Genomic DNA, 560,816 nt, shown 5'->3' with positions numbered 1-560,816 from the left:
AGCGACTTCACAGAGGACATGAAGAATGACTTAGAAGTCCTTGGAAATAAGTATGAGAAGAACTGACCTATGGTGGGGAAAGCCTGCTCTTACAGAGACGGCAGGACCAGTGCCCTGTACGGTATCTGGAATCTTCTAAGTACAATATCCATGTAAGTGATACATGATTTCTATTGAAAGTTCAGAATACTGTAAAGACCACAAGTTTAATAAAACCGATGTCCAATTATGGGTCAAACTTTCAAGAGCACATGATGGATTTCTAGATCTCAATTGGTTTCCAAGAGTTTGCATTAGTAGGAAGGGGAAGGGGAGAAAGATAATGAAGGACTACAGTGAAAATCTGAAAATGAGGGGGTTTAGAAGCAGATATGCAACTTCCTGAAAAATTGTATTTCCAAAAATGCCTAGCCAACAACTTTGATGATCACAACTTGCTGAAGAGTTACAATTGATCTTGTGCATAGGATTACAGGGTTGCCCCGTGAAAACAACCACAATTTTTTTTGGAAAAAAAATCCCTGGAAGTATCAGAAGATCTTTTCGGGTTTTATTTGCAACATTTGTTTCAATTATTGGCCATATAACTGTGCCTAAAACTCATTGAATAACTTACTCTTCCTTACTTTAATGAGAAACTTGTCTAACTTGCAAGGCAAACTGACAGAGCACAGATTCTGCAGAGCAACAAACCAGCACCAAGAGAGATGTCCTCCTGGAGGATATGCTTAGGGAGCAAGAGCACTACAAGCCTGAGCAGTACTTGCTCTCAGTTTATAAAGAATTATTGCCAGTGCTTGTGTTAGTGGGTTTTGGGGAAGAAATGCATTCTGTCCCTCCTTACAGTCCTGCAGTAAGTACAGACAAGCTCTTTTTCATAGATGATGGCGATTCATCCTCCAACCTGGCATACCTCCTCTTCCTCCCGTGGCTTCACAGCAACTGATAGCCTTATATGACCTAACACGAGTGGTACTTACACACAGATTAGTAAGAAACCCACAAATGGTTCCTGGTGGTATTTATTAGCTCCTCGTATTTCCTTTGCAAGTTGCTGGCATCTATATTTGAAATGGCAGCTGCTGGGCTATCGAACCTCCTACCTTCTCTCTGGGAAAACACTTTTAACCTATGATGACAATAACCTAATAACATATACTATGTGCACTGATAAAAACAGCGTGTCTGTACCATCATACAAAAGAACGGGGTTGAGTCTGACTTCATGTAAGGCTGTTGTAACTCTCGGCACATTGTTTACAGGAAGAGCGAGTAGGAGTGCTCCTGCTTCCAGAGGAAAGATACAGCATAATGCATTTAGCAGAAACTGATTACCGACTGGCTTCCAGACGCTACTGCATTATAAGTAGCTACCTTTATAATAGTAATTTATTACTGGAAGCTCAATTGACATATGCCTGAACAGACATTTACTCAGTTAAAAAAAAGCGTTGGGGAACCAGACAATGTCACCAGGAGAGGATGCAGGTTAGGGGTATTCTGAAATACCTCACAGTAAAAATACAGGCTGTGCACTAAAAATGATGTGGTTGCCATTTCTGTGTGGAATACCACACACTACATACAAAAGAAATATCACAAAGGTGGAACAGTATGGCACAAGTAGAGTTTTATTAACCTGAAAATGTCAGTGAACTACGTATGCGTAATATTAGTGCCAGAAAGATACTTAAAACATACAGATTTTTTTTTGTTAACATACGTATTCTTTATAGCACAGAAAAAGTTATGTGCATACAAATTTTATGTGGACATTAACTACCACTTTACTACTCTGGTTAAAATTCTGCCTGCACCTACATCTGGATTATCCATTTTTATGATTCACAGCTGCCAGCAGTCCTTGTAGGAGTAATACATCTGTGAAGCACTCCTAGTACCGAAGCAACTGAAATGGCAGGTTCAGCTTTCATCTCTCGGAAGAGAATTGCACAACCAAATAGGCAGTTTATAACAAGACACGCCTGGAGCCTGGAGCTAGCATGCTGAAGTTATGAAGGTAGTTAAAAGAAAGGCTGGGAAGTACATGAATTTGAAATTCAACAACAAAATATACACTACAGTATGACCCAATCTGCTCCCATAATTCTCCTTTTCCTTATTTTATCATTGTGAGAATTTTCTTGTGACGTGTCTGAGTCCTATTATTATATCTCGCCTTGTGCCTTCCAAGAAAACATCAGGGCCCTCTACTAAATTTAATGGCAAAACTTCAACTGTAAAAAACCTGCAGAGCAGGGTTAAGATGTCAGTATAGACCTGTGATAAAAATTTAACCACAGGATCTCAAACATTAAGACTGAGAGATATCAGCAGGTAAGGCAGACAATCCCCCTGGGTTTTCATAGCTTACTATGAAACTCCCTGCCCATGACCAACTCTCCCTCCCATCCCAATAATCATCTCAAATCAAAAAGACAGTGATAAATAATTTAGGTTGTGAAGTTAACAGGTCTTCAAAAAAGCCACTATTATTCTGTCTACTGTCCTGTTTGTTTCATTGCTCTCTTAATGGTATTATTCTGCTCTGGCAATTTAACAGTTGGTTAAATGGCACCTATGTGACCCGGCAACTTAAAACATACCATTGTCATTATTTCCGTCATGTAAGAAAAATAAAACGAACATTTTTGAGGTACAAATCTATTAACATAATTCTGTAGTTTATAAAAGCTGTTCACATGATCCCGAACAAGCTTTGTATGTTTTGCAAACTTCTAATACTCCTCTTGTATCCATGCCTGTAGTATTTACTGCACAGTAATACCTGATTTTATAACTAAAGAAATGTGAAATTTCTTGGATGTAAAACTCTTCCCCTTCCAAAATTTGTGGATTTATGTTCAAATTTATCAGCTTGTAAGCACCCGATGCTTGCAGTTTATCAGAAATTCCCATCATCAGGATCCATTAAAGAATTCAGAATTTATGCCAAAAATCAGTGAAAACACTGTATCTGTCTATGGACCTCAGCTTTTCAGGTTTTCTGAAAAGTTCTGGTGCTGAAGCTTTCCAGGTAATTGGAAAAGAAGGAATATATAGTTATATCAAAGATGTCACTTTAAAACTGCCTTGACAGGAAAAGTCTTAAGCCTGGAAGTGGTCTGCACTTTGGAACAGTGAGAATTAAGCTGATGATTCAGGTTTTTGATTTCTTTAAAACCATTATTATTTTGGGCATGAGGACATAAATTAGAAAGAGACTTATGTGGTCACTTCTTTGAAACCCCCCCATTACACACTGTTCTGTAAATTTGTAAACAGAGTTCGGAAAATGGGTTCAGTCACTTTATAGCTTAGATATTGACTGACTATAGCTATATGCTTGTGCACTTTTCCATTAAAAAGGCAACTTTTTATCATATATTCAGTATCAGTTTCATCACAAGAACTTTATAGACAAAATAATTACCTTCTTTCAAACTCATGATGGGTACTGCAAGGAGTATAAAAGTAGCATTACCTTGAGACTTTTTCGGAAATTTATTTTTTAGCAAATGTTCTCTAAACCCTCTATGAAGCTTGTATTGCTAACCCCATTCTGTCTTCCAAAAGGGTATTTCCCTGGAAAGTTATGTATTCTTAAATAACAGATGAAAAAAGCAAGCCAAGCAAAAATCTTTGGAGGAATTCCGTTCTTATAGTGTTCTAATAAAAAATTTTGCAAGCAGCTTAAACAAAATGTATAGTGACTCTTAACTGACAGACCCACTTCGAAGAAGGAAGTTAATTCAAAGATGAGGAATGGGGCTGGTAGAAGGATTAGAGGGCACAAGACAGAACTTAAACTGCAGTAGGGTTATAAAACTGATGATGGGCTTGAGATGAGATTTGCTAAAGCCATTAATGCTGAAGACTCCTACCGCATCTTACAGAGTTTGGATCTGTCTCTGTGTAAGAAAAGGCAACTTCTTACACAACTTAATTCTGAGTATGTGCAGTGGGGCCAGTCATTGGAACCATTTGAAAGAAGGCAAAAGTTGGCTGGTACTGTCTGTTCATGCAGCAGTTGCCGTGGAGAACGTGAACAAGAAAGTATGCAGTTTGATCAGATTTTGATGTTTGGTAGGTGGAAAAAAATTAATTCAACTGCACATCTACTGTGGAGATCCTATGAATGACTAAACATAAGCCTAACCCTTTCTGTTGCCATCTTCCTATTACACACATGCATCAGAGCTTGGGTGATGCCTTCCATCTCCTCACTAATTCTCTTTCTCTCAGTCTTCCAAGCAGGGCTGCTGATCCTGATAACATTTCTGAGAAGGTCTCATCAAGGAGTGCTGCTTTTAGACTTGATTTCTATAGTAAGGGACTGGAAGAAGGAAACATGAGCAAAAAAGAGAACAGAAAGAACACACAAGGGAGCAACATCTTACTGAAACCCCAGGATCTGAATTCTGCAGATCTACAGAAATCTAGAGCAGGCTGAATATATACTACTGAATGAAATAAAAGGGTGGATCTATGTATTAACTTTATGGAGACATTTGCACCTATCATGCCTTTAGGAAAATAATCTTTGAATATATGTTGAAGATGAAATTTAATAGTATATTAAAAAAAGACATAACCACCACCACCAAAACTAATCACGAGAAAAATTACCAAGACCATCAGTCTGCTAGTCTACATGGTTATACACTATTCTCAACTAATATAAAGCTTATACAATAATTATCAGATCTAATCAACTAAATCACCATCTGCAGATAAAGATTGTCATGATAGGGAAATATAAATTAACAATGATATAACACCACATTCATTTTAGAGTTATTGCATGACTCCTGCAAGCTTGGGAAGGTTAATTATTTGCAGAATTATATGAAGATGTATACCCATGCGTGGGCTTTTTTTTTTTTTTTCGGTTGGTCAGACTGCTTCATATGAAAGTATTTCCTCATGCAGAAATGGACAAGAAGCCTACCTGTGCCTGCAGCTTTTATATCACTGTATTTACTGGCTTCCTAATCTAAATGCATAAATAGAGCACAGTAAAGCAGCCAACAGTTATCAATGGAGACCTGGTGTCACAGCGTGTGCTATCGGGTCACGTTTGTTTTCTCCTTCTTATACCAGCAATGTGAACATTTTGTAAAGACCCAGACTCCACACAAATGAAGAACAGACCTTACCTTTTTTGATATGAAACACAGAAAAGTACGTTATAGACACTCATGATTAAGTACATTCATTAAATAAAAGACTGAGAAAGAAATACTAAGAATAATCATATGCTTTAAGATACAACATCCTTTTGTCTCAATCAACAAAGCAAAATCAGGGATAATCAAAACCACACAATAGTAACGGGCTCTGCTCCCCTCTTTGTACATCTGTTGACCATGGCAAACATCGCACAGCTCCCAAGTTCCAGACCCAGCGTGTCTGTATCTGTCCTGAGCAGAAGCAGTAAATGCTTTCAAGCTCCTACTTGTACCTGGGTGATGAAGTCCTACTAGGAAGTCCGTTTTGAGGATACAGAGGGCAAGATGAAGGCAGGCCGTAGCAGCTACACTGATGTGGCAGTCTCCTAAGTGTAGATACATTACACTGCTGTTATTTTTTAAAAAAAGAAAACAAAAACCCCAACACACACTCTCTTAACCTTTTTTCCACTGCAAGTGTTTCTTTCCTGAAGAACTAATGTGTTAGCATCAGAGAGGGAAGCACTCGTCAGCAGTGTTTCAGGAGTTAACTGGGTACTGAACTCAGCACCTCGCTGAAACAGCACACCCTGTGCTCAGGGCACGCGTGGGCTTTCTCTCCCACAGACCATTGCCAGGTTACTGATATTTTTTAATCTACTGTGCTGCCTTTTTTAAAATCTCAAGTGCCTGCAGTAAAAAATGAGACTAATCTGTTGCATGACTACTTCTTACTATGGAAAATTAAAGATTATTTATTTTATAGCCATGGAATAATTTTCAGCAGAAGATTCTTCTCGGGTACTTAAATATTTAACAGACTCTAGCTCCTCTCTGCAGCAGTAGTTCAGTAAGCTGCAATTTTCTTGCAATGGGGAAGATAAAGGTATGGCTGAAGCTCATGGATTTTCAGCAAGTTTGCTTGCATTTTCTTTTTAGAGGTAGATAAGGGAACTGTATTTAGGAAGATTTGTTTGTGTTTTGGCTTTTTTTTTTAAACACACACAATTCATATCAAGTGTGTTAAATAATAGCAGCATCGGAGTGAAAGGCTCCACATCAGTGTTTACGGCCTTATCTTCTGTACGTCAGTCTATTAATATCCAGGAACCTTTGCAATGAAGACAATAACCTTTGTGTGTGGGTAAGATATACCTAGAAAACAGGGAACTTCCCACATGGGTCAATGAAGTGAAAGAAGATTTATTATTCTGTACACTTTTGTTACTGTGAATTTTTACCAACTCTAGGAATCAGCTAATATTTGCCTTTAGTTAAGATGCCATATAGCTTATCTGCAAGAAGCAAAATATGGGAGGGCACGGGTTGTAAGTATAAAATACACAGCTTGTTCCGCGCCCCCCCCTCGCAAAACAACAACAACAAAAAACAAAACCAAAAAACCACACCCAAAAAACTTCCTCACTGATCTTCCAAGGTTGAATCCAAAAAACTTTCTCACTGATATTCCAAGGTTGAAGCTTTGGTTTTAGCTGTTCAAGTTAGAAATGCATTTCATCTTTGCAATAGCTTGTTGTAAACTGATTTTTATATCTGCTTTAAAAGAATAAGGTGCTTCTCTGCTACTGAATGTCACTGAATTTTGTATGTCTGGCTTACTTAAGCATTTTTCAAGAATGCTGCCTAAACACACTACTCAAAATGCAAAACAGTAAAGACACGGTGATCTTGTTTGGATCATTTCAAGGGTGGGTTGCGTTAATTATCCTCTTCAAGTCTGAGTGCAAGTTCCCTTGAAGCAGGGTCTGTCAGAACACAGCGCTTCAGACTAGGTTAACCTCGAGCACCGAGAGTGAGTTCACATCCATCACAAACGCCATCTGGATAACCAAGCTATTTACTTAATCAACAGTCATTGGACTCTATGCCTATCCTATCGCTATAGTAAACACTCCTCCCACCCCCACTCCGTCCCACTGTGTGCACAAGATTATACAAGAAAATCTCCTTCAAGAATAAACTGATCTCATTAAAACATAATGATGACACCAATTTCTTATTTCTGCCCCAACCCCCCACACTGCACTTGCTTTTCCATATAAAGATCCTCACATACTAACCAGAAATATTCAACAGCTAAAACTGTTACAGTGACCTTCAGGACTAATTTTTGGGAAACTCAGACAGGAATGAGAAATGGATTTAAATCAAAACTAGTTTATTGCAACAGAAGGCAAGGACAAAACTGTTGGTATTTCTTCCTCTCTAATATCCCTTATGAGAGAGAGAGAGAAAACAAAATAAATCAGACCTGTCTGCCTTGTAATGAACCAACTGTTTTTGATCAGCAGAGTAAGATTTCATTTACTGCAGGGATGAATATGAAAAAACAGAAAAATGCAATTTGACAAATTAGATCTCATGGTCCAGGAGGTAAAAATCACAGAACAAATCAATACAAGAGTGCCCCTACAATACAACTCCTACTCACAGCATCAATCTGTCTTTTGTTTCTTTTGGGTAATACTACAATTGATTGGAGCAGAGTGTAGGATGCGCTCATGAGAATAAAATATTTGTAAACAAAAGATTTTTATTTCATTTTAGAGCTGTTAGACCTGGACCACTGGACGAATTCCAATCTGTGTAATTACATTCTGTCTACCTAAATTCTCTCTGCAGCCTTAGTTGGAAATGATGTTTTTCTTCATTTCTTTTCCTGCATTATGGTTCCTCCACAGAAGTGTCTGCACTTGAATTAATTGACTTTGTATAGTCAGCATAAAGGACAATCTGGGATGCAAGGATAGAACAGAGTTGTTACAAATGTAAAAGTGACAGAAAAGTTTGTAAGTGGTTATTATAAGGAACTTTTAGACTCCTCTCTGGTGAAGAAGAACAGAGAAAAGCATGCTTCTCTTGGTATGTCTGAAACCAGTTAAGATTTCTCTTCCATTTTCTAAATAAGTCATCCAGTGTCTCCAAAAACCTTTCTCTTTCTCTTCTTGAGTGCTAAAGCAACTACTGTCACCCTCCCATAATAATACTGAAGAATTCATGCTTCATTCATTCTTTATGATCTCTATATTGTATGTGATCATTAATTGTATCAAAGCTAAAAATTACTCACAAAACCTAGCCAATCTCATTCTTAGTAAGTGATGCATGACTTGCTAGATACTTCTATTTAGGTGAAACTAGCAATAAAATATTCTTACCCTGAATTAGCTAAATAACTTCCCCTTCTCACTCCCCTCAATCTGAAACAGATGGCCAAAGCACTTTGGTTTACCTTGCAGAAGTTACACAAGGGGACCGAACAGTATTCTCACTCACTATACTACAGATTTTCAATAACTTTTTTTCACTGGTTGAAAAGAAAGCATGGAAAAGTGAGGTGTTCCCCATTTCCTGGTGAGAGGTTGCAGGAATCTATTTGTATATGCGATCCCTGAGATCCTAGACTACTTCCAAGGCAAAAGCTTGGAAAGAAAAGTTGCTAAATCAGTTGCTCTAACATAATGCATATCTTTGTATGCTTTATGGCACACAGCAGTGTCAATTAAAAAAATTTACTCTTTTATTACAAAGCGAAGCAACAGATTTCCCACAAATCATCATAATTTCAACTGTCTTATGTCACCAATATATCTGTGCGGCATGCATACTCCTGTCTATATATAAAAGAATGTATGAATATATAGACTTGTAATTATTAAATCCTAATGTAAACTGGAATATATGTAGTTGAAATGTAAACATAAGTGTAGGAATTCTAAAATTTGGCTCATTTAACCTCCACGCTACAATGTAATTAAAAAGCAAAAAGATTGATGCTTTCTTCACTTAGCATTCAAATCTCTTCATAAAACAGTACGATTCAGTTTCTTCCTTTAATTATCTTAAAGAGATGATTTGTGAGCAAGGTCTGGCATGCTGGCTTGCAAGGGCACTTAAATCTTACATCATTCTCACTAAGACTAAACAGATAATGTGAGTACAAGGACTTCTCTGTTTACAGAGTGAAACAACTCGATTTGACTGCAGGCTACTGCAAAATCTGCCAATGGTTACACTCAACTATGAAGGAAAGAAAAGGACCTTTAAAAAACCAATACAGAAAGAAATAGGAAAAATATAATACAGTACACTTCAGCTTCAAATCAATTTGTTGCTTTTAAAAAACACAAAATTCAAGTGCAAGAGGCTCAGCAAATGCACAAGCTGAAGAATAACTTAATTATATATGAAACACAACAGCAGACTGACTTTCCTCAACTGATGACCAATAGGGATTCCAATATATCCCCAAATCTGCGTAAACACATCAGAACAAAAAGACTAAATAATGAAACTATAAATACCAAAGCTTAATTTGACTCCAGCACCACACGGTGGTGACACCTCACAAACATGAATGCATTCATATCACAACATCCCTAAAATGTTCTCGTACCTCAATCTCATCACTACACTTCTGGGAATTTCACCATATAATCAAAACACAATTAAAGGCAGCCAGTCTGTGAATTATTCCTTACTCAAAATGCCTGCCATCGGCCATTACTACTAAGAGGTCAGAAGCAAGGCAGATGATCCCTCTTTTCTGCCAGCATTTACAAAGATGAAGCTGGCCTTAATCAAGATGATTAACAGCTCTCTTTGAAATGGTGGGGAAAGGCAGCAAACGTTCCACAAGGTTCTCTTCAGTCTTTTTGGCTAAAAAGAATGTCATTTGGACACAGGCACCCAAGGAACAGCTTTGCGGTGAAGTGAATATAACGTGGGGAAAAGAAAAACATAAGGATATTCAGGATCCAGGAAACAGCAGTGCGCAGAAGCAGCTCTTTGTCTCAATGTAACAGGACTGAGGAGCAGAAAAATGACCTCTGTTGCAGTAAGCTATTCAGCACTCCAACCCAGCTTTGTTCTATTTTCAGTCTCCTCCAAATGCTCCAACTCTTTGGCATTCCTCCTGTATGCGGGGTGGCCTCCTACTTACCCTACTAAATTTAAAAAGCCGAAAAAGAATAAATAACACAAAATCACCAGAAAATATATGCTGCATTTTTAAATGCCAGCGAAAGGTATAAATGTCAAGCATAAATTGTGCAGCATACTGAACAAATCCAGATGAGTGCTGGCCTCGCCAGTAGCAATATTAGCATACTGCTACTTTCGACATAGCTACTGCAAGCACGTTAACAGCCTCCATGACTGCTGTCGCAGTCGTCAGCTCAGAACGGCTACCTTTCACAAAATGTAAACTCCGTACATCGCAAGAGAAGAGTACTACTCCCAGGGTGGGATTCTGTCACAGGAGAGCCCACTGATCTAAGAGAGTTCAAATTTCAACTGGCTGCTACAGTCTTTCAAGGATGCCAAAAGTCAGTGGTATTATGCAGACCTCCAAATCATTCTGAAGTACATCAAAAGCCTGCTAACTATCACGTAACCCTAACCCAGCCCTTTCACCCAAAGTCCCTCCTCCTCACTTCTAGCTGAAGATTCAGCTCTCCATAATTTTTGTATTCTCCTGTCTTCAGTCTATCACTATCTAGGGAACAGGATGACAGCACAATCCTACATTTATAATACAGCTTCACCAAGAATAAGCAGCTGGAATTCAAGTAGGAATGACAGTTGTGTAACCTGTAATTACTATTGCTGTATTACTATTAATCGGAAATGTTGTTCCGAGAGCCTGGTCAGTGTTAACAACAGTGACATTTAATAAAACTAAAAGGGATTATAGTACCCAAGAGAGCTGACCTTGGTTGCAGGTGTCCGAGCCCCCACCTGTAAGACGCCCTGGCTGTCACAGCTGCCTGGAGGGCAGCCCTGCAGCACTAGCTCATCTGCAGCAGATGCAGCCCATGCTACTGGAAGGGTGCGATGACCATACCGCGGGGTACACAGTTAGTGCTGAACCAGTGCAAACCTGCTGCCTCCCTCTGTCAATAAGAGACTGCAGCAAGTTTTGGAAGAGTTTCACCCTGCCCACCCCAAATGCTAAAAATAAGCACTAGCCATGACAAAAAAACCCCAAGATAAACAACAGAAAACAACCACAAATGGCACTCAAGCAGGAAACAGACCTCTGAAACACCTTCTCTAGTGCTGCCAGTGGCTTGCTAAGTGGTTTGGGCGCATCACTGCAGTTCTATGCATTTCCAGCCTCCGTCTTCCCCAATTATACCATATATACCCAGTACTAGTCTTTGTTCTAACATTAGCTTACCCAAACACCATGTTTATAAGGAACCAGTCATAGCCAGCATCGCTAGGTGCTACCATCAAGCAAGTAACTAAAACCAGTAAGAACAGAACACTAAAAGCTGCATGCCTTTAACAGGGCTTTGAAGGCATGCTTCCCTCTAATATACCAATTAAGCCAGCTGAGGGAGCTGACATTTAATCCATTCTGCCTCTGGTTCAATAACTCTAACAGATGCAAGGATTATTTTAAGGAATACTAGGAAATGAAAAATCTCCCTTTCTTCTCTAGAACATACACTTCTTGCATTTAGCTAGGCAAAGTATCCAGAAATGGATGGGTTAACCCACAATATCAATACTTGGCACATTTGAGTCAGAGAGCTCTCTTTGATCTTTCATTTGGGTTGCTATTGAAAAAGCAACTAACCTCACCCTATGCAAGATAAAAGTGAAAGGGAATTTGACATCATCTAGAAAGGATCGAATTCAGTTTGATAAAATTTGGTATCAGAACCGCAAAGCACCATCTACAAAGCTGAAGATAAATTCACTTTAATGGTTCCTCACTTACCACAAATTTCAAGCATCTAAGCTTTCCACGACAGCATCCTGCCTACTAAAAATTATTCTGGAGATATGGATCCAAGGTCACAATGTTCTCTTAATGACCTGAACTCACCAAGTATTAAACATGATACAAAGCAACACAGGCCACTGCTATAATTAATAAATGACCAGACTATTCCAATTTGATCAGCATGGGGTCCTATATAATTATCAAGGAGCTTAAACTTGGTTACCAGATTACATTAATATAAAATACAACATTGTGCCTGAAACACTGTAGTGCCACTTTTTTCTCCCCCAGAATTAATTTGTCAATTCCCAAACACTGTATTTAAAAGCTAGAAAGGATATTAAAGTTGCTGCTTACATAGCCTCTTAAGTCTCTGTACCATCTTTTCTCTGTGCTGGAGGTCAAACAGGATCCTCTCCCCTTAGGTAGCCAGGACCAATTCTTTCTCGAACAGCAGACCACATGGCCACAAGGACAGAACGAGCACATTAGCAGTAGCAGTGTTGGCTGCCTTTTGTTTGCAGGGTCACTGCTGCCTGGAAGGGTGGGGAAGGCAGAGGACTTTGTATTTAGCTCTAACAGCTTCTCTTACCCTAAATAATTTTACTTCAAACACTGGAAATAAGTTCTGGCGTTTAATGAGATGCAATGGAGTTTGGGTATCTCATTTTAATAAGCAACTTTTCAAAGCAAAGCTGTCTTTAGGGATTTGATAGAAACCATTTTGATTCTGAATTTACAGTTCCCTGATTGTTGACTAATTATGTGTCATTAATAAGACAATAAACCATTTTGATCCTGATTTGATTTAAGCCATATAAATAGAAGTTCCTCCCCTGTGACGGGTGCCTATGTACCACCAATTTCTGAGTAACACTCTTGATGACCTCAGATTATTCATCAACAAAAACAAGACACTAGGAAGTGAATATCCTCAAAATTAGGCATACAAGTATAGTAAGACTGGACTTTGGTTGATGAGTTTGGGAACTGAGCTTGCAAGAATCAACTCTGTACTCTTACAGTTAAATTATTTTGTGGCCTTGAATGAAGCAGAAGGTTATAGTTTGTCCTAGTCACAGTTTTGCCTAGCTTGTGCACTACTAAATGCAGAAAAATAGTTCAAACCTTTGTGTTAATGCTGTATTATGAAATCCACGTTTGCTAATTATTGCCTGCAAATGGCAGTTGCACACTATAGAGGCTGCTGAGGCAGCAGAAGCCCTAATGAAAGGGCATACAGGTTCCCTGTTCTAGCAAGGCTCTTGATCCCAGATTAAGAAATTAAAAACTAAAGGAAGAATTCGACTTTTAGACTAGAAGAAACAACCAACCTACTCCCTTGGGCCCTTCAGCACACTGTCTTCCTAACTTGGTGCTTTCAGGAGATCGGGTATCCTCACATCCTTCCCTCCATGTGATGTCTAAAGTCAGGCACATAGCTCTCACAACAACGTTTTTGAGGGCTGCCATTCACAAATGAACATGCATTTTATTTAAATCCCCTCTCCAATTACGATACGTTGACAGAATGACAAAACAATGGCCTACTTAAAGTTCAAGCACAGTCCTGAAAAGTACTTCTTTCAAAAGCTGTCACTGAGTTTGTTTACAAATTGTGCTGACTGGAACAGATTTTTTTTCCATATTCTACCCAGGTTTTTAGTGAACAGGTATAGCTTTGGAGAATTAAATCAGTGGGTCTTTGAATCCAAAGAAGAATGCTAATGTGAACCAGGAGGCAACGTGTAGGTTTCACCAAGTAATGAGCAGGGCCAAACAAGCTGCAGATAGCACCTGAATCTCTAGAGTTCAGTGATAGAATTCATGCAAAAGGAACCACTCATAACTTGAAAATGTATCCATGCAAATATGCAAGTGTGTTCACTTGTTTTTAATGATTTACTAAGAATTTGATACACTAGAAAGTTAAAAAGTTCACAAATACTTGGCAATTTCCAAAGTTTGCTCCTGAATGCATTAAAATCTAGCAATTACTACTAAATATATAACATAAAACGTCTTTCAGATCTTCATATATAATTAGTCTGTACCCATACAATGAGTGATAGTACTTCAAAGAGCATTTATTTATCATTCTCCAAATTCATAAATCTAGTTCAGATTTTTTTCTGAAAAAATTACAGTTCAGACCTATTTTCTCCATTACAGAATGAGTCCACCCAGCTACCATTTAATATACAATTTGACTCCCATAATGATACTTCAAAATGGCAACAGAGAAGACACATTCCTCACTATTACTCTGGAAAGCAAGTATCTAATCTGAATTTCTGCCAAATAATTCTAAAATCAGTTGTTTGTGAACAGCAGATGATTTTTAATTAACTCCCAATACTACATGAAACTGAATTCTTCACTACTTGTGCATTTCTAAATAGGTTTGTGTTATGGCCTCAAAAACAAGAAGTGTGATCAGAAATCTGGTATCAGCTCCTTAAAGAGCAGAACTTAAGCTACTTAATATTCTGGTGCTCCTGCAGTTTGATCTAATCCTCAATGAACTGTAGGAATGACAAAACGTTAATTATGGACATATTTTGCTTCATTATTTATGCTTCATCCAAAAGGTAATGTTTAAGAAACAAACCCCTCATGCTTAATTCTCTGTCATCTTTTTGCTAGTTAACACAGCAGGTGGGATGCGTGTTTAAACCAAATCAGCTGACTCCTACTGTTTGCAGCCTTTCAAACATGTGTTCCGCTTGTAAGCTGAACTTAAAGCAGGTATGAAGGTCACATTAGCATAAACTCACACTCCTAACGCTGAAATATTTTATTATTTTTCATTTCAATGCCAATCTCTCTCTCATCTGGATTCAACTTCATTATAAATGAGTTCTGCACCTCCTCTCAATGGAGATCTAACATCCTTCTCTGCAGAAGTATCTAACCAGGGCATCTTGTTTTGTATGGAATGGTTGAGTCCACAGAGACATATTCAGGGAGCTGCATATTGTTCACCAGCTAGTGCAGCTGCTAGGAAGTTGCAATGGAAGGCTGAGCTTCTCCAGGGAAAGCTCAAAACAGGGGACTGACTCATCTGACTGCTTGGAAATGGCCGGTGGAGGACCCCCTCTGTACTGTTTCGGTAGGATGCTGTGGAGACCAGCTTCACAGCATGGACTAGTAAAATGTTCTCAATCTATTACTGCTTCCACACACTACAGCTGAGGACCAGGACTCTGTGTGCTGATGGAACTACCCATCAAATGAATATAGCTATTGATTTAGACCACAGGGATATTAAATCTGGCTGGAAATAGATTCAAATTTGCATATAGTTGATAAGGATGTAGTCTGTTTCCTAGCAATTATCTTCAAGCTATTTGCAACAAATTTCCCCCCTCTTTTTGGAGAGCAAAAGTAACAGGCCACAATTTCAGAAACAAACAACAAAGGCACACACAGTATGGCATAATTCATCCCATAATATTAACTCCTTCCTTTAGGGAACAGGAAAACATCAAAACAATGATCTAGCAGTATGCCAGAAACTTGAGCAGCACCACATCAGTTTAATACACCTGCAGTACCTCTTAATTGGTCATTAATTCACAGTTTGAAACATTAAAGCTTTTGTTCCCTACTGCTCTAAAACTTAATAAAAAGAATTTTGTTTCTTTTCTTCCCTCTTACAAATATTCTCTCTACTTTTTGAATCAAATGAGTGATCTAATGATATCTTTGTAGGGACATTTAATGAAAAGTCTGCTTCATTTACAGCTATCTGAAAAGGCACATAAGCAACAAAGGTTTAATTTTTTTTTACCCCTTGGTCAAGTTAAAACATCATTGCTATAACTTTGAATAGTACCGTAGTTTATTCCTGTTAAACTGCTTGCAAATGGTCAGCAGAGACACGTCAAAATAATGCGCTTGGTTACTAAACTGATTGCAGTAACTATATGTAATGCAAGGACAATTAGTCCCACAAATGCCTCTGCATCACTTCCAAGCAAGCAGCAGAAAGAATTCTTGGCTAATGCTTTCAAGAAACGTACCAGCTACAGTGGGCTATCTCAGCGCCCAAGACACAAGCTCATACTGTCTCTTCCCAAAGTACAGCAAGCAACAGAGTTAGAACAAACAGAAGAGCCCACGCTACTTTTGCCAGAGAACATCCAGCTGTGAAGACAGAGATGAAAATTAAAACAAAATTAATTCCTTCTAAACAATTGTGCACAAAGAAACGCTATGACATGGTCAGCACCGCTGAATGGCAGTTTTACAGTGTCACTGACGTGTTTTGCAGTTATTCCTGTTGAAGACTATGAGCTAAATCTTTGGCTGATATTGATGCATACATGAGTATCATTTATAAATTTCACCTAAAAACCTAGAAGAATTCCATTAGTTGTTTAAGAAACATACTCTGGAGCTTTAAACTTCATGCTTTGACATCAAAGGACAAACTTGTATGTCCACATGTATATGTGAGTATATGTATTTATACATGCATGCATGTATTCCATATATATACACATGTATAAAATAACACATATACACACTGGTTATTACCTGTAACTGTCCTTTTTTGTCTTTCTGCACCTAAATACACTTCTTTTGAAGCTTGTACCCAAGCCCCTTGCTGTAAGCATAATTTCATGAAAGAAACTACAGACTTGCAGAGGTACAGTCATACTGATAAGCCCCTCGAGCTGCTGTTCCTTGTAAGCAAGCAGCACAGGCAGGCACAGACAGGCACATGACAACATTTCATCGTTCTGCTATGGATGAGCATTAGGGGAACACACAAAAAGTGAAAAGCTGTATTTTCTTTTCTGGCTACACTAATTATCAGTGTGTCCCAATATTCTCTAAGTTTATACTGAAACCAGGATGCACCGAATGGTCTTCGTTTGCAACTCTGAAAACATCGGCAACATTACTAGCAGCATTAGTATTAATTGTGTCTAGAGAAAAAAATAATTTCAGTGTATTTATTCTAATTCAGTCCTTTTGTTTATATTCAGATCCTTCCATTTGAACACCAGACAACCACTTTCTAAACTCCGTGCCTAGGTTCACACAACCAACCAAAGCACCAATGTGAAAACCAGCATTTTTGTTGTAATGTTACAGTGGTCCTACAGTTGATTCTCTCCTAATACACACACAGACAAAAATGTCACCTATTTTTGCCCTGTTCTTCCTAATAGCCATATGCTCCATGCATACAAAATTAGGCAAATATCCCTTTTGGAGTTAGGGTCGTTCAGCATCGCTTTGCTTATCTCTTGTATTTGGTTTGGAAACAAACTCAACTCAAACCTACCTGGCTTAGAAACCAGTGCAAGCTGGAAACACATACTGGGTTTTGCTCCAGATGGTTACCACAGAGACAAGATTCACAACAACAAAAGACACTCAGCATTTAGTGGCTGTAAAAAATGCCTGATGCCGATAAAGCATATGGCAAGATCCACATCTCCACATATTTTTGTTGGGACAATAGCCACTATCAAGAAATGACGCTGCAGGTGGCACATCTTTGCTCCACTCCACTAGTTTAGTTGCAGGAATTGCACTGGGGTTTAAAATTATCCAGTCCTCCAGTGTGAAACTTACGGAAACAAGGATTTTTAGCACCAACAGGCTCACCACTGGCAGACTACATGAGCTATGCCACAGGATCTTAATCTGTCTTGGTAAGATGTTTGGAACTGTGCTGATGCTGATGTGACCTTTGAAGGGTGGGGTGACAGGGCACTAAGGTTTGAAAAAGGGAGAAAGAAATTAAATTTTTACATCACAAATAAAGTCTGGCATAAAATAGTGGCTCTTACTCTAGAACTACTCTCATTAATTTGGGATATCTGTTCATCCTACTCATGTCACCTGTGCCTACTCCATCCTGATCCTGTCTGATCTGACAGAAGGTCTGTCACGGGTTTAATTCCTTCTCAGCCTGAGCAGAAGCAGAAAGAAAAGCTCTGGAGACAAATCCCTTTGCTTGTAATACATGAGCACTCTCCATGATTTAGCAACACTTCCACTTATGTTATCATTCACTTTTTCTAGGGGTTTTCACTCAGTAAAATAAGCTGCCAAACACTCTACAGATATTCAATGTAAAAAGCTCCCAGTCGCCCAAATTTATTCCTATTCTCTGCTATTACTTTGGCTGCATAATCATAAAACACATATCTGCAATGTATGTTCCATTTCACCCTATGCAGAACACGGTTATAAGGGTTATATAAACATGCTTATATGTGGTTAAATATGGTTATATAAATAGGTTGTAATTATCCATTATAAATCAACAGACAGTACTGCACGGTGGAAAAACATATTAAACTATCACAGGGGATGCATACTTGTTTTACGCTTGAATAATTACTACTATTTAAGCCATGAAAAACATACGCAAAAGCTGTTAAGTGAAAGCTGGAAACAGGGTTTACAGCTCAGTGGGAAACAGAATATCACTTCAGCCAAACAAAAGAGGGTCATTGTGTTTTGTAAAAGGTCTTGTAGTAAAAAAAGGCTGCATCATAAAAGTGACAGAAGCTATAAATTAAAGCAAGCTTTAAAAAAGTATTTCAAGCTATTTTAGTAATTGTTTCAAGGTATTTCTATTTTGGAATGAACAGTCAAAGGAAATTGCAGACATTGGCAAAGTGAGACTGGCAAATGAAGAGTTTTGTTTGTTTACAGAGACAAAAATCTCCTTCAATTACTACCAAAATGGAATTAGGAATAAGAATGCATATTTGCATGGGTATGGTCGCATTAATTATTAATCCAATAAACACTAACTGATCACTACTATGAAAAAGCTGATGCACTGCTAAAGCTCCCTCTGACCTATTTCAGCTGCTTGTTCTAACTGGAGCGGGTCAGACAGGGTTCACTTTAAGCAGCTGAGCTGACAGATCTGACGGGTGACAAGTATCTGGCAGAGACAGAAGTGGGGACAAACTGCAGTCGGAAGCGAATTTATTAACAAGTTGTGGATGAAACAAACCATAGAAAATAGAGCATTCTTACCATTTTATTTAGCCATGACAAAAAAAGGAGGCTGATTTTCAACAGTGCTTACTGTTGCATTGACACTCATGGACAGAATGTTTGTTAGAAAGAAAAAAATAATTCTTTAGGACCTAGATATTAGGTAACACTCATAGGGGGAATCAGATCTCTCTACCAGGATGGCCAGTTTCTGGCTGGAAGGCAATGGCAGTCTCTGTTGCCAGGATCCTTGCAGTGTCATCTTCGTATGGAGATGAAGAAAGTACCCAGATGTGAGAAACTACCCAAACCATTCTTCTGCTCAAATCTCACAATCCAGCTGGCCCATGGACATCCAGTGCATACATAATCCCTTGCTTATAACCATATATGACTATTTTCATACCCACAGGAACAGCTCCTATAGACTATATACAAATGTCTTACCTATATTCAATATGATGTCTTCTGCAGCAGGAATTGTCTGGGACACTCCACCCAGTGCAATAATTTAAGCATACGAATTGGACTAGACACAGCCAGAGCTGGCAGGGGGAAATCTTGAGAACCGACCAAAATCCCCTCCTGGAAAGATCCTGCAGCCATCAGTCAAATACCTCACTAGGAAGGTGGCTGGGTGTCCTGTCACTTACCCATATGCAAACTACTCCATCATCTCCTCTACGCAGATGATGAACCAAGGAGTTCCTGCAGCCCCTGGAAAACCAGTTAATGACTTACATGCACTGAGCAGTCCTGATACCCAGTTACAACACAAATATAACTATAGAACAAACAATTTTCTTTCTTACAACTCAAATCCCACAGCTCCTGTCACATCTATCTCCAGTTCCTACTAATTTCGATCGCAGCTGTGGTGATCTCTAATTGTCTGAAATCATTCAGTATATCCTCATTTGAAAAACAAATACTGTAAGAGTAACCAACCTTTTGGCCAATAGGCTTGCTAGATTGTGAATGACCTCTATTCTTTACTATATAGCAAAATAAATATTTTTAGAGAAACAGTGTTCTATCAGTCACAAGTGACTAATGCAAAGGAAATAATTTTGCTTGCGCTCAGATCAAGCCTGCGCATTAATCCTAAAGCTTAACAGAGAGAGGTTAACCTCAGTCACGACGAATGAGGGTGATCTCTCACAAAAGAAAGTCTCCCTCCCAAATAGAATGATAGAGGAAAAGCAATGCTCTCAGGAGAAACAGTTATAGGTTCTCAGAAGCTGCAGAGTTCAGACCTCATATCCAGTGCAAAATCTTGTTTTTTCCATACTTTCTTTTCTGGTTGGGAGAAATAAAAGCAATGGCTGCTGCTTTGAGTTTAATGGCACAGCTATGCTCTTCAAAAAGCCATTCTCACTGGACCACTCACGATAAAACCATGTCACAAAACTGCTGGTTTTTGCTCTCTAATAAAGTAGACAAAGTCTGGACATATTTCAGTTCCTGACCAGCAAAACTTAAGCTATTTACCTACCTATCCGCTATTCTTCAAGGGTTGCAGACTAATACACATGACATCTAATAGAAATGGTTGCAACCATGCTCAAATAAATTGCTTCAAAACACTGAAAATAAAACCACCCTTTCCTCAGGCTCTCAGGCATTGTTAGGAGGCAAAACACTGCTGACTGCAAATGAAGGGCCTGGTATTGATCTCCTTTACCTATCAGAACTATAAACTTCATGACATGAACAAAATTAGTATGATTTGTTTTAATATACGGAAGAAAAAAACCAGTCCCTACAAGTTACTGAGCTTCCAGAGAGTGCAAAGTACACCCAGGGTAGCTAGATGCAGAGGACACTACCCTCAAGGAGTCCTGATAACATTTAGACACAGACTAAGCCTTAAATTTGCATTTCCTTGTGTGTATTAGATGATATTATGAGCTGAATATAGCCTAATTGCAGTATACTGCATTTTAACTAAAGATATACAAATGCAAATTATAAATGAAATGAATAATTATAGAATAATTACTATTCATGAGGAGCATTCACTATTCTATTTCACTTGTTATCTGAGAAGTATTAAAAATGAAAAGCTATGGAGCCTTGCAGGGTAGAAATACCACAACTGCATTTTTAACAAATTCAGAGTTCTCACTCCCTAACTCTGTCAAAGAAATTCAAACACATTTTACAGCATAATAAACAATGTATTTTTCTAATTAAAAGGGTTTACTATCAATTTATTATTCAGATCCCAAGTTCCTTTGCAACATATTCACCTTAAATGAAGGATCTCCACAGAGTGCGGGATCATCACGGAAATATTTGCATGGCATCATGAACAGACGACAGCTGTCAGTGAGCAGAGGTCACATGCCAGACTCCAAGGTGTTCAGTTCTCTGCAGCTTTTAATAAAAATGACACCTGGGACACCCTGGACAAAGCAATACTGAGCAGATTATATGTCACTAACAGGGCAGATGTTCAGCCGTGAGAGCTTTTTTCTCCTATGGGACATCTAAAGTGGCAATAGGCAACTACTTATTCTCTCCCCTAAAAGATCCACTCTTTTTTTTTTTTCCCTCCCCTCCCAACTCCAAACAACCTGTACGATGGGAAAGGGAAGGACAGAAAAAAAATAGTGAAATCAGTATATTGGGGTTTTTTTGTTAAGCAGTAAATAATTGTATATTTATTTCGATTAAAGACGAAGGAATCCCTTTTCATAAGCTACCATAGAGAGATTAAATATGGGGCAGATTCAGACTGGAATCACCACTGAAAGCCTCAGGATACCTAAACTAAACCCAAATCTGTATCAGGGGCAATTAAGAAACAGTCTATTTAACAGGATTAAAAAAAAAAAATAAACAGAAGAGTGATTTAGCTGTACAGATCTAGCCTTGAAGGCAATACATCCTACAATTCCATTTGAAAGAGGCAGACAAAAATTCTGGAAATTGGTAGATAGAATATTTTAAACTTCCTGTGCTTTTGACACTACAGTAATGCGTAACACCAGTCAACTACAGCATCATCTCAGCAGGTTTATGGTTTAAGACAATAGTTAATTTTCTATACATATTAGGCTGAATCAAATGCCTGAAACATGCTTGCCGATTTTGATGAAGCTGGTTCATTAAATGTACACATTTACGCTTCAAAGTCCTTATTTTCATGAAAATAAATGAAAACTCCATGGTGTCAGAAATATTTTAAGTCTATGAGATTAGTATATCTAGAATTTCCTTACCTCCTTTATTTTAATGCTTTCTCCACTTGTGAAAATCACAAGTATTTCTAAAACTACAAGCTTTCAATCACCTGAACATGGGGCTAAGTATAAATCCTTTCAATTGGTGGTGGTGGCAGGGGAAGAGTGTTTTTCCTCTTCCAGTGTCTGACATGACTCAAACACTCAGAAACCTTTTTGGTTACATTTGGAAGTGCTCTTATTTTCATAAAATCCTAAGTGGAAAAACAAACATCAATTTTGCTGGTTGCTGTAAGTTGATACACCACAGCTGTTTTTAAATTTCAGAGAGTAAACAGGCACCAATGTGCTTAAGTTACATTGTGGGGTCTGGGGTTGTTGAGGTTGTGGTTTGGATCTGGGTTGTTGTTGTCATCCCCGTCCCCCCCCGCAAGAGCACTATTGTTTTCAGCTGTCACACAATCACTAAAAACCTTGGAATTTTTAATTAACTTATAACTCCAATTAAATGCTTGTTTGCAAATTGAACAACTTCACATTTTCACATGACACAAGTACCATTTTCATTTGCTTTAAATACTTCTCATCGCTCAGTGACTGCAAATGGTGGGCATTTGCTGCTACTGCAGTGACCTAAACCATAAGCCCTTCAGCTTATTATTTCTTGCTCTTTGATCCCATTAAGAGGGAAGTTCTACTCCGTTTTTCCGTACCTAGGCCAGTCAGGCTACTCAACTGCTTAAATATGAGCATGTCAAAACCTGTTTGTTGCCTACGGTCATGTACATTGTCCTTCCAGTCAGTGACAGCCATTCATCACCAAAATTGTAGTAACAGACCTTTACCGCTACAAAAACTTCTGCCAGGTAGACAATGAACCACAGCTGTCTAACACAGGTTCATCTTTTATACTCATCCATACTGCCAGCTTGCTGCTGTGGTCTGTAACTCACCAACACAGCGATGCAAAATACACTGTTACACCTAACTGTGAGCAGCATTATCCTTAGAGCAAGTACATTAAAAAACACAGTCTGACTTACTTGGAAGACTAAGGGATAATTATTACCCTTTCTTCTTTGTTTTGCAGAAGATTGTATATGCCTGTGCATTAGGCTGCATGCTTATCAGGCACCCAAAGCGTTTTTCTTATACATTTTTCAGTGGCTTGTGGTGATACCGTGATCTATTGTGACATGCTGCTTCAGCTTGAAGGATGCTCAGTATGAGAAACTGGGATGACAAAACATAATGCTTTGGTCCCTCTCACAATCAGAAAGATTAAATCACAGAGAAAAAAGTGGAATTCACCTCAGATATATATTGAAAGGGGTATTTCTTGGCCAAAGGAAAACAGAAAATGACTGTAAGTGCAAGGAAGAAAGCATGTGAGGTTTATATTTGCACATATTCAAGATGATGTAGCAAACTGAGTTAAATAGGAAGATACCATGTAATCTGTCAACAAACATGTAAGACTAGTTATTACAAAGGATATACCTGAAGGGGATAATTATCTATGTCAGTGATTCCCAGTACAACTAAACCACTTGTTTGTGCAAATCTTTTTAAATTGTATGCTTAGTACTGGACATTTTGAGTGAAACCACTGCCTCATCTCATTTATATCATCCCTTGATTCCAGTCTAGAGACATCGTGTGTGAAGACAGGATGTGGCCTGCAATGCACATCCCGACAGCTACAGACTCCCGTGACGATGCAATAGACTGCATGCTCCCACACCTTGGGACCTGCGCAGTGCATTTTAGCGAACAGTTAATGGATTTTTGGTGTACTGGAGGAAGAAAATATGTGATCCTACATAGAAAAGTCTCACATGGAGAGTATGAAGTGTTTGCTCCTAAGTGACAGAAAGGAGGGTGGAGGATGGAAATCAGCATGCAGTTTTGAGCTTTCTAACCTTACCTATAATCCACTTAAAAGACAGAAGTACGCCTTTGGCACGTTATAGTCAGAACAGCAGTGGAGCAGACATAATGGCACGTAACTGACACAGATTTTGATTCTGTTGTGGTAGTTACAGCAACAGCTTTATGATTAGGAAGCTCTCTTCACTTTTCCATTTGCATTAGTCCTCTTCTATGCTTGATTTAGTGCTTCAGTGATACTTTAATTTGTCACTGCCTGTCTGATGCTGTAGTTGGATCTACAGTCCACTGTCAGCAATGCAGAGTTCAGGATTAGTAAAGGGCATGAAGCTGGTCCTTCCTTTGCACTGCTTCTCTCCCTGCTCCCAGTCACACCAGGGAAACCACCAGCATCAGGTTCTGTTCTGCTTTCTGCTGTTTAAGGCAGCCCACACCTACTGGCTACAGAAAACTGCTCACAGGCTTTTAAAAAATGATCTTAATGAATATATTCTTATAAGCCTAACACACATACAAGCTGTACTACACTGAATTACTCTCTCATTCTTATCTCCCATTACCTTTAATAATTGAGAGATGACTAAATAGTTACATTAATTGGCAAGTGTATTAAATGTTTTGAACTGTTGCTATAAATAGAGCTCTTTTCTACTGTGAAAACAAAATGGCTGAAATGTCTTTCCTAAGGCTCTTGGTTTGATGGGTAGCATTTTTCTTGACAGAAACCCCACACTTTGAAACAACTGTTCAAAGGTGTCTTCCTTCCCAGCCACAGTGCCGGGAAGAACAGGGCGCTCTGCTTGAGCATTTCTCCAAGTAGAAGAAAATGGCTGGCAGATCTGCACAGCATAATTTCCCCCGATTCTTCACCTAGTCTTAATACAAATTAAAATACCTGAAATGCTGTGAACAGTGGCATCTGTTACAAAACCTGTTCCTTTTCTGCCCGATTCCATGTGTCTTGTAAACTCTGCTTCCATTACTAAGGCAGGTCCAGCTAAAAAGTGCTTAAATCAAAATTCAAACCTTCACTTGCAAATGCTTTTTTGTTGGCACTAATTCAATTAATTTATAGCTGTAGAGCTATTAAGTATGATCTGCCAGTAATAGATCCAGTTGTATTCAACATTATTTTAGATACACTATTTGTATTGAAAACAGAAGAGGCTTCACGTCTGAAGAATTATCACTCTACTAAGCCTACAGCTGACTGAGCATGAAATCTTTTTATAATCAAAATGATCATCTTGTATCAAATCCACTTCCCAAAACTTATTTTGAAATAAAGTATGTATGGATGTCTTCTAACATAAAGGACACAGAAAACCTTGAGTGAAAAAGTCAGTAAGTATGACGGCATGCTGACAGGCAATTGCATCAACTAGGGAGAACTCTGCCAATGACAACAGATCAGCTGCTGACTCTTTGAAACATTACTCATAAGTATGTTACTTTCTAATTACATATTCAAAACACCATTTGAGGGATAAGCTGAACAAAGTCTTTTTGTGACTTGTAGAGAAGATTAACCAGTATATTAAGAAGCATATGCCACAGTACTTGTACAGACAATAATCCCTAATAAGTAAGAATTTTGTCACAAGCAAAAAAGGAATCTGCTCTAGCATTTGGAACATGATTAATCATCACCCTGCAAATGAGCACATACTAGTCTGTACATAATCCTCCATCTTCCCATTTCAGCCAATTTTCTGCTGCACTTACTAGCACAGAAAAGATCTTACCATTTCATTTAGGCTTTTACACAGGCTTTGCACAGCCCATACAGTTGCGTATGCTTCCATCACTATAGCTACTCAGCACACACATAACTAGAACTATCAGAATTGCATTAGGCAGTTCCCAACATAGGAACTGCCAGGTTCAGAAAAAAAGACAAAACTGGAAAGGCATATAGTATGTGTTAGGTTGTCTTGATCTCCTGAAGGTCATAGCAAGAGAACACAGCTCTACTGATGTGTACAGGATGGATATATTGTTGCCAAATTAAATTTTGGGGGAAAGTCTTTGGGTCACTTCAGGACTCCAGCCCATTTTATAGTTGGCTATGTAATAATGACACTACGTGACTTTGGAACAAATCAGCTGTCTTGCTATACTCTAATCAGGTCATCCAGAAAACAACCAAAAGCAAGCCCTTGCTGAGAACCAGATGAATCTGAAAGCAGAACTTTCTGACTACACAAATAGAATAAAAACGTATTACACAGAGAAGACTATTAGTTTAGCATTATTTTTTTTAAATGGGCACTGTAGCATAAAAAAAGAAGACTTTTTATTTTCTACTTGTCATTTTTAATTGCATCAATTTACAACGATTTCATTGCATCATGAGACACTGAGCTACATTAACCATATGGTGCTAGTTTGAATCACACAATATAACCCTTATTCTCACTACCTATCACTTTAAGACAGTGGCATACAAGCAAGTATGAAAAAATATTTTTGTTTGATGGGATTTTCTTTTTTGTCTTAAACACACATCCCATGCATCTGATACTTTCTGTGAATTGCCAGGAGAGAGCAGAATCTAACACAGATTATGACCTGAAAAAACACCTGATTAAGTCATATACCACTTCTTCAGTTAGCACTTTAAAAAAAAAATGAATTTGAAGAACACCCCTGTGATCAAATGTTGCAAATCAGATTTCTTTTAGTCTTCCCCAGATCAAGTTAGATCCAGCCACAGTCTGGCTTTAATTTTTCAGTCAAAATACAATGTCTTAATTCTTAATGAAGACTGCATGAGAAGAAAAACAAGCTGGAATGGAGTTAATTTAAATATATTTAACTAATAATTGGGAAAATGCATCAAGAAAAATGGTATTTTTTTCTGTCACTCGAGGCCTTCACCTCAGCATTACAATATCTCTGAAACATCTATTCAACTCAAATGCACTGGTGTATGGACAGGTGATGAAATAAAGAATCATAAAGTCTTCAAACTCTCTCTGTGCATATGAAGTCTAGGAGAAAATGAAATCAGGGATTTATGCAGAGCATATGCATTATATTCACACTTTCCACATTACCTGTATGCTTTCATATCACCAAATATGGTGGATGTTTTAAGATTTGCAGCAGTATATTTGAAGCAGAACATATTAACTTTGAGTCCACTGAAGCCAATGAGATGTAGCTCCCACTTTGCACACTGAAGTTTTGCCACTGGTTCCAGTAAAAGCAGCATTAACCTCATTATTAGACAAACTAATATTTGGCCATTTAAAAAAGCCTTCTGTGCTTCAGTTGCAGAGGAAAAATAGTTGATTTACAAAAAGCCCTGCCCACAGATTAGCAGAAGCCTATATACTGATACACTTCACTGAAGAAAAATAACACATCACTCGAACTCTGGATGGATGCTATCAACCCCAGATGGTATTCCATGTCAGAAAAAGCACCAACCACTAGCTCTTTTCATCTCTCAAATACCCTCCTGAAAGTTGGACAAGCCTTCCCCAGCTACGAACCCCAACAAATAGATAACTCACAAGAGAAAGTTAGTATTTAGATACCTTTCCTAATAACCCATTAAATATTACAGCCATAGTTTACATAAGAAGTGTAGAATTATTGAGCAGGGAAATACGATGTACTGTGGATATATGGAAAACTCAAATGAGAAAACATTAACTTGATGTTGCAAACAAGGGCATGACACGACAAATATCATATTCCGTAGTATACAGAGAGTATGTCCTGCCAAGGAAATAAGTAATTTAGGCTCCTTTTACAATTTATACCAAGTTGTCATCATTAAAGAATGAAACTGAAATAATTAGATTCTCATACAATCCTAAAACTTCCTATATGCTTTATGATGCATAACTGCAGTGGGCAAAAATTGCATTATGGCCATAACTGCCACCTATCATTAACTTTAAAGGCTCTCTGGATGCTACTACATGAAAGGGTGAGAAAGAAAAACCTTACACCTACCTCTACCTTTGCTGGGTCATAGATTCTTATGTTCCCTTAGAAGTGGGCCAGGTTACTGTGCAGTGATACATCCTGAGAAGAGGTCATGTTCTCATGAGCTCAGGTGACCTGGAACGACATTGATAAAACACTTCAAGGTTAGATTTATATGTGTCAAATTTCAAACTGCTGAAATATTCTCTGCATGTAGCATCCAGCTTTGGAGTTACAGGTATTTCAGTCAGACCCTCTTTAAATTTGCGTATTTTTAAAGTAAATCCAACTGGTTTTGTCAATAATCCCATGCAAGACCTACATTAAAAATGTTTGCCATTGATGTTTGTTAAATCTGTGTAATGTTAGAAAAACTGTATTCTTCTGAAATAACTGTTGGCTTTGGAGTATTCAAACAGATTTTTCTGCAGTTTAGTTACATTAGTATTTTCAAAGAAAACCTTCATAGTAAAGGCTGGATATTTTTCAGTATTAAAAGTAATCAATTTTCAATTTGAATGGAAATTACTAGTATATTTGTACATCATGTACACAGCTATAGGCTAACAAGTATTATACTTACAGTGTGACTTTGGTTATTTATGGACAGTAAGCGCTCCCAAGAAACATATTTCAAGACCAGGGACCACTTAAGCCCCACAGGAATGAATAATGCATTTGAAATGGGCGTATTTGACACAACAGAATGAGCTGGTTCCTGACTGTCACAGCTAAGAGGCATATGGAAGTTTGAATATGCATCATTGTTTTTATTTTATTGAAACAACAGCTAGTATACCACCAATCAAAACCCCTTCACTCTTTCTCAGCTATGAAATACAATTTAAGCACTGATATAACAACCTTTAAAACAAGTTCGTAACAACCGAGTATTAAAATTACCGCGCTACGTACAATAAATATATGCTCTGAAAGACAGTAGTATTGAGAACGTAAGCACAGTACAAAGATCACAGGGCTTGTAGAGGGCTTATTCTAAGTCAAGAAGATGACAACAGATGATCCAGGAAAGCATTTCAAGGATTCTCCTTGTGAGGTAGATTTACTGAAATAATCCCTGGTAACACTGACGTTACTCTACACCAGGGGTTCAAATATATTTGCTTTACATGCTGAAGGCTGATGACTAATTTTCAATGCTGACTTTTATCGCACATTACAGCGTTCAGTTGGACAACAGCACACAACTGAGTGGACAGATTGTAGATCACACAACTGACATCAGAAAGGGGGCATTTGTGTGCAAATATTATTAGACCAACATTGAAATTTATGACAGTGGAGAAACAATAGGTTTTCTCTACAAATTACACAATATCCACTGTGCAGACTGTAGTTTTAAAGATATTTAATCGCTTACTCTAATTTTTTGAACCAGTAATAATTCAGAAACTTTCCTTCTCCTTTGTTTTCTGGTTTTTATTAAGTGTCAAAGTGAATTTTTAAATGCAAAACCTGTTACAATTAATTGGGCTAACATATGTGAGCAGCAAAAGATTCAACTTCTCCCAAACCCAGCGAAACCTATAATCGTACATTCTAGGGAATACAGCTCAGTATGGTTTATTACAGAAGGGATATCCCAAGTCCTCAGAACTCTGTTTCCTTTTTAAAATAGGTAAATGAAAGAGAGTGCTGAGGCCATAACCATGGGCTGAGAGTGCAAACCATTAAACAGCAAACCACAGAGTTATAAACAAGCAAGCAGATGCTTTTAACATGGCTTGGCAAGAGCACCCAGCTTGCATGAACTAGAAACCCACCATTGCTGGAATCAAATTAGCTTTTTTCCACTGCAACTAAGACATAAACAAGCTGCTTTATACTGAAAAATTAATGAATCAATCAGCATAATTGACAACATTCCTGCTGAAGGGAGATCTTCCATTGATTTCAACAACAGATAGATCACATCTTTTGAGAGGAAACCTATGTAAAGTAAAGGCATGGCCAAGATTCCAAATTGGTTTTGCAATATCTTTTAAAACAATTATGTTAATGCCTTACTTCACCTTCTCAGCAATATTAACTCTGCCATGAATTCAAGAAATAACTTAGAGTTTATATCTGTATTTCAAGGTGAATGGCACCTAGACAGACTTTGTGCAAACATTAATAGTTTTAAGTGAGCCCCATATCTATGTTAACGAGACTATAAAGGAGACTGCATTGTTAAATACTGTACCCTGCACCTGTGCAGTCTATTGCTAGTACATTAGGAAGCTAACAGCGCGAGTGACCTTGAAGAACATTAACGCTCACCAGAACAGCACTCAGCCAGCCCCTGCTGCAAAACTACATTCTAAGTATAAACAAATTAGTATAAAAAACCACTATGTGTGGGGAAGGAAAGGCATCTGGGCATTGAAACTCTGGGTTACCTCTGCAGCGAAACCATTCTGCACACTACTAGAGATGCACTGCGTAGACAAGTAGTTTACTCATAATTTTACTTGGCTGGCTCATCCTACAAAGTAATAGCTGTAATTCACAACTATTCTTGGCAGGGGGTGGGGTGGGGGGGAGCTGGCAATATAGAGCAGATAAGCTAACTGCTATCAGAAGCAGATTTTGATCATACAAACAGCTCACATTACACTGCAGCAAGTGCCTGGGAAGCCCTGCAGAAAGATTGATCAATTGTATCATGGTAATTCTAGGAGAACAGATAACTGACATGATTCATGCGGAAAGACAGATCGGTTGCACAGAATACAATTCAATATATGAGAAAGAAGTGAATGTAAAGAAGCAAGAGAAGAAAGTAACAACATCGTAAGAAGGTTATACAGAATCAGGTATAGCTTGAGGTCCCTTTTTATTTAGGAGCTTATAATTGACTCTGAAGCTGAGACACAAAGAGTCATTACCACTGAGGTGTCTTTTCCTTTTCACAGAGTAACTTGAAGGTTATGTCAACCCTCTATCAGCAACATCACGGTCCATGTACTGCTACTCTTGTTATTAGGAACTCTGTGAACTATAGTAAAGATTTTCCCATAGGAAAGGCAACATAACTAAAATCAGAGACATTACCATATTGAAAAGGTTCAGTTTAAACTGGTAAGTACTCTATCATGAATCATGGAGCAGAAATTTAAGTTCTCTTGCTATGTCAAATTAATCTGAACTCAATTTTAGAAATTGTATCAAAACCTAATATCTAATAGGAATTTTGCTAGAATAAGGCCTGTAAGGCTGTATGCTATTTGTCAAATACCATATCAAGTGTGTTAATAAATATTGTTTACTTTATAAAATTCTTTGAAGGAATGCATTATCCAAACAGCTCTGTGACAGAGAGGGAAAGGCAGAGAACATGAAAGGATCTGGATGGCAAAGCCACCATAAATTTGTACAGTAATAAAACAATAATGTTGAAACAGCGACTTAATGTGACAAAGAGAAGAAAAGACACTTTGTCATCTCAAAGGTTTCTCTGAAAAATGCCAAACATTCTATCATTTTCCAGGGCAGATATAAGTTTGTATCACTTTTCCAGAGCAATCTGTGAATTGCAATATAATTTGTACAAAAACAGTAAGCTGGTTACAAGACTTACAAGAGTAAAACGCTAAATAAAATTTAATTAATTTGTTGCACTAACTATGCAAGTATAGGACAAATTACTGTATTTATCAGGTGCCCTAGCATAAGCACATAGCATACTGATTGACATGGACAAATCTTGTGGGGATTTAGTCAGAGACTTCTCAGTGTTTTGAGAGGGTATGCAAATTAGTTTGCAGTTTATACTGTCTTCACCTTCTCACAGCTTTTCTTGTTGCCCAGACTAACTTTTTTCCTCAGTGAATCCATCTCATCCATAGGTTATACTGAAGTGGTACACAAGAAACGCTTTACTGACTTTCCTATGGCACCACTCCAATAATTGCTACGTTCTGTTGATAACCTCACAGTCCACATTCATTCTACCTTAATCCAGACTGCATTTCACCAACAGATAAAATATATGTGCTTGGTATAGACCATTATAGATCCTTTGAAAGGATACTTTCTTAATATAAAGTCTTCCTCTTACTCCATTCTAAATTATATGTGCTTCAGTGTATTTATTTCCTGATTAATTGTTGAAAAAATGCATCTGGTTCAATACAAAGCTTTCAGACAATAACTGAAACTGGAATTGCAGCTGTCAAAGACACAGGAAAAGAAATGATCAAGAACTGCACGTATACAGTGACACAATATTGTCAACCCAGTTCAGCACAAAACAGATTCCTTTCGGGTTGCACAGCATCAGAAGGGAACATCTCACGCTGTCTAATAAGCGCCCCAACCTCAGCACAAACATTCAAGCAAGATCTGGGCATTGTACCATGCCTTATCACAATTGACTAGAAGCTACTTTGTGCTTATACAAATGGAAATATACAAATTTAAAAAGCAGCAGTGAGATATATTTAGGGGGGTTTACCAGAAATCAAAAAAAGGATGACTGCCCTTATTAAAATAACTAATTATTTCTATGTCCTTAAGAAGCCTCACTTTTCTTAACCTTACAATCTAAAATGTTAGTGTTTCTCATTTCAATATTTAGTTCATTATTTTGTTAGCTACAAGAAATAAGGCTGAGATACTTAGGTTTATCATGGATATGATCTATATATTCCAAATAATGAGACAACTAAACTGCAGCTCTGGGATGCAAAGAATCGTTCTGTGTTTCTTGTGATTGTCCTTAGTTAATACATAGATGTTAAATTTTATGTAAGTTTATTTCAGTATTTTAGCATTAATATCAAGTATCTATTTATATGCCTCTGTGCAATGGTGCTCTGTTTGTTAGGCTACCTTGAGATAATAATTTCATTGTCTTAATTTTGTGAAAACATTTTCCTTCGTGATATCTTTGGAAATAGATTTAAAACTACATTTAGTCCCTCATTGCCATCAGTCATGATTTATTCTCCTTCTCAGTTTATTAAAATATATTACATTTACTTTAATAATTCATTCTGGTTTTCCTTCTGATTTAGCTTATAGTGTTGTTTGGGGTTTGGTTTTTTTGTTACTCCCTGTGCCTTCCTACTACCAAATTGACTTTCAGTCAAAGGCATGAGGAGGCAAGAATATCAACATCTGCTCTTATCTTGAGTATCATAGATTGAACCCGTAGTGTCAACAGTTCAGCAGTGAATTACTATTACAGAGTAAGAACATGCCTGTCACCTCCATGAAGCAACCTCAACACCTCATTGCTGCTTGAAGCTCTAAACTCGATAGTTAAGTACTGAAGGATTCTAAGGAGGAAGGAGATCACTGAACAAGAATGAGCACGGGCTTATTAAATTATGGCTACTATGCATATTTGTAATTCAGATTCAACAGCTCAAATATTTATGTGTAGAAAAATAGCAAAATATACTAAGGTAGGTGGAGAATATTTTGAAATACACTTCTGAGCAACCACTATGTTGTGAGAAAACCAAATAATTTGATGCCCAAGTTAAGAGAAGCCAGAATCTGATAAAACCCCAATGATTTTAACAAAAGCACACTCCCATGCCACTGCAGTACATGCTAAATTAACTTTTAACACTTTGATTCTAAGGGTCTGCTCCTGTAAAGGACAACACAAACTTGTATACCAACCCAACAAAGTAGTGCAGACAACATCACTTGAACAGCTCTGACCTCTTCGGAGTCCCAAACCCACCCTGCAAAGTATCTCCCTCCCAGCAGCGTCTATTAACATCTCACCCTCAGAGCTGTCTATGTTCAGAACGTTCAACAGAGCAACGTCTATTGAGTTGTAGCAAGATTCATCCTTTTGCTTTCAGAATTCAAAATACAGCAGACAGAATAATCTTACCCTGCATATTAAAGTCTTTGTATTATCAGGTACAAGAAATGATTGGAAAACTACAATTTAAAGCCCCAATAAGGTATACAAGGGAAAACATGGTTTCCAAAATGAGAGAAGTAGCTCTGTATTTTTATAGACAGGTGAGGAGCTATTCAAGGACTGCAAACTGTCTCTTAAGAGCATGAAGTGCTTATGCTTGTGCCAATTGCCAATAAATAGACCCAAGGCTAGCAGATACAGTGCAGCCTAGAGTGCTCAGAGCCTTAAGGATAACGTGGTAAAAGTTAATAAATGATAAAAGGACAAGGCTGCCCCTGGGTGAAGGACTAGAAAGAACAAGCGAAGATAGTGAGCAGGTTTTGCTTGTTTCAGCAGAGCCATATTGATGTGTCCAAGTAAAAATCAATGAAAGAGTAACTGTACAGACCATGTGTTCTTGCAAGAAAAAGATGACTTATATACCCATTGGGATAAAAGGATTTAAATTAAATACTACATAAAACCCCCTTAATTCGATACACTTCCTCTTATCATTCATCAGTGCTAGTCAACAGCGATTTTCAGGAAAAGAATGGTCTTTCATCCGCTGTTGCCACGTTACCACATAATAACTTACATTTTACTTGTTAACATATATTAATTTATTATCTTCCTAACAGTAAAAACGTTGAGCAGGCTAAGGATTCAGAAACAGAATACACTAGGGAAAACAGCTTATTTAGTGCAAGGGAAGTGTACTTCTATAAATTCACAGTTTGAAGGAATTTTAAGTTTCAAGAAAAATATTTTCTCTCAAGTTACCATTATTGATTTTAACACTTCTTCAAAAAGCATTCTAGAAAATATATTTTAAAACAGTATTAACAAGTTACAAAAAGCTATTTGCCTGCATATCAAAAAGAAAGATTATGGTATTTTTAACTGATTTCTCTACAGTGCAAGACAGTTAATAAAGAGGAGATCTGATACCACATTTGTAGCACATAGTTATGATTCAGACCATAGTTTCATTCTCCAGGGTTTTGTAACTCAAGGGAAATAGGATTCCTAGCTGCAGAAATGTTGATTGTATAAGAAATACCCATCTAAAAATTTGCAGATAATTGTTTTGATTTTAATAATCCACAAGGCCACTCCCATAAAAATTGTTGCTATGGATCAACAAGGGAGTGCAGAAACAATGACTGTGCTTACTCTTTGGCACGTGCTTCATTCGCACTGTAACACCCAGGGAGTCCCTACATTCCTTGTTCTAGAGGCTGTTTAAATATTTGCAGATTCACATTTACAAGGAGATGAAGATACATAAATTCTTAGTCACACCTCTAACTTCTGCCCCATTTGTTTTCATCTCAGTCATTAGCAGAGAACAGCAACTCAGCACCAAGGCACCCTTGATGCATCGTGCCTTGTGCTCCAGAGATAAGGGACGGGGATCAATGCTGGATGTGAAGAGTTTAGCACTTAACATGAGAAAGGGCAGCTAGAAACCCAAGAGCCCATGTAAAGACTCAGGATATCTGAACAAGAGAGATGCATTTGGGGTCAAGCCTTCCACTCCTGTTACATCACAGAAACATGCCCTAGTGAGAGAGAAACAGTGAGAGACCATTTCAGAAGAGACTAGTGGACTAAATCAGGGAAATCTCCTGTGGTAACTCACCCATAGTAATATTGTACTGTTATCCCCAATCAATAGGTACTCACAGCTGTGACAGATTGCTTTTTTTTTTCTTTTTAAAACAAAATCCTGGGTTTTGCACTGCATGATTAGGTGTGTTACTGAACAAGATGTCTCTATATAGGTAGTTGTATTAATGCAGTGCTGATGCATGCCTCAACAGGCAGAAAAAACAAACAAAAAGGAAAAAACCCAAGCCCCTGGAAGAGGCAAAGCCACTCGTTGTTAAATAAAACAACTTCCATTCTTTAAGGCTGGCTCCTGCATTTCTTATGGATGCAGTATTTCCAATGCAGTCTTCCTAATGAATCTTTCCTAACGATTCCTAAACAATCTGAATTCCGCTTGTGGAAAGTTGGGAAAACATATTTGGCATACGAAAACCTGCTCAGTCTTCGATGAAAATGCATGCACCAATTCCATAAGAATTTCTTCCTCATTCTTACCTCCACCAGACCCTTCAAACTTTAGCTTGAGCAAATCACCATTCATTCTGTTACACAGAGGTATCCTGAAGACTGTTCATGCCTTCCAGCCTATGTAGGCATCTTCTGCTGTTTTTAGCAGACACCTGCACCTGCATTTCTAGTCTTTTGGAAACTTCCACTTCTGTCTTTGAGTGGCTGGTACCAGCTCCACAACCTAGTATAGCAGAAACTTTGCTAGGCTGGAATGTCTTTATTCCCACGGCAAGTCAGCAGATCAGTACACAGTGCAGGGATCCCATTCATTCCTCACTTATGGATGGAGTGCTAACTTGACAAACACTGGCACAATTTGGTAATGATGGAGGAAGACAGGCAAAATTTAATCCATCTCTTATATCCTTTCTTCAGTGAGGTGACACAGAAAACTCATCAATTAACCAAAAGTGTCTCCATTCATTCAGCCAAGTTTTTGCTTTAAGGGGTGAAAGTAAAAAATCACATTTTGAATGATTAATTTAAACAAAATAAAGCTAGCTCATGCTCAACATTGCATGGAGTTTGCATACATGTGAAAAATAAAACTAATCACTGGTAGAAGACACTGTGATGGAGCCCTTGCGAGCCCTTCCATGGAACACAAGCCTCAACACTGCAGTAATTGTGCCATTTTTACCACAGCGGACGTACAGTGTCATGCAACACTACAGACCAGCCTAGTGAAGGTCATTTACTCACAAAGCAGTGCACGTAGCAGTTGAAAAATAACAGGGCATATCAGCACAGAACACACTAAGTCTTACTACTTCTCTTTATCAATTATTATATAACAAGAAATTAAATACATCAACAAAAGATTTTATAAACAAAATGCTAGTGTAATTGCTGATGCTTTAAAACATTCCAGATGATAGTTTCATACTTAAATCTCAAGGCACTGAATGCAGAGCCCAATAAAAGGAAAGACTTTTTTCTTTCCATTAGGTTTTAACATACAGAAGAGGCAAGTCTTAGATTGAATTTGAAGGCTCCTGTATTTTCACAGCATAAGAATCCTATTAAGTTTTGATACTTCAATTTTGTAGGACATAACGGTGGTAGGATGTAATTTATAGCTGGATAGGATCAGAAATCTCTGCTTGACTGCAGAAATGTACTTTACTAGAAACCTGTGAAGCAATTTACTAATGTTCTCAACACATACTGAAATTACACATTCGAATTCAAAAAACTTTAGTACCTAAATGTTTTATTAATGGAAGTTTTGGAATTGTGGTGTACTTGCTTTGGGGACAACAGCCTGTTTCTTTTGCAGAGTATTTAGTTTGAAAGCAACTTTGCAACAAAAAGAAGGTACCCACAGAACAGGTATCACTATGTAACACACTCGCTGTCTGTAAATTTCTTCCCCTTCCTCCTCCCCTCCCTACCTTAGCGTGAACATTTAGGCAGGATTCTTCTTTCCCACCTAGCCATGGGAACACAGCTAAACTAATTTCCCATGGAGAAGTGCATTATTTTTTTACCTAAAATATTGAATAAGGGAAGCTTCTTTGCTTGCTGGAAGCTGCGGTAAATACCATTTTAACACATCTGCTGAATGATAATCTGCTTTGGACGGTCTATTGACTGCTATGGATCAATCTACCAATGCGTTTCTGGCTTGTGAATATTTTTTCTGTTCACTCAGCAATGAATTGAAGATTCCAAAGGGAGCAGGAAAGGAATGTACTGGGAAAGAACATATCAAATGGATCAGCCTCTGGGTTCATGATCTGACTGTATGTAGCCAAGTCTATTTTAATTTAGGAATGACTACTGCACATGAGAAAAAGAAACATGTCAGGCCACAATACTCCATGACACAAATTTCTTCAAAATACAAAAACTGATATGTCTTAAATCCTCAAGAATGTCTGTTTAGGGGCATCACTGTTACAACTTTATTCTATTTACTATTCAGCCTGCAAAATAGATAAATCCAACCAGCAGCAATTCTGTTCAGTCAGATTATTTGTAAATCACACAGAGCCAGATCACTAACTCCACGTTCTTCAGCTATCATTAGAGGTTTCACAAGCTGACATATATGTTTCTATATACTTCTATTACTATGGGTTCACAAAAGTGCATTGACATCTTGAGATCAAAAACAGAAGATGTGACTTTGACAGGTAACATATCAAGCAGCATCAGAATCAAATAATAAAAAGGACGTGGAAATAAGTCATCTCAAACACAAAGATGAGCTGATGCTGCTCAGCAGCCCCTGAACCGAGATGTCTTGTCAAAAGTATTGTGGGATTTTTTTTCTCTATCAGTTCCTTAAAGCATGGATATGCAATTTCACATCAGAGGTAAGCAAAACGTGTTTTGGTCAGTGCAATTCTGTATTTTAAATTGTGACACCAAAGCATGTTCTTCAAGTTAGTCTTCTTAGGGAAAACGACACAGAAATGAGATCATTACACTCATTAGTGCACAGAGTGCCTGTATTTCTGATAAGCAAGACATAACAATTCTCTCTCCCACAAGGGAGAAACCAAGGAGGACTTGGTATACATATGCACATGCAGAGATCATATAGGGACACATCATATGGATTTGGATTATTCTTGTAAAGGTTTGCCAAGGATATTATAGAAGATTCTAAGGAGCTTCTACTATTCCAGTAACTAAAAATTCATGCACCTATTAAGAAGTCACTGAACACGGCATAACCTTGGATACATTTAGTCTCACGCTATATTCTGTCCCTCCCCTTTTATAACTGGAAAAACACAGCACATAAGAAGTCTGCAGTGGAGATTTGCTTCTCAGTATAAAAAGTTTAAAGCAAGCCTTGTTATACACCTCTTCTCTATTAAGGTACTTTAGAGATTTCGGATATGCAGAAAACTTGAATCCATTTTAACACAGGCAACCCCCAAACACCCAGTTTTTTGAAATCTGAATACCAGATGTATTCAGACACATTTCTGTTGCATCTATTATATACTTAACAGCAATGAAGCACTGAATCCAAAAGTAGGCTCATGACTACCGCACTATGGATTTAATTCTATCAAAAATTGTTTCATTTATTTTTCTTTATTCATCTTCATATACACATACAGTTGAAAGAAGCACACGTGAATACACAAATTGTGGAAAGCCTCAAAACGTAGCTAAGGCAGCCATGTTAATGTTCAATGATGTTTTTGTCCTTCCTTCTGTCAATTCTCACCCTTCTGCCTCAAGTGAGCATCAGGTCCAAGACTCTTCAGATTTTGGCTGATAAAGGAAGTTAAGCCCTATGGAAGAAGTACCTAAATTTCTTTTTGCTAGACTTTCTGCAGGATACACCTCTAATACAGGCAACAAGCTTCCTGGAGTGCATCAGTACAACAAGATTATAGAACTAAGAGCTGGGGAAAAAAATGTAAGTCTGCCCTAGGCTGTGACGTTCATCATTAGCTGCTGCAGGAGCTTGTAATATGGACACAAGCCATCGGACACTCAGCTGTACTTCAGCCGTGAAAATGGCAAAGAAAAATCACTAATACCAGAGCATACTGTCATAGCAAAATTACACTGCTAAATTGGGAATGACTGATTAGTCAGATTGTACTCTGCTCAGTGAGGCATGTTTTGCAGAACTACATAGAAAGCATTTATACAAATCTCTCATAACAGCTCTTACTCTGAAATGCAACAATCTCCAATTAAACCTAAGTTTGCTTGTATATCCTTGGCACAGCAACACTACAACCTGTCTTTGCTGAAGACAGACTGCCAGTAATTTTTTTTACATAACTTTCATACATGCCATCTGTCAACAATTCTCCAGAGACTTCTATTTCTAAAATTTCCAGCTATATCTGACTCATTAATTAAAATGAGGGATTAAAAGAAAACTAGAAAAATGTTTCCCTTCAATATCGCCTGACTGGAACCAACTGAAGAACTTCAGCATTTGTTAAGTTTTATCACATTTTCCCATATTAAAGCTCCAGATAGACTTTTAAGCCGTAACTATGAAAATATTTAAGGTCTAACTTTTTATTTATTTATTTTACCCACCTATGTAAAAAAAACTTCCAGATTTTTTTCATCTTCCAACTTTCAGGCCATAGAATCTAAAGAGAATTCCCATTCTCATGCGCTTTAGCAAATTGCCAGCAGTGAAAGTGTCCAATGTCAATACAGACAACTCTTCTGGTATAGAGGAAATCCTCACATAATAGCATGTAAATGTTTCAATTTTCCCCAGCTTCGTCAGTTTGAGATTTTGGAAGACTGAAAAAGAAATTACAGAAGGACATAACTGATGAGTCGGGTGCATGAACGGCACACTCAGAAGGTCAAACTTAAACATACACAGACATCAAATGTGAATTCTGAGTCTTGCTGCAGGCTTAACTTAAGACAAGAATGGTAGGTAAGGATGGATGATGGAAGAGAAGTCGATATGGGCAGTGAGTGCTTAAACCGTTCCTCAGTGAAACAACACAATAACAGGCAGATGTAATGAAACAAGAAGAGAGCTGGTAAGGGAAACAGATGTACAAATTCAGAATTCTTCTACTTCAACCTCCAGAAAGATTAGCAAGATAATGAACAGAAGGATCATAATCCCCTTCACAAAGTACATTAGTATCACTTGAAATTGAAGGTAAGGTCTCCAGCAACTTCTGCTCCCTCAAATATCTGCACAGGACAGAGGAGGGAGCATAAGGTGGGGGGTGGGGGTGGGGTGGGGGGGATAATATAACTGACAAAGACATGAAAGCAACCAGGTCAAGAAATAATGCATTATCAGAGGAGAGGGGAATGAAGACTTTTTGACCAGGATCAAGGCAGAGTTTAGGGACGAAGGATTAATACTGAAGGCAGGCCAGATATACTCCATGCACAAAGCACTGTGCAGGAGATAGAGCTTAGGAGATAATCACAGGAAACAATTTGTTAAGAAACAGTATGAAGCAAAGTATTCAAGCAGGAGAAATATGAAGAGGAAATGTTCGGTACAATGGCACAAGAATGGCAGTTTCCAAATGTCTACAGGAAAAATGATTTTAACTCTTCTTAAGTTTAAAAGCAGAAAAGCTTTTAAGCTTTACATCTTGTTGAAGCATTCCAAACATCAAAGAACTGTTTCTGTATATTAAAGTTAGAAGTGAAGCTGACTAGCGCTGCTACACACTGACTGCCAGTTTGATCTGCTACCAGAGAGACATGCCATCAGTTCTGCCAAGTTTAGGCTGGCATGTCACTACTGCCTTTACTGCACCGCAATATTTGTGTCTATTTGCATTACTGGAAATCTATATAAAGGAGAACAAAATTCATGGTGCTAACCTGTGCATAGACAGCCATGGCAGACATCCATTTCCCTAAATCTAAATAACCACAGAGGTTTTAAAGTTGTATAAACAGTTACAAAGGCAAAGAAAGCAAATTAAAATCTCTGTTTTGTTTCTGTAGATACACACTTTCAGCAGCTGCAGTGTAACACCTCTTATAAAAATTGTGTCCTGGTTTCAGCTGGGATAGAGTTAGTTTTCCTAGTAGCTAGTGCAGTGCTGTGTTTTGGCTGTGATGTGAGAACAGTGTTGACAGCACACTGATGGTTTTAGTTGTTGCTGGGTAATGCTTATACTAAGTCAAGGACTGTTTGGTTCCTTGGGCCCTGCCAGCGAGAGGGCTGGAGGGGTGCGGGAAATTGGAAGGGGACATGGCCAGGACAAGTGACCCGGACTGGCCAAAGAGGTATTCCACACCATGGGGCATCATGCTGAGTGTGTAAACTGGGGGAAGAAGGAGGAATGGGGATACATTTGACATTATGGTGTTTGTCATGCCGAGTAACTGTTACGTGTGATGGAGCCCTGCTTCCCTGGGGATGGCCGAACACCTGCCTGCCCATGGGCAGTGGGGAATGAATTCCTTCCTTTGCTTTGCTTGTGTGCGCGGCTTTTGCTTTACCTATTAAATTGTTCTTATCTCAACCCTTGAGTTTTACATTCCTTTCCAATTCTCCTCCCCATCCCTCTGGGTGAGGGGGAGCAAGCAGGCGGCTGTGTGGGGCTGGGTTGCCAGCTGGGGTTAAACCACGCCACCAAGGGTGCTGCACAGTGGCTCCCCTGCAGAGCCAGTAGAAGAACCCAGGGCCAGGACCACGTCTGCCCAGTGCCCTGACAAAAGAGAAGGCTCTTACATGGGAGACCCAAGCCTGGCTGCCAGCAGAAAGACTGTAACGTTAATAGCTACAGTATGACACAAACAGTATGACATGATGGATTGACATATCAGGCTATTAAATGTATCTATTCTGAGATATCACAATATTTATTCAATAACTTTCTATATACATGTTCCTTGAGATGTGTAAATAAAACTCTGTTTGGTGAGCAGCAACCACCATTTTTTAATTACTTCCTGAACTTTGATCTTTTATTTCTAACTGTTTAAATATATTCCTCCACTCACTCCCACCTGTCTGCCCTTGTCCCCCCCTACCCCCTGCAATAGGAAGGAGGCTGAAGGAATACAAAAACAAAAAAAAATTCAACTTTATTTGTAACCTGTGAGATTTTGTGGACACTGAGGGCTAACAATGCAACTCAGGAAAATTTTTATAATCCTTCTATGCATTTCTGACAGATGGCTTCCAAAAATACAGTAGTTTAACTGTATTACAAAAGGAAAACTCCCCAACAGCTAGATTAACGCCTGAAAATACCTGGTTACTTCTTACAGAAGCTAACAGACAAGAGGCCCAGGCTGGGACACAGACAGTGAGTTATACCACTAATAACAGATATTATTAAATTTTTGTTGGCCTGCAATTTCAGCGTTATTAAAAGACTGAGAGATCTTACCAGAACACATCAAAAGACAGAAAGTCATTATCTTATGGAAGAAGAGTGCATAATTCAAGATAATTGTACTATAACAACCCTTTGGCAGTTTTCATTCTCTGCGAAAATTGCCTTCCTTTCATGATATTGTAGAACCCCATCTGCTATTACTGCTCATTTGTATTTTAATTCTATGAGGAATGCCTTCCCCAAAAGTAAACCCTAGAGTTTCTCTTACAACAGGAATGGAAGGCCTTAATGTCAGAAGACATAAACGACACTGATGTCTCTTTTATATAAACCACAGCAAATTCAGCAGAAGAGTTGGGCAGCACTGTGTGTTAGGACTATGGATGCAATGATACAGGCAGGAGAACAGATTCCCAGGTGTTATTTGTAACGTGCAGTGCAATAGGGAAGCAAGAACATCGTGGTTTACATTTGTGTACAGCACTAACCAGGTGGTTGAGTGGCGATGAGCAAAGCTAGCATGACTTCTATTGTGCCATCTAGACACACCGAGAGACCTCCCTTCCATGTGGGCTATAACTGGGATTCAGCGTATATGCTCCCAGTTACCTCCTGCCCCACTGCTGCCAGTTCTGCATGCAGGCATTGCGATTAGGATGCTCTCCAAGCACCAAGACGATTCCTAAAGGAGGTCATTAGCTGCAGTTATGTTGTAGCAGGTACATTAATGCTTTAGGCGTACTTATTGCAATACATCTGCTAAATGACACAGGTGAAATCTGAATGACAGGTTCTGTGCTTCAGTTAGTGCTACATTTAGTATCTCAGCTTGGTTTTCCTGGACTTCCCTAAAGGCAAATACTTGATAAATTTTTTTCATTAACTATTAGACAGTCACAAAATTATCTGAAAATAAAACCTCATAATGAAAAGTTGGCCTTTACAGGGGGAGAAAAATTGCCTTATTGTTGAGATTAATGACAAATGTTGTTAATTTTACTTTTCTATAATCCCTTTAAGTAGGCTCTTTTTAAACAAGGGGAACCCACCCCCATCCCTGTAAGTTTCCCCCTACAAATTTAATGAAATGTCCATTCAGTACAAATACTTTATTTTCACCAAATAAGATGGGAGAAACAATTTCCCAAACAATATTTTTTCAATTTTCCCACTAGAAAGTTTTGGGTTGTTTTTTTTTTAAATGAAATCCCCACTACTCTCTATAAACGACCTGAAAAGTGTCTCATACGTATAATGATGGGCAAAAGAAAATGTTTTCAAAACTACTTTACTTACAAACCCAAATGACTATCCAAGAAGGGGTGGTGGTGGTGGTTTATGAAAAGGTAAAGATAGACAGGATAATGTTTTTCTGCCTAGCCAGCTTCATATCCGGTACTGGTTTTATTCTTCTGCTATGTTATAAAAGTAGCAGCATGATAAACTAATTTTCAAGAATTTTCTCTAGCTTTTCTGTGCTTATGAAGGGAAAAGCCTCCTTCTGTGGTTTTGGTGGGGTTTTTTTGTGGGTTTTTTTTTTTTTTTTAATTTTGATGTCTGTTTCCAGATGAGTCATCATATGACTATCATGTGATGCAAATTTAGATTCTGCCCATCAGTTTCCTCTCTTGCTGGAGATGAGGATACATACTATACTTTCCAAAATATTAAGATTTACAGTATTAGAACTGATTGCCTATCCTAGCATATATTTCCTGTGTCTAACAATTTTATTCTCCTGAAGTATGCTAATCTCATACTGTATTTAGAAACACACACAATACCCAGTTCTATGCTGTTTGTACAGGCCCCCAAATTCTCTTATGCCGAGCTCCCCAAGCTTTGCTGCCATGCTTATGTTAAATAGCAGCAGCAGCTACCCATATTTTTCTCTGCATATAACACTAGTATAAAACAGAGAATAATTTCACGCTTCCTTATGATTCATATTTAACATATGACATATTCAGCTTGGCATCTTTATGGTGCTTCTGTAGCAGGTTTTATATCTAGCTTTTATCAAATAGTCTCATCTAACTGTAAATGCATCCATGAGTCATGTAGCTGAGTATACGTGTTGTCTGTGGGTCCCACTCTGCCAAGTCATTAATGCTGGGGGTTGGACAGAGCACATGTGCAACCATGCAGTGACACTCCATGCAACTTGTATAGCTGTAGCTATAGCTTCATATGCCCTGTCATACGCTATGCTGGATGTTCCCTAGAACAGAGTTGTTTTTTGAGACTCCGCCAATATGGTTTACTCTTCTGGCCCACACTGCACCATGCTATTTGTTGTCTATTCTGAGCAGCATACATTTTAATTATAAACACATTCTAGGAAACTGCTGCTGGCATACAAGGTGCCAAGTTACAGAAGTTTGGCGTGTCTGCCTGCATTTTGAGGTCTGAGTAGATACTACCTCTAATAATGTTCTGAAAACATACACCTTTGAATCTTTTTGTTCTCTCCCTCCTTTTTTAAACTGTTCTCCCAGGTCACAGATTATAGCTAATTTTGCAATTGCTACCAAGAACCACTGAATTTCTACAGAAACAAAAGTAGGAAAGTGTTTTGAAAGTCTATGCAACTGTACAGCTTCTGCTCTAGTAGCAACTCCAAAGCAAAAAAAACTCTCTTAGTAGTTAGTGCGACAAACAAGTGTGTTTTTAACTCTTCTATACATATGGACACCAAGCAGAGAGCATTTATCTCTTCAGTAATTTATATTCATCAGCTGTATCTCAGGGAGCTGTTTGCAAAAATGATTTATGTGCAACTGTTTAACCCAGATTGATTACATTGCCAAGTAATGTGTCAATTATTTGAGACATCTAATTTACAGTCTTACAATAGATACTTTACTAAATTTTGCATTCATCTGTCACAGCTGTGTTCAATGACTTGACCCCGATGAAAATTCAGACAGTTCCTTTCTGTGGCAATTCTTTTTGATATTCCATTCATTTTTACGATTTCAATAAAATGGGGAATAAAAGAGGAACATTCCAGCCTCTATTTACTGTATGTATTACCAGTTGTCTGCAGACCCTTGCTGCAGCAGTGCACCACAAGAGGTTGACTGTTAGATCCTCCCCCCGCCTGAGTCAGCAATGAGACAAAGAACTCATCAACGTCCCCCTCTCCCACTGGCCAGACCACACAGAGTGTTACAGACAAAAGAAATCAAAACCTTTAAAACCCCATCACATGGAAAATAATCTTCTAACCATACTTGGAGCTACGACTGAGGAATTATGACTGATAAAGTAGTCTAGAACAACTAGGCAGTTGTTTCTAGAATCTGTGAAAGCAGTGACGTTGTTCCTGAATTACACAGCACCAGCAGGGAAGAAAACGGAAATGTAAGAATGTACAGTGTTTACATTTAACTAGACATGCTGTGGTTGTGGTTGCCCGACTGTCACCTGCATGGGTTGTCATTTGTTTGCTTGCTTGGGAACAAATGACCCTTCCAATTGCAACCATGTAAGACATTAAAGTAGGGGGAAGATTGAACCAATCTTTCCTCTCATATGAGAGCTGATGGCATATGCTAAACTGCTTCAACAGCTTATTTCAGTGACCTGATTTTATTTGGGAGAAACACAGAGAAACAGCAGGAAAGGCTTTGGCAATTGTCAGGCTGCATAGAAATCTACTTGCTAAAGCTGTCAACTGAAAGATAAAAAATGTTGTTGGTTTGTTTTTTTTTAAATCAACAGCTAAGTATGGAAAAATAAATAAAATCTCATCTCTGAATAAGAAACAGGGAATAATTGGAAACTGGCCATGAGAGATGGTATTAGATTGACTCCTACTGCCCAAGCTCAAAACCATTAGGCACAGATGCTTCCTTATTCAAGAAACAAATCCAACATGGATTCTGCAGTAAAAAGAAAAGGATAACTAAGACATCTGTTCTTGATGATGAAACAAGCTTTGTGCTGGGAGGAAAAAAAAAAAAAAAAAAAAAAAAGAGAACTTTATACAAAAATGTGTATTTGACTAAAATTCCTCCACATCAAGCTATTACTACGCCTCCATTTACAGTCAGTATAGCAAACTGAAAGCATGACAAAAACAATTAAATGCTGACAAATACAAGTAACAAGCTCACAGGCTAGAAGGACTCAGAGATTTTTCAAGTGCAATGGGATAAATGAGTGCCAGTTTAAGAATTTCCATGTCAGTAAATGCCTTTCTATACTCTTAAGCAGAGGATGTGAGAGACATTTTCACACAGAACAATTCCATTGTAATTTAACAAGATTCTTGGTTGCTGCATTTTCCCATCCACAACAAACACATTAGTGCAGCCCAACAAAGCTACAAAGGAGAGGGGTGCCAAGGAAACACATAGCATACGCTGATACTTGGATGAAAAATCCAACTAACCTCAGACATGGTGTCTGCAACCTCACATCACTTGAAGTTGGCCAAGGGAAAAAAAATTGGAATTCCTTAATGTTGTGAGTAGTCTGACAAAGATAAACACGGGTGTCAGAGACTACAGGGTGCCTGGCAGGAGCTGGGCTCTAGTACAAAGCAGGATATAACCGGCCGTAACTGCCCTCGACCATCAAGGCAAAGGCACAGCTTGACCTGTTAAGCTAAGGCACATGCCTCCTTGCCAGTGAAGTTAGGAGCTATGCCAGATGTCCAGGTTGGAACAGTACTAATAGAAATCTACACACCACCCCTGACTCCACGCAAATGACCTGTGTTTTGAGATATCAGGTTTTAGCATCTACCCTTTCTCAGTACAAGCACATTTTTTAAGAGTTCAGATTAATGTGATTTTATAATACTTTATCAAAAGAAGTAGCAACAGATGCCTACAAACTCCTTGTTTCTTGAGGTTCTACTCCCCGATTCAGTCATTCTAGCATAAAGAATACATGACACGGGAGGGGAGGATAGAGGAGCAGGGCTTCCCTCCCCTTAAGAAAAGGTTGCTGGGCTGGAGGGCAGTGGCAGGGAATGTCACGTCATCTACTTGCTGCCTTTGGCCACCCAACAGAGTTTACAGAAAAGACTCTTTTTGGATGTGCACCACAACAGGTTGAAAGGCAACAGTCACAAGCTGTAGCTTTTTTAGTTTATCAAATTAAAAAAAAGGCAGGAAGACAGATGGGACAAGCTAATAGATTCTGTTCCCCCCCAATTAATCTATAAAATAGCAGTAGCCATAAAAAAAATTAACCAGGAAAAGCAAACATCACTGTGACCACAGTTCTAATAAAATTATAAAGGCGTAGTGCAAGTATCATTATTTGTTGTACGATATTTTTTATTTGATAATTGGATTCTTTTTTTTTTTTATTTTAGCATAGAGTCAGTAACAGAAACATGATCAGCAAAGCCTTTGATAAACCGATCTGGTTTTTGCCCTTAGAACAAAAGCAAAATATGGTATTTCACAAGACAAGAAACAGTCCTTCTTCCAGTCAATATCTAAACCAAAACTGTTTTCCTTGTAAGCACTCTGAGAAAAATCAGTTCTTTGGCTAATTAAAGGCATGTTTCTATCCTTTAAAATTGCCATTGGAAAGGCTCTTTTATGACACTTCCTCCCCTACCCTTGTACTTACAGTATTTCAGTAGAAGGCTAGGGATTACACTCATTTTTATTGATTTATCCATGCATTTACTCTATGTTGGCTCTAGGCCTTTCCAGACAACGCAGCAGACATAATACAAAATGCAGTTTGATAATCCCTATGCAATTGTTAATTGTCATTTCCATGAACAGTCAATCAAGACAGGAAAAAAATCCTTACTAAATAACATCCACAAAAATTGTTAGTTTCAGCAGGTGCTAGGATTAATTACTGACCTTTGCTTTTAGCTACATAGATCTCAAAACACTTTTTAAAGCCTCTACTGAAAAGAGAAGTTAGTACCTAACTTGGGACTCTCAATTTATGTCAGATCAATGCAAAAATCAATTACTAAACCTAACTGCTGATCACATCCTCCTATGATGCTGACAGAAGCCTAGTGCTGACTAACCACACTTGCCCTCCCAAATTCACAAGCGGGAAATATGTTCTGAGCTAGCATTTGAAGGACTTTCTTCTAAATCACTATATCCTGAACAACCTGACCAAGCTGCAACAATTACTCATAAATCTACTCATAAGATGGGATTTGGATGGCTGATACTATTTTTGAAAATAAGAACATGAAAACATACTGTGTATCAATTTGATACTACCTTTTCTAATAATTTCAGAGTATCATTTATTCATAAGGTTTTTACAGAAAAGAATTATTTCATGGACAAAATTATGGAATTTTGACCTATTCTGTAGCCACTGATGCCACATAGTTTTATGTAATTTCATTTACTGACATGGGAAGCAGACATGTACATATTCTCTATTTGACATTGTTCCTGATTCTTGACATCAATCAGGCTGTTAAAAGCTCGCTGTTGTTTAAGATAGGCTAGAGGGCTATTCAGTATTATAAATCATTAAGTCAATTTCTATTAATAACCTGGTTGGATACTAACAAGCTCCGGAATTGCAGCTGTCAAAAAGTAAATATGTGGAACCTGTGAAAGGTACCTTGCTCCCAGCTGATGTGTTTCATTCAAACTTAACAGGATTCAAGTAAGCAAGAGCCTCACAACTGCCCAGACCTTCTCTGAGCAGTAGGATTCTCAAACAAGACCAAATGTCAGATTTTATTTCAGCAGCATTGAAACACTTAACCACCTAGATAAAAACAGACGCAACACACAAAATTATGTGAAGCAAGTAGACAGGCAGATGAGACATGAAGGCAGTTTAAACAACTCTTCTCCTGCACACTGCGTTTCAGGAGGCTGGTCCTTTATTTCAAGCAACCCAATGACTTTCTGAGTGTATCTACCTACGTACAGTCCCACGGGTCCTAGAAAGGACTTTTTTTTTTGTTGTTATTTTTTTGGGGGGGAAGGGTGGGTCATGTGTGGGACCTGTCTGCTCTCTCCTCCTCACATAGGCATTACAACAAGCTCCTTCAAATCAGCAATTTTACAATACTAAGAACTGCTGATTAGACTGTTCTTTCTAAAGGTCAAGCAAAACAAAACTGCTTTTTTAAAAAATATGATCTAATTTGAAACAGAAAAATTCTATTACTTTCATCTTTTCTAGATTTATAAACATGCCCCAATATATACCTCAAACCCAGCAGCACAGGTTTCACTCCATATAGTTCAAAACATTGATGAGTAGCTTCAGGAAACACAGAAACTCAGTATACTGCCATTTGATAATAATATTTGATTGCAGTGTTAGTTGATATCAAAAAGTGCATATAACAGGGTCTGACATGTTATTGTTGATCTCTCACAGTCCAGAGCAATCACAAACAGCAGCAGCAAGCCCTGTGGAGCAATCCTAGGGCAGGCAAATCTGCTGTAGTTACAAGGCTTGCAAGACTGCTTGCCTGGTCCAATTTTAATGCAGAAGTTGCAGCTATAAAAACTTCACATATATCCATCCATTTCTTAAAGAAAAATATTACAGGGCATCTGCCTGAATTTTCTTTGTAGCTAAGTAAATAAAAACTGAAACTAGACATATCTGTATGTTGTGTTACAGAGTGCTTTCACAAATAGTCTTCAAGTTCATTGGGAGAAGCTGATGATTTTTTTTTTTTTTCAAAAGACAGCTCTTTTTTATACATTTTAAGGAAAGATCAATGGCTTAATCAGCAAATAAATACCAATGTACCATATAAAGCCTGAAACTGAGGAGATATGTAAATTGCAGTAAAAATTCATGTAGTCCTAAAACAACTGAATGGAAGTTTTTTGGTGAAACCAGAAGCCTTGAGAGTTGATACAGTAAATCTTTGTGATGGGTTGAAAATGTGGCAGCTACAAAGGAGACTTTGAAAGTCACACAAAAATTACTTTTTGACATCCAAAGACTTCTGACAGTCACCAACACAAAATGATAGTAAAATTCATCCATCTCTCATGAAGCCAAAATAATTGCACTTTATGTCAGGAACTCCACAAGGATGAAAAAATTCACTCCTCCTCCCAGGGACTTGCTGGCAAACTTCAAACATACATTGAGTTTGCTGAGCGATGGTTTGGAAAGTATACGCACAGACAGCCTTTGCCATCACAGAAACACTTTCTGAAAGCCAAGTATTTTTATGTTTCCATGCATGCTACTGACAACTCCATACATATATTTGAGTATCCTGTTACTGCTACTCCTCCTGCTGATTCTCCCAGCCAAGAGCAAGGATACAAGTACTTTAGAAGCTGTACTCTTAGAAAATGGGACATACACACAAGAGGACACGGGACAACACAAGAACTGAAAATCACTGCAAACACCATTAACTATCACATCACTGCCCTGCCCACATTTGCAATTTCAACTGAAGAACCTGTAGCTCTGTAGACTGTATCATATTCTGCAACACCTGTACAGGACTAATATTAGACTGGTACTGAGCTTCTTGGTTTGAACAACCTTCTTGCAATTACAGCAGAAAAGATGAAAAAAATTTCTGACAACAGAAGTATTTTTTCTTAAAATGCTACTGCAACCCTTCCCTCAGGTGTTTCCATCTAGACTTTCTAGATCAACTCACAGACATACTATAAAAGCTTTGTCTATCATTCTATCATCTAATTTCACATCTTTTGGGTTCTGCATTAGGAAGTTCACAATGACGAATCCAAATACTGCCAACTTTTATATCTATAATTCAATTTAATCCAGACACTGTTATTTTCTAAAATGAATAAAATTTCTATCAATAAATCAAAAAGGTGATTGCATACTCAAGAACCCATTGACAGAAGGGGTCATCTTCCATTCTTTTTTGTTGTTTAGTAACTAAAGACTGCCAAAAGGTATGCAATTATCCCTTCCATCTATTTGAATTTTGAATTTGTGAAGAAAGTAATTAAAAAAAAAAAAGCTTAAGTGAAGAAAACTTTAGTGCCATATGCATGAAGGCACCTGAAATACAACACCACAATTTGCAGGGGTTCTACAATAGTGATAATCAAGCTTTAAGAGCTATTAAGGTTATATTAGAATGTTTTACATCCTATTTGGAGCTTTAAAAGCAGCTGTTGAGCAATATCCTGTAGTTCTTATACATAAACTGTATTTTATTTAGATTTATATTCAAAAGTGTTTAGGCTGCCAATGCTTATGTCATTATGACAAGTTATTGTAGAAGTTGTGTAAAATGTTTGTATCAGAAGCTACAACCTCAGAATTATTATTATTATTACACAGTAACACTTCAATCTTTAAAAACTCTTTGTCTATAATTTAATAGAAGAGTATTGTCTCCTTAAAAGAAATTTGCTTTTTAATCAAAAACCTATTAAAACATTTCAGTAACTTATGAAGTTTTCTTTCAATTTTTATATTCTCTTTGATTGAACAGAAACAGCAGTAGTGATAGCTCTCATTTTGTGTACAGCCAGCCACACAGCATACATTTAAAAACAGAAAATCCTGCCTTTTGTCCCATGATTTGTCATGTTTTTCTAAAATGCACTATACAACACTATATGCTATATGAACTGCGTATGGCAACCAAAAACTACGGTCCAGTACAGCTCACAGTATATAACCAAATCATCTACCAGTTGTTCCTTGAAGTAAAATGCATCCATGTGAATCTTGCAGATACCATTTACTGATGAAAACGGTAGTCACCATTCACTGAGAACTTGTCTGTACTTTAAGATGAAAAACAATACAATTTATCCCTTCAAAACAAATATTTTTCAGCATAAGACTTCCTTTCTGAATTCTGCTCAGTGCCTGTCAAAAGACATGGTTAGTGACAGTCATGCAGACAAAAGTCTGACTGCTGTAACAGATTAAGCACACACAGATGGGATTAAAAAAAAATAATTGTTTTGGACATCCAGCATTGGCCTCTGTCTTCCCCCTTAAAAAAGCATTTAGGCCACTGACTATAGTCATACAGCTATACCGGATAACTCCTGTCTGTCTATAGGTCTGTTGTAGGACTAGAACAGACAAATCTAGAGAAGAAATGTCCAGACTTGGAGAAAATTCAGATGTCAATCCAGAAAGACGTGCATAAGAGTGAAGAAGGAATTGTTATTAAATGCAAGCGCAGAATCTAAGCTCAGAACAATTCTCTCTATTTAGGTATTGGTACATGAATTCCTTCCATGCTTGTTTTTAATTCCCTATATTTCTTCTAGTTACAGCCAAGGGGAAAAAAAAAAAAAAAAGTGTCTGCATGAAGACAGGGAACTGTAAGAAGGTAAGGAATGACCTGGAATTAACCTTTTAATTTTCCATTATTACACCTCTTTGAAGAGCAGATAATGACACCACATTTAACACAGTACATTCAGGACTAAGAACTCTGTAGAATTCTTTTTTTCTTTCCAGAAAGAAAAAAAGAATTCAGTACTGCCTTTCGAAATCTCTCATTTTTTCCATAGGTTAGCCTATACTATAGAGGACACGAGACCTGATGATCTGGCTGCACTTTGCAGAACTCCAAGTCACTTTCCCATGATGGCCAAGCATCAAAAAAGAAGTAGAAAAAGTAATTCCTTATTTCGTGTTCAAATGCAAGTGTATGAGTTAGAAACAAGATGACAATATTATTACACTGGCCAGTATAAAAATAGTGCAATATGTAACAGTCAAAATAGAAAAGTCCTGATTTCCTAGAACCGAGTTTCTTTTTCAGTTAAATAATAATAATAATAAAACAATCATACTATAAATTAAGAGTAGGACCCAAAGACTTTAACTTTATTTGGGCAAGTTATACAAAACCTTAATTAATCAAGATTTTTTTCTCTTCCCATTTATTACTCTGCATAATGAACTTTTTCTCCATTATTTCAGGATTTATTTCCAAGAAATAAACCAAACCAAACCAGAAATCTACTGCCTACAACAGGCAAACAAGTCGAAGTGAAAAAATATTTTGAGCAAATTATTTTCCTTTTCCTTTCATGTAATTGCTTAGGGTAGGATGCCGGTATTTCACCTCCTTGATAACAGATACAAATTTCCTAGCATAAATCAACTACACTATAAACAAAAATTCATGAGTTTTAGAAGCTCTGTTAAAAACATACAGCAGTGGCCAAGAAGCCAGCTGTAACACTGCACTGACAGAATGACAAATCCAAAGAAAACAGAATTGCAGTAAAGTCCATGCAATTATTATTCTCTTCTGACTTTGTTCCAGGCCTTGAATTCAGATCAATTAATTTCAATTGATTACTGGACAACAGAAGATGCTACAGAAGCCAACTATAATGATAAAAGGGTGAACCAAAATGAAATTCACCACAAGATGTTAAAAAGAAAATTAATGAAAAGAGGTAGGTTGCTCTAGTCTAACAGTACCCCCAGAATACACCAAAACAACAGCCTGCCCCTGCACCTTCCAACAAAATTCCATCAAGGACATAGAGCAATGAGTTGCCAGGTTGCACCAAACAAGGAAAGCACCACTCTGCAGATGTCTGTAGTTGCAGGAAAGCTAATCTGCCAGAAACTTATTAGGCCAAAGAAAAGTTATTCCTATAATACATCCTTAGTTTCTCTAATTTCTTTATCAGCCTTAAATTTCAATAAAGTTGTCCAGCCTTCCTATTCTATAGTGTTTCTAATGCTAGTGCTTTCATCCACAGACAGTGGAATCAATAAAAAGGGGTTCAAAAGAGCCTTTTTGGGCTAGTTCTACATCACATATGTCCTTCGTCTGATGCGGGTTGGTTTATGCTTCACAGCTCTCTGTTTGCTGTCCAGCTCTCCTTCCTTTAGCAATATTAATCTTTGGAAAAACCTTTGTCATTTTCTGTAAGATCAATTCTTTGGATATCCCTTTTATCACATTCTCTAGAATAAGTGCAGTATTTTCAAGAGACTTTAAAGTAATCTCCCATTTTGTACAAGACTATAGTATAAGAATTTAATTTATAGTTACTTTACCTATAGCTATATATTACAGCAACTCATCTATGGAGAAGCCGAAATTAAACATACTTTCCAAATCCATTAGGGTCGAGGAGCAAAACATTTCAAGCTCCTGTTGTTTTTCCTTTACTAAGCTGATATGCCAAATCACTGAAACTTTGTAGCTGGCCTTCATAGCAATTCCAGAACAGAAATCAGAACAGAAGACGTTTGCAATATAGGTGAACCAACTGTAGTCCTGTTACAGCACTGTAAGGAGGATTTGATCATTTGGCTATTTCTATTCTTTTGAGCTTACATAATTTTCACTGATTTAGCCCCCTACATCCTTTCTTGTTGCATATGAAGTATACAACCTTTAAACTACAGTTCCGATCATGAGATTTGAATATATAAAATGCAAGATGCATTTCCACAAAAATTAAAGTAATAGCATGAACTGTAGCATACAGCTCTAACAAGAGCTTTCAGGTGAGTTGTTACTGACCATTACACAGAAGGGGAGACATATGATGGATATGGATAGAAGGCAAACCTGTACCAACAATAACTAGAGGCATTACGAGCAATGAAGAATGAAGATTCAGTTCTGTATGCGGGCAGCATCTGCTTCACGTCTCATCCCTGCTGTCCACCAGTCCATCTTCCAGGATACAGCTCCGTACCAAAGCGTAAGTCAGGCTGCCCTGTAACTTCCTGCACTGTAAAAGCCAGGGGCTTATTTTCAAAGCATATCCCCCACTGCTGCAAGCCTAATTTGACCTGATTAATAAGCTGATTTATTTATTATTATATTAACCTGATTAATACGTGACCATTGTTCACTCGTTGCCTTTTGCTCTTCCCCAATAAGAATGACTTATTGTTATAATCTGCCTTTCAGAGGAGGTTCAGTAATATTAATCTTAAAAGACAGCTAACTACCCACTGCTACCAAAAGCATCCATTACATGCGAGTTTGTCATGTACTGCAAATTCTGCTGGTGAATGCGGCAATCTTCCTTTCTTCTTACTAACTGTAATGGTTGGCAGACAAAGGGAGGTGGGGGGGGGGGGCAGGGAGGGAGAGATAATTAAAATATAACCATCTTTATTGAGAGGTTTAACAAAGTTCAATGATTTTCATGTCATAATCAGTGCTGTTAAAATTATTGTCTGGATAAAAACATTCATCAGAATGTGAACTGGGTTTAGATACGAGAGGAACAGTCCCATTACAATGCGACCTAAAGGTTTAAAATCTACACAATATCTATGAGAACAAAAGGAGGGAAAAGAAGAGGTCACAAGGAGATGGGGAAAAAAAAAAAGTTTTCATCTTGTGAATAATCTGTAGGGGAAAGCTGTGTGTAATTAAACTGCAAAATTGAAACAAAAATTCTTATTTTAAATAGGAGATAAACTTGGAAATAGTCCGAATTTAAAAAAAGGAACTTTGCTGCATCCCTTCCTTACCCATAATTCTTGCCTGACACTTGTTAACTTAATTCAGCAGCTACTTTTTAACAAAAATGTAGGCAGAGGCAACTCGTGCAGTAATTTGTAGAGAAGGACATCTCCAGTACCTGCCACTTCTTTTGTGCTCCTTCTAAACAGGTAGAAGTTAGGCGACGAATCACACTGCCACCTTCAACAGCCGTTTCTGAAGCAAAGCTCTCCATCACACCAGGAAGCTCAGCTCAGGAGCTCTGCTGTGTCATCCAGTTTTTCACCAGAATTTCATCCAGGAAAATACATATCTCCTTCACATTCTGATAAAAGCATTTATCTGAAACAGCTGAGCAGGACCACCGCTTAAAGCAGTTGTTATCCTTTCTCACTGGAAGGATAAGCCTTCTCAATATAAATGCCTTCCATATATTACCTTGGCCCAGAACCAAGGCACTCTGGAATGTAATTTCTAGACAGCACAGAAAATGGAGCAAAGAATGCAAGTCACAGCAAAAAACAAGGACACTGTTCCCTACCGAAGACATTAAGAAACAACTAGCTTCTTGTGATGACGTTTGCAAATACTTTTGGAGAAGCAAATTTTAAAAGACAAAGTGTCACCTCAACAGGCAATTCACTCTGATAAAGCCTAGATCTTAAAGCAGACACAAAATCATTGAGTTAGGTGGCTAAGTAGAAGCTGTGTACCTCTACGGAGCAGGCTCTAGCTTCTCACTTACTCCTAATGGCTTGGCTTCCAATTGTTTCTCTTGTATTTATTCTGCTATTTGTGGGCTAAAGCAAGGTAAACACCCTCTTAAATAGTTCTCTTCAAAGGGTAAATTATCCGTAACAGGGTCTCAAATAGCCTTGTAAGACTATAAGGTCTTTTCTCAAATTGTAAGACACACTTGAAACGGGAAGATTTGTAGATGAGAATAAAGCACGCTTATCCCTTCCTTCCCGTATCATAGGCAGTCCTGACACACCATTTGCTTTTGCTATTTATGAACCACTTGTAAAACCATGGAGGAATAAATGAGATTACACCACTTGTTAATTCTGTTGACTCATCCAGAATGGGAAGGTTATTACATTAATTTGGATTTACATCAACTAATACTAGTTTACCCCAGCCCCCTTGCATCAGCCTACCAAATGATAATGACTGGTTTTAAGCAATCAAGCACACAAATACACTCTATTTTCAGTTTAATTCTATTATACTAAAACTAATGGCAGTAGCAGGTCTAAACTCACTCTTGTTACAGGTTTTCTATAGTTTGTCAAACTGATTACATTTTGGTGAGATGTACCTGGCATTCACAATGGCAACTCATTATCATCAACATCCTCCTTTGCACAACATATTTGTCTTCTTGCCTCCCTACTCCCACGATAAACACTAAAACATAATTGCCCTCAGAATTTTATTTACAAAGAGAAAAATCACTTTCTCTGCAACAGTTCTATTAGCTATACTTGGACAAACAGGACTAAGTAGCAGTAAAGGGTTTTGTTATTAAAGGAAGACAACACTCACTGAAAGTATTCTCTATGGGCACAGCATTGTGCTACATAAACTTGCCTACAGCTTAGTGCAGCATGCCTGGCACACTTAGCTTGCAAAGCTTATGCAGCAGTACTTTAAAATGGCAGGCTATTAAGAGCCAGTTTTTAACTACTCAAGGAAAAAACAAAACAAAGCAAAACCCAACCTGGAAGTGTATTTCAGCTAACTGCTTTTAAAAAGCTAAGTCTCTGTAGACACACACATACACCAAACCGCACCCACACAAAATTAATAGAAATTCCTGGATAGACATCCTGCTGGAAGCAGCTTCTTTATTGATCAAAGCCTCTGACATAATTTGACATATAGCCAAAAAGCTCAGGCATTTTGCTAAAGAGGAGTTTCTGCAAGTAGATACTTAATATGCATATCGTGGGTTTAGTGACAGTTCTGGACGGGTTGATTTTTAAATTACTTTTCCCCATTTTTGCGTATTAGTCTTCATTTCCAGAGAGGTAGGAATTAATGATCCTTTTAAAACAAGGGAATAGTTTAAAAACTGTGTTTATTGCTCAGGTAATTTCTCTGAACATGCAACTGTGAGGTTCCAGAATGACCACTTCAACACTTGTAGTTCCACTTATTCAGTCTACAGTAAGGTGTGTTTTTTTCTTTCAGTTGTCTGAAAACTCCTAAAGTCAAGCCACATAGCTACCTTCTCACACACTATCAAAAGTAGGAAAGATTTACAGGTCAAACTGTGACCTCAATAACATCTCAGCAGCCCATTATTGATGACAAACTTGCACCGCTGTAACAGAGCGGGAGTATAAAACAATATGTCACTGATAAAGCCACAGCAAAAGACCTGCACTTTACTCACACTCAGCTGTACTGGGTCTCCAGTGTTTGATCAAAAGGAATATGAAGATATTATTAGGAAAAAAATAATCTTTATGAAGTGCCCAAGGAAGAGTCCTTGCACTCTGGACATGGCAAAAAAGGTCACAGAGGGGTTACACAGGACTGGCCACAGAGGTAAGAGCTGGACACAAAGGAGTCAGTGGAGACACTGTGTTTTGCAGCATGGTGAAGACTCAGAACAGGGAAATGGGGGAAGTCACAACAGGAGACAGTTGCTACTTCTGTGAGGTGATGTATCACTCCCTCTTGTCCCCACCTTGTCCCTCCAACCATAGTTGCCACTGCTACTTCAGTTAGGATGTGGATTTTATTATCGTTCCTTGCATGGTGTTCACTTGCATTTTTGGATGCCTTCAGAGAAGCTATTTGCTTTGCATGTGAAATCTATCTTTAGATTTCCAAATACACCTCCCCCCCGTTCAATGACCAGAAATTGTATCTTAACAGGGTTCTAAACCAACTTTACGAAGCTGATAACATTCAACCATTACTATACTTGGAAACTGGTAGAGTTGATTTGGGAGTTTTTGAGGACCACTTGGCATGGTTACCTTAATTTTAAGACTGTTTATCTCATTTATTCTTAATTATCTTTTATTTACACACAATTAAGCACACAGCATCTACATCTGGAAACTAAATTTTATTTATAATAAAAAATTCTATAGATGTTAGGAACTGGGATTGATTAAGATGGGATTGCTGAAGCCAACTTATTGATCCCATCATTATGTATAGATATCTTGAATTGATTTTCTTTACAGATGCTATTCAATCTATTCAACTGTTTAGCAGTGTTAAATGGCAACAATTGCCTTGGGTGGAAAAGATCCTTTAACAAAGGTCCCAAGAGAGACATCAAGGGTTTCTACACATAGAAAAACTCCAATTTAAAAAATGGCTGAAAATAGCTCTAAGAGATTTAGTCAGAACATCTCCCTGATTCTGTTTATGTCACTGCACTTCTATTGGTGTCGTATTTTGCTTTTGCTTATTCAAGCAACAAAAAATGAAAAGCAAGTCTATTGCATCAGAAACGTATCACTACAGAAAGCGTGGTCAAAGCACTGCTTGGGAAAAAGAATTTGATCATAATTATCCCTATATAATTGCCACAAAATAAACAGAAAGTGTATTATCTAGTCAAATCTCAATTTCCACGAAGACAATGAAACAGGCCCACATCTCATAAAATTTCAGACTTCAGTGAGAACGTAAGACTTATGTCTTACAGCTTCCCTTGGGACAAACTGATACTGCAGCCTTCATAAATTCCTAAAATTAAAATGATGGCATTGTTAAAATACTATACATTCCTTTTGCAAAATTCAGTCAACTTTCCCTGTATACTAAATAAACACAAAAAATCCTTAGCTATTAATCCAAGGTACAATAAAGGTGCAAAGTCATCATGGTGTGTATATACAGATGTGGCTGACATTGTTATGGCCCTCTTTTCTGGTAAGACACATATTTACAAAAAAACCCCAAAACCCTCATAAAGTACAGTTCACTCATTTTGTAAGGGACCTCTTAATCAGCAATGTTACATAAAATTTTCTAGGCTTAATTCTCTCATTCAAATCAATACAGCTTATGCTAACTTCATTGTGCACCTCATGTATCGTCTCAGCAAAGAAAAACTGATCAGGAAAGTGTCTTCCTAGCAAACCAGAATCTGAGTAATAGCACCATCTAGGGGCACCGGTTTTGGAAGTGACATTTGACCATAAACTATTTGTATAGAGCTATTTTTAAAAGCTTTATCTTCATTACATTATCATGAAGCAGTCTAAGGAACTTGGATTTCTTTCTCAAAGCTTGTCTTGCTATCCTGTTCAGAATGTTGAAGGGTTGGGGATTTGTTTGTTGAAGTTTTCATTCCTCTGTTGTAATATAAACCCCACAAGAGAATCGATCAACAAATCAAACTGACAGCAGCTTAGAACAGCTGTAGCAATCATAACTATACTTGACACTTCTTATTGCAATATTACATAATCATGCTAATAGTTTTAAAATCGGTTATTTATGAAATTTAAATGGTGCAATAAAGAGAACCAGGCTGTGTGTTGGAGGGGTTTCTACTGAAATTACTGTACCCCTTCACTTATGGCAACACAATATTCCATAACAAAGGTTCTGTTCCAATGCAGAGAACTAACTTAATGTGTTGCTTAAAATTTTCAAGCTTAGAGGTACCAAGCAAAGCATACACTTGCAATAAGAAGCAAATCAGACAACTTGCATAAGGAATGAAAACAGGGTGCAGAGCAAGACAGTCAAACCCCATCTCTTTCCATGAGAAGGCGTTTAAAAAAAAACAGCTTTGAGAACTGAACCTTAGCAGTTATCACACAACCTGTAGTGAATTTCCCTACAGGTCTCTAACAATTTGAGCACTGTTGTACACTAAATCCCCATGAGGGTCGTCATGGAAAAAGTGTAATTCTGTTTAATTTTCAGCTAATCAGCTCCTGTTAACCATGCAGCCACATAAGCCCTCCTCCTGACTTCAAGAAGGAATCTGCAGAGTGTTGACAACTCCTTTGGCCACAGTCCACACACAGCTCAGGCTAACCAGCTAACTGTACTTCACATATTTTTGTAACAGTTTCCAAAAACCTGCCTGATAATCTACATGGTGATAAGAAAAGAAGCTTGAAAGGAAGCAGTTTGGTTAATTTACTCCTTATCTTGCAGGTTTAAAACTTCTGTTGGCTTCAGGTCGATTGGGAAAAAGGGCATAAAGCATCTCAAGGTTTTAAAGTTTCAAAGCTCCTTGCAGAACTGCAGTGAAATAGAAAATGGTAAGTAACAAAAAGCAAAAGGGGAGAAAAGGACACAATGGCACTTGCTTTCTCAACCTGAAACTTTATAATTAAACAAAACACCACACAGGCTTACATTCCTATGAATCTTCTTATCACTAGACAGCAATTTGATAACTAGTGAATTCATCCCAGATTTGGCAGACCATAGGTCAAGCTCACGACTTGCCATGCTAAAGCTTGGGCCAATACCTTTAATGACTGCCATGAGGAGTCTACTGAGTTGTTGTCTCTCCATACTGTTTTATTGTACAAAAATTTTAGCCATGAGCGAGCCAAGCAATATGGGGAACACATCAGCCCTTAGAATTACTCTCACCTTTTCAACACTGCAAGACTCATTCTGAAATCTAAAATGAAATAGATGGATACTGTAAATAAAATTCCTATACAGAAGTGACATTTCCTTGACATTTACTGATAATGGCCACGACTGGTTTATATTAGAGACAGACTTCCATATATAAATTGTATGTAGAACTACTTGGCACAGGGGAATCCATGCATGCAAACCCTTAATTTTTAATAGTACATCTGATAACACGGCTATATTCTCACACATAGGCACTAACAAAACACATTTATTAACCTTAACTTGGGATCATTTATGAAAATCAGCTCAAGCACCTGTACTCAACCAAAATAGATAGATTCAGTAATAATGTACAAAAAATATGTATTATATATCTCTCTGGTGTCAGCAGAAATCACATCAACAACCTAACTAGACCTATTTATATAATATACTGCTCTCACCATAATTAAGTGCACATGCACAAAGATTCTGTCCTGTTTCTTTTCCATGGCTCACCCCCCTAGAAAGTTTAGGGAAGTTATGAGCAACTGGAAAACCTCATTAGGAATGCAAATGCTGAGACACCCAAGGGAATGCTCTAGCATACTGCCTAAGATCACAAAATTGACAGAGTAACTGCTGCCATGTATCTAAAATATAATACTAGTTTAAGGCCAATATATTGCTTTTATATTCAAAACTCTGCTGGAACTTTCTTAGAGGTTCTTCTAACAACACATTTTCTGCACACATGTACAGAAACCCCATCATCTTCACATGCAGCAAACATGTAGTATTAATTTAAAATGCAGCAGCTAATTTCTTTCCTTATAAAATATCATTCATATATAACAATGTGTCCACCGAGAAATTCTTCTATTTTCATATTTCAAGCCTCAGGAAGCAGCTTAGAACATATCTTATTATATACACATATTTGCAGCAACATATATTTAGCTACCTTAATTATTATAATCTTTCTGAATATGGGAAAGCCAATCTTTCCCTGATTGTATGCCTTCAGCAATTTATTTTCACATTGCTGGTTCTTGCTGCAGCAATGATGCAAAAACTCCTAACAGACCTGTAAAAACCTCCATTACAAAGACAATGAGCCACTAACCTGTGCTGTTACCATGAGTCAGTATGCATAAAACAGTGGATTAGTGGATGGAAGACCTTTAAATACTCAATTATCAATTTACTGTGTCTTGCACACAATGTTTAAGGAGTTCTGCTCTGTCCCTGCCTCAAATGCAACTGATGCCTTTTTCTACAGCTCTGCAGGAGGAAGATCAGCAAGTTCATTAATGCAGTCCACCAAGTTCATATACAGCATCAAGTCACCCTTGTTCTAAACTGCATGAAGCTGGGCATCTGAAAGTCAGTTAGCTGATCTGTGATTAAAGGCCCCAGTGAAGACCAACCAAAAGTCAATTTTTGATTAAAATCAGCAACCAGTGTTATTTTTGAACATGGGCCCACAAAGCTGAAGCCTCAGGCCATAGTTTGAAGGGTCCTCCAGCTGTCAGCGCGGACTAAGTCTGACACATCAGGAGTCAGTGAATGGACATAAGACTAAATTAAAGTCCCTTGCAGGTTTTTGGGTTTTAGCTTTTTTTTTTTTTTTTTTTTTTTTTTTTTTTACACATAAGTCTTTGACATTTACAGGCACATTTGCACAATGATTTCTTATCTGGCTGATGGTGTGTGACCTTTTCTAATGGTATGTTTGAAAAAAAAAAGACTTTGTCATTTAACCCTTTTACTAAAGGATGAAATCCATTATTACAGCAGTGACTAGTCTTAGTAATCTTCTAAAAATTAGTACAGATACCAGCTGTTTATAATTTCAAAATAAAACAACCCCCTGCTCATTTATACTTTTAGTAAATGAGACTATTGTTTTATTGCCAAGACTTTTTCTTGCTCTTAACATCTTCTGCAGTCTTCATCTATTTTACGCTTTCCTTAGACATACTCTCAGCTTTTGGAAATCAAATAATTTCCCGTGTAACTTAAAGACTTACAAGCATTTTTCAGAGGATAATGTAAAACTTCTCTCTCCATTCCCCACTTCTAATGAACTTATTATACACAAAGCCCCCCAGTATCTCAGTCACCTTCTACTCTCTGCACCGCAGAGGAAACGAGCAAGGTATTAACGGTTCCCAGTTTCTTTAGGCAAAACAAATAATGAATCTATACCCTAAGGCAGTTACCATATACTTAATCATTTTATATACATTAGATACATAAACACGTACACACACACATATAGAAGAAGAGAGGTACCATTTGTACATGTAGTACCATATAAAATTAATTCTATACCATTGAAGATCTCTTACATTCAAAGCTACAGCAGTATACAGGTAGATTTGTATTGGATATTAAATTGGGTTTCTTCTTGTTTACATTATAATATTGTCTAGCTCTGGACAATCCATGTACAGCCTCTCCTCCCCTTTTGTTATTAATGATTTGTAATAACTTTCCAACTTCACCTCGCCCAAAAGTATCTTGTCATACATTGAAATTGTGCAAGGCAAGTTGTCAAATAATCAAATGTGTTTAACAAACCTAAGATGCCAACAAACCTTTCTTAACACAATACCAAAATATCAGGTACTGTGTTTTACTATGAACATCTCAAACATTCAGCACTGATGATACCAGATAACTGAACAACCCTGAAAATGCTAAAATGTCCTGAAGTCAACATTGCAGGCACCCCTAGACCTTCAGAATATTAGTTTATTATTTTCTTGAAAAACACTATAGATTCTTAGTAAAACTTTATTTTTGATTGTGATTCTACCTATTCAAATCTAGTTTAATGGTAACATTCTGCACTGTCAAGCTACTAACATCTTAAAAAAAAATGCTCAGATATACTAAAGCTTACATAAAGATTAACAATGAGCGTTCATGTGATAAGTCACACAGAGTAAGACAGCGTGTCACCTGCTTTTCCTCTTGATCGAGCATTTACCATCAGAATTATGGGAGCTCTGATTTATGGCCAAAAAACTTATTTAGGGGAAGAAAACACCATGTTGTCTAGGGTGATCCATTACCAAGCACTGCTGTAGCTTACCTTGCAGTTTTCCAGCACAAAGTTAGCTTTTTAACAATGGCAATGGATAGGCAGTAGAACAACCATTTTGCAATCCTGTAATGCTCCTTCTCACACTGTATGCTCCTTTAAGTAGAGGAAGACATTAACTTTATTCATATAAAGCCCATGTTATTGGAACCTCAACAGCCAAACTGGAAAGGCATTATAAGAAGATAAAGCCATTGTAAATAATTGGAAAGAACAAGGAAAATTAGTACTTCCACATTGTGACAAAGACTCCTGATGTCCAAACCAGCCCAGATGGCACTTTACTTTGCAAGGTCTCAGCCAACGCATCTGTCACAAACTGCAAAACCCCCTTAATTTAGCAGCCAAGAGATACAGGTCTGAATCATCCCTTCTGGGACTTCAATCTGGAACTCCCCAAAGACTTAATATTTCAAGGTTGATGTTCAGACCTCAAAAGCATCAGTTCTTACTATTTGCTGTCATTGAAATAAATAATTTTGCAAGTGTCACAATATTTTTGTGGTAGCAAAATAATTCTATCTGTAGTAATGAAAGAACTTCTGTAATAACAAGCTTATACAGCATTTATACTCTTTTATAATGCTTGAAAAAAAAAAATCACTAAAATGAGCTTTGCTTCCAAAAAATAAATAAGAAGTCAACCTCCACATAATAATGTATGTATTTATATGAGAAAGGAACCTCCTTGTCTAGTGTTACTGTTTAATACATGCCGATCAGCTTTTTTCCCGAAACATTAAAATCTCCTGTTGGTAACTATGAAAGCAGATGAAAAACAGCACATGATGGATTGAAGACATACCATCACGTTCATATTGATATGGAGAAATAGTGTGAAATGGGGATAATGGACATCGATTGTGATTGTATGTGTCTGCTCAAGGAATGTGGGTATGGTGACTAGTCATGGGTGCGGTGTCTGGTCACATAGGCACACAGCTCTGAGGAGACAACTACAGTTTTGAGGAGACGCCTGCCCCTCTTCCTCTAACAAAGGGGAGACGCCTGCCCTCCTTCCTCTAACAAAGGGGCTATTTAAAAGAGAATGAGAAAAAGATGAGAGACATTCAAATAGAGGGAGGGAGTGCTAAGTCTCCTTGCTGGAGAAGATTGGATGGTCACAAGGACATGAATCACCTGAAGAAGATCGGATGGTCACAAGAACATGAATCACCTACAAACCTCCAAGACCACCACATTCCAGCAAACGGACTGATAAGCTAATTAACATACGAAGCGGGGTTTAGGTAACGAATATGTATAGGCGTTAATCGAATATTCATTTGTTCATTGTATAAATGTGAGATGGTTCTGTCACTTCGGGTATGCAGGCTTGTGGAGGAGCGATCCCCCGTGCATCTGCGCGCAATAAACATACCTACTTTATAACTTTCGAGTTATAGAGTCTAATTCCGCACGTCAATATCACTATACTTTCTCAAAACGGTAAAAACAAATTCTAGTACAATCATTTACTGAAATGCTGTACTTCTTTGATAAACTCAAATATTGCTAATGCAGCATGTTCCTCATTAAATAACAGGGTTTTATTGACTGAAGCATACAACTCCAAGCTGCTTTTCTCCCAGATGGGAGTGGACATTCAAGGACAACATTGGGTTAGGTAAACAAAATAATGCCCTTCTTCTCTTCTAACAATCTCACTTTGCTAGAGGAAACAACCAACATGCTTTCATTCAAGAAAACAAACAAAGGAGTTAACTATAATAGGAGCAAATGCAGGAAAATTAATGCTAAAACCCACAGAGTAACTAAACAGTTAAGTATTCCAAATTATCTAGCATAAACCTTGATTCATCAGTGCCTGCAAGATCACTGTGCAACTTCATTATCGTTTCAGACCAGGAAGAATTCAAGAAAGGTAGCGTCTGAAAACAAAGAGTGCTTGCAAGTTATCACCAGAAGCCTAACCTAGAATTACTTACTCGGACAAAACCTTTCTGTCAGCGCACATGGGATTCTTTATTTGCCCCTCCAGCATTTTTGACAACTGCATCTTAGTAATATATAATTATATAAAATTAATAATATGTGTTTGTGTACACATTCAAATAATTGAAACAGCTGTGAGTGACACAGGGCAGCCCTGGAGCTCCTCCCACAGCAGTTACACAGCAGTTTACACAGAGGTTACCCTTGCAGCAACACACCCTCCCCCTGATACCAAACACTTGCCATTTTTGCCCAATAAAACAGCTTTGCCGTCCAGTACATCACAGATTTCCTTGGACTGTGGCTGTTTACTCCCTGCATTTTTCCCTGTCAGTACTGCCAGGTAAATGGATTCCTGATGGAACACCCCTCCCAGTGACTCCAGGGCTGCAGCTTGCTGAGTACCAGTGCACAGGGCACCTGTCAAAGCAATGCAAGCCCTTGCAGGGAATCTGGCAGAGAAATACTGACAACAGTAAAGTAATCTTAGAAGCATTTCACCCTTCTAGAGACAAGCAGACAAGTTCATTGTAACTCAGATTTGCAATCTAAACCTACCTCTTTATGCTGTGAGTGTTTAAGGACTGCCTAATCAACACTTCTCAAGCATGACAATACTGTAAATCACTCCTGCCCTTTCCCCCACCCTCAGGCCACCCAGAACACCATAAAAAACTCTTCTGCACAAATGCCCTATGAAAGAGACAAACTGCTAAAAACCAAGTGAACAGTTAAATATCATATATATCAGTGCAATTTAATGAATAACTCTGAAATTATGCCCTCATCTTTTTATATTACTTTATTAAATCACTCTGTGGAACTATTTAATTACAAAATAGGTTAAGCTGGGAAAGGGAACAGCACATGCAAACTAATATCATAAGCGCTCTTTACTGAGAAAGAAAAGCGTATTCTGCTAAGCGTGCCTGGATTGACAGACATGGTCCAGTCAAATATCGCTGAAAAGGGATAACAAACAGGGCTGGATTTACTGTTGGAAAACACACAGTCTGCCTCAGAAATTTGCCCTGCTTGCATGCACTGCTGTTTTGTGTATTGTGTATTTTAATCACCTTGTTTTCCATTGGAACAGGAAGTCAAATGAATCTGTGCCTAAATTATTAATAATTTATCCTAAAATAGGAACAATTATAATGTTCCATGAGAAAACAGGCCTATCTTGTTTCTGCATGTTGTCTGAAGCTCATACTGACAAAAGCTGTGCTTGGGCAGTTTCAATAGGAAAAATGGAATGCCTAGTATGCTTTCCCCTATCCTGTTACCTCAGCATTGAAACCTTCAGTGTGATAAATGCACCACCACAACCATATTCTGACTGGGATTTGTGTGGAGACCATCAATGGTACTAAGGGTTACAAAATAATAATCAATCCATTGCTAAAGAGACAAACATAGTATCAAGTTCTTTTAAAGCTATGTTTCCTCTATTCTGCTAAAGTCATAAAAATGTAGAAGTGAATAGCGCAGAAATAGTTCACTGCAACATTACCATTACCCCAGCGAGGGAACAGGAGACTGGGCTAAACCAGCTTCCCCTGAAGGTTTAATCTCTGGTCTTGTTCAGAGTCCTCACATATTTCAGGAACTTGGCTATCAGCCTGTTTCCTCAGTCCTGGAAAGTCTAGACTGTGATTGCTTGTGTTAATGTTCAATGAATAACGCCTAATTTTCTGACACTCTGTAGTGCCTGAGTAATCAGTTGCTTGAGAGCTAATTACTCATTCCTTTCTCCTTTGAAGGACACTTTCTCTGATGTCCTTTAGAATGACTGTCATAAGGGCACAGCAGCACCCCTTCCACTACTTGATATAAGGCTTTCCTCAGCACGAGGACCCAGACGACTGACAACAGAACACCGAAGGCCGATTTATACGCAGCTCCTTTTCTTCAGCAGTGGTCTACCATAAATGCCCCAGTTCTCTTCCACAGCACATATAATTACCAATGACCTGTGGGAATAGCTTTTACTGTAGTTAACCGTGATACCAAACTTTTGTCCAGAGCACACAGCAGCAGTTGTGCTCTTCTCCCATGTCAGGAATGACCTCTCACAAGGCCTCGGTAGTCATCTGTTGCATGAAATCCTATTCACATTAGTAGCAAACATACTTAATCAGGTATGGTTGTAAATGTTTTCCTTTACTGTCAGGAACAGAAGATCCATTAGAAAAAGCAAGCAGACCCTGCAGCTAATATCCCTTTTCCACTTCATGATGAAACAGAGATTTAGATTTTTACACTCATTTATGGCACACAGCCAGGGGACAAGGAAGATCTTCTCCAACACTGTCTGTTATCTACTCAGGCTCTCCATTATTGTTTTGTAAAACTTGTGGTCACCACTGTCACAGTAATTGACTGCTTCCATCTAGCACACTGCCCCTCTGGCAGGGGCTGCTAGCATTGCAGAGCTCCTTGCATTGCAGAGCTCCTTCCCTACACCAGTACTTTTAGTTACTGTCTTTGACACACTACAGTTACACAAAGGTCTCACACAAGACTGCCAATAGCTCTCTGTTCTTCGGAATATTATTTTCCCATTTTCTTTTTGGAAAAGCATCTTATCTTCAAAACGATGCATGGGTATGAGGAATGGTTGTCATGGCTGTGAGTGTACTGACAGGCCCTAGCAGCCCTGAGCAGCCCCACCTGCCCCCCCCCCCTCCCCCCCCCTTGCAGGGAGGCCTAGGGGCTCTGTTTCAGCCACCCGTCCCTGCACGAGCTCTCGCAGCCTGCTCCAGCCCTGCCACTGCCATGCCTGGGGCTGGCCATGAACCCCACTGCTCTGCACCAGACCTGTGGGCCGACCTCCTAGCTGGACCTTCACTCCACCTTCTCAGCGTGGAAATGCCCAGTAGTGACTGGGCTGTGTCTGACTCTGGTTACCATCACCAGGCCTGACCTTGACATGCCAATGAACCTTCCAGCTGGACCTCGGACCTGCCGCATCACCACCAAGCTCGCTGGTGATCCAGACTTTTGGCTGAGCATGGCCACTATCCCCAGTCCTGTCCCATCTGCCTTGGCTTAGGGAGAGCCTGACAATCCCCTGCTGCAACCAGACAATGACAACTCCATAAATAATTTGTATTTTTTCCTTTTTAAAAGAAGACTGCAAATGCTTCTGAAATGTCTTTCACAACCTTGTGAGAGGACCTCATCTCTGTTTTACATTATAAAGTGAATAAAATGGAACCAGGTTAAGATATTTCTCGAAGGCTGTATATTGTCTGCCACCACCGAAGCGGACTTGCAGCGTTGCATTGCTCCTGAATCCCAGGGCTATCAACAGTGTGACAGGCTTTGGTAACATCAAAAATATCCCAAATCCTACAGCACTGTGTAGAATTAGGGAAGTCATAGATATAATATTTCTGAGGTCTAGACATGAAAAATGACAACAACACACTTGCTAATAATTGTAAATGCTTTGATGGAAGTCAAAATTATCTGACTATTCACTGTTCTAAAGAACTGTGAAGTGCATGACTTGACTTCGTAATAACAACATGAAGTCATTATTGTATAATTTCATTGATCATCTGATTTTCTATTTCATTGGATCATGTTAGCCAAGTATTTATAATAAGAGTAAGAATTACTAAGTGCCTTCAACCAAAACTAATTAATATCAATTTCAAGTCATATCACTGCTACTCAGGTTCTTAATGAGAAAATAATCCTGCACTGCAGCCAATATGCAATATTTTCCATTTTACATTCATGGCTGATTCAACATAGGCAAATGATTTTTATGCTGAAGCTATATATTTATTTTTTTTTAAGTTTCCAGTGTATCTAGATAAATACTCAAATAGAAAACAGACTGCCACAGGAGAGTTGATGATTCACCCTGATGATGAGTCTATATACTCTGACACTGAGTATCTGCCTTCAGAATAAAAAAGGACTTTTCTTACATGGCACTGAAGATGCTGAATAAGGTACAAACCAGTTTGAAAAATTGCATCACAGACATAAAAATAACGTTCTCTGAAGGAAGCTCACACTGAAAACAAGACGTGCGTATTTTTCCATTGCAATTTATACTTGCTAGCAAGTAGGGCATACATTATTTCTGAAACACATGTAATAACCATCTTGTATAATTTCTATTTTGTGAATGTGAAAAGATCTTTCTATTTTAGTCACATTCTGCAAAGCCATTAAGTGGCATCCATCATTACTTGCTCACTGAGGCATTATACACAGGAGAGAGGAACATTTAAGATGATTTAAACCAAACTTAGAAAGAACCTTGATGGCTTTTGAGTCTTTTAACTTCCAACAGACCTTCTACTTGTAAAAAAATTTAAATAATTAAATAAAAGAAACCACCCTGGCTAAAGCAATCTTGTACATTATTGATTTAGATAACTGGCTTCAAGAAAGCAATTTTTAAGTAACACTAGAAAGCTGAAGTCAAGGGAAGAGTCTCCCCTTAAAATCTGCATGCATTTTTACTGTAACTGTAACATTTATCTTGCTGTTAGAGAACAAACTGCACAATCCCAAATCATGTCATAAGTATAATAGAACTTTTATCACCCACTAAACTTTTGTTATATTAGCAGTCACTCGCTTTAGAATTTTCATGAAAACTAAAGAAATCTTTGAGACTGACCTATTACTTACTATTCACCTGAATAGAAGAGCTTTTAAAAATTCAAATACTTTTTCACCCTGAAACATGAACATGTGCTCTACATCATCTTTCTCAGTTTTCATGTCAATATGCATCTATGAATAATCATTAAAATGACAATATGAATGTATCAAATTTGGAAAGTGATTTTAAAATTTTTTAGCACTTTATAAATTAATTGAGTTTTCATTTACTATTAGCATGATGTGTCCCTTGAAAGGAACTTCTGCCACTAAGTGAATTTAACACAGAATTCAAACGAACAAAGAAATCTCAGGCTAAATTAATAAAACAAAAAGATGGTTTTATACACTCAGTGTAAATACAGTAATGCAGGTGGGAGCAGAGTCACTTCAATCAAATTTTTACACAGATCTGGGACGTAATACCACATACTGCAACTACTACCAGAAAATGTCTTCAGTTTCTTAAAATTCCAGTTTCAGTGAATACTTTTTATGGATCACAGCAACTAAATTGAACTATAGCAAGGCTGTAGTCTTTGAAGCTTTCAGGATGCATGATATTCATTCATGATAAACGCATCCATTTACTCTGTGCCTCCTCAAGATATTTGAGCTCTCCAAATGAAGCAACCCTTTGGCACCATTACGTGGTACAGAAACCAATAATCTGTTGGTTTGTAGTCATTAGTTCCTTCCATAGACATTGTGTTTAAAAGAATTACAGAAACCAATGACACTAGTATTTAGTATACAAAGGTCTAGAAGGGGTGGTGGGAAGTAAGCCTCTACAATGGAAACTGAACGCCACTGTCCAACACTCACAAACTCCATGTGTACAGAACCAATTTTCTTGGCAGTTCCCAAGTTCTGAAAGTACAGTCTAGTAACATGGATGTAAGGTAACAAACATTAAATAAATAGTGCAAACATATCACACAATACCAAAAACATCGGCAGAACTGTTTAATGGTATCAAGCTTTATTTATTAAGTAGGATGTTACCAGAATTCAGAAGCAGGCACCTTAGCATAAGAAATCTAATTTAGTATCAGGCTGTTTTAAAACTTACCACTACATCATTAGTTTAATTTAAATGTTTTGCAAACAAATCTGAACTCCAAGTGAAGGCTGCAAACACAAAGATTAACCCACATATTTCCTCTGAAAAGAACTTAAAATAGAATACTGCAGTTAGGCTTCTGATTCATTTCTATGAAAAGGTGCAATATAGATCACTAATATCCACATTACAATGAATATTACTAATTAGATATGTAGACAGGGGGTTATTATGTGGTTTTTCTTTTCTTTTTCTTCTGGAACATTCACTTTTAGTCTAATCTTTCCTGTACCCCAGTTAGTTTACCGATACATTTCCAGTGGGTTCACTTAAGACTGTTTCATCAACTGTAAATAATTATAGATTTCAAAGCATCTTCAGAACACTGCCTTTTATCATATGAAAAGCTCCACCATGTCCTAGATGAAACTCCCAACTACATCTTACTTTTAGCATGAATTCAACCTTTTCTGCTTGAGAAAACATGAAAATCTCCCATTGTTATCCCCTGCGCATCCATCTTTCTTCACTTTAAAATCCTAAAAAGAAATTGAAGTCTTTCATGCTCACCTTTCAACAAAATCCCCTAATGGGCGACTAGGAAGGTTTAGTGCTTGCTACATTAACTCACAGCTATTAAAAATCTCTGTAGCAAGCCAGGAATGACATGGATATAAGAGAACAATGTCCCATTATTACAGTCTCCCATACTATCCTGCTCTTATTGAACACTGCATCATTTTAGCAGGTAACTAGAACTTCACCTTCAATTCTGAAAGCATCCTTTTAATTGAAGCCCTAGAAGGTTGATGATCTTCAGCTATATTGAACACCAGTTTTGAAAACAATCTTGGCTCATCCACTGTTTAGTACTTGTGCCATTTCCTGCTAGAACCTGTTTTATTTCAAGACATTTCTATCACTGTTTGGGACTCCAAGTACTTAAGAAACGCACTCTACAAGTAGCAAGTCAGTCCCTGCCGTTTGACAGTTACGGACTAGGGAAAGGAGAGGGAAGATGTGGTGTTTCCCCTGCCACTGTCTCCACTGCTGCAACTTCTAGAACAAGAATAGAAATAGTACAAAGAAATTAAGTAATGAGGAGTGTACAGAAATCTCCCTGGTTTCACTGTAGTACCTCATTCTGAAAGAGTTCTTTCATCATATTCTAGTCCACATAGAAATACTGGGCCACACTAGTCCCAAGCCACTGCCTTCTGGAAGCTATACTAAAGAAAAAGCTGTTTGGCCATTTGCTTGTTTTTCTGTTTCAAAAACTCATTACTCAAGACAGATGCATTTGACTCTCTGCATAGCATGGTTCCTACATTAAATAAATCAGATTAAATCAGGTGCTTTCATTAGAACCGGGTTAATTGATTCTAGTTGAGAACTGGGGTAGTGCTCTTGTTGACAAAATTCTGAGGTTACTTTCTGCTCAAGGGTTCAGCTTCAAAAGGTAGTTATCAGTATAGGCCTGCTCAAAAGTCTGGACAGAATTTTTTAAAAAGCGCATTTTTCTCTTGGACTAATATAAAGGACTTATCTCAATTTACACCATTAACCTCTACAAATGAAAGGATGGGATTTTTCAGCCACTGGGGTAGACTCCTGCCAAAGGAAATCACCTACAGCACCTCCAGAAACGCCCTTCTCAGAAGTTTTGAGAAGCTTTGTGCTCTAGCTGCACAAATGTGGCTTAAAAGCCACATGTGATCTAGGATTTCTGTAAATATTAATTTAATTTAGGATAGAATATTCAATGTAATGTTTTCCAATCACCACCTACTTCAGAAGATGCTGCAGTCACCTAAGGTACTCTTCCATCCCTGGAGAATCAGTGCTTAGTATTCTAGTCTTATACTTCCCAGATGCAAGACTGTTACTCACTTTGGTATGCAAATCTTAGGAGTCAGGAGACAAAAATATCCAAATTAACGAAAACGAGGTGGCTAATTATGTTTCCTATTTACACACATCAAGCAAAAAAAGTATTTTTTCCAACTGTGTGTTTCTGCAATTGCTAAAGCAAGAAAGTTTTTTCATAGATAAAATTCTGTTTATTCCAACATCAGTTTGCCTGCAAAGCTGACCACTGACTCCATATATACCTTCAGAGATGCCATTTCAAATTCTGAGCCCTGCTTATGTTTTATCATTTAAAAGGAAAAAAGTCATGTTAAGTGGTTCTCAGATCGGTTCCTTTCAGGTAGGTTGAGCCCCTGCAGTATGTAGATTAACACATCACTGTTCTCTGAACACTTTGACTGATGTGATGGAAAAAAAGAGGCCATCCCTTCACACTCAAGTTCTTTACTCTTAGGATTCAATTTTCATTGTTTATTCACCTGAGTCAATAGGCTTGAATTGCTAGGACTCCTGCAACAGACTTCTAGGCAACAAGAAGAAAGAAAAAAAGACACCAAACTTACTGAAAAAGACTAATTTGTAATAGACACGAAACAACATGCCCAGATTCAACCAAACTACGCTTTATGCAGACTGCAGATAGAGATGTGTAACTAATACTGGCATAAAGGGCATGCTCCAACAGTCATCTGGAACAAGGCAGAGAACCCTTGTAAATCACACGAAAAAACCCACCTTGGTCTGCGGTGTCACCCTCCCAAGACTCGCCATGGCCTGCCTTATCACTGAAGCCTGCACAGAATACCCACCCACACACTGCTACAAATACAGATACAACAAAAAAGTTTGGGCCAGGAGTTTTCAAAACAGAGAATTTTAAGAAGTACAGAAGTATATAAACTTAAATGACTAATTGCATATGCATTAAATATGCAATTAAAAGCTTATGCTCTGAAGAAGAAACTATAACAACATTTATTTTGATACTGTTTGTTTTGCATGTCACAAAGACTTTTAGATAAATGAGTTTGTCACTATAAATGCATTCATTTCTCAACCTCTCAAGCTTGTGTTTACTTTCTTAAATCATAGCAGATTTTCTTCAAACAGCACTTGATGGCAAAATATGAGGAAATCAAGTATAGCAAATAAGCTAGAACTGTACAAACACGAATCCTGTCATCTATCATGCATTAAAAATACAACTACATACCAAGAAAAATATATTTAATCTTTGCGCTTTTCAAACAACCTGACCAAACAGAAAAAAAGAGAAAAAAAAATATCCATCGGAACATACAGAATCCCAGCTTTAGACCCTGGAAATACGGTGTAACACCTTCCCTAAGATCTATGTGGCACCTAACATTTTATTTGACATGTGGGAGTTCATTATTGTATGAGTGCATGTTCAGAGAAATGAAACCCTGCTGTAACGTATGGTAGGATTAAGTGGCATGTGGTACTATTAGCAAACTATACCCTTCTTCACATCTTCAAAAAGCGACTCAAAATTATCATTGGCACACCATCTTTTGTGATTCCCTGCCTTTATTGTATCGCACCACACATAGCTTACAGCCACGAGGCAGTTTTAAACACAATCTGCACTCAATAGATCTAAACACAGAAACGTGTTCAGCATCTCCAATTACATTCCGATATGCCTGAATATGAGTACAGAAGCTTTCATCAATTGCTCATGGCTTCCTTAGATGTCTAAGTCCAAATGTTTTCAAATTGTGAAATTTCCCTGGCAGTGTCTGCAATTTACAAATCCAACGTAAAATTCCTTGGGTTGGGCCAGACGGTGCACAGAGGAAAGTAGCAAAGCAGCTGTGCACAGACATACCAGTCTCACATGGACCCTCCTCCAGGAGCCTCCAAACTGGAGTTGAGTGTACATGTGCTGTTGGAATCTGCATCAAACAAACTTGTTTTAATATTTCTAACGTAGCTGTCTTCTAACCCAATCAAAATAAAATACTACCTTTCACACCAAAGTATTTTTTAGCCACAGAAGGAAACAGTATGTTTGTCCCCTTAAAAGTATTCCTACTGTGTGTGCAGCCAGCTGTGCAAAGGCTGGGGACAGTGCAAGCATCTTGTATAATCACACCTTAATGTTTAATTATTCCAGGCCATATGGAGGAATGCAATATGAGGGTAAATCACAACACAGCCCCTCAGTTCCCACGTATACTTAAGCTTAGCAGCAGCACAACTAATACAGAGTGGAAATCACCACCCCAGACTGCAGTAACACTTTAGTCCTCAAGTTACTAAGAGGACACACAGAGAAAGACTGCAAATACCAAGAACTTTATTAGGGTATGGATCTGATACACTACCAGATGGTTGTACCAAATAGTGGCATTAACCAGAATAGTTGTACCCAGGTATTCAATTCAGTATCGTTGCCCCTAAAAACTAATTGAGTTCTTTCAATTAAAGATGGGAACATAAACAGTTACTACTATATCCTACAAGGGGAAAACAATTAAATTCTGAAGTCCCTGAAACTGGGCAAGATTAAATATAAATTGCACTAAAATATAATAATCAGTTGAGAGATTGTGAATTCTTTTACGCTACAGGATCTGCCAATTGTTCAGCACTGTCAGTACTACTACAACAGAAAGCAAAACTAATCTACATTTACATACATAAGTAACTCTCAAATTACTATCAGCAGGATACCTCAAAGTGTTTTGAATTTTTAATTTTTTTATGATTCTGCTCAATGTAGTCTGAACAGGGTGTTTTGGCTTCCACATTTAAAACTAGTCAAAATTAACAGACAAGGGCCAGAAGCGCATTATTAATCGTACCTCGAGATCTGACAAAAAGATTGCCTGCTCTGCAGAGCCCTTCCAAAGCTTTCCAATGTGACCTCTGAAGACCTTGCTGTAGTTCCCATACTAAAACACCTTCAGCGATGAATCCCAGCCTTACCATGCCTTGTTGACCAATAGCAGAATTAACAACATGCCTCTGTTATTCAAAACTTGTCTATAACAGAAAAAAAGTGGGTCTTCTGGTGGTCTGTGCCTGGAGAGAGCTGTATAAGCTCTTTTCATTCAGGCAGAGAAATCAAAATATACTGCTAATATAAGCCGAGGAATATTTTTACACAATCCATCAAATATCCCATCCCACGTGTGTCAGAGGCAAAAGATCTGGGTCTTTCTTACCTGCATATTAGATCATAATTAAAACTTTAAAGACCCCTCCATTATCAGAATAATTGGACCTGAGGAGGGGAACAAAATTTTATGGTGTTTTAAGATACCTGTATGTTTCTCAGGATGCGGTCAGCACTGCACCCCAAGGCAGGGGGAGAAGAGGGGAGCACAGAGCAACAGGAAATCAGTCTTTCATATAGGGTCATAGACACCAAAACTGTGTACCTTGCAAAATTAGCAAGGAAATGGTTAGGTTTAAGTACTTATTTTTAAATTAAGTGTCTGCATGCAAAAAAAAGTATAGCTCTGCTCTTCCCCCACCCCCCCCCACCCCCAGTAACCAAAGAAAGAGGTCCTAACATTAACTCGTGTAGTCATGATATTTTCAGAATGCTTCTCAGCCTCCTTTGTTTTTAAGGATATTCAAACAATAAGAAGTTGCACAGAAGGATCAGGAAAGTTCATCACAAAGGCTTCAGCCACTAACAGAAGCACCAAATACCATTAACTTGATATGTATTAGGGAGACACTACATTACAAGTACAGTCTTCCAATAATTATTTTCTAAGAAGGTATTCAGCATGCTTGCAAGCCCTTCTGCTACAACCAGTGCTGCATAGAAGGAATAAAGCTGAAAAAGCACTGAACTTGAGTTATCATCACATGTCCAGACTTGGATCATGGCAGTTAGAAGAGAAGGATCAAAAGGATTGTCCTCACTCAAGCTAGTAAATCATTACGTATCTGCCAAAATCAACTGACGCTACACAGGTAGAAGCGGCAAACAAAAGATCAGAACTTAGCCCATTGTTAAAAGTACCTGCCTTCCACTGCTTGGCACAAGACATCCCAGTACTTTCGGTCCAGATAATCAGTTCCAGGGGAGCATACCTCAGGTTTATAAATCACAGGCATTATCACGGCACTTAAAATAATGACATTCTTTTTCTCCTTGCAAATTTGCCAGAGGTAAAGCTGTGAGCCAATCATCTCCTCAAGTATTCATCTGCATTAACTGTCTTTTGCTATGACTTCATTCTTACTTCAGTTTTAATTTTTAGAACAATCATTTGAAAGAAATTTCCATTATCTACTCACACATACAATCCTCTGAAAAGGGCATTCTGACAACTTGTTTTTGAAGTCTTTGTGTTATGTAGGGATCACTTTCGTATTTTATTCTCAGAAAGCGGGCAGCAAATTGATTACAGATTATTTCACTACATATTGACATAACTATTCGGGATATTATGTATTTAAAATTATTACATTCCTTAAATCTGAGGTTAAAAGCTACCCCCAAAAGAAGGGAGAGATTTATTTTACAAGGCTGTTTATCCAGCTGCAATTTCAGTCTGCTACTCAGTGCATCTTCCACCACCATCACCTGTTCCAAATTCCTGCGGAAGTGCAGGGTAACAAGGCTTAAGAATGCAAAAGTCTGCCATTGGAATTACTGCTACACTGCTCTTTCCAACTAAGAGCTCTAAGAAAGCTAATTAGAACTTCTACTTTAAATTAATATCCTTATAAGCATAAATGAGTCTGTCATTAGAAAAGAGGAGACCGTGTTCTATTATTCACATTATAATTCTGATTTTCTATAAGAGAAAGACACAATTAAATAGTGAATTTTAAAAAGAACATACAAAAATGTGGTGACTTGGCTCCAGCTAGCAGCCAAGCACCCACATAGCCACTTGCTCACACTCTTGTGCCAACAGGACAGGGAGGAAAATAGAAAGAACAAAAGGGAGAGAATACAAGGGTCAAAACAATGACAGGAGAAAAATCACTCACAAATTAGTGTTGCAAACAAAATGGACTTCCCTTGGGGAACTTAACTTCATGTCAGTTAACATTTTAATTACTGATTAGGTATTCAGAAGCAAAGATGACAAACAGTTAAACACTTATGGAAGACACTTTTACTTCCCCTTTCCCAAGCTCAACCTCATTCCAGACACATCTTCATCCCCTCGGCCCCCTCGAGCCTCCACTCCCTTGTCAACCCTGCAGGCTGCACTCGGCCCCTTTGGGGCAGTACCTGCCCTGGGCTCGGTTACCAACCTACCACTGTCCCTTTGGGGATGTCATCAGCTCCACCATGGAGCACCTCCTACTACTCTGGCCTTATTGTTCCTCCTTCTGGGCACTTTCTGCCCCTTCTCGAACATGTTCTCACAGAGGCTTGACCAGCTTCGCTGGTGGGCTCAGACATGTCCTGCAGTGGGTTCGCTGCGGAGCCAGCTGCACCTGGTACAGGGCAGCCCCATCCCTCTTCTCACAGAGGCCACCGCCAAAGATCCCTCCCCTCCCCACCACAACCAAAATGTTGCCGGTTATGCCCAATAAACTACGGAGATTTTTTTTTAAAATAATACTCTTGAACTCTTCCTCCCTGCCTTTGCAATAGTTAATCTCTATGATTATTGGTTGGAATCTTGGAAGAGGAACATGCATCCAGAGCCAGGCCCATTTACTCTCTTGGCTCTCCCTGCCTACATCCAGGCGTCCTTCACTGATACAAGCCACGTTCTCTGACTTGGTTCCAACCCATTTGCGCTGCCAAGGACAGCAATGCTTGAAATCCTACTAAGAAAAGAATGAAGCATGCCTCTATATACAAGAATCCCCCACTCCTTAATTCCAAATTCTAATTTCAACCAGCTCTTAATAATTTACCAGCTTTGTGTTAAAGGAATGTACCACATGAACACTCGCAAAATCTTCCCTTTTTATTGTTCCTGCCTTCACTGATCAGTTATGACACACATTTTATACCGACTCATTCTTCCCCACCATTTTCTGGGTCACATCACCAGCAGCCTACAAGGGAAAGGAGGCTTTTCAATAGCTATGTAATTAAGGTAAAAAGGATTCCTGTGACTGTTTCTGCTTCTGAGCGCTAGGGAAAAACAGTTCAAAGAGCAGCTCTTCCCCCAGTATCTGTACGCCACCAGGCTCTATACCTAGGAAATGTCCTACAAACCTTCACAAACCAAAGCTCATTTCCTGACCCACTCACACTCTACTCACCCCACACACAACCAAATTTACATCATTCCTAATTAGTTTCCTGTGGATACAAAAGAGGCATTTTCTTTATGCGGTGGACTGGATTTTCTTATATGTTCACTGCACCAGTGCTGGTGCCCAGCTGACCACCGAAGGTATTCCCATATGCATGTGAAATGAATTAGTTTTATAATAACCCAAAATGCTACACTGCCAGAACAGAAAGCAGAAGAAAAAGATGGTATACTCTGATAGTACTCGGCTTGAACACAACACTTTTCACCTTTTCTTTCCAGGGAAACTGCCACAGTCAAAGCTTACTAATCACACAGTCATTCTATGACTCGGTTGCCCTGCTTTTGCAGTGCTCCAGCAACAATCAGATAATTAGATTTCCTAACATACACATTACAAAGCTGATTGATGAGAGGAGTGAGAGAAAAGCATCAATCTCACTTGTGCTGCTGGCAAGTCTGAGCAGAAAATCATCAGAGATAAGCAACTGCATTTCAGATCCTCTCAAAGAAAACAGCTGTTGATGCTTTTTTCTTTTTAAGATTTTTCTCTTATTATAAAAACAAAAAACCTTGAAAACTAAATAAGGGTAATATTTGTTTCAAAGGGGCATTTAAGACTTTTTTTAAAAATATGTTTTTTAATAAACCTTTTGATTAAGCACAGTAGCAAGGCATAGTTTTCTGGACTTACTTGACAAGTAGAACGGCCACATTGCTCCTTTCAGACTTCATCCCACACTTTTCCAGTAGGAACACAGTGAGACCCACTAAAGGTACCTGCAGCCCAGTACCATTCCTACAGACTGCCTCACTCCTGCTGCCTGCCCCAGCCCCCCTCACCCCCATCAGAAAAGAACACACTGAAGGCCAAACAGAATGAGAAGCCATGGAAAGCAGTATGAGATGACAAGGGCTGATAGCAAGTCTTTCTGAGCCAGGGCCCAGTTCTGACTGGAAGTGGGAGACTTTATGAACCAGCCTCTGTACTTAAAATCATTCAATAAATTTATTTTTCATGAATGTACTTCACCTTAAGTAGATTTCTGGCATCTGCACATGCTTTGGGGAAGGATTTTCATAGCTTACACATCACTGAAACACTAACTTCTTCAGTTTGAGCTTACCACCTTCATTGTATGGTCTCTCTGTCATAAAAAAAGTACCAGTTATACCCTCTTTCCAGTATTTTACAGAGCTTCATGAAAATCTCATTTTAGTAATCTGTTTTACTGCCTTTTCAGTCTAGCACAGCTATCATGTTGCTTCTCTGTTCCTTTCCCAACAATTCCAGACACTCACGTTGCTTTTTGCCAGGCCATGATGTTTCCAGGAACTAATGTTACTCCTGAGCGGTTAAGGGTCAGCTCATTGCTCCATATGCAGCATTAGGATTTCCCCATTCATGTGGATCACTTAAAATTCAAGTGTCGCTCAACATAATATCACATTATAGCATTCAGTTTCTGGAACTCCTCAGCCTTTACTAGTGTAAATTACTTAATATAACCAACACTTCTGATTAAACTTTCACTCCTTTATTAAGCCCCTTACACAGACACTGTATTCCCAAACTACAGCCTTTGAGTTCAGTCACCAATGTATTTTCAAAATTCTACAAGACAAACCGTCCTTCTGAATGAGCCTATATCAATATTCACAAAACTACTCAGTCCCAAGGGCCTTGGCTGAGCTTAATGTTGTAGCTGATTCAAGGATTAAAGCAAACTCACTAAAGACAAAATAAAGCAATTCACATATGAGGTATGTGAGTTCAAGCCCTGTGAGCCCCATAGAAACTAAGAATGCTGGTGGATAAGTTGTCACGTTTGGCACAGTGCACCAGGATATTTTTTTTTACACAAACTAATGTGACACAGAAAAAAAAATATTTCTGAGATAAAACCCCTGAAGTATAAATGATGAAATAAAGTGGTTCATCATTGTTGTCATGAACCATAATAAATATTTTGTACAGGAATACTGTTCAAACAGGACTTGGTTTAAGATCAGTTTTGACTGTAATCAGTTCTATCATCTAAGAAACACAGTCACAGAGGGCAAACTCCAGTAAGATCAGCTACCATGCTGAACTGGTCAACTAAAGGCAATTTACAGACCAGGACAAGAAAACCAACAGAACTAGATTCACATTTTTTGTAAACTTAAAACTGAAGAAAAGCACAGGAAAGCAAAAAAGCCCCTAACAGCTCTCTTGTAACACCTCCCGTCAGAATCAAAGCTACCTAACCATTCAGACTGCACAATTAGAAAAAAAAAGACCAATGATTTAAGTTGGCTTATGATAATAACCTCCATGCAAGACATAAGAAAATAATCACAAAATTAGAATGACTTTGCAATTATCGTAGCAGAGTTTTCTCTGCACACTTCAATGTTACATTAAGTTCTTACCTTTAACAGGGTCTCAGAAGAATCCACAGTACAGATCCAAAGACAAATCTATCATCTCAGCACTGAGGAATTCCTTCAGATCTCATACGTGGGACATGTGTCCAGACTACAGATATGTAACTTAATCTAACCATAATACTGAGAGCAAACTAAAATATCACAGTAAGAAAATTCCCTGCCCATTGGTATTGGAGCTTCATAAGATGGCCAGCAGGAAACACTGAAAGCATACGGATTTATCTTCTCTTGAACTTGGACACATCACTCAGTGCTATTAGGGAGTTCTTCCTCCTAGTTGGAAAGAACAACCTAGTACTCTCTCCTGAAGAAAAATATCTAAACCCGTTCTTAAGTTGTAAAGCATACCAGAGAACAAAGGCTACCACTGGCATCCTTTTCTCCCCATTAGCTCATTCTTCTAAGAGTCTGATGAGGTTCACCCTCTTCCACCTTAATTTACAGCACCTGTCCCCGAGGAGCTTGCTTTCCAACCAGGCAGCTGCCTGTTGTGAATTTCATCGATTGAAGCTGTTGTGCTCTACATACAGAATTTTAAGAGTCATGAGAAAAGAGCAGGGGCAAGGTCTCTGACCTGGGGAAGAGACCATGTGCTATAAGTGCCATGTGATATTAAACAGCTTCTGAATAAACTAAACAACAGTACATGCAGCAAGGATGAGTTCTCCCAACTGAGGAGGATCATAACCACTAGATGAAGGTGATACCTCTCAATGCTTTCTTTTGACTCCTTTCCTCTACACCAGGACAGATTTGTTAAGAGGAAGAGAAAACATCTGTACCACAAAACACCAGGGTAAGCCTGCTTACAAAGACAAGGGAATAAAGCCCACGTCTCCAACACATACAGAAGCAAAACTTCCCAAGCACGGTAAAAGCTTTATTTTGGTGGAGGGAGAGCTGGGGCAATTACACTGTGCATCACTTGGTTGGTTTTTTTTTCCCCTTCTGGATTTTTTTCCTCTCTCCTTCCTACTAGAGCTGTTATTATGTCTTATTTTAATTATTGAATTGTTTTTATGTCAACCCAACCCATGAGTTTCACCTTTTTCCTGAATCTCCTCCCCATCCTTCTAGGCAGAGGGAGGAGGAATAAGCAAGCAGCTACGTGGTACTTAGCGGCTGGCTGGGGTTAAACCACGACAGAAACACATCACTAGTGCACAATTTCTGTTCTTTCTCCTTCTTCACTACCCATAAATGACAACATGGAAAAGAATGCCCTTTCTAATTACTAATACAGCTATGTATGTCAATTCTACAGTGCCTAACAAGGCTTGCTATCAAATAAATATTAAGTAACAGATGCTAGTGTTACTCTCTCTAGGTTTTAGAAGTCTCAGACACATTCCAAACATGTACCGATGTTTGAGTTCACTTTCCCCAATTCCTGCACCTTAGAAGTCCAGATTTGCTTATTCACTACCCACTGCAATTTTCCCAGTCAGGAGAGTCAGGAACTTGCACTTTAAGCTGAAGCTCCGGGGTAGTGCCATGCCTCCAAGGCCTAGATCTCTAAAGCAGCTCTCAAGTACCTAGAGAATTGTGCATCCAAATGGAAGTAACTTTGTGTTGAGAGGTACTAGAAAAGCATAAAACTCCACTTTAACACCAGCCTAAATTTAGTCCTCATGGCACTACCAGATTCAACTTTCCTGAACAGCTGAGCCACAGATAAACACTTCTAAACTGACCAGCTGCTGAACCCTTAGATTAATGGCACATCAGGGTGGACGGAGAACCCACTTCCTACAATATATCTGAGGTGGACTCGGCAAATAATCAGAATATGAAAAAAAAATAGACTAGTACGTTTCCTTATTTAAAAGAAATATGACTGTATAAGCAGTAACCTCTCTTCTTTTATTTTGGAAACTAATTAAAGCAATCATTGCCCAAATAATTTCATCATTTGTCAGCCTTGACAAATCCTCAAAATATTTCTAGCAAACAGGACTGAGCACTGAATTGTCTTCTATATTGATTTTTATTACTTACTGTTTCTTTTAAGGCGGTTTCTGTTAGGTACACCCAGTTCTACCCTGTCTGACAAGGTTATGCATTTAGAAGATTATACTGCACAGTTTGGATAGTTTAAAATATTTGCGGCACAGAAAGCACCACTGTCTGTATAAACAGTAGGCCATTGCATTTCAGCTTGTGATGTTTGATGTTCCTTTTTATACCACTTTGCCAAGTATCATGCATAAATTGCCAGAGTTCATTTCAGTTAATTCAACACTCAACTGCCTAATAATCTTCTAACCTCATACAGTGCACTGGGATCAAAGCCAAGCCTTTTATGAAAGTGGAGAACACTACAGAGGCATTTACAGACTCTATCTCCACTTGATGTATTTGTAGAGTTCCTAGAGCAGAATCTAGACCAAAGCAGGTTTTAGAATAAAATGCTGATTTGAAGGATTTATCATTTTTTCAAATACCTCATAAAGCAGTATTATTTTTGACAGAATATCCATGCTGTTTTGATGAAAGAAGCAGAAGTCTGAATGGTTAAGGTACACATAAAAGCTGAAGGAGAAGGCTATAAAAGATGAGAGCAAAGAATCTCTTCACTATTCCTCCACCCCAGATAGACTACAGCACTTCGATTTTCTTGTCCTCCTCCCATAATACCATCATATTTTTCCTTGTTCTCTCCTCCCAGTTCTACACTGTTCCCATAGTCATTACTGTGACATTTAGCTACTGAAGGAAGACCATGTCAGTTATCTTTCCCTCCTGTAAAAAAAAGATCTGCTTTTAGCTAAGCGCAGGTATACGTTGTTCTCTCAAAGAAAGGGACTTGAACACAATCTTTTTGATGGGAACTTTCTGACCTAGTTCTACGCACTTAAACTCCAGTGGAATATTTATGTTTAAATGGCTGTAGACAGATGTAAGAAAAAATTCACTAGTGATTTATAGTTAATCCTTTAGAAGAAATAAAGACTACCAATTGCAGCTGGGTTCAACTGGTTTAGGCTGCAATGGAAGCAGACCCTGAATCCTATTCAGCAGCTGGCATTAAATGCTTAGTTAATGAAGCTTAACTGCAACTATCAATCTATCAGTTGCTTAACTGCAACTATCATTGCTTTCTGCTTTCCATGGCACATAAGTGATTACATGAACGACTTACAGATGTTAAACTCCTTGCATAAAAAACTGAGCCTTTAATGGCGAGGTATACTATGGACAATATGTATTTTACTAGTTTAAAATTCTAAAGGTATTTAGGATTCAGCTTTCCTTTTTTCTAAATGAAGAAAACAATGTTTAGGTTTATTATCATTATTGTTCTTCATTTGCAAAGGAAGATCACAACAATACATTTTTAACTGTGTAGACAGTAACACAGCTGCAACTCATACCAGTTTGAAAATGTAGGCGTTATGTTTGGTAGTAAACTCATCACCAGTAGGCAGCATATTGGAATGAATATATAATTAGCATGAGATAGTACTTCAGGAACATCACTGTGAGCTCATTCAGATACTCGCCACCGATTGCAGCTGCTTCTTAAAACTTACTAAAAACTTAATTAAAATAATATCTTGCTTAAAAAAAAAAATATCTCCAGACTAGGAATTCTCCAGAACAACCTCAAGCAAGCAAGCATTTAAATTCCTTGAAATTCTGGTGTGCATCCATCTGCTGTACCTTACTGTACCTGACAAATGTAATGAATTATATTACCAAACTGTGGCATTTGTCTCAAACAGAGTCAAAAGACTCACCGTAAACAAAAAAAAAAAAACCAAAAAAAAATATTAATTGTTCTCTTGCTGGACAACTTCCAGGGCCCAGTACTTTCTCTTACCATTGCACCACAGCCACCTTGTAATGGAAACAGATATTGTATTAACAAGCTCCAAGCTCACTTAAGAGTAGTCTCTATATACAACATTCTTCATGAGATTACAAAAATGCTACACATTCTAAGGCATGCACTTGTAACTCTTAATTTTAAGATGTCTTGGTAGAAGTCAGCTGAAATTAGTGGTATCATCACATTATCAATTAAGCGATTTCATAAAAATACAGTTAATGAAAAACCAGAAAATATCTATGAGAAAAAGGGAACAGTGAAACACCCCAACTAACATTAACGTTCTCCAAAAGCGCAAAGATGCTGTAGCAACATTCTGACATATCTGTCAGGATCAAGTACTTGGTTGAACTTCATTATCATTAAACCAGCTGTAACTTTGCATCCCTTAGTTTTACATAAATATTTTCCCTTGTTGTTTCCCCAGTTTCCAATATCCTATTTAATACTTGAATATTGTCAAAGCACAGTAATTCTGGTAAACTTGATTGTCTGAATGGAACTTTGCCCACTTCTGATTTATTAACTACACTTCAGTTTCAACATCATCTGATAGAAAGACAAATTATTATTTTCTTAATACAACTTCTTCAGACACAAGAGTGCCAAAACTTGTGTCGGAAAATCTGCAAATAAATGTATATCCCCTTTGTCAAAAAGTTTTGCTGAGCCATTGTCATCTGTGCTCCAAGGTAAAGAAGACATTCTTTAAAACAGTGTTCCGTAGCAATGTGATAATCTTGGTATAAGTATTAGACTAGACATTGGCCACAACCTCCTTTTATTATGTTGTTATAACAATGAAAAGGACAAGCAACAGCAAGAGGCAATGTTTCTCTACAAATGTTGCTGAAATAATCTGTCGGTTCAGAAGTTCAAATAAAAGCCAACAGAAGCCTAGTACAGCTCTCAAAGGGCTATTCAAGTGCACGCTGGCTGCAGAACCATCTCTGCTTCAGAACCGAGAAAAGGTTGGCAAGGAATCTACAGGAAAGGACAAGAAACCTCTGCAGTTGGAAATTGTAGTATTTATAGAAGTTGCTCTTTGGATCATTTGCTGTGCTGAAAGACATGGAAAGGCCCAGCCCTTCAGTCTTCCAGAGGCTTCCCATAGTGTGTGTGAGCGCTGGACACATGGCAGAATTTTTCTCTGTACAGCCTGGAAACTGAGTGAAGGTCTCCTGAAGCAATGTATAACACAGCAAGTTCTTGTCCCTGAACTGTTACAACTTCTGAGTATATCTGTTAACAGCTTCAAAAGAGATTTATTTTTTCATTTTGTTTTCAAACAATGTTCTCACCACTTGTAACACAATAGCCAGGAGGTAGGAATTTGTGAGAGACAGAATATGTAATCATTCCTATGAAAATCTTGTGAAAGTGAGAGCACCTTAGAGGTTTTGAGTTTTTTGGGGGGTTGGGTTTTTTTTTTGTTGTTGTTTTGGTTTGGGGTTTTTTTTGGTGAGGTGGGTGTGACATTGCAGTGTTACAAATCTGACTCAGATTAATAAAATTATTCATGTACACTGGGCATGCATGCTATACTTTGGATTTCTATGTGGAAGAGAAGTGTTATATTTGCTTCATTATTACCAAATCGGGAGAAAATAGAAATCAGCTACCTGATCCATATCCCTGTTTAGAATCTTTCCCTAGCAAAAGTGATCTGGATCAGTGGCAGAGAGGGTTTTCTGCGGAGATTCAGCACTCCCACAGCCCTTTGACAGAACTATTACAGGTCTAGTCTCTTCCACTAGTTCAACAGAACTTGTGAAGTCTCTTCATTACAAAATGGGCAAGGTGCTCTTAAAGAATCTGTGCTCTCAACATTCCAGTTTTTGGAAATCATACTGCAATGCTCTGAAAATGAAAGGCACTTTGCTTCAGGTGCTACATGTGCCTCAGACTATATGCATCTACATCAAGCAAAAGGGAAGTGACCTTCTCATACAGGTGCTCTGTATGAGCAGGCTCTGAAAGGAAAAGGATCTAAGATTTAGAATTAAGTTCCTATTCAACTTTTCTGTTGTTGGTGATAACTGCAGAAAAAAAAGAATGGTTGCATCCAGAGCGCAGGCAGAGCTTGGGATCTGTGCAGTTCAAAGCATATTCAAATATCACCATGCAGATTATTAAAGCACATTAAACCACAAAATGTGGGTAAGTAACTGAAATACACGTGTTTAAATACAACGTCCCACGATAGCTAGATGAACATGATGAAAATACTTACCAAGACTCTTCAAGTCTTTTTCAGAGAGTGACAGATTGTAGTTTCCAATAAATATTAATAAACTTCAACTGAAAAAATAAAACTGTTCTCCTTTAGTAAAAGTGACTTTGCATCTTCTGCAGAATACTAAGAGCTTGTAGAGGCAAACTGAAAGCAGCAAACTAGCTGACAACTACTTTCAAGTGTTTTATTGCATTCGTACTCTAAGTGATAAAGATAAGAAAGATGCAAATGCTCTATCACATGCAGCTATACTGGCATTATTATCAATGAATCCGAGAAGACTCATGCTGAATTATATACAATGTCTTTCCAACAGAGGACTCAAAAGATGCCAGATGTACTGATACTGTGTTAATGTGAAGAAACGACAACTTTACAGCTGGAAGCAGGGGAAGGGGAAGGCAGTTATTCCCTCTGCATTGCTAGAAGAAAACTCACCAGTTTTCAGCAGCAGAAGCTGAAAAGGAATGGCAGAAGTGGCAAGTGAGTTTTATAGCACTCATGGTCTGATCAGTCATTGCTCATGTAGACAGGCAAGTGCTTCAGCCTGTTTGCTAAAACCAGTCCTAATCACAGGGGATTTACTGTTAAATTTCAGTATGTTACTGAAGCAACTCTAGGAGAAATGGCAACTGAGGAACCATAGAACTATGTTAAAACACTCAAGGTTCTGATACTGCAGCAATCTCGCAACAGAAAAGAAAGTCTGTAATTTCATGTAACACTGTAGAAATTCACACCTAGAGAATGGCGTATCCTAGCAATTTGTGAAGGCATGTTATTTAAGTGAAACAGCTTAAAGCCTGCAAAAGATAGAAAAGGGATGCAATTAGGGAGCAGGTATGCAAGAAAGCTGATAGAATGAATGAGTGGAGAAGAGTGGCTTTAAGCAATACAGGCCTTTGGCTGGAAAAACAAATACACCTAAAGTAAAACTTCAGCCTGTGGTTACCCAGCCCAGACATCTGAGTTCAACTCCAGCATGACCAAGGACAAGGGCTTGTACATAAGAAGGAACAGAGGTCTCCAAAATATACAGGGCTGGAGGATCCACTTTTCATAACTAGGGAATGCATAAAAGAATGCACTTCCCATGAATAAATATTTTAAAATTACTTATTCATTAAAAAAATCCCAAAACAAACAAAACCTACACCAAACAAAAACACTTACCAGAAGTGGGATATGAATCCAGCTGAATGACAATTAAACTATTGTTCTGCAGCACAGAAACAGGTACTCAATTCAGAGCTCATCAAAATCAAAAGAAATTGGATGATCTCAGCAAGGAGAGGTTGTATACAAATTTCACCTACTTACCCACTCCCACCAGATCCCCAATCAAAAAAATAGTCTGCTCTGTCAGCAACTCCCCCACTCCAGACAGGCCTATTTCTCAAAATTAAGCACAGCTTATTCCCTGTTTCACAGGATACCGAACACCCAAGACAAACAGAATCACTTTATTATTCTTACCATTATTGCTGTACTGTTCAGTCAAGAACATGTTTCAAAAGACTGCTTAGTCGATCTTCCTGTCCTGAGGCAAGATTCAAAAATAGACATCTGTATAAACTATCCTTATCCTACATCAATTCCAGCATATCCCTCCCAGTCAGAAAATAATTCTGTTATTTACACATGGTAAATGTAATCTTCCTTCTTGAAAATTAAATTACCTCTTCCCCCCTAACCTTGCAACACTCTCTTATTGATCACTAGCCACCTAATGATCAAAATAATTACATCGAAAACCTAAAATAAATTCACACTGTGGACCATTAAATCCATGTCCAGGCTTCCTCCTCTAGAATAAACAAACCTAATCAAATTAAAAATTGCTCACAGTAGATAGAGCAAAAAACCCAGATCTTCACAAACTGCCTGCAATTTGCTAACAATACTTTCTACAAGACACAGGATTTCAGTATACATCTTGTCAATGCTAGTGAGAGAGAAATCATTACTCTTGTATGAACTCAGGTTAAAAAAAAAAAGTTATTGCTGGAAGTGTTACCTGTAATTAATAATTTGGTTTGATTTTTTGTGAAGCAGTTATTCTCAAATTTGCATTTGATCTTTTCATTTTACTACATTTTTACATTAACAAATGTAGTATTTTATAATGCAACCTTTCTCTATTTTATTTCATTTTAGTGATTGCAGATTACAGTTACAACTCACAATTTGGCTTTCCAATCTTGCCCTTAAAAGTGCTTGCATAAAACATGGAGGTAGAATATTCACATAAGTATACATCAGCAAGAATCAAGAAGTTAAGAAACTGGCCCACTGCCTACAAATCTTCCACACGCATATTATCTGTTTCCCTCATTCTTTACTTAATAACATCAGAAGTATTTTATGCTCTGCATCCAAGTCCCACAGGTTGTACTTACTGAGCTGGTACAACAGCATTAATTTATCAATTTACATGAAGAAAGGATAGGGCCAGTAAGGCATTTTTAAGATTTTTTGTGTATGCTAAGAAAGATTATGCCTCTCATAATTATGTAAAAAGGTATTTTTTTGGGGGGGGAGAGGAATCCAGTTATCACAGTTTAGTGTAAAAAGACTTCCAATTTTAAACTAAAAGAACTGTGAGTCAAATTGCTGCTGACAGGATCAAAGATGGACACTGTGTTCTAGGTGTTAGAATGTGAAGCATGCACAGAAATTCCTCTCTCCTTTTTTTTCTTAAGCAATCTCTCACATAAACACCTTTTCCTAAGGTTATCTACTGACAACTATACACAAGTTAGCAGAATAGCTGCATGTATGTTTTCCCTTGTTCTCTCCTTCACTACTTTGTTGTTAAAATAGCATAAAGGTTTACTACGGCTAAAGACTTCCAATTCTTCACATTTTTTGACTCAAAATGTATCAGAAAAGTCTGACTGGATACTTGTGCATTTATATAGCTGAGCACACCGCTTGCAAATCTCTAGGATGAAACTATAAAGTATTACTACATTTTATTCTCCAGTCTTAGCCAAAATTCAGTGCTGAGCAAGTTGGTTCAGCTACCAAGCAAAAATAATTTTTCTGGCAGCTGCTTCTCTGTAATTAAGCTGGACAGGATTTTACAAATTCTCTTTTCCCTTAATCTGCAGCAGACAAACAGTATTCACTCATAGTTAAAAGCCCACCTGACCCAGTGAATTTATGACAGTCTTTTTATACAAGCCGCATTCCTGCTACTTCTTCAGCCTGTATCCTTAGCATATTCTCTAGAGCAACAGCAACCATTTCCACAAAAATTCAACCTTTAATTTAACTGTAAAAAAAAGAGGAATCATTATTTCCACAAAACAAACAAGAAAGCCAAGAGACTTTTTCAGACAGCAGGAAACATGGTTCAAAGAGAACATCCTTGCAGTGGAAATAACAGTACATGATGATTTTAGCCCTTTGCTCATCTCTACTGTTTGTAAAAAACAAATTATCACATAGTGGGAAAAGCATGTTAGATGATTCTTGGAGAAACAGTAACACGTTTTTTTGGTTGTGGGTTTTTTTTGTTTTGGTTTGGTTTGGTTTTTTTTGTTGTTGTTGTTGTTGTTGTTACCTGTTTTTTGGTTTTAACTAAGTAGGTCTTCTGATCTGTCCATCTGAAGTACCTTCTGTAGTCTGACACCACCTGACTGTAAACTAGAACTGGCAGCAGCTATTTCAACTGGTTGCTGAGACCAGCAGCAATAGTTCTGTCACAAACTGTAGGCAAAGAGCTGCAGCAGTGTGGGGGAGAAGACTGCCCTTCAGATCTGAAAGTTCTGGAGGTGTAATGAAGTGAACAGTCCTTAAGAAAAAAACAACAGAGGATACCTCAGACTTGCTGAAAAGCAGCATCTTCAGCTCCAGTAACATTTTCTTCCACCGCCATGTAACTTCATATTTTACGCTAAAGTCAGAAGGTTCATCCCTTCCAAGGCTTGTGCAAAGCTGAAGCAACAGCCAGTCATGTCCAAGGGAAGGAATACACAGTTTAATGTACTTCCCAGGGCAACACTCTTTTAATTCAGTTTTGGTATTCTCTTGCAGGTAATTGTAAATCCATTCATATAATAGAAATGTTTTTGATCAGAGACGGCCTGGCACTGCAGTCTGGCATAGCTCCCTTAGTTTCAGTGGAATTATGCTGATTTACTCTCCAACCATGAGATTCATGGTTCTGTAAATTCTTAGAACCGATCTCTTAGTTTTCCAGAGTAAGGAAGGATACCTTCACAAAGCTCCATAACACAACAGCAAAACGATTGTTTCTCCCTGGCAAACTTTGTGCTTTCTTTCAGCCTCACACCACAGGGGAATGTGAAAACATAAAAACCAGCTAGTAATTTCAATCGGGAAGTAGGAACTGTCTCCATGTTTACCACTACCATAGCCCGAGCAACACAGACAATAGCTGCTACCTCTTCCTCACAAGGGCCGACTCTTGGTCACACATCTTAATATAAAGCAAAAATAACTAACTGGTGCAGACAGTTCCCTATCCCAGAAGGACCTGACTTCCATTGGATGAGTATAACACTGCCATCCGCTGCCACTTCGGTCATCTGATTTGAGATTCAGGAACTGGAACTAGAGATGCTACAGTCCAGGGAGTTACAATCCACACAACTGCACAGGCTCTTTCACTAAGGTTTGGGGAGATTTTTTGAAAAAACATATGTATCAAGAAAACCATACTGGAACGCTGGGGGAATGATATTATTTGCATTTATTTATCAAAGGAATTTCAAAGGTACAGTTTATAGATAGGACTTTCAGATTCCAGCTTACCTACCACACTGGAGAAAGATTACCTGTGTTCCACATCACAGTTTGTGCTGGTTTTGGCTGGGTTAGAGTTAATTTTTTTCATAGTGGCTGTTATGGGGCTGTGTTTTGGACTCATGCTGACAACAGTGTGGGTAACAGGGATGTTTCAGTTACAGGCTGAACCTTTCTGTTCAGACAAGGCCTTTCTGCCTCTCCCCTCTCCCCCCCGTCCCCAGCAGCAACCAGGTTGGGGGGCACAAGCAGTCAGGAGGGGACACCGCTGGGACAGCTGTCCCCAACTGACCCAAGGGATATTCCACACCATGTGGCGTCACGCTCGGCATATAAAGCTGGGGGAAGGAAGAGGAAAGACGTTGGGAGTGATGGTGTTTGTCTTCCTGAGTAACTGTCAGGCGTGATGGAGCCCTGCTGTCCTGGAGATGGCTGACCACCTGCCCATGGGAAGTGGTGAACGATTTCTTGGTTTGCTTTGCTTGTGTGCGTGGCTTTTGCTTTACTTAGTAAACTGTCTTTATCTCAACCCACAAGTTTTCTCACTTCTACTCTTCTGATTCTCTCCCCCATCCCACTGAGGGGAATGAATGAGCAGCTGTGTGGGGCTTAGTTGCCAGCTGGGGTTAAACCACGACACAGTCTGGTGCAGACTGACTAATGATTTTACAGTTGCTGGACACCAATTAAATTGAAAGCATACATTGTGATCTTTGTATATTGTATATTGTATTGATAATTCCTGGTATGCTTCTCTGATCCATTTGCTTATGTATGTCCTAGTAATTGCAAATTCAGTGCAGGCGCGTTACGTTAATTTCATACTATGTGCACTTTAAATATTTACTTTTCTATGCCTTACTCAAAATTACACAATGAATATGTAGGCATGCAGTATGAAAGTTATTTAAATATTAGAGTAAATTTACTTTTGGATCCTGATGTACCCTATTGGCTTTTTCCTCTTCCGACAGTCAGTTTTCATTCTTCAGATATTCACTTTCCTTTCAATATATCCCAGCCAAAAATGAGTAACAGAGAACAAACAAAATAAAACAGCCCAGTGAAACAAAGGAAAGATCAACAGAAGTTATCTACATCTCCAAAGCTGTGCAGACATCTATGTGCATGTATTTCCTCTCCTCCACTTAGTAACTGCTTCAACTCCCTACCAAGATCTCTGGTGCAGATTGCAAGATTGCAATCAGACCTTCTCAGGCCTTTCAACTGCAGAAATCACCTGGTTGAAGACATCAGAACTCATGTCCAATCTTAATATTATTCACAGTTCAGAGAAAGAAACTATGAAGTGCTTACCTTCATTTTTCTGAAGACCACCAACAGTAACCAACACTCCAGACTGCAGCCTGTTACACTTTGAATCCACCCTGCTTCAGTAAGGACTGAACATTTGTCCCTAACCAGTTACAAAGTCTCCAGAGCAAAAAGCACCTTTTGGCACACATCACGCAGGGGAAGCGCTGACTGGAAGCGCTGATGACAGTTCCAAGTTCACCTATACTTACTGCATATCAGTTTTCACTTAGAGCTGTTCCATATTATTCATCAAGTTTTTAGAAATCCATACATTTCTAAAAAAAATTTACATAGATTTCTAGTAATTTAAAAGGTAATAATAATAATAATAATGGGTTGTACTACAGCATTTTCCTCCCCTCTCTTATACATTACATATGGAAAAAACATTGAGAGAAAAAGCTTTAATGTGCAGTAATTTGTTCTTGGTAAGGAGCATTAACATCGCCCAGACTTAATTTGGCCATGCCTCCACATCACTTTGTAAGGAAAAAATCCTTGCTTTTTAGAACCACTGGAGCTAATGGGCCTGTTTTTCTTCTGGCAGTTTAAATAGAATTAAAGATCTAACACGATTTTACTTAGGTCTTATTTTCAACAGCAATCTAGCATGTAAATGATCTGAGTTAGTCAAACACAGAAGTGTTCTCAACTTTAAGAGAAGTATGTGGGGAAAAAACCTCTATTAGAGACAAATTCAGCTTAAAAAAGTTTAGGTTTGCAAGCGTTAACTCCCACAGAAGTCAGAAGTAACCAGCCCCTGATAAAAGCCTCTCACAGGGTTTCACACAAATGTAAATTAGTAAGCACAGAAGAATTTTCAAAACCAGCAGACAAAGAAGGATGCAATTTCCCTTCTATTCTACTAGTAGCAAATCTAGGAGGAGGATTCAAAAGGAGACATCTTCTTGGAACATGTTAGAATTATTCACTTCCATCTAACCTACTGCTCAGGAAAAGACTGATTCAGTGAAGGAGAATGCACCTTGGAAACCAGAAAACAAAAGCTCAAAACAAAGAGAAGTGGCATTTCAGTATGGGTACAACTCCTAAAGGTCAAATTTGAGACCTTAATATAGAAATTCTCATTCTGTGTCTTGACATAGAGAAAATCTAAGATCCACGTCAATCTTCTGAGCACCCATCTACTAAAAATAGCTGTTTAATATATAATTGCAATAAATTTTATGTTGTAATATGGTAGCAAGGAATAGTTGATGAACAGTAATTCAGTTAAATAAGAGATTTAAACAGCATAAACCAGGCATTTATGTGTTTTTAACATGACCTCTGGGGAGTTTTAAGATAAAATTCTTACTATTGTATACCTCATCTGTAACCAAAGCCTTGACTGCTGGCATATTGCTGATTATAAAAAGAAACAAAAAATCAGTCAATTTAGAAAAAAGAAGAGATACTAAAAAAGCTGAAGGTTTTCAGCACTTATTTACTAGGCTGTTAAGTACACATTTTAAGTACATCTTTTATGTATTTACTGCCTTCATTCTGGATGCTTTTTTCATCAATTACTCTTTTGCTAGGTATACCACAAAAGTAAGTGCTGTTTCCCACTAGCTGGATTATATTATGTCTAAGCAGAGGGGAGTCTGGTGTGCACTCACTTAAACCATGAAGGCATAAATCATCAAGATCAATTAAGCACAAAGATCTATCGGAGTACAAGGCAGAGACATACTTAATAGAGGGAGTCCAGTGAAGGGTCACAAAAATGATTCAAGGACTGGAGCACATCTCATACAAGGAGAGGCCAAGCGAGAAGGCCCAGGGGGATCTTATCAATGTGTCCAAATACCTGATGGGAAGGACTGAAGACGGCAGAGCCAGGCTCTTCTCAGGGGTGTGCAGTGACAGGGCAAGAGACAGTAGGCACAAACTGAAAAACAAACAGGAAATTCTGTTTGAAAGTAAGAAAAACACCTTTGGATGATACTAAAAACCAGATTTGACACAGCCCTGGGCAACCTGCTGTAACTGAGCCTGCTTTGAGCAGAGGGGGGGTTGTAGTAGATGGTGTCCAGAAATGCCTTCCAACCTCAAATATTCTGTGAAGAGCTTTACACTTCTTTGTGGATGGGTGTTTATGCTACATTCTCTCTCTGTGTGTAGGTATATAACACACACACACCCCCACACCCCAAACCAATCAATTAAAGGTGGCAGCTGATTCTTAATCAATGCTTACATCAGCCTAGCTGTATTAGAAATCAGGATGGGAAGATAGCACTGACTCTTCTCTATTTATTCCTCATTGGAACTTGCATCTGTGGACAGCCAAAATTAAGGTTTTGGGTTCTTTTAAGAGCAATTCTTTGGCTTTACCTCATCAATAAACTCTTGATAATGGTTCCCTTTGGTTCCCACTTCCTCTTAAGACTACTACGTGGCTGCTACAGCTACCTAAGACTGCTTGCATAAGAATATTCTGAACTGACAAAGTTTAACATGGCAACAGTGTGGAGTCAGGCACTAATGATGAGCGTTTTGCACTCAACAAATAATAAGTGCAGGGTAGCATACAAGTTACATGACTTCGGATGAAGTCTCTGTATTTATTTACCTTTAGACTGGTCTTTGCACAAATCATGGCAAGTGGTGAACACACTCTGGAGGTGGCATCCGGCCATACAGAATCCTTCTCATGCTACTCAGGCTTGAGGGCCGTGACAAATCACCACAGGTATCATGGCCACCTCTGGCCATCCCGCTCCCAACAAAGATGGGGGGGGGGGAGTACACCATATGCTACAGGACTCCTAATTTTACATTGAAATTTTATTCTAAACATAGAGAACACGTGGGAGAGCAACAAGGAACTTGTTACCGTGTAATTTTATGGCTTAATAATTCAAATTCTACTTTTTCTTAAACCCTATTGAACACTTCCAGACGCACATCTCGGTGCCCGCAGAGCGCTGAGGGAGCCAGGCGGTGGTTCCCCCCCGCGGCGGGGATGCGGGGCTGGTCCGTGGGCGCGCACGCCCGGTTCTGCCCCAGATGGCGGGGCCAAGTCCGTCCTACACCACCGCGCCCGGTGCCCTGGGCGTACAGCCGCGTACGGGGCACGGAGCCGCCGCCGGGGCTCCCCGGGCCGGGCTCCCCTCAGCGCGGCGCAGGGGTCAGCTCCCGCCCCGCCACAGCGCCCGCCCCGCGCGCACCACAGTTCCCGCCACAGCGCCCGCCCCGCCCCGCCCCGCCCCGGCCGCCTCCGCACGCCTCACCGGGCCTTTCCAAATCAATCCGGAGCTAAACGTAACGGGAACTGCCGCCTCTCCCCAACTGTGCCCGACTTATCCTAACAGCACAAGTGAGAGGTCGAAACACCTGAAACTTTTTGGGGCAAAGGTTTTGTTTTTCTCCCTTGGAATGTCACGTACTTACAGTGCAACTGTTAGGAAATGTGCAATGAACATCTGCAGTGCTGGTTATGCCAGAGCGGGCAAAACGGTGCCACCCTGCAACAGCTGCCACCCCAGAAGCCGCCTGCTCCCTCAGCGCTCCCGATACCCACCTTAACCCTTACATGAACGAGCAAACGAGTACACCTCACCTGCACCCACACCTAGATTCGTTTGCTGCTACATTGCTAATTTTTCTCTGGTAAAGCACTACCTAAAAATTACGTGCAATTACAAACAAACAATCGCAAGGTTCCAACCCTGGGAAGGCCAGGTCAGCCAAGGCATCGCTGCGCCATGGCCATCGCATCCTAGCTGCCGAAAATGCAAACTGCATCCTTCACTGAGTCGGTGCGGGGACACGATGGAGCCATACGCTGCAAGCCGACGGGAAGGCTGAGGATCACCGGGAGCAAACTGGTGTAGGAAATGAGCAGGCCCTGACAGCCAGACCCCCAGGAAACAGCCACCTCTCCGCTGTGTGGGGCAGGGTGCTCAGGGGCAGCCTACCAGGATGGCGCGACCACCCCGGCGCGGCTGTAACACGGGCTGTGCAGCCTCCTGCAAGGGGTTACATCCTGCTTGCTTGTACAGCTGGGCAAGGCGTCCCGCAGCGCATCCTACCCTTGCTGATACCAGTTCGTAATTCCCAAGATGCTCTGGAAGAACAGATTGACCAAACAAGAAAGAAATCGTCACATAAATTAATCTTGAATTACTTTATTTTTCACAATAATAAAAAATAAATTAGTCATAAACAAAAATAGTTAACATTTTTTCATCAAAGAGGAAATGTATACAATATGAAAAGGATGCTGTACAGTTCTGGTTCAGGTGCATTGCCATGGATACATATTCCTGAACGAGTCAGAAAGCAATCTGCCTATACTCTCCCCCTTTAATTCACTCAAGGAACTGGCTAATCAGAAAGTTTAGAAAATTGTATTATGGATTTACAGTATGACATATATATAAAAAATATATATGTAATACCTGTGTTATAAAATTCCCTAAAAAGTTGGGTTAGTATAATGAAAGAGCTGGACAAAATTTGAATGGTATATGTAAATAAATACATATTAGGTCCCTTTTAATAAAAAATCTGCTTATTCTAAATATTTGAAATATTTTGGTGCAGTGGCTTGTTCCATAGACACAGCTCAGAATTACATATTTCCCATAGACATCTTGTATTTACAAATAACAACAAAATAAGTTATAATAAAGTATATCCTTCTGCCAAAATCAATTATGAGGGTCAAGTAGACAATTTTATACACATTAAAAAACGTTAGGGTTTTCTTTTGTCTCCGGTCCTTCCTGATCCTCTACATAGATCCTGAGTGACTACGATGGGACTTCGCAAGCTCATATGTACCCAACCTCTGCCAAGGCCACTGGTCTCAAGAGACCCAAACACGGCACGGACAGAACAGTTCAGAGCAAGCAGCAGTGACAGACTGTTGCTGGAAGGTCAATGATTTCTCAAAATTAAGCTCCCCTCCTCTTCAGATATAGTGGTGGTTATCTATAACCCATTATAGTAAATGGGGATATAGAAGATTGGGTACTTGCATTCTTAAGAACTTCGGGTTGCTAAAAGGTGAGAAGCAAAGAGCTGAGTTCGGGTATGGTGTGAGTTCTCTTAAGCGGAATTTTCTCCCTTTCACCAGGTCTGAATTTCACCCACACTACTGAGATTTAATGATGACAAGTTTGCTTTAAAATACACTGAAAATGCTGAGTGGATGATTTTTCATTTCTGATACAGAAATAATGATTTTACTCCATTCTCTAAACAACAGCCCATGTATCCAACACCCCCCCATCCCCGTAAGTTTAGGAATAGAGGAAGCTTACTTTCAGTGTTCAAAATCTCATTTTGTGTTCCATTTACAGACACACATATAAATTATCTGCCCAAAACACAGAACAGCTTTTAAAAAGTCAGAGATGTTAAGTGTCTCAAGAAAATCAGGTAGACAGATTTTTTTCCTTTTTGAGTGTGAAGAGAATAATTATCTTTTTTTATGCAGTAGATGTTAGATGTGAGAATGAAGGGCCACTACATACTTCAATAGCTGTGCAAGCACAGGTTCATTGCACAGGAGTTAATTCAGCAGGTATTTTAATACTATGCATTTAAAACTAGCCAACAGGGACACACACACACACACACCCCCACCACTGTGACTGGCAGAAATACAGCTCTCTTAAGAACCTGTGTTAGAAATAAGCGCAGCTATTATCAACCAAATGGCCAGTTCAGCATTTTCAGTAATTCTGACCAAACTGAGTATTGCTGCCCAAAGGACAAAGGGATGGGGGTGAGATAAGAGGATGAGGGGAACACTTGTGGGTGTAAAAGGGAAAGGTCAGGATGAGGATGAAAAAAAGCAAAGCCCTGGAAAGCACATTTTACTACTTACAGTGATCTATACACACCTTCAGGAAGGCATAACTTGGCCTTTACTAGCCACAAGCTGTTTCTAGCACCTACCTCCATCTTCCCTCAGTGGTGACCACTGGCGCCTTCTAGGACTCTACAGAAGAAAAGTAAGTAGCAGGGTCCTGGCAATACTGCTGCCCCACACGGTCTGCATGTACTCACTTGACTCAGGGCTATACTGACCACTTTTATCAAGTCTACGAACAAGAAACCTAAAATATGTCTTTGCATTAACATGCCATTAACAAGCTCTGCAACACATTGGGGTGGGGGGTGTGTGTGTATAAAAGGGTCAAATTCTGTACTGCACCACATTGTCATGTGAGTGAGATCTAACAAACAAGATTGATGTTAAACACTACTTTGTTCATACAGAAAGTTCTCCATTTGCTGAAGTATTGGGGAAAAAAGAAAACGTATTATGTTTGTAAAGAGGAAGACACGAGTTCCCTGTGCAGGGATACTAAGGTAGTCCTGCATTGAGTCCGTGGGCATGCACTACAGCTGGACTTCAAAGCTAGCAGGCTTGCAAGAACACCCATGTCTCCTGTACCGCACCCCCCAGCACCCAACTGCTTGCTAACGAGCCCTTCCCTAATTCAGAACCCTGGGGGACTGAAGGTCAGAGATGTTAAAGTAAATACCACCTCCTCATCACTGGCCACGTCGGACACTGTCATTCCCACAGGAGCAACCCTCGTGCCTCCACACCACCTTCCTCAGTCTTCTCAGCTAGCAAGCGAAAGGGAGAACTCCACAAATTCAGTGCTGCTAGTAAATGCTCTAACCTGGCACGCAATCACCGGACACAAGCAACTCTACCGACACACGCTTGGCTCTGACATTGCACAGGAGCTAGCAAACCCTGATGGACCCTGGAGAACGTGACAAACGGCGCCAGCAGCCCTCAGTTCTAGAAGGAAAGTGCTTTGAGACACAGAGCCTTCTCTGGACGGAGCAGATTTTGGCCAGCTGCATGTCTGCAAGACATGAAAGCTGCATGTGGGTTTTACCCCTAGAAGTAGTTAGACTGCTTAGACTTTAAATCAACAATTTACAGCAGTCTTCCTACACGTAGTCTGGATTGTGTAAGGTGAAAATCTTAAAGGCAAGGAAGTATTTTTTCCCACCATTCTGCAGGATTTTGACCAATATTAAAATAAAAGGAAAATAAATTAAAGCATTCAGACTCTGAAGCCTGCATCACTTCTTACTTATACTGGTTTTACACCTGCTCTAAGGCTACTGCAAGGCCACCTCTGATTTACGGTGAAAGTAAAATCAGGCCCTCTGCAGGCACCACCCTAAACTGGTGCACTGCTCTGTTAAAACAAACATTTGCTACTGTCCCAATTTCAAAAGCGCACTTTGTGTGATGGTGAAATCGTAGCATAGAACTTATTCTGTGTGGATATTAGTATATCAAAGTGCTGAAAAGAAGGGTGCATTAGTTCATTTTGCAGGAACAGCTATTATGATTACGCTGACACATGAGAAGAGATAACAAATGATTACACTCAAGTTCAGCAACATTCTGGCAGCTTCCTTATCATTCATTCTGGCAGCTTCCTTACCATTAGATGTTTAATTAGGTGAAACAATCTTTTTTGTTTTATCTGGTACATCTGAAAACTGTCCCTTTACTAAAAAAAAAAAAAAAAAAAGGTACTATTTGTATAACCGTAACTCACTGCATTCAATTCACAAAGCTGTATACATTAGGCATAATATAGGGTTATATTGCTACATGTATGTATTTATTCTTTGATATTTTAGCTCCCATGTACTCTTGTTTACTTTAGTGGCACCTTAATGGCCCAGAAGATGATAATCTTTATAAAATAACCCAATGGCCATATATTCCAGAGCAAAGTAATATATTTTATAAAAGGATGGCCTATCTATGTGCTGAGTCACTGACTGTCTCACAGTCCGGAGCGTGTGCAAGCAGATTATTTTCTATGAACTGACTGCAAACCTGATTACCTCTCTGCACTCCATTTGCCTTGTGGTTTTCAGAAAGCCTTTTTATGGAACAGGTACTTCCCTCAAGCTGACAGGATAGACTTCCTTGGGACAAAAAAGGCAACAGCAAAGTTATATACTGTGTGTCAAGACTTGCTGCAATGAGATATTCAGATGAAAATCTGTATTTACAAATACTGGATTCCATAGCTGTTTATGCTGCACGTTCTCCATATCATTCTTTGGTCAAGAATATAAGGAATATAATATGATCACAGATCTATAAGTTATCTTCATGGATAAATCTTCATAATACAAGGGAATAGGACTGTGAAAGAAAACCTTTTGCTTGTGTTCATGAATCTAATTAGCATTTCTGTTTCTAACAGCTTTATATCAATTAATTACACTGAAAAAGCCCAAATTAAGGTGTACAGAAACAGCTGGTGACATTATTGGTTTATAATCACAAACAGTAACTTCAAATTTTAGGGGAAACACTTCTTCATTTCACTTAGCCAAACAGTAGCAGTTCATCATGTCCAAAATATATTTTTCACAAGTAACCTGATTAAAAAATCTAAGGTTTCTGTTAATCCAAGGCAGCTTTTAGACGACCGGAGTTCCACTTTCCTGTAGCTTCCAGCACACAAACCGATGTGCCCAGTAACACACCCAGCAACCTTTGCCTCCCAGTGCTCCATTCTCTCTTCTACATCCTCTCCACCAAAGCAGTACCAAGAATACACAATGAGGCTCAAACACGGCTCTTCATGAGTAGCAGGACACCTTAATCACTGTTATATCGCATCACTGGGAGTGACTGAACACACATTATTAAAATTGTTTTTCAACTCAGGCAACAGGCACCTTAGAAATAGATGCATAATTGGGTATCACTAATTTACAAGCAATATGCTGTAATAAGCAGCTGAATAAGCAGAGGTGTTTATTTTTTCCCTCAGACTTATTTACATATTTGAAAGACATCTCAGATGAAGGCTAGAAAATGGGCAGATAATGCAAAAATTTTCATCTGCACTGCACAGCACATCCTGTTTGCTTTTAGCAAGTCCCAAGGCTGACTACAGTAATTGCAGAAATGAAAAATCACCACCTATATTCAGCTCTAAGTCTGGAGCCGTTCTTGAGTAGCTGAAAAGCGAGTGGATGAACAGATTTGCAGGATGGACTAGAAAAAAAAGAAAAAAAAGAGAAAAAAAAAAAGGTGAGTATACTCTTCTAAAAGATGAGTATACTCTTCTACTACACTCATAGTGCTGCCTGATTCCAAGAGTAACAGACTACTGGAAAGCACCGAGGCCTGCATCCTTTGGTGGTTGTTTGAGAAACTGGTGACAGATCCAGACTATGTCTGGACAAAGTCCTTTGGTACGGTAGTTGTTAAGCAATAGTGCAGAGACAAGACATTAAGCAAGATACCACTTCACTGAAGTAACTGCGCTACAGGAAAAAGACCTTGCCAATGGAAACAATCCCTGGTTTTTATACCAGCAAAGGCTCTTCACCTTTCTGGTAAATCTGCCTCACTGACAGCTGCAGTTGTTGAAGACTTAAAGGGCTAGACACTAATGGCACTCCGGTAGGCAATGTATTTTAAAATCCATACAAAATTAGAAAAGTGTAACTTCAAGAGTTTATGAATTAAATATAAAGGCACTTCTTGGCAGTCAAGTGTATATATATGTGCTGCCTGAGGACAGGAAGTTAGTTAAAAGTACAACTGAGAGAGCTTAACAGTGACTCTTAATTTACTATGAATGGAGTGAAGTAATTAAAAATATATGTTAGAGTGCTAAGAAACTGATGATAAATGGGTTTTTAAGGGTCTGGTTCTTTGTGAAGTCATTTTTCTCATGTGCATCGTTCACCGATTTAGTAATCTAATTTAAGGCAGTCCAAAATACCAAATGCTCTGCAGCAGCTGCGTCCATACTGGTCAAATATTTCCAGTAATTGCCTGTGGTTGATTTAATTTTCATTAAATTCACAATTCTAAGGCTGGTATGTTCTTTAAATAATTATCTGATGAGCAGGTGCAAAGAATAGTATTATTAAAAATTAATGCTTTAAAAAGATCACGGTTTTACAACAAACATTTAAAAAAAGATAACTGCGCGATAGCTGTAACTGAAAGGGTGTGAGATTTAACCATAGTCTCGATGTATTCAGCGATATAAAAAACCATCTCTAAAGAAGCTAAAACCTGCTGTAGTCGAAACAGTAACACTGTTCAAGCTCCATCTGAAGACTGACATTGCCGCTTTGAGAAGAGTGTTTGTTATCTACGCCCTAGAAACCCTGACTGTCTGTTTGCCACACGTGTACAGGATGCACAACAGGCTGTTTTGTAATAGGTGTAGACACAGAGCCGGGCCTGGACCACCACGTTGCAATTGTAGTATTTATCTTTGCAGTTCTCATCTGCAGAGAAAAAGGAAGAGAGAAGAAGCTGAAGAAAACAGTATTAGAGCAACAAATAACCAATCCCCTTTCTTTTTTGCCATGTAAAATCCCTTGGACCTGTACTTAAGCATTCATTGTCAGGTTAAATAGGCAGTCTATGCAAATGAGTGAGATTATTCAGGTTTCTCTACATGTAATATAAAGATACATAAAACTGTGGAAGAAATGTACCCATCCCCATTTATACTGTCAGGGGGGTTTTGTGGCTTTTTTTCTTAAACAGAAAATTAGTCTTGAATAAAGATGATAGGAAAGTCTCTACTATTCTTTGCTCAGGTACTTGTCCACCTAATTTTTAGATTCACAAGTATTAATCTCTTGTGGCAGTGCACAGATGGCACCAGTACCCGCAAATGTTATTTTCAAGTAACGATGAATCTAAATACTGAAAAATAGTAAACCATCTCCCTCCTTACAAATGTTACAAATGGTTTAAAATAACTGGATTAAAAAAGACAAAAGTTGATATTCTTCATAATTCCCATTTTTCTAAGATGTTAGGGTGTGGTCTGTTCAGGTTTTGAAGTTTTGCTTTACAATCAACAGGGTTAGAAATACTTCTTGACAACTAAGATTTTTCATACGATCATGTATGTGATTACAGAAACTGAGATGGTAAGAAAAAGACTAAATGACAGAACACTCATAGCAGATGTAAAAATGAGCAATAACACACAAATACATTATTTTTTTAAAAAGAATACTGGCAGATCAGGTGTTTTACACAGTCAAATTATGTTTTAACAATATTTAATTAACAGAGAACAATTCTCAACTGAAAATTGCCATAAAATGCAAGAGTTAAAACTGTTTCTAAATATTTGCATCTTCCTTTCCCTAATCATTCTCATTACTATTAAAATCAAACCTCTATGAGATGAATGACTTAATTCCAATGCCAAATTATGTGCATGTGCATAGTTACTATATATAAAAGCAAATTGTTTAATTGCCCTTAATGTCTTGGTTTAATGTTATTGGTTCTTATAGAACCTGTTATCAAATACAGTATATCATACATAATCCTGTCAGTGTTTCAAAGACTCTTTGAGAATGCAAGGAAGGTGCATAAAAACACCCACTCCACACATACCATATTCACAAAACCAGATTTCTCACATTCTCAGTAACTTTAAAACCAAGCCATGTTATAAGGAAAACGTTTTTAATCAGAAATAAACCCCTACTTTTACAGCATAGAAAAGAGCTGTATTTTGTGTAAAAATAAACCCCTGAACCTGATAAAGAAAATACACTCCAAAACCTCTGCAAGATTATTAATTATTTTCTCCACTAGATGGAGTTCCATAGTTAAACCAGAAGCTTCCTCTTACCTATTTCAGGGATACAATCCTGTGTGTTACATGGTTCTTTTTCTTCAGGTTTAAGCTGTGGATCACACTGAGTACTGGCTGTCATGTCATCTGATAGACATCGTACCTCTCGTACCCGAAATCCTCCTTCACAGGATTTGGAACACTGAAACACAAAAGCTGAAGTTCATGAAGACCATATGAGATGTGCAAATAGAGAAAGAATCAAAATGGGAACCTTGAAGCCAGACCCTGGTATCGCTGTAGCCTTTCATCAACTTCACCACTTCTGGGGTTTTCTTTGGTTTTCTAGCTATAAATCCTTAACATAGAGGTGCAATTTTGTTCAAGGTTCAAAATAATTTTTGACCACAGGGGCAACAATGGGACAAGTAAACATGGTAGATACTGCACAACTGAAAGCACTAGAATATTTCTCTTTCTGAATTTATTAGTTAGCTTCTTGCTTCTCTAATAAGTCTTGTTCTTCTCTGCTTATTCATACTTATCTCCCAAGTCTACTGTTTCCACAGTGTTCACATTTCTTACTTTATGAACTGCCTGCACTGAACTTTACTACTCGACTGAGCTGCCCTCCACTGCCCTTTTGCCTCCATTTATATACAATCAGGAATAATTTTAATTGCCTTTTTTCTAGTGCGCAATTATTTTTCACTTCTTGCAGCACAACAATTTAGTAAGCATTATAGGTTTCTTTGAATTTCTAAAGAAAATATTTCTGTCCTCCTTCAAAGTCTGTTATGAAGCCAGAGACTTTTGTACTTGCTTGTCAAGGTATTTTAAAGCCAATTATTACACATTTCTGCCCATACTGAAGCAAATCCTTTGTTGACTTCAAGCATTCGCCTGAGTGAGGTCTTTGAGATTTGGCTCACTGTCCAGTTCGACTTAAATGCTCACAAACTTAATTAAACCTGGGTCATTTATAATGATTTAAACCTTAATAGCCCCAAACTAGTAAGAATGTTTTCTTTCTGAATTTTCTGGCATAATTATTTCTTTTCCTAACATTGCAAAAACAACTTGTCATTATCATAAAATCAGAAATTGCAGCAAACTGCCTAAAATATTCTCAATAATATATTCTTACATTGCTGTTTCATCTTTAAGTACAACCTTTCTCCAATTCAGAAAAGACACAGCCCTGTGGCCATAGAAAACTTCATTTTTTAATAAAATTCCTCTTGTTACATGCCTGTATAGAATATTGTAATTATCTCACATCCAACAATAAGAACTTCAGTTCAGGTTTGTAGAGATCTTAAGCACTTAAAATGGAACCAAGACAGAATTTAGATGCTACATACAACACGCTACACACAACCGCCAGCATCCTGAGTTAGTGAGCCATTTAACCCCCGTGACGAGAGGCCACGCCATTTATCCAAGGTCATATAAAAATTCTGCGGAAAACAGAATGTGACTGTTTCAATGCCCAGTACAGGGGCTCTGAACGACCTGTTCTGCTCACTGCCAACCCCATAATCCTTCCTTGTCAGGTCTAACGGTAAGAGATACCACATACTCTGTTGACAACAGCAACAATATCAGAAGGAGAATTGAAAAACGCTCAGAATGTGATCTCGCCTAACCTCCGCTAGCATACGTTTTTGTTCCTACAGTGAAGAAGGTCACAAAGGCTTAGACCTTTAAGGATTTTTAGACACCACTCCTTAGGAAGCAAGCACTTAAACAGTAACTAGTGATCTCTAAATACCTATCAGATTCTGAGTCTTAGCACCTCATTTCTTCTGTGCCTGCCAAAGAGAGCACATATTTTCGCAGAAGGAATCTACCTGCTGCATTCTGTGGATGCAGACAGCTCTATCTCTTATGGCCACATGCCTGCAGGTTCCCATTTGAAAATGGGTTTGCTAAGGGGAAGTTACTTAATCTAAACCAACAGCTCAGTAAAGAATCCAAAGAATTTCCAGCAACACCAAAGAACAGACTTCATTCTACATGGCTTTATTATGAGTCTAACTTGGATGTTGTTTTCAAACAAACATCACCTGCAATTAAGGAAGAAAAATCAGGATTCCCTTCAGCTGATTTATTTGTTAAAACCATTTGACCTTCGTTTCTGCTTTCTAGTGCTGCCAGTAAGTCACTCAAATAACTGAGTGCTTAGTAAAAGAGAAAACCAAAACAATTTCTCTGTCTCATGTCATGTGGATGAGGTATTTCCAAAGGTTCCTGGCTAAGGGAACTCAAACTGAAGGTATCTGAAGTGCTTCTACATTTCAGAGCTGTCATTCTGAATTCAATTTAAGGCTCAAGGAAGGGTGTAAGTCACTGCATTAGATATGATGTCATGTAAATACTCTTCACACAATTTTCCATTCTAAGATGACAATGGACTTTCAGATATTCATTTAGGAGAAAAATGTTGATTTTTTTGTAAAAATCCAATAAGTATAGGAGATAATGGAAAGACAGATGAAACTAAAGCATTTTGTGGCATTGGTGAATGTAGCTGGTCCACTTCCAGGGGAAACTGGACATATGTGAAGCTCTGCACTAGTTTTTCTCTCAGTAAGTTCCAAGTATTACAGTGAAGAGTTTACAGTAAAATATTATGGTAAAACTGTCTTTAAAAAATGAATACATCCCTCATTCTTTATTAAATGCTCCTTAATTTTAATGCAACTAGAGGTCTGAAAAGAACTCAGTGCACTACATAGCTTCATTAAGGGCAAACCGACTTTATAAAATAGGAAGATTCTTGGAAGAATAGATCACAGATGAAGACAACTATGCAGTGTCTCCTCCTGGTCAAGATATTTCCTACCTTTCCTAAGCTCCACTGGGTACTAAAGAGTATGCTTGCTTTTTAGTATCATTCCTGTGTAAGATTAAGTCAATTTCATGATTAACCATGTTACCCAAATAGTGGTCCCTTTCAATATATACAGGAAAAGATTTATCAAACAAAACTAGATATAGAAAAGCATGATAGACTTACTGTGCTCCATTCTGTATGAAACCACTTAGATCCACACAGTTTGAGGTAGCAGGACTGCTGGCTGGGAGGTTTTTCCAAATATGAACATTCATATGGGTTCAACACATCAAAATTACCTTCAGTTTTCCTAACACAAATGACTTCTCTCTGTTGAGTTCCACTGCCACATTCAGTAGAGCACTGTATCAGAGGAAAAAAAAAAAAAGTGGTGGATTTTGTTATTCTACTTACGTCCTTCAACTTGGTTCTGAAGTAACATGTTTCTTCACATTATTTGCTTCTGAAATAAAACACAGACACTTGCATTTAAAATAAATCTTCAAACAGGAAAATTTGTAGTTTTGGTTATTCCCTACTCTTGAACACATACCTAGACACTAACATCCAAAATCCATTTCCTTACTTTTATATGTACTATCCTCAGTAAAATGAACCTAACTGTATCTTTCCTTCCATCACTTGCATATGTACAACTTAGAAAGGAAAAGGATAAAGAATTCCTTAAGTTCCTGCAGTAGGTTTTTTATCTCTCAGTGCCAGAATAGTAGCCTAGATAAACTTGGGTTATTATTATTTGTATGTAGTACTAACATAGTAATCAGCAGTCCCAGTTAGGAACTAGGACAAGAAAATGCTGAAGGATATAGTAATGACTTAATTCATCAAGTGACTACTGACTGTGTCAGGTATTACATATTTAATTTGTAATCTTAAAGATGGTTACAGCGGTTAAAACATTACTTCTGTGAATTTCTATTCCACTCAAAACATATTTCTAATTATTTTTATGAAGAAGACAACATGTGACTTTAACTGGGCTTGTGGAGAAATCCAGAAGTGCAGTTTTACCTGTAGCTACAAAACATCCCTGGCATTTACATTTATAATGAAAAGACAAGCATAACTTACTTTCTCCATAAACAGTGCTACTGCTTCTTGCTGAAGCTGGACCATACGCACTGCACTGAACCTATGAGGGTTATAAGATTAGAGCACAGTTTTGCAGCTTTACAAACCCCACATTCTGTGTGGTTTTTAGAAAATGCCTTGATTTGCCAGGGTGTTCTTTTCATGTTTGCAAGTATCTAAGTGATGCAGTGTTGGTTCCAGTTCTGAAAAGCAAATTTGACTCACATGGACTCTTACTGCCCATTTAAAGGTTAAATACACACACACTACTGTTCCTGGCACTTGCAAAAAGGTTTTCAGAAGATGATTCCAGCAACGTATTGGTTTCTATGCTGCTTTTTCTGGTTTAGGCTTTTTCTAGCCTAAACCAATCAAATGTTATTAAAAGTGGGGACTTTGTTTATATTTTGGGTGGAGTTTATGATCCTTTTACCAGATACCCACAAAAACCTTGAGTTGAATGAAGAACCTTGCTCGAGATGAACACAGCAAACAAATTCTACAGGAAATAACTTAATTGTACTTTCTTTACACTACACATCTCTGTCTCCGTTGTCATTTAATGGTTTCTCCAAAACACAGTATCTTAACGCAGAAGTTCATCTGCCAGTGCTCCCTTTGGCTCTGGTCTACTGACTGTCTGCTTTCATTTTGGTATTTAAAAGTCAGGATTTGGCCAGTAGAATAGATGTTGTCAGACACTTCTTTCAGGTAACATACAGCAAAGACTTTGTACCCTTGGTATGCATCACACAATTCAATCTCATGCAAAGAAAGAAGGTGAGTTAGCTTAAAAGAACAGGAAATTGTAAAGGACAGAAACTTTCTTATTCAGAACAGAATGGGGAGAGTTAGAATGACCTTCCTGAATGCTTCTCTCTGTGGTAGCAGGAATGGATACAAAGTGCCCATTCACCTGCGCAGAATGGTGTAAGTTAACAGCTTACACCAGGTTTTATCTATTATTAGAACTGCAGCTAAGTATGATTTAAATCTGTATTTGTTATTACTCTTATACAATACAAATAATTATCACTTACACTTGAAAGCATTAGCATAGTCGTAGCCCTGTAATCTCCATCTCGGCTGTACCAGATTAATTTCCAACTCCTTATCACCTGGAAAGATCTTGGAATCTGAAATGTGGCGAGATACCAGCCCAGCCCAGAGACTACTCCCTACATCTTGATGAAGTGCTGGTACCAGCAGTCCGAAAGGCTCTCCGGGCTACACAAAGGGACATAAATGTCTGGGCACCAGTCTGCAGTTTCTTTGTATCCTCACAGCAGAAATGTTTATTTAGAATGAGGACTATTGAGATGTGGATCAAGGGAAGAGCTGACCTTGAGGAAAGAGCAGCAGGATATATGCCACTAACCAATTTTCTTTTCACCTATTATCATGAATTTCAGCATAACAATACTGAAGCTATTTTTGGGTTCAGCCGTTGTTTCTTGTCTTACTTATCTTTTAGAAATTCCATATGTATATCTGGGTATATCTCCCCGCGGGTATGCATGTTCATAAAGGCCCTACTTTAAAAGATGCAGATCTGTTGCTTTAGTGTTCACCTGAAAATGCTAAGCAGTTTTCTCTTATCTTTCATTTTATAAATACACTGGGTCAGCAGATGAGCAATAAAAATGAAGGTACAGAGGAAGAGAAGAACAAAATTTAATTTTCATCTAAGTGAAAAAAATAGCAGGCGCTGAAAAGTATTGAGTATCAACTCAGCAAAATACAGAAAAAAAATATCCAAATATTCCACAGTGATGTGGAAATACCTTACAGCATGCATCTCCATAGCACAAAGATACATTTTTCAAATTAAAATACCATCAGAAGACAAATCCATATGTTAGATACAGAGCTTACCTGTGTCCAGCCCCCAGCAAACCACTCCACTTTACCAGCACAGGGTCCGTTATCGCAGGGTGTCGTTTCAGAGGGTCTGTTGTTGCCACAGCCTTCCAGAGGCAAACTGCTGATGTGGTTGGTCATACAGACAACTGAACGGGTACGGACCCCGTCACCACATTCTGCAGAACACTAGGGAGCAAAAGACAGAACATGTTCACTAGTCCGTCCTCCAGACTGCACAATGAAATGAGGAGAAGCAACAATCACAAAAAGTAAATGAACTTGTGCCAAGTTGATTATTTTTACTTGTGATTCAGCTGTGGTACCTGCCTTTAAAGTCACAAACGCAAAAACCTGAAGGATTAGGAAAGAAAGGAACCTATTTTTTTATAACTTTTTGTTAGCTTTCTTGCTTTCCTGTCCTTCTTCCAGTCTGTAAATTCATTCAGTTTTCATCTTTTTGTATAGCAGTTAATAGATCTGAGGAGGGGTGATTTCTATAAGCAGCTTTTCAGATAGCAGTCATATTTCAGCCTTGGAATTGTCCTGTGAGTGAGTTTCTTCTCCGACCATTCAAGCTGCCAGCCAGGTGAACTCTTACACCGGTTAGAAGGACGAGGCTAGGAAGGCTCTAGGGCTGTGGCACTGGTAGTAAAATGACTGCACGGCACATCCTGGGACTTCTCCATGTAACGAGTTGACAGAGTATGAGAGTGCAATAAAAAAGAAAAATATACAAATTTTTGACAGGTGGTTTCAAAAGATTCAGGTAAATCCTCAGCAGATAACTGTAACTACCACTAATTATTGCCCAACCTGTTTTAATCGTAAGTTGTTGATTAGTTTCAGCAGAAGAGGTCGCTGCAGAAGTTTATGTAAATTCAATGTTGCTTTCTAGTGATATGGCTTCCCAGTAACTAACATTCAACATTCTCATTTTTTCACTGCTAAATTCTGAAAGTTCTTAATAAATAGTGATATGCAGATTCTTATATCATATGTTCGGAGATATATGGATGTCATCCATAAATCACACAGGATAAATTCCATTTATGCCCTTGCAGTTCGGTCATTCATCCACTTTAGTGGAAGTCTCCGATATTCCACTGCTCTGGGCAGCATCAAACTACTGACATTTAAAAAACAGAAACATGCCAGGGAATAATCAATTCTTCTGTTAAGACTGGTTTTTTGTTGCTTAGTCCTTTCTTAATCTTCCTTTTCTTCCTTTTTCTTTTAAAATGCATTTGGCTTTTAATTAAAATAAAGAAAAACCCATGTGCAGCTCACTGAAAGATGTGTGTGTAATTGAATATAAACAACTATATTACACATGCAAAGAAAACCACAAGTATGCAGTATATGGGGGGGGAAAAGATGCATTTGATTGACATTTCAGATGTTATTTTTAACATACATTGTAATTAGTTATAAGAAACTGTGGCTTACTTCCACAATGAACAGTACATTCCTTGCAAATGAATGTAACTGCACTGGACCATGTTTTTAATTTTTATTGAATAAAAGTGAGAATGATTCAAAGAACTAATAACAAGACATGGAGCTGACCACTAGCTTGATAAGGCTCCCATCAGTAACAATCAGTTCATATCTAGTAATTCAACTGCAGAACAGCAGATGCCAAGATAGCACCACTATTAATAATGGGATTAACTAATACAGTCATTCATCTTCTCAAGAGAGAGACCAGTGACTGAAAGTACAACTGGTTGCAAACTACATGTTACTCACTGTTGCGTGAAACATCTAGTCACGTTATATGCATTCCACAGAGAGTACAGAAAAACATTTTTCCTATCAGCAAATTGGTTCCTCTTACAAGATGTTCAAATGGAAGGGCAAAGCCTTCCTAAAATGGAATCCCTAGAAAACAACAACAGTGATTCAACTTTTTACAACTAATTTTTTTTAACAAACAAACAAACAAAAATTTTGGAAAAACTAGAAATTCAGAATTTAATGAGATGCTTTTGTACTCCACAGGAATAGGAAAAAACCTGCTCATAGTTTGAAATGGCTCCTTCTCCATCTGCAAGATCAAATAATTAAGCTTCTCTTAAATGCTGCCTATTAGTAACATAATGAACCTTTTTTTGTTGGTGGTGCACAACAAAATTTTCCACTTTCACACAGACATGTAAGATATACTTACCTCCCCAGCAAACCAGATTTGATGGCTAAGGAGGTCTTTCCAAAGTAAACTGGCAAAATCTTGAAATACAAGAATGATGTAAATGCTGCTAGTAGTGAGCATTTTCTTGTTTATGGAAACTAAAACTAAACTAAGTCCTTTTCAAACGGTCCACGCCTAGGTAAACTAGCTGTTTAACTGAGCCCCATAAAATGGCTACCTTGCAAACCCACTGTACAGAAATCAGTTTTGTGGCTGTTCATATTTTATCCTCAGCAAATATGTTCAATTACATTATGCATAGAGAACTGTGCATATACTCTGCAAATACTTCTCTTATTTCTAAGTAATTTTCATTTCACAATCTAATTTGCTTTTCTGCTTTGCAAACCAGAGCTGGGAACAAGTTTAGTCCATAAAGTCATCCAGAAAATCTCCATAGTCTTATGTTTTAAATGATTATGCATGAACTAGGCTTGCATATCAAATAACAAAGGAAATACCAAATGGGAAGGTATAGGGTTGTCCCACCCTCTGCTGCAAGACTTTGCTACAGATTAACTACCCTCAAAGGATTTACAAAACAAACTTAAACCTGAATGTTTCTACGTTAAGTATCTGGTTTTTCATCTTTTTTTCTTCCTTTCAGTAAAAATCTTCCATGTGAAAGCCATGATTTCCAAAGCCCAAGGCGGGGAGGAGGGAGTGTTTGGATAATGAATCCTCTCCCTTTGGTTTTCACAACTGACACACCCACCCCTTTCAATTTGGTGCCATTGATTTGTTGCGTTAATACCTAGCAACTGCCATAACCTAACGTTGTATGACATGAGGAACTTTCACAAGCTACAACTTCTCTGTTCTGGTCCTATTATTAAAGATATTTTGTTTCACTGTCTTGTTTTAATTGGCAGAATTTCCTCAGAAAACTTAGTCTGTGGAACACCCTCCCTAGTTTTAAGGAGCCTGCCATTTCTCCTCTTCCTGAGGTCCTTCCCTCACGAGTTCAGTTTCAGAAGGTTTCCATTCCCATTAAAAACTAAAAATACCGCCCCCTCACCCCCAACCCAGTGCTCTGATAGTTGTCAGAAAACAACTGGAACAGCAGTTCAGGAAAATAAGGCTAGTTCTGCAAACTTGGAAAACTGCAAGTGGGAGCCTGAATTTCTGTCACAGCCACAGGGCTTGGGAGAGCGAAAAAAAGCAATTAACAGCGCCAGTTCCCTTCCACTAACATGCCAGACCGACCCGTTACCCTCAGCTGGGACAAGAGACCACAAGAAAGAGGCAGCTGAAAATCCACCAGAATTCGAGAGTCCTTTCACCCAGGTCTCAGCATCATCACTAGCCTTAATTAAATCGCTAAACAAACACCAACTGAGTTCCAGTAAAACGTCCCCATTTGTGCAGGACTTCTGTCTACTGCACTTCAACCTTCATCAGCTTAACTACTGCCCACAAGATAATAATGAAGTTTTTTTTATATATCATCCTCCTGATGTTTCACTACTGTGAAAAATAAAAATTAAGACCTATGTTTGAAATGCGTTTATGAAACTCCTTAGCATTATTCCACCTACGCTGAGAAAATCCCTGTCAGAAGGGATTTTAGAAGGATTATGTAACTGTTGTTTTCCCCATAACAAAACTAAGACTTGTATTCCAGAAGCTCACTTCTGCCACAGTTCCAAAACTGGGGGCAATTTTTCAAAGGACATAAAACTGTTGAGAACAGCCTTAATCTCTTAAAAAAAAAAAAAGAAAGGGTGGGTGGGTGGGTGCGCTAGTCAGAAATATCCTTACGTATTGCCAAAACACTTTCTGATCACTGCATTTACATCATTTCCCTTTAGAGTGCACCTTTACGGTAGGTGCTGGATCAAAGTCAAACCATCCCTCCATCCCTGTTCTCAGTCTGGCAGACCCACCGTATCCTTCCAAGGTAACAAAAGGTTTGAAGTACGGTCTTAGAATTTTTGGACACTTCAGCTGGATGATGATTCCTTCAATGTACACAGTTACCTTCTTCATACATAGCTGGTAGCACGGTTGGTACTCGTGTATGACCGGCCTCACCTGGGGCCTCCAGCCACACTCCAGCCCGTGCCCCAGCGTGCCGATCTAACCTCAGCCCTGGTCCACCAGCCCCTACCTGAGCTTCAGCGAGGGACGTGCAGTCCCCAGCCACAGCCTGGGCACAGGCCTCATCCATCCCTGACCCTTGGACCTCTGAGGGTGACCTTGACCCTGCCTCATTACCACAGACCTGTCCCAGGGTCACTGGGCTGTGTCCTACCCTGGTTACTGGACCTGAGCTGTAGGCTGATTTCCCAGCTTGACTTTGGACCTGCCTCATTGCCATAACCTGGACGATAATTTGGACTCCCGTTTGCCCCTGCCTGCAAGCTCTGAGCCTGCCCTGCTGACCCCACCGGGACACTGCGGGCCCTAGCGCTCCCTGCCACGCAGACTTTTATATGCTGATTTTTATCTAAAGCAGCTGAATTGTGGCAAAGAGAGATCAGCTCTAGAAAAGAAAACAGAATCTCTGTAGGTCCTGGCCACCCTTCTAGCAATGTCTCCTTCAAAACTCTCCTGGCCATATGTTTCATTGCAAATCATGAGGTCAGTTACATATTTATACATAAAGAATGCAAAACTTCTCCTTCCATATGATTCCCATGTGAAATCAACAGAGAGGGTATTTTATCTTGTTTTCATTTTATACTGAAAACAAATGAACAGCGATAATAAAAAATAACGAAACACCTGTACAAGCTCAACGGTGGTCTCTTTTCCTTTGTGTTTTTTTTTCAGAATCGAGGAGATTTTACATGAGCTATCCAAATTTAAATAAACCCCAGTAAAATAAGAGCATGAGCTACAATATTCATTGGTGACTCCACATCTGACTGGTTAATAAACTTGCTTGTACCTGTTAGGTAATGCTTGGGGATTATGGGGAATAAAGCGCTGATTTTTATGAAGCACAACACAGTTCTCTAATGGAAGATATTACAGAAGCATTGCTGTTACTCCTTTTAATGAAGAGTGAAATCCAGAGCATGCATTTGATCTGTTTTGATTTTGTTCTCTGATGTGCAGCATTTTTCTTTCTTCCCAAGATTTTATTTTGGCCTCAGAATCTCATTAACATCTAAAATTGTTTGTATTTTGGCTTCTTTTCTAAGTATGCTCTAAACATAAAATGAGTAACAAATGAGCAGAGGAGATGGCAATGAGGAATGGACAAAAATGCAAGAGGGAAATGCTCCAGTTAGCTGGAAGGAAACACTGGTGAGTGTCCCATTGCTGTAAATCAGGAGAATGCAGTTTTCCGCTTCTGACCCCTAGGAGAAGTAAACTTTCCAGCAATTAGAGCTGTCAAAGAATCAGTCATGTGAAATGTTTGCAAGAATCTCATCTGCTCCCATCATTCCAATTTTGTTGCTAAGTTCAGCAAGGTTCACCAGCTTTACTCTACTGATTAATGGATGCAGTTTGGTGGAACGCTGCTGTTGTAACGCAGTAGGACATCTTAACAGAATTATGATCCAGGAAGCCATTTTATAGAAACGCACGTAAAAATATCACAAAAGTTTGTCCAGCTTCTCTATAGTCAAAAGGGCTTAAAGATCATGTAGAAGACAAAGCCATGAAACTTAATTGTCTTCTTTGTACTCAAGGTAGAGGAATAAATGTAAGGACAGGCACACAGAGTAAGAGAAGTCTCATTTTGCTGCTAGAGACACCTAACCTGTGATCTTTCCTCTTGAAACAAGTAGAAATTTCTGTTTCTCTCAAGACTGAGCCCAGGGGATATCAAAGTATGGTGTTTAGATCTGCTGCAAAGACAAATAACAGAGCATGAATTTCTCAGAAGATAAGGGTTTGGTTCTCCAGGATGAACTTTCCTTCCCTCCCTCCCACGCTCCACCAGTGTGCACATGGCAGCCGCACAACTCCTAAGCTGTGCAGGTAGCAGTGTGTGTGTCACATACTGACACCTGTTTATAGAAACAACTCAAAACGAGAACTGAATTGTTTTAGGAACATGGAGGGGGGTTAATTACTTAGGATTAATTATATGTATATGAAACTGAATCCAAGAAGGTCAATGCAGTGAGGGGGAACAGGTGGGCCATGAAATACATAAATTCATGTTGTGGGAAAACAAGACAGGAGAACATGGTGAGAAGGCAGCCAAGTGTTATTTACGGAGTAAAGCTACTTACAGCCCACGCTGGGAAGGAGAAACAACTCCTAACACACAATTCCTGTATGTACTCTGCAGGTTTTTAAGTGCACATATGTTGTATTGCAGAAATCACATTTAGGGAAATGTAATGATATAATCTTCCAATTCAGAACCACAGAAACTATTAATGAAAATGAAGGCAACCAGCATGATTTTGCATCAGTTAAAACTTTGCAAGGTTTCAGTAAAACAAGAAACCCCAAAATCTTTCTACCAACCCTAGATTAGATCCTGTCCTTTTCTTAAAACTCAGATGTGACTATTCATCTCTTTCTCTCCCTGTGTTGAAGAATACCCTTGTCAAATTCTGCACAAATATATACCACAGCTATCAAATCCTGAAATTTGACATCTGTTGGCAGCAAAGACAACTGTAATTTTTATGTTACTGTGCTTTTTCTTGATGTTTTGCTAATTAATCAAGGCTATACTGTAATGTCCCATGCATCACATAAATCCAGACATGGAAGTTTGATATATCCCTTGGTGAAAGAGAAAGTATGTGCCTAACCGATCTCTGACAGGCCTCTGGAAATCTCAACTTGCTGCATGTGCAACAGTACACATGAAGTGTTTGCAAAGTGGGTTCAGAAAAGCACAAGCCAGGCCTTCTCTTATGGCTGTAACCAAGTTTGAACTCAACCATTTCAAAGTTCCAAGGTTCTCAAAAGTTATGATAAGTTCTTTTACCTCTTATTTCTAGCCACGGCTGAAATGTCAAAATACAATGGGAAAGACTGTTCTGTGGTATTTCCAGCTGGGACTTGCAGTAGGCATGTAATAAATCTCACAAAGAAGGTCTGTTCTTGTGAGATTTCCACCACAGTTTTGCAGACTCAAAAGGTTTGAACAACCTTTCTTTAAACATTTGAACTTTTGCCTGCTTATCTGAACCATTTGTGGCTGCCCATCGCTGATCTATGCTTATTGCTGAAGTCTGGCCTGGCTTAGAGCACTTTTTAAAGAATTGTTTTGAGAAATTACAGATGCGAAGTCCATACACCTGGGAACGGTCATTTCCATTCCATGACCGAATTCTCCTCTTGTCTTTCAATAGAAACACACTCATCTACAAAGAAAGAGAGACTTCTGATCCTGAAAAAGAGCCCTTGAAAGGCGCAGTAAGGAAGGTAATGGCCAAAGGCCTGACTTTGCAAAATTGACTACTCCTATATTCCACTGACTTCCACTGGGATCACTGCACTAAACTTCTCTGAACATCCCAGTTGTAAGGTATGTGTGAATCTTAGAAGATTCTGCACATCCTAGCTCATATCTACTTTTTTCCTGAAGTAAGCTGTTCCTTCCATTCTCTTCGTGAATCAAACTCCAAACCCACTGCTGGCAGACATGATGGTGAATAATGCCAACTACAGTAGCAAGCATTTGGAAGAAATTAATTTGTACACTTATATAAGCTGAGAAGGTAACAAAATCCATTCTTTACTCTCTGACCCTAAAACGTTTGTGGTAAGAAAAAACTCCAACATTTTCCACATTACCTGCTTCACTTCTCTGTCTCATTTAATACGTATAAATAAGCATTCATTCCACAGTCATAACCTTCAGCGTCAAAACCTACTTTAATTCTGCAGAAGACAAAATATCAGCATAGAATGATGAAGAAAACATTGACGCTAGAGTCTTCACCGGAATGTATGGGCTTTATGTGGTGGAGCTGCACTAGCTGATAGTAGCTGGGCCAGCTTTTTCAAGAATAAGATCTTTGTGGCTAGAAAGCATTTTTCTCTCTTACTTGTAAAATATCCCTGTACAGCTCTACAAGCTAAAAAAAACCCAACACATAATAAAAGGCAGCGACATTTCCCCTTCAGCAAAATCTTTGCCATTTGCACTAATACCTAAACCTTACCTGGTAACTTTTTGTCCATGCTATGCAAGAGCACACACTGAGTGAATAATAACCGGAAAAACCCCCTTTTTTGTCTTTGTAAAATCTATTTGACTTGTCTAAAGGCTGAAAATTTTGAAGACCTTTAGTTGTAGCAAGAATCTGATCAGTCTTTTTAAAATTATGTGATATACCAGGTACCTGTTCTACTTGCGAAGTTCCTCCTCTGCATCTAAAATGTGGAAAATCTTCTGAGTGACCAAACTAGTGCATAACCTATGAGCCAGACATGACTAGCTTTCAGCAATACTGCCACAAAATGATCCAAATAATGAATCCATAAAGGTATGAATGTAATCTTACAGTTTCCATGATAAATTTATTATTTGCCTGCCAAAACAACCAGTCAAAGGAAAGGGAGATGGAATCAGGATTTTTACAGACTGAAGAAGCTCAACTTGTCTACAGATGAAATTGATATGCAAGCATACACAACAGGGACCGAAATACCAGGCTTGCCTTAGCCTGTGTGTGTAAGCCTCTTCAGGAAAGCATACTGTCCTCGTTTTGCCTGGGATGGAGTTAAGTTTTTTCTTGGTGGCTAGTGCAGTGCTGTTGTGAATATGGTGTGGGAACAGTGTGGTCAGGGAGTTTTTGGTTTCTCAGGCCTTGCCGGGGAGGGCTGGAGCGGCACAGGAAATTAGGAGGGGACACAGCCAGCACAGCTGACCTGAACTGGACAAAGAGGTTTTCCATACCATGGGGCATCATGCTTGGTACATACACCTGGGGGGCTGGCCAGGGCTGCCGATCGCTGCTTGGGGACTGGCTGGGCATCGGTCACTGGGTGGTGAGCAGCTGTACTGTGCATGTTTTCTTTTCTCCCTTTCCTTTGGATTTCAGTTCTCTCCCCTTCTCCTTCATCATCATCATTGTCATTGTTATTATTGCCATCATCATCTCAGTTGTTAAACTTTCCTTATCTCAACCCTTGAGCTTTGCATTCCCTTCTGATTCTCCTCTTCACCTCCCTGGGTGAGGGGGGGTGTGAGTGAGCGGCTGTGTGGCACTTAATTACCATCTGTGGTTAAACCACAACACATAAATATCACTGCTGAACAACAACTCTGAACCCAATCACAAAACAAGGTAAATCACCACTGTTTTTTTTGCCTTCATGTGGAGAATCTGACTCATTGGAATAAAAAATACATCCATGTTTACAAAGTACAAAAGCCTGAATCAACCTTGCCTAAGCTTACAAAGCTGTTCCTCTCTTCACAGCTAAAGGATAACTGTTTTACGGCTTGAACTTAAACCCAGACATCAGGCCTCAAACCTCCATCTCTTAAAAAAACAGTAGGGAAACTTGTAGAGTTTGAATCTTGAGACTCAGGGCTAAACAAGGCAGAATAATAAATCTCAGCACACTCAATATTTTGGAAAGTTCAGACACAGAGCCAATTCTAAATCCAGATGCTTGGCCATGTACCCACATGCTTGCCCTTTCTATGCATTCTTATATCTAACACAAACTTGAGTTGCCCTTGGGATCATTAATTTTTTGTTTGCTTTTGCTTGTTTAACAGATCAAGGATAAACAAGGAAAATAAGATCACTCCTTTTATGGCTGTACAGATGTATATTTTTGAATCCTGGAGTACCTAAGTTGTTTTAGAAGCTCTGGCAGCACAAAGATAACGGGAAGCCTTACCCTGTCACTCCACTCTGTAAGGAACCAGCTCTTTGCACAGGGACCCATGTCGCAGTTCTCAATATCATTTGGCCGCAGCTTCATGTTACATTCCTCATCATCAACAATGTCTCCGAGGTTGCTGACACATTTCACATCTCGGGTCCTCTGCCCCACTCCACAGGGCACTGAGCACTGTAACAAAAGGGAGGTTGTATCAGGGTTCTATGCAAGAACTGCAGTGGTTAGTCAGGGAGCTGGGAATGTACAGCTCATTCATTCCTGCCGAGACGTCCACAGAAGCTACAGAACTATTTGCGATTGTTAGGAATAGGGAGTAAAAACACAGTAGCAGTTTTAATCATATGCTCAGTCTGTAGTGTTCTACAGTACACTATGCAGATACATTTGGATACATACTCTGCATAATTTTGATCTTGACCTATAAGCAGACATGAAGCAAGAGAAATGCAAAAAACCAAAACTTCTGAGTCCATCTTGCAAGTAAAGGCTGCCCCTTCTGCTCTCGCTTCTTCAGCCTCTGAGGACTCTGACAACTGCTGCTACCTCTGCCTCATTATGTGAAGCATCCACATCATGAAGCAAGATGGGAACACAACTTTCTGCTGCATATGCATGAAATGTTTTGATGAGTCCTGTAAATACTCCAGAATGAAAGGGAGGAATCTTTGGGAATTTGAAGACTAAAGACTGCGGTACCTGCATACAAGGGTTCCTAGCAAGGCTTCCAAAGGCAGCCTCATTGGTTCTTCCTTGCTTTCTAATGCTGAATCATGTCTACTGTATTTACATGTCAAAGTTACTTACCATGTAAAATAGATTTCCCACAGTAAGATACCTCACAAACTTCATCTTCAGACTGCAGCTGTTTCTTCAACTGTTCACTCTACAACACTGGCAAAATGCCAGACTAGATGCGTGAGGTCATTAAATAGCAAAATCCTAATAAAAATTATTATAACATTCCTTATGTCATTTGTCCAGTTACTCTCGAAGTCATCTGCTGACTCCATATTAAAAATTACTTCAATGCCATTTTTTCTAATCAGTTAGATCAAAGTTTTTGACATTTGTATGTCAGAAAAAATGGTAAGCACACAAGAAAATCTTAAACTTACTTTTAAGATCACAGCCCCGTCTCCAAAGTGACAACCTAACTGTACTTCAGTAAGCACAAACACAAACAAATGTTATACCGACATCAGTCTGCAAACTCAATTGCTCCTTTCTTTATAATGCATCTTCCTCATGCCAAGAACTTCAATTTTACTTCCAAGAGCAAATTAATCACAAAATTTTATTGCAGTTGTTACACTTATATTCAACCAGCTACAATTTCTAAAGCATTTGTTTGGCTTGATTCACTGTATGCAGTAAACCTCTAAAGGGTCTGTACACTGAAATACTTCTCAAAATGCAACAAAACACCACACAAAAACAGCTCCCCTTTCTCATCATCAACACAATAAAAAACCCAAAACTTTACCTTTAATATCTGTTTTACTATCCTTTAACACCAGATGGAATTTAATTCATCATGAATAATGAATTAATGTGCCCACATATTTTTACACTCATCTATCTAGGTATTTCTAGTTTTTTTTTTTAAATCGGGAATATATGAACATATGACAGATACTTCATGAATGGGCATGAATGCCACTATCAGCCTCAAATATGCCGCAGCTGAGGGAGTTAACCCACATTAACCTTCAAACCATGCGGGAAGACCCACTAGAAAGCCACAAACAGCCTGCTGCACAACACTTTAGCCTGCTGTGTCTGTGTGGATGGACGGCTGTGCTGCTGCTGCCAGTGCAGCTAGCCCATGCGTGCCGGGAAACACATTCCAGCATGGGCTGGGGGCGTTACGAGTAAGGAAGCACTTCAGCAGAAAGGAGAAAGAAGGTTTAGGTTCAGGGTTTAAGCTGGAACTTCTCATAGTCTATCCACCCACATAATTCAGCAACTCTAATTGGGGTTTTTTTGTTGTTTTGTTTTGTTTTGTGGCTAACTGAAAGATTTGTTTATCACTGCACCTAATACACCAGGATACTGTCTCTTTCACACAACGGCCATGAAAATACCTAGGATGGTTGTCAGGTTGGCCAAACCTTTTGTAAGCAACACAGAAAAATTAAAGCCTGGAACTGGACATCCACATTTATCTGAAAGTCTTGGCATAGCCTCAAACCAACTACAGTAACAACAACTACTGACCCTACCCATAATACATCCATAAGGTAAAATAACTCCTGGAACTAAATTCTACATGCTATGAGAAAGAGCAGGAGGTTTGTCACCACAGGCAAACCTATCAAGGCTCCCCCAACTCTACTTCACAAAACATTTAAAAATACATTGCTCAGAAAACTTGCGTACTTCTGTACACACACAGCTGTGTGTTTTGTACTATTCAATTGCTCATTTTCAGCTTCTTTCTGGTTATGAACAGTAAAGTTTAATGGTCATAATCCAGCAGGGTTTTCTTGAACTAAGATTCACCTACTTCCAAGGCTTTTCACGTTTCACTTCCCCGCTTTAAACAAAAACAAATTTAATGTTTGATCAGTGATACCTGGAAGAAAATTCTTACTCTTTTCTGAGGTGTTATGCCCCAAATTAATGACTCATACTTACTGAAGTCCACTCTGTCCTAATCTGCCATTCACTGCAGATCTTCAGCTGGCAAGTGCTGGTTGTCTCCGGCTTCTCCAGGTGCTGGCAGCGGTACTGCTGAACTGTCAAGGTGCGATTGGCATACATTTGCCGACATAGGATCTGTCGGTGCTGCATACCAAGGCCACATGTTTTGCTGCATTCAGACCACTCCCCTATATCCCAGCTAAAGAAAAAATCAAGAAGATGTATTTCTTCAGTAAAGATTTCTCTATACTAATCTTAACAGAACTTGAATGATGTGATCCTCATGCTGATATAGAATCTGATAAAATAACCCGTAAGACTCTATATGCATACCGATATTCCATGAAGATGTTTTATACTTGCACCCAATCTACCCATAGTGGTTGATAATAGTAAGTATGCATACAGATTGCACAATCCCTGGTTTCAAGACATACTAACAAACGTTACTTAACCCAGTAATTGCTGTTTGGTTTTCTTTTAAAGAATCTATCTATAATATGTATTACTGATCTAATGATACTTCTAAAAAATTTAAGGTGTGTTGCATAAATTTTTTTTGCAGCAAAGGCTCTAAAAAGGACAGTATCGAAAAATCCCTAACGCATTCAGGCATTCATACATACTACTGAAATAGCAAATAATAAGCAATGAATGAATACATTTAATTTTAGAGATGAAAAGATTCCCTAGATATATATTCTCATTCCAAGATTTCACTGTATTTATTTAATCACTTTTGTTTAAACATGTAATTTTCCCTTTCAGTTTTCATTTCAAGCATGAAGACATACAGAAATAAGGGAAGTGTCTGAAACGTTCACACATTTGATTTCAGAACCCTTGCAGAAAGCAAGCAAAATCTCTGTAATCTTTGTAATAAATATTTACATATCTTTGTTTATATTCTTGATATTATCCTGTGTAAACAGATGATGTTGAATTAGAATGAGTCATTACAAAGAAAAAGGTGAGAAAAATGCTTGGTGAGAGAAGAATCTCCAAGAAAACATCTTCAGAAGTTCCCGAGTATCTACTGTGCACTAGGAAATGGCTTGTCAGGCACCTCTAACACTATAGCAGCACTCAGACCATTAGAAACTTCTGTGGGATAAGGAGTGGCCACTGGCTGCTCAGAAGGGAACTGAAGAATGTAACCACAAGAGAGATGGAAAATACAGCTTTCTGCTGAAATAAAGCTGCTACGATGGCAACTGGGTTTAACCATTTTCTTTTCTTGGTATACACCCTGGATGAACTGACTTTTTAAAGTTTTTCTTGTTGACATTTTAAAATAAGTTGCTTAGCCAATTGTAAGTCACAGCCTCCTGATGGCGAGTGTCTTTTCCAAAGGAAATCACATCTTGTGTGCTGGCAGTATTAGTGTGCTGGAAACAAGGACTACCGCTCCAGAACCCTGTCTTCAAGCTGAAGAACTACTGAATTGAAGGAAAGACATGTGATGCTCCCCAGGGGGTGGCTGTGAGCACTGTCAGCCTAACCTTATCTTTAAATATGATACCGTGGAAGCAACATGTGGGCACTACAGCACACTGATCCAGTATGGAGCAATATAACCTACAGAGCCTCTTCTTTAGGCAGGTATATGCGAGGCCCGTCACTTGAAAAAAAACCTACCCATATCAAGAACGTGTATAGTGTTGCATACCTGAACAACCACAGCAACTTTGAGAAATTATTAAGCTCATGTTGCCAACTTCGCTTTTGTCTTCTCTGAATGCTATTGCTCCCTGTGAAGGGGAAGAAGGCCACCAACGACTACAGAAAAAATATGCAGTACACTTTATGAAACAAGTGCATAGTACTTAGAAGTTCAGACTAGTTTCCTACTTAGAATAGCCTCTTTCACATGCAAAACCTCAATGACATTGGCTTGTTTCACTTGAGGTAAATTGTAGTGTCTTACAAAGCTGGACATGGGAAGAGGTTGCAGGCCTCCTCTTCTGGAATGGGCTTGGTGCTGCTGTCACAGTAACTCTCAGATACCTCCTCATGAGTGATTCTGTTGACGCAGTGGAAAACTGGGTACTGTGACCCTGAAATGAAGAAGAAAATTAGGTGATGTGTTGCAAAAGACTCCAGAGTCATAACAGTAGCATCCAACACTGACACAGAAAGGAAAAGAGTAACTTAACAACAGGACATACAGACTAAGATTTTATCCAAAATTTCCAAATGTAAGAGCCAAATGCTAGACTATTTAATTGCAGTATTAAGGGAAGCCTTTAGTATACAGAAAGTACAGCATGGCATTGCAGGAAAGGTTGAGAAAATATGCTCCTTGGTCTACATGAGGCCTTTATAGTGCAGAGAGTACAAACATTAAGTATTCAGGCAGTTTAAAAAAATGAAGCCAAAACATAGGTTGAAAGGAGGAAAAATTTAGCAGTAATTCTGTTGTGCTTCTGGAAAGAGACTGAGCCTCCTTACTTTAGAGTTGCGTTTAGTGAACACATGAGAACATTATCCACTTTGCCTGGTTTTCAAAAGAATTCATAAGATACTGGTTACAGGTTAAGCACTACTGTAGACTACAAACTCACTAAACATTACTCTTCTCCACATTTAATACTTGGCCTTTAAATAATTTTCATGCTAGAGCATAAAGACAGAAATCTACTTCTATTACCAGTGCACACTAACTATCAAAATTATGACAAAGAGCAAGGTGCTAACATGTCTACTGGTATTTGGTAAGTGAAAAGTTGTAGCACATTAACATGTTTCCTGACACAGGTGGTTGAGGAGCCAGGAAAGGTGCTCTGCTAGACCTGATACATAAAAACATAGAAATCAGGGGTGTGAAAATCGGGGACAGTTTTGGCTGCAGTGACCATGAGATGGTAGATTTCACGATTCTAAGAGGAGGGAGCAGGGCAAAAAGCAGGACCACAAGCCTGAATATCAAAAAAGAGCAGACCCAAATCTCCTCATGGATCTGCTTGGAAGAATCCCATGGGATAAAGCCCTAGAGAGAAGTGGGGTCCAGAAGAGTTGGTTGATATTCAGAGACCACCTCCTCCAAGCTCAAGAAAGGTCCATCTCGACAAAGAGGAAATCAAGCAAAGGTGGCAGGAGACCTGCATGGATAAGCAAAGAGCTCCTAACTCAACTCAGACACAAAAAGGAAGAACAAGAGGTGTAAGCAGAGGCAGGCGGTCCTGGAGGAGTCCAGAGATGCTGTCTGATTGTGCAGGGATGGGGTTACAAAAGGCAAGGCCCATCTGGAGTTGAATCTGGCAAGGGATGTGAAAGGCAACTCTACAAGCACATAAACAGCAAAAGGAAGACTAGGAAACATTTCCTTTTTAGTTCTTTCTAAAAAGTAGTACAAAAGCCTGCTGATTCTCTCTGCATGTTTACACCACGTACAGTGGCAGCAACCCCTCCTGGTCACTGCAGTACAGCAATGGCACCAAACACCTCTGGTAACAGGAGCCATTTGGTTACAAGAGAAATAGGGCTCAGGCAAAGAGAAGTGGTCACAGTACAGCCCACAGCTGCCAGCTGCGCCGCCTGAAGACAGACCCACTGACTTAAAAATTGGGTGATTCTAGTTATTTAGGCTATCCTACAGCAAGTGCATTACTGCAAATGACTAATTATTTATTGGTTTATTAGTGCAGATATTCAGGATTACACAGCAAAAGAAACCATGAACAGGAAAATTAACTCCGAACTGAAACAGAAACATTTTGCTTAGGTTATGCCTGACTTTCTTCAACAGAATGAAATAAGGACAAGTGGAACACTATTCAACCAGACAAGCAGATACACAGTTCATGCTTCACTGTACAAACTTTTCGTGGAATGCTTTCCTACTCAGATTTCATGTTTGTCATTTTGCATTTGAAATGTGTGGATGATGTGTGATTGTTCTGGATAAAGCTGTATTTGAAAAGTAAAACTATACTGACTGACCTTGATATCAACAATATACTTCAGAATTTGGGAAAATATAGTGTACAACCTGGAGACAGAGCCTGGAAATCGGAGGAAAAAAATCAGCAGTTCGCACTTTTTAATCTCCTTGCATAAAGTAACAAAGATACTGCCAAGACTGATAACCAATTACACATCCCAAGTAATTTCCAAGATGCAGGTAAGAGTTCTAAGGCACTGGCCATGCTCCGGGAAGATGAGGGAAGGTGGTACTCCTGTAAGATCTTTCAGACCAAATCTGGATGAAGTTCCTGTGGCTCCAGGACTGGAGGAATTTGCACTGTACCAGCCCTTTTCTCTCTGGACTTCACTTCCCTGCCAAGATGTGGCAGCAGTTCCCACACTGTCCAAGTTCTAGGAGATCTGTTTGCTTAGTCATTTTAAATGGAAATCTGGGACAAGAGTTGGCAGTTCTCATGGGAAGCATTTTCTTTTTTTAAAAAAAAATGATAATAGTCTTTTTTATTTTTCCAAGCCAAGTTTTACTGAAAAGTGCTTTGAAATCTCACAGCTTTTTATCACAACAATTACTTTATCCCCCCTTTTCCCTTAGGTGGCACAAAAGTAATTTTTCTTTCTTTCTTCTTCCAACTTAAAATTTCCTAACGTTATTTAGCATTGATGGGTTCATTGGGGCAGGGGGGAGGAGGAAAAAAAAGGAAATTTAAAGACCATGTATCATCTACATTTCTGCATGAAGAAATAAAGTAGTAGAAAAAAGGAAAACATGAAAAAAAAAAAGAAGAGTCTCATATTGAGTCACGCAAAATGAAAACAAAGCCTTAAACAGTATAAGATTTCTTTCTGACTTTTTCCACTCCATTTTTTTAATCAATCTATGTAATCTAGTTTGACTTGAAATGCCTTAAGGGGCATCAGAGATTCACACAGGCTTCTCACAACAAGATTACAAGGAATGTTCATACAGTCTCAACAGTGTCTGGATGCTGCTCTCAAGGTCCAGTTTGTTGAACGGAACACACACACATTCTCCAAATACTGCAAAAAGATACTAATTTTTGATAGTTCTCTTGGTAAACTTTGTGAAGTAAATTTAAGCTGTATAGGAGTCTGAATTATATCCTTTGAATTCCATTTGCCTACAATTTTGCTATCATCATTTTGACTCAGATTTCATTAATATCACTTCCAATAACTCCCAGATCTCTGAAGAAATAGCAAGATCTGTGTTCATATTTCCATAAGGTCCACAAGAAATACAACCAAGACTTCTATGGTGAAAAGGAAGAATACATTTACCCTGATGAGTTCCTGCAACTGCATCATAAATTGCCTGATTGGGATACTAAAATTCACCCTGTATATGATAATCCAGACATTCAGCAGGTGAGACTACTCACTGATCAGTGCTAAATAATCAGGTGCAATTAAGGATTTTGCCCATATGACTTGTGTTAAAGACACAAAGTATATTTAAATGCCAGCCAAAATAATTCTGGTTTACATTCCCTCCTTTGATCCACAAAAAGGCTGACTTCAAGAAGTCTTCTGACTTTTATAGGCTGTATTTTAGCTCTAACACTTCTGCTGTAATTTCCCCAATGAAAAAACTTTTCTGAACATACTGGGAAATAATTTGGACTGGTATCAATACTGCTGGATTTTTTAGCTCTATCTGTATCTATAGCACGGATATAGCACGGACACTCATCTGGCCTTGGACCAAATTTGTGAAGTGTTCTCTCAAACTAATTAGGAAACAATTGTTCTTAATGTATATGAACTGCTGACAGTCAGCTGAGTTCCCTGGTATGTCTTTATTTCAAATCTCTGCAATTTTTTAGGTATGGTGATAAGTGGCTATGTACAGTACAAAAGATTTCACTTTTACTATCACAAAAACTTGTTCTTCCAAATAATATCTTGTGCTGTGCATCATTGAATCTGCGGCCACTGTGTCTTACAGCAAGGATGAATCTGGCAAGGCCAAAGCAGTGCATTCATCAGGTCCCAAAAGCTCACTAATTACTAGTCCCTTTCCATCCCTCTTCCTTCCCACTTCTCCCCTATGAAACCCAGAGTTTTCTGAAGTCACATTATTCCTGTTCCAGCAACATGCAATGAGGCAAATACGGCTGATGGAACTTTCCCCTAAAGATCAACAAACTGTTGACAAAGACACAAAAAGCACTGAGGGTGTATCTGACAAAGCAGGAGAGGCCAAAAATGCAAGGATAAAGAATGCCAAAGAATGCTGAGGAAAGCAGCTGTGTATCAAGGGTGTGAGAGAAAGCAGCTTGCCATAAAATCCTGAAATATTTCCTTTTGGAGGCAAATGCCATATATTACCTTTTAATTTACATACTTTGTATTTCATATTTTTAATTTTGTTGGGTTTGCTGATTTAAATATAAGCACACATAATAGTATCTTTGTGTCTTTTGCTTCTAAGAGAACAGAAAACACCAGGTCCAGCAATGCTTTGTGCATGCAAGAGCTGCTGAATAGCTACACTGCTTCTTCTCTCCATGCTTCTGCTCTCCCACGCTAGAACCCTCCAGTGTGTCATCTATTTTCTGTGCACGGTGTATGAAGCACTTACCTTTCCCACATGTAGTAGTGCACTCGGTTTTTCCAATCTGTTTCCAGTTGTGTTCTCGGTTTTGTCTTGGTGGTTGCACAGCAGGCACCTGGTTTTCTGGCTGATGAGAAGGAAATCTTCCTGGCTGAATAACTGGAAAAGTTCCAGCTGACTGTCCAGTGAGAGTGTCTGCCTCCCTATGCAAATCCTCATCTTCATGATTTGTACCTTCTGGCATTCCTAACTGACCATTCAAGGGCTCCCCTGATGATGGACAACAACAATAAAAGTAAAATAATGAGCCTCACTTGCAAATATCAGTCTCATGTTTTCACCTGCTAATAATCACAACTGGCACATCATTACACTTGAAAAGTAGCTTTAATCTGCTATGCAGATACCTCCAAATAGTGTCCTGCAAAGACTGTGTTGTTTTAAACTAAGATAACCAAGTCTCAGCCAGAAAATACATTAAAAACTGAAATATCTCCAAACAGATGGTAGAGTTAATGCACCCACTGTCACAATTTCCCAAAGTTTTGGGGTTTTTTTTTTGTACCATGCTCTGTATTCTGTGCTTCCCCATGTCACGGCACAGCTGCTCCTCATTATGAGCAGACTGCAAACACACATAGAAATTTGCCAAAGGAAGTCATGAACATTAAAAGTAGGGCCAAACTCGCTTGCAAATTTTCTACTGTCCTTCAGAACGTCATACCGGTACATACGTACATACCTACAGAACATACCTACAGCTCAGGAGCACGAGCTGTCCAGATTCTAGCTTGGAAAGGCAACAGTTTTGTGTTTGAACCCCTCCAGTTGGGAGAGGGAAGAGAAACTGCAAAGGGTTGTTTTAAATTACCTCAAACTCTGAAGAGAAAAATCATGTTCTATTTAATTTCTGAGACATGGTTACAACACTCCAGCTTGTGCAAAGCCATGGTTAACGTTTTGACAACTGAAAGTAGAAATATGTGACCAGATTCCCTGCTACAGTAGAAATAATCCCTGCCATTATTAATTCACTGAGGTTATTAAATTTGTGCAGACTTCTCTTTCAACATGTAGGGTGAAACCCTGGGCCTCTCCCACACCAGTGGCAGCATTTTCACTGAATTTAGTGGTATTAATATCTCCATTACCTTATAGGGTAACAAAATGTGTTTGATAATAGGAAATAGCGGCATTTTACCTGGCCTCCTGTGAGCAAGCAACTGAGGACTAATGACATTGTCTCCTGGAATGATATACTCATAATGTATACCTGGGTTAGGCTGCTGATGTATCATCTAAAAAGAAAAACAGCCATATATTCAGTTCTTCCACTTGTTATATTACTAATACTTAAAACATGTACTTGAACTAATTAACTACATAACATTATTTATCATCAGTCAGGACAGAAACAATGGTTAATGTCTCCAAAAACTGGGGAAAAAAAAAAAAAAAAAAGGTGCTTGTTTCTGGAAAAAATAAGAAAATGCAGGTTACTACGTTTGCAAACTTGGCTAGCTTGTGATGGCTGAGAAACTATTTCTCTAAATCTTCTTCAAAAAACTTGTAAGCGACACGCTTGGGGCTGAGGTGCGGCTGCGGGCTGCAGCAGGGATGGCCTCGCCTCTCGGCAGCATGGGCAGCAGAGGCTCACACCCAGCCCCAGCACCAGGGACGGGCCCAAGGTCACCAAAACATTCTCAGACAGAAGGAACTTGACAGATGCCTGTGGAAACATATGCAAGGAAGAAACAAAGCAGAGAAAAATAAATAGATCCCTGTCTACAAATCTAGCCAACTGCCTTTTTTAAGGTTTATCAGTTGTACTCTTGAACATAGCACATGCAGACAGCACATATGGGTTATTCTGGGTGTAGTCCCACAAACCAAACTGTTCCTTTTATCATCGTGCAGCTACCTCTGCACCGCTCAGTGGAGACTTGACAATCCACTAGCTAAGATGCCCAACGAACGTTATGCCGCTCTCAACATAAGCATTGCTCAGTGAAGATCAAGCGAACAGATTAAAGGCCCCCATACTTGTGCTGAAGAGCGCCCGTGCAACCCTCCTGCATCCTTCCACATTAATTTTCAACTGAACGGAGATGTAATGTAAGTGCAGACACTCCCACTGCTTTACAGCTAGCCACAACAACTCTATCAAAGTGTTCTTCATCAAACACAGGCAGGAACCATCAGGTGTTTTCGTTTAAATGTGAAAATGAAGCCAAGTGGTTTCAGAACACTGCTGCAGAAGCCTATGTGAGCTGACAAGAGTGTGCCTCTGGAAGTCAGCATCACTTGTGTGCTTAAGCAGTTGGGCATCATAAGATCTGAGCAAGGTATGGCTTAATGAAAGCTTTTAAAAACTGTTAGCAGCACACTCCATACCCAACTGGCTTGTATTATACATTGCTGCTGCTGAGAGCCTGAGCATACTCCCACCAGAAATGCAAGGGTGCCATCAGCTGCTAATTTCACTAGTTTAGCTTAGATTACTTCAGTACTGCTCCTACTGACCCGGTGGCTTTAAAGGTCCTGAACTCTTTGTGGGGATTGGTTTGATAGAAGCCTCAGATTACACTCAAACTTAGAGCACCTTTTTTAAAAAACATAACCAAACAAACACTAGAGCTTGCACTAGCTCTTTGCTTTTGACAAACCGTGGCCTGAAAAGAAAAAAGTCATGTTACACCAACGGCTTTATGACCCAGCAGAGCACACTTATGCTTCAAAATTTCACTAAATTCACCACACCAATCAACACCAACTAGGGGTTCAGACCTTTGTTTTTCTTTGTGTCAAAATCACTTTTTCCTTGCCAAATATAATAGCTGTTCCTCTAAACTCTGTCCCTCAGAGATCATTCGCTTTTCTGAACCATCTAATAATGCATTGCCTGTAGTATTTTTTTGTAAGGGTTGGTCCTTCCCACATCACTTTGTTATCCAAAAAATACACCCTCTTTGTGTTTGGTCCTGAGAGAACTGAGCACTGTGAAGCTCACTTCGGTGGAAGAGTAGAGTAACCCCCACCTTCCCGAACCAGGACCCTGTTCTTAAGATTCCAGGTTCCAGGAACAGCTTTCCAATGGTTCCCATGGTTTTTCCACCACACTTCTCAGAACAACTGACAGCCACATGTTACGAAGAGCTTAACTGATGAAGTCCCTATGAATATACTGCCACAACTTTCCTGCAGGAAAATACCTGGAATTATACAAATTTTTGCTTTGAGTTAGTGGACCTAAGTCTTTGTAGCAATGCATACTTAGCACCTGGAGAAAACTTGCATCTCTTTTTATCTTGCTAATTATAACCTGCTGTAACTTAGACACCTTTTTAATCTACATTTTAGAGTGGAAGAAGAAGACAGCATGATCACAGTCAAAATGAACAGAAAGCCATTTGTAGTTCCCATCTGCAAGTCTCTTCATTTTTCTACACAGAGCATAAAGATCATGACTATGGATGAAGAACATTACATGATTCAGGAACTGCAAGACGAAGTGAAAAAAAGACATCTGTATCTGTGCGGTTACAAATTTCAAACCTGTTAGAGAGGCTGTGTCATACTGATGATTGATTTTCTTTCATCTAGCACTATCCATTTTTACCTTCTCACACTATATTGGAAACGACACTAAAATATCAGCTTATGAGGAATTATAGTATTCCTCATATCTATAAGAACCATCTCAGATAAGAGTCCAGCCAAATTAGATGTAGCAATCCATAGTAGCAGCTACAAAGCAAAACTGATAAAGCCATGCCCATCACGCCAGTTTCATATATTCATAGCAAAAGTAAAAAAAAAAAAAAGAGAAGAGACTAAAGAGACTAAGCCTAAACTAAAATATTAAAATATGATAAACTTAAGCTTAAGGATTTATATGGTATGACTTTGGAAATAACTGTTTAATCCATTTCCTGATCATTTTCTCTCCAGGTCATTACGTACTAGGCATTAATCAGCTGACAATAAAAATGTAAGACCAAACCTCAGCTCACAGCATCCTGCAACTACACAAAAATAGGTATATTTTAAAAACATGGAGTCTGCATAGGGGGCACCTAGGAGCCCCACCATTTAATCATCCAGGCTTTTGCCAGTCTAAAACTGCAATCAATCAGAAATTATCCAAAAAATAGTAATGTTAGCTTAATTATTACACTGTTTTATTAAGATAGCATTTAGCTGATGGGCAATAACTTTGCCAACATCTAACTTCTCCCAGCTAAGTAATCAGTTACTATTTGTTTTTCTATGAAACAACCCAGCACACTCAGTTTTCCACCCCATATTGCACTTAAGGGCAAAAAAGCTGTAGCTGGATGAAACAACCATATCATCAGTCACTCTAGTTTTTTTTCAGTGAATGGATTTTACCATGTGGAAGTGTATAATCTCAGAACATGCTATTTATCTTTGAGTAAGTTGTAATCAATTCCAGTTATATTTTTTATTTCAACATGATGCACTAAAAAGCTGTCTCATCTGAAGTAAACAGCTTTTTCAATATGTTTCCCCCCTCAGCTGCAATTTGTTGTCCCTCTTCCTTTCTCAAATGGCTATTATCTGTGGTCTCCTAGCACAGCTTCATATTAAATCTGTGCTGCTTCAAATCCCATGTTCTATAGCTTTTTGGACTTACGTTTCTTTTAAAGACAACTGAGATGGTATCACTCTGTGAGATGCCTTGTCTGATTTAGGTATTTGCTTTAGTTCACTATAAAATTAAACTGTGCCAAATCTGCTTTAGTAGGAAAGTATTCAGAGAAAATCCACTTCACAAAAAAAAGACCCCAGACATTTGTATGCTTTATCTCTATTTTACTGAAAAAGTAAAATTGGTTTTACTGGTTCAGTAAAGCCTGACAGATAAAGGCTTCGTTGTTATGTGATCTGCAGCAAGACAGGAGCAACAGCAAGCAATAGTAAAATATAAAAAGTTTCAAAACTGACCAAGTATTGGTACTCAATGCAATTTTAGTGTTGCGTGTTAACAATGAGCTGAACCATTTTCTTCCATCAGGAAGGTGAATACAAACACAAGAAACTTACATAGACATCAAGGACTTCATTTGTTGGACCATCAGCCAAAAACGACTCTCCTGCAGTGCTGGAGATCTCATTTGGGCGTTTATAAGTGAACATTGTCCCACCACCTTCGTATCTCCCAGGTCGATCAATTGCCCAGTTTCCATTGATGATGGACCGCCCTGATCGACTCCGCAGTGCTGTAGAGGATGGGGACAGAAACACAAGGACTTTGATCAGAGGAAATCACCTTCCCACACTGGTGCATTACACTGTTAGGTGATCTCTGATGCCAGGGGATGAAGCTGTGCAGCTGTTGAAAAGAAGAGAGTTATATTAGTAGTTGTGCAAAACCCAAACGAGCTTAGAAAACTCTGTCTGAACACCTGGTGTGTTTACACTGCAAGAAAAGAAAGAAAAATAAAGATAGCTGGGAAACCTTTTGCAACAGTAGATTGTCATGTGACTCAGCCAGCCAGCGGCATACACTGAATACACATGGATGCTGAGGAAACAGTTCTCCTCACTTCTTCCCATTGAATTGACTATTTTGTGATTTAGACAACAAAACACAAAGGCAGAAAATCACTACACTTGGGGACACATGAATATCCTGGGTTGCCAAATATTCCAGTCATTCTTCATGAAGCCATTTGGCTACTCCCTCTGCTTTTCAGAACACCGGGGTTTTGCCAGAACATCTGCAGAGCCCTGATCTGCAGCACTCTTTGGAATGATGATCTCTCTGGAAATACCAGTAGGATCTCTTGCATAAGGAAAAGTGACTTTGCAAATCAGATACCAGCCAGGGAAGGATAAAATATGGACTCGCAATCCAGCTGTGCAGTGCACACCCTTTGTCATCACAGGCAAATCCCTGATTTTTACGTGTGTCTGCTCCTTCTTGTTCCTACTACCTTCATCTGTCTATGTGACTATAATTTTAAGTCCTTAAGGTCAAAAACTCCTGCCACATACATGTGCATAAGGCTTGACAGCTGAAACCACATCAGACATTGCTGAAGTACACAGGAGACACATGACCCTTTTTCTAAAGGCTCTACTCAAAGATTTTCAATTTTATTACAAAAGACTTTTAAATGCAAACTTTAAAACAGACAACAAAATCTACTAACACCCTTGACTGTATATTGCTTGGCAATTTACTTTTAATGCAAATTCAAGGTATGAGCTTTGAACTTAAAAAAAAAAAAAAAAAGTCAGGGTCGAGGACCCAGTTTTTCCAGAGATGACTGCTGCTTTGTCCTGTCACAACTGCGATACGCAGTTAAAAGGCTCTCGGCATTATACACAGCTATTCATGCTGCTGGGAAACGCCTACATACAGGGCCTAAATGATGGGAAAGTGAATTTATGCCATGAACACCAAAGTAATATACATTAGAGAGGAAACTTAAATTGTCCCTACATATTCCAGATAGCTGAATTAACTGGACTAATCAATAGAAGCAGTCTTGCTGCTTTTGCTGCGGGCCTATCAGTGAAGAACATCAGTTACTGTGTGCCGAGAAACAGTCACAAAACGTCAACGTAAAGGTGCATTATGTTAAGATTAAAAAAGACAGCAACAGAGAACCACGCTAGAAATATAATTGGTCTTTTATATAAATTAGTGGTTTTATGTGCAATATTACTGCCACATTTCAGAAACCATGTCAATCACTTCATGACTCGAGTAACCCCTTGTTGAAAGAAAACCTTCTGTATTGAGAAAATTCCAGTTACAGGTAAAGATGCAGACAAATACAGACATATGGATTAAAAGTCATTTATTCCAATTCACTTAAACCAAAAAAGTAAGGGAAAGTCATGGAAAAAAAAGGCTTGTAAATTCAAAAAATTCAAAAAATTTCATATGACGTGTGTGTATAAGCCTATCAGCTTCAATCTAACAAGAAGCTGTTGAGAGGCATATTTCAAGAAGGGATTGGACTGATAGCTGATTTTTTTTTTTAATTAATAAAAGTAAATAGCTGCAGAAGAACATCCTGATATTGAAGGTTTGAACTTCATAATATCCTATCTATATTAGGCTAAGACCTATAACTTGAGTTTTTTTACAATACCTTATGAAACACCTTACCGCTGGTCACTACAAAATCCAGGGAAGCGGACAGATCCCCATTTTGATCCACAGAGCAAGTTCTGTACCCCTGCTAGGAGACACAGCCGACACCCACCCTCAAAGACAGTCCAGCATGTAAGAACTCAGACCAGAACATCCTGGGTGAAGGGACAGTGACACTGCAAGTGCCTTTGCCTTGTTAAGTTGCAAGACTGAAAAGTTTTTCTCCCCTCTGAGATTGGTTGCTGCTGACTAACCAACTGTTTTTAATTTACTTAACATTGATGAAATTGTTTACAGAAGATGACTTTATTGTGGGTTTTGATGAATTTTGTAAACAGTGCTGAGATACCATCATGTACTTATGTCTCTTGTAAATCCTTACCAGTTTTATTTGTTAATGAAAAAGCAACAGTTCATTAAAGTGGGTGACTTTATCAGTCTTCAAGCATCAACTAACTAGAATTTTGAGTTATGTTTGTGATTTCAAGTCAGCTTGCATTAGTTTGCCTTACAATCCATGCAGAAACAGAGGTACGCAATATTAATATATTACCTAACCACTACTAATATATTTTGAATTGCAGTTGTATATGCTTTATTAATCATCCTTGCACTAAATGGATACAGTCACACCTGTAGAGAGGTTAGGGACTCAGCAACCTACGTTTTCAAAGGGGAGTAACAAATTATATGACAACACATGTGCATTATGTAAATTTAAAATATAAATTAGTTTAGTCTTTATCATTAGTATCCCAGTTTGTGCTAGACAAAATTTTAGTAGGACCAATTTTGGTTTTCGTTAAAAGGAAAATAAGGTAGTAACTGCACAGAATGGGTATAAAAGTAGATAGATTCATTTAAAAGACTTCATATTATTGTATCCCCTTCTTTCTACACTGTAAAGAATATTTGTCTGTTTGTTTGTTTTTTGTTGCTCTGGACACAATGTAAAATGTAGGAAGGTTAAGGATTAAAGGTTAAGGATTAAAGGTTAAGGATTAAAGGTTAAGGATTAGTTGGCTACCACCAGTTCTGAACCTATCAGAAAGGAGCCCATATTGTTGACAGTCTCTCCTTTCAAAGAAACACAGAGGACTGTCCCTGGACCCCCTGACCCTGTAAAGAGCCTTAACGGGTGAAGCTTCAGACTTCTACTTCTCCCTACACAAAGTACTCAGTGGATTTGAGTGGCTAGACAGAGTTGCACCCACATAAACTCAGAAGGCGCGAGTCATGTTAGAGAAAGTTCCACCCTTTCGAACTTCCGAAGGGAAGCAAAGTTAGTCTGTATCATTCCCCAAAGAGCACTAAAATAGCTGGTAGAATCAAGAACCTGGTGCACTTGGCTTACAACTGAAGTAAAAAACTTAAATGGCATTAACAGCTCTGGATCAGACCCTGTAAAAATGTATTCACACATTTTGAAATTTCATTTTTCTGAATGCTATGTGCTTATTTTTCCAAGAGCTACCATGCATCCACTTGCTTCCGAGGTCTCACTTTCTGACACATTAACGAAACAGTTTCTATACCATGAGCATTAGTTGAAAAATATCTTATACAACGTCAGCCATGAAAATGGCCTTGTTACTCATATAGTGCTGGGAGGAAAAATTACAGCTCATGTACTATTACATATAGGTTAAATATGAAACCCATTCACATTGTCCACACTTGTTACATTTTAATTCAAACAACTGTGGAGTAAATGCTCCTGCAAAATTTACTGGGGACTGGTTTCACATTGTTTTTTGATTTGGAACACTTCCTTCACTTTATGATCTGAGTATTTTTTCTTGTATTGCTGCTAAACAAATAAAATAAATGAATTATCAAGAGTTCAGAAAAAAAGCAAGCGAGCTGGCTAAGATTAAATTGTTGTTAATAATGAAGCTGTAGAAAGATGGCTGTCTGAGAGTCCATTAAACTTTCATTTCAAATCCTTCATATGACAGGTCTGAAAAAGGCCTCCCCATAAAAAGGGAAAAAGTGCCTCTTTTATGTTTTGATCACTCTGCAGCTCCCACCTCAACTCTGCCCCATGAAGAATTTTTATGGTGCTAATATTTTTAGCCAAAGCATGAAAGATTATGAAAAGCTTTACCATTAATTCCTCATACAGTCTGTAGCTGATTTCATCTGTCTTTCATCCTGGGATCAGCTTCTTAACTAAAACTGTGTTCTACAGTGCCCTTCTGTAATGTTTTGCTCTGCAGATATGGAGTATTTTAGGACACAAACTCTGACCAACACTTCTGCCAGGGCTACTGTTCTACAGCAAAATCTCAATAGGCCAAATATTAAGACGTGTGGTTCAAGTATCTGAAGAGTATTAGTTTTCTACAGTTCAGTTTATAGCTCTGCTTCTAAAGATGTTTTGCAGCTCCTGTCTTCCTCTTTAACTATTCTATACAGCCTTCCCTAGAACTTGGGAAAAAAATAGTGAAAGACAATTTAAATCAAAAGGTAGTTGATGCAGTGGTGCAATGGAGTGAAATTCTGTAAACAGTGAACTCGTGCTTACTTTCAAGCTTAGTATTCCCAGATAGAAGTTATGTTTGACTGTCTGTAAGAGTAGGTTTTGGAATCCTAATTTAAACTACATAACTGCAATCAGAAAGCTAAAAAAGCCATTTCTCTAATACTTTAAAGATAATTGCATTATTTTCATTCCCTTTTATTGTGTTTTTCAATCTTGCCAACTTTGGCGATCCCAGTTCAGAACATGCTCCAGCTCCTGAATGTTAGTGACTGCTTCATACGCTCAGGTGAATTAAAAAAAAACAACCACCAAACCCACACCAAAACCTACAAAAAAGTTTGTAACACTCAGAACTAGAAAAATATAGGAAGATGTAAACTTAGTGTATGTCAAAGCTAGGCTACAAGTAAAAAGACCAATGTATTACTAATACTGTGAAAAACATCACTCACCCTGCCACAAAACTTTCTGGAAAACTTTTAAGTATGTAACAGTAAATTAAGCATCTTACACAGGAAAGAATGAGCCGTTCCTTACCATTTACTAACCCAGTTGTTCTGGCATAAATCAGTCACTTCTTATACTCCCCTCCCTTCAGCTACAGTTAATTTAACATCTAAGGTAAGTTTTGGTGTTCCATTTCTTAAAAGTTGCACTCAACTTTTTCAAATAGGCAATTTCCTTATTAGAACTACAGCATCTCATTTACAGTATTACCACCAAAACAACCCAACCCATCTTTAAAAAAAAAATCAGTGTGGATACGATTCAAGCAAAACCATTTGCTCTTCTGCTCAAAACTCTCCTACTTTAGATTAAGTGCCCAGTGCTGCTCAAGCAGATGGAGAGGAACTTGGAAAAAGTTGATACCATTACATATCTCCTGAAGACAGTTTTCAGAAATATGGTCTAATTCCCAAGACAGGACCTAATATGCGTATTATTAGACATAAGGTAACCACCTGATTAATTTTCTCTTCCTCTGCAGTCTCCCTGTTTCCAGAATTATTGTCTGATCTTTAATGACTCAGGATCCCACTTGGTTAAAACTGACCAGAAAGTCTTACTAGCCCTTCTTGACTCTGAAAACAAAGTAAATAGCTGGAATGTGGGCATCCTAAGATGATTCACCTGCAATATAATAAATGTTAACCTAAACAATAAAATAACTCACCCTCTGTCATGAACTATATGTGTGAAAATAACTGTCTTGATGAAAGGAGAATGTCATGAGTCAGTCACAGTGAAGTAATGGTGAGGAATATTACAAGTACAGATCCACTGCAGAGGTCAGAGAAAGAACTATATGAAAAATCCTAATATACTTCCAGCTACCAAGTTGAGTTTGAACAAAATCAGTTTTCCAGGTATTTTTAAGTACCTAAATTAGTAACAAGACTCATTAAACCTACAGTGGAACATCCAAGACTTTCAGAACGTTTCATTTCATAGTGAGTTCATATTATGCAAGAAAAGCCTCTTCTTATGGCATTTTCCTAAGTCTTAATTCTGTGAAAGCCCAAAACACTTGCCTGTGAAAATTAAAGTTCACATAAACTCAATGTAAAAATACATTCAGTTTGAGTCATAAGGCGAAGGGTCGTATCAGATCTTAATTTATCTCATTATTATCATAACAATACAACAAAAAGGAAGTGAACAATTAAATGGGAACAAATGGCAACTGCCTCTATAAGATACCTAATTACATGTTAATGTGTCAGGTACTGCCAACATTACACATGTGGAATTGTTGGATAGCATCAGACAGCGTTATTTAAAGTCACTCCAAAATATGAAGAGAAAGACAGTGTCTCTGTTTTATTCAGCTTTCTTAAATACTTCTGAATATTGAAAGAAAAAAAATGCCAGAAGATTTAAATATTTGCAATAAAAGTAATAATTAATTGGAAGTAAAATCAATAGCTTAGCATTAAATACTAATATAAACATTTTTACACATGCAAAGAAAAAAGCTGAATTTTATAGATGAGTGTTTACCATGACTGAATGACTTTAAATCTAACAAATCGTTTTTGAACCTCTGCTGGGAAGGTGCTACACAGTTTTCAAGGTAAACCATTCTGGGAAGCAAAGTATTTACAGGGAAACTTATGGTGAAATGTTGGAACAAAACATTAATTCAGATTTGAATTTGGTGGATGGGTAAAGAAAGCAACAATTTCGTACAACTATGTGAAGGTCAGCTATCTGAGCAACTTCTACAACAATTAGCAACACTGTGCAAGGTAAAATAAGAGTCCGCATGTTCCTCAAATGTAGGTTTTGATAAATCATTTACGTACACATTCATTTTCAGTCTACCCAGTGTTATATTACAGAATCACACAAGCACAGGATGGTCAGGGCTGGAAGGGACCTCAGAGACCACCCAGCCCAACCCCTGCCACAGCAGGGTCCCCTCCAGCAGGCTGCGCAGTCACGTCCGGGTGGCTTTGGGATGTCTCCAGGGAAGGAGACTCCACAGCCCCTCTGGCAGCCTGTGCCGGGGCTCTGCCACCCTCCAGGGAAGGAAGTTCTTCCTCACACCCAGCTGGAGCTGCCTGTGTCCCAGTTTGTGCCCGCTGCCCCCTGCCCTGTCGCTGGGCACCACAGCCAAGAGCCTGGTCCCATCTTTCTGACATTCACCCTGAAGTTATATATACTTGACCTTTCATTATATAAAGTATGTCCAGTTCGGCATTGCAAATTTATAAAATATAAGCTTTGTATGATCTAGAATACACATATACTATTCCCAGCACAAAGTCCCAACTGTGCTTCAGAAAACTGGAAGCATCCCGATCTACAGAAGCAGTTTAATATGTTTTCTAAACTTATGGCTGAGTGACTCCTATTTTTCTAACCACTTCATGTCTGAAGAGACATATTTTATGTGTGGGCCTAGTACCTCACAATCCACAGGACATTTTCACCCAAAATCGCATAGGCACAGTACCAATAATAAAATGAAGCCTCTGAAACCTGGCAACAGCACTCATGTTCAGAGTAATACAGTGTATTTATTTTCTGTCCTAAGGCCTTTTTGTCTGGGAGAACAGTGTCCTAAGTCCTACTTAATTGCTTTACAAACCACATAAAGTCTTTAGACAAACAGAATCAAAGTGATTTCCCATATATTAAAATTATTAAGTGTCTCTCATTTGGTCCTGGCCCAAGCAGAAGCAGAGTAGTTCCTCTCTTCTGGGAAGAGGCCTACACGCCTGCAACTGTGCTCAGTGGGAAACCAAGTCAAGGCTTCTGCTGTGGAAGTTAATTGCAAATGTCTCACTGGTAAGGTAATTTAAGCCAGAGAACCTTGACAAGCTGCAGATGCACTCAAGATGCAAGTCAAAGATTGATAAAACATGGCAAAAAATTATTCAATAAATTTCCTCAACAAAGGCACTTAGAAAAGGCAAAGTGAGAGAGATGCATAGGGCTCTCAAGCCCTCCCCCAAGTGCAGTAACTATCTTATTTTTACACCTCAGCACAATTTTTACTTGATGCATCACATTTGGAGCATATTTTTGGTATTTTAATTTTTTTTTTTAATTCTGTTGCTGTTTAAGTCAAAGTGTAAGAATGTTTTGGCTAAACTAATTTTCCTTAGAAAACAGCAAGGCCTTCCCAGCCTGTTTAAAGGCTGCAGTAAATAGTATAACTACTTCTGAATAAGCACTAAGATGAAAGAAGCAAAAGGAACACACACCTACTATTTATTTTTTCTGTTAAAAACATGTTATATGGAGCTTTCAGAGACAAATCTAAAGTACTCACACACTGGATTATAAAAACCAGTGCAGAATGGTGCATCTTGTACCACTAAACCCTAAAGATACCCACTGGTGATAAACCCTAAAGATACCCACTGGTGAAATCCCCTGTGAGCAAAGCCAGGCAGTTTCATGGTAAAAACCCCGTGTAACTTGCCAGTGGGGACAGAACAGTAAGAAAGCCTTGGCAGGTGGTGGTGGTGGTGGTAGTGTTGCCTCTCCAAAAGTACTTGAAGACAACTTCAGGTATGTTTTTTTTTAAAAAAAAACTGTTCAGTTTTACAAAACATAGCTTGCCTTCCTGCCCGTCAGCCTGCAGCATGGAACACACAAGACATTTTAAGTCAATAAAGAATATATTGACCACAACCTAGATGTACTGTAAGCAATAGTACACAGCTACTGGGCTACTTAAAATACCTCTGATGCATAAAGAAAAAAAAAATCAAATGCCTAGAGACTCAATAATCCACAATTTTACAACAATGAAATACGTATGAGTTCCAATGGAGTCTCTGAAACAACTTTCCAAAAGCATAGATATTGGTTGATTATTAGAACACACCTTAGTTACAAGACTATTTAGGAGAAATTTGGCGTACTTCTTGTGAAGTGACTTATGTATTATTTGCCTCTGACCTTTTGAATTCAAACTCCTATTGAGGTCATGGCAAAGCTCCCACAGGACTCTGAGCTTAATTCAAGAAATATTAGTAGGGCTAAGAATCTCGTAATCAGCAACAATCAAATGATCTTTAAGAGTCTGATCCTACAAAACCCTTATTCTAGAGCCAACTGAGGATATTAGAAAATGGTCAGCAGTTCACTGACTGGGCCTTACATTAGTATCAGATTGCATATGCTAATCTGAAGACAGTATCTCTGCAGGTGGGACATCTTCTCTGGCACTGTGTTGGTTTCTTCATTGGCAACCAAGACAGGGTAAGGGGACAGGTCTTCTATGACAGAAACGGGGCATCTTCCAACTGTGCATAGCCGAGGAAGTGCTGCTAAGCTTCACACCATTTTGGAAGTTCAAAGCCATTACTGGCCACTTTAACAGCGTCAGAAAGGACCCAGACCAGAGAGTGAGACTCTCCCCTGGGAAGTACTGTATGACCTTACACATGACCTTCTAAGGCAGAAGAATACTTTCCAAAACAAACTTGAGGACAAAACCCTCCCGTGTATGCCTCCACTACTCCACAGTCCAGGCAGGGCCAGAAGCAAACATAATATAAAAGCGTAACAGGACTTCTCATGTGTTTTCTAGATCCTCACTGAAACCAGGAGTAAGCTGGCTCCTGTGGTATTTCCAGCTCCTTTTCAGAGCCTAGGAACCAGAACCTTCTGCACAAGTACCCAAATTTGGGAAGCATCCAAAATTTTAGTTCTTTCTACACATTTTGGTTGTATCTTTTTATACATTTACCCAAAGTAGTGTAATATAGACTGTCCTTAAAAATCTTAGTCATTTGTTTACCTAGTAGGAACTTAAAAATCTGCTTTTTAGAAATCCAACAAGCATCTTCCCTTACATCTTTGAATAGCTTGGGCACATGCTTATGTCCCAAAGATATTGTTGCATGTTATCCACCAGGAGTAGTAGACATAACATTGCCAAGTAAGCACGACCCAGTGTTAGTGCTAACCTCAGCATTCAAGCAATTGCTTAAATATTTTCACAGTACAGAGTAGGTAAAAATGTCGGTTATAATACCAGATTTGCAATACTGTTACACGGAAATGATAATTCTAATATACTAATATTTCCAATGAAAGACTTAGGCAGTTGTCTTTCTTACCTAAAATATTAACAGTAGACTTCAGATCAACATCATGTTCATCATCACAACCTTGCTCAAGTTTTTCTGATTACTCAGTGAGCTATTGAATCATGTCAAAGAAAACCTGCTTCATTTGAGAATAAATCTGAAACAGTGAACTGCACACAATCAATTTTGCCAAGTTTGTCCTGAGATTCTATTTTAGCAGGTTTTACCCTTCCACAGTGACAGAGTCAAAAAAAGCCAGTACAAGAAATTCGTGATCTGCTGTCTTAGGACTAATTTACTGTTGTTTCAGTTGTGAGGGAACAGACATCTTCTGGATGCATTTCCTAACGATTATGAGCGCTCTTTTTTTTTTTTTTTTAAACATGCTCTAGTAAATTTGTATGGATTTGAAGACTGGGCATGTAACCTTTAGTGTTAGAATGGAAACAGATTATTTACTGGCAAGTTAGAACAGGTGGATGAGAAATCAGTTGAGCTGACGGAAAACTTATCTTCAACCTCTATACTGATTATAAGCTGGCTTTTCTAAACCTGCAGTTTCATGCTGCAGCTCTATGTTATATATAGATGTCACAAAGCAATCTTCTTTACTAATACTAGACAAGTGTGCTGGAATGCAATTCTTTCAGAGTTCATTTACTCTTTGCCATTCATCCTGCTTGGCCACCTTTTCACAATGCATCCAGTAGGCTTAATGAAAACAGCATTGTCCATTCTACTTCAGTTTCTGTAATTTCCTTTTCTGGATTTCATGCAGTCACCAAGTGCCAAGATGTTCAGAATGCAGTTGCTTTCAAGCATATGTTTAAATTAAATAATGTTTGTTACAATAGTTCCTTAAGACCTCGTCCTCCTGCTGCCTTATCTATTTCACTTAACCTCAGTTTTGGTCAAAAATAACTTGACAGTATTTTAAAATACTTCACATTCCCTGGAAACGTCTTCTACTTTTGATATGTTTTTCTCTTGCATTTGAATGTTACAAGCAAGTCCAATACCAATGAATTGATAAAGCTAAACTACAAAGGCTTTTGGTGCTTCATTTGTCAGCTGTATGCTGCCATCAATCTACATTTCTATTCTGAATTATGGGCAGAGATGTGTCAGTGATTGCAGCACCGCGTTCACAGAATACAAATTACTGTCAACTTTTCCAAGGGTTTGTTGCCCGGAGGAGACATGCTGTTTCCTAACTTTTCACTTAGATTTTCCGACTACCATTCTAAGCTCCCCTGCAGCCCACTGTTAAAAGTAGACTAAACCCAAACAACTGTCCTTTCTAGACTATCTAGAGCCCTACTAGATGGCAACACTCAGCAAACAAAACCAGATAAAGCCCCAAATCCAAATCATATTAGTTTGGCACAAAATGAAGTGTTTTGCTTTGGTGTCAGAACCTTAGTACCTTTGGTCCGACTCTGAAAAATGTAGATTGAATGTGAAATATGATTGTGTCAAAATAAAAATTTGAAAACATTGTTTTGCGAAGATCTGTGTCTTTCCTGAAAGAGCTGTGGCTCCAAGTACTAGCGGAATTTGACAACAGGTGCATACAGAGCTTTCATCCTGCCTCAGCCTTTTGCTGAACTGGCTACTTTTTGGCAGGTATTTCCCAAGTTTTAATTACAATGGCAAGACAATTTTGGTTCAGTTGGGTATTTCTCTTTTCTTCTCTGTACGTATCAATTTAACAAATCCCTAAAGCAGCAGCGTGGGTGATGCTTCACAAGAAAATACTGCTGTCAATACAATTTCTTTATTTCATCATAGTTCTGAGATTGTCCTCAGAGAAAGATGTTTAATCTTGCTTAGAGCTCCTCATGTGCCTGTTCTTGCAGATCATCTCAGGCAACAAATCCCACTATAGGTTTCAAAACATTCCTGGTTTTTTTAATACCTGCAAAAAACCCAAAACTATTTACTGGCTTAAAGGCAAAGGTTTTACAGTTAATCACTGCAAGCAGAAACACTTATTTTCTGCTGCTTCAGCAAACAGTCATTTTCCTTTTGGAGTATTCATTAAACCGTTGCTCTCTACTTTCCCCCTGCTGATGCACCTTCCTCTTCTCATAACTTCCATAACCCAGGTATGCCTGTTCCTTCTTTTGCTTCTGACTCCACAAGCCACGTTCGATGCATCAGCACAAGGAAAATGCTGGGGTAGCAAAGAACAGACAATTAAATACTGCTGCAATAAATAATAGGGGCTTTGAGGAACAAAACTGATTTATCATATAGCCATATGATCCATTCTGGCCCAGACACTACAGCCAGTTAAAAGTCTCAATGGCTTCGATAAAACCTCCAAACAAAATTGCAGATATCGGCATGTTACAAAAGGGTCTAGATCTTTAATTCTATCACAAGGGGATGCAGTATTTCCCCTTATTTTTTAATATAGTCTTCTGTGACAGATATTAAATAATATAAAATAAAAATAGCCAACTACAAAAATCCCACTTTAGCTAATCCATATTCCTCTTCTGTTACGACTTTTTGATGAGATGAGAAGCAAAATGAAACACACACACTTGCTGACTACAGTATTCTCACACTTCAACTTCTGATACTCTGGCACATGCGAGTTACTACAGAATATGCATACTGCATACTGCGATATACGACATGAGATTAGCAAAATGTGTGATTATATGGCATTTATTGTGCTTCAGTGTCACTACTGCTCTCCCACACATCATACTCAATATTTATTAATATTTATACTCACATCATACCCACTGGGGAACAGTGTGCAATACTGACAATCTAACCAGGGACCTTTTGAAAACAGATATAAATAGTAGTTTTAATCAATCAGAGGATGTATTTAGATCCTTTCACTCACCCAGCTGCTGGATTAAGGCTGTAAATATGTCTGTATCTGGGCTGGAACTTTTGAAATACAGAATTCATGATGCAGATTAAATGACACAAGTAAAAAAGGTTAATTACACCAGAATTTCAGCATTTTGGCAATTCTTCCATTGCAAAGCACAACACTTCTTATGAATCTTATCTTGGGTTTCATTTGCAGGTTGTCTTTTTTTTTTTTTTTCCCCTATTATTGCTTCCCCTCCTTGAAATTGCTCTAATAAAAAGCCTTTCCCCATTTTTCAAACAGGTGCTTTTGAGTGGTTGAGGACTTTTAATATTATTATTCCTAAGTACAGAATTGATAACACTTACATGATTCCCATGCTTTCCATAGGGAGTAACTTACACAGAAGCAACACTCACATGTTAAAGTATGACTCTAAATAGCTTATCTGGAGCATGCAGTTAGTTTCTAAAAGCATTTACTGTAGGACATTCTAATATTTACTGTGAAAGCAAATGAAAGAATAAGAGGAAAGAACAGAGATGAGGTTCATCTTTATGTTAGTGTTATCTTTATGAGGTCTCCAGCACAAAAATGAACCTGCTTAGTTCTCATTAGCATGACAGGCTTTATTAGAGTCAGGAGCGTGTGGAGGCATCAATAGTATGCTGTTAACTATTATATGCAAATGTTGCTCTGTGTCAAGATCTCAATAATCACTACCACAATGAAAGATACCACAATCCAATTCTGCACCAAGGGTGATTCGAGCCCCAATTCGTATCAAAGCGTATGGCCTGCAATGAGTAAAATACATGCTGTATGAAATGACATCACTCCTAAAAAGAGTCATTATGTTTTATGAGTAGTATATTACAGTCCTCTGCACTGGAGGGGAAGAGACACATTATCAAAAGGCCAGCACAGTATTTTCTGAAGATAAGGATCATCCCAACAATAATTGTAAATGAGGACGTTTCCTGTTATTCTGTAAATGAGCTAAACTAAAAGGACTTAACACAATGACAGTACACAATAAAGAATGATAAGCTTTCCATTTATTTTTACCTAGCCATTCTTTATACCTCAAACACATTTTATTAAGTACTAATAAATAATCTATAAAAAAAGCTAATTCTCTTTTAACTTGCACAAAAATTTCCCTTGAGTTGAAAGAGTAGGAAGAAGCAACTACTAATCCCCAGTTCCACTGAAGTCATTGTAAGAATTCTGCTCTTTTCAATGGTGCGTAATTTTACCATTGTTCAGGTTTGTCCTGAAAATACTGAAGTGGAAGGAGAGAAGGGCTGGCACAAAAGCAGACTGAGTGAAATGAAACAGGGAGAAGACAAAAGGACAGTACTAAAACCCAGAGGAATGGAGTAAGAATCACGCACGTCCTGCATGTGTAGAGAAACTATGTTAAATGTATACACAGTTGCACTGGTTTAGTGCATTCTGGTTTAGGAATCAGAGCACCTCAAGGGAACTCTTTGTCGTTCAGAAGGACACAGGAACCGATCTGCAGAATGTAGCTCATAATTGCAGGGTTTTTTTCTATACAGAACTTCAAAAAGTCTTCTCACATCCTTACTATACAGCCCTAATTTCTTTCTTTAAAGAAGGCAAGGCATAACTACGGCTGAAGTTTCTAAGTGGCAGCCTCAGAACTTCATCTTAACAAGAATTTCAGTTTTACCCCAATGAAAAAGCATGGCTTGAATTTTTAGCAGCATATTTCCTAGCATACCTCACAGCAACATCGGGACATACTCTGTTGGCAATAGCTGTAAACCAAGCATTTAGAAATAACAAACAACATTCAGGACTAGTAGTCTCCAGGAGAGATACTTTTTCAACCTAGCATGTGATATTTTAGTCATGCAACTCCCACTGAACCTGCAGATTATAGTATTTGGCTGAGTTACATAATTTCAGTTAGAATCTGGTTCTTATATTTCAGGAGTTGATCAGACTGGCTGCTAATGGCTCTGAACATGATAGCTGAGCCTTTTGGCACAGTTCAGCTGCACGTTAGTTAGCCCAGCACAGAAACTCGGCACACACTTGGCGTAAGTCCTAGGGGTGCATAAATGCAATTGAATTATCTTCTGATCTAGACACTACTTCAGTCAGAAGGGCCAGATTAGTGAAACGCACATGTGCAAATACCCCACTCTTTTGTCCAGATGGCATAACAAAAAATGCTTTGTACCTCCTTGCACTCCTGACAATTGCCAAGAACTGGAATAGTTGTAAAACAGCTAAGTTAAAACAGCAGATTGTGACATCTCTGCAGAAAAAGTGCACTGCCTCATGAGAATCAAAAGCTGAAGTAGAAAGAATTATAACTGTGTCTTTTGTTTGCTAAATAGCTTTAAATCCTTACAATGAAAAACTGGTGCTAATGAATATTCCTAAGCTGTTTCAAATTTCAAGTGGAATTTCTCAAGAATTTTGGATGCTCTGTGTGGCAGAGTTGAATGCTCTAACTCGAAACACACAGATCTGTGAGCTGCAAAGCACTCTTGGGTCCCCTAGCTTAGACACAAATTCCTCTGGCTCAATGTCTGTCATTCCCACTCTCCAAAGGGCTTTCGAACCTGGAGTCTGATTTCAGGCAAGTCTGATAAAGGTGCTGAAGTCTCAAATACAGTAACATTTGCACCAGTACTGACAATGGGATAGAGGAGAGATCTAAAATAGTTTCCCCCTATGAAAAGCAGGTTACAGCACAAGCCCACAGCTGTCTGCAAGGCTTGGCCTGCCCGCCCGCAGCATGCAGAACCAGGGCCAGGGCAGAAGGTTGACCTGAAGGCCACTGGCACCGAGACTGAAGTTACTGGACCAAAGAGAGATCAGAGGTTATTACGGATGGGAGGAGATCGGCTTTGATTAATTCAGTGTCCATTATGGTAAGGATACAGGAGCTTTGATTAATTCAGTGGCTGTTACAGCAAGGATACAGGTCACAAACTAAACCAGACAGACTTAGTTCCACTGTTCATATTCAGCCCTGAAAAAACATTCAGTTCTTCACTTACTCTCTCTTCCAATAAAAGCTGACAACAGCATAGCAAACCTTGGTCTTCAGCTTAAAACAACATTAATTTATTACAGATCCTCCCGAGTATTTTGCTCTTAGCAAAGAAAAATAATATATACACTAGTAGTGAAAGGCTGTCTCCATTTACCTGAGACCACTTTGCCAGAAGATGAATTCCTGGCACAATAAGCTGGGTTGTCAGAGGGAACCTGGAAATACAGCAAGTCAATTCAGCTCTGGTATCCACTTTCCTATACATTATTTTCTGGCTATAAAGGCTCAGGGCAGTCTCACACATGTTATTGTTTATGTCGATCCGCACATTTAAACATAAAAAAGATGTTTGGGGACTGAATGAATTTGATGTTTATTTGACAAAGCTATCAAACCATGTGAAACACACAACTGATACTGGAGGTAAGCCCAGAAACCTACAGACATGACAAAAAATGGAAATAATCTCATTTTATTGATTATTTTTATAGGTCCAAGACCAACAAAGAATATGACTGATTTATTTCATGAAAGCAGCACAAGATTATCCCAAATGCAAATCATTTCAGTGTATCACTTCGCATTCTGTAATTGTTCTTTATTCCCAAGCTACCTATTAAGGTAATGAAACAAAATTTTTCTCTGATCAAATGTTTTTCATAGAAACACAGGAAAAAATTATGTATTTGCAAGCTGTGAATCTATCCCTAGATCACTAAGTAGGTCTGGCTAATTAATAGCAGCAGCTTGTCTGCACCATAGATAAAACTGTGGAGTCCAGATTCTGAATAGGTAATAGAAGAAAATCAGTTAAGTATCACTAATACAAACGATATAATTATTTTGCCATCAGGAACTAAATGAAAGGTTTTCCAAGCATATGTGGGAAAGAACATATAAACAACAAGAAACTTTGTTTTTTCTCCTTATACCAAGTTAATTATTTGCTTCTACCTACACTGTGCAAGTAGCTCTCTTGCAAACTGCTCTGCAGTTGTATTTCTCAAGTTTGATTTCCTAGACCTTCTGCTTCCAGTCCCATAGGTCTCCTGATCAATACACTGAGCACAGATTGTTATATACACAGCCTAATAGATGCCCAAGTATTCCAGAGGAGCTAGGAGAATCTCCGTAGCCACAACAGGCCAGGTTTATGCTTCTAATCCATGAAATACAACCACAATGAATTTATCACACCAAACATTAAACATTCGATGTTTCAGAAGCAAATTTCTTATTTCTCCTTTACAATTCCACCTTAGAAAAGAAAAATCCTTGTCCTTATGTCTTTGATTAATTCTTATTAAAGTTTCATGAGCTCTGTCTTTTCCCTTTAACGGAATTTCTCCAGTCTCGCTTCTTTCAGAACTACAAAAAGTGTTTAACTATAGCCTTGATTTTTGTTTAAAACAAAAAATCACATAACCCATAATCTATTTTTTCTGCATTTCAGATAGCATTTTCCACACTGTTTAGATTAAGAGTGAATTTATTTTTTATGTAAAAGTACATCTAGGACACCTAATTTTACACTCAGCTGGGAACATTTTTTCTGTATTTGAGATAGGTAAGTGTGTCTTTTTATGAATGCTGTCTATGAGTAAAGAGCTTGTTGAATACCCACCCTCCCAGAGGTAATTTAAGTGGGCCTTCTGTTATAAACACAACTAAATAATTACCGCAATGGTAACAGGTTAAACTTGTCTAGAAAAACACTTCACGCTGCTAAATAGCACAGATTCTTACCAGAGTACAAAGTCTTTAACTTTCTATGACCTATTTCAGTTCAATTCAAATCAAAACCAGGAGGTTTATCAGGGAGAGGGCAAATACGGAGAAATCAATCTTCTTAATCCAGTTCTTTGTGGACTAGACCACAATGATTGCCATAATTTAAAGTGGTTACATTCAGAGGCCACTGCCAAGTCACAAATCAAAGCACTGATATTTCGATGCACATTGTACTCCACTGAGTGGCTATCTCGGAGGTCCCCTCCCGCACCCCAGCACATTAACCACTCTCTGGCGGGTAAGCTCTTTATCCGCATACCCTGTGATCCATAAATGCCTTGTAGCAGAATTCTGCAAACAAATTTGACTTCAAGTGCCATCTTGGGATCAAGTGCCACTCTAACACATTGGCTCAGAGTCTAGAATCATGCTGGGAACAAAATGAGATCGAAGTGGCTGGAACTGTCATACAGAATGTTCATGCTGTATCAGGGAGGCACTGCCAGTGCAAAGCCTGGCTCTTTTTTGCCATGTAATACAAGGGGGAAAGTATGCCGGTCGCTGCTCTAAAGTGGGAAAGGAAATGGTTTGGGAGAAACTCTGCACTCATTTCTGCCGAATGATCCCCTTGCCTTCTTCCCTCCTCCAGTAAAATTCTTATCCCAAGTGACCCACAAGCAAGGATCCAAGATCTCCTTCTGCTCGGTCCCCTTCTTCATTGAGGCTGACCTCTGCCTACACAGCAATGAAAACCACATTGGCCAGGGGATCTTGATGTAGCGTGGAAGTCACTGGCAAAGCACTCCGCATCTGCCAGCAGAAAAACATCTCACCCAACACATCCGTTCCACCTGCAGCCTTTTTATGCTTCACAGCATTGATGCCAACAGTTAACCATGTAAGCACTAGTTCAATAGCTATCCTGCTATTATACTATTAATATTAATGATGAAGCACCACTGAAAACTTGTTGACAACCACAAACTAAAAGCTCAAATAAACTAAACCAAGTTCTTTTAAACTTTACTTTTCTTTATGTCTCTTACTTCACCAACCAAGCTCTTTGCATGGCTTTTAATTTCAGCTGTTTAACTGGAAGCATGTGATGCATCTTCCAACTTACCTCTTATTCCTGACTCATGAAATACAGAAATGGTCTAACTACTGACCAAAAAAATTAGAACTTTTTTCTTGAGAGAGAGAAGAAAGCCAAAGAGGATCAACTATATAAACTTAGGAGAGCCTTTAGGATCCTTTAGAGGCCAAGCATGTGGTATGCAACTGCTTTATATACTGCACAGTGGGACTGGTAGTAAATGCCAAAGTTTGCAGAGCTTGTATAGTTGTATATAACATAAAGCAATTGAATTTGAGAAACAGTCATTCAATAAAGCTATTGAGTCAGCTACATTTAAAAAACTGCACAAAATAAGTTCAAACAAATTAAATAAACCAAAAAAGTCTTCACATTTCCAATCCAAGTAAACAGCAATCCATAGATACTTCTTTGATGACTTTTGATAGATATATAAATCCAGATTAAAATTCTCCCTAGCACCATGAACACATTGGTGGAGTGAGTTTTTGTTTTAATGGGTTTTGGTATTTCCCATTATACTGCCTTTTAATTAGCATCTTCTTTCCTTTACTTTCTCCACCTCTTTTATTTCTTCTCTATTAACTCTTTTTCCCCCTCCTGTACTAGCTGCCAAAAAAATTTATCTAAACTAAACCACAAACCCTGCCCACCTCATCCAAAGAAACCACAACCAGCTGGCCCAATGGCTCTTCCACTCAAGCCAATACAACCATTGCATACATCTGCACTGACAGTGCCTCCTGCTCAAAAAAACCTCAAATCACAACCCACCAACCAGCACAAAACAAAGCCCCTACCAAACAACAATAACAAAGAACAACAAAAAAGGGTTAAAAAGACATGTACTGCAATATAAATAATGTACTGGCTGAGCAACAAACATAAAGGCTTTCACTGGCATAACATACACAGCCAAAAAGCAGCATACTTTTTCATATTGTTTTTTCTCTGAACAGTGAGATTCTCTGAAGCTCACTATCATGCCCTGCTGATTAGCTAGTTTACTTTTTTGTCAGAGTTGTTGTTCAGTATTTTTCTCAAATACATAATGTAAACACACTGTTTCTTCCCACTTCTAAATGCATCATCAAGAGAAAGGCTGTAAGGCTTTGTAACACCTTTTTTTCAGTTATCACGTTCCACAAAAGATGGGTGCTGAGGACCTCACCAAAGCAGAGCCCAATGTTAATCCCTGTGGGACACAAAGTTCTATCATCACTCTCAGTCTGGCGTACGGCAGGAAGCTCAGCACTTTATCCAGCAGCTGATGCTGTAAAGAGCTTTAAGATCTTCAGTGTACCTTTCAATAACCAATAATGGCTTCCAGTGCTTACCCAGGCAGGGTAGGAATATTAAAGAAGCAGAAAAAGGGCAACATACAATTGGATTAAATTTCTAGAGAATGAAGATATTCTATACATATTGCCCAAAAGCTGTGGTCTCTGTCTTTGTGTTTGTGCATGCACACACGCAGGCCAATGAGCCACTAACATATCCATGTTAAAACCTGTTCAAAACCAAGAAATGTTGCTGCACTCTTGAGTTATCTGCAAAATTCCTCACCGTCACCCTGGTTGCCAATGACCAAAAAAGACGGTATGCTACGGCAACCTCAGCTTTACGTAACATACCAAACGTAACAGATTAATAACTTATGTGAGAGCTCTTCTCCCATCTCTTAGGTTCTTTTCTGTCTGCACTAAATAGGACGATACCATAAATCCCATACAGTGAAGGTAACATTTCTCATTTAAATTGGCAGATTGAAATACTATTCATAGTCCTCGGTATGACATACTGATCTGACTTGTTTTAATCAATCCCTGTTTCAGTGTTTCCAGCTTCACAGACTACTTGATGAACATCTCACTTCCAAATTAAATGTCATGCTTACATTATTTAAGGACAATAACTCCTAGGGAAAATATCTGACCATGAACTGACAATGTGAACTAAGTATTAAAGATCTTTCGGGTGATATTGATATGCATATATTCCGAGTCCAGTGAGTTTCAACGCTGCATATCTTTCATTTATAATCCTATCAAAAATCCACACAACCACTGAAATTACTAACAGCATTTCCTGATTAACTTCAGTGAAGACAGAAACAAACTCCACCCTAAATACCAAAACACAACTTGGTTCCCTTTACAATGACTTACTGTCAGATACAGTTTAGAATAACGAGCACTTGAGAGACAAAGGAATGTTTGGTAATTCAGTGGAGAGATAAAATATTTTCCATCTTCATGCTAGGATATATCCACAAATACCAATGACTTTTGTTTTGCCTTTCTTTTCCAGTCATTTAATGTGCCTTTCTCTTGACCGTCTCACACAAAATCTGTTCCATGTGTTTGCAAGAGTATCTTCATTATAGGTATTATTACTATTATTATTATTAGGTTTTAAAGCTTTTTATTCAAATCAGGTGTTACTACATACTGCTTTACTTCCCAAGGAAAGAGCCATGCCTTTCAGCTCGTCTCAGACAGCGAAGTTCCGATGGAATCAATGGCACCATTGTAATTTACAAGCTGCTGAGGACCTGCCCCTGCTTGTTTGAACAGCAGCTTTTTTACGTCCACAAGCACGTAGGCATAAAAGTCTGCCGAAAGTTCAAAAGCATTTTTAATTTTTGTGCACTTCTTTTCAAACACTTTCAAAGTTATTTGGGCAGTAGAAAAAACACTTTTTCCAGCTAGGCTCCAGAAGTGTTTAATACAGTTTGTTGCAGTAGGAGTGCTTAATGGGCATTTCCAGACTGCTCCTTATCCTGCTCACAGGATCATTGAGGATCCAATTAATTAATGTCAGAAAAACACTTTGAAGATAAGAAGCACTTTCTGTGACGATTTTCTCAAAGAACCAAGGAACTTTTGTTTCAACAGCCAAATTCTGGATGGAGGCATGAAATACAAACCCATTAACCAGTGGATCTCAGCAGAAAACAACACTGAGAGAAGGTGAAGGAGGGCAACCTTGCACCGCAAGAAACTTTAGTTGCTGTTCCCACCTTCCCCCGGAACTATTTGCCATGCTGAATGGATTTTAAGCACTAAACAGCTTAATACGCTGCTATTTATTATTGATTTTGAAAGGCAGTGTCTTGAAATACTTTTGGAACATCTTAATGATCTATTGAAGTCTGGGAGCCTTTCAAAGAGCAAGAAATCTAGGTGGCTCTGCTTGTACTCACAGGCATATGTATGCTAAAACATGCACAAGATGAAAGGTCTGGCCCATTATTCATTCCCTCGGATCAGTTCTAGGATTTTTCTTATATTGATTTGGACTCTGAAAAAGCCAGATCATCTTGACACTCCAGAGGTTCAAAATAAATATTTAACTTGAACCCACCATCACTTCTGCCAGGGATGCAAATAGGCAACACCTTTGGTAGCACCCTCACTTTCATCTCCATTGTGAAACCCAATACTTTGCAAAAGATTAGCATAAATTATCTGATGTACAACATGCCAAACAGGATCAATACTTCAGACTGTTAAGTACCTTAGACCAATCAAACACTTCACCATTAACGGTAAACATTTGCTCTAAAACCTCATCTGCAATAGCGTATTTTTAAGGTTTTAAGATGCCAGAGCCAGGCAGGCCTGAAGAACTCCACTATTCCATTACTCGGCACCATTAGTAAGAGCAGAAATTTCACCCTTGGAACTGGTGGTACTGAGCTGCCTTAGGAGGGAAGAACAAGATGTGAGAACTGCAACTCAGACATTAAAAGCTGTTTTTGAGTTTTCAGGGGAAGAAAGCCATAGGAAGGCTGCTTTATACTGGATGAGGGAAGAAAAAGCACAAGCAGGTGGCATAACACTTATCAGTTCTTGTTAAAATCTAAATCCAACAGGAATTGGACTCTACATATACAATATTGTACCGATTTTAAGATATAGGCATAGCAGAATGAAGGAGCAACAGATGACTTGCATATAAGCAGATGCTATAGTCAGTGCTTACTGTTCAGTCTTGGTAATTCATTCTACCTCGAAGACACGATGAAAATTCAAAGTTAGTAAATGAAAATGACACAATTCAACCAAGTGAAAAGAAACCAGCATTAGCCCATGACTAATGACACTGAATTCACCATGAAAATCTGCATCCTCAGATGTATACACAAAATATACTAAAGAAATACTATGGAAAATTTTAGACTTCATTACACAGTAATGTTATATCTGCTCTCTCACTGTATTCTTCATTTTAACACGCAGCACGAAGTTTTAGATTCTTACCTTACAGTCTAACAGATAACTTATTAACTCTTCAATACTAAAGAGAGTTGAGAGTCTCTAATCTTCTTTAGATTAATGTTCTTTAGATCAGCACCTGCAGAATTAAGACCAATGGAGACGCATCTAATTCTGAAGCCTAGCTGGGTTTCAGCATGCCTGGTTTTGGTTGGACTTCATAGGAATTCTAACCATAAACCCGTTGGTTTTTTGCTTAAAAGAAGTGATGAAGCTAGCAGACTGAAAAAAGCCTTCACTAATTCACCTCCAGAAAAGCATTCAACTGCTATCGCTTCATCTGCATCAGGGATGATACTGAAATAAAACACAAACTGCATTGCATCCGCTTGTTCCTCCTGAATCCTCAGAAACATTCCAAGGTGGGAACAAAGCTATTCCATTTGGTTTCACCTTTGCTTCAAAAGTATACGTAGTGGAGATGGAGATGCTACCAACATGGCACACATTCTACACTGCAAAACAGAAAGCAGGGAATTTTAAGATTCATTTGCTTTGTTTCTCAGTTTAAAAGTTTCAACTTTAGCCAACAAAGTCTAACTCAGGAACATGACTCTGGCCGGACTGAGTATCAAACATTCCAAGCCATCAGACTCACCTGATTCTCAATAAATACAAAGTAACATTAATCTTCCAAGGTACATGCAGACAGTCACATCGTTGTTTTCTTAAGCGTCTGAATCTCTGAAATAATTGTCTGGCTTTATTTTTTACAATAACATTGTGTTCTACTTATTAGCATGCTCATTTCACAGTCTGTTAACTAAAAACAAATAGAGGCAAAGAACAAAGATGCAAGCTGCACTGTGCTGGATCGCTTGTGAAAACACTCCTGTTTGTTGTGTGGTCATCAGAGGGAGGGCTCCCCGGGTGCTGGGTTCAACAGGGGCTGCCACACGCAGCTTGTTATAATGAAGCACTCCAAAAGGCCACCATCAGTACAAGGTAATTCAAGGTTAATTCCAAACACGGTAATAGAATCTCCCATCTTTTTAAATTAACCTAAAAAAAGGTGCATGGCAATGCACTGAATTACAAATACGTGACACTTCTTCACAAACAGAACACAATGAAAACCTGCATTTTTCTTTACAGTTTTCCAAAATCTGCCTTCTGCACAACTGCTCAGAACTGAGCCCACACTAAGAGGCACATGGAAGGCACCCTCTGTTTCATTCATAAACCAGTGAATATTTGCTTATAAAGAACTGACAATCTTTGCAGTTTCAAAGCAGAATAGCACTGTGCAATCACTCCCCCTCTAACAGAGCTAACTGCTGGTAGTTAACAATAAATTAGGTCTCAGTAGGACTGTATGAACAGTTTCAAAGCAATCCACAAAGAACTGTTTTCAACTAGAGACTCAAAAGCTTTAGGAATGAACTATGATGTGCTACTAAGAGAGACAAGGGTTACAGGAAAAATTAATTTCTCACTGTATCAATAGATACAGTCTGAAGAAACTGCAAAGTTCTTAAGATTACATGTTTTTTTCAACTGACACATGGGAGACATTTTTTCAAAAGTCCACTTTGCTAAAAAAGTGTAAGAAAATTATGTCAGAAAGTTACAATCTCTTAACACAAATTTAAGACTGCATCACGCTTCTCAATCTTTTTTTTATTGACAGAAGACAACTGAAGAAAGGTACTGTCTGTTTATAATGTAAATCAAAGCTCATGGTTTGTCTTTCCCCTGTATTAATTAGGGTTGGGGAAGGAAAGGAAAAGTATTTGGTAAGAACAACAACAACAAAAAATGTTACATATCATTCTGGATATGTAACAATCTCTTCTAGCTCTGCCAGACACTTAAGGCAAAATTAATCCCCTAGTCCTCTGGAACACGAACCTAAAAGAGAATGATGAAGTGTTATGACAGAAATTCAACAGTAAACTTGTAATTCCACTTACTGAGGGAATCTCTGTTCTGCAGTCTGACTGGATATCTGCAGACATATGCTAAAACATTGCTGCCTTAGGTCCTTACAAGCTATTTGCAAGACAAATGACAGGGCTTCTTTTTGCCAATAAAAATGTCTCTCTTTCCCGAGTCTTCCAAAGCTCTGGTATTGCTTATCATTTCAAAGTGGTTAGGCTGGAGTCGTCCCGCTCGACGGAACAGCCATGCTCCTGCTCCTCCTGAGTTTTACCTCCCATAATTTCAGTGAAACTGCTACAGAGAATCCCTATTTTAAGTTACATTCAGATGCTCCTTGCTCTGTACCAGCTACCGATGAGGAGTTGCATAGCTGCACGGGAAACAGCGGTAGCCTCACACCGGAGCAATCATTTATGCCAGCAGACTGCATGCTGACTCTGAGCTGGGTATTATTTTCTTCGGTAGAAGTGCTGCTGTAGGTGAATAAGATGGACTGAGGTATTAATCTCTTAATGCAGATTAACTGCAGATAGACTATCACACCCTTAATAAATCCCCTTATTAGCATTTTGTGGTTACCAGTGGTCCAGAGGTTCAGTTTTTCTCAGGGTCCCTAAGCCATGCCCATACCAGCTTGCACTGCTGGTAACTTTTGCTTAGTAGCTCACTAAAACCAAGTTCATAATCTCACAGCAGACATTCACCTGACCCAGATCTCTCAGCCACACTACCAACATTTTCAGAATTACAGCAGCTTGATTCTAACACAAATATATAAAATAAATGGAGCCATGAGTCGGGGGGTGTGGGGGTGGGGGTGTGGCGTAAGTATTGCTGCTATGGGTACAAGTATGAAAGGAAGATTAGGTCTGTAAGGCTTCTATACACCCAAATTTTTCTGACACAAAATGTTTGAAGTAATATTCAACAGAAAACAAAGACACTAGGCAAGTTAAGAAATAAAGGATAAAGTTTAATCTTGCTTGACTAACTTAATCACACAGTCTATAAGTCAAGCTTTAAACCCCCATATATATTGTGTATTAGAAAAGACTTGGATTCCTTTTGGAATTTAATGTTGCAATATAAAAATATTCTCTGCAGATGAAATCTCTTTATTGGACCCAACCATGAAGCCACTAATCATGTAGAATTTCTACTGGTTGATTATTTTACTAAAAGAGATTTTAAAAAGGGTAAGAAACAAAAATGTTGAAACTAAGAAGTTCAAAGGGAAATAAGAGAAGGAACAGGGGAAAAAAGATAAAAATATGTTTCTTTTACAGAATCAGACGAAGATGTAAGAACACAGTCTATCTGACTAGATCAAGGGACGCTTAAGGAACAAAGAAAGGTTTTTCACTATTCAAAAGAGAATTTTGCTCAGAATAAAATAAGATTAGGGAATCAAAGAATGCTGTACAGAAATATCTACAACAATTGAAACCAGGTTTCCAACCATTTTTTCTTAAGTTTTGTTGTGTAGCATTTGAACAACTATTTAAATTAGTAACAACCTATCTTCTTGGCAAGAAAAGGAAGAAATGTGTCTTCATGTGATTTGGGAATTTGCTTACGGATAGTTTATGAATTGGATTGACACTGGTCATTCTTTACGTATAGCTAAGAGGACAAAGTTCATTTTGAATTAAAAGTTGCAAGAATGAATAGGAGAAAAGTATTGCATTGGACCCATGACTAGCAAGGAAAGATCACTACACCTTGATCACAACTTCAAAAAAGAACATCTTCAGTCAAAGTAGCGTTTACTCCAGGTAAAAAGACTACTGAGCAACAGATTACATTTGAGGGACCTTAATCAACTCACAAAGCTAACGGCTTCCAAAAAGTACATGACATTTCCAGAAAGGGCATCTTGTTGGTCATCTTAGAGACAAAGGAAGAACAGAGTGAAAGCAGGCAGTCAGCTGCATTAGTGAGAAGTGAACCCATGTTACTGAACACTGGTCACTACCATGAAATACGTGTGTCATAAGCTGCTCAATTTACACATGCTGTTCAGAAGAGCCTGGGTTTTTTAAGAAGCCTTGAACAAACCACATGTTGATATTCCAAACACTCTGCACTAAAACCAGTGTTCAAATGAGTTTTTTCATGCAAAGTACTTAATGGTTTGGTCATCAATTAGAACACAAAAATAATATAAGCTTTGAGATCTAAGACATTCACATTAATTGGGCCCAGATTAATAAAAACAATTCAAATAGCCCATCTCTTTCATTTCTTAAAGCATTTTCTTTGAAATTTTGCATTCAAGTTCCTTGGTTCTGTCCATAACTGGAAACAGAAGTATAATCAAAACACTTTCAGAAAGGCTGAAATTAAAGATTTTGGGGTCTGACAAGAAGCAGGAAATACTGAAAATCTTGCAGAGTCAGTTCTCCAGAGGTTTCCAGGCCAAGGGGGTTTGCAAAGTTATATAAGCAACCAGACTGCTGGGTGCTTTACAAATCAAACTGAACCACCAGCCTTTCTAAGTTTCCTCTCACTATTTTGCATACCTCTCTTTATCCCTTTCTCTTCCTTTCAAAACAACCTTTCCATATTTCAAGAGAAGGAAAAAGCACCCCATTCCTTTAATACAGAACTTATGAAACAAGCACCTCAGTGGGACTCATTGCTGCTGGCTGTTGTTCAGATGATGTATTTGCAGGGCAGATCATCAAAGCAACAGCAGGTTTCAGCTGGTGTGCTGTTGTAGTCATAGCTGTTTTTATAATAACACTGCTTACAAACAAATGATTAAAAAAAAACAAGACCACCTCTGTCAGACGAAGACAGAACCAGGAAACACAGAAAATGAAAACATGATTTCTACGAGTTCCAAAACTGGTCATAACCACTGTCATCAATGAGCAGGTATGAGCCAAAAAGCCTAGCCAATAGGTGCTGAATGCAAAGAAATACCAGTATTATTCTTCAAGATGTAGAGGGGAAAGAGGAAAAAGGCCAGAGAGCCATTTACCCAGAAAAGCACCAATATGCAGATGTCTCCTTGAGATTCAGGCCAGATGGAAAGCCATCGGTCTACCAGGGCAGGCATTCAGGCTTCTTGTGCCAACTTAGGGCTCGCTCTCTGATCTCCCACAATCCACAACCAAGAAGAAACTCATTTAGAATCATATAAGTGATAACACCAAGTTATCATGCAGAAGACTGTTCTGTAAGACACTGGTAGAAAGCTGTGATACAGATGCTAACCCAGCCATTAAGGCTTAACCACTTTCCTGAAGTGGGGAAACAGTACTTCCCATCACCCGGACCAGTAACGCAGTCTGCCTTTTTTTCTTTTCCTTTTATTTTATTTATTTATTAAGATCTTCCACTTAATATACAAAAAAGAATAAACCAACTTTTGAGAAAGCATTTCTTTCGTATGTTTTCAAAATGTACCTGGAACCCTACAGACCACTATACAGAGTGCTAGATATTAGCCAGCTGTTTAATGAAGCCAGAAGGAAAAAGGTCACCTTGGAATTTACTATAATAAGATAACTTTGCCAGAAAATCTAAAATGTAATTATTTATGCAACACCGGTATTGAAAAAATATATGGTCAGCAAAGAATAATGTCCTAGATCTATTCTGGTTCAACTACAGGTCACTAGACTAGGTAAGACCCTTGTGCAACTTGAATTCAGTGGAGTTGAATTCATTAACACCAGGGTTGAATTTCATCCAAAGTCTTAACAACTTCAAGGGTTTTAATAAGTGATCACCCTAGCCAAGTAATACATGTTGGCTGCACTAAGGTGAACATCTATTTAGTGAAAGAAACTCTCCCTGCAGAAAATGAATTTGAAAATATTTTGAAGTACAGTAATTCAGAGGATCTGTAAATATAGGTATGTGTCCACAAAGAACCAGGCATCTTAGCAACAAACTTCAGGTGATAAGGGTTAGAGAGATAGCTACTGTACACTTCTGTCTTAATATACCATCTTCTATTAGTTTTTAAGCCTTCTACATTAGAAGCAAACTTGTGATAACCTTTATTCTCCTTGGTATCTTACTTGCACATGCATTATCCTCAAACATAGGCTGAGCTTCAAAGGCTGCAAGGACTTCAAGCAGCACTATCAGATCACAGATGAAATACCCTTTACAGTTTCAGGAGGCTTCAAACCGGATTTTAGATTGTCTCCCATCCTATACATCCCCTTCTTATGTGAAGCCATCTCACCGTTCAGTCCTGGATTTTTCTGGTTTTGTTCTTTAAAATTTGATGATAAGCTCACATTGTTTTCAAAACTCACTATCATTACCAAATCACTGGTCTTCCAAATCCCAGAATGAACTAACCCACATGACAACACACATCTAACTATGGCTACAAAGTGTAAGCAGTAATCTCAATTGTCCTGTAACCTAGCATTACCTTTTAGGAAGAGTTAGTTTAATAAATAAAGTATTATCAATAATGCACTTAGTATACAGAAGAAAGTACAAAGACTGTTAAATCTAACACAGTGAACACTTCATCCTAGCTATGACTTTTTTTAATAGGGAAAACCCACACCCATTGTGACAGGAATATGACCACAGAAGACAAGAACCAAACTCAGTCTGACCCAAAAATTCATGAGATAATATGCTTCTGAGATTTCTGTTGCCTCCAGGCATAAAAAGACTCCCCATGCCTCCTCACCATTGTCCTGAATTCTTCAAACAAAATATGGTAGCCAGACTGGCTATGTTAAAGGTAATTATCATGACCCAAAATAAGAGTAGGTTGTAGGCCCCACACCCACTGAAGCTATAGTTTGCAGAGGATGATGATGAAATGGGCAGAAGTTGCCCATGTAAACAGGTTTATTCCATACCCAACTAACCACAGTACCGTACCATCCTTTTTGGCCTAAGGAAATGCAACCTAGTGAAAGTCTCAGGCCAGCATATGTAGCCTAAACATAAATCCTGAAAGTGAATCTGTCAGCAATTAGTGTAATATTAACTCACAGGCACTGGACTGGGTAGTTGCTACATGCATCTTTTGTCTGATCAGACTCAGCTGCTGTGCATAAAGTAGTAACAGCCACGGAGAAGCGTTTTCCTGGATAGGTCAGCGTCAGCACTTCGGTGTCGAGGCAGTACTGAGGCACTTCAGTACTGAATACAAATCCGTGTTGACAAAAACAACTCTTAGCAGATCTGTGTTAGTCTTGAACTAAAGCATGGCCACACAGAAAGCAATTAATTCAAATTACGATTAATTCAGATACTCGGTGTATCTACAACTAAGGAACTAATGCTAACTAAACTGAATTAAATGAAGTGGAAAAAATCAGAATCCTCTCTGCTCATCAGGTCTCTTCTAAAACTGACATAGAATTGAATCTTTTGAGGTGGCCAAAAATCGGTTAAGCTTCTACTAGCGGCTTTCTGACTTTGTAAAGTCAGAAAATACCTAACCAAAAGAAAAACCTGAAGCACTGCAGGAAAAGGCTGAGCACAGGTAAGGAGACAAGGCAGAAGCAAATCAGCAGGAGTTACCAACTGCTATTACCATTACCATGGCCTCATAGGAATGCTTGATTTTGCAAACATTTACCAAAAACCCAAGTTGTTCCTCTTTCTGTGTAGCATTTCCTGACTCTTCAGTTCAGTATTCAGGAAATAATTACATAGCAGATTTGCTAGGATTCCTAATCATAAAAGGTGTATTTAGGCATATTATTCAAAATGTTCTGGTTCATTTACACAGAGATTCTAACTGCCTCTTCAGACACAAACAATTTACTCTGAAACTTCCTTATGGTTTGAACTTGCTGTGCTTAATTTCAGTTTAAGCAACTCCTTAAATCTTTTCTTCACATTTTGGAGCACATCATCATCTGTACAAAGAAGTGTCTTTGTTTTTTAACTCCAGCAGAGAACCGGCAAGAAGGCAAAGAACAAAAGGTAAAAATCCCAGTTACTCTAATCCAGATATTGTAATTAAACGTTTAAGTAACACATTCAATACACTGTACATTTGAAGACGACACTCCAACTCTAACACACAGACTGACACATATAGGGATGCATTCAATGAATATAAATCTTAAGAAATACAGTGCTGAAGTCCTTGTGAGCACCATCACAACGAACAGATGTAATAGCATAGCTTTGGGTTGCAGCACTTCAAAAACTCAAATGAAAAAATCACAGGTTTTCTTTCTGAACAGAAATCTAAGAATTATCAAGGGTGCACTGATAGCTCTCACTACCTATTGGGGAGAGTCACCGAACCCAATGCACATCTATCCCTTGTATATAAAGTAATTGAGAAAACAGAAAAACTCTCCTCCTCTGGCATATTCTTGCATGTTCATTCCAAGTCCTGAAAATTCAAACACATATTCTCTCTTCTCCATATTACTATATAATATCATTGCAACTTTTCTGCAAAGAAACCTTTAATCTGGTATAAAAATAAAAAAAAAACATTAAGAGCAATTTAACAAATGTATATTTAAGTGTATTAATTGATCTAATTGATCCTCCACATGAAGCAAATCAATGTGTTATTTCCCCAGATATAAATTACAAAATTTCATATGATCACATGTGGTATAGCAGTGCCTCTACATTTTTTTTAATTCTCTGCCAGTGTTCTAATCTAACTCCTTTATTTGCTCTAAATTTTAATCTCTAAACTGATTTAAAAATGAAATTTTAAGCTCAAGAGCTGCTAACAATATTTCACCAGGAGACATACTGTTTGAATGTTATCTGCTGCAGAGAATACTGAAACACAATTTTTTTCCCAGAGAATCTTTTTACAGCCCTTTCAGTTTCAGCCACTGTTGTTTTCATATAACAAATGCCTTTAAATCCATATTCATGTTCAAGCATGCCAATATTCACAAGAATGCTATTAACATCTCTTGGACTTTTGGTTTAAAAAATACTAATGTGTAACTCTTATTTTAATCACAAATACTGCATACTGGCATGTGCTAATAGAAGATGCTAGATAACAGAGTATCATTTTACAGAAAGCAGGGATAATGGATTAGACCTAAGGATCTCCCTACCCCATTTAGTGACAGAAATAACTTATTTCCATGAAAATCAAAATTGAAATACATCATATATTCCGTGAGCGAACTGTAAAGAACTTTACAATTAGCAATGAAATGAATTTCTCTATGATCCTATGAAACATCTTTGTAGTATATAGTATTCAGGTAAGGCAGAAAACATTAACAAATGTGCCTGAACTCTAATGTATATACTTTCCCTTTCAAAAGATATCTCATAAACATCTACTGCCAACGATGGTACCCTTGGCAGAACTGAATCTCCAAGGAATCTCACATGACTCCAGATTCAGAGAATTGCTCTAGAAACAAACTGTTGCTTCAGTTACAGGACATTACCAGATTCCTTCCAATTAGAGTAAGTTCATTACACATGGCAAGTGTATTTCAATACTAATGCATTTTCAACCGTTGTATCTTTCACTCTCATATTAAACTAAATTTTAATGTTGACTATTGATACCTCCTTCCCATTAGATTCTCTTGCTGTTGAGGCTATTATATGGATAACAACCAACCTCTTTAAATTAGGTTCTCAAGACCTAACATGCAAAAAAGCACCTTCCAAATAATCACTTCGGATTCATGTCATTTGGCTTTAAAACGCTGCCAGGATCCCAAATCCCAATCCCAAAGATGCTGAAGTATTTATACTCAAAACCACATGTTTTGCAGCATAAGTACTGTAACATACTGGTCCCACTTAAGGTATTATGGTCCTACTTAATTCAGTGGCAAGCTTCCCATTTCGGTCTATGAGAACTGGCCAGCTGATGATTACCAGTGGGATAAAAAGTATGTCTTTGTCTCTTTCTGTACAAGACTAGCATGTGACAGAAAGGCCTTGCCAATGGAAAGTCTGTTCAAGGTCAGCCGTTCTGTTGCTGAAAGGTCTAACACATCAGCCAGTAAGAAAATATTGCTGAAAACTACTTTGAGAAGCAAGTAATTCTGTACATAGCTCAGGACTGTACCGCCTACAGCCTTGTTTACATTTTATAGAGTCTAAATCTAAATTGTAATACATAGATTTTGCTTCTAATTGTAAAAAAATATTTACTAATATATTATTAAAAGTTATTAATAGCTATTATTTAGCAGTCCAAAGCTGGACTGCTTTCCTTCTGCACACACACACACACAAAAAAATAAATACGATGCTTCCTGGGACATTTCTGATCTGCCTAGTGGCTCTATTAGAGCTTGTTCATTTTGGCTCACTAAGAAATATCAGTTAATGTCACAGGCCATTCTCAATTTGACTCTCAAAATATTTTCCTTTATCAGATTGACACTCTCCCTATAGTAAAGATCTTCAAGAAATGGAAAACCTAAAAGGATTTTTAGCACATGGGAAGGGGGGAGGGAGGACAGGGGGAAGAAAAGATTATGTTTGCCCTGTATGAAACTCACACATCCAAAACCAGAACACCTAAAAAAAGAAAATATAAGCAGAAGAAAACAGAAAAATGGTGTTGAAAGTTTTTAAGGTATACAGAAATCAAATAGTAGAGATCACTAAATGCACAACACATCTATGATTCTGCCATTTTTGTGAAAAGTTAATTATAAAGTTACACGAACAATCGGTTGAACCACTGAAATAGCCCAGCTCCTTTAATCTGAATATTCTGACTACCCAGATAATGACATACTCCAGAAACACTAAAAGCTTCATATGCCACTGTTATGTTTTTTCTTTTAACAGAAGTTCATTGTTTTCAAGTAGCAAGAACTTATAAATTTTATTGTGTAATCACTCCAGCTTGTGTGTAAAAACCCAAAATGCAATACTTAAAATGAGTAAACCTTAATAAGCTACCATCATTTTCAGCATCACCATTAGAACTCCACTTTCTTATGAGGGTCACAGGTTTTGCAACAATGAGCAGTAGATTACTACAAAAAAGTTCACAAAAGCTTTCAAATGTTTGGCTGACTTTCAGCTAAGTTTGAAACTCTTTGGGTAAGAAACCTCACATTCTTGCCTGCTTTGCCCAGCACTTCCCAATTTTACAAAAATACCTCCTTCTGAAAACATGATTTCCTGATTGCTTATTTGCTTAGTACTTTTGACAAAGCGGTGAAAATTTGTGGAGCTTTTTAAAAATTGTTTAATAATAAACCCACATGGAATTTAAGACAATCTCCTCAACAGAGACAAGCAGGATAACTCAGATTCCCAGAAACGTCTGCTGTCATCTTTTGTAAAAATTTTTGTGACCTTGGGCAGACTTCTGATTTTGTATCGAAGAAACCATAAAATGTGCAAAGTGAAAGGAAAATGAAAAGCAACTAACTTATACTCCTTGCAACAAGAAGAATGTTGCTTACTAGCAGCTCTGATGGGTATAGCTGGACTGTGACAGAACAGGCACCTGGCAACTTCAGTTTTGCAAAGCGCTCAGCTGTATGCCTAAAGGAATGGCTGCTGAGTTGTTCTTGTTGCTGCTGCAGCGAAAGGATGAGTTTAAAATATTTTTATTTTTAAAGTTTAAGACTTCTGCTTATTACCATACAGACAAACCAGTAAATACCAGATCTGAGTTTTCAAGCTTCCCTGCTCTACCACTGTTAATGCGCTCTATAAAAATGTGCATGTTTAATATTTTGAATGCGGTTTTATCAGTGAGAAATTTGTGACCAACAACCTCCCAATTACCATTTCGTTTGTCCAATAGATTGCTTGATAAACCTTAGAACATGTTAATTCCTGTCCTGGTGCAACTCACCTGCCTCAGTACACTAAGTTTATTGTGTAATGGTTTAAGCAGAGGCTGGAGTCCTTCTAACTGGAACGAAAGCCTCAACAATTCCTAATGGGGGAGGAAGCTGGCAAATTTAGCAGACTACATCCATACCAGCAGCTTTAAAATGAAACATATGAAAGGGGGGGTGGGGGAGAAGATGATAGCATAAAACAAGAGCTCAGGGGATAAGGAGATAAGGAGTAGCATGGGAAAGAAAAACTTCACCACTTTCCCATACATGCCAACAGCCTGGTTATTTTTAAATAAAAAAAATGTTATCCTTTTTCTGTCCTGCCCATTCCAAAAATGTTCAAGAAGCTCAGGACATTCTAATATAGTTAAAGGCATTTTTCTGCCAGCTGTTTTTAGATGCCAGCATGTAAATCTGACATAAAAATGGCATTCAACTCCATGATTTTATATATTAGTAACACGGCTACTTTCACTGTCCTGCCAAGTAAGCTGCGTTCTCACCAGTTTTCTGCTGAATGTACACATATATCTATGGAAGCTCTTTAGACAGAGCTATTGTTTTATTTTGTCATCAAACAAGTTAGTGTTGATGGATGCTATACAAACTATTCACATGAAAAAAAAGAATGCTAGTCTAAATAGGTGTATATAATGTATCTAAAATGCTTTTGGATGAAACCAGGACAAATTAGAACTGATGAGATACCCCTACAAGAGGTCTAGAACATTTGGCTTTCTTGGGCTGTGGGTAGCTTATATTATATCTTCACTTTGAAGAGTCACTTTTTTGGTAAAATGATGGCGTTCACATTACAGTTCAGACTATTCCCCATGATAAACTCCTATCTACAGGCAAATATTTCTGTAGAACTAGTTACAGCTCCAGCAGGAATTGAGGAGAAGAAAGCAGGAAAGAGGAAAGAAGCAATTCAATAATCAGCACTTTACTTTCTCCTACTTGAGCAGCAGCTGAGATGCTTGCCAGCCAGAAGTGAGATAAAGCAGCTGTCAAACAAGTGTACTGGGATTTGACTCTTCCAGTACAGCTAGATAGTTCTAGTAATTATTATACCAAGCTAGCAAGAAAGGCCTTGTGTAGCTCCATTTTATTATTTGCTATGGTAATTTTTAAGACAGATGTAAGGATGGACTGACAGGTGAAGCGAAATTAAAGGGTGAGGAGTAGATTTTACAGATCTTAACCAACAGTTCTTTCTCCAGCCGAATTGGCTTCGAAACAGGAGCACAAATGTGGGCAAACTAAGGCTTGGTAACCTGAGAACTTGAGAGATTACAACAGGGAATGGTTCAGTTCACAACTGCACACAAGGCAGACATAGACCTGCAGAAATTCCACGTAATCTCTGATTTGCAGCACACTAGACAGATCTAGAAATATACCACAAGATGCTACGATGCTCATATATATATTCCAGGATCCTCCAACTGTACAAATGACATTGCATTCTGCAGATACCACCTTGATATCACGTTATCTCAGTAAGATTTTGATATACTTCAAAAGAACTGAAATTTTTAGGCAATCAGAAGATGCGCTCTTCTCCTCAGGCAGCCTCAATACACTTTACATAAACAAGCATGCAGCTGGGCTAGATTCTTGGCTGCTCAGAAAAGGTTAATGCTGTAGGAAGTATAATCACCATAGCAGAACCAACTAATAGGAAACACCAAAGCCAAGTTGGACAGATGGAAATACATGCTAACAGGTCTACAGTGTTTACCCAGAATTATAAACTGCTAGTTAGTTCTGATCAAAATGCCTGTGTAATGAATTTATCCCCCCCGCCTCCCTGACATCTATTTCACACTGCTTAGAAGACCTTTCCTGGCACAACTTCCACCCTGTTGCACTAGTGCAGAAAGAATGCTTTATTCATTGAGATGCAACTTACCCAAATAGTTGTTGCTCTTTGACATCTCAGTAATGTTGATTTTAGTAGCTCCTTCAGGAATTTCCACTATCTTGTGGTAGCCAAGATTTGTTAGTGTGTGTTTGAAAACTCCAGACACAACTTTGCAAGCAGTGTTGTCCCCTCCACATATTCCACACTTGTCAATCACCTTGTCTGAACCCAGATAGTCGTCACAGCCAATGCTCTGCAAAATAAAAGTAATATTTCTTTTTCCAAGATCTTACAACTGCAGACTTTGGGCATAACAACTGAGGACAGTATGACCTTCAAGGAGCATTCAACCCTGAAAAGATTCTGTGAATTAGCATATGAGCAATTTCTTCCTTTGTTCTTCTGTAGGCAAGAAAAGCAGTAAAAACCAGAGGGTTCACAGACTTGGGGATTTCAAGTTAGCCAAGAGGTTTGTACAGCCTGTTACCAGAAATACAAGAACACACTGAAAAGCACTAATGCACTGATCATTGCTGATAATACCATCCTCAGCTGCAAGAAGAGAATCTCATAACAGCATAGTTCCTGTAGCTGCCAGTCAGAAAAGAGGTAAAGAGCTATGATTTTTTAATGATATATATATATAATATATATATATTATAGTTATAAAGCAGAACTACTTTATAAATAAAAGTCTTTTCTTAATTTCCTCTAAAACTGAGCACTGAGCCTATTCCCACCAAAAGAGGTTTCTAAAAAGTCTTTATACTGTGTCTAGACAGTTATAGTAGAAGTAATCCTCCTGTTCACTGAATAGAAAATACTCAACCCATTCAGTAACACTCACTCTGACAGTATAATTTTGGAAAGAAAAAAAAGAAGGATCATTTAAAATAATATAAAGGGCAGAAAAAATGTTAAAGATTTGACACAAAACAGAAAAAAAAAAATTCCAACTTATTGCACTTTAAAAGACACTGTAGAGACAATGCCTTCTTGTACCGAAACATTCCTGTTCATTGATCTTACTGTTCTGTATTTCCAGACTTTAAATTATGTTTATGATGAACACTTATCGTCTACCTATATGACTAACTGGCACACGCAAAGAACAACTAGTTCTCATTCACCTAAGAATGAAATATTGTATGAGCCAGTAGAACAGAAGCCTATCACATATTTTATGAAATTTAGTAATTTGATGGAAAACATTCAAAATAAATGAAATAATTTCAGGTCTGCCTGAATAAATTTAGGTCTACTAAAAAAATGCTCATTCAAGGACAAAGAAATCATTCCCAAAATTTATGATCATGTCAAGAAAGATGTCATAATAAGCTACAAATACAACGATTTAACAGAGAAAAGGAAGAAGCTAAGATTCTTAACAGAAAAATAAAGGGAATATTAGAGCCACTTAGGATGAAGTTGAAAGGTGATAAGGGCATGTAAAAAACAAGACAATTCTTCCATAATTCTTGGTCTTTTTTTACCAAAGGCTGGAGCCTTAACTTCTTACCTAATCCTCACTCTACACTGTTCCTCGTTCTGCCCTTAAGAAAATCATCTTTGTCCTGCTTTTGTCCCCATTTTAATAAACACCTTCCTATATTCTAGCCAAGTTTCTGAGGCAGACTGAGCTTTTCTTGCCATGTCAGGTATCTTCTCCATACACAGTCTGATGCTTCTACTTCCCAAGCCTTTCAAACAGAAATGGGAAGGCGTTCTCTTCATAATTCAACAGTAATGAAATGGACACAATTGAACTTGCAAATCAGAAATTCAGCATTGCCCCCCGGACACTTGGGTGAGGTAACCATTTGTACCATATGTAAAACAGCTTCCCAGTAGCTGAGATGGTAACTTAGAGACTTCTTCACTGGCCAGCAATATAACTGCATTTTTAGAACAACAATGCTGCTGTATATAATGGTTTCATTAAAAAACAACTTATCTATAAAAGAAATCGGGCTCTCTTTTGTGATAACATACAAAGCACTTCATCAGCAAGCCAAGGAAGAGATTTGATGTCCTGGAATTTTCATACTGGTTATGGCCTAAGTATAGCCTGGAGATAAGAAGGAATTTGTGACTGCATGCGCACAAGCAGTTGGAATTGCTGGCAGTTAACCAGCATACAGACAAACCACATGGTATTTACTTTGAGAACACAAGTTTGAATTTGTGTTGGCTACAGTGGAAGCCCCACATCCTCAAGAGACAGCAGATACTTAATATACCTTGAATCTGGTAGCACTATCTTTAAGTTATTAAAAAGCAGAAAAATAACTACATATAATTAGAACCTTTGTATTCTGAGGAATACAATTTGGTTTTATTTGTGCAAAGGACAGAAATGCCTGGGTCAGGGCTCGCTGTTACAGGCGTCGCTGTACCCGGGCATTAGAGACACGACATTCTCCAAGACCCTGTAAAAACATGGCGTAGCTGACCCACCCAGCACCATGAACTGCCACACCACCGTGTCCCACAGCTGAATGCAGCTGCCAGAAACACAGCAAACACCAGAAAGGCTGACAAAGAAAACCCTACAACCCACACTTACAGGGGCAGACTATCAGGCCACTCTCCGAACACTGCAGTCCACCGTCGCTCACAACAGAGTCCCAGCTGACGCAGGGATGATGGCTGAGCCATTCAAGAACCACAAATCAGCCATCCATGGGCACGGTCAGGGGAAGGAGGAATAAACAGCTGCCTTTTCAGACTGTTTTTAAATCTGGAAGGGTAAGATAGCTAGAACAACCTGCAGTCATACTGGAGGTCTGTGGGAGAACCTCAGACTCCTCCAAGACCCAAGTCCCTCACCGTGCCTCCTTTATACCACTTTTTTTTACGTGGTTTCCCATAACCAAATGTAAAGCTGCTATTGACATGCTGCTCCTCAAGAAAAGAGTTTTGCCAGAGGAACCAAGATAGAAACTCTGCTGATGCAGAAACCAGGAAAAAAAAGGGTTTTTTTTCCCTAGCACTGTAGGGCCATCACAGTGATGGGAATGTGAGACTAATTTCTTTCTGGGTTGTGCATCAGCTGAATTAATAACTAGACTCCAATTGTAGAACAATGACCTGTAGGAATGACACTTCAATAACCACTTAACTACATCTCTAATGCTCTCCTAATAACTTGTATTTTCTGCTTCTCCAACATACAATGAACAATATAAATTTCTCTATTACTAGTTACAGAAAAAATGTTGACAAATACTTTCTAGGAAGCTCTCCTTCCATTATTTAAAGTTCAGAACATGCTACACAGATGTCAGCTGAGTTCACTGAAACCTGTAGGAGTCCTCACAGATGCAAGAGGCCTTAGGAGGAACCACCACCTAACATACACAGAGCTTCTCCTCTCCACACACTCTTAATCCTGAGAACGTATTATTGACTAATTATTCACTGTGCCACTTCTTACACTATAAGCAACATCTTGTTTCTCACTACATCAGGGGAGCAGGGGGCAGAATTGATTCCATCTTAGCTATTTCCTTTCTTCTGCCATTATCACCTCCCTCCTGTTGCTGCTAGCTGATACACTACTACCATTCGTGAGAGCACTAATAAATCAACAGTGTTTGGTTTTTTCCTTTTCTTTTGGCTGCTAACATATGCTTCATTTCAAACAGATACAGAATACAGGCTGATCTAGTTACCACAGCTTAGTAATGTTTTTGAACATGTACACGGTCATTTGTGTTTACAGAGAATACTCGAATCCCACCATTTGAATTGACTGCAAATGGTTAGAGAGATGGTTGAGGTAAAGGGGAGGAAGACAAAGAGGAAAAATGTAAAAGAGAGCCCAGACGCAGGCTCATATAACTGCAGTTTCTTCTTCGTGAATGTTATTCTTCTAGTATTTGCTCAAGTTAATGTATTGGTGAAGCAAATGCTGTTGGGTGTTTTTTGGCTTTGTTTTATTTTAATTTCTCACCTTAAATGCTTGAACAGATCATTGGAACCATTTAAAAGTCATCTGTTTTTCTTAAGCACACAATTTGTTTCCTTTCTGCATTTTGTTCAAGATGGACAAGGGATTTATTGTCTTGTTAAATCTTCACTTTCATTTCTAGTTAACAGCATTTTGGAATTACTTAAGGGTGCTGTAATTGTTTAAACAGACATTATTTGGAAAGCCCACAATAGAGGAAATTAAAATGACTTAATTCAGCAACTATACTTTGCAATGTCCACTATTTCATAACTCTAAGAACAAATACTGCAAAGCTTTTATTGCATTGCCATGACTAAATTTTATATATTGGCATTGAGAAATAGCTTTTGTGTTCTCTCACACCTATAAGCAAATTCTGAGCAACAAGGTTAGTCTGTTTAAACAGAAAGCTCCGCTTTACATGTAAGCCCAACACTGAAATGCTGTCATGCAGTATCCAATTCTGAAACTCCATTTCTCTCATCCACCTGATGCAAGACAGCCCTATGCATTTTCTGAGGCACTCGTCTGCCGGCAGTCAGATTGTCATTCAGAATTTAAAAGCCTTCAGGCAGAAGCACAACAGAAGTAAGAGCTCTTTAAAAAAAAGGCATATACAGGTAACATAGCATGAACTGCTGACAATCAAAAATGACATGTGCTACTTCATGCCGCTGCGTGAATTATTGTTATCAAGCCACATTCACAAGAGGACATTTGGGGTTACAGCATAACGAGTATGTCAAATTACCAGACATCTGCTGTTTCTCTCCTATGGTATTCCATTCATGTCCTACTCAGAAGTTGCCAGAAAACACAACTCTGCTCCATTATACATTTAGAAGGTGCTCTGCCCTCTACCTTTACAGGAATTCCTTGCTTTTCCTTCTCAGTCCTTAAATGGATTCTTCTTTCTCTTTCCCATTCAAAAATCATGCAAGGAAGAAGGTCAGTCACAGCATTAAATCTGCTCAGCTCCAGAAGCTGGTGTTTTATTTTCTTACCAGCAGTCAGTTGCACGCAGTGTCCAGCCCTCCTTCCTTTGAATATTCCAGACCTCCTCATGACGTAACATCTAGTGGACACTGAACTTTTTCTTTCTTTTTAGGTTTCTTGCAAGTGCAATCGTGCTAAAAGATGGTGCATAAACTTCATATAAAATGTCTCACTCTGTGACCATGGTCTAGACGCACCCAGCTGAGTGAATGCAGTGGGTTCACGAGCCAAGAATATGCAGGAAGCTTTGAAAGGATTAGTAAGAATGCTTTCTTTTGAATCTCTTCTAATTCCACCCCCCATTTAGTAAGCATAGTGTATGTGCAGTAAGCGGTCAGATATTTCAAAATTTGCCCAACAATCTCTACTGCATGGAGAAACATATTTCTATTACATTAGTTATTCTTGATCCAAATCCCAATGAAATCAGTGGAAGGGCTCCCTTTGAAATCAGCAGGAGTCAGGGCTAGGAATCAGCTTTAGTCCCAGTGAAAGGCCATCTACAAAAGACAGAAGAGGAGGTATAATTTACTGCTCTTGATTCATCAGGAATAGCTTGCTGAAATCACAGTTTACTTCATGGCCCTTTGTAAGTGGGGAGGATTTTGAACTTCAAGTTGTGGGATTCACTGTACCACAAATGCAACATGATTAATGGCCTTTCAGAGCCCTTTCACCCCAGACAGTAACTTATGAGGTCTCCATGGGGACTCTTTGTCTGTATCTAGTCTTATAAAGGTCTTGAACTCCAAAGGAATATAATATGGTTCATTTTCTCAGTTGGTTTACGATTCTACTGTTTAGTCCTCAAATTTCATCTTAAGTTACGCAAACCTGAAGCCCACCAGGACAACTACAAAAAGCTAGATGATATGAAAAAAAATATATAAATTAATGTTACCTACATAGCCTTGTATACTTGGTGGCTGCTTTACAGATACCTTAATCTGTGTAGTTTTTACCACTGGAAATGATAATTACATTTGTAGCCAGAACCAGAAGATTTGTTTTATCAATCCCAATTTACCTAACAGACTTACTCACTTCAATGTTAAATTCACACCTGCAAACACTGTTATTGACTTTTATAGCAAAGCATTTAGTATGTAAATATTGTTGTCTACAATACACAACACTTTCCCTGTCTGTGACAGAGGCTTCAAGCTAAAGCTCTAAATATTTGCCTTTCTGGGAGTTCTCTTACACACTAGCTCCCTCACTAAGATCTTGCCTTCAAAGCTGTTAAGAACTACGCCAGTGTTGCTGCTTCAGAGTTAGCTGTGCTTCCCCCACTAAGTCTGAGAAGTTTTCCCATGTATTTTTAGGGATTTTAGAGATCTGTTCCCCTTTCTGTCACCTATTCACAGAACTCGTTTGCAATTTCTGAAACAAAAGTTTGCACATATTGAGGCCAAAGTGCATACTTACTCCTTTGTTTATTATTTACAACATTCTCTCTCACATAAACAGAATTGTAACTAACTATAGGATTTATCTCAGGAGTGTCTAAGAACTGATGCAAGATTTAAACTAATTTATCAAACACTATGCCCACCTTTAATAAAGTATGAAATCTGAACACAAACTTTGCTGCTTCATCGATCTGTTATCTATCAAATATCCATTTGACTACAACATCTAGATGTACACATGTAATCCAGTTTAGCCTTTTGACAAAGAAACTTATGAGAAAGTAATTTTATTTGAGTTCTTTTGATTTGAAGACCAGTTTTGAATCAATTCTTTCTTCAATGATCTCACAAAAAGGCAGCAAGTTTGCTGGTTCCCAATGCAACACAGAAAATATTAATGTCATTTAAGACATTAAGACAGCCTAGAACACAACTGTGGAGCCAAGAAAAACTGTCAATGAGAATGGGAAGAGCTGAGGAATCATGCCCATCACTGAGACCCAATTCCACCACAACTGAAAAACTCAACTGAAGAACTCTTGGGAAACTAAACATGAAAGATAACTCACCAGAGAAGCAGGAAGCAAAACCAGAATGGGTTTTGGCTCATTTCAGGTTTCTAGCTCTGGGCCTGAACCTGCTTAGGTTCAGTTCCAATTAAATGAACATCGGTCTAAAATAAGTTGAGTAACATGGTTTGGTAAATCAGCCCACATTGCAAAACATGTCAGAAATGCAAGGACCACATGACGAAAGTAGGCTTACAAAAGGGGCTTTGGCCAGGAAGGCAGATTGTTTCTTTTTCCTGCTTCCTAAATACAGTGCTGAGCACCTCTGAGACTTCAGCGCTGCAGCTGCATCTGGTAGTCAGAGCAGGACTGGCTAGAAATTCTGGCACTGCACTCCCTAGGAAGGTGTCCAGCAACACTACAACCAGAGCTTGGCAGTTGCAGGATAAAACCTCTTTAGCCTGGTTTCCCAGGCTCTGAACTAGACAAAGCTGAGTTTTGTTTATTCCCTGTTTCAAATCCTGTGTACCACTTCCTGGGAGGTTAGCTGCCCAGGCTCAAGGCTAACTTTCATAATGCAGCAGTTCAGCCTTGAACCACAGAGCTGAGATGCCTCCTGCCCTCCTTTTTCCTAGGAGGAGCTTCTAAGGTCAAGGTCTCACCACTGGTCTCTGAACTATGCTGCAGGTACACCTGGGCCTGGCCTCATACCACCCTGACTCCGACCGTAGTGCTGACCCCCTAACTTGATTTTATGGCTTTACAAAGGACCTACCTCATCGTTAGGAATTGACCTCCACATCTGGACTGGTGGCTGAGTCTGGAAACCATCACCAGACCTGCCCTACTTGCTATGGAACTGGGGACATGCACCCTTTTTGGTAAGGCCGCCGTCTGCCTGGTTTGCTGTGATTTTCAGCTCCAGGTTCACCTCCTACGGATCAGCATGCCCTTGTTGCTCCTGACACTGTAGATGAGACTGACCACATTAGTATTTCTTTTTCCTCTGGCTGTCAGAGGAAATACTCCAAGTGTTCACTACTCCAAGCTGCAGTCAAAGGACAAAGAGATCTGCTTTGAGCAATGAAGCTTGCTTACTGAATAGAAAAAAGAAACCCCAAATAAACAACTTAGTATTGCTCTAGACATGGTAAAACTCTCTGAATCAAAATAAGCAGAAAATGCACAACTTTATTTTTTCCCGTAATGAGGAGGAGTTTGCACTGTGCAATTTAGTTACCTAAATTTTACTGTATGTCATCAAACACTGCAACCAACACTGGTTCAAAATCTAGACAGTTTGAGGCTCTTAGTAATGCGTGAAAAGAAAAAAAAAAAAGCAGAATGTATCTGTTCTTGCTTGCTCCTACATTCCTTCTAAAGTTAAGGGGAAACATGTTTTTCTTCTTCTTAATCTAGGGATGTTAACAGATTTGACAAAAAAAATAAGATCAATGAAAGATATTAAATTACTTAACAAAAGGCTGTATTATTTAACACTACTGGGAACAAATGCTTGGTCCCTTCTCAAACAGGGTGGGGCTATCTGGTGACTCTTAGAGGGAATCTGAAGACAACCTAGAGTTTGGGTAGCTGACAAAAAAGGAAACCTACAAATTAAAATACCTTTTTTTCTGCAGTTTACAGTCCTTAGTAAAATTCTACACGTCATGCAACAAACTGCCATTCGAGCCAGATATGTGATCCACACAAGCTAGCGTTCAGGAGCGAAGAGTGACCAACAAAATTACTTCAGCAAGAACTGCAAAAATCATGAAGTAGTAAGACTGCAGTAACACTGGTAGAGTTTGCATTTATTCACAGCCATGGAAGCCAATGGTAACAAGTTCTTTCACTTCAGCGATTTCTTAGGGAATACTCATACACTAATTAAGAAGGTAAAGTCTCAGGACGTCAATTAACAATGCTGGAAAATACAGTAAATCAAAATCCTCCAAGCCCCAAAGAAAACACAACTAATTTCTGTCACAGATTTTGAAAGCAGATTTCACTACCCTACCTTAACAATTTGTGTCCTATGACACAAGATTAATTACGTTGTCCACAAGGTGGCACTTACAATCCTTGTGAAATCAAAACGTAGAAGGCCCATGCAAAAAAAAAAAAAGTTCATTTCTTACACCGCAACACAAAGGTTTGTATTGCTCTTCTTTTCAAATTAGCTTCTACTAGATGAGTAACAACTACTGCTATTTTGTTTTCAATAATATGTTTTTAAAATTTATCCGTCAATCCAAAGATTTTTTTTGGTTTGGGAGGTGTTTTAACCTGAAAAAAAATGTTACAAGAAACTGAAACAAAGGAAAAAATCTCAAATTGCCTTTTCTTGCATCATCTGCTTTCCTTGTCTGGAGACCAGGTGGACTTCATTTATCAACCATAACTAACTATTTTAATGCAAATCCTGCTGCCTTTTCTCAAAAGGAATCTTCATTGACTTCAAAGTTGACATCAACTGGAAACATGCCAAGTCACAGGAGTCGGCCTCTTTATGGATTTGACAAGGCAGAATTATGTCTTCACAATCCAAAACCTACTAACAAACTTAAATGATTTTTGTTTTAATTGTATATATTCTATTTTTTCTACTTGCTTGTATTTTTGTGTCAAACTAAATCACTCCAGCTGAGTCTGTAGAAACAGAGAAAGATCAAATTAGGGAGCACCTGAGAAACCTACATGTACACAAATCTTTGGGACCAGATGGGATGCAGTAAAGGGCGCCAACGGAGTTGGATGACATCACTGTGAGGTCACAGGGATCGGTAGCAATGCCCAGTGACTGGAAAAGGCAAATGCTGTATCCGTCTTCATTAAGGGCAAGAAGAAGGACCTGAGGCTCAGTTGCAGACTGGTCACACTAATCCCAGTCCTCAAAGACTGCGGAGCCAACCCTCCTGGAAATCATTTCTAAGTACATGAAGGACAAAAAAAAACTTACTGGGAACAACCATCATGGATTTACCAAGGTAAAGACATGCATGAACAAGCTGCTGTCTTCCGTGATTAAATGATGAGTTCAGTGGGTAAGTGGAGAGCAGTGGATGTTTTTCACCTTGACTTCAGCGAGGCCTTCAACATAGTCTTCCACAGTACTCTTAAAGCCAAACTGGAGAAAACCAGACTGGGTAAACTGACAATAAAGTGGATGGGAGACCAGCTGGATTGCCAGACTTAAAGGATAGCGATCTCTTCTCCAACTGACAGGCAGTTACTAACAGCATCCCTCGGGGAGGCCTGCTGGAGTCACTGCTACAGTATTTCTTTAAGGACCAAGACAAGAGCATGCTGTCAGCAAACATAAAGATGGCACCAAACTAAGAGGAGTAGTCAAAATACTGGAAGCAGGACTGCTACTCAGGGGGACCTTGACAGGCTGGAGAAATGGGCGGACAGGAACCACGTGAAGTTCAAAAGCAAAGCCCTGCATCTCAGAGTTAACTCCATGCACCAGTACAGACTGGGTGCTCACTGGTGAGGAAGCAGCTCTGCAGAAAAGGACCCGGGGGTCCTCATGGGCAACAAGTTGATCATGAGCAAAGCAGTGTGCCCTGGCAGCAAAGGCAGCAACTGCACACTGGACTGTACTAGTAAGGGTTAGCCAGCGGGTCAAGGAAGGTGATTATGCACTCTACCTGGCACTTGGGAAACCACAAATGGAATACTGGGTCCAATTTTGGGCTCCCAGTACAAGACATTTACTTTAAGAACGTTTTTGAAGAGAAGCATTAAAAGCTTCTGAATGTGTCAAAGATAAACCTTTTCTCCTCCTCTTTTCCCCTGAAGTCCCTCTTCCACCTTTGCCTCCTCCAAAAGAAGAAAAATGAAAATACCATGACATGATACAAAGAAATGTGAAACCATGAAAACTGAATGATTATCAACATCAAACAATACCAGTTAACAACCGTTTTCACTGGATATCTTGCAAGATGATCTGCATCACCTCCTTTTTATATTTTCTGTTCAAATTTTCACTGCCAAACTAGCTATGGTTTTCTTATCTCTTAGTAATTCCAGTTATAGCTTAGTTTTATGAGACATAGCCATTGTAGAAGACGCAGCAAACTTCCTTGAAACTGGCTAGATGTAGACATCTACATTTACACCTTCAAGAACTAAGCTTTCAGCTATGCATTACTAGTAAAAGTGACACCATCTTTAAACAAAACCAAATAAAAAGCAAAGACCCTCTTATTCTTTCAGTACCAGATTTCTTTTTCTAAAGAAAGCCATAAGCATCTTTTTTCAGAGCCAAACTTCTATCACAGACATCTCACAGAAAGGAAAAAAAAAATTACCTTAAAACAATAAACTCAAAATTTTAAATATTAAGAAAGGCCAAGGATGTTTGGCAAGATCAGCCCATTGCTCATTTTCTCCAGATGAGTATTTATATCTAAGAACTCCTACTTGTTTTATAACCAAGCAACACCATAAAAATAAAGTCAGGGGGTTTTCCCCCTAAGTAATGGATATGTAAGTAAATAGCTGAGAAAGAAAATTATAAAGTTTAAAGTATGTCCCTTTATATCACTAGTACCATGCTATTCACTCAGAACTCCAACTTCCAGTAGTTTATATCAATATAAACTCCCCTCATTCACCGGAGCTATTTGTAAATAACAAGAATGATACAGATTTCCAGAAACCGCTTTCAGTGTTGCTGATCCCTAAGAGTGCCAAAATGTACGTGCTTCATAGCATTCTAATAGAACAGCCAGCCAATTACACCACACAGCCAGCTTTTTAAGCATTTTACTGTATGAGCTATTTAACATGTACAAACAAAAATGCGTGGTTCAGTGGTGCATGTCCTTCAGTGGAAACAAAACGAACAGGGTGTTCGACAGCAGGGATCCATGCCTACGACTTGTAGAGCAAGAGAGACCTTCAGAAAACTCCCAAAGGCAGAGCATGACAGAGACAGTTAGCTCGCTTGTCTTATTTCAACATCTCGCATGTCTTCAAGGTTGCAGTCTAACCCTCATTTGCTTTACAAATCAAAGGAGCAATGCTGAGAATTTACGTTCAACCACAGGATAACAAACAACATTCTAATGGCTCTCACTTGATTTGTGGTTCGCTATAACCGTAATTTTTACCCAAACATTTGATCCTACTTTGGCTTTCAAGTATTTCCTGCTGTCCACAGACCTAATGCTCACAGATCTTTGATGCTATTTACAGCCCTTCACAAATAGATTGTGGTCACATCCAGATGCCGCCCACTTAATTAATCACAGATTTTCTACCTGCACAATAGCTGTTTTCATTACCTATCTGTGCTTTATGTTCAACTTTTTTTGTCAGATACATTTCAGTCAGTGAGAAGAAACAAACTATTCATTTTTGACAACCTTACGAATCCAAATGACATTTATAGTATCTAGATATGCACCAGTTTAATAAATAATAAAAAAAAAGCTACTCACATAAAGACATATAAAGACTCTTTCACTAAGACATTCACTGTTTTCTTGCTGCCTAGAGAATTACTTGAGAGAAAAAAGGGTTTATTCTTGTTACAGTGGAAAAAGTAAAGCCATCCAGGAAAAGTAATCATGTGAAAAGATGGTCTTAAAGATATCAAGTGGTAATAGGTAATAGAAAAGGATTAAATATATAAATCATGCATCTTACACTGATACCTCTGACAATTAGCAAATCATTTTCTCTCACATTGTTTTTGTTCTAGGGAAAGATACTATAAACGGGACTTGTAACTCTCCCGTACACAGAACCAGTTTAAGGCATATGAAATTAAGCTAACTGCCAGCAATACTGCAGCAATAAAGAGCTGAAATTGAAATAGACCGTTGCTGGCTATCACCTTGTCGAAGTAAAGATAGCGACTCAACTTGGAGCCCTCTAAAAACAGCTTATTAAAGAAGTTCCTTACTGAAGTGTTTTGAAGTGGCTGTGTTAGTAGCATTTAAGAGTGAAGGAGATTGAGATGCCTCATCATAATATATACGGTCCTCTGGAAAACATATATCGAAGGCGAGCGCAAGGCTTCTAGGCCTTTTTCTTAATTTGATCATATACAATTCAGTCAGCAGCACTCATTTCTGCCTGGGTTAGAAAAATCTGGCTTAAGCTTTCAGGAGCCTCCAGGCATGGAATCCAACTACAAGGACATGAGCACAGCACGGAAGGAGCCTAGCTGTCCGTGCCTGGGCCTGGGGTCAGCCTGCTCACAGACACCGCTGGTGCTCGAGTATTCAGAAGCACGTCTAGGTTCTGGGGCTTCAGATTTGTGTCTTCACGCTTTCAAGTGGATCACATTGCTCACATTCATTAAGGATGGGAATACTGTGATAGAAAAAAACACCCAAAAGTACCCGAAATAGAAAGTTTGATTATATTTTTTTCATCTGAACAATACATCTGCAACTCGAAGTTCCATATCAAAACAAGTTCTAATGCTCAAGAGGTACGATAGGGTCAAATGGCACATGCATCTCTAGAACAGACTAATTGCTTTTTCACTTCAGAAAACTTAAAACCACAAGGACAGTAAAGTTGCTTTAGTCTGACACTAAGTAAATCTAATCTGAAATAAATATTCCAAATCACATAAAATGAAGCACTCATGTCTGCTGCAAATATGCCAAATTACTTGATATCACAAATTCAGCAAGAGTAAACAAAATCTATGCTTCTCTGGAAACTGGAAAAGCAGAAAAACATTGCAATATCTAAGGTCACACAACAACTCCACATATTACAGTTCTTGAAAAAGGGGATCTTGTTTCCTATAATCTGTACACAAAGACGAAGTGTATGTTTATGATGTGGATCATAAGGCTAAGGCCTTCAAAAATGGAGACAGGGCTTGGATGTACAGGTGTACTGAGTTCAGTAACAGCGCAGGCTGAGAATTCATGAAACAGTTCTTAACATTTAGCCTAGTTTGACCTTGTTGGCAATGACAAGAAACAGTTAAATAAAATAACAACAATTTATGTCATTGATGTTAACTCTATGCCTTTTAAAAGACCTCTTATCTGAGTGGATAAAGCTAATGCATGTCAGCACCGCCCTGATCATATCTCAGTATTATTGTTGGCAAGTAGTACTATGCCCATTTCAGGATTAAATGAAAGGTCTTGACAATTCTCTTCAAAAGCTTGATACTTCAGAAAACAAATGTAAACCACAATATAACCCATCCGAAGATATGGACGTTTCCCCAAAATAACATACCTACTCCTTGCTGGCCTTAAAAGATTGCATTTTAATTCTCTTGAACTCTTACAATGCCTGCCATTATTACGTTCTGGTCCATGAACATCATAAAAGGCGTAAACAAACAGTAATAATATTTGAAGACAACATCAGGAAGAGAGCTGAAGAACACAAATAGTCTCAGTTATGACTTCAGTTTAGAACAGCCTCCTGAGCACTCACAGGCAAACATCGACCCCCGCCCACACAGCAGTGAGAGTCTCTGCTTCCACAGCCGGTATTTAATTGTTTGAAGAAAGGTTCTACGGCCTAATGACCTCTATGACGCTGTTTTTATCATGCCATGTAGGAACAGGGGATAGAAAAATGGACTAGTAGATTTTTCATTTGAGTGGTGGAAAGACACAATCTGTTCCTTCTGAAAAAATCCGAAGTGGCAGAGCAGCCACTCCACAACGCAGCAGATGTCTCCGATGTCCCAGCCAGCAGTGGAATCCTCCATTCAGTGCAGTTCTGTTTCCTCCAGCCTTGGTGCTGAACAGCTATATACTATCATTCCAATTAACGTCTATTTAAACAACATGGGTAATTTTGTATAAATACCAGTGCTTTCTCTTTGTGAAGAAACTGTAACATGGAGCTGTAACAGATACTTGAAATCTTTCAACCTTACAAGTTCAAGTTTTCTAATTTCTAATAAACAAAATAAATTTTATTCTTCCAAAGCCCTATTTGAACTTGCAGTCTTGAAATACTAAGATTCTGCCAGTCCAATAGAAAATAACACCCCTTAAAACATAAAAGTGGGGAGTGTGTGTGTGTGTGTGTATGTGTGTTACTGCAAATCCCCTGCAAGACAACTGAAATTTAAACACTCTGGAGCTTTACATACTCCTGCTGACCAGAATTTAGGAAAGCAGGCAGTGCACCCTAGCTATGTTACACAAGTGCAAAGCCCATTTAATATTCAGCCATCTGGATTTTTGGCTGTACATCAACGCTGTAGGGGAAGGAGATGTGTGAATCCAAAAGGAAGGTCACAAGAGCAGAGGATGTGATGGCATGAACCAGCTCATTCCAAGCATGCGTCTGCATCACAAGTAGCAAAAATAGGAACACCCATTTCCTATGGATGCAAGCAATACCTGAGAAAATTGACTTGTGGAAGACTCCACACTGTTGCAGATCACTACTTTTTAGCATCTCATGTGGCCCTAGAGTGTTTGTCAGATAGATTTATGTTGAAAGAGATGATCCTTCGCTTTTCAGCCAGCAAGGACTAGATTTAACTAGTGCTTGTTTCTTAACATGGTGTTAGCATAAAGTTTGTGCCAAGTGCTATGCTGAGATTCAACAAAGCAAACTTCAGAAATATCCCATCTGATAAAAAGAAAAAATAAAATACACCATCACATGTCAAACAGTCTTTCCAGGAACTGTTTCTTCCTCATCTGTATAAGGTCCTCCATCATCTTACAGCCAAGATGAAACAGGTCTGAAATAGATTTCCTTGACTCACATTCTTCACTCGTGTTTTATTACTGTTTCTGGGTTTAAAAGAGTTTAGCCCAAATAACTTCTTGTCTATACAGTATACTAAAACATTGTTTTAAATACAACTGGTTTGTACTGCAGTGGGAAGGTTCCTTTACTACATGATCTTCACACCTACTTGTGAGAAATGATTTGCAGAGATGAGATTTCCTTTCACAATGTGATTTTGTGGTTGCAGACATGGGATGAAAGAGTAGCAGTGCACCATCCCTACTTGCAGAGCTCATGTTTGAAGACAGAATATATTGCTAGAAAAATGCTTAAATAAAACTATCCTTTCTACACCAATGAATATGATTCATATAAAAACATGCTTATACAGAATACTGTAAATTCACCCCTCCTTTTCACTTGTTTTAATAGACTGCTTACATGGGACTAATCAGTAAACATCATTACACATTTTTCATGCTCAAGCACTATCTAATAATGAAATTACTTTTTAGAGTGACATTTCTGCAGCCAGAAACCAGGGAATTTGGTTCTTCATAACTTGCCTGTTCTCCTTTTCGACAGGGCCCAGTTCTTAGAATGCTGGTTTTCCTCAAACTCAGAATTGTAGTCCAAAATCCCTTTTCTAAGCTCCTAGAACTCTTCAGCTGACTGTGAAGCAGTTTCACACAGAAAATGAAAATTTAAGAACAGTCTTTCTGAAGTTAATGACAGTGAACATGCCAAGTTCCTTTCTTGTTTACCTCTGTACATGACTGTATGCACAGGGGTTAGATTTAAAAGCTTGTCTAACAAAAGAGTTATTCTTGAAACCTTTTTTAAGCTGCTACTTAACTAAGCTGTTTTAAACATCTCCAAGTAGACCTGAAATAGTATGATATACTAGAACTCACCAAGAGGAGACCTCACTATCACCAACAATCTAAAATAACTACTTCCAAACCACAGAAAACGTATTTGGAGATAGACAGGCAACACTTGAAGTGTCCTGGACAATACAGACTCCATACAAATTTTCCACATGTGTTACTAAGTACTCGAGCACCCTTAACTAGAGGTATAAAACAGACCGCTGTCCTGACACACTGTCTTTTCCCCTCATTCAGGTACCTCCAGGACTGGGAAACATAACCAACACTTACTTTATGAGTACCACTGGGACACCGGGAAGAAAACACCCTCCTGTCAGCTTGTACAAAGCGGTTACAGGAAGGGCTCAACGTGAACAAAATGACTTTCCTTAGTGATGAAAGAAAAGATAATCCACAGTTAACCAAAATCCAGCCTTTAACTGAGCTTTGCTTGGTCTCTTATTTTACTCTTCAAAACAAAATAAAACCTGACAGCCAAATCAGGCATGGAGCAGTAAAGTACAGCTCAATAACTCATTCTCATAGGCTCATCATTCCAGGATGTAATTTGTTATATTATGAAGGAAATTAACTAGTCCGTGCCTCCTGAGCTATAAAGTGTAGAAGATACTGTGAATGGTTTCCACTGACCACATGGTATAGAACTGGAACTATTCATACTAACAACAGTCTTGACACTTTCAACATACAGTTTTTAATTCCCTTAATTCCCTTAAAAAATTTTCAACATTTTCTTATATTCTAGCACAATTTCTTAAATATTTTCAGGATCAAGACTTACAGTCAGGTATAAGCAAAAAGCTGTATTTAGTATCTTGACATATTTCATTGCTGCAACCTTTCAAATATTTTTATTTCTGTTAATCAGAGAGAAAATGTGCAAAACATCAGTGACAAGGTCCCTGAGTAATGGAAAACTGTATATATTTCTTTGTTTTGTTTGGCATTAAATTAAGGAAAAAACTGAGGCCTAATGCCTGCCTCAGAAGAGTATGTTCAACTTCACCATCAAGTCAATAATGACTTCATCCTTAATTTGCACTTGAAGTTCCCAGTCCTTAGTATTTTCTTGCTAATGTAAGATGTTCAAGTTAGCAAAAAAACCCGTGTATGAAGAGCTACAGAAGAATCTCAAGGCAGTGAATGATCAGACGCTTTGAATGATTAGATTGAATGACCAGAACTCTTCAGCTGTAGTACAAGAACACAGAAACATAAGAAAGTCATGCCAAGTCAGACCAAAGTTCCAATAGTCAAAGGCATTAACGATGGATGGATGAGAGAGATCCTAAACCCACAAAATATATGCTATTTTGACAATATATTTTTCCAGGTTGCATTTTTTATTTGAGGCACAAAGACTTCCTAAGTCAGATAGAATGTCTTTAGTATCATTTAGTAGTCCTTTACTGAATATGCTTAGCTTCCTTCCTAAATTCTAGCTTCCCTCTAAATTTTAGCAGCCCTAATTTTTGTGTCAGTGAGTTCCACTACTTAACTACATGCCATATCATTTTATTGTGAAACTAACACTAGGTAATTTCTGCTAAAGCCTCGTAGTTCTTGTATTGAGACACAATGACAATAATTTCCTCTTCACATGCCCCATAAACTCTCAAATGTTATGGATTTCACTCAATCATTCTCACCCAAGTTATCTTTTTTCCAGACTGAAATGTTCCACCTATTAGACTGCTGTTCATGCTATTCCATTCCCTTATCATCTCTGTTGGCTTAACTGTACCTACTGTACTTCTAAACATTCCTTCACATTTCTGATGCCTACGTGCCACCTGTATGTTTGTCTATCTATACATACTTATACAGAGAAACACACACAGAACTACCTATGCTGACTTCTATTGCTTTCCTAACTTCTTATTTGATTTCTTACTATTTTACAGTGAGCTGACTTTTTCATAAAAACATCTGTGTAAGTCCGAATTTTTTTTCTTAAAGGCAAGCTAGTTTACTATCATTATGGGTTTTTTAACTGGGGCTATCTTCTTCTGTTGATGACTTGCTTGAACTGTCCTGAACAGTACAAGCCTAAGCCAAGATGCAGTGATAAAAATTAGCATTTTTTTTTCCATTAGAAAACCTTTAGAACTGTATGTTCTAATGCTTGGGGGTTCTCTTAACCGGTGATCTTTCTTCTTACCCCATCACAAATTAATTTCTTTAAGGGCCTTTATCGAGGGAACTTGTACAGAAGCTGTGGAAATCCAAATAAGATCTTCCTTGTTCCTTTATGTTGATACACGCCTTCAAAGAGCTTAAACAGATCGGGCAAGCTTGATTCCACTTTAAAAAGTAAAACAAGCAGCTACATTCGTTACATGCAAAGTGAGATTCTCAAGCACAAGGTCGTATGAAGTACAAATTACAACACAGTATTTGTTCATATATGAGAGGATTACTAACACTTGAAAATAGTTTCTAAACATTACAGAGATTTGGGAGAAGTCATGTTTAAATTGGAAATCAAAGATTCGCCGCTGCTGCCCCCCGCCCCAGTCTGTTATGTTTGTTTCAACAGACTAATTCTCTTCCTCTCACAAGCTCATTCTTTGAATATACCTTACTTTTAGTGCTTATACAGAAGGCTGTTACATCTAAGAGTTTTAAAAAATCTAATTGTTTTTAAGGGTTTTTTTTAGGGATGTACACTTTTTAAAAGTTCAGTCCTGTTCTAAATATCACAATAAGCTCTCTGCAGACAGAGCCACAAACACATTCACAGTGTTTTATCAGGGTGGAACTCATTAAAGGTTTGGTCAATTTTGGCATGCTAAGCCAAGTGTGATATACCTGCAAATGCAACCATTTTCACAATGGAGCCAGTTATTTACGAGGTCAGCCCGCTGCTGTCCCCCACAGCATTCTTAATATATTGTTTGCTCTGAAATGTTTTCAGAAGGCAACTCCCTTTGCCACTACCTTCCTCCAAATCACTTATGAGTGCTTGATCTCAAACACTCTTCCCCTGTTTCAATAGAACTATTTCTCAACATCTATTTTCTTCTTTCTTGGATATCTTGACAGGTCAAAATAGGTATGAAAACTGCAGGGAGTTACAAGATGAAATCTTTCCCCAGAGCATCATCCATTTGGAACTGCCCGTAGAAGTCACAGTCAGAGCATTTGGATTCTTTTCTGATTCTCGAAGTAGCTGATTTATCTCTTTTCCCAGAGCACTTAGGTTCAAAGAGTTGCATTTAGATTCATCGAGTTCTTCAAACAATTTTTGTGCTACAGGTAAGATCAATAATAACTGATTGCTGAGCTAAGGAATTCCATTCAGCTTTTATATTCCAGTTGTAAATGCTGAAGAACGCACAGGCTGCAGCACACAGTAACAGACTATGCCTGAATGAGAAACAAGATTTGAAATTATAATAGACAATCTGAGATCACAAATGTGACCTCAAATTTGATTTCCTTTGGTTGTTAGTGAAAAGGTGAGAAACAAGCTAGGTAAATCGAAGGCATCTGAGAACTACTGAGAATCTCCTTAGTGTGGACTCAACAGCTCTTTAAATAGTCAAATCTGAGTTTAAGTTTTGTTATGTCCTACACCACCTAATCTCAAACACAAAGAAACCTTATTGTAAACCAGGAAAACAGTTAAAAGAGGTGTAATACTATGTCTCCTAAATTACTAGAAAATGGATACATACGCAACAAAGGTCAAACTTCAGGAATTTGACTTTAGTTTCTTATCGCCCATAGTCACCATCTATTTGCTATGTCCTTTCTACCCCCATCACTACTTCAACACAAATCCTCCCACTAGGCCATAAACAAGTTTAATTTGTGGACAGTTCCTGTAAACACATTACATGAGGTGGGGTTTGTACTAAGAGTACCTACAACTGCACCATGGCCACTGGCCTACTGCTGGAACTACGTCCAGATTGCACAACGCATTCAGACTAGGAACTCATCAATTTATTCAGTCACTGCAGTTTTGTTTGCACATATTTATATTTGAAAATATATGAGAATATATGCGTAAGAAGTTTGAGCCAGGTTATCTTCCCAGGGAGGTACATGTTTTACACAAGGGTGGACAGAGAGGACTGACTGTGTTATTAACATGGGTACTCTGGGTCACATCTAGTATCTGTCAGCTCTCAGTCCTCACAGTTCTCCAGCTCCACAGATGATTACTGATGATTGCGTCTCTTCTAGGTATTTCTGTGTCCTGGAGTGATATACTGGAGAGAGAAAAGGAATGAGCTTTGAGTAGCCATCTACTACAGGGATCAGGTATTTGGGGGGTTTTGTTTAGAAAGGTGAAATAGAAGACAGAATATTTAAAAAAGTTGTTTCTTCTATTATTTGAGAAACAATATTATCGAGAAACAATTTGAGAAGCATTTTTTAAATTTCAAATGCAAAGGTTAAAAAATAGATATTACCATAGTCATTCTGTGCCCCATTGATTACATAAGAAGGGACTGAATAACAAGTTTCAGAACTAACTAGATGAACAAGAAGAGAAAATATAGATGGAAATCTGTAATTAATTTTGTCTACTTGAATCTTGGCTTCTTTTTATTTCTAAGTGCTTTTTCTCATTATACCACAAAGGACAGCTTTTTTGTTGTATTATGTAGACACTCCCTCCCCTTCTAAAACCTGCAAAGCAACAGGTCTCAGTCAATAATTATTTTATATACCATTTTCAAATTCAGAAAATGATTCATTCAACTACTATGACAAGGATTATATCCCTCTGACAGGCAGTCATTGCATTTGTCACCCCCTCACTACTAAAAACTACCTGGAGGCCATTTATCTTGACACTGGAACCAAATCAGTAAAGCTTTCAATTGCAGTAAAAAAGAAATACATTGCAAGAACAAAAAATAACAACCTAAGATTTATCCAGTTACTAGAGAGTTACTTTCCTACATGTATGATCTATTACAATCAGTACACACACGTCACAGTTCTAAGAAGCCTGCACAGTGAAACGGTGCTTTTCCTTCTATGTGAGAACCATAAATCTCTGAATAAATGAGATATCCAGTGGCATCCTTCCCTTCCTTCCTCCCTTTCTGCAGGTTACCAGCAGAAGATTTTGCAGACCATGTCCTAAAAAAAAGCTGAAGAAAATTAATGGAAAACGCTGGTTCCTGGTCAGGCTCCACATCTCATTCTGAGTTGCATCTGTGCAAGTTTTATGGTTGTGGTGGGTACTGCAGAGACCTTGGAAAACCGTTAATGAAGACGGGCTAGGTTCTCTGAGTGATCTGAAGGACCATGCAGAAGAGGCACTGTTGTCTGAATAGATTCTACCCATATAAAAAAAAAATTGGTTTTTTGGTTTTCTAGTAAAAACACACTAGGAAATGCTTTTAAATCAAAACACAACTGAAGATTGTTCTACAGTGAAACTAGTCTCTGCATAGGTTTCTTTTACTGCCAAAGCTCATATATATAAATAAATTCTACTCTAACCACAATACGGTATCAACAGTGCTGTGCTGTCAGATTTCCACTAGCTTCATATTATTTAAGTGTCAATGGCTTGAAAACTGCCACACACTCGCTCTATCACATGCACTTAATTAACTACTGGAAAAGTGCAGAGAATAACAAGAATATACCTATGTGTATGAATTATAAAGAAATAAAACTTGAGTATTCTAGTATAACACATTAAGGATGTGTTCACATTCTTTCCATCATCAATTATTTTAGAAAATGCAACGTGTGCTTTTGTAAATACCCATGTCCAAGGCAAATGATCCTATCAAGATTTGTTTTAAATTCCATCTCCTAGACTAATCAGTTAGCTCATTGTTGGAAACACTTTATTGTATATATGCATTCTTTTATTGTTTGATTTACAAACACTACATGTGAGGCACTGCATGTGATCCTATGCACACTCTATAATAAAAATTTCTACAGCTGCGACTCTTAGGACCACACTAAAAGTTCTCATCACAGATTTCAACAAGTTGGTCTACAGATACGTGTGCCCAAGTTCACACATGGAACTGCTTATGCCCCCTAAAGCTGACACACACGACTCCAACATGCCAAAACCACATATCAGCAACCACACACCAACTATTTGAACACTCAGACTTGCAGTTTGTACATGGACTGTGATAAAAACATGAGTTCAGACTCAATGAATGACATACTGAAAAATTATTATCCAATTTTTCATCCTGTAATTAGACTCGCGCACAGTTCTCACTAAGAGGATCAGTTCCCAGGATCAAGGCAGTAGGGGGACCAGCCTGCATATGCTTCATCTGTCATTAACGCAGTGAGTTTAACAACAACAGATGCTCTGTATGCCTTTTCAAGTTTTAAAACCTTTGAAAATCTCAACCCAGATTTCCAAAAGAAGTAAAAATCATGCAAAGGGAAGTTAGTCTGCAGAGACTTCTGGTTTTGAAGTTATTAACTTATTCCTTCAAGAAATCTGAACTGTGTTGGAAATTACATTAAAACTGAGAAGCAAGACTACTCCTGAACTGTCTATTATCTCATAGTAAAACTGTAATTTCTCATTTGTTCTTTTTAAAGGTCAAAGAGAATATATGAAGTGTCTCTATACTAATTTTCTGGTATTTCCTTTATGTTGCATCAATAGCTACCACAAATGAAACAGTCTAGGGCAGCAACATCAAATTACTAATAATGATCAAACCAAGACATTTGTTTTAAATTCCTTTAAAAAAAATGCCTTGATAAGGCATTAATCAGTGAATGCTTAAGACACTCAAATGAAATATGTAGGTAAGAATTAATAGACAAAAAGCCAAGATAAAAAAATCCAACATTGTTGAGGTTCAGATGAGCGATGGGCCTGAATTTTACTGTTCAAGCTCATAGCTAGTTTTCCTTTTATTTATTCCTTGCTGTGTTATAAATGTTGATTCCTCATGATTCAGTACAGTCTGCTCCACTGATAAGCAGAGATAAATGAATGCCAAAAGTCTCTCAGAGCAGTAGGATCTGGATTAAAAATAAAAGGTCTAGAGGCAAAGCAAAGCATAGTCATTGCTGACCTGTTTCAACCTTTTTTACTGAACAACGAAAGAGAAGTTAAACATAAGCTGTTAAAACACCAAATTTCCAGTTTTAACTGGTAACAGTTTAGTTACTTCATCCAAGTTCTCAGACTGTAGAAACCTAAAATACCCGAGGCAGATACTACACTGCGCACAATTTATAGACAGGTAAACGGAGGACAAAAGAATTAAATAACTTGTTTCAGCCATGACTAGCATTACAACTCTTGTAACCTGGTCTAACACAGAGAGTCCACCTCTTACAATCTCTTTTTTATGGAAAAGAAATGCATGCAACCTTCTGCAGAACCCAGTTCCTAGTGAAGTACTACTGCGGGCCAACACTGCTCCCAGAATACATGAATCCCAGCTTTCTAAGCCACTTAAGACTTTTCAAGTGTCTTTGTTCTGTTACAGGAGCATTACAAGTTTTACCTGCTTGGTATGTGTAAAAAACTGTCCCTATGGGTATACTGTATTTAACAAATACTTGCATGTTTTGTGATTTCAAAGTTAAAAGAAAGAAATATTTAATATTTTCTGAAAAATAATAGACCATATATAAAAGTGGCCTTGTCTAATATTCCTGTAAACTTCTGTCTCTTCCATACTGCTTAATAATACAGAAGCCAAAAATAGAGACTGTGAGCTGCCCTTGAGATGGGGGAAGTTAGATTCACTGTCTTTCTAATAATTCCCAATGTGAAAAGAACTCTGGCCACTGCCAGTAGGCTAGTCCCAACTGGCTTTATACTAGGGTTATGTTTATTCAAGTGTTCTCCTTTATGAAGGAAAAACTTGGCTTTATTTCAAGGTAAAGAAAAAAACTCCAAGCAGCAAAATATTTTAAGGACAGATGTCTGATCTTGAAACAGCAGCTAACATAGCCAGAATATATCTGTGCAATAAACACTTACTCATCAGCTCTGCCTTTCAACTGCATGTATTTCTTTTTATCCACTATGTTGCTCACAAAAAAGTAGCACGGAAAACAGTGTTCTCTATTCTCTCCCAGGACAGCTTTAATTAATTCCTTTAATTCTAATAAAATTTGAAATTCTATTACAAGTGTTGCTTCCCCACCCACCCACCCCAGGGGCTTAATTATGCCTGTTACACCTGGAACTGTGCAACTGAGAACTATGAGGCGCAAGGCTCAAACAGCAGCAACACCCAGGGTACTCAATGTATAGGGGATTTCCCATAAACCCAACTACCACTTGACCTTTCCTCACCCTGCTATGTTCAGTGCTGCTCAGCTTACATCTTTTACTTCCTCTCCACCTTGGTGTAGCTACTTTTGAGACTACTTGCACTGACGCTATTTTATCCCCTATCCTTCAAGTTACAATTTAGTTAAAAAAAACAACCAACAACAAAACAAAACCAAAAAAAAGAGCTGGTAACTATAGTAATAGCTAGTATTTTCTAATGCTTTCCAATAATATCCCTGTTGCTTTTAGATGGTTACAGCTGTGCCAAAACTTAACAACCCACACTGAAGATTTCCTTGCCAGGTCCTTGAAACGAGCTGAACATTTCTTTTCAAAGAAAATAAACATTAAAAACAATTTTGTTTTTTCCAAAAACTAGGATTACACAAAATTTTGTGTTTTGTAAATATTTTAGAAAGAACTTATAACTGGTTTACTCAGAAATTCTCATGTTTCTTTAAGATCAGGGGCTCATAACTGGTAAGGAGGCCGAGATGGATGTGCTCTTTTCTCTTCTTAGGAACCAATGTCTATGTCTAGTCAAGATTTAAACCCCTGAGTATCACCATGGCATCTAGTCAACACAGACTCGTTAAGAACTGGGCAGCACAACACTAAAATAACACCCCAGCCACACTGTGCATGCTTCAGAGTCTCAAATAATTTCAAGGCTTTGTCTGCAATTGCTACTGTCGTGAAGGAAATGGCATGAAATCAGCCTGCTGTCACTGAAGCAGTAAAAGCAGCTCAGAAACCGTGTATTTTACTGTATGTGACTGAGGAAGAGACAGTCAGTGGGTGCTAAAGTCAAAAAGAGAAGCTGGAGCACAACTTACAGAAAGCATATTCTCCCAGCGCACGGATAAAAGAGGAGAGGGCAAGTAGTTTACAGCCAGAAACTACAGAAACTGTAGCAAAGGATCCTGAGTCTTAACGTTTTAGCTCTTCAGCAAACAGCTGGTACCCAGCAGCTTTTTGTCTAACAACTTTAAACACTTGCTGGCCTCCATGAGAGTCAAGGTGATTCCATGATGGAACCTCTGCGGGGAGCAAGGGTTTGCAGCTTTTCTTCTTTGGAAAAAAAAAAAAAAAAAAAAAAAAGTAAAAAAAGAAAGCTCACATGGCTGTTCCAAACACAGGAGAATTACAATATTAAAGCATATCCTTCCAATATGCTCTCAAACTCTCTTTATCCACCCGCAGCCCCCCCAAGCCTGTATTAATTCCCAAGGTCAGACTTCAAGAGCTAGAGGTGCTCCAAAACACAGAGGCACAGAGACGTACCCTGACACTGCGCCCATACCAAGTAGGTGGGGTGGCACCACCAGCAGGTAAGAAACATTCATTCTTAGTAACAAAATGCTGCAGATCTTATTGAAAGGTCTGGCTTGGTGCTTACTTGGTTAGGCATTCAATAAATGCTCTTTTGCCCCAAGGCATGTTGAAAAGGAACAGATTACCAAATCTAGGCTTAGTCTGAGTTTTAAATGGGGCAGAGTGCAGGCAGGCAGTGCTCTCAGCTTCCAACTTACTTCTCATTCTTGGCTGCTCCAAGCTCACACTCATTTACAACAGGTTTTCATGGTTGCCCCTGGACTGCTCTGAAGGACAGCACTAGGTCTATGGCGGTCAGGGAAGGAGGTTTACAGACACCTATGAAGGCCTAACCTGAGCCCTCCTTTAAAGAAACACTTCAGCTCTTTTAATACCAGAAAGTCATAAACAGCCCATGGTAGGAAGTGGGATCTCTTTCACCATGTTTTCCCCTTTAGTCTGCCTACATATATCCCACATCTCAGTCCTCACTACGGTTTAACTAAGTCACAACCTGCACTACCAACTTGCAAAGCCATACTTCAGGAGCAATGGACTGAATCCAGCATTCTCCCTGCCCAGAGCTGGAAGTGGTACCCCCCAGACAAGGCAAAGTCAATTTTAACAGTATCCCCACCCCCGCCCGCTTGGACGGCACCCCAAAAGCCAAGGGATTATCTAGTGCTGAGGTGCTGCAGCAACAAGAACTGAGCTGTTCCTTCAAGACATTCACATTCAGTGATGGGAGGCATTTTCCTAACTAGGACTGCTACGCTAAAATCTAGAATCTATTTATCATGCTAACAGCAAAACACATGCATCTTTTTCCCAGCACTTCCGTTCTTAGAATGTACGATCCATCTGTTAGTAAATGAGCTTGGCCCCAGGGATTGTGTAATGTTCTTTCTCCCACCCTCCCCGTATGGCACCAATTACACACAATCTCAGTTTCAGTCCTCTTTTAGATATTTTAAAATCTCTCACTCCAAACCACCAGTGAACTCACTGATTTAATTCAATTATTACATGTTGTTTGTGCCAAGACATGACAGTTAGGATTAACCACAGTCTGCCCATTCCTGATCCACAGCAAAATCAGAAAAACAACTCTTGTAGGGCTCTTACCCTTTAGACTTATCCTCTCTACTCCAAATGCCTGATTATAGGAAGCCAAAGTAACACCACATTTCTATTGAAGGCAGATCCATATGTAGGCTCTTGCTGGAAATAAATACATATTTTCCTCTGGCCCTAAACTGAGGGCTTTCTTCCATTTAATTCCGCCTTTTTATAATTTATTGCTCTGCCAGTGAGTGCTTTTCAAAGAGAAAGCTGTTGATTTCTTTCACTTAGCTCTATTGTATCTACTATGGCTTGAAGGCAAAAACATTACTTTGCTAGCTGCTGTGGAGAATTTGAGTCCCATTCCTTTTTCAATCCAGCAAGCTTTTCTCCAATCTTTTCTCTCTACTTTATCATCCAAGTATCTGTTTATTGATGGCAGGCAGCAGGGGGGGAGAGGGAGGGAGAAATGACAAAACACGTGTTGTATTTAGCCTTCTAAGAACATTATCTGGGTACTGAAACTCAACAGTAATTCTGCTACTTCATTTATTAAAAAACATTTTTCTCACTCAGGCAAACTCTGTGGAAAAAATGTATCACTTTTCCATAGCATTATTCAGCAACAGCTAATGAGATGTGTATATACCACCTAGCTGAACTTCCCTAGTGCCTTTGCACGGCGATTTATTGAACCGGTCCTACACAACCAGCAGGCACCCTGGCTAATTCCTAGGTTGGTACAGCAGTTCCAACTGTCCTACGTAAATACAAATGCCCATCACAATACAAACAGTGCAAATTCTCTGACATCCAGCCAGATGCCCCAGAAAACTGCTCTCCTGTCCAAGACTGTTCTGGTTGCTCTGTCTTCTAGAAGGCCACAGCTCAAGAACTCTGGAGTTATTTTTTTATGCTATTCATCAAAATAGAATTAAAATCCATTTTGAGCACAACTAGCACAACTACTCATCTAAGCTTTTACAGCACATAAAATCGATGAGAAAATTTAGTTTCTGTATCCTGGTCAGATTTTAACTTCCCTACAACTTCTCCACAAATCTGAAATATCATTCAATTCCTTATAAACTCTATTTAATAATAATGCTTTTCTTAAAACATCTACTGTAATGCCCACCACAATATAATCACTGGCCAACTGCAGAGACACACGACTATCAGATATGAAGAACAAAGAGATTTCTGATGTAAAACCATCCAAAAGCCTAGGAGAAGCTTTCTCTGAGGTACAGATCTCTAGGGAGTAGGAATAACAAAGTCTTACTGAAAATAAGTATCTTAGACTAAGGCACATGAGATTTGCACAAGCCCGAATAAGCATCCTTCTGCTAAGACCACTAAGTTGCATCTCGTATTTTGTTATTTTAAATTAGGATAAAAGGAAAACGCAGAAACAAGACTGGCTTTACTTACATGGGCGTTAATATAATTTGCTAAGAATATGGTGGGAACTCCCTTTGCTTAGAAAAGCTTGTTTCAGAAAATTTATTCTATATAAAGAAGAGAGGGGGCCTAAATTCCACCCTACATTATTCCTCTGACTGCCAAAGAAATTGCCAGTACCTGAATGCAAAATTAATTCATAGTCTGTGCTGTCCTCCAGGATCAGTTCAATTAAAGGAACTGCCAGTATTTCAGTCAATGAGATTATTTTCTTTTACAACAGGAAAAATTGAAGAAGTAGGTATGTTGTGCTATGAAGACTTAAAAATTTTGAATGACAGTGAGTTTTGTAACCTACTACCTTCAAAGCAAAATCCTAGCAGACAAATTAGATTATTAAACACCCTCTTCTCCAGTGCTTTTTTAATTACAACAGAAATTCTAGCCTAGGTTGAACCAAATTAAATACTAACTAATTACAAATAACTTTAACATAGAAACATAGATACAGCACCACATCCTGGTTGTGCCAGTGTAAATATTGTGCACACATACATGAAATAGAAACTAAAGCAAATTACCAGGAGGTCAAACTACTTAAAACAATATGATCATAGTCAACAATGTGCACATCATAAAATATATGGTGACTGCTAATAAAAAGCACCACTTGTCTGTAAGTTATCTCAGTGTCCCACATACTGCAGATATTTTATACTGTTCCACACAAGGAAACATATGAACTATTGATGAATAGTAACTGCTAACCTATGTTAATTCCTATATGATAATTGCTAAAACACTGGTTAAGTTGTCAGGTAAATTGGAATTGATGGCATAATTACATATACTTTTCTATACGACACTGAACAAAACTTTTAGCAGTATGTTTATGTTGTCTTTAGGCAATGTAAGAAACTCATCCACACACATGTATAATTTCTAATGAGCTGAGATATATTGCAGTTTTGCCAGGCTTATGTGCTTATTGTACTCTAAATATCTTAAGAAGCAGATGTTCCTTGCTGATAAAGGACAAGGCTTGCAAGAGAAGAAACAGAACTGACCAGCTTCATCATCCTTCCAAGTGTCTATCGCTCTGTCTGCATATTTATTTTCACTATTGCTTAAAATTCTACAAGGATTAAAAATAAAAGTGATTAAGAACAGAACGTTTTTCACTATACAGCTACTTAGTGGTCTTGGGATAACAAACATACTCTGCTCAGACTTGCTGAGCTTAAGTAGACAGCCACTTCTCCAGGATTTGCTTATTTGACTGAACATTATGAAAGCTAATGTGGACGTGGAGTGGAACTCAGGGCAGATTAAAAACAAAAGCCTTAGTAATTTTAGGGAGTAATCATCTTAAAACATTTTTCTGTGTTTGCTTACCGGGACTGCTAAGCACTCCTGTATATAAGAAACATCATTTTAATAATATCTAATGCTTTAAAACTGAGAAGTCACCTTAACAAAACATCCCAAAGACCAAACTCCACTGCAAGTTTTGACTGCGGTAGAGTTCTTACTCTCAATAAGGCCCTGAATGAGCTCTTCAGAACTGAGCTATAACTTAACAAAGTGTGCTACAAGTAAGCAGAATTTAAAAGAGAAGTATCATAAATGTGTGTATAGTAGCAACAAAAACTACAATACGTCCCAGAAGAATAATCTAAGACATCTATATTTAAGAGCTTAGAAATGGAGTTATCTTACCCAAATGGATGCCACAACGTATCTCATACTGATATTTCATAAACAGCTAAAGAATTAGTTCTTGTAAAAATTAAACTATAGCATCCACCCACATTAATTTATACAACTGTAGAAAAAATAAACACCTCAATCATTTCCTCATTCCAGTCCTGCAATATGCTCAGACTCACTTGACACACCAAACCACCCACCACCACCCAAAAAAACCCCACCAACCAACTCCATTCTTTTCCCTAGCACACAGCAGTATAAAACAAGTAACTGCCAAAGTAGGTAGTACAGTCTCAATAAAATTTCTGGCAAACTTAGGTTCTTCCAATTAGAGAGACAGCCAAAAGATAAAGGAAAACAGCCAACAATACACCAATGGCAAGGCAAGGAAAGAACCAGCCAAGAGAACACACTGTTTGGTTTCCTATCCGAGGAAGGAGGGAAGGAAGAGAGGTGAATTTTCACCTGGAACAAATTCATAAAATACTCTAGAGCGCAGAATTCTCGCAGCTGTATTTGCTGTTACACTGAATCACTGTCCTGATCAAATTTGCCAACACTCATGCAAGCATCTGTTTTCTGCATTTATACACATGTAAATATTCAAGAAACACAGTGCTCTCTTAGGCCGTGGGAGTGAGTGGCCTGCAGACACCGAGGAGCAGAACTCTCTAACCACAGAAGAACTGTAGTAGGTAGGGTTTCTCAGCAGCTCTCTGCAAGAGTGGGTGGAGGAAACAAAATTTGCACAGTCTGCATGCAGAACCATCCACCACTAATCATGTCCACTATTTCACCAGCAGTATTACGCAGCAAATTGATCATGTGTGCACAATGCAGCAGAATGACTGAAAAAGGAAAATTTTCTACGCATCTAACGATACATGAAGCATGTCATTCCAACAATGTGGGCAATAATACAAAAAAGTATTAAAAACCCCATTGCAAACTACAGATGAAAGAAAATACAAGCACAAAGGAAGAAAAAAGGAGGGAAAAAAATGAATTCACCACTAAACCCATACCATTATAGAAACAAAGAGCTTTGACCTCAGAAAACAAATGAAAGTCGATCAAAAACTAAGCTCAACGCTTTCATGAGTCTTAAAATTGATCTAAGTCAGCTAGGTGGTTATAAATAATAGTAAAAAAAAAAAAAAAAAGGTAGTTACATGCAACTAATGCTTTCAAAACATTCAAAATTACAATTCCACGCAATCTGGGTCTTTACTCCTACAAGATTCACCTGAACAAAACAGTCCGCGGGAATAGTTTCTAAGCAGTTTTATTCTGCATAACTTTGGAGACTGAAAGTCACAGGATGATGTGCTCACTAGTCCTTAAAAGAATCAGGGAACACTCAAAACATGCAGTATCTACATATGCCAAAATTCCTGAAGGGCTATATAAATTGCTGTCAACAAGCCATCCTGAATTTGCTGAAAATCATTATTCTACTAATCGCTATGTTACTATCCAGCGCATGTCTGCGCTCATGCAATACAGACAACTCATTGTGTAAGAACAAACATATTTCCACATGAACATTCTAGACTGCACTTTTCTTGCTTACCCCTACATTTAACATCCATGTCATTAACAAATCAAATAAAATAGATGAAAAATTTGCCTGATAGTTCAGTTCAGATGAATCTCCAGGGTTGTAATAGAAGACAGACAGCACAATGGTGTTTTAATACAATTTACTGTAGCCAGGGAACTACTTAAACAGAGTAAAGGAATTAAAAGTTGCACAATACTACTACATTGTGGTTTTAGTGACAACAGACTGGCTGTGAAATTAGGAAAGATTTTAAAGACATTAATGCTGGCTGAGGAAAATCAGTTTTAAGGCAAAGAGAATAATTAAAAGATTAGCAATTAGATCAGCAGACAATACAATGAGAGAATTCACTAAGCAAGCAAACTGCAAACTGCACAGACTAGTCTCCATTGTGGTACCAATTGATGGTTGGCAAGTGATTCTATTCCTACGGAAAATTTTGAATTATTTTTCATTAGTTGGATTACAGTTATGTCTAGAGAACGCACCGTAAAAATTCTTACAAAAGCAGTTTCTTCAGATATTCCAAAAGACAGGAAGACATATCGAGTGTCTTCATAATATTTTCATAGAAGAAAACTGAAACACTGAATGACTGAGTGCCATCTTCAAGATGACACAGAAGTCTGTGTAGAGAATTGTACCAAAAATAGCAAGATTAGTGTGGATGAAAGCACGCATGAGCTCCAGAAGAAACCGCAAAACAACGGTTTAAAACAATGGCCTGTGTTGATAACAAAGAGCACCGTTCATTACAATAAAACTGAGGAATGTGACGTTTATGTTGAGACCAGAAAGCCTGCACTGCACCACGACTCACCAGTGGAAGACTCTGCACTCTGGCAAATGCAGGAGGGCAACGGGGCTCCAGCAGGTCACATTTCCCATTCCTTTTCCGTTGGTGCAACAGGAAGACAAGACTTTTGCCCTGAAGTTACCCCTAACAAGGAAAAACGGACTATGTGCAGCAACTCTGCTTTGGGTTTAGGGATTGAGCTTCTGAGCCAAAGAGTCACTCCTAAATAGGTATTAGGTTCGATGAGATCTGTTGAACACTCAAGTCTTCCTCACCAAGCAAAAGACAACCTGTGAGGCAGAGGGAGGACCAGACAGCCAGCATTCCTCGCCCTCTGTGTTATACAGAAGTGAACCCAGCCAAACCATTCTGACAGACGCGCCTCGGTGTTTCAGAGTATATGTGGGTATGTGAGTGGTAAAATCAACTTGCCTTGAGATTTTACCATATAAACCACTTTCTCCTTCCATAAGATAACGCATTAAATGTTATCACCTAATTTCCTACATCTGTACAAACTAAACAGGAGTTCTACTGTCCATTTCCTGGCACAAACACAATTGTTTTTGTGTTAGTTGAGCCTTTTTCTTGAACTACATTTCTTGATGTAAATTACTTCAAAAAGACTAGTAAAATGCAGTATTAGGGTAAATAATGAAATATGTAGTCCTTCTGACTTACTGAGGACACATTCAAAATTCTAGTGAAAAAATCTACTTCACGAAGGCGGATGCATACCATTCTGAAGAATGCTTCAGTATTTCTCTCTCAAGTTTTTTTGCCATCTCCCACTATAAAATTGTACTGGGTTTGCATGGGAAGGTTTTGGTAGTGGGGGGCTACAGAGGTGGCTCCTGTGAGAAGCTGCCAGAAGCCTCCCCCATGCCCAGTGGAGCCAACACCAGCTGGCTCCCAGTCGGACCCACCGCTGGCCAAGGCTGAGCTAATCAGCAGCGTTGGCAGCGCCTCTGGGGCAGCGTATTAAGAAGGGGAAAAAAAAAAATAAATCTGCACCAGCAAGAGAAGGGAGTGAGACTTTGGGAGAGCAACAACTCTGCAGAGACCAAGGTCAGCGCAGCAGGGGCAGGCGGTGCTCCAGGCACAGAGCGGGGATGCCCCGGCAGCCCGCGGTGAAGGCCATGCTGAGGCAGGCTGTGCCCCCAGCCCGGGGGGTAACGGGGGAGCAGATCCCCCCCAGCCCGGGGAGGGCCCCACGCCGGAGCAGGGGGTGCCCCAAGGGGGCTGGGACCCGAGGGCAGCCTGCGCTGGAGCTGGTTTGCTGGCCAGGCTTGTGACCTCCTGGGTGACCCATGCTGGAGCAGGGAAACAGTGTGAGGAGGAAGGAGCAGCAGAATCAATGTGTGATGAACTGATTTTTGTAGGTAAGAAATAATTCTTGTAACACCCAAGTGGAAGGTAAGATCAGCCAAATTACCAATACTATTACTGTAGTTGTGACTATTCTCTTTCCAAATCCACAATTTTTGGCAGGATTAGGCAAGAAATACAAGAACTGACAAGCAAATGAACAAAAATTACAATAAATTGATCACACTCCTGCTTAGTTCATTTGTGCAGTGTATGGTGTTAGCAGACTCTGGCATACCACGCATAACCATCCTACCTCCTGATCATGCTTAAGCAGCAGATGACCAACTATTCTTGAATAAAAAAACCCCTTCAATATATTTAAACTTCTTCTACCTGCTAAACCCTTAGTAAAGCCAAGACACATCACCTGACACGTTCATGGCAATTTTGCTTACCTCCTACTACCACACAGGTTCGTAACACCTAGGAATCCAGCCCTTATTCTAGTTTTCTGGAACGCACATCTCAGAACTGCCACAGCTTCCAAAAAAATGCAGTACAACTTAATGATTCTCTTTTATGCTATAGACTATTCATTGTCAAGTAAAAAGTGAAGCCTGCACTGACATAAAACTTGTCAGGATTGGCTACAAAACAACAGTCAAAAACAACTTAAAGAGACCATCCACAATTCCCAGCATCTCTAACAACTACATGGATGATACTGGCTTAATGTTTGGGTAAATCTGTTCTGGTTAAATCCTTTACAGCAACTGAAGTGCTTGACCTACAAATCTGAGTTCCCTTTACTGTGATTGCATGCTTAATATCTGCTGAAACTTTAAAGATAAAGGAAATGAAACAAGTGGCTTCCATGGCTTAAGCCTGACTAAATCAGTGTTGGTGTTCATGACTTTGCTGAAGAAATTGCCTTTGTTATCTGTAAGCCTTTCAATCTCAGACTTGGTGGAAGAAAGGAATGAAGAGAAAAAACAGGACAAACAGTGCACACACAGGTCACCCTTCATCAAATATTCATAAGACAGCACATAAGGATCTTCCAGCCTCTGTGGAATTTTACACTGGTTACCATTGGTTGTTGCATTTGTAAGCACTTAATACTTGATTTCTGAAAAGCAGCAGACAGGAACTCGGCTCCAGAGGAGAGTGAATGGTTCCAGAACACCCAACAGTTATACACTGCACATCTGCGTGCACTTTAAACTGCAGAAAGCTAGGGTAACTATATTCATGAAGACTCACCATCTTCTACCACCAAAGTGGCACTTGGCAACAAATGAGTCGCACTGAAAAATATGTAGAAGTTACAATCAGGACTGATTTACAACACTTACCATTTCACAACAAGGTGCTGACCATTTTCAGTAAGCCCTGAGATCTTAAGATTTGCGGGGCAACCTCCACAGCAAGCCATATTTTCTTGTTAATTTTACCCCTAGAAAACCTGTAATCTCTTAGATAAAATTTGGAATATTTCTTTTCTAGAATTCTAAAATTTTCCTTATCTTTGATGAAGTTGAGAATCCACTATTCTTATCAAGCTAGCCATCAGTTCTAAAACAAACCATTTACAGAAAAGTGTCCCTGGCACTGCTGGAAGATGTTTAAAACTGTTAATTGGAGAGAGGCTACATTCCTGTAATACCAACTACAAGTGTAATTTTAATCTTTAGAGAAAATCACTAAATATATGGAATGGTAGTCACACAGCAACTTTAAGTAAAGACTATTTCCTAATGCCAGGCTGTTTCTTCCACCACCACTCTTTTCTCAATCAGTAAGTGTAAGCAAGTGTGAGTAATTGAACCATCTGACCACCAGGAGTTAAGTTACTTATAATTTAAAAGAATTAAATTAAAAGTATTCTTCAGCAGTTAAGAATTAGAATGCATGTATGTCCTTAAGTAAATTATAATTCCGACATTAAAACAGTCACTCACTACTTCAGCCTTGCCAAAGTATCACAATACAAAGCACATCAGCTACTCTCATTCTACTTACTGCTCAATTCAAAATTTGTAATCTCCCATTTCTACATTCAGTCAGCACTATGGAAGCATCGTATTTTCTAGTTTTCCAAGACGAGTCCTCTCAATTCGGAGAATGACTGCAAGTCTTACTGATTTTGTTTGGTTCACCAAGCATCACTGATTATTAATCTTTGCTTCCCAAACAGTTAACACTCATTCTCAAAAAACACCATTTTTGTCAAAAAGCAGAAATGTTTGACTTTCTATTGATCAACTGATGTGCTTGGCCTGAAACTCTCATTATTTATGGACAAAAAATTCGGCATTTAAACTAGACTTTACTATTTTGCAATCCATCTTTTAATCACCCAGGTTATAAATAACTGGTGTGCGACATATTAATGCCAACTCAAAGATAATGTAATCACTAATAGTAGGGATAACTAAATGAAACACTTTCTTTTACAGTATCTTCAAATTTTCTTGTTATTACATACTGACAAAGCCCAGCAGTGCTTGTGGCAATGACAGTTACAATGTGAGGCACTCCTCCTTCATTGGAAAATTCTATCTGACAGTCTTAAAATTCCCAGACCTTTGCAGGATTGGTCCAGATGATTTTTTGCTAATGTCCCTCCTGCTCAAGAACTGAGGGTGACCTATGCGGCAGCAGGGACCACTGTACTTATCAGACTACAAAGACAGCATGCTAGACGATTCCATAATCCAACGTCAATGTTGCATAAACTGCCTGAAGTGCAAACGAACATGAAGCAGAGCCAGAAGTTTCCACTACTCTGTGCTCTGTATGTGTAGCAGCGCCAAGAGTTTCCACCACTTCACACTCTGTAGCATAAGACCAAATAGATATTCAAGCACACAGTTAACAGGACAGGAGGAAAAGTAATTCTCTGCTCCTCCACCACACTGAGCAGGATCAATGACCAGGAAATTCATGGAGTTTATGCAAGGAGCACAGACATGCAAAATGTATGATCAGGAAACTTTATAAAGACCACAGAATTTGGCCTATCATGTACTTAGCATATTACTTTTAAAATACTTTCTTTCTGAAGAATTTATCCCAGATTGCAACCATCATTCCATAAGATGCTGTAAAAAAGTCACTATATGATGTTTCCTACTATTTATTAAAAATCTTTATGCACAGATTTAGAATTCAAAACAATTGGGATGCCTGTTTGCCCATATGTGAACATTAGTTTCCAAAAGCACGATTTCTATTCTTCTGGATACAATGCATACAGTCTCAGTATAAAGAAAAGTCATATAGTACAGTCTGAGAAACCCGATGCTAGAATTAAGAAAGAGCCTAAATATTCTACTCTACCCTAGAGCAAAATTAGCAGCACTTTGAAGTACTGACACAAAATCTTCAAAGTCTGCCTAACATTAACAAAGAGTTTGGGTTGACGTACACTGTTTAAAAAGGACTATGAAATCTGTAGGCCTGAATAAAATATCATGGTTTAGGATCCAGCCCTTACTTCCCCTCCCTACAGTCCTGTGTGGCTCCAGACCTCCCTGGCAGACTTCCCTTCCTCCTAGTTTTGGCCACAGGATACACCGCAGGATTTATATCCAGAGGCAGAGTTTCAGGATGCCAGGGTTCAGCATGAGGTCTCATCAATGTTTCCCCATTCTGTTTCCACATTCCTTTATGTTCTCCAGCACTATGCAGAACACCACAGCTTAGAGCTACTGTGGTACCTAATCTAACCACCAACGAAGAGAGCAGATAAACTGCTCCTAGGAAAGCAAACCCTCCCATGCAATTCCTATCAACCACCACCTTGGCCCACAGCAGCATTTCAACAGGCCGCATTTATGACATACCCAGCCTTTACGAGCATGAAAGCACAAAAACTAATTTCACATGAAAAATTCCAGGCCTCACGTCCTGTTCAGTACTGAACTCACAGATTCCATTGTACAAATAGCTAGGAAGATGCTACTGCTACCCTTTTGATAAATAAATACTCCAGGCTTGTTTCTCCATTATCTTGCATTTTGCTCAGACACAGACACAAGGCAAAAGTGGGTGTAAAACACTAATATTCTGATTTGTTAATATTTAAAGTTTATCTTGCACTGCAAAAACTATATGCTCATCTCCATACCTGGGCAGTAAACACTCTGATGAGGAAAACTATTCTGACTGCATTTTATTGGACAAGCTTTTAAACCAAGTTGTAAGCAGTAAATAATTGTAAGATGGACTTTTTGTATATTTATTGTATTGGGTAAATAAATAAAAGTTTCCTGGACTTGATTAAAGGTTTTTATATTTGTGGGATATTTGCCAGTCTTTGTTTTAAACTTAAAGCAACAGAAAGCAAGTACACTGTTATATGTCACAGAACATCTATTCTGTTACCGCATGGCAAAACCACCGACCATACTAATACTCTCTCTAATTCATTGAAGAGTATCTCCTTAAACTTGGCAGTAAAGCACAAAGAATTCCAAATGTAATTCTCAACGTCCCCAGCCCCAGACACTGGCAGAGTTTAGAAGCCAGGCTTTCTGTAAAGGAATGCTTTTAACTTCAGCACTAACAGGGCTGAAATTATCGTAGAAAAAAAGTGTATTTCCTTTTTCTTTCAAACACCCACTGTCTTCTGTGCAATTCAGCCCAAGGTTATAGAAAACTCTATGTTCTAAGTTTGGTGATCCAAATCCTTCAGTCTTTACTTAGGCAAAACTCCCACTGAAGTCAGTGAAGTCAGTGGGAGTTTTGCCTGGGTAAGAACTGCTGGGTTTGGCTCCGAATGTACGTGGCTCTGTAAGCTAAGGAGAATGTGAGGAGAATGTGAGTAAAAGTCAGTGCTGCATGTAAGGAGCTGCTGTTTCCAGCCATGAAAAGCATAAATTACTTTACAATATACAAATGAGCACCTCAATAATTTCCTATTACTCAAAACAACGTATTGTGTTGTAGAATGCATAGAACAAATGGAATAGAGAAAGGCTCATACAACCATTGAGAGAGTTAAGTGACCACGATGACACCAATTCTGTGTGCAGTTACAGCTTTTTAGTATAACTTCTTACTTAGCAATTGGGGTGGGGGGAAACCCCCAAAATAATCTGGGACCTAAAATAAACACTCCTCTAAAAAAGGCAGGCAATGATTGCTTGAATATGCAGCTCTGCTTACAGCTGTGTATCTCACGAATGTGAAGCTCTGCTCAAAGCCGTGTACCTCATCTTATGTGTCCTATTGTAACCCAAGGGATACCATCCTTCAGTATGTCTCACGTTCTCCAGAGTTTTCTAATGGGGCTATCTGAGATACAGAAGGATTTATGTTCCGAGAAATCCTTCACAGAAAACAAAACACTCTGTTATTGAAGAGGTAGAATATCACAGTGTTGTGACGTGTCCATTCTGGGTCTTCAAGGCATCCTAGCACGCTTGCACTTGCCTGTGGAAGTATATTCTCCCTCACACATGTGTACATGCACTTTGTGAATTCTGTCTATGTTCTCAGATCTGGAGAGCCCTAAATACCATCGGTATCATGAGAAAACAGATGTGGGGACTTTGGTAATGGTTTAAGAGTGGAAACAGGTTCAAACCAAAGTGAAACAATTAAAAACTTCACAATGAAGCATAGATTTGGTTAAACCAATTTTAGCTAACCTTCAACATTCCACAGAACTACATTTTAAGTATCCTGCTTAATTTTTAATTTGCTTCTGCATGTTTTTGTCGTCCCTGTCATCTGTGCCCCCCCTCCCTTTAGCTTCTTTTAAGTTTAGAATCAAATTCATAAACAGGTTTCCAACCCTTGTAAAACTCAATGTTTGATAAATTAACTGAACTTTTTTTGCTTACCTTGAGTATGAGACCTTGGTAAGACTGCATGACATACCACTATCAAAATTCTAGTAACCTAAGTTCTGCCTTTTGGTATTTTTTAAGTCCTACCCTTCTGCTCCGCCAGTATGCACATAAAACAGTTGGATCTTCTACCTGAAATAAACTACCACAGACATTTAGACCTCTCCCTCACTCCTTGAATGGAGATTTAAGGATTCGGGCTCCACCCAGGCAGTGGAATTTAGAAAGTAATAGGAAAGACACAAATCTTTTGCATACTAATTTTCCACCTCTCCTCAGTACTTTCTGTTCTGCACCTGTAAGAAACCAAGACAAAGCATATTCACCTGTATATCAACCACACATGGTATTTGTAAAAAGATTTATGTAAAGTGCAACATTCTCTACATATGATCTTCAGGGAAATTAACTGGCTTGCTAATTGGTGGGAAGTCCTCAATTCAAACTCAAATCTGAGGAAGTTATACAGAAAGAAGTCTGAAAGTTTCAAAAACAACTTTTCCCATATTCAGCACATTTCAAAACAAAGTTTAAACCTTCCTAATGGATTGATGGAACTGGATAGACTACACTAATATTTCAGTTGTCCCATCATTCTCACAGAACTGTATGCAGTCTTACTCCATTAGACACAGAAATAAGGTTACTTCTTTAAAAAACTCTCTGTAACATTTAAGGCCTAAAAACTTAAATATTTTTTTTTCTTGTTCCTCCCCAGCAGTCCTCTTTCCATCCAGGTTCATAAGAGCACTTTGAGAGACAATCACATAGGACAAAAGTTGTTGCTGGACTTCAGCAAGAGAAGCCTGTGGAAGACAAGACGGATTTGCTCTGGAGGGGGCCACACAAGTCTGAATTCCAAATATCAAAAAGTTACATTAATAGAAGACTTGCCTGCACCAAAATCCTACGTCTCATGATCAGTCAGCAAGTGTTCTCCCTCCAAACCTCAGGGCTACCTCCTGATTGCCTTCACTTCCCACACTATTCCTACTACGAGCCCTTCATGGCTTGCAGGATGGGAAAAACAGTGTTCCCATCCAAAACTTGTATCAAAATCTAAACTAATTGTACTTAAGAGGGTGGGGGCAGGAAATAGATGCAACAGGATGCAAAACAGTATTTCCAGTTAAGTTGAGATTTGTAATGCAGGCACAGATTCCCATCTTTGTCACACACAAAGTTGTTTTCAGTAAAAATAAATGTCTCCTTTGTACCCTTAATATTTTCAAGCAACACAAACAGAAGGGATTCTCTCCCTCAGGTTTATGTGAAATAAGCTAACAAACACACTGGCTTTCCATTTGGGAAGGAAACTGTGTGTGGTAATCTTTTAAGATGCCACTGCCGTACTTGGCTAAAAAATCTGGGCGAAGGTGGCCAAAAATAGGGAATTTGTAAACTCAGACAGTGCTGCAAATGGATTAGTGTGCACTGTTACCAAACACAAAAATACCAACGATGGATTTTATCTGGGAGGTTAGGATGGGAAACAGGTATCGACTTGTGCCACTTTACACAGAGAGTGGGTTTAGATCTCTGTGGCACTTCTTTTCTTTTTGGCAAGAGTGCTGAACTATGCTGCAGCAGATACTCCCATCAGTTCTGTCTCCACCTGTTTAAAACCAGTAGAAGAACTGAACTCTCCACATTGTTGACAAAGACCAGTGCATTTCAGAGGGGACAAAGCCTACAGCAACAGGAAACAAATCAGAGGACAAATAAATATTACTTCTTTAGCCTTCTACATAACTGGAAACCATTAACTCTTCAGATGAAAAATACATGCTGTTCTACCGGGTTGCCATGATAGATCTGAGAAAGACACAGACAGTTTTATGGTTTTATAAGTGTTCTTCACTGAAAGGGAAACTTGGAAGTAATAAAGCATTTTCTTACAACTGAAGCCTGACCACAACTGCTGCCAATTCAACAGTAAACTGGCTTCAAGTATGTGGAGTCAGATGGTTTCAGCTTTACCACTACAGGGAAACCAACTCTGTAGCCTGGCACAACTGCTGTCTGGAAATCTGCCACGATTGTGCATTCAGTTAAGCTCCAGACAGACTGTAAGGGCTGAACTTTAAACCATTTGTATTTTTAATGTACACAAATAAATTTATAGCTGCATTAAAAAAATGTCATGCTTCAGGGATTAACCTCTAATAACCTCCCTTGCTATGTTAACAAAGACATTTAAAATCTGCCTCTCCAAGTTACACAAGACTTGGGTTAATGAAGGCAATTCAAAAAGAAATTTTAGGGCCTCATTATATCTAATAAGGGATTAGTGACACCAGCAATTTTTAAGACCATTTGTGGACACTTTGATGCTGCCTTGTGGCTTGGGACTCCCTCATTTACCTCAGGATTCCCAGATGAAGGTAAGTTTGGCAAGGTGAATAGAATGTTAAAGAAACGAGTGGCATGTAGGACTTGAAAATGGAAATAATTTTCAAAATGTCACAACACGCATTTTTCGTTGTAGGCATTCTACCATCTAACAATTTATTGTTATCCCTGTTCAGCAGATGAGAAAAGTAAGGTCAACCAGGTAAAGCGATCTGCCTTAAAAGTGCAGTTATTCTCATGAAGCAGTTTACCAAGGAAGAATACCTGCGGCTGAGCAGTACTTTGGCAATCCTGATGCAGCTACAGACACTGCCAGAAGTTTCTCTACTTTTAAGTCAAGCAAAGGCAAGACAAGAAATAGAGTGCAGTACAGGGACTAGTCAGTGGGAAGTTTTAAGATCTGACCAGTTTTAAACACACTAAAAAGCTTCAATGGCTTACCCATACCTTTGAGACAGGCACCACAGTTTTTGGTAACAGGTGATTACATAGAAGGAAGTGATTCTACCAGGACTTCTGGTCAGAAAAAGTCGACAGTATAAGCCCGTCTTACCTCTCTTAGAAAATCCATACAGAAATTAGCTGTTCTGAACACTGGAACTTCAGAAAAGCTTTATCTGAAATATCTAACTAACTAGACAATAGAGGGATCCATATAGGGAAGATTCCTTAAATCAGTGTTGGCATCAACTAATGTATTGATAGGAAGAAAGCAGAGATAGTAAAACCATTCCGATGACATTCCAAATCAGGGCAGGGAAGATAAAAATCTGAAGCTTACCATTTTTTTAGTTGCTATTGTAGAACTGTTTCCAAAATTACTCTCATTTTTAAATAGAAAATGCAGAAGGCCTTGGATATCCTCACAACCTTACATATTTTCTGGGAAATTTTCAAATATTTAGATTATCTAAGTTTTGTAGTTTACTTCCAACCAAAAAGCACATTCCTAAATTGAAATTTAAGTACTTATCTTAGAACCTTCAAGGACAAAAGGCAAAAAATAAAAAGGAACAAAGATGGAAATCGTCAAGTTTAGAAGAAAGACTGTAAGATAAAGTCACCTGCAACTGGAAGTTGGCCATGCTTACCCACAAGGACTATTCTAATCTTATATTGCTGTATGACTATTGATGTTTCTATTTTTCGCCTAGACAAAACAGTAAAAACACTTAAAAGTGAAAAATACCAGGCAGAAAATTTAGTTACATTTTTTTAGAGCTTCAAGGACATGAAGTTTAGTTTGACTTCTGACCATAAACTCTAAGGTTTCCACAGTTTGTATTTTATCTAAAAAAAATTCAATTAATCCCTAGTAGAAACCATTCCACAGGATAAATGTTAAAAAGATATACAGAACCAAAAAACAAGAAAAACCCAGCCACCCAACTGCTACAGCAATCTGTTCATAAATCTGGTAATGTTTTACAACTGTTGATGTAACTTCACAAACTGAGGTCTGTAGTTTGGGCTTTATTCAGCCTACACAAATACACATCAAGGCTGCAATCCATTAAAAAATGTGTATACTTAATTGAAAAGCAATATTACATTACATTTTCTATCCAAGAAGATGCTATAAAATACAATTAAAATTAGTAGTTCATGTTCACTGGTCTCAGGGACACAATAAATACCAATGGCACATCAAGGACACTTTGTCAATAACAACCCATAGAATGAATGAAATACAGCTTTTTTTGTCTGGTTCAGGAATTATTTTTAAAATGGTATGTTCTGATGAAATAAAAAGGGACCACAAAGAGATTAAATGCTTGCATTTATATGTATATCTAAATATGCTGGTAAGCATGTGGATAGTTTTTTTAATAGAAAAACAGCTGTTACTCATTTTCTAGAACGACTGTGTATTACAATTATATTAATTCTTTGTGGTTTAAACAGCTTCAAACTCAGAAGCCTGTAATTGATACAAAAAGTTAAAAGCAGTCAAAAGGGAGAGATATACAAGGGAAGCATACCTCTACATAAACATCCCCCTAGGCAACGGAACAGAAAAACTCCAGCAAAATAATCTGTTTAGAACAAATAAGTATGACATTTCTTATATAGATTAGCTGAGAAAATTTTGTGGGGCTACTTAAATGTCACTGCAGTAATCTACATTCTTAGGGCTTGCCTGCATGTGCACACTCCGAATATTTTAAGATAGAAGTAGAATGTGATCATTAACTTGAACTAAAACATGACAAGACTTACCAAATGTGTCAAATGCAATAGCTATGGTCAGTATTCCACTTTTTTTAGGCTTCTATTTATGTCTGAATCTTATATATAAAAGTGCTTGTCAATAACCAGAAAACATGTACGGGAAGCTGTTACATTTAATCCCCTCCATACTATCTTACCTTTAACAAATAACCACAGAGCTTCATTTGATTGATTCTACTAGGACCAACAAATTATTTTTATGTTTGAAGAATCTGTTTTGAAACAAATATTAATGTATGATATCTTATCAAAACAACCACATCCAAACAACACAAATACAAGAAAGTAGGATGTATTGTGGGTCCTGTTACTTTACAGACTCCATTGCCTCCTGCTAAGAGGAATCTCTCACGTAGTTGTATTGTGATAATGCATCTCTGTGACAAAAAAATTAGGAAAAATGATACCTTTTCAAGTATGAAAATTATGAAGACTTCCCTTAATTTTTGGCTTACATATCTCTGGAATTCTACATAGGAGTATGCTATTAGTAAGTTAAAATGCAAAAATTTGATTCAACCTTTAAGCAAATCTTGTAGGAGGAAAAAACCATACAGGTATTTAATGCATTGAAGGAAGTGTCTCTGCTGTCAGCCTGCTTGCCTATAAAACCATTAACAACAGAAAACCGAAACCAAAATCTGTGGGAAGGTAAAGCATACCTAAAAAAATTGCCATTAGCCGGACAGTGCTCTGAATCTCTACTCTTGTCCCCCAGAAGCCCTGAATCTTAAACCCAACCAACCAACCATTCAAACAAAGACCACTCCCCCCCAAACCCACCCACCCCCCGCCCCCCTCCCAAAGCTATGGAAGACTTTTTAATCCTTTTACCATCATCACTGTAACCCTCTGAAGCATCCAGTCTACAATGTCTCAGAGGTCTGTAATTATCAGGTAATTATTGTACACTGATTTCAGATTGGATAAGAAATTAACTACCTCTTATTATCTGTAAGTGTGACAATTCAGTGAGTGAATAATGTATTGACAGTGCTAATTAGACATAATTTGATCTCTGAGGCAAAGGCTTAATATTCTCATAGACCTAAACCAAATCATGGTAAATGTCTCTTTTTCTCTCTCTCTTTTTTTTTTTTTAATTTATTTTATTGGTGGGGTGGGAGGAGCAGGGGGCACGGGGCATGGTGGGCCTGAGTGATACAAGTATAAAAGAAGTCATTGCATGATGGTAATACCTCATAAAACTAAGAAAATGAGGCTCAGGAAACTATTGGACAAACTTACAAGAAAGATGCATCTTGTTTATTTCCTTTTGTGGGTTAGGCTTTAATTCATTCTGAGGTATTAGAAGTCAGCAGTGAATGAGGATCAATTAACCAAAAAGCCTGATTCCCGTACGTGCAAGCAGAGTTGCTTCTACCACAGACTCAGTCAATGAATAAATATCAAAGCAGTAAAACTCATTTTCTTCAGTTATAACTTGGTTAGCTTCTAGTATTTTTCATACTGAACTACTGAATTCTGACTAAAGTAGTTTTTCTCCCATGTATAAAATTATGAGTCACTTTTAGACTTTTCTTTTTTCGTTTGAAGAAGAGTTTTTTTTAAACAGGAAGAACAGATGCGATGATTTAATTTTTAAACACCACTACAAACTTTCTCTTAACAATTTCTTCATTATTAGTCTCAGCACTACTAACTGACTGCAAAAAATGTTACTTCCTGATATCTGCACTGGCAGGAACTCCTGACCCAAATAATTTTGCATATACCTCACATGTCTGAAGAAATCATCTACCAGAACATCCAGGTCTAAAGATGCTGTATAAGAGACAGACACTTATAAAGAATCCTTTACAATTATGTTTGCAAGTCCCACATAATACATTTTATCCCTAACTTTTCCTTTATTGCCAGCAACACTGTGGTCTTAAGAAACATGGCTCCCTTGCGTTGTGTAGACATTCCTATCATCTTCAAAAAGTAATGCTCATTGTGGTCCTATCTGAGCAAGAAACTCATGCACAGTATTTCAAGGGAACTTCTCATACCTGAAGCTGTGAACATGTTCAAGTACTTCAAGGAACAGGGCATGTCTCTGATAAAGGGGTACCAACATTGAGCTGTTTCATTTTTAATCACAGCTGATGTTAAAAAGTTAGAAATTACAATCTTCATGAGTAACTGTTGTGATTACCAAACAGGATCAATGCCAGGAAAATGATCACAACACCGACACAAATCTTTTCCCTTGAACATAAACATCATTTGTACTTAAAGACAGAAAAAAAAAAATAGAGAAGTAAAAAAAAAAATATCCAAAAAAGAAAAATTGGAATAATCCTGTAATTATTGCTGTAATACCACAAAGTGCTAGGACATAACCACATATTTTTATTATTCTTAAACACAGAGCTGGGAACTACTGCTTTCAGTCTTTGACTTGGTCTGAGACCTCTCTTGCAAGCCCTCTGAAGCCGCATACAAAGACTTCATCCCATACAGTATGGACATAAGATGACAGAAAAACTTAGATTTATCAGCAATGATGGTGCACACAGCAGTTCTACCATATAAAAACAACTACCATCTGGAAAAAAGGAGGAACAATAAGGCTGAAATAACGCTTTCCCCTCCATGCAGTATTACTAATTAAATACTCGTCCAGCTTACAACCTAACTTTACATGACACTGGTTTCACTAAACATATAGACTGAAACATAGTTTGATTCTTCCACCCACTGGCAGAAGGTTGCTATCCAGCCAGAGCTGTATGTGATTAACTGGTACAAGGCACATGCCTGGATGCTCCTTGAATTATACACAGACCATTCACCAGTCTCCACCTTTTGACAATGTTTTAAAGTCAAATTTAAAAATAATAATAAAAAAACCCACACAAAACCCACTTGTTATACCACAGTACTTTCTTTCATTAATGAAAAAGAGACAGCATTTCTCCTGAATTTTAAAATTCTAAAATTTAAAAGGGTTTACACAGAGTTTAGTCAGCTCTTACTATATTTAGATACACGAGATGTTTTTTCCTTCCTTATGTTGCAGGATACCACATTCATTTCCAGATCCTCCCAACCAATGCATTTACAACTCAGCCACTATACAGATATTTGTACAATGCATATAAGAAAACTTGCATCCAATTAAGGCAGCAGGATCTGGCTAATGACAACTCTTCCCTAAATCCCGAGTTGCCGAGAATGAAATCCCTTTTATGACAGTTTTAAATCAGTGACGATTTGGCTTTCATCATCATTTGAGCCAAGGCTTCACCTTGACATTCCCAGTGCTTATTCTCCACTCTTGCTGACCTGCAATGTCTCCCTAATGAAGTCTCCAATAGTTTCCACAAGGCTGATGGCTTTTTAGGTCATTTCCTTACTTTTCTATAGATCCATGGCCAAATCCTCTTAAAAGTAAACAATATTTTAAGCAATAGTGTTCACTTCTTACTTTCTGAAATTTTGCCAAACTGTTTACGATAAAGTAGAAAATTCCTTCTGAATTGAAGCAGAAGTATTAACGTTTTCTAGCAACATCAGTTTGTTATCCAAGAACTAACTTCTTATCCTTTATAGGAAGATGTGAAAGTTCTACAAATTTTAACTTGCTTGCTAGGTATTCCCAGCCTTCTCTTCATCAGAGAGAACCCAGAGCGAGAACAGTGCTATAAGCTTTGAAATTTGTTCTTGCAAGTTCTGAAGTGTTTCTCCTTCACTAAAATACAGCTTCACCAGCTCTTTAAAGCTTATTTAGCAGCTAGAAACAGCTGCAGATGTTAACTTTTGATCTCATCTGCTCTCAATCAAAGCTTAAAATGAATGGTTGCGTATACAGCTGGAGCTACACCAACTGCCATTCTTTCCAAGGGCTAATGGACTTCTGTGCATCACAATACTAACTTCTGACAACATGGAAAAACATATTAGATTTTTCCAAGTAACTCCTACTTTTTCAGTACACTGTATCTTGTCTTTGAACAGATATTTACTGATCCCTCTTTCCTAAAATTGCTTTTGGGAAAATCATAAAAGAATTGACAGTTCTTTTTTCACAAACCCAATACAGGGCAGTGAGAAAGATGAGATTAAAAATAGCCTAATGACTCAATGTATCCACTACTAAAGTTAAAAAGATGGACCAGAAAAATCCACATTTAACAAGTAACATTTATTGTCACCTTTAAAATAGTGTGATATTTACATAGTTTGTTAGGAGTGAAAACAAAGAAGAAACCAGCATGGTACTTGACAGATTCCTGGCCTGATTCAGACTGAGACTAATGTTCTTTAAAGCCTCTCTGTATTGACATAGCTATGTGAGGAGAAGTTAGTACGCCTAAAAATAAAACTACTAAACTTTCTGATCTCTTCTGAGTAAATTATTACAATTGTTTACCTTTATTTGAACTCTAAGCATAATTTTACTCAGTTATTAACCACTTTTATGTGGTTAGAAACCAATTCCTACATTAAAAATACAGCATCATGACATTAGTTGTCACTCCTAGTGTTTCTCTCTCTCATCAGACAATTAGAAGCGGTGGTTGTTCAGAAAGAAAAGGCAGGATGCGACCCAGCCTCTGCTGACTTGGTCTTACCAGAGACAACCCCCAAAAGCCACAGTATGCCAGCTGGATGCATTAGGTATTTTCTTATCATTGCTTATCATTTTGCTTTGCTTTAGCTTTGTTAACTTTCTGAACCACAATAAAAGAGCTGAAGAAATATCTGGTTTTTATGTTGATCATTCTTAACTATTGGTTTATTTGATAATACATTGCTCTTCCCAGTGCCATCATACCACCAATAACTGAGCATCTCAATGAATGTAAAACATTACATGCATTTGGAGTATGCTCTATCAGGGAGCCCGAGGATAACACTGAACAGTTAATCTTGAAATACTACACAATCGCCCCAGTACCTGAAAACTACAAAACGATGAGATGCAGCCGCAGAGCAATGATGTTGTAATCACCTCATGTCACGAGCAGGGTATGCGCATGCTATCCTTAATGGTGTGGGGCTACTGGGTCCCTATCACTTCTCCTCTTCCAGTTTCTCCACAGTACCAAGAAAATCTGTCTTCTGAGGTTCTCATCATCAAAATACATAAGCAAATACTCAACAAAATTGTCTTTAGTTCAATAGATCGGCTCAAACAACATAATTGTACCATTTCAGCAAAGAATTTTCCATTTAATGAGGAAATATGAAAAGTCATTTATATAGTTATTCTGTGTCCTTATGCTGTTCTAGAGGATATTGGCTCATAGGTAACATCAAAACAGTTGGTGCCCCTGGCTAGAATACTTCACTATCACCTGCTCATTCGAGCACTAAATAAATCTCAGTTTTCAAGTACTTACAAGCAAGAGTCCAGCACGTGTTTCAAATGCTCTTATCCACGTACAGATGTTAATATACCCTCCACACACTGACTGTTATCGAACGTGGTTTTGCTGTCTCTGCAGCAGTTTACTAGAAACTCGTTTCAACAGTATACTGAAATTACTACACTAAGAGAAAGGAGAGATCTTTCCTTAGAGGCAGTAATTTATGGTAAATCTATTAACTGTTTGGGATTAAAATGCAGCATTTCCACATGTTTTTACCATTGCTTCTATAATTTAATCTTCCCAGAAACAAGGAGGCAATCTTGTATTAAAATACCAAGCTTTCTACTGCTATGATATCCTTTACCTGTGATGACTTATGTATTCGTTGTTTATCTCTTTCAAAAAAGAACTCTAAGAAACCTTTTAAATTTTCAATGAAAGAAGTGGTCTATTTTAACAACAAAAGGATTTTTCCTGTAAGTCAAAAATGTTAAAGGATTTATTCCCACCACCATGACATTTGGGGAAGAAACCTCATGAAAAATGGAAACAAACATTATGCTGCAGTCAAAAAGCAGTTATGGTTGGAAGGATTAATTTATTGACTCCTAATTCACCTCACCTCTCCTGTGTCTGCCAAATAGGTGGGAGTGGAAATTTGTCAAAAACTTCTGTCTCTTGATAAAACCTTCCTCACAACCCACGGGCTGGGAAAATAATACCTGTAACCCATGAAGAAACAGATCAACAGCTTCAGGCAATGACATACACAGGCAAACCTTTAATTTAATACTCTCACATGCTCCACTTTCATGTATCTCATTTAGAAGGGGTCTTTAAAGAGAAGCAATGTAGCTGCTGTCAGTGATATAATTGCTGTGCTGGTGCCTTTGGGTTCTTAAACAGACCAGCGGATGATGTTTGATCCCTACTGCTGTCCTTTTTGCAGCAATGAATAGTTAAGTGATATGGAAGAAAAAATGAAGAAAGCTACAGATCAAGTAAGGACAGAGATATGTCACACATACCAGTCCCCTTCTATCCACTGCCTTTCAGCCATGCAGTGAAAATATGCTTTGTGTTCCTGATCACTGCATAATTCCCTCCAACTCTTGACTCACACGCTCTGAGCCACAGCTCAGTGAGTGCTGCTAGTAATCCATCTATAACAGTATACCTGCAGGAGAGCTTGTAGCAAAATTACACTCTTGACTTTAACAGCAGGGCATTTAACAAGTTTAAGTTACTTAGCATAGCCTCTTTTTGTGTGCCTGGTCTCATTTCCAGACTGGTCCTGGTGGCAGGAGGCTGGGTAATTCTATTAATCAACCAGTTTCCTTAAAATGTATATATAATCTGCATGCAGAATATAACAGCGCTGTACACAAAATGAAAGATAATCTCAGATGTGGGGTGGGGGTGGGGGTGTTTAAGAACTGATATTACTTAAAGGCAACCACCAGGAGTTTACAAGAATTTCCATGCTTTTAATTAAAGATTTTATGAGTCTTGGAGCACATTCCTGTGCCCTATTATACATCAGAGCACTTTAAAAAAATAAAAAAATAAAAAATCAGAACCTTACAACATTACCATAAAGAGATAGGAAAACCAAAGAAGACTTCTTTAGAAGAAAGACCTATTTACACAATGACTGTTACGATTTAATAACAATTACAGGAACTTATTTTACTTACTAGATTTTATTCCACCCTTTTCTGTTGTTTGAGAATACCTTTCAATACATCTACTGTAAACTACCTGCCTGCTAAATTCATTGCTTCATTTATACACTCAGCGTGTTTTGAACAAATTGCAATAGTCTAAGAAATTTAAGATAAACACACTGTGCCAGAAGAAAAAGCATTTTACATTACAGTGATAAAAATACATTCATTAGCATTCAATTTTAAGTGAATTATTGCTTCAAAAAGCTAAGGTGAAAAAAGTAAATCAAGAGAACTGATACTGATAATAAAATACAATAAAGAAAGTATTTTGTTAACTGTTAGTTTCTAGGTAAAATAGTATTTCCAGGTGTAAAATTCATGGTAAATTCTTTAAAATAAATGTCTAACTAATAAGTAATCCAACAAGTTTCTAGGAGAGCCTTCCAGAAAATGGTCTATAAGCCACGTCTAAGAAACAAATTAGCTCATCCATCACACGTAACCATTTATTTGGTAATGACTTAATGAATTTAGCTTAACTATGGTAGGACTGAGCGTGATGCTGTAATCACTGTGGGAATTACTGTAGCCCTCAATCTGTCTTTTGGATGTTTATAGCATGGAACAAGAAGCTCAGCATAGCCTGAACCAGAGCCCAAAGTCAAAAGGCTTTGGATCTAGGCCTATGATCTCAGAGCTATTAAGGAGGTATCCTTACAGCCTTCTGCCAGTACACACCACTCTGCTAATATTTCAGTCCTCTCTTCTACACAATAATAGGCAAGGACACACAGTATAGGAAGAACTGAAAGCCCTACAGAAATCTTCAGAAAAAAAATTGAAGAATATTTACCTTACCTAATCACAAATGGTGAAAGAATAAATTTTAAGTAATTTTGCTAGAATGTGATTAACTTTAAACTGAGCATCCTACTACACTAAGTTTACATCAAAGTTTTCAAGCATTTAAAATACTAATACTGCAGTTGAGACAGACAATAAAGCTAGGAAGAGTGAGGGAAGAATGCCAGAGGTCAAATAAACCTGTTCTGTAGTACTTACAGCAAGAGCAATACAGAGCATATTCTTATAATTTGGCCACGTCTGTGGATATTTACTTGACAGGATTATTTTTCAGCTATGGTATGTCTCACTTTCAGATGTTCTACTGGTGATGTCAGCAATTACTGCCATATGTAAATTACCATCTGTTTTTTCTAACTCAGAATCAGCTAATTTCAAAGTAAATCCAAATAACTTTCTTCTATGTATGCTAAATAAACAAATGGTTCAAATCCCTCCTTAGTTACCAGTCCACAAAGGCTCTCAAACATTCTCATGCTTCATAAACAGAAGGGTTAAGGGTGATGTTTTATGGGAAAATACAGTCAAGGTGACATACCTATTTCTCAGGAGGATCAACGGAAGTGCTATTAACCTTGGCTTGAAGATGGGAATGCTCAGGTACAGAGATGAGAGATTATTTTTGTCAGTATGTCAGTGGGAGAAATTATGTTTCTTATATGCTGGTCCCATGAAAGTCAGAGATAGAAATGCTTGTTTTATTGGGTCATCTCATGTGGTCCCTCGACGATAACTAAGAAGTTGTACCAGTAATTAGCCTGGTGACTGAGCAGACATAGGTTAACTAGTTCACTTCCTGGCCATGCAGAGTTTCTTTGAGACAGTGCTATGATACAAAACCATTAAGGTGCTGGAACGGCTGATTTGTCAAGCATATCTAAGAGTTGTTTTTACTGACAACTGTTTTAAGCTTCTGAATGGTATTTTACCTCTGCAGCTTAGGAATTTCAAAGTAATAGCTGTGTAAACCCACTCTCCTACCTCACAGGACTATTAGAAGGAAAAGAAAATTGAGGACAAAAAAATCCACAGATACAACAATAATTAAGGCCACACCAATAAGGCTGGTAATGTTAAGCCAAATGCAATAAATGAGGATCATTAACAGCCATGTGTTGTAGGCATTGCCATGCTTATTCTCCACACCGTCCTTCCACAGGAGTGTACCACAATGTCACTACCCTACCCTGGTGTGACCTGGTCTCCCCACGCCTCTTCGCAAGTACACACCATTTGCCACCCATGCATCAGGTTTGACCGTTTAACACTTGAAGATTCCACTGAGTAAAGTCAGGAATTTTACTCCAACCACTCAGGAGAAAGAGGGTTTTATCTCGACAAGAAAAAAAGTCTAGTCAAAAAGTCTCTAAAGGGCCATGACCTCAAGTTGTTTGGGTCATCCCGTCCCTGTCCCGTCCCATTCCCCTCCCCCCCCCCCCCCCCCCCTTGCTTAAGCAGGCTATAACCGAGAGCAGCAAAGGAAAGTTCCATTCATACTGTACCACATGGAAATAAGTCACCATGCTGGGATGAGCTGTACTCCCCAGCTAACCTAGAAACCAACTGGGCAGGCTTGAAAGAATTCTACACAGGACTACACATGCCCTGAAGATGTTTTTTAAAATGCTTTATTAAGGTTTTTCTTCCACACCCCAGCAGAGTGCAGAATTAATTCTATACATATATATGAACACCAGCAATGTTTAGAAGCAAAATCACAACTTCAAAGCTTATAATAAGGATCATAGGTTTAACAAGGCAGGAAGGATTATAATTAGGAACGGGAGAAATGGTTCAGGTCTAATAGAAACTCTCCTTAGTCTCTTCTGAAACCAAAACAATTATCTATTTTCAGGCATGAACTAAATCAGTGTACCTACAAAGACAGTGTTAAAAGTATTCATTTGCATGTAATTTATTAGTGTATTTTCTTTTGGCCAGAAAGAGAACCTTGTCGCTGACTGCAAAGTGCGTATAGTTTGGATTCATGTCTGAATGAAATCTTCTAAAGTTTGTCATTAATTCCTTAGCCAGTGTTTCAGTTAAATATGCTTTGGACCTGTTAAAGTGTTTCTAAGTTTCCTGCAGTGGGTTGCATTTGTGTAGTGGGGATTGTGACACCTGAACCTGTTCAGAACTGAGTGATCTTTTAAAATGCTGACAAGTTCACCTTGTTTCTCTGGTTTCTGTGGACAGGTTACATACTGCAGAGCGGACAGCCCCTACAAAAGCAGAAGTGAACGGGAGCTCATGACAGTAGGGTCCTCTGCGTTCAGGTGTGGTTGTTCCTGGTGTTGCAGCTTGGGACACTTTGTAAAACTGTTGCAAGTAGCAGCCCATAAGCCACCCATCAGAACCAGCAGACTTCGCAGCACACAAAGATTCAGATTCAAAGTTGCTCAGACTCCCTTTATGCATTTTGACAGTTGGAACTGCATGTTTTCACCCTCTTTATGCCCAAATTCCACATCTGTGATGAAGTGAGCACAACATTTATAACAAAAAATATATATTAAAACAACCTTTGAGGACATTGTTTAATATCTTCTACACTTCATGTTAACTGTATTATGAATAAAGCTGAACAGCTTATATAGTATTCAGCTATTCTTAAAGTTAACTAGGATCTATATACTTAAATAAAAATTTTGCTTCTATAAATGACTTTATTTACTACATTAATTGTAGAAAAACATCCTGCTATCTGAACAAATACTATTCAAGAACTGAAAATATTTAGGTTTAAATCTTACAAACCCATTCCTATTCACTTAAATCTGGAAAGTTCCGTGTTAAGTCATATATTGTGTATTTTTTAGTAAGATTATGACTACTTGCCACATTAAAATACAGATCAAATAAACATTTAAGTTACATGTGAACTTATTTTCTCTTGTCCACACATTTTGTCAGCTAGACTGAATTTTTTTTTTTTTAATGCTAATAGAAAACTCTAAAACAAAACTTAAAATTGTACAATTTTATTTTGCTTTTTTGCTGAGGCCAGGCCGGTGATTTTAGTACATTTGCATAGCTTCATTGACATCTTGACTGATTCAGGTACTACTGATGGTACTGATTCATGGCCAACGTGTACAAGATTAAAGAAGCTGCTACAGTGGGAGGAGAATTCAACTTAAACAACCACAATCTCAAGGAAGGTGAAATTATCTTCTCAAAATACTGGTATCTATCAAGAATACTGAGAAAACAATACTTAAAAGGCTACCTGCTTGTCAATGAGTGAAGAATATGCTTCAGAAGACATGAAAATATGGAGACAGGCTGTTCCTCAGGAAGACTCTCTAGCTGCTCAAAGATTTCTCAAGCCCAATGTATCTAGTCAAACCAAGAATTTTCACGCTAGAGATGAATCCAAACCACCAGGTTAGAAGAAGTGGGAAGGAGGAAATGTTAAGTCCTGTTTTGAAATTAGGAGTTCGGGCCTCATACATTCTGCACAGTATCACACAGATGCTGAGGTGCTGGAGCATGTCCAAAGAAGGGCAATGAAGCTGCTGAAGAGTCTACAGAACAAGTCTGATGAGAAGCAGCTGATGGAACTGGGGTTGTTTAGCCTGGAGAAAAGGAGGCTCAGGAGAGACCTTATTGCTCTCCACAACTACCTGAATGGAGATCATAGCACATTGGGTGCTGGTCTCTTCTCCCAAGAAACGAATGACAGGGCAAGAGGAAACGGCCTCAAGTTATACCAGGGGAGGTCTAGATTGGGTATTAGGAAAAAATTCTTCACTGAAATAGTTGTCAAGCATTGGAACAGGCTGCCCAGGGAGATGGCTGAGTCACTGTCCCTGGAGGTATTTAAAAGACATGCAGATGTGGTACTTGAGGACGTGGTTTAGTGGTGGAATTGGCAGTGCTATGTTAATGGTTGGACCTGATGATCTTAAAGGTCTTTTCCAACCTAAACGATTCTATGATTCTATGTTTACTCTGCTTCATCTTCTAATTCCTCATTACACAGGTTTCTGATCTGATGCCAACTTAGCCTTAGCTCTTTCTCGGTCACAGAAGACAGCAGTATGGTCTGTTGATGAGGACAACTGCTCCTAGACACCCCAGAGAGAAGGAAGGTGAACGATGATCCTCTAAGCAAGACTGATCCTGAAAGGAGGTACCAGCTAGAGCTTCCAGCTTTGGATGAAGAGAGTCATGCTCATTTCCTAAGAAGCACACAAAACCCCCTTTGGTCTTGGCCACTGCAAATGTGGTGTAAGTTGCAAAGCTATACAACCTTATTTCCCTCCTGAATGGAAAAGTGATGCAATGCAGTTTCACTGACTTCATGCCAAGTCATTCCTTAACAACAAATGAAAAGCAGAACATAATTATACACACATTAGAACAAGTGTTAGGGGTTCCTTTAAGAACCGTAAGGGTAAAAACATAACAGTTGGATTTTTGTAATTTTCTATTTCTTGAACGCTCAAAGTTCTGCAGAATTAAATACAGAGGCAGCAAGCTGGCAAGAAAAGCAGCTTCCCATTGACTTTATAATCTATCACAACCCGACACTTTTATGAGCTGAACTTTTAAACATACATACCTGTAAGTCAATTAAAATATTCAAAGAAGTAAGCAGAACAGTTCAAAGAAGCACAAAACGACAATACCGGTTCCTTTTATAAACGGCTTCTCACTTATTTTCCCTGCCTTCAATTCATTGTCTGTCCACCACAGGAACAATCTTAACTGAGTAATTTCCTACAGAAATAACATTTATGTAGCCCAGGTTCTGCAGCTGGAGCCAGGGAAATGCACAGAATTATCAGGTGGTCTCTTACAACACAAGACAAAGAATTACTATATTAATAATAGTAGACACAGTATGTATTTTATTATATAATTTTTGAAATTAGCCATATGAACATAATGAAGGAGAGAGTTTCTCACTACCTGCTAAAACCTATAACCTAAGATCCACTGATAAAGGAGCAGACTATTTTTCATATTATGTCCGCTGTATTAGCTGAAAAACTAAGAACGGTACAGTTTAAAGTACTTGGCATATGGATCACAGTGCTAAAACATTCCACATTGCACTTTTACTGCAGAAATTCATTTCCAGGTAAGAACACTGCATTGCTTTTATTTTACTTGCTAACGAGGATAATTGGCAGGCAACACTGCTGCTGCTGCTCTAGATTTGTTCTTTATATGGATCTCTGAAGACCATATGTGCATACAGTGGTGACAGAAATATTTTCCATATGAGCCACCACACATTTTAAGGTCCCTCAGTCTGTAAAAGGTGAGTCCATCTATCCATTTTCTGTGCTCAGTAACAATCAACCAGGAAGTTAAAAACTTCAGTGACAACTAGAGGGCAATGATTAGCTTCCAGTTGCTCTGATCATCAATCCATTTAAATTCCCTAAGCCTCTGCTGAAAACTTTTCCCTGCTTTAATTAGATCAAAGGCAGCACAAGATTTCATTAAAAGACATTTTCTTGAATCCAAACCATTCCAGCTTCTCTTTTTAAAACACCCTGGAAGGAAAATACAGTTTATATCTAGACATGTGAGCTACAGAGAGTGTCAACCACACACTGCTGGACAAGGTGTTTTTTCCAGTTCACTTCCACTTCCTTTTACCAGGGAAAGTAATAGCTCTGGACTTTATTAGGCTACTATAAACCTATGACAGGGCTAACAAAAGACAAAGCTCTAAAGCAGAATCACTGTTTTCAGACTTACTTAAGGAAGGCATATTATGGAACAAAACTATCTGATGATTCCTTTGAAATGCATAACTATACATCACATTTCACTTAGAGTGAGGGAGAATGAGTATCAAATGTGGTTTTTGCTAGTAACATCATTAGATGGAATATTCCGTATCTAATAGTACTATGCTTGATGAATTATGTCCTAAATGACAAATGAGTAGGTGAAATTTTCTGCTCTGGTATGAAATAAAAACTTGATGAAAAACTGTTCCGATGAGAACAAAAATCTGCAGCATTGCTCTTTGTAAATCAAGTAGCAACTTTTTAGAGCTTAGCAAGGGCTGCTCTATTCCATTACTTAAGATTTCTCATATTAAGAATGCATGAAGTCCCTCTTCAATTATATGACAGACATTTTTTAAAAATAAAGTCCTCTCTGTCTTGCCACATACTAAATGTTACATATCTTTGCACAAAAATAATGTTATTAAATGGAACCTGGAGTTTTTACATGTTCCCATCCCCAAAATATCTCTTTTGTAAATCTCTTTTTCAATTATGCAGATTTTTTGTAGAAAACCTGAACAGAACACTACCATCTACTGCTGCAGAGTATCGCATTTCTCTGTATGTTAGTAAAGAAAAGTTCACAAATTAATCATCTCTCACAGAAAGCACACTGTGTATCAAATCAAAAGAAGCTCACTTTCAAACTACTCTCCCTTAGTACCTATAGGCTTTTGAAAAAACTCCACAACAAAACAAACACCAAGATCACCCCAAAAGCAACAAACAAAAAACCCCAAACCAAAACAAATCCCAAAACCTAAACCAAAACAATAGCTTTTTACACATGAAGCAAACAATGCAATTCTAAAATGGCTAGCACCATAAAAATCACTTACAATCTGTCTTAAGAGATAGGAAGAAAATACAACTCTGACAAGACAATTTTTGACAAGACATTATACTTTGCTTACCTCACCCCCAGGTCTTGCTAGCACTGCTGTTTGAAAGCAGAGCAACGTTAGTATCAGGTAGCTGACAAACATTATTACCCAAAGTTAGAGCTACCCTGGAGGAGAAAACCCTCTGCCAAGTACTAACAGCTAGCAGATGCACTTGTGTCTCAGTATCACAGCCCTCAGTTCTTCTAGGTACGACTCCTTCTCCCTCTCCCCCTTTCTATCGCACTCACTGTACGACCAGGAGCTTTGCTTTCAGCCACTGCGCTGAAGACAACTGGTAAGTTGATCTCTTCATGTAATGACTTCTCCCTGCTGGGGGAGGGGGCTCAGCCAGCAATGAGCTGGGGGGCTGTAGTTAGTATAAAGCGAAGAAGGGGAGGGACAGAAATGGTCACTGCCAAGTTATGCATCTGCTGTGATTCATGGAACAAGCTAAACGGTAACCTTTAATGCACGAGGAGGTTTGGCAATGCGTTATTGACTTAGGCAGGCATGATTGGAGAAACAGGCTAAAGCAGCTTGCAAAAGATGCCTGTTGATGGTTAGACGGCATGTGCTACTTAAAGGTACAGCACCTCCTTTTATTGAAGAAGTTCAGAATAAATAAATCATAAATTAAAATCTAAGTAGGAAGCAGCTTAAGGTTTTACAGACAGTCCTACCCCAGTGCAATCCTGCCACCTGAATGGCCGGATCCTCCCAGGGACTCGCTCAGAATCTGCTAGCTCTCACTCCTGGCCCGCAGGCAATCCAAGTGTCCATGTGCTCTCAACTGCTTCCTGAAATGGAACCCCCATCCTATAGGATAATTCTGAAGTAGGATATGGATGTAATCTCTCTTTTTCATATTATAGATGAATAAAATAAATTTTGAGCTGTAACAGTCCAGCCCATCAAAAAAAACAGCTTTGACTAAGCAAGCAGAAGTGCAAGCCTTTGAAAATAAAATATTTTCTTTTAGGAGATGAGTTAAGACCCATTTTCAAGTAAAGAATAAAGCAGTACTGAAAGCTTGATACAAAGCTGAATTACTACATCTCACAAGCAGACCACTGGAGTGTTTGTCCCAAAAATGAGTAAATTTGCAAAGAGAGCTATAAAAGTTAGAGGGCTTCCCTTTAATTGAGTATGTCCAATTGTAATCACCATGCAACAGACATTTTCTTATGGTAAACTAAGCAACATAAAAATACAGACTATAAAAGGAGTTTTGAACCCAAATGATCTATCACATTCAACAACAGAACAACTGTTTTATAACTTATACAGGATGCTCCAGTCCTGTATTCCCTTTCTGTTCCTTTCTCAATTTACTTTTTCATGTCTTCTAATTTTACTGTTGCTTTTTAAAGTATTTTATCATAGGTATGTAAGACACGATGTCTTTCTTAAAGTTCCAATTCCTAAAGTCAAGAAATTACACTATATTCTCATGTCATATACATGCATTTTTCTTATCCTTATGATTACAGGGGAAATCTCTAAAACTATGACCCAAGAATAACCCGGTCTCATATGTCAGACAGCAAACCACAGGTACTCAGAATACAGGTACTTTAGAATATCTCAAGATTTTAGGAGGTGGGAAGTAAAAGTTTTGGTGAAATTGAGAAGCATACCATTACTAGGTATCAGATTTCTTTTTGTAATTTGGTAAGCTTTGTGTACGCAGCTGAGTATGTCAGACCCCTCACCCTATTTTCAAACTAACTTTACCAACCATTCTTTTCCTTTGCTGTGACAGCTGAAAGATATGAATCTTTTCCCTCTTTCAATATTCAAACAAATCATAGCAACAGTATTTTTATGTATTAGAGAGCTTTCAGAATAGTAATTAAATACAGTCAAAATCCTAAACCAGTATAGAAAATTAAAGTCCAAATTTTTCTGTATTTGAATTTGCATATCTGGTTCTCCAGCATAGTAAAACCTGACCTATATTAAGTAGACATCATTGTCACTGCGCCTCTTTCCTCTCAAGCCCTTCCTTTTATAGACTCCTACTACTGTCCACACAGAGTACTCTCTTCCACCTAATCAGACTCACAATGCTGCGTCCCTTCCACATCTGTAGAAAAACCTGTCTTTTTTAGCCTCCCAAATCAGCAGACCACCTTTCACTTTTTTTAGTCCCTTGCCTTTACACAGCCTTGCAGCACCGTGGTTCTGGCAGCATTACTGCCAATACCTGCCAGCACTGCGTTGAGTGAGGGCATGCCAAGTAGGAAGCAAATGCCACGTAGGCCATGCAGGACTAGGGGTCTCAATGGCATGAGAGTCCCCTTCAGCTGACTCCCCTCGAGGAAACAGTTACAAGTTTAGGAAGATTTAAAAAGCCAGAGTGAGAGTTTCAGTATGGAGCTCATGAGCAGCTCTTCTGAATGATGTGAATGATCACGGGCAGCTGGCTACTGCATTGTAAGAATGGTGACTGACAGCCAAACCTGCAGTTTTTGCAAACTTTACACTATAACCTTAATGGTACTTGCTGACAAAAATCATCCAGAACACTGTACTACTATGTTGATCTCACAATACAACACCTCCCTTCAAGACCTAAATGAAAGAAGCATTTTCCCTCTTTTTAAGGCAAGCTAAAGGTTTGCAGATTATACCATTGTGCTGACAGCTAAATGTAGAGCTGCCATTACAGGTACTTTGTACACTGGCTGCCTCTGGCAAAGTGTCCGGACTAAAAATGTAAAGCCAAATAAACTTAAGGAAATTTTCCATCAAAACCTTGTCAGGAAGCCAACCTGTCCTTCCATATTTTTTTAAAGTATCTAGATGTACCACAAAAGGGAAAAAAGGATAGTGAGCAAACTGCCAACTAAACCAGAGTTCAAAACACTTCCAACTTGAGAGCTCCAACTATGTTCCTTAAAACTACAGCTGCAGTGCTTGAAATAGTTTAAAAAGAATACCCCATTTCAGACCTTGCAGTGTGTAACAAAAATTCCAGTGATGAAAGTTGTGTCATGTAGATTGACTACCGTTTCCATAAAATGAGGATTTATTTTTTTCTGCAGTTCTTCACAAAGTGAACTGATTTTTGTGACTATAAAGCATAGGCACAAAATTGCCAGTCCTGTCTCTGTAAATGGTAGGTAGAAAAGCAAAATTAAAAAGGTAGAAGTAACTGTGATTTTCGTCTTCTCTATGCTGATCATTTCAGAAAGCAGTATATCCTCTATAAATAATAAAAAACCTTATCAAAGTCTAACTGCATATTATTAGGATGAGTTTCTCAGCACAGAAAACTACTACATTCCCATTTAATAAGTCATATAACTAATTCTTTACATACGCATTTGATTTTTCCTCTACAAAAACATACAGGCAGAATTCCCTGAAACCTAGAAGCTGGTGTTCTGTTCCCCATATTCAGGTAAGAGATCTGCCCGTACCTGCTGCTACACTCGCAAGCTTTATCCAACTAACTGGATGTAATTGTACATGTTCACAACCACAGCCTTTCTCTACAGCAAAAAGTAACCTGAAACTTAACACTATGCCAATCTTGCACTGCTGCAACCAAGATCAGAATTTCTCTGCAAACCTCAGAAATCACTAGATATTAACAAACCGTTGGTGCAATACAAAGAAAATCAGTTTATGACTGAAGAGCTATTTCAGATACAAAGTTCTGCATAGAAGACAGAGAAACCAAAATACCTTGCAATAGTAAAATGGAAGAAATTAAGTTATCTCTAATTTCAACACAACAGCATCCTTGCTTTTACTTAGAAACATACAAACATAGCAAGATAATACCATAACTATTTTAGGTATATAATTTAAATAGAAAATCCAAAATTTTATCTCTTTTTTTATAACAGAAAAGACATCAGAATCTTTTGAGGAAATTTCCTGTCTCTTACTCTCAGAAATTAAAGTACATAAAATGCACAATGGATCTTGGTTAGTACAGTTCTCATGAAAAAAAGTACTGATTTTCATCACTGAACAAATTAACTATCAGTCTCAAGGGGTTTGTAAATATCAATCAGTTTATGAAGTTTGCCTACTAGCTACCTCCTGAGGCAATTGCACCTAAATCTCAAACAAGGACATGTTTGTTAAGCTCACCAAAACCAAGCAATTTGTCTTCCAGGTCTCTCAACCTTCCTGTAATTCCACATGAAATCATGAACAGTATGCTCAAGTAAAAATCATTCACAGTTACTTTTTTCTGCTAAAGGTATATTTGCTTAGAAAGCTGACAAAATTCCTAATATAAAAGTAACAGTAAGAGAAAACAGCCAAAACAACATTTGACAGACTTCCTTTCTACTTCCTACAGCTTTAACATTCATAGATCTTAACTCTGAAACTCTTAAAGCAAGATAGCGTGAAATATAACTACATATTCCAGGCTGAATTACTTTAGAACATGACAATGACAATTTCTGTATATTTCAAAGTATTAATAGGTACAAGGGAAAATCATTAGTCTAATTCACCTTTTGTCACTACAGTGCAACATCAACGCTACTGAATTTGGGAGAAAACACATGGTTTATTGGAATGTCTGCTGGTACTCAGCTGAAGCACGTAAACTGATGAACTATTTAAAAGGAAGATAAAGGCTGAAACAAGTCTGCTGCTACAGCAAAGCCCTAAGCCCTTTAACTGTTTCTGAAAGCAAGTATTTAAAATAGCATTCTGTTAATTTGATTTGGCCAGATACCATCTTCCTGGAATCACTAATAGGAAAAGCACATTAAGTAGACACTGCATATTCTATTATTTAAGAAAAGGTGTTGTGTTTTTATTTCAAAGTTCCATGAAAAAAATTAATAGAGGAGAAAAAAGGCCGAATGTACTAAAAATTTAGTACAAGTTACTGAGATGCTGATGAATAACAGAGGAAGAATGAAGTGAAAAACTACTATATTTTGGGTTTATTTTATTGGTCATCTTCCCCCATTAGTGATCTACAGGTTACTTACAACAAAAAAGGAACAAAAGTTTAACAGTCTTATATGCTTGACAAAGTCATGTGTAAAGATAGTTGCCATATTTAAAGCTGTCAGATAGGCATTTCCAACAATTATTTCATTTTTTCCAGGAAGCATTACCTTCTGAATTTATTATTCAGATATTTTAAGGTTAGAATAAATTACTACTGTCCTTTAGCCTGAATCTCAAAGAGACACTGGCCATAAACCTTTACTCAAAATTTCTTCTATGAGTTTTCTTGATTGAAAAAAAGTTTGTGTTTAATTAAACACGTGAAATAAAGTAGTTGTCTCTTGCCACCCCATGTGTGTCTCTGAGCAGTCTGGGAACTTAGAACTGCAGAAAGAATGTATTTTCCTTGAAGACAAAACAGTGCACTAAGGAGAGAAAAATGCTGCTCCCTGCCCTGCCCTGTGTTCTTGGATTCAGGAAATACTGCAGCTGAACCACTAAGGGATTTCTTTACCCCCATGGAGGATTCTACATCCGCTTCACTGCTTTCTGCATTTCACTGGCCAGACAGGGTGAAGAAAGCAAGAGAGTCTCTTCTGTACTCTCCCTTCTACAGGTAAAGCATTCCTCTGAATCAGATCTCATCCGCACCTCTACCTTTTGCTGACCAAGAACAGATGAAATAACAATAGACAGAAGGACCAGGAAGGAGTACCTGGACTTTTATACATGCCATTAAACCAAACCAAAGCCACACAGATTGGGAAGGAAGTCAAAGTGTGAGCTACTGCTGCCTAAAGGTTAAGTATATGGAGCCCCACGAGAGTGAACCCCAGACACCAAGCACATCAGAGGAAACAAGTCCCAGAGCCTCACGTGTATTTCAGTGCATCTCAGTGGTTTTTCTTGGTTCAAGTTTCAGCTCAGTTTTTCAGATACTAATGCTTTTCCAAGTAACTCCCAACATCTTATTTGTACCCTTTAGCTCAAATTTCCTATCAAGAAAGCTGCTTGCTTTCATAATTTATTGCCCAAAGAAACCTTCAAGGGCATAGTTATGCACATATAAGAATCCCTTCCAAAACTATAATATTGACTGGCTACCACAACACACCACTGCGTGGGGCAGCATGTCTTCCACTGTTATCTTACATAATGAAGTTAGGAGTATTCTTATCTGTCTCTACGTCTAATAATTTTTTGATCCCACTGTACAGTTATGGAAAACACAAAGGGATTCTGTGGAAAAAAGATCTTTACTGAGGTTTTTAATAAATTATTCCACACAGTCACTTTGTGTCCTTACTAATGATTTTACTAGTTAACCACTTTCCAACTTACCTTTTAACTTCTGTTCCTGCCTATTTCCCTTTCTAAAATGAACAATCCTTATTTTTCTGACTAAAGTCACTCCATGTTCTGGCTTTCACTCTGTTATTCATCTTTTTGTTTCTCTGTTGTGAAGAAAGAAAGACCTGATCAGATCAGTTTAGAAAGTACACCATTAAAAAGGTATTATTGCATTCTGTGGAAATGGCATTACAAAGTTTGCTTCAAATAGGCATTTGTATACAATTAGGTCAGCCCAGCTTACCTTACATCACTGGAAGTCTGACAGTTACTTCAGTAATAACATGCTAGTCCTCATTATCATCATCTTTTTCCCCTTTTACTACCACGGTACTGGCAGTGCATGGTGCTTTTAAACCACACTCAAACCCTGAAAAGGAAATCTGAGCATTTCCTTCCTCTTCTCCCTATGCTTAACTTCTTAAAGCTCAGACTTTTGATTACAAAGCCAGACTTTACTGCAAAGGTCCACCTTCAAAGAGCTGAGTATTAACCTCAAATTGATTTATCATCTTAAATCTTTTCTTTAGTATTGTATCTATTATCCCTTTCTCTTTTCTGGCATTACAGTGTGCTAGAGGGAGGAAAACACCCTTGGTTGTCACCTGCCCAGCGCTGGGCTAGAATGCATATTTTTCATGGCCGTATTCCAGTTTTCTGTATTTTGATGATAGAATTCTGGTTTACGTACCAAGTTCTCAGAGCACCTCTTTGCCTCCCCAGACATTGCATAGTGCAAGTAGAGTAATACGACATTTATGAGGCATTCCTTCCTCTGCCCAACACTACATTTTGAGTACAGAACAAGTGGACACCATGTTTTGAACTTCTAATTTTTATGAATACCATTCATTTTGTGGAAATTTTTTTACTCTCTGCATTTATTAATCAATGTCTTCTGTTTTCCTAATAAGGCTTTAGGATTTTTAGCACCATATTCTGGTCCTCCTCATATTTCATTTTAGTATTATTTTCTTACATATTTTCATAATACACGATCCAACATCATTCATGCTGTCTTCTACTTCCTTCTATACAAAACAAAATGGTGAAACCAAAAGGAAAAGAGTTCTTTGATGGATCACATTTAATCTCTCTCTTTGTATGCATAAAAACCAGTCACATACTTCTAGAAAACTACCTCTAATCATACTAGTTTCACATAAGGCACTTTGATCTGTGTTGCATGTTGAAGTGTATCAAACGAGCAGCTACATAAAAATAAGAAGAGAAAAAAAGCATGGTTTACCCTTTAAAATATTAGAAGCAGTTCCTTTGCACCTACCACAAAACTGGAAATAAACTACTTGGTACCACTGCTGTATTTGGATACCATAGCTAAAATAAGAAATGGGACTAGGCCTGTTTGTCCTTTAAACCCTGCCCCCACACCCCACCCCACCTCAACCTTTAAGTAATCTTTAAGTAAACCAAATTAATTATAAGTTACACAAACAATGCATGTCTATTTCCTATGAAAAGTAAGCCACCTCCTAAATAAAATATTCTAAATATGATTTTGAATCATGGTACTCTCAAATCTTTAACTTATTCATGAGGGATAAACGCTGATACTACTAACTCTACATGGAGAAAGTATTTTAAAGATACAATAAGCAAAAAGGTGAGGCCTCTGGATCATATAAGTATACTTTTTTTTTATTTTTTAATTGCAAAAACAAATAAACAGATGTCCTGGTAAAAAAGCATCAAACTACATGATGTAACAGGCCACGACCTATGCTATGAATCCTCCTATGAAATCAGAATTAGAAAGGTCTTTTTTCAGGTCCGAAACTACAACACATTAAAACTAGACTGTAGCACTAACACACGTTTTCCCAAGTGTCCAGCTGGCGAATGACAGCTACATCAAACATGCCATCATAAAATGATAGGAACAAGCTCTCTCCAAGAGAAAACTAACCAGTTAGGATTGAGAATGTAATAATAATTTTCAGTTTTGTTTGGAAATGTTCTTCAAGTTCAGTCAGAGGAGGAAACCCTTGTAGAAAGTGCTTCCATGCATATGCTTTACCTGTCCTGTTATTTTCTATACTGGTAGACATCTCAAAGCCATAATGATATTCTTTTAGACTGGGGAAAACAGATCTAGAAAGAACTTTGAAAATCACTGTGAGTTCTCCCCAGGAGTGGATCAACTATAGCACATACTAGTCCAATATGCAGGTAGCCAATGTGTAAAATCACTACGGTAAAACCTACATTTTCCAAAAATGAGCATCATCTCCTGCCAACTAAAGATGAAAAGAAAGCTCTGCAAAAGCTGGCCAACATTTGTCATGCTTACTACTTAACCAAAGCAGTAAAACAGTATCAGCCAACCTTCAAAAATTCCTTCAGAGAACAGCAACAGCTGGCTGCTCCCTAATGGATGGGGAGCCAGGTGTCAAGCATGCCAACAAGGGCAGCAGCAAGGCTGTCCCACTGCCACCGTAAGTTGGAGCAGGGCAGATCCAGGAGTGGCAGTCAGGGTCAAACAAGAGTCAAGATGACTGAGCAAGTCTGTGGTGATAAGGCATGTCCAAGGTCAAGCCAAGTGTGCAAATCAGCAGGGTCCACAACCAGGTGTGCACGCAGCTGTGGCTGAGCTGGAGAGAGGTACACCCCCACGGCAGTTCAAGCAGGGACTGAAGGCCCAGGGCTGATGGGCCTACTGGTCCCATGGGCAGAAGTCCACCAGGGTGAAGCTGGTCAGGGCCATTAAGGCTGATAATGGGGGCCCTGAAAGTCTGTGCCTATGCCAAAATTCACATTTCTAACCACGGGTACAAGGCTAGTAATAGTAGAAATCAGCTAAGCAAAAGGAAGGTAAGAGACTGTATCAGGCAGCAGATAAAGAGTCTTGAAACAGAGATAACCTTGAGAAAGGAGCCAGTACTGCATACATTACACATGTCAATTAGGGGACAGGACTTGATCAGCATCCCTCCTAACAGAAGTGAGTAAACATCAGACCAGGAGCCACACAGCTGGAACACCAGAGCCAAGGACAATTCTGTAGCACAGGCACCTCTGCTCTCTGATGTCACAGAGGTGATCGAACTAGAGCTTACTTCAGATCCAAAAGAAGAAACTAAAAAAAATCCTGGAAGACTTGTATTCACGATCAAATTATACTGTCTGTAGTTTATAGGAATGCCAGGTTTCTCCTCTATTCTTCTGACAAAAAAAAAAGGGAAAATAGCTGTTGTATTGCCAAAGGAAATGTACATGCTTGGCTGAAGACTTGAGATTTAATGCAATATTGATCAAAACACACTGGATTAAGCACTCATCCTGAAAGCAAATGCAGGAAGAAATAGGAGGAAGATTTCCAAAGCAATTTCATTACACAGTCCAGATACCTGAAGTGAGTAGAGAGAACTAATCTCATAGTAATGTAACTTATGCTTTGGGCAGCAACCACATCCCAATTTTTCCAATCTAGTTACAAAAATCCTGAGCCAAAGACGCAATTATTCCTTCCCAAAATCTCTTTATGTTCTGTTTGATTCCATCTTTCCAATTCACCACCTCTTCCAATAAGACCAGCTAATCTAAGCATACTATAGCATACAAACTGCCCCTAGTTGCATTGCCCTTTAAAAGAATTAACACTAGCCTAGGTCAAAATCTACCCCATTAGTAGACTAAATGCTCATTTTTTTTATCACTGGGGGTCCATGCCAGGTCAACAATGCACAGCACCAACAGATCAGTTACACTGCTGGTGCAAATTAGGTACAAATTAGAAGCATAGCTGTAGTGCAAAAAACAAGGCTTCTCTTTCTTTGCAGATGTATACCATACAAAAAATGAATGAACTTTTTTTAATTAAAGAGAAACTGTGTAGCTTTTCTGTCTTGATGAAAACAAAATTCTGGGGAAATGTGATTGCTTACATAATAGATTTTTGGATAGTTTATCTTATAAATGTGCTTATTTTTAAAGTAATCACATTAACACATGTTATCCATTAGAACCAATGAACTATCAGCATATATGGAGTCTTCTAGCTGTCTGGACTCTGCACAGTGGTCCCACATGCCTAAATGTCTGGGAAGCACACAGGCAGAGCAGATACCTGGAGTTTACTCCATTTTTCTAGGTGTCTTTCAAACACACATGCCATTTACAAAGAGAAGATGGCCAGTTCTTGTGCATGGTTGATTTCTGCAACACAGGAAATTAGAAACATATAACTCTAAATTATGTTAAATCTTGAGCTACATGTCCTCTGTGTGAATTCCGAAAAACTGATAAATACTTGTATAAACAGCTGATAAGCCTCTGAGTACTCAGAGCATGTTCAGTATAATTCAACTTGAAATTTGTGTTCCTGAAACAGACATCTGAAACAACTTCAGTTCAGTCAAATTTTCTCATGGGACGAACGGCATGCTTAAATTCAAGAACACTTTTCTACTATGTAAGGAGGAAAGTCAAGCACCAAATGACTAGATTTAATAGTTTGAAAAATATTTTTAAAAAATTTAGTTAGCATGCCATTTTACTTTTAAGTAGTTATGTACAATTATTAGCTACACAGCTAAACCTACAGTATACAGTGTAAAATCTCTACATAATGGCAAAAATCTGGAAATAATGTTTTCTGATAACAAGGTGTAAATAAATATAATACAAACACTAAGGGGAAAAAAAGGACTTCTTAAAAGGCCACATAGAACAATGGAAGTGAAGAAACATTCTCCACGTATATTTTGAAAGATGTAAACAGTGCTGATTACTTTATCCTTATACTCAGACTGTCTACGTGGGTTAAAGCTAGCAATAACACCAGTTCTAATCTTAAAGGCCCATAGAGAGACATAAAACTTGACTGTTTGAGAAATCTGGTTGTAAAAGCACATCTGTGCAGCCAACACCATCACACGGCTGGAAAACAATCAGAATTCCAACAGAAAGCAAGTGAACAAAACCACAGAAAATTCCTTCAATGTGGAAGGAAGGTCTTCTGAAGGTTTCCTGCACAGTTCCAGTCTTTCCAATACAGTAACATCGTATTTGTATGGATCATGTCTTAAGTAATTTAAAGCCAATGTTTCAGGGAAGACTTCCTCACAATGAACTATTTCTCACTGAATATCACTTGATTTTATATACAGCTCCACATGCTAGTTCACATTCAATGAAACAAGTAATGGTACTCACTGGTTACTTCTTTTCTTAGCATAACAGTACTATAATCCTGCCATTGCATTCGTAGCATATTTAGTTTATCTTTGACTTGCCATTTTCACACGTATTTCGCAAACCACCTATCACTGCTGATGTAGATAGGCTGTCAAGGAATTAATGCAAGCATCCAAAACAGCTGCAAAATTAAGACTGAAAAAAAATATTTTTTTATATATATATATACACACACACTTACACACAACACATATATTTCTTCCATCTTTAGCTTTTTGTTTGTTTTTAGGTTTGGGGGGTTTTGCTAAGCTTGCTCATTTCACTGTGGATATTACTGTAAGAAAAGATTACTCTTGAAAGATAATGAACTTAATGATACTTCCCATAAGAAAGAAACTCTGGCAGAAAGTAGTGTTTCATAGCGGCCAAAATTAGAGTTAAACTTTGGAAAGCTGTGGAGGGATTTCTCAAGGCATCAAAAGGACATAATTATCTGCATAGTATCTCCAGATTATCTCAACAGAGCTATTATAACTTCCAGCCATTAAAAGAAAGCTTCCTAAGAGAATTAATGAACTTCATGAGAACACCCAGATTTCAAAAGTGTCCAGGTCTATGGATATGGTCCAATGCCATCTTAATTCATAATTCATAATGATTAGGATGCTTTCTAAAGCTGCTGATCAATCCCATTACTGATGACCTTAAAGCACTACAGATATTTCAGACTTCACCTCATCAGACAAAAGAGATTCCAGAAAAAATGCATCTCAAAAAGAAGACAATTATTATTTTGCTCTCTTCAATGGTGAAAATTTCTGGTACCAAGGGGCTGCATGTGAACAAGTTAAGCCTGTAACATAACACGAAACTAAATTTTATTTTAAACGCTCTCCTACATTCAAAGATTAGTAGCCTAGCATCAAGTCACCATTCACGCCCACAGTCTGTCCATTAATTTAAAAAAGAATTACACAAAACTATATAGCACATGAGCTGGTGAAGGATGATAAGTATGACTAATACCACAGCTACTCTGCTGATTTATTTGGAAACCACTTGAAGATCAAAGTGAGAGCTTGCCACTAGACAGCTGCACAGAGAATGCTATTTATTATTAATATTTGTCATGTAGAAAATGTATACAAAGATACATAAACTCTCCAAGCTACAAATAAGCAAACAAAACCAGACGCCATTTCCAAACTGGCAGTTTGATTTTGACTATATCAGTTTTCAGATTTGTCATTAATTGTTATTAAAGCTTTACAATTCAATACGATCATCTTATCCCCTTCCAAGGAAATACACCAAATGAAGTGCAATGATAAAGTTTTCAACATAAGTTTGTACCCACACACAATATCAAATATTCAAATAATGTTTTGAACTGTTAGGTGTAGCATCTCTTATCTATTTGTGTCCTCAAGCCTGCAAAGTAAGTAATAGTTTTATAGTGTCTTAGTTAATTTATATTTAAACATAAAAGGTGGGATTGACCAGAGATTGTTTGCTTCTCTACCTCAGTAGCTATTTCTTTCATTTTTATAGCACCCGACAGATTTTTCTTTTCTTTTTTTTTTTACTGAAAATGAGCAATATTCTTCTCTCTTATGAAATGTTTCATAGATAAAAAATTCACAGAGCACAATTCTACACAATATGCTGGAATAGAAGCCTATTTCATACAACATATGTATTATTTCAAATTTCTAAACATATTATGTGCAAGTAGATCAAGAGAATACTTTAGTATACATGCTAAAATGTGATGGTAAATGGCGTTACACAAATTTCATCTGTCATGGACCACTAACAACTACTTATCCAAAGCCAAAATAGACAAAGATTAAATCAGGCTTTAATCTATGACTTGAAGTATTTATTACAAAGTATTATCATAGAAGACTAGGCATTTCGCTTAAATAGGCTTTTAAAATCTCATTCTTTAACCTTCCAAGCACTCCTTTTACATCAAACAGACTGACGTTAATCTAAACGTAATATTATCCAAGTACTTTTTTGCAGCTTTTGAAACCCTTTACCTCCATGTTCTCAGCTATCTTTCTTCCTCCAATGTGATTTTCAAGTAAGACTCCTCTGTAGTACCCATTATTATTCCTTGTTTCCTCACGATCTCTCAGCTTGATTGCTACCATCAGATAACAAAACAGCTACTTTGCAATATCTTAGCAGGAAATAGAAATCACTCCTCTAACAAATATTTTTAAAAAGACTGACTCCTTGGGGAATGGTCTTGCAAAGTAAATATTAATCTTAAATGTAAAACTTTTAATCCAAGTGTCACATATTGCTTATTTTTCTCTCATTTTCATGTTCTCTGACATTGGCATAATAAAATCATCAGGTTCTATGTGAACTAATTCTTAGGACATATAAAATATTGCCACTTCTGAAGATTTGTTGCAACCTAGTGTTTAGTAAAGCCTGGGTTTCCATTTGTAACTTTTATTTCTAGGAAAAAATGACCTTTTGTTTTCCTCTAAAAAACTGTTAACTGTGAAGGATTCAGTATTAAAGTAAATATTATGTCTATATCCAGAAAATCATCAAGATATCTAAGAAAAAATAAAAAATTCCTAGAAATCCCTATCCAAGATCACCACTATATGTATGATCAGGGAAAGCATAATCATCTTCAAAAGTATTAAGAGATTACCAATTATGTTCTTCAGTACATCTATCCTACTACCCTAACACCTTAAATTATTGTCTTTAAATTTGTATAAGAGCCACAGACTATATTCCCTTCATCATGGAGAACACATATATAATTCCACATCTAGCCTTCATGCTATTCACTGCCAAGGTGGTTTGGCAAGCAGTGAAGATATTTCAAAAGAAAACATATAGGGCCTCACTCAGCCATATTAATGCTCCTTTGCATTCCTCTTGCAATATTATACTGGCCATAAGGCTTATTTAACTACAAGAGCATCTTCAGCAAGCAGGGCTTTCAAAATAAAAACCCATGTGGAGAATCCAACAGCAGCACCCGTACTTAGTTTTCACCGTCACAGAACAGCCATATTACTAAAAGAACCTGTAGTTACATGAGAACAGAAAGTGATGTATAGTTTTAGAATTGAAATCAAATGTAACTTTCCCAACAAATTTTAAAATTAAGAAAGGCTGCTGATGTCACCTGGACATTTTGCATTAAAATAAAAAATAAACCGCCCTAGACAGTTAAATATATAAGCAAGCACGCCACAGCAGCACTGCAGAGAGTAACTTGACAAAGAAAAAAATATAAATTTAATGGGTATAATAGAGGGGAAGTGGGGACTGTCCAATGCATGGCTAAAAAAAATAACATTCAGACACCCCTTCCCCATCAAATGTCTTCTCTAAGCATGCTTATGAGTAGTCTAGCACACTGTTTTAATTGGAAGAATATACAGGCTGTTAATCCAAAAGAGAGTAAACACCCATTAAACTTAATATAACATTCTTCTTACAAACTGAACACCAACAGGAAAGTCTGATCAGTTACATTGTGTTGCATGTCACATGAAAAGGACAAAGAAGACTGTCAGAACTGTGGTTCTGAAAAAAAGTGCTGAAAGTAAAATAAACTCTTACGTTTATATGTTTAACAAAAAAACAACTACAAATTTGAAGCCAAGCTCATCAATATAATTCCTAAAGTGTAAGGAGAAAAGACAGCAGGTAACAGCTGCTGTGCAATAATGACTATTGCTCATTTATCAGACATGATCAGAGTTGCCCACAAAAGAGTTTAGAAACATGACTTTGAGGTAGCTTTGTTTTTAATTTGGTTTTAGTAAGGCTATAGAGAACGCTTGTGTAAGAGTCAAACTTTTGAATGTATTGCATGCTGGACCCATCTTGGTCATAATTTGTACAGTATGTGTATAAGTCACAGATTTGCAACAAACTTGAGCTGGAAGTTGCTTTTGAATTACTTTCACGTTCAGAAAAGTGGACAGAATCCTGTTAAAGAAATACAATCATTTAGGTTTACAAAAAAATAAGTTCTAATGAATTTGCTCCAGAAGAGACTTGTTATGCACAACATATGATAATTCTGCACCTAATTCTGCAGTTCTGCCACAAATTCAATCAGGCTTTAGCATACCCACAGTTTAATACTGCTATTACCACTCACATCAATCACACAATGCTTAATCTGAACATACATGTGCTTAGTCTGTGGGGACACTGTAATACAAAAATTCCCAGGAATAAATTGAGCATGTGAATCTACCTATTTAAGGAGATTAAACCCACTACAATAGTAACAGAATAAACACACCACTATTCCAAAGCAGACTGGTATTCCTTTTCCTATCTTTTGTATCACACTTTTGCAAACACCAGCTTATGATTTTTAGACTAATTCCCTATCATTTCGTAAAAAAGGCCATGAAGTCTTAAAATGCACTTAATTCTGTCTCCACTTGGAAAAAAACCACAGCAGAACCAAATTCTTGAAAATGATCTTACAGTCCCTCTTTATAGATCAGAAGCTGTTAAGGGAATAATCTTTTCTTTTACAACTAAAATTCCTATCAAGACCAAGTTTAAACAGATATTCAGAAATATTTTTCAGAAAATAAAAATCTCAAACTTCTATCTCTGATTATTTCTACTTTCTTCCAATAACTGATCTCGAGGTCCTCCTTCCAACTTACACATACAACACTCAACTGTTTGGTGAACACTGTACTGTTTAATAGGTACACACTATGCACAGAGCTTTCTTCTTTAGTTGATTAAAACACGACGTGCTCATAGCACCCATCAGCCACAGAAAAGCTCTGGAAGAAGCTGAAATCATGGTGATCACTTCTTTAGCCTTTAAAAGGAATGCATACTCAGGGATGCTCCATTTCACATATAAACAGCAACAGATACAGCTACCAAACCCAAATATCACAGGACTTGGTATTCTCTCAGCAGAAAGGCCAGACTGTGACCATCATCCATACAGTTTCAGCACTGGCCTTCATTTTATTGGTGCTATTTCCAAATTTGCCTTTTCGCCTTTTTTTTTTGGCTTGGAGAACTTCAAATGCATAGCACCTCTAGAGTCTGTGTCTTGTTCAAATGCAGCCTGCTGACAGACTGAAACAGCTACTTGTCAATTCACAGAGGATCTGACCAGGCCGACTTGATGTATTCTGGCAACCTTCACCATCTTAAGCTGTCCTTTGGAATAGCTGTTCTGTATCTCAAAGTGCCTTTTCTATACATGTGAAAAAGGTTGGTGTAACTTTGCAGAATTCACTAGGTTGTAACACTGGCCATAACATTATACATCTGGATAGCCTGTACAACTACACATACAGCCTTTAATTCTCCCAGGTCAACATTTCCAGGAAGAAAGGAGGAGGAAGAGATGAGGCCTGAACATATGGTTGCCATAGCCAGTGCAGTGTAAGTTAATAGAGAAAGACTGGAAAGAAGGATAGTGAAGTTCATCCAATTTCTTTGTGAATGCATCTAAAACACACTCATAGACACAATATAAACAAACCAAAACATCACACGCATAACAGGCCTAAAGAAAAGGAGAAAGAGAAGGCCTTTTGCTAATTTTCTAGCTAGCAGCAATCATAATATTCCCCTTTGGAAAGGGAGCTGGAGGCCAGTGGCAATAACAGAACAAATTAGCTTTATTGGCCTGGAAAGTTTATGATTAGCATGGGAGGTCTGAGGCCTGCTGATCACTACAAAAATAACATTTCACTTTGATGCATGTCTATCAACTCTCACTATATTAAAATGTTTTCCTTTCTAAATGTGGGTTTCGTCTGCTGTGTCTGGCCACCATGTGATATGAAAGTAAGATCTTTAGACTATGTAGCACATTGGTTTTCTAACCAGTATTTTGTGTAAGAGAAGTTAGGAAATACTAAATATTCTGTACGCTTGTGTGTTTGCAGTGATCTAAAAAGACTTCAAACTAATATAAGATATTCATTATTGGAAATACATACTGGAATAAGAAGCACAGGTTTGTCACTAGAAGCAAGAAATTTCATGGCAAGTTGAGTGGACAGTTCTTATTTTTTAAATGAAATATAGAAAATCACAAAATTCCACTACATAAAGCAAGATCAGAACTGCACAGTAAAAGCGTATGAACCACTGAATGTTCACCATATATCCTCTATCAAACATACTGGAAAGAATTAATTTATGTGTTGGCAGAAGAACAGCACCTTAAGCACTTGTGCAATAAAAATGTCACGACAAGATAATCAGTATGATACAGTACTCTTCTTGAGGGTTTTAATATATTTTGTAAGCTGATATATAAGCTAAATCTTTCTTTGTGGCTATTGTCATCATTTTTTCAACCAAAGGCAAACAACTCTTTACAAAAGTGCCACCTCAACCTCTGACCTAAGGATCTGGGATTGGCTTCCCTAAACAGGAGTTGTTTTAAACTAAGTTTACAGTAAGGAAGACTGCAGTTTTACCGAAAACAAATTAAGGAATACGTGTCTTGAAAAGGACACAAAAACATTTACACAGCTGCCTGGTAACTTACAGCTTCATTTTTTGTTATTATACAGCACATAAATCTCCCTCTGTCCACTCATCATTGTGCAGTATGCGAAGGGTTAATGGTGGTCTTGCGTCCATGGCAATAGCCAGGGACTCTCAAAAGTGAGGTTCTTACACCTAAGCACAAGTGAAATGAGCCCTCTGTGTTTCTAGTTGGACATCCATGTACAAATATAATTCAAGACCAAGTTTAAGACCAACACTGAATGAAGTCCAAATTTCACAATTTTGGATAAATTAGTGAGTTTTGAGAAAAATTAGGAGAATTCTGAGATAGAAAAACTATCATGCTGGTTTGTGACCTGCAGATGCAGTTCCAACCATCACTTCCAAAATTGTAATGATTTTATATTCAACATTCCCTCTGGCCAACCCCTAAATGAACAGAGCGATGAGAAACAGAAGAGTTAAACGTGTCCTAAATCCCACATATGACAGCTTCCCTCTTCCACAGTGTCTGTGCTGTTGTGGCCGAGGAAATTACAGAAAGGCCTCTATCAGTCTTCACTGCTTGTGTGTGTGTCTTACCAGAGAGCCATGCAAATGTCGTTGTGACTTCTTTGTGCAATATTCTTTCAGCTAGCGGAGGCACTGGCCTGGTTATTTCCGCAAGGTTCTCTTCTAGCCCAACAGTTTTTTGCAAGAAATGACAACAGTGACAACTTTGCAAAAACTTTCCAAAAAGTAAGAAAAAAATACATACCACTGAAAAGTATTTAGAAGGCTTTGTGTATTAGCTGTCTGCAATATGCCTAGTAACTCCTCTTCTAAACCACTTTTGGCAACCCCCAGTTCTCTTATGCAGACACATCCTGAGTCCTACACAGATTCCAAACCTTCAGAGGTGACAGTATATATGTGCAGAATAATGTATGGGCTACAAAGCTGGTTGGGTATTACAGTTGATGAGAGCACATACTATACAAACGAATAAAACTGAATCAATTTACAATTCACATCAGACAGCTCAAGATAAGCTTCTGCATGAACATGTCACAGTTATGTGATCAAATAGCTAGTGACACTAGGGAAATTAAGTATACATGTGCAGGTAAATTGGAAATTATTTTAGACTGCTGTCACTATGCAAAAAAACCAAAGTGAAAGTTAAACTGAACGTTCCTTGTCATAGCTGAAAAAAGGAAGGACACATTTCAGACAGAAATGTCACTAAATGTCTATTGAATCTGCTTCTACAAAGATAATAATAATTTTGCCAATAACTTTAATGGGCAATTAAGTGGCTGACTTAAATTCAATACTAACTTTTTTGTTTCCTCACTAGTCAGATATTTGTGTTCTTCATTCTCTGTTTTCCATTCTACTTTTTTTATTCAACAAACAGAATAAAATCTGGCACAAACATCAGTCTGTGATCAACTGAAGAACTAAAACTATGCAACCTTTCAACCGAAATCAACAGCATTACCCAATGTCAACACAATACTGGAGTATTTGTTGATTTGATGGAAGAAGCACAACACTGCACGTTTAAGGTACTTAAACAACTCAACTTCAGTTGACTTATCAAGTAGTAAAGAACTCAGCTGTAAAGAGACTTAGAATACTGTGGACAGTTTAGCATCTATTAAAAGTTTAAGACAACTAAGATACAATGATGACGTACATGTTGTCAAACTGGTAGAGCAAATGGTTCACTTAGACACATGGCTTTTGTTCGCTCTAACCCACTCTGATTGGCCAACCACATTAGAACTTTTTAATGAGCATTTTCCTGGCCATGGTTTCAAACCTTTGACTTTTCACCAGATTGTTTCTAAGGTGTGGGCTAGTTCTTATAAAATACGGTCTTTATACTAATCCTATTTCTGCTTCTAGCTACACAGTTTTAATAGCTAACTGTAGTTTAATTCAGCTTCCAGCACCCTAAGTCAGAATTAGTACGGAAGATATACAGAGCAGGAGAGAAACTTGTAATATCAATTAATGCTATAAATTAATTCAGACCAACATCTTATGTCATTACTACCCACATAAACACAGTAAGAATGCAAAAAATGTTAGATATTTTAAAATATTTTTAATTGAACTCTTTAACAGTGGGGAAGTTATTGTTGGTCTGAGCTGGTCATGAGCTAGTAAAAATTTTGCATTTTAATTAGGTGTGATCTAATCACCTTTCACTGCTCCAATGAAAAAAATAAACTTAATCCTTTCCAAAGCCAGGTTAGATTAAGATATTTTACAGATTATTCCCAATGTTGCTGTTAAATGAACAGGCTAGCTGTCTATATAGTAATGACTTTTTAATCAACATCACTACATAAAAATATGATCATGCATGTACCCACTGCTCATCCTGTGACACAATATACCCTGAGACAAAAAACCTGTGGATAAAGGGAGACTTGGAATTCTGGAAAGACAAGGAGTGCAGTAAGTTTGCAAATATGAACATTCCAGCTGAATGTAAGTATGCACAGGAAAAAAAGCCATTAAAAACGGCAAAACAAAGGATGATATTATTTTTGCCCTATGTTCTAATTCCCTGCACAAATTTCTTCTGTGTGGTCCTTCATCTAAAATGAAAAACATTCCTGTAGGACTCTCAAAATCATCATGATGAGGAGTAAGGAATAAGGAGAGGCTAGAGAACGACTACTGAAGCAGTAGCTAACACTCTGTTAGTAACAAAACCACAGAGTTGATATAGGAAAGGAAAAGGCTGATCATGGGAAGATGTGTGTCCTGTGGTAGGAGGAGGAGTCAGACTAATACTCATGATTAAACTCAGATGAGAAACTGGGACAAGTTCGATGATGAAGTGAGAAAAGTGCAGGGACTAAATGGTTTAGGGGTAGAGTATCAGGGCTTTCATATGAACCCATAGGTAAGTGAGAACTTACTGTTTTCAGGCAGAAACAAGCTTTTTAAGGAAAGTGAGTGTTCAATCCTCTTCAGCCTTCTCATTTCTTGTAATCCACACCAGCTATCCAGCTATTTGTCACTAGAGAAATGAAACCTTTTTCCCTTCTTGCTATATTCCAGCAAAGGAACCCAAGGATAGAACATGAGCACGAATGTCCATATAACTGGAACCTCTGCATGCTATAAAACGATAATAATAATCTGTTCTGTAGATGGAACATTAACATAGAATGCCTGAAGGTTTGTTATAGACATTAAAAGGATCCTATGAAACAGGAACCTAACATCCATTTAGTTGCATATTATTCACACTTTGTATCCAAGTGAAGACATTAAGAATAATACTCTTGAAGTGATTATCTCAGAAAATATTGAAACAGATTCCATAAAATTATCAGATCACAATATAAAATGCTTGCCAAACAGGCAACAAGGACAAAACAGAAGTTAAAGCCATCTTACAGGCACCTTACACCCATCTTTGAAAGGATAATAAACAAGTAAAACACGCTGTATTAAAAAAACCTAACAAACCCTTACCGGCAAGATAGAACAGTTGATTCTACTACATAAAGAACTCCAATGGTCCTTGAGAATATAATTTTGGCTTATAAAGAAAAGATCATGGACTTCCTGTGTAGAACAAATTGCAGAGGAACAGCAAAAATCTACACAGGCACCACAAATACTGACTGGGCTAAACTACCATCCTCATTCAGAGTGAAAATTCTAGAATAAAGCATAGATAATTCACCTAAGTATTGCAGCAACATTAACTGCCATTAACTGCCATTACCCATAACTTACCATTATTTGAAAATCCAAAAGTATAGGACTTTTACACATGGCACAAAATTAAAAAAAGCATACTAAAATGTGAAATTAAAGAATATACGTAAGAATCAGTTTTCATAAAACACTAAAAATACATACTTGCAGAACTCTATGGAACGCCTTAAATTAGTTATTACACACATAAGAATGTCAAATAGAAAACCTGTGAGCATGGCTCAAAGATCTTGGCCAACCAGAAACAACCAAAGCCAGATTCTCTCTACTTACCATGTGATAAAAAGGCTTTGTCTCTCTGTAAATGACAGAACTACTGTAACAGTGACATTCCATTAACATTGTAATCATGAGTGGCTTTGATCTGTAGTTTATCAAGTAATTAAAAATTATATAGCTTTTCCATTGGTTTCCTGAAATTTTAACCCTTCCCTGACTGGAACTGTGAGTGGCAGTAACATTTTCTCTATGCAGTAAGACAGATTGCAGAGGCAATGCCTACAGAAAAAGACATTCATACATCTACATCAGCTTTCATATAAATGCCTTTCATCTTTAGCGAACAGGGGCATATCAGTAACAGTGATCAGAATCAGGACATTCTGTTCTGACCCACAAAGCTACCAAGAATGTTTCCTTCACAACCCTCCAGAGATTCTTCTACAAAAAACGCTTGCCAGTGACACCAAAGATAAGGGTGACTAGAAAACTGGAGCTCACTCTGTGAGAATTCAGTCTCTTCAATTGACTGAAAGATCTGCTCATGACACATGGCACTGCTGCAGAAGATTTCCAAAGGCAAAATTTCAACTTGAATTTCACATTCAAATTTTAATAATGGGTTTTCAATGCTTAGAAATGAAATGCTTAGTTGATGAAATCCATGTAGTCAAGAAGCCACTTTGCCCTTTTTCAGAAGTACCTGAAGTGCAACAGAACCACAGATCCTACTGCAACTCAACACATCTTTTGTGTTTCTTTTTCCCCAGTGCTTTGAGAGTATGTCCCCCATAAAGCAACAAGAACATAAAAACATCTCTAAAAGCATTCTCCTCTCTGAAATGATCATTCCCTCTAATCAGCATTAGACTTCTGCTGTGGTCCTGAGAGTGCTACCACTGTTTGGGTTTGGTGTTTTGTTTTTTTTTTTTTGAGAATAAGCCCAGCATTTTAAATAACAAATGTATTTTAAAACTATTTTTCTAGCAAGCAATTTAGTAAAATATTTCAAAAACAGAACAAAGCACTCAAGAGTAAGTACTCAGAACACATTCTTTTAAACAAGGCAACAGTGACTTCAGAACCCAGTAACTCCCAGGTTGCTGAAGGTCGTCACCAACACATGCATTGCAATCCAATGCAGAGATACCCGTTAGTCTTCAAGAGATCTGGTCCAAATACAGAACATAGTTTAGCTGTGACAAGGTAAACCAACACCAAGTTAGGTTTATGTTGTCAAATGGCTTCCACCATTGCTCCAAAAGGAACATCTCCACAAATCTCAGACCTATTACACCATGCTATGCCCAGAGCTACTACCACTGGTATAACACTGTAAAAGAAATGCTAGACAGGATTAAGAGAGAAGCGTTTGTGCACAAAGCCTGCAACTGTTTTTAAAATAAACTCCTGATTAGATTTTACATTTCATATGCAAATTCTCATTCTTTCTTTGTCCCTCAAAAAGAAAAGCTTCAATGAAAAAAAACCTATCAAGAGTCCTCAATAAAAAAAAAAAATAAAAAAAAAAAGCAGGAAATGCTATAGGGTCAAAAATTTGAAGAATATCTGGCTTTTTTGTTTTCCAACATACCCACCCTATGGGTAGGCTTCATAGCTTTCCTTAACAATGTTCTTAAAACTGAAGAGAACACATGAGCCAACTTCCTCCTCCTCTCGAGTAACTTTAGCCCCTGGAGATTTTAACGCTAGCCCTGTAAACAGCGAGGTAGGTCACTGGTGCTGGAATTGCTCAATGTGTAGCTGCAGCTGTACCAGCTCTGGGATACATAATCCTTCTGTGCCAGGAGTCAGGTTTCTCCACACAAGGTTCACTGGCAACAGTGCCAAGGAATTAACCAGAGACTGAAGTCACGGGGGGTGGGTAAGATTCCAGAAAAGCCAATCTGAACACAGTAAACTGTAAACTACTAAGTCTTCCAAAACCTTATCATATAAATTAATTACTCCTGAGCAGAAAGCTGGCATGCCAAAATGTTTTCAGAACCATATTATTCTCTAGACGATAACCTTAGGCACAGCTGCTGAAATAATAATCCACCCTGTGAAAGCTGAGGTCTACTGGCAAAAACTTCCACAAAGAATGTGCATAAATCACTGCACCCACTCAACACAAACACCATGGAGCAACATTCAAAGATACCTGCTTCCAGTTCCCCACTATGTGAGCCGAGAGCTGCCTCACAGCTAAAGGTGGTACATTTTGCAAGTTTTTTCATACACTGTTACTTCTGAAGAAATGTCTATGTGATACTTTGCAAGCAGATGCAACCTACTCTGTCCTCCTTCAGACTAGCCAGGTACCAACTCTGCACTGCATGGACAAAGGGGCAAAGGGTATAAAGGTTTAACAGCATTTAGCATGACTGCATGGCTTTCTGAAAGAAAAGTACCAGTACCAAGCACGCTCAGTATCAGCATCATGTGGCTAGCTAAAAAGCTTCTGAATGGCAAGGAGCATGAGCCAAGAAACCTTGTACCTGTCTGCCAAAAAAGCATGGCAAAAGATCACTTCAAAGCAAGTTAGAAAGAGATTATTTAAGTGCATGAGGATTTTGGACGAAAATCTTTGACTGGATGTCATATGCATACCTCAGTCTCAGGAGTGCCACTTCATTCTAACTATTATCTTACAAGACACTAAAACAAAAAAAGAAAAATGAGAAAGAAAAAATAAAGGTACACTAAGGAGTGAAAGATTCTGAATTAAATCTCTGCAGAGACACCACATCTTCTGTATTGGGACAGAGAAACAAACTCAAGACATTTATTAATAAAACTTTATTTTGTTAAAAAAAAAAAAGTTTAAGTCCAAAGCTTCCATTAGAATTCTGTACACTCCTCCGAAAGAGCCAAGAGAAATTACCTCTTTCAGGCAAGACTTTTTGCTGGGACAGGGAGCGGGGCGGGGTCGCTTTCAGAAGCTGACCAACAGCAAGGCATTAAATGCAGCAGTCCTGTTGAACAGTACATTTGCACTATCTCAAGGATATAAATCACAAATTATACATAGATGCAAAAAAGCATCATACTTTATATTACAAAGGGAAGCAAAAGCAATTTCTGAGATTTCATTTGAATTCCTCACTGTTTACTTGCAAACTGTAAGCCTATCTTCTCTGTATGCTCAGAATGAACACTTTATGTTCAACCAGTGATGAGCTTTCCTTTTCTGTTTTAAGAGCCTCTGCAACAAAAGGATGTGATTAACACCACCAATTATTTAGGGTTGCTATTTTGTTGTGGTTTCCAGTGTTTGGCAGATAATTTTTAGAAAAGTTAGGAGACAGAAACTAAACCTCAGGGACTGGTGGCAAGAGGAAGTCATAACTTTTGCAAATGCTGACTTAAACTTTTCAGTGTTACTATTTAGTTAAATCTGGCAATATTATTTTATCTATAAATTCTAGACTATTACATAGCTAGAGAATACAATTGCCAGGTGGATGATGCAGAAGAGCCTCCTTGTGCTACTCTGCCACTATTAAAAACACTGCAAGTGATGAGTTCTGACACTATGTGTCAATCCCCAGAATAATTTCATTTATAATCTAATAAAAAGTACATGAATGTGACTTATATTAATGAAAAATAAGTGTTATCTCAAGCACTCAGGTTGTGTTCTATTAAAGATTGGGTGATTGTTTATTTTCTGATGTGTATTTCTTTATATCCTTCCTCCTAAAATTCATTATGAAGGCAGAAAACAGACTGCAAACATCAAAAGATTAGATCCATCCTAAAAGCTCCACAAGTTCTCAGAAGGTTATTACCTGTCTCTCAGAAGTAAATTCTGAAAGTGCTCTGGTGAATAATGCTGGCTGCAATAACATTAACTCCATAAGGCTCACCTTTCAGCAAGAGGCACGAGATGCCAGTAATTAGCCTTCATGACTGAGATGCCCAGGCAAAAAGAGCAACCACTGAAATACATTCTTCCTTAAAAGCTCATCAGTGTACCACAGCCACATATAAAACCAAGAAACCATCATCCCTGTAGAAATACACATCTGTATTCTCTGTTAGCTTGTAAGGAAAGAATGCATTTTCTGAAATATGAAAGTGCAGCACTATTGGCATAATTTTTCCTGAAAATTGTCTTAGTTCTTTTCCGTCCAAGTATTATTCACCTGTACTGTCAAACCTAGAATAAGACAGACATTTTCATCTTATTCGATTTAGTTGACGTGCTTTTCAGGTAGGTCTGCATGCTCAATTACCTAGATAGTGCAAGGCATCACATCACTACTTACAGTGTTCACACCATCACATTAATTATTAATAAACCATCAACTAAAGGCTGAATCTAATTACAAAGGGATTCCTAGGAAATGTTCTGTATGTGAACCCTTAATATTCTGTTCTGAACAGAAGCTCTGACAAGAATTTAATGCTTTATTTCCAATTATGATATTTCACTTCAGGGTAATATGAAGCTTAACTACATTAAGCCCAGCTGAAATTGAAGTTTTGTCAAATATGTGCTCTCTCTTGCAGAAAAAGAGAAGGCAGCAATGCTGTAGTACTTCAGCTCTAAGCAATTAAATGTAGTAGCGGCTGCCAACTTACAAGCATACCATGGTAATCTTAGAAAAATTAAACTGTTTATTTTCACACACACAGACAAAGGCAGATCCTAAGGCCTTCTGCAGAAAATCAGTCTTCGCTCTCACTTGTATTCAGAATCACACTGAGTACTGTTATTCCAGGTACAGCAATCTCTTCACTCACTATGTGCAATAAAATATATCTTCAGATGTGTGTGTTAATGAAGGATTTCCCCAGCCAAGTAAAGGAAAGGAGGAAGGGATTCCATTTCCGTTCAGATAAATGACCACAAATTCCTCTTTCCAATTTGTGGTGGTGGGAATAATCTTTTCTCTCTGATCTGAAACCTACAGGAGCCTCTGAAGATTATAAATGGAAAACAACTGTCCCACACCATCTTGATTCAGAGAGGTACCCCCTGAAGTACAAATGCGGGTCATCTGTGAGCAGGAAGCAAATCTTGACACAGTCTTATTATCTGTAATTAGGGAAATACACCTATGGTATAAACATGTGAGCCTGAACAGTTTGTAACAGTTGTTAATAAAATACAGGCTGACGTGAAAAATACAGACTTACTAACTCATGCAATTTCTTCCTGTGTGAAGAAACTGTTAATTCATGTCATAAACATCTATAGAGTCAAGCAGAGGGCAGGTGTGGGCTCTAAAATGACCTTGGTACAAAAGGAACAGATGGCCACTGTAACTACCCTGATGAAATAATAAAATTAAACTTAAAAAAATTCAACTAGCAGCCAAAAGAATAAAAATGCATTAGTAGCAAGATGTAGGTTTCATCTGATATTTAACACTTGAACTCAAGGAAATGGTGCAGGAATACAAGGCAAACCTTATTTTCTTATTCAGGACATATTGGAGGAAGCCAAGAGTGTTTCAAACTGGATCTGTGCTATTTTGCAGAATTTTCAGAATTTGCAGTCAATGCAATGAATTTTAGAACCACTTTTCATTTTGAACACATTACTGATCAGAAAATCTTTCAGGACACAACTGTCTTGAAACAGGCCTGAAATATCTGAATAAAGTCCTATTCCATATGTGTTCTAACTCCTATACATGAAGCTAAAAATACAGAGCTTTTTGTGCAATTCTGCATATGCAAAGTACAATTAAATATAATATCAGAATGTCTTCCATGATCCAAAAGCAGAATACCATGCTAAATATTTAAATACACTATTTGTCTAACCAGCAAGATAACATCAACTTCGCTAATAAAGTACACCTAGATTTCATGACTGAGACCACAAAGTATTATTGAGAAGTATTAATTATATACTGAGTTATTCCTGAGTTACTGTCCTGGTTTCAGCTGGGATAGAGTTAGCTTTCTTCTTAGTAGCTAGTGCAGTGCTGTGTTTTGGCTGTGATGTGAGAACAGTGTTGACAGCACACTGATGGTTTTAGTTGTTGCTGGGTGATGCTTCTACTAAGTCAAGGACTGTTTGGTTCCTTGGGCCCTGCCAGCGAGAGGGCTGGAGGGGCGCGGGAAATTGGAAGGGGACGTGGCCAGGACAAGTGACCCGAACTAGCCAAAGAGGTATTCCATACCATATGAGTCATGCTGAGTATATAAACAGGGGGAAGAAGAAGGAATGGGGACACATTTGGCATTATGGCATTTGTCTTCCCGAGTAACTGTTACGTGTGATGGAGCCCTGCTTCCCTGGGGATGGCCGAACACCTGCCCACCCATGGGCAGTGGGGAATGAATTCCTTCCTTTGCTTTGCTTGTGTGCGCGGCTTTTGCTTTACCTATTAAATCATTCTTATATCAACCCTTGAGTTCTACATTTCTTTCCAATTCTCTTCCTCATCCCTCTGGGTCAGGGGGAGTGAGCAAGCAGCTGCGTGGGGCTGGGTTGCCAGCCGGGGTTAAACCATGACATCCTTATAAAAAAAAAACGGGGGGGGTGGTGCCGGGGGACGGGACATCTAACAGTGAGTTTGCTATACTTTGCAGTCCTCAGCAAAGTTTGACTTCATCATAAAAGGAGACTTAAGTGTACCATCACTCCACCAAAATTTTTAATGTGTAGTATTATTTGTTGCCTATGCTGCCTCTGAAGAGAGTTCTGGACAGTTTATATGAAAACTTTCTGCACTGTTATTTTAAGTGCAATAAACGTGCTATAAACATTACATTGATTTGCTGTAGACATTATACTGAGCAGAAAACAATGATAGATCGGTACTCTTTCAGAAAAAAAGTTATCTGAATTCACAGTAACCAACAAGTTTCTTCTTCAAATCAAAGTTGGTGTGCAATTTCCATTAAGCTACAAGAAAGTGCTGTTTACATTATTAAAATAGATTTGTATAGAACTGGATTGGGCACTTGAATTACATAGCTAATCCTTGGCGTACAGATTTTCTGTAAATCTCATTTCACAATTACTACTCGGGCCAACAGCTGGTTAACATGTGTAACTTATTTTTTTCAAGTTACCTTTTCTTATCTTTCATGTCACTGCCAAAGTTGCAGCTGTTAAGAGCTAGGAGGTGCCTATTTGAAATCCTTAGGAAAACTCAAGGTTGCTTTTTTATCTGGCTAGGCAGTAGGTTCTGATTTAGCTTTCTTAGTATGTCTGAGATTCTCTCGATAAATCAAACCCAGAAATATTAACAAAAACCTTTGTCTGCTATACAGATAAATTGTTTAATTACCTATTGATTTGCTCAGGTATATTAATGGGTATATTGCACTGCATATTTATCACAGCATCATAGAATTGTTTAGGCTGGAAAAGAACGTTGAGATCATCAGGTCAAACCGTTAACCCAGCACTGCCCAGCCCACCACTAAACCATGTCCCTGAGCACCAAGCTACGTGGTTTTTAAACCTCTCCAGGGATGGTGATGCCACCACCTCCCTGGGCAGCCTGTGCCAGTGCCTCACCACCCCTTCAGGGAAGAAATCTTTCCTAACATCCAACCTAAACCTTCCCTGGCGCAACTTGAGGCAGCTTTCTCTTGCTCTGTCACTAGTCTGGGAGAAGAGACTGACCCCCACCTGCCTACAGCCTCCTTCCAGGGAGCTGTAGAGAGCAATAAGATTCCCCCAAGTCTCCCCTTCTCCAGGCTAAACACCTCCAGTGCCCTCAGCCGTTCCTCATACAACTTGTTCTCTAGACCCTTCACCAGCTTCATTGCCCTAAGGCACACAATTCATGTTCAAGGAAGAGTCATTAGATTAAATCATGAGTTAGCTAGACACAATAGTAAGATTGTAGCCTTCTGACTCTAATTCAGCAGAAGCAAAGCAAAGGTTAATTGATTAGTGCACTTAGAGTTACAGAATGAATACTCAGCATTTCCACCTCAAATGAAACATCCAGGCACAAACGCTTTTCATCCTCCTCCTCAAGGGATAAGCATCCTTCAGCAGAACTGGTGTGTTCACACAGACTGAGAAGGGAGAGGAGCAGCAGATGGTAATGGGAACATGAAGGTCAGAACCCACTTAGAGTATCAAGGAAAAGGAGTAAGAACAAGGGCATGTATCCATGACAAAATCCACTATTCCAGGCGGGAGGTGAGGTAGGTGGGGAAGGGGAGAAACACTAGACCTTCTCTAACTATATATGTGTCAAACTGCAGACATGGCATTTCAAATTTTGCATGTGCTTACAAAAAAACCAAGAAGAAGCCATTGTGTTCATTACTTCATCTGATATACTGTAAAGTTACATCTTATCATATAACAGACAAAATTCTCCTGAGATTTAGATCTGTGCAATCTAAACAGATGGGCTGGTGTCTATTTTCCATATAGTGACATGAATGAAAGTATGCCTACATGTGTGTAGTTACCTTTTACCTTGTATTTTAAAAGGCATTTAAAAAAATGTAGAGCCATAGCATATCCAGTTCTCCTAGAATTATAGCTATAGTAGTAAATAATAGGCAATTAAGCCAATTCAGTGACCTATTCAAAGCTCTCCTTAGAGGAGCACACACATCAAACTACCACTGGATCACAGCGAACAATTGAGATGCTTTACAAACCTCCAGAACGCTCCCTGGTGTGCAAGAGTCAACGTAGCCAACAGCAGTTTCTCTGACAACATTCCCCTGGATAACTAGCCTATACTCTTTAAGAACGAACCAGAACTCCAGCACTCCTGGAGGAACTCTGCAGCTGTTGGGTTTGGATCTATAACTGCTATGTAAATTTCCAACAGCAGCCTATACAGGGTTTTCCAATGAATAACCTTTCCACTTAGATTTTTTCTGGCTTCATAACAATAACTGCTTAGAGAGACAAAACAATTTGTAAAGAGAGCTTTAAAATAAATTCTGTATGCTAGGTCTTCTTTGTGTCACTCCACAAGTATCAGCATGCCATTACCAGATGCCAACATACTTTGGACTTTAAAATGTAGTGTCCATTCATTTAAAATCTGAAGAACTTTTCCAACTATAAACTACCATATAAATACTTACTGGGTCAAAATCATATTACAGAAATATTTTTTGTCAAAACCTATTCAACAAATCTTTCAATACTCTGCTTAATGTAAGAGAAATATTTCAGCAAATGTGCATTTACCACTGACTTCTGGTTTTTATACCATCCACTAAATTCTGAAGGTGTTTAAAGCACAGAGGCTTACTATGAAGCTTACTACTACTCTAGCAGTACTGTTACACCCGTAACACCACCATTCTGTTACACCACTCTTCCACCTCAAAACATTTTCACAAAATGTTGTTGAAGACAGGCATGTCATAGTGTGAGCTCCACCACACTAGGTAAGACTAAGATGCAATACAATTATCTGATGGTGGTTTTGAACTAAAGCTCATTACAACGAAGAGATTGACCACAGGCTTTCTGATTTTTCATCAAAATTGTTATGAATGATAACAGCAGGAAGCCTAAATATGCCAGTCCAAGAGAAAAGGCTTCAATTATTGGATCTGAATTACTGAAAAAACTCAAAAGTCAAAATACTAAGACAGGATACATTTACAAAGACCAAATAGCAATTACTGACATAGAAAATTATGTAGTTATTGGGCCAAAACTATCAAATTCCTTCCCTTCCCATCCTAAGAACAAACAGTAAGACATTCTCTTTTACAAAGAAGGCACAATGAAGCATAAAGCATCAGCAGGAAAAAATGAGCATAGAAACAGCAGGAGACAAAGATGAGCACTCCTGCACCACAGCAGGCCAGGGGTGGCTCAAATAAAAAAGGTCTACCACCATTTAAAAATGGCTCTCAGGACAAGGGTGTGGGGGTGGGGTGAGGGAGGAAGGAATGTTTTCTCATAATTTGGGATTATCATCTGGCTGTAATGTGACTGCAACAAACACAGTAATACCCTCAAGGTATCTGACTGATTCTAAATAAATTAAAGATAAAGCTATTTAACTGTCAGTGTGGTACAGTAAAGCCCACAACGAAACTTGACCCCTAGTGATATTAAATAAAAGGTGTCAGAGTTACCAACTACAGTGAGCATAGAACTGGATTGCTGGTAGATTAAACCATTGCCCTTATAAAAGTGAAATTACATTGTACTAAAAATATTTCCAGAAATATAACCCAAAATAGTAAAAAAAAGCTCCAAGTAACAGGGAAGGCTTCAAAAGAAAAAGAGTGGTATACACATTCTGGCCTCATACAAGTCAAAAACGCTACTGACATAAATAGCGATTTGTCTAGCAATTTTATCTGCTCTGCTAGTGCTCTACAGCACAAATATATGACACAAAATACCTCAAAAAATATAACTGGGCCTATCAGCTATACCGAAACACTGAAACCTAATGCTACACTATACTGAAATATGATGCAAATTTTGCAAGCACATTTGCAAGCCCCACTGTTTTAAATTAATCTCTGATACTATCCAGTTGGGAGTATGTGGAGGGGTTAATACCCGACTATGTTTTCTTACTTACACCTTTAAAATTCCACAAATATAAAGAAACACAATCCAAGAATATTTAAGACATATTAATTATTTTTTGCTGGACATAAAATTAACGAATTTAACTATTAAATCCTGATTCTTAATTTTATGTATTTCCCTAAACTTCTCAAGTCCCCAAGACAAAACAAACACCACACATATGCACACCTCAAAAAAAAAAAAGAAACCTTGTGATCTCAACACACATCTTTGTCCTCATAAGCCTTAGCACTGACCTATTTATTCCCCAAGGAAAAATTCTGTCAGAAACAGCAGCAGAGAGCAGTTAAACAATATCATCGCACTCAGTCCATTTGGGGTCATTATTCGTTAGTTTCAACAACTTTGATATTTGAAGTCTGAAACCAACTCTAAGCTGCAGCTGGGGAAAAAACCTCCAGAGTTTGGCATCTGAAAAGCATTCAATTATATAATAATACCTGATATTGTGTAAAGCAGATGGGCTCAAACTAGAGCCCGCTGCCCTCATGAGATTAGTAAAGACCTTCCAAGCGTCTGCAAAGTTGCTCGATTTTGCTTGTAAAGCTTGTGCAATTACCTAACTGGGCTTGACAGAGGGAGGAAAGGGTCTCCAGAAAAAAACAGCTCTTCAAAGACTAAGAAAAGGTCATCTGATTTCACAGTATGCACACAAGCACAAACTGAAGATTTAAAATGCTCATGAGTTAAGAGCTGAACAATATTTTATTCTGATCATGCCATAAAAATGGAGAAAATATGGAAATAGAATCTCTTATCTCCTTGTTCAGTGAGTTATTTGTGCAACCTGGATAGAAGGGGTCTCTTCCTCACCTGTCCAGAGCCTCCTTCTGGCCACTGTCACTGCTTCTGATGTTAACTCAGAGCGTGAGAGAAGAGCAGCAAGCTGGGGGGATCAAGCAATTCTTGTTTTGTCTTTTGGGCTTCCCTTCCCAAGCAGAGCCAGATACTTCTCTGCCACCCGCAGAATCAGAGAAATCATGCGAAACTATTTCAAGGTCAACAGACAAAGGTCAGCTCCACAACTATGAAAGTTGGGGGGTTCCCATCACTCAAGGCCTTGATCCAAAGAAGACAGAAGCACAGGTATAACTATGCAAATGAACCCAATTTTGCTAACTGCAGCTCAATATCACAGTATATGCTGATCGCAAGACTGCTGTGAGATGTCTCTCAAAGGGGTTCAGAAATAATGCTTATTTGCTTCTTAGTTTGTATGAATTATCTTTTTGACTGGAAACAATCACAGTACTGCTTTGTTTGTCCAAATGCAGATTTATGCTTGGAAATCACTGAAAAGCCAAAGAAAATGTTATATTCAGAAAGTAAGGTCACTCAAGGAAATAGCTACAGAGCCGAAAGTCCCATGTGAGTAATTGCCAGCTCTCAGAATTATGTTGTTCAAGATAAGATAAGCTACTGCCACCATAACTCTCTGTATTAGATGGCTGCAATTATTTCCCACTGATATACACTAAAATATGCAGGACTTCCTATTTCAGTACAACAGCAATACTCATTTCTTGACAATTTTGTGTTGTTGATTACTTTTTTTTTCATCTAATGAAACTTTTTTCCTTTTTAAATATGTATTTCTGATTCTATCCATGTAAGATACATTAGTTTTTTCATTAGCATATCTGTGCTTAGAAAAGCTTTTTGTGTTACAATAGTCAGTCAGTCAGTAAAGCTTCAATTCATCAAAGCACTTAAGCCTGCACCTAACTAACTCCAAATATGCACGTAATCCCATTGACTTTAATGGGACTGCTTACTTGCTTAGTTAGGCATGTGTTTAAGAATCAAGGCCCATGTAAGCATAATTGTGCTCCTTGGCCTGGACCCAAGCCCTTCAAAAAGGAAGTAAGCAGAATGGAGAACAAATGTTTGGTAAAGCTGTAAGAAGGCACAGCAGCTTTCTAGGGAATATGCACAACATCAAAAATAATTAAACTATCTTTAAAGAAAATCCTAACAGTCAGAGTTAACTGGGAATCCAGTTATTGAATTCCACAAAGATACTTATGAACCTAAAGTGAACATTTCTAAGTACACTTATTCAATAAAGGTACTGGAAATCATAACTTAAAAAAAGCTAATACTAGAGCATACTAGCATTTTCTCCAGGTGTGTATATGCTGCTTCACACAACTCATCCAGTTACTAAGGAACATAATTGTCCAGTGTTGCTAAGCACTGACACTTCCCTCTTTTTATGGGCTGAACTTGACTTAAAATATTTTTAGAACAACGTATGTTGGAATATAATTTCAGCTAGGTGCACTAGTGTAATCAAGAATTCAGTCCTGCAGCTTAAACTTCCACAAGAATTCAGTGCCTCTCTGGGTTTTATTCAATGGAGAGCTTTACAAATCCTTATGTGAATGAATTGTTTGTATAAATTTTGTCAAAAAATGGAACTAAGTTTTTAATGCTAGATGCTGTGATGAACAGCGAAACAACATGGGAGTCATACAGTTTTACATCCTCATTATCAAGTAATCTCTTCAGAGTCAAATGTATCACCCTCTGTTCTACGGGACCAACAACTAAAAATGTACTGCCATTTCTAATTAGTTTTTTTGTTGATTACAAGTTCTCTGGCTGCTCCACAGAATTGTAAAAAATAAACAGTTTTGATCAATTTAAAAATAAGCCCAATATTTATTTTTTTTTAGGGGTCAAACTAAAATGCATTCCATGTAAGAATAACCATTTCATTTTAAAACACTTAAAATAAAATTAGTGAGAAGCTAACTTCAGAAACGTACTGGATACTGGCAGTGACCTCCTCCTAGCACTCCTCAGTGTCCAGAGTGAGGACACACACCCAACAGGTAGAAATTCCAACATCTAGCAAGACTTCTGAAATTTTCACGTGTGTTCTCAAGCAAATACAGTTGACCTTAATGTAGGATAATGCTTTAAATTCCAACAGTGTTTTCTGTGGGAGTTACTAAATGGTGAGGCAAAAAAAAAGAAAGAGAAAAAGGTTCAACAGCCTGCAGTGGATACTTACCTGGAGGGTGAGACTGCACTCCAACAATCATAACTTCTATAGGAAGTGGAACATCTGCCCAGTGTATCAAGCAGCACGGTGACTGCGACAAATCTAAATGCAACAGGACATAGCTCCAAATCCCACTGAATTCACTACAATTTCAAAATTAGAAAGAATTTCAACCACCTTTAAGGCTGGTAAGAAATAGAAGATGCTTCCAAAAAGTACCCATTTTTAACATTTTCAAACAGAATGTCTTGAAACAATTGTGGTAACATAATAATCTAATCTAATTAGCATGTAGTTGCTGTTTAAATCCTACAGACGCTCAATAGCTGCAATATTTTTTGCCAAAACAAGATATGCTGAAAAAATATGACAAACAGTGTTTCTCAATTCTAAACACATCCTCCTTCACTGCAATTTGCTTTACGACAGGAACATCAAAAGAATGTATCTGAGAAACTAAAAGAGGTCCCTGGAAGACTCATTCTAATTAAGACCACTTTGCATCCAACCCAATTTAGAAAATGGAGTTATGAAAACTGCACAGAAAGGAAAAAAAAAAAAAAGGAAGGGATATTACATTTCTTCGTTGTTGTTTTGTTTTGTGGGGTTTTTTTAAAGCAAAAGAACAATTCCTCCCATTGTACAGTCCCTGACATGCAGGAGCTGCTACTCCCAGGCCAGTTTCATTCTTGCCACTGCATGGCAAGTTAAACACAGGAAAAACTGACAGCTGGAACACAGTGCAAGTGGCAACACTGAAGACTTCTGAATGCTTTGCCGTTGCATCACCGATGTTCAAAAGAGAGTAGTGACAAAGGTAGCACAAGCTAACAGCACATGAAGGGGCAATGGTTTCATCTATATGATTAAGATTAATTGAAAATACATGACAAGTGAGATTTTTCTGAGACTGACAAGTCCTCACACTTCCTAGCAAGCATAGCAGATAAAAGATAATATGGTTCTGATAACAATTAAACCAGAAGATTTCTTTAACAAGACTGGAATAATTCTCTTTCAGAATGGCACTTAGATATTTGGCTGTTCAAATGATCAAACACCCAACAGGTAAGGTGTTTATATCTTTTTATAAAATAGTTACCAGAAAGTTTAACATTACAAGAACAACTCTACAAAAAACATTTTCTGAGGGACACGGTCCCTAGTTTCAGTTACACGTACACTTTGCTCAGCAAAGCTGCACTGCGGGAGAAAATAAATAAGATGAACCCATTTTTTAACAATGACTCATAGTGCAAAAATAAGCCTGAAGCTTTTCTTAAGTACTGTTTTCACTGGCTGGTTCATCTTGCAGTGCAGAATTTAGAACTACTACTACTACAAACACACAAGGCTTTAAACTCCTAATACATTATATTCACAGAAAGTACATCATGGTTTGCTTGTACTGGCTCTGAATAATACAGAAATACTCACTGCTTTAAGTATCTGGTACAATTCAAAGTTAAGCAACAACAACTGGAAGCCCACATTTTCAAAAGCACTGTACAGCAGAATTCAAACATTTTCTAGTCCAGGAAGATCCAGTTACTTAACACTGCTGTTGATGATGTACTTTTGGGCTGGTTTAATTGGTTCTGTCCAGTATCTGGTCTTGGGAACTACTTTTATCAGGACAAGTTACAAGGACAGTAAAGCATCCGTGAAGTATACTTTCCACACAGCTACTTTTAAAAGCTAATACAGCTATAGATCTGCAATGAATCTGTCAGATCACCTTCATGTTCTGTTACTGATGGAAGAAAACACTGCACAGGCAAGATAATACTTCTGGAAAATCATATGCAAAAAGGCAATGGCATTAATATAGAAATTTTATCCAAAAATTCTTAGCTGTAATCTTTTTTTTTTGATGTATAGACTTACTACTTCATTTATCACCGAAAAGTGGGTGAAAATCAAATGAAGACTGGGATAAAGAATGGGCAACAAATACACATAGAAAAGAGAAACAATGGTATCTCTATCTATTTAATCCCATTTTATTTGGTGGCTGAAAACAGCAATGATCTCGGAGCCACTTGGAAGGTGGGAGAAAATCACAATGTACAAGCATTACTTGCAAAGCAATAATTTTTTTTTCTAATGTCTTGTTCTCCTAGAGAATTGAAATTTAAGCTTTATAAGTGTATCAGAGGGGGGAAACAAACCTACAAAAGCAATTCCAAGCTCTCCAGCCTAGCCTTAGTAGCTCTATAAATTTATTTGTGTCCATAACAGAGGTGAATGACCTCGGAGCAGTCTGAAAGTCCACTGCAAACATTCCAGAGTTCAGAAGTCATGTCCGTCACAGTGTGACTTTGTGTTGGTGAAGGGGCTTAACAAACTTCAGGCACATAAGATAAACGGCATCTGCCACATACAGCCAACTCTAAACAAACAAATCTCACAGTAATAAAATGTATTTGTTTTAATAAAATTCTATAGGCTGTAAAACAATATCCTTGTGCAGGTAGGATTTCCACAGGTCAAAGACTTCTCAGTCATGCCCCATTTCTTGAAATGTGAGCATAAACTGCAACAATCCCTTTAAAATGAAGGCTTGCCATGGTAGGAGACACATACAATTATGATAACTACTTTCCAGTCTTAAAGAATAAAGGCATTTTAGGCTGCATCCATGCAGGCTACTGTACCTATTCAAGGGTTTAAATGTGGGTATTCAGACACTAATACAGTTCTAATGCATACATATTTCTTCTATTCAATACAACAACAACCTGATGGAAAGATCATGAATCTCTCTAACACTCAAGGGTTGCACAAGGCCACCTGAACCTATTTTAAAAGTTGTTTCCTCCCTCTCAGCAAACATTCAGATGAATAATTTACAATTAAGCAGTGTTCTGGCCCAAAATTTAGGGTCCAGTTTGCCTGTGTTCATATTTTATGTGCATAAGCTTCAGCGAATATATAATCCCACCAATCTCTCAATATTTCACATTCAGTCCTTCTCCAATTTTACTGCTGAAGACACCTTAAGAAGCACTGTTCTCTGCATGAACAGTTTATGAGAATCTTAACTTGTGAAACAAGAACATTTACTACATGTATACATGTGAGAACTTTTGTTTAAAAAAAGTGGAAAAGATTAGCAAAGTTCTTCTTCAGCTTTAGCCACATACCCAGCTACAACAAAATTAGATTTGGCCTATCAACACAAACCCCAGAAAAGATGTTCTGCAATGGTTAAGGTAAATTCAGACATACTGGCCTTTGCATTTAAGTACTGAAAACTATGAAAACCCAAAACACATTTTTCTTCACACAACAATCAGTAAAACACATTTCATTCACTGAAAAAAAACCCTGGTAATAAAGCACAGCAATAAAAAGAAAGCATCTATTTGATTTTTAAAATCCAATTTACCTTCAAAACCAAAGAAGCCCTACCTGTAATCATGTATAGTACATCTGGCTTGAATAGCCTGAAGAGAAATGTTCAAAAAGACAAAAATGTAGAATTTTTACCTATGATGATTCAAGTGCTGAGCAAAATAGCTTAATGCAGTCCCTGAAATAACAAAATATGCCTAAGCAACAAAGAATCATTAAAGTCAAACAGCACCAAAAGTGGCGCACAGGTGAGGTGGACCCAAAAACCTACATACAAGCCACATACTCTTTTTGAATTCGTGTAGCACTCGGTGGATAGCAATGCTCTCAGCAAAATGTCATGCATGTTTATTGCATTAAATTCAAAGGCACGATTTATATTTGGTAATTTTTGTAGCATTACTGGTAGTTCTTAGAATTACTCACTGTTTTCTCATAGAATAACAGTAATGAATGTCCTCTTCAGCAGAGAGGCATCCATCATTCTAAGAATTTGCATGCTTCCAAAGAAGCTGCCAAAAAGAAAACAATTCACCATTCACTGCATCCCAAAAGGAAAAACAACAAAACAAAACAAGAAGATGCTTTTCCAGTCTTATCAATTTGTTGCAATGAGTTTACTTACTGAAGTGACAAGTTCCGCAGGAGCAATAGAAAGACCTCCTGAATCCTGATGGACCAGCTGCAGAAATCAAAGGTTCAAGCTATCTTTCTGACCCTCTCCAGAAGATGACCATCTCAACCTCCGGCATATTAGTGTACTAAACTAATTCATTTCAGCCTAAAATAGCTTTCAGCAGCAATTAAATTGCTAAAAATTCCTCAGTTTGCTACTGAAGTTGTTGAGATGCAAGCCTGGGTTCTCTTCTGGTAAGTATGTTTACTCAATTTTCCATCTATCAGCTAATGCCTCCTCCTCAAGGGAACAGTGTCAGTGCCCCTTGCTAATGCTATTTTGGATCATGAAAGTTGCTAGAAAAATTAAAAGAGCTATTCTGAAAGATGACATTTTTTCAAAAGGGTAGTTTCTTTTAAGAAAATTCATTTTCTAATATGACTAAAATCAATACTCAAGCTACAGCTAGTCACTGAAATTTAACATTAATGCAGATGAACAGAGCTACAATAATGGTGTAAACCTTCGCCCATGGCAAATGAAATGTAATGCAATCATCTTAAGTCTCTAGCTGCAACATTTCCAGGCTGCATTATTTCTTACTTTACACAAACAAGCATCACAGTCACAGGTGGTTGCTGTTTTAGCTAATCTGCAATAATGTGGTCTTGCACGCAACCCCTGCAGTACTTCCAAACCTTAGCAAATACCAGTTGATTTAAAGGCATGTTTTCTTCACGCTGCTTGTTGTACTGCACAGGTATCTGAAATACACAGATTTCCTTCTCAGACTACCCAAGCTGTGTAAGACTTCAAAGTCCCCTGTCCTCTCCCCTACAGAATGCTCCTTCTTATCAGTGTCACTGCAAATCTATAGGAGAACCGTCTAGATCTAGCTCTGCTCCAATTATCATCAGCAGAAGCATCAAGTTACAACTAGAGAATCCCAATTCTTCCACCCTACTAAACCGGGTAAAAATGTGTGTGTGCTAAGGAGAACAAACCAGCAATATAGCTACGGCGTAAAGCAACCCTTCTAGGAAAGTAAGACTACATTCATTTATTGTAATCGTATGTCAAGAACAGTGTTGAGGAAGAAGTATCTGAATTGTAGGAACATGTATTTAACACTATAGCAGGAAATTAGTCCCCTCCAAAGATGTTATGCTAAGCAATTCTACCACCTTGCTCTTTTATCAGATACCACCAATGCACACCTGAAACGTACATTAATTCATTAGACTTGTGTGTAAAGGCTCATACTTCTCTATAGAAAACAGCTTGGAATACAGGGAATAAACATGGACACGAAGGGAAAGAAAGTGCCTCTGTCACAGAAAAATTTGGGACTAGAGGGCTGATTTTACTCGTAACTAGTTTCTGAAGTTGCTCACTAGTAATCTGCAGGTATTTTTCACATTTAGATAGGAACCAAACAGATATGCACAATCTCGCTTCTGTCATCATAGTCCCTTGTCTATTCATGAACTTGAGAAGAATAAACCAGACTACATTATAAAGAGTATCAACAACAGACCAATATCAGTAACTAACAAGTCTCTGACATTTCTAACTTCTGTAAGGTCAATGTCCTGGCAAACAGCAGGTACTAAAATTTTAGGCAACGCTCTAGTATGGAAAGGGAAAGGCAATGTCTGTAAAAACATATATTTTATAGAAGAAAACAGATTTTTGTTTCAAAGTCATCTTTCCCTGCTATGATACACATACATACTTACGTTTCTAATTTCCACTACACAGGGTTTGTTAAAACTACACACAAGCCAAATTATACTAAAATACTGCCAGCAAACTATTAGGACTGCTTGACTGTGGCACAACTTTAACCTTGGCCAAGCTTTCATTTCATGAAATGCACTCAGATGCCAGGTTAAGCTGCCTCAAACTACAAAGCCAACAATGTCTGTCATGTGGCAGACATTGTCGATACACTTAAATGCAACATAATTTAAAAAGAAAATCTATCAAGTTTAATGCATGTGCTCAAGTAGGTTTTTACAAGAGACTTTGAACAGATCAGGTGTCACTCTTTGATAAAAGAGGGAACAAAGTTATTCACAAGCGTTTTGACAACTTCTCCATTGAATAAGGTATAAATACTCTTGTTCAAAGACACCACATTGTCAGAATTCCAGTAAATTGGATTGTCTCATCATCAGCAACAACGTAGTATATTCCTCTGCAGAGAAGCTGTGGTAATAAAAAGGATTAAGTATGTCAGTCTTATGTAGTAACATCAAATTTGTTCTGTTTTGTTCAAGTTTTGCCACTATTTATTCCAGTGTGAAAAAAACAGTTGTTACAATAATGAAATGTTTGGGGCCCCAAAATAGGGCACAGACTTATAAATGAATAGAATTTTTAATAAGGGTTTGAAATCACCTCACTGGTTTTGTGAAGTCTGAGCTGTTAAGTGGATGGTCTAGACAGTGTTTTATTTCTCTCAGCAACCATGGAAGCTGGCGATTTATATTACTTTAAATGAAAAACTTAATTATCATACATTCATGTGACTTCAGTCTGTAGGACTTCAAGAAAAGTCAAACACCATGGCAATTGTGGAAAAGAGGAGGAAGAGGAGGAGGAAGAGGAGGAGGAAGAGGAGGAGGAAGAGGAGGAGGAAGAGGAGGAGGAAGAGGAGGAGGAAGAGGAGGAGGAAGAGGAGGAGGAAGAGGAGGAGGAAGAGGAGGAGGAAGAGGAGGAGGAAGAGGAGGAGGAAGAGGAGGAGGAAGAGGAGGAGGAAGAGGAGGAGGAAGAGGAGGAGGAAGAGGAGGAGGAAGAGGAGGAGGAAGAGGAGGAGGAAGAGGAGGAGGAAGAGGAGGAGGAAGAGGAGGAGGAAGAGGAGGAGGAAGAGGAGGAGGAAGAGGAGGAGGAAGAGGAGGAGGAAGAGGAGGAGGAAGAGGAGGAGGAAGAGGAGGAGGAAGAGGAGGAGGAAGAGGAGGAGGAAGAGGAGGAGGAAGAGGAGGAGGAAGAGGAGGAGGAAGAGGAGGAGGAAGAGGAGGAGGAAGAGGAGGAGGAAGAGGAGGAGGAAGAGGAGGAGGAAGAGGAGGAGGAAGAGGAGGAGGAGGAAGAGGAGGAGGAAGAGAAAGAGAAAGAGGAGGAGGAAGAGAAGGAGGAGGAAGAAGAAGAAGAAGAAGACCAAGAAGAAGAAGACCAAGAAGAAAAGATGAAGAAGAAGCCGAGAGGGAGAAGAAAAAAAAAAAAAAAAGGAGAGTGAGAGAACGACAATATCTCACAAAAAAAAAGATGCCAGTTTCACTGCAAAGCCAGAAAAAAGTCTGGCTCATTTCAGGTTTTGTTAAAAATTCAATTTCAACCAAGTTTGAACAAGCTCATTTTGATCTAGCTGTATGCCGTTTTACAATCTCTGATCTAATCTTATTAAATTTCACAGACTGAGGTGGTACCAGATGACATCCAGAATCCTTTTTTTTTATTTTGGGATTTTGAGAAAAGCTCAAAATCCTTATGGGAAAACCTAACCAATGTGAAATTTAAACTGAAGGGAACTCTGCATAGACTCCCATGATACAAAACATGGTTTCTTGTAAGCATAAGCTTCTGCATGAAAATTGAAACTCTGGTCTCAGCAAAGGATTACGATTCACATTCTTGCTCTCCCTGAGAATATTCTCCTCACCTTTGTTCTGCTCAAGGGCAAAACACTACTTCCTGCAGATCAATGTGGTCAAAACATATAGGAAGTCCACAAAAAATGGTCTGTTGCAGTAAAGTAATGTTGGTTCCACCAGGCTCAGTGCCGGGTCCTGCCCGTGGGGCACAGCAATCCCACCCAATGCTACAGGCCTGGGGCAGAGCAGCTGGGGAGCTGGAAAGGACCCAGGGGGCTGACGGCTGAACGTGAGCCTCCAGTGTGCCCAGGGGGCCAAGGCAGCCACCGGCATCCTGGCTCGTATCCCAAACAGTGTGGCCAGCAGGGCCGGGGCAGGGATCGTCCCCCTGAACTCGGCACTGGTGAGGCTGCGCCTCAAACATCGTGTCCGGTTTTGGGCCCCTTGCTCCAAAGGGACACTGAGGGGCTGGAGCGTGTCCAGAGCCGGGCAGGGGGCTGGGGCAGGGGCTGGGGCACAGCTCTGATGGGGAGTGGCTGGGGGGGGCTGGGGGGGTTAGCCGGGGGGGCTGGGGGGGCAGGCGGATCTTATTGCTCTCTACAACTAGAGGCATTAAGAGCGCATCTGGGACAAAGACGCATCATGTGGAGGACACAAGAGCTAGTTCCCACCAAGCCACCCGAAGCAGGAAAGTTACAATACTATTGGGCTCTGCCTCAGTTTAAAAAAAAAAAGTTTCTTAACAGGGCTACAGAGTCTGAAAAAAGTTTTTGGGTCCAGTTTGCACATTCTGCACACACTCAGGTCTCTTTACACCAGTGCTATATAAACGATAACCAGAGAGGTTAAAAGAAGCATCCAAGGTCATGCAGGAAACCTACTGCAGAACAGCCCTGCTAGTCTGACTGGAACAGGGATCTGAGTCCAGACCAGCTCTTAGGAGCAAACAACCAGCCGCTCTACACCATCCAGTGACTTCATCTCTCCATTACATACTTGTAAGACTTCAACTTTTCTGTTTCCAACTATCTCTTCTTTCACACATACACTACCACACTGTCTTGTGTTTCTAACATGGTAGTACCTTTTTTCGTGGCTTTCATTTAACAAAAAAAGACAACACTTGGACCATATTTTAAGACAGAACAGCTCCTTAACTATTTGCTCTGGGTGCATCTATATATGTGTGTACAAGTGCCTGTCTAAAAAGAAAAAAATATGCACACACAGAACTAATGTCTCTATGTACCTTCCTCCCAAGGACATGACAAATTTGCCCATCCCAGTCTATCAAAATTGTAATTTTTGTTTTAATACAAGTGCCTAAAAACATACTGGATCCTTTCCAGGCTCTAAAGTAATATTATAATGTAGTAAAATAAAAACAAAGCCTAAAAACTTAATTTCCTGCAGACCAGATTTCCAAGATTGCTGTTCCAGTTTCCCAATTAAATAATAGGTAGTTTGGAATATTCTGTTACAGTTATTAGTCTTTTCAATTTGCTCCCAAAACTCATCAAAACAAAATTAAGCGTTTACTTACCATTTGGCTTCTTAGTAAAAAAACAGCTTAGGCCAAACAGCATTTTGCTGCACTGTCACCACTTTCTAAACATTCTTCTACTTCCATTAAGACCTCTGGGTTACCGGCTCCTGATAGTTTATTGTAAGTTCTTAGCAGTTTTGTAGTTAATGGAAAAAATTCTACTGTGCCTAAATTCAAAAATTTCTGAGATGCATGAATTGTAATAAAATTTCAATCTTATCAGCAATTTTATCACTAGTAACAGTAATTAAAATACTACCAATATGAACCTGTTGCCAGTTGGTATATTACTATTATAAAAGAAAAGATGAGCAAACTTTTAGCAACAAATAGATTTTCATGTTTTATTTCTAAGAGCTCTGACATGAAGACCTGAAGTATCACTAGTCAGCTGCATCACTGCTAACATTGCACTAGCACAATGGAGGTGCAGCCAGAAACCAGCACAGGTTATCCAACTGCAAATGAAAAAAAAAACCACCTTGATCTCTAGACCATGGACATCATAGAAGACAGCATGGATTCAAACTGACAGAGAGAGCAACAAACAAAGAATCAAAACGAAAATTAAATGCTAATTCCATTTAGTGTTTCAGTGACTGTTTTAGCATTCACCTCATAAATCCTCACATATGTAAGCATTTATTTTTCCCCACAAGTGTTCATAAATAGCCTCCCTCCTACCTCATGACTCCCTCTCACAGGTGAACATTTCAGTCTGTTAGTAAGCTGTCTCTAGTATAAATACATTGCCTTTTTTAAAAAATTTGTAATAACTTATAGTCTTACTGCACATTCTGACCCCCCTGCAGGTTAAACTCTACTAACAGACAGCATGCAAACAGAGAGAAAGTAAACAATCAAATGAGAATTCTCACAAAGTATGTCATGCCATATTAAGCCTGCTCTAATACTGTATAACTAAGTCTTCTCCCCACTCCCCCGCTCTCCCAGCTTTTCCTATGTTTATCGTGACAAATCATTTGTGGTTGTTTACAGTGACAGTCTTTTAGTATAAACATTACCAGACAACAATAATTCCAAGAAGGCAGTTTCTTCATTATTTTGGTTTTGTGCATGACATAACACACTTCCTGCAGTAAGAAAGTTGCCCTATCCAGCATTTCTGTGGAACAATGGCACAAAAACAATGCAGCCCATCCCTGACCTGCCTGATGCATCACAGCCTCTACTGACAGAAACACAACACACAGAGAATAAGCCAAAATAGCACTTAGTCTACCAGGGGACGATTGACAATGCCTAGTTTTAGGCATCTAATCAAAGTGCCAGGATCTCCTTATATATTCTGCAGAGAGGTATCTATAAGCCCTTTTTGGGAATCCTAACCTAACCACCACAATGAGATGCTGAAAGTTAAATAGCTTGAACATTTCCCAGCTCTGATCTCTAGCACAAGAAACATAATCCGCTCAATTAACAGAGAAAAATTCTGTAACCAAAAACACAGATCAGGTTTTCTTAATGGTATCATTTATAATTTAGGAATAATTGTGAAGTTTTCACCCATGTTCTAAATAGGAGAACAAGAATGAATATTTATGCACTCAGTCCCCTTCTTAACTTTCCCCCCATTGCTGGCTTGTCCAGGTGTTAAACAGATCCCTTACATCTGAGTTTCAGAACATTATTTCTGCTGCACCCTTCTTTGTTTCCTTGCAATAAAATCTAAATTACTTTGTTTCCTTTTGCTATTTAACCTCAGAAAACGGGTCTTGCACTACCTACATGATTTTCTTTTACAATCGCTTTCCCATCTCCCTCGAATGAATTTCAACTGGTTGAAATTTCTTGTATTTTTTTTCTTTGAACTGCTGTAATGTAACACAAAACAGATTTGGTTCTCTTGGTAACTTAAAAGGCATTAACTATAAATTAGTAATTCCTGCATTATGAGACATCACATAAAACACTTGGACCTCAACCACAGTACAGAGTACACAGTTCATCAGTTTGCCTGTTTTGTGAATGCAGTACCATGCTACAAGCTGTCTTACTATAGGTTATCATAGCTTGGCTTGTTAGACTACATTCATGAATACTCTGGAAAAGGGCAGAGAAAAAAGGAATAGTTTTGAGATCACATTTATTTTGTATTTTGATCCATATTTCTTTTTTCATGTCTACACTTAATTTACACATAATGTCAGAAAAATAGTGTTTGAGAAGCAGAACCAGTGATCAGGAGCTTGGGTTTATTTATGAACAACCATGTGAAAGGACTGGTGTGTTACTGAATGTTTCTTCATAAACACTCTCAGCATCCTTTGACAGTAGTACATTACTGTATTACAGACTTTATCTTGTTTCTTTAAAAGCATGTGAGGTGCAGAACATGATTCTGCTGAAAGGATTACTAAACTGCATGCACTGTTGTTTGTACTGTGAACTCAAAACAACCAAGGTCATCTCTCTCACTTCCTATGCAGCAAACACTGCCAGTTGTAGGCCTCAGAAAGACACTTAAAATTACTATCAAAAGCTTCAAGCGAAAAAAGAAACTTTGAACAAGAAAGTCAAAACTAAAAGGACTGGCATTAACAAAAAAACAACAAAAAAACCCACTAAAATGCTGAAAAAAAAGTCTAAAAGATAGGAATGAGGGGTGGGGGGGAAAAGACTGGCAGGGATTTACAGAGTTTTGTTTACTCTTCAGCTGCTAGAATCATCACCTATCTTGGAGCCAAACACTGAAGAGAAGATATACTCAGTGCTAGACTCAGAGAAGTCTGTAGCACCCAACAGTGATCATTTCATTATTCCAGCCTGGCAGATAAACAAACCTGGCTTCACTTGTAGCCTGATATATATCAATATATCTTATAAGGGGAAAAAACCAAGGCCTAACAACATACAGTATTCTTATTTTCTATGCCATTAGTATCCCCAGCATTCTTGAAAACTTCAAATTTTTCTAGTTTTATTTTTGATTTTAAAAAATATTTATTATTTTGAAACTAGTTCAGAGGGAAGAGTACCTCAAATGTAGTAAGATTCCCTAATTGTGTCACTTAATCATTAGAAAGAGTACCATTTGCTTTCAGAACTACTTTTGTAGTGACACAATTACGTTCAAAGCTGGTATGTATTTTCTAACACTGTTATCCAACCTGTGAAGACAGATGCATACTGCAGACTAAGGATTACATTCTACCCTTTCAGAAAGACATGTGAATCTGCAAAATTATTTAAAAGACATAGTTAAAAAGAACTGTAGAAATAAGAACAAATTACAGCTACATACAACTCCTTTACTTTCCTATGTCTCAAGCTGCTTTGGATAGGCAAGTTATATATTATTGACTACATCTAACAAGAAAACAGAGACAGTGGAGCGTAGAGATAATCAGAATTTGGATCAGCCATTCTATGGCTCAGTTCAGCATCTATTTTTGACCAAACTGAGGTAAAGCAAATATTTCCCAAGCAATATACTATGTAGAATATTTAAAAGCAGTTTAAAAACATCTTAGAATGAAAAAAATTCTGTAAAACCATTTTAGGTTTATTTGGGTTTTTCTTGGTTTTGGGTTTTGATGTTCTGTGAGGGTTTTTTTAAATTTTACAGTTTTAACTTCTTTTTATTTTTATATAATTGTGTAACTCCATAGCAGTAAGATATAATTGAAAGTTCTAGTATTATATCTTTCAAATTTTCAGTTACACAAGGAAACTATTTCCTCTTTGCTGTTTAAGAAAATGATCTAGATAATGATCTAAAAGAAGGAATATAATTTATTATATAAGCATTATAAGCTTATATAATTATAAGCATCAGTTAACCTTAATTACACATGCTATTGACACGCTATGGAACTTGAAATTTTACAAAGCATTTAATTTTTTGAATTCTGGTTAGGAAAGTTTTCAAGATTGAGGTTTTATTTCAGGTACTTCACATTGGAATTTTTTATCACTTAAGAAAAAAATGTGTTTGAATCAGGCTTTTTCCAGCATAAGTATTTCATTTTGCTTTTCCCCAGCAGCGGGGAGAACATTTTAACATACAGTGATAACTTTTCTTCTCCAGTACTTGTAAGCCAAATTTTAATGTTATTAAATTATATTGTGTCTTTTCACAAGTTCCTTGTCAGGCTGTAGTTCAACAGAACAGTGAAATCTTATTGGGGTTCCAAGTGCTACAGCAAAAAAAAGGTTATATGCACATTTATGACATGCAGATCTTATATAAATTCACTCTCAGAACCAGCTTAAAACTGGGAAGAAGGAAAAAAAACCCCAACAAACGAAAACCCAAACAAAAACCCCCACAGCACTAGTATAAATGCTGTATTGTATGGGCTAGGTAAATACATTAAATGCCATCGTAAGGAACACATGACCTGGTAACATCAGTATTACTGGCTCATTTATAATGAGACTAAAAAGTGCAGAACTAGAGAGTCCGTACCCACTTAATGGAAGAGTGAGGAGCTCCATCCTTTGGATTGAGGTCTTTCTCCAGACAAGAGGTTGACAAGCAGGGGGAAAAGAACAAACATACACATCTAGTGCTTACTTATTTTGTTTGAACTTAACTGAGTTGAATGCTTTGTTATTCACAGTTTCCTATCTTCAAATTCTACATCAGTTCTAGCTCAGTTCAAAGGCAGTAAAGTTATCCTTTCCGTATCCTTTACATGCAGTGATTGCACCTGCTGTGTATCAGCTATCAGAAGCAATGTAAATTAGGTCATGGCCAACAACCATATGCCAAAAAAAAATTTAGTGTTGCTTTACAAAAAAAAAAAAAAAAAGTGTTGCTTTATAAATGGAGGAAGGCAGAAGGACCTTTTAGACAGTGAGATCAAGAAATCTTACAGAGGCTCACTTATTCTGTGTAAAACATTTAACACGAAACTATGCAAACAGAGAAGAAGCAGCAAAAGGAGTTATTTCTTAGCTCCCAGGAACCTGTTTCTTCCATTAACACCTTATTAAGGCCAGGCAGGTGTTTCCCAATGCAATGCTTGGGATTAGCAAGTCATTATGAAGAGAAACAATGAAGAGTCCTATTTCCAACAATGAAGAAATTATAACGGCATACATGAAAGGTAGAGAGAGAGAGTGCATTCTATTGTAACTATAGTTTTTCACTTTTATGATGTATTTTACAAATCGTTTTCCCTTGAAAGAAAAAGCCTCCAACAGAGGCTCCATACGCAGTATGAGCAAAACTAAATAGAGATCTGACGAAATGCTGATTTTTGCCTCTTTGAATGCACCCTACCTACTCCTTGAAAAGGTCTTGAGCTCAGAGCACAGTGTCCTCAGCTACTATTGACAGAAACCAAACAAAAATTAAGAAAAAAGCAAGCCTTGAATATTAACTAGAGGTTTCATTCTCATTCCATTCCACAATGCATTTCAGCATCTGAATGCCATTAGGCTCCATAACCTAGTTCTCAACTTCTATAGAGCATATCCTGTGTGCAATCCTATCCTGGGTAAAGCCTTGGTGGCAATTCTCTGCAGCATGCAATTTCTTAACACAGCAGCTCCCATAGTAAAAACAACATAACTAATTCACTATTTTAAGGCCCACATTTAGGATAACATCATATAACTAGAAACAGTTCATTACACTGGTCCTCCTCAAATACAAACAATGCCTGACACCAACCTTCACTCCCCCTTTGTACCAGTTAGGCTAATACCAAAGTACTGGTGGACAGAGTGTGCCACTGAAGCACAGACCAATGTTTCATTTGGTGCCATTTCTCTGGCTACTTTTGAAGCCTTCACATCTCAAGACACCAAGCTTTACAAAGTTCTGTGTAGTGAAGAATATACCTCCCTCTGAGCAGCCAAGTAAGATGAACAAGAAACTGCAAAGATTTGCTGTCATTCAGCTGAAAGACAGATATGGGTATCTATGTGCCCTTCCTTCTGCTATATTAATCCAGATATCAGGTTCTTCCTTACATTATTATTGATAAAAAATGAACACTGTAATGCCTAAGAACAAGAAGCTAGCACAGCACAGAGTACTTGCTCAGAAGAACTTGCAAACTAAACAGAAGAGGTCAGAGAAAGAAGTCTGACTCCAACTTCAAGAAAGCATGCGCGTGCGCACGCACACACACACAAACCAAATCCACCCCACAGCCTTTTTTTCCAGTGTCATCAATCAACATTACACAAGTAAGTTGAGATTCCTACAGAAAACAGATTCTTTACCCTTGCAAGAACAAGCATAGGACTACTTTATATTCCAGCATGTATGAGTTATGAGAAGAACTCTAACTTACAGAAAGTGCACGGTTCTCATCGTTCTGATCTGTTACTCTGATCCCACAGGCATTAAGAGTTTCCTAACTTAAAACAATAACGCCACCTATAGTTCTATTACCTGGGCACCAGCGCATGTCAGCACAGTCCCAAATGGAAGTTCCTTGCCTGATCATGTTTTTCTGATGGAGATTTAGCATGCTTGGTTATGCTTCCAATAGCTGACTTAAGTTACATCCCTATAAAGTTTGCAAGGATTTCAACATCTGATGCAATTTATCTTTTTTTCAAGACAACCACAATCTCTAATGCCAGTCATTTTGCTACTGAAGTTACTCACTGGGTGCATTTAAAAACTGCTCAGATATTTCAGTCAACTGGAAGATGAAAATTAACGGCAATGCAAGAGAAAATACAATATAAAAATCAGGAGAGAGGAAGCAGTTGCTTCAAGTACCTTTAAAAGGTATCTACAGCTCCCACCCAACTGACGTTTTATGTGGAATGCTAATACATTTGCAAAGTGCGCCACCGCGTGGTAACTAACATCTCTGCAAAACCTATTTGCTTCCCAGCTTCACAAATAACCTTTTTTCTGCTGCCAGAACTACAATGAATCAATGCTCACACGTGCCTAAATATTGGGAAAGAAGATTTCTAGCAGAAGTGTCCTAGATGGGGATAAAAAACCACATTGAACATACTTCCCTATGTATGTTTACATTTAGTAAACTATGGTCAAGGCCAAAATTATTAAAAGCATTCTTTCCTCATACTTTGCTTTATTTATTAAAACCTCATCACTATTCCACTCACATTTCTCTTCTGAACTTAAAAACTACTGAGTAGGCTCATCCCATTGGATCAGAAGAAATAAAAGGATACACTGATTTAAAGCAAACAGAAAACATACCTCAAAACAAGAAAACAGACGCTTCTGGCTAAACCCCAAGTTGAAGAAGCCCCATTCTTAGGCATTCTTTAACTTAACAGTACTGTGAAAATCCACAGTTAGGAGAGGGGTAGCAAATGTATTAAAACAAACAACACATAATAATACTGAAACATATTCAAAGCATATATATTAGCAATAACCAGCTGTGGCACTAAATAAAAATTTTGAAAAAACAGAAGTGGAACTCGATAGAAGGACTGTCAATGAAAAAGGTTGTTCACTTTCCAAAATTCATCAGAAGAATAGTGCTCAAATGTGCAGAAAAACAGACAAACACAGAAATAATAAAACTGATTATCAAGATCATTGTTATACTTCTTTCTTCTGCATAGCTGGAATATCACCCAGTTCTTCCTATTTTACCTTGCTTTATTTTAGAATTATGTAATTGCTTTAAAAAGGTTTCATTTAATTAGAATTCAGTCTAGTCTGCACCAGGAAATACACAATCTTCAGTGAGCGAGCTTTTTTTGTAGTACTTGCATTATTAAATATGCCAGTTATCACAATGTCACAGGCAAATAAGAAAGTGAAAAGACCAAACAAACAAATTAGGATATTTCATCATAAGACCATATATATTAAGTTTTGATAAAGGACTACATCTGAAAAATAAGCTTTTATATATCACCTCTTGTGCTGCACATGTTACAAAGTTTTTACTTCCAGCTCTGGGGGCCCACTGAACAAAGGAATAGCAAACAGTGAAAAAAGATACTCTCCGGGACGCTGTTCAGAAGTAAGTACTCAGAAATATACTGTTGTTCTGTCCTGCATAATACTGTAATGGTCACAACCACCATGCTGTAAGAAGGACTTTAGAACATACTACTGTTCTTAAAATCTTCTCTTACACTATTCTCTTTGCTGATAAGATTAAACAATACTTCAGTTTCAAAAGCCCATTCTAACATTGGTTAACAACTTGAAAAGGAGATAAAGTACTGAACATTCTGGTTTTGACTTTAAGACAAAACTTCTCTTTCATGTATTTTTAGTGTTAACTGGTGTGACTGCATTTTATATATTGAGAACTTCTAACTAATATTACTTGTGGTTGCCCTACGTAACTTTTTAAATGGTTAAAAAGTGAGAAGTGAGAAATACCTTTTTTCATGCATGTTTAATTTTTACTTACCTGTCTCGATCATATTCTTTAATCTAAGTTATTTTTATTATAGCAACATTTTCCACCTTTTTTTTTCTAAGAACTAGAAACAACAGTCCTGGGAACAAAACAGATGATGTTTTTTTAACACCAGGATATTATTGTTATGGTAATGCAGTAAAATGTCCAACAGAGGGTGACAGAGACCATAAATGCCTTAGACATTGAAATACTCTGACATTAAAAAAAAATAAAATAATGTGCAGTTAAGGAAGACCTACCTACTAGAAAGACTTGAATAAGCTTCATTACTCGAGAAACATTTTCAGTGAACTGTAAATAACAACTTTTCAGGAAAATATTCTCTTAAGCATCTGACAGTACAAAACCTTAATTATTTAACTCTCTACTTGTAATTACATCATTCAACTACATTCACGTTCACTCAAGAACGTACACAATACAGAACAGTACACAAGTGTAATATCACTGTTAAATAGAACTATTCATTTTTTATAGTTTTGCTGTTTATGCAAGTAGAATACAAGTCTTGGATTCCAAACCACTACAGCCTAGGAATCCCTAGCTTTAAGAGAAGGCTATGGCAAGGTCTTACTGCTGTCTACTTCTGTTGGGAGGGTAACAGAGAAGATAGAGTCAGATTCTCAGAGATGTGCAGCACTAGGTTGAGAGACCAAGGGCATAAGCTGCAATACAGGGAATTTCAATCAAATGTGAGGAAAAAGATTCTACCATTACGTTGCTTAAACAATGGAACAGGTTCAAAACTCTACCTAGAAAAGGCCGTGATAGCTATCTGATATAGCTAGGGTGTTGAACTACATGATCTTCCCAGGTACCTTACAATCAGATTTATTCTACAACTCTATGAATCCCAAGTTAAATATCCACAGTAAGGATTCACAACCTGTTGTTTGTTTTATGCAGCTTTGGGAAGTTCTACACAGACAATCGGTGACTTTTCCGAATTCAGAACACTTTACTACTAGGCTGCTGAGCACTCCCTTTGCTTTCTATCCCAGACCTCCAATCCAAATGTATCAGTATACACTTCTGTAATTGCACAGTACTGGGAAAATACTACAGCTGGTATACTAAATCTGTTTTTCAGTTTTCTGAGTCATGGATCAGAACTGTAATAAAAACAAATTTCTGGCCCTTTCTGAATTGGTCTAAGATCAAGGAAAGCTTTAAAGAATAACCAACTTCACACAGATCTATCATCTACAAAGGAAATTCAAAGCTGTGGCTCTGCTTGTGCTAAGAAATACAGAACAGAAACATACATGGCATTGTCCAGATGTGCACAAGTAAGAGGAATCTGAACATGCTGAGGAAAAGGTTGTATTCATAAGTGATTTCCTCTGGCAAACCAACTACTTAAACTGAACTTGACCTTTCACTATTTGAGCTCATGAGCCACATCTGACCCACTTCTGCTTGTTTTACCAACTGATACATGGGAAACATCAGCCAAGTATCAAATGCCCCTTGTTAGGAATTTATTTCTTTCACTAACCTTACTTGAAATATTAAAAACTACTTTTTTTTCTAAACGCCATAACATTCTGTTTAAAGTTGCTACCATCTTGCTTAAAGCAGCGTATTTATTCATTACAAAGGGAATCTACAAAGCAGACTCCAAAAAGTCAATACAGCAGCTCCTTCTGAACCCTTGAAAAATGACCATTCACTTAAGTATTTTCCAAGAGAAGATCACTGCTGAGTAAATGGACAGCCAGTAAGACCTGGTTCTTAAAAATGGCAAACATGGACCAATCAGAAAAGTTACACTAACACACCAGCTAAAAAGCAATCAAAATAAACACATAATGGAATAAACCATTATGTTGCAGACTGGAAAAAATATACCCACTCTGAAGTTTAATCAAAGAAAGATGTTCTATTTCTCTCTTATTTAAGCTTCCAGTCTTTTTCTTCTGATTCTTTCAGAGAACCTCTTCTGTAGAAAGCTAAGCATGTGGAAAAAGCTCACTGGAAATCCTCTTTAGTGTGGTCAGAATACCTTCTGAATCCAGACTTTCAGCATTCCATAGTTTGCTCTCAGTAGACAGAAACATTAGTTAAGAAATAAAACCTGTAATAATAAACGTTAATGTTTTTCACATCTACTCCCCCCTCACCAAAAAAAAAAAAAAAAAGAAAAGAAAAAAAAAGAAGAAAGACATTCAAGACATCAATTCACAGGTAGAGTGATACCAACCTCATACAGAAATTACATATGGCATAGAAATTACATATGACATAGACAGTCTAGAGGCAGCCTTGCTAGAGACAGTAGCCTTACCTTGCACTGCCCTGCCACACAGATTGAAGTTCCATTTTGGTCACAGGGTGTCCCATCTATCACCTTTTCAGCTTGTCTCACATAGAAGCGGTAGCCTATAGCACGGCAATTCAGCTCACACTTCTGACTTCCCTTCACTGTGAAAAGAGACAGAAGTCCTCATTGTAAAGAACACAGCAGCAGTATTTAAAAGGAAAAGCCCATTAAAATAGCACCAGAGGTTTGAGAGTTCACATCAAATAATCACACTAACATTTAGCACTAAGAAACACATAAAACAAGCTAGTTGCAAATTTTAAAAAATTCTGTTTTTTCCTCTTCATTTTTACAAGTTGCACTTCAGTGACTATTCCTTAGTTCAAGAGAAAATTAAGAAAAAACAACGCTTTGATTTTTTAAAAATAGATAAAATGCATCATTATTCAAAACCTTGTGATCTCTGTCGGAACACAAGAACCAGAAGGAAATCAGCCCACTGAACTCTAGGTGAAAGGAACACAGAAGACAAGAGTTATCTTCTCTTGTGAAAATCTATTAAAACAGATACAGCCTAACACCCTACATATCCTATGCTATCAAGTTTGTTAACACATTTGTGTAGTCTCTCTATTTCAAATCATCTGTCACGTTGAAGTTGCACACAGTTCATTACCCCTATTTGCCAACTGAAATAACAATACCGTCATTTTCTTTCCAACTAAGAGCAGCACTGTTACATGCTGGCAGTGAGGTACCAACAGAATTCCTTTTTCTTTTGACAATACTTTCCTTGCTGCCATAATCAAAAACTAAAACTCCCCTGACTTCACCAAGCTTCCCCTCATACCCTGTAACATAACTGAATCCCACTATTTAATCTGCCAAAGGAGATGCTATATACCTTTTTTAGCTGCTAAAACATGGTATTCCCATTCTACTTAAGTGTACTTTTGAATCTTCAGTTAAGACATAACAAATCGTGAAACTAAAGACATGCAATTATTTCAAATATATACTTAACATTGGTTTTCTGAAAAAGTAACAAGCTTTCAACTCAAGTTACCCCCTGTGCAGACACCGGATTAGTGCAGACCAATTCTGAAATTTCCATCTCAGATTTCCCCTCACACAGCTATTTAATTGCGACTCATATACATCATCTATTGCATCTGACAATAGCTTCATGAAATCCTCAAAAATCTACTAATTTTACGTGAGGTCAAAGATCTGTTTACCTAGTTCCCTTTTTGCAGACGCTATGCATGCCGTGCTTAACTAGGTAATTTTTCCACTGGCTACTTTTTAAAGATAGATTCACTAGCTTATCATTCCAAGAACTTCACTTAGTTATTTAAAAAAAAAAACAACGCACTGAGGTATTTCCTGCAGTTCAATCTCCAAGTATAACAGTTAGTTTTAATGATAAACGGACCATTCTTCTTAGCAGCTTAGTCACTTCACACATAACTATTTTCAGAATTCTCAAATAAATAAAATCCAGCTTCAGTGATTCATCACAATGGAAACCAACTTGTCTTTTTCTGTGTCTGAAAGTCTCCTGTTTTTACAACCTGCAACACTAGGTATCGATCAGCACCTCTTCCCATTGCCTAAAATCAAGTCGAGACGTTTGGGTTTCTGAAATATCCTATCTCCTATGTTGATCCCATTTAGTTCAAAGTATCTCGAAGCCTCACATTCCTTCTTCTTCCTAATAACTCTCACTTGGTTTTGATCCTTTAAAATACTTATTGTTGGGCTTCTCAGCTTTCTAGATCCCAAGAAAAGTTTTGTCTACTCAGAAAAATGAAGAATTTAACTGCAGAAGCATGGCATTTTTTCCTGGACCTATCTCTTCATTTACGATTTAATAGGTAAGACTACTGCATTGCAACAACCACAAGCAGACTGAGCTTACTTGCTCTGTAAAATATGACTCCTATTTCATAACTTTTGTCTTTGCTTCTTTCTTATTAGGAACTGTTCCCGCTTATAGAAAAAGAAATATTCTACCAATAAGTAAGTAAATAAATAAATTGATAGATAAATCCTTAACAATAAAAGTTGTATGAGCATCTCACCCTATGACCCTTTGGCCTTCAATCTGCAGATTCTTGCGATAAGCAACCCTAAAGGCATTGCCTTGCTTAGTCATATACCAATTTTCACTACCTAAAGACAATGTTCCCAGATGTCGAAGAACTGAAAAAAACTTTCACCTAAGGAGAGCAAACTCTGCTAACAGAATTTCCCCTACTGAATGAGGAGCATTTCCCATCGGGATTTTATGTAAGCACTGTGTATTTACTATGCAAAAATTACAGCAGAATAAACACATTTCAGAATTCCCCTGTAAAACAAGATACCACACCAGTAAAAAGTACTCCATTGCCTATTAACCTCACATGCATCCTGACACCCTCCCTTACCCAGTATTTTGCCTCAACTCTTGGGTTTTTATAGTTTAAGCTTCAGGTCAAGCTACACTATTGGCTTGGCAAATGGACCTAAAATGTCAATTAAACAATGAGCTGTGAAGCGATTGATTCCACTCAGGCAACATATTTAGTACTATGCCATCTGATCCCAGACTTTACAAAAGAATCTATCTGACCTCAGGGAACAGAGTAAGACTTCTAGGTGAAGACCTTCCCAACTTGCTGGCAGCAAGACACATTTCCACTCATGCACTCTTTGTAAGTGTGACAAATTTTCTAAGATAGTCCACTATACAGGTACTGTTTTATATGTGCTACTAATGTATTTGCTTTTCATTCTCATGCCCACCTTAGCACAACCAAGTCTTTGTGGAAATTCTCACTTTACCCTATCTTAATAGTGAACTTGGGTGAAATTTAATGCTACCACACAGGTTCTGCCAGATGTATTCATTATTGATTTAACTGAAGGAGGTGCCTTTAGTAAATAATCCTGGTAACATGTAATGTTTGGTTTTCATTTTGCAGACTGAAAAAGCATCTAAATAAAAAGATAAATATTAATAAAAAAACCCAGTACTTTTCTTATAACATCCTTGCCAAACTAGCCGTAAGTACCTCAGGGATACCCTGGGCTTGTCTAAACTGCAAGACTTCGTTTCTCAAATCCTCTGTTGAAATTTACCTTCCACCTTTTCTTACGAGGAGCAAGACCCAGGCAGGCAAGAATGGGACCACAGCACAGTTCTGCCACCTCCCACTTCAACTGCAAGTGTACTGAGACCTCACGTTTAATTACAAAATGCACCTGTTCTGCATCACAGAGCAGATATTGCAGTGAAAACTTCCTACCATAAATTACTCCTTTCACATTTTACCAAGACACAAAACCCCTCCAGATGGGCACTGATTTAGAAATTATTACCCTTCCTGACAGACAAAAACCTGAAGTCTCTCAATACCAGCAGTGACACGATTAAGTACAAAAACCATCCTGCTTTCTGGTTTATTTGTCCTATTCATTGATGCACTAAAATTCACAGACAGAATGTATTTTGCATTGGACATGTACTGACAGATATATGTAATGGTGCAAAAAGATGAAACGTGATTTTTCTGAAGTGCTATTTATCAAGTTCACACAGTAAGCCATAGTCAAAACAAATACAAGAGCGCAGGAGTAGGGGCAACCCATACAATAACTTTTAGTTGCTTTTATTCTCCTAAGAGTGATTTAATTGAGGAAACTTACACCACAATTAAATTCATCAAGACATTTCACTTCCCCTAAATAGCCTGTTTAAATGCAGATTTAAGTGCAGTACATAGGTTTAAGAGGAAAAATTCAACTGTGCAACCCACCCACACGTTTTTTAAAGGGAAAAAAAAAGAGGGATTTAGATGTCACCACCCTATAGCCAGCGGCTGGAGTTCAAACTAGGCCTTCAGCAGCATTTCAGGCTAAGGCCTCTGCGCTGACCTGCCTGAGAGGCAGGGCAGAGCCATTGCTGGGAAGCACAAGCATGCATGGGAAAAAACGTCCTCCCCCAGGGTTCACAGGCTCAGAAGAACAATCCAAAACTCCTTTTAATCCCACTATTAGGAAAACGCACATTTGTACGAGGTCACACATGCTGCCACCCTGTGAGGGGGCCCCGCCTGAGGGGCCCAGTGCAGCAGGCGGCCCGCAGCATCGCCCCCTCAGGGGAAGGCGGGAACCGCAGAATAGGCGCCTAAGCACCGGCGAAATACAGCAGTTCCTGAGGGAGAAAACTCCTCCGCCAGGCGTTAAAACAAAGGGGACAACAAACAAATACAACTTGCAGCTGAACTCCCTTGTTTTTCTCTCAGGCTCGCCAGGGCTCTGGCTGCTTTCGGGGAGCAACCCTCCCCCCCACTCCCCGCCAGCTCCCTGCTGCCACCCGCTTTCCAGAAGGTTCAGTGTGGACTGTGGGCCTGGCCAGCTGCCGGGACACCGCCAGTGGCACCCTGGTCTTACTCTCAGCCCACACGCATCCTGGCCCCCACTTGATTTCGTTAAATGAAAGCATAAAAAATTAATGCCCTCAGAAAACCCCCAGCCCAAACCTAAAACCTGTCCACATTTAAAAAGGCAGAAAGTTGCCATTTTGGAAACTTTCCTGCTCACAGAAGCTTTTGGATAGATCTGGTTGCATTTCGTTGAGAAAGAGTATTTCCAAATGTTAAAACTTTACTGAAAGGAGTTGTCCAGCCACACCAAGCTCATGGCTCCTCACGCCACGCTCAGAGGCACGCAGCGGGCCCTCACAAAGAGCATGGCTTGCAGCAAAGATCCCCCAAATCAAACTCACCTTCCCTCGGTGCTGCCAAGGCTGACACAGCCCTTAGGAGGAGGGAGAGGCCAAGGCAGCTGGGGGTGCTGTGTCCGCTGCACGTGCTCCATCCTCCACCATCCTAACACCTCCTGCCCCTGCGGAGCCCCCATCTCCCGCCCTCCCCTCAGGCCCTCCTCCTCCTCCTGCGCTTGCCTCCCCTCTGTGCAAGGCCCAGGAGGAACTCTCCTCCCCGAAGCCAGTGGCTCCACAGCAGAGCACGTGCAGGAGGTGCTTTTGGACTCCATGGCGGCTATTCCTTCCTTCAGCCTCCTCTTCCAACGCATGCTGCCATCTCCGCCGACCCCCAGCACAGGGCGAGGCAGCGGGTCAGCGGGCCCAGCCCACGGCAGGGCTGCTCGGCAGTGAGCTCGGAGAGACACAGCGCACGCTCCACAGGCAGCTTGCCAGCGCACGCAACTTCAGCCTAATGATATTCACAGGAAAAAATGTTACAAGAAAGACCATTCCAACTGCAATATGTTTGCTAAATAATGTATTCAGCTGATCAAAGGGAAATTGAAAATAGCCACAGAACTAAGAAAATAACAGGAAATAACGTGAAAATCAAATAAAAATGCAACCAATCAATAAATTAATTACATTGCACACAACCATACACTGACCGCCCTTACAGAATGTAGCAAGTTCCTCCTTTCTGTTTCAGCTCCTGAGATTGCAGGCTGCTTGGAGCATGTACTGTGTCTTACTGCAAGCACATTAAATCTGCCACAGATGATGCTAGCAGTAGGTGCAACCAGAATAAATGGTACAACAAAGAAATTTCACATTCCCCATGACATGAGGTAGGGACAGGAATGGACAGACTCTCCTTGATGGTTCCTCAGGCCAAATCTTCATTTAGTGTGAGATCCAGACTCCCCAGTTATCTGTGTAGCAGTTCTAGCTCTCTACAGAACACTGCAGAATGCTTCTACCATTTGTCAGTTTTTGTAAGTTTGCCTAAACATCTAAAAATAGTTAATAACAAGCTCTGCAATTTGAGAAACATGCCTCGAGGGTGCCCATAGAGAAGTGGCATGCACACTCTTGGCAAGCAAATATCACATTCATGCTAATACTACATTACGAGATTAAGCGAATTTAAATTAGGCTTCATTCTGTGTGCACACTGCCTTGTAAAGTCAACTTCAGTGCTTCTCCATAACGAGCCAAGATATACTCATCCGTGATCTGTCAGAACCAATTGTTCCAGGAACAAGTTGTCTCCGCATAGCTCGGTTATTTTCAGGACCTAGCTTGTTGTGGGCTGTAATTCAGTATTTACTCACGATAAAAGCTCTGAATCTGCTTTACAGGAAGTGTAATGGGGCATAGCAGACACTCAAAAAACTTTTAAGAGATGTGCTCATGTCTATCCATGTAACATCTACTTTAGTTAAAGGTTATTAATGCTGTGGGATTTCAGCGATAGACTTGCAGATTACTGACATTCTTGGTTCTCCCACAGAAGCCCACAGGGCAGAGAAGGAGGAATGGTACAGTAAGCAGTCTGGCCAAGTCTCACCCTTCCATATCCACTGTACTTGTGAGTAAAGCTATAGTAAGTCTACAGGCTGATGTCATCTAAACAAAGCAGTGGTCTCTTCCATTCAGGAGATGTAATTTAATAAGTAATATATTCACTAAGGCAAAAATTACAGTTTTGTGAAACCAAAGTGTCTGTTCAAAGGTTTTATTTTCATATAGTAAGTGCTCCAAGGCACATGTACATACAGGAAAACAAAGGCAGGTCCAATACACTACTAAGAGCTATCTAGTCCTGCTGCATTGCAGACTTGAGAGTGATACACCATGCCAGACACAGACCTTAAATGTGACAGTTCCATACTGAAAAGCATCCACCAGTGACCACCTGTGGAGCTCAGCATGGATGACAAGTGTTGCTGTAGTACTAATTGCAGGCAACATTGTTTATCCAGCTTCCTATTCAAAGAAGGAAAACACATAGGAAACAAAAAACGTCACATTCCCTAGAAAGCTTTCTTGAAAGCTTTGAACTACTTTAAGGTTTTACTGTTTTGGATAATAGACTATGTGGGCTTAGTAATCATTACTGGAACATTAGTTCACAGAATCCTAGAATTATTTAGGTTGGAAAAGAACTTTGAGATCATCAGGTCCAACTGATAACCCAGCACTGCCCAGCCCACCACTAAACCACATCCCTGAGCTGAGCACCACAGATACATGTTCTTTAAACACCTCCAGGGATGGTGATCCCACCACCTCCCTGGGCAGCCTGTGCCAGTGTCTCACCACCCCTTCAGGGAAGAAATTTTTCCTAATATCCAACCTAAACTCCCCTGGTGCAACTTGAGGATGTTTCCTCTTGTCCTGTCACTTGTTACCTGGGAGAAGAGACCGACCCCCACCTGCTTACAACCCCCCTTCAGGCAGCTGTAGGGAGCAATAATGCCCCCCCTTCAGTCTCCTCCCGAGGCTAAACCCCCCCAGCCGCCCCCCCTTCAGAGCTGTGCCCCAGCCCCTGCCCCAGCCCCCTGCCTGGCTCTGGACATGCGCCAGCCCCTCAGTGTCCCTTTGGAGCAAGGGGCCCAAACTGAACTCAGTATTCAAGGTGTGGCATCACCAGTGCCAAGTTCAGGGGGACGATCCCTGCCCCGGCCCTGCTGGCCACACTATTTCAGGTACAAGCCAGGATGCTGGAGGCCGCCTTGGCCCCCTGGGCACACTGGGGGCTCATCTTCAGCCGTCAGCCCCCCAGGACCTTTCCAGCTTCCCAGCCCCCCGCCCCAGCCCGCAGCTGCCTGGGGTCGCTGTGCCCCACGGGCAGGGCCCAGCACTGGTGGAACCTCAAACTGGCCTCGGCCCATGGGCCCGGCCTGCCCAGACCGCAGTCGGGCTGACGAGCCTCTAGTTCCCCAGATCCTCCTTCCTGCCCTTCTTGTAGATGGGTGTCACACTGGCTGACCTCCTGTTTGCTGGGACCTTCACGGTCAGCTGGGACTCCTGATAAACGATGGAGAGTGGTTTGGCGAGTTCCTCCGCCAGCTCCCTCAGTAACCTTGGGTGGATCCCATCCGGCCCCACAGACTTGTGCAAAGTTCAAACTTTGCAATACAGCAACGATCAGGTCCATAACAAGAGAACTGATCCAGTATCAGGTTGGTTTTCCACTGTTACAAGTTTTTGAACTGGCCAGAAGGAACAGTGCTTTTTGCAGCAGTTACCTGTTGCCAGATTTCTAAATAACAATATGCAAACATTTTCCAGGAAATAATTACCATGTAACTACATTTGGTCTTTCCAACAGAAATACTAATGTGGCGTGATCTGTTTTATTTGAGTCTCTTTTGAGACTTTGTCCTTATTAGGCTTGGGAACATCTCTTGACAATAACCAGAAAGGGTTGTGTTTATTTTTTACTTTGTCCCTTTCAGTTTTGTTAACTTCTTATAAACTTCTCTGGCTCAGATTATTTTTTTTCTTCCAAAAATCATTTTCCATTCTTCATTCCAGTGATGGGGGAACATTTCCACTACTTTTTTACTTCCACTTTTCATTTTCTCATGTAATAAAGATGTTTATTACTACACCTTGTCTCCTCAACTTAGTAGATATTTAATGTATATATTAACAATTTAACAATCAATTTAATAGATAATTTAACATCTTTGGCACTGGGGTTTGGATATTAAGAAAATTAAAATAATTTCAAGCTTTTATAATGAAATTGCTAGTACATTTTAACAAATACAAAGCCACAATGGAAGATATCATTCAAACTCCTCATCTTCACCTGAATATACCACAAACTGTTCTACTCCCAGATCCAGTAAGTCCTACGTTAAATAGTCATGGGGAACTACTGATGAGTAGATTCAATGAACAGAAATACTTCTGAAAGGCCCCAATGTTCCATAACATTGTCCTCCTATTTAGTGTTTATGGCATAAGAAACTTGCAGACATTCTCATTTACTCCAATTTTCCTGTTTTTTCCATCCCTCCCAAACCCCTCTGTTTCATTATTTATTAATGATACTTTATAGATTTACTGTCATCCATTAAAAATAGCTGGGAAGTTAATTATTAATCCCCAATGAAATGAGAGGAAACCAACTAGAAACAAGTCATTCATAAAACCACACACATTCAAGTCTCTCTTGACCAGCTGGACAACTGGAAAACTGAAAAAGGTATAAACTTGATGTGCTTTTATGAAATTTCTTTCTGTTCTGACTGACTGAAAATTTGTCTCAGCACAGTATTAATGTTCTACCTGGGTCCCGCTGTAGAAGAAGAATGTAGGTATTTGGGAAGTTGTAATGTTTAATAAAAGTTTCTGCAATGTCCTTAGTGAGCTGTCATGTCTGCCATTTTGAATTACTTGTACAAGAGTGAGAAATCCAAAGCGCTGCCTTAACAACTTTCAAAAGTTTTGTGGTTTCTTTTTTACAGTATGTAGAAATAGTGATAACTCGTACAACAAGGCATTTTGCACAGTAACAGTAGCAGAACTGCTCTATGACGGAAACATTAGGCATTTACACTGTGAATGGCAGAGGATCGTTATCAGAATACATACTTTTCTGCTCAAGTTACACCTTTTACAGGCACTAGAAATATAATTATTGAGCCATAATTAAATAAAGCACCTATGAACAACTGCACCTGCTTCAAGTCACTGCACATTGCAAGGTGGCCAGTCTTTCCCGGTTAAGGGTATTTCTGTATCCTCCGATCCCTGTGGAAGTCTAGTCAAAGGCTACAACACAACTCTCAATTCCTTGCCTTTGCTCTTTCTTTGTTACTAATAATTTTCTTAAATAGGTGCTCAAAACTGAGTTTTTCATCTGAAGTTCAAATCAATTGTACATATTTATCTACAAAACCTTTAAGCTGTGTTTACTTGTAACAACTCAAATCTAACCTGTAGATGTCAACGTGCTGTTGGCCTCGGTTCAGCCAAGCACTCCGTCAGGTGGTTTACACGAGTACCTGAAGTGTAAGTACTGCTGGCTTCACTAGAACTGCCACAAGTTCTGTGTTTAACAGTGGCTCAAGGCCAGTACCCCTTTACATGACATGACCGGGTAATGTAGTTTCTTCTACAGACCTTAGTTTTCACTCTGTTGCATTTGGAACTCTTTTCTGAACTTAAAGGCAGAAAAAACCCCCAACTCCTAAAATTGCCTGTTTTCATATCAGCCTTTCATTTATTTGTCAGACGGTCAGAATCCACAAGCTACCATCTGTCAGTCACTGAAGACACCGGCCACTGGATGTCTCCACTGCCCTATATAAACATAGATTAAAGTTCTCTGTCCGTGAAAAAAAAAAGAAAAAAAATGTTTTTTAAAATGGCATTTATCTGTATTTACAAGCCATCACTTGCACTTTGCATACAGGGCAGAGCAGCCACAGAGATTGCATTCTCTGGCCCCCACAACAGCCAGGAGATGGCAGTTTCACATGGACCGCGCTTCTGCTGAAGCTCTGAATAACTGCTCCCACTTATACAAAATCAAAATTATGAAAATGTTTCTAGATGAGCAGAAGAAAACCAAACAGCAGCTGCTTAATCTCAAAACTTCTTGCTTCCCTTTGTATCCAGCAAAAGCTAAAACTGTATCAGTAAAACCCTCATAAGCTGATGGGTGAAGAATTGTCTGAAATGTCAAGCACAAGTGTTTCTAAATGGGTAGGGATTTTTTCTCCTCACCATTTTACTCTTTTGCAGGCGTAACTAGCTAATTCATGTAAATCTGATTAAATCAATCATTAGTAACTCTATGGTTTTACATTCCCTAGAAACTGTTTGTAAACGATACAGACTATTAGGATTTCATCGAAGATGCCTCCTCTTGCAGCGACATTATACAGAATTTACTAAAAATAAAATTAAAATATTTAAGGAACATATTATTAAAGCCCAAACTACAGGGAAAAAAAATATGACTAAACCATCTCATTTTTCAGCAAGGTTTTTTTGTTGGTTATTTTTTTAAATTCTGGCACTAATCAGAGAAGAAAACCTGCTACATGCAGTGCCATTTCTCACCTGGAAAACACTTTAAAGTGCTCTGTCCCAGAAAGGGCTGATGTCTGTCTTTAAAATTTGAAAGAACGGAGTATTTCTATTTGACTATAGTAGAATCTTACTGGCCTCTGAAATGTCAGCTTGCACCCAGATCTATACTTTGAAATGTGATTCCATCTCCATCAGCACACTAGTAGCCCCCAAAAAATTGCTAAGTCAAATAACTTTAAATTGTTGTATAAAATGAAGACTCTGGCAAAATTAGTAAACACACCTCCAAATCCTGCCTTCAGGATTTCCACAGAGTTCTCGGCCATTTCTATTCAAATCAATTCTACCGAAGAAGGACTTGATGTCACACTTCAGAATAATAAATGCCAAAGGTATATGGGGAAAAAAGGAGATTCAAGTTCGGGCTTGTGAAGCCCCCAGCAACATTCCAGACAAAAGTTTTCAGTCATCTCTTAAGGGAGTAAATGTCTTCGAAGCTTCTCTCCTATTAGAATTTGAACACTAAAATCCCCAAAGTAATGCTTTTAATGAAATTTCAGAGACGGACAAATCCACAGGTTTTTTAGTTTCTTTAAACAGACTGAATTTGCCAAAAATTCCCAGACAAATAATTTTGGATCAACCCATAATAAACCTTATCGTTCCCCACTTCTTTACCCCTGTTTTCTCCAGAGGAGGCAGTGACTCTGAAACACATCTTTTTCTGCAAAGTCCAGTTCCTGGACTGGTTAACATACTGCAAACCATTTCATATGTCTCTGACAGATAAATCCATCATTTACAGGTTTTCAGTGCTGACATGAACGTGGCAGCTTTGATGAATGCAGACTTAAAATCCAGTACTTGTGGTTGTATAAACTAAATGAAGTTACAGTAGATTTACACAATCTGCAAGCCACCTTTTTAAAATCATAATTATTAAAAGTTTGCTTTATTGAACAATGTTATTTTCTTCAGAAGCACACTGTATTTAAAATAAGCTTTTGTGAAATGCTCCAGCACCTAGTCAAGAGGAGACAGTCCTTACAGAGAAAGGATGGCATGCAGATTCTTTAACGGCATGCATCTGTGTGTGCTGATAAAGGGAAAAACACAGAAAGAGGTTTAAAATTGGGGACGGGGGCAGGGGAGACCCAGTAAATCACCTGACAGTCTCAGTTTCAGAGTCTACAAAACAAGCATTGATGTTATTTGATACCCAGTTAAATTTTTGGGGAGCCATAGATACCACACAATCCTGAACAATTTACTTTTCTTGTCACTAAATACATCGCTATTATACCAATCACCTGGATGCAAATTAATGCAAATATAAACACGTACAATGAACTAATTTTTACTTCTATTCAGCTGAGCTATTTTCCTGCTCCTGTACACAAGAATAAGCAGCTCCATAAATGATTAAACATACGCAACCCAGGCTGCTAAGGAAGCGCTCACACCCGACACAAGTACACGAGAGTCTTCTTCACAACTAAGGAGAGAAGCTACTACAGCTTGTGCTACGTGTGAAGACTTTGCAACGGAAAGCAAGCATCTGCTTTTATACTTTTTATACACAGGATCCTTAGCACATGTATGTATCAATGGGCAAAGCAAGAGAGGAGACTAACTCCTGTTTTTGAAGGGTTTGTAACTGAGGATTCTTTGCTCTGGAACAACACCGAGTAATTACTACCTGAGGAGCCGCTGCAGAAAAAATCAGAAACAAACAGCAGCTAAAAGTCAGCCCCACACTGACTGTCACTGTCCCTTAGGAAATAAATGTCTATCTCCTGACTGAGCCTTATACACTTAAGGATTAAGTAAAAACGCTATTATGGGCTGATGAGCGTTCCTGAAATACTAGAAGAGACTTGTACTTATTTAAATATTAATATAGCTATTATTGGGTCTAAAATGTCCTAAGTGTATTTCTATGGCCTCCTGCCACAGTGCTTTACTAGGCAAACAAATTCTTAAGGATTAGTTAAAACATTCTGTGCTTTTAGTTACATACTCATCGAAGATATTTATTTCCTATGTTCTCATTAATTAAAAAAATGAATGTTAGAACAGTGTTTTCACTAGGATGCCGGTGACCTGGGGCTTAGTCAGTTAACTTGCAAGCTGCTTTACTTCTGCTAGCAGATGAAGTCCTAAACATTCAGTGTTTGGAGATTTGGTTTCACAGTACATCTATTTTTAAGACTATTCTTATATAAAAGGTGATAATGTTCATTGCTGAGACTCAAGATTTCTTAGCAAATTTGCTTCCAATATTTCTTTTTTTAGTTTGTTTAAGTTTTCAAAGTTTTCATGCTTTGACTGCTAGACGTTAAGACCCCTGCAGACAAGTGAAAGGTACCAACTGAGTGAACTTGGATCTGGGAAAATCTAGCTGGAAGGCACTGGCGAGCCAGTTACTGCTCCCTGATGCTGGGAGGTGGTCTCCACTAGCTCTGACTTTAGCACTACTAGCTTCCACACTCTAGCAAATCAGACTTCAAAATACAAAAGTTCTCTCCTCACCTTCCATATCTCTCTCATCTAAGGGAAAAATTGGAGTGTCTGATAAGAGACTATTTCCACATGGAGAGTTTTGCCCCACAAAACTAGAATCTGCCTCTCTCGCCCTCATTTGTGGCACTACCCTAAATCCCATGCCTCCCAGCCCAGCACCAGCGTGCCCAGAGCAGGGCCAGAAGGCTTTCTCCTGAGGAGGGCTGCAGGCACCGCTGCAGGGAAGCTGCATGCCAGCCTGCTTTCCAGTCCGATGTGCCCTTCTGCCTACGAATGTTGCTAGATTATCATCACATGCAATAAATCAAATGAGATACTCTAAACAATGTGGCAACTTTCTCCTCTCATCCCCCGTAATCTCCCTGAGAGTTTGCTTTTTGGAGGCATATGGAAAGAGCTGACAATGTAGGTTTTGCCATCAGACCTTCAAGTGGTCACGCAACGGGACATGCTGCCTGCAGATAAACCTGGGGTGCCTAGAGCGGTCACGCTTAATACTCACCCCCGGGCGCTTGCAGAAATTACTGAAGCAATCACAGAGCAGCTGTTACCTTTGAGAATTATGGAGGGTGTGTCAGATGACAGGAAACTAGAAAAGGAGAAACGGTTTCCAAGCTGCGAAGTGCAGAACAAGGAGGAGCTGAGAAATGCTGAACAAGTCAACTCAGCCTCATTTCCTGGAAAAATTCTGCAAGAATTCAAACCCACTGTTAATAAACACCCATAAAATAACCAGGGCAGCAGTAGCAACCAGTATGGATTTGTCAAGATAAAAATCTTGTCAAACCCATTTAATTTCCTTCTACCAACTTCTTCTTTCCTTCTGCATGCGGGAGAAGCAGTGGCTGCAATTTAACTTGGCTTTTCTAAGGTGTTTGACACTTCTGTGAGCTAAGAAAACACCATTTAGAAGAAATTGCTGTAAGGGAAGTGCAAAATGGGTTCAAAAACTATACTTGGTAGTTCACTGGATAGGTTTTGTATCTACTGAGTGAGAATCTGCAAGATGTTTCCTAAGTACAGTTACAGCTTATGTTTTCATGCATGAAGTTGATGATGGGATAGAGAGGTAATATTCACAGGTAACACCAAGCTGGGAAAGGCAGCATGAATATTGGAGGGAAGGATTAGAGTTCAAAAAAGATGTTGACAGGTTGGGGAAGGGTCTGAAAAGGCAGGATGAAATGTAATAGGGATTGGTGCAATATCCTACATTTATGACAGAACGACCACCTGCACAAACACAGGCTGAGTAACTAATGGGGAAGGAGTAATTACACAAGGAGTTTGGAGCCGTGACAGTGGATCTCACTAAATGTCAGATATCAAAGGGTTGAGCTTAACAAAAAATAAGCAAGTTTTGAACAAGTAGGTAAGAAATAGAAGGTAGTCTGCAAATCACATCAGTAACTCTTCACATTCAGCCAGAGCACAGCACCCACTTCTGGACACAGGTCCTTGTGAAGACTCTCCAGAGGAGAGAGAGAGTGATCAGCGCTCTAGAAACATCACCAAAGAGGAAAGATTCAAATCATGGTGCTGTTTCAGTGCAGAGGGGATAGCAGTCTCTAAGTAGAGATAAAGTATAGGTGGGAATGAAAGTGTTCCTATGTGCACTGTGAGTTGAACAGGAGGTTATGGGCCAAAGTTGTAGCATGGAAGATTTATATTATATTACACAGAAAAATTTCCACTGAAGGAATAATTAAGTACCATTTACTTATGGAGACTGCAGAATCTCCACCACTGGAGACTGGCACTGGGACAAAATGAATGAAGTCCCTGTGCTCTTTTAAAGGGTTTAATTTCCTAACCTAGGATCTCTCAGAGTGCACAAGCCTCCCTATGTTTATTGACTGACTTCTTTCTTCTTCTGTAGTTATTAATAGATATAGCAGTAGCTTATGCCCAAAACATTTTCGCTGTCATACAGTACTTTGAGATGGTGTTGTTTACCATCAAGGAAATTATAATCGTTAACACAAACAGTTCACAGCAGTTTCTGCATGAATAAACCTCACACTTTGACTTCTCCCCAAAGAAATGTAAATATTCAAGTGCAGCCCTAGATACACATACATTCAGAGTTCAAAATGAGAAAGAAGGAAGATTTTCTTGCACCTGGCTGGACTCCATCCCAGAGAATTGCACCAAGGAGTATTAGCCCTTAATTGTAAACATATTTCTGACAGGTCAGTTTTTGTCTCTGGAAGGCAGTAAATTGTCACATTTCAGTCTTGCAAATCCTACCTCTAGCTCTAGATACCAGAAAGCGTAATTAAAATACATAGTTTTCTTTAACCAAAACTGTATTTAGAAAGCATCTTCTGCTTGATCAGTGTGCTGCTGTGAGTATAACAGAGGAGGAGCAATGTAAGCATTAACGATTAAAAATCCTTCCGGAAATACTATCACCATTATGCCAAAACCAACCCATACAGTTAACTGCTGCATCAAATGCTTAGATAACATCAAACACATATATCTGGGTTTCAGGCTGTTGATTTAAAGGTTGCTGTTCATAATTTTATTAGTTTATAAGAAAATTACTCTTAAACCATGAACTATGCTGCAACTACTTCAAAGCATCTTACATACTCTGAAACACCTTAGTTTCTATCAACATGAGATTCGTGCCTTAAGCCATCTCCATCTCAGTGTAAATGCCTTAATAGGACGCTGGAGATCAAACCATGAATGTGTAATAATGAAAATATCAGGATGATCACCTGGTAGTTAGGTACATCCTTCAAAAGTAGAAAATCCTTCTCTTGAATGGTAACATAATTGTTACCACTGTAAGGGAGCAATACAGAGCACGTTTGCTTAAAGCTTCACTTTTTAATTTCCATATGTTACCTATGTGTGAAAGTATCAGAACCATTCTGAGGATTCTGAAATAATAAAGCTTCTCACTTTTGTGAAATGCAATTTTAAGGTGTTAAAGCCACAATTTATAATCACCTCACAATGAATGTGTGAGGCAAATCAGCCTATTGCTTTGTGTCCATGCGGCCAGGCTACTAGACACAAAAACCCACAAAATTTTAATGGAGACTTGGGACATTACAAAAATGTTTCCAAACCCTCAAGAAAGCTAAGTTAATAAACCGTGTCCAGCCTAGTCACATTCATTCTTCCCAAAGCAATTAGGGGGAGAAGGAATGAATCTTTAAAGTGCAACTCATTTCTAAATGTCTGTATCAATTAATGCTTGTTAATGTAGCAGAAGAAGGGGGACTTGCATTACTACAGCTCCCTTAAAATTTCCTAAAACTGCTCTCCCCACTCCTACCTCAAGCTGGAGTCAATGCAACACAGTAATGCAGCAATCCTTTCCAGTTTGGCAGCAAGACTGCAGCCAAATATGTAAGCTATTCACAAATATTATCAAAAAACAGAGGGCAAGCACAGTCTGTGATTTAGGCTTCACCTGGTACAGACCTGACAGAGGAAGAAACTGTGCTGAAATAGAAGCAGTAGCTTTACTAAGTGTAAAGAATCTGAAGGGAAAAGAAGGGGAAACTTTAGCAAAACACTGTTGTGAAAAATAATGAATCAAACTCAGACTTTAAATATAAATTACCTCTCCTCTAGCCAAAAAGCAGCTGTACAAAAGCTGATGTTAACTATTATCCATTTTCCATTGAAACCATTCTGTACTGGCTCAAACACTTTCAAACTATATATACATAACAAGCTTTCAGCAGCTCACCCCTCCCCCTTTCTGAATTACTGCCTGATCTTCTGGTGAAAAATAAGCTGGTTAAGTCCTTTAAGCAGCCTACTCAATGTGATGCCCAATCCATAGTGAGTAATCAAGGACTTGGGAGGAAAAAAAATATCTACTGCTTCTCTTAACAAGAACACAAGAGTGGTTTGCACTGTTATTCAATACCCAGACTAATAAAAGCAATTAAATATTGGTCCTCCCTCAATACTCTCTTTTATTTGGCTTTCTCCTGAATTCCAAAATACTCTGCAGTGAAACAGGAGCACAGACACGAACCGGCACTACCCTGTCATTGCAAGGGAACAGCCGAATTGTATCTAGTGCAATGACTGCGTCTTTAAAGGCAAACAGAGAGAGGAAAGTCAGAGGAAAAACACAGCAGCTCTCAAGTTGCATTACTGCTGTTCTTCTGGAATTAATAATTACTGGACAAGAGGTGTTGCCAAGCAAATGACCTATTCAGATAGACTCTGAGGAGGAGATTACTGATGAAGTAAATATTTTGAATTTTGTAGCTCTCTAAAAGATCAGTGAGCTGTTGTTACAATATACTCAAGGATACTGACCCTACTAAGTATTTGTGCTAGATAAACCTTGCATATGCTAACAGTTCAGTTATTCCAAAGTTTATTGCCTGTATATTGACCAGCTTACACACAACACAAATGTAGAACAAAAACATACTCTTGAGAACTCCAGTGAAGACACAAGAGCATTCAAAACATATGGAGGGATTTTCCTTGACTATGGACCATATTAAATAGGAAGAGTTATTAGTTACAACTGGGAATTACTGTAGGCGGGTATCTGCCACAGACATACCACATGGTATTTAACATTAGAACGTTTACAGTGCACATGAGGGCCTGATCCAGAAATTTGCACGGCCCTGGGATGCACAAATGCATCAGGAAAACTGTCTTCATAATGAAAGACAGCCTTACCTTAATTAGAACACCTCCCAATCCTCAAGTTATGCCACTAAGTAAATAATGTAGAGTAGCATAGCTTGTTATATGGGATGGAGAAACAGCAATACACAGCCCTGGTGCTCTAGCAGGTATTTCTTACACCAGACCAGTTCTCTAACAGTTTTAGCCAGATTTCAGTTCCTGTACGCCACTTGTAAAGAACAGAAGACTCATACCTAGGCAGTCTCTCCATTTCCAAAAATAAACAGACTTTAATAGTAACAAGCTAATTCACAGCAGCTGAGACCAATCGTGTCAGTTTTGAAAGAGGTGATGAGAATGCAGATGGAAGGATCTATAGACAGACTTACCTCCATAACCTCCAGAAAAAACCCAGAACTGGTAGAAGACCAGATGCAAATGCGCAGATGTTTATCTGTGTTTTATAATACAGTCCCTTAATCTGCTTTATCGCCTAAATATTCTCCGTCTCTCTTGAATCTCCAGTCTGTATGGGCTCAGATTCTTTTACTGATGCTAGATGTCCGTTTCTGGTGACAAACATCTCTGTAAGTACAAGGCCATGCTTTCTCTCTGCTACGGGCAGCTAACACAGAGTCACAGAAAGCTCCCACAGAACCTCTTTAATGTCAGCTGCAACTCCTTCAAAAGGCAATAAGGATGGCTCATGGGAGTGAGATATCGATGAAACGAATTTCAACTGAGCTAAGCATGTTAGAAGATAACTGGAATCTGAAAATAACTCTTGATCTAGTATTTTATTTCCACTGAAAGACAATCACTTCCATTTTGGTGGTGATTGTGGCCAGAGTGGTGATGGGACTGACATGTGGTTTGGCACATGTAGCAGTACTAGAAATAGGAAGAAGGAAGCCTGCTAGTATTATATATGATTCAATATACTTACTTTAGAATTGACTAGCTAACAGCAAAGATGAGCAATTAACACTATCTTTCTTTCGTATTTACACTGAAAGCAGTTGAGATTGTTTCAGAGAAATTTCCAAAATGCTTACAGCATTGGTAAGATAGAACTCTTTCTCATCAGTATTTCAATCGAAAACTCATTTTATAGTTTGTAAAAGTTAAGTTAATCATGATATTTAGTTTCTTCTTTAATGGCATCAATAATGATGGACAAGAACAGTATAAATAGCATTTTAGGCAGGATGCTAAATCCCCCCATAGCTAAGACTTCCTTTATTGCACTGGACAAAACACCAGCCACGTTCTGTAAATTACAACTCACAAAATGAGGATAAAACTTCCCTTCTCACAGAAGTACTCCTATAATTGCTGAGATGTTCACATAGTACTGTGAAGAGAGCCAAACAAGTACCTAGACAGATTGTGTCTCCTGCTCCCTAACACTGGGTAGCACCATATCTGACACGAAACCATACGGATCAAAGCAGATGTATGTGCAGAGTGAAATAGCATTTAGACTGAGAAAGCATAATAAAATTGGCATCTGGGTCTTCAAAACAGGTGTAGCTTTTAAAAGCAAGAATTCCTGAGAAGGAGCACTGCACACAAATCTTCATCTTCACGCAGCAGACACAGCATCAATTCTATCTGCAGCTGTTTTAGGCAGGAAAAACTAATCCCATAGTTTGGATATTATTGCAAGTATAATCTGACCTCATTTTAAACTGGATTTTATCCAGTGTTCTTGAAATACCCCAAGGAGATTTGAATCACTGACGACTTCTAAACTGATTTTCATAGAACAGATCCAACATTTTTCAAATATCTTCTTTAATTTCTCAGTGACTAACGTACGCTGTTTCCATCAAGATAATGTTTTATCCTAGTAAAGAAAACCAAAGTTTTTAATTTAGTGAGTTCACTTTCTTCCTGCATATGCTGCATCTTCTCTCTGTTCCCAGCTCCCACCCCAAACAAAAACAGAACCTGAGTCACAGAAGGGCTAAATGTGTTGACCCAGCTAACTGTAACAACTTTCCATCTTGCCAAATGCAGATATATGCAGCAAAAGCTGCTGTCCCTAGACAATAGGACCTTTGACATTTTTCAGTTAAACTTTCCAACTTAGCTATTACCACTTGGAAAAAGTTTAGATTTTTTCCTTCAAAATGAGGATGCCACAAACATGCGAGATAAATGAGTGACATTGTTTACCTATATACCTACCACTGATTTTAACAGGACCTACAAATACGTTGTGGTAGATAATTCCCTCAGCAAACCTGTATACATACATGAAACCAAACATGATGGTTTTGACTTTTAACTAAGATTCATACATGCTTCCAGTTTTGCTGAAGCAGTAACCAATGAACCTGTACAACACTGAAAGAATTTGGTATTTCTTCACAGTTCATTTTGCTCGCACGTTCCCTGTGCCCCTACTGTGGAACAGGAACCCAGTCCCTACATATGTCCCCCTCGCACTGCCAAAATGACCATGCGTTGCCAAGAGCCTTCATCTCGCCACCACTCTCAGTAAAGAAGTCCCTTCATTATGCTTCAAAGACCTGATTTAAACCCTCTTGCTTACTATACAGATTCGATGCAAAGGACAAGGCCATTCGGCACCGCCATCTTGTTCTCGCACAGCAGGAAAGGCGGCAAACCCAAACCGCGGGGTGCTCACCCCACCCCGTTCATTCCCCGAGGTGAGCAGCAGTAGCCAAAGGAACTCGGGAATTCCAGTTTCTGCCAGTCAGGACACTAAAGAAAAAAATAAGTAAATGCTGCAGAATGATCTTATTGAAAACCCTCCAAATTTCAGTGCAGCAACAATCTCTTAATATTGTTTGAACACAAACCAGAGATTGAATGTTCGGCAATAAAATTTCTGTCGGTGACGCTAACAAAAATATTAAATTTCAGCAATATGCTGACTTTTTAAAAATGGACATCTGTTTATATTTAGGTTCTTCATGTGACTGAATTCAACAACAATGAAAAGATGAGAGCATTCCTTCCCCCAAATCCCTCCAAAACCGGTGGGTGACTATCGAGCTGATTAAATTGAGAAATTAGAAGTGAAGGAAATCAAATCATGTAATCCTTGTTCAGGGGAAACAGTCCTACTGAAATTAAAGGGAAGAACCCAGAGTACAAATGAAATCATTTGACACGAGTAAGGATTGCTGGAATTGGCACAGGATCTGCAAGAGAACTGAGACTGTCCCTCAACATCTTCCACCCTTGTCTTCTAAAACTTGCCTGGTCCCAGGGCTTCGCCAGCTGCTCCTATGTTGTACCGCAGCTTTGAAGCGCATAAAAGCAGAACCTTGCTAGAGTTGAGAAAGTCTGTTTTCACATATGAATTACAGAAAATTTAAACACAGGGATGAAAACGTTGAAGTACCTATGTGCTGTGCTCTGCTCTGCTCACCCCAGCAAGCGATAACGGATCACAGAAGTGGCTGGCACTCAGATCTCCATCCTTAGCGCTGTCACACCACTGCCTCTGGAGGGACAGCAAAACATGCCAACCGGAGCAGCTGTGTAACACCAATACCACCTCACCTGTCTTCTGGAGGTAATCTCTCTTTTACCGTTTGAAATTCAGACTAGCCCACTTTCAGTGAGCCCCACACCACAGCTACCGTTTTGTAGCACGATTTATACACTCCAGCCACCATTACCAGCAGTCCTGCTGCTGAGTTTTGGGGGGTTCCTTGCCAACCATCTGAACATTCATAGCTAGCAAAGAAAACTAGAAAACCTCAACCTTGGGATGCTGAATTGTCGCTGCTGTAACCCATTTCAGTGGGTAACACAATGTTTTGTTCTAACGGGAAATTTTAAAGAAGCATTTGATGTCACTGGGAACGGAGACAGCCAGTTTCCCAGCACAGTGTCAGGTCACATACAAGACTATTGCAAAGAGTGCTTGAACTAGGAAATGAGGAAGAGATGTAGACGGACACAGAGCATGAGGTCTGCCTGGGAACAAATGAAAAGTGTAAACACTGCCTGTCGTTCCCATTAAGAAACTGGTATCAGCTTATTTATAGCTACTGATCTCTTATCTCTCACACTTATTTCTGTGGAGATAAACAAGGGCAGTACATTTTCATAGTTTTATAATAATCTAAATATATTATACATTCACATTGTATGTTTTCACAATTATCAGTAAAACAATTCTTAACAACAAACTGAATTAATGCAGACAATGTAGTCTGCATTACTCAGAGTACTTCTGGAAATAGCTAAGATTGTCATGCACTTGAAATTTCAGGCAATGGAGAAAACCACAGTGAGATCAGAATATTTTTTTTCCTGTTATGCAAGTATAAATCTGAACTGTTTACACTGAAGATTTGAAGTGTCTGAGCAAAGGCTGAGAAGCTGGTTCCACAATTTCCAAGTAAGAGCTGTTAGTAAATTAGATTACAGATCATAATCAACCCTACATATTAAATACAATTCAGAGGAGAAAAAGGAACCAATGATGAAACAAAACTGTGGGCAGTTTCACTATTTTTTTAAATTTATCACTTTCCTACACTACCATTTGAACAAGCTATACATAAACAAACTCCACAGAAATCTGTTCAATCAATATCCCTGTTTAAAGCCCTATTTTCTTACAGAAGTGAAAAGGCAAATGCAACTGGTTTCCTTGGTTATAAATGTGCTAGGAATATACATTCCCAGTGAACTAGGTAATGCCTACTAATACCATGCTTTCAAAAAAGAGCTAGATTCCATTGCACTGCCACTTAGGTAATATCAGCAACACTTCCATAATCTTATTTTCAGAGATTTATGTTAATGATCTGCCACATTTTGCTGCTGGCTGGCAGACCCTGTACAAAGTTAAGCATTCACACCCACACAACCTAAGGACCAGCTCTTCCAGCCTGCATTCTGTCCACAGCCTCATACAATTTGCCTCTCTAGAGGATGTACAAATCTGAGCATCATAAAAATAAAATTCCACAACAAAATGAAAAAGGTAGAATGGCAAAATTCCCATTGACTTCAGATCTTCAGGACTTCAGAGCTTTTAAACATAATGTGCCTTTTATATATCTGCTATTGAAGAAATGACATTTTAATTATAGGACCAGCAGCAGTCACACCACACACTTTATTTTTGTATTGTAGGATGCAAAAATTTTTTGTGATATGTAACAGCTTTCATAATGCTGCTGTAATATACTAATAATAGTAGAGCCTTCCATATTGTAAGTATATACAGTGGATTTCACAGGCAGGCAAGACACCTGCAAAATCTCAAAATGTATTTTATTTTAAATGGTGCATTTGGGCACTATATGGGCAGAAAAAGTATCAACAACATACGCTTTTGTGGGATCTAGCAGCTGTGCAACTTATGGGCTGAATGTTTAAGCTAGGTTAGGTGAGAAGCACAGATTTATTTCAGAGATTATTTTGAAATAGTCTCATGTTAATTAAACCTTAGCTTTTGCACCTTACACTGCTCCCAAGGATGTTCTTACATGATTCTCATTAGTGATGAAGTCAGCTTCAGAGATTTCCACTGTACCACTACCCTCTCCCCTGCCACTTGTCAGTAGTGGGATGAAGTATCAGGAGGTGGGATCATCTTGGTTTCGATGTACTGCCAAAGCCAATGAACTCTGTGGTTGCACTTCATTGAAGAAGAACAGGTAGAAAACCTTACAACAGGTCTAAGACTGGGATTTTTCCTGACTGTTTAATGTGGAGTAAAATGGTCCTTCGGAAAGTAAGGCAATTACCCGAGGAAAACATCTTTTACCAAAATACAGACAACTTCAGCTATCAGCCGTTAAATATCAGCAAATACAAAACAAGAAGGTGACATTACTTCAGAATTGTGTGTGTGATGCTTATCTCTTCCCTCAGTCTCAGAAAGGTAATTTTAAGTTTAAAATGTTAGCAACAGTACTTCTGGCTGATGATCAGTGTGGATGGATTTGATGTTTGGCCGAGCCTGCCTACCTTCCCAGCTTGTGGCCACTGTATCCTGTGGGCCTGCCCTCTTCCAGTGACAATCTGAGGTGGCATGCTTAGCCAGTGCATAACAACAGGAAAAGCCATAAAATAAGCAAATGAGATGGCAGCAAGGCTTATATCTTCATTTAGTTTTTGCTGGTTCCCTCTGAAATGCCGATTGAGACTTTTGGAAGGCACATCAGAAGACGGTACTGAACTTTTCAGATGTCAAGTACCAGTAAGTAGGATCTGTGCCATTTTTATGCAAGTTGTGACTACTACTATCACATTTGCTTAAGTTCAGAAAGTCTGCAGATCAAAAATATTTCCAGTCAGTCAGTCAGCAAGACTGGATATTTTTTGAGACATTTGATGGTATGGGTTAGTCACACTTTGGGAGTCCTGTTTTTTTTATGCTAGCCTGTAGACCTCACATCTGGTACCTGGTAGCGGTCAACACAAAATCCTAAAGTAAGCCGCACTGATTTATTTGCTGCTTAATTTTTAGCCTTTGATTCTGCAATTGTGTTTATACATGCTTACTTCTAAAACATTAACAATCTCTCAATTTTTTTTAATATTTACCTGACTAAAGCAAAGTACAGAGGAGGGTAGTAAGAAACATTTACTTTCTGTGGCTCTTGGTTTTGTTATTGGGATGCTGGAAGACTCAGCTTTCTTCTCTTTTCTCTTTGGTAGATTACTGTAGAAATGGCAGTTAAGTGACAGCACAGGCTTGAGCTTGCTTTTTGTCCACTTAGTGACTTTCCACTTAGTGAAGCTCAACACAGATCCAGCCGATTGTCCAAGGTCACACAGGGAGCAAACGGGCCCATAAGGATTACAGCCCGGACTCTACTCCCTCATGTTCCTGCAGTTCTTTATGCTGAATCACATGGCAAAGTTCAATCTTCCTCCCCTGAAAGCTTGCTCAATTTCTTCCCCGTTCTTCTGGTTTACATCACTTCATTGCTCTTCTAGAACTTGAAAACAATATGTGACTCAGTGACCTTTTTTTTCTTCTATTGTACTTCTCAGTAATAAGAATTACTGCGTAATTAAACCACATCTTTCAGTATTTATTTAGTTTCTTTTCTTTCAGAGCTGCCCCTTTGCAACAGCCTTTGGAAGTCTGAGAACAAACTGCTTTTCTGTGCCAGCCAATTCCTTTTGAAAAACAAGCACTTTTTCTTGCACTGAATTTATTTGGTTTCTATATTTGTGAACTAGTTTGATTTGGACTTGATGATCTTCAGGGTCTTTTCCAACCTAAATGGTTCTATGATTCCATGTTTGTGGAAGATTCAGCTGGGATTAGCAACCAACTTCTGCACCAGAGTGAACAGGGGCTCTAACCTGTGCTTAAAAATTGCCTATTTTATGCAGCACTTAAAAGGATACCTATATTGAAAGATTTCATAAGCACTTACGGACAAGATAGGCATTCCACAAAATGGTTACTACTCACAGCTTACATTCTTAGACTGTGAGCCCATCATTACTTGTACGTAGGTCATTCGTTTCACAGAAGTTTCTACTCCTTTATTTGAACTGGTTCCTTCAAAAACAATATATGGACGCACATGGAAACGTGCGGCACCCCAACAATGAACAAAAGGCAGCAGAGAGCAAAGCTCGCAGGCAGACGGCTACTTAGCAGAAAAATGCTACAGTCTTAGAATTAAACGAATCCTGATCTGGCCTTCACAGCAGAAATGTGCATGGGTAATCTAGCAATTCAGAAAGTATTTCCAGCCCACTGGAAATACTTCCAAATTCAGAACAAGTGAGGCAACTCTTGGAAGAAGCAGCAATGAGCGATTCACGTCTTTCTATGAGGTAAACTAGTCATTTCAACTTGTGATTTATTAGAAGCATTAAAGGCAAACTATTAAAATCCCCACTCACTGGATCTAAAACGAGATCACATTCAGCAGAAATTCCACATGCTTAATAACTTAAATTTGTGTAACTGCCTAGATAGCATCAGAATTCCTGATAATTTTAACCATACCAACAGAAAGTTAAGGGTTAAAAAGATACAACAGGACAGCATGACATACAGTACTACCTTGTTCTTTTCGTTACTCATGGGAAACAAAAAATGTCCCTCCCTCCATCCTTCAAGATACTGACAGCCCAAACTTCTCTTACATTCAGAAGAATGGACAAGACCTTCCCCGTCCTGACAACCAGAGACAACCAGACATACTTCTATGTATGTTGGAGGTATTTAGTGGCGCTTCATAGACCTGCTTTCAGGAATCACAGCTGCAAGGTCGACGACACTGTCAAGCCCCTCTCTCCCAAGGCAACCTGAAGACAGACTGCACTCCCCAGGGATAAGCCACCGTGAAATACAGAGGTTGGCACAGTTCATACAAAAGCTACAGGAAGCCTCCTCCCACAAGAGTAGAGCTCAGGTCCTCGGTGGGATGGAAATCCAGCGTTCCCTTCTCCCTAACACCTTGCTGGTTTATTACAACAGGCACACACACACACACACACACACAAGGATGTGCTGACAGACTCGTGCGCTGAGGCTGGCTGGATGCAAGCCAGGTGTCGTGCCTAAATTGGACAGCAGCAGCAGCATGATGAGGTGAACCAATATGCCTCCTTCTATTTTCACTAGACAGCAGCCTAAAGTCAAGGTGACTATTTTAGCAAAACACAAATGTATATATTTGAGATACATCGGCTTTCTGCATATGGAGTTTCTCTGAAAACAGTGATCAGCTTTCTCTGCTCCCTTGCCCACCCTGTGCTTGGTTCTTCAAACATATTTTTTTTTCTTTTTCTCTTTAAGGCTTTACCAGAAACAGACCTACCAGCCCCAAACATCCAATTAAAAGGTCCAGGAACATATTTAATTCCTTTCTTCATTAATTTCAGTATACAATGTATGAAAACTATTCCACACAAACTCCATAGTTCTACAAGCTTACATCTAAGGGAAGCAGCACGTGCTGCCCTTCTAAGAAAAAGGCAGAGGGATCAATTATCAAGACATGACTGGAAAGGAGCCAAATTATTCCTACCTAAGGAGAAGTGAATCTACAGGGAGCCTCTCGATTCCTTTGGTAGGCCACAGAGCGAGCCTTATGTCCAAGTAATAAATTAAGCCCTGCAGAAGAAGGGCCGCTTCAGACTCTGGGCATGTTGTCAACTCCTCCTGGGTTAGGGAGAAGGGCCAACAGCCTCCACTGGCCTCAGAAACCAGAAGTGCTAAATACCTTGCTTAAAAAACACTAATAATGAAACATGTAAACCTTTTGAAACAAAACTTCCAGGTATTACTTGCTGACTTAACACAATTTCTTCCAAATGCTTGAAACAGTTACCAATGCTCTTTGCAAACTCATTCAAAAAAAAGAGAAAAAGAATCTAATTTGATCACTTCTAATGATAAGTTCACTAAACCATCACATCTTAATGTGAAACTTTGAACAAAAAAACCCCACTTAAATCACTGCTTTTATAAAAAGCCATCTAATAGATGTTATCAAACGGCTGATAACACATTTTAGATGCACAAGCTGAACAGCAGATTTTTACCCTTAATACTAACAGGAAATTATAAACTCCCCTCTGTAAACTACTAATAAAATATTCAACTCAACATGGAAAATCATAAGCATCCAGCGATGAGGTAGGAATTTTCTGTAAAATGCTCTATTCACTTTGAACAGTTTTAATGCCCTAAAAATGGGGATGTTAAAAACAATCTTAAAGAGTCTTCTTTTTTCTGGAGCGTGACTTCCTTGCCAATGACATCTGTGCCACTTCACGCAGCAGTGCTAGAAGGACTAGAGAGAGCTAACCTACCTCAGTAATCACAACAGCAAGGCCACCATGGCGCTGAACCTGCGGCACTACTTCCCAGATACACAAGAGTACACAGCACAAAAACCATGCCAGAAAGCACCGGGTTTCCATGAGTGCCAAAGCACTCGCCAAGTTCACCAGAGCAGAGCCCATTCAGGCAAAATAACCAAAATATTTTACGTGAGCAGTGTGACTCTCTCTATATAACTCTCTCAGAGCAAAGAATTTCCACTGGAAAGTATGTGCAGATTCGCCTTCTCACTGTTCTAGTGAAGTAAAATGGACTCAAACTATTTGTATATGTCTGCAACTTGCTTATCACCTGTATCTGTTTTTTAAACGTCTAGTGAGATTGACCAGAATTCTGGACAGCATATAATCACTTGCTTAGATTATTTTGTAGTCATTACTATAAAATACATACTTAAAATTAAATACCTGGTTTTGTAGTTTTCTGAGCTGGGACGAGGGTTTATTCAAGGGCATTTGTAATGACCCATTTCATTCTAGCCAAGGGCAAATGATGCTTTTTAGAGGTATGTGAAACACTCTTCCAAATACTGTGATGGCAGATAAGCTAAGAAGTTGCTGGAGAAAGGATAATAAAAATTGTTATCTTGCTATTATCTATTATGTGAACTAAGCTTTGTCATCTTTGGTGCTCTGTCTTGACAAGTTTTCGTTCTGACAGCATGGTAACAGGCACAATTCCAGTCTGGATAGTAAAGGGGTTTGTTAGTATACTTTGATTTTTTTATTTTTAAGGGACGGATCCTGATGTTATTGCATTTATTCTGAGTTTTAGAATAAACTTTACTGGAGGCAGTTGGATCCTAGGTGACTTTATAAGGGAAACAGAAAATCCTGTTCTATTACTGAAAAAAAATAAATGCAAACCATCAGCCAAATACTCTCTTGTTGTACAGGGCCTAAAAGGATATGTCAATACCTGTTCCAGCTGACTGGAAAAGTAACTGAATTTTTTGTGTTTCCTTTGTTTTCTAGCAAATAGTTCATGACACTTTTTTTGAGTTTTTTGGGGAGACACTTCCTGAAGTTTTTCTAACCTGTGTGAATCATCTGGGATGCTCTTTGCCCTGCATAGCTTGTTCAGGGCTGGGCCAGAGAAGGATGAGGATCTCCGCGCTGAACCAAGCAGCCCTCCAACTCAGTCCTCACCTGCAGGGTGGCTCATAATTGAAACATCCCCTGGTTAAAGATTCACCACAGTTAGGTTAGATTCTAACCCAATTAGTTTGTTATTACTGAATGACATTCCCTCATGGGTGCCTGACAACTGACTGCTCCCGTATTAACCTTTTCAATATAAGAAAGTTTTAGGAGTAGCTCTTTATGAAGATGAATGAAAGCTTTGCCACTGGATTCAAGGCTGCATGAAACCAACTCAGTTTCTGGTTTTGGAAGAAATATGAATCTTATTTGATCCTAATGAAACAAACTGGCATGTGGGTCACATCTAAAACTTGCAGCTGTCACATTTGCACGATCCCAATGAGCAATCCAAGCACACCTTCTGGCTTCTGCTTTTGAATGGCCAGGTCCATTCCATCCAATAATATTATGGGTGCTAAAAACCCCACACGCACAAAAAGTGAAACTAAAGGGAATTTTTTCTGATGCCCCTGAGGCTGGAAACACCAGCTTTCACAGATGCTGCCTCTGGGAACTGCACAATTACATCAGCCGATGTATTTAAATTCTCTTTTTAACATACTCAGGCTTCTTCAATGTGCAGTTTGAAACCCAGCTGGACCTCTAAACCACTAGGTAATGATTATTTTAAAATATGTATCTGCCCAATGGAATTATTAAGGTATTTAGTGGTAATACCTACTTGCTACTCAGTAAAGCACCACTAATAAAGTTTCTCATGAAAATGTCTTTAAGAAGTAATTGTTGTTAGCGTGCAGGAGCTACCTTTCAAGCACTCAGCTACATCAGCTTCATTTGCAAAGTACCAGCCTCAAGAGATCACTTACTTTTCTTATTCAAAACAAGCTATGTTTTGTTATATTAGGATATGTGAAGGATCTGTTATTTCATGAATCTGTTATTTCAGGTTCTGACTGGACATGGGCTTGGGCAGCCTGTCGTAGCTGACCCCACTTGAGCTGAGGAGTTGGACCAGACGATCTCCAGAAGTCCCTTCTGACCTCAACTGCTCTGTGACTTACAACTGCAGGTAATGGCCTTTATTTCTGCCCAAAGACTCCAATTCCAAGTATCTCACGTTTTCTTTCAGATTTCCCATTATGATTAGGAAAAGCTTACTCTGTGTATCAATACAAACACCACCCTGCCCTGAGATCTTGCCAAAAACCCTCACGTGTATTGTACTTATGCATAAAGACACCCATAACAACTAATTACATCTTCATACCACAGGATCCAAGTAATTTGTGATCGTTCCATGCAACATACCACAGAACAGTAAACAGTAATACAGACAGTCAGAGCTCCCATTTTTATGTTAAGTGCTCAAAATTAGGCAATGAAATTTATTACAGAGTTTCTTAAACCACACCTGAGATTGACAGATGAACTGCATCCACAGTTCATCCAGACAGTACGTCTGAAACTTCTCTGCTGGGTACCACCTAACTCCTACGGATTTATCAATATGACTCGCTGTACCAAAAGGAGCCAGTAGCGCTTTCCCAGCTGTTTGGACTTTATCTTAAATGTCATAGTATTCCATATTTTTCTTACAGCTACAGATAAAAATATGAGAATCTGTAGGTCCATTTTAAAAAATTACTTTGATTTTTGCATGTGCAGAGACGTTTTGTAAATGTAACTCCATTAAAGACCAGAAAGTTAGTAAGTAAACAAAAATCCTTCCCCAAAATGTGATCTTTGAGGCTTCATAATTTCAGTACAGTGTTCACATTTTTGAAGGTTTTAGTTTGACAGTGTATATTGTAAAACAACTCTCCACATGATAGAAGGTGGAGTAAAAGAAGCTGGAAGAAAAAAATGATCCTGGAAAAGGAAACAAACATATTTTTTTTGTTCTCAAAAGTAATTCTCTACTTTTCCATGCTGTATTACACAGATCACAATCTACAGGACATGCATTGACACATACTCTGAATACTTTGCATACCTTCTCCACCCTGACACGAAGAAAGGCAGCCCTCCAACTCATGAGCTCACGCAAGCTGAACAGTTCTAACACCACGAGTGCCTCTGGATAAGGAGCAGGGCATGCTGCAGCACAGGGTGCTGTGCCCTTCATGCACCCGCACACTCCCACACGTAGTCTGTCCCCTACAGAGCTCATACAGACACATCTCCATCCTGTTCCTGACACATTCCACCTCATTTCAGCAGCTCACCACAGATTACTTCCACAGATTCTTACTAATTTTATTCAATTTATGGATTCAACTTGCCACTTAAAAATGCTTTTATGGGTGTTACTTTTTATATGGCTGAGAGTCTGTTCATCCCTAGAACCACACACCATGAGGACTTGCAGGCATTAAGTCTGATTTCTCTTCCTGTTTTCTTCTCTCCATCCAGATCCAAAGTTCATGGGCTGTCTTCAATTTTTTTCTTTTTTTTAACTGATTTTCCCTTTATATTTACCAGGAGACATATTATGTACTTTTTCCAAATAATTACAGTTCTAGAGGGGAAAAAAATATTGTGTATTATATAACCTTGGGCCAAACTAAATACTGAAATCACAGTCTCAGAATCGTGGCTTACGCCTTCTGACCTTTTGGACAAAGAAGCATGCAATCATCTGACAGGGTCGCTCATTATGCACTTAGAAGTCCACAGCTTTCCTTTACAAAGGCAGAAATACAGCGTTGGTGTATCTGTCAGTAACGAAATCTGGCATCCTCTCTGTTCTGAGGGCTTTTCAGGAATAAGTTCTGATTGCGGTCTTACCACTCTCTTTATAGAAGGTGAATCCACTGAATTCAGGAGTTGCAACTGACTTGCACCTGTACAAACCAAATCAGATGCCAGCCTACAACTCTAGTAAAGAACTCATCTTCCAGTCATATATAATACAGTCCCTCTTCATTCACAGAAGTTTGGCATTTTGGGGGGCTTTCCTGGGGTACAGACTGTAAGCAAGCATTACAAGCCAAGGGGTCAGGCTCTCACAAAGCCCACAATTGCTCTCTACATTTCAATAAAATATATTGGAAAACATTATTATAAAACTGAAGAAAATGTTGAATTCAAATGCTCTGAATCAGATTTGCTATATTACATACTTTTTGCTTTCTTTTTTTCTAAGCTAGCTGAAACTTTATTAAGTAACTGACATGCTTCAGCACCACTGTTTTTTCCTGTACCCCCAGAGAGGAACAGATTGCAGGCTGGCCACCTCAGCAGAGCTCTGTGCTTCTCCAGCACCAGCATGCAGGCAGCCTTCCTGCAGTTTCCAGTCCATTTTATTAATCTATTGTACCAAATTGCACTTTACTCTTCATCACTATTGAGTAGGATAAACAGGGGGAAATGCCCATGCAGAAGTCTCCCTCATTGTTAGAAAGCTTTGTTAAAAAGCCAATTGGCTATTGTTTTCACCTCGTTCCCTGAGAGCCCTCACCTGTTAGGGAGTCACAGCCTGCCCACTCGTGACTATCAGCCACCCCAAATTACAGCCATGCCGTGACAGAAGCTCGCCTTCAGTCAGCGATCAAATGCAAAGGTCATTCTGGATGATTTTCCGACAGCTTATTCGTGCCACTTGCAGTTGCCATGTGGGAACTGGTGCTTTCAAAATACACCTGCCCAGCTCCAGGGAAGGGCAGCACACCGCTGGGCACCAGCCCCACCGGAGCCAAGGCAAACCTGAGCTCCTGTTTCTCCTGAGAATCATTTTAAGACCAGACTAATGACACTGGGATTTCTCAATGACACCATGTGCGTTTTCAAATGCTAATAAATACAACAGATGTATCTACCTTCTCATTTCACCTTGGATAAGGAATTGCCTTTTGATGCAAAACTCCCCCCAGAATCCCTGCTACCCACCGCTAGTTCAAACTGCCAAGCAATCTCTTATGCACGCAAACTGGATTCCTTTCAGATTAAATTAATCTAGAAGACACCCTCCCCTTCTGATAAACTGCATTTAGTTCATGGGATCAGACCACAGTGAACCTAAGGAACAACTCCCAGCGTGCGTACACAGACTGTAAACACTGGGTCCTCAACATGGCAATTTTTCTCTACAAAAATCCATGCTCCCACTGCACGTAGGCAAAGCCAATTTCATTATAGCATTGCTTTACAGAGGAATTACTCTGTGTTAAAATGAGGAACACAGCTCTACATTAGACTTTTTTAATATGCTTCTTGGACTTTTTAAAATAGACATAAGAAAACAGGAAATTCACATCACTGAATTAATATTTAAAAAAATTAAGAACGAATCAATCCTCAAACCATACTTAATTTTCAATTGGATTGGATTCTTTGTGCTATTCAGATTTTTAGATACATTTAAATATCATTATTTTTAAATATATACATTTATATTTTACAGATAATATGCTCTTGTTAGATATGCATGCCTGATTTCTATTCCTCATGAAACAGAAATTCAAATGAACTCACGGTTGAAAAAATTTTGATCACATTTTGTGAAACTCAAAATACTTGGATGAATGTTGAAGACCCCAACATTTTACATCTTAATGATAAATATTTTCTACTGCCACAGAATGAAGTTAAAAAGAATATTAACTTTTTTTTATTTTCTAACTACTTATGGACCCAGATATCTCACTGACCTTCAGTGCCTGCTTATTTGCACTCATCCTGAAATGAGATGTCAAGTATTTGAAAAGTAATATTACTGCGGTACAGTTTCCTGTTATAAACTGAATAAGCACACAAGGTGTGTTACCTGAACTGTGGCTAAAGGCAAGGAAGGTACAGAAATACAGAAACACAATGAGTGCCTTTACTGAAGTCTCACAATGTCAGATGTAAGTGCAGGAGCCTCTTGGGACACAGACTTACAAAAAAAAAAATTACCTTTAATACTCCTAGAAAAAAGGTCTTTTAGCTAACAGTGTATTACTTATTTGTCCTTACGTGAACTCTATGTCAAAAAAGTGACAAGAGGCAATAGTCTAAGAAGCAATAAAACTGATAATTTTTTTCTCAGAAAAAACTGGTAGCCTACTTCCTTACAATTCATAGGAAATAAACACAGAATACTAATTAGCAGAGCAGGAACATTAATGAAGTGGCACTTTGCTAATAGCAGGACACATCTACGGTACCCGTATTTTCACAACTACTTAAATGTTATCTTAAGAGATCCAATATCCTAGGCTGTAGAAAATTCCTTTTGAAACTCAGATTTGTTCTTAACAACACAGCCTTTTTTTCTTTGAAAACTTAACACCTGCTTTCAAATCTCTATTTGTGATTCAGACACCTGCCCTGCATGGTGCTGTAGAGGATGGCTGTAACAGAAAGGGGAGGTATAGCTCTGGCATGCACTACCGTATCAGTCTTGCTAATATGATTAGAAACAGCTGTGACAACAAATGATTAGAGATTTTAAGCTGTGGTGTAGATCTGTGTATCAGTCACCAATATATGCAAATCCTCAGGTCATCGAATTTGCATTGCAACTGATGCCCATGCTAACTAGATTAGACTATTACAAATATAGAAACAGATGCTGCCTTCACTGCACCTTCCAAATGCAATATTCAGCAGAAACTGTGATCGATACCCAATATAAACAGGTGCTTTGGTCAACAGAAAGTCAACGTACACATAAATGCAATAAATATTTCAATAAGCAATTATGCAATCAATACTTATTGAAATACTTTGTTAATTATTGCAACATTGCAGTGATTTGTTAAAATAATTCAGTATTTTAAATGCTACAATAAATATCTTAATATGTATTGCAGCATATTTTTGTACATCAGAAACTCATTAACATACGTATATGATATGAGCTACACATATATTGAGCATTTACTTCATATATATAACACCACACAAGCCTGCACACACAAAGTTCATCAATTAAATGGTGGGGGTGGATTTATCAGTGCATAAATAAGATAAGACTTATTGCTGTTAGGCTTAGCCACAGTTTTAAAATTTGTTTGTGCATAGTTCACCGAACTAAAAAACATATTTCAGTGCCGATTACTTAACTGTTTATTTTTGTCTCTTTGTAAACATTCATGCCAGGAAAATTAAACTCAGATAAATGGATTATCCATTCACCAGAATGGATATCAGCATGTAAGAAGAAAAGCAAAAGCTTATTTGTGCCAACGGTTTTGTCAACAAGAGTTTGCATGCATTGGGCAGTATTCATAGGACTTGTAAACTCAGATAGCTAGCCTGATTTTTAATTTAAAAATACTTTTTAAGTCTTCAACCATATTTTTTGTTATGATTTTGATTACTAAAAGCTGCTACAACTGAATTGTCCATTATTCAGCTTGGGTTGGTAAACTCCCAGGCATGGTAAAGGTCCTGATTTTTCCACGCCATTTACGTGGAGCTGAATTTTGCAGGTCTCCAGTGCTAACCCACTGCTCCTATTATTTCATTTGGAAACCAACAACATGCGTTGTCCTTCAGAACTTCAGTAATTTCTGTTGACTGGGGCAGCAGTGGTAAAAATACAGAATTAATGTTACTATGGGATGAGCCAGAGCTGACTTCATAGAGTAGTGTGCATTAGAAAAAGGGCCAAAAGTTATCCCGTATGAAAAAGATCACTCCGATCCCTAAAATTTCCTCAATGATAATGCTAAATGTTAACTGGATATTTAAATTTTACTCGAGGTTGTCCAGTAAGAGCAGGCACACTTTCACGTATGTGGGGCTGATGCTGAGCATGTTTACCGATGAACTCTCCATGTGTTACAGTATGCTGCACATGGACAATATTTTAAAACTGAAGACAAAGTGCTAATACTTTATACAGCTGGGGTTTGTTCTCCTTATAACATTTGATAAGAAGTGTTATCTTTTGCTACAGAATTTTTTGAACCAGACGGTAGTGAAATGCACTAGAGCTGGGCTGTACAGACACATGGGAAGCTGTGGCCCTGCCTCATTTCCCTCTGGCAGCGAGAACACATTGCAGTGTTAGCTCCAGGACGTGCCTTTGGGTTTGAAATGCAGAAGACTAAGGGACTGTCGGTATAGAAGGATAAGTAAGAGACGACTAGGACAGAAGAAATTCAGTATACCAAGCAGAAAGTAATCCATACTGCTATCCAGTAACAGCTCTAATCATGGTGCTAGAAAACCCAACGCCGAAAGCTTATGAACAGTCACCAGAGAAAGCCAAATTTTTGAAAGTGTTAGACCCAGATTTTCCTTTCATAAACTATGAAAGAAATAATCTGACTTTCCTTCCAACTATTTTTAAGCTAAATATATACAGTACAAGTAACAATCAGACAATGCATAAACACCTGAAAATACTTACATAAGAAAGGATTAAGGCTGTTCAGTGAAGTTGATACAGGTTTCAGAAGAGGTAAGATCAAAATAAAACCCCCAAACCCAAGCCCAGAGCCTAACTAATTAAAAAACCAAACACCTGACAGTAGATTATTAAATAATGGAAAATTCTCCCAAGGAGAATTAAGACCATTTAAACTCAGAAAATAAACTCCTAAATATATAATAAAGCAGAGGATGGATAAATTAAACTAATCGGCACATCTTTTTTGACTCTTTTTCTTATTAACCTCCTGTATGCCAATGGAGATAAAATTAAGGTTTATTCTTTGTGTTTGCTGCTGAAATTCAGATTTGATCAATGGACAAGCACCAGGAATCATGTTTTCTTACATGCTTTTCAAACTCCGTGGCACAAATGCTTCTGTGGCAGGCAACTGCTGCCCCGCAGCAGCAGCTCACTCAGCAGATCATTTTCTCAGACATTCTATGCGTGACCTAAGGAGGAAAAAGGATGCAAAAAGCACGCTCCTTTTCTGACCTGCTTTTAACTGTCACAGCCAATACTGCCTCTAGCTGACCAAGTAAAAGCCACCACTTTGCTGAATCAAATTCCGCCACTTATGCCACGATTGAATTTGCCAGTCTGTTTGTAGAGGGTGTACGTAATCAAGCTGTATAAAAAGCGAGGGATAAGAAAATGGCTGGTATTTTTGCTTTCCTATGACATTTTCTGGACTGATATATATATATATATGTATGTAAAAGGAATTTTCTTGAGTTGCTCTGGATCCTCTGACTCTCAGATCTGGTTATATTTTTCAAACCTGTACTTAAGAGTAGTCCTTATGTATCTTCTTATAGTAAAATTAAAGATCATGGGGCAGACCCTCAACTAGTAGAATCTGCAATTGCACCATTGTGTTAGAACGACATAGAATCTCTGAGGGTCTGCCATACCAAGCATAAAGAGTTTACTTTCTCTTCCTTATGCAGTATCATTAATCAATGCAAATTACCCAGACTGAATAGTACTTTATACTATCAACCATACGATCAGCACTATTAACCAAAACATAAAGAGCACAATACCCCAAAATAAACAGCAACATGTTTACTTCAGCAGGATGCCTAAACTCAAATTTCTGATGCAATTCAGCTCAAAAGCTTTTCTTGCTTAAACTAGTCTTGCAAAAGAGCACTGCATCAGCTAAACAGAGGGCCACTTCACTGACAGAAGACCTTCTGGGCATCTAACAAAGCAAAGCATGTTTTCCAGGGTCTAAAATTACATGTGTTACAAATGCAGCACTTAAAGGAGGAAAATCTGGGGGAACAAGCCAGGAAATATGCAAGAGAATTGGTGGAGCTGACCCTACAATGCCAGTTTAAATTGCTTTTAAGGGAAAAAAAGAAACTATGCCAAACAACACATTGAATTACTCCCACATTATTTTACAAGTGCTTTAGAAGATGATGGTTGTTAAAAAGTAACCTCAACTGAAACGCATCCAACGCCTGAAAAACAAACTAGTGGCTTGTTTCCTCTTCTTGTGGTGCCCATTTAATCAGTTCAGAATCAGGCTGCTCTTTTCAAATAATTTGGCCATGTGCAAGAACCTCTTGGAAATGACTGAAGCTCAGGAATACAGTAACTAATGTCTATCTAATTATCTGTCTCTGTGGCATTGAAACATCTGTAACCTTGCTCTGAGCTGCTTCTGCCCAAAAGACAACCCACCCACAGAACCTCATGGAAGAAGATCCCCTCAAAACTCAGAAGTCTATGCTAAGGGCATAAGGAGAAAAACCCTTCCGTTTCTTATTGTTCTTTCCTCTTTCTGTGGCACAGCAGAAGTTGCAAATCACAATGAATTCAAAGGTAAAGTTCCAAATACCAATTTTTATTCCAGCATTTCTTCTTAACCTCAGATTCAAAGATTTATGGCTAGGACATCCCCCAAAGGTCCAGCGTGATCACTTCATCCTGCCATCTGCATAGCATAGGTTGAACAGGTGAAACCCTTAGGGTACCTGTTTTTCTGTACAAACTATGATGTATTTTTCAGAACAAAAGTAATTTGACTCTTGACACCCTAATTAATGCCACTAGTTAAACACTTGCAGTTGAAGAACAATGAAACTAAAAGTTTTTTTCTCCTTATGCCCATAACACACAGCCAGGAACTGTTACAGCTGGTTTTAACTAGCCCAGACCAACAGGGCTGACTCCAACAGATCCATACCGAACCGTATCCCGCTCGACCTGACTGCTCACACCTGCGTGGCACAGCGGTGTGGTGTTACCAAACACTCCTGTCAGTGCACCCAGGCTTCCCAGAAGGAAAACAATACCCGTATCTTCATACTGTATCACATTACTTCACCTGATAATAGTTACTGTGATATGAAAACACAGTGGGGTTTGTTTCTGTTCTGCTTTTGGGGATTTTAAGCAGCCAGAGCAACAATTCCTTGCAATTACCATGTGTTTGTAGATTGCTTTGAAAAGTTCTGTCTTCTTTTGTCTCCATGCACATTTTTATCTAATTTTAACTTCTCTATGTAAACGAAAGCATCATGCCCAGAAGTAGTTTAATGTTTCCATGACAGAATTTCATAATGAAGACCTGACATTTCTCAGACTTACTGGCACAGTTAAAATTTAATGGAAAAAATCAACTTTTAAAATGAGATATTTCAACATTTTCCAATCTCACAGTGCTAAGAATGCAGGTATCTCCCAGGGAATCTTGTGCTTTCCAAGTAAAGCAGAATGCCCTAGCCCACAATTTGTTAATATATCTCCCAAACTGCATCAGTAAAACACTTTTTTTTATAATCATTATACAACTCTGGGGCAGCTTAAAGTCTGTCTTCAACCTCCTAATATCAAAATACAGAAGATACAAGAGTGCATTTCGCTTTCAATGCAGTCATGGATATTGAGAGGCAAGAGGGAAAATTACAATACACAAAAGTGGAACAGTTCCTTCAAGATTTTTTCTTAATTCCTTATAGATTACTATTTTGTCATGTTTGACTCACTAAAGCAATTATGCATTAGCAATATATGTAAAAGCAGAAGAAACTGAATTCACGTGAAGGTTTCACCAAGTGCAAGTGGCAGACGATAACCAGGTAACTCTTCAGCCCTGTAAGCAAGATCACTGACAACAATCTGCAAGAGCTCCCTGAAGCTTCCTCTTGCACAAGGGCTCAGACAGACCCCGTGGGTCATTCTGCAGCAGCCCATCAGGAGGATCCCACCCCTGATTCACCTAGCCCCCTGCTCCCAGCCTCTGGTCCCACAGCCACCCCACAAGAGGCAGACGTGTGTCCCCAGCCCCCCAGCTCCCCACTGAATGTGACAGGTCCAAACTACCTGTATTAAATCAGAACTGTAAACTTCCCTGCTGTGTTAATGACTACAGCAGGCAGCTAACAGCAGCAGCACCTGAGGAGCCAGCCAGCATGCACATTCACTTCTGCCATCCCAGGTCCCAGTCCCATCGCTGGAAGCAGTTACCTTCAGCAAAGTCCTGAGCAGATAAGACATCAGACAGAGCCTGTCTGTCAGACCCTCACCGGGGAGCTCGGGCAGATGAAATTCCTTGCAGTGCTCCCTCCTTGCCTGGTCCATCCAACGTTCCTGCTTGCCTCTCTGAAATCAAGAAGCTTTTACAGTTGTGCTTTCTTAAGGCATTTTGCTGATTATTAAGATTCTTCAGGGTTAAAATCCTGCTTTTTTTTGAAAGCAAGTTCAAGGTGTGACTGACTGAACCTTAAAAAATTTGGAATCAAAGTAATAACAACAAACCCAGCAACAAAAACATACAAACAGAAGGCACTGGTCACTGTCACACAACGGTATGGTATAGTACATTGCTATTCAAAGAAGACATAAGTCTTCACTTGGCTTTTGCACAACAAGTTCACTGGGAATTGATACTTTCGCTACCTGCACTTAAGGACGTGATTTATATATTGTATTTTCAATGTATTTCTCACTCTGGTTACAAACACAGTGGACTCATTCAACTGACATTTTTCCCATTGTTTCAAAAAATTAAATTTCATGACAACTGAAATCTTCCCTCGGAATATGTTGCTTTTGCTGAAAATGGACAGAGGGAAGTCAAAATCATTTCCACCTCCCTGTTTCACTTCGATGCTGAAACACTTTATTTCACTGAAATTTAAAAAAGAAAATTAAATGCTAGTAATATTACAACCATACATGTATTTTCAAGCCTTGACAATACCGACCCCACATACTTGAATACTTAAAAAATGTTTTGTATTCCTGGAACATTTTCCCATTTTCGGTTTTTGTTCACACTTGGAATGCAAACAAGTAGTCAAAATGTTAACATCACAACAACACAAAGGGAGCATTTTGCTCAGACACACAGAGCAGAAACTGATGTCATCCCAGAGCAGACAATTAACACGTATCATTGCAACTCATGCCAAAGTTTACACACACATTGACCTGTTGTTTGTTTACAGATGCTTTAGCTCTTGTCAGTGATGCTAGAGCACCTTATATGCATTACAGAAAGCCCTTGAGTTATAAAAAGAGCATTTTAAACCAAGTTTCAGAGTCAGGGCCTGGACACACAAAGATTAACTAACTTCCTCACTGCCAGATAGGAGATGCGTGCAATGCAAGCCAGCACTCTGGTTCTGCATCCCACCCCCCCTCGGAATATCCATCGCAGCGCCATCAGCCACAGCTACCTGAGTGCAAGGCACACAGCACTACTCTGCCTTGCGCCAGATCTCCGCTCGGTGCGTTATTTATCATTTTATTACTTCAGTTGATCAAAATAATGGACTAGATGTTGACTCTTTAGCTGTTTTGGCAGCCTTGTTGGAGGAACTTGAAATTATTAAGCAGATGTTCTGCGACATAACTGGGGGCTTGTTTTGCTCTAATGAGATACAGTATTTGTTACAATGAAGGAAATTGCTTGCGGATTTGCTATAATGCATTTTACATACACTGGGTTAAATTTATATTGGAGTAATGAAAAAAAATACAGTAAAAGTCTATATTACTTTTCAGATCTGATGATGTCACCAGACTCATATTATTATACTTGAAAAAAAGATCAGGCTCAACATTTTGAGGTCTGTTTCTGGTTTTATACTTGATATGCACCTCAGTGGTGTAATGGATCCAAACAGTTAGCTCTTTGTGATCTCTCTCCAGAGAGATCACCGTACCATTTCAGCAGAACCAACCATGGTGAGCTGCACCTCAGTATTTTTAGGCCTCTGACCAAAATCATTCAGAAGCAGATCTCCTCTCTTTGCAGATATACGAGCAAATTTAATGCACAGTTTCTCTGGCTCTTTCAAACTTAATTTTAGATTTGTGGTGTTTGGATTTGAATTCAGAGTTATACAGTGCAATATGGAAAGCAAATTAACAAATTCACAAGTCGACTCTGTGGACAAATGCCAGAGATTTGTATCTATCTGGGTGTAAGAGGGAGGGCCAATCCAGAAAAATATTAGCAAGAATTGTCTCTCCTTTGTAAAAGACCTCAAATGTGGCTTAGATATTTATTATGCGCCGTGCTTATAAAACTTCCAAGATGTCTAATGGAAACAGAGCACAATAGAAGCCAGTTCTGCTTTTCATTTTATATGCTACCACTGGGAATCTCTTTCTTCTGATGTTCATCCATATTATAAGCTTTCCTCTCACAGTGGGTAAGATTTTCCTTGCTTTGAAAATAGTAATTCATCATAACAAGAAGGAATACCGAGTGTATATAAATGCCAGTCCAACTACTTATGCTGGCTAAACTGGCAAAATCTTTTTAATTCCCTTTGCAACACTCAGCACTACCAAAAACCTCCATTAAAAACATTAACAGAATATTCCAGAAACACAGGAATGCCTACATTTAAATCATAATGTGCAGCGCAGGCACCCACGTTCATATTAATACGTAACCACATTTTTCTAGCGAACTGTTACATCAATGAGTTGTAAACTCTGTGCTCCTTTGAAATAGTGGGAGATGAAGTTGGAAATTGTCACTCTGAGGGCTTTTAAAGGAATGCCACATTAAAAAATAGGCTATAATACTTAATCCTTATGAACCCTCTGTAGCAGTCTATCTTTATAACCTCCCATCCCTCTCCCCCTCTTAAAAGCCTCGCACACTGGAACCAGAACTTGTGGATCTACCTTTTCAGAATACGTGGGTGTTAATTTCCAAAATCTGCACAACGCTATAGAAATTACGGTAAGAAAATAGAATTTTGCACCTAAATATTCCAGAAAGTGAAAGTGCAAGTTCTACTTCTGAGAGTGTGCATAAGCAATTTCTGAGTACACAAATGGAGGCTGCAAACATAAATGTTTAGATTCACAACTGACTCCCTCTGAAGTTAATGTTATCTTTCCTTTTGTATCAGCTGATACTGGAACAGGCTCAAAATGAACAAACCATAAATGAAAAGTATCTTAATATGTAATTTTTTCAACATAATGAAAAATACTTGGAAGAAATCAGTCTCCAAAGGTACATGGGAAGGAGACTGTATTTACTAGGACCCCTTTTGTAGCTCATTTCTCCAAGAGTTACTTCAGTGTTCGGAGGTTTTTTGAACTAGGAATGCATATACTGTTTTGATTTTTTAGGAGAACTGTTCATACTTAAAAGGTTCAGAAGCAGAATAAATGTTTCATCTAGAGGCCACAATTTTAATTGCTCAGGAACACATACAGTAAAACAAAAGACAGAGACTTTCTGGGGAGCAGTGAAGTAATTTGGAAGTAATTTGGTGTCTGAATGGTCCTAAAACCCCTTCTTCGCATACTTGTAATTCTTCACAGAATGAAAGAAAACTCCAAATCCCATGTTTATGTGCCGCTGCTTTCCGAGTCCCTGCCTGTACACTCACCCTACAGAACCGGGCACGGACTCAGCAAAAGATCTTTGAGCCTCTGAACAGAGTAGGTACCACAGGTGAGCTTCTTGAACCAAGTCATTGTTTTTCGAAGAAATTGAAAATTTCTAGTGAGGTCCTGAGTCTGCATGGAACGAGGTACATACCAATTCTCCGAATACACACAAATCTGGATATCATCAGCCTGCAAAGTTTTGCAGGATCAGACCTCAGTTCTGTTCACTTTTTTAGTTACATGGTAAATTTTCTTCTAAATGACATCACCCAAACTGAAGTGAATGGAGAAAACTCCCACTAGCCTCAACCTTTCTTGGACCATTAGGACCTATAAAAATTTGTATTTATATTGCCTTCCTTTAACTACAGCAGCAAGCCGCCTGGGAGCTCCGCAGCCTGCTACACAGGCAGCACCACACTAGGACCATCCCTGTTGACCGGAGCAGATAAACATGAAAGCTTTTTTGAAATCAAACACATGGAAAATATTATGAAACTATTTAATCTTTTGAAATGCGTAACTGAATCAACAAAAAATATATCCACACATAAATTGAGGCAAAGAGAGTAATTTTAAAAGTCTAAGACAGCTTGGTAAGTATTTTTTAGTAGGGAGCCTCTTTTCTACTTAACCACACTCACTTTATCTATTTTCTCCCTATGTCTCATTGGTCGTTTCTTTTTAAACATGAAAAGAATATTCACCAGGCATTTTCCAATTTTGCCTTCAAGGTTAACCGACCCAACACTGCACAGAAGAAAGTATTTAAAATAAAGAATATATACTTGATATAAAAAAAAAATGTACAAGAAAAGTGTTGAATAAATACTCCATACATTTAACAACAAAGATGGAACACTTGTTGATAATCCTTTGCTTGTTTCCTCATTTATTCAATAGTCCCCGAAGTTAACCTGTAACATGTTAAAATGACTGCACACTCTTGACCTTGCAGCTTTATTTTATTCTCCAGACTGTTCCCATGGATTTGGGTGGCACGGGAGGATCATGGGGTTTGTGCAAGAAGTGCACACCTGCACAATGCTGAGCGCCCTATGCTTTCCCCTGTTCTAGTGCATTATACTACAAGAAATGGTTGTGCAAATCTGCATGACAAGGACTGCTAGGACTACAACCATAAAACTTACAAAAAATAGTTTCCTTGTAAAGCTGTAAGATACACCTGTTCAGAGCATCCGAGCCTGTTTGTCCACTATAAAAGGAGTATGCCACTAGAAAGAACATATTTAGAAGAATTCAGACTAAGATTCATTTTTTGTATCGCAAAAGAGGTGTGGGAATAAGGACAGGATACCCTCTTTACACTAGTGTTTTGCTATAAAGAAGCCAAGGGAAGGGAAAGACTTTGATCCAACGGCACAGGCAAATTTTTTGAGTGATATTTTGGCTCTGAAGCTTAATGGAGGACTTTTCCCACAGATGACAGGAGTAAAAAAATGACAATACCATCTTGAAAAAGACTAAAGCATCCCAAAGCACTTACTCTAGATCTGCACTTACACTTCAGTTCAAGTCATGAGTGTCTCCATTTGCACAGCGTTTCTGAGAGATGCTTGCACAGCGTCAGGTAATCTGTTGATGCTGCAGACACGAATCCTCACCTGAACCCACAGAGGTCTCGCTATTGATAGCAAGCGGAGGGAGTAAATACAAATTGTATCAGAGCAGGCTTAATAGGATCTATACCACTCATTTCCACACGTGCTTTGTAAAAATCAAACCTTGCTTCTACATTCTATTCTAGCCTAACAATTTTCATTACCACACAACCTGGATACAATTCTGTTTCTAAATCTGAGCTTGAAAGCCACAATGTCTGTCCCTAACTTTCTGCTCCCACCAAGGGAACTAGAAGCATGCTTTGAAATGAGGGCAAAATTCTTCCTGAGGTGTTTATACAACTCACAATTAATGCAACTAGGCAGGCCAAGTACTCTAAAACACAGCAGTAAATATTGGTCACCTGGATACAGAAGATGCCTCTCTACAGCAAAGCTAGGCTACATTGATCTAAACCCTGTACGATTAGGACAGATATGGCATAGCAGCCCACCTCCTTTCTCTCACTTTTCTGCCTTCTTAAAAATACATTCTGTTTACATGGTTTAACGTTCAAGTCCACTTTGAAGTATACCGAGTTTACTGCTGAATGATAACTTTCAATGGATGTTATTTCCCATTTTCCTAAAGGCACTAACAACCCTTCCCAATTCTTGAGGCTCATCCAGGTGTCCATCTATAAACACCCAGATCTTCTTGCTCTCATCCCTCTTAAACCATTTCCCCCTCCAAATAGCAAGAAAAAAAGTGGAGAAATTAAGGTATGCACAATGAACTAGGAACACAACAACACGTGGTGTGTGAGACCTATTACAGGGAAATGGGTGACTTCACACATCAGAGTATGGTCCCTGCTTAAAATTAAAGTTAAAAATATGTTTGCATTATTATTTGAATTGTAACAAACCACAGAATCCCAGGTAAAAGCCAGGCTCTGATACAGTTAAGCTTCTTACAAATGCAAATCAAGACCTGTATTACTAAAATTATAGAGGAAGAATAACTATAAAAGTTAAGTTGCCATGAGGAAGCATTAGGTTTCCATATATGTAAGTATCTAAGCATATTTTTTTATTAAAGCTTTCTATAGAAGTAGTTACATATTTCAGTAATACACAGGATATTTACAATTTCCAGGTCAAGCTCAACACAACAGATGTTCAGGAAGCAGATTTATTGATGAAGTCAAAGAAATGCCTCAGATACTTTAGCACAGCCATACTTTTAAAACTTTGCAAACTTCCATCTGTTTTCTCTTGTGATCCATTCACAAATCGGGAAGAAATAAAGGGGGGGGGGGCAGGAAAAGGGACATAGTATAAATGAACTTCCTGTTCTACTGCATTTGAATAAAATCTAGTCTCGTAAGTGAGCAACATTACAAAGAGATTTTGGTTAACAATAAAACAGAATTTTCAGTAATGTGTGAAAAATGGATACTTCACCGTCTTGGATAGGATTTCCAATGAGTCTAGAGGAAATCAGAGCTCATATTTCATCAGAATTCAAGAGGAATTGTATGCCTATAGTGCTTAAGCTCCTGTCAATAATTTCAGCTATACGCTTCAGGATGTCTTGTCTTAAACTAATCTGCTACTAGCTTACCATTCAGTTTAATGTTACTTACTTTCATGTGTCAACTCATGCAGTAGTTGAAGACCTGAAGCCATCAATTCTCATAAAATACAAAACAGGATAAAGCTTTCACCAGATTTTTCAAAATTTATTTCCTAAATCTCAAATCATGCTAGATTATAACACTGAGGAAAAGTTCATCTGAAATGCACATGTGAACAGTGTTTAGATGGGAATTTGATATCAGAGTTGTTTAACACGTTTTAATTGATAGACATAGACTTGGACTTTTGCTTTTCAGGAGGGAACTGAGACCAGCTCCTGGGTTTTTTCTACACACGTACTACAAACAAGGAAAAAATCAGGTGGTAATAATCCCTTTGGGTTTTTTGTGATGAAATGTAAGAATGTCAATTCTGTTACTACCTATATTCTGTTATTACCTATCGTTAGGGGTGTGCAGTTTTGAGTCGTAGCTAATCAACAAATACAAACACCATCTACTCATTACATTTCAAACCTCCTCAAACTCTGTCTATCACCTCTTTGATGAATCTGGCTACCGCATTTCACACAAAATAGGAATGGAAAAAAAAAAGTTACAGAAAATACAGTGCATGCAATTAAAATACAACCTTCAAGAACAACGAGCCAGAAAATGGAAGAAAAGCAATCAAAAAGATTTCTAACAGGTGGAGGGGAAAAAGAAAAAAAAAAATGAAGCAGAGAAGTATGGTCTATTGTGATCAGAAATGAAGACTTCAAGCAGCTGCCTCACTGAATATAATACCTTGCAGCTGGATGAACTGGAGCACAGCCGGATTACTTCTTGATAGTGTGTATATACTCAAACATCTGTATGTTCACTAGAAGTAACTTACTTGAGAAAGTATAAATAAAACAGAAAGACTACTTCTTGTCCTTTGGGTGAAAAATACTAGGTTGCCTGCAGCACTGCACACAAAGCTAAGAGCACACCAGTTCAGCACAGCATATCCTGAGCCACAGGGAACCGGCAGTTACAGATCAGGAAAGGCAAGAGTTCATGAACGGGGACTCCGTTACCTTTGCTCCTCAAGGATTGTGCTCCTCTAGCATTCCAGGAACATACCCCAGGGCCTACCTTACCACCCTCATGCAAGGGTGAACGCTCCTAATTGCTCTAAACTGAAGCTCCACTTCCAGTTAACTGAAAAAAGATGACACAAATGTAAAGTTTCTATATATATATCAAACTTTACAATGCTTCTAGAATGGTTTTATATTAAGACGTCATGAAATCCAACAATGGTCACTGAATGAATGTTTGCACTAATAACATGCCACCAAAACAAGTATAATACATCCTCGGTTGGCCAGAATATTAACTGGTTTGCAATGTCATACAACACACAATAGGCCACATTTATATCTGGCCCCAAAACTTACTGTAAAATTATTGATGCGTATTTGCTAGCTGTATAGAGATAGTCACATGTAATAACAGAAAACTGACAAGCAACATCCAGAAAGCTGACAAGAGAAGTATTACTAGTCAAAATGGTGATATTCATTTAGCAGACACTCCCAAGAAGGGATGTCCTGATGTTCCCTAGTCCTGGTGGATGAATGCTGCTGATCAACCGATTGGAAAATGCTCCACAAAACATCTTACTGATGACACTTCGGAACTGAATAAATGGTTTCCTCACAAGCCGACATACCCTTGTCTAAACAAAGCCTCCCAAACCCTGAAACATCAACAAAACAGAAAAACCAGCAAAACTGGTTGTCTAGGATCTGTAGGCAGTGCCTTCGCTGCCCTGCTAACTGTGCTCCCTACAGCCACTCTCTGAAGCCAGCCCTCTCCGACTTCTGGGTACTTGATTCCAGAAGTGCATTATGCTACTTGCACCTCTCAGGATTTTTAAAAGATCAATTAGGCTTTTCTTCCATTTCATAATTACTTAAATCATATTAATCAGAACTCATTCAGTGCCTTCAGGGTCATCAAATACCAGCAGACTGGAGAAGTTTCTTAACAGCTTAACAATGTGGCTTAAGTTAAGCCACAACAATTTGGTCTGTTACGAGAAGCTATTTTGACATTCAAAATGATTGAAATCTGCGGTTACATATCCAGAAAGAAAATAAAAAATAAAAAAAATGTCGCAGCCCTGCATTAGTCTCCAGTCTCCATCCTAATAGCAAAAATGAATTCAGCCTAAATCAGAAATGCCTCTTACCTGACACAAAGTATACAAGTTGCAGTATTTGCTAGACACCTGTGGAACTTACAAATTTCATTTTCTTCAGAGCTTACATTTTTCACAGCCGTAAGCTGGGAGACCTCTATGCCTAGAGGTTATCAGAAGGTATTTTAAAACAAAAGTAAACTCAGAAAGGATTTTACAGCATGTCGACAGAGATCTACCTCTACCGTGAGTTCTCTTCTGAACACAGCACAGGCTCCAGGATGGAGCACTGACATAGTCATTTTAGAGAAAGAATACCATGAAGTCCAGTGTGAAAAACCTGCCAACCACGTATCCTTACAGCCACTCAAAGTTTGGGTTCTGATACATTTCAAGTAACCAGAAGCCAGGTAACTCTGCCCAGCTGCCCTGCCACAAGGCCCAGCACATGTCAGCCTCCAACTCCAGCTGATTCTGAATCCCTTGTTACGGTGCCCATCAGTCGTTAGGTTTGGTGACAACGGTACTAGGGGAGACTGGGAACCTGTTTCCCTCCCCGCCCCCCCCCCCCAAAAACACAGCAGTGACATTAGTGCCATTTCATACATTTTACTACTGCTCAGCTACAGGAATTTTTATCCCATTTGAAACCCAGCCCGAGTCGAGCCCTGCTCCAAAGAGCAATGTGGCGCACAGGCTCCGCACAACTTCTGTATCTCAGCTATCAAATAGGAAAATACACAGATTTGTAAGAGGAAGCCAGACCTGGCAAGTGGAAGGAACCAGAGGAACTCTGCTGTGCCTTCCAGCGCTCCCCCTCGCTGCCCGAGGTCACCTGCCCGGCTCCCTGGGGACGCTGCCCTCGCCGCCCCAAGGCGGGGAGCAGAGGGAGCGCAGCCCCACCACGCACTCCACACAGGCCTCCAGCTTCCAGCGACTATCTGCCAGCAACAAACTATTTAAACAGCTTTCAAGATCTGAGCGTGGCTCTGTTCCTAGAAATTCGTCTGGCTTGATACAGTATTTGAAGCCAAAGACATCTTGACTCTGCTGAGTGAAATTAAATCATCTGTACAGCCACTGCTACGATGATCCTTCAGCCACGTCCTCATTCCCATTATTTTTTGGGTTTTTACTTTGTTAGCTAGCCTCCAACGAGCTCTAACATAAGTTACAGCTACACATGTAAAATAACACATACGTTTGAAATGGCAAGAATTCCCCCTGTCACTGCAATGCAGGTAAAGAACATGCTGCCCTGCAAACAAGCGCCTTCAGCTGGAAGGGGAGCACTGAAACTAGAGCTGGTTTTCAATAAAAAACAAAGAAAAATGTCATTTGGAGGAAATACTTGGTCAAGTCTACATTTTAGAAAACCTCCCATTAAAATTTTCCTCTAAAGTAACAAAATGAAAAAAATTTTAAAAAGAAAACAGAAAAATTTCCATGAAAAATTTGCATTTATTCTACTATAAGGGAAGGGGACAAAGCCTCGATAAATTTTAGTGGCAAATCATGCCTGGCTTTCAGTGGACCGGGCTTTGACTTGCAAAAACCTCTTTTTTTCTGTTTTTTAAGAAAGTGAAATTGTCTCTCAGGAGAAAATGCTCAAACGTTAAAGTATTTTTCTGCTTGTAAATTGCTACATTCAAAAGGAAGAAAAATGCCAACTCCCCAAAGAATACATTTCCCACTGTTTCAAGTTCTACACACCGGAGTTGCAACCACAGCTCCTCCTAGACTTCGGGGTCCTCTTCCACCTGCGAGGCAGGCAGGGGCAGCCCTTGCTGGTGGCCACGCAGAGCAGCTCAAGGCGGGGAGGCTGAGCATCCCTGCAAGACTTGGCCTTCACAGAGGGCAGAGCACCAAGGCCAAGGCCACGCTGCGCTCCTTGCACAGTACCACTCCTACGCCTGCCTGCCGGCCACAGGGGTAATGCTACCTGCTGTAACAGAAACCCATGGCAAGGGCTGTCAGATAAAATATCGCCTATTACAAAACCATGGCTGCCATTATCAAACAGAACAGAAAGCAAAAGGGCCTGCAGTTGACCAGGATTTTCTGAAGTCATTGATTTGAAAATACTGTATTTGACAAGTATTTTTGGATGCATGAAGACTGCTCAGGTATCCTCCTGAAGATGAAGTATCAGACAGGGATTCTCCTGGAGAGGACTTTATTTCTACTTCAAACTTGTAGAGGATTTCTGGCAAAAAGTTCTGTAGTTGTCTCCCTCCTCTCAAAAAATGCAGCTATTCTTCACTGAGAGGCTCCCGTGATCGGATTCCCACTGAGCTCTCTTTTTTAATGAACCAATAGGTTTTCTCCTTTCAATAGATTCTTTTCATACAGCCACCAAAACATCAAACGCTCCAGGTTATGAATTTTTCACAAATAAAAATAAAGCTAGCTGAAATAAAGAGTTCAAATTAAAGAGTTCACTTATCAGAACAGTTAAAACATTTATTGCTTTTGTAGACTTAAACTTCTTTACAGGTTTTATGTTCATGTCACTGTGATATTTTCCCTTAGTCACAACTGGATCCTTCCTGTCAAATCCTGCCCTTGAAGTCATTACATGCTATTGGTTCTCCAACACAAACTAGATTTTTTTCATTAAATACTCTAAATTCATTGGGTTTATAGTCTTTTTAATACAGCTCTTTTAATAAAGACAAAAGTTTGTGTTGGAGCTGTGGCAGATAAAACAGGAGTTATAAATGCAGCTGCACCAATCTGAACAAGGGGAAACTAAAAATATGTGTTTTTTAAAAAATAATAATAATTACACTTAATTCGCCATCAAGATAGGGCTGTAAATTATGGTTTAGCTGCCCTTATTATTCCAACGTAAACATCAGGAGCAAGCTGTGCTATGCAGGGGAGGGAAAAAAATGACTGTGGCATGTTTTAGATCCCCTGAGTCATCTTTCCTGGCACAGGGCACAGCGAGTCAAAGCTGCTGTGTAGGAAGCAAGGAGATGGAGGTGGGCTGAGCTTGTCACCATTGGCTGTCTTGTCACTAGCAGTTTGAAAAGGGATGCATCAAAGCTGTTACATCAATACAAACATAAGCCTTTGGGGCCATGTTGCAGAAGTCATGCTGTCCGCAAAACATGCCTTCAGCCATGTGCTTACTGGGGTACCGAGCTCTTTTTTCTACCCAAATGCATGGTACAAAGTGCCAAAGCTGTACAGCTCTGAAACTTCCTTTTGGGCAACTTCACAATGCCAAACATGACTTTAATTAAAAGCATAATATATACTGAATGTTCATAATTTGAGATAAAGAGATACAGCTCTGCGAGTATTTACTATACCCACAACAGATAAAACTAGGGCCGAGACATGACTACATGAGACACAAACATCATTCAGTCAACTGGGAGTTAGATATGAACCTGCCTGAGTCTGCACTGACTCACGTTGAGCTGTAAAAATAAGTAACATCAATTGTGGATCAAAGCTGCTCATCTAAAGGTACTACAGAAAGCATGCTAGCATGATAAGCACCCTGGAAATGTCCATTTCTGGGTATAGGAAAAAGGAACTTCACACACATGCAACACTCCTTAAGTCACCTGAAAAATGAATGAACAAGGACTGCTGGTATCTCCTTCAGCCCGTCTTTGGGAGGGTCTTTACTGTTCCAAAATAAGCACTTTGCCTTTGTGCAATGAAGCAAGGCACTGAACCCCGAAAGCTGGCTCAGATAGAGCTGTTCACACCGTGCAGCCCAACAAGGGGTTCCCTCAGCCCCCCCGAGCAATGCAGCGACAGCAGCACGTGCCGGCTGCCAGCTGGCACACCCAGCCGCAGCCCTGTGCAGATGCACTTTTCACTGCTTTCAGTTCAAAAATTACTGTTGGGCTCTATACCACAGGATAGGCATGACCTCAGTTTATTAACAATGAAAAATCACCAGTAGCTATCACCGTTTTCTCCTTCTAAACCCATGAGGATGAAGGGAGGGGGAATAAAAATAGGACAACCAGGAGGAATCCATCCATCATGAAAGAAACTTTCCCATTCATTTTCCAAACCTCTTGTTTTGCCTCCCTTTTGGAGTTGGGAAGGCAACAGCACAACGAGTTAAAGACCGAAGGGAAGGAAAGCAAAACATACACAGAGCACTCATTGTGCCAGAGCAGGTCACCGATACTGAAGATCCGCACAATCAGGTAAATCTTACCTCTACACAAATTTTAGGATGTACAGAGGCAGGGCATTGCTATAAAGATAAATCATAGTACACTGCAGCCTTGATTTGAAATGAAGTCTTCTGGCAAAGAGAAATCCTTGCAAACACTGACTATAAGACCCTAAAAGCCATGGCATAAAGTAGTGTGTGCCATTCTATTATACATAGCTACTTACATAGAAGGCAATAAAAGCCATATTCAAGTGACAGTTTAAAAATACAGGTAAATTCTCTTCTACTTTGTTCTTCTCAAATCTAGAAAGGTTAAGCAGATGGGCCTCCATCCTGAATTTTGAAATTTTAAGGTGAGACTGTGCCTCCATTTGGAGGGGAGACATTGCACAGAACGTGGTACAGAGCACACACAGCCTGTAGGTAGAGTCTGTTGTAACAAAGTCATCGTTGTACTCTCCAACTAATAATTCACAACTGAGAGAATGGCCTCGGAATAATAAAGACAGCTAGTCCACAGTACGTGTACCTGTTTCTCTGTGCATAAATCCTCCTTGGTCTTTGAAATGTTGTGGAAAACAATTTTAAAATGTTAATTTCAAAAATAAGAAATGAACTAAATCCCTCTGAATCCAGAGACATATTTGAAGAATAAATCATCTACCTCATAAATAATCACAAATCTCAGCTGAGGTGGGCCCAGCTCTTGTTTAAAGAGACACAAACAAAATACATAACTATTTCACAATACATGTTTCTGAAGAAATATTGTAACCCCCAACTGACTGAGATTTTATCCTCCAAGGATTAGGACTTTCAAGGGGTGGCAGACCACAACTAGAGCTACTGCTGCTGCTTTGTGCTCCTGGACAAACAGTTCAACATGCAGTTGGGGAAGTCCATAGCACAGGTTATCACCATCCCAACTGTCAAACATCCCATTAGAAAATACAGATTAGACAGCCAGAGAGTCCTGAAATGAATGCATAAGGACCACGAGTCACAGACTAAAATGACATTAAAAAAAATATAAAATATCTAGCCTCATTACTGAAGTGGAGCCATATTGAGCCTTCGTCATCAAATTAAGTAAAGAAATTAAAAAAGAAGACAGTTGACAGTATAGTAACTGAAATACCGTTGCAACAGTATACAAAGCAAATGGTATACCAGTCAAAGTAGGACTTTGATGCTTTCATTCCTGTAAAATGTAAAAAATATCGATGTGAGATTATCTACTTGTCTGCCCATGAATAAACGCAGCAGACAAACAGAGCAAAACGAGCAAGACTCAAACAGCAAAAGCCTGAATGCTTCCACTGGATAAAAATCACATTTGCCTTTCCAAAACACAATCCGTATAATAATGCAAAACCAAGTTGTCTTCCCTTACCTTCTGCAAAAGGTTCCCATTCATAAAATCGACCCATAAATGGCTTGTTATTGTATGATGCACATTGCACCTCTCTAATATTTCTGCTGCTTTCAGGACACATCTGTTTAGATAAAAAAACCAGTCACATTATAATCAACAGCAATGTTATTATTGCTTTCTTATTAATTCCTTTTAGAACTTTAATGAAGGCATTGCCAAATTCTAATCCAGATAAACAATATTAACATCAGGAGACTCCTTTTCTTTAAAACAGGTAACAAACACTATGCTTTCAAGTAACAGTATCAAAAGTACCTGTAGAAAAAACAAATTTGTGGAGTGAAGGGAGCAACAGTTCTACAAAGAAAGCAAGATTTTTATTGAGCTATCATTTTCCTCAGCAAAAACATGACACTTCAAGATAAATTCAATAAATTAGATCCAAATAATTTCCTTTCCACAACAGCTTCACATTTTTCATTATTAATTTTCTGGGCTCAGATTCAACAGAGTTGAAACACTTAACATACACGCTTCCATAACTTATTAAAACCTGGCCTCAGCTTATTCTCATCCTATGCTTCAATACCATATTACTGCTTTTTCTTTTTTATTTCTACATGCCGCTATTACAGTCATTGCATTACTCTGTAGTTTAACTTATGCCTTCAAATGCTGGCTTCAGAGTTCTTGAAACGAAATAGTGGGAAGAGCTTCTTACATAGAGGCATGTGCCTGCGCACGCACACAGGCATATTGATGCAGGGCAAGTTTTACAGCTAGAAGTAATATCTTTTATCAGGTCACCTGCAATGCAAGCCTTTGGCAGACAACCCTTCTTTAGATGGGAAACAGATTCCAAAAGTAAATACACATTAAATACTTAATTACTTTGTTCTGCCTATATCCTCACAATACAGCAGTTAAAGAGTACTCTGCGTGCAAGCACAACAAAGGGGAGAGAGCTTGCTAGAAAAGGCAGGGGATTAATTAGAACAATTTCTGTGCTTGGGGAGAACAGACAAGCTTTGGTCACAGGTGCATTTTTTCAGCTAGCCTTTAGATGATCAAAGTAGCTATTAAAAACTATTCAGGAACAGTAGAAACCACATGAAGAACTGGACTGGAACAACACTATTTTTTTCTATAGAAGACAGATTTCAAGGGAAAACTAGAGACAATACTGTATGAAGTAGCACACCAGAGGTCCCAGAGGAGATCTTGCTTTGCATCCAACCCTCTATATGAAGATGTTTGTAACTGGATCAGTGAGATATCAAAGTCAAGAGATTTCAAGTGGGCTATAAACTGTACCAAAGCCATGCCTGGGGGAAGGTTCATGGACTACTTTATCTTCCCTTTGAATCATGGCAACAAATCTTCTAGAATAAACACTGTTTCTGGCCAAACAGCCATCTGTGCTTTGTTTGCCCACCCTTCTGAGATCTCCAAGTACATGCAAATATTGTTTTCCCCAACAAACCCTCTGATGAAAAAAAGAAAAAGTAAAAATAAAAATAAAAAAGCTTTCCTCCAAATAGGATCATAAGCCACGGAACTCCACTGGAAGGGTGGAACCACAAGTGTTCCTGGTATCAAATGCAGAAAGCAAAGCTGTATTCCCACGACTGAAATCCACAGCCTTCTGTCTGTGACAGAGTAACACAGCAAGGACGATTCGGGCTTCAACACCAACGAACCAACGCTGGGAAGCTTGCATTTGTCATGGAAACCAAGTAAAGCACATATCCTGAAGCTGAAGGGACAGACCCTGAGCTGGCATAAATTAAGGTCACTACATTACGTCTCAGCAGAACGACATCAGTTTGCACCAGCAAAGAACCCAGCCTGAAGGGTTTCTTTTTGGAACATGTTTCCCTTTTTTTTGGCACGCATTTGCTGACAGTCTATTGTGAGGGTTTGTTGTTTCTTGTTTTTCCTTTGCTGAGCCTTGAGCTCGTGCTCTTGTGTACCAGTATTTCTGGCTCATAAACCATTTCCTGTACACCCCGTTCATACCAACTGCAGACAATGTATGAATAAATAGATCAAAATATTCATTACTGTTGCCAAAAAACAGCGACACTCGCCCCTTCTAACATCATTTTTATATAGCTACAATTTCTGTTTTTAAACTGACTGAAAGTTGCCCACAGGACAGAGGCCCCATTGCTTTCAAGCAGAAAAAAAGACTGACAAATACACTAAACATTGTGTGGATCAAGCAGGAATCAGAAGAAAAGGCAAACTCAGTAACAACCCTGCTACTTTAAAATTCCAACTCGGCTATCCTTCCTCCATTTCTTCCATCAAAGTTTAATTACAAAATAAAATTGTGAGTAAAAATTGGAGCATGTGACCTGGTCTGCCAAAACTCTTTGCTTTATTCTTTATATAGGCTATACTCGTTTTTATTTTTAAATGTCTTTTTAAAATCTTTTACGAAAGAGTTAACTACAAGGTGCAACTAGTCAAACTTACTACAGTTTATGAATCAGCAAGGCTTAAAAGAGTAATACTATACTCTGCCTATATACTAACTTCTACACACCATTTATTAACCCCACATAAATTCTTAACACACAGCTGAACAAAATGACAGTTTCACACTGCCTGCTTCTGTCCCCCTGAAAATTAAATCTGTGAGCCTTCCTCAGAGGAGCTAAAAATGCCTGGCACATACTCTTGGCCCCTCTGGCTTTTCAGCACATCTTTCAGGCAGAAAAAACACTGTTATCACTAAAAGGAAAAAGCATGACCCTCTGCAATCCAAAGTGAAACTTCATCACAGGGGTTTCTGTCGATTTGCATTTTCTTATGTATTCCATGAGAGTACAACCTATTTTTACACTTCTATTTAATTATTTCTGTCACAAACACATATAGCTTGACTACAAACCTCCTAAAAGACAGCAGCAAACATCTGAAATAAGATGACAGCCCCAAAGCAAGCTCGTACTTACAGCATCTAACACCTGTACCTTACAGAGTTCATCACTTGCTTCCCAGCTGGCACACTCGGCTGGGAGCTACTGGAAGATGACTGGGGACGAAGCCAGGCTTTCCCCAAGCACTGTCCCCTGCAGGGGGTCACACCAGTTCAGCTCCATCCGAGGGTCTGCCCAGGACAGCATCCCTACACCCTTCCTGGCCCTCTGCCAAAGGAACAGCAATTCTGCTTTAAAAAGTTGGCACATTGGCATCTTTACAGAAGAAGAATGTTCCCGTGGCTAAGCCAGAGCACTAGGCTTTAAACAACCTGGATCTCTTTCCAAAATCTCCCTGAGGCTTTCAGAATGAACTTTATTAAAGTATTTAACCTTGTTGTGTGATCCTCCCTCAGTTCCCCCTCAGTGACATGAGGGCATGAGGATCGTGCTGCCTGCAAGGGACTTGAAAACAATTTTTTTGAAAACAAAATGTTGACTTTGATTCATTGTTTTGTTAACGACAGATCTGTTATTCTATTTTTTCCTCAAAAACTTAATTTCGCTTTGTGATTACTGAGGGAGTTATCTAAAGGTTTTCATAGAGGTTTTGATATAAAAACAGGATGATCTCTTTGGACATTTATAAAAAAAGAAATAAAATCTCATTTTTAGCGGTCTGTGGAGGCCAGAGCAGCAAAAAATATACTTTGCATCTACAAAGGCAAATCTCAGATTCTATTGTGTAAAGGCATATATAAATTATCTAGAAAACTATAGTTTATGCCAGGAGAAGGTTTTCTTACTATTCCTCTTTCAGTTGTGCACTATAAAATTAGAAACAGCATCTAGAATCCATAATTATGTATGTTTTTAGATGATGTCTCTCCTATTTAAAAACCACTGCTTGAAAGACCCAATGCTGTAAGTTAAGCAAGCAGGACTTCACGCAGCTAAGTACCTTCAAAGTGCTGGAGGTTTCCACGCAAGGCAAGACATTTCTAGAACTTCCACTGATGGATTTCGATGTGGCCGTTTCAATGAGTATGACATCTTGGCCAACTTTTTCTCCTGTGCTTTCAGAAGGTGACATTAACAGCAGCAGCACAGCACTACATTGCTGGGGCAGGCAGCGCTTAAGACAAAACATTTTAGAAATATCCTTTTGTGTTTGGGGACCTCAGGCCAAATGTCTTGAAACGGACTGTGCCTGCAGTTTATAGCGACTTTGTACTTCTGAAACAGTTGCTTTATTTATGCCTCCAATTGATCTGAGATATGCAGGTATTAACATACTCTGAGGGACAGAAACACACAGTACTTCTCATCGTGTACCACTACAGCTAAGGCTGTAAAACAAGAAACCACCCTACTTGCTTTTTAGCTTTTTGGAACCATTTGAAAAGCACAGATTTTTAACAAATCTTGAACACTTGGGCTAATTAATGAAATGTTGGCAAAACGCCAGAAAATTATCAGTCTGCCAGCAGATGTGCACTCATGCTGGACGCATGCCTGCCATTAGCAAAGCTGTTGCAAAGCTGTGCTGAGATAATGCACTTCTGGAAATACATAAATGGGCTGTTTCGATGCTGAAACCACCTCTAAAGGCAATTTAAACATTAACTAAGATTTTTGGCACTGTTTTATTCTTATGACCTACAGTAACTAACTGGCAAAACTCTTTTTTCCAGAGCCCCATAGCCTTTCTGGGTTCTCCACGTTCAGGCATAATGCATAATTAATATTTTCTGTGTGTGCGATACTATATATTAAATTAAGTCCAAGTAATCTTGTACTGTAGTTTTCACTTCTCAGTGGTTCTATCTAATCATATTAATCCTTTGACATTCCAAAGGATAAACACATCTCACAGAGAAAACAATTGAAATGTTTGTTTCTGAAACAGTAATCTGAGGATTCTTCTCTCAGTTTCAGAACACAGTGGCATGCCCTTGCAATGTGCATAATACAAAAATTCCAGTTCTTTACACAACGATCCACCATGTCTGCAGTGAACTTCTGCTCTGAAGTGCTGGTGTCTTGTTCCTCCTGAATCCTATGGAAGTGCCATGTCCATATCTGAACGCAGAATCTGGAATCCTTCAAATTTTAATTCTTCTGCTAAGTCGTTTCTCTTTGCATTGCCAAGGGCCATGCATGCCCTCCCCATCAGTGTTACTGAGAATCAAGGCAACCTACTTTTGTCGAGCTGAACACACACAAGACGACAGCAACAGATCCATTTAAACTACCCGATACTCTTTTTTATTCCCCCAACAGTTCTGATTTTTAAAAACGGTAATGTAACATGAAGACAATTGGCTGCCAGCTAAAAAAAAGAAGTAAGGTATATTAAATGTGACTAGGTATCTGTGGCACCAAATATCAGGCAGATTTTTTATTCAAATGGAATTGATGCTTCTGAAAAATAGAAACATGCCAGAAACTTTGAAATGCAGAATTTTTAAAATTATGTGAAGAACAGCTCTGCAGTAAAAATAGCGCTAGCCAGCTCTCGTTACAGTTCATGACCACAGACAGTACACTATAAATGTCTGGCTTGACATGGAACAAAAATTAACATCTGTGAACGGAGTGGGATCTGGACAAGTTTATGAGGAATGAGCACCTGTATTGTCGAAATCTCGGCACTGCCTCAAGCAATGAATTTACACCTACGTGCCTGTTGCAATGGAGATTAAGCCTAGTTATGACAATCATCATAAACTAGTTTCTTTACTAACCAGACAGAGATCCTGAAGCAGTGCTGAATCTAAGGGAGCAAGTAACACGGGGTTGCAGCCTTTCTCTTTTCCCTCACTGCTTTCAAGGGGCTGCCTGTCATAGATGGAAAAGACCTTAGCTGTGTGCACCATACAAAACCATTACATTTCTGCCCACATCCCATTCAGCTAGCAACAAGCTTGCGTTTGGAACAAGCTGGTGGGTGGCAGAGCTGCACACGGGGGTGTCTGCCTTCCCTGAGGTGCTGGCTCCCACTGCCATGGGGAGGGGAACTGCGACCATCTCAGTCTGGAACTTAAGAACCCTTTTGTCCATTAAAAATTTCAGCTTTGCACCAAGAAAGTCCTCTGAATTAAACCAGAAAAGTCTTTGAAGTGTTACCTAAACCTAATCTTTATTATCTTTGTGATGTATCAGACAAATAAGGCATTAATGCATAAAGTGGCAAATGCATCTACTACTGCTACTATACTTCTTCCCTTCCATAGCACTTTACAGCTGAAAACACAGTATGTCTAATAATAAGGAAGAAAGATCAACTAAACAAATGGAAAAAGTAGTATTTCTGCTTCACTTTAAATGTTTGTGGCTTTTTTAAATTCTCACTGACAGACCCATCTGATTAGACTGAAAAATCTTGGTTTATTTAAGATTTTCAACAACAACTTGTAAAAGATTCAAGTCCAGCTTTGGTTTTAAATAAAATGTTAGCCAATCATCCATCTCACACAAAGCATCCACACTGATCGAATGGGCACGACTGGTGACACTTGGCACTGTAAGCTTAGGGAGGGGCTCACCAAAGAGCTATAGTAGGAAAATTAACACTACACTTCCTCACTAGTACCAGGAATGTGTCAAGGACACCATCCATTTCTGTTTACTGCTAAAATTTAAAACACCCAACCACATAACTAAAAAAAAAACCCTAACAATCTGAGAAACAATAATCAGTTTCTACAACATCTAAGTTTAACAATTAGAAAATGGAAGACAGATACTGAAAGCAGACCATGCTGGAACGCAGTATCACCTGGTGTAAAGCGGTATGCAAGTAAGCTATAAAAAGAAGTTATGGTGGTTCACACCTGCCTGTGACCTAGCCCTGTTCATAGTCTGTTGCTAGTCTTTATTTGACCCAGCAAAAAAAACAGATGACTATTCACTCATTCCAAAGCTGGTTTTTTTTCAAAATGTAGTTACCATTTTACTGTCCCAAATTTCTTTTAGTGCCCAGTTCCCTGAGCAAAGAAATCAGTATCAAAGCTGGAGTGCACACGGGATATTCTTTACATGACTCCAATCAAGTACGAAGAACTTGGCTTTCGCAGCAGCAATCATAACTACTTTGTACAACGGCTGTTCTCAGTCTCAGCAGTGCTATCATTTTTCTATATAAATATGCTACATAAAAGAAATCCACCAAATACCAGAATCCCTCCATTCAAATATCTATTTATAGAAACACTACATAATGCTCAAGGTGCTTAAACTACACACTATTGCCTCATTTAACAGGAAATCAATGAAAAGTTGTTCCCGTTTGACACAACCTGGCACAATGCCTGAAGAATGCCTTAACGTGGAAGCTTTCAGCCTTGTTACAGATCCAGTGTCTCATCTGTCTACATTGTTCAAATTCATCTGAAAAATAGAGCATGCTTCAATAGCCCTCCTCTGAAAATGTGAAGTTTATGTACCAAGGATAGTTGTTTTAATAGAATGGTAGTAGTATTCTCATACTAGAAGAATCAGCCACTCCAAAACCCTTTTTAAAAAGCACCACCACTATCAGCTTTGAAAGTCCCCAAGATAAATGCACACTTGATGCAACTCTAGTGAAATCAACAGAGTTAAAGCAAAGATGACACATCTAGTCCTTGTAGTTTGTAGAAAATTAGGCTAATGTAATAAAACATCTATGCTAGTGTTTCCAGCACTATTTTATTTCATTTTTTAAATACCTTGTTCTTGGAGCAGCCTATTATTTCTGGGGCACAGTCTTTTAAGTCACACAGGTTTCACTACTTTACTCTTGTATTCTTACAGCTTCATAAGTATGTGAGAATAATCCTCTACCAGTTTTCTATATGAAAGTCTAATCAATTTAAATGGAAATTCAATTGCATACATTCCATTCAAATGACTGGCCTTTGTGTGGGAGGAGGGACTATTTGAACAGTTCCAGCAGAAAATAAAAGTTTAGGGAAGTTTCTGATTTGTACTACCATGATATTCCACTTTTAAATGAAAAACTCTTATTACAGCAATAATCAAAATATTCTTAGAGAAGGATCTCCATTCTAAGTGACAGCCAAGCAACAGAAATGTTTATGCAGGGTTACATGAGGCACAAATGTACAGGCACAGATGTACAGATGTTACTATATCTAGGGTGAATTCTGGTCAGTCCTTTGAGAGAATGCATTTTATTCTTTCTCGGGAAAAAAAAACCCACAAAAAAACCCCAAAACCAAATAAAAAAAACAAAACCAAAAAAACCCACACCACCAAAGCACACTTAAAATGTGGAATTTTTTTTTTTCAAAAAAAATTGTTTTTCACAAAAACGCAACAGTTGTAGAGCACCATAAATGTACCTTAAAAATGACTGAGTTTGCAGGAGCCAAGTGTAACAAATTACAGCATTAGTCGTATTTTCTAGTTCTTGTTTCCATCAAAAATTACTTTCTGATACAACACACTTACACTGTTTCTGTAATATAGTCTTTCTTCCCAGGTCATAGTACTTAAAAGAAAAAAAAAAAGCACCATAAACTAACTAGCAGATAGATTTACCATATTTTATAATGCTTTGGTATAGCTACAGTGGTAGCACTGTCTGTTTACTTATGAGTTTATCAAACTTTAACCATTCAGACTAAAACTTTCCTCTCCTGGTATCTGTCTTAGTCTCATTTATTTGATGGAAGTATTTCATCCAAGGATGAGTCTGAAGGAAAACAAGAGGATAGATAGGTGTTTTTTTCCATGCTCCAGGTAGTCTGAATATTATTTTGTTTTAAATGTAAGTGCCTGTTTTATTTTAATAAGTGACATGAAGCCAGGACAGTGGTTCTTTGTCAAGAATGGATCCTCTGCCTTTTTTATGGAAATCTACCCAAAATAACCAGGCCACATGATTTTTTTAAAAAATTCTGATAATCATACTTTGTACACATTCAATCAAAACGTGAAGTTTTGCAGCTAAACTACTGGAACGATCTGTTTACAGGAAGAGTGTTCCATATCTGAGGCTAAAAGAGGCTGAGAAGTTTCCCAGCAATTATTGGTACATGCTCCTTGATGTTTAGGGGCAGGGACTGGAGAAGAAAACAAGACCTCTCGCTCTTCTGCTTTTAATAATCCCTTGAGCCTGGTTGCAGGCAGCATGGACAAAGCAAGGAAGTGGTCCAATACAAATACCTGTAGCTAAAATGCATTGTATACATTGGAAAAACTTGGATATATCTTGGGACTAGGATTCAAGAGACGAGACTGCATAAGTGAGTCAGCTGAAGAAGGTCTGCGGAGAAGTGAAACTGGAGAGAAGCCGGGAAACCGATGTAGAAGGTGATTGGAAGCAGAATAGATGGTGAGAAGACGTGGAAAATACTAGACAGGGTACTAAGAAAGTGAGAAGTGTGACTGAGCAATAAAATACAGTGGAACAGCTTCTGCTAGTGGAAAGGAGCAGAAACAGGCTGTATTGGGAAGAACGACAGAAACACCTGTGGTGAGAAAAACATATGAACACCATGGCAAAGCACTTCCATTGCCCTATAGAACTAGTGATGGTAAATTCCTTTTACCACCGTGTACTGGGTTTGCATGGCAAGGTTTTGGTAGTGGGGGGCTACAGAGGTGGCTCCTCTCCCCCATGCCCAGTGGAGCCAACACCAGCCGGCTCCCAGACAGCCCCACCGCTGGCCAAGGCCCAGCTCATCAGTGATGGTGGTGTCACCTCGGGGATAGTACATTAAGAAGGGGGGTGGGAAAAAACTGTGCCAGCAAGAGAAGGGAGCGAGACTTTGGGAGAGCAACAACTCTGCAGAGACCAAGGTCAGCGCAGCAGGGGCAGGCGGTGCTCCAGGCACAGAGCGGGGATGCCCCGGCAGCCCGCGGTGAAGGCCATGGTGAGGCAGGCTGTGCCCCCAGCCCGGGGGGTAACGGGGGAGCAGATCCCCCCCAGCCCGGGGAGGGCCCCACGCCGGAGCAGGGGTGCCCCAAGGGGGCTGGCACCCTGTGGGGCAGCCTGCGCTGGAGCAGCTCCTGGCAGGACCTGTGGCCCCGTGGGGAGGGGAGCCCGGGCTGGGGCGGGTTTGCTGGGCGGGCTGGTGGCCCCCCGGGGACCCCACGCTGGAGCAGTCTGTGCCTGCAGGACGGCACCGCCTGGGAGGGACCCGGCTGGAGCAGCGTGTGCAGAGCTGCAGCCCATGGAAGGGCTCACGCTGGAGAAGTTCACGGAGGGCTGTCTCCCGTGGGACGGACCCCGTGAGGAGCCCTCCCCCTGAGGAAGAAGTGGCAGCAAAAACACGTGATGAATTGATCACAAACCCCATTCCCTGTCCCCCTGTGCCACTTGGAGGGAGAAGGTAGAGAAAATTAGGAATGAAGTTAAGCATGGGAAAAAGGGAGGGATGGAGGGAAGGTGCTTTTAAGTTTTAGTTTTATTTCTCATTATCCTGCTCTGATTTGAATGGTAATAAATTAAAACTAATTTCGCCAAGGCAAGTCTGTTTTGCCTGTGACTGTATGTACTGAGTGATCTCCCTGCCCTTATCTCAACCCATGAGTTTCCCATTATATTTTCTCTCCGCTGTCCAGTCGAGGAGGGGAGTGACAGAGCAGCTTTGGTGGTCACCTGGCATCCAGCCAGGGTCAACCCACCACACATTGGCTCAGATGCAGTGGTCTGATGAGCAGTGACATGTGACACGATGGCATTCTGGTCTCGAAGGCTTTTTTGGTTTTGTTTTAAAACTATAAAGTTACATACAGTAAGTCACAGGGCATTAAAAGGAAGTTTAACCTCAACTTAGAAGAGATTGTCCGTGCAATTACTACGTAATTTGGCTCTTTTTGCCTGTGAGGTCCATTCCCAACTATATGATTACATACTATTTTTTCTGTATGATGACTTATCTAGTGTGCAGAAGGGACTTACTTCGGGGATCAATTGGGAATGTTTCGTTAGGGGAGTTATTTACATAATCTCTGTCTCATTCACTCTAGATGCTAGCAGGTATACAACAGACATACAGAATAAGGAACATGAAAGATGGACTGCAGTTTCTGGAACTAGCTACTCCACCAGTTTGGGGAGGGAAATGTCACCTATAGCACAATTTGCTTAAACCAACCCCTTCTCCACTTGTGAACTATGTACTTGCTGTTTTGGAGGTCTGACTGAAAACCTCTTGACCTGATCTGCAGATGAGCTGCCAAATCGTAAGTACAGTTTGACCAATGCAGATTTTGCTTTGACTGTTGTCGAGTCAAGAATTTGAAGATAAACAGCCATACCAACCTATCACTAGAAAAAAAATCTGGTTTATTAATTACACTTGCACGTCTCTATGCATGCAATATGCTGCCTGCAAAGGTGTTATTTCTGGAAAGACCCCCAGCACACTTGATGAAGTGCCAGCAAAGATGAGACAGAGCACTACAGTCTGATTTCCCCACACACATACACGCCTTTTTTTTTTTTTTTTTTTTTTTTTTAACATCACAACTGCTTTAATTATTTCTGGAGCTTACATTGTTCTGTAGGCAGTTAGAGCTTAACGGATCATATGCAAAAGTCTGATTTAACTGTTCTGGGCACCACAGGGCATGCAGTGCCAAGTTCATTTTTACTACCTCTAGGGAAGAAGGTTTAGACTACCATCCTTCAACAAAACTATTCTGTGGTTAGGCAAAGGAATACATGCCTGCCAGAGATAATCTTACATTTATGTTTCCTAACTTTCTACATGAGTTTTGGCCATTTGCTGTTTTCAAACCCACAGAACAAAAAACTCTAGCAATGCTAACAAACTACTACTCCTTCAGCACCCTTAGTTTAACCTTGGCTGCTTCTTCTGCACTTTCTTCTTCCTCCACTAGCCCCAGTTAGTACAAGAGAGGACTAGGATTGTACTGGTGGGTACTTTCACTGCAAATTCCTATAGTCAGGTAATTTATGTTCTGTTCCTGCTATCTGGCTTGAAAATGCACCTTAAACTTGTTCATTGTTACCAGCAGTACTGAACTAACCTTCTAAAAACACCAGGAAAAAATTAGCCCTTTCATGTACCAAAGCAGATGCTGACATCTGACAGTAGGTGTTTTCCACACCTGTAGATAATGGGAATAGTTAACAAATGCCCATAAAAAGCAACATTTAAAAAAAAAAAAAATTTGTAAATTAATTCAAGGGATTTCCTCTGATCAAAGTTTCTAGACATCTGCAGCTTCCTCTGCTTGGAAAACCTGGATGCAATTAAACTATCATATGAAGAAAAAGCAAATTTCTTGTTCAAATTATAGGACTGTTGAATAAATATGAAGTAGAATTTCAGAAAATACTTCTGCCAATATGAATTGACAAAAAGAAACAAAGTCAAGCTGGAATGCCTTCAAATACCTCCCGCAACACTTGTCTATATCGATAAATGACGACTACTCAAATTTATACTACCCTATTAAATAATTCTACAAATATGTCAGGAATGCAACCATCTGATTACAGCTCTGAACTCACAACTTTCATTGATTAGTCTCCTCTCTAAAACTTGGCACAGAGGTTAGGTCTGAACAATGACCAGGCAATGCATCTAAATCACCCAGCAGTCATATTTTATTGCAGAATAACAAAAAAAAGCACTTCATTTCAACAAGCATCCAAATGAAGTTTCTGAATCACCTCACAATGGTTTACATGCTAATGCTGCTATTCAGAACTGATGAAGTGATCGGATAACTGTGGATCTTTTCCCAGTCTCCTCTCCCCCATGACATATGCATGCCATTTACACTAAGAATCAGAAAGGTAACTTCTCAGACAATTCCAATGGCTACAAGAAACCTACCATTTAGCGTTCACTGGGAAGTTAGGAAACATGTTTTAGCCAATTGATATGCATTTGGTTTTGATTTTGAGGCACTCAGAGGAATTATTAACATTTTTATATCATGTTATTACTACACATAAATGCAGGTCTGAATCTGCAGCTATTCTCAGACACAAATTCACTCAACTTCAACCAGTCCATAGACTTCTCCAGCTTCACCACGCAACCCACTTAACAGGCTCAGAACTTCAAAATAAACCTTACAGCAGAAAAATGCAGCTCAATGCTTCCTGCAGTATTGTAAAATACTGAAGTACTACTGTTAACCAAACCCACTGAAGTCCTTCTGTACGTTAAAAATCAAGAAAATATATATTGGGAAGTTGACAGAGCCTCTGGAAAATTCTGCCCCCAGTGTACTCAAGCTAAACCCCAAACATACTAATGGTGCTAAATGTATACGAGTTGGCCAAGTCTCACGCTAAAATATGGAAACTGTCTACCATGGATAAACACCAAGAACAGGTAAGAGAATTCCCCAACATATTTAGGAACAATAGGATGAAATTCAAGAAAGAAGCTAAAAACTTCGGTTGAAAACTGCAAGAATTATTCAGACAATTTCATAAGAGGAGGGACTGTTACACAGAGGCAACTTTAACCATGGCATGCTGTCTTGAGCTACATTCAAAATGGTTTGAGATACTTCATATCTAATGTGAAGATATATATGGCCACTGCTGCAAAAGTAGTACAATTGTCTATGGAGTAAACATACGCACAGCCAGCTTAGGCACTCACTACAGATTTTCCGAATGTATGGTGTGAATCTCACTTCTTTTGTAATATTTGAGTGGAAAACATAAGTGAAAGGGTTGATGTCATTCGTTAAAGATCAGTACTCAAACTATAAGCATGTAACAAAATGCCTCAACCATAAGAAAGTTTGTTCTGCACAACACAAAGCAGAGTTAAGATGATTTTATTGACTAATTATGGCAATGTTGCCATTTCTTGCCTTTAAAAAAAATTACTGTGTAAACTGAGCATTTAAGTTCCTTACTGTGTCCTTTTGATAACACCCTTGCACATTTTGTAGATTTTTACCACTAATACATACTCTCAACCTTTATTTTCCAGTGTAACATTTCTGCTTTATTGCCTTAAGGTGTTTATTCTATCCCAGGCTGTACTATATTTTATTTATATCGTATGAAATTGTATTTGGAGAAAGACAAAAATCTCATAATTTCTGTGTGATGCAGAAAGTCATCATAAGAACATTATAGATTGCACAGGATCCGCGACCCAGAGGATATCAGCCATGGCTTTAGCCATGTATACAATACCAAATTTTTATCTGCACCTATCTTTTTGGTCTGTGTTTGTATAATTCTTGGCACAACAGAGCATTAGAGCATGCCTCTCAGAGTCCTAGATGCTAAATTGGTTTAAAATAAATGTATTGATCAAAGTAAGTAGTTGAATTTTCAATTAAAAACTATAAGCCTCTAGACATCAACATTTTCTGAATTGTATGATTCTGGCCTTATTATGAACGTTTTACTACATTAGTAAGTAATGACCATAGTAATAATTAGGGTAAAACAGCTAACTTTTTGTCCTGTCACTGCCACAAGAAGACAGTACATTTCTGGAATAAAACTATCTGAGAGAGCTTCTAAAGTTACCCCAGCGTATTTTTCATACAGATTTAAGGCAGACAGTTTCCCGTAATTATTGAAGTCTTAATAAGAATGTCATAAGGCAAAATATTTTGTAATACAGTGTTCACAGTTGTTCAGGGGGGTATCACAAAATGACAGTGCCGAGATACAGAGAAAACTACTGTGGTCCAAAAGATTGATGAAAGCTGTATCTACGTGACTTTTTTGTACACAAGGGACAGTTAACAAACTCGGTAGGACATTGTACAAGCGGCATCTCTGTGCCAGTGCCTGGTAGATTAAGCCCATGTTAGCCACAACACATTCTGAATTAATATTTATAAACTTCTGCTGCAATTTTCAAAACAGTCAAAGAAAGGGCAGTACAACCCGAAGTAGTGTAAGCTTTTAATAGCTTTCCTATACGCCCGTGGAATGTCAGACTACCAAACACACATACAATCCCTCAGTGTTCACAGGGAAAATTCCTCACATAAAGCCACGGTTGAATTTCCTCAGGAAAAGATATGTCATCATAACTCCACTTTCCCACTTATGTCAAACACCTACTCTATACAAATCTAAAAATGAGGATAAATAAACCACACAGTAGCTCTTTGGGAATAAGAAGGGGCTTTTCAGTAAAATAAAAAAAAATCTTAAAAATACATAGTGTTCTATTTGTCTTTACCTCAGTATCTGAGCATCCCAAGCACACTGAAGAGTGCACACACCCTTGCAGCACCCCGTACCACTTCTGAAACAACTTGTGTGAGGATTGCATTTTCTGTTCTATATAAAATTAAAACACTTCCACCTCTACATTTGTTAAAACTTGAAACACTGGAAACATTTAATTTCCTATAGGGTGGAAAACTTTTGAAAACGCTTGGGCAGAATGCCAGCAAGCTGGTGAAATGGCCCGAGATCCCAGGTGCCAGGGGAGCCTGCCAATGCCTACTGCCTACGTGCTTAGGTGACAGAAACGCACATCAATTTGAAATGGACTCAACACATTCCTGCAGAAGATTTCAATTCTATTTAATTATAGTTCTGTGTCCAAAAAAACCCTTTCAATGGAAAAAATTTAATTCACACCAATCAAAATTAGTATCATCATCATTAATATTCTTTTAGGGAATTATATTAATTTAATGCATCATTATAGAACTGGGGATTGACCCTAAGCCTTTTTCTTCAACTCATGTCTTCAACTATAAAACCTCTTTCCATTTCCAAAATTATCCTTTCAGATACTTTGCATTCCCTGCTAAGATGCCATTCTTAAGTGTTCTGCACACAGGAGCACGAATCCAAGTAGAGAACTCTTATGTGGGACCAAAAGCTGGATTTTCCATAGCTGTGCTAACAGATTAATAGTGTGTATAGCTGAAGAATCAGGATAAAAAACTAGAAGTAATCATTTGTTTTCTGATCCTATCTAGATACTTCTTCAAAACACAACTGACTTCTTGCTAAGTAGCAGTCACATAACGTACTGGGAAAGGCAACATAGTCTAACCGGAGACATGACAGGAATCCATATGAACCAGTGGGCAAGCCAGAAACTGTGAATGAAACTGAACAAGCTCAGCAAAACTTCATCCATAAGTATCCCACTGAGCTCTCAACAATTAGCCTTTCCTGCATTTCAGCTTGGTTTTGGCAAATTCACATACAAGTAAAGGTATAAACTTGGTCAAAACCCTATTTCAATCCATAGCTAAAGACAATTTAGATTTTATATCCATTTTGTGTTGCTCTTCATGGTGAAACTCATATATTTTCTCCACCTATTTTTTCATACTCCTTGATGCACTGTAACTGGCCTAAACCAGTCACGATTTTATTTGACAGGATTTCCAACCAGAGCATTTAAGTGCTCACGATTACTACTATGTGACTTCAGACTCAACTGTCTCGGTGCAACGTGGAAACTGGGAACTGCAGCAGAGGAGAGGTAGCACCCTGTCAGAGTAAGCAGGGCCTTCTGCCCTGAACTCACCACCAAGGACAACACGGAATCATAGAAGGGTTTGGGTTGGAAGGGACCTTTAAAGATCAGCTAGTCCAGCCCCCCGCCATGGGCAGGGACACCTTTCGCTACACCAGGCTGCTCCCAGCCCCATCCAGCCTGGCCTTGAGCACTTGCAGGGATGGGGCACCCACAGTGTCCAGTGGAGTTGTTCCAGTGTCTCACCACTCTCATCATAAAAAATGTCTTCCTTATGTCCAACTGAAAGCTACCTTCTTTTAGTTTAAAATGGTTGCCCCTTGTCCTGACACTGCAGACCTTGGTGAAAAGTCTCTCTCCATCTTTCTTATAAGCCCCCTTTAAGTACTGAAAGGCTGCAATAAGGTTGCCACATATTAAGGACAAAGACATACTAAGAATTAATGTCTTCACTAATGAGCCATAATTCACTGTACATCTTACAAAAAATATAATAAAGCAGATAAAATTGACTTTTAAAAGGGGCAGTCTGTATCACCAAATTTACAGTGCAAAACAAGGAGGCTCGAATGTCCGGAACCCTGAAAGCTTCCTCATACACGCTGCCCAAGAAACCTCAGCCTGAAGTTAATTTACAGATCGATTCTCACACATTCACTCACGAAGAGCTAGTGACTTGGCAATGCTTGAGACAAACCATGACGAGAAGTGCTCGGTACACAAATGTTCCGTTTGAGCTGCTTCCTTTGTTCTGGTGACAAACAACGCAAACAAGTTTGCACTCAACTTCTCCTTCACCCACACAGCCATGTAATTCCCTTTAATGCAGGGGAAGTAAGGCAGATTCCCTCCTCGCTCCCGCATTTTGGAGGAATACAGGCCATTTGAAGAATCTCACTGTATTGCGGATGGCTTCTGGTTTCAGTTAGCTCTGTCAGTGCTGTTCGTGTGTAAAGGACAGATGTTTACTGCCCGTTTCCTGCTGAAGGAGGTGACAGGCTGCTGGATATTCTGAGGTGACCACGTACAAAGCCTAGATGCAAGGTGCTGAAGAGGGGAAGCCCCTTGCACAGTATGAAAATAGGTTTAATGACCTGCAGAAACACTTGAACAAATACAACCATTTCCGAGGTTCTCCCCAACCAAAACCCACAAGTTTAACTTTTATGAATCAAGCTGTCAGTCATGTAAAATGAGTTCAGCTATTAATGAAAAAAGAATAAACGTACAATAGTGAGGAAATGACCTAATGGACCAAGGCACATTGACTTAATTTGTTATTAATTAACTGCCCTTAGGAGAAACTGCAGAGGGAGTGGCCAAACACCAGGATTACTGTTAACAGAATACTTTCCTCTCAATAAATGAGATTTTCATTTTTGGTATGCTCCAGGAAGAATTAAACAAGAAGAAAGTAAAGAAATAAAAAGATACTGTTCTCTGTACGCTGGCAAGACCGCTGGTATATGTCACTGCTGATAAATTAAATTAAAGCCCACGTGCAGAAGCATTTAATCAGGAAGAACAAGCAAACAAAGTGAAACACTATCAGCCTTGTTTTGCTCTTGTCCTGGCCTTTACACTAAAGCTGTTCTTAGCAACTTCTTTTTTATAATTACATTAATTGCCACATTCCAGGGAGAAAAATAACCTTGAAGAGCAATTACAGCTTCTCTGAGGGTAACAGAAATGTTGCTAAATCGAGAATATCACTACGTAGAGTTCCATGCCTAGGAGGAGCTGCATCATCTACAATTTCTTTGTTATTAAAAGTCTCCTGTAATATAAATGATGATTTATTTATAACTGCATTTATACATGCAGCAATGGCAAAGATGCTGCAACAGAACACTCACCTATTTTTTCCTCTTCATCTATTGAAGTCTTCTGTTTAAACAATAGTTTCTAAAATTAACATTAAAATATTTCCACTCCTGTTCTCCTACTACCAGAAGAAATTTGTCAATGGCCAGACCACTCATCATACTGACCTGCATGTCTTGCCACCGTCTAATTCACAAGCTCACAGCCCTCCTCCTTCCAGCCCACTTTTCATTCTCAACAGATTTCCTCCACAAACCCTCCTCCATACGTCGGCCATCTGGGATTGCTTCTTTCTTCCACCTCATTTCTAACTTCCTCACCTCTCACCCCTTGCTCTCTGAAAAGAGATCTTCCCTGGAAATGATTTTGTTACATTCCTTAAGTCAGGCAGAATACTGTCCAACTTTTTGCCTCGATGCAGTAAGAAATGAAATAAAGACTGAGACATTTGTGTATCGCTTGGACACCAGTGAGCAAATTCTGCACAGAAAACTTTCCAAATTAATGCCCATGCACTAAGTTCATTTCCTATTTCCTTCAAAAAACAGAAAGTGTTTTCCAAAAGAGCAATTTGTACCAGAGACTGTTCTCAGAGGCCTAAAGTAGCCTTTTCATGTTTTCCGTTTCAAACAACTACGCTAAAACTTTCTTGGCATTAGGTCTCTTCAAGCAACTGCTCTAGTCTTGATCAATGGACTTTATTCATAAATCATGCAAATGTAGTAAATGCTACACTAAGAGGCAAAAAGGCACTCATCCGATTTACTCAGGTCATGTTTTTGTTATCCTGATCATATGTTCTGTTACTACATCTCCACTATGCAGGCTTCCACTAAATGAAACAGGATTTCTAAGAGGCGGAAGAATCAGACGGGCATCCACCCAGAAAAATATGGCCCGTTGTGTCAGCATATTAAGACTACTCTTGAAAATCCTGCTTCTAATATCCAAATACGAGCTGAGCTTCTTCAAGTTTGTGACATTAAGTTAGATTAGCAGCCCAAATAGGATGCAAATATTAGAAAGAGATACTTGGGAAATACTAAAATGACACAGCCAGAAACTGAAATTTTTAGCAGGATGAAAATTGCTTGTAGGAAGAAACAGCAAAGCCTCACTAGCCTCCCACATACAATGGGAGACTGCCCCAGAGCACAGAGCTACACCCAGCCAAATGGGTTTGAATGAAGTAATAACAGAGTAAGTTTTATTTAAAAATTAACACAGAACAGATTTTCTCTCCAATAAACTAGGAAGCCAAAATAAAAGTATGTAGAGCTTAAATGCTGGTAAAAGTAGCATCTGTCACAGAACCACACAGCATCGCGGTAAGATATCGGAGTGATCTATGCTACTGGCTGGCTCTAAAGACTACTTAGGACATGAGCAGAACTCCCAAAAGGATAGCCTTATCGTATGGGATTGAGAAGCAGGGACACTTTATAATGTGGTCTACTCCAACTCCATTTTTCCATTTCTTACATCGAAAAATATAAAACTCATCTGTGACTCAGTTTCTTTCTCTATCAAATTAGAATTGTACATACTGGTAGGTTTAGTGACCGCTTCACATCCCTGAAAGTATGGTTGGTATTATGTATCTACACTACTATGCACGTACTTTCAGTATTCCCCAAGACACTCTAAAATAAGTTCACAAAAAATTTCATTAAATTAATAAAAAGCAATGTTCAACTTCTTCACTATGTGAACATTTAGCATACTAGGGAAAACCAATAGCTGCCCAACAAATTAAATATAGGAAAACCAGACTTACATTTGTGTTGCAGAGTTTATATTGCTTGTAGGTGCCAATGCACACAATTGCTGCAGCTCTCTGAGCCTGGGGCTGACCCTGGACCGCCTGGTGTGATGCAGACCCGTGATGGTTTGAGTCACTGCTGTGAAACAGGCTTTGAGATACAGGAAATGCAGACGACTGATAAACCGAGGGTCCAAGGACCTGATGTCCAGCCTGAGGCCCACTTTCCTCTTGATAAAGATTCCCGCGTTGAAGTGAAGGACTAGCTGCCTGGCTGTAAGCGTTCATGAGGCTTGGACTCTGATGAAATACGTGGTTCCTTGATGACTGTCGCTGCCTGCGAAGTTTCTGAGGCTGCTGACCAGTATCAGTTTGTAAAGGTAAAATGTATGGCACTTTTCCATATCCGTACTTTCCTGGACCAATAGAATTTCTGTTTCTGCTTCTAAAAACAGGGAAAGAGAGGGACAACAGTTACCGAACTCATAAGTGAAGGAGCAGTTAGATACTTTATATGATGTTATTTGTCAAAGTTATTCACTGGAAAGGAACATGTAACCAGAAATTTCAATCTATTTTACAGAAAATATATAGAAGCTGTAGTCCTGCTTGGTGTATCGGGAATCTGTGAAGAAGTCTACTGGCTGAACTATATCCTGGGCCCTCTTTGGCCAAGTCACACGGCAAGTCACTTAGTGTCAACTAGCAAATCAAATGGTTAGGTACAGTATCAAGTGGCAGTTTGGGGGGAGATGATTCTTGTTTGTTTAATCCCTAGGACTCTCCTTTAAAATGGAAATTCAGAGAATCAAAGCTGTGTATTCCTAAAATTCCTAACTATGTTTCTGAGGAGCTTGAGATATATAACAGCAGGAAATTCCTACTGTTGATCTGAGTAACGACAGAAGAAAATTTGAATTCAGTATGGCAAAGATCATTAAACATTTTGTATCCATTTACAAGGCCTCCTCTGGTTCTGCTTCATTTGCTACTTAAGAAATAAAAATGGAAACAGAAAAAGGATAAGAAACATCAAAATACTACTGAAAGACTTCTGGAAAAGCTGACAAATGCAGGAAAATACTTTTACTATGGTACACAGTTTATTTTCTCTTCTTTGGCCAGCATATGTGGATTAGCAATACATTTAATTAATAAGTCATGACCCCTCACTTTGTTGGCAGGACAAAAGGCCACTTTTTACTATATATTACTAAAGCATTACACAAGAGCTTGACAGCCCCCAGCACTAAACGCCAAAGTTTCAGGTCTGCTCTCTTGCGCACAGATCTCTTTGTACTGGAGCCCCTGTGTTTTGGACAGTATTACACCAGTACCAGCACCCTCAAACAGCTGGTACACCCTGGAGGGTAGCTGTATCCTCTGCACACCCACAGCAACACAATGGACTCAGTCTAGAAAAGCGGTCCCAAATTACAAGTGAAAACTCACAAAATTATTACCACCACATCTGGGTCATACCATTCAAGAGGGTTAATCCCAGAATTTTATCTGCAAACAATAGGCTTATTTGCATTTGCTTGTCTTGCCATCCTGTACAGCTCAGCATCATATCAGGCCTTGGTTTCTAACGCTACAGTCTGAATAGTAAGTTGGCAAAAAAAATTTCTTCCAGTTCAGAGTAATGTGTGAATACAGCTGTTTGGGTAACCCCTGCAGCTCAGGAGGGGAGACACCATTAAAAGAAGGTAACTTACTTTCTGTTCATAAAATGTTTTTATATTTTTAAATATATAAAAAATAGACTTGAACGGCAGTGAAAACCTGAGGTTATAAATTGACATACTTACTTTCTAGAAACTGAAGTGTTACAGATGTCAACGAACCACCAGATCAAAAAGAATTTTCTTTGGGTTTGTTTTGTCTTGTGTTTGTTTTCTTCACAAGTCTTATAGTCTCCCAAGACTCTTGTTACATGGGAACCCTGGAAGTCAATTTACTTAACATTCTAGCTTTACGGCCACACGGGGCTTTTAATCAATCTTCCTGGCTCAAGGATGTGTGAACAAGAGTGTTGATTTACCCTGGCAGATAAAGCAACCAGCACTCTTGAGCTGTTTATACACATCAATCTGCTCTGTGACCATGATGGTCATTGTTGAGGTAGAGGTTTGGTAGTTAGAGTACAGAGAAGTAGTATAATGGGTGTTGGCATTAAGGGAGGAAAAAGAAGCTTCCTGTAAGTGGACAGGACAGGAAAGAAAGAGAAATTATGAAAAGGAACTATTTCAGAAGTTAAGACTGAAAGCAACTTGATTTAAATGAGCATAGTTTTGCGGTGGGTTTTGTGGTAGTTTTTTGGTTGGTTTTTTTTTTATGGGAAAATAAATCAATCCCCCCTCTGTTGCTGCTAATTTTCATTTTTAATGTAACTCTTCGCTTCTGAGCAAGAGGAAAACAAACAAACAAACAAATAATCTTTCTTAAGGTTTCTAGTCATATTCTGCATTCTTGAAACACTTTGGTGTCACAGTTCTCATGAAGAATCTTAGATTTTGGAGCAAATCGGTTCATCTTGAAAAACAGATGTAACTCCTTATTTTTCCTTGTTCCAGTCTCTAATGATTCTTCTCAACCTGACCACACCAAACTTGAAGCATCTGAGATACAAACCTTGGCAACAACTCCTGGCATTGAGAAAGTTACTGCTTTGTTGCAGGGACCACAGACTGCATGGGGTGGACAGAGGGTGGCAGGTGAAACTAGCCTTTTGAATTTATCATCTACAGCCAGGTTGCTTGCATTTTTCATCAAGAGGAGGAGAAAGCTGCTAATAACTGAGCCATAAGCCAGTTGCAGACCAGTGGAATGGTGGGAATATGCCTCTGATCCAGCCTTCTCAATGCCTAATTCTTTGCAACAGCAGCACTAGGCTCTCCCAGAGAGGAACACCTAGATGTGTCCAACCCACCTGGAGGAACTGCTGCCTGGCAAACTAGGAGAGGTTACACAGAAGGTCAGATATGAGACTGATGTTTGACTGTTAATCTCCAGTTCAGGGTCATGAATTGGAACTGAAAAGAACTGAAGGACATGCAAGAAATGGTGATGTAAACTAGGACTCTTCAGCCTGGATAAAAATGGTGAAATGGGCATATAGTAGCCTTAAATATAGAATGGAATGACTCATATCTGAAAGAAGGACTCCTAGTTGAAGGCAGCAAGTGTCCAAAGCCTGCTGGAATCTCATGAAATTAATTGCAGAAATTAGAAAGACTTGGGTTGGTAGGAAGCCAGACTTTTTTCTCGTAAAATGGTTGATCGCTGCAACAAACATGCAACAACAGCACCTAAGAAGTGAAAGCAGTAACAAAATTCTTACTGTTAGTTCCTGTTTCATCTTGGCTTCTTTTTTTGCACTGTAACTTGGCAATGTTGCTGGATTCCCTGCTGATGAACAAATGAGGCACCATTCCTGGTAGCCTAAGTTTCCAGCACCCTTACAATGACATGTCGATGGCTGCATCAAGGCTCATCACGGATGAGTCCTCTTCTTTGCCTCTTCTCCCGTAATGGTCAGGGCCAGAATGACCCAAGACATTGCTGTGAACCACTGAGTACAAGTTGCAATTTCCTTAGGTTGTGTAGTAATTATGACTTGGAATTTAAATGGGAACACACTTGCTCTGAAATGGAAGGTGAACTTTTTGTAGCCAGGAACATCACATTTCTTTCAGCATGTAAACTTCTGGAAACAGTGTAATAAACAAGCTCTAATTATTAATGTCTTTATCAGTGCTCATGCATTCATTTAAACCAATATTGCCTGGACTGAAACTATTCCGAAGATTGCCTATTTTGCCTTAAATCATCCTTCAATCCCACCTTATAAATTAGGAATGCAGTTTATCGCAATTTAATAAAAAAGCTTCTAAATATCTTGGTGGTAATTAACTATTATAATTCTTGGGGAGTTATCAGGTAGAATTTATGATGTCATGCAGCACAGTGAGGCAGGGAGTATTATGTAGGTCCATACACAATGGGAAAACAAGGGGAAATCAGGGAAATGAAAGGGGAAGGAAAATCAGACAAAAACTACCATTAACTTCATAAGCAGAATTAAACTAACCTGTTGACACCTGTCTGCTTCATGCTAAATCAACCCAGCTTTGATCCACTGGTAGGAGGTGGAAGTAGGTCAAGCCACGATGGCTTGTTGGGAGTTTTCCATTGCCAGCAGAACTTTTTCTTATCTGTCATTCATTAAGATTACCTGTATTCACTATAAGCCACATAACTCGCTGCCCCCCACAGCAGGGCTTGGAAGCTTCACCTTATTGCTCCTTTTTTTTTTTTCTTTTTTTTTAATGCACACTATCATAACCCAGTCAGAGTTGGGATGCACTCTCATTTAATGTAACAGATAAAGGAGAAGAAAAGAATTAGCAACTAACAGCACACCCCTAAGCAGCCTTGCGCCTGCTTAGCCAGACCAGATTCTGCAGCATTCGACTTTACATATCCAGGCATGCTAAAAACCAAGCGTCATCCTTCTTCACATAGCAATGGTTAAGAAGAGCATTTGATTAGGATGTTGTGTATGTACTGCTACAGAACTGTATGAACCACCACCAACAGCTCTCAGACAAAAGCTGAAAATCCAACTGGAGCAAGATCTGAGTTTTAGACAACCTTGACAAACCTTTTCCAGAAAAGTGCTAGATTCTGTCTTTACAAGTCCATTGTTCCTCAGCATTAATAGAAATAATTACAAGAGCAGCACAAGGGAGCCCCACATTCCTGCCACCAGCACAACTCCTAAAATAGCTCTATTTAGAAAGGATTCTAATATACTTCCAAAACCTGCAGCATGCAGCACTGCACCGACATATCAAGGATATGACTGTGGCGATACAAACTCTTCACATATCCTGTATGAAAACAGCGATAATGAATAATGCTTAGGTTCCTTCATATACACACTGGCCCTGCAGAGCAGATATTGTTTATAGATGGATTTATTTAGGTATTCAAACCCTAAATTGGAGCACCAATCCTGAGGATGATAGCAGGGTTGAACTGCAATAGGTATGACAAGTCAACCACTGACACTAAGATACCAGTGTCACCAGAGTCAGAACTGAAGCAGTTAAAATACTTCACTGCTCATTTAACTATACAATGAAACATTAAAAATGAAAAGAAACCCAACTCCCAGAGAGGAGAAAACACCAACTGCTTGAAAAACTGGTGACAAGACAAAGAAGCTTGGGACTTTATTCTGCAGGATTACTCGGCGTTTCCCGCTTACATAAACCCTTTGCTCTTTCTGCACATGCTTGAGCCCTTCAGGAAGTTACCAGCTACCTTCTGCATCAGTTTTCAAAAGCACTCCCCTTTTCAGCTGAACCAAACATGACTGTATTAGCAGAACAGTCATGCTAATTTTCCACTGCCTATAAATCCATGTTTATAGTCAGACATTTAATAGGTTGGCCAGGCATACTTCCTTCTCAGGGTCCATACAGTCCTCAGATGTGCAGAGACAACTTAGGATGGGGGAGAACTACATTCATATCCTACAGCTGGTTTATTTAGAGAGACGTTGTTCCTCCTAGATCAGCCAGGTAAAGAAACAACATACTTCCAGGTTTCTCATATGCTAGGCCAGTTAATTTTACAGGGCTTTTGGCTGCATATCTTTATGTCAGTCAGATTTTTGCCCCACTGATCCAGTCAGGTTAATAAAGCTATTTAATGTTGGCCAAGACTTTTATTTAATTGCTTCTAATAAAAAGATATCAATCAATTTCTACAATACTTCACTGGAAAAGATCTTACATACCCTTCAAGAATTAGCAACAGAAGGTAGGAAGTATCAAAAAGGCAAGGATAAAGGAGCTCACCAGCTTCATTACCTTGTAGGCTCTGGCTACACTGTCTAGTATATCAAATAAACACTTAATAATAAAACTTTCTTCAGTTCTTTACTGGATTGAAGAGAAGAAAGAAGGAAGAGGAAAAAGAGGTATTCATTAACATTTGCAGTCAGTTAGGATACACACTGCATGTTCCATGGACAAACGAAGGGGGGGGAAATGCCACCAAGAACAGAGTTACTATCTAAAGGCGAATTACTGCTTAAAGGAAAAATTAATGTTGAAAAGCAAGTAGCTGCATTAAGTGTTTCATGACAGACCATAGCCAGTAGACATCTCTGATCTATTGTGTTCATCTCAGGTAGAGGCGTAACAGCTATTTAATGCAGATCTGGCAATCTTCTTTCTTTGGGCATAATTCTCATAAACACACACGCCTCCCCGATTGTTCAGACAAATCTGTTCAGCACTTTGATAACAAAAATGATAGGCCCCTTTAAACTTCAGCCAACCTAAATATATTCTCAAATTCAAAAATACATTTGCCCAGACAAGTATGAAAATCAGGTTTTGTGTTATTGGTACAAGGATTGTAGAAAACATTTTACAGTAATTATTATCAGCTAGTATACTTACTGGTCTAACTGTTAACAGTTTTTGTCATGCTGAGGATAAATCAGTCAAAAATAATGAGACCTGGCCCCTCACACACATTTTGAATGACGAAAAGGAATTTTGTTTTAGTAGCTTTCTCTAATTTTAGCCGTAACCATATGCATACCTTGGTTGGCAAATAAATGTGTTATCACTGCCTCACAAAGTTTATGCTAAGGACAATGCTTTGAACGTCAAGTGTTCTTGAGGTTCACTAAGAATTAAGTACTTTCTGAGCTGGTGAGGTGATTATTTATATTGAATAAAAACCCTCTTTGAACTAAGGATATGCAGCTTCTTTAAAATACACAAGAAAGATTACAGATTTCCTGGGCCTCCACCTGTTCTCTTAAGTGCTCTTTACCAAGCCGCTCTCCAACACGCCATTTCCATTTTTTCCCTTTTTCCATCATTCCTTTCTCCTTACATTTCTCTTACCATTCTCTAAACGGAGATTCCCTGGCTCACTTCCAGCTGAAGCATAACTTGTTTTCTTTCTCTTCTGATGTCAGGCAGAATAAAGAATGTATTTTACATGAGTTTTGCAGCATTTCATTCAACTTATCTCCTAGTATCAAAGTACTACTTCTCTTGTAAATGAAAAATGTAAATTAAAAACTACAGGGTTGAACATTAGCAAAACCTCTCATTTATGTGACACCAGGGAAGACTTGTCCTACCATTGGAATGTTTCCTTAGAACGAACGCAAAGAAACTGCCAATTTCCCTCATTTTCAATTCACCTTTCACTCTGTTTCTCAAGGGGTAAGGTAATGTTCTGTAACAGCCTTCAGTCACCAATTTCACCAGGGATAAAGGAGGAAAAAATGCACAAGAATTGCAGGCTTTCTGATATTTTTTTTCCAAATTTTGTCTCGTCTAGTCTATTGGCAGAATTATTCTGCAAGCAGAAGACGGTTGTCTTCCCTGTATGCCCAGCCACAACAACTGCCGTAACGAAGACAACAGAACCTCATCAGAGAGCATTCAGGTAGATGTGACACCACCACTTAGCACTTTCTTTTAATTTTATTGAGAGTTTGGTCCAGTTTGAAGTTTTTTTTCAAAATTTTCAGAGGCTTGCTTTACAACGAAACCTGTCATGGAATTAACAGCTAAGTCTTCTAATACTTTAAGGAAACGCACCTCATCAGTGAGTCTGGCCAAACTGCACACGTAGCCTGATGCTGCTCTGCTTGCCCAAGACCTAAGAATTCTTTAGGTTCTTGCCTATTCTCACTTGGGATTTAAGCAGTTGCCTATAATCTAATCTCTGAAGTGTTGCTGGCTGTATTTTTGTCCTATCAACAAGCCATCAATCCACAGCTAGCACCTACCCAAGCTGAATTTACAGAGTGATCTATCATCAGAAGCAGTGATTCTATGTGCAAGATGACAGTGGGAGAAAGACAGGAGGAGCAAAAATATGACTTATAGCATTATTTCCCATACAATATTCCACATTATGCACCAGGGCAGAGTGTCTTTTAAATGACACTGATTTGTGCTTTTGCACTGCAGATATTAATTTCTATTTTAAAAATGCTCCAAAAGTCCATTTCTTTGATTCCCACTAGAAACTTTGCTCTAAAGCAGCTCAGTCCCCTTAGATCCTTATCAAAGCTCTTTAGCTTAAATGTAAGTCCTACTGCCCATCATCGTTTTAACAGGACTATAGACATGCCCAAGTTAGTAGGCCAAATCCTCTTTAACTAAATCAATTACATTCTAAATCTATTTCTGTGGATAAGCATACCAAGATTTAAACTAGTATTTTTGATCATACCAAAATATCTATTTAGCAGCATTACATTACTGTAATTGACAGCTTTTAAAGGAACTACCCATTTACTTACAGTTCCAAGTATTTCATATAGAGTTGCCTTGATTTCGTTTCTGAAGAAATGAAAGTGACTTATTAGATATTCCTGTCAGCGAAGTTATTCAAATATCACTCCAATATTTAAAACGTAATTAAGAAAAAAAATAAAGGGATACCAAGAAGCCTTTGCAGATACGAAACTTCAACTTCAAATTGAAAAAACAGATCCTAAATGCAAAGTTTCCGTTAATAGCATAGGTACAGGTATATATTTTTAAAAGTACTTATTAATTTTCATTACTCCTAAAATTGTATCCTTAAAATAATTTCAGATACACATTTTTAATCCCTGGTACTTCCTCCATAATTAAAAACTGTAACTGCCCTACAACCTCCTATTCAATAATTTACTTTCCAGCCCTCCTACTGCTTTTAATTTTCTTTCATGTTTTATATATTCTTAAGCACATACAGTTAACAAGGTTGACTTCAAAAAGACTGTCCACCATGCATTTTTGGCCCCCTTTTCTTAAGTTTAAATCACAAAACAAACTGTCTTATGCTGGTCATAACTGATATAAAGTTTATACCTCACAGTATTTTAGCAGATCCTTTCACAAGAATAATTTTTAACAAAAGTGAATGATTTACTAGTTCTGGGAATGTGTTTTCCCTCAAAAAGGAGAGCTCTCAACAGTCAGGTTGATTCACATCAAAAGCCACTGTGTATCACCTCTCAGTACTGTACCATAGCCCTGTGCAGCTTTACATTCCACGTACTCACTTTTCACCAGCTCTAAATCAATCTGGAGAAAATCACTTCAACATGAATGAAAGAAGGGAGCCCTTTGACTCTGCTTTATGTTACAAAATGCATGCCTGTCTGCTCACTGACCTAGAAAATAGCCTTAAAGCGGTGAGCAGTTATCTTCCTCAAATGTTTGGTCGCAAGAGTTAAACCACCGCTTCCAAGAGTGCATCGCACATTGGAGAGTGGAGCCATCACCACAAACTTCTCTTGCTGTGTTATAGCGTATTATTCACGCTTTGTCAGCACATTTCACTGCAATTAAATCGGTGTAGGCATTCACTTCATTTGACTGATTTTCATCATCAAGGTAACTAAAACAATGGTTTAGTTACAAAACTAACTAGTATGGTTTACAGTTGTGGTAACTGGTAACCACACCATGCTTTGTTGACATTCACTACTTCCCATCTATCATATACGCATATGGGTATTAAAAATATTGTAAGCATATTTGACCTAAAAATTTCAACAACTGTAAGATCCAGAGGAACCAATTATACCTAAAAGTTGCATTTTCTGTACGAAAAGGGATTATACCACAGGGGTGATTCTTCCCTCATTTCTATATTTACATTTTTCTGACAGAGTAGGACTGATGAATAAGATCACTAAGTAAACTACCTCTTGGGAACAGGTTTAATTAATTGAATTAATATGAGAGATACATGTAGACGATCTTAAATGAATTTTTCCATTCTCATAGATCACCACTAATATCTAGTCTAGCATAGCTGCAATATACCCAGTACAACAATTTATTCTATTGGCTTTAGCTGCTCTCCCAGCAAGTGCTATAAAACCTCATTTATGTCGCTTTTAACAGAGGTGGGATTCCAGCATTTGAACCCAAATACTACAGTCTTCTTTTTCGATGAGTTGAATAACGCCTCTGATCTCAGGAAATTTCATTACAAGTCTACAGGTTTCCCCCCTTAGCTTCATCTTTAAGGGTCGACTGAATAATGTAACCATGCAGTTGGCAGGTAAACCAGCAGAAATTCAGCACGAGGAACCACATAACTGCTGAGATGCATTACAACTGTGATGGGAGCTTTGTTGTGTTTCTACCCCTCACTGACCAGGCAATAATTCCTTGGTAAAATGCACGGTCTTCCATCTGTCCAAATGCTAGCAGCGTTCTCACTTCCCCTCCCCTCCTTCAGCCAACCCACTCCAGGAAGGATGAAATGTTCAGCAGTAAGATTAAGAAAGAGTCTCGGGTGGCTTGCAGTTATAGTATCATGTTAGGCTTTTATTTTTGGTAATACCGGTCATAGTGTGCTCACAGTAGCATAATAAAAATTGATACTAATTAGTTAATAGTAAGTGAGACCTAGAGTTTATCAGGGGGATTAACAACCAGATGAGAGGTGGGACAGCACAAAGTCAACCTGAGGCCACAATGCCCCCAGCTAGCTATTCATTTTGCCAGGAAATACCTCACGTGAGCTTTATTGCTATTACAACCTGTTTGGAATTTTATTCAGAAGGAAAATAAACATCTTTCTCATATGGCTTTAAATCCCCCAAGTGCTACCAAAATGAATTCTTTGATTACTACTGCTGCTCTTAGATTTTTCCGGAAAATTTATCCTCAGAAAAGGATCAAATCCTTCTCTCTCTGTCTTCCTTCTGCACACACACCAAACCCCAATGAGCTTTACAACCATATTGGGTTTAGGGTAAAGTAAATCACATTTTCATTCTATTATACAAATAATGAAAGGATGAATGGCTAAGTACTTGAGCTGGGTTTCATTCCAAATATCAAGAAAAGCAAACATCCATGCCAATAAATAGAAAGCCCCAAAACTCAAGAAATAATACCTTCCCAGACCCTAAGGCCCAGCAGTCACACATTTGTCCACCTCTAAGAACTGGAACTGACTAGAACAGGTCACAAAAATTACATCAGAACATGCAGCTAATGATGCTTAAATTGGTTAGGGAAATAACAACTGCATTGTCCCTTTAAAGGTTAATTGCAGACCTGCCAACTGAGTGACCTACATTTGCCTGGTCAAAGCATCTGTGAGAGGGGGCAAAAGAAATACTTTCAGAAAGGAAATTCTGTTTTGACGTTAAATGATACACTCTTCCTTTCCATTGCTCACAGGCCTCGGAACGCAAACTGACCCTATACAGGGTACAAAGCAGCACAGCAGTCTTTCATGTCAGCTGCTGGCAACAGAATAAAGACCAAAAAGCTACAGCCATGTGAGAAGTTGGTGATTTTTGGATTATTTCCTCCGTGCAAAGGTTTCCTCTCATTCCTCTTCCAAATACAGAAAGAGCTTTAGGGAAACCCTTTCCTTATTAACATATTTCCTTAAACTTGCAGCCTGCTTTACTTACTTCATGATTCCAGTGATAATTGTAATTTTTTCTTTTTCTGCTCCTATGAATCACACACAAAGTGCACATTGTGCTGACAGAAGTGGGCAGCGAAGTTCTGCCACTCCACCATGAAAGTCCACTTGTAGAGAAAGTGAAAGTGGCAGTTGTGAGCATCCTAACACTCAGCACATTATGTAAAATTGTGGTTTTGTCTTCTCTATCTCTGAAATAGAGAACTGGAAATGCAACATTTAAGAAATACTAAAATCTAGTCTATGAATGATATTTCCTTTCAAGATACGTTTTCTTTCTTAAAGCATGTTATTCTTTTGTATGCCCTTACTACTTTTCCATATGTGCCCCTCTTTAAAGATGTCTATCTCCTCATTTCTGATTATTCTTATTGTATGGTATGCCCCACGCATTTTAGCGTGGCGAAATAAAAAACAAGGCTGTGCTAATGGGAACATAACTCTTCACATCTGAGAAAGAGCTCCCTTCCTTTGCCAGTGGACAACCCAGAGAACTGTCAGCTTGCTTTTCATGTTTCTGTCCTCATCCCAGTGACTGACTATAATTTCCTAACACGTTTCAGCTATGCAAGAACTCTACTTACAACACCACGATAAAACCAGGAGCACTTAAACTGTTTAAATTAGGCTTCTAGTTGTAGGTACCTCAAACTTCTCTCTCCCTGAGCTTCATGTGCAGCCCTGGTTTCTAAAGCCTAACTGAATCACGTGTGAACGAACTTTCTAAAGCTGAAAATGTTAATATCCTCTTCACAGACAAGGAATGTCAAAATTTATGATATATAAATTATATTTTGAATTTTGCTAAAGAAACTGAACAGTTCTTTGTCAGCTGCCTGGAAGCAGGCGGAGAACTTTTCCACTTGTTGCTAAATGACACAAATGTATTTGGCTGCCTTGAAGGACTGTTATTGCTGTCAAAATTCTATTTGCCTTGGAAGCCATCCCATTTCATCTTACCATGCTATCGAACGTGAGCTTATCTCAGTCACAAATGTCCATGCCTCTTTCATTGTTTTATGGAAGTCTGCTAAAATTACAGCTTTATATAAAGGCCAGTACAGTAAGTATTCTACCAACGGTACATATTGTGAAAACACAGATGCTATTTTTTCTATAGCCTGACTTTCAAGTATCATCCATTTACTGAACACTGTTCTACGGTATGCAAATCATCTCTAGAGTAACTTACATTTTGAAATCCATTTTCCATATATCTGATAGGACCAGTAATCTTTGTAAAGAAGGTCTGTACACTGGATTTTGTGAATTAAGGAGAACCATTAGGTTTGCCATTCTAGTAACTCCATTTTAAAGTAACATTTTTTGTTCTCATTCTGTTTTTACAGTCACCACCAAAGAATCTGAAAGTTATGCAATACAACAGGCTTTAAAGCCACCAGGGACTCTCCTAACACAAGATGAAAATTACTTATTACGCAAATAAGATTAAAACAGTGACCTTGAATCCACAGTCTTATGCCAAGGGGCAGTGTGTGTGTGGGGGTGGAAAAATCAACTGTGGTACAGAAGCTTGCACTGTGCTTAAGAAAGCACAAGAATTCTCAAAAGAAAAGGCCTCCATCATAAGGGAAAGCGGAGGCACAAAGGACATCACGGTCATTTTAGTATTTCGTGTGGCAAACCACTTATTAGGTAATAACATCACCTCACTTCTGCACACAGTCAATATTATTTTCTGCTAATTGTCCTCTCCTGTTTCAGCCATTAACTGCAGTGATTGCTCCAAACTGTTCCAGTCTCTCCCGGCCTGCAGAGGCCACCACAGCAGCAGGGGACAGCCTGCAGGGATGGAAAGCCAGCTGTGCCAGCAGCCTGGCAGCAGGTCCTGCAGAAGCCGGGCCAGCTGGGATTCCCTTGGAGACGGAGGGTGCCAAGGGGCTGGAGCAAACAGGCTTTGAATGACTTTGTGCTGACAGTTCAAGGCCAGGCTTCCAATATTAGTAATAACCCAGCTATGTACTACAACCTGTATCTGTTACGCTGCGCAGCTGGGAACAGAAGTGCTTTATAGTAAAAGATTGCGTAGGAAAATAGAAAAAAGAAAATACAACTTTTGTCCTAATGCAGTCATGTTAACACGACTACTAAAAGCCTGCCTCTGGCATTCTCTGAAATTTTATAAGATGATCAGTGCCATACTTAAGTTATACTTGGTCTAGGCCATCCATTTGCATGGGTTTGAAAGACAGACGAAGCAGTGATTAAAGGGAACGGCCAACACCTAGGAAGATCAATGTCTGAAAAGCTGGCCCCACCTTTTCAAATTTGTGCCTCACTAACAGATTAATTCCTACTTTCAAGTATTTTTTTAGACAGAGAGTTTCTTGCAGGGGCTGAGGATGTCTTTATCACCAACAGAGTCCTACTGTCTTATTCCAGTCAGGCTGGAATATTGCCTCAAGGTAACATTCTTTGGTTTCGTTTGGGTCAGCAAGATGTCTTTAAAAGGGGAATTACAGTTGACTGCTTCATCTAAGAATCTTAAAGATGGAGGTGTTTTTTCTGTTGGTTTTTTTTTTGGGGGGGTGGGTGGGTGTTTGACTTGTTTGGGTTTTTTTGTTAACTATCTGGCCGCCCCCCCCCAAAAAAAAAAAAAAGCAGTCCATCTCCATGCATTTCCCAGAAGAGGGATGAGAGGGAAAAAAATAGAGAACTGCTGAATACATATTTTGAGGAAAGACAGACAGAACAGAGAGACATTTCAAGAGCACTCCCTCCCAGGGGATCTCCATGCCCATTCTCCTCAGTTTCCAAACTGGAAACACATCTGTTTTCCTTTCATACATATATTAAAAAAGTTTGATATATTGGTATCTAAGAAGAGAAGAAAGTGTTTCTCCAGAAACTGGAGAATTAATGGCAATTGAATGTAACAGCACACTTCCACCCAGTGTTAAAGACTGAACAGCTAATATAATTAAATTGATAAATACATATATGGTTCTATGTATTGAACAACCACATTTTTTAGTTTCACCAAACAGGAAATTTTGCTAAAAGAGGTGGTAGAAAACAAAAAAGGGAAAATAGAAAACAAAAAGCCCATAATAGAAACTCTCTGAAAAATACCAAACAAACCTAGAGTTCTGACTAGGAAAAAGGTGGATGGGTAGTTGGCTATTCTTCATGAAAGAAGCTTGATGAATCTTTTTTTCAACCAATTAAAATCAGAATGGCTGTTGAAGTTAGGAATCCAGTTATGGAGTTGTTACTTGTTCTGATTTTTATCGTTATGGTGAACATGGAAATATCAAACGAGAGTGTAGCAAGAAAGGAAAAATATGTCAATAAATCGTAAACAAATCTTAAAGGGAAATTAGATAATCTGCCTAGTACATTTGTAGAATAGTTATATCTGTTCTTGGGTGCTATTGTATAAGTAGTCAACAGGGAGTATAGCCTTCCACAGAAGATGGTTAACATTGTAAAAGTCAGTCTTAGCCTTTGATAACCTTTCCGTAAGTATTAAGAACGACATGTCAGATTAGAGTTGGTATTTTTTGAAGACACATCATTCACAGCAAGAATGAGATCCATGCCCAGACACGTACCTTTTTTCTGGCTTGGCGTGCTGCCTCTGGGACTGAGAATGCCTGCTGCCCCTCAGTGCCCCCCTGCTCAGGTGGCTGTTGTTATGGCCTCCAGAGGAAGCGGAGGCCCGAAGGCCAGCCCAGAGCTGCTCTTCATTCCTGTGAAGCGGCACAGATGTGCGGATGGCAGAAATGACATGGCCAGGATAAGCAGTCAGCGAGTCCTCGCGGTGGCGGGGATTCTGGTGGGCCAGAGCTCTCTCTGAGCCCGGGTACTGCTGCCCCGGCCACCGGTAGCCCCTGTCACGGTAATAGGCCGGGAGGCAGGGCCGCGTCTGCTCCATCACACCGCCACTGCAGCTCCGCGAGCAGGCAGACCAGGGCCCCCAGCTGCCCCACATGCCCGGGATGCCGGCACCGCTATCCTCAGATGCATCTCTTTGCTCTTCTATCCTCTGGGGAACCTGTAGGCACAACAGACTGACTTAGGAACAAGAATTCACACTGTAATACAAGGAGAGCACTAATATCCTTTGTAAGCCATTAAGTGAAACAACCACATAGGAAGTAACTTGTCTTATTCATACCCTGTCAAACAGCTGCCCATTCTGCCAGCATAGGAGATCTACAGCCATCAACTGCTCAGACCAAAAATATTTTTTGGATTGTCTGGATAGGAATAGATTTTATTTAGTTCTCGGCAACGGAAAACACTGCATAATGCAAAGCTTGGAAATGTGGAGACTGCAAACCGTTATAATACTAGCAAGGTCAGGAAGTAAGGTCATTTTTGGTGACAAACTTGGGTCAACAGACACTGACTGCTCTTTTCCACTCTGATGCCTCCGCAATGGAGATTGCTAGTGGTTGCAATAATGTTTCAGGAACTCCCTTCTAATGTGGAACTTTTTAGGAAAGCAATGACATAAAAGGACAGGCCGATTTCCAACCAGCCACAAACACTGCAGCTGTTAACTCTTACATTACCACTTTTTCCCCACCCCCCCATCAATGCTTCAAGGAAAGGAGTTATTCAGGATGATCCAATCCTACATTCACAGAAATCTCCATCAAATTCAACGAAAGACAATTTATTGGTCTCAGGTGTTAAGTTGGTCCACGCCCACTCTTCAGCAGTACAGGGAAAGCAAAACAAATAAGAACTCCAAAGAAGGGGGGGGTGTGTGTGTGTGTGTGTGTTTGTCTTGAAGGAAGCTGGGAGGGATTAGGAAGGGCAGGGACTGTTAGTGTAAGGAGAGCTAACCCCTCAAGCTGTAGTCAAATATTTAAATATCCTGACTTTGTGGTTAGCAAGGTATAAACACAGCATAGAAGTTACAACCACCCACCCCGCTGTGGACTTGTGCCCCAAGCTTTATGCATTCCTGGAGTTAGACATAGTCAGGATTTCTCTGTGTTTGCCACTGGGCAGAGTTGTCACACAGAAATAAGATCCATTTTCATTAAATACATAGGTTTTCTGTTGCTTCCCTTGTCCAACTGGCTGAATCACAAATTTTTCAAAGCAGCCTTCCAATGTCTGATCCTCACAATTACTAATATGCAGAACATTCATTTAAATGACCATCCTTTAACAGTTTATTTATATCCTGAGCAACCTTTGTACCAACAAGCACACATGTATATCAATTCAATTAGGAGACACAAAAGGCAGTCCACAAATGCTTGCCATACCTCTCCTGCTACCTCAAAAGGACCTTTGGAAAGACAGCCTTGTCTGTCTCTGTGTCACTTCTCTCCCCTTCAAAGGATGACCTCCTAAACGGGTAACTTCCACTAATAATTTTGCCTCAGCATTATCCTATAATAGCAAAAGATTAACATCTACATACTTTGCCTCTAGTCACAGACAACATGCACAGTCACTAAGTGAACTGCAAACCACCTATGCCAGTGAGCATAAGTTACTGATCAGCTAGCTATAAACATGGCAGGCTTTGGTGGAATGTGGTTTGCAAACACGGGTTGAATACAGCATTACAAGAGGAAAAGCCAAGCCAGCACAGGGTTTGTGGTGCTGCTGTGTAAGAGTCAGTTGTGGTCTACATAATCTGAAACATTTCCCCCCTCTGAGGTTGTTCTCACACTTTCATCACCAACCACAGGAAAAACTGCATTTAATTATAACTTCTGAATAATAAAAAGCATCTGCATTAATGTGATATGTTACCCATTTCTCCAATGTTATTTGAAAACAGGAGCAGATGGCTCTGTATTTAATATGGGTTTTTCCTGTAGGTACCCCATTTGGCATCAGCCTTTTAAATTCAATAGCCTGTACAACCTAATACCACATAATGTCAAAATTATGAATAACATGCAACAAAGTCTTGGTTTCTGGCTGTTAAATTTGCTTTCATATCCAGTAACAGAACACCACTGGCTCATGATTTGACCAACTAAACAAGCTATTCTTCAGTTTGTGATATTTTCAGTGAATATTCACTGTTCATACTGACACTACACATTAATGTAGTTCTACCACAGATATAAAATTGTAACAGTCACACACTGGGACACTTCTGGTCTGATGGTTTGCAGTAAGGTTTACTTATTATAAAACTAATAGTGCTTTGTTATCAGACAACTCAGTTTTCATTAGTCTGGGGTATCATTTCTATGATGGTTCAGCGCACCTTTTTTTTCAGAAGCCAAAGACACTCATGCAGGCAACAAATAAAATCTATTAGTCTGCAAGCAACTCAAGTCACCAGTAATGTAACAAATACTTCATTATGCAGAAACAGAAACTGATATAATAGTGACAAGTGTTGACTTGTTGCAGAGAGAACTTTCTGGCTGCCAAACTTCATTGCAGCAAGAATTGTTTCAGGTAAAATGATACTTTAAATGACTGAAGGCAATGTAAAGTAATTTCACACCCCTTAATCATCACAGTAAAAATGTTCTAGACATAGCACCATGTGGTTTCATGTAGCTAGTTAAGTAAGAACATAATAATAAAAATTAAAAAGCTAACAAAAAAAAAGTAACAATATAATATTTTATACTGATGTATATTCATCAATACTACTTCGTTATAAGATGACAAAATTTTGAGACAGGAATTTTCGGTAGCAAATCAGGTTATGCACTTTCATTTTTGATTAAGTTCTCTGTTTTCTTACTTTGAGAAAGACAGGGGCTACAGATGAATCTTTACAGAAGATGACATGTGAATGACGGCATAATCTACTCGGTGAAACCTACTATGAAGCCTGAATAAATTCAAGCTGCTTAGTTTAAGGAATGGAAAACAGGGGGCAACAATGAGCCTTCCCAACAGGTCACAGAAATACAAAGAGCTGTTTTCTCTTTGCAGCAAATTGTTCTCCATGTCTATAGCCAACACACAAGGAACAGTGGATTTAGATTTAATCAGAGGTGATCCAAATTAGCTAGTAAGAAAAACTTCTTAGTGGAAAGGCAAGCAAAGCACGGGAACAGACTGCCTGAGGAGATCCTGGCACCGTGCTGAATCTCTACCAGGAACAGCTAAGGCAGAGCTGACCCTTCCCCAGGGCAGAGGGGCTGACCTACAGCTCTCAGGGGTCACCCCCCATCCCAGCCCTCCCACTTCCAAGTTGCTTTGCAGCCAGTCACGAATCCTACCGCAGCTCCAAGCTGCAGCCAAGAAATTACAGGTAGCTATGGGAGCTGAAGTATTCCGGAACATCTCAGAAACACCACATATTGCAAGATTCCTGATGCTAGGTCCCTCCTCCTCTCTGTTTTAGAAATTGCCTATTAAACAGCACACTTTCTAAAGGGAAGAGTTTGAGCCTACGCTGGGGAGCAAGCAAAATGCACACTGAATTCTGCTTGCCAAGTCATGAAAGTAATTTCTTAATCACATAGCCTGCAAGAGGGAGAAATCAACCAACCCATTTTAATCTACTTTCCCATACTTCGTGATTGATTCCTTCTCTAGATGACCTACGAATATTCGCTCTAGCTACAAACGCACCATCAAAAAGATTTCTATCTACTGCAAGTTAATCAACAACCAAATATGTTGCTCTACAAATTCAGTCTATTTCCCCCTTAATTTCACCCCATAATTCTAGCCCTTTCTTTCTTTCCTATACCTTTCCAGTTATTTGGCAGGACAAGGTTTGTAAGTGGAAGCAATACATTCCACTAGGTACAGCTGTGAAGTAAACAACATAAAGAAAAGACAAGTGCTTGCAATTTCTACATCTGCACTAAGTCCTATCAAGTTGCAATCAAAGATTCTTTAAATCAGAAATTTTCTTCATGACTACTGTTATGCACCAAATACCTTTGAATTTGTCACCTTTCTAACAGGGAGTGGCAAACTGAATTGAGGCTAGATTTCCAGAAGGGTAGTTGTAGGACCACTCTTCTTCCTTTACATATCAGCACTCTCCATCCCTTTCTGTTCTTTCCCCCCAGATTTCTTATATTTCACTAGTTTGCTTACTCTTGTAAACAGAGGTTGCATTACATTCAGGTTTTATTCTGACAGTTGTCTTATTCAAATTAGGCAGTTTCTAAAACAGTTCATCAGGTCGGTGGTTTTTTTTCCAAAAACATCATTCATACGTTGAGTAACTTCAGAAAGGAAGTAATTTATTTACCTAAATGAACCTGGCTGAACTGAAAATTAATAAAAAGCCAGGAAAACACCCTATTTAAGCAGTCACGAATGACCTGATTTAATCAGAACCAGTCAGAAGCTCAAAATTTCCCAATACTGGGATCATTTATTTAGAAATAATATAGGAGAAAAACATCAGTACCAGCCCAAAGTCTGTTTCAGTCACAGTGAAGAAGATAAGAGAATTCCCCAAAATTTGAAAGAGAATACTACTGCGCACCCTGTGGGCAGGCATCTATGAAACAATGTAATTTCCATTTTTTATCTTTCTAAGAGATACTAAGAATCTCTCTGTTTCTTGGAGGTTTGGTTTTTTCCCTCCCTGTTCTTTGTTTGTAAGTTGTTTCATTGTACAAGATCTGTAAGATAATACTTGTGATTTAAGTTACTGGTTTTGAACACTAAACAGAGGCAAGCCAGTGAAATTAAGACAGCAGAGGTCAACACTGAAAAAAGGGAGATGTTTATCCACATGGCAGAAAGGAAAACAAATTCTAATTCCTGTGTTTTCCTTCATTTTCCCCAGGTCCATGCAACATGCCTCATATTTGCTTCCTTGGGTCAACTAATCAAGCTAAGACAGACAGTTAAAAACATATCATCAAAATCTCCTCTCAAATGAAATACGTACAACTCCCAGGGACTTAAATGCTCACTAGGCATTGGGTTTCTTCTGCACACAAAACCTTCCATACCGATTCCATGCAGAACTAAATAGATGCACAGGGAATATTTAAGACCATGGAATCTAACCCTTAATGTACAACTAAAAATCCATAACTAGCATCTAACATTACTATGAACTGTAGAGGAGCTACAGTGCAATTAAGTTTGTTTGATTTTAAAATATTTCATACACACATTTTACTTATCTTCAATCAACAGGCATGAGCATGTAGATTACACAGTAACAAAAACTCTGTATATCATGGGTAATAAACTGAAATCTGAAAGCAGAATTACATAATTACATCCACTGGTTTTTATGTTGGGGGGCACGGGGGGAAGGAATCTAACTTTATGTTCTTCACTTGCTTACTTCTGAATTTTAAAGGATTTCAGAAAATTAAAGTTACCCTATAGAATTTGAATGTTTAGTACCTTTTGGGCAGACTAATTCTCCATTTAATTGCTGCCTAATGCAATAATTGTCATTCCTGTAGTTTTAGACTTACGACAAGCATTTAGTCTTTCCTCACTTTTACTAGATTACAACTTCAGATATTATTGAATCAAACATGTTACCAGTAGATTGACACAGATGGCATTTTAAACAGAAAAATAATTTATCATGAATTCATATAACTCGGCAATCACTCTGATCCTGAATCAAAAATTCCAGCAAAAGCTAGGGGTGCACCGGCTATTGAAATAAAAAGCAAATTTCTAGTACTGCCTCTGTCAGAATTTAGAAAGAAGATTCACATCTTGAGATGTCCGCAGCAGTTGTTGAAACTACATAAAACAAGAATGTCCCTGAAGAGGAAACATCACTCGAACTGAAAGCCACAAATATTTTAAATTAACTAGATGTGCACGACAACAGTGACTGACAATGCAGACTGACTGATCTGACAAACACTGACTTTAAATACTACAGGATACTTCACCCTGTTAAACTATAGTTTACATACAAATTAACTGTTCAGAAAAGCAGAAAAAAGTCAATAAATCAGAGGCCCATTTAACCTAGTATTGTATTTCTGACTGTGGAAGAAGCAAAGAAGCTCCTTCAGCAAAACACCATATTCAAACTGTTTTTCATACCCACTACTGGACGTAATCTCCACAAATACAATCAATACCTTTTTTAGCACATTTCTAACCTTGGCTTCCAAAAGACTGCGCATTTCACATTGAAAAAGTGCTTCCTTTTCCTCCGGTTAAACACACAGCCTGACAATTTCACTGTCTCCCCCAAATTTATTCATTGTGGTAAATGATGACTCATTCATTCTGTATTCTCCTTCACCATACTACCATGTTTGACTTGAAATCACTAACACAGTCTCATTCCAGGATCTCTCTCTGAATTCCAACAGTCTAAATCTCATTCCAGGATCTCTCTCCGAATTCCAACAGTCCAAATCTATGCGGTCTCTTTTTGTAAGGAAAACAGGCCAGTCTGGACTGCCCTCATTCTCAGCACCTTTTCCACTCCTACATTTTGACACGGGCGTGCGATGCTACACACAGTACTTCGCATTACTGATGGACTTCCACAGTAATAAAGATCATAATGCTTGGACAGCATATACTTTTTAACCAGCTACATAATTAAGCGAGCTACTATAGTCACAGCCCAAGTTACGAAGTATTCTGCAGATACTGAGCATGTTACAGTGGTCTAAATTCAAAACTGAAAAGGGATTCAAGACAATGGCAGGCTTTAAACCTGGAGCTATCTAAACCAAATCAGACATTTCTGACTGATTTTTTTCCAATTTCATTTTAGATACAATAATGTTATATTTCACAGATTTAATTTCTAACATGTTATCCAGTAATTCTGTTTCCTGGATAAATGTCCTGAATTTAAATGGATTCATGACCAAATTAACTACATAATACATTTGAAAGAGCCGTGACAAGCATGCATGTATGTTTTGCAAAACTTTATGGTATTACTTTCACCCAAAAGCAAAGAAATTGTATCCAGAAGAACATTTTATCACCTGCTCAGAAAAATGCTACCAATGATATTCACTCAGCAAACTCATGTTCATGTGCTGGATGCAAAGTGGAACTAACAGAAGCCAGTGTGCCATTTTTTATTTTAAACTACTACTCTCATATTTGTCCTGTGCTTCCCAGAGCAAAGAGCCCTAATCCTGTTAACATTCCTCAACAGCCTTCAGGCTTTAGGCATTTTTTCATTGTCCCTCCATGATCCTTTTTCTAATTACACCACACATGGTCACCCATGCTATGACACCAAACTGTCACCATTAAAGGAGTGTCAAGGCTCTTGGAAAACACAACCTCTTCTTATTTACTCCGTTACCTCAGGGTCACACCTCCTTGATTTTGTAGCTCTGACTGATGAAGGTTTCATTAGAGCACAGCCTGTCACAGAAGATGTACACACAGCTTTTATCACAGCCAGGCTCAGCCTGACTGAGGATTTTAAAAGCCAGTATAATAGTATATTGTTATTATTAAAACATGCGTACGTCATATTTGAGGTGAGATGAAAACAGTGTTCTTCACGGATGTTCACCATCTTATTAGACAATTGATCAATGACCAATCATCCCACAAAGTAAGAGCTAGTCTTTGCCCTCTTAAAATTTCACAAGTGTAAAAACATAAGCAGACAACTCACAGAAACTAGAACTGAACTGCAGTTCAGAGCAGAGCATGCCAAATTTTGAATGAGCTGAGGAAATTGTAGTTTAGGTTTAGAATCTGTTCAAGTGTAACATTATCATATTTCCCTGCCAGTGTTGTAAACATATTTATGGAACTAGTTTAATTCCTTCACCAGTCTAAGCATCTTAAAAGAAATATTCTTCCAGTATTAGCTCGGCCAATTTCCAATAAAGGCCATACCTATATAGCCATGACAATTTCCCAGCAGAAAATCTTTACAGTCCATTTTACAGATGTTCATTTGCAACAACCATAATTTTTATGCCTCTTACAAGAAACATGTGGAACATTGGTGGTTTGATAAAAAACACTCTACCAAAAACAAGCCTAAAACTTGCAGATAGCAATTTCTCAGATCTCTCAAGGCTAGCAGAAGAATGGAGCAGAGGCCAAACCAAACATTATGACACAATGTGTACATGTCTGCCTGGTTAGTATGCTCAGCTATTTTAATCCTTCAGTGCATTTTGGAAGCCTTTAATCAGAGATGTAGTAAACCGTTTGAATTTTACAGTACGTGGTAAGTGTAAATATTACCAGCTTAAATGATTTGGGTTTCCGTTCTTTGTATAAAAACCTCTGCCTGAACATCTGTGCCTGTGAAGATTAAAGGGCTGAAAAGCCTGGAAATAGAAGACCTTTGTATTCACAAATCACTGAAGGGAGTTACAATGCCTGGAAAGCTTAGCTGCCCCTTCAACCAACTTTGACCACATCTGAAGAAACTTTAACATTATTTGAATAGTGCAGAAAGTAAACAGCTCTGAAAAAAGTTCAGAACTGTTTTTGTGCCAACAGAGTTCCCAGTTTGGCTAATTTTTTTCACACCAAGACCACCTCCATTGTGCCCTGTGAGCCCAGTGTTTTAAGGGAGAAGTTTCTTTCCATTTGTCTGTGAAACCACTAAGACCATCAAGTAAACAGCTGGCTCACTCCTGACCTCAGTCTACCAGTTCTATATAATCACTCCTTATCTACAGTAGGGATTTAAGGTGAGATAAAGACGATAAGCATCAGACCGTCACTTTATCACAATAGGCTTCTTTATTTTAATAAACTATTTCCTCATCATTGACTATCATCTGTGATGTTAGTCACTCAAATTGTACTAAATAGATGCTTTTTCCAGGTCAGTCATCTTCAGCTGTGACAAAGCTGTTGCCATTCTATCCTATTTCTACACTTAGAAAAATTCTTGAGAGCCACATGTGGTAGAAATACAGAATTTCCTTGTTCAGTGATTGTCATAACACCTCTCAGGATCTCTCAGCCTCATTCACCTATCACTCCAGAAGCCAAGAGGAACAAGTTGTCATAAATCAGAAAGAAACATTCCTTAACAGAAGAACTCACATGTGATTCCAAAAAGCTTCTCACCTTTATCATTGCTCTGTTCCAAAGCCTGGGACAGAACTCGCATGCAATACTGCTCTGAAGGAAGACGCACAGCTTATCTATGACCTTGTAAGCTCACCTGCTCTGGAAACCAACGGGAACAAAGACCCTTTCATTCTTTCCAGAGAAACACAGAAAGAGCTTTAAGCCCCTCATGCTCCCAGCTTAAATAAGTCAGTATTTTTTATTTTAAAAAAATAAATATATTCAGAGGTCCATGATAAAGTAGGTTAAAAGTAACAAAACCATTGGCCTTGATTTTTCAAAGCGTCTATTTGCATAAAATAATGTATCCTTACCCTGTTTCCTTTCCCCAAACAAAGAAGAATTTTGTTTCCTAACCATTTTAATCCACAACATCAAAGACGAGGAATTAGTAAGCATGCAGAGATAGCAAGAAAATCATTTCAGCTGTTGTTCTTAATTGCACTGAAAGACTAATTTTAAAGGAAAAGTCTTGGCATGGACTAAATCATCTCTCCTGTTTTCTAAAGATCACTATTAATTAGATTAGCAACATCATTAGCTAGAAAGGCTCTGTTTTATCAAAGTTTCAGTGAAGGCAACAGCATGTATATTTATACAGCTAAAGTAAAGCAACTGTGCTGAAGGCAAGTGGATATACTGACCAGTAGAAAACTGCAAGAGAAATATGGACTACATTTTGGTTGGTAGTGTTTTATGCGACTGATGTGCATGAAAATGCAATAGTAATAAACAACAGTTATCTTATAAAGATGAACAACATTACAAGAAAAAAAGTGATGCTTGCAGACACCTGTTGCAAGGAACATGTACGCAGCAGCTGTACGTAGATAGATACATGGTGACTAAGCTGCTCTAGTAAAATTCAGTTTAGTGTACACAGTCCGGCAGGACTGAACCACAGTAACTTTGTAGTAGACAATGTTAGCATGAGCTCAGTTCCAGCTCAGACAAGTTATACATTTCAGTCACTGTTGACCTTCGGGCAGAGCGTCACCCTACCTGGAGTGCAAGGAAGAACACAGCCTTCCATTATATGCTTCTGCTTCTCAGGATATGTAAAAGCAAGGTGGTGACCAGCCGTGGTGGAAATCCCACAGTACTCCTTAGAACTATTAGACAACTCCTAAAGGTACTCCTTAGACTATTATTTTACTCCACTCTTGTGAGACCCCATCTATGTACCATGTACAGCTCTGGGGCCCTCAACATCAGAGGGGCATGGACCTGTTGGAGTCCAGAGGATGGTCATGAAGATGATCAGAGGGCTGGAGCACCTCTCCTGTGCAGACAGGCTGAGAGAGTTGGGGTTGTTCGGCCTGGAGAAGAGAAGGCTCTGGGGGGACCTTACAGCACCTGCCAGTACCTTAAGGGGCCGACAGGCAAGCTGGAGAGGGACTTTTCACAAGGGCAGGCAGTGATAGCACAAGGGGTGATGGCTTTAAGCTGAAGGAGGGTAGGTTTAGCTTAGATATTAGGAAGAAACTCTTCACAATGAGACACTGGCCCAGGCTGCCCAGAGCAGCTGTGGGTGCCCCATCCCTGGCAGTGCCCAAGGCCAGGCTGGATGGGGCTGGGGGCAGCCTGGGCTGCTGGGGGGTGTCCCTGCCCATGGCGGGGGGCTGGAACTAGGTGATCTTTAAGGTCCCTTCCAACCCAAACCATTCTATGATTTGCCCTGGTGTCCTGGCCAAAAGCCAAGTTTAGATATTAACTGCTTTCTCTAACTCCAACTTCCTCCAGTGTTTCAAGGATCTAGTAGACTTGCTTCATGCCTCACATTCTACTCTGTTACAGTGAGTTCAGATATATGAGGCAGCTGTATCCTTTTCAGTTAACAGAACAGTGACTTTTATGGGGTGTGATAGGCTAAAAGAACAATGGAACTGAAGAAACATTGCCACTCACTGCCATTATTACAATATAAATGAAGGTGTAGGATCACATTTATACACAGAATTTCCTATATGAATCCTAAAAATGATATCAGTCAAATTTAGTAACCAAGATCTTACCACTTGAAATACTATTCTTAAAGTTATTACCCTCTCTATACACTCTCCCTCTACCTTCCCACTTAGACCTCCATCATCCTCTTTCTATAACCCAGCAGAAGGAATCATTCCTCACATCTTAAGCCTTTTGAGGTAATGCAGTGTACTGGAGCAAGCAAGCAAGATTGCCAGGGAAAGCAAAGATGGAAAAACAGAAAGGTGAAAATAAATCAGTGCCCTATTTCTTGATTTTTTTTTTCAAATGCAGAGGAGAGCAGAACCAAAACCAGTATCCTTGCTTTTGCCCCCCAAAGCAGGCAGTCTAATTAATCTAAGAATATGCCGAACTCCTTTAAGTCTCAGCATTTCATTTTACTTGTCACATATAAAAGTTCCGTTCCTAGGAGAAACTTCAGGGAGGTACATAAGTGCCCAGAAGAAGGTCTATCCTACAGCAAACAAGTGTAGATGTTAAGCAGTTTTAAAACTCCAGATAAAGGCATGGGCACAGGCAAGCAGGGGAGATGCAATATTTTTAATCACCTTGTTCAGAAGCAAAGGGAAAGTGCATAGGATCCTCCTGGTCAATCTACAGTGACAGATTAATTTGTTTAAAAGACCTTTCAATAAACTTCTAATTCAATTTCATATGCCAATGGAATCAACACAGTGCTATTATGTGGTGAATTTAAGGAGAAAAAGGAAAACATCGGTAACTCAGAATTACTCCTCCTAGAGGTAAGGAAAATGTGTCTATTGAAAAGAAACAAAAAAACACCACACACACATCTCCAACCAAACCACCAAAACTCACCCTCTCCAAAACCCAGTATACTACAGATAGGAAAGCTGCTCTGAAGTACGTGTTAATTGCAGAAATTCCCTTTTATGAACAGAACCACTAGCTGAGTAATGATGGGGTTTGGCCATTATATTGCATTGCTACTCAGGCTACATTTCCACAAATAACTGAACTGCTCTAACAGCTCACTATGACTAAATGGGGGATCTTGGCCACCTCTCCCTTCCCCCCATCCTGTCTTTTCCCTCCCCTTTGCTCCTGATCCTGTTCCTCATTTCTCCTGACTTAGCAGTGACGAGCCTTCAACAAGCAAATTCACAACACAAGAGGCAGGGCGTGACGACACACAAAGAACCCCAACAAAACTCCTCTAAAAGCATATTCACCCCCAGATTTTGTGGTGTGTATAGTCACATTCACTTGATACACAGTTGGTTTTCACAGCAACATTGTATGTCTGAGAGCAAGAGGTAACACCTGAGTTATTTCTTCTGTAATACAGAGCAAGCATAAAGAAACAACACGGAGCCCGAACATGCTGAAAATTCTTCAGCAATATTGTAGTGCCCCAATGAAATGCCTGAAAAAATAAATTCTGACACGTCTTCCATACATCGAAAATTAGTTTGTGAAGATATCATACCTCCATTGAAGCCAACTGTAATCTACAACTGAGTGACAAAAAGATATGCCTAATTCAAAGCAACTCCATTGCTTCGATACTACTATTTATGTAGTATGTGCAGTAATACTACAATGCTATAACAGAAACAAGATGTTAAAACAAAAGCAATATTTACATCAGAAATTTTATTTAGACAAACTTTACTACAAAGTGCGTTACCAATTTTACTAAAATAAACAAGGTATAAATATAACTACAGCTTACTTTCTTAACACAGCAACATAGGATTAGTTAAAAAACCACCCAAGAATTACTTCTGAAAAACTGGGAATACAGACTTGAGTGGTTGTCTGGGAGAAGGACTGTTATGTTTCATAGTTTAACCTTCTGTTCATCACAGTATGACACCTATCAGATAAGGTTAAATAATGTTTATTCAATAAAAAAGCATAGGGAGGGAGAACAGAGAGCTTGACTGTATGATGAGCGGAAGGAGGGCTGTTCATATGTTCAGTACTGATGGACAAGGAAAGTTAATTGCTCAAATATTAAGAAATATTTCAGTTTAACCAGTTTCAGACAGCTTGGTTGACTTTTAAATACAAGCAGCAATTACTTGGTTTCACAAAACACTTCCTCCTTTTTTGCTAATACTGATGAGTATTTTGGCCTTATGGAGGAATACACTGCTTATTTAGAAATTATATATTATGAAAGAGGAAGATGTAAGTTAGATCATGAAGAGAACAAACTTCCGAGGAGCTACTGACCGACATACAACCCCTGGCTTCAGCAAGAAACCATAAAAGTATTTTGCATAGGAATTTTTATTTGTATTTAATGAACATACCATGTTTAACATATGCATATTATTTTCCAAATCTGTGCTATTTAGAGAGGTAAGATTAACAAACAGAGCAGTACTATAAGCTCAGATGCAGGAAAATTTAAAGATGCTCTTTGTTTTCAGGTTTTGTGCCCTTCTGACAAGAGAGACAGTATTATTTAAAGTAAATAAGCACAAACCTACTTCTGTATAAAAATCAGGTGGCCAGATATTTCTGAAACTAGAAATTCTGTTTTGGTCACTTCTGACTTTGTATGACAGGCAAGCTTCCAAGACTAATTCCAAAATTATAAAATCTAAAAGCAGAAAATATGGCCCAGTCAAATGTTTTCCAAAAAGAAGTATCTTTGTACTAGCTGGTGTTCAGAACATTTTTACTTCAATAGCCAAGCTTTAGCTCCCTTGGAGTAACAAAAAAAAGGGGAACTGAAACAGAATAGTATTGCATTTAGTCTGGGGATGGGGAGGCAAGTGGCGGGGTGGGGCAAGGATCTCCTGAAAGCAGAAGAGTTACAGAATAAACTGCAAATGCAAAAAAATAAAAAACTTTCCCATTTCGTCCTGTCACCTCCCAGGTCTTAATTCCACTAGCTGCACCTCCTTGCTATGGATGTAATTTGGCTCGTTCTTCCAGCTAACAGTCCTCAGGTTGTCATGCCAGAAATGGATTTTTGTGCGTGCACCTGAGGAAAGCAACCTGCTGAGCTCTGCTCTTCCAGATTTGGTTCATGAAAATTTCCCTAAAAAACTGGGTTTTTTTAAATTGCTGCCTGATAAGATAAACTTTTTTTCTTCATGGTAAAGTTCTAAACATATGTCACTAAGTCAAGAGTAGCTAAATAGTACTTAAGTTCTAATATACTGAAACTAACTAAAAACTCTTACTTGTAAGAGTTAGGAAAGTACAAACATATTTTTGTTTAAAAATCTACATTATGTCAGCCTCTCTGAAACTAGTATGACTTTATACATGGATTCTCAAAAAAGAAGAAAGAAAAGATTAAAATCTAGCAAGATTTTAAAAGAAACAGAAAATAGTATTTCCTGATGTTTATAAGTGTTCTCAAGTCCTAAAAAAACATCTCAGCTGAACTGTGGGTGTCTCTGGACAGTTACAACTGGATTTATTTCCATCAACTGTTTTGGGGATTGTCTCGGGGTTTATTTCGTTTTCCCCAAAAGTTTTAGTTTAAGAAAAAAAAAAAATCAAGACCATTTGAAAATGTTTTAATTACTTCCTCAGCCACCTACCCAGGTCCAATTCTCTGATTTTATTTCCCTGTCCATAGCTTTCAGAGCAAAAATAACTATATGCAGGGTGCACAAGATGGAATCCAAACACTCTCCCGACACTGCACATTCAAGCATCAGTTGTGCACACATGCTTAACTTTAGGCTGAAAAATAAACTCTCAATAAGGATTGGGGTATAAGCTACTGCTTTCTTACAATTCAGCTCTAGTTACTCAGTTTCCACATACTGTACCCTCTGAGGGTATGTATGGAAGTTACCAAACACCACTTTTGTTATTCACTGCATTGTTAAAATGACATACTGTTCATCAAATCCTTCCCTCCTCCTCCTCCTCTGCCTTTCCCTCCTGCATGACCGAACTCCTCTCACATAGAAGGAACTCTGCCAAACAGCAGAGAGATCCATGCAGAAATACACAGGAGATGCTGGCTGGGGATGTCAGCAAACACATGTCCAGGTTCCTGCATAAAAAGAATGGGAACAACTTCCAGCGCTACAAAGACGAGCACTCACACTCAGTTAGAAACATGTCTGACTTGGCCTTCAGAGCTACTAACAGCCCCTCTTGTCTGGAGCGGACAGGTGGGTCAGAAGGTTTCTGAAAAGTTTAATGAATACAGACTTTCAGCCTAAACACATTTTGGCACGAACAGAATCCTCTCCAGCAGTGTAAGAGCTGACAATGATAGACAGCCTTGGAGCCTGTATGAGATTGCCACTAGGAAACTTCTGCCTCTTTTTGTTTTCAGTAAAAAGAACAGCTCCAAGGTGGTTCCTATGCCCCTTAGTGCCATGCCTTCAGTCCCTTTAACGAGTACAGAAGACACTCCAGACCCATGGTATTTCTCATTCAACTGAAAACAAAGAATCTGATTTTATCAGAATTAATTCCGGAGCTTCACAGAATGAAGCAATTGTTTCTCTGACTTACTTTATTTTAGTTAGTAGATTTTTTTCCCCTAAGGCCATTTGGAAGTTGGATTGCAGCATCTCTCTACCGCCAACGTTACAAAAGAATGTCTAATTAGATGGAGTACTGAAAACAGAGCAGCAGCATGACCATCTCAACTGCACAACAAAACAGAGGAGATACAAAATAGGGAAAACCACTATGTTGTACTCAGGTTTAGACTAGAGCACTCAGGCAGCTTTAGAAATCCTGCAGACAGGACCATGCCAGTTTCAGACTGCATCATTGCTGGCCTCGTTTAACTCGTCTTACCATCAGGCTGCACAAGGAGTTTAACGTGACAGCTGTGTTCTTCAGGAACTATGACTTTCGGCTAGCTTCAGGTATCTAGTTCAGACCTTTGGAATTACTGTCCAAATACTTTTTACCCTAAAGACAGTGGCATATGCACAGGGAAAAAAAGGGAACACCACAAACTCGCCTTCCATCTCCTTTAAAAGGTGCAGTTTAAAAATAAAATAGGCATCTTGCATTATTATTAAACAATCTGCAGTAAAAAGCAAACTCTTTTTAAAATATGTTATTTGATACCATTAATTAATAATTGGTTGTGCCTGAATACCAATTAAGAGGTGAAAACAACACTGATATAAGGTCGCAGCCCATAAAGAGATAGAAGAGCATTCAAGGGGTCTCCCCTCAGGTCTCTGGTAGAATCAGCAATACCTACACATCACTCCTGACAAACATTTTTCCAGCACATTCACAGATAACTCCATCATGGAAATGCTAAACGTTATCCAGTCAATATGATCTATTCTTTATATCCTTACCGTAAGAAGCTTTTTCTAACAGCAAATCTAAGTTTCCCTTGCCCCAGTTTAAAACCATTTATTCTCACCTACTCCACCACAGACAGAAAGAACAGCCTTCTCTTTAGCACTTATAACTATCTGGAGATTATATCTGCCTCCCCCACCACTCTCCTAATCTTTAGACTAAACAACCTGAATTGATTCAAACTTCCCTCAGATGTAAGATTTTAAAACCTCTTGAGGACAGTCACTGCTGCTGTCTGTTTCTCTCCAAACTGTCCGCTACTTTCCTGAAAAGCAGCACAAAAACCTAACTGAAGCATTCTGGCCGAGACCTCAGTAACGCTGCGCAGGACGGGAGGTGTGCAGGCTGCAAGCACCTTAGACTTACAGCATCGACAGTGAATGGACCACTCACACCAGGAAATGAATGAACAAGCACACCAGGAAAGTGCAGCAGTTTCCAGCTCCCATCTCTAGCAATTTAAGTCTAACAACAGAGTGTGGTTTGGGTCCAACCCCTGCTTCAGACATCTCCATCTCTGTAAGAGAAAGAGCTACCTATGAGCAACTGGATGCTTCTGCTAAGCAGTCCATGTATGAGCACTGCCCTCACTGGCACGAATTCTTCTTTCCCTTTGTGTTGCATGGTGAAAATGCTCCAAAGCTAGAGTAAGCTGACATGGACCTCTTTGTGACCTACAACACTCCACACAATTACTCAGCTAATTGACCACAGTGAGCCTCTTTTAACCAAGTATATATTTACAGATATTAATATATATATATATATTTAAAAAAGCAAAACCTACATTATTCCCAGAACTTTATTTGGATTGCATTTCCTTATGCATCTTTACTGTTTTCTACATTTACCTTTAAGCATACAAAATCTGAATATTTCTAATGCTTACCTTTCTGTGTTCAATTGAAGGCTGTGGGATGACAAACTGAAATCCCAGCACTGCTAGGGAACTGAGAAGTCTGAAAAAGCAAATAGTGAAACAGAAGGTATAATTACCACTAAAATAAACCACACATCTACAACCTGTTACGGGGCTTCATACTGCAAGAACTTATTCAGACACTTAATGCCATTACTAACCACAGCAGGCTCACTAAACTGTATGAAACGTTTTTATGACATTGTCTTCACAGCAGGCAGTACAACAAACATACATATATTTGTCTGTCCGTAAAGCAAAAGTGCACCAAGTAGAATCCATTGATACTATTTCACATAACTTTATGTTTAAATTAGAAAAAAAAAATATCTTGGCAGTGCATATTTTAACACCTCTGCATTTGGTGTCAAAATGACATACACTTTGCAAGTTTTCTGAAGTGCTAAGTACGAATTCACCCATCTATGGACTAAGTCTGCTTCTGGCTCTGGCTCCTCATTTTACAGATGAACACCAGCTCCAGCACACGGGAAACATGCAAAGAATCACCATGATTTTGCAGACAATAGGTTCTTCCCCAGCTGCCTAACACTTGTGGAAAGTGAATAACCTAATGGGCACAGAAGATGGAAAGTAGCAGACACAGCCCACCAGAGACTCAGGATAAGCAGCCAAGCATCACCCCAGTCCCCACATCTTCAATCTGAAAGGAGTCATAATGGGAACCAAGCCCAAACAAACTTTGTTCTGTCAAGCCTCACCACTGTAATGACTCCTAGGAGCCCATTACAAGTTAGGCTTAGTTAGCTCAGTCTTTTGTTTGCTCTAATTTGCACTGGGGACTGATTTGCCCACTTCTAGCAAGCCCCTTCATCAGAAAACACAGCAAGGTACAAGAAGGAGGATCAAGACATCTTTATTTCTACCAGGAGTTTGACGTTTCTGTCTACAAAGACTATACTTCAAACCCTCTATAATGGGGAAAGCTGCTAATGATTTGCTGAATTTCAGTGCAGAAGTACAACTGATGGATTTGGACACAAAATCCATCTGCAAACTAATGGACCAGACAAAATCCAGCTGTGCTTCCTACTCACAGCTCCTTCCTTTGCTCCCTCCACATTAACCCTTTAAATATTTCTCATTTCAGAGACAAACCTCCTAAACAGAAAGAGGTTTTTTTACACTCAGCATTTCATTACCACCAATACAAATAGCCCTCTACTAGGGAGAATGTTTTTCTTGAGTTTCCTGTGTTTGTTCTTGCTAACAATCTGCAAAAGGAACTGTTAGGTAAGTATTGATTGCACATGGCCTATCACCACCTCATCACCACAGTCTATGCCTCTCTTTCTCTCAAAGCAATAAACCATTCAAAGGTAAGAAAAAGTCATTACCTCCTTACTACCACCTCTATGTAGAAACAATTTTCAAAAAACAATTAACACACTTTAAAAGTCCATTAGAAGGAAGTGTTATATTTCACAAAGCTATCATTTGTGATAAAGCAAAATTCAGAGGAGGTGGCTGAAATCAGAGTCAGTACAAGGCGCTATAAAGAAACCGCAGTTAAGAGTCAAAACGTGCGATTCAGACCAGGGCCAAATAACACAGTGGTGGATGGAAGCCAAAGGCATGAATGAAGAAACTGATGTGCCAATCACACCTGAAATCAAAGGCAGAAGCCGAAACAGAACTCAAACCTGCTAACTGCAAAATGATAGCCCGGAGTCTGTCTGTAGCTGACTTGATGTCCCTTTTTCGTGTGCTCAGGTGATCTCCTAACTATTCTCAATGAAAACATGACAAGCTGCTAAGCAGGCAGAGCAGTCTCTCCGACAGGCCCAACATACATAGTCTGCAAATTATACTTAACTTCCTTTTCAGAATCTTCCTACCCACTCCCTGCTCCCTTATGGCTTCTGCTCACTATAATCCCTCAGAGCATGTGAAAGAAAGTTCAGACTTCACGTAAGGAAATGAATGCTTTCATCCTCAACAGGACAGGATTTTTCTGATCAGTCTGAAGGACTACAGATTTCCATGCGTAAATACTTCTGAAATCATGCACAAGGCTGGGAGTTCTGAACTGAGTGAGAACTGTAATCTTCAAAGCAAATTACTTACCAGATTAAAGTTTTCAGTTATAAAATGCAAACTTTTAGTATATGTGTGATTAATCCGTGGCAAGCTTTTCCTGACCGTTCTTTAATGAGGTTGCACTGTAATCACCATCTGTATGTAGGTGCTCAAGGACAATGAAGCCAGTTTTTAAATTCACTTCTGTATCTGCAATTGGATCTTTCAGAAACAATGCTATCAACATACTATTTCAAACACAGGAAATCTGCCAGGAATACTTAAGCTATCCTGAGGTAAGCTTCTAGCTTCAAATCAGTGTGTGGCAATTTAATTTTTTTAGTGTTATTTCCCTCAGTAGCTTGCTTTGGCTAACTTCTCTGGACTAGGCTTTTTTATTTGTCATGCTTGACTAACGTTAGGCCTCCCAAGCTTCAAAAATAGGCTTCTCCAGTTTCAGTGGGTTTGCTTCAGGTATTCTTACTGTGCAGAATAGCCAAAAAGAACAAGTGCTCCTCAAAATAAGGCAAAACTTTTCAAGTGTACACGAACAGGTCAGGTACCAACCACAGCTGATTGATGGCTGTTTAACTCAGGCCTCTGTATAAGAACCTTGCTGGTACAGCCCTTGCTGCCACAGTTTAGGCACTATTTGGAGCCAAGTACCTAGTTTTAATGCAAACTCTCACTCTACCCAAGCTGCAAAGAGGAAACATGCTCACTTTCTTTTACAGGCAATCCCAATTTCTGTTGAACTGTGGGGGCACAAAGCAAAACCAGGCAGGATTAGCTCTATTGTGGAAGTAGCAAGAGAAAGTTTGCTATTTAACACCTCATTTAGGAACATCTCTCAGAGTTCTTTGTCATTGCAGTGAGTATTAGCTCTCCCTGAATGAAGCCAGAGGGTAGCAAAATAGATTTTTTGCATGGTTGCTGTCCCTTAGTAGTTGTATTTTATGAAGGGCTCCCACAGCCAACTGTGGATTGTCCTGATAGTACTAATCACCTGGCTAAAGTACTTTCCCTCCTGACTAGTGCACTATGGCTGATCTCATTTGCCTGACTTCCTCCCAGATGAAAGCTGCAGAACAGCCTAAGCCTGGGACAGCCTGGGAGGAGCTACACAGGGAAAAGCCTCAACAGGAAAGATAACGCAGGCAGTGTCAATAATACGTGACAGATCCGTTTTGATGTGGAATCTGCGCTGGCTTATTAGGAGGGTGCCAGAATTGCAATTCAAAGATCGATAACTGAAAATCACAAGAAGTAAGGTTAGATCAAAGGTGTTACTGACAGTATCTCCATACAAATGAAAGAGCAAGCTCTTTGATTTGTAAGGAGTGCCACTCCTCACAGGAGGTCAACTTTTGTTTGTGTAGCATCACGGCTGCCTGTTTTCTCTGAATACAGAGGACAGAACTGGACAGACCAGCTTAGGAACAGCTGAGTGTTTCCACTGTCAGGAAAACGGTTCGAATGGTCTTTCCTATGTTTGCCCACTGGCAAACTGTTTCAGGAATGCATAACATAAATCTCCAAATGAATTGCAGCAGAGGTACTAAAACATGTAAATCAGTAATTTAAGCCCAGTGACTGTAGTTGCACAGCTTCAGCGACAAAAGGGAATGTTCCAGTAATATATGCCATCACACTGGCACACACTAACAGATGCTCTAAGCATAAACAAAAAACACTGAGAACTTCCTTTTCTTACTGTCACCAAAGAATGCTATGTCTGCATACATGTACTCGATTACTTAGTCTTTGGACAAGATTTTTATCTGTCTTCCTAAGATACAAACACTTAATATCAAAGCAAGAGACAACCAAATTGATATTTACTGCAGTGTGTTAAATGCATGTTAAATAAGGTTTTAAATGTTTCATTGCATCACTTACCTCAAAGAAACTATTAAACTGTCTACCATGATCCTTTAATGCAAGGTGTCTTGAAATGAAAAATACTTCTTCACTGTGGTGCAGCACAATGCCAATCACACACAAATCCTACAGAAAGAAAAGAGAAAAACATTTAACACTGCTTATTCAGTATTTTCCATGAAAATATGATGAAACTGGATACAGACCTACATCTGTACCTCACTTCTTGGGACATTACAGCAACACAAACTGGAAATCCAGTGTACGTTATGTGAATAGACTGGACACACCCCATTTTTTGCAATAGGAATTCAACAGTGCCAGAGTGCTTTGCTCAAAAGCTATGGGATGCAAAATCTTTATTTGATTCCCAATGATGCAAATCTGATGTTGAACTTACTTGCTTTTTTATCTCACCTTCCTGATATGTCACTTGTATGACAATAAAGCAAACGGCTTTGTTTAAAGTCTTGCGTTAACAGAATTCACAGAACTGAAACTGGGTCACCAATTTCTACTGTATAGTAGCAGTATTAATAGGCTCTCCATTTTGTGAGCAATGCAAGGATGATTCTGTTCTGAGTGCTCATACACAAAAGAGGAGTGTTGTTCCCTCTCTATTACAGATGGCAAAGCCAGCCACAACGAAGCTAAATGTCCTGCCCACAGTCACGGAGGAAATCTTGGGTTAAACAGCATTCTGAATACAAACTCAACTGATCCTTATTTCTAAGTACTATCATTGCATCGTGACTACTGCAAATGCACAGAAACCCTACCAGCCCTTGAGAGGGTTATTACCTAGGTACACTGACATTCGTTTGGAAATATTCTCAAAGGTTCAGACATCTGGAGAGTTCTTATTTTGGTAAGTTTGTAATTCTATATTCGACACTTAAAATACTGCACCAGAATTTTCAGGCAGGAAAGAGATCCTGGAGGTAGGGAAATACAGCATAAGTTGAGGAGGGTAAGGGCAGGAAGGAAGATAAGAGGAAATAAAACACCAGTAGGACCGAGCCTATATCCATACATTTCAGAATGTGGTCAACGGCTGTCTTGCATCTTGCCATTTACAAGTGGTTACATGTTGAAAAGCAGCGGAGTGAACAGAAACAAGAGAACATTGCTGTTCGTAGATAAAGAGCTCTCACTTTCTGTCAGCCAGCCAGATAATTAAAATCTGCCTAGAAAGGGACAAGACTTTCAGGAACTTAGAAAATGTGCAGCTAGATAAAATACAGATCCTACTGCTAGAAAAATGTGAATTGTTTGCAGGTAACTGGACAAGCTAAATCTCCCCCCGCCCCAAAAAAAAAATAAAAATATCAAAACCCCAATAAATTTCATTTAGGAAATCACAATACTTGTAAGAAATTTAAAATAAAATTCCTATTATTCTTTATTGTTTAAACTTTAGTCTTTTAAAAGGAAGACATTAATAGTTGTGTACTTGGGAAAGTACTACAGCAGAAAGTTCTGCATGTAACAGGTTTGAGTTAGACATGAGGAAGAAACCATAAGAGCTCAGATAAACTTTATTCTCTCTGCAGTTCCATGGTTGTCAGTAGATCTAAGAGACTTTCTCAAACTTATTCACTGATTTCACTGCTTAATGTTGTACAATGTCTGTGTTTTTTATAAGACTGGCAGCACTTCTGAAAACAGATTTTTAGTCTAGATCTCTGCAACACTTTATTTGAGGTTTTAGCCCATAGTTTCAGAAAAAGCTACATTCCTTTTAACGTTAGGCAAGTTCAGATATACAGCACTAACACAAAGCATTTAGACAGATACCCTGTGATGCTATTTACTAATAGACATTTTGAAATGTTAAGGAAACAAATATCTGGCTTTCTGCAACCTGACTCTTAATTACCAGACGTACTGAGGCAATAGTCCTTTATATCACTTCTTAAAAAAGGAGGATATGCATGTAACATGGATTGTAACCAACATGGTTTCAAGTTCTTACCATTCTGGTTTTTTTTTCCAGATGTGGAGTGAAAAAATCCTGAAAGAGAGTACAATACTTTTTTTTTATCCAGCATCCTTGTATGGAGGGACACCATCTCAGCAGAACACTGCTATGGGATAAAAACTCAATGAAATGTGCACTCCCCTAATCCACTTTGTAAATCACACCTCATTTGAGAAGCAGAAAAGATACTGTTATAGATCTAGTTTTGCAAAGAAGTAGGGGAGGGACTTCCAGTGTTTCTGGACATTGTTCTTAAACAGAGTGCTTAAAGTCCATGCATATGTTTTCAGGTTTTTTCAGTTCATCTGTATCCCCATTGTCAGTGCAGGCTGCATTACAGACTCAACTTTCAACAGTATTTCAATGTCTTTTTCAAAACACTTCTTACTGCAACTCACAGATACATTTCTTTTGAAATATCATAGTGGAAAAACTGCTAGGTATCTAAGCAACTTAAGAGCTTCTTTTCAAAATTATTTTGAGTGCTTAGGTTATTACAGCTTATTGAAAGAAATGTCATTTTGGCAGTGATGGTTTTGATATGAAAATGTGCAAATGGGACAACCATTTTCCCTCCAGAGGATCCAGGGCAAACGAGTACCTGAAATGGCTAAACAGTTAACACTAGGATTAAATAACATGAATTTTGGCATGGAAACTTCCAAAAGCCTGATGAGGTGTACTAAGTGCTAGTCATTGCAGTAAGTCTTGAAATTGTGAAAGTCAAATTACCTTCCCACAACGGGCTTAAAAGCACTATAGACCTATCTAGCAAAAGACTTTCTAGTAACCCTATTTACAGCAGAATAGATCTTAGTATCTCAACTGGAACAAATCACGCTCCTGCGCTTCAGCAGAGTTAAGATTTTCCCCACTGCGTTACATTTGACATTTCAGCAATCTTCCTCATTTCACCTCCAAGTGGGGTGAAAACAACATCTCTGAAACTGGACCAGGGAAAAAAAGAAAAACACACACACACGCCCAAACAAACAAACCACCCAACCACACAGGATGCAACAGAATTCAAACCTCCTCTCCAGAATAATCAACATGACAAAGGGAGAGGTGTTCTATTGCATATGATAAAACGTGCATCAGGTCACAGAAAGTGAGACTGAATAAAAAGACCCCGATTGAAGTCTCCTCCCCTTTCACACTGCAGGTGAGTGATCCTAACACCTTCAAACTGCTGCTGCTAATCTTAGCAGTTATACTACCAAGTTATGAGCTAATCATAACAATCCTTTGTCTTAATATTTCCTGAAAAATACTCTGACACTTACTCTCCAGATTACCTGCACTCCTCAGCCTAGCAGCCCACTTATAGTCAGACACTGCAGTCCTTTGTCAGCAGGGCTCAGACGAGTGTCTAAGTGAAATTAGAACAAAAATACTCATTTGTAATGGTGATTCCAAAAAGGGGCAGAGATAGATAATGGCGGTAACTCACAAAAAAATAATCTAGTAGACTCATAGACAATCCCAGAAATCCGCTGAAATGGGACACAAGAAGATTTCTCAGAGTTACATGATGCAGTACACAGAACTATCAGGACAAACACCACAGGCACTGTACAGAAAGTTAAGAGAAAGAAAGTCTACTGAGAAGTGCAACAGTGAGATTTCCCCCTCAGCTAATTAATTTAGAAACGTCTTCCTGCAAAGTGGTTTGAAAATTTGCAGAAAGACAATGAAATAGTTATCCTAACCTCTTAAATATCATGGGTCCACTCACATGCAATTTTTCATGTGACTATACCCTTTGTGTATTGTGAATGGATGGTATTTCACTTCCATGAATTCCAATGTCATGTTAGCATCAACCTTTACTTCTTGTAAGTCCTGTCTACTCATATTTATCCATATGCATCTAGGTACTAACTGTACGAACTGAGCTTTTAGCCTATTTTATCTTGCTGACTTAAATATATAGCAAGCCAACTTAAATTTCCTTCAATATTTATCTTTCTGGTTAGGTGATGTATCTTGCCAGCTACTGACAATGGCAACTTGAAGCAGCTATGAAACTTCAGCATCATTCCGAGGTCATGTTTCCACTGATGAGCAAAACCTTCTTTTTGTATTATTTAGGGGAAAAAAAACAACCTAAAGAAATAATACTGAGAAATACTTAAAAGAAAAAAAAATATCAAACCCTTTAAGACTGCCTTTGAATCTGCTGCCTTGGACATTGGTAAAGTATAGTGTATACATTAGTTTAGTTCTTCACATCTATTAAACTATGTTCAGTGCAAGTCGTTTGGATTGCATCCAACATTCACTGTATTCACAAGACTTTGATAAAGCACCTCACAGTGCACCCAGTTTATCTAGCTACATAATTTGTGCGTGCATCCAACAGCTTGAACCACAGCTGTTGACAACCACCACCAGAGTTTTATCTCTTCAAATATTCATTAACTACAGTAAAACATACACTTGTCTCTGAAAGCTGCATAACAGAGAAATCTAGCATTAGATCTGATGAAAAGTTCAGATGCTTACACGGAGCAAACACTTTCATTAAAACAAAAATTACAAGTTACTCCACCTAACCCTGAAGGTGCCTCTCTGGTTTACTATAAATGCTTTGAAAACTTTCAAGTTCTCCTTCTGGGTGTGTCCAGAACTACTGCAGTCCAAGAAAGCTCAGTGCCTGTCTCCAATCTAAGCTTGATCAAGATCCAGAAGTTTTCATTTCTTTGCCTAAAATCTCACAAACCACACCCCCACTCCAGTAAGTACAGTCCACAAATGCCACCACCACACAGAGACAAAGCCTCTTCCATCCACAGGTGTAACTACTAATTGTCTGTTAAACACAGCCTCTGGAAACATTTACTTCTGCATAACAGCCTGGTGACTCATGCCCCTGTGATAGCTGCCGTGACTCAACAGTCTCTGCAGGATGGGGAGCGGCACCCTCGGGCTGCACCTTCTCCCCCGCCTCGCCGATTCATCTGGGTGAAGGTGCCTACCTTTCCCTAAAGCTGTACTTCCACCCAGAAGCACCACAGACCCCAAATAAAAGGGTAACGGTGAGACCAAGGGCCATCCTGGATCCGTCTGAAATGTCGGTCCTGTTACTAGAGCTGTACTCAAAAAACAGTTCCAGCTCATTTCTTTGGAATTCAAAGGGAAAAAAAAAGTGTAACCTGATTATTTGGCATCCAATTCTGTAACATTTAATCATCCTCTGAAAATCGAGAAGGCAAACTCAAAAGTTGGTGACGCCCAACAGTGACCACACACATGATTTCCCCAAATCCATCCATTCACAAGATGCAAATTTTGCCTTTTAAAAATACTGTTATGCTGGAGGGTGCCACCATTCAAGCAATTTTGCTTCAGTCTTTGTTGAAGTACATATAATTTAATTAAACATCGAACAAGGGTTGCGACATTAATCATGTAAGTAAAGGGGAGAAGCAAGTGCTTGTTTATAAGTTGTGAGCTGCAGTCATGTTATGCAAGACTAGTAGAATTTGTTTCTTTAATTTCTCCTCTAGATTTAATTTTTCTTAATCTTTGTCCACAAGACTGGTTATGTATTTGCTGAACACGCACAAGTAATAAAAATACCATAAAAGTAAAAATACATTAATAATGAACCTGATCTAGAATTCACTAAAGCCCTCTTAAACTCAACAATAAGCTTAAATATGCATTTAATACCATAGTAATAGGTTTGAGAATCAACGTATCTTGTGGTGGCATGAATTATGACAGCTATCTAATTGAGATCGATTGCAAAGGAAGTGTGCTGGAGTAGCAGTGCCAAATTGATTAGAGATTTTGATATAACTCTCAAATCCTGAAAAGACAGTTTATGTGGAGATTTATTCAACTTAAAAAAAAACAAAAAAAAACCAACAGAAAACACAAATGCAAATTGAGTGTTAGAAGAATAGAATTAATTGTTCTTTTTTACTTCTTTGAAATAATACAACAGAAAGATGACTTTCTCAAGATTCAGGCTGCACCAAAATTGCCATTTTTAGTCTGATTTTGCCCCCTCTTTCACCTTTTGAAAGTATTAGCTAATTCTCACAAACATTTACTGCATTTAAAGTTCTCATGTGTGGTTTCCAGGCAGAGGACAATTATGTAAAAGGTAAAATGAATCACAAAAATGAGATCATATCTCTCTCCAAATTGACTTCTTGGGATATAACTGTGCGGAAACCATTGCAACCCTGTCTTAAGTTCATTTCAAGATTTCAAATTGACAGGCTGTGCAATTTTGGCCAAAACGCTGCCATTCTTTTTAAAACTGTGCATAGTAAGTACAATTTTTAGAAGAATCATTTCTTACAATGACACTGTAGATGGACAACCTCGTTTCTAACTGAACAATTTTTTGTCAAGAAATCACAATTCAGTACATCACAACTTAAATATATGTTGTCTTCTATAGCAACCAATTTAGAAAACATTATTAAGCTCCAAATCAGGGACATATAGAGCTTCGTCAGGTCACTGACCTTTCCCTGACCTTACCGTGTTATTTTCTAAGGACAGTCTAAAGTCAGGGTAATGTTTTCCGCAATCTTCTACTAAGTAGTAAAGCCAGATGCTGTATTTTACTGAAAAAATCCCTCAACTCTTCAAAAGCCTTTGTAGCAGAATAAAAGGAAACTAGAAAACACCACCAATAAACATGGAACAGGCCAACTGGTTGCAGCATGTATTCAGTATTCAATTTTATACAGGTGAACTGGTATTACTGCTTAGGGGATAGATACAAAATCTACAGTCGTGTATCTGCAGGTATATAAAAACAAACCCAGCACACAATTACAAAGCTAAGGTAGCCAAGCCACATGATGGTTGATTTTTTTTACCTTCTGTTCTCTCCCTAAAGAGGCTGCTATAATCTTGATACCAGTCTGTCATCATTCACCGATTTAAGGAATTCCAACTCTTGCCATAGCTGTTCTGTACCACTAGCGCAGAACAAACTGCATAGACCTTATGTAAGACAAGTGTACAAGGACTCAAGCAATTCTGCTCTCATCTGAAACTATTGACTCAACGTTCAACTAGGAGTATATTCTACTTGTGTCCTGTAAATGTGGCTGCAAATTTCCTTTGCTCACAGATCCACTAATACTCATTGCACACACAACCATTAAGAGCAGCCTGTTCCACACTTAACCAGCTCAGAGAACTGAAAAAAGTTCTGGCAGTTTCAGCATTTGAAAACCATGAAAGGTGCTACTCATCACAGCTCTACATGTTAGAAACCATCACCTATTCTGATAAGACATGTTCCATATATTTAAATAAATTTTGCTCTCCTTTTAAAGAACATTTTTGCTATAATCTGAGTACTCCAAACCAAGGATGTAGAAGGGACTGCACATAGAAGAGGGAGGGGGAGATTACATGTTAAAGACCCTTTTCATAAAACAATCCTTCTTAACTTTCCATAATACTGATCAACATTAATCTGATTATTGATATTGAAAGATAAGGGAAAAAAGAATGATTAACAGTCTAAAAAGTCAGGTAGAAACACCCGACATCCCTATAAGCACCAATGCAAAATATAGGTGAATCCTTCATTGCTATGACAAGCAAGAGAAACAGACTCGTGTGACCTCTGCTATGATTAAATAGCTACAGTCTGGCCTACAAAAGGAGCAATAAGAGCATAAATGTATCTTCAACCAGTTACTGTTCTAGATACTTCTCTACCAAGGGTAAGTAGCAAGAGTGGTGGTTTAGATTCAGATTTGAGGCACCCTCCATGTTATGGAGGCTCAGGTCAAACTGTCTGCTGTGACCGGTAGTTAAAATGCTAGAAATATTTAATTGAAAGTAGTAATATTTACAAAATATTAGTCTCCAAGTACATTTGTTTAGTAAAAGTCTTAACAATGTTAATATTGCAAAGCGTATGACTGCATTTCAGAGCAACTAGGAATAGAAATTTCTTAGAGCCTCTTTTAGCCATACTAATTTCCTCACCTTTAAATACGTCAAAGAAAAAGAACTTTTCTCACACTCCTTTCACGACTTAAGCTTAATAGAAGCTGTTCTCAGAACACAAGGTGTGTCTCTGAAATCAAGGAAAAGCTTCTAACTTTCAACCATAGTCTGAGTTTCTCCAAAACACAGGCTTGCAACAGTGTTTAACTGGAGTTTACATCTGAGGACCTACCCCACCTTCTGCACAAAACCTAAGGTCCCACCAGCCTCAGTCAGAGAATTGTAAGACATCCTATTCAAAAAGGTCATAGAAAACAAATATTTCAGCAAAGCTAATTGAAGGCACATGTACAAGGAAAGTAACACACAACATATTTCAGCAGTATAATCAGCTATTTCTTGGTAACACAGCTGGGAGACACCCCTCATCAAGTGAAAAATCATGTATATTACATTATTACTGTGCAGTTAGAAGATAGCTTCCTTTTGCAAAGAGGAAACATTGGTTTTCAGTTGTCTGTTTAATGAGAACCTCTGTCTGCCAGAACATAAGTCTTTTTATCATTTTTTAAACCGCTTACTGTAAGAATTAACTTTCACACTGTTCAATAAACATTGAAAATACATGCCCAAGCATCAATAACCTCCACGTAAAAAATGGAACAAAATATAGTAGGCTGTGCTTCAGAGAATAAATTTTTTGCCCTGAGTAATAAACAACATTCAACAGCATACATAGGTGAAGATCCAGTGCTCCTGGTGACAAGGTAACCTTTGAAATAAACATTTCATTTACTGGCAAATAGAGGTATGTATTATTAGCCTGGCACAACTAACTCCCTGCATAGCTCCAACACAAATAGACCTGATGGGAAGCTGCCCGTTCTCTAAATTAGTGCTGAGTCACACTAACAGGATAGCATAAAGAGCCAGCAGTGCTCTGTGAACACACAGAAGCATTCCTAACAACACAAAAATCCTATACTTCATGGCTGTGATTTTCTAAGGAAGAAAAAAAAATATTCTTGCTTGCAAGATTTCTGAGGTGCTTGGGGAACCAGTGTTAAAACACAACAGGGAGGAGAGCGTGCAATGGGGACTTGAAATCTTTGCTTGGTTATTCAGAAACAAAATATTTTCTTTGGAGTGTCAGTGGAGGAAATACCTCCCTGCATAAGTAGTATCTCCAAGTAACAATGCTTTCTGAGAATCCTCATATTTTTTTTCCAGAGCAGACAAGTGGTAAAGCTGTATCTGTACAGGTACACTCCAAACGTCAAAACCAAACTACTTTTCAAACTTGTTAGGCAACCTCTAATGGCAGCCGCCTTAGTCCTTAGATCATCCAAGTTACCAGAGGGAACACAGTCTTGTCAAGATTGACTGAATATTTCTCTTCTGGGTAGCCACTCGTAGCCACTATTGTCGGAGATGCTTACTTTTCTGAAGTAAAACCCTATGCAGCACAACAGATACCAACTGGAACATGTGTCTATAAATATAACACAGGCATCCATTGAAGATCTTTGGGGCTCAATTCCAAGCTTTGGCTACAGTGACTCCAAGGGCTTCTTTAGCATTACTGTATGTGTACAGAACTATAAATGGGATAAAAATCATTCCCAGGGAACTTCGGAGATTTCTCTGCCTGTTACATAGTTCTCTGGTTTGGGTTAAGCATTCTAAAGAAAGGCTGGCATTCCCTCAAGCCTTGAATGGGACTTTGATACAGAAGAAGCATAAAAATAAAACAAAAAATAAAAATTAAACAAGAACCAGCAACCAAACCTGTTTGTTACTACAGGTAAAAGCAAGGCAATTCAGTGTCAGTTTATTAACTCATCTACTTACACAGAAAATACATTTATAAATGGGTATGTCAGGCCAAAGCCAAACAAGTCTCTCTCTCGCGTGCCCTCTGGCAGCAAAGGAAGGAGGTCTGGTGGCCCAGCAACTCGACTACCGTGATTCAACACAGTGCTGCACTGCAGACCACTGGCTTCCTCTGCTCTCTCTAATGGAGATTAATGTGGGCACAAATCCCAAATTAACTCATCAAATCCTTTTCTACACAAGTTTTCAAGGACAAGTGTTTTAACATACATTTCAATACTGCCATAACTGGAGGGAAAAACAACAGCAACTATCTACTGATGTACATTTTGTACTAACCAGTGTCCAAAAAAAGTGACCAGGGCTTTCATAATAAACATTAAACCTGATGAAGATCCTCTTCCCTTTGGTCCTCTCCTGCAGTTTATTTTGGCCAAAAAAAAAAGAAAAAAAAAAAAAAAAGATTTCTTTTTTCCATCATGCAATTCCCACCTGAACTGAGCTCCACTAGTGACTAGCGCTGCCCAGGTAACAGCACTGCTGCAGCCAAGCTGGCATGAAAGAACTGGGCAATGACTTTAAGCCACTGTACTGTAGTGGGCATGGGGGGTGGGGAGGAGGCGGGGGTGTACCATCTTCTTAAAAGCTCAAAGATTCAATTTCCTCTATTATCTGGGAGAATTCTGGCACTAAACACCTTCTAAATAGGTGCACTATATGAAAGCCACACAGGGTTTCAGCTGGCTAGTGGCCAGATGTAAGGATGCAGAAGCTTCTCAGGAACCCACATGGAGATATGCTTTAGGGACCGCTGAAAAATAAGTGATGTCCAAAACAAATACTGCTGTGATTCTGTGGCATTCAGATAAATCCTGAACATGCCTTTGTTGAATAAAACATATCAAATCAACTGCTTGGGTCTGTTCTGAAGAAAATGTCATATACCTATTAGCAAGACTTGGGCACTTCATTTTTAAGAGGCAGTACAAGTACAGGTAACAACTGTTAGATCATGGACGGAAACACAGCTCACTACGTAGCTTATGTGTCTTGCATTGTGAATTTCAGAGTCTAGGCTCCTGAAACATCTTGAGATGAACTAGTTATAAAAGCTTGTTTAAATTACTTTATTAAATAATACTATAAGAATGATGAAATTTTAACTTATTCCTCATTAACATCCTCTCTGATGTAAGGCTCCCCACATACTGGTACAGAAACACAACAAAGGAATTTGAAGATTTATGGTTTTCTTTTATGTTCCTACATAATGATGATAATAGGTCTAACGAGAGGTCTTACAAGAGCACTGTGAAATTAATATTTCTTTCATAATTTTGAAAAGGAATACCAGGAATGTAAACTTAACATGAAACAAAAAATTATCAATGGATCTCCAACAGCCAACTGGAAGAATGACAATAACTGGTCTTGTAAATCTTTTCAAATATTAAATTCTGCATGCGAATAAATACAGGTGTAACTCAGAGAACACACTGTTTCACAGAGTTCTATTTAGCTTTCATCCACAATAATATTTAGATGAGGGTTCCAGCACAACAGCATAGACACTGAATATCCTTATCCTCTGGGCTTGATCTACACAGAATCTAACAAAAAGTTCAGTCACAGAACTGGACAGGCAACCAAGATAGTAGCATCAGATGCCAACTGTGCTGTTAAGGCTTTACCATTTAAAGGGCTACATTTGCAGAGATGCATCGCTTCTTTATGGGGATAAAAAGGAAAATGCTAAATTACCCAGTTTTAATTGGTAAGGATGACAAACAACAGTATCTTTGTGTCTTTTTAAGAAAGAGAAATGAAGATTCAGTATGATTAGTGACAGCAGAACAAATGTAAAATTCATATGTTCAGAAACCCAGAAACAATTTATGGTCTCAGTTCTACCCCTTGAGACTGAAGCTACCGAATATAATTTTCCTGAAGTCCTTATTCAGCTCAGGCTTGGTTCAGACTTCTAGAAATATCCTAACGCTTGTATCAATCATACCTCCATGTGGTGAACCCTTCAGCCTCCTGCATGTTAAAACTGAACCGCAAGATGCTTTAAGGGTGGGGATTGGGAGCAGTTTATTCTTATCCTGTCGGTTTGAAAGGGATTTTAGACATGCTACAAATCTTGTCTTGCTGCTATGCCTCGTGCTCTGGTGGTCTAGATGACAGTTAGTATTTCAGTCCATTTAATGTAAACTGCATAAACTGTTACACTCCTACAGGAGATGCCAGTCCTTGACCCAAAAGCATGAAGATAATCATACATTCAAGGAATCTCAGGCTATCAATCACTGAGCAGCAAAGTTGAAACATTCCACTTGCTACAGAATAAAATCTCCCTATTAGGAAATACATAGTTTGGCAGATGCTGTCCAGTGGCCTGTGAAGTACGAGTTTATGGTTGACAGATAAAAGATACTAACCCCAAAGAATCCCCAAAAATCCTTGTCACCCTTGTTAATTGCATTATGCAGAAATCTAAACTCGTAAGTCAGGAAGACTGTATTCCTTTTTGACTTCCAGTCACCCTTTCCAGGTCAAGTTCTAGCCCTGAGTTTTTCTCAACCTGTAAGTAAATCTGCCACTGCTTTCAAGAGAAGTTTGCCTGACAGTAGGTTTAAGATGTTACTGTATAATCTGACTTTGAAAAAAATGAATTGACTTGCAAAGTCATTCACTGGAGCTGACACGTATGAGTACCCACCCTCATATTTGCAAAAGCCAGAAAGGTTGAAGAGAAAGCCCCGTAAGAAATACTATACTTTTACTACAGAATACTACAGGAGTCTACAACTCCTGCATGGGCTTGCAAAGAAAGGCAAGTTAATGGAAATCCCCTTTTTAGCAAAACAGCAGAAACCAGCAATACGGTTAGTCACAGCATAGTAATAACGTGACAGTATCCTGCCTCCCCATCTAGCCATACACTACTCAGGACAAGCCAGCCTATTTGCAACCCCATCTTGCAACACAGCAGGTTGGGCAAAATTATCACACCTGGTTTTGAGGGACCCTGCACCTCACAACTCAACGGCGCAGCTGGATTAGGAGGATACCAAGAGCAGGAAAGCACAACTACCACGGTTCAGGTCTACCCGCTGACAACATACACAGCCTTCTGGCTGTATCTAAAATCAGTGATGACTTCAGATTAAGTATTATTTTCTGCCTATATATAACAAACATTTTAACACATAAACATCTTTGCTCACTACCTCTGTTGATCAGATGTAGCTTAGAAACAGTATTTAGCAGCAGCAGTAGTTTCAGAGTTGGCAGCCTTGCAAGTCACAATAAAATCCACCTCACCTTTCACTTCTCTTTTCTGACCACAATAAATGCCAAACTCATCTACAATGCAGAAACCTCTGCCATCATCACACCATGCTTAGGGAACTTTTGTAATCATTCTTGCTCAAGCAAACCTATTCAAGTGGCTGGGACTTTGCCTAAGTGACAGTGAGGAATTCTGAATAGGGCCCTTACTGCATCAGGTAAAAAGAAATCAAAGGTCACCTCTTGGCAGTAGAACCTAAACTTGTATGTGCTTGAGGGCAGGTTGTTACGGTGCACCGAGCTTCACCTGACATCACTTAATGCTGCAGGCAAAATAGCCATGTGCCTACAAACTGAAAAATGGGGACTTAACATGTGAATGAGAGACCTCCTGAATTTGCAAGACAACAAGAACAGCCAATTACAAAGGGCTGGCAAAGAAAACTGAGCAGCTCCTCCAGCACTGTGGACTTCAATTGCTGCTTTAAATAGTCCCTATGCCACAGGCACAGCATGCGATATCAACAGTGATCTTTAAAGAAATGTGACCAGGTTTTGTAGGTTTGGAGGTATTTTAAACCGGAGCCTACCGCTGTTGTGCATGCTGCTTAAAGTCAGAAAAGTAGGGTGTTACACGGTGACTCACAATCTTCTATGTGAGTACTCACTGTTGGAGGTAGGTGAAGACTTGCCGAAAGGAATGCAACTTTAATGTAATTACTCTTTGGGCACTGCTTGACACTGTTTCCTCCTTTACGCATAAAATCTGTACAGTCTGAGTAAACAGGAATTTTGAAAATCCCAGTTTTCAAAAGCCCTTCTAACATTAACTTTAGGAAAACAGTAAAGCAAGAAGCAGAAACAAACAAACCCTACCTTTCTGAACCCTCAGTTGCCAGCAAGATACATTTGGAAACACTTTTTCCCCCTCTTCCATTTCAAAGCAGTAGAAACAATCACAATTTAATCACAAGCAGCATGGTTCAAAAGAAGTCAGATCAGTTTCTGTCCAATTCTAACAGTATGAAAGCAGCAAAGACATTTTAGTCCTTTCATGCCCTCATAATTCAAAACCACACAGAGATTTTTTTTTCTTGTTTAAAATATCGTTAATTATCATTATTTAAATTTTAAACATGCTCACAAACTAACACTCTGCATTCAGCCCTGGTGTGATGAGTTTGGCCAGCAACAGATACAGGCAGAAGGGACAGCTTTACGACAACTAATTACAGCAGCACTGTCAGTGCCTAAGAAATAACTCTGAATCTGATCCTGCAAAATTATAAACATTCCTATGAGAAGCAACAAAAGTACTCCAAACTCCGTAACACCAATGTCAGCAAACCCCTGAACTGGGGGGTGGGAGGGGGGGGGGGGGTGGGGGGGGGGGTGTAAGAAAGGAAAGGGTCTTTTTGATGTGCAATATGTATTAACAAGTACAATCTGTCTGAAGTAGTAAAGAAATTTTGGAAATTGCGTTTCTAATGGATGCTTATCACTAGCAAAAAAAAAAATAAAATTAAATAATCCAAACAGTCATCCTGCCTTAACCCCCATGTTTCAACACATGAACAGTATTTCCTGGGCCATCAAAGCTGAACAATGCCAACAGTTAATGGTTAACACACTCCATTCTTTTAAATCCTTATTCCTATGCTGTTCTAGTTAAGTGCTTAAATTCCACGTACAGACCCTGAAGATGTGCAAGGTTTGCCCGCTGTTCCACCCGCACTTCCCCAGTGAATGTAGCTCCATGGAACTACAAGCAAATGAGATAGAGCTTTCATTGCTGCCAGATTCAAGTAATTGCATCCATCCCATTTAATTTATCACCCTTTTGGGTAGCTTGTGTCATGGGATGTCATTTTATTGTAATTACGCAGGGTGGGATTGGACAGGCTCTTGCTTGTCTTTGCCAATCTGATAAGCAAAATCATTTCTTCTTTTTACTTTCGTAGAAACTGCATGTTTTAGATAAAAATAACCAAACAAAAATACAAGTATAATATACAACCAACTAATAGCAGCCTGATGTTACCAAGCCAGGACTACAGCAATCACCTTTGCCATGGAAAAAAATCCAGGACATCTGAAAACTTTCCAAGTCAACATTTACTGTCAAGATTACTGTCAACAGTTTCGCTGAATTTGCCATTTAGAGATAGGTTTGTCCTTCCATGCACTTCTCTCTAACTAATCCAAATAGAGTATCAGGAGAATCTGCTAGATTCAGGATTACAGATGTTAGTCATAGGTTATTCAAGTATCTAAGTGACGTTTTTCTCCTGGAGGAGTAGGATGGATATATGTGAGCATGGAACACAAGTGCTGATCCAGCAAGGCCAGGCTCAGCACATGTTCTTCACCAAGCAGCAGCTTTCATGAAAACGGGCTTTTTAAAAGGGCTTCTTTATCCTTCCTCTCCCAAAATAAAAGCAGAGAAAACACATTTCAACTTGGGTATCGTGACTCACATTGAAGACAAGGTGCAGGAAACCACACTACATCTATGCAATCTAATGCAAAAAACAGTATCCTCAGGCTCCCAACAAACATTTAACTTTGGGTAGCGTTGCTGTTCTTTTCTCTCACTAGGCCATGCAGTCACCAAGGACAGAGCTTGCCCCACCTTGTGGGCAAGCAGGGTCCAAGATGTCCCATCAGCCCTGCTTCTGCATTGACAGAAACAAATTTGGACAGGTTCTGCTTGCTACCAGGTTTCTCTGCTAAACTTCATTCCTGTACAAGAAGAGGTCAATACAACCCACAGGCACACACAGATAAAGAAAGTTCAGAAGTTGAAACTTCTGCTGTTACAACAGTTAGCCCTTGAATTTAACAAAAAGGGAGTATCCTTCTCTTATTTATTGTAATATTTTAAGAAGTTTGAGGTTACAGAAAAAAAAAAACACAATTAGAGTAAGCAAAGTGAAATCAACAAAAATGGAGGGAAAAAAGGTAGTTTTCTGAAGAACTGTATTTCTCTCTACATTAAATCACATATAGCTTTGTATAACTTGTGAGTTTATAGCAGTTTTAAAAAGAGGAATACAGGATCACAGTTATGAACAAGAGGGTCATCTGCAAAGGGTTCAATTTTACCTACCAAGTCCTGTAATTTAAACACCATTTTTTGGTACCCAAAGAGTCCCCCAAAGGCCCCAGTTCCAGGAACTCCCGCTAAAAGAACAAGCTCTCATACTGTCAAAGAAAAGACTGCGAACTCTAAAGGATCCAAAAACATAAATTCAGATATATTCATTTTAGCATTTCAGGATTTGTAAGCCAATCTGATGATTCTAGGGCAGTCCTAGCTCCTGATTCCCAAACACTCCATGAGGCAGTACTGCACACTAACAAACTACCGTTGGACAACAAATATAGCTTCTGTGACTCTGCTAAAGGTCACCACCTGATCAGTAAAATTTATTTCCAGATCTCTGAAGCTTAGCTATTCTTTTCCACAAATCAGATGAAGCTGCTAAATATATCTGTGCTGATAAAGACTCCCTTCCCTGGTCCTTTTATAAATACATTCTTATAACTTTTTTATTTGATTCTGTGTTCATCAAAACTCATAATCCTTACGTTGTAGGGTATTCCCCATTTGTGGTGCAAGAGAGTTTCATTTTGATTTCTGTTTCATAGTCAGTTGTGCTGAAGTGATGAAATGGAAAAATGTTTGAGAAAAGGAGGGCTCCACACTTTAGGCAGGGCTAAACTCCAAGATCGCTCACATCAACACTTGAAAATTTTCATGTTTAACACCAACCAATTAATGCAAATGAAAAATATGACCCAACGCCTGCGAACAGTTGCATTCATGTGTTCTGTCATCCTGCGAGAAAGAACGAGCTTTTACCACAGTTCAGACTCAGCGCTAGTCCCACTAAAGAAATAAGAAGCACTGCCTGCTTGTAAAACCAGGAGACACACAAGTTCCTTACAAGTGAATGCAGGCGTATCAACAGATAGGCTTTAAAACGGTGGTTTAAAGTGCCACTGAGATTTCATGGCTGAAACAGTGGTCATTCTTTCCAATGACAAGAGCACATCACATGGGAATGCCTTGATCCGAAAGCCACTGAAGTTACTGATAACCTTTTCCTTGACTTTATTGGCCCTTAGATCAGAGCTTTAAAGAAAAGAGATAGTGGCTCTTGCACTTAATGAGAAAAGAATCTACAGAACCAATGGAAAAAAAAGTCATTTTTTAGAATATTTTTTTCCATATAAGGAGTATGGAATCTTCCTGTGAAGGGAAATTCCAAAACCAGGACCAAAATAAATACTGAAGGGGCATGCCAGGTAGCAGCAGCTATCTGATGTGAAATAGCCAACAAGCAAGATCTTAAGCTTTGATGTGAAGAAAAACAGTAATAAACCTATGAGGCACATACTACATAATTTGGTTTTGCTCATATACAATAAGTATTTGTATTTGGGTGCATTTTTAATTTTTTTTGAGTGTAAAGCAGTTTGCATGCGAATTGTCTTCAGGAAATTTAAGTTGGGCAATATCCTGTATTTATCATACCTTGTTCAGAGATAAAGGAAATGGAGAAGATGCCAATAAGACTTGATCAGTAGCACACAGCAGGTCAATGGTAGCGTTGAAAACAGAAGCCCACATTCCAGCAACTCACACATGTATCACCTAACAAACAGATAAGACCACTTTCTCTCACAAGGATCATGCTGAGATCATATCAACATCAGAGTATTTCTAGTGCAAGAACAGTTCCTGCCAAGAAGCTCCACGTCTAACACTTGGTACTACCATTTAAAAAATATGTAAAGGAAGTCTGCAGATGGCGTTGGCAAGTGCTGATTGTTTAACAGCAACCAAAATTATGAACACTGACCCATCCCTGGGAATGCCATAACCCTGCAGGGAAAAGCTACACAAATTTGATGTGTGACATGACACTCACAAGTCCCCAAAAGAAAAATGGGTGGTACAGAACATTCCAGGAGATAACCAAGTTCTTTTAAATTACAGAAATTGTATGTTATTGTCACTAACACAAAGAACAAAGCAAAATTAAAAAAATGTACGAGGCAACACTGAAGCACACAGTTCCAGCTATGCTCCCTTTATACAGATTAAGATATGTGGCCAAATTCAATGCCCATCAGATCACTCTGTTAATCTGCCTTCTTCATTTATATCTCCTTAACATCTTTCTAATTAATCTTCTATATGAAGTACTAGACCATGCATTCTCCCTGAAAATCTAATATACATAAATAGAATTTTCTAGTGTAACATAGTATCCCAAATGCAAGGGAAGTTACTTAAATGCAAAACATACAATAATCCACTTAATCTACTACGGATTAACAATGCAATCATGCCCATGGATCACATCTTTAAGCCACACATATCCATAACTGAATTAATTAGCTTTACAATTACCTGATTCATCCTCCAAGCTGCATTTATATCAGGTTAAGCTGCTTTCTGAAAACAAAAGAACTAACAACTGAACTGTATATGTACCTACTTAAGGGAACAAGACTTTTCATGGAACACTCTCCAGGAAGCACCCGGACCATCGGAAGCATTTCACGATTGAAAGCTACAAAATGCTTTGGCTATCTACAGTGGTAGAAGTGCTACTATCAAGGTCCAAGCTATTTAAGAAGCTGGTGCGATACAGTAAGTTTTCCTCTCTTACTTCGCTCCTACTTGCAAAAAAACCACAGCCTTCTAAAACTGAAGCCTGTTATGATCATACAACACTACAGGGGACACAGTACAAATTATTTATGCATGATTGACTTTGGAGTTTCCTGGTTTTTTAAGCGCTTAACCATCAAATCTTAATTTTCTCTAACAGAACAATGCAAAGCCCATAGAAATCTTTACACTGACTGCACTTAACTGTAGATGACAAACCTGAGTTTTAAAGTAAAAAAAAAAAAAGAAAAAGAAATAAAAATCTAAAGTGTCGTTACAAAGTGCCTGACCAGCACTTCTTCGCCTCCGTTTTCAGTACAGCTGCCACTGTGAATGGTCTGAATATCACACATCTGATGTCACATCACAGAGAACTGAGACTACAATGTACAAAACCAGCTTTTCTGCTGCCATTGTCTGCACAGAATCAACCACTCGGGCCAATCCAGTTCATCCAAGATGATTCTGTTCAGTTTTGTTTTGCTTTCAGGCTCCGTTTAATGCATGTTTGCCTGGCACAGTCATCCAGTTTGTTCTACAGCAAAAGCGAAGTTTTTTATACTGCGATTGTATGCATCATCACTGCCTATCAGCTGCCTAATTATCTGCCATAAACCTGTTGTATGAAGCCTGAAAAGATATACAACACCCCAAGTGCTTCTGAGAGTTAGTTAGGAATCAGAAGTTGCTCCTTCAATTCCAGCTGAGCCGTTTCAGATTAGTGTCATCATCAGCAAGACCTAGGATTGGCCCTGCTCCTAAATAAAACTTTACAAGCTATGTTCAGGGCGCAGTTATGACAAATAATCCATGTTTCCTACCTACGCTCACTTTGAAGGCTTCTCTACGATAACCCAAACCAGCTGACCCCTTATTTCTAACTTTGCTAAAATTCTCATTCTACAGCACTTTTCTCCTTGAAAGACAGTCTTTCCTCCTAGTCTACTTAACTCCATTGTCCCACCAGATTCTCCGGGAGAGAGGTGATGGAAAAGAAAGCATCAAGAATTACAGCTGTCTAATGAATTTCAGAAGTATCAAATTTCATTTTAAACCTCTGATGATACTGAACGGGTGGAAATCACATCAACCAGTAGATCACCACTAATTTTATACCAGGAGCAAGTCCAAGTTGGCAAGCTACAGCTTGATAGATCAAGTTGGTGAGAGTGCATTGGCAGTTCCACAAACAGCCCTAAACTCAGGCAAACGTGGGCTAGTTCCAGTTCCCGCTCTTGCCACAGGAGACAGGAGAAACACGTACAGGACACCGACGGAACATCCAGAGCCCATTAGGCAACTATTTAGTCCATGGCATTACACACTTGTATTGAGCTAGTAACAACTAGTTACTTAGTCAGTTTTGATTAAAAAAATAAACCACACCAATTCATCAACAGATGACCACACAGTGAGTTACAAATCCTTGTACTACTTTTGTTGGCTATTTGCATCACTGATGCACTGAGTTACATCTGTCGCCTCTGCCAGCAGACACCACCGTGCTGCTACGCTGCCCACGCTGCGCTGGAATCTCAAATGTAACTCTTAGTTTTGCTGATCCTTTGATCAGAAAAGTATGAAAGAATGAAAAAAAAAGGAAAAGCGGAATGAACACTGGCAAGAAAGAGACAGAAGAACTCCCACAGGGGAAGCGACTAAAAAGCTAAGAATTCTTTACCTTGAAATAAGGGATAGCAGAGGTAGAGAGTAACAAAATGATACAGTCCTGAAAGAGCACAGAGATAGAGAACAAGCATAATTCCCTTTAGAAGGACTGAAGAGCATCAGACCGAACAGCAGCAGGAGGAATGAGTTTTGCCACACACCACACTGACCTGCGGAACTCACCGCTGCCAGCTTTTCCACACCGTTCGTGCTCCTAGCACAGAAAAACCTCCACGTTTGGACGAGCTAACGGGGAACGTGTCAAGGACTATCAAACACACAAGTGTGGACGCACTGACAGCAGAAAAAAAGGAGAAGCCTGTAGCAGGAGGGGGAAAGCCCGAGCGAGCTGGGCCGGGGCTGCGGCGGTGCCCTGAACAGCTCCCGCGCCGCCGGGCGCCTGAGGGGAGCCGGCCCGGCCCGGCCGCTGCCGCACGGTCCTCCGTGAGGGAAAGCCGCTCCTTTCCTTCGCTCTCACGCAGACCGCTGGATCCAGCTCAGCTACGTGCAGTTGCCGCTGCTGGTGGGACGCCGAGGCACACAGCTCCGCGCAGCCCGCCGGGCGCAGCCCCGGGGCAGCCAGCGTGCGAGGGAAGCGGCGCTGAAATGGCCACTGCGGCAGCCAACGCCAGGCGAGGCGCGGCAGGAGCCCCGCGGGGCAGCGCGGGAGGCGCTCTGGGGCCAGGAGGCAGCGAGAGCTCCGCGGGCCGCGGCTTCCAACGCGAACCAGCGCGGAGCCGCCCCCGCCGCGGCCCCGAGCCCCGGGCGCTGCCCGCACACCGCGCCGCCGCCGCCCGGCCGGCCTCTCCCCGCTCCCCCCCGCCAGGCGCCCAGCCCGCCCGCCGCCCACCTGGCGCGGGGGTCCCTCCTCAGGGCGCCGCCGCCGCGGGGGCGGCCGGGCCTGGCCTCGCCTCACCGCTCCGCTCCGCGCCGCACGTCCCGTCCGGTGGCCCCGCGACGAGGCGGTCTCCGTGCGGCGGGGGGCGAGAGGGCTGGCAGCCGCACGGCCTCCGGCGCATGGGAGGCGGCGGCCCCTCCGCCGGGAATGCCGGAGCGCGGCTGCAGGGCGCCCCGCCGCAGGACCCGAGGCAGGTTCCCGGCGGCTCCGGGGCTGAGGGACAGCCTCTCCCCTCGCTCCCGCCTGCCGCCCGCGCAACGGCCACGGCGGCCCGCGACTGCTGCCACCTGGCGGCGGAGCCCGCCCGGCCCGGCCTCCCCGCCTGCCCAGGGGGGTGCGGGGGCAGGCGCAGCGCAGCCTCCCGCGGGGGTGCAGGGGGCAAGGCGGCGCCTGCGCCCCCCGCTCACCGCCACCCCCGCCTCGGGGAGCGCAGCCACGGCGGCACCTGCGCCCCGTGCGCCCGCCCGTGTCCGTCCCCACCGCCCCCAGGTGGGCTGAGGGTCCGTCCCCCCCTTAGCCCCCCGTATTTCACTCCATAGCATTTCTCCACTTGGCACAGCCCTACGCCGTTTGTGGGGGCACCAACGCCCCCCACACACACACCGCTCCCTCGGACCCAACGGGACAACAAGAGGAGGATGAGCAGCAGCTGCCTGGTGCTGGCTGGTGAAGGCCACCTGCTCCTACCCAAAACACAATGAGAAGGTAATGCACCATTCCTGCCGGTATTTGCCCCAAAGTCTGAGGTTTGAAACCAAGCCCGCAACAGCGATACGCTGGCGCTGTCAAAAGCATGCCACAAGCAAGCGTATATGGGAAGGATCTCTCCTCGATAGCTTTTGAGACAGCATCTGAGGAAAAAACTGGATTTGCCTCTCTGTTCCTGCTTTATATTAAGTGTACTGGACCAAAGATCCCTAAGGGCACGTTTATTGAACAGCGCAATAAAATGTCCAGCATGAGCTCCCAACCTTAGAATCAGATAGCAACTAGCAACAGTTCATTGCAACATTTAGTTTTATGGTGGGTTTTTTTTAAAAAAAAAAACAAAACAACTAAAACTATTATTCTCCCACTGGAACTGACCCAAGCAGGTGAACCCATTTGCTTTAAAGCACAGCAAAATTCATTGCTTTTTCTTGGCAACATTTTGGCCTCGATTACACTTGAACCCAGCCAAACCAGTAAAAGACGATGTGTTGCTTGTGCTGTGCGTTGCACCAAAGTCACCACTCCCTTCCCAAGCCCACGTGTAGCAACAGGCTCTAAGCAAAAGATCTGCTGCAGAAAACTTACTTTTCCCTGCACGTTGAGGAGGCAGCTGCCACAGTGCAGCACTCACAAGCAGCTTCAGATGCTTTGTGGGCACCGCGGTAGCTCTTGGTTGTAAAAAGACAGCTGTATGCAGCTGGATGTTAAGAGATTTCTCACAGGCAAAGAAAGGCTCCATTATAACACCACAGAGGAGAGCAGCTATGCTACCTCAGAGATCGAGGTCTCACTTGTAGTAAGTAAAGTGGTTTGGAAACCACAGATTTAATCTAGAAAGAATTCCCCCGGTCCCTCCTGAGTTTATGCTGTGGTTTGGTATCAGGTAAACCTGTATCTGCGCTTCACAAGCTGGACTGAAGCTTGTTTGGCAGCGGTAGACAATCTAGCAGGAAGCAAATGCTGCGCTATTCTGGCCACGCTCTAATGAAGTACATAAATAAGTGACTAATTGCTAAGCCAGGTAGCACGTGGGCAAGAACAGCTCTGGCAAATTACAGTGTTTTAGTTCTAATCTCTGCTACAGAGTAGATGTTCTACTTCATCTACTCTGCCAATTATACAGCTACTGTTTGCTGCTGGGAGAGCTGCGACTGTGGCCAGATGGACTAGAGACGAGTTCCTTTTCAAGAGCAAAGACCTAAGTACTTTGGTATTAATAAATCAATTAATGCACTTAGCCAATATGGTGGGATTGCTCTGCTTGAGACAGTTCCTAACTCCTGCTAACAGGGAAAGGATATTTAACCTGTACCAGTCTGAACACTAGCTGCTAAACTCCACCAGCCCACAGGGGGAGGAGGACTCCCTTCTACAGTAAGGGAAGCTGAACAGCATTAGCCTCTACCCTGGAGGTCCCAGAGGCCGGAGCAGCCGGGCGCTAATAGCATCAGAAGAGCTGAAGCCTCAGTACATTAAAGCAGAGACAAGAGGCCTTCTGAAAAGCCAAGGAACATACACTTGTCACTGTTTACTCTTCCTGTCTCTTTGGCTGCCTTTACTCTAATTTCCCTAATCTCTCTCTTCTGTTTGACTTTCAGAATGATTGCTCCTTCCCAAGGGCTAACACACAGTCCTACCTACCATCCCTCCACCTCCTCCTCTCCTTGCTGATGAACTGTCCGGAACAGCACACCCCACGTTTTCCCAGCAGTGCAAGAGGAAGTTGTCATGCTGCTGAGAGGAGTCATCCTTCCCACACCTTATCCATGCATCAGAGCAGCTGACACTCCATTTGTTCTGAACAATTGCAGAGCTAGGAGTCTCCCCTTCTCATTATGTTGCCATGTTATCTGAAGTCTTTCATGGTCTCACATAACAAATGCGGCTATTTAAGAAAAAAACCCCACAATATACTCAGGCTATTGGCTGCTCTTTTCCAAGAGATGGTTGTTAAAGGGATTGTGAACTGGCACCATCCTTTCAAATAGAGAGCAAACCATAAACGCTTTAAAGAAAACAGCATTCAGTAGGACTCTAAATGTGATTTTAGTAATCCACAAAGGAGATGCTTGTTTAAAGTTTTAATTTGCTGGCAGAAGATGCGCTTGAAAATAATGCATTTGAGGGAGGTATCAACTCACCAAGCAAAGAAAGATCTGGTGAGGACAGGAATCAATCTACTTGATCATTTGTTCAGCACGTGGTGATCGAGCCACATCTTGTCTCCTCACGTGAGGGCCAGGATAGCCACCAGCGTCACATACCCAGCAAAAGCTACAAAGATTCAGGTTTGAGGTGCAAGGGGTATTGGGGTATTTTTACTTCCAAAGCTTAAAGGCTTCCCTGCCCACGAGCTGCTTCTTTGGCCAGCTGCCTCAGTGAAAGAATAGGAATCTATTTCAGGTAGTTTCATTAAAATTCTTTGGGTTACAGCAGCCTGGAAACAAGACATTAGTGCTGCTTTGACAATTCAGACTAGATTACAGCATAAAATGATAAGACTGGCAAACAAGTAACAGGGTAGGACATGGGTCTGCCCTGCAGTACTGAACCGCTGCTCCCTAGTCACGAAGAGTCATCTTGCACTAACAGTGGGAATGAAAGTGTGTGAAAATCCCCACTGGGATAAGGAGGGAGAGAACCTGAGAAAGAAGATCAGGTTGTGGTAGAGTAGGAAGGTAGAGTTTCCCTCCCTTGAATTGTTCCAGCCACTTATTATTTGTTTCAATACTTCTCTGTGAGCCACTAATTGTCGCAGTGGGATCTTTCTGCTTCATTTCCTTCTCTTTGTGAGAGCAGGCGTCAACATTGCAAAGAGTTAGAAATCTGCTGCCTAGTATACAGAAGACAATGTCAGATTTGCAACATGTCCAGCACAGGTCAGTGGCACAGTTAAGCCTTGGAAAGTGCCTTTTATACAAGCATTAGATTTTGAGATTGGGGCGGGGGAGGGGGGAGCGGCGACAGACACAGTATCACAAAAAGCAAAAGCAAACAGAGAAAAAGATTTTAAAACGGAGACTTGAGTTGCTGGCCTGAAGAAAGACAGTGTGGTTTTACAAGTTTTCGCTTCACCCCTAGATCTGTTACTCTTTAAGCACAAGTACTTAGCAGAAAGAGTACGTGACACCAAAGGAAAAGAAAAATAGCCAGCTCAGTTGTAGCTTAGCTATCCTAACAGTAGTTTTGTAGTTTGCACCCAAAAACTGTGCTCAGGAAAGCCTCCGTTTTATGTCCCCTGTCTATGCCTTTCCCCACTTCTAGGGTCAATCACCCCTATCAGATCCTTGCCTGAGAACAGTAGAGATGCATAGAAGATGGAAAGGTTTTCAATTAATATGTCACATTACAGAAATGGGAGCACATGCCTGTTTTATGCTTATCCTGCTTTGCACGTGAGGGCGAGTTCCAGGGGTGGCCCTTCCCTGGGACCTGCAGCAGCTCTGGGCTGCGGTACCACTACTTCACTCCTAAGGAAAACTCCGTAACAGCACAGCAGGGCAAGCTCACTTTCTAGCCAAACAAAAAAAGACTTCCCCCTTCCTCCTCCATACCAACTGTTTCTCTTTGGACACACTGGAGAACTTCTCCACGTTGTGGGTAAAGCGCCAGCCAGATCATATGCAACTACACAGGCCGTGCCCTTGTCCTTACTACCATGCCACATATAAATCCCTCAGTAGTTCTCTTTTTTTTCTACTGCCTTTTGCTAATCACCTTTAGTCCCTTAGAGCTAGTATTATAAAGTTTGTGTCAAATAACCTGTCTACATGTTTCCTGCTTAAGTTTTCCTTTTCAAACACCTTCTTCACAGCAGAAAATATGAAAGACAAGCAGAAGGTTACATAGATTTAGGTGAGGCAAAAACATGCATTTAGGAAAACATCAGAGTCATTCAACCGAGTGGCCTTTTTAGCTTGTGTTTCTTATCTTTACTATCTAATAACAAGACTGCAGACCTACAGCACACACAGTGCATGCTGGTTTACATTTATTTTCCTTTGTTGTTTCTCAGCTGTATAATTTAAACCTTCTTTCTTTTACTACATCTGTAACTACAACACATTCTAATATTTACAAACGGAGAGTGACTTGGCACAACGTTGGGGGCAGCCTGTCTGCCATCGGAGAGGCATTCTCCAAACGGGCCCGCCTGCCTCCAGAGCTGGGACATCTGAACTGTTTGTTTAAAACCTAACTTCCTCCACAGAGAGTCATGCACAGCTGCAGCTCTATTGACAACTGTTAAATAACTGGAGATTTAGATCAAAATACTGGTTAGAAACTTCTTAGTGACCAGCTAGATATCCCGTGACAAGCGGGAGCAAAGGGTGCCCCAACCATTCAGAACCAAGCTGCCGGGAAGCAAGCCACTGTGCTCAGCAGCAAGGCTATTAATGCTTAATACTGCCATGGAAAAGAGGTAAGAACTCAGCTCTTGGACTTTGGAAAAAACCATGGACTTCAGCATCTTTCACAGGTTAGAAACTGCAGATGCCCAATCACCGATCGTCTTTGCCCAAGACATCTTTATTTCCTCTGGCTGCAAAGGGATGGTTGCAAAGACCTATGAATAAGACTCAAAACGTCCTGAATTCTAGCTGAAAAGCAGCTCTGAGACAAAGGTTATAGGAAATACTGGGCGGAAGAGTAGTTATAAACATCCAACTCCCTCAAGATGCTCCTAAATCAGGGATTTATTGGTGGAAAGGCATAAATAGCAGTGCTTGTAGTGCAGACATGCAGCACAGCTTGCCACAACGGGCAGCACAGGGCTAGAAGCTTCCAGCAGAGGAGCTCTGCAGCCAAGATAACCACAGAGATGGAGAGGGGGAATCCACACACTAGTTCTTCTTGCTCTGCACCTCCTCGCTCGTCACAAATTTCTGCTTTTCTCCCTGTGCTGGAGCTCTACAGTTGAGCCTTCTAAGCAGTGTGAGAATAACAGGAAGATACTGAGGGAATTGTTCTTGAGCATGAGCTTTGACCCTTCTGGGCAGCGAATATGAGACACATGGTCTGGACAAGTCCCTGGCACATTAGCTGCCTTTGTGAAGTTATTTGCCGATTCAGAGGCGTGAAACTCTGAAAAACACTGTGGAAGCAATGGCACTGCTTGTGGTACCAAAACAGCATGGATTCCTCCTGGGCTGTTACGACTTCATAAATATTGACTTTGGATAAATCTTCTAACAAAATCCAGGATGGGTTTTTTTTTTTCTTTTTTCTTTTTCCTCCCAAGTGGGTTCCCAGAGCTGATTTGCTTAAGGCAACATACATGACAGAAGAATAAGCACTTGGAATAGCGATGCAATTGCTTGGTCATGAAATGAAAAAAGGCTGGATTTTGATTGATAGTGGGAGTTCATGCTGTTTGATTGATTTACTCTGGATTCTTTGTCACCTCAATGCTATTCCTGCCAACACATGTCAGAGCACTATTGATTATGCGCTGAAATACTGTTTTAGTCCTTTTTTTAATTTTACTTTTATCAGTTTTCCTCCCCTGCACACACACACACCCCTCCAGCAATGCCATTGTACCCATTAATCTTTTTTCTTCAAGAAATCTTCTAAGCTACAGCTAGCCACATGCTGGGCCTCATTCTTTCCTCATTTGCAGCAGTATGACAATTAAAGCAACATAATTGACTTCAGTGAAATTTTTCCTATGCAGTACATTAGAATTAGGTCTAATGTACTTTAGAAAAGTATTGTTTTTCACTCTGTGACATGATGGTAGTTGCCTTCGTGCACCTACTATACCAGCTGGCAGTCACAACTGTCACCCAGTCAACACCAGCACTGGATTCTCCCAGTGTTATGCACAGGAAAGCCCTGACCCTGTGCAAAAGTGTCAGGAGGTTACAGTGAAGACAAGAACACCAAGGAGCTGACCGTGTCCCTGCTTTGGAGGGAAAATCAGACACTTCTTCCTCTAGAAAAGCACTTCAGCATTAAACATACTTATGTGTTTTGCTGAATTGGGCCCAAATGTCTAGTCTTTTATTCTCAATAGAACAGGTTGAGAGAAGAACCCAGAGAAGAACGAGGGCAGACAATAACTACATCTGAGAAGACAGGAGATTACATATGACATAAGGCACTTGGCTATGCTCTTCCTTGGCAATGGCAGCTTGGTAGACTCCAGCAATATTTCCAGGAATGCAAAAGTCAAGTATTAATATTTAATTTGCATTTATTATTTCTTGCCCCTGCACTTCAGCACACATCACAGCACCCATATCAGAGACACACAACCCCCAGACCAAACTCACATATCTAGCTTGGAACAGAGACTGGTTTTAGGCAGTTTTTCTCTTCCACTTTAGCCACTTCCCTGATTTACCGATTGCTGGCTGAACTTGAAATTATCTGAAAAACCATTGCCACTGAGAAAACCTTTAGTATCCATACTCAAGCACTCACTGAATGTTCAACCTGGAGAACAATATCCAAAGACCCAGCCTCTGTGATAGGGCTCTGATCAGATACTTGAATGCAAGTGGTTGGCAGAAACACTCCTATCATCGTTTCTTGTCGTGCTGTCTGCTGGCAACCTGATGCTAAATAGTTTAACATTTGTATCAGTGACTCAGGACATTAATTTGAAACAGAAGACAGCTGTTTACCAAAAATAAAATGCTTATGGATAATATAAGTACTAAGCTATGGGGCTTGCCTCCCCATACAGTGGACATGCCTAGATGTTTTTCTCCTGATTCATGAAAACAGTTGGACCACAGGCAACCTGCATACTGATCTGCAGGCAATCTCATGTCAAAACATCGGTTTATCCTCAAAACATTTCCAGTGCATGAGGAACAGCATGAAAGGAAACACTGTGGCTGCCCCCTCCCCTGTACCTCCTGGACATTAATCGGTCGGCATCGTCCTTAACTCTCTCTGGAGGGTGTTAGCCCTCATACAGTCAAGCTTTCCATTCTACGCAGAGAGGAAAAGTGCAATTGAACGCTGTGTCCTGGCTGAATTATTAGGTTATTACAGAGGGAAAAAGACAGGACAGTGGAAAGTGGACATGTGCTCAATTCCCTTTTTGAAAAGAAGGGTTTTTTTAGGATGAGGCATATGCATGCAGCAGTTTAGGGAGGGTATGTACAAATTATCCTTTTACATAAATGGTCATGGCCAAGAATATCCAGCTGCTTAGTAACACACTTTCTGTGCTGTGAGAAGTCGTCTTCACAGCCAAATCCCTACAATCATAATTTGAACAAGATTTTACCCTATCCTCTGTAGAAACTGGGAGTCATTTTGGGGCAAGAAACCAAGACATGTTCCACGTAACTCACGAGCAACCCCCTCATGTAATAAACCCACCCTAGGGTTTAGGCTTGAAAAGTCTACCAGCAGCATAACTAGAAGTCCTAACGCACTTGAATATCTTTTCTACACTAAAGACTCAGACCATAAATTTAGCAATACATAATCTAGCAACTACAGGATGCACAATTTTTAACTGCCTAATATTCAACAATTAACTGAGTCTGATTAAGCACAACTACCAAACATTTACTGTATAAAACACAGACTTTGTTTTATTTCAGTTTGGGCTCTTAAGAAGCATTAAGCTGTAGTGTTTTGTTAAAATCCTGCCTTTCCCCCCCACCCCTCTTTATTTATTCCTTATTCCTACATAAAGATGTAAAACACATCGTTGGTATAGTCTTCTTCCTCCAAATACCTCACACAAATAACAGATGTTTTATAGCAAGAAGAATTTTTTCCCTGAGATGATACAGCAGGGCTGAGCTACAGAAGAATCTCAGGTGGCACAGCCCACCCAGCCCTAGAGTGTTTCTCTCACCCAGCTGAGCAGAGCCCCACCGATGCCCAGCTTGCTCCCTGGCCAGGCACAGCACAAGGATGAGCCATCACCATGGAGCTTCACCCAACCGGAGCTGGGCTCCACACAGCCACAGGCTGAGCCCCCAGACCCATCCCTCCCACCAAGCACTCGTGCAGCAGCTCGCCAGCTGCCTGTTCTCTGCCTGCCCCCCACCGTAACACGCCACCCGGCCTCTCAAAAAAGCTGTTGCTCCTAAAAACCGAATCAAATCTATGTACTACAGTGAAATAAAGGGAGAAATAAAAAGGGAGTGGGGAGGAGAGGGAAAATATTCTACTTCATTTGAAGATTAACACGAGGATAATTTACTAGACTAGACTTCACGTGTTGTCTTTGTGCATAATGTCAACAGGACTCAGCTCACTTCAAGTAGATGGTCCACAGACTCCAAGCACTTGCAACAAGGGACGAGCACAGGCAAGCACGAGTGGATGAGGAGGACCAGGGTTCTCAGAACATCTGAGCATAGGCATATTCTTAGGGCTATTATGCACTACATACCACACAACAAAACACCCAACCTTTGCTTCACTGATCTGCCGGCCCATAAAACCTAACTCACACCATATCAGCATCTGCTCAGTAGGACAAAAATACATGTGAGTATATTTTTTATATATATGTATGCACACACACATATACACAGAGCCTCAGATTAGATAGTTTCTCACATTCTATAACAAAGTAAATAGAAGTACTACTGTGGAAGGCACTTCTCTCACATTGGAAGAACTTAGAGATGTTCACAGAGCAAGTGCAATACTCCTCACTGTCCAAGTATCTCTAATTCCTCAAATCCTTGAAGTAGGCATTGCTTCCCCCCCCCCCCCTCAGGAAAGATATTTCTTTATGCATTTCAGCTGCACAGAGAAGAAAGTAAGTTTACATGTAGCTTTGAACAGATGTGTTTACAGGCACAAAAGAAGAAAAACATAACCTTACAGCTATGTAGCAATTTTTCTATTTGTAGTGTTTCTGGATGTTAACTTTACTGTTCCTGTAGTTTATTGCAGTTCTGTGGGGTTAATTAAAATCATTCTATGAAATCAGATAAACAAGAGGAATGGGGGAGGGAAAGTGTGCATTTTATGTCCTGTCTATTCATCTCGAATGAAGCCTGTCCCATGTGTACAATCAAACATCTGCACAAAGCCTGCGCTTCAACCAGAGCAATCACTCTTTGCATTCCAGTTTTGGTAGCTGGTTCTTTTCTTGATTTTTGTGTTTGTATGCATACACACATATGTGGTTTCAGCATACTTTACACAAATGAAAGAAAAAAGTAAAACAGTTTAGATGACGTTCTATTAATGTAAAAGCCAAAAAAATCTTCAGTCCTTTCGTTGTAGACAGATAATGTTTTATAAACATTTGCTCTGAGATCTTGCAGGAATTAAGAAGTAGCCTTTGTAAGTCATATGTACCAGTCTCATACTGATGTGAGAACAATCAATACGACCAAATAAATCAATCTGGATTATATTTACCCCCTATATAAGTATAGGATCTTCCAATACATGAGATGATCCAAAATGGAATTAAATCAATGAAGAAATACCATGTGGGTTTCAGCCAGCTGGGCCCAACCCTTACACTGCAAGCAAGACACAGCTTACAGTCAACTTTTAAGCAATCATTTTATACAGAAAAATGGGGCCATGATTGCTTAAGAGCTCATATTCCTCAGGGCTCTAAAAAGCACAGTTTGGTTCCTTGTTGTGGTATCTCTACCTGTCATAAAGTCATTGATTTTGGTAACTAGATGTTACCCCTCTAATGGCACCTAGCATCCTACTCTTCTCAGGTGCCAATTGCAACATACGGAACACAGAATGGCCCTGACCAGCTCTGAATGAAACGTCTTTAGTCACATCAACACCCTTGCCTCCGGACTTCGAGAGCTGTGAGATTAACCGAACATTTTGGGCCAACGTCACCACTGAATTAAGAGAATCGTACCAACAGAGAAGGCACATCTACTTCTGGATGAGATAGAAGAATCTGCCTAGTTCCCCACACCGGAACCTTCAACAGATGCAAAGAGCTACACCGAACTCTGCCTGTTCTGGTCTCATTTATCAAGGCTGAGCTGCGTCCGTGGGTGGCACACCTATGTCTATGGCACATCACTGTACTGTGGCAAACACAGAACAGAGTAGAACATCTTCACTGAAATAGCATTGGTGCGCACATCAGCTGCACAGTTTAAAAGGCAGGCAGTGTGTAAAACTAGAAAAAATTTACAGTAACATAAAAGTAGCTATTTGCATAACAGATCTTTGGATACTTTTACCTGAAGTCAAAACAGATTTGCCACGTCATCAAGAAGACAAAGATTTTATTTAAATTTTGAAGATCATTTTTGATAAATCATTCTTTGAAAAGGTGCTGCAATTCCCTTCATTCAGTAGGACGCTGTTGTAATCTAAAATGACATAACCACCAGCAGAACAATCTGCCTCTGCTAACTATCTCTTGTTTCTACAAAGTAACAGTTCTCCAGCCCAGCATTTCAGATAATAAACAGTATTTTTGGTACTTACATAACTACCAAGTAGGCTGCAACAAACCAGACTTTTTTATGGGCTATTAAAATCGCTCCAAGTCACTTGGCTATTACTTTCCATATTATCATGTAATTTACTTCCACTATTTCTTTAGCAACCACTGCATCTTTTGGAACATTTTGCAGCTCAGAGCCAGGGACAACTGGACCAACTCCCTAAATTCCATACTGCACCACTAAAGCATCTGTATATCTTGCCTACCTTATGTCATGTTTTTCCAGAGTTCAATGTTCATCTATATAAAAAGTATGGTTCCATTTATTTTTCTTCCACAGCTTCCCTTTTGAAAGTTTAGCATTTTTGATTAAAATTATGGATGTAATTTCAACTTTGAGAAAGGCAGAGAGAAACCTACATATATATATACACACACACACATACACATATATATATATATATATAAAAAATACATACTGCCTGCTCAGTCAGAGCCTAAGCACAGCTTGTCAACACAAGTACCCAGAGCCAAATCATAACCTCCACTTGAAGGTGTTGACTAGATGAAAGGAATAGAAAATCCTTTACAACGTCCAGAAACCTGTCAGTGGCTGAAAGGGATCTTCAATCTTCACTAGCACTATGCGCTGCTTCCCGTGTCCCCAGGGTCCATCTGGGGACTCCAGGTTACAACGGGGTGCAGCTGGCTGGAGCAGAAGCGTAGCCAGAGATCCCTAGCTCTGCACAGCCGAGGTTTTTGACACATCCATAGAACTGCTCCGCAGAAGTAACTCCAAGTCAGCTACAACGTGCATTTTTAATACCTGCACAAACTCACAGTCCCCTGGTATGTGCAATGAAGAATACGAAGCTGTTCAGCTAGGGCATTCTGTCTTGGATGGGACAATCCTTTGCATACTTTGAGATCTAGAGAATTTCCTGGCAGATTATGAAATAATTAGTTGGCCAGAGATCCAGCCCTGGGCCCACTCAGTAGGAAGGCAAACTTCATTCCCTCACTATCTCTGGCTGGAGCTGGATAGAAAAGCTGGGTTGTTTGGGGTTTTAGGGCTTTTTTCAATCCCTAGGGGAAATTTGATAGTTTTGAGATGATGGGTTTTCCAAAGAAGTTTAAGTTACACCGAAAAATTACAAGTTTCCTATTTGTTTTTTTCTATACTTTTCTGTTTTTCTCAATTTTGTTCTATAGTTTCCTCTAGAAAGGAGTTGGGGGGTGTGGGGGCTGGGGAAAGGAGGTTGGGGAGGGAAGACAGAATTAAAGTGATTCTCCCCACTACTTTTCATGTATTTAATAAAAACTGTTTCCTAATAGGAGAAAAGATAGACATTAGCAAGAAGTCTCTAAGCACGAAACCAGCTTTTTACAAATTGCCAAGATAACCAGATGTAACCCAGAAGAGTGTCGAGATTCAAACTGTAAAGTACAATTTATCACAGTCCTGAAATACAAATAATTACAAAGTTTTTGGAATTCCAAGATTACTGTTAGTACAAGGTAAAACCAAGCTCCAAAAGAACTTCTTTAGCAGCAGGAAGAAGAAAACTTACCATAAACTTTGGATAACCCAAAAAATAATGAGGTCTTTTGAACTTTGCTGACACCAGACGAAAATATTTGGGGAAAAAAGGAAAAAACCAAACAAAATCTAAACATACATGATTCAGAAACACTTCTGCTTTATAATCACAGTAGACTGATGCAGAAAAGACTATAACGCTGTAAAGGATTAGAAGCTATGAAAAAGCAATTGGAGTACAATGTTCCAGAATTATAAAATTGGAAACAGAATAATTAAATAGAATTTGTGACAAAATTTCTTTTAAAACACATTGGGGTGGGTTGTTGGTTTTTTGTTTTTGTTTTTTTTTTTTTTTTTTTGGGGGGGGGGGTCTGTCAGAATGCACCACAGTATTTCAAACTCATACCAAAGACACTGACTGACAACATTTAGTGCCTAAAAAAAGCTGAAATTACTTCTGTGGTCACTTGTGTAAAAAAAGTGGGAAATAAAAGTGGGGCAAATAAATGAAGCCAGATGCAGGCAGTTTCATAGGAGGTGCTACTACTTTTTAATTCTTCTCATCAGATTATTTTCGATTCATATTACTCTGGGCTTGGACAGTAACATCAAAAGTTGCCCTAGAAGTCTCAATTGTGAGAAGTGCTAGAATCACTACTGTTGAAAAGTGAGACTATTGAACTTTGATTGCTAAAAAGGTTCAATATCTTTGAAGAAAAAATTTCCTGGTATCTTGCAAAATTGGGTGTTTTGACAGATAGATACAATTTTCCCAAATATGCTAGGATGAGGTCTATTTCACCTGGTGGCAAATGAAGTTCTATACAACTTCTACTACTGTTGAGAGATCCAGACATAAAAATAAGGGCTATTGATCTCGGTAATAAAAGGTGTGTTAGGCTGCAAACACATCAGTATCCCCTGCGTTGCTCAAAATTGGTTCAAATTTAATGAAGTCGTTTATATCAGCCACAACTGTTCTGTTGAGAGCATCTTTGTAGGCAGTAAGTACCATAGCCTAGTGTTTCAGTTTTATCTGGAGTGTGTGCTGCACACACACTGTTCAGAAGCAGGAGTACCTAAATAGTCAGAAAGCAATTGTACAAGCAAAGCAAGTTCTTCTTCATCAGGTTTCGCAGGACACCCAGCCTGCCTGTAAAGCCAAAGACCGAAGACCCTGCCTGCTCTCCTCCTGCACCAAGTTCCTCTTCAGAAAGATGGTGCCCTGAAGCGTACAGCCATGGGTAACAAAACGCAAAGAATGTGAATCAGAGCAACACATCCATGATTTTGTACCTTGCTAGTTGCAACTGTAGCAACATCACTTTTGAGAAAGGTCATTGCTCAAGCAGGGCAATAAATCAGAAGCCCTCACGCTACAAGTAATGATGTATACATGATGTAGAAGCCAGTTGTACAGATCCTAAAGCACACCTTATGAAGCTCTTCACTTGCCAAGAAAGCTACTGCCTCCTTGCTTGCTTCACCATGAAGTTACAGGATAAACTGACAAAGACCATCTTCCCAGTCTTGCACAGGGCAGAGTAAGATTATGGCCATGTGCAGACATCTTCCCGAAATAACTGCTTAGTTGCCTAGGTAAGAATTACAACGTGGAACTCAACCTGCTATAACAGACCCCTCAGCAGCAGCACACATCATCTCTATGTAACCTAGAACAGCTTACAAAATATCAAATCTTGACATATTTACTGGCCCGTGTTTTATCAGACAAGATTTGATGACATGCATTACTTAGAAGCAGGCATCTTTATAATAGAAAGAGGAAAATATATCTGTGTCGCTTTGTAAAAGTGAATGGCTATTGGTTGAAGATCCTCATAAACTTCAAAAGCTGATCATCTTTGATGGGAAGAATTGATAGGAAGAACCTATAAAAAAAGAATCAAGCCTGAAGACTTACTGCTAAGTATGTTCCAGAAAAAAATACCATTTCACTGCAGGAGATAGGGGAACATAAACACCAAAATCCATAATGCATGTAGGAACACCTTTGTAACCGCCACAGAAATCAAAAGATCTCACATATCAGTGGATTTTTTGACAGGGTGGAAGAACCATCTCTTTTCTAGAGCCCTGTCTTAAAGTGATCCCAAACCCCACTCAGCTTGGCTTTCCAGGCGTGGCTCAGTTATGAGTGAACTCTAGGAAATGAGATATGCATCATCCAAGGCTGTCATAACTCTGCACTTTCAACGCTCCTTGACACAAAGTCAACATAAAATAGAGATTCAGAATATCACTTAGGCAGATTTACTTCTTCAGACTTTTATTTCTTCACTCTCCCTTGGAAATATTCCCCTCTAGGGAATCTAAAAGCATTCTAGATGTTCTTTCTTCTGTTTTGCTTCTCCTAGGTGCCTGGCCAGTAGAGCCATCAGAACGGTCATGAAAGGCCCCTTAGCTCAAAGGAGAGAAAGAGAACTTTTCCGTGAACTTCTGAAAAGTAGGACTAAAGACCTGTAACATTCAAGACAATCAGTAACAATCATAAACACACACCATCCAACTTTTTAAATCCTGATGTCAAAGCATGGGGTAGTGGGAATCACACGTTGAATCGGCATTCTCACGCTTCTCTTCATGACAGGGTACCCAGGCTGGGAATAACAGTGCACTTCTTTTCTGGTGAGGAAGACAGAAGGGCTGAAAGTGACAGGACATGGAGTGAGAAGGGAAAAGCCTTCCCTAGACTAAATAACACTGAAAAGATTCTTCTATTGCCTTTTAAAACATAGCATGGACACATTTTGAAGCCTTCTACTACAGACATTCACACCTGCCTACATCATTTCGCTTGGCTCATAGCACATGGCAGTGTGGTTTTGGCAAGAGGAGCACTTACAAAGCCCAGCTGTAACGGAACAAGGTGAGTCACAACCCCGATACGTATCACAGATAATCACACACCTCGAGAGAGAAGCCAGAGCACCAAGCAGCAGATGAGAACTGCAGTCCCCTAGGTGCCGAAGGACAAACTCAACAGTAAGTCAATCAAAAGTGACAGAAAACATCTGTATCAGCTTCCTCCCCTGCTTCACTTCCCACGGACGGATTTTCATCCAAGGTCTGATGCTGTCTACAAAGCTTCTGCCAGCTCATCCTGAACAACTGCCACTGCTTGAAGTGGGGACGGGGGGACACCACATGGGGGATGGAATAAAAAGAAAAAATCCTAGTTGTTGAAAGCTTTCCAGGGTGCCAACATGAAGTGCCAACTCTTGCTGAAGTAGTCCCCATTTCTTACTCCTATGCTTCTTTATCCTTTTTTTTTTTTTTTATCATCTACTCTCTCGTAAGGGAAAATGCTTAAAGGAAAATAAAAGCATATAATATATACACACACACAAAGACACAGAGTTTACTCCTAATCTTGACATCGCTGCAACCCTTTTAGTTTTGAAAAAGGAGCCTGGACATATTTTTATCACAGAAAGCTGGTTAGATAATTCTGGCCTGATTTGTTTTCTATATGATAAATTGCTGCAACAGTTCTACCCACTACAGCACATTGTCAGTGCTGGCTCACAAAGCAGATATGAGCGCCAGCTCTAGCTCCTCACACTCCCTCCTCAGAATTTACTCCAGCAGTCATTTCTGTACCCTCCCTGTTCTCCCATGACTGTGGGTACTCACTGTCATAGGGCCGTACACATAAAAACTCTTGAGGCTGCAATTCTTGTTCTTTTACAGCATTGTTGGTTTTCAACACAAACAAAAAAAGAAACCCACCACTGTTGTCAGTACATAAATGTTAACAGGTTTTTTTTCTACCTCCAACACATTGCTTTTCATGCCAGTGCACTGCTTTACCAGTCACTAACATGCTCATTCACCCTTAATGAAGGGTCAACAGAAAAGTTCAGCAATCAAGGGGGAAATAGCACCATTTATCCCCCCTCACAACTGCCAGGCAATGGGAGATGTGGAACCTGTTGTCAAGTCACACAGTTCTAATAAGGTTTTCAAAAGCAAACCCCTCAGCACCGGCCAAGTATGCATATTACCCATTTTCCCTGTACCCTTTGATTTGTTATCAAAGTTATGATATATGAAGATGACGCTGATCAAAAATGGCATGTACTTTATGTTCAATGCAGAAGTTATTTCTCAAGGCCCGTAGTACAAAAAAAACCTCAACTACCAGTTGAGGATTGTTATATAATAAACTACACCCTGAAACATGACTTCAGAAATTTGATATATATTTTGCAATATCCCTGAAGAACAATACATTATAGGAGCTTAATTCACCAAGTTAGCCTCTCAGTACCATCGTAAATTGCGCAGTATTATGCCCTACTCATACACATAATAGAAGTCACTGACTGGAAACACTGATGGAGGTAGGCCATTCCTCTGCCCACCCAGACTGTTCCTATACTACATATTGTTAGCCCATTCTAGTTTTTGAATTCAGAGAACAGAAGCAATGTTTTAATTTTGCCTGTAAAACTACCCTACATTTTAGCATTTTAGGTCGACTAACTCTTTTCCTTGTCTTCAACAGATACTAAATTCACATCCAAATTCACCTCCTTCCTGGAATTTGTCTAGATGTCATTAATCTAAGGAGAGAATTTTGTCACAGCTGGAGTTAGTAAGCATCAGCTATGGACAGCAAAGAGAAATAACTCCCCAAAGCTTATGTGCAGACATTCTGGCACCTAAACACAGACTAAACTATTTCTGCACTGTCCTTGCAATCTCACTGTATTTCTTATATTCAATCAAAAGAGCTATAACTTTCTTAATCTCTTTAAATTTATGACTCCTTGTCTCTCTAGTGTCTTCATTTGTGTCTATGTTACTAAATTGCCCAATAATTCTACTTCAAAGATAGGCTGAATAACCAAACCCACAGAGGCTATGAATCTTGCAATCATGGAATCACAGAAAATGCTAATGGCAGGGACTCCGGGAACTTCCCTTCTGCCCCACAGCAGGATCAGGTCTACCTGACAGTTCTCTGTTAGAGCTGTTCTTAAAAGACCAAGTTACAGAGATTTTACAACCTGCCACAGTAGTAAGTTATCCCTAACTAAGCAGTGGCCAAAACTATCCTGCTGGATTTATCTTATTGCAATTCAAGCCCTTTCTTTCCTTTCCTATCAAAACCTGAAAACACATTATTCTTTCTGCTTCGCAGTAGTTTTCTAGGTATCTGAAGGCATTAAGGAGGCTATTTTTCTCACAGTCAGAGAATGTAGCTTTTTGAGAAAGCACTGGCACCACTGGAAGATGGAAGAAACATATTTAGACCTTCTGGAAGCACCAAAATATTGGTTTATTTCCTAGCGTATTTGACTATTTCTACACTAAGTATTGAGTAGTGACCAAGTACGAGTGACACAACTGATCTTGACCACATCAGAATGTCTGAAGTGACTCACTGACCCTTTTCCTTCTATACAACCAAGAAATGAATAACTTTCAGTAAGTTCTTATTTTGGGTTACTCATGTACTGGTCCTTTGGCACAAGTCAGAACAGCATATTGTATGATGGAACATCCAAGAGATGCAACTATGTCTTCTTGCATTTACCTCTCATCCTCTTTTATTCTGGCATATGGAAGGAGCAGGACAGAGCAATCATGGAGATCAGAGAACTTTGTGCTGGCCATTGGAGCACAAAACCCAACTGTCTGGGGGGGGGGAGCATAAGTACATCATTTTATTTGCACACTTTGCAATCGAAACTTAATGTACGTGAGTGAATGATGACAAATATATACCCTTATCTCTTTCCCCTCTAATCTTCCCGTGCTATAGTTTATGATACATGCAATTCTAGGAATGTTAATGATGTCAACCCTTTCAAGAACCTAAACAGCAAAGAATCGTTAGCCTGACTGTTTGTAATTCAACCCATCAGATGACAGCCTTCTGACAATAACATGCCCTCACTGTAGCTGTGAATATGTAAACCAAGCAGGGAGAAAAACTGTTCTCAATCTCTTTCCAGTGTTGAAACAAGCCAAAGTCAGATACCATATTCTGAAAGTCCAAATAAACAGTCAGTGGCTTCCATTTCACTCTAGCAAGAGCGAGCACATATCGTTGTTCTCACAGAATTCTCACAAGAATTAAAAAGCAATTGCATCTCCATAAATTGCAATGAAACACCCATACTGATCAGTATGGATGGCACCAATGAATCAAATCCTGGTGTCCTGAAATTAGTGAGAGTTTCTAAACAGCAGAGCCAGGCTGCAATCCTAATTTAGAAGCTTTTAAAAACTGAGTACCTATAACTTACTACCCTAATATACTGTGAAGCTTTAGTCTATGTTAATAAGATGAATACTGACCTGGAATTTTCAAGAATAATTGCTTTGTAGAGTTTAAAGAAATACTGTTTAAAGCAAGGTACCTGCTTTTTAAAAGACTAACGTTTTGATATTAAGGCCTTTCAGTAAGAACTGGTAGAATATTGAATGGGATAGTAAATGCCTCTAAATAAATGTTTGATATATGCACTAAATTGAGGGGAGTTTGCCTAGGAATTAAGATTTGTACATAACACTAATAGAAATGCCATCACCTTGCACCTCAAATGGATTTTGAAATATAGGAAGTGCCAATGTAAATCAGGCTAGTCGTTCAGTCAAATATGCTGTTGTTCTTCCTCCTGCTATGACTAATGATAGTGCTTCGGAAAAAAGCCCAGAAATTCAGCAGTTCTTTTGGCCTCACTGAGCTCTGATGGTGACAAGTTTTATTGTTCATACACAAAAAATAAAAATAAGGAAAAAAAAAAGCAACTGTAAAAGCACCGCTTTCCGATCTGTTTGAAAATACTTGTCCACGTGTTATGGAAAAAGAAAAGAAATACAGGTGGGCTTATTCAGAGCACACTTCATTAGAACCACAGCAGGCAGGCCTTCTCACTTCTTTCCAACAGTAACAACCCTACTTGCCTCTCACATCGGTCTTTCTGGGACTTGTGGTCACTTTGTTCCCCTTCCATTTCCTAGTAACACGGGTCCAGCCACAGCACGCTCCACTCTCAACACATTGTAATAAGCTCAGTACTCCTTTATGTTCCTTTCTATAAACAACTGCGCAGCTTGCTTGCTTCTTTGATTGCTGTTTCATATTGAGAAGATAAATTCATTGAGTCATTTACAACATTTCATTTTTTTCCTAAGCTTTGCAGCCACTTTATGTATGACAGGCAAAAATTATTCCTTCCACTACACGTTACTGAGCATTTGACAATTGCTCCACCTGTCACCACGCCTGAGCCTCTGACTTCACTTTGTACATGGAAGTCTTTTGCAGTTTTCTCTAGTGCTGCGTATTTCACAAAGCATTTTTAAAACTTCTCTGCCGAATGTCATCCCCCTGCCCATTCAGTTTTCTTCCACCGATTTCTTCAAAACATCAAGTTCACCAAACCCATCAGCACTAACCCTGAGCGATTCCTTTATACACCAGCTACTCAACTCACTGCCAGCTGTCTGCATCCCGCAGCCTAGCAGATCTTCACTTTACTCCTCGTACTAAGCAGTACTGATGTAAAACATAGTACCTTGTGCTGAGGTTTGCGTTCAAATTGTCAAACTACATCACCATTCCTGACAACTTCAAAATTTGAAGGAAGTCCCAATACAACTATTTTAACACCTTCAAAACCCACATTTAGTAGTCTTTTATTCACTGAGCTTCTTCAGAATGTGTAATGGCATCTGCAGACTTTCAGAAAGCCGCTGTGTGGGCAGTCACTCCCCTCCCGGCAGCTGCCTCACCGATTTCCTTAGGCAACTGGACTACGAAATCACATCAACAGTTGTCCCGCTTTACTGCTTTGACTTCAGATATTTATTTTTTTTTCCTCATGGCATTTTCTGATCAGTCTCTTTATCCTTCTTTATACTGCAGAAATTACTTATTGCTGGTTCAGAGTGCAGAAGAAGACGCAACTGCAAGCTAAGTGCAGAAAGTGCCAGATTAACGCCGGTTCCCACCAGACTTGGTCCTTGTGTACGCTGGCAGCAAACCCACATTCATCTGTGATTCTGCTGCAATACCGCTGACATTTAATATCAGCAAAAGATAATTTTCCTAGTATAGACATGTATTCTTTTGTTCAGGATATTAAACTTGTGGCATTCATAAATACTCAGCAAAGTCACTTTGCCATAGAATCCTTGGGAATAATTTCTACTTGAACACGTTTTGCCTCTAACTGTTGAAAGGTTTGAAAAGAAGTCAATGAAACAGAAGGGCAGATTTCTCAGTGGTCCAGATCTCTGCGGTTCTGTTGATGGTGCCGATAAGGCCCATACAAGAGCAGGGAGCATATTTTAAACTCACATTTTCCTTTCATTACTGTAATATGCTCTGGTCACCTTCATGATAAGACCATAGGAAAACCCCTTTGGATCAGAACTCAAAGCCCCATGAGCACGCAAAACTTCTGAAAACATGTACTTGGGTGCAAGAGGCAATCCATGTTCACAAGCAAAGGCTGCTGTAAATTGCTTACTGACTTCCAAAACCCAGCTCTCTAGAGGTTTCTGCTTGCTCTGCCCCTCTCATTTAGACAGCATGAATTGTAGACTAGAAACAAGGCAAAGACTGTTTTTACACTAAACACTTTGGCATTAGTTTGACTGTTGCTCTGGGTGTGATCACAACAATTATTAAAAAACAACAATGAAATAACCAGACTCTCCCCCTAAACTAAATTTCAGCTAGCTATTATGTGCCCCCCACATATCAGCAAGCCAGGGTCCAAGAGCTAGCAGTCATCTGGCAGAAGCAGCAGTCAAAATCACTTCAAATGCTAGTTATACTTATTCAAATGCCTCTTTCTGATTTCAGGGACCTAAATCTTAAAGCTAGCACCAGTGTATTCCTTCCAGTATTTTTTCCATGCCTTATTTACAGTTATTTTTCAGCTGTCCTGAGTACAAATCGGAGATACAGGAAAGCCCTACAACTCCACTCAGTTTTCTTTCCTTCTCTACAATAGTGATACAACTGGCTCGCTTTCCAACTCATCATTCACTTGCGTGTCTGTGGCTGAACAGAGATCTGCATATAGATCCTTTATACACTTTCGAAGACCAACATATGCATAAGCACTCTGTATCCAAGCAATCTTGTATTTTAGGAAAACCTCTTTGGGCTACATGGAGAAATTAGCAAAAACCCTGGGAAAGCTGCATACATTTGAACCACAACGAACCAGAATATCTGCATTAAAAGCCCTGCTTCACAAGGGTTTGGTCTTAAGAGACACAAAGAAATAAATCCCATCTAAAAGGCCCTACAGCATCTTCAGCAAAAATCCAAAGGAACCTCAGATCTTTACGTAAAGACTTCCACTGTAAATTGCAATGTACTATATTGAAAAAGATCTCTACAGTTTGCAGAAAATGTGTCTAACAAACAAATATTTGACTAAGCAAAGATAAGCATTCAGTATCAACTATTGAAACCCTCAGGATTTCTAATCTATCCTTACACAGTTTTGATTCCAACAGTTTCAGTTGACATCCATAGGAATCCACCAATTCATCTCTTGAGTTTATCCAAAAAGTTCTAACAGCCTATTACAGGGTCACTATTTTTAGTACACCAATTCACAACACACTCATGAAGTTCTCCACATCCTGAAGAGCTGCAGATTTGTACCAAAGACACTTTTTTTTTTTTTTTTGGTCAGCTGCTGGATCAGGGACAAACGATATTTTATGGAGACTTAATATCTTACAGGAGTAGATGTTCAAAATGCACAACTGCATTCTTCAGAACAGAGGGCTTCTCTGTTGTGTTAATCTTTAGAAAGTATACTGATTTCATCCTTTTTTAAAGTTTCACTCTGCTAATAAGAGATCAAAAGCAATTCTTCCTCAAGTATGTAACCAGGAAGAGGAATGCCTATATCTCACTTTGCTGATGAAACTGCCAGGGAAAGGGTCCAGCTGCAGAGGCACTTTCCAAGAGAGAGACATCTGTTCACTAACAACTGGATTGCAACTACCACACATTTTCATCAGATGTTACTGACCTGTAAGGAATCAGAAAACAGCTAGACAACTGTTATTTTCTACATTAGTGCAAGTTTTTGGAACCCTTCTAAAAATTAGAAGTAGCAGTCATGTAACCGTGGCTTTTAAGAGGCCTGAGAAAAATCACCAAGAGCCATAATGCAGCCCAGTACAAACGACAAGTGAAAATCACCATCCCTAAAAGCTGGTAGCCTAGCTAAGCAAAAGCAAGGCGAACCACAGACGAGAGTCTTACTCACTTGAAAGCTAGGGAAACGTGGCACAGAGAGACTGAGCAGCCTGCCTAGCTCTCAGGGAAGTGAGCCTGGGTGCTTCACATGAGCGCCATCACTAAACACCATCCTTCTCACGTAGTTTTCACTAAACTAAACAGCAGAAAGCATTCTGTGATTTTATTTTTCCTTTGTTCCAGGACAACCTACTACAGCCCAAGGAGCACTGAAGTAGTACAGCAAAGCTCCCCTGCTGCAGCCTAGCCTAACCATCATTGAAACTGCAACCCAAATACTGCAGTGTTGAGGTGGTGTTTCACATACCATACCCTGCATAATAACCTGAGAAAACAACAATCCTACTAACTGGCCCCAAATCCATCTCAGCAGATGCCTTCCAGGTCCTTCTTTAAATAACCACAGATGAACAGGACTAGAGTCAGCTGTGCTGGAAAAAACACAAATATACTTGCAGCGCAAGATGCTGCACCCTCCTCTATCTGACCATGAGAAAAATCACTTTCAAGGAGGGCATGTGCTGGATGCTACCTTGATATCTTCTTCATGAAAACATGAAAAGAATAGATGTAAGGATTGTAGGAGGCAAAGCTGCTAACAAGATATGCTGAAATGAAGTCAGCTGGTGCAGCAGTTGCATTACCCTGGTAAAGGAGACCAAGGGAAGGTAGAAAGGGCATAGTTCTCTTTTAGTTAAGGAATGTACTGCTTTAGAGTACATTGGTTACAGCATCCACTGTCCAGGCTAAGCAAGCATCCTTTGAATAAACATTTGCAGCTGTCTTCTCCTTTATTGATCTCTGAATGTCATCACAACTCACCTGACCTCTTTGCTAAGGTCTAGGTATTGAGAAGCCAATTTCAAATCACTAGCCCAACAAAAGCCTTTTTATGAATTATAGTGGAGTTAGAAACCAAACCTACCCTTAAGTCACCATTTTCAACTTTTACAGCTTGGAAAAGGTGTTTTTCCCCCCTTGTAGTTTTATAGTGGAGGATTTGCAGAAGTGTTCACACCACAGTTCCTCAGAGCCGTAGATTTCCTGTTAATGCACTCCAAGTTTCTGCCCTGTGATTAGACATTCTCCACTAAAGAAACTTTCTAAGAAAACCCATACATTTCTAAAACTGGTGCTGTGATTCTATAAGCAAAACTGAAATCACCACTGTAGAAGAGGATCCTATGACTAGATTAATTATTAATTCCAAATTTTTTCTCCTAATCGATCCTGAACAGGTTTAAATGACACTTTGGAAATGGCTACTGAGCTAAGAGCCTTGCTTCTTGTTCTCAGTATTGCGGCGGTGATAGTTTTAGCAGAATCAGGCGATCTCACGTTAAGGTGAGGTTGCAGTCTGCACCTGAAATGAGTACGTTGCTGTGTCCCGAAACTTCCATAAAGTGCTTTTATTAGGCAGGAGGTTAGCTTTGTCTTCCTCTTTGATCCTTTACCTGAAACACTGGCAGTTTTCAAGGAATCACTGCTTTGCACCAGCCTGACATCTAGGAACGATCCTGTTATCAAGTGACAGGTTTGTATGTAATAGCCAGAAAACCTGAAGCCCGTCAAGCTTTGAGCTTGACCTGGGTGTTCACTTATAAAGCTTTCTTTCTTCACTACACGGCATTGTACGAAGCAAGCCTCCCATGACAGATTAAAAATACAAAAATTAAAAAAAAAAATCAGCACACACTACAACACAGAAGAAACATGGAGAATTAAGGAGTGTCAGGTTAATTTCCTTACCCAAATTTGTCACAGCTGCTTGGCTCTTTTCAACTACAGCCATAATAATAATAAAAAATCATGGGTGAAATTAATTGCATTGAGTTAATGATTACTCACACATTTTAAAACTCCATTAGTAATAGATAAAGTAAATGTTATTTCAGAGAAACACACACAAAAAGAGTGATTGTTGCAAGATAAAAAAATATTTACCTTAGAATTGCTTAATCACTTTTTTAGCATCAGTTTAAATCTTGAAAGACTGTTTGTTTAAAAGGACTAATAAGAGGAACTGTAAGACAGGACAACACAACTGGGGATCTAATTCTGCTCCTATTGACAATACAGAGTAACAGAGATCTCAGGGGCTCATCTGGTGCAACACCTGTTCAAGGCATGGCTGACTGACACTGGATCAGGTTGCTCAGGGACCTGTTCCCAAGCCAACAGTGAAAAAAGCCCACACCACCCACAACCAAAAAAACAGTATCTACAGTAAGATTCATTCAAGTGAGCACTGGGAATGAGCCTAGTTCAAGGAAGTTCCTTCCAGTTTTGCTATCAGGCTTGAACTATTGGACTATTGCTTCCCCAGAATGGGAAAAGTATCATTATCTAGCTGATCTAGATTAAAAATATGAGGAAATATTTTCTTTCAGTTATTCATCTAAAATTATCTTATTTCAATTAAGTATATCCCATCCTTGGGAATTGTACCAGCAGTACCAAATATTGGTATCTCTATAAAAGATCACCAAGTATAATTCTATTTGAGGAACTGCCTGCTTTGATAAAAAAGATTTGATAATTATTAATAGAAGTGGCTAGTGCAGTGTAAAGGTTAGAGTGTAGGATAATGAGCCAAAATACTTGGCTCTCCTCCTATCTTGGCCACGTTATTAGTGTGTGATCTTGAACAAGATATTCAAGTATTTAAGAGTAATTAACTGATTTTGGAACTGAAAAATCTAAATACCGTGAAACTTCAGGTGTGGGACAACTGCCATTGTAGGAGAAGAAAGGGCAGCTGACGTTGCCTCACAGTCAAGCAACAAATACTTCATGAATCTAGCTTCTGGAACGCCTCACACTAATACCTGCAATATTCAAAAACATTTGGCATGTTCATAGCAGTTTACCCTTGACTTACAGTCTCCACATGTTCACAGTTATTCCCTTAAAACTGCTAGGAGACTATCAGAAGCATTAAAAATATTTAAAGTACTGATTCCACCATTACGCATGACTGGTTCAGCTCTTAATCTTCTAGACACTCAAGAAACAAGAAAATAATTCTTTGTCTTCTTGTATATCTCTTTCAGGTGAATGAGAGTGTTAAAACAATTATTTTTGTCTTTTCATTTCTTCTCTAATGCTTGTCCAATCTCTGTCCTGTCTCAAGCAACAAGAGCAATAGTTGCAAAAGGACTCCTGGTGTTACAAACGTCACTCTACTTGAGAATAACAAAAATAATCTACTACCCAGTGCCAGGAAAAATGCTCTGTATATTTTAGCAGTTACCTGAACTGTTGCTTGGTTCTGAACAAGACAACATTTTGCTGAAAACAGTTACCACTAAACTTTTAATTACACTTTAGCTTCCCGCATACTTTATTTTCCATTGCCTTGGTTCTTACTGAGATCCGTGCTCCGAATCATATTTCATCCCCAAGTCTAGCATTTGGAGCATGCAAGCCTTTCCAAGGAAAAGTTCCAAAAACTTTCTGATGTTTTGGTCCTACGTGCTCATCAGCTGCCTTTAGCCCTGCTCCCAGTGCTCTTGGACAGCTTCCTGCTGAACAGGATCAGGATTTTTGGAGAACCTGCCATTGCCTAGGCAGCAGGCAGTGAAATCACACAGACGTGCATGCTGCTGAACAAAAAGTTCCAAGTGTGTTTAAAAAAAAAAAAAAAGCCAGCATCTATTATGCATTTTACTCTGTTTTTTACTTCCCCCCCAGCCATAAAAAATCTCAAGTTTTATAAGATAGCAAAAGTTATGGAAAGACATGGAAAAGACATTACTATCATAGTATTAAACACACCACAGTGTCTGTGCACATGTATTTATGCTTTTAAAGAGGAGCTAAAAGAAAATTTTAAGAGTTAAGGGGAAAACAGTTATAACTTTTTAGAAACAATCAAATTCCATTTCTTACAAGATTTCTTTACACCTGACTTCTTTCACCCCTTCTTTTCTTCCTTTTTCACTTCATTAAAAAAAAAAAAATAAAATACCACAACATAACACCAAACCCAACACAAAACAAAACACAAAGACAAAAAACCAAAGAGCCTTCTGAAGGTTTCCTGGGGCACACGGTGAGCAAATGGCACATAACTTATCTCCAGACCCTGCAAGGTAAGTACATGAGTAAGGAAGCAAATCTTTGTTCTTCGTGAGTGACAGCAAAGAGACAAGCAATTTTTGAAGGGGGAAGAGGGAATAATGAAATAAGTATGTTTATCTAGTACAGTGAATTTCATGTCCTGTAAGGGTGTGTGTGTGTGGGGGGGGGAATGCAACAGGGCTTACCTGAAACTTTCTATTGCAGAGAAAAAAAAAAACTCAGCAGGCAAAACCAAATGATTTTAAAATCTATGGAACAAACACAGAATTTCAGGAGTGACTTTTTTTTTTTTTCTTTTTCTTTCTTTCCTTTTTCTTTTTTATCCCCTTCCCCTCCTTCTCACTTCCAATATCCAATTTTACAGTCTTTGCAAAGATAAACTTAGCCTTTTACTTTTGGGACAGGGCCTTTATGAAGATTATGTGTTCTTAAGTACACACATAGATAGAGGGTTTTACTGTGCTGCTACTTTACTTTTTCCTGTTCTCCAGGAACTGGCATGTATTACTCATTTATGAGTTGTTCGAAGGGACACTAAATCAATCTCATCATTTTCTTGAAGCTTCCTGGAACACTACATATACACTTATTTAAAACTTCTTGAATCTTTGCTTGGAACTTTTCAGGTAGAAGGCTCTGGAATGAGGAATTTGGAAACAGGTGAAAAACAACTGCTAACAGAGGGAGACCCTGCTAAGCAAATCATCCTCAAGACAAAAGGTGCAAGGCCCTGCCTTTTTCACTCAGTTTTCAGGCTCAAAGAACTGTTAACTGCCAACTGCTGTGTTTAGAGGTTTCGACTGAATTTTTTGCCTGCTATGTTCCTATCATTGTTAGTTGTCCAAGATGTTACTTCAAATTTGGTGATGGATTTAAAAAAAAAAAAACCTGAAAATCACATTGAGGTAAAAAGAGATGGTACACCAAAGTATTTATAATGTAGTCAAAGGAAGTAATGCAGAATGGTGGAAGCCCGCACGTTAAAGCCCTCATACTTCCATGCAAGAAAATTGCAATAGCTTCGAAGTGGCATATTACACTTGTTCTCTTATTATGACACTTGTTCTCTTATTGCATGGTTCCATGTCCAATAGCAAAACCAATTTCCTCTTTCTTTCAACAGTCACTCTGGTTTTCGGAGTTTGTTGCAGTGTCCTAAAAGACCTTTCACATGTCTGTTTAACAACCCTGTCTTGGGTTATTAAACTCTGCAACTGCTTGGCCCCTGGTTTTAAACAAAATAAAAAGCATTTCCTCAAACACTGTCAGTAAATTTAAGGACATGAACTGCACTCCAGCACCACCAAAGAAGAGAATATTCTCACTGTCGTCGTTTCAGATTTGAAAAGGAATACACGAGATCTTTATCACCCACCTGGAAGGAGCAGAGAATGCAACCATAGTCTCACTGAGAGAGAAATCAGCTTGCTACTACTATCGCCAGCAGGGTTCTGAGTCAACACCACAGAACAGGTCAGGCTTGGCTATAAGCACTTACTGCAATCTTCAAGTACATGCTTGAAAAACGATCACATAAATCCTTTGTCGAAATGCGACCCAAGTACAGGCAGACACATGAAGTTCCTGTTCATGGCAACACTTAGTACAGGTTTTTGTGAGACAATAGTAACAAAAAATGCGGCCGGGTTTATTATTGAAAATCAAATTCTACAGTAATTTCAGAAACGTATTCAAGAAAATTGTATTAACGTTTGAAGAATAAACTCTTAATGGAGTGTATTTCCCGTCAGAACTCTTACAATATCCTTATAGCTGTCAGGGACAGGGAAAACATCTAGGGTGAAATGTAAAGTACTGCCCAAGAAACGGGATTTATCTATTTAAAACGATTTATGCTACAGAGGTTACATGCAATAGAAATCAGTCTATCAATTGGATTTCTCCTTACAAAAAAACTATAAATTGGCAATCAATGAAAGAGTGGAAGGGTCATTATTCTTAACTTTAAATTATCAATGGAAGAACACTAAGCTCCTGCAGACCCTGCATTAAGAGGATTCTGTGGCTTATAATTCCACTTACCAATGAAAAAAAAGTAAACTAGGATGTTTGTAGTAGGCCTGTATAAAATGCCAGACACAACCAGCTCTGGCTGATTTATAAAATCATAAGATAAAGTCTCAAGAAAATCACAAGCAAAAAGGATGACAGAAGGGAGCAGAAACACAAGCTTTTAGTCAACTTTTGAATTTCTAGGCTAAAGTCTATTCTTACTAGATTAGCATTTTCTGGTTTTCGTTGTTTGTTTGTTTTTTTTTTTGTAGAGGCTTTATGGGCAAAGAAAAAAAATGTTAAAAGTGGGGTTCTATTTACATTTTTTTTGTTTGTTTTAAGAACCTGGCCTAAATTTCTACCGTTATGAAATATGATCTTTCATCAAAAAATCTGGGGGTTATGGACTGTTTTGTGGTCCCCGCAGCAAAGCGGTTCTTATTTATAGAACGACAAGTCTGACCGACTGCATTCGAGAAATAGATAAAGCTGCTGCAAGCATGCAGGGGGCCCCTCCTGACTTAGATGATCGAAGCCTAGCAGTTACTGCAGTAGGTAAGACAGGCTAAACTCTTTCTTTCTGATTTTTTAACTTGCTAGGCTTCTGATAAATACCACAGACTGAGAAAGGTGGGTGGAGTGCGACAAAATTGTATGCACAAAATGAAACACTTAATAAAACAGAGAATGAGATTCAAGGAAATAGGTTTATGCATTTTAACATATTCGCTTCTAGAAAAATAAAACACAAAAAAGTGCACAAATACGAGGAGGTAAGTAGTTTGCACAGCTATGAAAATTACCCATAGACTATTCTACAGGTAGAAACAGCTTTAGCATGGTAAGTAGTATTTACAGCAGAGAACTTTAAACCCAATAAATAATATTTTAGACAATCATATTAAGTTCCATGTAATTCTGCAGAATGAAAAATAAGCAGTTTTAGGAAAATGTGAAACTAAGTACTTGCTGGCCTTAATTTGTGAGCATCTTTAGAACAGTTCAGATTCCTAACACCAGGAAAATACTATTATCCAAAACACCATGGATGACTGCTAAAGAAACTTTTTTTTTCTTTTGCTATTTAATATTTGTGACAGAATGATGCTTTTGTGCTCCTAGTAATAAAATACTAACTCTGTATTGTGCTGGCCAAGTTTTAAGAAAGTACCTAACCCCCATTCTACAGTTAAAATCTCTTTTTGACCTTCAAACTCTGTGTTGGGTAAGCAGCTTTATGGAGAAAGCATGTACCTGATGTGTGCATACAACATAGTACGGCCCTAACATGCTAAATACTTTTTTTTTTTTTTTAAAGGACCAAAACCATCAGGAAAGAACTCTTCCAATGTAGAAAACCAGCATACTGCAAAAAAAAAAAAATAATTAACAGCTGCAGTTGTTAAAGAATCACCTGTAGTACTGGACCCAAAGAAAGTGATTTTGATGCTTTTTTTTTTCCTTTATAAAGCAGCTTGTTTTCACCTTCCTCACTTCCCATATCCACAGATTGGTACGTATAATCCTGTTTGATCAGGTTCAAAATGGAGTTTATTAAAGGAAAAAGGACTGAAGAAAGTGAGAAGCATAAACCAACCAACCAACTGAGAAGTGTTCAGGACTTCGGGAAGGAGTATCTCATTTCAGCCTCGGAGGTGTCTTAATGCTTTCCTGTTTGAGGATAGTGAGAGTAGGAATGTAGACAAAGGGCAACAGGATTTCTACCTACAGGATAAACTACACCTCAGAGCTGCCAAAACATCTATCACCCCTGCTCCATGGCTCCCATCCTGCCAAAGCTTAACACTGGACGACTTCTTAATGCCAACAACCAGAAACAACTCCCAAATGCCACTAGCTTGAGCCATCAAAATGAGAGGCTGCCCATCAGACACCATGAAGCTCTGTGGCCTCTTGTCTTTTCATTCTTTTTAAGGAACTAAATACTTAACATACATGATTAGGCACCACTGCTGAATATTTGAGCTAACACCCAACAGAGGTAAAGGCAGTAGTTCACACCTCCCACTGTTGTTACAAGCTCTGTGCTAACTTCTGTCTGCACCACCTACATCCAACTTCACATTTTTGCGGGGGTGGGGGGGGGGTGGGGCGTGGGGGGCATTTGCCGCTAAACCAGCAAAGGCCTAAAAGAAAAAACATCAAAGCTGAGACTGAGGGGAACATCATGGAAGTCTCAAAGATTTATTTATGTGGGAATGGCCTGGCTATTTTCAATTCCAGATACAAATCAAGCAAACGAGACACAGACAGAAAGGAGTTCCTGCAGCACCGTCTATGCTTAAATTCTTGTGAAAGCAAGAAGTATTTTTAGTACTTGCACCTCCACTAATAATAAAAGCAGGAGTACTAGCAGTGTTGTATTTTTATCATGAAGTGTCCAAGAAGGCCTGGATGCTGCTGCAGAGTCGGCCAGATTTCAGCAATGCAAAAACCAGCTGCATTCCCCAGCAGTACAGTCATAAGGACAAAGTTCTGCAGAACCAAAGGCAGCTGCAACGTGCTCTACGTTACTGCATGTCATCCTAATTCCATTCCCTGCTGCACGCAGGTACATTAGAGGGATGAAGATTGATGTTGCTACATGCTGGACATGGATTTTAGTTGCAGCTCCAGCAAAGAAGAGCTAACAGAGCTCAAAGCCAATGAAGTAGCATTTAAATACTTATTTAGTGTTGGAAACTTCCAAAACTCTTGAGACAAAACTTCTGTAACGCATTGCAAGGACAACCGCACACTTCAGGATGAAAATATGCATCTCTTACTAGCTTGGTTAAACGAGACTAAAGATTTTTGTCTCTGTATCAAGACTGCTGGCCAGACCACACTGAAATACAATACGAGTGGATGTTGATGGGAATATAAAGGAATCAATCAAAAAAATTGCTAAAAGGGGGGGTGGTGGTGGTGGTAGGGCAGGGGAGGCCAGAAAAATGTTTGAACCTGTTTGATCTATAGCCTAAAGCTCAGGTCCTGCCAGAGGAAATACTTTTGGGTTTTTTTTTAAATATTTGGGAGAGGCATAATGGAGTAACAGCACCATTTTCTGTGAAGTAAATGTTCTGTTTAAGAGACAATTTAGGTCAGTCTGAAGATTCTGTGCATGTTTGTCTCTGATTTTCCAAGCTACCAAATCATTCAGGATGATTTCAGACTAAAGCCCTTTGATTTGCACAGGTTCTGCAAGCATGTCTTGCTTAAGGTTAGCAACACAATAATCTCTGAGAAAACCCTGAAATAATAGCCCATCCTCTTAAATGTGTGAGGACAACACCGAGCCCTGGACTGCTGGCAGGTCAGCAAATGTCCCAGACAACATCAAAAGATGAGTGGTCCTATTCTGTCCTTAAACTCTCCTATGAGCCAGCTCAAACTGTAAACTTCTCCCCAGCAAAGGGGCACAGGTGTCCGGGATGGACCCTTCCTGCTACGTGTCTGGGAAGGGAACAGTATAGTAAACGTATATGTGCATGACATTTGCCATGACATTGAATGTTTTCTGATCTCAACAGCACCCAGGAAAGATGTTTGTTGATAGCCAGCTGCTGTCCCCCACCGATTCTCATCCTCTTGCAGTGCTTTTCAGATTAGGACACGGTACTCCATCCCAAATACCATCTTTTATCTCTACAGAAATGATCTGTCACCTTCCCAGCAAAGGTAGCAGATAGAACTGAGCTGTTGCCCCAACCAAACAATTCACATAGCTTGAACTTCTCTTGAGTTCATCTGCTCTAACACAGAACCGTGAAAATGCTTTTCAAGAAATTTGTTAACCCTTTAATAGCAGTAAGCAAACAACTGCTCCCCCTAGAAAACATGAAGATGACTGGTACTGCAGACTTGCATGACAGTGCACAGTTACTGGTGTGCTTACACCACAATGCTGCCGGAGAACATCTCTGGCAGGGTACCAGGAAAGAGACATCACATAAATAAGGTTTATCAATGCTTGTAAAGCATCTGTAAAAGTGCCTACCCTTTCTAAATTGAGATAAGTATTCATATGATACAGTGATTCTTTGTCATTTTATAAAGTGATCACTAGGAGTTCCTAGAGTAGTAAAAGTAGTAAAAAATACGCAATAGCGAGCGAAGCCACTGACCTGACACACGACAGAGGCACCCTGTCTGACACACAGCCTGCAGAAAGCCGCCTTCTGGAATGAGTTGGGAGAGCAACCAAAGAGAAAGTTAAAGAATGTTATGAGAAAAAGATGAACACTTGTTGAGGTTGGGGTGCACATATTTCTTACTGAAAATTACAGAGACCTGCCAAGTTCTACAGGCCTGAAATCCAAAGTTGCAATCCTGGCTCCCAGCTCACTCTCGCTTGTGTCTAGCCCTTTGTTTCACGCAGTTGCAGTGCCATAGACCTTCCTCTGCTCCACAGCACTCGGCACTAGAGGCAGCTGCTTCGCCTGACTCCCCATCTTCTAGAAGGAGCCCTTCCAAAAAGCATATTTCCCAACTTCAGATTATTATAGTCCCTCCCTATCTCCTAGGCCAGACTCCACACTTTTGCCACGCATCAGTCTTCCTCCCCTTTGCAACACAGCCTCAGAGACAAAAACAGGAAAATTTTAATTACAGATTTTGGAGCTGGTTCGCTCCTGATCATCTCCATTCCAGCCACAAAAATATCCAGTTCCTCACCTAGGTATGATCAGAAGTGAGCCTAAACTCCTAGATGCAGCTGCAAGAATCCATGACTTTTCCAAGCTCCTCCTAAGAAAGGAGCTACACCATTTGCTACTAATGCAGGCATTCATTTCTCTGATCTGAAAGTAGATACAAACTTTCCAAGAATCCCAGTAATTTAAAAATAATTAAACAACAAAAAGCTTTATTTGCCCACAGTAAACTGCTTGGTTTCGCCGTGTACAGGTAATTGGTGTTCATTTCCAGGAGGTCACGCTAGAGTTTGCTTACCTAGCCAAAATCCTGATCCCAGTAACACAACTCCTGCCATGAGTACATTGTACCTCCAAGCTCTAACTCTCTGACGTGAAGACTGACATCATCACACAATGCTAGAATAAAGGAAAGCCAAACAGCATCTGACACCGTACTACCTTAGTCCAGAATTAAAACAAGATCACCATTTATACTCACCAAGTTAATCTCTAGAACATTCCGTAAACCCTTCTGAAAAAAAATACTTTATGAGAGAAGTAGTCTTGAACACATCACAAAACTGTCTTTTGAATACTTAAGAAAACAAGTCTTTTAAAGCTTTGTCTAAACTAGGTGAAAAAACTTCAGCCAAGGTTTTGAAATATTTTTAATTGAGCTGCTAAAGACAACTTCCAGGAACCTACTTAAAGTTTTACAAGAATTTTAGCTGTATCATAAATAGCCTTTAAAAAATTAAAAAACTGCAAGACCAAAACCCAAGAACTTTGCAATCCTGTTCTTGATTTCCAAATACCTCTCATTAGTAATCATTGAATTGGTTGCATTCCAAAACAAATGTGTATAGAAGAACCTACAGCGAAAGACTCCTCTAAATCAGCAAATATTTCAAAGAGATGTTTAAATATTCAGCACACAAGCTCACACAAAAATACCTACTTTCAGTGCATTTTATCACAGATTCCACTCATTTCTAGGTGCAACAAGCAATAAAAAAACCACGTGGTATGATTTCTCCCTAGAACATAAGGCAGACTAGTTTAAAAAATAAAAGTAAAAAATCCAGGCAAAACTTGACCTGTGACTGTTACAGGTGAAAATGCTAGTTAATGAAGTCTGTGTTAGGGGCAGCCAAGAAATGGATTCTCTCATCTGCTGATTCAATTGAAATGAGAGCAATAAAAAAAATCTTTTACAAGCGCCAGGAAAAAAAAAAAAAAAAAATCCCACTGAATCTAGCACTACATGTGCTAGAACTATTTTGCTCCACACGGACAGGTGCTCCTACCCCTAGCATTCTTCCTCTTGGCCTCTCCATATAACACAGCTATTGGTGTATTGCTAAAGTGGCATAACTAATGCTAATTAAACAATAGCCTCTCTGTAGCTGTTCCCCACTGTAGAGACGGGGAAAAGCAAAAAGTCGCCTGTGCCGTCTTCTGTCGGACTATGCACTGCAACTACGAGCAGTGCTGACAGTATTTTCCTTAAATAACAACAGAATACACTGGAGCTTGGAAACAAAGGGTGGGGAAAGTGAGAGCGTCCTAAGGGGAGCAGGGGAGGAGAAATATAGGAGGATTTGGCTTCCCACAACAGTTCTCACACCTCTAAAAATACACAAGGCTGTCTCACTCCCTATAGCTGCCCAACACTTAACATACACTACAGATGAGATATACAGCACCTGGCTACCTTTACACCTTTGTCAGCTCATTACCAGATATCTAATGCAACCAAGTGTTTTTATTTCACTTTTGCTGCTATTAAAACGTAGGCCATCAGGGGATGATCCTCTCCAAGGCACTGCTTTTTATCCCACAGCCACCTTTGAATACCACTGTGGATGATTTTGACAAGTGTACTTTTTAAGAAGGTGTCTCTGGAATAAAAAATGAAAGCCAGTCAGCAGTGAGGCTGCACAGATATCTTAAACTAAATATTCTTTAACATAAGAATCTCTACAATTGACGCTCATCTGTTATGCTGAAAGACCCCTAACACACTCATAGATCACATATGGAGATACACATTACTGAAATGCTCGTTCGTCCCTGCAACGTGACAAAGCTTGTTGAAGTGAGGCATTAATGGAAGAAGTGCAAATAAATAATCTTAGACGGGCAACATATGTTGATGGAATTTGGAAACTGCCCTGACCACATGTAGATCTATTAAAATACTTTCCTGACACAGCCTCTAGTTAATCCCTGAGCCTACAGCTAGCATCATCAAGCAAGGGCAATAGTTCAGCACCAACAAAGAAGAAAGAACAAATAATCAATACAACTTTCTCAGATCACCTGTTTTCAGAATTTTTTGGTTTCGGAATTCTCCAAGCAGCAACGAGATTAAGATTCAGAGAATCACAGAATGGTTTCAGTTGGAAAAGACCTTAAATATCATCAAGTTTGAATATAAACCTAACACTGTGAAGTCCACCACTACACCCTCCTAGCTTGTCACCATGTACATCTAACATATTTTGCAACACTCTTTACTACTCACATGCATATACTATTGTAATGACCCAAGTGAAGAAGCAGTTATGTCTAACAATGTCTACCCTAATTCAGAGTCTTCCGCTCTATCTGTGTGACCACGTCACTCTTCTTTGGCCATGTATGTATTCAAAATAGCTGAGGAGAGAACCTGTGTGCCAGACCTCAAGGCCTTTTCAAATGTGACAAAAGCACCGACTGATCTAGATGTCGCTGAAGCCCAGCATGACTTGGGGTATGGATCTCTCATTTTGGAAATCTAGGACACTCAAATTTTACCCCAAATCCAAGCAGGGTGCATGCTTGTCAATCATAAAGTGGGCTGCTTCCGTGGGTTCTGACTGGCATAGAAAAAAATATTGGTAAGCTTGGAAAAACTGCACAAGAGGGAAGCAGACAACAGGTGGGAAGGGTGGAACTTGTCTGTACAAATTCAGACTTTTGCAGACATCAACATCTGAATGACTGCCTACACTCCCCTAACAGAGGAGGAGAAAAAAAACCAACTAACCAACCAACAATTCCACTGCATTGAAAAGATGGACATCTAAAACAAATTAGATGTTTCATACCGGTATAAGTGTCTATTTTCCTCTAGCCAGCACAAAATCTAGATGACTAGCTGAGGTACAGATGTGGTCAACATAAATATGAAAAAAAAAAAAAAAGGTTAGGATAGCCTATATGCAAGGTGTGAATTACATGTAAAATCCCAGGCACTCAAATCACTGGGAATCTTGGGACATCTTCAACAGCACCAGTTTTAGCTCACATAGGTTATTAGCTTTGATTTTGCTTCTTTGATTATACATCCTAATAAAAAGCCTAAATCAATGCAAATACTTCTTAGAATCTTCAGCAGCATGTTGACTTGCATTTAAATCTTGCATTATTACATCTGCAGAGAGGGCGTATGAAAACACTGAAGTAACGTAACATATAAAACTTCATAAACAAACCTGTGGATCATGAGAACTGTTAATCATCTAGAAATTCAATCTGCAAACAAAATTAATAAAGTTTAGTTCATACCCAGTTCTACAACATCTTTAATACAAAGTGCAGTTTACAGGAAGTTACACTGGGAGGGTGGGCTGGTAGAAGGGAATGGAGAGCTACATCACCCTTTAATTGGGAAAACCAAAACAAACCAAAACCTCAGCACCTACGGTTTCATGAATCAAGCTCTCCATTTCCATGTTTATTTAGACCTTTGTTTTCCATACTTGCGATTTCAGATGTTTATCAGAATATTTCCGGCCATTTGTAAAGCAACCTACTTCACATTCCATCATCAAAGGTTGAACAGTATGTTGGGGAAAACATTCATTATTGTAGTAAACTAAATTCTTCATGTTAAAAACAGTTCATAGTTCACATTAATAAAAGAAAATAATTGATCAATAAGAATGTCTTTACGTGCTCAAAATACTTGGAATAATCTAAATATAATTGTGGTTATATCAACATTTGCCTTGGATAAGATATTCATTCCAATTAAACCTACAATAACAGGCTTTCAAATAAAAAAGCCCCCAATATGAAGACTTAAATAATAAATGTACTTAATTAATACACTGCCTTTAACCCTAGAGCTCTTGTTTCAGGCCAAAAATCAGAGATTTTTTGGCTGAGTCCTAGTCTTGGAAAATCCTAAAAAATGATGGAAATATTCAAGTGTGTGATTAGAAGCAAGCATGTGCTTAGGTGTTTTGCTGAATAATGGTAATATGCAACAGACAGAGCTCAATGTCTACTGACTCATCTAGAGGTGTTGGTAATTCACGTAGAAAAATGTCATTGGCTAGACTCCCACATTTATTCACAATAAGAAAGAATGGGTAACTTGCTTTAAAAAGCAAAAGAGAAAAAAATTCTTGCTTTACTGATTACTTTTTAATCTAGACACAGATCCTCAGGACAATGAAGGCCTCAGCTCTAATAAAGCAACTGACATTGTTATAACTGCTGAATGTACGGTGAGATGTTTCTGCTTATGCAGTTATCAATTAGATAAATACTGAAGAAACTGGAAACAAAACCTCTAAAGATACGTTGAAAATTCAGATATAGTTTCTTGGTTGTTCGTTACACTGCCATAAAAACACTAGGGTCTTTGTTAGTCAAGGGGTTAAAAAACAAACAAACCCAAAACCAACAACAAAACAACACAAGTAACTACCATAATATCAGAGAGAGGTCTTCAGGCTTACGTCTTAGGGAGTGGTTACGTCTTTTGCTCTGGGTTTATATGTTCCCATTGCCGTGCATTCACACGTCTCCAGAAGAATGCAAAGACACTGTAATAAAAGCTCTCTTCATTATTCACTTTGTATTCCAATAGCACTTGTCCCACCTGGGAATCCTCCCCTCTAATATTTACCCAGTTCTTCTCTAAACTGACAGTTCACGTTTTCTGGATTACAAAAACCTGAGTGTTTACATTTTACTAGTTACTAACATCTCTTTGGAATCTAAGTAACATTTCCCTAGAGGATCTTGTTTGTAGACTCACACAAAAGCTTCATAGTCAAATGACTCTGACAGCTTTAACATGTGTACTTTACCCAGGATATGATAGTTGTATGAAGCTTAATATAGTCTATTGTCAATGCAGAGTTAGAAACAAAGAAAGCTGTACTCTGTGTTCTTGGCTTTTCTCATCGCTCTTCAGAATAATTTCTTTACTTTATTAGAAAATACAGATTGTTGAGGTCTAACACAAGGCAGCAGCATATGTGCTGCACGGCCACACAGAACACAAACCACAGCACATACTGCCTCACAATGTATTTCTAAGTGTAATATAACAGCTAATCTATGAACTCTGTGTTTGTTATTACTACAAAGTCACAGCTTCTCTACTTATTGCTATTTCTTTTATTGAAAGTGAATCACACTAATACCACCATTACCTGCATGACCAAGTAAGATGTCTAGACTATGTGAGCATGTAATACAAACATCACATTCACAGGCACAATTTCATCACCGCTGTAGTTTGAGTTAACTTTACAATCTCTTGTCTTATGATATGTGATGAGTAGATGGAAACCATAAGTCATTCCAGGCTATCTTCTCCTGTGCTTAAATATTAAGTGCTCAAATACTACAGGCAGAAAGGCTTTCCGTTACCTTGATTCTGGAAAGGTATCATTCTCACTGCTTTGAAAAGCAGTACTGTTTCTGTTATCCACGTCTAGTATTCCAGAGAGAAGGAACTTGTTTATCATCTGCTCAGCTTTCATGTAAAGTTCCAGATTTGTTAGGTTTAAAATGAAGTACCGCCAATAGTAGCTTTTAACCTCTGGGATACCCATATTAGTCAAACAAAAAGAGTAAAAGGAATAGTATGTCTGAAACTGGAAACATCCCGATTATGGATGTAGTAATATACTAGATGTCATGCACTATATAATAAGAATGAAGATTGCACACAAGATTTTCCTTAATATGGAAGTAGCTGCCTAATTAAGAAGACTGCAACAAAAGGTGGGATTAAGCATTGTCATCCTGTTAACCAACAGATCCAAGTTGTAGTACCAAGAAATCCAAGAAATCTGATCCTGGTGTCTCGATTACATTATTTCATACTGTACCAATACACCAAAGTCCAGAGCAATCATTAAGTCGTCAGTTTGTATTTTCCAAAAAGCTGGAATAAAGTTACATATAAGGGCCTCCTCAAGTCAACATAGTCAGTGGTATAGAATATAGGGTTGTCTTGTACAAACACATTTCCTGGGGATGCTGGATACTTCTAATGCTGAATTGGGTATCAACAGTTTAACCTACAGTTTTCTACTTTTTTTTTTTTTTTTTTTTTAAAGAGTCAATGTGCTTTCATCAGCCAAGTATATTTCTGCTTGCAATACATCTATTTATAACTGAAAAAAACCCCACCAAAACCAAACAACTCAGAACGTGAGAAGTCGGTTTTTCCCCCCCATTAAGACTTTTGATTCTTCAACAGGGCTCCCTGACGTTTGATACAATAAGCAGAAGCATCTGTCCACCCCATCTGTACACAAGTATGGCATATGAGGTCCAACACACAGCTTGTAAAGAAATACTGTTTTCACCACAGTAAACAGAGACAAGAGTTCCTCCAGATGAGCTTATCTTTCTTCTCCCAAGAGCAGAAGCCTAGCAAAGCTAGCCAACAAAATTAGATACTTGGATTGTATAAACAGTCCCTTAGATTAAATTTCTTTTAGCTCATTCTCAAGAAAATCCAGCTCTGAGGTGATGTAAGCAGATGCCAATTAGCCTTTTGTAAGATTGTTTGAAGTCTGTGTAGCCTACACAGTCTGCTTTCTAGTATGCAAAAATAAAACTGTTTATGATCAGTTTTGAGTAAAAGCAACTTTATCACACCACTGAGCAAAATGATTGCTAGCCTCCACTTCCCTCTCTCCTTGTTCTACATGTGTGTAACAAAACACCAAGCCTTACAAATCCTCAGAAGACTGATGCCTCCAACTTGAAGAGAAAAATAATTTCACTGAAATTGGACTTCAGGATGTAGCAGAGTTTGTATTATGTGGGAACAGAAACATATTCAAGTAGTCTGTTTTCCCAATCAAAACAAATAGCCGTTATTGTGATTTTGAATATGCACACTGACCTTCCAATCTAAATCACATCTTTATGAATGTTGCTTACTAATAAGTAGCAGCAAGTATTTGCCTCAGCTTCTTTAAATAAATAGCTAACAAAAAGCAGTTCATCCTGATGTGTCACTGTGATAAAAAATAGCAACTGAAAGCATTGGTGTTTGTCACTTTTACAGCCTACAGCTCTGATTAAAAAAAAAAAAAAAAAAAAAAGAAAAAAATCACTTGTCCTGAATTTGCAGAATGTATACACAGATTGTGGACTCACTACTGTCTGCACAAGCCTAACTTAACCGGCAGATGATCAGTGTTTTAACAGGTTAACCTATTAGAAAATATTATTATTTTAAATAGCTTACATGATAAAAGTATCACCATTCATAGCAGTGGAGCGAGATATTGCACTTTTGTACCGCTGATCTTCACAGACTGGAAAACAAAGATTTCAGCTATTTTCAGATTATGATCTAACACTTGGTCCCAGGCAGTAAGAGCAGCTTTACTTACTTTACAATGCCCAGTTAAAACCTCTCCCCAGTACCTTTTTTTCCCCTCAAACCTGTCAGGATCAGCTTTTGGGTTGCATCACGTGAATCACTTCAACTTTTATTCCACTGCAGTGGCATATCTGCAGCAATATTACCTTTTCAGAGCCTGTATCAAAAGGAGCATATGAAATACAGCTCTTCATCAATCTCCTTACTGCAGATCAATTTTCTGTTCCATAATGAACAGTGACTCTACATGGCATAATGGGGGCTTCATGCATGGGTACAGCTAAACTGAAAAAAGAAAATAATAAAACATTATCTGTCCTTGTCTGGACATAGAGGAAAATTGTGTCAGAAAAAAAGGAAACTGTACAAAAAGTCCAAAAAAACAGTGAAAAAACAGTTTTCAAAAGCCTTAAAAGTCAAAACAGTATCTTTTAAACCCTTATTTCTAGTTAACATATGGAATTTTCACAATAATAGCTCCTGTCCAGTGCAGAAAGTCAGGCTATGTGAGGGAATTACAACAGACCATTTTGGATGGGATATCAATGAAATATTAACAGTATCAAAATTCACTTGTATGCAGCATTTAAAGGTCCCCAGCTTCAAAATCAATGGCTATTTTAACTCCTCAATGTATACCTGTAACTACAAAAAATTTATATATGTAATACTGAAGCTTCAGAGCATGTAAGAATTTGCTTCTTATACCGCCTCCAAATTTTTAAGTATTCAGAAACTCCTCAAGCAGCAACTAAAGTAATATATCCTACAAATCTCTATGAACTAACAAATAATCTTGATAAAACACATAAACAACATATAGCATGCCAACTATTTTAAGATCACCTGGTTGCTTAAAATCCTATGTACTCTTAGATCTAGTTTCACTTTGGCCCATCATATACTTGTTTCCTAAAAAGAACTAGTAAAAACTATTAGGGTTTTTTGTTCCTACTGGTTCTAGGTGAAAAGAACGTATGCAGCCCAACATTAATCTTTTCTTCATTTATAATAGCTCCCTGACTACCCTCACTTCAGCCATTTAGCAATCTTGTTACAAAACAGCTGCTATCTTGAAAAAAGTCCAAACTGGCAGCATCCACAGCCCACTGGGAATACAGAGCATTTTAAGGAGACGTTTCTACAACTCACAGTCAACACCCTCTGATTCATTTCACTTCGGTTTTTCAAGACCCTACCTTAAAGCTTCCAATCGGGATTATGCTTATAAAGCCTTAGTATCAGAAAGTCTGGCTTTTCTCTGGATTTTCCCATGGAGAACTTCCTGTTCCTCTAGACCAATCCACCCTTCTTAACACATTTTTTTCCACTCTTTTATTGCTGCTGAATCTGATTCAAAAGGGGCCCATCTGCTCCAGCTAACATCGTCAGGAGAGTTCTGCACTTCCACACAGCTGCTGAGGTTTCTGTCCCCAAGCAGAAGCTGGAATTGCTCCACCACCCTCTTTGCACAGAAGTGATGTAAAGGAACTGATCAATCAAAAAAACCCCAAACTTTTGCATGATCATTTCTATATTGACTATTTCCGTCACGTTAACTCTTCGTTTCCTCACATTTTGCAGGGTCTTAATTTGGTCCTTTAATAAAGTGTACCATAAAGCTTACGAATGCAATGTTCCAATAGAAAGAAAAAAATATCCTATCAAACACACTATTCTTCACTATAAATTCCATGAAGCAATTCAAAAAGCCTGGAGGGGCGATTGCTTCTATTAAATTCTATCATCTGCTGGAGCAGTTCTTCAGGACTTTTAACATTTTCTTAGATTTTAAGTGACTTAACTTCCATTAAATTCTGTAAAGACTGAAAAGCAACTACCTACAGGCATACTTTAGAAGATCACATATCACAAACCAAATTGGAAATTAACAGCATGTGTGCCATTGTTAACCTGTAACAAGCTCAGAAAATGGATCCTCTCTGACAACTTCGATGCACCAGCTTGACCTGCATACAAGTCAACTGTATATTCCAAAACACCTACGGACCACTGGACTCCTGCCACTCATTCAAGGCTATTTTCAGGGTGAAGAAATTTACTAAACTGCATTTGCAAGAGAGACTTGTCCAGGTAATGTCAAAAAATAACCTTCATCTTGAGCCATAAAAACCCTTCCATGAACTTTTTTTTTTTTGTTATGAATATTTCTCTTTTATAAATGAGCTTAAGTAAAATAACATCAATTTGTACAGAGGAAAAGAATGCACAAAGGTTCTGGATTGTTTTGTCAAGATACAATCGAACCATAAAATTAAGTTTAAATGGCACAACCTCCTACCTGCATATGAACACTAGCCACGGGAACCAGCCAGATTGGCTAACGATTCCTGAATGCAATTTCTGAGGAGGAGATGGCAAGGTGTTAACAGTGGGAGTTACTGTACTATGGAATGTGGTTTTAATACCCATTATTCACAGCTGATCAGTTTGGGGGCAAGTTGTGCCTCATCTTCATGCAGCATTAAGAAGTCTTTTCTTTGTACACAGTGCTTTATGTTATCTGTGAAGGGCAAAAGTGAAGAATTTGTTTTTATTGACAAATATGAAATTTTCACAGTCACAGAATTAATTACAACTGAATAATAGTCATCAGTTTCCTTACCAAATGTAATGCATGCATTTTTAGCTCATTTGACCTTGGCAAACCTCAAAAATTAATCATTTAGTAATCAAGAAACAAAAGAAATTATATAAACACATTTTAACAGAAAAAAAATAAAGCTTAATTGAGTACACCTCAAATTCATATTTTACCTGTTTATAATTCATACAGACTAATATAAGTGAATTTAATGAAAAACACTTGAAATCAAGTTCAGGCAATTTGTTCAGCTCAGAATTAGGCTCATTATACATTGAATCATGAGCACTGTGATGGCATTGATGTGAAAGAGTGTTCTATGATCTCACAAATTAAACAACAACAATAAAGTCTTCATCCAGTTCAGGATGTAAAAATAATTTATTAGCTTTTGCTCGTTAAAAAAACCCCGGCTACTATTATTTTTTTTCAAACAGCAGCAAACAGTCAAAAAGGTGACAATTGAAAAGTGTTCAATAAAAAAATAAGGCAAGCAGAGTGTAAATTTGTTCTTTAAAAAAATCAATGCTGTAGCACTACAGAAGAAAGGGTAGCAGATAAAAACAAAGCAGAATTTAGTAAAACACGATAATCACCAAGCTACTTCTATGCTACCTCATCACTTCAGCCAAGGAAGCGTTGTTAAAGCAGTATGCAAGTAAACTTTTATTTCAAAACTAGAAGAGTTAATTAAGATTTAAAGGCATCCCTTTGGGGGTGTGTGCATGTGAAGTATGCCATAGTGATGGTAATTTTATATTCTATTGTTTTAAGTTTGTAAAACATCACAGAATATTGAAACCAAAACCTTGCAAGACAACAAGCCTTGACTACTGTTTTTGATCAGTGATCCGCTGCAAGCAGAGTTTCATGTAGGAATTTTTATTGCGTATTTCTATCACTGCATCTCTAACAAGCTCAATGAACATTTGAGGCCAGAGCTTCTGCAACGACTCATTTTTCATGTTGATGTCAGCTGCTTCTTTCACTAAGTTCTCAACGTATGTCTGGCAAAATGTTTTTCTTTCCTTGATTTCCTGCATGGGAGAACCATTGCATTATTGAGTAAGATAAAGAAGAGGTTAAACAATAGCAAATCCATAAAACCACCACAGAAATTTAATGAATTAAAGAACATCACAATGAGCAGGCAAAAAGGCCACTGCACATTCATCCCGAGTTGCACAACCCAGGTTCTAATTCAGGCTTTTATGAACGTGGCCACAGATTCTTACTGTATTCATAATATTCATATTATACTCATTAATTAATGTGAAATCCACTTTTAAGTAATCATGTAAATACCTTTTAACAACATTACGATTTTTGGTGCCTTCCAACATAGCTGTGAGAATTTACGAAATCATTAAGCACTAAACTACTTTTCTTCCTTCTTTCCCTTCCCAGCTTTTCATGATTGTAGTACAACAATTGGAAATATATGCTTGTTTACCTGTCCTAACAAAACCTAAATATCTTGTCACAAAAAAAATATGCCAGTATTCATCCTTTCCACAGGTTTCCTGAAGGACTCTGGCAACTGCACAGTTCCTAAGATGTAGTACATTAGATACTGAAGTAACCTGAACTTTTGTAAAAAAAAAAAAAATAAATAAAATTGCACTTTGTGCAGCTACTAGCTCCACATTTTAGTCACTCTAACTGTATTAATCCCTGATTTTGCAGAGTTTCTATAAAATGCCATAATAAGCTTTGAACAATAAGTTATATTGGTGCTAAATATCTAACTAGTTTGATTTATGGCACTGTTAAAATGTTAGGTCATGCTTTAGGCCATCAAAACATAGGTTTTCTTAAATGAGTGATAAAGCAGAGAAAATACTTTCCAGCTGTTTCCTCTATAAAACAGATTATTAATCAATGACTCAGACTATCATCTTCAGCATTAAACTTATTCAATCACATTTATTATGTTAGTTTACTACTGATGGGGAACTGGAATCAGTCTTTTTTGCTTATCTTACTCTTCTCTTGTGACAACCTGTAATATCTGCTGCCACATACATAATAACACTATAACAAAGGACAAGGTGTGAACTGCTGCGCTAGGAAGACAAGATAACGCGTGTGTTTCACGGGCTGTAGGAATACTAAACTTATTTTATTATAGTGCTTGTTCCATGGTAAAGGACAAGAGGAATATCTCACTGTGACATATAAAGTTTTAAGCACTGCTACCGCAGCTTTTCAAAAGAAAATGTTTTCTTTATCTCCACACACACAGTCACTATCTTTTTTTTTTTTTTTTTTTGCTGTGGATCCGATACAACTCGATCACAATGCAATAACTAAATTCAAAGTTTACTAAACTTCATTTACTTTCTTGCACTAAAGGATTTATATATTTCCACATAATGAAAAAGCAAATCACGGGACAAGCAGGGGAAGTGGGGTGCATATAGCTAGAACTTGTGATGATTGCACAGAAAGGAGATTGTGGCTGAAAGCATGTTCTCCCTGGGAACAACCTCCCCCTGCCCAAGCAAAAGAGTTAGCAGATCAGAAATGCAAACTAAAGCAAGCGTGACTGATGTGTTTATCCAAAACAAGACAGCTTGCAATTTTATTAATAATTAAACTTAATACATCCCCTATATATTTTTTTTCCTGTAGCTCATTTAAAAGCTAGGAAACGACTCTTTATTACTACAGCCTGCACTCTCTCAAGTCTTGTCTGTGGGGTGTTCTTCACCAATTCATTTTGGGATATACTTTCTGATTTTCCAATTCCATTAGAAAATGCTAACATGTGCAATATACATATGCAATTCTTTTTTTAAAAAACTGTGCTCACTTCTTTTATTTTACTAATGCAGGTACATTTCATTACGAACATAAGGTTTGTAGGTGAGTGTTGCAGCACAATCAAACTAGTAGGCTGCAACAAGGCTTTACCATTGGTCAGATTCTACTGTCTGTGCTGTATCTCCTTCCTCCAGAAGCCAGACCAAACTGCTCTTCCTCCATCCAGCCCCTCTCCCACCATCCTCAGGGCTATTTAACCACTTAGCAGGAACGAGCTACAGCTGCACATCATCCATGTCCATCAACCCATTGCCTCTGAGGCAAGGCCACAGCTGCATGTTATCAATGCTAATCAGCCCACTGCCTTCAGTCCTCTACAGATGAGAATGTATTTCTGAGACTGTGGCACTGTTCAGGAACCACTTCACTAAAGACAGAAACCGACCATTATCCAGTATTTTGGCAAAGATCAGTTAGCTGAAATGTTTGATCATACATGTAAATATGTTAAGCAGCGGTATTTTAAAACCACCATTCTCAATAGCACAACTGAGACTTGATATATAGACAAATTCCATGAGTAGCAGTCTAAGGTTATACAACAGAGGATGAAAATATTTTGTAATGATATACTTACTTCAAGCTTTTCCATATGAAAGTCCTTTGTCATGTAATTCAGTGTTGCTCGAGTTGTGCTTTCCCCTCCGTTTCTTCTGTTATCACTACTTTCCTCACTCCCAATCCCAGATTTCTTTCCCTTTCCTTCCAGCAGATACTGGAATTGCTTCCTCCTGTGAAAAGATAGAGAGATTTACAGTTCTAATTATTGGAAACTTTTTTAAAAGTGCAAATGTTTCTAGAGATTGTGGAGGTTTTTTTCTTTTCTCCCTCTGAACATGTACTTTGAGCTTTCAAGTTTATTGCATCCTCAAGTTACTCAAACTACTTAATGATTAAACATTCCTATGTTTCTTTGCCTCTATACAATTGACTTTGACATATATCGTATAGCATCTCCTAAATAGGAAGTCTTGCAGCGTAAACTTTTTTTAAGTATGTTATCAATAGATGACTAAAAATATTTCTTTTAAGCACCTTTTTTCTTGCAGCACCAACTCTTACAGGCACCCACTATAAAATACCTGCTAAAAATAATCAGTCTTCATCATGGAAGTCCATAAATCTTCACCAATACCAGTACAACTGGAGAATTAAACAAGCAGCACATTTGTGCGCATGTGCCTTTTAATCTTATTCAGCAGACTTCATACAATTTCCATGAAAACCTCTGGCTACAGCAGGCGATGCTAATATTTCTGCTATAAGCAGAGAACCTATCTTTTGTAAGACGTTATTTGTGAAATTTTTGTCTTTTTACCTAGAAAGAATTCATCATGACAGCATGCAAAAGAAGTAAACAATACATTCTGAACAAATTCCAGATACATTCATTGTATTTTACCTAGATTCTCCAAATAATGAAAGCATGCGATAATGTGGCAGCTCAGAAGATGCCACGTACGCCAGAACGCCGAAGAGCCTCTCTGCCATGACAATATCATTTTCAGTAACCTGTGAGGGAAGTGGGGGGAAGGGGAAGAAAAAAAGGAAAAAGTCAAAACTGGCACATTCGTATTTCATTACATATGCACATTGAGAATTAACTGAAATTTGTTATGCAGAACACTGCATACAGCTCTGTTCCAGACATATCTTCAAAACATAGGTTTGCTTTTACTGGCACTTAAAATGTACTTTAAAAGAAACCAAATGAGGTACTGGTGCTTGTTTTACTTCCTGTAATTCTGGAAACTTTATAATGTATACACATCCTACCCTGTGCTTCATGATAGTCTTCACGAAACAAGGAATTTTATAATGACTTCTTACACAGAGTGTCTGAAGGCCAGACTTATTAAATCTGCTCCATACTGCAGGCACTTACAAAAGGTCTACCGGAAAATTTCTGATCAAGTTATGCTGGAGAAATGAAAAGATTCTGGGTACCCCCATGTGAAAAGTTAAGTTACGGTCTCCCTTAGTTTGGCAGCATCATAGAGAAGGCTTTCTATAAAAGACAGGTTTTACAGAAAAACAAAAACAAAATTAAAAAAAGTATTTTCTCTGCATTTTACAACCCACAAAATAGCATTCCTCCATTACACTTCTCTAAATACCATCCATACTGTTGTGTCAACGTTCAGTTACAGATGTCTCTCTAAACTAATCTTCAATGGTTGAAAACTTTTCAGGATTAATTTTACACATCTCAATTTTGCATAAAACAGGTGGAAAAGGTTTATTTTCTGGTAGTTTTTGTTATTGTCTTTTGTTTGTCTTGGCTCATAACCTCTGAAGACCATGCCTTGTAGTTTCTTCTGCCCTGATGGCCAGACTATGAACTGACTTCAACTGCCAAAAGTTTGTTTGGCACAGTTTCTAGACTTCTGGCTTTCCAGTGAGTGCAGAAGAAATCTTTATGATCATCTAAATCTGACCTGGATAACACAGGACTATGAAATTCACTCAGTGACTTCTTAACTTCTGGATCAAATTTAATTTCCGTTCATCTTATAACATTTTTGGAAAGCAACCCGTTATTAAATAAACTTCAATACTCACAATATTTACAAAGTACTTCCAGACAATTTTTGTGTTCTCTATTATTCAAACATTGGAGTAAAATGGACTTCTGATCCAGCTTAATGTAATTTAATTACGTTCTTGTTTAATTCGCTGTACAATCTAGCCTTGCCTAAAGTGTACTGCAACAGCATAATGCAGGGAGAAATTCACCAGAGAAAACATAGGTCAGGAAAGCTGAAATGTGAAATCAACTCCATTTTCCAAGTGTTTAGAAGTGCTCATTTTCAGCTAAAATTAAGTAAGTCTTACTTTGTAGCTTAAGAGTAGATGACCTCACTAAACAGTCTGTTAATAGAAGCAAGGTCTAAAAGAAAGAGCACAGAAGGCAGCTAGGGAAACAAAGACCATTGCCAGCAGAAATGCCTGCTGGAGAAATAAGTGATTTTAATTTATTTATTTATGTTAAGAGAAGCATAAGGACCCGGTCAACAGAGACAACAATGCTGAATACACTCTAGTTCACAGAAACTCATGTTTACCATCTTATTCCAGTACACTGTTTGCTCCATTAATCACAAAAAGATTATAACGGTAATATCACATAAATGTAAAGTCTATTATGCCTGCTTCTTGCCAAGTACAGAAAACAGGCACCGACTCAGTAACCGTGATACACCTGCTATATTGTATGCCATAACACTTGGTGTGAAACATTCTGTAGAGTTTAGTAACTTCAAACCTTGTCAACTCTTAATTAATCCGAGATTACACTCTTTTATGTTTTCCCCAGTCGTAGTATCTCAGTGAAGAGAATTTGATTCTTCAGCTAGTAAATGTAACAGTCTGTCAAGGGAACAAAATCATTGTTAGGGGGAGACTAACACTCAGCTTCCAGCCTGGAACATAACTGGCATAAAAGGGGGAGGGTGGAGAGAAAAACAGAAGCTTCCTTATGCTTCTTATTTTTTCTTCTTTTTTTTTTTTAAAAAAAAAAAAAAGTTGAAAAGTGCTAGAGTTACATAATTTATTTAGTTAATTCAGTTACTATGTATTGCTTTTACTCCCCAACTATACATACCTGAGAGCTGGCAACACAATAGCATTCACAAACTTTGCAAGCAAATGATAATCAGAATAGCAGATTATGCACATTTCCCTTTCCATTGTGTGAAACTTACTTAGTTCTAAGGTTCTTATTTAGTTCTAAGATCTAAGGTCCGAGAGCACACTTCAGGGTGTTGTATTTACATTGAAAGAGGATTTTCTGTTATTGATTTTAAAAGAAAAGTTAACACACATCTGCAAAGCTGGATACCATGATTTGTGTTGTAGACTAAGGAAAAGCAGCTATCAGATTTCATCTCTCTCTTCTGCTTGACTATGACAGTTTTCAAATTATTAATGACACCAGAAAAAAATTTCTGTGTGCACATCTTCATAAGTGGTCTGGCTGAAAAAGTTTGTTGAGGACAAAAGTGTTCTCCAGCCATACGTATTTAAGATTTGATATATGTCCTACATAAAAAGCATGCTGTGCTACATGTAAATCCATTTACTAAATTCACCCCCAAGTACTATTAAATTCAAAGCTTTCCTCCAAAGACAGAGACTGTAAAAAAAAGTCTACTTAAATAATTGTGTTATTTTCTTCTTTTTTCTTTCTTTCTCCATGAAGACCACAGGTGAGATCAGTCTTCTATTTAGTCTTTTATTTTGACTCACTACTGTTGATTTTGAAAATATGTAGCAGTAAAAAAACAAACGAACAACTTTACACCCACATTCAACTATTTTTTTTTTTTTTTTACTATCGACTTTGATGGGCATTTTTTGTAAATTAGTAAATTCAAGGTTATTTTAAAGTTCTCATGAGATTCCCGACTATCACTTTTTTTTTTCTTTTAAAGATACTGTGCTGTTAGAGTGAGTCATATTGGCCTTTATCTTTCATCTTTCCTCATCCTCTCTCTCACAGTTAGTTCAGGTAAGGTCTTAAACCAATTCCTGCTCTTCTGTGCAACTAATTCATGTTTTACAGAACTAAACCCAAGTAAACCACAACATTTATACTATGTCTTTATCAGATAACAAGTAAAAAACCTAATCCATAACATACAATGACCAAATTAAAATACCAGATCTAAACATTGAAACTATGTATTATTTTTGCTCTAATTAACTTCCATAACACCACATAAACTTAAATTAGCATTTGAAATTGCACATTCAAATATCATATTACACCGTAACTGTTCTCCCCCTGTTTACAATCAAAGCCCAAGCATAAAATAGTTATTTTTTATGCTTGAATAAATTTACTTTCAATTGGCATAAAGGAAAATACAAAGAATAGCAAATTAGCATCCTAATGTTCTATTTATTTAAACATAAAACACACACCCAACAAAAAACCACACACTAACAATCTTACACATAGATTATTTTTTTTCAGGCTTGCTATTTGACAGACTTTTTCTTGTGATAGGCTTAAAGAAGAAAATGTTAGTTTAGATATATTTTGTTACACTGAAAAATATAATCATATACTGTAAACTACTAAACAGTTTGTCAAACGCACATTTTTGCAAAAGTATTCAGTGTCAACACTGTGATTGCTTTGAACATAATAAAATGCTTCTTTAAATCAAGTAAAATCACGCGGTTCTTCATTATTATTTCTGCATGTGTTTCTAAAGAAAGAAAAAAAAATTAAATAAAGTCTTCCCTTCCTGTAAACCTCAAACACTGAGGTACAGATTTAGACTGTCATTTCCAATTGCAAACATCCGAGATAACACAACATTCTAATGGCAACTAAGAATCTTACCACCTTCGCCTACAGTAACACAGTACAGTTGGACTTAAATGCACAGCACAAGAAATTATATCTTGAAGTGTACTTAAAAAAACTTTTCCCCCCAATACTGAAAGGGTACTAACAGGGTTCTGCTCATTTTATTAGCAATTCATCTGCCTTTTTAAGAACAACGCTACTTTATCTTGCAAGACTAACAGTAAGAAGGAAGAAACACTGTCCTACCTTTACTCCATTTATCTTCTGTAAATTAAAATGGTTCAGTCTAAACAGAACATAGTATTTCCACAGAGTAAAGTTGACAACTGGATTTCCCTGAGGATCAACTGTCAACTGTTCAATGTGATGCAGCTGAGCTAATGCATTGAATTGCTGCAGTGTCACAAGATTTGTCTCCTTAAACTTCAGGTGCTGAAAAAAAGAGAAGTCAAACCACAATAAATTAAATACAGAAACAATAAAGTGTGAGCACAAAGATTCCTGTTCTGTGCCACTCAAACAGTTTTCAAACTCCAACAAACAAGCCTTTAGATCTGATGAAGCAACTGAGCTCACCTCATTTGAAGTCTTCCTGGCAAAACACATCAATGTATCCACCAATTGGCGTATTACATATATTTAGGAATGTCAATGTTACAAGTCCCTAGGCAATTTATAAACCCTATAGTAATAGTACTAATATTTTCAGTGTTACAAAAAGCAGTGATACTACTTGACCAATATTCATTTTAATTCTGCAAGTAAAGCAACTGCAACATCTGCCACATAAGAGTAAGTACAAAATAAGTTTTTAAATATTCTGCTTTTTCAGCCATAGCAGTCTGGCATTAAGTCATACCCTGCTGTTTCTTTGAACCCTGCCCTATCCTGGTGCTCCTGCTGTGAGCACGGTATATTTGGCTGCACAGTAACATTACTGGGGGAAGGTGAAGGAGAAAAAACTGATGGTGAAGATAAAAATTTATCTGAGATTCTGGTATCCCCCTCAAAGCTTTCCCCTCACAATGAAACAACTGTTTCACTGAGGTAGATACATTAGTCTTAAGTTCCCCAGAAAGTTATATATTCCAATGAAACCATTAAGTTCCGTTCAGCTAAAAATCTTAAGAAGCCCAGAGCTCAAGAGGCATATCATCTGAGTAACAAGTCACTTTATGTATGGTATCACTATTTGCTTCCAAATGACTGATTTAAATGTCCAAGGGAAAAAAAAAAAAAAAAAAAGTACTACTACAGGGACACCTCATTTATGTAGTTTTGCTCCATCAAGAACTGAGGAATTTCAAGAGCTGTACTGGTTTAGCTAGCTATTCCCTTTGATTTTTTATCTCTCTCTTTTTCTCCTATGAGCTATTTGATCTTTGAATTCACAACACAAATGAAAGTCTCCTGATACAATGGATCCATAAAAATATTGTAGAATAGCAGTACTATAATTTACACATCAGTTTTGCAAAAAATAATCAGCTAAGTGAAAGGAACAGAGATAAATAATAACCAGTGTGAAAATCCTGTGTGAGAATCTAAATTAAAGTGCATTTTTAAGAAGTAGCAAGTTAAAATCAGCATTATAGCATAACACCAAGCAAATACGTAATTCACAAACATATCTACTGATACGAAAGCACTCAAGGGTGACTATGGCAAATTAAAGTTCTGTTGGAGAACACGTACTCCATAGCCGTTCACACAGGTCAAATCTGAGGCATTCTTACCACAGAATTAGGAAATTTTGTCTTCAGTTTTGTTAACACTTGAACTATTTCATCAAACTCTATGAACATAAATTGGACTGTGACAATAATTCCAGCTGTTTGAACACTCCAGTTTCGATCCAGGCACTCTAGTGCTCCAGCACCATACAAGCAAAGGGTGTCTCCTTCCACTTCCACTAAATGAGACTCAAGAACAGACAAGCCTTGTACTGCACTGCTCAATATTGTATCCAGAGACCTGGAGGAAATAAAAATGCAGCGATATAATGAGATTATTTTGAGATAGTAACATCATTCTATTGAATGACAGTCCTTTCACTTTAAAAAAATGCAACTGTCAAACATGATTGCATTTCTCAGTATTCATTCATTTGCAATACCCAATCTGGTTCAAAAATATTAAGGGCTGGAAAATCCTCTTTTCGTCAAGTAACATTGCAAAAGCTTAATATATTTTGTGTTGCTTTAGAGATCTGAAAACAACTTCGAACAATGTATTTATTCAAGAAAAGTCATCTTTACATTATGTTTGCTATATGAAACGTAAAAGTTATGTCATAAGTAATCGCTTTAAGAACAGACAGCTGTTAAAACCAATCCAGGATAATGTGATTCACACTACTGAACAGTTACTTTTATTCGTGAACAAGAGTACCACTCCTTCCTCAAACCCATATGTCACATTATTTCATCAGGATATCGGTATTCATTATTCTGATTAGAGATTAGAATAATCTTATGATTTATTATCCTTGTTTAATCCTTAATTAATAGGGATGAATACATTATTTCCTTAAAAACATGTAAGCTTTCCAATTCACAAGATCGATTTTAAAATTAAGCAGTAATCCAGCTATTCTAACTCTCATGTCTTTGTGTCTTACTTCCAAGATGAAACATTCAGCTGACTGGACCTGCAGTGCACAGAGAATTCAAGATGAGCGCAAGCCACAGGTTTAGAAAACTGCGTAATAATTTTTACTATTTTATTATTTACTAACTTCCTAGTATTTTTAATGTATTTTGCTTTTTTTGACTACTAGTGATCACTTGACTGATGTTTTCTGAGATTTCACTTTTCACTGGAAATGTTGAGAGCCCATCACTTTATATGTGAAGCTGCAATTACTTTCTATGCTGAATTGCACCTGCCATTTTATTGCTTAGTTACTCATCTTGAAAATATCTTCTGAAATTCTTCGCTATTATATAACAGAGTAGTAGATCAATATCAATTTTAACTTAGAGGGGTTTAAAAAGCAACAAGACTTCAAGGCAAAAAATGTCTGTGTTATCTACAGCTTCTTAATTCTAACACATACAGCCACATTGTCATTAATCTTTTTAAACTAGCATTAATTGGTGATAAAGACCACTACTGGACTTCATTTCTCTGACCAGCCATGAAAGAGAAAAATTCCAAACCTAAGTCTCTAATTCAGAAAACTACATGCACTGCAATTTGCATAAGAGAATTACAACATATGCAAAAAAAGGACAGTTATATGCATTAACATCTCAGGAGGGTGGAAATTTGGTACTTCATTAAAGTAACCACTTTGATTTCTAGCATGTAGTCTACAAATCTTAGAAAAACTTCCACAAGAACATGGAAACAGACTTTATTCATCATGTTTTATTACTGTAGATCTGACAAAAGAATCCTAACATTTGTGGTCAGGAAACTGCAAGGAATACAGCAACTTTAGTCACTGTATCCAGCATAAGCAGAGATGGCATTACAGCAAGATTTTTCCCACAGCTCCATAGAAAAAGTCTTAGTATGTTACTTAAAAGCATTAATTCTCCAGCAATGAGAATCTGTTCATTAACAGGACAATGCTCAAGCTACCTAATTACATTGACTTGGTCACAGGGATGATTACTAACACTGAATTAAGTTGTGAAGAAACCAAGGCGGCAAGAAAGCAGTGGCTAAACATCTGTTCGGAGGATAGCTTTGGAAGCACAAGAACAGAAACGACTACAGCAATTTAAAAACGCTAAGGAAAAAAAAATGTTTCACAAGATGCAGCACTCAACTGGAGATAAAACCCAAGTCTAGCCAACACCAGAAAAACTCAAACTCACATGGGCTCTGCTCGGGAGAGGCAAAGACTTTCTGTCCATACCTGACATTTCCAGTATTGATCAGGCACAGCAGAGAGCTGTACTTGCCATTGAATTTGTGCAGAACATTTTTTCAGCCTTTTGCCTGAGCTAGCCACGGTTGAAAGTGTGCTAGTTTGGGTTTAGCCAATCCAAAGGACACATTGTTCATTAATTTCTGCATTGGGTTTTTTAATTATATAGAATGGCAGATGGCCGCCTTTTAGATGCAAATAAGCAAGCCACAAAGTATCACAATATAACTACATTTATAAACCAACAATACAAAAATCATCTTAGAAATAAAACTAAGTCAAAGAACTGCTATTGTTAAAATAACACTGGTATAAAAGCCATCCAATAAGATACACTGCTGTTCAAATTAAGAACAGGAATTCAATACTCAGTTTATGAAACCTCTTGATACACAATGAGGTTACAAATGTTTGCAGTGCTCATACATCCTTATTTCATTCATTTTGATGGAGGGCAACAATCTAAGCTGTCAAGGAAATGAACAGCCTGAAGAAGGGTCAAAATTCATATTTAACATTCCTTTCAAACATGAAATCCTCCCTTATTTAGCAAAATCACATAATTAGCTTGTGCTTTTTTAGTCAATGAGTTACTGTTATATTACTTATCTAATATATGTTACTTATTACTAATGGCCAACAGGTTTAATCACCAAGTAAAACACCTTTTCTGGATTGCTTTGGATATATTACTGCTGATAATGAAATACAGTGAGACGTCAGAGGTGAGAAGTAGTAACCTGGAATATTAGACACGAACAAGAAGTATTACCCAATAAAATACCTGCTTTCTTCAGGAAATACATATGCAGCACTGCCATTGATCTGACAGGGCTCGTTATCTTTATCTTGGTTTAAAGAAGCCACAAGAGCTATTCGATTCTGCTGTACCTCCCATTGACGAGCAATATTACAAATTGTTAACCGTTTCTTTTCCTGAAACAAGATAAAAAAGTTATAAGTTATGACAGAGCAGGATCAACACACTCGTTTGCTCTGAAAGAAATATGCCACTTTAAACATTTTAAATTGAAGAAATGATAGTTCTGGTTGGTGGTTATGCATTAAAATCAATGCTGTTTTGCATAACTGCCAGCAAACAATGACTTCACAAAATAGGCAATAGCAGAAACATGAAAGCTAACAAATTAAATCCACAACTTATGAAAGAATAAAGTTAAACTGTTTAGTTTGGATAACTCCAGATGTCTCATTTTGATGGTCTGGAGCTGCTTGTAATACTGCTCTCACAGAACAGGGCAGACTGCTCATACTTTCCTCCACGCTGCTACAGAGACCCTAGCACTTAAGCTAAGTCAGTTCTGCAACTGCTGTAAGTCTCAGCGGTAATTGCAACAACATACCCTGCATGGGGGAAAAAAAAATTACCTTCTGAAAAATGGAAAGTCAGGTTTATGAAAACAAAAAATGAAATTAACTTTGGTATGGATACAAGGACTACAACAGATCTAAGTTCAAACATTTTGTTACAGTTCTTTTAAAAGTAGTATTTATATTCTAGACGAGCCTTGTCAATGAGCCAGTATTTCAAAAGTCTATTAGGTACTTGTTCTTGTGTAGTCATGCAGGTCACATCAATTACCTTACAATTCTATATATTGCTTATTATTCTATGATATCATATAGATATATGTGATTTAATAGATCCAATTTAGAATACTTTAAAAGGTTAAAAAAACAGGTGTTTTCTAGGAGCTCGTGGACCGGTGGCTGAATTCGCATCAGATGAAAGCTGCACACCAAAGGGTAATAACATCAAAGGGTAAATTCATCATTAGTGTCACTTCATTTGGTTTCTCTGAACCAGACCTAACTCTCTGGGGGTCAGCTCTCTCACCGTTACACTACTCTCAATGGAACTTGAACAGTGACTTAGAATTTGAAAGGAAAATCTTATAGAGAAGCTTAGCATAAAATAAATTCACATCCACAATACATGAAGAAAACAACGTATCAGTCAAAGCCAATAATTTCTTAGTTATAATATCATACTCTAAATTGATGCTGCTGTTAGAAATGCAGCTTTCACACCCATACAAAGTAACCACCTTAATTTAAAGCTTCCCACTCTTAGAAAGTAATAAAAACCCACAATATTCTAAGAAATCTCTAACTCCTCTCATATACTTCAGAACATTAGTACAAGCTACCAATCTCATATTTTAGAAGGGGGGGAGGAAGGCAATCAGGAATTTGCCCTACGTAGCACAAATACCAGTTGGTAGGCAGCCTGTGCACTTGTCACTGATTTTACCCATAAACAGGGGAAGTATAAAAGATGCATACTTTTCAGATGTACTAATGAATATTCTACTTCATTGCCATGGAATTTTGGATTGAAACAGCAAGTACTTGCTAGTTTTAAGTTGCAAATTGGGTCTAAAATAATTTCAGGGAAGGTAAATCCCTGCTAACAATTATTTCCTTAGAGCATAAGTTAATCACCTTTATCAATTTCTTACCACTGTTAAAAGCCTAATATCATACTTTTAAATATGATTACATTAGTTCCTGTCTCCTTTAGACTATTTTGTTATGCTGATTAATATCAGCCTAAAAAAGAAAACAACAAAATACTGATTAGGATTTAGAAGGCTGTACCAAAACTCCTGAAGGTTAGAAAGGCTTTATTTGTTTTAAAATTGACATTTACGTTTCTGTTCTAAGACAGGCTCTATGGCTGGGAAAAAAAAAAAAATCAACACAAACCACAAAGTTTTATTATAGCGCCTTTTTTCAAACAGAAAAAAACCCCACTATTTTATATGCCTACGGAGAAAGGCAGGGGATCAGGGAGCACCTAATTTTACAGTTTGAAATGAACATTTTTGATACATTTAGTTTAATCTTTACTCACTATCTTCTAGGTTTAATCTATAAAAGTAACATGTGACTGTTACCATCATATTTTTAGGTAATTTCTTTCACAGTAGGCAAGTTGTGGATATCACCAGTGTCATTCACTGAGAAAGTCCCTCACAGTGCTCAAGTGTTGGAGATGTGAAGTATAAAGCAGTACAAATGAATATTTCTTTGAAAAACAGAAAGTATATCAACAAAAGCAGCAAGCATTTCATCATCTGTGACTGCAAATCTGTGGAGCCTGTGTATTTCCTTCAGAATAAAGAGCAACTGCATATAAACGTTTCACAGTAAAACATTTAATACCTACACACAAATCCCTCATGCTTGCAGCTCTTATACTCAGAGTAAACACTGTGATCTGTTTCAATGACTGATAATGCAGAGGTAGATCTACTAGACTTCAAATGTTCATAAAAATTATGTCCGTAGTTGTCTGTTACTGACACTGAAAGTACATGGGAACTACTTTTAAAATTTTCTTCTGAAAGTTTTTCCATTGTAAAGAGCTCAAAACTACTCCCCATCCAATTTGCCCAAAGCATTATGATGTTATCTGGTTAGAGAACACTATGTACCCAACGTTTACACATAGACTTCAGCGATGACTGATCTCTATTTTAGGTTCCTCTACTTTCTGTGATATGGTCAGCAGTTTCTTCCCATCACATTTAGAAAATTCTGTTTGTTCTGGAAGGTGAGGGTCTCCTCATAACCTCAGCTACCACACAGCTCTACTGCTTTGTTGGCCCTCAGCTGTGGGCTGCTGGATTCCCACAGAGCCTCTGAAAACTTCCAAGAATTAATTTTACAGAAAGCAAATTCTAGAAGTGTGAAGATTCTGCTAGCAGTAACTATTTCTCCTTCCAGTAATTAAGTTCAGCCTCTGTTGGAAAGGAATTACATTCTCTGTACATTTCAAAGTACATCCCAAGCTTTCCCAGAGGAGTGGGTTTTAAGCAGTAAAAAAATAAGTCTGGAAAAAGAGAGATGAAGAAACTCCGTTGTTAGGGCAGGCAAGTATGTATCAGCAAGGGAGAAAGAAGAGATGACATTGCTGAAATTGATTTCTCCAATGCAGTGAGTACAGGAAAACAGCCATTGTTTACTACTGAATGAGTGCTTATAATTTCGTTTACATTGCATACAGTTTAAGGAAGTTTGGAGGAAAGTGACAACAGCAAAAATTGCAGGATATAGCTCTCTAAATATTTTCTTCAAATTCAACTATGAAGAAAATCCTACAGTTTGCAATTTTTTTTCCATCGGACATTGTATCCATGAGCAGATTTGTTCCTTTCAATTCAGTTGTGTGTAATAGGAAAAAAGAAACCAGAATCATAACACACATTTTCAAAGGAAAAAATAAAAAATCCTGAAATCATGCAAAAGATGTTGATAATTGGCTGTTTTACCATGTAACTTTAAGATAAAGTTACCTCAACTACTTTAAAATAATCTACAATTTAATGTTGAAAGTTGAATAATAACCGCATGATACATTAAAAATTTATTTTCTCTCTTCTAAGGGAAGTTTCCACTAGCAAAATGCACTGAGAAATCTAGGCCATCAAGACAAACAAACCCTCTGCTACAAGGAAATATTACATCAATGTTTAAGTTACAGTTAAGAACATGAACTTCAAATAAACACCTACTTTTTTTCTAGTCCAGAGACAGAGTTAGCTTTTCAGCAGTATAAAGTAACATTATGTGTGAATATCACTTACTAATTTCCCATTTCTTTATGTTACTAAGAATAGGCACCAAAACTGAAAACCTAAAGACTTTAAATACATCAGTATCTTGGGGACACACACACAGAAAGAAAAAAAACCAACTCCACAATCAAAAAAAACCAACACACACACCACACACAGTGCTGCTTAAGAAAAAAAAAAAACCACGACTGTATCTAAGACTTTTTTGTTATATTGTGGGTGGTTTTTAAAACAGTAAGTCGAAATTACAAATGCATAAAAATAACTAGGAAATCAAAATATATTTTTTGGCATTAAACATTAAATTATTTCCCCCCCCCCCCCCCCCCCCCCGTTCATATATTTAGGTTCTTGTTTGTTGGGGTTTTTTTTTTATTCCATTTAAAAAAATGGAATGCAGACTCTTAGATCCTTGAACTTTTGTCTCCTATTATAGGTCACAGCCCCATAAAAGTACTCCAGAGTGCACCTCAGTCTCCCCTGGTAGGAGTATTCCATGTCACGTACACAAGCCCTAACCAGGCCAGGTGGTCCCGTAGATAAGCGTTCTTCTGAAAAAGACGGCAGCTGGAGTCTAGCTGCTGCTCTGATGGCTGCTTAACTTTTTCTACAGAAAGCAAGGACCTCAACAGGAAAGAATGAAGGAAAAACTACTTCAGAACACCCTGCATGGCAGAAGTTGGAGCACTCACATGAAATGGGGGAGACCAAGTTCAAGGAATTTGAAATCACTGAAAAGTCCTTTCCTTTACCCTGGATTTACTTCATGTCTGGATTTGTGAAAATTAAGTTGGCCATCCTTTCACATACATCACAATCATGTATTCAACTGGGATTTTTTTCTAAAGTGTATCTTGAGTCGTTGACTAAGAGTTTCAATTGTGGAGTGCACTGTTTAAGCGGTAAAAAAAAAAAAAGATTGAGGCATACTGGGCTATGTAAATTGGTTTACAGTAGGCTTCAAACTACCACACAAAATACCTTTAGCAAGGTCTGTTTATGGCTTTCACGCTTCCTTTCTTCCTCTTTCCTTGCTGCAACAGATGCCATACGTCTCTCTTCTTCCTGGATGAATAAAAGAAAAAACAACTTCAGAAAAGGAGAAAGTAATCAGGTTCTGAACAGCGTTACTAAAAAATTATCAGTATTTTTTTGTGTTGGTATTTGAAATAAACAATTTCATTTCAATAATTTTAACATTTCAATGTTTCTAAATATTTAAAATAAAATTTGTAATTATAAATAAATCAGGAAATACAGAAAAAATCTACTTGGATACAAATAGTGAAAATAAAGCTACTAAAACTAGTATTTGTAAAGGTCTTTGGAAAAGTATAAAGCATACAGTGAGTATGACAGTGAAAAAGAATATATAAATATATGTTAAATATAACAGTGCATTGTATCTTCGTAGGGGTTTTTACAATTAGTTGGATTTTTCTGGTAAGGAAAGACAGAGTGAACAAGCTGAACCCTATTTATGCTCAAATCATAATCTAGAGATTGATTTTTAGCATTATAAATTGTGTCCAGGGACCGACTTTTTTCCATCTCCTACAGAACTTAGGAAGAAAAGAATATTTTCAAAGGTAAGTATCCTACATTAACGTTATTTCTCATCAATATTATTACCTATTCAAGATGAAGTTGCAAGAAGAAAGCATTGATTCTTAAATAATGGAAGTCATGTAAGTGAAGATGCTTAATTTTCCTGGTACAGCACTTTAATATTGCAATACACCCATATTAGGTTGAATGCGCCCTATTTACAGAAGTCTAAACATTCTCACAGCACGGTATTTTTAGAACATATATTTTCCAAGTAACAAAAGAAATGTTCACTATGAAGTAAAAAGAGTTCTTCCAACACAAATATTTGGGAAGCATACTTTTAACTTATTTTGATTTACTTCACATGCCATTTGGGTGTTTCTATTAAAGTATCTTCCCAGAACGTAGGGAAAGTGTTTTGATTTCCCTCAAAATAGAAAGCTCCTGTCCCAACCTTTTCACTTTCACTTTCCAGAAAGTTGTGTGTAAAGAAAATTAACAAACAGCAGTGAACAGAAAGCACCACCAACCATGAAGACCTACTGATATGTCAAAATTTCCGAATAAAACATGCTGTGTTCAGAGAATTAAGAACTCCTAAGCACATGGGTGAAGGCTTACTGGAAGAGAAATAACACAGAAACTTCACACTTAGGATTGCTGTTACATTTTTAAGAAAATTATTTCCAAAGCATATGAAGTTAGGCTCACATAAGATTTGCTCTTATCTGTGTACAGCCTCCCTGAAATCTACTGACATACCATGGCTTTTGACATTCATCTGAAAGGGGATTGAACAACAAACTTCCAAATTGTTCCTCTGCAACTTTCATTTAATAAGCATATATTAAAACAAGAGGAATACCTTAATGCAGATTAAAGCATGAGGCTTTGGATAGGGTAAGCCTCCTCTACCCCAAGTGTATACAAGAATTTCCCTGGAATGCTAATTGGAAAGCCTAACACTTTTTGGTTGTTGGTTGGGGTTTTTTTGCGGGGGTGGGGTGGGTGTTTTGTTCTGAAAGCAACTTCTGGCCTTTTGAGGGTGAAGTTTTGTTGGCAGCTTCCTCTGCTACTGGGCTTTCAGTTCGTCCTACACAGGGTATTACCAAAGGGCCAGCGTCACAGAATTACAAAATAATCCAGATTAGAAGGGACCTCAAGAGATCACGAGTCCATGATAAAGGAGGCTCAACAATAAATTAAATAAAATCACATACAGATACAGAAGGCCTTCTAGATCCCAATACAACAAAATACCACACAATGAAACCCTAATACCTGAATGGGAGGGCTCAGGGTGATGCTGTGAAAATCATGAAATAAACCCCATGCAGGTAACATGCCACATATATGAATGCATAATTAATAATGCCAAAGAAAAATCTATTGTTCCTCCAGGTATGATTCAAAGCGTTAACAACTACAAACATTATTCTCATGACAGCTCTTCATCCCAATTATGTGTTAGTGTACTAAGCCTACGTTTACTTTAAAAAGCCTGAAATCTTAAAATAAAATATAAACACTACCCAATTACATTAGTGATATCTTTCTATAGAGAAAGTTGGTTAGAGTTGTTTCTAGTTTGTCTTTTTTTATTTTCTAATTAAATCTCTTCATCCGACCTTGCATGTATGCCTTTTAAATTGGCTTCCTACAAAAACAAGCTTTTTACAATTTCAGTGTCTTAATCTTCTCTAATGACTTATCAACACATTGAACATATTAAATAACTTGAAGTATGTTTAGAATTCTCAAAGTAAAGTTTTTTGTTCCCTAGAAGTTTGATTATATAAAACTGGCATGCACAAAGAAGAGAAATGTAAACTTGCTTTCCCACCATGGGAGAGGAAGCAGGAATTATCCATTCTATTTGGCAGAAAGCAATGGCCAGTTGTCACAGACTCAGCTCCAAACTAACCGAGGTATTCTTGTGTTTTGCACTGGGGAAGGTGAGCATTAGAGAACAAAATGACACTAAACTATAATAAATCAGCCGTCATTGATTTTATTCCTTTCAAAACAAATTAAGGGGTCGTGTCTGCCCCCTCTACCCAGCCCCGCAAAGCTCTAAGGCAAATATCCACAAAGTTTCCTAATTCAGTTTTCTCTCAGCTTCCACAAAGGTCTCTTCTTACCCTAACTGCCTTCTCGAAGCCCTCCCCTAATCCAGTCCAAACACCTACTTTATGACACTGCGTTCCATACATGACTACTGCCCTCATTCAAGTCAGTCCAGTACCTTCCCTGCCAACACAATCTCAACACAAAGAATTAAATGAACTACAGTAAATTATATTCTAACGAAAGTCTTCTATTTACAGAATAAGACTTTTTCTTGATCAAGAGTTTATCCTACTTAGACATGTTTAAAAAATAATATTTTCTAAATGAAATTAGCTCAGTCTAAAAAGAAAATATGTCCTAGTTTTAGTTAGTATTCATAAAGGCAGAATAATAGGGAAAACATCTAAATAAATCAAGGGCCAAACCCACTTTTTATGGAAATCAAATCCGTATACATTTCCTGATTAATCTTAGACAACACATGCAATCAATCTTGAAAAAACACAACATCCCCCCTGCCAATACCCACAAAAAAACCCCCACAAAGTTATAAAACAAAACCCTTAAAAACCTTGCCACAATTCATTTTTACTATCATCCTTTCTCTTTTAGCTCTAGCACCTTTGAAATTCTTTCTGTCTCCCTTTTTCTTTGACCCCCCCCTCTCATCCTGCTGTTATTGTCCATAACTTTGTTTCATCTTTAAACCAAACCTTGCTGGACAAGGAGGGATGCTTCTCCAGAAGGTCGAAGTGCCAGATCATTACAAAAGGACTCGGGTGTCCTCTTGTATATTGAAATCTCCGCCATTCATTAGTTCTGCGCTTCTCAGGCTAAATGGCTAAGAAACCATCTTCAAAAAAAAAAAAAAAAAAAAAAAAAAGCCACGTAATAACTTTCTGCTAAGGCTCCATGTTTACATTCTCAGTGTGAAGCAACAGTAGCGACAGGACACGCACAAAATAAGACACATTAAAGGCACTGCCACCCTTAAGGGTTTCCCATTAGAGCTGTAGCTGCCGCTTCGGCAAGCTGGGAGCTCCCCCTACTGCTACACCAGCACTACCATAACGACACCAGCACGGATTTGGGCCAAACCTGTGTCATTCTGGTGCCTTTCCATCGGTAACAGCCAGGAAGACCCGAAAAGGATCCTAAAGAGAGCACAGCAGAATGCAGGGCAATTCTTCCTTGCCGCTGCTCTGCTGTTTTACTGTTATTCCAACAAGTTCTTTTTCACCAAACGCTACCACTTAAGTCACAGGACAGAAAAATTCTAGGGTAACACACAAAGAATGCAGCATTTCATTTCCATAGTACATCTACCTTAAAATTATTCAAATAATTTTACTATGGAATAGAAACAGCTATAGCATACTTTATTTAAACTACTTGAAGTAACGGAGAGGAAAAAAGGGGGTGGGGGAGAGAATATGAATAATAGCCTGAAAATACACATTTAAGCTTTCCAAGCGTAAGAAGACTTTACAATACACTACACAAAGTGCATAAAATTCAGCTCACTTATACTTGCAGAAGGCAGACTACTTGTCCTGTACACCACTGAGGCTGATTTTATACAAGAATGAAGTAAGAATGGTTCTAGGAGAAATACAGCCACGGAAAACAGCAAGCGTAACATTTCTGATGAATCTTTAAGTGTACCTGACAATAAGATGTACCTCCATTTTTTACTTTTATTATTAATTTGGTATACTTTTGCAAGACCCGATTTAAAAGACAGAATTATAATCCACAAGAATGACTCTAGAAGTTCCTGAAGTAACTTATTTTCAGGTGGAAAGCAAAAAAACATTAGGGATCCTTGCCTAAAAACACAACACTCCATGGCGCTGATGGAATCAATAAAGAATTCTGTTCTGGATAAAGCAGTAGAATCTACTCCCTGATCAGCAAGGAAATGCCTAAGCAAATAATCAAAACCAAACTCAGCCTTCTAAGCATCCAAAACCTATAAAACATCAATGAAAAGAAGCACAGTTTTACTGTTAAAAAGCTGCAGATTATCTTTCAATTTGGGAGCTGCAGCACATTTACAAAATATATAAATTATATAATATCGATAGATATAACATACACGTATATTTAGCAAATTCTCTTGAGAAAGTGTATTTGAAGTGACACATAGCAAGTGATCCTGGTTAAGTAATTCCTCAGTAAGGAATACGTACACATATCATTCATATTTTAATATTTTATGATGTGTCTGCAGACAACATCTGCTTACTCTTACAAAAGACTGGAGGAAAAACGCTAGGTCACAGCTAAACTCTAAGTGCCACTGTATAAATCCATTCTTGAAAAAGTCCAAACTATGAAATCTATTCAAAAAGCTTAAATGTACAGAAAAATATTATAGTAGGTTGACCAGACAATGGAAATGACTACATATGCAACCTCAGCCTGCTTTGACTGCAACGCAACGCAGTTGCACATAAGCCTATTTCATCGAGTCACCTCACAACTAAGGTGGACTACAGGTAGTAACTGTTACAGTTACCGATGGTTAACACCGGCGGCACACAGTCATCTGACCAGCCACAGTGATTCAGCCTCCTCCCCATGTGTTAAGCCTCTAGATTGATCTATCAGAGTTTGAGAAAGTAAAAGATTTCCATTGACTGAATGGTTTACATACACAATACAACATGGGTAGGCTTTTTCAGCTGAAAATCATCTTCGAGCGCAGACAATAAGTGGTTAGTCTTACAGTGAAACTCGTTACAGGTAACTAACCTCCAACGGATTTCATCACTGCTGGGTCCATGCCTCAGCAGCTTAAGAGCCTAAATCTTACATTCAACAATGGCTTAGGAATAAGGCAACCTAAAAAACACCAATTTCCTCATGGGTCAGGGTTTAAAAGTTGACATAAGATGATGCAAACCCTTGAATAAAGGCAAATCTGCCCCAACTTATGAAACATCAGAACAACTACAATGCAAAAAACATTTTATTCCAAGTGCAAATACTTGATTTTCATGGCAGCAATCTGTTCCTGAATAGTTCCCTAAGGCAGAGGCAGTTACCACCAGACTTTTGGTCCACGGTTCCCTTTCTCCAGAGAATCCTATAGAAAAGGCCTGGTACCAAAAAGCGTTTTGTCTTCTTGAAAACCAGTATGACTAAACTTCAAGGTCTCTCACAAACTTTTGAAAATTAACCTTCAGATTTTATTATTTAATTAATTTTCTTGTCCCAGCAAAGCCAGCAATTAAAAAAAAGTCAAAAGCAGAACTAACAATTGTGTAAAACTCAGTTCTCAAGCAGAACTACTTCTAAACTCCTAGTCAGAAAAAAACCTCAACATCCCGATCCAGCTCTTGGTTCTTCACATAGCAAAGCAACGCTTAAGTTCAAAATGGTCTGTACACCCTTCAGACTAATGAAAAGATCCTATACATGTAATTAAGTTTAGGTACACTACTCAAGTGAGAAAAAGCACAAACCCAATTTTGCACTTGCATTTCCCCACCAAGTTACATGTACCCTTACAGCCAACGGCAACAGCACACTGCATTACTAGGCAGAATAGCTGGATTTGGCATTGCCAACTCTCTAATTTTATCACAAACCTCATAATACTTGTTATTCCTCTTAATAATCCCAGTTTAAGTTATATGATTATCTGGGTAACAGTTTTTATTGGACAAAACATACAGCACTCTCTACATGGAGAAAAGGATAAAAAAGTTCAAGGCTCAAAAACCAGAAGGCAAATAAAGAACACAAAACACATTCTTTTTACAAGTAGATTTATGAGCAGCACTACTGGTGGAGCCTGGGTTTCTATGGCTTTTTGTCTTGTGGCTGATTCTCTGATGTTTAACAAGGTGTGAACCCAGACTCAGTTTTTCCCATGGCTGTGCATTTCTAATAGCTTTTTCTCCATACACAACCCATAGAGTCTGAAAAGGAGTTGGAGCTTTTTCTACCATTTTTCCCACCACTGGGAGTTCTACCAGGATCCATCTCCTCTCAAGAAGGGGCTGAGAGAGGTGGGGAGGGAAGGGAAAGATTTTCTTTAGGCAACTCAAGTTTCTGAAATAATACTGAGAAAATGATCTTTTAAAATGCAAATTAATTAGCAAGCAGTCAATTAAGTCAGTATAAACTCACAAAAGAAAAAACCCAAAACCTACCAACCAACTCACAGAATACATGCAAACAAGCAAGTCTTTGTTATTCCTGATGCTAGGAGTAAAAGACTCATGACCCAAAGCACTTTATTTTTTAAATAAATCTTTTCCACACATGTTCCATTTTACATCTTAATAAGCTCTATTTTTATGCTTATGGTGGACTGCCACAGGACAACAGGAGAGATGGTAAAACAACAGATTTATAATTTATAATGCAGTACAGCCTTTGTACAAAGGAAATGAGCATTTAAAATAATGTATGTGTATTGCACCTGGTCAAAAAAGATAACACTGCAACACTGTTGCTTGTAAAACATATATTTGTTATCTTGCCGTTGGATGGATTACTCTTTTAAGAAGGTCATGCTTACACATCACTTCTGAGCAGACACAGAAGAATCAGAATGGCTATTCCTATATTAAGAGATAAATAGTTGACTTAATGGTAAGGCCTGCAGTGATTGCCCATCATCCTCTACCTTACAGTGTATTTTCAAGAAGTCTGTAAGAGACTTGGTTGCCTGCGAGTCCTCTCTTCCTTATCAAGACTACTTGAACTTGTGTAGCGGAAACAGAAGAGGGAAAGTAGGTTAGGTAAGGAAGGGAGAAATACAGACACACACACAGAAACTGTCTAATCACCAGTGTTCCTTAGAAAAGCAGACTGAAGTAATCAACAAGATTTTTAAATGAAAGAAAATACCAGTAACATCAATTTTAGGGAAAACAGACTACTCCTTTGGAAGAAATATGCTGTTCCTTTTCAGCAATACAGCAAACCAGTAAAAACTGTGTTGGGAAACTTCTAACCAAAAGCTTTGCAGATTCTCTCATGTCACATGGCAATTAATCACAACGTATTTACTAATGAAGAGTTTAAGCATTTAAAAATAAACAAGTTAAAAAGCGTACCCTTACATAATACTGATCAAAAGAAAAAAAGATTAAATTTTTAAATACTATAGTATCTATATACGGCTCAATTCCATACTAAGTTAAGAAAAAACTTTGGTATTTTTAATATACATATATACACAGAAACCCCTATATTTTACTTCTAATTTTAATAATCTAGTAAGTTTGACAAAAACAGAAATTTCTTACTGTGATTCTCTTCATATCTAGCTGTCGGAGCTGCATCATATGATGGAGAACAGTGTGTTTGTACCATGTCTCCTGAGCTATTGGATTGCCATCAAGGGTGATATCTGACAAAGATGAGGAATCAGCAAGGCACAGAATATCCTCAAAACTGTAACCAAAAAAGTTTAAAGTTTTAACGTCATAGAGTAGGAATAATTTTGAGATGGAAGATTTTATTTCTTAAGAATAAAACATGAATTTTGCCTGTACAACTCCCACCCATCAATACTGTATATGATAATTACAAGTATTTTGAAACACCAACAGCTGCTGCTGTTAAACTTCTTAATCTCTTCACACACAGATGAAAAAAAGAGATGCAGAATAACATGAACTTGTTAACTATGGGCATATAGTTTCACCTAAAAACTCCCTCAAATAGGATACATAACTCATATTCAAAAAAATAATACAAGGTGTATTTGCCATCAAAGCCAGCATGAAAACCATGGAAAACAAAAAAAATTAAAAAATAATTAAAAAAAAAGGCAGCCAACCACAAATACTACAGAATAATCCTGGGTGTTTGCAACACCATTAAGTATCAGAAGAAAAACAATTACAAAAGCATTATATTATCTTCAAATCAGATCTGTCTATTGTTCCAAGTTCAGTCGTCTACAAACAGGTGCAAGTTAGCTTTTTAGACATCTGATTTGTTTTCTGACAAAAATAACTGGTCTGTGTAAAATGTATTTAGAAATGTATAGCCTGTATCATGTTCCTTGCATTAAAGACATCATGTGAAAAGAAACCAGCTAACTCATAAACAGTATTTTTAAACAGAGAAACAAACAATTTATAAAAAAAAACAACCAAAACCTGAACAGTTACAGAAATATATATGACTCCCCAACACCCTTCAAGAAATCGATTACAGCATATACACGTACAAATGTGCGCCCATGCTTAATGCACTTTCACCTTCGAAAGTCAGGTCTATGTTATGAAGTTAAAGTTTAAGTGGAAAGTGTGAAATAATTTGACTTGCTATTTTTGAGAATGAAGTTAAAAAAAATCTGAAAATTACAAAAGAATCAATGATGATGACAAAAATTTAAACAGAGAATTACTTTACTAGATAAAAAACCACTTAATGACATTCTGAAAGAAGAGACCATTTCTGAAGTGGAAAACAGGGAGTTACTGTGATTATTTTTCTTTATATTCTGACAATCTCACTGATTGCATCAATTGGTTATATTTCTTCTCATTCTTGGTGGCAGGAAAAGAATTCCTCCACTACTACTTGTAAGGCACCAGTACTTGGAAAGCTACCAAACCTTGAGTATACCCTGTGTAACCAAGGGATCAGAAATAACATGCAGTACAGACGTTCGTATTAAAGACTGACACTGACTAAAGTGACAACTGCCTTTATCATTGGTATCACTCAACTTTCACAAAAGCATACAATAATCTGCTGAGGACTAACGTTCAGCTGCAAAGGGCTTCAGATCCACCACGTCAGATTTTCAAATGAGATATCCCTGAAAAATTCTAGATATGCAATAAAACAATTTCTGCAACAAAAGAAATATAGATAAAATATAAAAATATCATCACCAAATAGCACTCAGTCTCAACCAGCAGAAGAAAGGCCGGGATACCAACATAAGCTAGCAGGAATGAAGAGAAGATACCACCCAATACAAATCTCAAAAACCCCAATACAATTAGTGCAGCATGCAAGTAACTTCGACATGATATACCCAACAGATGCAGCTGAAAAAATGAGAGTGTGAAGTGGAAGACACTACTACCTTTCTGCTTAGTACATTAAAACAACACAAGAACTGACAGAAAATGAACTCTGTACAGACCCCAATGAAGTGTATCTGAAGAATTGGGTGTTTTGTACATGTGGTTAAGACTACAAGTTTGACTATTATTTTCTGCTTCTTTTTGTGATCCAGCTTCTTTTCCATAAAAAAGTTTATGCAACCACATTTCTGGAAGATGAGGCAGACATATTCCTTAACATACATATTGAATATGTCCTGAAGATAAAAGATAATCTTCCCAAATTACACATAAAGCAAACTCATAAACACATTAAAATAAGAACAGATAACTGAATTTCCACCAGGCTAGAATAGATATTGTTTGACAAATATGAACATTTTTTGCTATTCAAAATTAGCTTCAAATAATGTAAATATATTTCTGAAAAGCATTAAACATACTTACTCCAAGCACTTCCCACTAAACATTCAGCTGAACAGTACTACTGCCATTACATGAGATTTACAGATTCTTAATAAAACAAATGTCTTCAGGAAATGACAGAAAAGTTGAAAGTTTGCTAGCGTTTTCAAGACTTTCCACTTATACATACTGCTGTGCTTTGAAATTCTCAGTGCTTTAGCAAACAAGAACATTCACTCTGGAGCTGAAACAGATGTGTTTGCTTTATGCTGCTTTTAGCCGCCCTATTAGCGGCTCAATTTTAAAGCTAAACAGTAGTGCAAAATACCTATGTTTTCACATCTTCGTGTACACATATGAAAAACAGAGTTTCAGAAAATCAGAAATTTAATGTAGAAAACTTAATATACTGTACTTGTCGCACTGGCACCCCAACCCTAAGCCAAGCAAAGCTATACTGTAACACACTTACCAAACAGACTGCATACTTTACAACCAAGCTTCTGCTTCCCAGCATGCAGACTGCTGCGACAGAGCCAAGTGGTGACCACCCTATGGGAACCAGAGGCCACGTCTCAATGCTCTCTCTAGCCTCTGTTCACCACAAAGGAGTCTTTACCCTGCTCACAAAATACAAAGCAGCTGTGGACGATGCTGTTTCAGACTGCCTCAGTCAATCTCCTCAACCGGAGTGTCTGCTTCTCTTTCCAAAAGACCTTCTCCTGCAGGAGTTCCACTAAACTACAGCAACCACCTCTCCTTTCCTGTTCTTCTTTCTTCTTTCCTAAATGAATTTATCTTTACTAAAATGGTAAGTTTCAGCAACACAGAAATGAGTTGTGAATTTGGGCTGATTTATCAAAAAGTGTTTTCTGGAAATCTTTTCAGAATAGATCAGTTTTACATCTTGTGTCCATGCTCAGATTCCTGCATCCAATTCTCCCCTCTGTCAGAGGGGATGCAAACCCAATTCTCCCGCCTCCCACAAGAATGTGGCAATTACTAAGCAGCAGAGTATTCTGGAGTGGTGTAAGCTCAACCTCCAGAAGTGATCTGCATTCACATTTACACAGTTCATGAGCAAGGACACAGGAACACTCATCCTGTCACAGCCTACTGGCTTGGGAAGACAGTTGTTTATTCTCTATACGTTTGCATCAATTACTTTTTAATAGCATGTTCCACAAAGGGGAAAAGCTCTGGAGAAGAAAAGCAACATACTCGCTGGAGTCTGACAGGGCACCCAAGAGGAAACTGTATGTTCAGAAAACATTCAAAGAAGAAAACTTGGGTTTTTCCAGGTTTCTAACCACTAAACTACTGATGACAATAACTATTATCACAGTCAAACTTTCATCCCCCTTGCACTGGTTTTGCTCAAGTATTTAACAACGTATTTATAATTTTCATTCCACTAGGAAAAAAAAAAAAAAAAAGAAAAAGATATTTTCTTGGGTTTATTAAGCCAAGAACATTCCTTCTCTCAGGTTTCCAATTCAGCAACCAAATGAAGAAAAACAGTTACATGTCCATTGAGCTTGTATCCAATTTTTTTCCATATGGCTAGACAACATGTCTTACTAAATGAAAAAGCCAATATGATGCTGATCTGGACAGCAGTGAAAAATACGTATTTTGTTTCCAAGATTAAAAAATAGTCTTCCCTGGTTTCATATTTTGAAATATGAGCAATAACCCTCTTTCTGAATCTCAGTGGCATATCTTTCCTGAAGAAAAGTTTCTGTAACCTCTTTGCAGTACCACATTCAGTTTCAGAAAGGGATTTTCCCCCCTTCTTTATAACTTGTTCTATAGATACATGTTACCTTCAGCCATCAGGCATGAATGCCTTCAGTTTTTAACTGCTAAATTTTTGGGGGCTGAAGACAGAAGTAGGACTTCCTTTGTTTCAGATCAGCATCAATTTCTACAGCATTTGGTTTTAGCTTATATTATTATCTTGCCAATACATCCTGTTTGACTAAAAGCTCTGCAGCATTCTGAGGCCTCCTCTGAAGCAAAAGGGGAAAAGAATGTGATTAAACCCATGATAGATTCTCATGCCTTAAATAGTGAAAAATTTTAAGAGGCATTCCCAAATCTTCTGCTAAAATATTAATTCATACATGTCAGTATGTGTCAAATTTAAGACTCAAGGATTTTTGGTGACTTACAAAAATAGGAAGCAGCAACACCTTCCAAGGGAGTACTGCCTCAAAAATGCTACGTTTTTAATGATCACTAATCAAATATTTTAATGAACCTGTAACATAAATATACCCACGTTTTGGCAATTAATTTGTTATTTTTTCCATCTGCAGGTTTTCTCTATGCACCTACAGATAAATGAATTAGAATACCTGTGTATCAATTTGATTGTCTAAAATAAAAGCCAGTTGTATGGACACAGCTGTTTCTAGGAAAAGTAAGTGTTAAAAGTTATCTATGGCACTCTGTAAACCCAGGTAAGCAACTCGGAAACAGAAAATTATTTAAAAGGGTTGTAGGCATGTTCAGATGTAGCACAGCTATTCACTGGTATTACAGTTGCATACAAGTTCTTCAGTCAGTTCAAACAGTATCCAGCCAAAGTATCTGAAAACAGATGGTTAAGAGTATACTTTTCTATTTAATCATTTTCCTGTTAGAATATACATCTACTACATAAATCAAAAAATCAGGAATTAATGGGGGGTTTTAGCCTTCAAAACAGCTATAGCCAACCGAAAGTTATTATTTCAAAAACCCAAGCTAAATGTGATCATCAAAAGACATTTTTCAGTGTAATAATGACTGGTAAATAAAGGATTAAACGGATCCACTCACCTATCTACCCACATATGTACAAAAAATTGATAGAAGGGCGATGTCTTTCATTTGACATTAAGATTTTTTTATACCCATTTAAACTACAAATTAAAACCAAATGAATATATTTGCATGACTGTTCTAAACAAGTATTTCTAGCTTACAAGAAAACTTAAGACTAAATCTATCAATACTTCAGCTGAAACCCCAATAAATAAATACAGAAATCATGACAAATTACCAAGAAGCAAGCTACTTATTACATAAAGTTTGAGAAATCTAGTTTGAAAATCTCACAGAAAACCCAAAACATTTTTTCTTCTTTGAACACTGTAAAAATAACATGAATTTGCATAAAACAACATGAGAAAGGAATCGGAAAGCTATACAACATATACCAAGTATATAAAATGATACAGAAATTCCACTGACTGCAGTGATGCTCCCTGACAGCAAGGGAGCCAGCTACTGCAGTCCCCTCATTGTTCCTGCCAAGCTGAAACGTTTTTTCCAAAAAACAGAAACAAAAGGCATGCTTCGATTCTGGAAATTATTTAAGACAAGCAAAATGCTAACCCCCTCTCTTCATTATGCCAATTTAGCACATAAAATTAAAAGACTAGTAGATGAATTAATAGAAGAGCATGTTAAAGATTCCTGCAGTTAATCTCAGATTATTTTTTTATATGCTTAATACCCATGAGTATTTAAGGAGATCTACTGCATTTGTACTTTAAGAGCCTAAGGAACACAGACAAGTAGGTTGGAGCTGTCTGCAAAAAACATAATGGAGGTCAACTTAAAATGTTCCAAGTTTCTATTAGAATAAAAGCCCATGCTAAGCATAACATTTTATAGACAGCAGATATAAGAACAGCACTGTATTTCCAGTAATTAGAACATGAAGCATCACAATTATTTGATTCTAAGCAAAGAAGACTGGTGGTGATAAGGAATTAAAAAAAAAAAGGACATACTAAAGCAAAGCTAATGCAGGATTTTTTATATATTATTCTTCAAAATATTGGCACTAGTATAAATGCAGACTCAAAAAATGCATGACTACATAAAGCATAAGGCAAACATTTCTATCTGTTTATAACAAAATGCACTCACTCAATCACTTACAACTATAGAACCCCTGCTTTGAAAGTTGAGCTATTCTCCTGCCATCTGGTTTGAAAGGGAAATAACCGTAAATATACCTTTCAGACTTCAGTAATATACGGACAAGTAAAATACAAGCATGAAATAATCATAAGTAGAATCTGACTCAGCAGTTTGTGTAACTCCATAAATACAGTGATGTTAAATATAACATGCACCCTACGTAATGTTTCTTTAACATCTATCTAGTTTAACAGTAAACCAACATATTTATAAAACTATTTTAAATTTTTATCATTATTGTAAAGAGTATGTATTTTTAATTAAATAAAATTATCAAGTTCCTTGGTAGAATACTCATAGTACAACTACATCAAAATGTAAAGGATTTCAAGAATTTTTATGTTTAAAGTAGAAAATAGACAATGGCTTGATTATGCTGTTATGTTGGGGGGGGAAGTATCTGCACTCCTAGCATTTGAATTTAAGTTTTAATGAAATAAGCTCCAACAGGATACTTGAAATTATTGATAGGAAGCAAACTGCTATTTCCCTTACCTAGATATATTGTTGAAGCTGAGGAAGAGACGCTGGAGACGGGGCAAAGTATCCACATCTTTCTAGAAGGAAAGATAGAGGCATAAATTCAGTAGCTGAACGTAGCTTTTGAACCTCTCTGCTCTCCCTGATGAAATCCTTTCATTTCTATATGCTATAACCTTGCTGCAACATTGATTTGTGTTGAATGTGCAGCTCCATTTCTCCCTAGTGCAGACTGCAAAGGAGTGTTTCAGTGCAGATATCCATGCTGCAGAACAAGCTGCATCACTTGCAAAGCAAATGATGTTAATGAAAAGGGGATAAGGCTGTTGCTGGTTTCTGAACAGGCTTTTGGGAAATAAGCCAAGGTGCTGTCTCAGCACTTAAGATGCAGGATAAAGACACTGTAAAAAATAAAAATAAAGAAGTCGTGCCCATGCTGAAATCAGGCATTTGAAATGCAATACGGCAGTGCAATTAGCACTACCAAACAGCAGTGACTTCTGCCAGAGAATGATCTGAAGGACTCTGTCACCTTTACAATGAAAATTTCTAAGGAAGAATGTGTAATTGTCAATTTAATATATGCCACTAAAGCCCTTTGCAGAAAACTCCTAAATAACAAATAGCTCAATTATTAGTAAGATTAAACATATCAAGTAAGATCAAACTTCATTTATAAAATATTTCCATAATGGCCAGACAGCACAGTCTGCACTGACTCATATACCATTCAGACCGCACACCCAACCCCTCTGTTCTATGTCTGTATCTCCTTATCCTACTAAGGAGCATACTCCAACTTGCAATCAGTGGGCGCAAACCCATTACTTACACCACAGGGCTCACTACCTTGATTTTAGCCACAAAATCAAATCTACAGCCCTTCCTCCCTCCACCGAATTTGTGACATGTCTACATAGCACTGCAGAAACAGAAACAGTTCATTCTACCCAAAGAGGCAAACACAAGGCAGCTCTAAACAAACTATGTAGCTGCTATTAATCAAACACTGAACATGAGCTAACAAATGCTGCTCAAAGCGATAGCTCTGTATACAATAAGCAGGGCTTATTAGTAGCTCAGGTCTGCAGTTGCAAAACTCCTGGTTCAACGCTGTTCAAAATCCTCCCAGATCAGACCACGGAAAGATTGAGTTTATAACAGATTTACATCTGGACACCTCCTCTATCCCTAAGGCTACTTAGCATTGATGCTTCAAGGGGTGGGCAGGCATGGTACAGGTAGATACACACACGAAGACAGGCATGACAGGGTTGTACACAGTAATTCTTAAACAGCAACAATTTTAACTAATCAAAGAAGACTGCATTGGAGAATACAAAGCAATTTCCCCTGAAGACGGACTTCCACAACCAGCATGATATGCTGCTGTCCTGTAAAATATGTTGCAAGTTTCACAGGCCTGAGATGATCATTTAATCGCTCAAAAACTATAATCTGGTTGAGTAATTTGAATTATTTGACATAGTTAACTGCAATGGATATGGAGTTCAGTACAGAACCTCATTTCATTTGACAGCTGACAATATCATCTTTCCTACAAGAACAATACTTACAGCAGGTAGGGGGTGCGAAAAATAAGGAAGGTTCACAAAAAAATGTACTAAAGGACAAGTTTTATATTGATTCTATTTCATGATTTGGGGATAACAAACTTTTTAGAATTTAAGTTAGATCTTTTCCTTTAAGGAATAATCAAATTTAAAAGCCACTGCAGTATTGTCATAGTAACTAACTAATGCAGTCCAAAAACTAAAACACAGAAACCAAATTCTTCTTAGGAACTTGAGTGAAAATTTTGCAGTTAAGTGCTACATCATAACTGTATCATGACTGACACCCACCCCACCCCCAGCGTCAACCATAAGAAAACCTAAACCTCATCTTAAAGGAAAAAATATCTAAAACCCCTCCCCCCCAACTACTCAAGTACTACAGCAATAATGTAACAAACAATATCTTGGATATTTTTTTCATAAAATTATATACTTATTTCTATGCTTCTGGATTTTCAATAATTTCATCTTGCAGCAGATTCTGGATTTCAATACAAAAGTATTGCAGCTTTCATTTTATTAAAAAAAATTAAACAAATATTAGTAACAAAAATATATGTACATTGTTGTGCAGAGAGAAATAAACTATCATTAAAATAAGAAAAATATTTTATTTTAGGAAAGAAACATATATTTACTTTAGGTTTCAGGCAGTATGATATGTCCAAGACTTGACTTCATATGATTTAGGAGTCCTTCTCTATAGGAAGGAAAGTTAGTGTCATACTTGCTAAAATCGCCACCCAATTAAAATCAAAACAAAAAACCACACACACAACACACCATTCCACAAGAATTTAACCAGGGTTAAAAAAAAAAAACCACACAACCAAAACCAAAAACACACAGACCCCACACTTACGCAAAATAATGTGATTCCTTGTACAGAACATCACCTTCTGAAACAGTGTCTCTGGCCACTAAACACGAAAACATTGAGATACAGCACAGAGTCCCAGCCTGTAACTCATTAATTTAAATTTCTTGCTGACTCTCCATTTGTGACAACAGAAAGCAAGGAGAAAGTATGAGCTACACCTGAGAGGGTGAAAAGGCAGCAGCTACAAACAAGGAAAAGAATTCTAGGTAACAAAATTCACGTAGGTGTAAGGTACAGTAACGGAATCAGCAATGAGCAGAAATTTCTTATTCTTGAAGTGTAAAACCAATTCATATATGGCAAGTAGCAGAAATTCAAGAAAGGAAAGGCTCAGCAGCGATAGGAGACACCAAGAACTAAAGCAATGACAAAGGCCAGAATAATCTAGCTCTTTAAGTAGACACTGTACAATTTTTGAAAAGCGCTTGTTCAAATAATCTACTTGCCATACCTTACAACTCACAAGTTGTCAAGTGAAAAGCTTTGGTTTTTAAAACATAAAGACTTAAAATACTAGGTTAAAGCTTAAATTGGAAAACTCTGCTTTTAAGATCAATACCTATTTTCTCTGCATTCGCCCTAGAAGTACCCATAAGGACATGAAATTTAAGATGGTCTCACTGCTTGGCTGAGCTACAGATATCAAGAGAGGGGTTTTTTTTCTAGGAAGCAAACTTGTATAGAACAGAAGTACCTAAAGTTGTATGTTAGAACCACAAAGCTTCTTCAGAATATTCCCTGCAACACCCTCCGCCCCAAGAACTATCATAAGTTACCAAGACTTGAATCACTACAAGTCATCATAGCATCAGAGATTATTTGGGTTGGAAGGGACCTTTAAAGGTCATCTAGTCAAACTCCACTGATCACATTTAAACAACACCAAAAATAAACTGCTGTACAAGTGTTGTAACAGAACATAAGCAACACAATAGAGAAAAGCACAAGGTTTCACAAATCTGAAATGCTGATATGATTTAATAGTGCATTTTGTTAAAAAAAACAGAAAAAAAAAGAAAAAAAGACAAGAGTTCTGTTCCTTACTATAGCAGAGACTTTATTATGACGAAGGTTGAGCTCTGTGAGTGAATCCAGTCCATTAAGGTTTTCCACAATGGTTAGCAGGTTTCTGGCAAGGTTTAACACTCTCAGTTCACTCAAATGACTGATGTTTTCCATTTTAGTAATCTGTGGAAGAGGTATAATTATAAACATGGACATGTGTTTTATATAGATATATGTAGCATTTTTTAAGTATACATAAGCAATCAACTTAATAGCATACTGCTTGTGTATATTTCTAAACCATGATAGTCATGTCATAAATTGCTGAAAACAAGCTACAGTCTGCTAGAGATTAAGTACTAGTATTCACTTCACTAGTACCTTTCTAATCATACTGCAGTAAGATCAGTCAACACTTCCTTCCTATCAGAAATTAAATTACTTTGGCTGCACTGCTCCATAGCAGCAACTTCAAAGACACTGTAAAACTAAGACAACACTGATAATATTGTGGTATGCCGAAATCTGAAATTTTGTGCATGGTTGATCCTTAATTTGTCTGCAATGGCACACAAACGCACATCCAAATCTCCTGGCACTACGCTACAAGCATATGCAGCATTGTACCTTCCTATCATCACAGAAATCTGCACCGATTTCCCTTCATGCCTCTGAAAAGCCAGTAGCAGCATTCACAGCTCTACCTACAGGAGGTCCACAGGTAGACTTTACAGCAGGTCATGAGGAGAGGAACGTGCTGTGAGTCAAGGGCAAGGAACAGCCACAGCCCTCTGAAGAAAGCAATTATTCCAGAATTGGAACTTGTAAGGAAGTTTTACGAGCAGGTAATTGCTGGAATCAGAAGACAGACTCAAAAGCTAGAAAAGAAAGCAGCAGCATCCTTAGTTTGGATACACAGCGCATTTGCTTGACAGCCCCCAGCACTTCTTCAGCCACTCACAGCTTCCTGTGATTAGAAAATGGAGGGATCAAACAAAGCAACTAAACTACAGTAAACAGGCAGCTGCTGAAGTTCTTTATACTTAATACCCTATTTGAAAGATTCAGGCGATATTGACAAAAAAATAAATTCAAAATAACAGCAACTGCCCCTTAATTTTATTTGTGATTTCTAGAAATGCAGCTGTGTTTTACAAAGGCATTAATTATTGCTCTGTTGACACAATCTGGGTTCATTTCCTACTGTTTGTATTTCTCAAGGGTGATCGACTCAAGGATCTCTATCCAAATATTTATTTCTCATCATAGTGGTCTGGGATCTGTCCTCCAGCACCTATCCAGACATGCAGGCAGGACTTGCATACAGCAACATATCACGGAAAAGATGAATTTCTGCCACTGCACAGGGGGATATCCCATATTCTTACTGAAACCTATACTGTGTGGCAGAAAGAAGGCAGCAGGTTTTCCTGTGGAGAAGCCTTCCGCCTTTCACCAGGTTCCGCAGTGCATCCAAGGATACAGCGCACAAAGCTACTAAGAAGTATAATGAATTCCTTCAATTAGAAAGATCATCTGCTGAACTGCCGTAAGCTCCCTTCAAAACCCTGCACTCAGGCACGCTATTCCTCCTCAAAGCTGCCAACAGCACTTAGATGCAGACGAGCAAGATAGCGACTGGTGTCACACACCTTCCCAGTGATAATGAACTTTCTGATGCTTTAGACCAGTACAAGTCTGGCCATGCCAGTTTCCAGAAAGTGTCTAGCAGCTCCTGGAATGGGAGAAGAGGTAAGGTAGCTGTTATTTAATGGTTTGAGAACACATAATGTTGTTGGTAACTTTCATATATATACACATGTATATACATATATATGTGTGTGTATGTACATGTAAGTCTATGACATATGACTTTAATACTCTGCCAAAAAAAATTACTTCAGCAATTTTTCCATTAAAAAGCACACAAAAGTCAACAGCAAAACCAAAACTAAATCACATCTTCAAGCAACTTTTGATTCAACTGCTAATTCAACTATTATGCACCATCTGTTTGTGTATTATATGCAGAAAATAAAAACTATCAGGATACAAAAACATTACAGCAAATGTATCAGAAAATACCACCATTTAGAACAATATATTTAGACACAAAGACTTGTAAAAGCAAAGCCAAGAGCAGATGGTTAGCATGAAGAGCACAGACCTCTGCAGATGTCTGCCTAGCTAGAATTACAGCATGCCACAGTGTAGAATATTAATTCTGGCATTTTACTATCAGGAAGATGACGATATCATCAGCAATGTATAGAAATACTCTTTATCACTTTGCTAAGTGTTAAGAATAACTACCTGCTTTTAGTACCTACTATTAGGTGTGGATCACATACAAGCCATTATCACCTCTTTTTAGAGGATTCAAATAATATTTATTTTACAAAAAAACCCTATGACTTCTCTAGTAATTCTAAATAAAGAATTATTATTAACCATTTTTAGTTGCTTTTTCAAATCCACAAGTCAAAGGCTTTACTTGTAAACACTGAAGAAAAACACTATTCTATTCATTTGTTCACTTGTATGTTTGAATACTTAACTATGAAATACTCATTTCAGGAAAGATTGTTATGCATCACAATCACTCATCAATAATTAAACTGCACAAGAGTTGCACATTTGAATACACACTTCTGAGATTACTGAAAAGAAGTTCAAGTTGCTTTTTTTTTTTTTTCTTTTACTTATATCCTTGAACTTTTGGCAAGGAAAATGATTCACAGAGTTAAACAGAACACCAAAAAAAACCCTCTAATGACTTTTTAAGATTTATTTCTAAATAAAATTTCATTCTAAATAATGTTGGAATGAAAACCAAGTTAAACTTGACCCAACTTTAATGAGCTAGTTCACTGGAAGACAGACACAGTAAAGTCCATTTTTACCGTATCTAAAATAAAAGGGTTTTCAAAGATTTCTATGGAACATACATCTTTTATACTATTTACCTTGAAAACAAAGATCAAGCCAACAATCAGCGTTCTCTCTATTCAGAGTGCTTGGAAGCATAGTATTTATAAATTAAATAAATCCAATTAATTAATAAAAGTAATTAATCAAAAAATTAAATAAATAAATTAATTATAACTAAAATAAATTTATAAAATAAATTATAAATTAAAGAAAATAAATAAATTCAAAATTAAGTCTAAGTTGTCCTTTAAATATACCACACACACAACCATGTGCAGGGTCTTTGAATGCTATAGTATACGTCCATATTAGCATGTTAATAGCCATAGAAACAGAGTCTCTACTTAAAAATTTAATTAAATATTATTAAAGTGCTGTATTTTCTTACAAGTTTTTTACTGGGCAGTATTAAAATCAAGAGCCTTACTAAATTATGTAGGAAAATAGGCAAAGAGTAGTAACATGACAATGGAATTCACATTTTGTCCTTTTTGTAAAGCACAGGCAAACGCAGTGCTTCATTAGGTGTTACACTGATTTTTTTTTTAACCTTCTTTTGGATATTTATCATACGAAGAGATTTCCTTTAAGTAGTAATGCATTTAAAAGCTTGATTTGTAAAAAAACCCAAAAAAACAAAAACACAAAACCAAGGTTTATCATTAAGCATTGTGCAATACTATACCTCAATGTTACAAAGCACATCCAGTTCCCAGCACATTTCTCACTTAAGCAGAAGTCTCAAAGTTCAGACCAAATCGTATTATCAGAAAAATCTGGCACCCAAATAAACGAAAATACCTTCCCAAAAGTGAACAAAAAATGAAATTTTCCTCTGTTCTCCTCACCTCTGACCTCTTGTAAACATTCCAGTCTTGTAAGTACCACAATCTGTATTCCATCTATAAGACTGCTTTACACCCCAAGAGAGAGGGAGGGAGGGACTAAGGCTACAACAGGAATCTAGCTTTCTTCTTAACTGCTGCTACTCTATGAACATTAACAGAAGTAAGTAATTTCTAGCTAGGCTCTAGCACTACTTTTGAAAAATAAGATTAATGATGTTCATATTGTGGACATAGTGTATTTGAGGATTTATATTCTGCATCTGTTGAGAGTGACTGCTGAGATTTCTTGCCTTCAATAGAACTACTGTGTATAATAAAACAGGTAATGTTTTTCATTAGTTTAATGCATTTCAAATACCTTTATCATACTTGTACACAAGATTTAATTGTTCAGTGATCATCTGGGATCACAGATAACAGAAGAGATACCGTGCATTATTAACAATAGCTTTGAACACACACACACACACACACACAAAATACTACTGAAAGCACCTTAAAATATTCCTGTCGTGAATTTAAAGTACTGAAGTAAGAATGAAAACCATTCAGTCAGATATTATGTAATGGATATTACACATAATATACTGAAGTATTTTTTAATGTCCATTAAATATGTCCTATAAAATATACAAACCATAAAGCGGAAAAAATGGTATTTAAAAGAACAATACTTTCTTCTTGCCAGATATGTGAGCACCTTCAATGTCATGGTAACTTCAAAATCTGGTAATGTGACTGGCCAAAAGGCATCAAAAGGCTTTACTGGTACATTCAATTTTATGGCTTTTATTTAATGACATCAGAGAAGCCAAACCATGAAAACAAAACTACGGGGAAAACTCTGTTCTGTATTGTAACTCAGAAGTACAACTGTAGCAATTTATATTGCACAGTATATTGTCATAACAATGTTAACTGTTGTCAGGCAATATCATTTAAATGGTAGCATTTTACTTACATGACTCTTCTCACCTACTGGAGTCTAACAAACATGTTAAACCACCTTCTTGAATTGCCTGCCAGACTACAGAAGAAAGCTGGTGATACCAGAATCACTGAATGCAAGTTAACTTGTATCCCAGGAAAACTGGATGCAAGCAGCAAATATTCAGCTAACCCTCTACTGTGACGAAGACTGCTCACCAGATATTCTCCCCTTAATAGAACTGTCTGCACCACAAGTGATGCGCCCTTGTCCTCTATTAACTATGGCACAGCAACTTCAAAAGGTAAAACCCAGTCAAGAACTGCTATCTACATTCACACAAAGAATAAAACCAAAAAGCTATAGAATAGATTACTGTTCTAATACACATATAAATATGAACCACTCTATAAAACAGACAAATTCACAAATTTGAAGAAAATTCAGCTGTTGTCCTAACTCCAAATACAGAGTGCCATTCAGCAAGTACTGTAGCACTATGTTTATACAGCCCATTACAGCTCAGTAAGCTGCCGCATTCATCCAGTAAAGAGGTTTTTCATGGCTTTACAGAGGACATTTTTGCAATAAGGAACTGTCACTTTACTAGTATCTTCAAAACAATTCTTCTCTACTATTTTTTTTTTCTTCTATTTCCCCTACCACTAAAAAGAGAAAATAGGAAAAGAAAAGATAGTGAGTTTATTCTAAATTACCCCTAGCCACAGAATCAGAGCACCAGTAGAAGTCAGAAGGGACGTCTGGAGATAGTCCCTTCCACTCGCCCTGCTCAGAGCAGGGTCACCTACAGCAGGCTGCCCAGAAGCGTGTCCAGGCAGGCTCAGACCACCTCCAAGGATGGAGCTCCCACTACCTGTCTGGGCATCCTCCTCCAATGTTCAAGCCACCCTGACAGTAACATTTTTCTTCAGTACAATGTGCACAATATTGGACTAATGTTATTCAAAGAAGCCACGAACTTACTGCATCACATATAACAAAAACTCATTATAGTGCTAGCTTGTCTTTTTCCTTTTTTTTTTTTTTAAAGAAAAAACCACACTCCTATTTCCCACTGTCAAGCAATTGTACAATAAAGAACACACACAGAGAAATTAGTAAGGCTTCAAAACTGTCAGAACAGAAATCCAGAAAATTCACACATTGGTCTTATATAGTCACAATAACCATATGTTGTTTTAAACAGCTCAATTATGGAACATTTTGTGTCCCATGTGTTTTAAATTTATTTTACAAAAAATACTATATCCAGCTTGGCCTTAATATTCCATGCTGCTTCTGACATGCCAATTAACACAAGAATTTTCCTCTTATATGTACTACAACTAAAGTTTTATGCACCACTTGAAACAGAAATGACTGCTTAATCTCAAACTTGGGAAACCAAATAGACATTAAGTAACACAAGGCCATCCAGAAGCATGAATCAATCAAGAGCTTAGACCCATTCGGCTTTTTCCTGTACAAATTTAAGACTTCTACAAATACACAAGGGATCTGGTTTCATAAGATCACCAACAGCAGAAACAATACAACCATCAATAGGATCTTAAACCTTTCTATGACTTTTAAGACTGTGTTATGTTAACTAAGTCACAACTGCTTATGCGAGATAAGTAAAATAGCACTGGCTCCTACAGAACAGTCAATTGACTCAGCATTTTAACCACTAACTTTCCAGAATTACAATGCTGAAAGTAGCAGAGACAAGATTCAAAATAGCTTCATACCACCTTTATTCATTTACTGATTTCTGTGACTGCAAGAGCTGCAAATTTTGCTACCAGATCCTTTTCAAAAAGCAATAGTTTGGTAAAAGACATGGGAAATGCATGATGTCTATATAAGAAACGTAAATAATCAAGTTATTGTACTATACCTGATTTCCATGAAGATCTAAAACATCAAGATTTTTCAGGTTCTCCAGATTTGATATCTTCTTTATTCTGCAAGATTTCAATTACAACAAATTATTTTTCATATTAGACAAAGAGTATCTTTTGTCTTCCAGCTAATACAAAACTTAGCCATTTGTTCCTGCCTACCAAGAGTAACAGAATAACAAAGTTCTGAAGCATGTAACAAAAAAATGAATATGAATGACTATGCCTTAGACTATCACCTTCCTTTCCAACTGTCACTATGGCTCTTCTAGGAAGATGGAAAGGGAAGAAATACTTGCACCAATAGAAAACAAAGTCAACCACCAACCTATCCAGGTACCAAAGTAATAACATAAACATTCTTACTGCAAACAGCTAACTCCAAACCAGTTTAAAGAAAGACTGTAGCAACACAGGCTTTTGAGAGTTTGTTGGAAGAACACAATAAATAAAAGAACAACTGAAAGCCACCAGCCCTTTCTAGACAATACGTATCTCTGGATTTGGCAGTATTTCTTCTCCCTCTGTACAACTTCACCACCTCAAAACTTTTCCATCCTGTCCTTTAATGTCCTATTTGTCCATAACCTGTCAATAACCTTGGTTATTATATACTCAACAGCATCATCTACTGGCAGATGATATTAAACATCGTGTATATTACGCATTTATTTCAAGAATAATCAAAGATCACATACAGATCAACCTGAAAAAAAAGTTACTAGCAACTGTGTCTGACTTTTAATCATTTATGATTACCCATATGAATACCCAATTACCTACAAATCATATTTCTATGTAAACAAACTACATAGCACTCAAGGTAGTTTGACTTGGAAAGCAATTCCTTAAAGCACCTTAAAATTATCATACCCATGCCCCAATATTTTGCTATAAATAAAAATTAATTTCTACAGGTGAGATTGTTAATATAAAAGCTACTAGTTCTAGTAACATACTGCACTATTGATTACAGGCTGAAATAGGAGATACAGTCTTTGTAATCTGAACATAACTGAAGTTTGTTTACCAGTTCTTCCTTTACTGAATAAAAGGAAAATAAGGAAACTGAACAAAATCAAAGCACAACCTTAGATGTGCGAGCAATTCCAAAGATACTGCTATTAAATTATTAAAAGCTACACGATTTGAACTGTATTTTACATAGTAATACAACTAGCAGGCTGTACCTCCCAGCAGAATAAAATCCATAAATAAGCAACAACATCCATGATTCACCTGTCTGATATTTTCCCAGCTAAATGTATCGGGCAGAAATAACTTCTATAGGTTATAAAGAACCAGCAAATACTTTACACGACGCTAAAAGAAATTCCAATTGCCACACAAATCTAAGAATACATATTTAATAATCAATGAGAACACAAGATTAGACAGAAACATGTAAAATACTTCAGAACTTGCTAAAATTTATGTAAGAAAGGAAGATTAAAATCAGTACAAGCAAAAACTGTGTGCTTCTTCAGCAGGACCCCTAAGACTTAGCTAGTGTCAGAGACCAGCTCACTGGTCTCACAGCCTACATCACAAACTGAAAACCATCACAGAAACAAAGATAGATCACAGTTGTTAAACTATAAAGAAACAGGGTGCTTTAATTTAGTTTTATTATTTTTACCTGTTTTTTCCCAACAAAAGGACTCTCAGGGATCTCAGAGTTGAAACACCACTTATTTCCTCTATTTGATTATCATACAAATCTAAGAAAATGAGATGCTGCAGATTAGAAATATTTTGGATCCGGGTTATAAAGTTATGTTGGAAATTCAAAAGGCGAAGATGATCTTCCCCATCGATAACTGGGCACACTGTCAATTTTTGCCTGGAAAGAAAAAAAACCAGAATAAAAAAAAACCCATAGAAGTAACAAATCGGTAACCCACCTTCTACTCACCTACTCTGACTGAACCAAGGAAAGTATCTTGATGTTATGGTAATATTAAGGTTATTAGGTCTGCTAATTAAACCCTGTAAATAAGGCAGTAACTCCTTGTTACCAAAAAAAAAAAAAAAAGCATAAAAATATAGTAGAAGTGCTTACAAAATTCTCTGAAAGCCTGTCCTCTTAATCAGAGATTTGTTGTTATATGGGAACTACACAGAAGTTTCAGGTTGTGACCAAATTAAAATTTCAACAGACACAGCCTGCCAATTTTTTAAGTTTTTCTACCAGATACCACATAAGCAGCCTGTTTAGATAAGAATTCAAAAGTATCCTATGTGATTATTTTTTTTTGTTTCTAGAACTTCACACTTGAAAAACAAATACATGAAACAGTGTTAATGTGAAAAGTAAAAGATACAGAAGTTATGCTGAACACAGTTATTCTTATTTTAGAATTATTCCATAAAGAGTCCCACTGACCTGCCAAAATATTTTGGACTACATGAAGCATACTCTCACCAAAAACAGATAAATAAATATTTCCCATTAAATGGCTTTCAGATAAAATTTTTGTGTGTGTCCTAGTTAAGGGAAAAAAACCAAAACAACCACTCTTAATGCATGAGATTAGAGCTAATGGAGACACAGCCTCTTTCTGTAGATTATGTGAATAACCACATTTGACTCTTAAGCTAGCTCCTTAGTTTACAATGAAAAGCCCTAACTGCCTGAAATGATTGCTGTACAGATAGATTCATGACAAGGACTCATACAGAACTTCTCTATTGGACACAGTTTTCTCAAAAACACACATACACAAAAAATCAAAATCAAACCCACCACTTACACCGTTGACCACAGGCATTACTGGGATACACTTCACTTCAGACCATCAGATACAAGAGCCACGAGCTATGGTGTGTGCTCCATAACCTTCTCACCTTTCCAGGGTAAGTCTGTCAGAGTTCAGTATTTTTTCTTCAGCAGTACGTTGCAATACAGGAAATGTTATTGATGAACTGCTTCCAAAATGTGTGTTATCTATCAGAAAATCATACAGAGAATATATGAACTAGTTCTTTGTAAAATCATTTCATCAGCCACAGATAATAAAAGCAGAAAATTCTTTCTTCCTAAGAGTTACGCAGTATGTGAAAGTGCTTTTTGCCTATTCAGTAATCCATTTTCTTTCCTGCCTTTTTTTTTTTTGTTTACAGCTACATGCCGCTACATTCTCTTTCCAAAGTACGTCCATTTATTTCGCTTCTGAAAGATTTTTATCAACAATTTGCAGTAAGAAGATATTTTGTAGATGCTTTTGTTTTGATTAGAATTACGCAATGATGTTTTAAGGTAAGGCTGTATAATTGTTTCACAATTTAAGTGTCTGAACTTAAAGAAGGTATTATCTAACTCTAAGATGAATTTAAAGACACCGATCAAGTAGATGTTGATAGAACTAGAAACCAAAACACCAGAACAGTGAAAAAGTCCCACTGAGCCATAAACAAAATGCAAAGCCTTTTTAAGGTAATTGCATGCAATACCTAGTAATCATTGGTATTACGTTTAACTTCATTATCAAGGAAGAAACAGGCAGCCCTTTAAAACATATTTACAAAGCTATCCATCTTTACCCATTTTGTTAATATAAGGGTGAAGAGGGACGATGACTAAAAATACCCACAAAATAAATTAACAAATACATTCTGCAAGCTTTAGCTTATTTGGAAAATGATCCACTGGAAAAAACCGGTCAAAAATAGATCATCGTGCATGAATACTACCACAAAAATACAGACTGAACTTCTATGTGTTTGCCCCCTTCCCCACCCCACCTCTTCCTCCAAATAAATCAAGTATGTTAAAAGAAAAAGGATTAATTCTTCAATAAACAAAGATAATTGATTTACTACTATAGAGAGTAAGCTCATTGTCTAAAATATGCCATTAGAAGAGACACCTACTTAAGTAAAACAATTTGTTGTTCAATTTAGAATCTTGTCAAGTGCTACTCTGGTAACATTTTATCACTAGCTACTCTAACAAACTAGCGCAATCAACCTTCTCTGTGTATCCTTCAAAGTTTAAAAAAAAAAAAACTGTGAAGGAAAAAAAACCCAACCACTGAGACCAAAAATAATCAATTAACATTGTTGCAAAAGTCTTAAATTACTTGTGTCTCGGGTTTTTAAGCCAAGAAACGTAAGACCAGACACTTAAAAACTGGTCTGAAACATGACATGATGGCAGTACAGTGACCTTTTTTTTCCCCTAATGTCATCCTCCAGAGACACTTGCAAAAGATCTCTATTACTGCCCTTTGTGTTAAAGAAAGGTTTACAAAAAGCCTGTATTTAAATGCCTGTATTATATTTTGGAAAATATTTCTAATGGTTTCCCGACAATGATGTATTTACGTCTCTTAACACACAAAGGGAACAGTAGAAAACACTTGCTATTCAGTCACACATTCTGAGAACCAGAAACAACACATTACAGGTCATAACTTCTCAGTAAGAAACTGATTTAAAACAAAACAAAAAACTAGTAAGAGAAGTTTTCACTGTCACCTGAAGCATGTGAACTAATACTGTGGCTGCTTTGTCGGGATCTGGATTTTGTAGGTGTGTGAACAGAAGTGTCGCCAAATCCTGATAAAGAACTTGTATTCTGCTTCAGCTCCAAACCAGAAAGTTCTGTCAGACTGGATGGTACTGGAAGATATATCTGTTTATTACGCACCAATGGACTTAATACTCTTTGGTCTCCTGTGCAGGGAACAAAATCAAACTGCAGACTTACATTTATGCCACGGTAAGTTGCATAATATCCCTAAAAATCAACCCATTCTGAACAGCTGTTGGTCTTTATTTTTTTACCAGAATGAATAAAGAAATGCCATAATAATTAAACTGCTCTGCTATCCTAACCAATCACTGTTTTTATATGACATGCAAGCAGCAGCAGTGTGGCAAACATTGTTTTTCAAGGCTTCTTCAGGATTCACCACAGTAAGCAGTGATATCACCAATATCTTGCTTTTCAAAATATTGTTCTGGCAAAAGCACACAGTAAGAAAACTATCTCTTCAGATCAAGGTTCCAAATTAGAAACTAATTTTGTCTAAATAAGTTAAAGCACTGAACATCCAATCAAAAGTTACAGTAGAGAATCGCGCGACTTCTGACAGAATGTATAGTAGGGCACTTGATAGATTGTGGCTTTCTAGGTAGAGGAACGGACGGTCTACCATGGTCAGAATGAGGGGTAAAATGTGATGAAATAAAGCCATCCGCACCAGGCAGTAGCAGGACAGCAGGTTCAGGATGGGATGCAGCAGTAATTGTATTGAATTACTGTAGCCAATTAGGAAAAGCTGTCACTCTTACATATTCTAACCATAACACAGTCTCTCTTTACTGTTCAGTTAATAAAAAGATACAAACAAACCAAACCCTATAGAGTATCACCTTGCCTTCCCGAATAGTTTTTTTCCAGATCATGCTGCAGAAGTCTATTGTGGAAAGATGACTGATCTTTATTTATCCTGAATTCAAACTGTAACACAATATTTAAGACAAGTGTTAAAAGTTTTCAAATGCAAATAACATCTTTATACAAACACACACCACCTTAGTAACAGCTACAGTTCTTGGGGAATCTCCACAAATGTTTTTAAAAATGAAAATAATTGCTTCAATAAAAAGAATATTCATTCTCTTAAGATACTATGACTGAAAAGTTCCACTGTTGGAAACCAAAATGAAAACATGGAAGTTACCAGTTAATCTGCAGTTAACTTAAGGAAAAAAACCCACCCTATAAGGAATACTGCAATTACAGGAGGAAGAGAGGTACAGATGGAAGCATAAGAAATCACATACATACACACACACACACATAAAGCTTACGGTAGGTTATATTACATACCCATGTTTTTACTGTATGTATCTTTAGTAGGATGAAATAAATTACCAAAAGACTATCAGATATATCAAATATTCTATTAGAAGTCGATGCATTACTACTGAAAAGGCAATCCCTTCCTAAAAGCATACAAATATGGCTATACCATACATCTATATTAATTCATATAGCTATTAAAGAAACTAATAATTACTGGTTTGCTTTTATCTGTTATTGATGAGGTCTGGATGACCAGGTGAAGACCACAGTTATTAACCTGCAAGTTGGAAGAAAAAGAAAGGGAGTATTACTTTTTTCAAAAACACTTATCAATACAAAATTTGAATGCCACTTTTTTTTTTTAAACGGTAAAGGTATTTTCTGCCAAGAAATAAACTTTTTTTCAAAGCTCTTATGAAGAACATTTCACAACACTAACACCAAATCATTTTTAGCTTAAAAAAGTCAGGGTTTAGCTTTAAATAATCACTGAATGCATGGCTTTCATGGGGGTGTTACCCTCATTATGAAGAAAACAAGTGTTCACACTTAAATACAGTAATTTTTTTTTAAGGCAAAACGGGCTGGTCTTTATATTTGGTTTATATGACAAAACATAGCCTCTACCTGCTAAATCATCAAAACATTTAACAGAAATATTTAATCAAATAGCTCATCAAACAGAAATATTAATCAAATAACCACTCCCCAGCCCACAGCGGGCGGCATGCGAACACCAGGGAACCTCCTCAGGCCAGCGGGGGCGCGGGGACCGCGCTCCCCTCACCCGCCTCTGCCTCGCCGCCCGCGCAGAGCCCGCGCAGAGCCCGCGCAGAGCTGTCCCGCTGCGCATCCCAGCCCAGCGCGGCCGGCGCCTCACAGCCCCGCGGGGCCGCGCCCTCTGAGGCGCCACCACCCCGCCCCGGGCCCGCCCTTCCGAGGAGGGCCGCGGCTCGCGCAGCGGATGAACACCCCCGGTCCTGTCCCCTCACACACACACCGGGGGCTGAGGAGGGAAGGGCTGCCGGCCGCTATCCCTCCGCCCCCTGCAGCACCTACCGGGCCAGACGCGGCCCGAGGGCCCCTGGTGGGCCGGCACTTGCTGGGCACCATGTCAACCTGCTGCTACCCTCGCGGCGCCTCACACCTCCGCGCCAGCCACCGCCTCTCCTGTCGGAAATCGCTCCGCCGTCACCGGGGCAACGGCGGCTTCCGGCCCGCTCCCGGCAGGCCTCGCCCGCGCCCCGCCCGCCGGCTGAAGCGGTGCCGAGTGGCGGGAGCCGTTAGGGGGTGGAGTGCGGCGCGGCCGGGCGGCTGGCTGTCCCCTGGGGTCGGCTGTCCCCCGCAGCCCGCTCCGGGGGCGCTGCTCGGTACTTGCTGTCCGGTGGGGCGGCCGCAGGCAGGGGGCCGGGTCGCGGGGGTCGGGAGGCGCGGGAGCGGGCCTCGCAAGTGAGCGCCTTCCGCCTCGCCAGTAGCCAATTACACTAATAAATCGTATTTTCCTGAATTCTAAGTGCAAGTGACCATGTACGAAAACGCATGAAAGGCAAGAAGCTGGACGCACCTTCCAGGTTGCTGCTCTGCCTCAAGAAGTTGCCTTGCAGGTACATATTGTCACAAAACGTGAAAATCTGACTTGGAGAGCCTGGGTAGGGGTGTGGTGTGCCCGGAGTGCCGCCTGCTCCCGGGACAGTACCCCGGCCCTGGGCCAGCCCTTGCTGTGACCCCGGGCAGCTCTCGAAGCCCAGAAGCCCCGCAGATGAGTAGCAGATGATTTTACACACATCAAGGAGGAACTCAGTGGCTAAAAGAGCAGGTGTGGCTGGCTGTGTGTGGAAGGGCTTGTGAATTCCCTCACGGTGTCTTCCTCATTTGTGTTCTGGGTTTAGCTTTGTGTACAAGTACCTTAAGGGGGGCGTCAGGGGGACGGGGCCAGGCTCTTGGCTGTGGTGCCCAGCGACAGGGCAGGGGGCAGCGGGCACAAACTGGGACACAGGCAGCTCCAGCTGGGTGTGAGGAAGAACTTCCTTCCCTGGAGGGTGGCAGAGCCCTGGCACAGGCTGCCAGAGGGGCTGTGGAGTCTCCTTCCCTGGAGACATCCCAAACCCACCCGGACGTGACTGTGCAGCCTGCTGGAGGGGACCCTGCTGTGGCAGGGGTTGGGCTGGGTGGTCTCTGAGGTCCCTTCCAGCCCTGACCATCCTGTGATTATCCTTTTAGTTACCATTTGCTGAAAGGTTGACAGGAAAGTGATGTAATTATGGCTTGCTTTGTGAGAAATATAAAATATGGGCGTGTTTTTTATGATATGTAGACAATACTGTGCCAACAGTGAATGTGCCATATGAAATCTGTGAAAGTTTTTTTTTTTATAATCATGGGCTTATAATCCTAAGTGGCTATCAGAAGCTCAGCTGAGATACGGGTTCCCCTTTAAAGGACTTGTCTACATTATTAATTTAGTTTTAAGTTCTTCCATGGTTACAAATACTGCTTAATCTCTGCTGCTAGTTAAGCATTACAGAACATTGCTATATTAAAAGAAAAAGAAAGATTAGCCTGGTAGTTTCAATGAAGATCTAATCAACACGGTGTCTGAAATTACATCAGTCTTCATCTGCACTAGTTCTCTCAACACTGTTAACATACTTGTAGCAGACTAGATGATAAAGAGAGTAGGGCTGTTCAAGGAAATGAGCAAAACATTGACAAGGCCAAAGGCCAGTTCTGTGCAGTGACCACTGGTCACGGATCTAGCGCCCTTCGCTATAAAATCCCTTGACAGAAGGAGTCGTAAGGTGAAACTGCAATGTCTCTCTCACACATCATTTAGGTTGGCTGTAGCACATTCTTTGCTCACACTGGTCTGGACCTCATTCCTACCCAGGGAGAAGAACAACTACCATGAACTTCAATACAAAATCAGATCCACAATTCCTGTACTTACGCTGTCCTAGAATGTGTATTTACTGTTTGTATTTCTGCTCCCCCCGATGTGGGACTCAAAGTGATGCCCTACCCAAGACTTATTACAAAATGCTGTTCCATTAGCAGAGAACTAGAGATTTGGTTAGTGATGCATGTAAGCATATTTCATAAACAAAATATTTCATTGCTTAAGGCACATTGAGAAATAAGCCAAACCCACCGGGGCAGAGCGGCAGTCCCGTTAATGTGTTCTTGCCAGCAAATCTGACTCATGAGGACTGTTTGTCACGGTGATGAGAAGAACTGGCTCCTGCATGCAGTCTCCGTTTTCACCCATCCAAAGTTTTACAAAGAAAACATTGGAGCAATATAGTGGAGTAGAATTCAGATGAACTGTAACGACAAAAATAAGGATGTCGTGGCTGAAACGGTGACTTAAAGATCCAACCTACATTTAGCAGTTTGGGTTCGGATATGATCAAAAGATCGTGCCTGACTGAAGGATGAGTATTTACATGGTAAATTGAAACGGTTTAACTTCTGATCAAGAGAACACAGACATTAGTTTTGCTTTAGCAGCTGAAACAGGCCACTGCAATACAGTCTGAATTTCAAATCAATGCCTGAGCGTTTCAGAACTGGGGCCTCTTTCAGGAAGTTCTTGGGGGGGGAATGATTTTGTTCCACTGAAACACCATGCAGAATTACAGAGGAGCACTCTATAGAAAGAACATACAGCCAGCCGATCGTGTCCTTGTTCACTCGGTTTTCCTATTTCCAGCTCTCACCCTTGACGCTTAAACACACGTAACCCTTGTGCTTTTCTCACAACACGGCGCTCAGCCCGCAGCCCCCGGGGCTGCCGCGGGGGGAGAAGCTGGGGCGTCGCCCTGGGGTGAGGAGCCCGTCGGTGCCCGTTAACAGAAAGTCGCCGCCCGGCCGCCAGCGAGGCAGAGCCGCTAACTGGGCGGCCGCGGGCGGGGGGCCGGACCCTCCCGCCGCCGTGCCGTGCCGGGGGGGGCGGGGGCGTGGAGCTGGCAGCGCCGCCGCCCCGGCGGGAGAGGCGCGGCGGGCCCGAGCCCAGCGCCATGGCCCAGCGGCCGGCGGGCAGCGGCTCGGTGCAGCTCCGGGTGCCCGTGCGGGCGGAGGCGGCGGCGGGCGGCGGCGCGGCGGGCGGCAGCTGCAGCGAGGAGGACTCGGGGCGCTGCGGGCGCTCCAGGTGAGCCCGCCGGAGCGGCGGGAGGGGCCCGGGCCGTGCGGGGCCGCCGCGGGCACCCCCCGAACGGTGCGGCCGCGGCTGATGCAACGCCGGCGGGAGGGGCGGGAGGCTCCGGCGGGGCCGGTGGGCGCCGCAGCCCCGCCCGAGGTGCGGAGCGGGACGTGGCTTCCCCGCAGCGGGAGCGCCGGGTCCCCGCATTTCCCTGGCGCCGCCGTTTGCAGCGGAGGCTCTGGGGCCGGGTGGTGTGCGTTTGTTTTGGTGGCGGCTCTTTGACGTTCGGCTTTTATCGCAGGGAACCGTTGAGGTTTTCTTTAATAGATTTAAGACTGCGCTGTGGCTTTGGAAATAAGGTGACCAGACGTGAAATCAAAAATGAAGACCCCTTTAAATGCAGAAGAAGCCACCACTCTATAAGCCACTCTATACATCACGTTTTGATAATGCCAACAGCAGTGTCTGTGTGCAATGATTAAGTTGCAGGAATTATTCCTGATGCCTGAAGTTGCTTTGATGCCTACCAGAGTCCCTTACTTGTCAAAGGAACTGCTGGGATTTTTGTGCCAGAAAACTGTTGGGAGACAAAGATCATTAGTTGTAGTTCACCTTGTGTCTTCTACTAACACGGCAGATGCAGTAATAAACTGTCACATAAAGGTTTAGGCACAGTAGCATGAAATTCGGTGTTCAGTTTGACGGTCAGTTGTTTCTAATCGATTCTCTGACTTCATATCCTAGCACTGACTCAAAATGAACTGCAATGCATTATTTTAAATTACAAACGGGGAGTAGAAGTTTTCTGCAGCTGCCAGAATCGTCAGCTGTGCACTACAAGAGGCGAGCATAGCGAGACACCAGCGGAACGTTTAAACTGAGTCTGCTTAGCCTTTCCACAATCGTATGTGACTGTTTTATAAGTTTTTATAAATCAAATGTGTACAGCAGTCTACAGTGTTGCATTCCAATTACTAATTTCTGAAATACAGAACATTTGTAAAATTTCTTTTCTTTGACAGCGTTACTTGCGTAAGAGCTTCGAGCCCTGGGCTATAAAAAAGGGTGGTTATTTTCTCAAGCTTTCTAACACGTAATAGCTACCTTTTAAATGCTGCTTATTTAATCCTCTGCAGTAGATGCTATCTTCAGAAGTGTTTGCTGCGAGTGCTGATGTATATTCAGTTCTTGTGGAGGTTGCCTTTTTGAAAACGGCCTCTTCCTGACCCAGGAAAGGCCAGAGGTATTGCCAGAGAGAACTATAAATGCTCTGCATCAGAAGTAGGTGAGCGGAGTTCATGCATGCTTTTGCCATTGACATGTATCCTTAGCTAAGGATTTATGTCCAGGAACGCAACACCGGATAGGAAATTATTGACCTAGACATTTGGAAAATTGTCAGTGATGGTCTAAAACTGCTGGGAATCAGCCATTTCTCTCTCCAGCTAAAAGCAGACAATTTAGATTTTTTTCCTTAGCCTCTAGGTTTGGTAACTTACGGAATGAAAACCATTTCCCTGTGGTCAAGACACCACAGCTCTTTGGGAGATCTCTGAGTATTTGTGACATTCAGTCCTCAGCCATTTAGCTGCCAGGTGCTTCAGAAAAATTGTCAGACTCTTGATAAACAGGTGGTTCTCCTATGCACACAGGAAAGCTATTCTTGCGCAGCTTACATTTATTTTGGATGCAGACAGACACAAGAGGAATCTGAGCTTGAAAGGTCAATGTTTTTATGATGTTGTCTGTCTAAAATATAACATTTCACAATAGAAACTGAAATTTAACAGTGCGTGCAGTGACAACGTGCCATTAGTAGGCACGCAGTATTATATCCACTAGTTCTTGTTAAAAGACCTGCGAGTGATCGTACTTAATGCTGTTAAGTAACATTGCCACACAGTGCTTATTAATACAATACCTTATTCTTTTGGAGACTCGGCGAAAACTTGTCAAAAGGTTAGACTCTGTCCAGACAATTTACTGTATCGTTTGTGAGTTTTGATATTTAAAACCCCAAATCTATGGGTTCTCTATGCAGATATGTTTAGTTTCTTGTGTGACTAATAGCCAGATGAGTCACCATGTTGAAAGGTTGTTTTTCAGTCTGTCCTGTTTTGACAAGCACATCCATCACAAAGCTCTGAATAAAGAAATCAGTAAATGACAGTTGTGAATAACTAAGCTTTTTTTTTTTTTTGTCAGTGCTGACACTGATTTATCAACGACTTTTGTAGTAGAATTGAAACCCTAGAGGTACTACCAGTTGATATTACTATGAATTAATATGGAGCTAGTTACAAATTTCTGCATTTGCTGTAGGTGGAATCCAATACAGTACTTAGTGAGGGCTGTTGTAAGAGCCCTAAGGATTTTGTAAATGCTGAACCATCTGCCAAATACAGAAATGGTGTATAGGTCAGACCATGACTAATATTTGAGAGGTGAAATGAGACCTGTTTTACTCTTGTTCAGTGTGTTAACACTGCAAGTAAGGATGGCACTGATCTCTGCAAACATGCAGTTCATTATTTTTTTATTTTCCCCAAGCATGATGCTCCATTTTCTTTCCATCCAAACCTTCCAAATACCTACTAATGTCTGTACTAATAAATCCACTAAAAAAATGTAAGCTTCATCCTGAATTGAAGGTAAGCTTTTCTTAGCAGGATATGTGGGTATGCAAAAACGCTGAAATGTTCCAAGTTTCTTGTACCCACACTAGTTCTGAATCAGTAGTGAATGAAAAATGAGAAGTACTGGGGCAAGGGAATATTGTGAATGAAAAATAAATATAATCTTGTGTCTTCTTCCTTCTGAAGCCAGCACGCACAGCTGGCCCTTAAATCTTTTTTAATATCTTAATTGTAACTTCATCTATTATCCTCGACTTCTGGCATTGTCAAATAAATTTTTTTTCTCACCCTCTCATCATCACTCTGAACTGCACCCCACTAAGTGGCTAAGGAGATTTTAACAAGGAGGCTTCTAGGATTGTGTGAGTCAGTATCCCTGTTCATCTGATGTGTTGCCCTATCACCAGAACAACCCCAATAAGTAAATAAATTGTTAGCTTCAATTAGCTTCAGAGAACTGCTATAACTTGTCACACATGGGAGTGTGTTCCCGGCCAGAGCCCACTGACCCCAACAATACCCTCAGCAGTACAGTGCTGCTGCCTGTCCCCAGGCACGGGCAGCGTGTCGGGCCGTGTTAAGATCACAGTCTCCAGTTTGTCTCTGGGACAAAACTGACACAAGGCAAGGTGATTCACAGCCTGCATCCTCCCTGCCAGGTTGCCCTCGGAGGACCGCAGCGTGATGCCTGTTCCCATGTTGGATGATTTCACGAGCTTTGCACAAGCCATTCAGCACAATTTTAGAAAAATGTGTGGCTCCTCTTTTTTTTGTTGCTAAGGTACATGGGAGACCAAAGGAATGCATGATTTATAGGCTCTAGGGAGCTTAGCAGATAATTTTTTTTTTTTAACAGAAACTTTCATGATGGTCCCACAGCAAAACTAGATTACTAACAGCTTTAGAAAAAATGACTGCCTTAAGATAGACTTAGTTCTTACAGCAACATCTATGGCTGTAGTCTGTGGTTGAACCATTTACCTCCATGCTAGATAACAACTGAAGTGGTCATTTCCATTTCAGCAACAAACGTGTTGCTGTAAGGGTATGTGGTAAGAAGTTTCTCTCAAATCCATGGTTGCTGTATCTTTTTGGGATAGGATGCTCAGTGGGGCTCCATTTTTGCGCAGGTGCCTAGACAAATGTGATGGGAGGGGGAGAGAGGAAATAGGAGTGACTTCATAGCAACCTGCCTATGTGTGCATATAGAACTGTTCCTGCGGTACGTGAGCTGCTACTGCACCAAAGCCCTTAATCTGAAATGTGCATCCAATTTAAGCCCCTTGGTAAACTGCTAGTTAAGTTACTATCACTCTGGAAGTGACCTGTAAAAAGTGCAATAGTCCTGCCAGTCTTTCTTACTCCGTGGATACTGGCCCCTGCATCATGCAGTGCAGAGGCTCAAGAAATCACGATTGCATCAAGCTGGAATATTCATTCACTGGTACATGCCACCACTCATGAAGCACATAAATGTCAAGCCTGTGTTTGATAGCTTCATATTGAAGAAAAAACCACTGTCACCACAGGAACCTGTTACAGCACCAAGTGCCTGTGCACTTGCACTCCATGGTTTGGTGTAGGATTTGAGTTGCAGAGTGTTTTCGAGATGCTAGTGTGTATGTCTCATTGTTCTACACTGAGATCAGCTTTCGGCATGAGCTGAGGAACTCACTCCTTGTGCTGCCTGGAAAGCGTCGCCCCCTGAGCTGGCCTCCTGCCTCAGGTGGATAGGGCGATACCTCTGAGATGGAATCAATATTAGTTATGCCTTTTCATTTCGAAAGACTATTTGAATCCACTAATATGACAATCTGTTAATAAAATGATTTAACTGTTTTCCAGTGGTGGGGAAAATGATGATGACTCTGACCAGAACTGGAAACCACCAGAAAATGACCTGATCCAGAAATTAGTAACACAGATTGAATATTACTTCTCAGATGAGAACCTCGAGAAAGATGCCTTCCTTCTAAAGCACGTGAGAAGAAATAAGATGGGCTATGTCAGTGTTAAACTCCTCACTTCTTTTAAGAAGGTAAGCTAACTTTTTAAGCCTTGAAGTGCCTTGTGTTAGCCTGATGAATCTGAAAACAAGAAAGATGAAAGTAATTTATTTTAGAGAGGCCTGTTTACAGTCTTCGTCTTTATCTGTCTCTCTCTGGGGTCGATTCGGGTTTGATGTGACAGGTTTGTTCTCATCCAGAACTCTAATTGCTGAACTCACTCATGATTGGGTAGGGAAGTCATAGGCTTTTAAGCAACTACACGTTTAAGTTATCATTCTGGGACAGAGGAGGGCATAGTAAACGGGATGCTGGATAAAATTAATTTCTAGATAAGCTACTCATAAGTAGCTAAGTAATCTGGGTAAAGTTACTTTCCTGTCTCTGAGAAGGGATGGTGAATCTGACCTTTGCAAATGTATGGAGATCTAAAAATTAAGAGTAGTAGAAAGTATGTAGTAACTAAGGTGGAGGAGGGTTTTGTTTTTTGGGTTTTTTTTCTTATATTAGGAACTCCTGTGTAAATACGTGCATGTTACTGATTTCCAAAATTACATTAGAAACACTTTTGTCAAGATTCTACATCTGACAGTTTTGCAGAACTAGTCAGGCTAGAAGTTAAGGCCTAGTTTCTGCAGACCACTTCAAACAGATTATACCGGTAACAGATTGAACTCTTAAAACACTTCTTGGAAATGGAGACGTTTTGAGGTTTTTTAAACAGGCATTTTTGAGGGAGGAAAAATCAGTTCAGCAAAGTGCAGCCCTAAACTTGGCAAAACTACTTGTTTGGCTCATTTTGCAAAATAAACCCCACAGCATATGCATTTTGGTCATGGTTCAGACCTAGATATGGAATGACTGAACATCAATGACTTGAGCAGGCTTTAAGGTAAAGTAATGAGTTTCAGTGTGAGATTTAGGGGCAGTTCCTATTTTCACCAGATTCAACAGGGCATTGAGCTTTAGCTCACTGATGCCCATCATAGCAGGAAAACTGTTTACTTTTTCACTTTAAGTCTGCTACATGAAACTTAAATCCCCGTTTGTAGACTAGAGCCTGCATCTGCCTTAAACTTTCTGTAGTTAGTTTGAGTGGGTTTGATCGGTTGTGTTGCTTAACCTGTATGCATCTTCAAGGTGAAGCACCTTACCCGTGACTGGAGAACTACAGCCTATGCCCTGAAGTACTCAGACACTCTTGAGCTGAACGATGATAACAAAAAGGTTAGAAGAAATAATCCAGTTCCAGTGTTTCCAAGTGAAAACCTACCTACCAGGATGTTACTGGTGTATGATATCCACATGATTTCTGAGCTGCAGGCTCTTAAAAACCAAGAAAATGGATGCATGCAAGAAAGGATAATGGAACATCTCCTCAAAGCCTTTGTAACTTTTGGTGTAATTTCATCAGTTCGTATTCTCAAGCCTGGTAGAGATCTACCACCTGATATCAAGAGGATCAGCAATCGGTACACCCAACTGGGAACTCAGGAATGTGCAATTATAGAATTTGAAGAAGTAGATGCTGCCATACGTGCTCATGACTTTATGAGTGCTGAAAAGAAAGAGACCGGCATGAAAGTCATCCTCATAGGCATGAAACCTCCAAAGAAAAAAGTTCCCAAAGACAAGAACCGTGATGAAGATACCAGCAAGAGCCTTAAGAAGGCTGGATCCCTTAATAAGAGAGTTGAGGAACTTCAGTTTGTTGGTGATGAATCTTCAGCAAATAGCTCTTCTGATCCAGAGAGTAATCCTACATCACCACTGTCAGGACGCAGGAGTACTGCAACAAATACTATGAGTAGTTTGAGCCCTGTCATTCACTCAAACAACTATTTGAGTCCTAACGTGTCACTCAGATCAAGTCCTTGGAACAGTCCATCTTCACCAAGAAAAGTAATCAAAAAGTCTCCGCTGGCTGCAGGCAGCAAGCTCAACCCAAGCGCTAGCCCTGAAGTTCCAAGGAAGTGTACAGATTATTCCTCGGATAGCAGTATCACTCCTTCTGGTAGCCCCTGGGTACAGAGAAGAAAAGCTCAAACTGTAACACAAGAGAAGAGTCCCGTCAGTAGCCCCATGTTGGTTCGGAAAATACAAAATGCAGATGGCCTGCCCGTAGGGGTGCTGCGGCTGCCTTGGGGGCCTGACGGCACTAAAGGGTTCCATGGCGGATGCGAGAGAAGGAAGGCTACAAAGAATGAATAAGGGATTCTTTAAAAACAGTCTCACAAGTCAGTCAACTGTGTTTGTTGAAGCCTGGTGAAAAATTGTCACTTGAGTGACTGAGTTAAGTCCGTATTTAATTTTAAAAGGTTTTGTATTCATATAGAAACTTTATCATTTGTATATTTGTATATTCTCCTCACAGAATCACTGAGGTTGGAAGGCATCTCTGGAGATTGTCCAGTCCACCTCTTTTGCTCAGGCAGGGTCCGCTACAGCGGGTCACTTCAGGTTTGGAGTATCTGCGAGGACAGAGACTTCCCAACCCATCTGGGCAACCTGTTCCCATGTTCAACCACCCACACGGTTAAAAGGTGTTTCCTTACATCCAGGTGGAATTCCCTGTGTTTAAGTTTGGGCCCCTTTCCGTTACTGGGTATCGCTGAGGAGAGCCCACCTCCACCTTCTTTACTCCTTCCCATCAGATGGTTACAAATTATTGAGGATACCCTCCCCAAGCCTCCTCTTCCCCCGTCTGACCGGCCCCAGCCCCCTGGGTGTCTCGCGTGATAGATGCACCAGTCCCTCTGCCATCTTATGCACTTATCTAATGCAACAGCCTTACCTGCATTATTATTTTTTTCAATGTATTAGTTTGACATACATAAATATTGAAACAAGCGTATCTATCGTTCATGTGTAACTACATTGTTTGCAAAGCTACAATCCTGAAGAGCAGTGTGTAAATACTTGCAATTTAGCAGGTGTACTGTAACAAGCTGTGGTATGTTACCAGTCGAAGCCTAAGGAGTAAAGGTTTTGAAGACTTGGTCTTCACACATGGCCTGCACACATCTCCAAAGACAATATTGCTCAGTAGGACCAAAGCGTATATTTTCATGTGATGTGAATAAAGAGTGAGCATTGGAGACTGTTCTGTAAGTGTTCTCTCATATCATCAGGTGGAAATAAAACAAAAATATTAATTGGGTCTAGATCTATTTTGTTTACTTTAAAAATCAGTTGTGCTGCACCTGAATAGATATTTAAAGCTCATCTTAGACCATATGCAATTCTAGAAATAGATACTTGAAGTTTCCACTGTGTTTAGGGAGGAAAAAAAAAAATAGTCCTCTGTCCCATTACTGATGGTTATTTCAGTGATACTTTACTCTGACTTTATGTCACAGTCATTTTTATACAGTATTATAAACAGTGATTATGTCACTGATAACTCTGAATTTAACAAGCAGGCTCAGCAAGAAGCACTTAAATTAAAATTAACTATAATCCTACTGAAGCCAAAGAAGGAACCTCTGCTGTTTGACTTATAAAAGTTATACTGCAAACCAAACAGCCTAGTGGCAGTAGGGAGGGAAGATTTTGGCTCCTAGTGGGCATGACAAAAGTTTAATAAGACGATGATTCTTCATTCCAAAACTTCCCATCCTTTCCAACTTCCATTCCACTCCAAGCATAACACTTCTGCAGCACAAATAACTGTGGTAACGTGCAGTTCGCAACTAGCATACAGAAATGCCCTCGTTCTGCTTATTATTCTTTAGCCACCCAAATCAATTCCCAATTCTACTTCACAGAAATGGAATCTTCCAAGTTACCTCCTGACTCCTGTTACCAGCTGAGACACTATGAATATTGTTAAATGCAAAGTGGTGGGGTTTTAAATGAGCAGCACGTCTGCAAGGACCCAGGTGACAGGATAGGTACGTGGTCCTCAGAAGGATGATTCCATAACTGGATTAGATGTGACAGCACTGTTTCACTATTTATCCAGAACACTTGTTTCATTTATAATCAGGGAAGATTTTTATTTTATTATAGCATTTTTAATTATAAAACTGTTTGGGGGTAGTACTACCACTGATGCAAGGCAGTATTTTGAAGATGCACGAAGTCAATTAAATGGATATATTGAGAACTACTTGTAATAACCCATAATGTTAAAAATCTAAGAACCTGTATGCTTGCAGCAAAAAAGGAAACCAGCAGCATTTACTAGGGCTGTGCTCTCGGAATGAACGCATCAGCATGTCACATTCCACATGTAAACCTTAAAAATGAAACTTCCAAATAACTGACAGTATCAAAGTAATAACCTCATCAGCGGCTAACTGTGAGTCTTATTTTGCTTTAGAAAGTTCTACACTTGACAGATAAATGGACACTGAGGATTACCCTTTAGTAAACAGTCAATGGTTTTTCTTCCCTAATAAACCAAATACTATGTTATTGAAGTGTTATTAGAGGGCCATAACCTATAAAAATATTATAAAACTTACAAGAGAATGCCATCTCACTTGAGCGTAGGCCCACTTACTCCGAGACCAAGATAAATGTTCTGTAACATTCCAGAAAGCTGGTCAACCTATAGAGACCTTTTCCCTAAGAAAGGAAAAAGAATACATTTACCATAGTAATTCTTTTTGTAGAAAGAAAATACAGACAAACTTGATCAAACAGCAAGTGATAATGCAACTTGATCAAACAACAAAAGATAGTGTGATCAGTGAAACTATTTGGCAAGTAATAGAAAAGTACTGTTTCTAAACAAAAAGTCAGCATGAGGTCTTATTCTGAGCTCAGGTTAGAACACATAAACCCACAGTTCTGCTTCACATGATCTTCCCCCATCTCCCACAGGAAGGTTTTCTGCTTGAACCGACGTTCTGTGGACACCTCAGGTAGCCCCGCAGACACTTCTCCGCTATCTTCCCACCCCCCATTTCATTTCTTATTGCCACTTTGGGGCCAGAGCAACTACTTTATGCTGTTGGTATTAAAAAAAGACCAAAACAGAATAATGTACAGCTTTTGTGTCATTATATTTATATTCAGTATTCCTTGCAGAGCCCCAAATGTTTGCTTGTTTAATCAATGTAAAAATATACCAGGTATGAAATACTTTCTCTTGGGATACCTTGTACAGTAGCTAGCAATGTCTAGTATTACATACTGTTGCACATACATATTTCATATATATTTTGGTATCTCAGTATCAAAATGCAGAGGCACAGAGACATGCAGAGCAAACCCTGTCACTGCCTGAACCAAGGAGCACCGTCTGCTGTCAGAAGAGAAGTGGTGCTGCTTGCAGACAGGGAGTCTGCTCCGGGGACTCACACTCGCCAAATCCTGCAACAAGTGATACCTGCTCCTCTTCTGCAGATCTCACACACGTGCGTGTGCACATACACACACATGCACACCCCAAGTAGCAGTTTGAAGGAGGTTGAAGCTATTTTTATTAGTTTTTTTAAAAGAAACAAACAGCAAATCTAAAAAGCATTTTAAGAGTTAGCCCATTTCCCACCAAGCAGTTCACAGTTTGCTAAGGCATTCAAGGTTCTTAACTTAAAAGTCTAAACACTACCAGTGCTGAGCGCATCAATAGGCACCACTGTGTACGCTACACAATCCACAGCAGGCTTCAATCATACCAGTAAATTATTTTATACTTTATATATATATAAATATTACCAGATGCAATATTTAATTCCTTTGGGACAAATATTTCATTCTCCCTCACTTTGTTTCTGTCTTTGCATTCAGTCAATCATTCAAAAGTTCTGTTTAAAAACAATACACAGCCCAAATAGTCACACCATACACACAAACAGCTTGGCATAATGTTGCCAATAGAGACATTTTAAACCCTAACAGCTTGTGTTAAGCACACAAAACATGCCTTTCTTTTGTTCTGTCAAATGTCCATAGTATGATGACACAGTTCAACTAACAATTTTTTTAAAACCTCCTATCAAGCAGAGAGGAATGATGTGACAACACATTTGGAATTTTATAGCCACCCGTTGGGAGCCCTCCCAAATACAAAAGAACATTTACTTCTGTCCCCACTAACAAAGGATGCAGTCCTGTAATCTTTTTGCACCAGCACAGTTTATGGGCTGGATTTATAAACCTGAAGTCTAAAAAAAGCCAGGGATTTCAGTAAAAAATGAGTATTTTTTATAAGCTATATATAATTATATAATTATAATAAGCTAATACACCCACGCTGTTTAGAACAACAGTTAGATTAATCAAACAGAGTTGGCTTCAGTTTACACCACTGTTCCCTTAGCTTTGATTTTACTACGCTTGAAGCAAAGATATAGTTGATTGATTCGTAGGAAAGATCCCACATCTGTGATCGAGTCAGATTAAATGTTTTTGCAACCAGCTCGTATTCTTGCGACAGATCTGTTGCAAAGACGCCTTTATCATCAGTCTGGAGTTAAATTGAAAGAAAAAAAAAAGTTTAAATTAGTTCTACATCAAAAAGGTTTTTTTCTACACATACCAGTTTTATCTTCCAGTTTCATATGTTTTTCCACAGTTCTTTCAACTGCTGGCAATCATTTCATACTTCATTTTCCCTATTTTCACTCAAAAGGAATAAATTATTCAAACATACAAGAAAACATCTTAAAGTGACAGCACAATTTATCAAGAAGACAGGATTTCTTATTAAAAAGGCTAGAGAAAGATGGCTATTAAATGACGCATACATTCAAGCCCTGTCAGTATGCACAGGTCTCCTTATTCCTCTTTTCCCTGTCCTCAGACCTGGCAACTGCAGCCCGCTCTGCATTCCTACACTTTCAGGGAAGAAACCCTCTCACCCTCTGTGCTTCATGTCAAGTAGAACAGGTTTTTGATACTGACTGAAGTACTATGCTAGCAGCAAAAACATATGATCAAAAGCCATCTAAAGATTATTCATCTAAAAGGAGCAAGTTAGGATTATTTAAGGGTTAATGAGATTACCCACCTGCAAATCAGAGTCCTTGTGTCCCCACAGAGAAGAATGCTAAATATACCCTGCTAAATTTATGACACTGTAGTATCTCCTTATTCTACTAGTCTTGTTTTTGTAGACCTTTACGGGTAAAATGCTTACTTACGTGACCTCATTGGTCTTTTCACAACTGAAAATGTCTGAAATCAATCTCTAGTCATTATTTTTTCATGTAATATGACAGAGTTCAAACTCAATAATAAGTATATAATAAAGGATTGAGGCTTATTTGAATAATAAGCACAACGCTCTAATGTATATACATGCACATGGACGATGCTACACATTATAGGGGTTAAACCAACAGGATGATAGTAAAAACCTGCCAGTGCCAGCAGAAGTACTGGGCACCTCAACGTTTAAAGACTTTAATTACCTGTCAAGAGAACTCAAGAACTTTCATCCAACACAATAACTACCCAGGTAAGCACAAGCTTACATGCAAGCATTGGACCAATACGTGTAACAGAAATCTGTCAATATGCAAACAGCTAAGAAGCTCATTGGATGTATAGCAACCATTTTATCTATACAGAAAGAGAAAGGTCTTGCTTTACAATAAAACCAGGAGAAATACTGAAAATTCTCATTTGTATTACAAGCATCTCTCAAACAGAACATGAAAGATGTTTTCCTATAAGCAGATGATTTGCTGCAAGGTCAGAAATTGTTGGTGAGTGAGTTCTGTGATCCATAAAAGGAGACTGACTTCTCCAGTTTCCCATTGGTTTGGCTCTTTGCCTAAATACATGGTTAAAATAAAAAAAAAAACTTACACAAAGCACTGCAGGGTGGCCCATGTTGTACCAGTATCCAAAATGGTGTTTGTCACAGGAAGGCACTGTCTGAGTTTTAATGTTTGATGTCATGCAAAGTTCTAAGGGAAAAAACAAGAAGAAACAAGGATATATATCAAAACAAAAGACATGTTTCTGACAACATTAATTGACTTATTTCTGTTCCTGACTGAAAATTACAATCAGCTATTGTTGTTTTCTTGGTTTTCTATGCTCCAAATATTTGGTAATATCTTCTGAGGGAAGTTTAGTCATCAGTTTCTTCTGAACTACTGGCTGGGTATAAAATTTATGGAGCTTGCAAACCAGATAAAGAAAGAACACACAACCTTGCACAGTAACTACAAGTTACTATTTAGTTTTGTTTTCATCTGAGACATCAATTGTTGTCTGCTGCCACAAATATGTCCAAAAAAAGCATTACCAGTGTAGCTTTATAAGCAATTCTCTCACATACAGTGCTGCGTTTTTTTAAGCCACCTCTGGTCAAAGACAAATCAGTTTCTAGATCAGCAGTATGTATCATATTCTGCAATCTAGAGATCACCAAGTAATTTTCTTAACTTTTTTTCTTACCAATAGGTATATGATTTTGTCGAACAAGGGGTACTAACTCTTCTGAACCTGCTGTTGCAGAGTTGAGAAATGTTCCATGTCCAATCCTGTCAGGAGGCAGGCCCAGGAGAATTTTGGTCTCCTCTTCTTGATTTGGAATCTAGAGAGGATGCATTTTACATACAATGCAGCACAAACCAGCCCATTAAGTAATGGCAACGGACTTCAAGTTCTATTTTCACAGCATATCTTATCCAAAAGAAAGTGTTAGTGAGACTAAATATCTGCACTACTACCCTGTAAAGAAAGAAGTAGTGCATGAAAGTGACCCTCAGCTTGGAACTATAAACCAAGGAAGCCATAATCCTAAACTGGTTTGTAAAAACACGCGATCAGTATTTGCAGTTCTGAAGAACTATCAGTTGGAGGCCTTAGATTAGTTCTGTATGCTTCAGTTTCAAAACTACTCTCTCAAGATGACCTTTAACATCTGTTTTACACAAGGATTAAAGAAATGGTGCGTGAAGAACTTAAACTGCAAGAGGCCAAAAGCAACCAAACAACAAAATGAAACAAAACCAGAAAACCACACATTAAGAAATATATTTTCAGAAAAGCATGCAGGAACACCCTGCAAAAGCCTCCTTAATGAAACAGAAGCAAGTATAAATAGGCCTGAGAGTTCATATATCTTATGCTTAATTTCTCAAAGGAATAAAAATATTTTCAGTATTTATCAGGCCCTTCAGAGTAAACTTCAGCCACCACTGCAACAGATTGTATGCAGAAGCCCAAGTCTTTCTGATAGAAGCAGAGCTAACAGAACCACTCATGAAAATGTGCAAATTTTAGACACATGACTTCTGATAAAATACCAGGAAGAAAACAGTGGATCTCTTGGAATATTAGTAATTTTTAAGTTCGCACCTAACCCCCCAATAGATACAGTACAATAACAAACAATTTGAAGACTGTTGAAGATTTCTCCTTGTTTTCTTCTCTCTTGTCAAAATGCGCCAAACCTGTTACTACTTTGGCCTGAGAAGTTCAAAAAGCACAGAAATTAATTCTAGTTTCATCAAGGTTTTTATCAAATAAGAATTACAGAGAAGGACCAAACCAAAGAAAACTTTTACCTCTGAAAGATGCAATGCCAGCTTTAGACCTGCTTTTTTTGCTTCTGAGAGCGGTTCCAAAAAATCTTGACCATGTCCTGCCTTGAAGACAGACACACATCAACATTCTATAACTTGTTTTATGGCACTCCTCCTATTACAACAGTTAAGAAGCCTAGCAATATCAAAATATTTAATCCAAAAACAGTTACACCGGGTTATTTTTCTTTTCCCATCACTTCAGTTTTGAATGCAGCAAGTCACATAACGTTCTGCTATATGAGCACAATTTAGACAAATTGGTCAAGTGTCAGTAGTTCAGATGATGATGCCCAACACCAACAAGCCAACTGTCTTGATTTTGATATCCTTTCTACAACTATCACCCAAGGCTATTTCATTTCAGCTTGGCAGCTATCCTCAAATATTTCTGCTTTCTTACTGTGCAATAAGAATTTAGTGCATCTAAACAAAATTTAAACTAGTGTCAACTTGCAGTCATTCTGCTCAGGACAATTTAGTAACAAGACACTTCCCAGATAAATGCCACTTCTCAGTGGCTCTTTTTTCAGTGTCATATTAATCTATTGATTCCTTGTTACAGTATCTGTCCCTTACAGCAACAGGGATTAACCTGGTATCAAGAGTACAAGTAATCCATTCAAACTAGCAACAAAGATCAGACAAAACCTTGTAAGATCGAAGTGTGAGCAGAACCGCTCCCTGTCACACAACACCATGTACTTATCTTCAAGAACAGATCAAAATAAACAAAAACTTACAGTGGGATCACCGCTGAGGTCAAGTCCTACTACAACGCCGTCAGTGGAAAGATGAAACTCTTCAGCAAGTTTAACAGTCTGCTTAGCAACTGCTGGGCCGCCTCTTCTATTTATTGCTATTAACAATCTAGAGTGGAAACACACATATTAAGTTAAATACAAACTGTAATATCAGAAGACCAACAAATATGATACCAATAAAAATGGCACTTCACATCCTCCATGGCTGAGTATAAGGAGTATTTGTACAGGAAACTGTTCAAGGAATGAAGGTACCAAAGTGCAGAGGGACACACATAAGATGAATAGGTTAGCCTGTGAAATGCAACAGCCACAGTGAGAGGGAGGGCAGGGAACAATGTGCTGCTCATTTGCCGCCTGCCATATCAGGCGAGCAACCTCTCCGAGGAGCACACACGAAGAATGAGAATGCTTCAGCTTCCACAAATTAATCTAACAACAGTTGCTACGAGAGTATAAAAGACAGGCAAGCAGACTGCCCCTAAGTAACCGCTGACACCTTCTGAAACTTTTCTGCTGATTAGGACTACTTCTCCCTTACAGCAGGTTGCTTGTACAGCCAAGCAAGGAAAATCTCTGCGATCGATCTAAACTGTGAAAAAGGAGTCTTCAATGCAATTTCCATCAAAAGCACTGCTTTTCCTGAAAATGTTGCAGAGAATGGACCGTTTTAGAGCTGAAAAGCTTTACCCAGTTTCATTCTCTACCAGTAAAAAGAAAGATAAAAATTCAGGTTTCCATGCAAATTATCTGTTTCCACTCCATGTAATCTAGTTTAAGCACCATTTTCTTTCCTATGCCAATGGTCTGTAAACTCTGCAAACCACGACCAAGCATCAGACACAAAACCTTGAAACAGAGGTACTCCATGTGCTTTATTTACCTTACATCTATATCCAAGCCTTCTTCTTTACACTGCTTTATACCTTCAAGTACAGTTTCAACATACATCCTTTTGGTCATACCTATAAACACATACACACATTTGGAATAAACATATTTTATTATGTTGCAGACCCAGCTCTCTAGCCTCAAAGTTTCAATTTGCACCTTTGATTTTAGTCCATAGACTCCCCATCTGTATAGTTCTGATTCTATTTATAAATGCAGCTTTACTTTGAAGCATATATTTGAATTAAGCCTCCTCCTAAGCATCTGGGAGAAAGAAAATAACTTAACATGAACCAAAGAGTAGCAGCAGAACTTATTTTCTGTGTTTCTAAAAAAACACATCTAAAAGGAAATAAAAAATTAAATAACTGGAAGAAAATATATCAGCTATTTAAAATATTAGCAGACTCAGATGTCGTACTAAAGCAAATAACCCAAATGCTTGGGTAGCTGTTATAACCCATACAATTTTGTCCTCAAAAATCTAATAGTAAAGTGACATGCCTTTACACAGTTAAATCTTTGCTTTTATATTTAAAGTTTTGGGGTTTTTTATTGAACCAACTGAATTTGACTTTACTTGTTATTAACATAGTCTAAACTTTTAGGTTTTACAACACATCAGACTTACAAATTAAAAACCAGAACAGACTGTACCTGTGGACTTTTCTTCTCTAGGAGTGCTCCTCAATTCCAGATACTTGACACCATCATCAGCAAATTCTTTAATAACATCTTTAGTTATCTGATTAATAAATGGCGTATTCAACATCATGACAGTAAAGCCTGTAATTGGTTATATTTTCCTTTACAACTAAAAGACCCCATTATTTTTTGGCATGAAACCCCTGCAAAATTTTCAGGCCCTATGTGTTTTTAGTGCTATCCATCTCTGGAAATACTACACCTTCAGATCCCTCAGTGGTACTAAACAGTTAGGACAAATGAGAATTTCCTTGTCTGAACAGGAACACCCCTCAACCGGTACAGCCATCACCCCTTTCACAGCTGCTGTACCCTTAGGCAAGTTCAACAGCCTGCCTAAACGTCCCTTTACAGGAGGAAAGGCGAGGACACTACACCACTTTCTGCTCCCTATTCTGACCTCACAACAGTTCTCCTTGACAGTTTTGTAATCCGAGGTGAACAAAGGGCAATTCTAATTCTGTAGTTTTGGTACATAATGAACCAAAGAAGAAACAGAAGACTACAGTAAATCTAAAGTTTGGTAACAATGAAGAGATACCACCTTTTTAAGACGTTATCAGTCCAAGCATCTGAGCAGTCACAATGACCACCATATTGGAAGCTCACTGCTTTCACAAATATTAAACGCAGAAGTTATATGAACCCCTGTGTTTTAAAATTAATGTGTTTTACAATAATAATTCTGACTTCCAGCTGAAAGGACCATTGTTGATAATGTTACTTGGAACCCCATGCTGTTAATCCAACTACATTTGACTGTGTGTATTGCTTGCTTGTTTTGAGTGAACTTTTAATTAACTTACCAGTAAAATATCTTCAGTCCTAGTGGTAATCTGATAGATGATCTGAAACATCTGAAAACATCTAAAATAAAAAATTAAAAATTAATTGGACAAGCATTGAACAGTAAAATTATTATTATAAAAAAATACACTTTGAAAACATGTACTCACTATGCTCAACTAGCAAGCTTGTATACTAAAATTCAAAGACCATCTGAATGGTGACTTCTGATTTTAAATGCTAATAATGCATTCACAACAGAAATTATTATTATTATTATTGTTGTTGTTACCACAAAGCTTTTTGAAGCACAAAGGAAAACATAAATATGAGTCAATTTTTTCTGAAGTGCATATGCTACAAGTGAAAACTTTCAGTCCCTTAAAAAGGGAGTGAATCAATATGAGCTATCCTTTCACTTTGCAAATATCTAAGTTATTCATAGATACAAGCAGCAAAAAATCAAATGGATTGGCCTGTAAGTAGGACTCAAAAATGTATTTTCTGCAGTCAGTGGGTAAGGCCATACATGTCTCTGTTTTGAACTTAAAGGACACTCAGTAACTGTTCATCACATAGACACACCCATGCATCTACTCACTCATCTAGGGTTCTTTTCTTTCCTTTGTCAATCATAGTCATTCCGTTCTGGATCTGAAGGTATGGCTTCTGGGCCATAAGTTTCTTCATAGTGGCAGAACTGATACAGCCATTCAAATGAGCATGAAGTTCCTAAAGAAAAAAATCCTACGGCTTTGTCTGGAGAAAAGGATGGCTTCTACGTCTTGTTTGTATTACTGTTCTTGTATCCTATGTTGTTGTTTCACTCTGAGTTTGAAAATAAAACAGGCTACCTCTGCATTCAGCTAAACTTGTTTCCTCATGCTTTTGCACCGGTTCAACTGAGACTGTCCTGTTCGTTCCTTCTCACTTGGCAGGCTGCTGTCAGCACCAATCTCAGTGGGAGCACAGCCGGCTCGGGAAGGGGAGCTCTCCAGCCCAGCATTGCAGTGCTGCGAGTCGACGGGAGGAGGAAGCCAACAGCCACCCCAGTATTAAGAAAAGTATAATAAGGATTCAATAACCCTTTCCCCATATCCACTGTAAGTGAAATGTATGTGTATATTGTTTGAAAATAGCAACATCTGTATATCCACTCACGCTTCTATCTTTCATACTTTGAAGTTTCAACTCACACCAGAAATCCAGCAAGATGCTACCTGTGCCTGTTGACAGCAGCGGGGGTAACTGCCCTCCCTTGCCTGAGCTCGCTTTCTGCCTGGCTTTGGACCAAACCTACGAGCCTCAGCTCCCTTCCTCACCTCACCTTCACTCCTGCTTACAATCTCTTGGCTCCCAACATGGGAACGGCTCGCTGGAGCCCTTCCAACTCAGGTGAAACATGTCCACAGAGCCTCTGCGCTGTTACTGATCCCTCGCCCCCCTGGAATGCGCCCCTTTCACTGGGGTCAGAACAACAGGAGAAAGACTTCTCCAGCCCTTCGACTGGAAAACGTGTGGGAACTGTAACTCCTTCAAGATTTAATTATTTTAACTTTGTGAAGTATTGTACTTCAGGTTCCTGTTTTAAAGCGCAAAGTTCACAAGCAGAAGAAAAGGTGTCCAAGCATCCTAACCTGTGAAGGAGCACAACTACAGCTGAGCAGCAGGAGCTAGGGCTGCTCGCCGCCTCTGCAAACCAAGCCGGACACGTACTGCTACTGCTGCGTTGAATTTGTCACAGTCTTACAAGTGAAATACCTCAGAGAATTCAGTCAGACGAAAACCATAAACCCTGCAAAACAGGCCACCGGGCGGGCGCCCGGGAAGGCTCGCTGGAGGGCAGCGCCGATACGCTGCGAGGGGGCTACACCCTTCGGGACACGGGGAACAGCGTTATCGGGGACAGACTCCTTGGTCAGCCTCGGGGAAAACAGGGCCAAAATAAAAACAAACCCACGATCCCGCTCAACTGAGGTAACTGGGAGATCAGGCGCTGAGCTGCAAGCCAGCCGCGCCGGTAAGGGCCCGCCACACCCTGCCCAGGGCCAGTCCCCTCAGGGACCGCGCGCGTAGAGGGGCCAGTCCCCTCAGGGAAAGCGCGCGCAGCGGCTGCCGCCCGCCGCCCCCCGTCCCCGCCGCGCCGTCCCGCCGCTCGCTCACCACTTTGGGCAGCTGCCGATAAAAGTGCAGCTCCGTCTCCGCCGCCATGACGGCGCCTGTGCCAGCGGAGGGCGGTGGCCAGGGTCACGGCGGCAGCACCGCCCCCGGGCCCGCCCCGCCCCCCCGGGCGGCTGCCTGCCCCTACGCGACCCGCCCCGCCCCACCCCCCACCCCCCCCCCACACCCCGGGGAAGCAGAGGGGCAGCCGGGGCACGGCGGTAAGGAACACTCGCGCCGTGGTTCCGTGCCAGCTCCGCGTTTATTCAAGTGACAGGCCTTCCAGGGCCGCCGCACCCCAGCACTACACGCGCGGGGGTTCAAGTGCAGCGCGACGGGGCGGCAGAGCCCGATGCGCCGGCGGGGGGGCGGGCAGGCGCCGCGGGCCCGGCGCTGGGCTGCACCGAGCCGTTCCGTGCCGGCTCCGCGCCTCGCTCCGTCACTGCTGAGGAGGAAGCCCTCAGCGCACAAACGCATCGATTTTATTACCGACACCCCCCCTTTTTTTTTTTTTTTAATTAACTTGGCAAGCTTGCTAGCGCCAGAATACAAGTTGTACCTTTCACTGACACGCAGGTCAAACCCAACCAAAATAAATAAGCTCTGCAACGATCCTAAAATCTATTTCAAGTATTTCATATTTAGCTGTTACTGCAATCTAATTCTAAACCCCCCCACAACTTTAAGTCAAGTCACTAAGCAAATGTTAGCTCTTGCTATGTCCCAAAACAAAAGATAAATCTAATTAACATCATAGAACACTGTGACCTACATACTGCTACAGTAATTCAGGCAAATAAGTTATCCTCCCATAAATACAAAAAAAAAAAAAAATTCGCTGACATATTTAGGGAAGGTAGCAATAAATTTAAATTCAAGCATACAAATATGAAGTAAACAATATTCAAGTTAAGTTTGCATCTCTTTTGGTGCTTGACAAAGCATCTACCTTCAAGCACTGTTCAACATTTTTCATAGAAAAATAGCATGTCATAGAAGAAAGGAAGGGAATTTCAACTTCATCAGTGATCCACTCTTTTATTTTACCTTAGTTAAAGGCAAACTAAGTACAGATACTGTACATTAAAATGTATGCACACAGCAAGAACAGTTGTTCATCATTCTACCTTAAAGGTGCAAATCTCTACATTCTTTTTAGAGCCCTTGCCAAGCACTTACTCCTCTCTGAAACACGTTGTACCCACATTTAAATATACAGAGAACCATCTGCAGGTCCCACATAGCCAACACCGATTAGTAGCACATCAATTAGTGTCCATATTCCAAGTCCACCAAAGCTGAAGAGTTTTCCCAGACCTTCCCGCCACTGGCCCAAATAGAAACGATCAGCTCCAAATCCACCAAGGGTGATGCTGTAAGAATAAAAACATGATTTGTTGTAATTATTTTTAGAGGAACTTAGTTTGGGTATCCATACACACTTCTTTCTGACGTACCTACAACTTGACAATAGTTTTGCTCTACGTCATTCGATAAACTACACATTTCTTGTACAAAAAGAGCTGACTGGATTATTAAATGAGAAAGCTTCTGATTAAGTAGCATGCTATTTCTTAGCTAATTAATACTATCCAGAGACATGAAAAGTTTTTCATTCACAACAAATAATAAAACCTTAATCTCTCAGATTTATAAACTTATCTTCACTTTTCAAAGCTAGAAGATACTAAAAAAACCCCAAACAACCTTTGGCTCTAGTAACAGACACTCTCACTGCCCAACTTATCACATTAAGCACTTTTGAAATATTAAATTTTGACAAAGGTCTTCACCACCAGAACTACAGTTAACTTTCAAATTGCTATTGTGGTGCTCTAATGGCTTAATATTACAAGAATAACCTAAATAGCTTCTTTCAATACTACTGAACCGATCTCTTCCCTAATAATTTAAAGTGCAAGAAACTTCATCTTAAGGCATTTCTAGCTGTTACAGTTGAGAAGGAAGCCGTAACAACTGTGTACCAATTACAGCAAGCTCAGTGACATCTATTGAATTTACGAACAGCTGCATTCATTTCAGATGCCAAGAAGTGATTTGGACAACATTCAGCTCTAATTGTTTAAAACATATTAAAAAAGGGAGAAAACACCCGTAAATCTGCAGATTTTTTGGAGCATCTGTACCTCATTGGACACCATACAGAATAAAAACCAACATGTCCTCTCTGCTCAGGAACTGGATATCTTTGTGAAGCCTAAGAATCATTGGCACATATTCTGAAGAAAGTACATTCAATGCAGACATAGTGGAAATGGTTTCTTTCAAGCTCTGTTTACTGAAGACCACTAGTATCACTGCATATGAAATCTTTGGGCATCCTATGGCTCTAAATTCTAAGCTAGACGATATGAAATATTGGTTATTCAGTACTCCATTAAAAAATACCAAGCAGGAAACCACACAAACTGAAGATTTTATAGACAAGCCATCTACTTCTAATAATATTATCTATTTTAGCTTGACGTTATCTAACAGTTCTGGTGTACCTCAGTGCCAAGGCAGTAGACCACTTATAACCTCCGGTCCAGTTGCAATAGAGCATCTTAGGAAAGACACGATTACCTAAACATTAGAAAACATTCAAACCTTAATGTAACAAACAAAGGCCACACAGTGAGAAAGAAAATTACAATCAAGAAAATACTGTATTTCTCTAACAAGAGTCTAAAAGGATGGATTGCTAATCGAAGCAAACACTGTCAATACGAAAGCTCATATATACTCCACAGTCCTCTGTTCCATCAGTCTTTGTCCCACACCAGAAAACATTAAAAGTCACTGAACAAACAGGGGTAAAATTAAGCTAGTTGGGTGAAGCCAGCATGGATTCTTTTAATTTTCCTACTAAGACATTTTATATTGATTCCATTGGTGGTGTCAAAATTAGTTTAATTCACAGAAGTGGACAAAAATAAAACCACTATTTTCTTTCATGTGAAGGTATACAAGAGTATTAAAACCCAATGTTTACAGTCAGATGTCACTATTATGCTTAAAATTAAAATGTAATTATAAAAAATTCAATAGATTAATCAAGGTGCAGATTGTTACTGCAATGGACATGAACAATCATCATATATACCCATTACAAAAAACATTAAGAAATTCTTCAGACAAAAATCTTTATATAATCTCTTTTTGCCCACCTTACCTAGACAATGAATATGATCCCGTACTGTGCAAGTGGCGTTGTATCGTTGTCGCGGACAAGAAACCGTCATGCAGTTTGTAGAATTTGTACATACGTAATCAGTTGTTGCAAGCTGCCAGCAAAACTGGCATGTCATGTTAATTGTAAAGTTCTCCTGCTCATGGTTATTCTGATCCTATAAAAGGACAGTGTTATCACCTCACTAGAAATAAAAAAATAATCATGGTGTACATTTATCCAATTGCATTCCACAGGTAGACATTTTGGGCAAATTAACAATTACCCTCTTAAGTGACCTCTATGTAGTCTAGTAAAATGGAAAAATCAACATTAGAAAACTGACAAAGCCTTATTAAAGTGCAGTTTAACACTACTGCTTCCTCCAAGCTAAGGCTACTGCTAAAAGGAGGACTCATTCAGTCTCACCTGTAAGATCAGTTTGTACCTCCAACATATATTTAGCCTCCCTGCTCTCAGAATGGTTCAGTTTTGGTAGATCAACAACTTGATTTAACTCGACTGCATTGCTGCATAGCAAAAAGATGCAGTGCAAGACAGGCAAAACAGAGAAGGGTAGGTCCGCCTCTTCAGCAACAGCCTGCAGCTGAACCAATTAAACGTATCACAGATCTGCAAGCCTGCCTATGTAAGAACCTGGAAATCAAATTTTTATATTTTATGACATCATGTTTTAATTAGAAGACAAATTTAGGTTTAGAAGTAACAGGTTACTTACAACACAATGAACGTGTGGCTTGACTTTGCAATCAAAAGTGGCCGGCTTCCCATATATACAGGAATAGTTAGTGTTACATGTCATACAGTCTGGCGGCAATCTACTGCAAAGCCCATTGCTAGGACATTTAGTCACATAAGATGGAATTTCTGTACTTTCTGAAAGGTGAAATATGTGAATAAAATTACAAAAGCAAATAAAAAAGCTATACAATCAAAAGTGTATATATATACACATTTTCCTTTACACATATATACAAACACACACACACAAAGACACTGCATTTCCTTATTATACAGTGAGCAGCATTACAAGTTTGTGTTCTGGGAACCACTGCATTAGGCAAGCGGGCTACACAACATCGTAGGGTACCCTGCAAGGATCTCACAAAAGTTCTATACAGGACAGCACAGCAACACCATTCAGTACAACACCAGAACAGATCTTAGCATGGATTAGCACCGCCTCAGCCCGTATTTCTCAGCAGAAATAATCAGTTTAGGCAGGTATAGAAGCAGGTTGACACGTAAGCTACTTTTAGTTCAGGTCTAATTAAGTTTACAGCTATCTTAGCCACTTGCTGTTTGCATGTGTTCAGAATTACCTCTTAAGCTACTAGCAAGAACAGTGTTTCAGCCAATCCTCATGCGCCCCTTAGTGAGCTACAAGAACTGTATTTATGTTGGGCAGGGAACAGTAATAAGTTATTGCAGAACACTGAAGTTTTTCAAGAACTTCCACCATCCTGAGACAGTATAAAACACATGAACCACAGTGGCAGTTTAACTAGTAATTTTCTAGTTGTAAAATCTTAAGTGGACCAATTTTCTGATTTTGTAAACAAAACTAATTGCTACAGTCATTGAAAAGTACTTTGTAATGTGTCACACTGTAATATCTTTTACCATGGTGAAAGCATGCACAGGTTCCTAAGACATAATTCAAAAACTTTAGTACTGAACTCAAGATGCTGCAAAACAAGGCCCTCAGAAGAAAAACAAAAGAAACAACATAATACTGTACCTGCTGCTTTAAAATAGGGAGTATTTGTACTTGTTGAAGTTAGACTTTTTGAAAATGTAGACTGCGGCTGTGAATGCTTAGTGGTCATCAAAGATCCCGCTACAAGAAAATAACAGCAGAGAAAGTGATATTTCTAGATTAAAATTCATCTTCAGAAACAGTTTAAATTCAATGCATTGATACAGAATTACAAGTGCAAAATGAAATGAGAATAAAAAAATAGAAAAATCTGTCTTCCTGATCTATAAATAGCAGGATGCTTCTGTCCAACATTAAAATGAGCACTACAATTCAATAGTTCCTTTTAGACAAGAAATTATTTCAATTCAGCCTTTTTTTTTGTTTGTTTTAATGATGAGAATGACAACACTGCTCAGAGAACAAGTTCTATTCAGTAGCGGAAAGCGTGTGCAACCATTTAATCCAGCGGTGCAGCCACCGCTTTGATGGAAACCTGCAATAGCTGAACTGGCTGGCGACCGCGGCTGCGTTCGCGCACCGGCTGCGCGTTCGTCTCTGCGGGAACCCCGCGGCCCCGCCGCGCCCGTGAGCCCCGGGCACACGCAGAGCGCCAGCGGGCCCTGCCCGGGGGCAGGGCACGGGCCCCGCCGCAGCCGCCCCGCCGCCCCCGGGCTCGCAGGCCGTTAAGGACCAGGCACGGGCGGCGCGCGGGGCCCAGCCCGCCTTTCGCTCCAGCACCTCAGCGCCGGGCTGCAGCCCCGCAGCGCTGGGGGGGGCAGCCCTGCCCGAGGCGCCCGGCTCCCTCCCCCCCGCCGGGGAAGCGTCTCCAGCGAGTCGAGGCCGCAGTCACCTCCCAGCTCGGCCGCTCAGAAGGCGGGCCCGCCAGGGCCGCGCTCGGCCCCCGCTCCGGCGACCGGCCGCCGGCGCTCCGGGGAACAGCCCCCACCTGCCGGCGAGGCGCTAGGAGCCGCCGGGCCTCCCCCGCCCAGCCAGGGGCTGGGAGCGGCCGGGCCGCCGTGGGCTGCAGCCCCCTCCCCCACCTCCCGCCCTGTTTCGGCCTCGGGCAGCCCGGGCAGAGCGGCGCTGGCCACGCTCACCGCGCCCGGAGAAGACGTAGAGCTGGGCCAGAAAGAGCGCCGCGCCGCAGAGCCCCCGCAGGGCGCGCAGCCCCGCCAGCGCCGCCATCTTGCCTGCCGCCGCCTGCCGGCTCCGCCGCTCTCGGCCGGGCGGGGCGGGGCGGGGCCGCCGGCTGAGCCGCAGCCCCGCGCTGGGGCCGCCCCTCCGCAGCCCTAGGCGGGAACAGAACGCCTGAGGGGAAGAGACGCTGAGGGCAATGGGGGGGAGGCCTGAGGCAAGGACACCCTTGAGGGCAAATGGGGGCCCCCTGAGGGGAAGGGAACACCCTTTAGGGGAAGGGACGCTGAGGACAAGGAGGTGGCCTCAGAGGGGAAGGACACACCTGAGGACATGGAGGGAAGGGACGGGGACGACCCCTGAGGGAAGGACACCCCTGAGGGAAAGGAACGCTGCGGGAAAGGGGGACCCCTGAGAGGAAAGGGATGCTGGGAGCAAGGAGACTCCTGAGGGGAAGGACACCGCTGAGGACAAGGGGGGATCCCTAAGAGGAAGGAGACGCTGAGGGAGGTGAGGGACACCCATGAGGAGGGGACACTCCTGAAGGGAGGCGACCCCACCACCGGCCGGCCGCCCAGACGGAGAAACTAGTTCGGTCAGCCCGTGACGGCCTCTGGCGCTTCCCGCTCGCCAGCAGCTCCGCTCGGGCACTGAGGGAACGCAACGCCGCTTCTGGTAAATCTTTTGCAGTGTCACTCATCGCGCAGTTGTCCACCTCCCCAGGCCACCGACCACGGACGCCGCTTTCTCACCTCCGTCCTTCCTTTGCCTGTCTGTCCATCTCTATGTATTTCTCCCTGTACACAAATGTAATTTATATTATTTTTTAAATCTATATCCTCAATGACCTCTCTCATTGCTGCAGGTCATTCAGAAACTTAAGTGGCAACAGCATAGATAGATGTATGCTAAAAAGTTAGTCTTTTATTTGCAAAACCTTGAAATTCACTGAAAAAAAGCCCAAAGGTTTTAATTCTGCAGTCTGAATACATCACACATGCGTCATGTAGGCTGTAGTCCATAAAAAATATATTTTATATATAAAACACATTATTCATAAATATAAATCAAAATCACCCACCACCACCCCTGTTAATTCTGTAAAGTGGAACAGAAGGTTTTCCCAGCACTTGTTCCTTCCATTTTTTGTTATTTGGTGGGTGTTTTTTTCTTTTAGAAGTGGGGGATAATCAGTTTGTAAAAACATACACAAAACCAAACTAACAAAAAAAGGCTGACAACACAAGTCTGTACAACTGTCAGGCAGAAGTAAAACACTCGCTTTGTGTTCGTGTAACATCTAAGCACTAAATAGTATTTTCTGCTTCGTTTCAGTGGTACTGAAATCACAACTACAATTGCATAGTTTATACGTTACTCAATTATCTTTAATGCTATCTAAGCCTTGACTAAAAACCAGCATATAAAATTAAAAAAATCATGGTAGAAATTAATCTCAAAATAATCCAATTCAATTGCCTGCAACAGTGAATTTACAATAATTTGTAAGCATTAAGTCAGATAAATATGGCCAATTTAATTTCAACATGCTGTGTTTTAAAATTAAGATTGTCATCTGCACCTTTTTTGGCATTCTCAGTACCCCAAGCAAATACAGCAGTAAATTACACATGGAAGCTTTTTCTCAAAATTTTTAGAAAAAAGCCAAATCAACAGTTGACACAGGAAAAAATAAAACACTTTCCACACACAGATATGGTGAGTAATTCAACTTCATTCTTGGCAGTCACCTTTACAGCAACCAGTTATCACACCAGCTCAGTCAGTGCCTTGTTTCACTGAGATTTCCAACAAAGACACCAATGTATTCGTAGCCTGCGAGCATAAGTTTAAAAAGCATCAAGCTATTCCCATCCTCCACCCCCCAAACGAAACAAAAATTTTTTACATAATCTGGCATTAGAAAAAAAACTAAACCAAAATGCTCCTGATGCACCTACAAACTGCCAAGCTTTGGATTCCAAGTCACATCAGCTCTGCAACTGCTATGTGACTGAGGTAGCTCAGCAATTGCAGCAGCAGCTGCCAGTACCCTTCCCAACCTCCTGTTCCTTGACTTTGTGCAGCTCTAATTTATTTCCACAGCAAAACCAACATATTTTAGCAGAGGTGTAGGACTTTAGAACTAAGCATTCTGCAACTCTCCCAGATTGGAATCCCGTGGGGCTGCCAAAGGAGTTGGCTGTTGCATCCATCTTCTCATGCTATTTCTGGAGCACCAACATTGCTACATTGCTTATTTTGCATACCCATTAACTGAAAATTCTCTCAGATGAGCATCAGTGCTGCACAGGAGGAAAGAAACACCATTTTTGCATGGGCAGCTAGTAAATTTTTTTCTGGACTGCAACATCAGAATTCTTCCTCTGCATTTGGAGTATGTGAACTCTTAAGTTCCTTGAGTTTTTCAATAGCAGAAGATACCGAAATCTCTCCGTGAACCTTGTTGTCTCTTGTTCGCACGTTGACAGCGTTATTTGCTTTCTCTTTTTCTCCAACCACTGCAAGGCATATCACACACAATATTAAACTGACTACCTACATCACAAAATTAGGGTCTAGACAAACTCTATGCCAACATTAAAACTTAAATGATATTCAGAAATGTGATGCTGCTATTACCTAAGATAAAGTTATACCGGGCCAGCTGTGCATTCCTAATTTTCTTGTTTAATGTGCAACTATGATCTAGATCCACATCTGACATAAATCCTGCTTCAAAAAATTCTCTGCAAACCTAAAAAGAAAACCAAAACACTCTTGCTTAATATTACAGTATATATTAAACAACAAATTTTACATGCTGTAATCCCTGATCTCTTCCAATAATTAACTCATGTACATGCACAATTTTGCTCTTGTGAATCATTCTAAGGAACGTCAATGAAGTTATTTGAAGAAAGCTACACACACACTTAAGGGCCTAGCAGGGCTCCAGCTGGAAGACAAAATAAGGTAACATCTGTATCAAGTATTTGCTGATCTCCTCAGACAGCTACACTGCTGAATGTCAAAAATGTTTCCTCAGTCAGAGAAAGGAGAAAGAGGCAAAGGGACAAAAGCACTTTACGCTTGTATTAAAAGAAAAGCAGGGCAGAGGGGTAAAAACAACCATGGTCAAATGTAATGTAGTCAAGAATATACATGCTGGGGAATGGAAGGAACCGGCTCTGCCCCTACTTTAAGCAGGTAATTCTGTAATGAAACATTATTATATAAGGTTTGTCATCCAGGACGATTTTTCCTTTAATAATTAGTGAAGTATGTACATAACAGAACCTAAAACACTTAGTTACATATCCCTTTCTCAGGCTTATAGAAATTTTAGACTACACAGAAAAATTTACTTCTCCACCCCAGGTATGTCTCTAAAATTATTAAAGCATTCATCCTTTGTTCTAGGACAAGTACTTCCTTCAGGAGCTGTTAAAATTGCTTGCTACTATAAAAAGGAAGGCTCTGCTCTCACCTGCTGGGCATACTCCTCACAAGTAGGTCCCACAGGCACAACCATGACCTGCCGTGGAGACAGCCAGAACGGCCTGGCAAGCAGGACGAGAAAAACATGAAATAAACGTGCATTTTACATTTGCATTCATATCCATACTCATGTTCCTCAATAAGTTTCTTTACTTCATAAAAATATTTGTTAGCTAAAGATGTTGGGTAGTATTTTATATTCACATAAAATAGCAAACATTGATTCCAGTAAAATCACATACACAGAGCTTTGATCTTTTGTTCACTTTCTGACTACACAATTTTAAACAGAATTTTATTTTTTCCACATAATTTTCACTTTTATTTATAATATATTATCGTGCAAGACGGACAGTCAGACATAGGTGGCTGAAGGTAAGAATTAACTCTTCCTTAATACTTTAAATACATTAATGAAGAAATATCTTCAGCACTTATTTGAGATGAAACAATGTATTTTACAAGTGAAAAGAAAAAAAAAAAATCACATTAGGGCTACTTTATGTCTGTATAAATAATTGCTCTAGATATGTCTAACATCTTCCCAGTATAAAAAGCATGATTTTTAAGAAAAAACCCAATAATGCAGCACATATACATTCAATTACAACTCTTATTTCTGCTATATTATTATTTCTGCTATAATTTCCCCTGCAATCTCATTAAATTTAATTTCTAATAATGAACTATTAATAAAAGAATATCATACAATTGAGACCATAAAATCAGATTTCTTTTCTTGTAGTCTTACCTACTAATTTTGAGCAAATTCTAGGGATATTATTTTGCATTATAAGGGACATTAGGGAGAATATGCATTGTCTGTTATCAACATTTCTTAGAACTACGTTTGCCACATACCATTTTCCTCCGTAATTTTCTGCTAGAATAGCTATCATTCTCTCCACAGATCCCAAGATAGCCCTGTGAATAATCACTGGCCTTTTCTTATCATCGCCATCCTTACTGAAAAAGGGTAAGTAAAATTAAAAAAAAAAGAAAAGAAAAAGAAAATTCTCTTAGCTTACACACAGATAATCCTACTTATATTTTTGATTCTACTTTTCACGGAAATACAAAATTCAGTTATTTATACGTGGGCAAAACCTACTGATTTATTGAAAATAGAAGTAAACTGGGCTTTTAAAAGAATACTGAATTATCAGAGTGACTTAAAATAATAATGCCTGTAGCTAGTGGCACAGGGACAAACGCCTCAGTTTGAAACAATACTCAACTGACTCTGCTTCACTTCTGTGCATCTTACTATTCTGTGTTCTTCCTTGCTCTCTTTTCTGCTATGTCTTGCTTTTATTTTGTTGCACAGGACCTTACCTGCCCTTACTGTTAATTTCTTTTCTTAAATTATAATCCTGTGATTTAAAAATAAGCCAGCTGCTGCTCGTAACAGTATTATCACCTGCCAAAGATATCTATGACATCTACCATAGAACAAGACCAATTCACTCAGTGGATAAATATCCCTCTTGCTAGCTGGAAGCCAAAATGAGATTTTCACTAAAAACTGTTCGCGTTTGGTTTATGTTCAAAGTTCACTAACTTCATCTGAGAAAAAGGATGTGAAGTACTTGCTACAAACATGCTAGCTTCTTAAGCCACGTCTGAATTTGTATGCAACGTCTTCAAAGGAGACACAGTGACTACGCTAAGTGAAAATTGAGTTTTCTTTAGCATTATATATGACCAGTTGTTTTCAGAACTGGCAGGCGAGATAGATGATGAAATTTTCCTGCAATCAGCAGCACTTCCAATTAAAGTAACCTATCATTACACTGAAGAAGTATCTTCAAGTTCATGACTCAGGCCTCTGCCCACCAGGGATGTTCCCCCTCCTAACCAGGCTCCTGATATACAGGCTAATTGTTTGTTAAGTGAGCAAAAGAGCATTAATACATCTCAGTTCAATGGGAATTACAGATAAAAAAGCAATCATTTTTAAAAAAGTATTTAATTTAAAGGGGAAGGTATTTAGCTTAGCCACTCACCCAACATATGTAAGATTAAATCGAATGGGTAGCTGGAAGTCAAGTTGGATAGTAGCACACTGATGGTACCTGCCAATAGCATCTTTAATTTTAATATCAATCTGTGAAGCAAAATAACAGTTACTAAATATAGTTTGCCTCCATAATGTCTATGTGCTCATCCATTCCAAAGTTGTATGAAAATGCTGATTCACTAACCTTAGGGCCATAAAACGCTCCATCTCCTGGATTCAAATTCCACTGCTCTCCAAAGTCATTCAAGCTGTTTTCAAGTTGCTAATCATAAAAATGAGAGAATAATTAAACAAAGGTATAGCAGGGCCTTTCATTACTGTAAGTTAAAGCATTTCTCTTTGAAATACAAATGGAGTCAAGAGACAGCTTGACTCCTACTATTCAACCATTTAGTCATTTATAATAAATCTTGAAATAAGAGTAGTTCCTTGTACAAATGTGGTGATTCATCAGAAAAAAAGATTAATAAAAATCAAATCAGTTCAAGATAAGGAGCTAAGTAAGAATCAGAAAGTTCTTGGTTTATATAGAAACTTCACATTTATTGTGACATTTTCCAACAAACATTTCCATTAAGGACAACATTTAGCATCTGATTTAAGCAGTTTCACTATTCAACATGAAAGAACTTGATTAAATATGCACCTCTGCAAATACAAGTATTAAGGGTTTTGTTTGTTTGTTTGCTTTTAAATGGATTACCTTTTCTGCATGATCCCAGACCTCTAACTCTCCTAGGTAATTTTCTGGTCTTGTAGAAAGATGTAGTTGAAAGGTAAAACCAAAGACAGCATACACTGACTTCAAGAAATCAAGACAGCCCTTCATTTCTTCTTCAATCTTAAACAAAATATGTTAGTTAAAATTTCCTTACCTAAAAATGTAATTCATCATCAATTACTGAATTCATCATAACCAGAACGAGTCCATTAAATAAAAACAAGCAAAAAAAAAAAATCACATGAAAATTACATCCTCCAAAGCCAAATCTACATAGCGGGTGAAAAGAGAACTGAGGTGTTTTGGCTTCAAAGCATGGAGGGAAGAGTAATGTTCTTGTTAAGCCTGGGCTTCTGGAGCCAAATTGCATGAGTCAGAATTGACAAGAGTACATCAGTTTATTCATACACCTCCCCTAAAATCTGTGGCATGACTGACAAAGTAGAAGTGTTAATTCAGCATTACTATGGAAAAAAAATGGGGTCAACAACTTTTTTCTTTGCAGGGGGAAATGCAAAAGATTTTATCTTTGGGATTTAGTTGCCCAATGTATTTTTCTAAAGGGAAAAACTATACAGGTAATATTACATAATGCACAATCAATAATGTCCCTCAAGTAAGATTGTTTTCTTCTTTTGGTATAAGAGACACATCAATTTCAAAGAGAGGAAGTAGTAATACAAATTATGGCATTGCTAGCTGAGGTACTTGTATCAGAGACGCTAAGTTCCACAGCCTATTGACTTCAGCAATATTGCAGGTTAAGAAATAAGCAATATCAGATGAGTAAAAAGGAAGTACCTAAACCTATCAAAAATCCCCATCAAAAGCAGCATTATGCTACAAAGCAATGCAATAGAAGAAGCTAGAGTGGAAACATTTGGGGGATTTTTTTCTTGTTTGATGCTGATTTGCACTGGGAAAGGGCCCTTTTTTGGTTGACTGGTGGGAGGAGGGTGTGGGGAAGGTGGGTTTTTTTAATTTTTTGGCATTTTTTTGTTGTTGTTTTGGGGTGGGTGTGCTTGTTTGTTTTACCTGTTCTATTGTGCAAAAGATGTGAGCATCATCTTGTTGGAAGCGCCTTACACGAGTCAAACCACTTAAAGTCCCAGAGAGTTCATTTCGGTGAAGGACTCCAAAATCTGCAAGTCTAAGAGGCATTTCCCTCCAGGATCGTGGACGATGGGCAAACATCAAGCTAGAAGGAACATGAAAGAACATTCCTTTTATCCTTCTTACAGAAAATTTAAGACAACACAGAAACTAAAACAAGATCAATACAGACAGTAACCAAATTTTAAAGTATTTATTCATTCAGGTTGTCTGCATACTAAAAGGCAGGCAAACAGAATAAGTGCAGCAGCAATCAGAACACATTGCTGAAGACCACTTAGAAGAAACACTGACAGTTAACAATTAAGACTGGCTCATCTGGACCTTCTTTTGGAACATCACATCTGATGCCAATCTCTAGCCAACATAATTTGTATTTACTCTTGGTACAGAATAGTATTAGCATGCACAAACCTAGCTCACTTAGTGCAGGCTCACTGAAAGATCATCCTGTAAGAACTGCATTTGGTTGGCTTTGGGACAGTGTCAGGGAAGCTCTCTGGACACACTAGTTGCTTAGTAGTCTATTGTAAACATACATGATAACATGTATTAACACTTCATTTATTTCCACTCAGCCCCACAAAGGGTAAATATAGCAAAATAAGAAGTTTTTCAGGTGAGACTACCCACCAATGTCCTGGACAATTCATCGGTTTCAGAGCAAAGGTTTCCTTCTCGATCTCGAAAGAGAACATATTTTCACTGTAGTGCTGCCAGTGTCCTGAAGCTTCCCAGAGTTTACTGTTGAAGATGTTTGGAGATACAACTTCAGTAAAATTACGTCTGTGATATTCCTCCTATAAAACAAAAATCAACATTTAAAAGGTGACAGAGCTTTTGACAAGCAAAAGCTTGTGTTCTTATGATGGTGATTTACTGGGAGACTAAAGGACTGCTGCACATGTGGGTTTTGCACAATGGGAAAAAGCACAGGTCAATGCTTTACTCTGCCCTGTTATCAAAGAGGGTAGATCTGTATAACCATAGTGAAAATCTGGTATGTGTTTACATACATAGATGCATCTCTTTCTGTGGATAGCTCAGTGCTGTGAATGACCTATCACTTAAGATCAATGATGGATATTAAGGTTGTTAGGAGTTACATTAGTATCTATACTCACTCGTATGAAATCCATGAGTGTGTTATAAAGAAAGGCACCTCTAGGGAGGAAAAAACAGCTTCCAGGACTCAAATCATGAAAGAAGAAGAGTTCTTGCTCCTAGATAAATTAAAAACAGAATGCTGTAACACCAGTGCAGATGGAACTGCAGAACATGACTACTTCACACATGTTGACATCTGCTCACAAAACCAAATTATTACAGCAACAAGATGATTTCCAGAAGCCTACAAGTCCTCAGCAACAGTAGTTAATTCATCTGTAGTTCTTACTCTTACAAGTTTGTATTAACACAGAAATTCCACTTGACTCTGTGACTACATAAATACACACTTCCTCAAAATCCTGAAACCTTAACCAATCTAACCTTTAGCAACCAAAGCAATTAACCCATCACATCTGAGGGTTGATGGCTGAAGCTTGTGAGCCAGTCATTCTTTTTTGGAATTCTGTCTGAAAAACAGAAGCTCAGCGGTGTGGCTCTGACACATCTTTGGAGAACTTTAGCCTCTTCCGTATCACAGATATTAGACACATAAACGCTAGGCAAGTTGTTTGATCGATACTAGATAATTTGGTTTTTTGAAAAGTCATGTAAGTAATCAAACAAATACTATACAAATATTCAAGTCTTAATGAGTTAACAGAAATAAGCATGAGCACTTCTGTGAAGATAATTTTTCTACTTCTTCCCTTTGTCACTGTTTTCTATAAATTCCTCATCGGCATCTTCCTCCTCTGAGTCACCCTCAGTCATTATCTTTTCTTATGAAGGCCCTTCACAGTCTCTTCTTTCATGTCTGCCAGTAAGCAGAGAGGTTCATGCCTGCGTCCTCTTGGCCAACAATGCTGACCTTCAGTTACACAAGTTTTTCAAACAAATGTCTCCCTGCTTTCACCTGCACTACCCATGGTACCTTTAAATATCCACAAAGCTTCTTACCTTCCCTCAAATACCCTCCCTGTATCTCCACCTTCTCTACAAAACTATAGCAAAGGTGACACAATTAGGGGACCGCATGCCAACGTGATCAATATTGGGTCACAGTCCTTGTCTGCGTCAATCCAGTGTCTTCTGATTTACACTCAATTTAGGGTTACATCTCGTCATTTAAATCTGGTCAAGAAATATATGAACAATATTCACAACTGAAGTACCACATGTACATACACCTAACTACTATATTATTTATGTCTATAAAAAATGACCAAACCATATTATTTATACAGTCTCAAGTAATTTCTCTCTTCTATGAAAGATACAGTGTTCTAGGTAGTTTCTGAAAAGACAACATTAAAAGGTTTAAGATATTCTTCCCTAAACAGAGGGACAGCCTCATTACTTCCTCCTAACATTTGTATCCAAGTGACAAGTTGAGTTTGTAAAATTAGAATCTTAAAATGTAACTGACACAAAGAAGTTCATAGAACAGGCTCCCATTCAGTTAAAAAAATGGAAAAAGAACCCCAAACCATGAAGGAGAATTAGTTCTACTTCAGATGCATAAAAGAGAAGTAGACCATGAAATAGTGTACCTTTCCAATTTTCCTATGGTCCCGGTTTCTGGCTTCTTCCTGGAATTTTTCCCATTCCTTCATCATTTTGTTATCAGGAAAAGATATTCCATATATTCTCTGCAGAGTTTCCATGTCAGTTTTTCCTTCCCAATACGTAGAGGAGTTCTGATGTAAAAAACCCGTACTTTAAGATAATACTATATATTCTCAGGGAAAGGAGGAATAAACACTAATGCATTCAAATGTTATGATTTTTTTCCTTGGGAAAATAATTCTATGCAGTCACCCAGCATTTGTTTCTAATAACACAATACTTGCACTGCCTTTCAGTCAGCATACCAATGCAGAAGACAATCAGAAGTGACTCGTCAAGCCATACTTTTATTCTACTTAGGCACCTTGTTTTAACTCACATCACGGCATGTTTTATCATCTTACATTATACCTTCAAAAAAAGCAGCTCTTATGTTCAAAACATAATGCAGCAGTGAAACACGGAAGCCGAAGCGGAACTCACTCACTCTCACAGTGCAATCCTAGCTGTTTTGACCCTGTAACACCTAATCCCTGGAACTCAAGAGTTCCATAAACTTCAGCCTCAAAGCCAGCTAAAGCAACTATGATGAATGTGCCAGTAAGGTCAGGCTAATAAGCTTACCAAAATTAGCAACTGCATAACCAGAGTCATCTGCAAACGCTGTCTCTGGCTTTCCTGTGAGCAATGCCATTTTTCAACAGCAGCACCTGAAGACCTACCAGGGTCCACTTTACCTCCTGTACGTGAGAGATACCATCTTACAAGGTATTACTATTTTCTGACCCAGTGAGTATCCTGGATGTTCATTTGCTGCAGAACCAAGTGCACCCCCCCCCCCCCCCAGATGTGACAGCTAGCAGGCTTCAGCTAGGACATCTGTACTACAGAGTGCAGTGCTGGCTGGAGACCCTAGCACACTACTGCCACATAAAAGCTTAGGCAGCACGCTTCTCTACTGTGCACGGAATAATCAGTTCCACAGCTAATCTAGTGACTACCAGCCTGAGTATTTTTGCAGTGCTCTTCATTACAGCTTAAGCATGCATGTTACTGCACTCGTACTCTGATAAAGAGATGCTGTTCACTTTCACTGAAGTACTATTGTGATGGTCAAGGGTCAGTAAACCTTGGAAGTAGATGAATGATGAGAGTCTGTAGTTCTACTTGCACAATGGGAGCTGGGAAAGAAATGAAGGACTGTTTTCAAGTAAGCAAAGAAAACAATACAAAGGACCCTAGCATAATCACTTAAGGACAAATAAATGCATAAATAAATCAACTGACCCGCAGCTTAGTTAAGTTTTAACACACAGTTCATTTAAACTGACCTTAAATATTTTAAGGGCCTTGATTTTTCCAGTGTGTCTCACATGTGGACCCCTGCAGAGATCAATCAGTGGGCCACATCTATACACCAAAAGAAAAAAGCATTTATTTCACAACAACATTCTAAATACACTCAGTAATGGTATACACGTTAACGCTCAACATGTTCAAACACACTAGTAAGTATCCAAATGCAACACTTGGCAAATTCAGTGCAATCTTATAAATAATTGTGCCTTCTACCTGAAGCAGAATATTCACCCAGTAAATAGCACACTTGCTCCTTTATAAGAGCATCGTAACACACTCAGCAATACATATAGTTGCATATGTAAACTTTGTTAAAGTTGACCAGGAAACTTCAAACTATGCACATCAAACAGGAAAAAAAAAAGGTTTTGCCATCTTCCAACTAACTGGTTTTATCTCTGGCAACTGAACAAACATGTTCCTCACCCCACAGTGAGCTCAGAGTTAGCTTTACCCATTATCCAACATTCAATGTCACGGGCAGTAACTTATTTTACTCTGTTTATTGAAACTTGAAGGAAGGAGTGAAAAGTGGATTTGCCATTTGTCCACAAACTGAGACCTAAGCTGCCCCAGCAGAGAAAGAAAAGATCAGACTTAACATAAGTAGCAATATTAACTGCAAAATCAAGTTCCAATCACACAAGTATTCAGAAACTGGGGGGGGAGTTTCTTTTCCTCTCAGTTTGAATGTAATATACCTAACTGTAGAATTTCATAATACCTGTTACCTTATTTTTCTTTACCTGTATATTGTGGTAGTTGGTGTGTTCACCTTCTCATTAAGGATACGACACTTAAACTTGTTATACTGTGTGGGGGGGAACATGAAAAGTCAGAAATATCAATAAAATGGCCAATGCAATTGTATTTTAAAATTATGTATTAATAATGCAAATGCATCAGTAAAAGACACACAACTAAAAAAAAAATCACATGATCACATATATGTATGTAAAAGTTCAACATTCTTTCAGAAGAGTTATAAAACAAGAGGGCAAAGAGACAAAAATATCTTAATTTCTTTGGGGTTGTGTTAAGCATAGTGATTATCACCCAAACACCTCAAAGCATTTTTGAGAGGCAATTCAAACATACAACACTGAGGCTGGTAATACACACTGTGTAAAAAAAGAGTAATGGAGGACAAAAGTCTTTTTTGGCTTGTCTCTCAGGTGAGCCAGAATGAAAGTATGCATTTTGTATGCGAATTTCTATGGCGTCTCATTGAGCTTGAGGTGTTCTTGTGTAGTAAAAAATTGCTTTTATTCCTGCCTGAAAACATCCTGAACACTTGAGAGGGATATGGAGAGGGGGAAAAGATGCTATTCTTTTTCTTTGTTTTATTACACGGATACTATTCTGATGAGTCAGTGACATGCAATATTTTGTAAGTTACATTTCAAAAATCATGGTACCAGAATCACAGCTACTCCTAAGATTTACCTTAAACATCTCTAACAGGATCTCCTTTTTGACTTCCAGCCTTTCAAAAGCCTGCTTCTCTTTTATGATATTTTTACAGCGGTTTTCCAGTAGTGGGAATTCATTACTAGATACACCTCTAAACAAAAAGACACAGGCAAAAGGAATACAAATTTATTATTACTCCCATTTTTGAAGTGACCGCTTTCTAGTGGTCTAATCTGAAAAACATGGACTGCGTTCTTGTGATTGGTCACAGTCCTTTCTTCGAGTCAGCTGTACTTTTAGACACTATACTCAGAAACACAGACTGTGTCACCCTGAATAAATCCACTGCACTCATTCCTAGAACAGTCTTCCAGAAACATTTAAATGTCTGGAAGATCTGTAGCTCAAAAGTATGTATGATTTAAGAAAAAAGGAAGGAAAAAAAAAAAAGGCTCAACCCAGCTGCAAGAGGTAGTTTATCAGCTGATGCAGATTCAGTATTCGCCCTGACTACAGAAAGATAAACAAGGGAAAAACAGAATTGTAAGGCTGTGCACAAGGATTAGAGAAGTAGTAAACACCTATAGGACTGACATGCATACGTGCCATTTCTACAAGTGACTATGGCACTCTGAAACCAAACTCCCATGATTCTTCAAGGAAACAGTCGCCTACATCTCCCAGGAACTTCAGCGAGTTTTACCCCAACACTACACGTTTTTTCACAGAACATTAAACAGCCACAAGTCTTACGGAGCAGGCGTCTCAACACTGCTCATGAATTTAAATAGACACATGTATTACGTATACACAGAAGACTAACCTCTCCGTTTTAAACCATACTGGATATACGACTTTCCTTTTAACATGCAGAAACATGACTGAACAAAAATAATTCTAGTATTGAGATTCAGTAAGAGTACTGAAGTGCTGAAATTTTACCGATCTTCAATGTACATGTCGTAATAAAATCCGTTCTCAATTGGTGGTCCATAGCATAAGCAGCCCCCAAAATAACCTTCCATGGCCTCTCCAAGAATATGAGCACTTGAATGCCAATAAACCTGCAAATAAAGAGAGATGAGCAAGTCACAGGGCATTGGCATTGTGTAACTAAAAAGAAAAACTAAAAGAGGTGTATCTGCAGATGGGAAATACACTGGAATTGTTCCTTAAATTCTGTGAGAGGTGTAACAATTTTCTGTTCTTATTCTGAAGTACGCTAAATGTTTACTATAATGGCAGATACAGCAACAAAGCCCTGTGGTATTTCAGTCTGAAAGGTGATCATACCTCTGCATGATTTCATCACCTTAGTCCTATTGTACCTTGTTCATTTACAAGTTAGTTTCCCGTCAGTTAAAGGTCTGTGCAGTACTAACCGCACCCAAAGCGATGCAGCCAGCCAAGTTACCATTGCTCACATACAGTACATTGACTCCCCTCTCTGACATCTCAGGTAATGTGCTTTACAGTCCTGTTAATCAACAGCCCAGCACATCAATACCAGTCTTATGTTGTAAGTCCCTATTAAATCGGAGCACTTCATAGCCACTGCTACAGGGTGAAGCCGTTACAGGCTCCTGAAATGCCTCAAACAAGCTCAATCACCCGAATAATTCTTTGACAAAATGAAGTCTAGTTCTAGTGCATAAAGTTAAACATAGGCTCACAACTGAATCCCACTATCCTGAGTATGTCACTAAATATATTCATAGTTTAATTGGCTAAGATACGCCTACTTAGGTTTCTAACACACAGCGCCAGTACAAGGAGTTGTAGATGTTACTTGTCCAATATCACATTTGAGTCACAATTTTTAGGAAAGCGTAAGCCAGCCTCACTATTGCTTTCAGTGCCTGACTTTCAAACAGAGTCCAACCACAGAACACGTCTTAGATGACATCAAACTACTTCAAGATCGCACATGAATCAGGACATTCTGTACAATCTTCTGTGATAAATAACTGGTTTATGTAAAAGAGACGGGAAGAACACCAAGACTGTATTCACCTCTGTATCATAGGAACTTAGTATCTTTGTTGAACCATGACAAATACATTTACTTGAATAGTTTCAGGGATTTTTTTTAATTTTTTTTTTTAAATTCAAGATTTTAAAAGCATAATGCTGCAATCAGTTTCATGTCATTAGTTCCTTTAATCAAGCAGAAACCAGTGAGTGTTTACTCACAGCTCTGGCTTCTTCATTATCAAACATAAGCAGCTCCAGAGTACAATCTCCCTCCAGCGGACGATCCAGGTCCCACAGTTCACCGTTCACTTTGGCAATGACCGCGTTTGAAGCCAACACTTGACTGAAACACACAAATGGTGACAAGAGACCAAAATATTTAGGCTCCTAAACTCTGTGAGGCCCCACCCACATGTCATAGCACCTAAAGACCTTTAACTTTTCTTTCTGCGGTCATCCTCAACACTTTTCTACTTTTAAGGTACAGACCCTTAAGGTCTCAAAAGTTTCATTCAACTGTTTTCAGCACTGAGCATCTGCTTTTATCAACACTTTCTGCTGTTACCTGGTAACTCACAGAACTTCGGATGTCTCTAGGAATTCCCAGCAGCCTCACTGATTGCTGTGTTTATTAATCGGAAGCAACCATTATGCCCCAGCGCAGAACCTCCAGCGCGACTCAGAGCAGTAACCTCACCCAGCTGTTCCTTCTGCATTAAACTGAAATTTCAATGCTTTCTAAATAAACCAGCTTGAGAATCACCACCCACTCACCGTGATGTATGTATTTTACGTACAAGGTAAGAGAGGAATGTACTCTTGCAGTGATGAATCTGTAACTAACTAAGTACAACTCCTTGAGCCTGCACGTTACCTAATTCCCACAGCTAACTGATACGGCGTGGTTTTCCAAGATTCCCCTTCAGCCATCTTTCCATCCGTCAGAGTAACTTTGATGGGTTTGCTCTGGCTGGCCGCTCTGTAAGCCAGCAAAGCATCATGCTCTTTTTTCAGAGCCTCGTAAAGCTTCAGTCTGTCTTCTATGAAGCTTGGCCCACACTGCAGCTGTAACAAATGACACCACACACACACGTATTTGTACGAGAAAGACGATAAAAGCAGTCACAGTGTGCAAGTGTTCGTGCATCCCCAGACGTTCCAACCAAGACCAGATTTCACTGTACAAGGATTTACACTAATACGTGGCAAAGCATTTGTAAATAATTATGCACAGGACAGTCCCATCTAACTTGCTGACTATCCCATAGCGGCTTTCCAGTCTTCCAACCTTCATCAAGCCAGGCCTGAACGCCTTTGTTAGTCCGACCTTGGAAAGCCTCTTCCCGTACCCCTGCCCCAGAATTTGCGCTTAGCTGACATTCTGGAGGTTTGAATCGCTCCAGCAAGCCCCGCTGCAGTCAGTCCACCCAACGCATCACACCCAGATACGAGCGCTGGTGGGACGTTCCATCAGTTCAGTGCACGGCGCGTTACTGAGCCCTATCGCAGGAGCCAGCGCTGCCAGTACGCGCGTCCAGCCGCTGCGCACCCTGCCCAACTGCGCCCAAACCGCGGCTCTCTGGGGGCCGCTGCATCCTGACCCGTGCCTCACAACGGGGCGATCCGTTCGTTGCATAGAAAGTAGAGATCTAGGAATGCAGAAGTAGCCCGACTAATTACGTGCAAGATGAAGCTCTTACACGATGATTTTTCTGTACGTGTGCTATCGCGAGCCTTCTTTCGAAACTCTGGATTTCAGAACGCAGCAGAGTACCTCACTCTGCAGCACTGTGTCTGCACCTACCAAACACTGCTCCCCCTCCTGTTATTACTTACATCATCCCGATGTCGGTTCACAGCTTCATTTGCTTCTTCCTTTTCCTCTTTATTCTGATTCACCGCCACCGCCAGACTCGCGCTGGAGACTTTCTGCAAGCAGGGACCGCATGGAGCGCAGCCCTGCGCCCCGGCCTCCTCCCAGCACCCGGCACTGGGCTGGACAGGAACCGTGTGTGTCCCCCCACCCCGCGGAGGGCCGGCCCCCCGTGTCCCCCCCCGGGGAGGGCCGGCCCCCCCGTGTCCCCCCAACCCCCCCCCGCGGAGGGCCGGCCCCCTGTGTCCCCACCCCACCCCAGGGAGGGCCGGCCCCGCGTCCCCCCCCCCCCCCCCGGGGAGGGCTGCCCCCGCCCCGGGCGCTACCTGCCCGCCAGCCGGGGACTCCGCCGGCGCCGCCCGGCCCAGCTCGGCCGCCAGGCTGCGGCGCAGGTGCAGGAGGCGGTAGCGCAGCTTCTCGTTCTCGGCCCGCAGCCGCTGCAGCTCGGGGCTGCCGCCCCCGGGGCTGCTCAGCGCCCCCTGCTCCTTCAGCCGGCCGACCTCCGCCGTCAGCCAGCGCAGCTCCTGCTCCTGCCGCCACACCCGCCGCGCCGCCGCCTCCGCAGCCGCCGCCATCTTCCCCAGGCGGCACCGCGCCGCCCCGCCCCCCCGAGGCGGGACGCGCCCCGGCCCCGCCCCCCGCCCCGCCCCCGCCCCGCCCCCGCCCCTCCTGGGGTCGCTGCTGCCGGGCCGGTGTCGCGCACCCCCGGGCCGCGCCGGGGCGATGCGCAGCCGCTCGGGTCTGCGCCCCTCCGCCTCCCCCAGGCTGCTGGCAGCGGCGGGGCTGCGGCGGGAGCCGCGTCGCTGGGTCTGCAAATCCCGGTGGGGCCATTCGGTGGCCGGCGCGGCTGCACGAGGGGTGCGTGACAGGGAGGGGACAGCCCACACCTGCAGCACAGCGGAACTGCACCATCCCCGCAGACCCGCTACGGCTAGCCCAGGTAAACCGAGGGGACAAGTCCCTGCCCAGACAGGTCTTGTCATCCTGGTCCTTTGCAGGACTTCTGCTGCCATCTCCCCTGGTCTGCCGCAGCAGCCAGATCCCGAGTGGGGCTGCGTTTATCCACACAGTAACATCGGTGCCATGTACACAAGGGAAGATGTACTTGATTTAGCAGACATGAGCAGACCTGGCCAAAAAATGTGTGGTGTTCCCACCTGCCCAGTTCAGCATCAGCAGAGCTCATGTGTTCTTAAAAACACAGAGGAGGAATGCTTAATAACATTTAAATACACAGAGCATCCTTAGAAAGACAGAGCATCCTTGGAACGGCAGAGCACCTGCAGGAGGTGGGAGACGGGGACAGCCCCCACCTGAGGCAGCCCCGTGGCCTGTGGCCTGTTCCGTGGCACAGAGCGCAGGTGCTGCGCGCCCAGCCCGCACTGCGGCCCTGGCGGCCCTGCCTGCGTACTCACAGACTGCGAGGGGTCGCTCACCTCTCCCGTTTCCCTGGGTGACTGCTGTGTGTAGTGCAACTCACTGTCTGTATTGAGCAGCTCATGTTCTACCTGCCTCTCTTTGCATTTTCACTGCAGAGTACCACTTCCTCTCCCATAAATGCCCAGAATTTTCTAACCGCTTTGTAGTTACGTCTGCTAGTCATTCTGCCACAGCTGGACGTTTTCATGCTTTTTTTTTTTTTTAAAAACAGTTTTGTTATTTAAGGTGTACTGAGAATATCCCCCAGCAAACTGATACATTTTTCATTTGCACCAATTCTTCCTTTTCTCAAGAGATGGAACTTGCCCACACTTACGTCTATCACTCACTATATATAGCAAGGTCACTCTTCTTTGAGGATGGACTCACGGGGAGAACTGTGTAAAAATAGGACATACTCTATAGCTTCCTTTAAAATTAATTTTGTTGTTAATCTGACAGGTCACCTGGGTTTTTTTACCTGCTAAATTCATTACTATGCAGAATACATTATTCCACTTAGGATACTGATGATCATCAGTGTTATCAGCACAATAAAATCAACACAGATTTAGTTTTGAGATTAAGTGCTGAGAAATGTATTCAGGTTACATCTGCTGTATCTCATCTTTGGACACTGTCTTATGAACCCCAAACTGTAACTATGGCCTTATGCTAACATTTATTGAAGCAACGGAAAAACTCAGAAATTACAGCGGCTGAGAAGGCTGATGCACAAGGTGCTGTCTAACATCTGTGGAGTACCAGGCTTCATCAGGATCTTCTACCTGCCGAGGTATCGCGGTATCAGTACTAGCGAACTTCTGAGAGAGAAATTACTTGGAGAGGAGCAAATGCATGAGGATTATTCACCGAGAATATGGGGGCCGCTGTGGAGGTTCAAAAATCAAAGGGAATCTTGAGCATCAGGCTTATAAAGCAGCCCTTACTTCTAAAGGTGTCAGGTCTTTGGGACAGGTTGTCTCCTTCCTCTGCCGCTGTGTGTGACCCTTGTTGAGCCGTACGGCCCGCTGAACGGGACAGCAGATGCCCTTCACCACCTGCCTGCCCCCAACGGGTCACCTTTCAGGTGGTGTGTGCTGCCATGCGATGCACGGGGAGCTCTACCTGAGCACATTCAAGATGATTACAGAAGAAGCACGTGGGTCTCACTGCTTGTGGTCAATAAACCATAACATTCCAAACTGGGACCACTAACGTGGCTTAGAACACCTGATTCCGCTAGTCCAAACTCCAGATAAGGAGTCACATAGGAGGCTTGTTACACCTGCAACCTACCACAAGGTGACAGGCGGGGCTGCCCAACAGTTCTGGGATATACACAATAAAATTCCTAAAGTATTATACTGTCGGTAGCCAACTGTCATGCCAGCTGAGGGATACTTGAAAATTTCTAAAGAGAAGAATCCTGACAGTAGGATACAGTGGTTGCATCTTAACATCATAAGGACTGAAAATGTTATAAAATTTGTTTTCCTAAAAGCTGGCAAAATATTTTTGTTTGCTGCACGACAGGTAAAGCACCCTTAGGAAAACCTCAGGTAAGGCTGCACGGGTGAGGACATGGGTGCATTATCCGTTGGAAGTAACGGAAACAACACAAACAGACCAAGAACCCGGAGGAGGAGGCGGGAAGCACTCATAGCTTTTCTATACGGGGCACTTATGGTGACAGAAAGTATGAAAACACAGCCCCAAAGTCCGTGTATTAAGCAGCATTTGCATAAGGGGGTTATGTAAGGCGTGATCCGCACTGACGGATGGCCAGTGGCAGAACACCTCCACCGGGATTGCAGTAATCCCCGCCGTCAGACCTGCCGCGCCAAACGGGCGCTACGTGGCGTTTTATTTTGCTTGGACGCACCTGAAAGATCAAAACATGCAGAAACGTTGTTATTCTTCACAGTGAGATACTTACCTTCACAAGAAAGGTCTTGCTCTGTAACCCTTTTTTTTTTTACCTTTTGCATATAACAGTGCATATATATATACACACATACATGCATGTAACAATGCATATAAATATAAAAAAAATATTGACAGAAACATGTTTTCTAAATGCGTAATGCCATTGCCTTGTAAAGCTAATATTTTATGAAGGAATCAGAAGTGGAGGGCACTTGTCCCGTGGGCTGGGCATGCCTCTGAGGAATACAACAGTAAC

At 39.0% G+C, this 560,816-nt stretch overlaps 6 protein-coding genes across 11 annotated transcripts; 1 reads left to right on the top strand and 5 right to left on the bottom strand.

The window, feature by feature from the left end:
* Window positions 1-99,211: 99,211 nt before the first annotated feature.
* THSD4 (thrombospondin type 1 domain containing 4) lies at window positions 99,212-419,244 on the bottom strand. Its single transcript, XM_056347267.1, has 18 exons — window positions 418,985-419,244; window positions 397,754-397,861; window positions 393,785-393,854; window positions 376,251-376,693; window positions 361,192-361,621; window positions 341,255-341,357; window positions 287,270-287,406; window positions 173,316-173,520; window positions 136,665-136,840; window positions 132,799-132,895; window positions 131,625-131,867; window positions 127,026-127,155; window positions 125,093-125,297; window positions 122,453-122,626; window positions 112,492-112,665; window positions 109,708-109,887; window positions 106,743-106,887; window positions 99,212-105,366 (listed from the first exon to the last, which is right to left on the bottom strand). Exons 2-18 carry the CDS (start codon window positions 397,780-397,782, stop codon window positions 105,224-105,226), a joined length of 3,084 nt encoding a protein of 1,027 aa, XP_056203242.1. The 5' UTR covers window positions 397,783-397,861; window positions 418,985-419,244; the 3' UTR covers window positions 99,212-105,223.
* A 43,452-nt stretch (window positions 419,245-462,696) lies between these two features.
* On the bottom strand, window positions 462,697-512,138 carry LRRC49 (leucine rich repeat containing 49). 3 transcript variants are annotated; one of them, XM_056347247.1, is made up of 17 exons: window positions 512,013-512,138; window positions 511,168-511,230; window positions 510,518-510,605; window positions 509,618-509,815; window positions 507,986-508,085; window positions 506,778-506,981; window positions 505,135-505,201; window positions 498,567-498,710; window positions 495,081-495,142; window positions 488,421-488,568; window positions 480,514-480,597; window positions 475,713-475,864; window positions 472,785-473,022; window positions 471,295-471,480; window positions 467,131-467,240; window positions 466,306-466,459; window positions 462,697-463,939 (listed from the first exon to the last, which is right to left on the bottom strand). In XM_056347247.1, exons 1-17 carry the CDS (start codon window positions 512,064-512,066, stop codon window positions 463,733-463,735), a joined length of 2,259 nt encoding a protein of 752 aa, XP_056203222.1. In that variant the 5' UTR covers window positions 512,067-512,138; the 3' UTR covers window positions 462,697-463,732. The 3 variants fall into 3 exon arrangements, with proteins under 3 accessions (XP_056203222.1, XP_056203224.1, XP_056203225.1); XM_056347249.1 differs by lacking the exons at window positions 505,135-505,201; window positions 506,778-506,981; window positions 507,986-508,085; ... (2 more) ...; window positions 511,168-511,230; window positions 512,013-512,138 and adding an exon at window positions 500,180-500,261 and having other exon boundaries at window positions 462,701-463,939; XM_056347250.1 differs by lacking the exons at window positions 505,135-505,201; window positions 506,778-506,981; window positions 507,986-508,085; ... (2 more) ...; window positions 511,168-511,230; window positions 512,013-512,138 and adding an exon at window positions 499,236-500,149 and having other exon boundaries at window positions 462,701-463,939.
* A 2,744-nt stretch (window positions 512,139-514,882) lies between these two features.
* Window positions 514,883-522,730, top strand: LARP6 (La ribonucleoprotein 6, translational regulator). The gene is made up of 3 exons (XM_056346666.1): window positions 514,883-515,100; window positions 519,573-519,765; window positions 520,874-522,730. The coding sequence occupies exons 1-3, from the start codon at window positions 514,970-514,972 to the stop codon at window positions 521,942-521,944; spliced, it is 1,395 nt and encodes a 464-aa protein (XP_056202641.1). The 5' UTR covers window positions 514,883-514,969; the 3' UTR covers window positions 521,945-522,730.
* Window positions 522,731-524,726: 1,996 nt separating this feature from the next.
* Window positions 524,727-534,637, bottom strand: ADAL (adenosine deaminase like). 2 transcript variants are annotated; one of them, XM_056346667.1, is made up of 10 exons: window positions 534,537-534,637; window positions 532,975-533,105; window positions 532,394-532,454; window positions 531,540-531,627; window positions 530,875-530,956; window positions 529,971-530,097; window positions 529,210-529,290; window positions 528,095-528,233; window positions 527,498-527,598; window positions 524,727-526,151 (listed from the first exon to the last, which is right to left on the bottom strand). In XM_056346667.1, exons 1-10 carry the CDS (start codon window positions 534,582-534,584, stop codon window positions 525,960-525,962), a joined length of 1,050 nt encoding a protein of 349 aa, XP_056202642.1. In that variant the 5' UTR covers window positions 534,585-534,637; the 3' UTR covers window positions 524,727-525,959. The 2 variants fall into 2 exon arrangements, with proteins under 2 accessions (XP_056202642.1, XP_056202643.1); XM_056346668.1 differs by lacking the exon at window positions 532,975-533,105 and having other exon boundaries at window positions 534,537-534,632.
* Window positions 534,638-535,555: 918 nt separating this feature from the next.
* On the bottom strand, window positions 535,556-540,665 carry TM2D3 (TM2 domain containing 3). The gene is made up of 6 exons (XM_056347415.1): window positions 540,526-540,665; window positions 539,468-539,566; window positions 538,445-538,602; window positions 537,709-537,883; window positions 537,044-537,119; window positions 535,556-535,906 (listed from the first exon to the last, which is right to left on the bottom strand). Exons 1-6 carry the CDS (start codon window positions 540,611-540,613, stop codon window positions 535,741-535,743), a joined length of 762 nt encoding a protein of 253 aa, XP_056203390.1. The 5' UTR covers window positions 540,614-540,665; the 3' UTR covers window positions 535,556-535,740.
* A 797-nt stretch (window positions 540,666-541,462) lies between these two features.
* LOC130152788 (threonine--tRNA ligase 1, cytoplasmic-like) lies at window positions 541,463-557,808 on the bottom strand. Of its 3 annotated transcripts, none has more exons than XM_056346864.1 (19): window positions 557,539-557,808; window positions 557,176-557,334; window positions 556,214-556,404; window positions 555,559-555,682; window positions 554,308-554,429; window positions 553,399-553,516; window positions 552,699-552,763; window positions 551,925-552,003; window positions 550,578-550,724; window positions 549,042-549,140; window positions 548,551-548,717; window positions 547,840-548,002; window positions 546,787-546,924; window positions 546,268-546,345; window positions 546,070-546,170; window positions 544,925-545,029; window positions 544,053-544,125; window positions 543,206-543,320; window positions 541,463-543,084 (listed from the first exon to the last, which is right to left on the bottom strand). In XM_056346864.1, exons 1-19 carry the CDS (start codon window positions 557,785-557,787, stop codon window positions 542,936-542,938), a joined length of 2,442 nt encoding a protein of 813 aa, XP_056202839.1. In that variant the 5' UTR covers window positions 557,788-557,808; the 3' UTR covers window positions 541,463-542,935. The 3 variants fall into 3 exon arrangements, with proteins under 3 accessions (XP_056202839.1, XP_056202840.1, XP_056202841.1); XM_056346865.1 differs by having other exon boundaries at window positions 557,176-557,268; XM_056346866.1 differs by lacking the exon at window positions 543,206-543,320.
* Between the last annotated feature and the right edge of the window lie 3,008 nt (window positions 557,809-560,816).

The sequence above is a fragment of the Falco biarmicus genome, chromosome 7 (genome assembly GCF_023638135.1).
Source record: "Falco biarmicus isolate bFalBia1 chromosome 7, bFalBia1.pri, whole genome shotgun sequence".
NCBI classification, from domain to species: Eukaryota; Metazoa; Chordata; class Aves; order Falconiformes; family Falconidae; genus Falco; species Falco biarmicus.
Note: the sequence above shows the minus strand (reverse complement) of the source record. Positions and strands in the feature narration are given on the sequence as shown.

Bases quoted from the DNA above. Each gene is read 5' to 3' on its own strand.
- THSD4 (XM_056347267.1), bottom strand. From the start codon at position 397,782: ATGGTAGACAGTTTAATAGTTTCTTTGAG. The intron at 131,868-132,798 runs GTAAAATGCCGC...GTCCATCATCAG, and splicing joins GCTTGCTCACAGGAGGCCAG to GGGAGCCCTTGAATGGTCAG. The intron at 125,298-127,025 runs GTAAGACACTAC...TTTTTTCTTTAG, and splicing joins CTCTTCCCATGTCCAGCTTT to CTGGGATATAGGGGAGTGGT.
- LRRC49 (XM_056347247.1), bottom strand. From the start codon at position 512,066: ATGGTGCCCAGCAAGTGCCGGCCCACCAGGGGCCCTCGGGCCGCGTCT. The intron at 480,598-488,420 runs GTAAGAAATTTC...TTATTCATCCAG, and splicing joins TAGATATGAAGAGAATCACA to GAAGAAGAGAGACGTATGGC. The intron at 467,241-471,294 runs GTAGGACAGTGT...CTTCCCTCACAG, and splicing joins AGAAGATAAATGGAGTAAAG to GTTACTGAAAATGATATTGT.
- LARP6 (XM_056346666.1), top strand. From the start codon at position 514,970: ATGGCCCAGCGGCCGGCGGGCAGCGGCTCGGTGCAGCTCCGGGTGCCC. The intron at 515,101-519,572 runs GTGAGCCCGCCG...ACTGTTTTCCAG, and splicing joins GGGCGCTGCGGGCGCTCCAG to TGGTGGGGAAAATGATGATG. The intron at 519,766-520,873 runs GTAAGCTAACTT...TGCATCTTCAAG, and splicing joins TCCTCACTTCTTTTAAGAAG to GTGAAGCACCTTACCCGTGA.
- ADAL (XM_056346667.1), bottom strand. From the start codon at position 534,584: ATGGCGGCGGAGACGGAGCTGCACTTTTATCGGCAGCTGCCCAAAGTG. The intron at 533,106-534,536 runs GTGAGCGAGCGG...TTTTTTCTTTAG, and splicing joins ATCGGCAGCTGCCCAAAGTG to GAACTTCATGCTCATTTGAA. The intron at 528,234-529,209 runs GTAAAAGTTTTC...CATCCTCTCTAG, and splicing joins TGGCATTGCATCTTTCAGAG to ATTCCAAATCAAGAAGAGGA.
- TM2D3 (XM_056347415.1), bottom strand. From the start codon at position 540,613: ATGGCGGCGCTGGCGGGGCTGCGCGCCCTGCGGGGGCTCTGCGGCGCG. The intron at 538,603-539,467 runs GTACAGTATTAT...TTCACCTTTCAG, and splicing joins TCCCTATTTTAAAGCAGCAG to AAAGTACAGAAATTCCATCT. The intron at 535,907-537,043 runs GTACACCAGAAC...TTATTCTTACAG, and splicing joins TCTACTGCCTTGGCACTGAG to CATCACCCTTGGTGGATTTG.
- LOC130152788 (XM_056346864.1), bottom strand. From the start codon at position 557,787: ATGGCGGCGGCTGCGGAGGCGGCGGCGCGGCGGGTGTGGCGGCAGGAG. The intron at 545,030-546,069 runs GTGAGTGGCTAA...ACCCTTTTTCAG, and splicing joins TTTAATCTTACATATGTTGG to TAAGGATGGCGATGATAAGA. The intron at 543,085-543,205 runs GTAATAGCAGCA...TATGCCTTGCAG, and splicing joins CCGGTATAACTTTATCTTAG to TGGTTGGAGAAAAAGAGAAA.